Source organism: Pholcus phalangioides, unplaced genomic scaffold (assembly GCF_987345545.1).
Source record: "Pholcus phalangioides strain wild (caught in Gottingen) unplaced genomic scaffold, Ppha-v1.0 ptg000042l_1, whole genome shotgun sequence".
In the NCBI taxonomy this organism is placed as follows: Eukaryota; Metazoa; Arthropoda; class Arachnida; order Araneae; family Pholcidae; genus Pholcus; species Pholcus phalangioides.
The window spans coordinates 23,955,099-24,397,057 of record NW_028301628.1 but is presented as its reverse complement, the minus strand read 5'-3'; the positions used below and the strand labels follow the sequence as shown (position 1 = coordinate 24,397,057).

Genomic DNA, 441,959 nt, shown 5'->3' with positions numbered 1-441,959 from the left:
AAAAAATGACTTACTGGAATATATAAATATAATTGTTTCCTCCATTTCAATAGATATTGAAGGCGAGAAAATATGAGAAATAACGATAGTTAAATTTTGTTATTGTTTGTTGAAGTATTCAGTGTGTTTTTAAATAATAAGATAGAAAAGAGGAATTGGGAAAAGTATATAATATTCTTATATATTTTTTCTCGTTGACAAACTCTCATTCAACTCTAAATCACATCTTTTAACTCTTCTTCGGTTTCAGAATATGGAAATTGGTTTATCCCAGGTAAAACCGTCCGACATGAGAATAGTGAAGCAGCCGACATGAATACGTGGTTTCTTTGTATTAGGATAATTAGTATTAAGAATAATTAGGGTTATAGAGAACGGCGTTTCTCGTGAAGAAGACACAGGTGAACCGCAGGCAGACTTGAAAATTTCATTCTGATTAAATTAAAATGAAATTATTCAATTGTATGCAACTAATGTTAATAATATTCACGTTTTTTTTTAAATTAAGGGTCTGCCGATTTATTTAAAAAATGTGTGGTCCTTAGGATCAGAAAGGTTGAGAAACGATGACATGGAATAATTACATTTAAGAGGAGGGGAAAGCGTGATAACCAGGAGAGTATTAAGGGTTTTTTTTTTTTTACGTGCCTGTACAGTCGAATATTTAACGCCCTACCCAACTTTGAGGGGGTTGAAGTTATAGCAAAATTTAATTAATTTTTTGTTGGAACAGAAAATTTTCCACCCAGTGCAGCTTCATATTCTTAGACCAATGATGCTCTTAAAAATTTAACTTCCACTTATTTATGTATTGTTGCAGGGCAGAAGCTTGACGGAGGTTGGCGACGCATCAGGGAACCGTGGCATACAGTTTGAGAATCCCTGCATTATTGTATTCATAGAAATTCTTTAACTCAGAAACGGGAAAAACAATCACAGCTCAGCCGGACCTGTGTTGAACTCAATCTGGCTTGGGCGTTTGTGAGAAAGGACAGAAGGAGACTCGTGTTCTCTCCAAGGTGATCAGAAAATTCAAAATGATAAAAGAAAATACCGTTATATCAGATAATATATATATATATATATATATATATATATAATCAATTTATTTCAACTGAAAATGCTACTTTTTTTAAGGTTAGCACCTCGAAATTCCTCTGGAAGAGATTCCCTATACCCTTTTTCTGTTCAATTCATAAACGTGCCGCCCTTTGGAAGTAGGACCTGCGTGTGCCGCTGCCATAGGGGTGGCATATCTAGATACCAGGACAACTCTTCCAAAAAATGGTTGTATGCAATTTCCTCTATGAAGGAGGTACTTAGAAGAGGCCAAAGGAGAAGGAAGTGTAAATTCAGAAAAAGTCAAGGGTGAAGATACATTATGAGGCCTCAAATATACGCCACTATGTTTCTTTCATGGTTTTCAGTGAACAGAGCAAATCTTTGGCTAGTAAAGCCCAAATGTCATTTTTACAATATGCAGGATTGTCTTAGCCCTTTAAGCGGTTATTGAAATTTTACTGAACTTCCTGCCATAGTGGAAATCAATAAACCCACTGTGAAATGCTGCACTTTTTCAATAAAAATATTTTTCCCCAATTTAGTGTAGCTGACAATATCCCCCCCCCCCCACTTCGAAAATAATAAGAAAAAACAACAAAGGAAAGGAAATAAACTCTGGCTGTTTTTTACCATTTATACTGTACGCATATTCCTACACTACCTCGAAGGAGAGAGAAAAAAACACTGTCATTATCCTTCTGTTATACCTACCGCAGGGAGTCCCCCATCGAGGGGTTAGCGCACCAACCTCTCGATGAGCATGAAAAACAAGCCTGCCGTTCGGAATCGGCACTAAATTGTAGGTCCCGGTCTAATTAGCCCTCGTGTGCAGAAAATGACCGTGGTGCGACAAAAATGATCAAATGATGATCCTTCGGTTATCGAACTTTTAAGAAAAGCTGACTCCACTCACCGGAAATTGTTCGTACACAATGGGGGATGCAGAGTATGCTTGACACTGTAAAAGAAAGAACAACGCAGTATCTGGGCTCGTCAATGCCGAAATAAGAGTGCTTTAAGGAGGTGAGGTATTTCATTATTGTGAGTGTGCTGAAATAAAAACATCTAGCTAGTCGAGATATATCATCAGTGTCACTGTAATGGTTAACGTATTGGTTTACCCGTGTACGGCCCGGGGCTTCAAAGGTGCATTGGGGCACTCGTGGAGGTCAGATTCCTTACTGTTTTCACTTTCGTGAGTAAGCATGTAAATTGGTAGGAAGACATTTCCAGAAAGGTAGAGGACTCAAATTCTGTACAACCTCGATAAGTCCTCACTCACGCTATCGAAAAATCATGACAGCTTAAGCGAAGTGCCGTCAGTTTCAATGTACAATATTGTGAAAAACGTATAAATTCAAAGTAATATAAAATTTATTGAAATATAAATTAAAATCACAATATTAACAAAATTTATAGATTACAAGAGGGAAAAAAATCGAATTTTTTAACATTTTTGAGTTTTTGGTATTTAACTTATGATAAAATGCACTGGTGCATTCAGGATTTTTACTAATAATTTTTAATTTAGACTAATCAGAGCATCTGCTAGAATAGTTAGAATTTTTCCACAACAGATTTACATGTATTGCACAAACCAATTTTACACACATGCCATTTGCTTTCAGTGATTTGAATTCTTCATTTGTAGTTAATGAAAGAACTGCAGGGTAATCTCGAATAAATGGCTTATTTTTGACTTTGGGGGGGGGGGGGAAAGCAGATATCATAAGAGGAAAATGTCTGGTTCTTCAACAAAGATATTTTGTTTAAATTTGAAACACCAAATTAGTGGGGCCCATGCAGAAATCAGGTCCCGCTCAAACAGTCCCTAACGTTTCAATAACTTTTGTTTACTAGTTGGCTAATTGACCTTATCAGCGTTCTTTCGTTACTTGAGCTGTTCTAATTTGGTACGTAAGGCTTTTATGGTCACTTTTGAACATATGGCAATAATGTTATTAAGCTAGTTCTTTAAAGGGAACCATAGAAATAATATGTTCCTCTCTCTCTCTCTCAAACTTTTCCACAGTGACGCGTTAACAGGAATTAGCGACGAGTAAACGAGGGTATGAACATTGTTATATATGAAAGTTGGACGGGACAGAAAAAAAAATGACTACTCAACCGGGGTGACGCCTTAACGAGGAATTAATGTATAACTTTAATCGAAAATAGTAAATTGTAAATAATAAATATCACATCATACTAATTAATTTTCTGTGGAAAATTGGAACAGCCTATTTGGTGGATTAATATTTCAAAACCAAAAAATATATATATATTACATTCATTTCATGATATGCATGGGTTTGTTTATTTCCTCTTCCAATTTGAATAATTACTGCCAACTGGTGTGAATCCAGAGGCCAAACATGTGAGGTTTTAGTAGCCAATCTTGGCGCCATGCCCGAGATGACGAGAAGGGGGGGGGGGGGGCAAAGGGGCCTTTTTCGCCTTGAAAGCGCATGCTCAAGAAAATTTCGTATCTTCTCGTATTATTCTTTTCCTCCACCACAACACAGATGAGTTTTCTGTTGATCGTGCAAAGGAAGAGTCAAGAAAAAGGTAGAAAGTGCAATGGTAACAAATTGCTCTTGTTACCCATCATCAGAAGGGAAGGCCGTGGTAGAAAGAGAGGACTGAATAAACGGATGGTCTCTTATCTTTACTCCCGGTCCTAGGATTTCTTTTTTACTATCAAATTCGTTGCAGTCCATCCTCTGGGGACGTTTATGTTATAGTAGATTATGCAACACAATTTTCGTGGAATTAATTAACTCTACCTGAAAGGAAAACGGAGAATAATCATACCTGACACTTTTTTTTTTTCTTTCAAATTTCACGAAGGAAAACAGTATGTCGAAAATTAATACAGATATTAAGTGCGGTAAATGGAATAAATTATGCATAATCGCCGAGCAATAAAAGTTTGATAAATTTATCACTTCTACTGGTGATTATGCATAGTAGCAAAGTGTCGGTGAATTAAATAAGTACTAAAAAGTATCACTTTTACCCGGAGATTATACATAGTGCCCAAGCGTCGCGTCGTTAGTAAACGTGATTAATCATACTGTATGATATACTATACATACATGATAATTCAAACACTCACTGTATCATTATATCGGGGCACGATCGTAAAATTTGTTATCATTATATCGGGGTCCAACTATATTCATCACACATACTAGACTAATTCGGATTTTCTATTTCATATTTTTCAAACTTACTAATTACACTTGGGTATTACTCATAATCACATATAAAGGTGATAAATTTCCAGTATTTGCCAAATTTACCAACGACGCTTGGACGATGCAATTGATAAATTTATCAAACTTACCAAGACGGTTGGTAAGTGCGCCTAATAACCAATTTTTTTATCACATTTACCGTAACACAGATATTCTAAAATATGCATTTCCCAAAAAAATTCATAAATAGCATAATGAAATAAGAGAAAGAAATGACAAAAACTGAAGAATTTGAGATTGGAACTATTAAATACTCTTTTTTTAATTTTCAATCAATTAGATTCCAGTCGTTGCTGAATTGTATTTTTAATTTAAAAATTGTGCTCAAATGTATATGAAATGTTACAAATTAATATTTCAATTATTAATCGATTCAATATAAAAGCTGCATTTCCAATTTTACCAAAATAAATGTAAATTTTTAATATCTATCTATATATATAAAATTGATTTTCTGTCTGTGTGTGTGTCTCTGTGTGTGTGTGTATGTTCTCTATACAAATCTACAATTTTAGATCGATCGTCGCCAAATTTCGCATATATACCAAATGGGACCCGACTTGAACGATAGGCTACTTTAAAATTTCGTCAGCCCAGGGAAAATGCCCCAAATGGGCAAAAAACTGTCCGGCAACAATGGTTTTTGGGTCTCAACAATCACTTTCCGAACGTTTACTTTGGTTACCGTGGTTCCCTAGCAATGCGCTTCAGACGTGTATATGCCTTTACAACGGTTTGTCACTTCTTTAATCCTGTTAGTATATGTATAATAGTTTATGCCTTTATAATGGTTTGCCACATTTTCAATATAATCTCAGTAATGAGGCTTTTCGAATAGACGTCATAATCATCATCAGCATCGCTTTGAGAGTCAGGAAAAGGGTGATCCTCATAGAAATCAGTGCTAAAATTGTCGATTTTACTGTAGGAAAGCGGAAATTAGTGAGATTTTCCGCCCCATAAATAATTTTAAAAATTGTATTGAATTCTCGATTTTTGAAATATTCAGTTCGCTTAGAGATATACGAAGCCCAGGAGATTAAATATGAAGTAATTAGCCAAACCTATACTTTTGAGTTGGATATTCGAGCAATATCATTGATTTCATTTATATCTTCTCAAGTATGAAAATTAATGTCTCCATATTGTCTCTTTTGATATTTATTTGCATAAATTCATGTGGGTTAGGATATTTTAAAATTAGTTATGAGCCCGTGAAAAGTGCATCGAAAAAATTCCACTGCTTTAACTAAGGATTTTTGGAAGGTGGAACAGACCGATGGATAACTTGAAGTTCGGGGGGGGGGGAATCGAAATACCTAGCGCCCCTTAAAAAAAGAAAAATATATATTCATTTCTACGTTTCTGTGTAAATCTAGATTTGTTTATTTCATGAATCGCGCAGGTCGCCATATTGGTTAACTTGGACACGGTTTGCATGTCCCTCAATCAAAGAAAGAGGGAGATATCACGTGATCCAAAAAAGCCTCATTGAAGAAAACCCGGGCAGCGCCGGGTATTATAGCAAGTGAAATAATAATTTTGGACATCCTAAAATTCTCTATCACGAAAATTCTACAGATTACATTGAATTCAACTTAATTTTCAGTTAATGATATGGTATTTAGTTAAAGTTTTTAATGAAAATATTTCCCTAATTTTTTTCATTGAAACTTCCAAAATTAGGGATTTGATACTTTAATTAATTCTAGTTTCCGAAAAATTTACGATATTTAATAAATTGAGTTTTTATTTTTAAAATACGAAATTAAATTTCGGAATTGGATTAATTGAATCTTCTATGCATTGAATTTCCGAACTCGATTAATTTAATTTTTTATTTTAATACGAAAAGTTTTCGAAACGGTTCAGAAACTCAAAAAGTATAAAATAAATTAATGCTTGCGCCTTATGTCATCTCATAGCATGAAATTAATTTTAAATTAAAAACAGAAAATTGCTGGCTCTTTTATTATTAATTTATTTTTCTAAAGTATGCTAGATATTTTTCCTCTGACATTTCCACCAACATAGTAATAATTATTATGTATTGTTTTTTTTCCATGATGCTTGTGAGTGAGGCTTTGCAACTCGACAAATATGTAGAAGGAAAAAGCAACTTGGGGTAACATGAATTTCCCATAAAACTATGTATTATGTAATGACTAGGTCTAGGATTTTTATGCTCTAGAAACATCCAAAAAGTGCTCTATAAAATATGCATTTATGCTCTTAAAAAACTGTAAATATGCCCTATAAAACGAAAAATATGTCCTGAAAAAAATGTCATTCCTCTCTCAAACAACATTAGTTTTAGCAAAATAATATGATAATGAGTCTAAACTATTTGCAGCAGTCGATTTGATGCAGTCTAAACTATTTTGAACCATTACTTATTCTATGAACATAATTTCTTCTTTATACAAACTAACCTCATCGAGTCAAAAATTACGCTTTTGAGCAAGATCCCTCCCCCCCAAATTTCAGAATTAATGTGTCGCCATCTATAGATGAAAATATCTATCCAGGTAGAGTATTTAGCTTTAGAAAAGCACAAAATTAAAAAAAAAAAAATAATAATAATAATTCTTTTTATTTGATAAAATTTCTCGTAATTTCCTACAAACGCTAAAAAATTCTCCCCATTTACCAATTTTACACAATTTTTCCCAGGAGTTACCATCACCGACCCCGATGATCAATCTATTTACAGCCACAAACTAGTGTCGTTGAAGTGCCAGTATTTTTAAGCTTCAGCAGGTTGAAAAACCTGAATTTCAGGATTTTTTACCAATCAGCAACGATGTTCCATTTTTTTAGTGCACAACAATCCTAACCCTAAGAGCTCTCGCCAGAGCTGGAACCGCAAAAACCAGTCTGAAGCGGGATTGGAATAGCGAAGAAATATTTATTTTTTTTGTCGAAAATCATGAAATATGCCTTAAAATTTTGGAAATAAGCTCTATCACGTAAAAATTTCGAAATATGCAAAAAATAAATAAATGTGCAAAGACAGAAATCCGAGCCCTAGTAATAACCTTGAAAATAATAATTGGACAATGCAACACTCTATCAGCGTAATTTCACTCAACACAACTTCGTAAATTGCAGTTACGTTTATAATTATGGACAATGACGGGGCAAATGAATGGAGCATGACGTTTTGCGTTGATAAGTGCATGGTCGCTCATTTTGGTTTGAACAACCCACGGTTCTCTTACGAGTTGAATGGTGTCACTATCCCGGATGCAACTAGGGTCACCGATTTGGGAATTCTCATTGACGAGCGACTTAGGTTTTCTGAACATTGTTCAGCGGTGGTGAAAAAAGCGAATAAAATGCTTGGTCTCATTTTCAAAAAGGTCTCTTCGCGTTCTCCTAAAGTCATTCTTCCGCTTTTTCGAGGATTAGTTCGTCCCGGACTGGAGTATGCTGTAAGATTTTGGAGACCATACCTACAGAGGGACATAGAATTGGTTGAAGGGGTGCAGAGAAGAGCTACGGGTGTCCTTATTGGCACGCAGGGCTTGAGTTATGAAGAGAGATTTCATTTTTTGAATATGTTTACATTGGATGAACGTAGGTGTCGAGGAGATATGATCGAAGTGTTCAACATTTTCAATGTTATGGATAGGATGGACCATGAACTTTCAGTACACCGCCAATCGACTGCTTTTACAAGGGGACACCAGTATCGATTGGTGAGGGACAATGCAAGGTTATGGTGTCGCAGGGAATTTTTCTCTAATAGGGTTGTTAATAAATGGAATAGCTTACCCCCGGAGGTAGTAAATTGTAACACAATTGACACGTTTAAAAAGAAATACGATAAACATGTTGGGGTAAATCGAGAAGCTATCCATTCTTAGAATAAGACAACCATAAGTATTCTTCATGGGCATTGTATAGTATTTTATCACGTGTATATATTGTTTATAACTTTTGTGGTTTGTGTTTTTAATTGGGTTGTTGTATTTTAGAAATATATGACATCCATATTTTTATGGGCATCTTTTTATCAGCCACCTCGTTGGGCATTTTGCCTGTTGTGGCATTGTATTTGTATTTGTATAACTGTTACACCTCGAAATTTTAATACTAGAAAATTATACAGAGAAAAATAGTTCGCAATGCAGATTAACAGAGTAAAAATTCCAGTTATCTGGTGAAAATTCCATTCTATAAAATTAAATAAATAAAAGCAAAAAAATAATAATAAATAAATAAATAAACTACATGTTTTAGCAGCTGCATTTCGAAAATCTAAATAAGGGACATATTTATTGCTGAGGAGCTGTTAGTATGTGATATAGATGGCAGCACGAACCTACATCTCAATTTTTTTTTTCCAATTATCTTGAATATTGACAAGAAAATCAACAGGAATTTTGTTGAAGTTGGACTGCATTACAGATGGCACAATAGTAAAAACTCAACATCGGAACTCTTCTGTTAGTAAGCTTATTAAAAAATTTGCTATTTTTTTCAAACAATATCAATGATTTTTTCGCTTCCTTCGTAAATCAAAATGAAGTAAAATTCCTCGTTTTAACAAAAAACACAGTAAAACGGACAACCCTGAGATGCGATCAACCATCTTTTACGGCCAAATAATATAATTTCCAGTTGTATACTAAAAGTATGTATTTCAAACCCCCCTCTTTTACGGACGAATTTTTTTGTTCCATCGGTGTCCGCAAAAGAGAGGTTTTACTGTATAAGACAGCACAAAAAGCGAGCTCCTCGATCATTTTTCCTGTTGAAAGCTTTTTTTCGGGATACAAGTTTTAATTGAGGAAAATTATTTTCAAATATATATTTATTCAAATTTTGGTAAGAAGTATAAAATAAAATGAAGTAAAATAGTTATTATCAGTGTAAGATGATACGCAAAATAAACATAGTAGATTCTCGTTTTAATGGATTCTTAGGCCGCGCACATAGCGGCCTAACACACGGGAGTGTGTAATAGAAGCTAGCCACGAAACCAATTGCACTGTTTTGTTCTACACCGCATATACTTTCAAGAAGCGAGGAGAAGGAGAGAAAGAGGCCACTAAACGAATTGCGTGACTTGAACAAACCTGTTTGTTTTCACCGTGATCTGCTGATTGGTACCCCCCCTTTCTCCCTTTTTCTTTCTTTCTCTCTTCTGCGGAGGCATCATCATCATCATCATCACACTTTACATGTCAGAACCCACCCCCGGTCATTCCTCCCCTATCTTCCTCCTCCTTGACTTATGTGCGGACATCTCTCTTCCCACCCCAATGAAATTTTTTCTTCCTGGTCGCAATTATTGAATCGCGTACCTCTACGTTCCACTATGCGTTCAGCCTTAGAGATAATTGCGATTAGGAACTCATCATCGATAAAACAGCAAAACACGTGGTGAACAGGATTTGTCACACTCGATGTATCTCACTATCTCCAACAAACTTTATCTCATCAACCGTCTGTCGTAGAGGTGCGATTCTAATTGCTCAAAATGCGTTAAAAAATTACCCTTTGCCAGTTTTCAAAGTGAGAATACAGTGTGTCACAAAATAAAAAAATCTAAATTTTTATAAGGTCCCCTTCTTCTCTAACTTCGAATTACAAAGTTGTTGCCCTGTGCCAACCCTGAGGCCAACAAAAAAATTCCCAAAAATATTTTCCTTGCAATATTCACAGATATTTTAATTCACAAATCGGAGAAAAGGGGCGGGGAAGGATAACAGCAGAATCTAACGGACAACGCTCCTTTTCCACATTTAACGCTGTTCTTTACAAAATTTCCTCCGTTTTTCGAATTCGAATATCTCAGTGAATATTGCACGTAGGGAGGGGTAGACAGGGCTACAACATTTTAATTGGAAGTGACAGGACAAGAGGTAACCGTTAAAAAATTATGATTTCTTATTTCAAAGCTGGTACATGGTAATTTATGAACGCCTGTTGAGCATTTTGTAAATTGAAAGCATACGTCTATGACGGAGAACGCTTGATGAGATAAAGGCCGTGATTCGCTCATACTGCCGTAGCGGGGGGGAGGGTGAAGACTTGGGGGTCTGGCCCCCCTGAAATGTGAGAAAATCACCGAAAAAAGGGGAAAAGGATGGCCAAATCTATTGTTCTATCACTTTCGTCCCCCCCCCCCCGAAATGAAAGTGGTCCCCCCCCCCCCTGAACGAAATTTCTGGCTACGGGTCCGCCTTAGCTACGTAGTGTCCGTAGTGCCTTGACCTTCACTAAAGGGGGAGGGGCATCCACTACATGAAAAAAGTTGCGAAACACTGTTGTACTGTATAAATAAATGCACATAAACTTTCAAAATGAACAAATCATAAACGTAAAACATATAGGCAAAAAGGTCTTATAAAAATTATTTAAACTCATTTTACGGTCCATTGATAAATGATTGGGTACCTGAACAGATGGGAAGAAGCAATATATTGCGATTTAGTAATACTTTTCATCTCGGCCAGAGAGTACGGGGATAGTCACGAACCGGAAAGTAGAGTGTAGTGTACTATCTACAACTTATATTAAAGTCATTTGCTTAGTGTACTAATGTTTCCGAAGCGGCACAGGTATGGTGAAGAGGCTATCATCTGAGCCTGAACTCAGCGAGGACCCTCGTTCCACCATTCAAAGGTTCCAATAAGTCATCCCATTATAACGGACTTCACTTATAATGGACAGTTAAAAAAGTTGTAATAAAAATTAAGGAAAATTATTTTAATCTAAATAGTTTTAAGCATTTAGAACAGCGTTTAAAAATGTACCAACTCGTTTAAAAAGCATCTCCAAGCAAGCGATAAACATAGATCTTAGTGGTTTTTTCGCGAAAACATGGATGCGTTGCATGACTCATACCACTTTCGAGCCAGAAAAAATTAATGCAGTGTATACGTAGACATCTTTCTCAATTCAACCTATGTTGAAGGCTGTTGTTTTTCATTCGATGTATAATGAAAATTTTTTATAGCTAACTACTGTACTTTCATTGATAAAGCACCCTGTTGCATTATAAGAATTATTTGTTATGTACCGGACTCTTTCATCAAAACGGGCAACCTAAACCGCCTTTATTAGTCCGTGATATTGAAGTTTTACTGTAATTGTTAGTTACATACATTTTCGGCTCGGAGGCGACTTAGAAACTAAAGATAACAAATAACTCAGATAGATGGCAGCAGTGCTACTCATCTAATCTTCGAAAATTTTCAAACCTGTCACTGTCGGTATGATTTACCTGTTTCTCTAGCTTTTGGGGCTCCGTGTGAACTAACCAGGGGCTACGCGGCCACTAGAGGAAAATATGAAAAACTAGAAATTTGAAAAAAAAAATTATAAATGTTTTTTTTCAATAATAAAAGTAAATCAGCGACTTGGGTGAATAAATAAAAAAATATTCCTACGGGGCTCCGCCATGGACATTATATACCAGAAAGGGCTCCGCGAGTCAAAAAGGTTGAGAACCGCTGCTCTAGCCACATGCTCAAGCCATAGTCTGCGGGCAAAATGTGGTCCTCGGAGTAATTCGATGTGGCCCGCGACCTCAAACTTAATTTTGTAAAAATCAAACTTCACCTTTCCAAAGAAATCAAGTCAATCGCGATGCATTTCCATAACACTCAAGCGACCACCACTACCAGACTAACCGTGACCCCCTACTCTGTCCCACTAAGCGGATATAAGTTGTTTCGTCTCAGAAGACGTAGGCCACACACTCAAGTCACCGGTGCACATTAATGGACCCGTAGCGTGGTTGCACATCACTTAAATGCTCGCAGCATGTTCCCAAATCCCATTATTGATGCGAGGCACATTCCAGATCACTTGAGTGGCCCGCAGTACGATCCCATATCACTTTATTAACTCGCGGGATATTTAAATATTTTTTTAAGTGTCCCCGCGGGACATCTAAAGTACTTTTAAGTGATCTGAGGCACATATATATATATATATATATATATATTCAGAAAGAAATACTGAATGAAAACAATGAAAATGAGAAATCACCAAGTAGGCATACTATAATTTCAATTTCTGTGTTAAAAAACTTTCGCGTACATTAAATTGCACAATTTTTACGTTTTTGCCCTCGTTGCGTGCGTCACCTATGGGAGGCGACGCACGCGCGTGGGAGCGATTATGGCTAATGAAATAATGTATTAGCATTTGTTGCGACAAAGGGAAAATCGGCAGCCAACTGCGGCGTTGAAAGACATTTGGATCCCGACCCATAACATATACTGCCACCGTAGGCAATCCTCGACCCAGTAGTGCAGCCTGCCACGCTGCCAACTGCTACCCGCGGAAACGTCAATCTCAAAATGCAGAGATCTTCTCTAGACTTTTCGGATGCATCCGAATAGGAGACACATTACACCATATCGCTTTGACTGACCGGAATGACCATTCGGAATTACTCTTTCCTACTCTGTGTCAGACTACGTCAGTCTTAATCAGCTTCAGATTGTCGGCTGTATTTATAGGGTTTCCATCAGTCTATTGATAATAAACAATGGGTTGACATGTTTGTTGCTTCCAATCGCGGTGAACATACAACACATTGTTGATTTGAATTTTCATTTTTCATTTGAATTTTCATTGTTCATTTGCATTTCCATTGTTCATTTGCATTTTCATTGTTCATTTGAATTTTCATTGTTCATTTGCATTTTCATTGTTCATTTGCATTTTCATTGTTCATTTGAATTTTTATCGTTCGTTTCTCGGAATTCTCTTTTTGCTGGTCCGCAAATTATTTCTCTAATTCATTTGTTTTCTGCTGGTCCGCAAATTATTTTTCCCATTCATCTTTTTTTTCAGTACTGAAAAGCCTAAGAACGAGATGCCAAAATCTCTCAAGCTTTGCTCCAAGTGCATCTAAATTTAAAAACAAAAAACGAATTTTTGCGGACGAGAAGACGTAAATCTCTCGGAGTACAACTGCATTCATTTTATTCAGTCTGGAAATTATTTCTCTCACATATTTATTTTTGCAGTCCACAAATTATTTTTATTATTTTTACAGTGCGCGGTTTTGAAACAGTTGAAGAAGACTGTTACAGCATAGGGTTACCAGGTCCGAAGACTGAGAAAGGAGGACGTCCGCGCACGCATCCTTAGTGACGTCACTTATTCTAATTTTCCCAATAGATGACGCCACTATTCCGACAAATAAAACCAGCCACAATATTTATACAGTATTTCCAAACTCTAAAACAGAACCGATAAAAAAAAGAAGAAAAACAGAAACAGAAAAAAAATCTGAAGAAATCTGAGAAATTCTGGGAATTTCGACGGCTATTGGTGAATGCGCGTGGTTAAAAATACCACAAAAACACTCATGAATGAAGAAATAAATACATGTATCAAAGTGGAGAAAAAAAAAATTTCAGAAAAAAAGGAAAAATAATTCCGGATACATGAAAAAAAGCGGAAAAAGGAGAATTTTATGAAACGTAGGAAGACGGTTAGAGTAACCCTATTCTGGCAAGAGACAGAGAATTCAGTGTGAATTCGAATACGGGTTGTGCTATCATCTAACAATCGATAAGAGTAACTTAAATCTCATAGAAATGGGCTCCGTTCATGAAATTCACCGCTAGATGACGTGTGTTGAAAGTTGCTGAAATGAGCAGCTGGCCCAATTTTGATGCTTGCTCGGAACTTGTGTAAATGGTAACCAGGGCAAGAGCATCTCTCTCTCTGTCATGGGCCCTATCCCGGGCCAAGTGATTTTTCGGAGTCCCTACTAGGCAAATTCTCGAACATTTCAACCAGATCTCATTTTTGTGAAAGCCCTCTTATTCTTTTGAGGCCCCAGGCCGTGCCCGGGTGTGCCCATATGCCTTAAGACGGCACCATAGGCGGAGATAGACTTTGAATTCTGGGGCGTGGCACGGTCACTATTGCTGGGGGGCACGATGATGTCAATTCATACATACATTTATACATTAGATTAGTCGACTCCACCTTTGACGCTGGGGGCAGTGCCGTCATAACGCATGGGCCCACTCGGGCACGGCCCGGGGGGCCTCAAGAGAATGCGGGCCTCACAAAAATGAGAACCAGTTAAAATTTTCGAGCATTTGCTAGGTGGGGTCTCAGAAGAATCCCTTGGTCAGGGAGCCCATGATGCTCTAAAGACTGCCCTGGCTGGGAAGCAATGTCCCCCTACACCCTCGTATTTCCGTCTATGGACGGCACTGATGGTAACAGCATTTTTTGTGTGAAAAATACTCAGAAAGAAAAGTTAGATATGCGATATTTACTGCAAAAGAGAAATTACATTTTATCAAAAATTCCAAAAAGAAAATCTCATTATTTTTAAGCTTTGATTAAAAAATAAGAATTTATAAGTAATTTTCCTTAATAATTTAACTGCTAGAGTGCTACCATCTAGCGACCAAATAGTAAAGTGACAACTTTAGCGATCAACTCTATAAAGTGATATACTTCAAGTGACTGTAAGAGCTGACAGAGGGCAGCATAAATATCTGCAAATCCAAAACATTTCTGAAATGGCGCGAAATGCAAATAATACACTCCTATTTATTTCATTCATGGTTATGATGACCATACGTCCCGTATTTTCCTGGACAGTCGCGGTATTTTCTGTTCCGACTTTTTGGCAAAAGTGTTCCGGTTTTTACACGAAGCCTACTTGAATTCTTATTCTTTATTACGTCAAAGATTGAAATTATTTTTCAACTCATAAATTATATTATGATAATTACAACTATAAATCAGAATATTAATCTCCCACCTTTGGCTTGGTGAACGGTTTTTTTCCGTGGAATTCATTTTAATCCACTGCAATATGCAGTAATGCTTCATTTCCCCCCTTGTGATTTTTCCGTAATTTCAACAATATTTGGCATTTTTGTTCGGTTTTGGCGGCATTTTTGATGATAATTAGCAATGTCCCGTATTTTACGTATTTGGAATCCCAATTTCCCGTATTTCTTTCGAGGAAATATGGTCAGCCTATTAATGGTTACCAGATGATATCCTCCTTTTTGATATCATCTCAAGCGTCCTCCTACATTTCAGAAAATTCTTTTGTCCTCTGTTTCCAGGAAATCTTTTCTTCCTAGAAAAATGTTTTTTTTTGTCTAAGGCCGGTATTACACTATAAAAGTCTGATAAAAATTCTTTTACAAAACTGGAAAAATGTAACTAATAAGCACATCTATTACATTCAAGCGAACTTAACTGATCCACCTATTGGTTGCACTTTTCAAGTTTGCTAAACGAACTTTTATCAAACTTTTATAGTGTAATACCGGCCTTAAACATATATCTTGTGTAACATTTAAGATGTATCTCTATATTGATATGAGATTCTATGTCTGTTTTTTCAAACATCTTCATAGGTTTGAATAAACACCGTCGAAATTCCCAGAATACAAGACTCCAATTCTCCTCCAAGCAGGGCAGACGCTACTCTAGTCAAGGCTCAGCTTGGCCCAGGATAATATGAAAAGACAGGCTGAAAAACACCTCTGGAAGAAGAAAATCGCAACATTCATTTCGAGTGGGGGTGGGTATTAACTCTTCTATTCAGAAATAAAGTAGCTGGCACCCTGTGTTTCGGGGGGTACAGCCCCTTCAACAAGGTCATGAAAGCTCTCATAAATTCCAATAAAAATGTAACAAAAGACAACGTTCTCTGTCAAATGAAACTTCGCCATGATCCAGGCTAAGGAAACAAAGCAATAAAAGTAATGGGAACAATTCATTATTAGCGAAGGGGGAGACGGATCAGTATTTGTTCTTTTTTTGTTGCTTTTGTTTTCTTAGCGGTTCTGTTTTAATTCTGAAAATTTTTTGTGGTGGACGATTTTTTCTGTCAGTATAGTGGCGCTATCTGTTTTGAAAATTTAAAAAAAGTGACGCTACCAACAGTGCCGTCTTAACGCATTGGCCCACCCTGGCCTCAAGAGAATGCGGGCTTCACAAAAATTAGAACCAGTTAAAGTTCGCCATGTGGGGTCTCAGAAAAATCACAGCCCATGATACTCTAAAGACGGCACAAGGGTGCAAGTGGAGGCATCCTCCTTTCTCAGTTTCCGAATATGGTAACCCTAATTTTTTATTGCTATTTGTGCCCTTTATATTGCTATTGTGCCCTTTATATTGCTATTGTGCCCTTTATATTGCTATTGTGCTGGCCCGTAACTAGACTGGAGTAACTGGGTCAATGCCCTGGGGTCCCGAGCTCAATGGGGACCCTAATTTCTCTTTTTTTCCTGAGCATAACTCTTTCAAAGAGACCCCAAATAAAGATTGCCCCGGGGTCCCGAGAACGTACCCTACGTCCCTGCTGTAGTGCCCTTGCTATCTTTTAAAGCTGTTGAAACTTGACGTTACTATGATAGTGGAACTATATTCAATGTTCATCCAAAAAGCAAAAAAACTCTATTTCCTTGATTTTTTTTCCAATATTTAGTTCAAAACAACGTTTTAAATTGGAAAAAGTTTTCTTGAATGAAAAACTAGTGTGAATTAATAATATTCAGCCGTGAGAATATTTTTCGACCTTAATGGCCTTAAAAGCTTAAAAACCCTAAAATGGGTAGGAAAAACAACAATATAATTAAAAAATATATGAATGATCATTTGATGCATTTATAGAACTGGAAAAAGCATGATAACAACAAAAAAAATGTGAAAGTGCACTAAAAAAAAAATTCTTAGCTAAATTAAAGAATTATTATCTAAATTTGATTATATTAAAGAACTTCCAACTTTCACTACTGCTTTAAAGAGATCACGGTATAATCAAATTTATAGTACGGACAGGAAGAAATTATTGGTTTAGTATAAGGGGAGCGTTCAAAACAGTGTAAGGTTTTCTTCATCCAGTAATTTGATTGAGCATCGATTTTTTTCAGTATATGCAGCGGAACCTTCAATGATAGGCATTTCCCCCCCGAAGTGAAAAATCTCCCAGTAACGGACACTTCTTCGCAGGTTTCGCCTTAGATGTATGTGTTTAAGTAACTGTAGCGGGCAAAATTCTCTGTCTTATGGTCAAGGCCGTAGACAGAAATTTATTTCGGTGGACTAGTATATGACTTGTATCTCTTCGGAACGGAAGGGGAGGGGGGCAATAGATTTTACTTTCCATTGCATAAAAATTAGTCATTTTCTTTAATTTTGGCGGAGGGGCTTCTTGGACCTATAAGTATTAGCTGCGTTCGGGTAGAATATCTTTTCAGGATGGACTGTTTTGGGGCAAAATAGGAAGATTGCATTTGTGACTCTTGTAAATAGACTGTGACGCCACCGCATCATCAACTACAAAAACAAACGATGACATTTTTATTCTTCATTGTAATAGACTCATTAAATCTTGTTTTGATCAATTCTCAAATTACAGTTTGAACATTTGAACGCTCCTTATACCATATCACCGGAAAAAAATGATTTTCTTTAATGCTTTAAATAAATTATTAATTAATTTATTTTTTGTTATTTTTGTTTTAATTTAATTTATTTATTGTTAAATACGATACACGTGCCAATGCAAATACAAAAATCCAAATTTTATAGAAATACAGGTTTCAGGTTTCTACCATGTTTCAAATTGGAATAATGGGGGGGGGGGAAGTGGTATTTCCCCATATTACACTAATGTACTATACATACACTCAAACAACATGTTCGTTATTTATCGATTCGTTAGAAATTCCGTTAAGACTGTGCACGAGGTGTATGTTCGGTTAACTAGTAGTAGTATTTGGTCCCGAACAGGGAGGGGAATTTCAATTTTGTGATTTTCTTCTGCTCGTAATAATGACAGTCAATTTTTATGGCAACATTTTTATGCCCCAAAAATATTTACATTGAATAAACAATCGCGTGAACTAGAAATTTATGATCTCCGTATTTGCGATACAATGTCACGCTACTACTACTTGGATATTGGAAAAATTATCATCCGTATGTTCATCGCAGAACTCAGTGTATTGTTATTCGCGCAAACACAACAATCACGGAGTCCTTTGTTGGTGACTGAAACAAAAAGAACTCCATTCTAGACATAGCCCTACTATATCCCACAGAAAAGAGTGTTCTTTTCTGATTTTGCGAAAAAAAAAAATCCATGAAATTCGAAGGAAAAATGATTTATTGGTGTCAATGTCAAAGTTTTTTCCTTGTCTTTTTTTTCCTGCCAGAGAAGTAAATTTCTCGTATATCCCGCAATTCCAACAAAAACCAACCCTGTTTCAAGAGTACTTTTTTTTTAGTGTTATTACCTACCAGTGGAAGAATAAAAATACACACACACACACAACACAGTAGGAGAAAGTAAACGTGGGTCGGTTTAAGGTTTAAGAGAGAAGAAAGAAGATGGAGACCACCAGGGTAGTATCTGTCTGCACACAAACTCTCACTCTAGGCCTTTCCTAAACAAACTTGCAGAATATAAGAAAAAAAGGGATCCTGCTGAGTACTTTGACTATGTCCAACGTGAAAACAGGGCCTTTGTTTTAAGCGAGTAAACACTACGGGAGATTGCTCGTGTTTTTTTTTTTTTAAGAGAGCGACTGCTGTCAAGAGTACACCTTCTTGGGAAATTATTTAGCATCTTATCATTGGTCCAGGGTATTGGCGTTTTAACGGATAGAGAATAGGTCGCCAAATCGTGGAAGATTTTTTATCAGTGATAATGTGGATTTTCGATGCATAAATTGGGCCCAGAAAATGCTTAGGTCTCTGACTCTCTAGTCAGAGAGTATAACACAGTAAGTGTAGTGTTATAATTGTGTGAGAATGTTCTAAACACTTGAAATACGGATTGGGTTCGAATTTTTGGTGTTGGCCTGATCATGTATTCTCAACCATGGCTTACGGGCCAACGGTGGCCCTCGAGTCATCTGCTATGTCCCGCGACAAATAACCAAACCCTTTTGGTGTACCGTGGCACATTTCTAGATAACTTCAGTAACTCATGGCATACTTCCAGCTTGCTTCAGTAACTCGAGGTGGCACATTTCCACACTATTTGGGCTACCAACGGAAACATCCAGATCACTTAAGTGACCCTAAGTACATTTCCAAATCACATAAGTGATCCACGGTATATCTCCAGTTTACTTAAGTGGCTCGTGCCGCATTTGTAGATTACTCGAGTGGTTGGAGGCACACTCCCAGATCACTCAAGCGGCTCGCGGCATTTTTATAAATCACGTGTGCACTTGATTTATAAAACGTGATTAATAAAAATCTGAAAATTACCTTGCCACATTTCCAGATCATTCAAGCAGCCCACGCAACATACCCAGATCTCTCAGTCGGCTCGTAGCACATCTTCAGATCACCACAATGGCGTGAGGTACATGTTCAGTAAACTCAAGTGGCCTGTAACACGTTTCCAAACCAATGAAGTGGCCCACATCGCCCTCTCCAAAAGGTTGAAAACCCTTGTATAAGACGAACATAAAACTTGGGAGGACCCACGGACAGTAGGTATATAGAAAAGATTTGAGTCGGATTGTGCATTAAAAAAAAACAACAACAACAGAAAGCAAGAGTCCGGCATTTTTATTTATTACCCCCCTGTGCACAAAGCGATTAAGCATAGGTAGATATACTTCGACAGATATATCAGTTGACTTTGCAAATCCGACCATATTATATTGAGACGCCATTACGGCAAATCAAGATGAAGTGTTTCATGTGTGGAACAAATAAGAGACTGAATTCGCCGAATTACGAATACCTTTTTAAAATAAAAATTACCTGGAGTAAAAGTCATTACTTAGATATACTAGCAACGGGACTATTCAAAACGGGACGCCTACCCGCCACGAGGACAGGAAAACGTCATAGCCAATTGCATGGGTGCCATTTTCATCGGAGCAAAATTCTATTTTTTCATCATCCGAATAGTTCACACCAGTGGTTTCCGAAATTTTTCAAGAGCGACCCATCCCCCACTTCTGACAAGAATTAAATTGGCGACCCTTCTATATATATGTAGTTTTATTTATATTCTAGATTTTGTTTTTGCTAATGAATGTGCTTCAATTTCCGTAATCAATGATGAATGAAATCAAAAGATTTTTCGATATTTAGTTGGCAGAATTATTTTACTATGAGATGTGTGAAATTACTGTATAGGCTCGTACTAAACTACTGCACTCAAATATTATTTAGCTTTGAATCCCGTGGTCTGGAGCGGGTGGGGATATCATCAACTGAGCCGCCAGTGAAGGCGGAATGTCCATCTCGCGCGTCGTAATCAGGCCCGTCATTTACGGGGGCGGGGCAGGGGAGCGTTGTCCCGCCCCCTGGCATTTGAAAATACACTAAAAATAGTATATATATATATACAAATATATATATATATATATATACATACATTGAGTACATGTGCTTTGTCTCCCCCCCCCCCCCCGGAAAAAGTTGAAATGACGGCCCTGGTCGTAATGATGCAGAATGGGTATCCAAACTAAGTGATCCAGTGCAAGAATACTTTTGGATTCTTTTTGTAAGAAGAATAACTTTAGTTGATTTGTTACATTATTTGAATATTCATATATTTTCCCGTTTGTGGCACTGCCGCCCTTGATTTATTGTACCAAATTGTTTTTCGACTACAGAAGTATTTTCTATTGTATTAACTACCCGGTGTACTCCCCCCAATAATCTTAGTCCCCATCCTCCCTCTGACCAATATTTTATAAACCCTCCCAATATTTTTTAAATGACTTTACTTCTTCATCAAAAGAGCTTCACAAAAGAAACATTAGAGTTATTAATTGCTCATAATGCAGACAATTCCTCTATCCATTCACATATTACGTTCTGCGTTTTTAACTTTTTTAAATATTTCAAAATCGGTTGATTCTTTCCAAATCCCCTGTTAAAAATATTAGTTTGATCTACATTGATTATTGTACCCGCAGAATTTGATCAAATTTACATTATTATGATACATAGTGAATGATAAGTATCTTTTTAGCTGAGTTGAGGCATTTTTTGGTATGATATATTTTTACTCACGTTGCGAAAAATAAATTTCTTATCCAGACGTATCCATTTTGAAGAATCTCTCTCGCGAACCACCTAATTCATTAACGCGACCCACACTTTGGGAACCACTGGTTTACAAATTTAGCACGTCGCCATAATTTCAATCCTCAGGACATCGAAATATTTGCTTTTTTGAGTTTGAACTTGAATGATAGTATCATTCACAAATTGACAGAGAAACAGGGAGACGTAACCAAATAAAATCCGCCAAAGTTAATTTCCGAAACCTGCTGAGATCTCGTAAACAGTAGGGGGTCTTACAATATTTCTCTTTTCCCTTAGGAAACTGAAAAGAGCCACTTTGGAGGGAAAAAAGTAAAAGGAGAAGAATATATGTTGAGAAGGATACACACATACAGATAGAGGAGAAAAGCAAAGATACCTAACCAAAAAAGAAGTTGACTTCCTAAAGAGCAAATATTTACGCTAGTTATTTTTCCCTTTATCACTGCCCCTCTATTGCTGATCCTTAGATTTGTCCTCGACAAAATAGGAATTTTTTTTTTTGGTTCTTGAGAAAAGAGCCCCAGAAAATCCGACCTGAGCAAACAAAAATCCGGTTCCTTTTGTTTCGGCAGGAGGATTCCGAATAATGTGCTTGCTTCTCTCTGTCCGCCAGAGAAATGGCCGACTCTTTCCGGGTTGAACAGGTACTAGATTGGCTTGATTCGATAGGCACTTATAGTCTGTGTTGACTTAAAGCCAGTAATCTAAGTAAAAGCCTTCTCAGTGCATATAGATCTAAGATATTTGAAATTTATGTCTTTCTCACGCAAGAAGAAAAAGGATACTATTTTTAGATATAACCAAAGCTGGGTTATAGAATAGGGGTGTATATACCGGAGGCTGGACTAAAGACTAGGGTTACACATCCAGAGCTGGGGTTAGTAAAAAACCCGGTGTAGCAATACGTGAATGTATAAGAGAACTATAAGGGAATTTGAATGTTCCAAAAACTTCTTATCTTCAAATCGAATTTCTTAAATCAAACTACAGTCGGCTCCTTGCTTAATCGGATATCAAAGATTCCAGCAAACAATATCCGTTCAAGCGGGGAACAATTCAACTGTCATTTTATAACTTTGGTATAGTTTGTATATTGAAAACTCTGAAAAGATTTTCGAATCAATCACGCATCAAAAATGAAATAAAAATTGTATTTAGTTACAAATGACCATAACATTTAACATTTTTGCTTTTCATTAGGAAAGTTAGCTCCCTCTATTGGCTAAAAAAAAACTAAATGTAGTATGGAGACAACCTAAATAGTTTGAGGGCAGTGCTTTTTCTCTCAGCTGAAGTTGGTTTTCTGTGGTTGCCAACTTCGAGGCGTGAAGGAGAGCTGATCTCCCCGTTAAAAAGTCTCGCCATAGAGAGCAACAGGCCTAAAAACTGGCAAAATCTTCAATCGTCACAGTTAGAAAAATCCATGGCCGCTGACAGCACTACACATGACAAGTATTACACAGAAAACAAACTTTTCTGCATACCTTAGGTTCACTACACGTACACACACATTCCACCATGTACCAATTCGTTAAAGACCCGGATAGGAATTTAGACGAGGTGCATGTGTGGTTTACACAGTAGTGCCTATTCTCAAATGTATTTTTGTTTTTCATCTTATCTTGGTAACATATTTTCATTAATTCTAAATGCTTTAATCAATAAAAACATTATGTGTATAGAAGTTGATGTGTATTAATAGTTGACGTGTGATGCGTAACATTCGATTAAACGCGGAACTTTCATATTGTTTCTATGAGAGATATTTTAGTGTCGGAGGATTTTATCCGTTTAAGCGGGGAACCGTGTATTTATCCGTTATCCGATTAATAGGGGCCGACGCTATTTCGAATTTCTTAAATCAAAATATTTCGAATTGTTTAAATCAAAATATTTCGAATTGTTTAAATCAAAATATTTCGAATTGTTTAAATCAAAATATTTCGAATTGTTTAAATCAAAATATTTCGAATTGTTTAAATCAAAATATTTCGAATTGTTTAAATCAAAAGTTTATAATTTCTTTTTGCCAATTTTTCAAATTTCTTTTTGCCGATTTTCCAAATTTCATTTTGCTAGTTTTGAATTTCTTTATTTCATTTTAGAGGATTTTTCATTTTTATTTTAAGTTTTTAGATTTTTTTTTTTGATGAGAGATTTAATTAATTTTTTTTTCTGTGATTTCAAAATTTTTTTCCCTTTAATGATTTTTTTTTTCAAATTTCTTTTTGACGATATTTAAACTTTTTTATGAGATTTCTCGAAATTTCTTTTCTCAACAATTTTTCAAATTTCTTTTTCAACTACATTTTTTGAGCGATTCTTCAATTACAAATAAGTTTTTACAATTTTCCGTATTTTTATAATAATAAATAATATTAATAATTTATTAATAAAATAATATTAATAATTTCCGTCTTTAACTGTCGAAATTGGAAAAAAAACCCCCAGATTTTATGTACAGAAATTACATCATCTATCACATAGATTTCTTTCAAGCTTTATAGGACAGATATTACAATTCAGGGGCAACCATACAAGTGTAATTTTTTTTCTATTCTCTGAGAAAAAATCTCTTCGGAAGTTCAGTTTTTCGGTTCAAACACCAACTTTATCCCCTCGTCTATAACATTATTTCAAGCCAATATATGGGAGGAAAAAAATGCGCCACAACGACCAAAAAATAACAAGGGGAAAATAAATTCAGGCCGGACCCGGAGAAAAATATACGATGCCTGTTACAATTCCATATTTCCTTCCATTTTCTCCACTTAAAAAGTTAATGAGGCTGACTTGAACAAAAAAGCTTCTTGCTGTGCGTGGCAAATATATATATACCCGTTCTTTTGAAGATACCAGCAGTAAGGGATGAGAGGGAGCCCAAAGTAACTATAAAATAAGAGGCGCACCCTGTATTTTGACAGATAATGGGCCCTTTCTTGAAGAGAAGAACAAAAGAGAGGGAACGAAAACAAAGAACTCGCATGTAATGTATGTGGAAAAGACGGACATTTTGGAACAAGTTTCGGGTTACATTTTAGCCCATCGGATACTGGTCTACAAAAGCCCATAATGTTAAAACCTCCTGCTCATGATGGGGGTTTCCCGATTGTCAAATAAACCGGGAATGTAACCGGAGTAAATCCTTTCTATTCCCTACACAGATAGAATAGACTTAAACATACACTGTGGTGTGTGATTGGATGTGGATGGTTTTATTAGGCCTAACACGTAATATCGGGATAAGTCTAGGACATTGAAACACGAGATCAAGTTTCTCTGAATACATGTTTACAGTTGAGCAAAGAGAGTTCAATAAAATTAGCCAAACGCTATTTCGCGAAGCAACATTTGTTTAAAAGAAAGATAAAAACTCGGTTATAACATTGAAGATTCCGAGAAATTTTCTCGTTCTAACCAATGCAATAAGTGCATTCATAACAGGACTGTAAATGGATTTTTACGAGTCTAGGAAGTCCTTGAGAATCAAGTTTGGGTCGTGGTGCACAGCTCAAGAATACCTGGCTGTAAGTGAATTTGTACGACCTTTCTCGGAAACCCCTGCAAATCAAGTTTGAGCCGTGACCTCATGGCTCGAAAACTTTTGGCTGGCAGTGAATTCATACGGCCCATCGCGGAAGCCCCTGCGACCCAAGTTTGGGTCGTTAAGAATCCCTGGATTAGGGTGACCATATTTTTGCAAGGAAAATGCGCCAACCAGTGAAGAGTCTCCAACGCAGGAAGAGAGAGCTGAAATGAATTTCTTCCACCTACTACAGGTGGAGCTATTTCCCTCCATTACAAAATGGAAGCATCTAGACCCACAGAAAGAATCGCCACCGACTCCCTCCACAAACCACTTCTGCTGGATTCTAAAAATAGTCATCCATTTTCCAACCATACTTCACTTCAAAAATTTATTTACTCACGTCTGACTTTTTTTTTCCATAGTGGCCCCTTCAACACCTTCCACGGTCCCCCTTCACTATATATTTCTCAGTTTTCCCTGTAATAACCCAGGATCACAAGGGGGACATATGACCCAAAGCCGAAGAACCACTTATCTAGATAATTAACAATGTCAAATTTACACTGAATCTACCAGATCGAAATATGGATGTGTACCATCTTGCATGGACCAGAAATCACGGTCTATTCGCAGACTTGGAATTTCTGGGGAAACAAATTTTTTTTTATCACAGCTTTGTGGAAACAAAACCATTTGTCTCGAATTTCCTAATAAGGGCTAACCATTGATGACTTTCAAAGATTGGTAATCTATTACTAGATCTCTTACTAGATTGGATCTAGTAAGCTCATAATTACTTCAACAACGTTTCGGAAGCCCTCTAGCTAGTTTGATGCCATGTTTTCCCAAGAAATAACTTTATGAAATATATATTACACGTTTAAGAACAGTCAAATTAACAACGTGTGAATGAATTAGCTAAGAGTACGTGGTCCGATATGCACCACTATCACTACTATTGTGGTCCGATTTTTAGTGAAACGTTGATATAACGGTACTCTGCGGATCAAGAAAAAATATCGTTATATCGAGAAGCAGCATTGACATCAGTCGGCACCAAAATTATGTTGTTATTGGCTATTGTGAATTGGCATTGTTGGTACCACCATAAAGTCCATTTTTGAGCGTTTATTCGTAAAAAAAAAAGTTGTTGATTAATTAATAGAATTCAGTCAGCCCTTCCACACTGTGAAGTATTCTACCGCATTTGTGCTCAGTACAGAATGCAGCTTCAATAACAATATATCGTATCGACAGGAGTTCGGCACTAGACTATAGGCATTCCCAAAAAAGATTCGAAACATATCGTTGTAAACGGATTTTTCGTTGTATCGAGTGTCATTGTAGCTAGGTTTTACTGTATACCAAGACTGCTGCTCTCGCATGCGTATTTCTGAAGTTATTCTACACAACAGTGTTTTCAAACTTTCTTTGTGTTGCAGATCCCCGGTGGTGAAGGTCAATGCTCCGCGGACCCTCCTATAACGTCAGGAGGTCTCGAAGTCGCCCTCCATAAAATCCAAAATTTTTTGTTTTTTATAGTTTGCATTTTTATCATAAAAAATGAATAAATCACAATTTCACAGCAAAAAATTTGTCATTCATGCAATGATAGTAAATGAAAATGACTCCGCGGAGACTCCTTACAAAGTACAGCGATGCCTCCACTTATGAAGTTTTCGGCTAACGACTATTTCCGTTGATATGGATGCATGTGCTAAAAATGTGCATAAAATAGTCCGTAGTGAGCTGAATTTTCACGCCAATCTCATCATCAGAGTTACTCTCACCAGAGCCCGATATTAACTCATTTCCAACTCTGAATCTTTTTCCAAATGTACGTACATTTCTCTTTTTGAAACTTTTTGGATAATTTGATGCAAAATGAAAGATTAAGGTGATAGAAAAGGCATTGAATGAAAGAAGCCTATGTTTTCAGAGCGCGCTCTCTTTCAGTGCAAGACTCCGAGCATCAAACTGAACGGTTTGGATATTCTAGGACCTTATCTTTTCTATCTGCATGTATCAGACACAGTAATGAGCTCACCAGATCACAAATGGATGAGACATCTACGTATTCGACTGGGTTGTGTGTGTGCGAGGCTAGTATAAAATTGAAAAATCTCTAATGTCGCTCATCTTCCTGCAGATTCTTATTTATCCAATTTCGAAGCTGTTCGTTTGAGCCTTCAGTCAGTTATTGTCTTTCTTATAGCATTCCTAGGTGTTTAAAAAAAAATTGGGCAGAACCTGGAACAGAACAAACGATTTTCCATGGAAACCAATGGGAACCACGTTACGGTGATTTCGGCTAACTAACGTGATTCCGAAACGAATCATCTTCGTTAGATGAGGAATCACTCTACTCACAGACTGGGAGTTCGCGAACCGCAAGTTGCAAAACACTGTTCTACTACAACGTATTCGGTTAACTATCGGTGTATTAGAAATTGATTGTAATTCCAAGTTCATACATGTATCACTGTAATCACTACAAGACTCTTCTTTCGAAACACATACAGAAAAAAATATAAGCGAAACAATTTAGAATGGGTTCAAGATAGGAATCTAAGAATTCTGTAATCCAATTACTTCGGTAATCTGGTCACATGGCAAATGGATATCTAGCTCCAACAACATATTCCACACACAAACCTATAAATAGACTTGTCATTGAGATAAGACACGTTTTCTTCTCTTCCTTAAGATTCGAGTTGATAGGGTTCGGTATGAACTGCATACATCTATTAATTTTTTTTTTCTCAAGAATAAATAGGTTTTCCGTTTTTATATCCGTACGTGATGAAGCGCAACGTCTCAGGAAAAATAAACAGCATGAACTTTATCGAAGGTCCATGCGTAACTTGTCATGTTTATGAAAGCGGTACTGGCGATGAATCAAGATCATTATCTTAGCAGAATCTCTCGAGAGAGAGGAAAGATAGTTTTTTTTTTTTTTCAATACTTTCTCTATGGTCCTTTCGAAATTACTGGCATGGAGGATAGAGAAAATTAAACGCCATTTCTACCAGACGTGAATTTTGAGATAACGTCCATGGTATTTCGTCGAAAACATACATTCAGCAAGCTCATATCAGACAGTATTTTCGAGATGGTAAATTTGTTAGAATTCTATAAACGTCTCGATGCGGTTTATAGTCATCGTCGAAAATTTTTGTGTAAAAAAAATTAGTTTCTGAATAATCTACATTGTACGCAGTAGAATATTTTTATTGTACTTTCCTACCATAACCATTTAAAATGTTTAAAAACGGGTTTTGCAAATTTCATATAACATTGTTTGTTGTTTTTGAAAGTGTAAATTGCTAAAACTTGTGTTAAGTGTGTTAAAGTGCTAAAGTGATCAACTGCTAACTTGTGTTAAGTGTGCTCCTAAAGTGTGTTATTTAAATAAACTTTGTTAGGTTAATTTTTTTTGAAATAAATTAAAACTGAATATTATTGCTAAATCGAAAATTTTGCAATTATAATATATTATTAATGATAATATATCACAATTGCAATATATTGCCAATATATTATTCAATTAAAAATTATTTTATTTTTATTACTTTCCGAATTAATTTTCTGACTTTCACCTATTTCTTTGAATTTTTGTTGATTTTAATTTCTTTCTTTTTAAGTTTATCAAACAAATTTGTTTTAAAAACTTTGCATAAAAATTTGCGTATACTTTATTTTATTCTTTCAGCATTCCAGTAAATGTTAATAAATATAATTGTATATATCAAATATTTCATTTTTTTCAGTTTTTTATCAAGTCCCTTTTCAGATTTCTTAACATTTTCACATTTTTGCAAATTTCTTTACCATAAAACGTGTTTATTTTTCCACAGCTATTTTCAGACGGTTTTTTTTTTTAAATTTCAACATAGATTAATATAATAATAAATATAAATTTTATCATAAATTTTATCAGCAATGCAAAGAAAACAAAGAAATTTTCTTACATATATTAATTTTTATAACTTTCGAAATTTTTCCATTTTTATGGTTTTACAATTTTTTCCCTAGTTCCAGAAATTGTCTTATTTCCATAATTTTTGAAATTTTACTTCATAATTTTTCTGTTTTTGAAAATTTTTAAATTCACTTATATTAAAATTTTTAAAATTCATCCACTTTTAAAAACTTTGAAACTTAATTTTTATTGCTTATAATTTATATTATTTAATACTTTTAAATTTTAGTTCTTAAACTTTTAAATTTTAGTTCTTAAACTTTTAAATTTTAGTTCTTAAACTTTTAAATTTTAGTTCTTAAACTTTTAAATTTTAGTTCTTAAACTTTTAAATTTTAGTTCTTAAACTTTTAAATTTTAGTTTAGGTTTAGTTTAGGTTAAAATTTAAAATTTTGTTTTAAAACAACCGATTTTCACAGTTTTTTAACATATCTAATTTTTACAACTTTTCAAAATTTCTTTATTTTTACCATTTTTCCAGTTTCTTCCTTTTCGTCTCTATGTATATTTTTTCCTCGATCATTATTTCTTAATGTTTTTTTTGTCAGTTTCTTAATTATTGTTTCTTAATTTATTGTTTTAGCACACATTTTCCATCCTACTCCCCTGCAAGATGTAATAGTTTTTAAAAATTATTTAACAAACAACATGTGTGACAATTACATTTCCATTTGTTAATTTCCTAGAGCTAGACCCCAACATTTTTTTCAAAGTTTGAAATTTATGGAAAAATTTATTTTGGAAACGAAGCACTTTTTCATTTATAATGATATTCGTAGATAAAAAGAAATTGTAGGCTTAGAGAAAAGAGATAAGGCGAGCTCTGGGAATTATCTATGGTGCAGTATTTCAAGCCATGGAAGTTGTGAGGATTCGGGGAAGTCCCTGTCCTCTTGGTCTTTATTGAGCAATATTTCAAATTACTGTCGGGCTTTTCATCGGAAAGGAAGCACTAAATATTTTCCCTTTTCTTCTCCTATTTTTTTTTAAATCTATTCAGGCTTGTTCTAGAGCCCTACTGGTGCTATTTTTTGCGTCCTCCTTGGCTAGAAATTTCATTTCCATCCTATGCTCGATCGCTCTTATTACAGGGGCCTCAGTACCATAAAATATCTTTCGTACTTCTACTAAACATAAATAAATATTTATTCAAGTAATGCACTACAAAATGAATAGTTCAATTCATTGCTTAGTTTATGTGGTTTTATGTAAAATTTTTTTATATGTACGTGTATATATATAGTTATCTTTCTCTTTTACTAATTATATCCTCGAGTAAAGCCATGAAGAATTAGATTGATTCATAGCTCTCAAGGGTATCGTAATTGAAAATGTTTAAAGTTGGTCATCAAGTGGTGTGTAGTATTTATAATTTATGCTTTAGTTATTTAAATTGGTAAGGCGTTGTTTTTAGCCCGTTGCTGATGATTGCCGGTTAGTTTTTTCCTGAATTATGTTTGAACGATGCAGAATATTTGTAAAATTCGAATTATTACCTCATATTACTTCAATTAAGGAGGCATTACTGGCCCAAAGAATGCGCTTCAACATTATGAGGTGGTTTTTTTTTTTAAATTTCTCATGCCATGAAGGAAAGTCTATAGAGAACACGCACGCACGCACTTTTGTTGTATTGTAATGAGGTATTGGTCAAAACGTGAGTATTAGGACGTGGGGTGTGAATTCATGATCAATGTCCCGTAAGACAAAAATAAATGAACCATCTATAGTGATACCTCGTCTTGCGAATTTTTCGGCTGTCAAAGATTTTTGACGTGAATGCGTCTTTTAAGTCATCTGGCGATACGGGGAGCATTCGTAAAAATTTGAGTGACGAAATTTTTAAAACACTCTTATCTCAGGAAGTACCCAACGCAAGTCAAAAGCAATAGCATCGTCAGATGCGCATTGCAAAGGTCCATTTAATGATATCACTCCTGTTTTTCAATATCTTTTTCCGTCTGGGCACCAGGCCGCTGCCCCGATTCGTAACAAATTGTTTTCCAGTATATCTCAAAAAGTACGCAACGCAAGTCAATAGCAATGGTATCGTCAGATGCGCATTGCAAAAACAAATAAAATAATATCCCTCTGGTTTTAATATATAGCGGAAAACAATTTGTTACGAAACGGGGCAGTGGCCTGGTGCCCAGACGGGGGCCCTCTGCCCTGATTCAAAATAGACTGTTTTCCGCTATATCTTGAGCGGTTCACAAAGAAAATAGACGACATTGGTATCGTTTGTTAGCTATCCCAAACACAAAGCCGACATTACCTATCACGCGATTCAAGGCACAAAAGCGTATTCACATGAAAACAATTGCGGCCGTGTCTATGAAACAGCCTACCCCAATTTTTTTTCGTGACTTTTCTGCTTCGGCTGGCGATTAGGGATTTGGCTAATGAATATTTACGTTGATATGATATGGTTGCACCACTAACGTAAAATAGCCGCGTCGTGAGCAGAATTTTAGCTCCAACAATCATGAGAATTACTATTACTCGAGCCCGATTAACTCATGTCCACCTCGAAATCTTTCTCTTGGGTTGTACCTTTCCTTCTGAAAGGTTTTTAACCATTCCATGTAAAATGAAAGTGGAAAATGTATTAAAAAAAAAGGAGCCTATGTTTTCAGAGTATGTGTTCTTTCAGTGCAACACTCTTAGCATCAAACTGAACAAAATAGGCATTACAGGAGATTACCTTTCCCGTCTGTATGTAATGAAGACACAGACATAAACTGACCAAATCACAAATGAATGGGGACACCTACGAAATCGACTGGATTGTGTCTACACCAGCTTTAGTAGTGTGTCTACACCAGCTGAGGCCGGAAGCTACTAAGAGCGAAAACGAATCACTCGAAGTACCTTCCAGTGGACAACCGGCCTGGAACTAGTATTGGTTCGGTATATAAATGCAAAATAAAAAGTACAGTATCTTACTGTGAATTCTAATTTACCCCATTTTATCATCCGGGCAGCTTTTATGCTCTTTATAGTGCTAATTTAGTGTTTTGAATAACTCTGTTAAATTTTGGGTAGTACCTCGAACTGATTAAACGGTTTTCCATAGGAACCTATGAAAAATCACGTTTCGGATAACACGTTATTTCGGAACGAATCGTCTTCTTCGTTAGCATAGGTATAACTGTATTTGAAAGAGCAATATTTAAAATTATTATTGAATTTCTTTTTTTTTCTGTACATTATTTCTTAAGAATTATTTTCTGAAATTAGCATACTAAAACATACCAAAAATATTTTTGAAATGTTCAAAACTTAAATGTGCTATTCTCGCTGTCTAGCGCCTGAGTTGCGCAGTGGTAGAATGCTCGTCTTCCATTATGAAAGTTACCGTCAAGGTCAATGGGTTCGAATCCAGCCAAAAGAACATCAGAAAAAGTATGTACTTTTCTTATCGAGCCTGGGAAAACCGCCGATAGATGGCATTCATTTCAAATACTAATAAATACAAATACAACGGCACAACAGGCAAAATGCCCAACGAGGTGGCTGAAACACCAAACTCCACCAGTTGGAAATCGCCATATGGCGATATCTGCCTGTAGTTGGTGCGCGGTAAAGTAGTCTGACTTGAATTATAAAATATTTATTTCAAAAATAAAATAAATTCTTTTACAAACAAGCAAAATATAATTTCAAAAACGATCAGAATAATTTTTTAGATATAAATGCAATCGAAATATTTTTTTCAACAAACAAATATTTTCGGATGAACAATCAGAATAAATAATTATGTACAAACTAGAGGAAATGAAAAATAATATATGTCTAATATAAAGTTAATTAAACACTTTTAAAAATTATCGAATTTAATTATTTGCACTTAGAACATTCAAATTGAATTCTTGGCACATTCTCTCTAGGCGCTATTGCCTGTTGCTGCATTTACGATAATATTTGAATTTAAAAAACGAAAGAAATAAAATATAAAAATAAAATTTTGCTATTTTTCATTCAATTAGGAATTTTTTCTTCGAAATTTTAACTACTAATTTAATTTCAATATCGATTAGAATTTTTATTCCTGCATTATGAATACATTATCACGTTATATCTCTATGCTCTCAAAACTAAACCATACACCAGCATAGCACTGAAAACATAAAACCGAAACCCTATCGACATCTCAATGTCTCAATCGGTATTCTATCGTTTTATGCATATTCAACAGCCTCTTACCCGAAAACTGAAAAATAACATTAAACATAAAAAAGGGCAAGACTTGCATGTTAAAGAAAACTAAAAACCCATGTCTGTGTGTCAATTTTTATTTTCCTCCAGAATAAAACCAGCAACGTAAATGGATGGATAAAGGATAAAATAAAATGGGGGGCCCCGGGTAGAAAATGTTTCCTAAAAATTGACTGAGTTCACCATGGGTGGTCGTTCGGTCCTCTTTTTATTTTATTTATTTTATATATATATATTTTATACTTCCCCTGATTTCTAAAACAGAAATACCCCGTTTCTCGCTCCACTGAATTTAGAAAGGCCATCGGAAAATTTTTACTGCATGTGTATAGGAATAGAGCTAGGGGGAGAAGAGGCATTTGTGCCAGTGACTGGGATCAGATAAAAACCACAACACATGAAAGCCATAGAAGTAAGAGAACGAGAGCGAGAGAGAGAGGGTAGGGACGCCAGTAAAAATTCAGACAGCAATTCTCTTGGCCAAGAAAAATATTGAACTGTTCAAAGAAACAAAGATTACAAGTCAGAAGAAAAATAACAAAAAAAAAAAAAAAAAATAGGAGAAAATTTTCCTCCATTTATTTTTCCCCTCCCTTAAAGTCGATATCAGAATGCAGTATATCAAATAGCCAACTACACAGCGGGTTAGAATACCCCCAGAAAAAAGAAAACGAAAAAACGGGCCCTTTAAATAGGGCTATTCGAGCATTTATATTGCAAAAAGTCTTGTGTGTATGTATATATATGTATGTATAGCGTATGTATATCCATTTTAGTATTTTTCTTGTTTTTTTACTTGTGACTACAAACGCCATTGAAAATACGTGACCGAGAAACGAATTCCATTGCACGAGGAGCAGAACAAAAATAAATAAATAAATAAAGGCCATGAATCCCCCATTCGATATAAACATGAGGACTCTTTAGGATTCATTCGTATTCAAACGATTCGATGTTCCATGAATCTTCGAATTTGTGTTTATATAGATATATTGATGTTTTTAGTTTATCTGATTCTTTGCGTGAGATTCTTTGTCGTTCGAGCTTGAAAATTAGATAAATTAATTTTGTTGAAATCGGATTGATCATCGATCTTCTTTTGAGATAATGTTATAATGCTTTTTTTTCATATTAAGTTTGGTAGATACCGAGAAATCGTATCAAAATTCCATTAGTGTTCGTGAGAAATTATCTTGGAACTTTGAAGAGACATAGCTCATAAAATTTAGGAACATCTCGTTATTGATGAATTTAAAGAAAATCAAATGAGTATCTTTAAATACTCAAATACATACTTTTTTTATTTTTTGAAGAAGTGAATTGCTTATTTATGGACAATTTTCAAAAACATGATTAATATTTACCGCAAACTGGGGTAAATTCAGGATAAGAGTTGCTTTGAATATGGAATCCATATTGTGATAGTTAACATGATTTCCAAGGGGCCATGTAATCCTGAGTGGTGTGGTGGTAAGATTCTCGTCTACCACCTTGGTTGCTATCTCGGGCTTGGGTTCGAACCCGATGGAGGCTATAGATAAGAAATTTTCCCTAACGGAATTGGGGCGACCACGAATAGACAGCACCTTCGTTTCCGTTAATGGCAGTAAATAGCGATATGGCCAGAGTTGATGTTTGGGGGAAAATAAAGTTGGAATGGAGTTTTTTCGATTGTTTAAAGTTATTTATAAAACAAATAAGGCTCTGTGTTGTCCTAAGGTTGCATTCCAGGCAACTTTAGGACAACCTTTTCTCTTTTTTTTTTCTATTCTGTAATCCTTAATTAGTATACTATTATTTCTGAATGTTACCCCAATATATACTCTAGCTTGTAGAAATTCTAATTTTAAATCATCATCCTAACAATGAAATTGAGATGATTAATAAACATGAGAAATTAGTTCATATAATAATAATAAGTAACGAATTAAATTCCGGATAGATTCTAAATAGACCTTGTAACAGGCAAGCTGTTGACAAGGACGTACATTAATACTTTTATTCACACGTGAAGTTTTATCGAGAGACGAAGACATTCTCGAGGAGTTCGATTTTAACCTTCATGACGAAGGGTTGTCAGTTTCGCATGTTAACGTATAGTTGTTCTGTATTAATGTAGAATAAAGGAATGTTCTCTGTTCGCCGCTTCGTACACAATACACTGACCGCCACAACCTGTAATATAAGTTATCGAATTTTTAATAAACTAACTTATTAATTTTTTTATTTTAATAGAATTTAAAATCGAAAAAATCAAATTGAGATAGTAAAATAATAATAATTAAATAAATAATAATTAATAAGTTATTCTAATATTAAAATTTCATGAGAATTTAGCTGTCATGATTAATAAGCAAGGATCGGATGTTGAGGCCCTTCGCAATTTTTTTGCATCTTTCTGTTTTTTATTATCGTCAGGGCATTTTCACATTATTTTTTGGCATTTTTACAATATTTTTGACAGCCCATATTGCGAGCCGATCTCCCCGTTAAAAGTCTCGCCACAGAGAACAACAGACCTACAAACAGTACAAATATTCAGTCACGACACATCACTCACTTCACTTCTGAGATATAGATGGCAGCACTGAAAAATCATACACAACACTAGATACGCACTCAGATTGTTAGGTACACACAATTAAACTTCCGGCACAACTCACTAGGTAGAAAATTTCCTATGGCAATAGACCTGAGTTGTGCTCGGTTAAAAAAATATATATATATTTTTGACAATGGAAAAGATTGAAAAAATAATATGAATACTGATTGAATTGGTCACTTATGAAAAAATAAGCTTGAATTTCTTGGAAAATCAAATAGAAGCTGTTTTTTGGCTTCCTAACCATAGGCATACACAGGATTCTCAGGGGGCCTCGTTTTTAATTTTTTACAAAAATAAAACCATTCCCTATACCCCAGTCATTGCTCCCACATCTAGCAACATCGCCCTCCGGTCAGATTCTTCACGGACCTCTCAATGCAGAGGAACTTTCCCGTTAATGGTCACTTTTCTGATCCCTGGAATAGGGCTTTGATGCATTTCACTCTCCATTAACGGACACTCGGTGCCACTGTGCTGGTCGAGTGACGGATTCGCCCTGCGAGGACCCGGGTTCAAACCCCACCGTCATCACAGTGATGGTGAGCTGAAGTTAGTTTTCTGTGGTTCCGAACTTCCAGGCGCGAATACGAGCCGATCTCCCCGTTATCGCCACTGACTTACAACGTTACAAATGTTCCAACATCACACTTTAGACACTGAACAATCAGACACAACACTAGATACGCACTCAGACTGTTTGGCACACATACATTTCTGCTAGTAAACTAGTGATGGGTGATTTACTTATAAGGTTGTTATGTATACATTTTCCCCCATATATATTTATCAGCTTTCCAACTTTATTTGCGAATTATGCATAATCACCGGTGTATCACACTTTTGCTCAAAGTAACATATACATTTTAACATTAAAATGTGTGGAAACTAATTGCGACCGAACTCCAACGCGATTATACTGTATATCATACCTCCGCATTAGCGGACCAAAGTTTTGGCCCCATACAGGACCGAACTACAAACAGCCGCATTAAGAAACAAAAATACATTTAAAAATAATTACAAAGAAAACATCTAATAAAATACTGTTAGGGAAAATCTATCATTGAATTCAAGCACTTATTGTACAGGATAGATGGAAAGTGATAGACTCAATAAAAATAAAAAAGCCAATTGACATAAAAAGTGCGGTTTGCACTAGTATATTCATTTTGGATTTTTAATTTTTTTCATAAATTAAAAATTATTCAAAACCAGACTCAAAGATGGCGCTACACTCGTATAACACATAATATACAACATAGTATGTGTATTTAATGTTTATGGTTGCCTCAATTATTTTAGTGCAAACCACACCTTTTTAAGTCAATCAGTTGATTTTTTTGAATGTGTCTAGGTCCTTTCGCCCACACTATATTATTAGAGGAAATAGGAAAAACTATTTGTTTAAACTGCTCAAAACTGTAATTTAGTTCCCAAAGAAAATCCCAAAAATCCCAATTGAAAAAATTGTTAAATTTCAATAGTAAAATACATAAGCAATATACAAATCACATTAAAACTATGCGAAATGCAAATCAATAATAAACTCAAAATCAATAAAGACCACTGATGTCTGACCATGATATAAATGTAATAATATAATGTAATAATAAGAGTGAATAAAATAGTAAATAAATAATAAATTGAATGTAAAAATTCGACTAAAGTAAGGTTACCCGTCGTTCCCCTTTTTAGGGTATCTTCAGGCGTCCACCGACGTTTTAGAATGTTCGTCCATTTGTCCTCCTTTTCAGGTTTCTGGAATCACTTTTTGTTCAGTCTGAAACATATGTATATCTCTTCATAGGCATGAGTTTGCATGTGTGTGTGTATTTCCCGCACATTTTTACACGCTTTGACCAGCGCCTTCGAAATTTCCAGACGAATCCATGTTGCTCCCAGGCAGAGCACATGTTATTCTAACCATGACCCAGCTTGCCCCCAAGATAACTTGAAACAGACAGTCGGTAAAACAGCTCTGTAAGAAGAAAAACGCAATATGCATTTTGAGATTACCATTGTTTGTGCGCTAACAGTAGAACTGTTGTGAACAAACAATGGAGCCGTGCACTGAAGTGGGGGGGGGGAGTATCTATTCCATTCAGAAATAAAGAAAATAGGATGCTAACAATACTCAATGCTGATTCCCCGGCAAAAAAAAACAACACTCCAGAAAGATTAAAAATATATATAAAAAACGACTGAGTGTATCGAAAGAAAACTCTCTCCTTGCTCCAGGTGATGTAATAAAACAGATTAGAGGGGGGAAAAAAGGACACAATTCATTAAAAGCGAGGGGAGACCGATCGTTTTTTTTTTCGGTTTGCAGGGTTAGCATTGCTAGGCCACAAAATTTTTTGACAGGAAAAAACTAAAAAAACAGCAACCGATAGGTGGCGCGGAGGTACACAAGTCAAAGAAAAGATACACAAATAACGAACAGAATGCCTCAAAATCGCTTATCACAGCAGTATATGTTCCACATGACCACCACCACCACAGGCGATAACACATTGCAGGCGAGTCACAAATCCAGCAGGTACGGATGTATACATGACATCTCTTGACGGATGGCATCTTTCAGTTCCGACAGATTTGATGGACCGGATTTTTCTTTACCTTTTCTTTGACTTGTGCACGTCAGATTCACCTATCGGCTGTTCTTTGAGTTATTTTTTTCCTGTCAAAAAATTACCGTGATCTAGCGATGCTAACTAACCTTGCGCGCAAACCGTTTTTTATTTCCGGGTTTTATGACTTTTTAAAGTTTCTACGGACTTTTTTCCCACCCTGTATTCACCAATACGACCTGGGGGTGAAACAAATAATTACCGGTGAGAAACAAAATTAATTAAACTTGCAAAAATGGTTGGTAACTACGCATAATAGGCGATGATTACGCTAATAATCGGATTTATCAGATTTCCTTAAGGGGCCGTTCGAGTATTACGTAAGCAATTTTCAGCCATTTTTGACCCCTCCCCCCGTCAGCAAAATTTCGTCAGCAGTGCCCCCCTACCTCCTAACACATATTCGTGGGATCAGAAACGTATGCGGGAGGAGGGCATAGGGAGGGGGCTCGTATGCCTCCCCACAGACGAAAAAAAAATTTTTTTTAAATGCAAAAAACTTTAATTCAAAAGAAATTCATTAAAAAGAAATTCATTGCGACCCACCCTTTAAGCCATACATGATAAACCATTGACTCGCGGACCAAATGTGGCCCTGAAGGTTATGTGATGTAGCTTGCCCCCCTCAAACTCAATTTTGTAAAAATGAACTAAGCGGCACTTTTTTACAGATCGCTTAAATGACCTGTGGCACAATTCCAGAGCATTTAAGTGGCTCGTGGCACATTCAAAGATCACTTAAGTAACCCGTGACACAGTTCCAGAACACTTAAAGATCCGTGGCACATTCAGAGATGATCCCCTGACATGTGGCACAATTTTAGAGTACTTAAGCTCCCCCAGTGTGCGGTTCAACATCGCTAAAGTTACCCGCGGAATATTCCCAGATTACTTTAGTGATTCCTTGCATAATTACGGATCACTGGAGTGATGCGTTGCGTAGTTCCAGAGCACTTGAAGAATCCGTGAAACATTTAATCAAGAATATTTCATATTTTAATAAAGGGTGGTTGATGACGTAAACATTATCCAAACCCACCCCCCTTGTCATCAAAAGTCAGCAAATCGGAAACCCCCTCCCCTCCCCATCGATGCTGATGCGATACTTGAATGACCCCTAACATATACAGCGGTTCGGTTGTAATTGGGAAAAATTATTGTGGGCGTGTTTCTCTCTGTGTGTGGTGTAGCAGTAGTAGGTAGGGGCTCGGGGATCCACGATGTTCTTAAGTCAGCCACCTCTTTGGGCAATTTGCCTGTTGTGGCGTTGTATTTGTATATTTATTTATTTAAATAAAACTAACGTATAATTTATTATTATAATATTTAAATAATTTTTTTTTATAACAATTGCTTTTTTTTTCTATTTTTGAAATGGCAACGCATTATTATTATAACGAGTAACTTTTGTGAATACGGTATTATTCTAAAATTAATTGCACGCAATTCTTGCATGGGTCTGGCGCTAAAGATTGCAAATAAAGATTTATTTTATTTATTATTTATTATTCCAACAATTTATATAAATATTCATCATTTATATATGAATGAAAACTAGTTAAATATTGTTAGAGATATATATATATATATAATATAATAAATGCTTACTGTGGAGAGAGTTTACCATTTATTATATCATCAGAAGAAATAGAATAAATTATTTGATCATATATTGCATGATATTATCACTAAGAAAATACGATCTCGTCAATAATTAGCTGAAACATTAATTTTATAGAAATAAATATCGCTAGTTATATTATTTTATGCGACTATTATAATTAATTTTGGTATTATTATTATTTACTGTTACCGTCATTCATTGAAATACAGAGCTTATAGGACTCATCGTCTCTATCATTCTACTTACTATTATTCAATAAGCTAATGTAATTATCATTATCAAATACTGTTTTTATACAACTAGATATGATATATGCAACATAATTAGGTTATTTATTCTTTTTGGGTTTATTTCAGAACGGTAATTTCTCTTTCTCGATGATAAATTTTTCTATATACCTTAAAATATGAAAAAAAATTGTTTTTATACGAAATTCCATAAAAAAAGAAAGAAACATAAATCTTTTTTCTTTTCTTATCTTTCGTACTTGTTTTTTACTTATATCGTATGTACGGGGAAGGGGCTATATTTTGTGCGGTTCGGTTTTCTTACGCACGTGTCAGAGTTGTTTTTTTCGGTTTCGGACTTCACTTGGACATGGAAAAATATCATCGTACGTGCTTTTCTTTATGTGAAGTCCTTGTCGGAAAATTTTTTCTCTCCTAAATGTTATATTTCTTCAGTTATTTTTATTACTTTTTTCTTCCTTTTATTATTTGTTATTTTGGTCTTACAAGAGGGAAATGAAATATGGAAAGTATTTGTACTAAAATAATTTGTTAAAAACATAAAAAAATGATCAAGAGACTCAGCTTTATTTATATGCGGCTGAGTCGTATTTTCATGTCCACTTTTCTTACTTATGCCATCAATTACGCGTATGTAATGGAATGAGGTAATGAGGTAAGTATCGCGAGCAGGTTTGGTGTGGATATAGTAGGTAAGATGCGCGAGACCTGACCAATACAGTTTACAAAAACTTTTAGCGCCCGACATCCCCCTCCCCCCCCCAGGAGCCAACCTCCGCTCACCAACTCACTCACCAAGTGAGTTGGTGAGTGACCGTATGAGTGACTAAGTAGGTGGGTGAGTGATCGAGCAAGTGAATTACCGACTGAGTGAGTGCCTCCATGCAAGACTCACTCACTCATTCATATGGTTACTCATTTGGCCACACATTCGGTCACTCGCCCACTCACTTGATCTCTCATATGGTCAGTCACCCACTCACTTTACCCAGTTCGGGGGCGAAATGCGCTAGGGGAGACAAGTCCTGGGAATCAAACGTCCTGGTGAGGAAATTGGTGTCTGAGTACATTTTTCGTCAAAAAAAAGTATTGGAAACGGTAACCTCGGTTGTGACGACACTCCGATTATAGCCAGAGGTGTATTTACAGATATGAGGTGGGAGCTAGCAGGCCCAAGCCGGCAAGTTTGAATGTGCGACGAATTTGAGAAACAAGTGGTTATACATGCATGTGATTTTGTATTCTAGGAACACGCAGAACACAAACGATGGCAAGGCCAAGGGAGTCGCGGCTGGGAAAAGTTTGAGAACCACTGCAATAGAGCTGTTCAAAATAAAGAAAAATAATTCAAATTGATGGAAGTTTATACAAAAGCAAAATTTAAGGAACCTATGGCAAAGAAAAATAGAAATTCCATCGTTTGATTTTGAAGTGGTTCTTCGTTGGACCTTTCTGGGAGCCGCGGGAGACAAAAGTTTAATAACCACTACGTTAGGACCCCGAATATAAAGATAGTCCCATAAGTTCTTAAATAGTTTAAAAATCCATGAAAGTTGAAGAAATTGTTTTGCTTGGATATGGTTTAGCAAAAAGTTATTCTCACTAAAAGGAGACTTTTCTTTTGGTCTGGTACAGAAAAAAAGATTGAGTTCAGATTTTTGTTGATAGCGGGTGCTGCATGTCAAAGCAAATCACTGTACAAATGATAATCAGTAGGGGTCGGATTTCTATTTCTTTGCATATTTTGATATTTTTACATGATGGAGAACCAGTCTGAAAAAAGTGAATTTTTCAGACCGGTTTTTTTCGGTTCCCGCCTTTGACGAGAGCTGCTTCTTTTTCATGGTAACTTAAAAAAATATTTATTAATATCCACATTATATATTTTTTGCATGTAGCACCTTATTCTTTACCGATTCTACTTTGGAGGATCATTAACAGTTGACTTATCGATTCGACAGGTGGCAGGAGGAGTTCCAGCTATATATATGATATTTCTCAATATAATACATCCTGTATCGTATAGTAATTGTAACACAATTGACACGTTTAAAAAGAAATACTATAAACATGTTGGGGTAAATCGAGAAGCTATCCATTCTTAGAATAAGACAACCATAATATTCTTTATGGGCATTGTATAATATTTTATCATGTGTATATATTGTTTATAATTTTTGTTAATTGCATTTTAATTGGGTTGCTGTATTTTTGAAATATATGACATCCATATTTTTATGGGCATCTTTTTCTCAGCCACCTCGTTGGGCATTTTGCCTGTTGGGGCGTTGTATTTGTATTTGTATTAAAAGTATACAGGATATACAGGATGTTTTTTCTCCTTAGTCTCCATATAAATTGCATAATCATTTGTTTACTTAATCACATTTAATCGCATAACGACATTTACTCATATAATCGCATATTATTATATTGTAAGGAAATTCGTAGGCAAATATTCTGTAATAATTTAGACTCTAATAATGGTAATTATTGTTAGGTATTATTGTAATGTATTGTAAATGTGTAGAAGAATTGGGATTCATGACATTATGATTCACATGTTTTGATATTTAATTACAAATGTAACATTTCTATGGATGATTTTTTGATATGATAACATTTCTATGATGATAAAGAAGAGTCAAGTTGTAAAGTATATTTTACATTGGATTAAAAATTCAGAAAGAAATCAGTAATAAAAAAAAGATACAATGATATCTAGAAAAATAACAGATATGATAGACAGTGTTTATTGATTGACCGATCTTGCGTGTAATGGCAGAGTGTGCAATGGGGATAAATAGAATAATGGCTGAAAATTGTAAAATAACCAATATACGGAGCTGTCCCTGGGCAAATTGCATATTGCAGTATTAAGTAATTTAAAAAAATGGGGGGGGGGGGGTAAATTATCCATTCCCAAGTTCATTGTAGCGATCACGTCAATAGTGATCCTCATGATGAAGGAGATGTAGGCCATTTACATGAGAATAGGCCTGGCGCTCTACATAATTAATTTACGGTCACGGTAACTCATGGGAGGAAATTTTTCAGCGTTAGTGGGAAATTTTGAGAGTTTTTATCAAATGCAGTCGAATCCCGTTTTAACGAATACCGTTATAGCTAAAATCTCGTTGCAACGAAAAGTTTTCTAATCCCCAAATAAGTTTACATAAGAACAATGCATTGAGAGTTCAGATATTACGAAATGAAAAATCCGTTATAACGAATGCGAAAACAAGTTTCTCAAAATCACCGAATTAAATGGTGATTATAATTAAAGTTTGAAATTTCAAAACTCTGTAAAAGTGCTTTTGTGCAGCACTCTCTATCAACGAAAATTTGAACTATTTTTTTTCTGGACAGAAAAAAAAATCCCCTTCGTGATATACCTTTCTTCGAAACCGCATTCAAATACAGTAATTCCTCTTCAATTTTTATTAATTTTTTTAAAACTATTTACGAATTTATGAGACACCCTGTATATTAATATACTCCCCGAAACCAAAAACTATTTCATAAATTTCTAAATTTATTGTTTTAATTCAGAGTAAATTCAATGAAATTTGTATTTAGCAAAGCGATTCATTAATACTTAATTTCTTGTAATGTATTTTGAGATTTAATTTTCAATGACTTCAAGAACTTTTTGATTCAATTATCTTACATTATGTCTATATTTCCTGATCAGTACTGCACAGTTACCTTTGTGTAATGAATATCATTAAAATTAAGCATGATTTCATGATTTCAAGTCACATATTATTACGATATCATTCTCGCCACGAATGCACCAACACAATACATTTACTATCAGGAAATACCAAATCAAATGCATAGCATCATCTAACAGGTGATTTGAACTTGAATAATGCAGTAAGAACGAACAAAAATGATTAGAACAAAGCTAGGTATAGCATATAGTGCCGATCGGGAAATCAGGATAACGAGGTTCAGTTTCTACGGGATTTTTTTTTTCTGGTAGAGAAAAAACGTCGGGGAAAAAGTACATACAATGATAGAGAATAAGAAAATGAAGTAAGAGAAGAAAGTCAATGATGCTAGAAGAATCTCAAGAGTAAGTGTGGCATGACTGACGTGATACTGAGTTAGCACGTGACCAGGAAAAGAAGCTATTTCGTAGATACAGTTTACTTGATTGAACTCACTGAGATCACTCTTCTTCTCTTCTTACTCTCTTCTTTTCCCATCTGAACCAACCACGATCCAAGAAAGAAAACTGGGATTTAGTAAGAAGAAAGATTTTTTTCCTAGTGGAATCACATGCTACATAGTTTATGATTTTGCATGCAGTATAACTTGGGAGAAATTTGATCTATCATCCACAAAATTCCTATGCAAAAATGCTACAAAATGCTGATGTAGTTCTTAATCTGATCCAAGCACTTGAGAAAATGCACTATATTTCTTATTTTGTTTTCTGTCATTGAAACACAAAAAGAAATGAGAAGGGATTTGGATGTATCCCGGTGGTGCGTGATCGATTTCATGTATTGTATATGTTTGGTATTCCGTAAATGTGTGATAAGTCGTTATTATGCATAATTAACCGGTTGTTATGCATACTTACCAGTCTTGAAAAGTTTGATACATTTATCATTTTTACCGTTATGCATAATACACAAACGTCGTTGGTAAATTTGATAAACAATGGAAATTCATCGTTTTTATCTGTGATTATGCATAATACCCTAGTGTAATCTGTGAATTTGACAAGTATGAAAAAAAATTCAAAATCTAGTATGCGTGATGAATGTAATCGGACGCTGATATAATGACTACAGATTTTACGATCGTACCCCAATATATTGAGGCAATATGAATTATCATGTGTAGTATATCGTATAGTACGATTTATCTTGTTTACCAACGACTCGACGCTTGGGTATTATGCATAATCGCTAAGTGATAATTTTTTGTAAAACTTATTAAATTTATCAACGGCACTTGGACACTATGCATAATTGCCGGTAAAAGTGATTAATTTCACCAACATTATATGTAATGAAACTACTCTAATTTTTTACAGGCTACAGTATGTAAAAATAAACACTTTGCTGGTATTTAGAAATGTAATGACATTGCTTGGGATAACTGATATCTGTTATTTTTACACAGAAGGTAACAGTTTTATATCTGAGGTCAAACGCCAGTTTAAAAGATACTTTGTTCAATGTGATGCTCTTTGATGACAGTGCAACTGGTCTGCAAGTTTCAACGCATGGTTGAAACTATTTTTTTTTTGCCTCCGAACACGAGCCAGTGCCGTCTTAAGGCAGGGGCCCAACCGGGCACGTCCCGGGGACATCAAGCGAAGAGGGGCCTCACAAAAATGAGATCTGGATGAAGTTTTCGATAATTTGTTTTGTAGGGCCTAAGAAAAATCAATTGGCCCAGGGGCCCATGATACTCTTAAGACGGCTCTAACACGAGCAACTCATTTCTTTCGATGTGTCAAGGTGTTATCAAAACATTCAAAGTATACAAACGAAAGTAACACATGACTTCCATTTGTAGAGATTTTTTGCAGAGATTTTAGGGTGCATAAATATACATTTTAATAGCCTTTTTTACCGGACTACTACTTTACCACCCACCAACTCCGGTTATCTTATATCGCCATACGACAATTTCCAACTAGTGGAGTTGGGTGGGAAATGAAGGCTCCATCTAACGGTGGTCGCCCCAGGCTCGGTAGGTAAAGAACTTGCTTCTAACTTTCTACGCCCGGATTCGAACCCATGGAACTTGATGGTAACCTTCATAGTGGAAGACGAGCATCTTACCACGGGGCACCACGTCGGCACTGTGCCACTGCTGTCACCTATTGCACTTGTTTCCGATGTTCTTGTCCGAATTGGAAGTGACTACAAAGTTCAAATCTTGACGGCAACCTTCATAGTGAAAGACAAGCACCTTACCACTTCGCTAATCGGGTCCTTTTTACCGGAATAGAGGTTGTGCCACACCCCCCAAAGTCAAATCAGCAAAGTTTACCTTCTCGTTGTTGTCCCTGGTAACTTGGTCCTAGATTAATCTGAGATAGCATTTTTGAGGGTTCCCTTTCCTGGACAGTGGCCTTGGCGTGCTAAGGCTAAAGCGCTGGTTGGTGCTCACAGGTATGTTCGAAGATCCAGACTTTATAGAATAGACAAGAAGAAAACCTTGTGGAAAATAACAGATTGGCACCATATCTCGAATCTGACCTCTCCTGTTTATTGATTAAGGGCTATGCCCGTTTCGCATTACCAGACAGATCTGTACCTACTGTCAGGATTTGCAGCGTCTGGTCTACGAAAAAGTTGCCCGTGTGGCTCTAACGGGCCAAGTCAGAGGGTGCCGCCGAGTTCTTACTGGACTGGATTGCAGTCACAACGCAAGTTGAATTAATTATCGTTAATCAATGAAGTTGTCCATCTCATACTGTTCATCTTAGATATGTTTCACTGTATTTGCAACACATGAGTTTGAGTGCCATCTCTCTCCCTCTTTTACCGCAGTCTAAGAAATTAAGCTCAAAAATACATTTTGATTTTTTTAACACTGTGATAATCCAAAAAAAATGCGGTAATTTTTTTTATAATTATAATTTTTAACTAATGTATTAAAAATCAATATGGAATGGCCAGCTTAAAGTTCTAGCCAAAGAGACATTTAGCTATTGCCTCTCTAGTACATAGAACCAATACCCTTGGTTCTAGCTCAAATCGTAGAGGGCTCACTGAATCTTTCAAGACTTTTGACAGAATTTAATGGCAGGCTTTTACAGTGAAACCTTAAAAATTATGGGCAGAGTAACCCAGTGAGACAACTCCTTGAGCGAGACGTTCGGAGGTTTCGTGAGTTTGGAACTATTTCGAGCCAACCGTGGGTGGACTCAGGGGCGGCTCAAGCCACCTACCGCCCACGTGCCAAGTCTCATATGCTGTCCCTAAAGACGACTTGTCAAGGCGCAGAAAGGGCTTTTGACTTTGCGATAATCCCCCCCCCCCACAAAATGCATTTGAACAAGGGTGGCCAACTTCTCACTGTTCCAGGGCCAACATAATGGTCAGCTTCAGCATCACGTTCCATGCCAGGGAAGATACTCCGGTGTATAAGCCGCACGAGGAAATTGGCCCAGGAAACTCATAACATAAAACATAACTAATGAGGTGGAAAACGAGCAATTTAGTAGTTGAAATTTTTCTCTGGACTCCACTTCATAAATTGAAACATGTCCATTTTTTTTGTTCTGGTTCCCAGCTAGTAGATGCAATAAATCAGAAATCGCTGTTTCTTTTGCAAATCATTTCACTCAATTAACAGTTTGAATTTTACAGCAAAACATTTTTTCTACATTCTTCTGCAATTACTTTAATCCCTTACTCCTGGTTTTCGGCAATCATTGGGGCCGCATGGGTCGAATAGAAGCTCGAAGAATTGATTCACGCACCAGCAGACTTCGAGAGGCGTTTCATCATTGAGATGGAAAGTGGGTCGCCAAAAGCCAGTCGTGTGGACAATATTGATCATGTCCAAGAGATTACACGGAATTAGATTCGTGATAGATGTATTCTTGTAACTTGAGTTTTCTTGGAACAGAATATCGGTATTTTGGTCTGCTTCAACGTGGAATGTCACCAACCTGCTGTATTGGAATTTAGAGATGACAGTTTCTGAAACAGAAATCAAACCTGGGTTTAGAACTCTCTTGTTGAGCGACACAATATGAACACTGATATCTGGAAAACCTAAACCTACAATAATCTTCAACCATAGGAGCGAAAATTTCCCAGACTAGCTTGATCGCATATGACATTTTAGCGTTGAAGTTGCAGACACGAATCGATAGAACTATTCAGATTTCACCAGTCACGTTTATTTTTACGAACCAACACAGTCTATTTTTTTTATACTGTATATGTGTATGTATATATATATATATAGTATTTGCTTTTCTTTTTTGCTTCACTGCCTTATCCTATTCTATCCTATCTTCCATCTCATTTGGTGGTAAAGGGTGCTTTGCTTTTTTTTTTTTTGCTGCTTCCATATATACCTGACTTGGCTCCTCATGCAAAATATAACGGATGCGAGACCTGACTTGAGGGTTGAAAGGGAGGATAGTAGTCGTAGTAGTTGCATAGGTGCTGAAGATGTGATATGAGGTTGAAATGGGGGTATAAATGCCTGGATTTCCTCACGGCCGTGGTTTTTTTCCGGGAAACTGCAACATAAAAACAGGATTGCCAGAGAACGTGCCGAGGGGAGAAATTTTCAGCGTGTGTCTGTGGGGTTTTTTTCTTTTTTGGAGTTTGCTCTTTTCGATAAGATCTGACTTTTTTTCTTTTCCTTTGATCTTTATTTCTCTTGTTCAAGATTTTGTTCTCATGGTACTCGATATATTTCAAAACGTACCTTCTATTCATAAAAAAAATATATTCCGGTGTGTGTTACCGTTGAGTAGGAATACTTCCACATCCCTTGTAATTAATGCGAGTAATTTAGTGGTTGGAAGTTGATGCATTATTTGTTTCATTAATCTATTAGAAGAGACTGGAATAATTCCAATACGTTGAATAATTTCTTTGCTTTCGGTATTATTATGTGATATGTAAGTGCAGTCATTTCAGTAACTGATGAGGTTTCCGTTGTTATTTTTGAAGTTCTTTTCCATGTCTCTGAAATGTTTGAATTGTTGTTGAATCAAGTTTTTGAAGTTGTTTACAGCGTCTTAATTCCAAGAAGTTGTGCTCAGCGAAGGAATTACATGCAATTGTTTACAGCTTCTAAATTACATGAAGTCGCTTTCGGAGTCTAAATTTCATGAAGTTGTTTAATGCGTCTGAGCTGCGAGGAGGATTTCAGGGTATAAATTTCAGAAAGTTGTTTATAGCGTCAAAATTGCACGAAGTTGTTCACAGCGTCTATATCGAAGTTGTTTACAGCGTCTATATTGAAGTTGTTTACAGCGTCTATATTGAAGTTGTTTACAGTGTCTATATTGAAGTTGTTTACAGCGTCTTAATTTCATGAAATTGTTCTGAGCGTCGGAACTGCATGAAGGTGTTTACAGCTTCTAAATTACATAAAGTTGCTTTCGCCGTCTAAATTGCATGAGGATACTTACAGCGTCTGAATAACATGAGGATACTTACAGCGTCTGAATAACATGGGGATACTTACAGCGTCTGAATAACATAAGGATACTTACAGCGTCTGAATAACATGAGGATTACAGCGTGTGGATAACATGAGGATGCTTACAGCGTCTGAATAACATGAGGATGCTTACAGCGTCTAAACTGCATCTAAATTCCAAGAAGTTGTTCACAGCGTCTGAATTGCACGAAGCTGAATTTTTTTACAGTTCTTGAAAAAGAAAAAGATTTGAAACATTTTCTTCCTTCAAAAATGTTTTTTATGTTCCAAATATTTGAAACTATTTCAAAATTTTTCAATCATTTGAAGTTATTTTATTTGAAATTTCTCCAGTATGTGTGGAATGTTTGATTTCAGTTCTATCAGTACTTCAATTTATTTACATCAAAATTTAAATTTATAAAATGTGTTCAATGGTTTATCGTTTGATGAGTAATTATATTTATAGAAATGGCATTCAATACAAATGTGATTATATATAAAATATCATATTGCTTTAATCGTATTCGATAATGAAGATGAAACTTTTAATATCATGGTACAATAAAATTTGGAAATAACTCATTCGCATTCATTAGTTAGAATTTCCACGTAACATTTCAAAAATAAAATTTCAAAAATTTCTAACTATAAAGTTATTCAAAGTTTTACTCTATTTTTGCAAGAATTCCAAAGAAATAACGAATAGAAAATTCAATTATGAAAGATATATACTACAACAGTATATATCTATTCAAGTAACTTTAATACAACAGTATTCAAGAAATTATATTTTTTATGAAAGCACAAATCAGTTCGACTGAATACGAAAAAATTTTGAAGGAAGTGGTGATGTAATTATAATGATCCTTCATGTAAGATAAATATAATAGAGGCTGACAACAATTTTCGAAGAAAGGGGGTAAAAACATTGTTCTGGAAGTAATGTTCGAACATGACGATGCCAATGCGTGTAATCGATGTGTTCTTTGAACCCTTTCTTTTCTGTTAATAGCTCCCCAACAACAAACGATCGTGACACCTTCGTATTGGGAACATGAAAAATTACACTGACGAAAGATCAGGTCGCACATCGCTATTACATTATATATATGTATGTACCTATCATAGATAAAAGCCAAGTGAAAAACGTTTTGTTCCGGTGGTTGTCGGTTGTATCTCTCCCGCTATTCCCTTCATTTCCCGGCAAAGCGTGTACCAAACATGATTTGTTCGGCTTTAATGAACCGTAAAGCAGCTTGTCGTTCGATTTTTCACGGACAGATGTCGCCGACACACAGCAGGGGGAAAAATATATATTTTGGGTGAGAAAATGCGCTATTTCCCTGGAACTTGTCAGAAGCACGCAAAGCGTTAAATAGGAAATCCCCGAAGATCAAGAAGTATTCCGTAGTTTGCTATTGGCGCTAATCATACAAATGAACCACGACCAGGTGGCTAACGGTACTGATATTCGAACACCGTAAAAACTGAATCCATACCGACTGTTTGGAAACACTGTTGAAAACTAAATCCAAACTATGTAAACAAATCGAATAGTGGAAATTCGAAAACTCACCGAATTCAATTCAAACACCATGAAAATAAAATTTGAACTCAGTGATAACAAAACTCAAACAGTATAAAAAAATAAACGTATAACATCGGATTCAAACAATGAATACTAGATCCATAAACTGATAATAAATACAGAACACTCAAAACATACTGGTATGAATTCTAACAATAGGGAAGCTAGATTCAAACGCTGAGGAAACTAAATTTGAGTATTATTAGGTAAATAAAATGTAAATATTATGTAAACAAATTTTGAAAAATTACATAAATTATTCAAATACTGAGAAAAATTGTAGAACCACTGAGAGAAATTCTGTGGTCAGATTGCAAAATGTCACAAGTCCCTTTCCCAAAAAATTCAGTTCGCATTTGGAGTTTTATTCGTCAAAATTTTGGAAGGTGAAAAAATTTCGGCCATCTCTTATCTCGGTTTGTGAGGAATCAACGGAGGCAAATTGCAATAAGTCAAAAAGCCGAGGTATCACATTTTTGCAATATATTTTTTACAAATTTACCCTCGTGAAATTTTGAAAAAGTGACTTTTAATTTACATTTATTTTACTTATTTTACATTTTACCATCTGAGCACAGAATTATTCAAACACCGAAGACACTAAATTCAAACATTAAGAAAAATTAATTCAAGTATCAAGAGAAATAAATTTAAACATCCAGAAAAAATTCAAATGAAAAAACTAAAACAATTTAACTGAATTTAAACACAGAAATCAGAAATCATCTAAATTTAAACACTGTGTACAAACTTTAAACATTGTGTAAACAAAATTTAAACACTGTTTGAGCAAATTTCGAACAGTGAGAGAAAGTATTCAAATACTGAGAAAACTTCAAACAAATAGTTTATTAAAAATTTTCAAACAAACCGAGGAAAAGTTTTTGGACACCGAAGACACTAAATTCAAATATTGAGGAGGAAAAGTTTTTGGACACCGAAGACACTAAATTCAAATATTGAGGAGGAAAAGTTTTTGGACACCGAAGACACTAAATTCAAATATTGAGAAAACTAAATTTAAACACTGGAGAAAAATTTTTGAATCCTGAGGAAACTAAGTTTGAACACTAAGGAAGCTAAATCTGATTATTGAGAAACCATATTTGAACACCGAGGAAATTTAATTGAAACACTGAACAAAACAATTTCGAAAAGTGAAGAAACGAAAATGAAACCTCAAAAATACTCGTAATCAAATCCAAATTCAGTCTATTCCCATTTTAACGAATACCGTTATAGCGAAAATCTCGTTTTAACGTGAAATTTTGTAATCCCTCAAATAAGTTTACATAGAAACGAAGTAATATAACCTGGAATTCCTTTATAACGAAATTCCTTTATTACGATGTGATTTCCCCTGGCTTTTGGAGTTCGTTATAACGGGATTTGGCTGAATTGGAAATAACTGATTTATTGAAGGAAAATCCAATCAAATTAGACTCTCTGGATATTACATTCATAATTGTATTATATAACAGTAAAGATTAATATAAAAATTATTCATTCTAATAATTGAAATTGCTATTGATAACAATTATTAGGCATAATAATAATAACAATTATTGTTAATGTATAACCTCTAGATGATTCAGAGCATTGTTCTATCTGCCCCAGAAAGGTCTTGAAAAAGATTTAGATATTTATATTAAACTAACAATGATGTGAGTAGCTAAGTGAATCTTTAAATATTTGGGAAGATAATGAAGAGACCTTTTTCGGGTATCATATTTCGAAAGTCCGTAAATACACACGAACCGCGGGTCGGTCTTCTTTACCGCGCAGGATGTGCATAGGCAAGCAAAAAAACCAAAGAAAAAGTGTACTTAGACAATCACAAAGTCCATTTCCGCCGGCTTCCGCACAGGAAATAGGGCAAATAACTTCCGTTTTTTCCTCCAGGATTATAGCAATGGAAGACAAGAGGATTCATTGCTCTCTCACACACACACTTGATCCTCGGCGTGTGGTTCCTGTCCAAACTTTCTTATATGTATGTGTCTGTACACTGGGAATACGTATCTTGTATCCATCATCGGATTTTGTTCTTAAAAAAACTGTGTAACTGTACTGAACTTCAAAATCCCATTAAACATTTCTTCCTGAAATCGCAGGCTTAACATGGAATTTTTGTGAGAAAACATCAAAGTGATCGTTACTCGTGTGCCTATGCTTTTCCTGAACATTTTGCATGTAATTATAGCATCTTCCAGAATCCTCTACACACAAACAGACAAAATGTTGAATCATGCCAGCAGTGTTTTGTGTTCTTTCCAACTACGAGGAGTGGATGCGAGCCGGGCCATTTATTTTAAAAAGTCTCTCCGCAAAGAGTAAATAACACGATAAATACAATGAGAAATGTGTGAGAAATTGCCATTTTCACTTTAAAAAATGAGAGACAGACGGCAGCACCAGTATAACACGAAACAAGCATAACTCTGACGACATAAATACGTTAAAACTATACATACAATCAGAACACACGTTCCAGCATGTTTCAGCTCATTAGAAATCTCCCAGAGGGAATGTTTACAAGGTGTATGTTTGTGGTTATGTATTGTATGGCCAAGTAGTAGCAGTAGTAGTGTTTCCGTGTTTCCTTTCCAGACCGCTAGGAATGTACTATCGGAAGATATTAATCTCCAGATTTTTGGAAGGTATAATTCAAAAGCCATGATGTCTGAAGCACAACCCGTTTCTTTGTGGTTGCCGATAATCTTGCGTTGTTTCTGTAGCGCTCTGCCGGCTTTTCAGATGAGCGGTCAAAACTACTCGTCTCGCGATCGTGTCATCCCAAGTTTGACGTTCGTCTGGTGCGTGTACTTGGCTCGCAATCAAATATTTCGGAACATCGTAAAGATTGATGGGAAATTTCAGCAAATCACTTAAGGGCAGCGTATAGCAGGCGAATTTAGATGCGTCTTAAGAGAATCTGTCAATCACAAATGTTGCCCTCACCCTAAACATTCCGATAACTTCCCAAAGGTCTCAGTCTACATCATAGTTTCCAAAACTTTTCATTCTATCGCCCCCTTCTCCAGAATTTTTTCCTCTCATCGCCCCCCGACTCAAATAAACCCATAGGATCCTATGTTAAATCCGTAGCTTCTACCGCCCCCCTGGACCATTCCATCGCCCACCAGGGGGCGATATTGCCCACTTTGGGAAGCACTGGTCTACATTAACCGGTGCTACAATTCTCGCGGTTAGGAAGCAAAAACCAGGTTGCCCCCATGAACAGCGGATAGCTCGATTTCCATCCCATGGCCATGCCGATATGGACCGAAATGGTGTTTACTGATTTGCAGATGCCGGAAGACACTACTTAGGGGCCATTCAAGTATTACGTAAGCATATTTTTTGCCATTTTTGACCCCCTTGCCTCCCTTGTCAGCAAAATTTCGCCTGTAGCTTAGAATATTTCATATCTTCAAAAAGGGGTGGTTGATGACGTAAGAAACCTTGAAACCCCCCTCCCACCCCCGTCATCAAAAGTCAGCAAATCCGAAACCCCCTCGATGCTGACGTAATACTTGAATGACCCCTTATGCGCGAAGGCGTTTTAAGAAGTTATTACAGAACAGCCTTCACAACCTTCGTGTAACTCAAAAACTCTCTTGATAACTTCGAATCAAGAACCAAAAGTACGTGATCAATCCGAACCCAAACTCGAAAACACTAATAAACCAAAATCAGATCTGAATAATAAAGCAAAATCAGAAAGGGAAAAATAATACTAGGAATAAAAAATTGATGTTTTTGTTCATGTTTCTCATTCCTGTTTTATTAAGCCTAGATAAATACATAAAAAAAATTTATTGTTAATGAGCCAAGACAAATTAAACCAAAGACGATAAAAATCGCTCCAGTAATTTATACGTTAATTTCCAAAATAATTTTTTTTACTCGTTATTTATGACCAGATATTTTTTTTTTGTTCATGAGAAACACAGAGAGGATTCATGGTGATAAGTTGCCAGGTTTGGCTGAGCATTCTACTTCATGAACCCGGTATATTGTGGTCAAGGAAGGCAATGCATAAATGAATTAACCTCATCAGCATCCATTACGGCAATAGCTAAGTATTTCTTAGCTGTTTTTTTTTCTTTCTCATTATACTTGCATAATTTATGAGTCTAATTACAGCTGCTGTCCAATTAACTGCTTGAAGAATGTAACTCTGATGAGTGGGGGCCTCGGGAAGGTCCCACTGAGTTTGTGTTGGTTTACAGTCCAAAGTTTATGACTAGACAGGGTGAACAGAATAAAAATAAATGGCGGGTTTTCTGTTTGACTAACAGTGAAAATGGCTTCCACTCATGCAGTAGGGGGGCCACCAAATGTCAAGATTTTTTTTTTTCTAGGTATACACATTTCCTTAATGGCTTAGTGAAGGGAGTTTTTTTTTTCATTGCCAAAGGATAGTAAAGAAAACTATTCCATATACTCTGTATAGCTCTCAACTATAACCTCTCTGGTATTATAGGCTATAACCACGGGGCTGGCAGCTAAACAAAAAAAAAAACCCTTCGATTTTCCATTAAATAGAACAAAAAATACCACTGTAAAAAAGGTCAATGGGAAAAAAGGTCACATTTCAAGTGAAAGGAGGACTTCAGTTGTGACAAGAGGAGGAGGATAACGTCTGATAATTGAAAAGATGATGTACGTTATATTAAAGAAGAGGAAAAAAAGAATCATTAACTTAAACAGCTGGTGAAATGTTTAGCACTGGTTGTACAGCTGTTTTCTTGAGGGAAGTTCTGTGCCAAATGTATAGACAGCTATAACCATGTGTATATAGAGGGTCCCCCCGTTCAAATGCATTTTTTTCTGGTGTAGCGGTTGAATTTGAGGGTTATAGATTTATCTCCTCAAAAAACTAATCTGTAAGTCGGTAGAGCGGTGCTCTATACCTTTTTAACTTTACTATTACAGTAATATTCATATCCGCTGTGCTGTCGTGTGGTCATGGTGTGGTCCCCGGTTCGAATCTCACTGGCGACATAGTCGTGGTCGGCTTAAGTTGGTTTTCTGTAGTTCCTAACTTCAAAGCAAGCCAATCTCTCCTTTCAAAACCCTCTCCGAAGATGATGTCACTCTCCGCTATCACCCCTTCTTAGTAATAAAACATTCGTAATAATAGCGGAGAGTGACATCAACTTCGAACAAATCACCATCTGGTGGCAGTGTCAGAAAATGTGAGCTTTGTCGTGAGTTATGAGTTATGTCTCTGGCTGTCCATGTACGGCCCTGTTCGGTGCACACGAACTCTAAGGAAAGCTTATCCGTTGGCTTTCTAGTCTAGCAGTCAAGGGCGCTCACCCGGGAAGTGGCCGGGCTCGATTCCAGGCCAGTTAATTTTCTTTCCTGGATTTATCTTCGCTTCAGCCAGCTGTCGATACCTGTGTAAAAACTGTCTCTCCGCCAGAGATCAAACAGACCTATAACGGTACAAATATTCAATCATTAGATTGCGCTCGTCGTTTGAGAAATAGATGGCAGCCCCCTAAAAATTCCCACAAACTGTTAGGTACACGTGCACACACTTCTGGCACAACTCATTCGGCAGCAAATCACCCATGGCGATAGACCGGAGTGTTGCTCGATTTGAAAGAAACCAATGTTCCTCAGGAACTCGTGAATGATAATAGGGAACTCCTAAGCTTTCCCCCAGACATCTAGTTGATGTCTAGATAAGCTGGAATCCCACTGTGACTGGGTCCTGACACAGAGTCAGATAATTACCGTATAAAGGTAATTAAAAAGTCTTTGAGATGGACATAAACCGCAATATGCTATTGGCAACCACAGCAGGCGTCAAGAAAAACCATACATTTTCGGAAATTTTCTAAGGAAGATGCTTGGTGGGGAAGAAAAACCACCCGTTCCGTCATTATTCTATGATCTTTGTATTGGAAAACATAAATTATTGCTTTCCCGAGACCCAGCGACGATGACTAGACCCAGTAATAACGGGATGCGAGCTAGAGAATTTAATCATTTGATCATTTCTGTCGCACCACAGTCATTTTCTGCACACGTGGACTAATTAGACCGGGACCTACAATTTATTGCCTATTCCGAACGGCAGCCTTTTTTTATACTCACCGAGAGTTTGGTGCGCTAACCCCTCGGTGTGGGATGGTTTTTTCCCAAATTATTCGAAGAATTAGTTTGACTATTTGCCTATGCTACTCAGAATTTTTTTTTTCTCATGTATGTCCCTTGGTGAACCTCGGGTAGACAACTTCAATCCTTGAAAGCCCTAGTACCTACTCTCGAATGTATTTATCTTAACACTTAGTAACATAGTTTCCATTATTTCCAAATGCTCATTCAATAAAAACATGTGTACAGTGGCTGATGCGTATTAAAAGTTAATGTGTGAAGCGTAATCAGGGACTTACGCAGGATAGAGCTTCGGAGGGGGGGGGGGCTTTGGGGAGGGGGGGTGACAAACATTTTCTTCCCGAGAAATTTTGAGTTACCACCCTTCAAAAATCATTTGAATTAAGAGGAAAGTGGTTTATATTGCGTATAAAGGGCATTTTATCCGTTTAAGAGGGATATCCGTTTATCCGTTATCCGATAAAGCGAGGCCGACTGTATGTCGAACGTGAGTTCGGACAATCACACAAAATATTTTAATCATAACTTAGATAGTATATAAGTCCATGAATTAAAAAAAGAAATCATCGTTTGGCAGTATCCAGTTGCAGATAACAAAATGATTTTGTTGATTATCAGGCTTAACTGACCAGTAATCTATAACCCTCGAAGGTCACACTTTTTGTTAATGGCCAATTGAAGACTTCTAAAATATAGCTTATTATCCCGTTAAGCTCGAAATTACTTCCAGCATCGCTGCCGCGGGAAAAAAAAAAAAACTTATAGGCAGACATCCAAAACTAATGAACCCATACACTCACTGACTGACCCCCCTGTTTTCATCCAAACATCCATTCCACCAGGTCACGAAAAAAAGGTACATCAACATCCAAACACACCATCGGAAGCATCTCTTTTAGTCTCTCATCAAGATGTACGACCTTAAACATGGCTAAAAAAAAATAATCATCTTAAAGCGGATCATCAATCTCCAAGCCTTGTTATAACTATAAGAAACGGACAAAAGAGCGTAACTATTAACAAAATTTACATCAGTTAAAAGCCGTCTCGGGAGCTCATTTATAAATTGTGAGGTGTATTAGATGTATTATGTATAATATACGTACACTCTTTTGTCTTGGAGAACCGGTCCTTTTGCTTGAAGTGTTTCAAGAGAAGCGTTTAAAGGACTTTTCAGGAACTTGAAAGAGGAGAAAAAAAATATATATATATATATTGCGAAAGATTGTTACTGAAGTACAAAAAAAAATCAAAACACGTTCGACTTTTAAACCTCACGTTTCTTTTGAAGTATAGTTTGAATCATCTATTATAAATAGTTTCCTAGTCGTTTAGGAACTTTCCAAGCTGCAATTTCGTATCCCGGTGGTGAGGTGGTGTGTACTGGCAAGTGACTGATGATATTGTTTTGGTGAAGATGGCAGGTATTTTGAAGAGAATAAAAGCATTGATTATAGGAATGGGTTTTTTTCCCTTAGCGACTAGTCTTGAAACTGGTTATTTCTTATGGCTACTATAAGGAGAATAATAGCTGATGATAGTCTATCATTTTGATTCTTATGGAATTATGTATTCTAACATAATCAGGTTATTTTTCGCTCCTGATAATTGCAAGTTGGCTTGAATAATTGAATAAAACCTCCGACGAATATTGTACATACATAATACCAATCGTCATTTTAATTGCTCGAAAAGCTATTGATGTATGTCATTGAAAAATAAACGAAATAGCCAGCTACAAACATATAGAATAACTTTGAATATTGCGAGTAAGAAGACGCTTGGTATTATGTATGTAGAACAAAATATGATTCCATGGTTAACGTGATAGTAAGCATCTCTCACCAGTCAACATATATATCGGGAACTCTTAACTATTTGTGTTCCATGAATATCTTATGGGAATAAGAGGGACGCCACTGACCCCCTATGCCACTAAAATGTGTAGCCACTGATCCCTACACTACAGAATTGTTTTCAGAATTAATTCACACTAATAATTTACTATTGATTTCGGAATCAATTATATAATGCATGATAATTATAGATATAGTGACTTACCAAGCTGAAAAAGCAGACGTTAACATGCACAGGTAACATTCGAGGACACACAATTCATTATTTTCTTTCTTTCTTTCAAACTGAACACGGCCGAGGCCCACGTCAAGGGTCGGGACTGTGTCAAATAAAACTTCGATTTTATTGTTAAACCAAATTAAATGCACATACATAGAACTTCATATATACAAAATATTATAGCACAAAAAATTTAAAAAAAAAAGAATAAATACAAAAAGTACAAGAACAATGCAAACATAGGCGCCGGAGCCTAGGGGCCGAGGTCATTTGAACCCCCCTCAATAAATTTTGTAAGGGGGTTGAACCCCCCTTCCGAATAATTAAAAAACAATGCAATGTTCCTTCCCCTTCCTGCGTGCATGGGTCCCGTACCAAAAACTTTCAGCCCCCTAATGTTTTCCTCCAATGTTTTCTGAATACAAATATACGAAAACAGCGCAAAATATACAAAAAAAAAAAAAAAAAAAGGATATATAGGTTAAATGCTTAAAACATCTGGCACAAATTGAGAAAACACAAAAAAGAGGGAAAAGTATAAAAAAAAAATTACAAAATATACACATATACTGTATATACATGGCATATATACAATAGAATTTATCCTCTTTAGTGAATAATGGTTCAATTTAGGAATTCGTCGTTGCAGCGCTGTGTGATCCCTTGCCAATTTTACTATTCATTACTAAACTGGTGGATCCAGATGACTTATTACAGTGGACCTTTACTGGAAAAAAAGAGTCCACTAAAATTTCTGAAACAATTCAACGGACCACTAATTTACGGTACGCGAGTCTAATTCTTTATTCGAACCCCGTGAAAATCATTAATATTAGTTGCTGATAATTTTGAATAATTTTCATTTAGTTAGAATTATATTTTGCAGTCTGCCTGTGGACCACCAATCCAATCTTCACGGACCACAAGTTGAGAAACGCTGACGTAGTAGATTCTGTGGTTTCGAAGTTATTCTTTGAGTTCGGTGCACACCAATGTATCCTCAATCATATACGCACTCTTTTTCTACTGAAGAGACTCTAACCTCAGTTTTAGAGAAAGCTAAATTCATTGCGATCATTCTATGGATAAAAGAACTAATAAGAAATTGACTTCACGTTTGGAAAAAATGATTCTTCATAAAAGAAATCAATTTAAATGGGTTATATACATAAAAGTACGGTTCTAAGCTACAAGCCTGTTCAGGGGTCGGCAAGTTTAACACTGGTAGAAGAAAAATATTCTTTGCTATCATCCTATACATCTTTCTAATTCGACCATTAACTCAAGTACGACCAAAATATTCCGAAAATAGATAAAAACACGCGATTTCTAGTGAATTCGTATTATCGTGGGAACTGAATGGATTCATTGACTTTTTATTCAAAAATGGAGGAACAGTTGAAGCCTCTAGATTAGGTCATTACTTTTCACTAGGATATTACATATATTTTTGGCTCAACTGTAAAACCGCTGATAACGTTTAGAAATGGCTGGAAAATTTTCCTCTCTTTTGTCTCTTTTCACTTGAAACTATTAGTTTTTGAAAGAGGGGCTTTTATATCTCGAAACTTTCCGATATATTCGATTCGTCCTTTTACTCCCCTTAATAACATACACCGACATTTTAAAAAGCTTCCGCTATCTTGGGGGGGGACCCATTTAACGGATTTCCTCTTCAAATACATTATCTCTATTATTGATGAATAATGAACTGCATTGTTTATAAATGGGACTCACAAAATGGCGTTTTAACAATGCCTGTTTTTTTTTTCTCGGACTTCTGAAAAAAAAGTTTCACGGATATCCGAATTGGTTGGATGGGAAGTAACTTTTCTCGAAAGTTTTGAAATTATTTTGTTTTATTAATTTTTTTTTGAAATTTCAATGGAAATCATTGATATATTTTTTTTGTGTGTGTGGAGAAATTCGATGAAGAGGATAAATTCATCATTCATAATTTTTGTTACGATTGTACAAGGTATCCTACAAATTCGTGAATAGTTTAAAAATTCATAAAAGTCGAATTAATTGAGATTTGAATGCGGTTTGCAAAATAGTTGTTGTCATGAAGGGGGATTTTCCAAGCAAAGAAAAAATAAAATTAAGTTCAAATTTCTGTCGATAGAAGGCGCTGCGTGAAAGCAGTTTAATGGAAATACGCAAATCAGAGTCCTATAACAATGTAGGGTGCACATTTAACAGCTCGTTCTTGAATTTTCCTGTTACTGGCGCTTGTATAAGGTTTTTAATTGTGATGTTGGAATTGGTGGACAAAGTACTGGAGGTAAAAATGTTTAACTTTAGGCACGAATCACCGGCTGAAGCTTTACGAACGTTTCGGTCACAGAAGATATTGAAGAAAAGTTCTGTGACTCGCTTTTCTCATGCAGTGCCCTTTATCCCACTATTTACAAATTTATGGGACACCCAGTATACAGTCAAACCTCGTTAATGAGTCACTCTTAGGAGAGCAAAAATATGACTTGATATGCGGAGCGACTCATTAAACGGAGTAAGCCATAGCTGTGCCATTTCCAGCCTGAAGAAAATAGGGACTTCCAAAAAGTGACCCGACAAGCGGAGTGACGTATTAACCGGGTGACGCACTAACGAGGTTTGACTGTATATCTCAATAATAGAATATAAATTTTTCGATTCGGATATTTTTCGCGCGCGTTTAGTCTAATTATTTACTTTTCCATAATGAATGAATTTCTACTAAATTTTACTTCATTAACAGCATTATTTTCTCTATCATTAAATTATGCTTTTACCGAATTTATTGTAATTAGTTATTTATCTAGAAGTTCGGTAGATTTTCTCCCATATTTTATAGTGATTTTGAATTTTACATTTTTGATCATTTTTATCAATCTCTCCGGTAACTGTTTTTATGATTCACTTTCTTTTTGAATTTGTAGCATCTTTGTGACGTATTTTACCCTTTTCCTTGTGTTTGAAAAATTTTATTTATTTTTACTCTCATTGGTGAATTTTTAAAATTTTCCCGTAAATTATTTTGATTGTTGCGTGTATCGTCCGTACCTAGTCAACTTGGAACCCATTTGGCTTTTCACAGGTTTTGATAATAACAAAATGAAAATAAATTAATATATTATAAATTAATATAAAAAAATTATAAATTAATATAAAAAAATTATAAATTAATTATAAATTAATATAAAAAAATTATAAATTAATTATAAATTATAATAAAATTATAAATTATAAATTTATTAATATAAAAAAAAATTTTGCTTTTATAAAGATTGGATTTGTTTACTTTCTCTCCGAATTATAATTCCATAACAATGATATTTTTTAATTATACATTGTGTCCAATTAATTTGTAAAAAATGAAGGAATCGGTATATTTGAATGCGGTTTGTGAGAAGGTTTTTCCTTTTTTTTTTTGGTACGATACAAAAAAAAAATAGCTCAAATTTTTGTTGCATTAAGAACCACAGAACTTTTCTTCAATTTCTATTTATCCGAAACGTTCGTAAAGCTTCAGCTCGCGATTCGTTACTTTTGAGGTACAACAGCTACACCAATAATGCTTTATTCACCAATATCAACATCACAATGAAATCCTTATGTAAGTTCCAGTAACAGGGAAATTCAGAAATGAGCTGTTTGTCGCACACCCTGCGTTTTACAAGACTGACTTGTATATTTCCAGTTTTTGTGTAGCGCTCTCTACCGACAAAACTTTCAACTACATTTTTTTTCCGTTACAAAAGAAATCTCCCTCTTAAAAAAGGAAATAGTTTTATGCAAAACGAATTTGAAAAAATTATACAAATTCTTTTAATTTTTATGAATTTTGAAACTATTTACGAATTTATGGGACACTATATTTTTTAGTATATTTTTAAAGAAATAAAAATAGATTAAATAATTTTTTTAAGTAATAAAACAGAGCTAAAAAAACGATACTGTCATTGAGTGTGCCCAGGCCTCTACGTTTCGGGCCTGTGAATGTCTCACATGAAGAGGGCAACACAGATGGGGGAACAGCTCTCTTGAGAGCGAGTTGATTCTGCATCTCGATTTCGAATCTCTGTCAAAAGTGTGAAATGTTAATGATGATGAGTGACCTGCCTTTGACTTTCTTTATCGGTTTCGGTAAAGTGTTGTAAGATATCTAGTTGTGATTTGGTTAGTGTAAATATGAAATTGTACAAATATTTAGTCGCATTTATTCACATTTAATCACAATTATATACTCACTATATTTTGCGTTCCAATGGGAATTTCTTTATCCACGAGTCCTAGTTGAGCACGTGTAATTATGCTTTCTTTTGAAAAAAAAAAGCCCTTTAGGGTCTTAGATGAACCTACATACTCACGTACTTAATGTATATAAATCGTTATGAAGAGCGCACTATTGCTATATGAATCGGCAGAGTATTGATGAAGGGGGGCTTGATGGGTTACAAACTATCCATTGGAACCTTTGGAATCACCAATTATGGTTTTCATGTTTTCAAATCAGAAATACTTCGCTTACATCACATATACTCTACTTAAGGTCCGCGGGCCAATGTGGCCCTCGGAGTCCAGCCCAATTTTTTTTTTAAATGAACTAAGCGGCATATTGCCTGGTCATTAAGTGAACCGCACCTACAGTTCCACATCGCTTGAGTGGCTCGTAGCATAGTCCATAATCCCAAATCAATTAAGTGACCTCACTCACAGTTGCAGAGCATTGGCGCGTGGTACTTTTGTAGACAACTTAAGTGACCTGTGTACATTTCTTAGATCACTTGAGCTGCAAATCAAGTGATGTGGTATGTTTACGAATCACTGGAGTGATCCGCGGCTCTTTTCTAAAGCACTGAAGTGATTCGCGGCTCTTTTCCAAAGCACTGAAGTAATTCGCGGCACATTTACTGATCACCTAAGTGACCCACGGTGTGGTTGCAGATCACGTTAGCAGCACGTAGTGCAGTTCCACATCACTTAAGTGGCCCCCGCGACTCTGTTTCATGTCATTTGAGGGGCAGTGGCACATTTCCAGATTATTTAAGTGATCTGTGGTACATTTACAGGTCGCTTGAATGACTTGTGGAACTGTTTTAGATTACTGAAGGGCCCCGTGGCACAGTTTTAGATTCACTTCAGATCACTTAAGTGAAGCGTGGCACAGTTCCAGACCAATTAAATGGCCCGGAGCACAGTTTTTGCTCACTCAAGTGCCCCGTGGAACATTTACACATGACATAAGTAACCTGCTAGAACAGCGCCTCTGTTCTAGGCTACCTTATTAGTAAGTTTCGAATCAGCGAAATGGTCCGCACTCTCCTGAAAGTTGAACACCCTAAGCCTACTTCGCCGATAACACTGGGGGCGGGGGGCCACGAGAAAAAAAATTCTTGTCCAAAGCAAGCCATTGAAGAAAGAAAGTTGACAAACACTGATCTACACAGGCCTTACCAGGCATCAGTCAGCACAACGCTATGAAAGCAATAATCCCAGCTACAATAATATTACCAAAAAACAACCTTGTCAGCTGCTGAATTTCGACATGCGCATGGAAATCACTTGAAATCATATGCATTGCCCTCATTCTCCCCAATAAGAACCATAGCCGGTACTGTATTCTCGGTGAAAAGGTCATCATTCGGGAGGAAGCTATTTATTAAAATAGAAGACGTTCCTTTTATTGGCGCGAGTAAATGCGCAAAGACACAAAAATAATATACTAATATGCTTATAGAAAAAGAGAAATAATAATGAAAATGAATAAGGGAATGTGAAATTGCATTGAAATAGAAGAATGAGATGCCTCAAATGGGAGAACTTCTGAGTTCCTGCGCTGCCATTAAAAGGCCGTTAACTTTGGTATAATGTCGCAAATATATTATTTCTCTTCTCCTTTTACTTCTCACCCACGTTCCCTATCTAATGTTAGTTGCTGAAGAATCTTTCTCTGCCATTTTTTTTCTTTCTTATCTTCTTCTTGGAAATGCGACGATTAAAGATCTTAATGACCATCGAGTTAGGAGAAAGACCAGAAGCCGTTAAGATACAAATTAACAGTATGAGAGAGAACTCGCGCATCTGCAGAACTTCACAATGGACATGACGATTAAGTGCTTTTTTTTTCTCCTCCTCCTCGCTTCTTCCAAAAAAGATTGAAAATCAATTTAGAATGATATTATCGATCAATCGATTATGATAAACGTATTTTTTTTTTCTTTAAATCTACTGCATTAATTTTGTGCAGCCCTCCGACAAGGTAAAATTACTGAACGCAACCAGACAAACAATGAATACGTATTGGTTTATGAAGAAGTGGAGACATACGAATCCCAGGATAAAAGTTAAAAGACTAAAATTGCTCGTGTTTTACCACATTACTTATGAGGGAGGCAAATTTGCGTGTTTTCAGCCCGGAATTATTTTACTAGTGCGGCTTATACACTAGAGTGGCACTCCTGGTGCGGCCAGTGACGATGCAGCCGCCTATTATGTTGGCTCTTGAACAAAGAGAAGTGTCCACCCCTGATTTAGATCATTGGAAAATTTTTGAAATCGATTTCCGATGATTTTTAACACTTTATTTGGCAGTGTTACTCTCAAGCAACATGGTTTTCTCATATTTTTCAAGTAAACACATTTTATATTTTGAGCTCGTTTCGACATTGATGCTTCTAAGCAACTCTTAAACATTAGATTTTTATGTGTGAGTTGTTCATAAGTTCCTATAATTAACAGCAGAATGGCTCAAAGTACACGTCTCCTATTTCTTAACTAGCCAAGTACGAACGATTCTTAACCCTTGCACTTTGGAGGGAGATTTACATTTGAGAGGGAAGATTTTATTCAAATATGAGTTTATCATTATTTGAACCTGTATGTTGAAAATGTTGTATAATATAAACATTTATTCTTAACTCTCATAATACTTTTCTGGTGGTGCAATTTCAATTTCAAAGCGCTGTATTTTAAGTACAAATACAACGCCACAACAGGCAAAATGCCCAACGAGGTGGCTGAGAAAAAGATGTCCATAACAAATATGGATGTCATATATTTCAAGAATACAGCAACCCAATTAAAAATCCAATTACAAACAACATATATACATGATAAAATAGTTTACAATTGCCATAAAGAATACTTTACCCCAACATGCTTATCGTATTTCTTTTTAAACGTGCCAATTTTGTTATGTTTGAATTTACTACACCCGGGGGTACTATTAATATCTTCGGGGGTACCTACTATTCCATTTATTAACAACCCTATTAGAGAAAAATTCCCTGCGACACCATAACCTCGCATTGCTCCTTACCAATCGATTTTTTTTTACATTACTTTCTCATTATCATTGAATCTAGGTAATTTTTTTATTATAAAATCAGTGCCATTTAATATACCCGTAGAAGTCAATTCCACTGCACCATTGAGTTTTACTCGTCGACTCATGAAAAAAAGAAAAGAAAAAAAGAATGTCCATGGTCTCTTTGAAGAAATACAATCTGGTCTTATCACTTCAGGGGCTGACCCCGTACTGAAATACCAGCAAAGAATCTTAAACAACGTAAACAGCAAAAAAAGTAATGAGTGGCTTGCGAAGCATTTTTTGGTTTGAAGCGAAGATAAAAGTTTGGTTTCTGGTTTCGCTGAGGGCAGTGTTCTTATTTCCATTTGCTTTTTATCTACATATAAGAGAATTGCCCGGTCTGTATGTGTTCCTCTGGCGGAATTGGTCTTCTATATATTATTTTTTTCTTGGTTAAGATTTTCGTCTTTGCCAATTATGTATAAAGGTTAGCTCACCTACTCGTCAAGCAAGTCATTCTCATAATTATTTTTTGCCCCTGTTGCCAAGGTCATTTTACTTGATGAAGGAAATGTAATAAAGTAATGTGAGAAACTTTGTAAGTTTAGTGTTAAGCTTAAAGTCCTAGCGTCCCGCCCCTCGGGGCATATGCTGGAGTTCTGACGATCAAAGTTACACCTGGATTCCCGCTCATTTAGGGTAAAAGTAAAATTTCCCAAAAAGGGGTTCGATGAGTTTGGTGTGTTCGAATATGCCCCCTCCCCTCCCCTCCCCCGGTATGATGATGTGCACATTGCGACGCAGTTTAGTGGTGAACTATCGATAAAGCCTCGGATTTCAGATTTTAATGTTTTCTCATGTGTCTGGAAATCCGTCAGCTCGGACTCAACCCTAGTGCTTACAAGCCAAAAATCTCGATAACTATAGCTCAGATAGCTCATGGCACAGTCGAATCCCGTTATAATGAACTCCAAGAGACCGGAGAAATCACTTCGTTATAACGAAATTTAATTACAAAAGAATTTCAGGTTTTTGCATTGTTCCTATGTAAAATAATCTGGGGGAATTAGAAAAGTGCTCGTTAAAAACGAGATTTTCATTCTAACGGTATTTGTTAAAACGGGATTCGACTGTAATCTGATAAACATTGTTTTCAACTACTGAGATTTTGACTTGTCTGAATTCGGTAGTCTTATTTGAATTTATAATTTTTACTGAAATCGTGAAGGACTTGAAATATTTTTCATCACCATAAATAAAAACCAATAATCTTTTCAATGATCGTAAAATCTTTCATAGCTAAATGATATTACGCTTCACACGCCAACTGTTAATATACATCAACCTTTATACACAATGTTTCATTGAATGAAGAAAGAAAAAAGAAATAAAAAGAGAAAAAAACATTTGAAATTAATGGGAAATATGTTACTAAGATTTAAAAAAAAATACATTTGAGAGTAGGTTACTGTGGCCTCCAAGTGTTCAAGTTGTCCTCAATAGAAACATTTAATTATTTTATTTTTAGTCTTTGTTGAGCAAATAGAGAGCGCTAACTCTCCTAATGGAAAATAGAAATCTTTGTAATTATAAATATAATTTTCATTTCATTTTTGATGAATGATTTATTCGAGAAGCTTTATCAAAATTGATACTTTAACTGCTTTCATTATACAGATATTACTAATGTTGTAAAATGTCAATTGAATTGTTCCCCGCCTAATTGGATACCTGGTTTAATCGGATATTGTGTGCCGGAATCGTTGATATCCGATAAAGTTATCTCGTTTGTATACCGACGTACGCGTTATTTTGCAAACGACTATCAAGCTTTGACATTTCCAGTTTCTTGATCAGATACCCATTTCTATTTGATGTCCCCCATGTATTCACAGTATGTCATTATTTGGCATTTTTCTTTTGATTTTTACAACGATTTTTTTTTCTTTCTTCTCCGCAAAGTGCAACCAGCTTTTTTGTGGATGTAAATAAATAAATAAATCAAATAAATAAGCGGGACCAACTGCGTTTGTTATATTCATTTCCGTGAACTGCATTCCAATTCACTGTGGCATCCAGTAGAGGATAGTCCTTCTCTTTCTGCTCATTTTCAGTCATTTCAGCAACAATTGGTGATTTTTCGACTTGGGGCAGTTTTTGGTAACAATCATCGATGCCCTTCATTTTGCCTCACTTAAGATCACAGTGTCCTGTATTTGTCTCAATGAAATTTGATCATTGACATCATGAACGTTTTTTTATGAAAAATACAGGGTGGACGATACAGTCCTGTGAACACATTTTGAAAATTAAGAACAAATCAAGGAATTGACATAAAGTACTGTTTTCACTGAAATACTTAATTTCTGAAATACAGAAGATTTTTTTAAATTAAATTTTTAAAAAAAAGTGCTAATAGCATTCATAGGTGGCGCTTATAGCGAAAAACTCAACATATATAAAATGTGACACAAACCATGTAAAATTTATGTTTATGACAATTAGTTAAAACTATCACATTTGAATATATATATATATATATATATATATATGTGAGTGCCCTTTTTATCTCGGGCTACATTTAAGTGGGTGAAAGGGTGCTTGTGCTGAAATAGGGTAGTTTTATTGCATCGCAAATTGTGACAAACATATTTTATGCACTGTTTGTGTTGCATTTTATGTGTTATGCTGAGTTTTTCGTCTTGTAGAGAAACCTGTTAGTTAAATTTGATTTTTGTAATTATTTAAATTGAACAAATTAGTTATTCTAATTTATCAATAAAAACGCTTAACTATGATGAGTATTTTATTGCAAACCGCTCGTTTTTGTGTCCATTGGCTGATTTGTTATCGGTTTTTAAAGTGTGTCTAGGACTTCTCGTCCACCCTATTTGAATCCGAAAGGATAGAACAACTAGTAATATAAATCACATCAATCGAATATTTTTTTTATTCAGTTGGAATTAAAATTATGAAGTCTGCTTACGGACCGCAGGTTAAGAAACGCTGTCCTAATCATATCCGAGATCTAGTTTGGGGAAAGTAGGCCTGCCCCTCCTGATCAAACGACAAGAAAAAATGATCTTGGGCCACACTTTTGAACTCTCTCTTATCACTGCACACATAGAGTTCTTAAGGATAATTCAATCAAAACTACCATTCTCTAGACTTTCTTCTGTTAACGCATACACATCTCACAAGAAAGGAGTTGGGGTTGGAAATCAAAATAAATTGTACTTCTGAATGACGGAAATTCAACTGTCTGCTGAAAGAATACTGTTTACACAGCGACTCTCGTCTAACACCTCTCCGAAATATAGGTGAGAAACTCAACAGATTTAGAGCTGAAATTTTGTAGCCAAAAAAAAAATTTTAGGCCTCTTTTTTAAGGTTAAGGGGGCCCCCTTTTTTCAGTCACACGCGTGGGTGTGTTGTCAAGGTTCCCTTTAACGCATCTGTCGTGCACATTTCTTCTCATCACCGAGGGTATAGTCAGGGGTTTAGTAGATGATCCCGGGACGCGCGAGTTTTAAGTGACGGGCCTGGCACACGCTCCTTTATTTTAAAACCCGAGGGATAGGAAAAATAAAAAGGCATTCATATTATATGGCACATGCCTCAAAACTCTGCTTTTTCTTTCTTCTTCTAGGCTATGGATGTGGTATTTGAAAAACGCGCTAAAAGGCATCGTTAAAAATCCTCGCATATACTGGGACGGATTGTTTGAAGGGCTTGAAAGTGAATAATTGGGCGGAAGTCTTGTGAGCCGTATCCTACAAGAGAAAAGTTTCGGTCTCATGTTACGGAGAGAGTATCTTTTATAATACGTTAGAACAACACGATAACAGTAATCATTAAAAAAAAAGTATGACATGCCATGTGCCCATCTTGAAAGTTTTCATCATGGGTTGGGGGTGGATTGAGTTCTTGACGCAGTGTTGTTTTCCTGGCTCTTCGCTATCTGCAAAAATAAACCATCTCCGTGATCACAAACATACTGAAATTTTCTCTGAAATCATATGCAATAAGCTATGTTAAAATACGATTTTGTCTATCTGTAAGATTAGAAATAATCAAATAAGAGAAACGGTACTGATTACTTTAGCAAATAGTGTTTTTAATAAAAGTTTTATTGAAAACGTTGTTGACACCTACAATTTTTGTGGAAATAACTTTTCTTGGATAAAAAATTTAAACTTTATGGCTGTTGAGTTTCTCACCTAAATTTCGAAGAGGTGTTACACGAGAATCGCTATGTGAGAGCATTTCGAATTAATGTACCTGTTATAAATAATCGAAAATAAACCTTCGAATTTCAAATAAAAAAAATCCAAGAAATCATTTTAAAGAATCAAAAAAAAAATTATTAGAAAAAATTGAATTTTTTACAAAATAAAATAAATCATTGTGTTCTAAGAGATCATTGTTTGAAAAGAAAATAATAATTGTTTAACCATTCATCTACTGCAATGTTAAAAGAAGAAATTTATAATGAATAAAAATAAAAATTTAAATATATATAGCGACAATAACAAATAATATTATGCAAATTATTTGATAGATCATTTTAGTTGTAATTAAAGACAAAGAAAGTTCTGTTTATTTTATAATACATTTTATTTATAATTTTCTCATTACAATTTTAGTACATAATAAATTACCGAACTTGGTACTTTAAGGAACTTGCGGTAGATAAAAGGTTAATATCAAAAATGATCATTGTTGAAAAAAAAAACATTGTTGAAGACATATTTTTTTTATAAAACATAAAGAAACAAAGAAAATTTAAAAAAAAAAAAACGTTTCTAAAAAAAAGAAAGGAAAATCATAACTTCAAAATTTAAAAAAATAATTTGAAAATGAAATCACAAAAAATTTAAAACATATATTCATTTGATTCCTGATACTGTTTAATTACGTACACGCAGATGCAATTTACACAAAACGTATACAGATGTATAAATCAGGGAAATCTTCATCAAATCGATAAAACATGATTCTTTAAATAAAGTAATTAGATAAATATATTATGCAATATAAAATACATTTAATTATTTGAATATTTGCAAAAACTTACTTTCAGTAGAAAGAGATGTCGTTACATTCCATATTTATATAAAAGCAAATCAGTGAAATCATTTTACCCTCAAACTGAATAATTTTGTTAAAAATACAAACCGATGAAATTGAGTTATTTATTGAATTTCAGAAAAACTTATTTCAAGAATTCGCTAGTTACAAAAAGAGAAACTACAAATGAACTCAATGAATCAGATAACAAATTGATACCCCGACAATAACTAAAAGCAATTTATACCTCGTATAATTGGTTCACATCAATCAACTAAACTCTATAATCAAATTAAAAATAAACCATCAAACGTAGAGCAGCATCTTCTTCCTGTCATTCATTCACTCACCGCCATTAATATGTCAAGACCTATGTTTAGACATTGAAACAATATAATGAAATATATGTTTAACATCACGCAATCGAGTTTTATTTTATTATAGACGATCTTTGGACACTTGTAATTAACCATTCGGGTCAGCGGAATAGAAAAACACCGTGGCTCCAGGACTCAGACCAAAGTCCATCTTTCTCCATGTTTAACTGGAGGGACATTAATCAGTGAACCTATAAAAATATCATCGGATATAAAAATCATTTATATATATATATATATATATATTCCAACCCCTGCTATTAACGAAAACGATTTTCTTATCAATTCTCATGTCAGGAAATATCTAATCCATCACAGTGAAAAAAAAAACCCTGGAACTCCGGTCTCTTAATTTTCCACGTTATGGATAAAAAGAATGGAAAAAAATAAAATTACTGATGTGTGTTTTAGCATGGCGGCCGGCTGCCATTACGGTTAATCGGAAAGCCCGTCATTATGGGCCATAAAGTGGAGAGCTTCCTTTTATTTATTTTCATACTTTTTTGGGGCTCTCATTTTCCATGGCAGGTAGTTTTTGTGTACATCCTATCACTGGGTTACACGATATCTCAAAAAAATGTTCAAGACTATCATCATTTAAACTGCTGCTCCCCATGATATATAAATTCATTTTTTTTATTTCAGTTTATTTGACATTATATGTTAAAGAACATGTTCTCCTGTTCTAAACTCAAATTAAAATCAAACCCGACATCAAACACACAACAATACATCTTCTTCCTGTCATTTCTTTTACCGCCATTAATATGACGATACATTTAGACATGTAAGAAATGTAATGAAATACATGTTTAACATCAGCGCAATTGAATTTTATTTTATTATAGACAAGGGTTGCACATGCACAATCTCTGACTCGCGAAAGGTGTTCAGGTAGAGAATTATCAATACACGAAACACGATAAAAGTCAAAGCTTACCAATTTCCTTTATACACGTGAAATTGGCAAAAAAAATTATCAAAAGCAAGTAAAGTTGTCAATTACAGTTAAAAAAATTGCTTAAATGAAGTAAAGTTGCTAATAATGGCCAAAATGTATCTAAGGTAAGTAAAGTTGCTAATTACAACCAAAAAATGGTCAAAGACAGTGAATTTGTCAATTACACTAAAAAAAATACTAGCTAAGGCGAGTAAGGTTTCCAATAAAAGCCAAAAAGATGTCTATGGAAGTAAATTTGCGAATTGCAGCAAAAAAAATTGCCAAAGGCGTTAATGTATGTCGTGTAAATAATCTTCATTCGCATGTAAGCCTAGTCAAGAATGAGGGAAAAATAGAACATATGATAAAATAGAATTACCGCATATCTGGCCCACGGACTGGAGAAGTTGTGCGTCTCAGTTATAGACAATCTTTGGGCACTTGCAATTAACCATTCGGGTCAGCAGAGTAGAAAAACGCCGTGGCTCCAGGACTCGGACCAAAGTCTATCTTCCTCCACGTTTAATCGGGGGTACATTAATCAGCGAACCTATAAAAATATCATCGGATATAAAAATCATTTTTTTGATAGATATATTCCAACCCTTGCTATTAACGAAAACGATTTTCTTATCAATTCTGATGTCAGGAAAAATCTAATCCATCACAGTGAAAAAAAAAAAGAAGAAATCCTGGAACTCCGGTCTCTTAATTTTTAACGTTATGGATAAAAGAATAGAAAAAATAAAAAAATAAAATTACTGATGTTTCAGCATGGCGGCCGGGGCTGCCATTACGGTTAATCGGAAAGCCCGTCATTATGGGCCATAAAACAAGTGGAGAACTTCCTTTTACTCTTTTTTGGGCCGGAAAATAACTTTTTTTTTGGGGTTGGGGGACTCTTATTTTCCATGGTACGTAGTTTCTCGTGTATATCCTATCATTGGGTTATACGATATCTCGAAAAAATGCTGAAGACTATCATCATTTGAATTGTTCCAGGATAAAAAAAAAAGTTTGATTTTTTTTTATATATATTTTATTTGGAAGTATATAGTACCCTGAGGTAGAGAACGTGTCTTATCGAATGTTACATTCGGTATTTCCGCGTTAGATACTCTTTTCCGGGCCATCAATGTGAGGTTCCTGGATAGTTTCTTGCACGTTTGAGTGATTCTAGGAGTCGCCTGATTGGACATTGGAAGTTCCATGACTTTTCTCTAAAGTATAGGTTCCTTATATTATTTCCGGGACTTTTTCTCCATTTTTTTTTTTCCTTGACACATCGTGATTTTTTTTTTTTTTTGATATGTGTTATTATATTTATGTTATACGATACTTGAGTGAGATAACCGATATATCGAGAGGTGTTTATCAATTTATCGCAGGAGAATGGATCGCGGAGGGGGGATTGATCGCCCAGGTTTTTTTTTTTTTTTGAGTTTGAGAATCGTGAGTGAATGTTCTTGGTTGGATAAACTTCCCACATTATTGGAAAATAATTTTTTTCGGTGGAAAAATTCGAATTTGATCATAAAAAATTGGAATATTTCAATAATTTGTGTTATTGAGAAAAAAATATGATATAAAATTTATGAGTAAAAGAATTTATTTAATCTAATCATTATCAGATCGAAGAATTAAAAAAAAAAAGTTTTTGCGGAAACTTGGTGGTTTTTTTACTGTTGCAGCTTCGTATAAGTCTCACGGAATTTTCCATCCAGTGCTTAAAAGAAGTACAAAATTTGAATATAAATCAATTTTGTTCATTTACCTTTCATTTTCCTCTGAGAATATTATAATGGTTTTGATTGAAAAGATTGCAGATTATCCAAAACATTTTTTATTAAAATTCCTGGAACGATGTCCGGGAAAAAATTATATTAGCTTTGAATTTTACCAAAAGAACGAAAAATTTATTTTAAAAGCTATTTCGACTATTTCGACATATCACGGTACATTTTGACGTAATACATTAATTTATTTTAGAAATTTTCTTTCACCTGAATCGGGTCAAATTTTCTTCCTGTTATTTGATTTGAATATTTTTGAGTTTCTACTGAAAATGATTTAACTTGAATTTCAATTTCAACATCAGTAATTAAAACTGGCAGATTTATTAAGAATTATACACCACGATACAATACATGAAAAATTATATAAAAAAAGTTATTCAACTTTATTTTCAGAATTTGAAACTCATTCACTTTGAATTAAAATTTCGCTCATTAAAATTAAGCTCAAATAGTTTATCAAATGTAAAATATACAGTTTTTTGTTATTTTACTGTTATTTAGAAACACATGAAATCTTTCTAAGGCCGGGATTACACTATAAAAGTTTAGTAAAAGTCGTCACCGGTGGCATTTTCTAGAATGTAACCAATAACCTTATTGGTTAGATTTTTCAAGTTTTATAAAAGGGATTTTATCAAACTTTTACAGTGTAATACCGGCCTTATTAGAATTCAATAGTTGTTTCCATGAATTTTCATTCCGATTCCTTTAAATTGGAACGATTTTTTACACATCTCAACACGTAAACCTTCAGCAGCTTTCAAAAAAGATACCGAAACGGAATCAAATCTTTCTAAACATATATTGCAGTGAAATGACTCTAAAAAAAAGAAATTGTACCAAATTATGCCGTTGTACAAAATAAATAAATAAATAAATAAATAATAGTAATAATAAATTCTATAATGGGTTTTTTGACCATTTATTTGCCATATATATTCAAATACACAGAGTGATTTTAAATTCCTGGGATAAACTTTAAAAAGGATATATAATAAGGATAAACTTTGATATAAGACACCTAAACAAGCAAGCATTTTTGATCGTAGAGTGTGCGGTAGAATCGCAATAGAAAAGTTTTTAGTGAGTGCGCAACAGCAACTTACCAAAAGCATTATCACATTTTTCTGGCGGATTCGCTGCGATATGTGCTATCAACCATTCGAGGATACACATACACCTCCGGATTGGATTTGAGTTCGTTTTTTATTGGTGCAAGAGCCATCAAGGTCATGCTGCTCCAAGCAATTTAATGACCTGTGATAGAATTTGCGTTACCCAGGTTGCACCATGGGAAGGTCAACTACAATACAATACAATACATCCTCGAATGGTGGATTGCAGTTATTGCAGCAAATCCGCCAGAGAAATATATTTCTTTTGCTGAAGTGATGTTTTGCACTCTCTGAAAACATCCTCTACCGTCTTTGCTATTGCGATTCGACTGCACATTGTATGACCGAAAATGCTTGTTAGGGCATTGTTTTAGGTTATCACCTCTTAAAGTTTGTCTCATGAATTTCGCATCGCCCTGTATAATAATTAAATTTTTTCCTCAAAACTTATTTCACATTACTTTCATGGTATTGTAAATGACATTATTTCATGTATTATAAAATATATTATTTCGTTATACCATTTGTGAATGGAACAAACTTCCCCAGTTCTATTGTCAACTCTCCTTCCCCCCACCATCACTAGTTTTTTGTACAATATCAAACAATATTATATCATCAAACTGCATTCTCTTTCATAAGCCTGGGGCCAACAATACTGCATAAATAAATAAATAAATAAAATGGTATAATACTACATGTCTTGGAAGATTCGGGTAGAGAACGATTTTATTAATACGATTTTGTTTTTCTTGTAGAACAAACGTTGTTTTTGCACTCGTTTCGCGGTAGCGGAAGTTTTTGCGAGCGTAAAAATTATGACGGCCATAACAAATGGTTTGTCGAAACAGAAGGAAAGCAACAAGAGGGTAGAGATATAGAGAGGCATTGCTGCAGTTCTCTCTGTAAGAGCGCGTATATTCATCTATTTCTTGAACTGTTCGTGGCAGTCTCCTTCCAAGACTAACTACTCTCATCGGCCAATTTTTCCGCGAGATTTCCATCATCCACCTCTCGTTGTCAGCGCGCCATCGGTCTTCATCTCTGCCGCAAAATCCTGTACTTTCTGATGGATGGATGAGACAACGTAGGAGCAAAACCACGCCCTTGGGAGACACCAACGTAATTAAAAAGTTCTCGTTCTTGATGAAATGTGTGCTGCTCTTTCTCCCTTTTCCCCTTATATTATTCTAGAATTTTTATTTTAGTTTTTTTTGTGTGTGGTTGAAATGTTTCTCCACCGAGCGCTGCCTCCAGGGTCGTATTTATTTATTCCTCCATCTATGTCACTATAAGAGAAAATATATGCCTATTGGTCTTGTTTAAAACCACATCAACAAGAATCTGTCTTGAAGAAAGATTGCTGTTGGTATTTCTATTTATGGATTCTCTTCCTGGAATCATTTCTGAATCATTTCTCTGATTATAGAACACTTAATATGTGTGAACATAGATTCTTTCTAATTCAGTAAACATTAATAGTAACACTAAGCAGTAATGAAATTGCGTCCGACGTGAAAATATAGAACTGAGAATGTAGTTGTGACCCTACTGAACATGAATATCACCCTGAAAAAGGTTTATTGGCTCTTTTTTTATTTTATTTTACGCTGTTAACAGTTGAAAAGGGATTTACAAACGTTGTTATATGGTGAAACCGTTAATAAGGAAAATGTTCAACCTTGATTCTGGCTGCCTACTGTTGGATGTAATTGTAAGAATCTCCTGATAGCCTCTGTAGTCTAGTGGTCTAGGGCGTTCACCCGGAAAGTGGAAGGACGTGGGTTCGATTTCCCGTAGAGGCAGTTGGATTTTTTCTCTCTTTCCAAAGCCTCTCTTCCAGCCAGCTGTTAAAAACCTTTGTATAATTGTAAGAGACGTCCAGTACAAGCGCAATGCAGAAGGAAGTAAGACGCCGATAAACGAATTGTTGTGTTATGAATACATTTGCATTTATATGTATTTTTGTTGTGTTTCTACTTATATATTTGTGTTGTTTTTTCTGCATATTTTTTCGTTGTCTATATACCTATATTATGAGTCGATGTATTTTGTATTGCGTTATTACAGTAAAACTTCTCTTCTTTTTTTCTAAACACTCACGGGGGAAAAAAATTGTCTATAAAAGAGCGATGATCGTATTCTGAGGGGATTCCATTGAAACTGTAAGATACAGTAATAACAAAAACTGAAATGGTTCATTATTTGAAAAATTAACGATATTCTGAGACAATATAAGATACGTTTAAAGTCATGAAAGTGCAGCCTTATATTGCAATGATGAGCAATTAAAATTACAAAAAAATATTATTCTAAGAAGTTTAACACTAACAAATTCGACAGGACAGATCGTACGAATGTCTTGAGAATCCGTGAAGATCACGTTATTTAACTGAGTTTGCAATACTGAACACTTACATCTTTTAAAAAAAAAAAAAAAAAACTGGTCAAAATCGATGTTACGTGGGTGAGATTTCTAACTTCTTCAAAATGTATTTTAAGCTTCGAGACTAAATTCAAGAATTTTCTGTCATTGTATTTAGAGGAAAATGTATTCAATCCGTCCAATACAGTACTTCAAACACGTTATTGAACCGTCCAATAGTCATTCAAAACCGAATACTTCCTACACTGCTTTTGTGCTCTCCTCACACTCTACTTTTTCCATATGGTCTTCTTCAGATCACTCTGACATTGCTAATTTCTAATCTTCCACCCATTCCGTCATAAAAATCAACGAATTTGATAAGATCAATTTTTTCTCTTACTGATTGAGAACAGGCCATATTAAAAAGCGTGGAATAATGTGTAAAATATGCGAATATATTCAAAAGTAGCCGTAAAGTGGACCAAATACGGTGACTTGTGCTATCGTCTAGTGAGAATTATTTGGACTAAAATTGTTTTCAACTATTGGTGTCCGTACAGGGGTTTTAGTTCAATGGAACGAATGATGAAAAATGGTGCTCGTATCTGAGGGTGACTGTTCTACAAGAAGAATTCGAAACCCATTATATTTAAATAGGCTTTTTGCCGGAAAATTTCTGTTTAGAGCCTTGTAGTAAAGGGGAGGGCTACCGCGCCTCCCTAGGAAAGGTGCCCTAATCTTCCTTCCATAGCCTGCCTTTTCACGTATTTGTCTAAGAAGCCGTTCAAGTATTAAGTAAGCAAATTTTTAACCATTTTTGACCCCCTCCCTGTCAGCAAAATTTCGTCATCAGCTCTGCCCCTCTGAATCGTAACGCATATTGGATGCCCCCCCCCCCTCCACCGACGATCAAAATTTTCTTGAATGCACAAAAATATTTTTTTTAATTTAAATTTCGGAAGAAAATACCTTTTTCTGTTATTATCATCAATGTTTTGTTAATTTCAATGTTATTTGAAGGCTATGAACTCAAAATGTATCTTTAATAAATTCATTGCGACCACCCTCTAAGCCATATACTAGTAAATCGCATAAACGCCCTTTGCCCACGGACAAATATGGCCCTGGGGGTTATCTGCTGCTGCCTGCCCTCCTCAAACCTAACAAAAATGAAAAGTAAAAATGAACTAAGCGGCACATTTACAGATCGCTTAAGTGTTCCATGGTACAATTCCATAGTATTTAAGCGGCCTGTGGCACATTCTCAGATTATTTAAGTGATCCGTGGCATATAGTTATGGATCACTTGAGTGATGCGTGGCACAGTTACAGAGCACTTAGCGGCCCGGACACATTTAGAGATCACTTGGATCCGTGAAACATTTAGAGATCACTTGGATTCGTGAAATATTTATAGATCACTTAAGTGGCACTGTAGGACACTTATCAATGGTGGGGGGGGGGGGTGTAACTTGATGCCAAACACTCTATCGAAAGGTTTTTCTCGTTTTTGGCGCAACGACTAGGATGCCATTAAAAATATTTCATATTTTCTTAAAGGGTGGTTGATGACGTAAGCATTATCCAAAACCCCCTTCTCCCCCAAGTTATCAAATCCAAAACCCCCCATCGATGCCCACGTAATACTTGAATGACCCCTAACCTCACACATGGTTTTTTGAAATTGCATATGAATGAACATGACTCGGAGTCCTTTAGATCGCACGCGCGTGGGCCCTCCGATTTTTTTTTCTTTTTTCAGTTTCTCACATCTGTGTGTATATAGGTCATATGTTTATACTTATATGTCATTGGCATATGCAAGGTCGGGGGGGGGGGTGACCCCCCAAGCCTATATTATAGTGTTATTTTGCAGGAAAAAACGTAAGCCCCCCCCCCCCCGTGAAGAAAAAAAATTGAAACCCCCCTCCTTGAGAAAATTCTGCGTACGCCTATGTTATACGTTATACGTTGCATATTTGAATGCATATTGTAAACATTAATACACATATATATGATTAGGGGTGATTTAGATCCCATGACAAAGGAACCCCCTATTATAATTCTTTTTTCTGCTCCTTGTATTTCAGAATTTTCTCTGGCACCACCACGGCCTCCGGGGCAATGAGCTAAAATCACGTAAGCGACAGAAATGACGGTGTCAAAAATCTGTCACAATCCCTTAGAGTTAGATCGGCATTCATATGACAACAGATCTGATTATCGTATGATTTACAAGCGTGATTGTTCCCATCTCTAGCGAATATTAATAACTGTCAAATTATATTGGCGGTGAACATTAAATCATCATCTCAAAAAAAAAAGTCATTGACAAATACAATCGAATCCCGTTAAAACGAACTCCAAGAGACCGGAAAAATCACTTCGTTATAAAGGCATTTCAGGTTTTTTGCATTGTTCTCATGTAAGCTTATCTGGGGGATTAGAAAAGTGCTCGCTAAAAACGAGATTTTTTCGCTATAATGGCATTCGTTAAAACGGGGTTCGACTGTAACAACAAAATGATCCTGGCTACCATCTATCTTCAGCGATAACAGATGTCGTATCGAACGTGTTGAATGATTGGTGATCAGTAACTCCAGAGTGCAAGTTGAATCACGGACAATTCGAATGTCAACGATGTTGCAAGTAACATAACTCTGACAAATTAATGGTAACGGGCGAGTGATCGCTTGTTGCCATTGCAGATCATTGCATAATTAATGATATTATACCACTGTGATCTATCTATACTCGAGAATGAATTATCAGGTAGGAGGATATCTTGTTCAACGTTATCCCTGTCACTGTCTACCGATTACTTAGTTCTAATAAGGCACAAGTTCTTTGAAAATTTATAGAAGTCGTAAACGCAATTGGTAATTGCCGATAGTTACGTGAGTTTAATGTAAGCATTTTTCCGGGGTTTTTTTTTGAAGTAAATGACAAATTTCTGTATTTAAACCCTTGGTCACTAGGTAGGGGATAAATGCTACAATCCAGTTATAAAAACAGTGGAGAGTAAAATCATCGCTTAGTCTAGCTGCTGCGATCCCGTGTCCGGGGCCAGTTAACTTTACAAGAAGTATGAAGAGTCTCAGAGAGCCTCGTATGGAGAAAATAACGTTCTCCTTCACATAGCCCAAATCGAAAAAATGTTCTGGGTGGTAACTCATCCGAACTTACTGGTGACCAGACTGTGACTGTCGTAATCATATCTGATGGGCGGCGTATCCCTTACACAGACAGATTGTCATCCCGGCATAAATGGTTTTCTGTTAACGTTGTTTTTTAAGTTTTGTTATCATTCCCTGTCAGGCTTCCCAATTTGAATAATAACTATTACTTTTGCGTACACCCGGAATCACAGTATCATAGCTATGGCGAGTGCTGAAACAGAGTCGTTTCAAGAGCAGCATGGGCCTCCCCCCCACCGTGCAAAGTTATATTTCTAAGGCACCCTACACTGGACTAGGAATTTCTGCTTAACAATTTACACATTTAATCTTGAAAGTATTCACTTTCTCTAATGTGAGATAGATTCATGTGTTTAGATGGCACTCTGGTGCTGATTAGAATACTCCACTGTATAAAGATGGATTTGGATTATAGCATCGATTAGCCGTCAAATAACCTCAACGGTTTGCACATAGAACATTTAATATTCATAAAATAGTGCATTCTTTTTAATAAATGAGTGTAAAAGCCGCATTGTCAAAAAATAAAAAATAAAAAAATCAAGTAATATTTGTCAGAGCATCTGCCATATGTTTCCTGCATAAAATGTATTTCCACATATTGTATTAGACAAATGCATTACAACAAATCAGTATTTAATCCACAAGCGATATTATTTTACTTTGCTGCATCAGTATAAGCGCGCTACTAGCCTCTGAAATTGTTTTATAAACGTAAACACTGCGATAGGCTGAAAAATATGGTAATTTGCATAAAATGTTTAATTTACATTTTTTTAAGGAATGCTAACATGGAATACTTTCTGATTTCTTTCATGACCACCCTTGCAATTCAACTCACTTTCCATGTAGAACCAATTTCTAAATTCATGCTGTCCAACAATGAGCAAAAAAATCCTACGGAGAAGGTATAGAAAAGAAATGTATGAATATTTTATGTAGGATATACATATAACAAGGCATGCGTTATTCTCTCATCTAAACACACACACACACTGTTTTATCTTCGAAATCCCCCCAAAATTAGGTAAACTCCCTTACCTACCGTAACACACATCAAGTACTCATTGAAAAGCATGAAAAAGACTCAAGTCCCCCCCATCCCCCATTATAAGAATGAGGAACGGGATAAGGTGGATCGACAGACACCATCAGAAATTAAAAGCGACACCAACAATGTTTGGCTCTTCCACCTGCCAACAAAATGTCAATCAATACTTTTTTTTCTCTACTTGTTTTCTCACTCTTTTCCTAAACCATGTGTAACATGTCGACATATACGCCCGAGTGGGGGAAAAAAGCCTCTGAAAGGGATAAATTCCCAAAGGGGAAGCTAAAATACGTGATGAAGTAAAAGGATATCTTCCCCATTATAAATACAAGGATAAGGAGTTGAAAGAGGAAATCTACCAGAGAGAATGGGGAGGGTGGGGGGAATGGGAATAGGAACAGAAAATTTCCAGAAACCCCAAGAAAATGTTTTTCACGAAAATTAGGAAAAAAGTTTCCATATGAAGTGCTAAACATTACCAGGAAAAACTACTGTAAAATAGCTTATCAATGGTATTATGAAGGTCGTCCTGTAAGTTCTGAGTATTTTCGTACCGTCAAACGAAGTGAAATTCGTCCAAGAGGTGAGAATTGTCAGTTTTGAGGAAAATTCAAATTATTCAAATTCTGCGTTGAAATAATCGCAGAAAAACATTCATTTTTTATGAATTTTTTCATAAAATTTTTTTTTTTTTATGGTCTTTTTATGGTTATTTTTATGGTCTTTGATGCTTGCTTAAATGTATACCAACACATTTACAAATAATGCTAAAGCAGTGATTCCCAACGTGGTAATTTACATTTCATTTTTGATGTCTGATTTATTCGAGAAGCTTTATTAATATAGGTCCTGCACATCATCAGCTTTCAATATAAAACTATACTAACGTTGTAAAATGGCAATAGAATTGTTTTCCGCATAATCGAATACTCCGCTTAATCAGATATTGTGTGCCGGAATCGTTGATATCCGATTAAGCTCACCGACTGTACATACATGATTTTTGAAGTTCGAAACTCCGTCTACTCCTTCTCAAAAATATGTGATTTACTATGACGTTTTGACAAGATAATTCTCACCCCAAGGAGTATTATCTCATCGGGAATTTCTAATTTCATATACACAGGTATTCCTTGAAATTAGGAATTCTTAAAGATTATCACATATATTGGGCCTTTACAACAATGCCACACAACTACGGTGGTCCGAGTAGAAGAACATAGATAAAACAGCAAAATATATGAAAAATTTTGACAATTCTTACCCCATCTGACAGTGAGTTTCAAGCGAAGGAAATAGGTTTAAGATTCCATCTTTATTCCTCGAATCTTCTATTTCTTCTCCTCAACAAGCTATTTTTCAGACATTTACAAAATTGTGTGTAGAATTTAGTAGAGAACAACATCTGACTTTCAACAAAAAATGTGTTGATGTGTTGGAGGTGAAAAAGCCATGAATGTTTTGATTACAATCATTGATTTGACTTTTAGCAATCGATTTGGTGCATAAATAATTTTGATTGAACCGAGGCAAATTGAAGTGAGATATCGTGATGTGTGGTAATTTAAGAGCATGGGAAAAGAAACCCCTCTTATGTCATGTCATCGTTTCTGTTGTACCCCCCCCCCCCCACGTCAGGAAAGTTTCTGACAAAGACGTACCGGATATCAAACTCGGTATGTCCTTATCAGAAACTTGTCTCGGAGCAAAGAGCCATCGTCGTTACGAGTTCACCTTCTTTATAACGTTTCCCCACGCTAGAAATTGCCATCATCGGAAGGTGTCCAAATTGCAGTTGTCTTTTATTAAAGTATGACTTAAACCATTTAAACATGTTTCCCTTGATTCCTATTGAGAATAGTTTACTTGTTAATATTTCCTGATTAATGAAATCAATTGCTCTTTTTAAATCTAGGAACATAATTATGGAATATTTATTATTATTGAACCCATTGATTAGATAGTTACTTAGATCTATTATTGCCATTTCTATGTTTAGTAGTTATTGCAGTTTTTATATAAGCGAATAGTCAACATTTTGGTTGTGACACTTCTGATGTTAGGATACCCACGCTAAAAAATAACGGATCGTCTTATGATCATGGAAGATGGATATTACAATGGGGGGAAGGGAAATCTTTCATTACATTGGCAAGGTTTCAGATTTTATCTTTTTGCTGTTGTTGTTTTCGTTCCAGAGGGTCCTTGTCACTCAACACAGTCCTACGTATCCATAATCAACCAGACAAGGCATCAGTTTTTATCAAATCTATCGCTCTCAGGGAATGTCTCCGTCCTCTCCAGCATAGAGATATCTCCTCTTATTACGAGAGGAACTTAGAGGTCAAGAATTCAGTCTTTCTCAACTTATATATATTTTTTTTGTGGGCTTTGAATCCTGCAATGTCTGTTTGCCATGCGTACGCAATATACGCAAGAGTGAGTAAGTATCCATCCCTCTATCCGCCGCAGCTGGAGGGTAGGGGGGGGGGAGGGTTAGATTAAAGCGATTAACAAACTGTTGAAATATCTCCATGTCAGCTGTCGAGTGTAGTATCTGATCGTAACTGTGGAATACGAGATGTTTCTCTGCCATTTTTTTTTTACTTTTCCGTTTCCAGACAGTTCAATCATTTAAACGTGTTTTCTTTCATCTTTCTTAGGGGAGTAAAAAAAAAATGGATGTTATATAGTTAACGAACTGATCGACTGATAATGGTGGAAGTGGAACCCATGTTTTCTTACTCGAACAACCTTCGAATTCTTTTTTTTTTTTGAAGAGTAACTGTACCGTGGAAGTTATGTCTATGGGTATTCAATATCAAACTATGGACTAATGACATCGCTAAATTGAAACACATGACATTATTGTTACTCGTGACATTCTCAATTTCACTCACAATGAATCTAATATAGTGTGTAGTGGATATTCCCACAATCCTGTGGACCCCCATTTATATCAACAGAAACTACATTGAACATCGAAAAATCTGACACGCCGCGCTTTACATCCCAGAGAATCAAAAACTACATCCATCCAACATCGAAAATGCTCTCGAACAGTAGGGCATCCTATCCAGCACTAGTAAATGTGACTAAAACAACGTTTCATACTCCAATCGCAAGATGTCAGCACACGTATAATTCTTGCCAAATCATAACATTATTGCCACTTTAGTGTACCAACGTTGCAGCTGTATTTTTTTTTTCTTTTGCGCGTTAAATTTAATTAAATATCTTTAAGGTTTTGGTTTTATTCTGGTTTCTTCAACGTAGTTTTAATTCTTTTTATTGCCCAGTTGGGGACCTCTGCTGTACAGTGAAATCTTGGCTTACGAATTTTTTGGCTAACGAAGATTTTTTTTTTTTCAGTGATTTTTTCGCTGCGACTCACGAATACATTTTCGTTGATATGCGCGAACATAAAACGGCCGCGTCGTGAGCTGAGTATTTGCGTCAATTATCATTTGCAGAATTACTGTTGCCCTAAGAATATGAAAAAAAACAACGCATGCCCCCCGGAAACTTTTTTCCAGGTGTACCCCCCACTTCTCTTTCTGGAAGCTATTGGATAATTTCATGTATAAAATGAAAGATCCAGCTAAAATAGAAAATGCATAAAAAAACAACATGTTTTCGTGGTACGAGAGTTCGTTCATTGCATGACTTTTAGTGCCAAACTGTACCGTCTGAACATTCTAGGAGCTTATCTTTTAGATCTGCATGTATCAGACAGTAATGAGCTGACCGAATCCAAATGTGCTCGGCTTGGTTCTGTAAACACCAGCTTTAGTCTATTAAAGACGGTACAAGTGTACATAGTGTAAAATAGAAAGATATTCAATAACTCATCTTCCTGTAAATTTTCATTTATACAATTTTGAAGTCGTTCACAATTTAGCCTTCCTTCACTTTTTTGTCTTTATAACTCTCCTTTGGTGTTTTAAAAAACTTATCTTTAAATTTTGGGCCTGCGATATCTGGAAAGAAATAAACGATTTTCTATAGAAACGTATGGGAAATCCCGTTTCGGGAAATGAACGTGATTCAGGAACGAATTATATATTCGCTAGAAGAGTTATCACTGTATTTGTACCGATCATTTTTGTTGACATGGATGAACGCGATCACATAACATAGCAGCGTTGTGAACTTAATTTTCACAAAATCATCATCAGAATTACTCTGTCACTCTAGCCGAATAATTCATTTATTCCGAATCTCTCTCTGTATATGTGCTTCTATTTCTCTTCCAAAAAGCTTTTGATCCATTTCGTGTAAAATAAGTGATTAAGCAAAGTGAAAAATGCATTGGAAAACGCATAGACTTAACGTTTTCATTGCAATTCTTTTCGTGCAAGACACAACGTCAAACTGAACGGTCTGGAGATTTTAGGACATTATCTTTTCCATCTGCATATGTGAGACACAGAAATGAGCTGACGACGTCACTTAAAAGGGCAGCTACGATCCCGACTGGATTGTTTGCAATTGTACTAGTGTAAAATAAAAAAAAAACGCCTTCATATATCCCAACTTCCTATAAATTCCCCCTTCATCTAATTATGAAGCTGTTCATTTCAGATTTTAGTCAGTTTCAGTTTCTTTTACAGTGCTTCTGTAGAGTTTTGTAAAACTGATCTTCAAATTTTAAGTAAAACAGGGAACGAATTAAATGATTGAAACCTATGGAAAATCGCATTTCGGCTAACGAAGGTGATGTCGGAACGAATTATGTTTGTTTGTCAAGGTATGACTATATTTGTAACTTCTAAAAATTTCATAGATTCTCCTCCCTCAATTAAGAAAATTTTTTTTTTGAATGCAAAAAATATTTTTTAAAAAAATTAAAATTTTGAAAGAATACATTTATATGCTATTATAATCGATTTTTGTTCATTTTAATGCTATTTGAAGGGTAAGAACTCAGAAATTCTCATTAAGAAATTCATTGCGACCCACCCTTTAAGCCATATATGGTATACCCTTGACCCGCAGATCAAATGTGGCCTTGAAGGCTATCTGATGTGGCTTGCACCCCCGCAAACCTAATTTTGCAAAAAATGAACTAAGCGGCACATTTACAAATCGCTTAAATAACCCGTGGCACAATTCCAGAGCATTTAAGTGGCCCGTGGCACATTTTCAGATCACTGAAGTAGGCCTCAAAGATCACTTTCACATTGAAATATCACTTAAGTAACCCGCGACACAGTTCCAGAACAATTGTACGATCCGTGACAAATTTAGAGATCCCTTGAGTGACATGTGACACAGTTTTAGAGCACTTACGCGGCCCCCAGTGCGGTTCTACATCACTCAAGTTACCCGCGGACCATTCACAGATTACTTAAGTGATCCGTGGCATAATTACGGACCACTCGAGTGATGCGTGGCACAGTTTCAGAGCACTTAAGCGGCCCGGAAACATTTCCAGAGCACTTGAAGGATCCGTGAAACATTTAGAGACCATTAAAGTGGCTTGAATGTTAGTTCAGGTGCCCAATAACTATCGAAACGTTTTTTTTTCCGTTTTTGGCGCAAGGAATAAGATGTCATTAAAAATATTTCATATTTTCATAAAGGGTGGTTGATGACGTAAGCATCATCCAAACTCCCCTCCCCCCCCCCCTAGCCAGCAAATCGGAACTCCCCCACCATCGATGCTGACGTAATACTTATGACCCCTAATTGGCCGCTTCAATCGGAAAACGCAACGTATACGTACATATCGTACCGGATTTTGTATCCGTAAAAATAAGAATTTTCTTCTGGTAAGTTATTTATTTCTTGTACACGTACAGAATGAGATACGAGCTTGAGAAAATTTACTTAAGAGTGAGAAAACTCGAGAAACATTTTATTCGGTGGATTCTCGGCCCGAAAAAAAGCAACAACAAAAAAAAAACAAACGATACACAGACATATAAGTCTTAAAATAACAACCCGGGAAGCCATAAAAATTTTCCCGGACATAAAAATTCTCCCCCTGATCTTTCTCATCGCAGATATCGCTTCTTGTTTCGGTTTTCCTCTACCAGTAAAAGTTCTCGATATAGCTCTGTGGACCCCGTATAATAAAAATCTCTCCCTCAAATATACACATACATAGACTCTACTTTTGGGTTCCTATGATTGTATTGGCGCGATTCATTCGCACAATTCCCGAAATCAAGTAGAATTCTGGGCAATCTACCTATAATAAAAATAGATTCTAAGAGTACACTCAGAGAAGTGGCTGACTATAATATTGATTAATAAACAATAGTTTATTCAAAGTTTAAACACCTCAGTATGTAATTCAGAAGTGAAGATCCTGTGACTTTCCATTTTTCATTTTGCATTGAAATGTGATCCGATTTAGTCTGATGTCCATAAAAAATATTGCTCTATATGGTCTATTGCTATATATATTGGTCTCGTAGACAGCAATATAAGCCTTAGATTCCAACGATTTTGCATGTGGTAATACGTATTATTGATCATGACCACCATGCATAGCGAACCCATAGTGCATGCTCGTGCTAGTACAAACCCCTCTTAGCGTGCACCACCTTTTTAGTCGCGGACCAGAAAGTAGTATATATAGAGTGACCATATATATGACCCGTATTACACGGGACATTCGCGTAATTTTGGCCGCCCGGCCTTTTTTTAAAATATATTATTTTAAACACGAATTTTGAACGGACAGTGAAAATGTATCAAAGTACGTTGACTACACAATTACATCATATCTGCAAAGAAAGCTTTTTTTTTTAAATTTCATGCATGTGTAGGAACATTTACATCACCATCGATGGGGAAAAAAAGATTTTTACATGCTCCGGGCATACCGGAAAATAGATTTGTGCAGCTCTTCCAAGCACCTCAAATAGGCCATTTTTACGGCATCATAGGCCCTCGGTCAATGTAATTTTTCTCGGTTGTGGGAGGTTTCCTAGCTATAAAAACACAGTAAAACCCCTCTTAACGGACACCCCTCAGATGAGGTCACCCCTCTTATACGGTCAAATATTAATTTCCCATTGTGTAGTAAACCTATGCATTTTGAACCCCTGATTAACGATCACTCCATGCGTTAAAACGGCACTGATTGTGACACCAATATGAGAACCATGAATGTAACGTATGAAAAGATCAATTATCATTATAATCAGTCCATAAAACATACTGTGATTCATCCGTGAGAAGTCCACCATTAATTTTGAGTCCTGTTCACGTAACTGCCTGATTTCAACTGCCAATTCTAACGTTTCTTTCTGAGATCGGAAAATGCAAATCTCTCCCGTGTAATTATTTTAAACCGCATTTAGTAGAAATATCGCAACGATTCCTTCATTTATTGCCCAAGTCATAGAAACCAGTGAAGTTGGTTCCTAAATCTTTCCCCTCGTGAATGAATTAATCTTGTACGAAGAATATGTATGATGGTAGATATGGGGGCCCTTTTGGCCTACACCCTGTGAGCCTAAAGAAGAATAAGAAGTAGGAACTCGCAGAAAGCTTGACGCCGATCATAGTTATTATCTCCGTCTCTCTCTTCCTCTCAGAAGCCAATTGCTTTGCCTTGTACAGACATGAATTAACGGGGGAGACCCCGGGACCCTCTACTCCGAACAACAACATGATGGGGGGGGGGGAGAGATTCGGGGAACGTTTCTGACGAATGAACCGCTATAGATGATGAAGGTCGTCGATGAAGCTGCATCATCATCATAATCATAGTCATCAGGACCCTGGGAAGTTCACGAGTGGGGGGGGGGGGGGAGGTAGGATCGGTGGGTCCCGTCCGCAATTTCCACAAGTATAAGAGGATATTTCTTCCCTAAATACGAAAAAAAAAACCACTTTATGGGGAACATCCCAGAAAGACAGATGCATCCTTATTTATTAGAGGGTGATATGATTTACAACTATAAAAATAAATGGAATATGTATTTAAGAGAATATCGGAAGCCCCCTCACCCCTGAAAAAATGTCCGACAGATGTCGTAAATGATAGAAAAAAATGGGCGTTTCACTGTAAAGAAAAAATGCATTTCCGTCCAATTACAGTAATTATGATCTTGTTTTCTTGGGAATTGTAATATACGTATCAGCTCCTGATTCGTTTATATTATGAAGGATATGTGAGAGTGTGTTATATAAGTGACCAGACCGTTCTGGAAGCTAATATTAAATGTAATTATAATTTGACTTTTTCTTAAATGAATAATGGTGTTCAAAAATATGAATATGAACAACTCGGAGAAAAATTTGTACATCTGTCGTAAATACGTATTGACAAGAAATTCCTAAACTTTTCTATCTTGACTTTGGGATTGAGATTAAAAAAAAAATCTGAATTTCATCTCACCTGTGGCTTTTTCGATGTATCATTTGTAATACGTAAGTAAAATACAGGGACAACTTGGTTGAGAATTTCTGACATTCTGGCCGTTATCTTAAAGGGTCTAAAAATGTTTTACCGTTTTCAAAGGTCAAGGAATCCTCCAATTTCCCAGATTCTGAAATCAGCCATTGCACTAGGAATTCCGGTGCCTTAACTCGAGGCAGCCCAGTCCTTGGAGAGGAGCAAAGGCTTACGTTATCAACCACCCTTTATGAAAATATGAAATATTTTTAATGGCATCTTACTCGGTGCGCCAAAAACGAGAACAATTTTTCGATAGTTTGTGGGCACTTGAAGTAACATTTCCCCTATTGATAAATGCCCAACAGAGCTACTTTAGTGATCTCTAAATGCTTCGCGGATCCAATTGATCTAGAAATGTGTGCGGACCACTTAAGTGCTCTGGAACTGTGCCACGCATCATTAAAGTGATCCGTAATTATATGCCGTGGATCACTTAAATAATCTGAGAATGTGCCACGGATAACTTGAGTGATGTACAACCGCACCGTGGGCGAATTAAGTGCTCTAAAACTACGTCACATGTCACTCAAGGGATCTCTCAATGTGTCACGGATCGCTTAAGTGTTCTGGAACAATGTCGCGGGTTACTTAAGTGATCTTTGAATGTGCCGCTTAGTTAATTTTTACAAAATTCGGTTTGAGGAGGGCAGGCCGCATCAGATAACCCTCAGGGCTATATTTGGTCCGCGAGTTAAGGGCCTTTATGCGATTTATCATTATATATATGGCTTAGAGGGTGGGTCGAAATGAATTTATTAAAGATAAATTTTGAGATCATAGCCTCCAAATAACATTGAAATTAATAGAAAAATTGATTATAATAACATATAAATGAATAAAATATATTAAAGGAAGAAAATATATTCTTCCGAAATTTAAATTAAAAAAAATATTTTTTTGCATTAAAAACTAAATTTTTGATCGTGGGGAGGGGGCACGAGCATTCTTAACCACCCATCATGGCTCCACTTCCATTTTTGATTTTCACCTGCGGTCCACTTAGAATATCCCAGAAACACAATTATATAGGCTATATGACCCTCCAATGATGCAAAATCATGAAATTTTTAGGTTTATATGTAAAGCAAATAAATTAATAGACGTTAAAAAAGTTATAATTGACAATGCATTGAAGGGATAAGATCGAGAAATCATGAGCATTCCATATTATTTCTTAGATATCTCTTAGAATTCTTGAGATATGTTCTTGAAAGGTAAGACCTATTAAATGAATGTTATCCATGTAGGAAAGTGGAGAAACGGGACGGAAAACACTTCTGGCATCCCTCCATAATAATCTACCATTAAAATAACATACAGAAATATGTCGCATATGAACAAGGGGGAAAAAATTACATATATCTTAATGTATAATTATTTCGGTTCCCGAAACATCTTGAAATGATATTTCGCTGGAGTCGGAACTAGTTAAAAAGAGAACAACTCCACCCGGTGTCTGCAAAATGACGGCGTAAAATGGTACAAGTATCACTAAAAATTATAGTAAGAATTTTAAGAGAGAGAGAGATAGAAATAACAAAAATTCGATTAAAAACAACTTTAGTAATAAGGTAAGAAGAAAAGGGGGATGTGGGAGAGCCCTTAAAAGTCATTTTTCAAAAAGTGTTGAAGCAAATACAGGCCTAAAAATAAATCCCCCACCCACGAGAAGCGGGAGAAATTCCCATTAAGCCTACCGGGAGGCTTCCTTACAGGCGTGGTGGGCCAATTATACCGGCTATTAAAAGATTATACTTCACTCTGGGAAAGAAGCTAAGAAAAATTATAAATGTAATTAGGAGCTCTTGAGAAAATAATGTTACCCTCATGTTGTTTCTAAAGTATGTTCTAGAGAATTGATAAGAATAAAAAAATCATTTAATACAAAATATTTTTTGTGAAACATACTAAAGTAAATATACGATTTTTTCAGACTATATTATGGGAAACAACGAATTTTCGGAATATACTATGGACGAGAAAGATTTTTTTAGATTAGGATACTGGCAAAAGCAAATTGTGTATCTTATACTATATCATAGGCAACAACAGCTTCTCAGATCAATATGGGTTTGAAACGACTTTTCAGACCTACGTTAGGGACGAAAACAAACCTTGAGATTATTCTACAGGGTCTTCTGTTAATGGACCGACAAACTAAGAGGGTCGTTAGTAGATAGACATCAAGAGGAACAAGAATCGCAATGGAACATGGTGTCGCAAACCACGTTGAGAGGGTGAAACTCGCGAAAAACGCATGCAGGTTTCGACGTCACGCTGGAACGACAAAAAGTACAATAATAACTACAAAAATATTTATTTGATTAATTATTACAAGAACTGTTGGTAGTATCGGCCACTGACGTCAGTGCACAGTGTACAACGACGTAAAAACGATTCCCGAACGTCTCCCGTGGTAGTCGATCGATCCTGGTGAAGATAGTATGGTGCGGACAACGCCTCATCGGATATTGCCGTTGGTACATCCGCTGTGCTAAGCGCCCACTGCCATCTGCTGGACCGTAAATGAGATGCATATCATCTTATTCTTCGTTCGTGTAGTCAGCCATCACGATACTCATTGAAACAGACAACTAACTGCTAGACGTGCTTACTTCAGCCATAGCGCTAATTTGCGTCGTCCGCAGCGCGTGATCCTACCCCAGCGCATGCGTTTCGCGGTGCTGCTTAAGTCAGATATGGTGAGGGAACCCACGAACGCATTCAGCGTTCAACTAACATCCACCTTCCGTCTCTGGACTCAAAGCCTGCATGCGTTTTGCGCGATCTTCACCCTCTCGGCGTGGTTTGCGACACCATGTTCCATAGCAATTTTCGTTCCTCTCGATGCCTGCTAACAACTCTCTAAGTTTGTCATTCCATTAACAGAGCACCCTGTGTAGCAGTGTGCAGTGCACAACTTTTTCAGTCCGCGGGCCAGAAATGCGGTATTTCTCTCTTTCGCCGGCCAGAAATTATATATACAGGGTGACCATAAGAACCGTATATTACAGGGCATTCCCGTAATTTTGGCCATCCCAACTTTTTTTTTATGAAATGTCCCGTTCTTCCCTTATTTTCGACGTGGCTCACATGAATTTTTGAAATCAAAATGTATTTCCAAACTTTGATTAAGCAACAACGACTTTTCAAATTGTGCAGCCAACAACAACGGTCCCTGAGACTGTGTTTATGCAAGCGGCAAAGACTTCCAACTATGCTACCAATAACGAATTTTTAGACTATAATATAGGAATACTTCTGTTTTGGAAAGAAAACGACTTCTGATACAATGATTTCGAAAAAACCACTTTTAATACTCTGGTTTGGCAACAACGTCTTCTCAGAATGTGTTGTGGGCGACAACAACTTACCAAGCTACGTTGCTAACTGCAAAATAAATTTTCAGACTATGATATGGGGGGTAGACTCATTTTATAACTGCCTTGTGTAAATGATGAATTTCTAGAGAACGTAACGTCATCCTCGTGTTGCTGTCAAAATGGTCTAGAATCGGTAAGGAAAAACTTTTGTTCAGTCTATGTTATCTTTTGGGGGAGAAATATAAGATGAAAACTATACTGGGACCCTAGAAACATATATTTAGATAGATAGAATTTCCAGAACGTTCTGGAAAATCCTGGAAAAAAGAGGAAAAAAGTAGAGTCTGTTGTGCAATAGAAGGGTATTTTCCTCTTCGTAATTTGTCCTAAACTTTTTCCCTTAATGTACGCTACCATTTCCTAGAAAAAAAGATATAAAAGAATGTCCTGGAAATATCCATCAAAGAACAATCAGGCATTTGGTCTTTTCTACGAAAATTTAGTTAAGCTAGAGATTTTTTTTTCCTTTCTGGCCATTGTTCTGCTGTTAGTCCGGGAGTATCCCGTGGTAAATTGAGTTAAACAGGAAAAAACGTTTAGGAGTAGCACAAGGGAAAAAAAAAGATATATGATTATAGCGATTTTTAGAAGTTCTCTATCGTTTTTTGTTGAACTTTAGAAACCTTTTAGCTATTTTTTTTTCAAATGTTTTGCTAAGCACATGTTAATGATGTTAGGCTATCGTGTTGTGTTATGAAGGATGTATTCGGAATTGAAGTATTTCCGAAAACTTCAAGGCCTTTGAAATTGCTTCAGACTTCATATATCTGTATGCCGGAGAGACTAAGGGCACTATGCCAATTCTTTTCAATGTTGGAATAATGCTATTAATTCCGTACAGGTAGCCCTTGCTTTTTACACGATTTCGCAATAATGCAGTTTTAAAGAGTTGATTTTAGAAATTACAACCGGTGAAATTTGACCTGGAGTTTGATGTTAATCTTGGAAATGGGCTTGCAAATTAAAAAAAAATAAAGATATGACGTAGTTAAAATGACAAAATCCGTTGGATTTTATGATTTAGATGGGGGACAAAAACGCTTAAAATCAAATTTACGGGCAAACGCTTAAAATCAAATTTACGGGAAAACGCTTAAAATCAAATTTACGGGCAAACGCTTAAAATCCAATATTCCAATTTACCAGATCTGACTAATCAATATCTTTGGATAACATTGACAATGCTATCAGAATTTGAATCGAAGAAAAAGATGCTACTGAGCTAATGAAACTACAGTTGTCGTATTTACCAGGGATATTCAGAATTCTCCGGCAATTCTCATGGGACTGAAGTTTTTATAAACAGACAAATAATATTGCCCATCACCAGAATCTCGACTGTTTCATTAAAAAAGGGTTTAGCCTATCATACCGGGCTCTTTAGCGGGGAAAAAACATCCAAACGCACACTATAGAATTTGTCAAAAATACTGAGGACAGAACTAAAAAGTATTAATTAAATTCATTCATACACCCTAAATTTACTATGTTTATTCATTTCTTTAGTCTTACGCGATTATTTTATTAATTAATTAATTAATAAAACGCGGTATTAATTAATCGCTTAAAGCGGGGGACGCCTGTACTTTCGTTACATTACACAAAGGTATATGACAATACAGTCGAATCCCGTTTTAACGAATACCGTTATAGCGAAAATCTCGCTTTAACGAACACTTTTCCAATCCCCCAAATAAGTTTACATAGGAACAATGGAAACCTGGAACAATTAACCTGGAATTCCTTTATGACGAAATTTCGTTATAACGAAGTGATTCTTCCGGTCTCTTGGCGTTCGTTATAATGGGATTCGACTGTAATTCCCATTTCAATAAATAACAGCCGTATTTACTTTATAAAATAAGCAAAGCTACACGGAAAGATACAAAAGAAAAAATCTTTAAACTGCTCTTTCTGTAAAATTTCCAGTAAAATATGTACACAATTGCCCTTATATGGAACCGATATTTAATCACAATTAAAGGTGATTGGTTTGGAATTAATCGCTCTTTCTTTTTAAACTTGAGTATGGAACTGTGAAAATAAATATTTTTCTTCCTAACAAATATTAGTGCACCAGAACAATACCACAGTTCTTATAAGTAACATATAGATGATCGTACAACTTGGATCACCTTTAACAAAAATTAAACACATGTTTCTCATCCTAGCATTAATTTTATAAGGTCATGCTATATCTCAAATTTGTTTTGAGCCTGTTTTCCATTCATGTTTCGCTAATATTCTCTGTGATTACAGAAAGATTAAAGTGACTCCTCTCTAATAAATTCTATTGGCTTTAGGAGGGAACTCGTTGGATGACGAAACAATTACCCGAATGATGACTCGTGCTCTATCAAACATCTTTATTTACTTTAAAACAAAAGGAAATGTGCTTTATTTCATGTTTTACAGAGAAATAATTCCATAACAAATCTACCAAAAAAAAAAAAAATAATAATAATAATACAGTCGAATCCAGCTGTATTATTATTAACGAATACCGTTATAGCGAAAATCTCGTTTTAACGCTAACCCTTTTCGAATCCCCCGGATAAGTTTACATAGGGACATTTTTAAATAACCTGGAATTCCTTTAAAACGAAATTTCGTTACAACTAAGTGATTTCTAAGGTCTCTTGGAGTTCGTTATAACGGGATCCGACGGTATATAAATAACTAAAATGAAAAAGTCAGTTGCATGACCGACGCGGATTTTCTTCACATTCGGTACACGTATAGATGATGTCGAGGTATTAAGATACCCAATTGCTCTGAACGACCTGCACCGCATTTTTGTGGAACTACATGAATTTAAATTTTGTGGCCAAATAATAATAATAAACCATTGAAAAAACTGAAGAAAAAATGGTTTAGTCAAAAATGGTGTTGTCACAAAGTTTTAAATTAATTCCACTAATACCAGACGAAGGTATTAGAGAATTTATTTGGGTATTTTCATATCTCAGGATCACCTGTGCGTGTACCGAATTTGAAGAAAATCTGAGTGTGTCGGTCATGCAACTGAATTTTTCATTTTATTTATATATTATTACTAGCTATAATACCCGGCGCTGCCCGGGTTTTCATCAATGAGGCTTTTTTGGATCACGTGATATCTCCCTCTTTTTTTCTTGAGGGACATACAAACCGTGTCCAAGTTAACCAATATGGCGACCTGCGCGATTCATGAAATAAACAGATATAGATTTACACAGAAACGTAGAAATGAATGTATATTTTTCTTTTTTTAAGGGGCGCTAGGTATTTCGATCCCCCCCCCCCTGGACTTCAAGTTAACCATCTATTCTGTTCCAGCTTCCAAAAATCCTTAGTTAAAGCTGTGGAATTTTTTCGATGCACTTTTATGGGGGTTCATAACTAATTTTAAAATATCCTAACCCACATGAATTTATGCAAATAAATATCAAAAGAGACAATACGGAGACATTAATTTTCATACTTGAGAAGATATAAATGAAATCAATGATATTGCTCGAATATCCAACTCAGAAGTATAGGTTTGGCTAATTACTTCATATTTAATCTCCTGGGCTTCGTATATCTCTAAGCGAACTGAATATTTCAAAAATCGAGAATTCAATACAATTTTTAAAATTATTGATGGGGCGGAAAATCCCACTAATTTCCGCATTTCTACAGTAAAATCGAAAATTTTAGCACTGATTTCTATGAGGATCACCCTTTTCCTGACTCTCAAAGCGATGCTGATGATGATTATGACGTCTATTCAAAAAGCCTCATTACTGAGAGTATATTGAAAATGTGGCAAACCATTATAAAGGCATAAACTATTATACATATACTAACAGGATTAAAGAAGTGACAAACCGTTGTAAAGGCATATACACGTCTGAAACGCATTGCTAGGGAACCACGGTAACCAAAGTAAACGTTCGGAAAGTGATTGTTGAGGCCCAAAACCCATTGTTGCCGGACAGTTTTTTGCCCATTTGGGGCTGACGAAATTTTAAAGTAGCCTATCGTTCAAGTCGGGTCCCATTTGGTATATATGCAAAATTTGGCGACGATCGATCTAAAATTGTAGATTTGTATAGAGAACATACACACACACAGACACACACACAGAAAATCAATTTTATATATATAGATTATAATTTTTAGGTAGATTTGTTATGGAATGATTTCTCTATAAAACTTCAAATAAAAAGTATATTTCCTTTTGATTTTTTGATCATTTGCTCATTGACATTGACATTGAATACCGATCGTGGACTTGGGTAATCAACATGTTTACTATCTCCGGTAAAAATTCCAAACACATAGCGCAACTCGTTCAAGGCGTGGTATTTGTAATTTCTGGTAGTGTATGTTGCCATCGTCATTCTGGAATATGATATCGCCTTCGGATAAGAAAATATCCATTGACTAGTGATTAGGTCAATGTATGCCAAAATCAAAAGCAGACTTCATTTTATTGCTGACCTACAGAGTAGCGGAAACAGATCAATAACAGATTTTCAAATTCTTATTCTAAATTTGATGGCATATTTATTGTAAATTGTATATTATTGTAAATTTGATTGCACCTAGTTTCACAACAAAAATAATAGGCGTATTCAAATTCTCAGGTATGTGAAATAAATATCTCGCGTATATATATGGTAATAAATGAATCAAAAGAGAAAAGTGTTTTTCTCTTTTGAATTTTAACAATATTTTCCATATTTCTCCTCCATTTTGATGTCTCCCATTTGCTTGGAATAAACCTCCTACATGTGAATATAATATCAGTAGCAATTACTTTCCTCCTGAATCGAGGTTTCCTGGAATTTCTCCTGTTTTTTCTTCCCCTCATTAAATACCTACACATGAAAAGGGCCATTCTTAGTCTTCTGTGAAACGAATATCGGCGGCATTGAATGTCTGAGAATATTGACCATAAATTCCGTAGAAAAATGTTCATTAGTAGCAGCTGTTCCCGATTTCCGGGAAAAATTCCTACGTAAATGCGCTGAGTCCTATATAAAGATTTCGCCAAAACTATCGCCAGGTACCGTGCCAAAAATTATCGCTCGTTTAATGCACGACAAATGAATAAATAATACTTGGAAAATGCTCAGAAAACAAAGAAGATATAGAACTAGAAATTTCCAACTAGGGAGGCGATTTATAATCCTGGTTTATACACCGCGCTTGCGATTGTCCTTATACTGGGTGTGCACAGGAAAATCCCTTTATCCTGGAATAACTCGCGAAACGTTGATCCTAAAAATCTCACTTCCAAACAGAAAAAGTATCCAAATAACATGCAGATCTCAGTTAAGTCATTCGTATTGCAAAGGGATTGTATAGATATCAAAATAAACAATAACTTTTTATTTGGTCACCCTGTACAAAAAAAACCCAATTATAACAAATTGTAGCTCTGCTTATCCCGAGCTCCCCACCCAAAACAAAATCCACGTTTTTAAATGCAATATCCGTTAAGATATTTGAAATTGAAAATGATGGAAAGAACAGCACATAAAGCTTAGAATCAGCTTGTTCGTTAGTATCTGCTGCTTATTATGGCAAATTCGAACTTCCCACGAAGCTCACGGGCCACCAAGTACATGTTTCCCGCCAGGTCAGATTTTCCATTATAGTGAATTAATAGTATAAAAAAAAAAGTTAAAATCGTTTCAACACCCGGGTGGAGCTGTTGGAGCCCTGCCATTCCCAACTTTGGGGGGGGGGGGGTGTTATACAACCATACAGTACATATATTTAGAATTGTAATATGCCATCCACATCCACAATGACTTTATGCAATGCGACGTCCTAACGGATGAGCCAACGGGCTCAAAGGGTGGCCCCAAATAATTGAAGACCAGAATAAATTTATTTTCTAAAATCATTTCTTTCATTAATCCCGAAATTATTTTTTGATTAACTATTTGATTGAACTGAAATTATTCTTTAATTGATTCTGAAATTAGTTTGAATAATAAAATAGTAATTATGATATTATTGCTTTCATTATTTCTCGAAAGTATTTTTTTTTCAATTATTCTGAAATAATTTCTGGCACTAATTCTGAAATTATTTATTTCAAAAAATTCTGAAGTTTCTTTAATTAAGGGGGGTTTAGAAGCATTCTACACTGACTTTTTTGGTCTAAAGATAATGAAATTAAGGTCTCCAAAAAGTGTTCGGGCACCCCCTCCCAACCAAACTTGTTAAGGCGGCCTTGGTGTTATTCAGATGCATAGCGTTAATGGAACTCTGTGCACTCCATAATTATTTTTCTATTATTAAATCTTTCAGTTTTTTTCAGCTGTTTCCTAAAAAGTATCGGTGGGCCACTTTATGCCCGCCGGGCCAGGCGTTGAAGACCCCTAGCTTAGGCGTTTATCTTGTTTTGCACATTGATGTTTTTACACTTACCAGAACACTTTTCGCGGGCCTGATGCGGCCCGTGTACTGGAGGTTGTGCACCTCTGATATAAACCGCAAGAAAAAGATTAATCGATTAGTTTATTTTCACAAAAAAAGGAACTTTTCCACTTTTGCTAAATTTACAATAGAAGTATAAAAATTTACAAAATTAGAAAATTCCGCAAATAAAGTAATGTGGTATAAGAATATTTATAATTATATTATGTTTCTTGATAAACATTCAAAGGTGTTATCTTCTTTTGAATTTTGGAAATGTTCCGTTTTGAAAGAAAATTAAATTGGAAATGCTACCTTTTAATTAAACTTGGAGCTTTTCAAGTCTGAAAAATTATAAATTTCTACGTCACCTGTTGATTTCAGAATGTTTTACCTAGTCCAGGAAGGCACTCTTACTGCCCTCTCGTCATTATCGTAAGAAACACTATCATTCTATTGAAAAAAATGTTATTATTATTATTAAAATTATTATTATTATTAAAATTATTATTGCTATTAAAATTATTATTGCTATTAAAATTATTATTATTATTATTAAAATTATTATTATTTGGTTTTTTTTTTATTACAGAATTTCCCGTCAGTGAACCTCCACTAACGGACACTTCTTTGAATTACGCCGACGGAACTCAATGTATTTTACTATTTATTAATGGACACCTCGTTAGAGGACAAAATTTTAGGTACAAATTTGTTACCTTTTGGCCTTTGTATTAAAGGCCGTTGTCGAGAGGTTCTATCCGGTGGATATGCTCCCTTTACATGAAAGCTGCTCAACCTTTTATGGAGTGCGGACTACTTCATTGATTGAAAACGTGTCGCGGGTTACTTAAGTTATCTGTAAATGTGCCACGGGCTACTTGATTAAAATAAAAATTTGCCGCGTTGACTCAAAAATCATTTAAATGTGCCGCGAGTCACTTAAGTGATATGGGATGTGCCGCGAACCACTTAAGTGATATGGGATGTGCCGCGAACCACTTAAGTGATATGGGATGTGCCGCGAACCACTTAAGTGATCTGGGAATGGGTCGCGGAGCACTTCATCGAAATAGCAATGGGTCGCGGAGCACTTCATCGAAATAGCAATGGGTCGCGGAGCACTTCATCGAAATAGCAATGGGTCGCGGAGCACTTCATCGAAATAGCAATGGGTCGCGGAACACTTCATCGAAATAGCAATGCGTCCCAAGTCACTTAGGTGACCTTTCAATGTGCAGCGAGTCACTTAAGGGATCTGGAAATTTGCTGTGACACTTAAGTTATGTGGAACAGCACCACAGGTTCATTAAAGTATCTATAAATGACCGTAGATCATTTAAGTGATGTGTAAATGTGCGGCTGGTCACTTAAGTGATGTGGAACTGCACCGCGAGTCACCTAAATGATATGGAAATGTGTCGCTCAGTTCATTTTTACAAAATTGGGTTTGAGGTCGCGGGCTACATCAGATGACTCCGAGAGTCACATTCGGCCCGCGGACTATGGATTGAGCATGCATATTTTACATTATAATTTTTAATAGAAGTAACTTCATTTGAGTAAACCTGTTGCATAATCCCATAGACTCTCATTCCAAACACTCAAAAACTGTTGAAAAATAATGCAAATATTCATTTTTTTCAAAATAAGCTACCCAATTAATTATCCAGCGGTGAAATTGGGATCAATTCCGAAAATAAAAGTTTTATTTTTGCCTTTTGTTCGTTCCAGTAAACATCGCGGTGAAGAAGGAAACCTTAGGAAAGTGTAAGAGAGAGGCATCATCTGGCACATCGTACTGCGTGTTGTTTGAAAGTGCGAGTAAATACACCAAGTAGTATTTTTTTTCTCATTTTTCTTTATTTTATTTTAGAATCCTCTCCTATAGAAGTCTTTCCTGTGGTATTATGTCAGGCTTCTCACATGAGCCATTTTGGCTCAACAGTTAGAGAATCAATCCGGATTTATACACTCAACTGCGTGAGGATGAGAAAAAAGAATACAGGGGAAAAAAAACCTATCTAAAGAGGATGATGACACTTGAGAGGATTCCCTCTTTTATTTCGTTTTTGGCGTTTCGTGACCAGTTTATAATATACGGAATATCCTTGAATTTCTCCAAAACACTTCCTCAAAAGAGTTTTTCTGGAGAAAAAAAAATTAAAGAAATTTTTTGTGGAAAGAAAAATTTTGAAATTTATGAGTTTTTTTCGGTATTTTTGATTTTGATTTAATATTGCTGTGGTGGTCGAGTGGTTATAGTGCCGGACTCGTGATGCGAGAATCCGGGTTCGAACCCCACAGTGGTGGTCGGCTGAAGTTGGTTTTCTGTGGTTCCCAACTTCAAGGCGCAAATGCGAGCCGATCTCCCCGTTAAAAAGTCTCGCCACAGAGAGCAACAGTCCTACAACGGTAAATCATTCAACCATAACACTTCACTCATAGTTAGAAAAACTGGGGGCAGATGACAGCACTACACATAACAAGCATTACACAGAAACAAACTTTACGTCAGGTTGCACTACACGTACACGCACATTCCCGCAAGTACCGATTCGTTGGGGGGTTCCGCGGGGGGGGGGGTGGTGCATGTGTGGTGTAGTAGGTAGGGCCTCCAAAAAATGGCTCGGGGATCCATGATGTTCTTAAGTCAGCCACCTCGTTGGGCAATTTGCCTGTTGTGGTGTCGTATTTGTATTTGTATTTGTACTTTTAGTAACTCGTATTAATGAGTGGTTGACATTATTTGTGTATTACGTAGATCAGTGTACACTAGGATAAGTGTATAAGTGTGTTACGTAGATAAGTGTATATAAGTGTGTTACGTAGAAAAGTGTATATAAGTGTGTTACGTAGAAAAGTGTATATAAGTGTGTTTCGTATCTAAGTGTATATAAGTGTGTTACGTACATAAGTGTATATAAGTGTGTTACGTACATAAGTGTAGTGTTACGTAGATAAGTGTAGTGTTACGTAGATAAGTGTAGTGTTACGTAGATAAGTGTAGTGTTACGTAGATAAGTGTAGTGTTACGTAGATAAGTGTAGTGTTACGTAGATAAGTGTATATAAGTGTGTTACGTACATAAGTGTAGTGTTACGTAGATAAGTGTAGTGTTACGTAGATAAGTGTAGTGTTACGTAGATAAGTGTAGTGTTACGTAGATAAGTGTATATAAGTGTGTTACGTACATAAGTGTAGTGTTACGTAGATAAGTGTAGTGTTACGTAGATAAGTGTAGTGTTACGTAGATAAGTGTAGTGTTACGTAGATAAGTGTATATAAGTGTGTTACGTAGAAAAGTGTATATAAGTGTGTTTCGTATCTAAGTGTATATAAGTGTGTTTCGTATCTAAGTGTATATAAGTGTGTTTCGTATCTAAGTGTATATAAGTGTGTTACGTAGATAAGTGTATATAAGTGTGTTACGTACATAAGTGTATATAAGTGTGTTACGTACATAAGTGTATATAAGTGTGTTACGTGCATAAGTGTATATAAGTGTGTTACGTACATAAGTGTATATAAGTGTGTTACGTACATAAGTGTATATAAGTGTGTTACGTACATAAGTGTAGTGTTACGTAGATAAGTGTAGTGTTACGTACATAAGTGTAGTGTTACGTAGATAAGTGTAGTGTTATGTAGATAAGTGTAGTGTTACGTATATAAGTGTGTTACGTAGATAAGTGTATATAAGTGTGTTACGTAGATAAGTGTATATAAGTATGTTACGTAGATAAGTGTATATAAGTGTAGTGTTACGTAGATAAGTGTAGTGTTACGTAGATAAGTGTAAGATATGACTTTTTATTGCCTTCGATTCATTATTTATTTTAGATATTTTTGGCAATATGAAGAAAAAAATATGGAAAAAAATCAAAAATTGGTATTAAAAATATAATTTTTTTCGAAAAATACCATGAAATTTTGTTTTGAAAAAAAAAATTTGCACGAAGATATGAATTTTTCCCCAAAAATTTCATCCAGTTTAATCCATTTTGAAATTTTACATTGAACTCCGATTTTTTTTTCGAAAAATTAATTTCACATAAGTATTTTTATTTTAGTAGGCTAATATTTTTATTTTTAAAGAAAATCTCATTAAGAGATGTTTAGTTTTTTCTCAAAAAAATTACATTCGAATTCCCATTTCACAACACAACATTTTATGTGTGAAACGTTCAATGGGTAATATGTAAATAGCAGGTCATGATATTGTTATGAATTTAAAAATTAAAATATACACTGTATTTAATGAAATAAACTAAAAATACTATCAGGTAAAAAGCGTATTAAAAGAAGTGCAAAATACCTTTAATTTGTGAATATTATTGATGCATATTTTTTAAATTGGAACAAATAATTTTGTTAAAATTGAAAAAAAAAACAATGTTGAATTTAAATCCGGAAGTAATGTTAAAATTGAAAAAAAAACCTAAAATTTAAAAAAAATGTTAAAACTGAATTAAAAACCAATGTTGGAATTGAATTAAAAGATAATGTTGAAAAATTAAAACAAAAAATATTAAATATAAATTAAAATTGTAAAAAATTATGTCGGAATTGAATCTAAAATTATGTTAAAATTAAAACAAATAATTCTGTTAAAATTGGAAATAGGCTTAGAATAAATTAAGTTTCCCAAACTTTCATACATCAACTTCAAAAAATTATTTATTATCGAATTAATGGCAAAAGAAAAATAAAAGCAAAATATAAATTTTTAAGACAAAAACGTTAGTTAAGGTACAATATGCAAGAAGGCAGGTGTACGCAAGTTTAATGTAGATTTTTCCTAGGTACTAGAAACGTATAATTTTCTAGGAAACACCGATATACACAAATCAAAACAAAAACATCACATACTAACGTAATTATTCAAATTCACACACGCACGTCCATAAAGTTCGAAATTGAAAAACAAAATAATGACGAATGGGTCCAAAATATGTGATCACGCAAACATATTAATCACCATCCAAAACTAAGGTAGAAAAATATCGCATAATTTTATGAACGCAGGAATCGAATCGATCGATATGATTGTCGAATTTTCGATACCTCTTAGAACTTACAGCACATACTTCTTCCTAGAACATTGAATTTTTATAGAAATATATTTTAAAATAAATCCTCAACTAAGTTAATATTGAACCAATTTTTTTCGCTCTCGGAGCTAATGGATTAAGCTCTCAGAGAAACAAGTATTAGAAAGAGAAAGAGAGGATAAGCAAGAGAAAAAATTTCCAAATTTATAACCGTTTGCCGGAAATTTGATAGAAGTCCAATATTTTGACTAATGTTTTTCCGATAACCGATTAGTCGTAGAAATCAGTGAAAATAACATGGTTTACAGAGAACAATACCTGGAAGAAGTCGTTTCCCTGCCCATTTTTTTTTTTCCTGTATAGCAAAATGGATTATTTATTTTATTTCTTGACTCCGGAGCGATTTGTGTTTAAGAGTTTTAGCAATGGATACATGCATCACCGAAACCATCCATTATCTTCAGCAATAGACTTTTCGGATCAGGTGTGCATGCTATCGTTTTTTGCTCTTAGTTTTAAAAAGTTTCTCTCAAATGGGTAATAAAACTCAGTGTTTTTTTTAATTTATCCTGGATCTATGAGCATATTTTTTAAACATTGGGCTAAGGTTAGAACTGAACCTGAAAGATATATTAAAAAAAAATATATGTTGTGGCCACAGTATGTTGGAGCCTTTGAGTTCGTATTTGTATTTATGATAGTCGGTCTTGAATTAGATTTTTTTCTCTATAAGAACACTCTTGAAGGCATACCAATTAAACTTTTGCCTATAAGAGCAATCTTGAATGCGTGCTAATTAAACTTTTGTCTATGAGAGCAATCTTGAATGCGTGCTAATTAAACTTTTGTCTATGAGAGCAAATTTAAATGCATACCAGTAGCTTTCTGCTCTATAAGAGCCATCCATCTTCGATGCATAATAAATTTTTGCTCTGTAAGGGTCATTGTGAATGCACAATTAACCTTTGCTCTATCAGAGCCTCCTTGAATGCAAACAAAAAATTCTGTGCTCTGTAAGAGCGATCTTACAATCTTGAATGCACACCAATGACTATCTGCTCAATAAGAGCCATCTTAGATCTGGTAAAAATAATATTTACCCCGTGAGTGTCATCATTATTATTACTATCCTTCAGAGTCTGTACGAGATAATTTGGATGGGTAATTATCTCTCGCTTTAAATATTCTATAAGAGCCATCTTGAATGCATAATTATCTTTCGCTGTATAAGAGTCAGTTAATTGTTATTCTTCGCTCTATAAAAGTAATCTTGAATGAATAAAATTATCCTTCACTCTATAAGAGTCATCTTGAATGAATAATTATTCTTCGCTCTGTAAGAGTCATCTTGAATGAATCTTGAGAATGCATAATTAACATTTGCTCTATAAGACCCATCTTTGATGGAAAAAAAATATTGGCTTTATAATAGACCACATTATCTTGAACTACATGGCCGAATTAAAAACAGTGCTTGTTACCTTCAGGACTGTTTGAACCCTACTGTCCGATATGAAAAATGGAGCTGTTTGCTACGCTCTTGCGCGGTCATCCTATTCTCAACCTGCTGGGTTGTTTCGATCGAACAATACGAAGCTGAGTAAGCAGAACATACCAAAAATTGCAACGTACGTCCCAGAACAATCTTGAGAAAAATTATAAAAACAGAGGGCCAAAAATATATATAACTGTTTTGTGCACAAAATTCTAACATTGCAGAACATTTTTCAGTCAGCCGAGGGCTAATTGCAGAAAATTGGAAAACATTCGATTTTAGGGGGTATTATAGTGTTCCCCTTAATTGTAAGGCAGTGGATAAAATTATCTGTTGGTGTTAAAAGCCTGGGTTTTGTACGTTTTAATATAACGTGTTCTTTAATCTTTTTTTTTTCCACATTGCAAATTGCATTTCGCGAACCGGCATAAATAGGAGAAATGATTTGCGAATCAAATCATTGGGGAAAATAAAATATTGGGTGGAAAATTTCTAACTAAACCCTCGAGTAATTAAACTAAGTAAACTAAACCCTAACTGTAATTCTAAGACATTATTTATGTTTCATATTCATACATTGTTATTATAAATATGAGAAACTACGCTAATCTTTGACCCCACTGCTGCCACCTATTGAAAATAATAACAGAACTATCTGTTATGATTCTTAAAATAAAATGGGTTTTTTTTGTCTTAAGCCAATTTTAAGAATGAAAATGAACAACATGCGGTATGACCTATATTTTCTTAATTTTTTAGGCTGCTATCGGTGTAAATTTTAGACGCTAAAAATACTGGTTACAATAACTTATTTAGCAGCATAAATAAAAACATATTAACCGGTATTTTGTCGCATAAAATTCACACTGATATGCAGCATAAAACCAATAATTTATGATATCATAACACATTTTGTTCATTTTTTTGCTTCATACCAAATCAACAGCCAAATTTGAAGAATTCTAATAGATAGTTCAGTTTTTATTGGATAGATGACAGCAGAGATCTCATGTTTTTGTGATGGATACTTTTTCCTGAGTATAGTATTTTTATGTAGAAAAGAAACGTGCACAAATATGTTTTCTACAATTTTAGAACCAAAATCACAGAATTTTTATCCTTTTCAGACATTTGGGCCAAGAAACAATATACGTTTACTTCACATTTAAATCATGGCTGCCAAAGTGAAAATTTTTGTGAAAATCCACGCATGTGTGTCGGGACCACTTGCATCATCGTCGATGAAAAAAAATTAAAAAAATGAAAGCGTTCAATTTTTTTTTATATTATATGCTCGCGTCAGGCATGCGGTCGAGAAAAAAAATACATACCCGGGCGATATTTTCACATACCTCGGACAAGCCAGCCAGGTAATAGATTTGCCTAGATTTAATGAGAAATTTCGATAAGAAAAGGGGATATGATAAAGTTGATTGAATTTTCATAGTGTTATATTGACTTGGATAAAACATTATCTTGTGAATCTATTCATGTTGGTGAATTCCATTAATCTATCGACAAGTTTTAAACACATCATTCCCTGGAGAGATTCGAATTCCGAAGTAACAAGAATTTCTGGCACGTACACATGCAAATGAAGTCACTACCGACAGACGCGTTTATGCAAATGCATATTCATAGAAGGAACTTATCAAGAATGACTTCACCATTATTTGGATATATACATGATACTTATCGCGTCCCTGAATAATGAATCGCGTCTCTTTTAAAATGCGTAACGTTCGGATGTGTTTTTCCACCCCATCCCATGTTCTCTCGGAATTTTTGTCAGCTATCTTCCATCCGAATAGCCGTTTGCTTTTGATTCATCTCCGTTTTATGCAAATGTATTCACAACATTTGAATAGATATTAGGCAGAGATGAAACGGAAGAATTGCGACGGCTTGATTTACGGGTATTTACCGAGAGGTTTACAGTTCACTTGATTACACGACTGTGCCAATCAAATGAAACATCACTAAATTGATTAAAACTTTTATTCTGGTAGTAGTAATAATAATGATAATGAAATATACGATGAGTTTTCGAACGAGACTTTAGTTTCGAAGATCGGAACGCATGAGGAGTGTTTGGCAATTGTTTCATTTAGGAGTGTTTGGCAATCTTATCTGTTTTCTAGTACCTATTTCAAACAAACAAACTCGATTCCAATCGTGTCGGTCGCGTCTTAGGTCGCAGGCTGAAATTCTTCAAGATGATCGAGCGACCCTCCGCCTTTAAGGTAAGTTCCATATTCGTTTCCTGATTGTTAAAAACGTGACAACTGCCTATATCATAGTTTCCCAAACATTATGTTCCATCGCCCCCCGACTCAAGTAAGCCCATAGCATCCTATGTTATACTTGTAGCTTCTATCAACTCCTTGGACCATTCCATCATCCACAAGGTGGCGATATTGCCTACTTTAGGAAACACTGGCCTATATACATTATTACGACTGTGAAATGCGCGGTCCAGATGTTGTTGCAAAGTTCGTGTAAATGGGTGAAATTGTTTAAGAAAAGCTGATGCAACGTGTGAATGAAGTGATCTAACGCGATCACAAGATCATCGGTAATCACCGATGGCCTGATCGAGCGTGGTTCGTCAATCATTCTCCCAGACGTCATTAAATTGCTTCACTGATGAACGCTGACTTACACCCCATGGGCGTCCGGGTAAAGTGGTGTTCTGTAAGCCTCTCTAATTTCCTGCCCATCAATCCACATACCAACCTCCCTAATATATCATAGTACTAAATCTCATTTTCACGAGGTCCCCCTTATAAACTTGTTGGCCCGTGAGTTTAGACTGTATTGTCACTCATTTGCGAACATACTTTTCATTATTGGGATTCAGAACACACATTTTACAGATTTGACGGTCAATCTCGGCCGTTATCAAGTTACTGGAGGTGCTATAGATGAGGATGAGATCTGTGGGACGGGTGCTGGTTTTACTCCCATTGAATCCTTATTACGACTGGTGTAGGTCGATTGCCCTCACAATCAAATCGAAAAAAATTAGTCGATTATCCTCACCACAATTTCAGAAAGACAGATCAACCCCGATTTCTTAACATGGCGGAAAACGCTTCATCTAAATTATCATTGCACAGATTATCGTTACTTGGACGCAAACAAAGCGTCGTTCATCCCAACTATGTATCATATTAATAAATGCGATTATGTTATTAATTGCGGTTAATTATGATTATTCGGTTAAATATATATTATCTACAATAATTTGATATTTTGCAGTTGATCGAGAATTTATAACTATATCGAGAGGTTTCAACTATATTTAAACTAAATATAGTTGCTTATATTTGTTTATATACATTTTTCCCAATTCCGGTACCTGCGGTCTTTTCATAACCAAAACATTTTTGGGTCTGGGAAAAAGCTGATATCTGATCTTTTGGGTAAGTAGATATTTCCCTTAGATGTTGGGGTATTCTGACTCTTCAAGAGTTTGGAAGAGATTATTAGCCAGCTTTTGAGCAAAGGCGTGTATGGTGGGCATTCCTGTATCGTTTCTTATACTTCTATTCCTGATGGACCAATTGGCTCTCAGCATAGTTCTTATTGTTTTGTTTTGGTATTGTTCTAATATAACCATGTGCTCGAATAACTAGCCAAAATTACTAAGCAACGAGATGGATCTCAAATTGCTTGGAAAGTGCAAATCTTGGCCAGGTTTGGTATAATTTTAACAATTGCTGTTTTCCACTTAGATGGAAATATTTGAGCTCCAGCAATCTGTAAAATTGTTGGCAATATATTCTAAGATATTATTGGGCAAATTTTTCAGTGCCGTATTTGAAATTAGGTCATGTCCAGATGTTTTCCAGATTTTCAAATGTTTTATTATGGTTTACAATTCATTAATATCTGTTGCAGTGAGAGCTGTTTGTGTTTCAGGTGGAGGGTTATCAAAGTATTCATTAATAGTTCTACGCACTCTCTCGACCGGAACATTTGAAGTGTTTGGTGAAAATTGCAGTTCAAATGCATCTGCAAATACTTCTACCTTATCTTCATCTGTATATACCAGTCCATGCGGGCCATGTATAGATGTAAGTCTGGCTACGGGGTTTTGTGCCCTATAAATTTTATAGAACGACCCATCCTCACAATTAGCATCTTCTAGGAACCTTAGAAATCGTTCACTTGTAAACTCTGATTTCTCGACGCGTATTGTTTCGTAATGTTGTATATCTTAAGGTTGTATATCCTCCTCCTCTTTCGTATGCTCTATCTTTCCTTATGCAATCATAATTTGCTATTTTAGCTGTATAACATGGTTTTAAAAATGTATCGCAAATTAACATCAGATAAAAAATTTTCATCTGCAACAAGTTCTCTAAATTTTTGGAGATCACCAATACTACCTCTGGCGTTCCACGCCATGATCTTGAGATATTTTATTTGTTGTGAACTATTATTGAACATTGGTGAAGTTTACCGATAATAGTTTCATAGATATTTCAGTAAAGCTATCAATAAATACTGAGTATTTTTCTTCATATGTCTTAGCTTGTAATATGTTATTAAACATTTTGTCATTAGGACCATTAACAGGAGTTAATGGGCCTCCTATAAAGGGAATGATATCTCATTATTACTGGTATTCATAATCTGAGATATTTCCGTATTTATCCTGTTGGGAGGGATCCTTGCGGTTACCTCATTATTTACACTTTCCCTAAGTTCAACTACAATAGTTTATGCCGGTATAATTTCTGGTACAGAGTTTACATCATTGTTTGTTTCAGTCATCTTTTGATGCCATTGCGTTTTGTTAGTCCCTATTTTGTTATTTTCCACCTCTTCGTGGACATTTGCAGCTTTTGCATATGTCTTATGCCTTCTTGTAGGTCTATTATTTACTTCTGTGGGTTTTTGCTGTTGAAGTATTTCCCCCAAGCTACAATGTCTATTTTCTCCATTTCATCGTCATTTGCACTTAAGGAAAAAAACCCTGGGATTTGGTGGTCTAAGATTTTGTGATCCAGTAACTGCTTTAGGACCAGATTTTTTAAAGTTCTCTGGGTATCTTTTACAAGCTCGGAAACTCGCCCGATGATTTAAAGAACAGTTTATACACACTGGTAAGTCCTTACCCTTTACCTTATCACACTGTGATGTATGGTGTTTTTCCGGGCATTTGACACAGCGGGCTTCGTTATAACTATTTCGGGCTGTGTGCCTATTCCAGGCTTGGCAGTTCCCCTTCCTTCTTTTGTATGTTTCAACTCTTATCTTTAAGTAATTTAATGAAGATAATTGATATATTTCTTTGCTTTTATCTGTTCTGGGCAAATCAATGGGCCATAGTGGTATTGGGACCATAATCTTTTCACCATCTTTATGACGTGGGTTCGTTAGCTGTAATACACTATTAATTATGTAACCCAACTCCTCGAGAGATTCTTTGATCTCATCGCAAGATGTCATATTTAAGTGCCTAATAACCGCTTTTAAAATAGAATAGAATTTGTCCAGCACAACAAAATAAAATTCAAAATTATATTAAGCGATATTGGACTACTTTAAATTCCTCTATTATTCAACTCATTGCAAAAAATTTTATCAAAATAATAACTTTCAACGTAAATTTTCTTAAAAAGAAGGAGTTAAACGTATTCCTATCATATGTATCAATTCTTAAATTAATGTTTTAAGTCTACAGCAGAGGACGCTAATATTAAACTTTTTTTCCTGGTTACGTGCATCTACGCAGTTTTGATCGTTCTTCCAATTTCTTGAGCAAATTACACATAATTTAATTTTCAAATATGATCACTGCTTACTAGAATAACATGTTCGAGGAGTTTCTAAATACCCCATCACCCACAATGGTGAAAACCCAGACTGAGGGCAATCGAACTATTGTGGGAACACGCTGAAAATTCAAACCCTTCCATTTTTAATGCAATTCACTGAGCCCCGTTACGGCCGCACTACTAAAGACTAGACTGGTGTCAATATACCATATGTGCAAGTACACGTTTTGAAAATATATTTCCAAACTGTTCTTATGTCAAGAATCTCACTCTTATGCTCAAAAATAACTCATATCTTGTCGAGAGTTGTTGCTCACCCTAATACATAAGACAAGTCGGTACATAGTTTATTACTCCTACACCCTATTTGGACACTTTTCCTAATCCTCTTCTCTAATAAATTCATCCAGATCAACGATGGTAAAAAGATTGCTGCTCCTATCACCACAAATTGCTAGATGAAGTGAGGAAAGATGGAACAACACTGCTCACTTTTTCTTTCTCCCCCTCTAATTTTTATTACTATCATTATTATCATCAGCAGCAGAGATATTACACGGGTAATGGGACGAGGAAAAGGGCAATTGAGTACCAGCAACGTGATTAAAAAATCAAGACCAGTTCCATTCAATTATTTCATACAAGTCACTCGGGAAGCTAGGAGGTTCTTGTGTGAGTAGGGTCGTGGACATGTGCCAAAAATCCTGTAGGGAAATCCTCGCCCAAAGTCTGACTTTGTGCAACGGTCCTGATTGCTTGGACACCGTCCAAGAGTAATATGCAGTTTTGCCCAGGAATGAAAAGATTTCGAAGAATGCCATTATGGATAATTCTAGAGCAGATATGTCTATCTATATACTCGCTTTTTTTTTCGCCCTGTTTCAGTCCATTGCCGGCAGCTGAGTAGTTTTTGAACTCTCTGAATACGTAATATCATGTTCATGGTGGCTGGAAAATAATGGGGAGGCATAATCATCTCGAGAGAAGTTCACCAAAAGGAGACACGTACGTGTAAATCTTAAGCTCATGAAAGAGAAAAAGTGCATTTAACTTGTTGATTAGTTCGAACAGTCATCAAATTCAAAAGAATTTTGCTAATTCAAAAAAATAAATAAATAAAACAGAAACCATTGATTTCTAGAAGATACATAATAAAATATTATTGAAGTATTCTTGCACATTCATGACTGCTGCTTCTTCAACTCAAAGTTTCGTTTGGTATTGAATGGTGTTACAAAAATTTGATGTGTGCAACCACTTGTCATTCGGGAAACATCGGTGCAATAATGTAGCTCAGACCATAACTTCTCTAGCCTATCGGACGTGATCGTTTTTACAGCTTTAGTGATGTATTCATGCAGATGATGCAGTGTTTTGGGTAATCAAGGTCAGTGTCTCCCTTCATATACAATCTCCTCTTAATGGTCCATCCTTCTATTTGGCCCACTAATAAAAAAATACTGTTCACTCATGGGCTATGGCCTTTCTGTTCCTTTTTCCAATGATTGTGACTCCCGCTACACTGAATGCCATTTCTCTGACGTGGCTCACCAGTTTGCATTTCTCTGACGTGGCTCACCAGTTTGCATTTCTTAAATGACCTGCTGAAGCTATGAAATGTTACCAGACACCAAATATACCAAAAAAAGTCTAGCTAGAACGATGATCTCGCATCGATGTTCACCGAATAGTAGGTTCAATAACAAAATGTGGTGATTACGGAGTCCATTCGTGTAACATCTAGTTATTTTGTTTGGAGTAGCCACAATCTCTCCATCTGTTTAGCTACAGCTGGTTGAGTTCAAGTTTTAAAATGCTGAGATGCCAGTGCTTGATGCATCAGGTTGATGGGAAAGTTTTAAAAAGATGGAATAGAGCTTAAAGGCACTTTTTACTCCAATGTTGAAAAGCCCCGCCCCCCCCCTCCCCAAGAAAATGAGAATAAAAATACCCACGGAAGTTGGGAAGAAAACATTATAAATGAGAGAAAGAAGTGTTGTCCATTAGTTCGAATTTTTCTAGGTATAATTCCTCTTGCAGGCGTCTCCACTTTAAAAAGCCGCAGATAGGTAACATATATGGTGACCACACTCGAGGAAATCCAGAACAACGTCTGCGTATGAGAGAGCAGCATTCAGACGTATGACTTCTTGACATCTTAATATCTTGTATCTGGCCTACGTATGGCGTTCAATTAATTCTCAGAGCATTTTCATGGGGGTTCAATGCTAAACCACAGAGCTCGAATATCAATCCCCGTGATTCATTGTAATGGAAATATCTACAGGCGAAAATAATCCTGCAGTATATTTCATGATTTCGGTAGGTATATTTTCTTCTTTAGAAATACCTGGAGAATCAAAAGGAGAAAATACATGTAAAAAACCCGGAAATGTACTGCAGCTGTGATCTGCGACCTTTATTTTTTGAGGGAATTATAAAAGGGCGCACACAGACAAACACTTATATTGTAAAGGCGGTTGCAGATATGGAGGTTTATTTCTAAGAGGGTATTTTCCTGTAGGTTTATATTTTATTTCTACTTGAAAATAAAGTATTTTTGTAGCCAAACTGTATATATAAAAAAATTTCCGCGATTAATATACTTAATTAGTTAAGGAAAGTAATTATTCAGGTACTACAAGTCTTTTCTTTGTTATCGTGAACTTTCAAGAAGCGCTTCATCACCAAACACAGTAAACGCAACGAAGTAAGGCTACATCACTCAATGCAGATGACTTCAGAGAAGACGTTAACTCTGTGTCGTGGGCGGAAGACATCAGGATGGTTGCTGGTTCCGGATAAATTAAGGGGGAAAGCCGAAAGCCCTATCTATCTGGAGAGAGTGAATAAAAAAAGAAAGAAAGAAAGAAAAGACATTCGATGCACTCTATCCCGAAAAAGACCATTAAACCAGCCTTTGAGAGAAGAGAGAGAGAGCAATAAGAACCCATCTTCCATCAATGCCGGCACCATCACCGACCATCATTGAGCAACATCCTGGATGTTTCTTTCTCTAGCACACACACACACGGTCTTTTCCATTGACAGCATGGGTTATAGTACGGCGTCCTACTTAGAAGAGAATGTGTATACATAAGAGTAGCGAGACGGCCCGACTTGACTGATCATAAACTTCAACGACTACCAAAAAATAAAAGTAAATGGTATTCAGTCTTGATTAAAGAAAGGTCTTTTTTCAAATGTTAAAAGTTTTCGGTCCAAGGAGAAGAAAAAAAAAACAAATTGTCCATCATCTAGCTTTAACCCCAATATTGAGAAAAGTTCTCAAAAAATAGCTGTTGTTCTGCCATCAAGGTCATCGGAGATGCTCATGGTGTAAATAAGACTTTAGTCGGCAAACTCGCCCTCGCGAAATTTCCTACTTCAGCCATCGAAACGGGATTTTTATTTGATAACGGCAACGTGATTGTAGATATGTAATGTAACGAAACCAATAAATAAGCGTACTTTACCCCCAACAGTTTAGCTACATAGTAGCCTGAGTACAAATGGACTGTCCGTTGCATCAGTGTTTCTCAAAGTAAGCATCGCGGCTCCTAGGGGCGTCGCCAACCTTTGTCGGGGTGTTGCGACGAACTGGAGATATTGGTTTGTGTGCCTATTTACGCCTTGAAGTGGTTTTTTATAAATGAAAGTATCGACTAAACTACTCTGGGTAGCCATAGAATTGAGTCATGAATTGGACTAGAGAGCCGCGAATTACCGAAATTTCAGTACCACCGCGTCACATGCTACATGCACATGTGTAATGACAACAGGGATTAAGACCATTGTAAGAGAGATGTTTAAAGTACTACTACTACTACTTTTCCGCACATCAAACTTCGGTTATATCACCATACAGCAGTTTATCACCGAGCAAGATAGGTAGGAAATCCTTTCTCTCCTGAGAAAGTCATATCATACTTCTGTCCCCGTCATGGACAGAGGGGGACTTCTGGCGGGAGCATATTGAGGCATCATCTGTCGGTGGGTCACCTCTGGTTCGGTAGCTTTGAAGTACTAGTAGAGTTCCTTGAAGTACCACACTTACCCGTGCGTCATATTGGTTCCCATGGTGTTGCTCTGTGATGGCTGTGTAGATTTCCTTCGAATGCAACTTGCGCTTTTTTACCAACATTAGAGTTATTTTTTACATTTATTTATTTTTTCAAACAAACGTAAAAAAAGACAGACGTGCCTTCAATTCGGATTTATAAAAATGGATTCCGGATGTCCAGAATTCCTGCTGATGATCACCAATGCGAGAAACTGAATAGCAACATTGGCTGCTAATTTTAAGAGGACCATGGAATTTCAAGCCGTTAGTGATAAATGTCCTTTAAAGTCACCTTAGTTCACCGTATTGTGATCACCGAGTTTTCAAAGAAGTTTTAGAGAAGCTATATAAAAACTGATTGCGCAGCAAGAGGTTGTGCAACACTACTGTTTAACCAAGGACTTCAAGAGGCTGTCAGACCAGACTCTGTCCCTGGGTCGACTTCAAGAGTTCATGAATTTACAAAACACTACCTAGAGCGATCTGATGGCAATTTCTGCTTGCCTGGGGAATATCTGTAGAAGCCAATGACAAAATGTGGTTTCTACATTTTTAGGTCGAATCTCTGAGTAGTTATTGTGAGGCTTACATGAAATAAATGATGGCAAGGTTCCGTAAATAAGCGTGACTGTCGCAAAATTGGGAAAGCTTGATTCGAAAGACAATCGACAAAGCTTGAGGAGTAATCCGGGAACCTCGCAATACAGCACCTACTCTAATCTTCTGCCTAAGATGGAGAAATTCCATCCTGGCATTCTGATCCGAACAGTTGCAGACATTCATTTTGTTAGGTAATTCAGACTTCTTGGAGTTTTTGATGAAACCCAACCTCTCGAATATTAATTTTCATCCAACTCTGCTGCTTCTGTTTTGCGTACGCCGTGGCCTTAGATTTACTTCGTTAGACTGATACTACTATGTAACCGTACATGCATCTCTACACGTTCCTTTGCGGAATTTCTAACGAATTAGTACATACCGGAATGTTTACGTGTTCTGAATGTATGTGTTGCCCAAGTGCATTTCTAATGTCAGAGTTGTGCTTTTCCGTGTTCTTGCTAGCGCTCTGCCATTCGTCTTCCGTATTTTTGAAGTGGAGATTTTTGTTAGACTGCACGTTAACAATAGTCTAAGTTTTTTGTTATCACTCATGCGAATACATTAGTACAGCGTTTCTCAATCTATGTGGTCCGCGAGCAGACTAGATAAAATTATTCACCCGTTGTAATTGATATAAGAAAAAACCATATTGGTTCAAATAAAATTGTACCTTCATTCGTGGTTTCACCATACATCATCGAAGAGAATGAAGAAAATTGCTATCTTAAATACGGGATATCACTAAATTTTGCCAAAAAATTGCAATTTATTGCTTTAAATACAATTTTCTAATTACTACTAAAATTGCTGAAGGGTGTGGAAATAAAAGGCTGCTAAAAATCACAGTTGACAGAAATGTACAGTATTTCACCGAAAAAAATATTCAAATGATTTGATGACCATACTTCATTGAGAAAAATACGGTAAGCTGGGTTCTTAAAAAATAATCTGTAAAATACGGGACATCGCCAATTGCCATAAAAGAACATTACCAAAAGAAGGCACAATCACCGATCGTAATTAAAACTGCTGAAAAATTTCCGAAAAACGTTGAACCTGACAAATACGTGAGAACATTTATAATTTTTGCCAAAATCATCACAAATAATTTTTTTATGAAAATACTGTGTGTGTGTGTGTGTGTGTGTGCGCGCGCGCGTGCATGTGTGTGTTACGACTCTTTAGTAATTATTACAAATTCAGGTAAGTATCGTTGAGAAAACCGGACAAGTAAAAAAGAAAAAATCGGAATAACGAGAAAATTACTGGTATGTCCCGTAATACGGGACACGAGTGGGCCCTCAATTGTTTCAGACATTTCACTGGTCCTTTTTTTTAGAAAGGTTGAGAAACACCGCATTAGTGTATAACTAACTAACCTATAGCACAAACGACATTACCTTCCTCATCGCATGTCATTTGTACAGCAATATTGCCACCATTTAAATAATATGCACATGAAAGGAAAAAACATGAAGCAAATCTTGCCGTTTCTTTTTCATTTTTTTTTCAAAAATTAATGCTCCATCAATTTAATTTTTCTATTCACAAGATACAAATTCGCGATTCCCATGTTAATAATTTCTACTCATTAAAAGCGAGCTACGAGAAAGCAATAAAATATCGAAAATATTCGTAAAATTAATTGCAAAGATATCGGAATTTACTCGAAATACCTGACAGGTGCAGCTTTTCCATCCCATTACTGAAATTTGGCATTAAAATAAATTACTTTTATATTTATTATTATTATTTTTTTTTCATGTTGTGTTCAATGTCCGATACAAACTTAATAATCCGCTTATTATTTTGAGTGCTTTCGGAAACGAATTAAATTCCAGTATTATCGTCGTCGTCATTCAAAAATTTTCCCTTTTTCCCACTCGGAAAAATTCATTAGAAAATTTTTAATCTGATTGGCCGAAGCACGCGTTTGTTTGTATCTTTGGAAATTGTTTTGTAATAAATTCGCTAGAAATTTTAGAAACATTTGGAAATTATTCCATTATAGTTTTATCTTTTTTTTTTTTCTTTTTGTTAATTTGTTTTCTCCCGCTTTTCAGTACATCGAATGGATTTACGCAATTTATTTCGTATTCGAAACGGTACTTTTCAATTAGAATTTACCTTTGATGTTGTTTTGTTCCCCGTAGATAATGGAATGGTTTTCCTGAAAAGTTTTAGCACTTTGAATTCGTATAGGTGTTCGATGTATTTTCGCCATCAACAAATTATTTAAGATTTTGATAAATATGCATTATTTCGTTTTCTTAGGAAGAAACTGCCTGAATTTTTAGTTTTATACGAAAAGGGCTTAAATACTTTAAATTCAAGTTTGAATTTCTGGAAAAACTATGTATTAGGAAGTTTTTTCAAAGAATTCTTACGATATCAAATGTCTATTAAATGTATAAATTTGAAATTACAAGAATAATTTTTTTTTTGCACTTTAAGCAGAAAAAAGACCTAAACGAGTTCCAATTTCTCGGATATTATCAAAATTTTATATTTTGGTTGATTTCAGAATTCGTTCAAGAGCTCCTGCAACCTTATAAACAAGGCAAGGATAATGTTGACCTAAAAAAATCCTGAAAAATGACCATAAAATATGTCCTAAAAACTAAAAAAAAAAGCCTTAAAAATTAAATAAATTCACAAAATATGACAAAAAATGCTATTAAAATAACAAAACAAATCTCTTTAGAAATTGAACCAGTCATTATAGAGGTCAAATAAACAAAAATTCTTATAGTATCTATTGGAAACCACATTCATATTATTCTCAACATTAGATTTCATCAAATTTCTGAAAAGACGGGATGGACTTTTCAATATCAGCAGATATTATTGGGGATATTTGGATGGGGGATATCTCTGATCGAACACGGTGTTAATTTCTCTTCAATTTCAGGCGCTCCTTTAACAACATAAATACATCAAAATATTTTCTACAGGCAATACATCTTCCCCCCGCCCCATTATTTTTTCAAATTTCATGACAGTAAATTGGCCTACCCCACTTTTAGCACAGACTTTATCGATAGCATCAATAAGCTACATAGTTATGAGCCAGGACTGAAGGATGAAAACCAGAATGCTGGATTAATTTTATGCATGTCATCAGTTCTTCAGTATACCCAAGGCAAGACAAAGCTTAAGAAATCTTACTGCGTGCAGCCTTCTTACAGATTATTCGATACGAATTTTCAGATTTCAAAATTCCGCCCTCATGTTGCACATGAAAGTACTAGACCATGTGCCCTTTTATATAATATATTCATATCTCTGAAAGATGGTTAAGTGTGGCCAGCTCTTGGAAGTTTTAATGAATACTAAATTTACCTGGAATTGATTCTCACCTTCGTATGTCATCTATAAAGGAAGATACAAATTAAGTGATGAAAGTAATGCCTTTTCTTATGAAACTTTTATGTTTTGAAAAAAAATTCAAAAGTAAAAAATATCCAAAAATGCCCTAAAACCTGAAAAAAAGCATTAAAAGTGAAAAAAATAATTGAAAAATGCAAAAGTCATCATCTGTTCCCTGGTTATGAATTTACATTCAAAAAATGCCTAGAAGTCTAGATTATTTATATACTGCAATTCCTAAGCAGACATGCTTAAAAAGCTTAACAAAAGGACTCGGAAAAGTTAAATTTTGAGCAGAAATAGAGTGAGATATAGGAAGAAAAACGAAATCTTAATTTTTTTGTTATAAAACTTAGAAAATAAATTTCTGATAGAAAATTTGATCTTAACGGCAAAATTTTGGGACCAGAGTTTTCAGAAACTATAAAATTAAAAGTTTAGAAATTATTTAATTAAAAGTTCAAAAGTTATAAAATTGAAAAACCATGAAATAAGGAATTTAAAGATCGCAGAAATAACAGAAAATATAAGAAAATACATTTCCAAAACTAAAAATAAAGGCGAGTTCTAGAGAGAACTAGGAAATATTAAAATATACGAAGAATATAGAAAAATAAAAGCTTCAGTTTTCCAGCTAGAACATTTCGATTTCAACTAAAAAATTGTGAAACCAGAGGTTTTAGTAGTTGGGAAATAAAAAGTTTTAATAAATTATGGAATTGCATGACTTAGAAATTACAAAATTATGTGTTTCAACAAATACTGAAAAAGTAAAAATTAAGTAAATTGTAAAATGAAAGTTTTGGAAATGGAATTATGAAATTAAACGATTTGAAAATTATGAAATTGAAAATTCAAAGATTATGAAAATAAGTTTTAGAAATTATTAAGTTGGAAAATCATAAAATAATGAAACTGAAAGTTAAAAAATTATGAAATTGACCGTCTAAAAATTATGAAGTAAAACATTTTAGAAATGATGAAATTAAGAGTATGAAAATGATAAAATAAAAATTTATATTGCATCAACCGAGAATTTACAAATTTTCTCCAGTTATAAGGAATCAAGAGATTCTTCTTCACACACACACATGGACTTCTAAAATATTTTTCTCATGACGTGTTATTAAGCGTACTTGTTTTTTCATTTTTCGTCATGAGAACATTGTTTTAAAAGTTCATTTGAAGAAGAAGGGAATCAATAAAGTATAACTGTATAAAATTCTTAAACTCTCGGTCGATGTAACATAAAATTTACTCGTAAATAAGATTTGTGTGAAACTGCGTCTAGTACAATCGCGCGTATCGATCCAGAAAAAGGTATTGAAATGCATGCCTTCGAGACCCAGAGGAGGAAAACACGCTATTTCGAGCAATTAACTGCGTAGTTAGCATTTTTGTGATTAGATTCGGTGCTGTCCCGAATTCGGCCACTCCTTTTCCATGTGGTGCCGACTCAATTAATGATAATGATACTAATGAGAAGATCTTCTCTTTTAATTTAACAGCAACTCGAACCGACAGCGATTCTTCGGCCCCACAACCGCGTGTAGAAAAGTGACAAGTTGAAAAGGCAAGAGACTTGATAAGTTGCTTTCGTGTTCCTTATTTTTATATGACAATTTTATTCGTCTTTTTTTTTTCTCATGAAGAAGTATTTTTATGCCCTTTTAAACCTTCGTGCTCATTAATATTAGCAGTGAAGTCGATTGATTACAAACACGTATCAACTTGATTTGTAATTTGCATTTTTCTGTGATTTTATTCAGTTGTTTCCGTTAAAAAATATTAAGATTAACGAGTTCGCGTCATTGTGTTTCTCCTGATTTTTGATGTTATTTAAAAATTTTAAAGAAATTGAGTAAAATTTCGGAAACAGTTTTAGAGTAACTTAGCGATGCATCAATGCCAAATTGATTCTTTTTAAAATTCAGTATAAAAATTTTAAACCTCACAAATGCTGGTATCTATTCATTTCATGCTTTTCTTTAAAATTTTTTTTTAATTATTAAGATATTAATTTTTCTAAAGATCTCGAATGATTTATTTCAATTTATAATACCTTATTTTTGTAAGACTTTCCATACTTATTACTTTCAGATATTTCTATCATTCAATTTTCTTAATAGAGTTTTTAAATCAAACCATTTTCTTGTAATTTAAAAATTTTAACGTTTATTCCATTAGTTATATTAAAGAAAGAATATCTTTAATAATATCAGCTATCAACTGAAGAAAACTTAACCCCCCCCCCTCTTCCCTCAGTCCGAATTGAAATTGGGAAATTCGTGAAATCAGGCTACGCTGCAGTCGTACGTATGAGGTGTCTCATAAATATAAAAAAATTCGTAAAAATTGAAGAAATTAGTATATTGGAATACGGTTTACGAAAAGTTATTCCCATGAGGAAATGTTTTTTTTGGTACAGAAAAAAAATTTAGTTCAAATTCTTGCCAATAGAGGGCACTGACCGAAAGAAAATCACAAAATTCTAAGTTACTCTTTCTTTCATCTCATCTGTGTCCGAAACGATCATAACACTTCAGCTGGTGACTCGTGTGTGAGGTAAAACAACTTGCTAATAGTGCTTTATGCGCCAATGTCAACATCATAACTGAGCTGTCAATCGTATGTTTATACGATTTTGATTTGCTTACGTTACTCTCTATTGACAGACATTTGAACTAACTTTTTTTTCCTTAAAAAATACCAAAAAACACAACTCCTCAAAAGGAAAAAAAATTTCAGATATATCATTCAAATACAGTGCTTAAGCTCAAATACAAAGCTTCTTTACAATGATAGTTGATACAACGATAAACCTCTCTGCAACGATATTTATTTTTTCAAGTCTTGTTGTAAATGTTTAAATTTGAATGTTAAACTGCTGCGTCTGGACATAACGATAATCCCTCTACAACGAAATTTACTCTTGGTCTGCGGAGTAGCGTTATATCGAGGTTCCACTGTATACCAATTCCACACATTTTCAGGAATTTTTAAATTATTTACGGGCATCCTTTAAATCTAAGTATTTAACAAACTTCTCAAATAATGCTGTTATCCCAAATTCCCGGACAAAATCCGTGTTAACGTTCTTATGAGGAAAGCCTGAAAAAAAAAATAAATAAATATCATCCTGGTCCATATTATACATATTATGTGATGGTTGCAAGTTCAAATGACTAAATTCTACTGAATTCCGAAATCATTTTGAAGCTCTTCCTCTAAAACCTTTGTATCGATTTTTATTAAGGATTAGAACTAATACAAAGACAGAAAAAAACCAATTGAAAATCGACTAAAATTGATTGCTCCTAATATAATCAACTTCTTGATAACAGTAAACAGTCAATTTGCAAATTTTGTATTAAATTCATTAAAAAAGGTATTATATTAATTAAAATCATAGTGTTGAATAATATTTACTTTATGCGATGGATCATATATTTTTTCTTAAGCAAACAAATCATTAGTCACTAAATAGCCAGCTAATTATTAATTAAAGCATGTAGATACAACCGTAAATGACATTTTGCGTAGAAAAAAATAATAGCATCGCACATGAAAAACAATGACATTTCAAAGAAGAAATTCTTTTGAATAATGAAGGGGAAGATTTTAAAAAATTATCAATAATAAAAATAATTAAGAATATTTTTTTTTTCGTTCTGGGGGAAAAATGAAAATAAATTCAAACAGTTTAATTAAATTGACATTTCTTTAGCAAAGCAAGGGTATTTTTTCTTCAAAAATTCGAATAAATTAATGATTTTTATTGTTCATCATTTTATCTTTTTTTTTTTTTGATAGTATTAAAAAATGATTTTTTTCATTAATTTATCTCTTTTTTTATTTATTTATTCAATATAATTTTTTATTTCGCATGTCAAAATTTGAATTATTGTGTCATTCACCGAACAGTGATTTCCCATAAATTTAATTAAATCCTTTTGCTTTTATATTTGATTTTTCTTGCATGGAATAATTTTATTCATGTAAAAAAAACCTATATTAATACTCATTTTTTCCCCTATTTTCAATTTGATTGATTTTAATTGTCGAATCAAAAATAATTGAAAGTATAGACTGCTCATTTTAGACGCACATACTGTATTGAAAATAAAATAATAAGCAGTAAAATATTGAAAATTCATTTATTCCATGCATTTTTTTCCATGAGTCTCTTACATGGGCTAACTATGCGGCCGGCAATTCAGTGTTCTAAATATTTTTTAGGTTTCGGTTGCACATATTCTGGGCATCATTTTTACATTTCATTATATTTTTCAGTGCACCTCGGAATAAAGTCACGGAAAAATAAGACAAAAATAACATCGAAATAAAATGAGATTTTTACACATGAATAACATTAATAAAATATCCAAAAAAAATTCTGCCCAAGAATACGACAATTATGTTCATTCTTCCTATATATAGGGCGTCCCATAAAGTAGAAAATAGTTTAAAAATTAATAAAAATTGAAGAACAGTTGGTATATTTGAATGCGGTATGTGGAAAAAGTTCTCACGGGGAAAGGGTGCGTTCGTTACAAAAATTACTTCAAGTTATGCTTAACAGAACGTGCTACACGAAAACAAAATATCACTGGGAATGTGCAAATCAGAGTTCAGTAAAATGCAGGGTTTTTTATTGAACCCTGCAAATTATTAGCAGCTCATTTTTCTGAATTTTCGGGTTGCTGACGGTTACAGGAAGTTTCCATTGTGGTGGTGACATTTGTGTATAAAGCATTTTCGATGAAGTTGCTTCACCTCAGCTACGAATTGCCAACTGAAGATTCGCGAATTCGTCAGACACAGAAGAGATTGAAGAAAGGTACAAAACCACATGATTTGCTTTTGTGCATCGTCCTCTATCGATGAAAATTTCAACTATTTTTTTATTATTAAAAAGAAATTACATTCGTAAGAATAATTTTTTGTAACCCCTATTCAAATTTACAAATTTCTTAAATTTTTATAAACTTTCGAACTATTTATAAATTTTTGGAACGCTCGGTAATTGGTATTTAAAAAAAAAATTAATATATTATAAATAATACCCTCCTACCTCCATGTAACAGGCAGTACATATATCATAAATATAGTACTCTGCTTTTGTCTTCAAAATTACTGCAAAATTATTTGAAGAAATTTATACTAACATTCTTACCAACCAAAACAAAATATAATAGGAACAGATATTCGCATAAGGAAACACAATTATCTTTGTTAGAATATCAAATATAGGAATACCCATGCATGTTGGGGGGGGGGGGAATGTAATAGCAAAATTAGGAAATATAAAGTAAAACAGAGATTTACTCTCAAGAAAATCTCCATAATCTTAAGCGAATTCTGTTGTTCGGAAATGAATTCCAAGAAAATTCTAAATAAGGGAGTAAATTTGCAAAAAAAAAAAAAAAAAGTAGTAGGATTTGTCATCCTCCAAAGCTTAATTATAACTGACAAGGACGCTACTAAGTCAAAGAAAATTAACCAATTTGTTTTTATTACCAGATGTAAACACGAACTCATTTGCATATCGCAGTTAAACGGTGCGGCCTTTTATAGTGATTCTTTAATTAGTTCCAGAGGATTAAGGAAGGAGGGAGAAAAAAAACCCAACAAACTAGAAAGTATAATAAGATCTTTTAATTTTTCTTTCAAATCGTTATTTTATTTTCTTTAGGAAATGTATATTAAGGCGGGAGAAGTTTTCTCTTCTCATGTTACTTAATTCCAGAAAGGAAAAAAGAAAAAAAGATGGGAAACGCGGCAATATAGGAAAAACGCAACAGCTGAAAGCTATCTCTGTTATTACTGTGGGCCCGCAAATAAAAAGGAAAAAAGAACGAAGGCTTTAACCAAGAGTCGGTATAAATTGCTCTTATTACATGATAACGTCGGATTTACGGCTTTTTCAATGTTACCCCGCCGGCAATAAATTGCGATTTCATCTCCTGGCATGTGGTCCTCAGCGGGTTGGAAACAAGGGACCACCCCCCCCCCCCCCATCACATTTAGATATCCAACCTTACTATCGAATGTTTTTTTTTTTTTTCCTTTTGTACCACACCACCAGAAGGAGCCAAATTCGGTGAAATTAGATAGCGAATCAACTTTTATTAGGTTTTGAAAGTCTCCGTGGGTGGTGACTAACTATCTCTTTGATTTCGTGCATATGATCAAAGATATCATGGTTGAGCCGTCATTGCTTCTAGTAACCATAATTCAGACCAAGGGTGTTTAACCTTTAGAAGAGTGCAGGAAAATATTCATTGAATTGAAGACTTGTCACGGGCCACTGTGAACTAAAACAGCAGGTTACTTAAGAGATCTGTAAATGTGCTGCGCGGGTCACCTAAGTGATCTAAAACTGAACCACGGGCCATTTAACTAATGTTGAACTGCGCAGCAGGTCTCTTCATTGATCTGGATCACTCGAAGTATGCTACGAGTCCCGTAAGTAACCTGTAAATGTGCCGCGGAACACGTAACTGATGAGAAACTGGGCCACAGATCTTTTAAGTTATCTTGAAATGTACAGCAGACCGCGTGAGTGATCTGAACATATACTATGGAGTCATTAAGTGATCTATATGTGAAGCCTTAATGCTATGGAACAGTGCCGCAAATCCCTCAGGTGGTTTGCAAACATGCCGCAGGTCACTTAAGTGATCTGCTAGTAGGTCGCGTCTCACTTTAAGTTATCAGAAAATGTGCCGTGTACCAATCAAGTGCTTATAACTGCCGGGAGATCGATAAGTGATTCGAGATTATGCTTCGGGCCATCAACCGATGTGTCTCTGTACCTCGGGTCAGCTAAGTGATTTGGGAATGTACCACTAATTTTTGCAAAATTAAGTTCATGGTCACAGGTCGTATCAGATGACTCAGCTGGCCGTGGGTTCAGTACGTATGATCCGGACTGTCTAGTTAGCAGCAAAACATATTCCATTTTTATTAAATAACTACACAGAGTTATATCGAAATTCAACTTCAACAATTTCTCTATTTATTCAAAAATTAAATTACACCGAATTCTGACCAAAAATTCGTCACAAGAAGCGTTCACAATTTGTTAAAGTAGGGGAAAGGGAAATTAGTACGAAAATTCAGCAATCGCACCGCGGTCAGACTGATTATTCTCAATATGCTTTCCTTTGTTTTTAACAATGCTGAGAACTACCAGAAACACTACTACTTAAGCGTACATGCACCTGGTGAACATTCTTCTCGGAATTCTTAACGAATTGGTTCATGCCAGAATATGTGTTCCAAATGCACATGTCGCTCTAACTTATGTTGCCTCATATTAAATTGTAAGTTTGTGAACTAATTTCGAAAAATTAGTAGTATGTGAATGATTATAAGATAATTTTAGAAATTATATTCATACATTACTCATCTCGTGAAACTCTAATTTGTTAATTAACCTCCAAAATCTAAAACTGTCAGAAATAACATGAAAAAAATTTTTTTTTAAATATAAGAAGGAATATATAAAATCAGGAAAAAAAATCGCGTGGATAACTAAATCTAATCAAGCAGACAGCAGAAATATTTCTCGTTTACAGATTAAAAATGCTAATTTCTTAAGCCAAAATAATTTTAATAATAAAGCCCACGGTCTAAAATAGGGAACGAAAAAAAAAGAGAGTAAAATAGCCTACTCATAAATAATAATTTTCTCCGCGGTATATTCAAAACGTCTTTCGATTTACTGACTACATTTCAATTTTCAATTCCATGTTTTCCATTAAAATATCAAATAAAATGCAAAAATAAATAAATAAATAAATTCTTTACCCTCAATATTCTGAGAGAGCAGGATATAATTTATTTATTTATTTTTTAAAACCAAGATGGAAGTCATGACCCTCTATTCATGATTATACATGAGCCACCGCTGAGAGGAAATAAGAAAAAGCAAAAGCTATATTAAGAGAAGACGAGGAAAATAAGATATCATATTTTTCCTTGAGGCTTATTGTATAGACATACCTTAGAAAATTTTGATTGAAAAACGGATACGTCGTTCGTGGGAAAAGATTTCTTGATAAATATATAAAAATTTCTCTTAGTTTTCTGATAAAACTCACAAGGATAGAGTAATTATTTATACTGTTTATTCAAATGCAAAATACGATGAAAAATGAAATTGTTAATTAATTATTTGGGATAGAATTTATATTTATTGCGGTTCTTGCTTTTATGTATTAACTGGAACATTACATTGATGGAAGATAATCTATATATATATATAATATTAGATGTTTTCATATAAATGAGATTCTTTTTATGTTCATTTACTTCACAATTTTATTACAGCAGTACTCGTACGTTCCCAGTTGATATAAATTTCGATTCTTATTCAACCATAAGACTTTTATCTCCTATACGTTCATTGTTAAATTTTGAATACATGAAAACGTTTCGAATTGAAGACATAATTTGATGTATTCGATTTCTCAATAGTGGGGGACCTGCTAATGTCTGCATAGCGCAACTAAGGCCTCATCAAATTAAAGTCGATCGCCTTTTATTCTCGAAATATTTTCGTTTAAATGTGTTTTGTTTCGTTCATACGAGTGACAACTCAGTTATGGGCTACTACACTGCTGGCCACCCAAATTGCAACACCAAGAAAGACAAGAGATATCGCAACAATATTTATTTTGTAGATAACATGTTGACCAAGCATCAAATGATTAAATTTATAGACTTCTGTGAAGTGTGGTTCCTGCCAAAATCAGTAGCCAGAGTAGCCGCCATTGTTGGAGATCACCGCTGCCACACGCCTCGGCATTGATTCAAAGACACTTTGGATGTGTTCTTGGGGTACAGCAGACCAAGCAGCTTCCACGCGTTGCCAAAGTTGATCTGGTGTGGCAGCTGGGGATGTAATCTGGGTCAATCGTTGAGCAACCATGGACCACATGTTTTCTATCGGCGAAAGATCCGGAGAGCGAGCTGGCCAGGGAAGCAATTCAATCTGGCGATTGACGAAGAACCTTTGGACAATGCGTGCCCCGTGTGGTCGCGCATTATCCTGTTGAAATATGGCTGTGGGCAAGCCCTGAAGGTAAGGAAGGACAACTGGCTCCAACACCTCGGAGATGTAGCGCTGGCTTTTTAAAGTACCGGCAATGCGTACTAGAGGAGTGCGAGAGTGATATCCAATACCGCCCCATACCATAATACCCGGTGCAGGACCAGTGTGGCGGTGCATAACGCAGCTGTTCAGCATCCTCTCTCCACGGTGTCTCCAGACTCGAATCCGACCATCGTGGTGTTGCAGACAGAAGCGTGACTCGGCAGTAAAGACAATTTCATTCCATTGTGCCGTCCACATCCTTCTTTCATCGCACCATTGGCGGTGGAGACGTCTGTGGTTCTGCGTCAAGGGTAGACGAAGCAATGGACGTCTTGCGGACAGACCACTCTGCTGTAAACGGCGTCGAATGGTACGCGCAGACACTGGATGATGCGGTACAGACTGAATGTGCTGTGCTATGGTTCGTGATGTGACTGAGCGATCCGTCACTGCCATACGCACAATACGCCTGTCATCACGTGAAGTGGTGCACTGAGGTGGATGCGATCGAACACGTCGGTCCGTCGTACCCTCCTGCATCCAACGATCACATATCCGCATTACAGTTGTTTGGTTTCGTCCAACACGACTACCGATTTCCCTGAAAGATAATCCACAATCTCGGTAGGCCACTATCCTTCCTCTGTCGAACTTGGATACTTGATCAAAAGATGATCGCTATGTTTCTACGAGGCATAATTGATCGTTTTTTTGAAAAAACCACAAGAAAAACACAATTGCCGTACTTCAAATCGTCGAAATCTCCAAGCCTTAAATAGCGCTTTGAAGTGGCGCCACAGGCGCGCGTGATGTGCCTCTGCGCTGAAATTCTAATCATTTGCATATCTCACCTCCGCTAATGCATGTTGTAAATTTCATATTATTTGCATGCTTCCTTCAGGGTGTTGCATTTACGGTGGCCAGCAGTGTATTTGAGCACATACACGCGAATTACATAATCATATCAAATTAGATATACAGTACAATACGAGATGCACCACAAGATGCTATCCACCACAATACGCGGTACAGCCCATTACGCAATACAGCACAGTACACAATACAAAACAACACGCGATGTGGGCCTACACAATGAGCAATAAAACGCAATACGCGATCGACCACAATAACAAATATAGCACGATACACGATACGGCACAATATACAATATAGTGCAGTTGACACAATACAGTTAATACGTGATACAGTGCAATACGTGATACAGTGCAATACGTGACAGTACACAATAAATCATATTATGCAATAGAACACAATAAATCATATTATGCAATACAACACAATAAATCATATCATACAGTACCGTACAATACAACGCAATGCGTGATACACCACAGAACGTAGTACATTTGCAATACGTACAGTACGACACAGTCATAAACTATAATAGTGTTCTCCCTCATCAAAAAAACAAAATTCGATTAAAATTTAAAAAAAATTCCAGATCTAGAGCCAAGGAGGTTCCTAGGAATCTCCGAATTTCTACTGATCTTCCATAAATTTTATAAAGTTAAAAACCCCATCAAAAAATATATTTTAACTAATATGTATTTAATTATTCTATTGTTATAAAATTATGGTGTAGTTGAAATTAAAACTGGAAATGAAAGACAATATTTTATGTTTAAAAAAATGTGAACAAAGAAAATTAAAAAAAAGGGGGAAAGATAGAATATTTCAGGCACAATCATTTTAATGAAACTGCTAAAAAAAATATATATTTTCATGTTCCCTAGGAAATTTTTGTGGTTTTAGAGTTTTCTGAGGCGGCTGATTTTAAAATTCGTGTTTATTTCGTCGAATTGGCTCTGGGTTTTGAGATAATACATAGTCTGAACATTTCAATGTGTGTAGCCTGCAGAGACAAATTCCTCGTAAAAATTTTCACTTTCACTTTTTCATTTATTTTCCTATTTTATTCAATACATTACTGCATTTATATCATGATTAGACATCAGTGGTCTCTATTTATTGATATTAAGCTTATTATTGATTTACAAATCACCGAAACATCTTTGCTAATGATTTACTGTATTTATTTATGAAGCACACGTCAAATGTGATTTCTACGCTGCTTACGTATGAATATTAAAATTTAATTTTCACTTTATCTCATAAACTAGAGCAAATCTAACAAAACCAGTGCCAGATTCAGAATCACCGCCTCATAATCCCCCTAAAATCAATGGAACATCATTGCCAATGATTTACTGTATTTATTTTTAACACATAATTGGAATGTGATTTCTACGCTGTTTATGTATCACCATTGAATTTTAACTTTCCCTTTACCTCAAAAACTATAGACGAATCTGACAAAACTAATGCCAGATTCGGAACCAGCAACCCCAAAACCATTAAAAAAATCTGTGGGAACAAAATCAATGTTGAGAAGCGTAATTAAATTTCAAAACAAAATGTGTAACGGTTAAAAAAGAATATACAGTAATATTTAACACTAACACAAATTTAATAACCAAATTTTTCTAGAGCTATAATGCTAATGAAAAATTGGGGAAAAAAATTCGAAGTATATATATATATATATTTTTTTTTTCTAATTTCTTAGGAGAAGCATTTTTTTTCTTTTTCTTACGGTTGCTGTTTTAGTCATAGAAAATACAGGGTATGTTTAAAATAATATATCTCTCCCAACCATGCATAAATGATGGCTTCTAGTGCGGCTCTGAAACTAATGACAGACTATCTCGTCAATGCTAAACCCAAAAAAGAAAAAGCAAACCAACAATTTCCCTTTTGTGCATCATTCTTTCAAGGAATAACAAAGTAACTAGTTTTAACCGAAAAAAAAAAAGTAAAAGAAAAAAAAAACCCCACATTTTTCTTAAGAAACAGGAAACCTTTCCTTAACTTTCTCTCTTGAACCCCTCCTTCATTTTCTTTTCCACCCTAGAAAGAGAGAGAGGGTTCTCTATTTTTTAAAACTTTGGTAAAATTCTTATCTGCATAGCGATCCGTATCTGTAACTCATCTATTTCCATTGCCGCTGGTTTATTGCTGTTGAGAGGGTTCTCGGCATTTGCTGTATCGGGGGTTTTTCTAGCTTCTACCCTTCTTTAAGAAGGTATCGGGTTCGGAATGGGGTTAAAGAGAAACGTATGCTTTTTGTGGTGAGAGTTCCCGTAGGGAAGGGGGGTCAGGAAGTAAAGCTGATGGATAGGCATACTCTAGTACCCCTCTTTTCCTTTTTTTTTCAAGGGGTAGTTTTGTACTATGTTATGTTTTTGGTTTCTGAGTACTGGACGGATACAAAAATTACCATAACCGTAGCCTTGACCATAACCTTTGTTTACTGTTTTTCGGAATATATTCTAGCTCTGTGTTCAACCCGTTGACGAGATTAGATATTAATGTGACTTAACAAGCACCTTTGAGCTTACAAAAATAAATATTGTTGTAATTTATAGGTATTGTTTCGCGTAGATGTTAAGTACATATAAAGTCCACGCCACTAAATATGATCATATATGTACTTGGTATAGTTCTAATTTTTTTTGTGATAAATAATAATAACTTTGCCAGGTTTTAATTTTTTTCAGAAAATTGACACGCTTTTAAGACAAATAAAATTTTAATTGGCCGATGCGTTTCGGCTCTACAATGGAGAGAGCCGTCATCAGGACCTCGTGGTCAGAAATCACGCAAATGAGTCGTGGAGGGGCGATGGACACTGTAGTGTACAGCCGAAACGCGTCGGCCAATTAAAATTTTATTTGTCTTACAAACGTGTCAATTTTTTGTATCAATATAATTTAGTTATCTAATATGCGATAATATCGGGACGTCTGATAATACGGCACTAGCTATAATATTTTTATTGGATAAAACATTTAAATATTATAAAAAAAATTAAACTGGCAAAGACTTATAAGAAATTATCCAGCTGTTTTCAGTAAACTGAATTATTTTATTTTGGTTCCCTATTTAGCCCATAGAGGACGCTAAACTTTACAATGAAAGTTAAAATCATGAAAAATCTGCATAAACGCCATATGGCTTCATGCAGTGTCCTGAAATTATAAAAATGAACACGAAAGAACGTATGTGATTTTGTGCGACAAATTAAAAGTTTTATATGCGATAATTAAAAAAAAACCTCGCAAAATATTATGGAATTTGTCATTTTTAGGTCTGAAGCATTCAGAAAAATTTGCATGAAATTGGCGAAAGAAAACGGAAGCTTGATCAGAAAACGGAAGGGGAAAAAAATCGAATTTCGACGGTGTGGACCATGCTGTAGGGCAATGGTTTCATGCGGAAAGAGATAAAAATGTATTAATCAACGGCACCATGATTAGACAAAAAGCAGAGGAAATCAACACAGATTTTGAAAATTTTAAATTTTCTGCTTCAGAAAAGGTAGTTACGCAGATGGTGGCAAAGAAACAATATGTAAAGTTTAAGACATTGCAAACTATAAAAAGACAGTTTGCAAACAATACTAACGGTATGAAACGTTAATTGCATTGTTCCCCGCATAATCAAATACCCCGCTTAACTATTATTATATGCTGGAACTGTTGATATCAGTTTAAGGCCGAATGTAGTTGAACAATTTAACGGACCGGCGGGAATGAGAAATAGTTTCCTAACCAACAAATGAGAGAAATTGTTTAAAGACAAGCAAAAAATAAATAAATAGGAGAAGTACAGTAATAAATAAATGGGATAAAAATAATTTGCGGACCGGCAAATAAAAAGATAAATGAATATCAGAAATAATTAGTGTTCCGGCCAAAAATAAATAAATGGGAGAAAAAATTGTGGACTGGGGCAAAAAATGAATAAATATTATAAATAATTTGCCGACAAGCAAAAAATAAATCTAGATGACAGAAGTACTCAATACCAACGTCAAAATTACGTACAAAAATTAACAAAAGCTATCATTTCCGATAACTTACATTATTGTGATCAAATAAAGATATTTATAGACGAATAGATAAACTTTGCCCACAAGAATACTAAGAAATCGTCAAGGAATAAGGCAAACACATGGAAAATACAAAATTCCTAATGCATTTCGACACACAGTGAATGTCGCCTCAAAAGGAAGAATATATATAACTACTAATCACACGCTGACCGAGGATCCCACTGGGGTTGAATACCAAATCTTAACTGTCGGTTACTCAGCGGAAACAGGTAAGAATATAATTCCACAAGCCTGTTCTTGATTGCACTTTATTATTTCAGAGTCGCATGATGATCATTGACACCTGCACACCATTCTTTAAATCCTTAAATCCTGCCAATACGACAAATACGACGTATACGAGAGTATTTCAACATACAAATTGGGCTTAAGGTTTACAAGTGCCTCAAACGAGTCAAGGCACAAAAATGATAATACAGTCAATAGACAATAAACATTTTCTTGTGATTACACTGCTCAAAAAAAGGGGGAAACATCATGTGCCCAAGAAAATCGGGGCTTCTCTCTGATATCAAAACTGGTGTTGGTTTTGCTGAATTGGCTCTAGTTTTTGAGATGATGCATATACAGTATATACTCTCAATTATACAGCAACATGCATATAACAATGTGCATATAGCAAGTGATGTGTGAATAGTGACAAATAACACACATGCAAAAATTTTTGTTAATTTTAATTTTCGAATATATTCATGCTATTATAGGAATTTTATTTATTCATGTAATATTAATTATATGAATTTATATTATTTCGAACTTGTTTCTGTTATTATGTTCCAGTCGATGTTAAACAATACGAATGGATCACATATTCAACATTTGGAGGACTTATACAACGCATGTATAATATTGTATATTTATTAAAGCAAGCTGTGTGTAAGGGAAGAATACTAATGACGTATAAATAGTGTCTTAATGTAATAACCTCGGGAGCATCAAATTTCTGCTCGCGTTATGTTAATGGTGCTTCCTGAGGTATAATGCGAGAGCTGTAATAGTAGCAGTAATCTTTTGTTCTGTTATTGTAATTGTAACGCAATATAAATTGTTATGTAAGGTGAATTGTTAACCTCAGAGCCAATGCTGCTCCCTGGGGTAGGACGTATATATATTTATATATGTTTTTTTTCTTTTAAATTCAGAAAATAAATGCTCCCACCGGGTAACCCCCGTATGATGAATCACGTTCGCCGGGCCGGGGGTAAGTAACTCAGTCTCAACATTTCAATATAGTCTGCAGACACCAATTTTTGCTTTAAATTTATTATTTATTTTCCTATTTCATTAAACACATTATTACATTTACATCATTATCACTCATCAGTGATCTCTATGTATTGATATTAAATTTATTAATGATTTACATTTCGCACACTTTCGATATGATTTGTACGCTGCTTATGCATTACCATTGGAATTTACTTTTCTCTTTATGTCAAAAACTAAAGCCAACCTGACAAAAAGATTAGGAATCAGCACCCCAAAATCACAGAAATATATTTGGGAACAAAATCAGTGTTGAGCATTGCTATTAAAGAAAAGTAATCAAATACATAATATTAGAATCAAAGTATTATTTCTTTTTTGTCTGAAGAAACCCTTCGATATTATTTTATCGGTTTTTATTACAGGGTGATGAATAGTTAATGTTAGCGCTTATCATTTGAATATATTATTCAATTAATTATCTATGTCATGTTATCGGTTGATGAGAAAAGTAAACGACGTTATCGGAAGATCGGAAACTTTGTTTGTCGAGAGACGAAAGATTTCGTCGGAAAATCGACAAGACGGGGGCTGATAAGATAAATGCACCAAATCATAAAACAGAAGAAAAAAATTATTTTACGAATAAATCAATATCAATCTATCGATAAGAAGCAAGTTAATTCGGAAAAAAAAAACTGAATGTTGGAATTTTCTCTCATTACATATAGTACCCACTGCTAATAAAATGACCTGTTCATGAAATCAAACGGTTAATAAAATCAGCCGCTTTATAAAATCAAATTTCAAAAACTAAATCAAATCACACCAATAACATGATGCAATTTCCGTTTTATAAAATCAACACCACCGCTTTCAGAAATCAAAAACATTCTTGAAATGAATATTTCATAAATATATTTTTGATAATTTTTATTTTATGAATATATATTTTACAAATATATATTATTTTAATTTTTAAATTTTATTCACCGGTCATAAAAATTAGCTGCTTAATGAAAGCAAAATCGTCCGGATAAAAATTATTTTAATGAAAAGCGGCGGGCACTCTGTGTGTGTATCGGAATCTTTTCAATTTTTTTTTGTTTGCTCGCCTACCCTTGGCGCGAATACAACCCCGACGGTCGCCAAGCCTCAAAGCACGTGTATTGCGGTCTCGCTTGTTTCTCACAGTTAGTTGCCAGAGAATATAAAGATACGGAGGAGAAAATACCCGGAGCGCTCCTTTGATGCTATTGTGTTCATAACCGCTGTCCGTGCAAGACGTCGTCGCTTTTGTTGATACGGGTTGTTGCTGAATCTTTCAAAATATCCTTGAATTGACCATCATGACGTTCGCTTTCCGGCACGCAATGTTCAATACTTACGAGATAATACTTCCAATTAACAATTGATTCGTAGTCGTTTCCAGACAATTATCATTAAAGTGGAAGGAATCATCAAGAAGAGAAAAATGTGAATTTTCAATACGTTCCCGAATGAACTTCTTGTTTTGAATTTGATTTTGTTTTTAATTTGTTGTTTTCGTTATTTTTTTTAATGTGTTCCATTGTGGGGATTGATTGGGCCAGAATTACCTAAAGAAGACAGAATCTCTCTGTCGGCACAAGGATAAAGTGAATCCACGGTACTTACACAGTACGTACTTCTTGAAAAATACAAAATGGTTAGGAAGTGCATCTTGTTTTTGTTTTTAGTGGTGTTGGGGATTCAAGTACGTGCCGGAGAAGATGGTGAGTAGAAATTATTATGATTGTTTGATTTGCCGATTGTTCAGAGCATTCAAACTATTTACCATCTATCTAAAATGTTTATTTCATTTTTTTTAGGGAGTGTATCTATTGTCTATTTTATTTGTTATGGGAGTTGAGGTTTCTGAAAATTTGGACAGAGACGAAAATTATTATTATCCGAACCTCTTTGGGTTTTCACTTTTACCTAATTTCATCGGAAAATAGCAGTGGTTTTCAAACTTTTGTCACTCGCGGTTCCCTTACCTATTCATGGTTTATCTGTTGGCCTCTAGATTAGTTTAGTAGATAGTGTGCATTCTTAACAGAACCACTTCAAAGCGTAAATAGGCACACACACACCAATACTTCCAGCTCGTCGCGACACTCACGACTAGGGCCGCGTTTTGGTTTGATTTGGCCCTAGGGCATTAACGGAAATGGGACCCGTTACATGCCCAACTCCAATTGACCAAGGGGTAAAAGTCACAAATTTGTTACGTGAGGTATATAAAAAAAATTCTAAGCTTCCTACTTTTTAAAGCATTAAAATTTTATCATTGGAAAATTTTTCCAAAAAATAAGTTTGAGAATTTTGAGGCCGTCTGCAGACCTCGGCCCCCCCCCCCCCCAGGCTTCAGCCCGTCTGGCCTATTGGGGAATAACACTGCTCCTGACAGAGGTTGGCGACGCACACTTTGAGAAACACTGGTATTAAGTATAATGGTGATGCAATGGCAGATACGGACAGTGGCTCTTGCAGACAACGTTCCCTCTTGCTGTGTCTTTGACACAGTGCCTCTCTACAAAATGCCCGATCCAAAATAGTGGCTTATAATTAGACAGCTGCGATCAAGTGGATTATCAGTGAAAAGTCCAATATCTCAGTTTTGTATCTTCATTTGGAAATTTTTCAATTCAGAGGTACCAATTCACTATTTATTGGTTTGACAATATTTATCAAGCACGAATTACATGTCATGTCACAGTATCAAAAAATGTGAATAGATTCTCAGTGACATATCCCCGTGTACGAACTTATAGTCGAATTTATCGTTAGATTTGCGTTCAGCAGGGCCGGGCTTGTGTCAGACTAGAAAAAATCGTGTCAGTTAACAATGAAGATAGTTTAGAGACGTTAGATCAGTGTTTCTCAACCACCGGGCAGCGGCCTGGTACCGAGGAGCCTTGTCATTAGTCGAACCGAGCCGTGAGTGATTCATTTCTCATCAGTAGTGTGTATGATCGGGCCATCCACTTACAAAAAAGGAATCGCAGTGAAGGAATAAACACACACACACAGTGATGTGGGTGTGTGTGTTCCACACCCACATCACTGTGTCTTCCCAAGTTTGAGAACCACGGTGGTTGAGAAGAACTAACGTTGATATCGACGTTATGTATTTTGTTTCATACATTTACTACAAAATCATATGAGTGGAAAGTTATTGAAAATATTTTGGGGGGGGGGGGGGGGCTTCGAAATATTTGCGAGTCTCGAATCCAATATTTTTACAGGAATCGTGGAGATTCGCAAAATACCGCGGAGCTCGAGCCCAATGGATCAAATATAAGTTCACGATAATGGAAAATGAAAGTTAGGGGCCCATAAAATGTCCTGCTCTTGGCTTTTGTGACCCTGTATATACTTAAGTTTGCGATATAATTTTGCGATTGACATGTTCGATAAATTAATGGAATTCCAAGTTATGCAGTTAAAATGAAACATATTCAATACATTTTGAAATCAATTTGCAGCCAAAAGTATTTGGAAATTGGTGCGATTGCACCGTTCACAGTTTAGTTTTTCTAAATATGAATTTGAATCTAGGGATCCTTATGTGAAAAAAACCTAATTTTTATATATCGACCTTGTGATCATGGGAAACAAATTTGTGGGCCTTTTTTCGTTGAGAAATGCTTTTGCGTGTATTTTAAGAGCTCGTAACGTCTTCGTGGGACAAATATGGATTAAAAAAGCATTGATAAAATCAGTTCAGATATATTTAAATTTGTGTAGAGGTCTTTAACAATAATAATTAGTATTCGTAGTGTCTTATTTCGTGCCCATTTTAATGTGAAGAATTCTTTTCGAATTGCTTTCCGGGACAGTCGACATTTTCGAAAGGGCCGGCGTTATGTTGTTATGCTTTAGGCATTGACTTTATTTGAAGATTATAATAGGCATAGCAAGATCCATCTTACACAGTAAGATGCACATTGTAGCCACTCCAGAACTTGATAAAAGTGGCTTCCAACATGTCAGTAGGAACTCCAGTGCAAAAATGACCGCTGTCAATTCTACCGGAGATCATGTTGTACACAAACTCACACGTGACTCTCGGCAAGAACGAAAACCATATGCGTCGATCGATTCCATTCTCACATCTCTGTGAGAGAGAAGTCAAGAAGTCTACTACAATCAGGGGCACTGCACCTAAGATAATGTTATCGTTCACATTTTTTTTACGGCATAGCTCGCAGTACACTAAGTAGAGTGGTGTGTATAGTGTATATCTCAGAGGATAAAAAGTCGGAAAGCTTTGTTTGATGCTGGTAATTGAAGCTCTCAACATGGAACTTGTGTATACATCGGCTATCAGTCCTCGTATATACAGATAACTGCTATTAAAAAATGATAAAAGTAACGTGCACAGAATTCGAGTAAATTGTTCTTTTTTTAGTGTCGTGATAAGATTATGGACGTAAGAATGAAAATAGAATTATCTCGAGATTCGTATAGAAATTAGGGAGCAACATCATTTTTTCTTTTTTGATTCAAGGTTATGTTTCCCAATTTGGGATTCGTAGGTTTTAACGTGGGACCCCCCTCCCCCGTCAGATCTTTGGTAAAAGTAGATCTTACATATTTTATTATGTAAATTCGTACGCCTTCTCAAATATATAAACAGGGCGGAACTGGACGCGGTCGGGTTTAAAAGCAGAGGAGTTTGTGTGAAAATTGTGTGTTCTGTTGTCGTCATTGATTTAATAAATTTAGAGGGGACTATCCCTTATACTGTCTTTCAATTAATGACTCCCGTAATTAAGATGAACATGAACCATTCATATAAGGAAAACCTATTTTAATATCATTTGAGGGAACTTGAAACTTTTCAAGTAATACTATGGAGGAGGTTTGCATTTTCTGCTCTCTTCCTGCAAACTAGTGTTTCTCAAAGTTTGTGACGCGCCTCCCAGGAGTGTCCCCAAATTTCATCGAGGGCGTACGAATTTTTCGCTTGGACCCGAGGATACTGATGCGAGCCTAGATTATTCTCAATAGGAATAAGAATTTACCTGACTATTTGCGCAATTGTTGTTGCCATGTCACGAGTGTATAACCATTAGAGCAAGGGAGCCGCCGGTAAATATCTCTCTGAGATGGGAAGCGAGGTGTGTCCGGTCTTCAAAGGTAAATTGAGGGCTCGCATAAAGTGATGGAAGGGGTCCACGTTTATTTACTATTTGGGAAGGGAACAACGAGTATTTGGCCATTTGGACAAAGTGAACGTAAACAGAACCTTCATGAAAGACGTGGGGAATTACTACTGTGGCTACATGATTCGCGGGTAAACGCCTGTATAGGCAAGGGAGCCGCGAATATATGGCCATTTGGACCAGGAGGCACCAGGAAGCTGAGCAGCAGGGTGGAGGACGTTTGAAAAATTAACGATGTGGCTAGATGGCCCACGGATTTATGAATATTGGGGGAAAGGGAGCCGTCAATTATGACCATTTGGACAAAGAAGCCGGAGTTTACGGGGGATGTGTAAGATATTAGCACTTTCTTTCTTTCACACCGAGCACAACCCAGGTCTATCACCATCTCTGTGGGTGATTTACTACCTAGTGAGTTGTGCCGGAAGCGTAACTGTGTGTGTACCTAACAGTCCGTCACTATGACCACTCGACCACCATAGCGGCAAGATATTACCGCTGTGTGATATTAGCACTGTGACTAATGATAGATGTGCATTTATGGTTTTGTGCGGCCCTTTTCCTATTCTACTCTAATTTTTTTGACTATTCTTTCCTCGAATACGCCAACCTGTGCTATAATCCTTTTAGCCTCCCCCGCCCCACGCATGCAAACTGTTCACTCACATGCATGAACACTGCTTTGGTCACTCACATGCTTGCACACGTCCCAGGTCAATTACTGATCTGAACCCTCACTCTGTAGGTTATTCTTTTGGTCACTCACTGACCTAGCTCCTTGCTGTCTGAGTAGAGGAGGAATTATTGAGGGTTATACAAATTTCGCCACCCTTCTCCCATTCTAATTTTCTTGGCCATGCATTCTTCAAATATACTGCCCCTGAGCTTACCGCAATGAACAATAGCCCGCTAAACCCTCCTGTAAATACGCCACTGGGTCATGGTCCATACATGTATGACTATTGGGGCAATGGATCCGCGAACATGTGACCAGGGCCGTCTCAAGACCATCATGGGCCCGCCTAGTGATTTTTGCGAGGCTCTACCAATTAAATTCTCGAAAATTTCAACTAGATCTAATTTTGTGAGGCCCCTTCTTCGCTGGAGGTCCCCGGGCCGTGCCCGGGTAGGCCCATGCGTTAAGACGGCACTGCATGTGACTATTAGGGCAAAGAAACCGAGAAAATGTATGAACATTTGAACAAAAAAACCTGATGTGAATGAGCACCAGGGTGAAGGACGTTTGCAAAACTAGCACTGTGGCTAAATAACTCGAGGATTTATGACTATTAGGGCAATGGAGCCACGGACAAAGTTGGACAAATAACCACGGCAAGGGAGCCGAAAGTAAATTAGGTTTGGGTTAATATAACCGCGAATATATACATGGCCACCGTCTATAATCCAAGTGGAGAGCTAACGGTAAGCGAGTTCCTGGGTTAAGGACGCATTGGTGAATTAGTGCTAGGATAAAGCACCCGCGCGGGTTGTGACTATTAGGGCAAGGGATACGGTAAACGAGAGCTAAGTGATAGAATCGGCGATTGAACAAAGGCTAGAGTGAGGGAACCACGGGTAAATAATTTGTCACGTGAGAGAGCCATTATGAATAATAGTCTGTAGGCAAGAGAGCCGCGGATGGCAGAAGTTTGAAAAGTCACTACCGTAAACCAGCGTTTCCATCGGAATTCCACGTCAGGAAAAAACTAAATATCAACGAATCAAGTCCGAGTCCTCGACTATCGCAATTCTTTGATTTGTTACGCATTCGTTCATTAATCGCAATGAGGAGCCAAAAAACAATATAAACCTGATGTTTCGAAATTTCCGTTATCCTTATCAGTTGTTCTCACGGAGCGGATAACCCCCGGATTCTAATTAAGATTGATCACTTCAGCCTTTTCGTACGCCCGAATACGAAGCTCGTAATTATTTATCCTCGGAGACAAGACACTGAAAAGGGCCACGAAAGATTCATGTTCGAGAGTACGGAGAGGATAGAAATTCTCTCTCTCTCGTCTCTAGAAAATTCAATTTCAAATTGAATGATTGTCAGCTTTCGAAAACAGCTTCAACATTCGGTTGTCATTGGGAATTAATTCCGTTTCCCTCCGGTATTCGTTTGCGAATTAGTAATAAGTCGGAAATTATGGCGAGAAATCCCGAAGAATATGGCTTCTTTTCTGGAATCTCAGGAATTCGAAAAGATGTTACTCCCCGTTTTTCTTCGAAGTGCGAATCGAACGAAACTCATCCCGATTCGGTGGCATTACAGGGATAGCCCCTGAGTATAACATCCGAAATCTAATCATTTTTATGTAGGGAACTCTTAATAGGCTCCGAGCAATCGGGTTCTTGGCTTGTTTTTTCTCCCCTCCACCGGTGTTTAGTTAGAACTGACCTTCGATGTGTGTATTCTTGATTATATTCTGTATTGGACCAGCTGCCCCCAACTAAGGTCCTAAGAGCTCTGGAGATCTTCCATGTTAGTCTGGTTTCTTCGTAAGTATTCCGTTACGGTTATTTCATACCCCTCAATGTCTAATTAGACTTGGACGGTGCCGGGTTTCGAAGTAAAGTATTAGGTTAGTTAAGTGGTTCTCCATTTTTTTTTTAGCCTGTGACACCATCTTAACTGCCTCCCCCCCCACCCCCACCCTCATGCAGGAGCGAGATACTTTCTACTTATTGAATCAAATTTAGTCAAAACTGCACAAAAATTTTAAAAATCCATTTATCTTGTAATTTTTTGCCAGACACGGATCCAAAAGGGAGGGGAGGGAAGGTGATCATCGATCATCCCTCCCAGAGCCGCGAATCATAAAGAGAGAAATAGGTCTGTGTGAAGTACAGAACGATCCAACGAACCTACAAAACAAATCGTCCTTCTCGACTCATCGCTATGGGTGAATACCTACCCCGGGCTAGAGTTCAGTAATTATTAAGGGGGATTCCATGCATGCCCCCCTCTCACCATCATGGGTCCCCGGCAAAGTGATGTTCTACGGCCCTATACTTAGCCGGAAGTAGCACCTTACATATTTACACTCGAAAATCATAGTACCAGCTCTTATCATGTATACTCCCTATGGACATGGGGACCAGAAGTGATGTGCACTGGGGAGGGGGAGGGCATAGGTAAAGATGCCCCGGCTTCATGAAAAGCTTTGCTGGATTCTGAAAGTAGTAATATATTTTTTTTCAACATATTTGATTTATAAAGCTTCATTTCTTCACATCTTTCTGAAGGAGACCACAGAAAGATGTGAAGAAATGAAGCTTTATAAATTCTTTTCTTTTTCACATCTTTCTGTGGTCTCCTTCAGCCAACAAGAGAGGTAACACGGTTACCTATTAAAAAGTATAATTTACGGCCAAGAAGACATGCATCGGTTGTTTCACCGACATCTAATAATCGATACAATTTACGCCCAAGAAGACAAGTGTCAACTGTTTCATCCTTTTTCCGGCGGGTGTGAATGAAATGGAGATGCTGGACATATGGACGTCAATTTATATCTTATTACAGCTTGATTGCCGAGATTGTTATATTCTAGATTGGATAAAATCACTTCCAGATTCTATCACATACAAGACTACAGGACTATCACGATTACGGACTGATTATCTGTGGATGATGCTATATGATCACAATTTCTACGATTATTTATTCCAGGTTATTTATTGTATATATGTACATCATTGTTATTTTCACATAAATTAACAAATTTCCGGATACACCCATCCCCCGGGAAAGCTTCGATATCTCTCTGAGATGGGAAGCGGGGTGTGTCCGGTCCTTCAATGTTCAATGTGGTCTCCTTCACCACTTGTCATGCCCCCTCTTTCTTCAGATTTTCACCGGTGGCCGCCTCAGAGTGTCCCAGGACCACAAGGGGGGGGGGGGGACATGAGGCCAGAGGTTGAGAACCACTGAGCTAGAGAATTATATTACATTTTTGTATTCCGTTTTGGACTTGGTTTATATAACTGATTGAAATATTTTTTCATCAAAGTGTTATTTTCCCTCCAAATCAATCGGGGCCCCACGAGATTTTTTTTTTGAAAATGTGGGTGGTAGGTAACAGTACGTGCAGGTAATAGTATATGGAGTGAGAGGATTTTTTCGTACTTTGAACGACCCCATACAGCAAATACGAACTCGGAACTCATTACCTGTCCATCATGCTATGAGCCATGTGCAGTAACGGGTGATCCCATGTGTTAAGATTTTGCTGAAGTCAGTATAGAATGTGACATTACTGGTCCAAGGTGTTCCGTGGACCCTTTGTTCTAATAAGATGGAATCCATGTGCCCCACCCCCTCTTTTTCCCTTGCTAGTTAAATGAACTTTACGGACCCCCTTTATAAAATAACGTTGAGTAGGCAATGCAAAAACGAGTTAATTGTTTTCCCATCTAAGCTCAGAGAACCCCTCCCTTCCAAAATCTCTCCAAGGCTCACCAAGTATTCCTAGACCCCTAGTTAAGAACCCTTAACTTAGACGACATGACTGGCTCTCAACCACCAAGTCAAGAATCAAATTTGGATTACATACGGAATACGTTTTTTTTCTCGTCGAGCTGCAAACTCAAAAAATGAATAGGATAAATGATCATAAAAATGAGTCGAGATATTTGACGTGTTTGCTTCCCTCTATCTCAAGTGTTCTGAACCTTCTACGTTTGACGGATCCCTTTCACCAATAAAATGGAAGCAGTGACCAGTTTTCAGCATAGTGACATTTAGTACGTGCTATAAAAATAATGAGTTAATTGTTTGTGAGTCATCAAAGCTCAGGGAGCTCTTGCAGACTTCCTAAGGATACGTGGTTAAGAACCTCTGCTCTATATCTGCAACCGGTAAAGCTACAACAAGGACCAAATTTCCAGTATTCTTCCTGCTAAGGAATAATTTTCTAGGAAAGAACTATTTAGTTCTGACAGCAATGCAGTAAAGCATGACATGATGATCAATTCGAGCAGGGCTAGGCAAATCTCAGGCAGCAGGTCACCGTGGCGACTAAAAATTGGTATTGGTGCCTAAAATATTCTTTGTTTAGTAACTAAATTTCTATCTGAAATCACCACAAAATATTTCTATATGTATTATATGTTTTTTGAATGTATGTTAGAATATCTGCGAACAAGAAAGAGTTTCACTATGCCCTGAAAAGGTCAAAAGAGTCATTATTTTGGTCCTTTTTTCTCGCACAAAATAATTTTTGGCACCTAAAATTTTTTACGGCACCTAGATTCTATTGCGATTTGTCCAGCTCTGATTTAGAGCAGTAGTTGGCAAATATTGGTGGTAGAGGTGGGGGAGGGGAGAGTTAGTATTTGGTAAGAGATTTTGCCAATTCCTTGTGTAAAAATGAATACTGGACGAGAACATCAAGACTCGAAATATTACAGACGTCTGTCAATATCAGATTGGAACATAAAAATTATTCTGTAAACACATTCACATTTTCGGTCAGTCAAGGAAGATTCTCTCACCTCTTAAGTCACTGAAGTATTTCAACTCCAGACAACTTCCCATACAATCAGCCAGTCCTTGCAATCAGTGGCGTCAGTATGAGGAAAAGTGACCCGTGGGAAAGATCATAAGGTCAAAATATGTCTTAACCTTTTTCACTCCGTTACCCCTTCTTTACGGCAAACTTCCATAGACCCTTTTGAGATAATGGTCCGTTCCAGGTACACAACGAACCGGACATAAGACAGAAAAAGAAAACATAGGGTCATTTAGTCGGAACTTAATGAGGCAAGAGGAAACATTCCGGTGATAAGCGTAAAAAGGCCCGCCACTGTGACCACCAAATAGTCTCGTCCCATCTCTATCCCGAAAGCCCATCAGTAGCACAGGAATTACGTATAATATTTCTTTCTTTTTTGGCTTTCAGGGTTGGACTCTACCACTTATGTGTGGGGTCCCCACTTTTACCTAGAATCTAAAACACGAAAAGAAAAAGAAAAACCCCGCTAAATAGCTTTGTTGTTTTTTTTTGTTCTAAGGATGCATTCACAAGCTCCGGCTAAATTGTTGTAGCATCTCGTTTTATACAAAATATGTCTGGCCTTTTCTTAGTTCTTATCCTGGACTGTATGTACTTTCTGTGGAGTTTGTCCTAGAGTGTTAGAATATAGTATGAGTTCCACATTAGAAAGGAAGAAAAGGGCTAGATTGTATGATCTGTCGGTTGTAGGAACATCGTATATACGAGTATGCAATGCTTTTCATAGGGGGCCGTTCAAGTATTACGTCATCATCGATGGGAGGGGGGGGGGGGTTCCGATTTGCTGACTTTTGATGACAAGGGGGAAGGGGGGGGTTTGGATAATGCTTACGTCATCAATCACCCCTTATGAAAATATGAGTTAGGATTCAGATGGGCAGAGCTGATGACGAAATTTTGCTGACAAAGGGAGGGACGGGGGTCAGCGTTTTGCTGACTTTTGCTGACGGGGGGGGGGGGGGTCAAAAATGTCTAAAAATTTTCTTACGTAATACTTGAACTGCTCCTAGGGTTATATTTACTGCCTATTTTTTTCGAAGTGAACCTTGGTTATTGTTTTAAGGCTGTAGTTCTCAAACTTTTGTCTTCCGCGACCCTCTTGCCATAGTGGACAGGTATTTGCGGCTCCCCAGAATGGTCTAACAAAGAACCACTTCATGGAGTTGAATAGACGGGCATCAATATATATAAGGACAGCTCACTGCTGTGGCAGCGCATAATAATAATGGCAGCGCATACTTTCTCAACCACATTTGTCTTAAGGTAAAGACTATCCATTCCGCTTCATGATAATGCTGAATCTGTTTGTGTTGTATAAATCTTAGACACGTGTAGGGGACTCCATAACACTCAACACTATGACTTGTGGTATATATGCGGCAGTGGTTCTCAACCAGGAGATACATGCCCTCCCCCGTGCCCCTAGGATAACCTGATGGGCGAAAGTCAAATGGAACCATGATAAGTAGTTAACAGGGCCACAGAAAGCGGTGCAAAACAAATTGTATGGGGGAAAACATAAAACTTTGCACCTTTTCATACCACAATGAATCACTGTAGATGCCAACGAGCCTGTTCTGAAGATAAAATGGTGTTGAATTCCTACTTAGATTGGGTTATATATGTAGAAAGATTATTCCGATTTTTTATTTCAAAATTTTCTATATTGCTATATAAAAATTGATAAGAAATTGAAAATCCATGAAACGTACAATTCGATTGGGACCCGTGATTGAAACCCAAATGATTGAAGTGGCTCACGATAGATCACTGAAGTGGCCCATGACACATTTCTAGATCATTTCAGCCACAGTTTCTCAAACTTTTTGTTCCATCGCCCTCTACTCAATTTTTTTCCTCTCATCATCCCCCTCCACCAACTCAAATCAATCCGTATAGCCCTATACCGAACACGTGGCTTCTACCTCCTCCCTAGACAATGCCATCACCAACAGAGGCGATTTGCCTTCTTTGGGAAACACTAATTTTAGCTCTCCGCGGCATACTTCCAGATCACAAAGTGGCCCACGAAACAATTCCAGATCACAAAATAGCCCGAGGCAGATTTTCAAATCGCTTGAATGACATGCGGCACATTTGCAGATCACTTAAATGTCCCGCGGCACACTTTCGGGTCACTCAAGTGGCCCACGTTCCCACACGTTCCTAGACCAATGAAGTTTCTCATACCCTGCAAAAGGTTGCACACCCTTGTGCTATATATGAGGGTTCTTAACATTCGTGTTCCACGTACCCTTTCACAAAATAATATTGAGTATAATGTAGAAAAACACAAATGAGTTTATTATTTTTCATCCAAGCTCATAGACTACCCTAAAATCTCTCCAAGGACCCTGGTTGAGAACCACAGTTCTAAATTGTCGACATTGGCCCTCTGGATCAAATCATGTCCAAATCTTATCAAAATGAAGTGGAATATTAGGCAATGATTCTCTGATACATGATGGAACACTGATGACTTCAGTCGCTTACTACTTATTTTTACGATTTCCTAAATCTTTCATAGATTTGAAGATCCTTAATTCCGTTCCCGAAGGCCCCAACCGGAGGCCCCATTATGATTCATATTCGATTCACATGAAGCTTTCACTTCATGCATAGTAAAAGTCAATCATTCGAACCGATTTTTTTCCGGTACAATAAATCCCTCAACCAAAGTATTTTCTATCTAAAATGTTTCAAGTTTCTTACTACCTATAAGGGGCCCTGAGGATATGAAAAAAATAAAAAGAATCTACCAAAGATGACAAGGGGGCTCCCTTCATTCTAACCCAAAAGGAGACTATAGTAAAGTGAAAAAGGAATAGAGTCGGGAGGGAGATAATGAGGGCTTACTGAGCCCTATCCAACCTTCCCGCAGGTTCAGAAGAGGGTGAATATATGAGGGCCATCCTCTGTAGGGGCATGACCCGTCAAAAATGGGGACGAGCGGTCCGCATAAAAAGAAGGTACACAAGGGGAAAAAAAAACGCATATAGGGAAGATGAGCCCCCATAAAACAGGTGAGGTTACTCTCAAGAATAGTGACATGCTATAAGAGGGGCAACGCGGCTGTTATATGAGAGTTCTGATAACCGGCTTTTGATGCTCACGAAACCATACGCTATAGCAGACCAAGGGGTACATAAACTTTTTTTTTCCCATTCAAAATACTAAAGAAAACTCTCAGATAAAAGAGAGCAACCACATCGTATAATAGGGCCCACTTACAACGATTTGTGGAGTGTATACGTTATGGAAAATCCCCCATTGCGGAAAGCTGTTGTGTTGTATTTTGTACCACATGTGGGTTTGTGTGTACAATATGATATGAATCGTGGGAGATTGACCATGAAAACCGATTTTCAATACAGGAAGTTCACTATAAACGGGTGATCGAACTCGACTTTTGTACTGTCTATAGAGTCATCTACTTTTAGTAACGCTAGACTTTCCAGCTACTCTGTACACGTTGTGTGTAGTTCTGTATTATAGAAGCATTATTTTTTATTGCAGTCATAGGCGTGGGTCGATGAATCGATTCGAATTTTGTAACTAATTCGTATTTTTTAGATTACGATTTTTTTTAAGGATTTAAATTTATTAAATAAAACAAATAATGATATAAATGATATAAATTTGATGATAATGATATAAACGACTAAAGATATGAATTTTATCAATAAAAATGTTGACATTATATTTGCGGAAAACATAATACTTCATTAAATCTTTAATTCTTGAATTAACCATTTTTGACCACGTTTCTTCAATGGACGACCAAATTGAAAATTTTTTTATATAATAGCGTACGTTACGTAAATAACATATTTCAGAAGTTTAAGAAAAACGGATTATTAAGTCAACATGTTTTAATGGACGTAAGGTAAATTTCCAAAATTAATTAATTTAAATAATTAGTAATTATGATTTTGAAAAATCTCATGTATCACGTAACAAAAGAAATTGACGAAATTTTTTTCTATTTAAAAAAGAAAATTGTGTTCATGGTCATAACAATCATCAATCAATTCAGAATTTCTAAAAATTTCATTTTTGAAAAGATTAAATATGAAATTAAAATTTTTTATAAACAAATTTTTAAAAATACTGTAGCACTCCCATTAGATCTTTTCTAAAAATGTTAATTTCATGCATAAATTTTGCATATGAAAATTAATTGAAAAAAAACTTCAAACAAAGCGCTATCGTTGCGCAAACGCAACGTCAGTTGAGAATGGGTTAAAATTATTTTATTATTAAAATTTTTAATGGACAATATTAGGAAAATATATCTAAAAATAATTTAAGAAGCGAAATAATTTGCAACAATTTTGAACACTCGAAAGTAGTTAAAGAAAAATATTTAGTGAAAAATACTTAAAAAAAATACTTTTTCTAAAATGCTACTTCTTGAAGAGGAGAATTGTTGCCCGAAATAAAATTTTCATAAAACTTATCTTGATAAAATTCATTATTGTGAAAACATACAGAAAAATTGAAATTATCAAAAAAATTTTAGTATTATGTTGACTGTCATGTTTTTTCACAATATTTCTTTATTTTTAAAATAAAAATAAAAGTAATTCCCCCAATGTCCCATCGACTATTTCCAGCTGTCAGGTTTCCTGTTTTTTTCTGGTCAGGTTGACAGTTTTCAGTGAACTCTGAGGTGACCTGTCTTTCCCCTTATATTACTCTTTTTTTTACCATCTTTCTTTACTTGTCAGGTTTCCATCTTTCAGAAAAGCACAGCCAACATATCTCGTAGTTCCATCTTTCGGTAGTTACCATGTTATCATGGATTTTTTTTCTTGGGTCCTACCAGTCACAGAGGGTCAAAGGGTCAAGGATAGACCTGTCAAAAGCGAATACAGCTCACGATAGATATTCTTCTCGGACCACAGTCTGCCAGAAATTGTCTAAATGTGTGTTTTTAAATCCTTTTTTGTGTTTGAGATTTTGTAAGAGATTTCAAAATTTTCAATCTTCATTATAATCACCTCAGGGTTGTCTAACCTTTTTAGCTTTCTGGGCTATATTGCAAGAATGAAAAATGGTTTGTGCCGTATTGGGAGAGGAATAGTTTTTTGAACTACATTGATGAGAGCATTTAAAAAAAAATTGTGAGACAATTGTGAAAAACAAGACGAGATTTCCCCCAATGCCATTTTGGTGGCAAAAAGGTAAAAACTCGTGAAATTTACCCGAAAGAAGTATTGAAATAGTAAATCATTTGCTCATGTTAGGACCGTTCCTGATGACAACCGTGTATTAAACAAATTGATTTAAAAAAATGAATGAAAAAGATTGATTTTTGTAAATGTTTTACATGTTCATTTCTCTTGTTATTGTGTTGAAAATTCATTCATCAAAACATTGACCTGTTTTCAAATGAAAATTTCGAAACAGTTTTTAAAAATTTTAAATGTTGAACCTATCATACTTCTACGAGAAAGAGTTCATATGGTAGATCCCTTCAAGTCTTTTCAAGTTAGGAGCACCGTTTATGTCTAGTATTTCAGAAAGAGCACCCACATGTGGCAACTCTAACATATTCTTAAACCATTATATAAAAGTCCAGAATATCGTGAGATTTTGAATATAACTTGAGTGAGATGATTAAATTCCGATGAAGATCACAACCTTTCGAGTACAAAATCGGCCACTACTATAGAGGTTTGAGTGCTGGCGAGGAACGGGTTGGAGATACCTGCTGTAGTGCAAAAAAATCATATCATTTTTGTTTCAGAAATGTAGAGATTTAAAATAACCGAGTAAAACAATAATTACCGTAATTTCCGGTAAAAGAGCTACTTCCACAAAATGGCCGGATAAAGAATATGTTTGCGTAGGAACACCGCTGCATTTTCGTATAAGCTGCATATTTTCATACAAGAAATAATAAAAAATAAACACTAAATAAATGAATAAAACTAAATTTTCTGATTAAACGTTACACATTATCGTGAAGTAAAAAAATAATTTTTTCATCTGTATTAGAAAGAAATGCCTAAAAATTATACAGGTATAAAGTTGTTGTATTACTTGTTGTTGTTATATATTTTAAAAGTTGAAATTTAATAATAAAAAAACGGGTATAAGGAAACTAGAATTTTCATGTTTGCGAGAAATATGCGGAATTTTCTGTGACTTTGCTACTAACGTTTTTATGAGGAAACAAATAATGCTGCTTGTCAGCCGAATCTCGACTGTTTCATTAAAAAGTGTTATCAGCCTATCATACCAAGCTGTTTATTAAAGAAAACATCCACATTCTTTAAAATCAATCCGAAGTGGAGACTTCGGAACTAAATTAATTTAGTTCATTCATATTGCGTGAATTCACGAGATATATTCATAAGTTTGAATAATTAACTCATTAAAAAAATTTTCCTTTGTGTTGGGTTAAATTTTTTATCCTTCTGAAGAAAACCAACCCCCCCCCACTTATCTCCATTTATTTTTTATTTATACAATATTGTTGGCCCTTGGACAAGAGGCTGCGATTGAAAATGACAAAGATATTGTTTGATATTGGACAAGAAGCTAGTGATAGTGGGAGATTCAAATCAAATTCCATCTTTCCCATTTTAAATTTAATTCGTTTTATGCGACTATTTTGCTGAACTAATTAATCGCGTAGAGATAGGGACGCCTATATTAGAAACTATATATTCATGATTCCTGAATATTGGAGTTTTTTTATTTGATTATGCCATGCCGTCTGAAGAGCCACAATGAGTTTTTAATAAAGATTTTATTACGAAAAATTACGGCAGGATGCACAACCTGTGTGCCGTGAGAAGATTCAAATGTTTCTTTCCAAAGAAGAACAAAGTTGAATAACTAAAAAAATATTGGGATTCTGTACGAGTAATTTGATGTATATCATAATGATGAAAATGAAGAAAAATCTGAAAAAAAATGTTTTCTACAGAAAGAAGTGTCAAAAGTACCTGAATTGAAAAACGAGTCATACAGACTTTTAAATTAATAGGAGAGAAAGGGAATGGGTTAAAATATAAAATACAATATAAACTTTTGAACTACAGAGTTTTAAAGTGGATGAGGTCCTTATGAATTTTTTTTTTCAAAAGTACGATTTATTGCGTAAGATTTTGAAGAAAGCATTTTTATGGACCTATAGCCGAGATATACCAATATTTTCTTTGGACTGGGTGAGAAATTCTATTGTTTAAGAAAGTGATTCGTGACCTGTGCTCCGTGAAGTCACTTTGAGGCTTCGTGGGTTCCAGCAAAATGAAATATAGATACCAAATAAAAAGAAATATACCAAGAGGCTTCAACATAGCATTTTTTTCCTAAAAAAGGCTCCTTGAGTGAAAAAAATTGGGAATCGCTGGTTTGACGAGTGCAAGCGTTAAAAAATTGAAATGTTACAGAAAAGAAGAGGCCAAAAGTGGAAATAAATTGAGAGAAATGACAGGAGGAGAGAGAGAGAGAGAGGGGGGGGGGGGGAGATCGAGATCACAATTTAACCATAAAAACAATTAATATTAAATTTTTATTTCATTTGGTAAATAATTTTTTAAATTTGGGAATCGGTAAATGACACATTTTTAAATATTTTATGAAAAAAAAACCAATTATTCTCTCTCTCTGATGTTTACATTACATTTGTGTGAAACCAGGTTTCCAGACACACGAAACCAGCTTTCCATAATGAACAATATTAAAAATAAAAACCGATCACTCTTAGAATTAGCTTAGTCTTTGGAAGAAACTTAGAGAGTATTCTTGTCCAAACAAAGAAAATATTCTACAAATTTGCCAAGCTTAGATATTTAATTAAGGGTTGCTTGAATTTCAATTATTTTTCTTTAAATAAGTAATAAATTGTTTTGTGAAATAACCAATGATAATAATTAAATCACGATTAAAAATTGCTATTGACAATTAAATAATTAACAGTGTCATTTTTAAAATCTCAATTTAAGTGTGTCGCGTGGGATAAAAAGATTGAAAAACGTTGAATTACTTGGAATATCTCACATTTGAATATGCAAGTAAATCGTATCTATCCATTCCAAAATTATCATTTAATCCCAGGAATAATTCATTTAACAAACCATCAAGTATATCCTTGTTTAATGATTCAAATAGACCTTCTTTGAAGTCTCCGTATTAGTCTCACGGTATTTACGGATGATGGATGGCTCAGTCGAAAAAAAAAATGTAACTCTACCGAAAAAAAAAAATCAAGTACATGTTCATATATCAAACAAAGTTCACTTGATGTATATTCTCCAGGTTGCCAGAATTTTTTTCCCTCAACGTCAGCCTGTTTTCAAGCCAATATATGTGTTTTTTTTTACCTATCCAGGAACGATATTTCCGTCCACTGAAGTGTAACTTTCTTGATGGGCGTCAGATTCAGTTATGATATTTACTTCGGTCCTTTCGCTCAGAGTTTGTGGATGTGAGGTTGAGAGAAGACAGCAACCAGTCAACTGCTGGCAAATGCTATTTTTTTCTATGTATTTTTTTTTTTACTTTGGCTTCCTTCTTCGGGCTGTTGACTGTCTCTTGGGAGCAATGGGCTTTTTTGGAAGCTTCCTCATCCGAGATTCACGAGGTCTGAAATATTCTGTGACAGTTTCCACATACTTTACCATAGTTTGTATCCTCCTCTTGGGAGATGCATCCGGGAACTAACGTCATCTTCAGTGCCTCTCCAATATTTCATCCCTCATTTGAGTGTGCCGTTGATACTTTCTTTCGGGGACCTGATTTGACTCGGTACTTTTTCACAGGCATATATATTTCTCTCTTCCCTTTTCTTTTTTTTGAGGTTCAAATATTTGTTGAGGAAAAAGATAAGTTTTCCGGAAGTTTTTCCATCGATGTCGTGATTGGAAGAGTTTTCTATCAAAGTAACTCTTCTCTATTTCCAGAGCCTTCATACACCTTGTATTCTATTCTATGTAACGGGCAGGGTGGTGGAAAAGCAATATTTGGTTTTTTTTTTGTTTTATCAAATAAAAAAAAATTAAAGGAATGATTTAAATTCTAAAAAAATTCAAATTTTGTCTTAAGAATGATATTTAATACGGGATATACATATATGTACAGTAAATACGAGAATAAATATAGGGTGTGAAATTAAAATTCTTCAAATTTTCAAAATTTTTTAATTTTATTTTGGGAATTTATTTTATCCTTTTTTAAAACATTCCAGTTTTGAGACTAAATTCTGAGAATTTTATATTTTAAGAAATCTATCTTAAAACTTTATATTAAGAATTAATTTTATGAATTTTACTTTAGGACTTTATTTTATGAGTTTTTTTTTTTTATCTTAGAAACTTTGTTTTAAGAATTTTATTTTAAGGCAGTATTCTAAGAGCTGTTAAGAATCGAAGTTTAATTTCACGAATTTAATTTTAAGTATTTTATTCTAAGAATATCAGTTTAAAATTTTATTCTAAGAATTTCAGTTTAAGAATTGTATTCTAAGAATTTATTTTAAGAATTTTACTTTTATACTTTATTTTAAGACTCTATGTGGTTTTAGGAAAGAAGAACTGTGAAAGAATTAGGGTGCTAAATATTTAAGATTGAAATTAAATTTGTTTTAAATTTTAAGAGAAACTTCCATTGTATCAATTGATTTCTTTAGGACTATATGAATAAATTAGAGTGACATATTTTACATACAAATTTTCTAAAAATGTTAAAGTTTTGTGAATTTCAAACTTTATTATAAGAAAGACTTTTACTCTGTCACTTCTCTGTCTTTTGTATTAGTGGATGAATTAATGAAAGAAATAATTCATGCTTAAATTTTTTTTCTATTTTTCGATTCACTTTAAGAAACACTTTCTGTGTGACTAAATTGATGTTTTTTGTAACTGTGAAAGTAAGAAACAGTGCATATTTACATTCTAAACTCGAAGACTTCATTAACCACTCGTTCGAAAACAAAAATTCTGTCGTTTATGGGCAAATTACCAAATTATCGAAAATAACCATCGTTAAGCTATAAATTGAATTTTGTTCTAATATCTTCGAGTATTCCTACCATTTTTTTTATTACCCGAATACATTATGCACATTTTTCGATTAACGTCATCAATGTTCTTTGTTCTGAATTTATGAGTTTATTGCCGAACATTATTAGATGCTTCTCCGCCCAATTAATTGACCTCATTAATGACAAATAAGCATCATCGTCGATCCCACGAAATTCCGAACAGAGAAGAGTCGCTTCTTGAAACAACTTGAATTATTTCTTAAATTTGGATGGTATAGAAAGTAATTTAATTGACCAAAAAAAAAAAAAAGAAATACATTCGAGAAATTTTCCATCTGCATCGATCCCAAGAACATGTAGATAATGGATTTTTTATATACTTAATTCTTTTTTTTTTGTATTTCTTCTCCTCCTTTCCTTCATTAATCTACTCAACGGTGCACTGGATAATAATCATTCAAGAAATAATGAAATAACAATTACAGTAATTAGGTAATATCAGCGTGTGGGAATTAAAATCGAATTTTAATGCTGGGAATCCCCCCAAGAATGAAAAAAAAAAAGTAATGTATGCGAGAGTTTTCTTAATTACGAAGGCAATATCTCTGCTCGTTAACTAGTTTTAATCAGAGATACAATTAAAAAATATATATTTATTAAAGTTGCAGCCACAAGTCGTTTTGGCTCTTTTTCTAGTATTCATTTAGCCTAGATGCATTTTCTTAAGAGAAATCTTTTCTGATTATTTTCCATTTTACTGAAAATAATTTTTTTCTGAATAGCTTTGTGTCTCTCTCTGTTGACTTAAAATAGTGTATACAAATGTATCAGTCACGGGATTATTTTATGTGGTGAAATCCCATGATCAAATGCAACTTAAATTATTTTATTTTATAAAAATTTAAAGAAAATAATATTAAAAACATCATTTTATACAAAGATCCCTATATTAAAACTTTGAATGATTTTTTTTTTAATTTTTATTATGGGAGTGTAAGATGTTTTCGAATTTTTTTCGAGATTTCGGTTCGATTATTTAGTTATGAGGCTCACTGATTAAAATTTTTAAAATCTAGGAAAAACAAACTCATAAATTTTGAATTTTAAGAGTTTTTATATTTTTAGAAACGTTAATTTATTTCACACCTTTTTTTCAGTAAAAAGTTTTTAAAATTTTTTTTCTTATCAATACTTTTTGCTTCTATTACGTACTAATTTATCAAGTAATTATTGAAATATTTTCTGAATGGACTAAAAATGCTTCTATCAAGCAAAAATTATTATAGCACCTCTACGCAAATTCAATATGATTATTCACCGAATTTTTGTATTATTACTTTGGATTTTCAATGCCTTTAAAAATGTTTTATTCATTTTATTTCAATCTAAATATAGTACTCAATTTCCTTTTTTTTTCCAACTTAATTCGAAAATTGTTTTCTTTTACATATTAATTTTAATGAAATTAATTGATCAAAATAAACGTAACATTAATCTTTGTTCTTATTCAATTTTCTTGACAGCTATATATTGTACTGTATAAAAAATATTTGACAGTTCCCTTCATTTTATTCTATTATTATTTATCATTCTTTACCGAAAATTAAATTTTTCCTAAAACGTTTTTCAAAAAAATTTTCATAAACGTTCAAGTTTTTATTTACCACAAGTTTAAGAATTATCATTTATCATAGCCTTTTTCTGACTATTCGAACAATTCTATAGATTTTTCAAACTTTATTAACTTTTTCAAATTTTTTTTTCCGTTTTTGAAAAAAAAAATTCACAAAGTTTTAAATTTAAGATAAACTTTTGAATAGTTATTATTGCTATTTTCTGACTCTGTTGGCGGTTTTTTTTCAAACATTCATTTTTTTTTCAAGTTTTATTACTTTTGAATTTTATGAGTTTTCATAAATTTTCAATTCCGATATTAGGAAAGAAATTTCAACGTTTATTTTAGTAAAAAAAAATTTCAACGTTTATTTTAGTAAAAAAAATTGCTTATATAAAATTTTTCTTATCAATACTTTTAACTTTCAATAATTATTAATGTATTAAATAATTATTTAAATATTTTAAAATGGACCAATAACGCCCCATCAAGCGGAAATTATTACAGCTATTTTAAGTATATTTAAGAATAAATATGATTTTTGAATAACACAGTACTGATTTTTCTTGGTAATGGAATTTTAAAATCACTTTGGATTTTCTATATTTCCAAGAAAACATTTCTAAAGACTTTTATTATCGGGAAAGAAACTCCATAATCATTTCGCCACTTCTTTTATCTTCACAAAAAAATTCGGAATCTCTATTAAAAGCTACGGTTTTTCTCCCGTTTTCACTTAAAAAACGCCATTTTTTGGAATCGGCTATTTAGCAATACCATTCACGTTACTTTCTTTCTGGAACATTTCATTTTAATATCCCAGTTTCGTCGGGTCCAGAAGAATTTCTCATTTTATGGCCATTTCGACCACCCGGAGAATATATTTTTTTGGTACCTCAGCACAATTAACGTGAGTTTAGCAAATGTAGAAATTTTACCCATGAGATGGTTATTGTGTGCGTGTGTGTAAAGTGGTGCTGGGGTTTGCAAATGAGCTCCAGGATAGCTTAAAAACACAGTAAGTTGTTTTTTTCTTAAAGTCGTTTACTTCATCTGGCAATTTTTATGAAAGAAAAATACGCCCAGTTATGGGATTTTCATGGAACCGAGTAGTTTTGAATGCATTGTAAATTTAAATTTTTTTAGTCATTCAAAAAGAATGAAACCTTAGAAAAAAAAAGAATTATTCTCAAAAATTAATTATGTACTGTTTATTGGTCACTTACAGATTTATTTATTTTTTCTGTCCAAAATATGTGTATGGAAACAAAGATGAGGTCAGAGTCAATGTAGTCAGATCACATACAATGCGATAATTATAGAGGTTACGATTTTTTCACTCGTATAAATATCGAATTTCGAATTTTAGTAATAAAGCCACCAAATATTAAGAAAAATGCAAAATTAATATGATTTTCTGCACTGATTGAAGTTTAAATTGGGAAAATTTAAAAAGTAAATAAATGAAAATTCGCCGAAATATCATATCTGAGAAGGAAGTTTCGACTTTATGATACTTTTTTGCGGGGTAAAATTACTGTCTCCAAAACACCTGGAGTTCTGAAAGACCTGATAAGCGGTAAAGAATCCAGTCTTTGATATCCCAAAGCTTTTATCCAACTGATATCATAATTCGAGTACATTTCCTGCAACCGTAGGACAATTTAAGGATGCGTTCTTGTTATAATTAAATATTATACTACAGTATTAAATATTAAAATTCCACGCATTGAAAATAACAAAGTAATTTATAGTTGGTATAAAAATAAAAAACGTAAAAATTCTTTATTGTTTAAAATTGGAGAATATAGCTATTGTAGAGTTTTGAGATGAAACAATTCTCTTCAGTTTTTTCGACATCACGTGACAGGATGAAGGCTATCCTCATCCTAGGATAACTAAAATCATACAAATTTTTTGGAAATTCTCGTTTCAAACTCTTATTAGAGAAATTTTTTGATAAGTAAGAAATAAGAATTCGATAAGAATTCGAAATATATCATACACACAACACATGAAGTAAATTTTTATTTCATCGCTAAACAGGAAATTCGAATACATTTCTTGCAAACGTATGACATTTCAAGGATGAGTTTTGACTATTTTCTAACAGTAATGTTATCATTTCTTATAATACTGTCACGAAAATGAGAGTAAATCACAACGAAAAATTGAAAAGAAAAAAAATTTCGAAGGGGAAAAAAAAAAATTTCGAACGCCATTTTTATTTCTGCCAAACTTCTTCAAATCCTTTCGTTCAAAGTCTTGTCATACATAAGACGAAGAAAACAAAAACTTCAAACTTCTTCCTGAAATTGAAAACCAATGCACAATAAAGAAAAAAACTAGCATCTTAAAGAAATATATTTTTTAAAGCTTCTAAATCTGTACATACACTGAGGTTACGTTATTGTATAACAGTATGTCGTTTTAGAAGATAGCGAAAAGAAAAAAAAAGAAGCAAAGTAAGTTTGTGGAGCAGTCTTTTGTTAATAGCTCTAAATCCAGGACAGAATAGTTTTTTTTCCCCGTATATGTTCCTAAAGCTTAAAAAAAATGTTGAAAAAGGAAAGGATAAAAATTGGGAGAATCTTGATTTCCTGAACGGAAGTTGTGTTCTCCCAATGAAATCCCTTGGAAATAATCTCTAAATACGAACCTGAAGGCATGATCATATTTCGTTTTCGAGAGATAATTGTGTCGATAAAGAATTTTCCTGCGAGAAAATCATTTTTGATAAAAAAAAATTTTGTTATTTAATGAAAATATTATATAATTGGCTTTTTGAAGTTACAGGGATTACGCCGATGTTTAGTTGTATATGTTGGAAACGAAAATATAATTAAAATATTTTAATCACTTTTTTTAAGCTTATGAAGTCTTTGAAAAGATTTTAACCATCAATAATGAGTGCCTTTTTTTTTCGTTTCCTGTAATTTTATATGGTTTCTAAGAGGAATTGACAGTTATTTCTGTTTTTGGATGCCACTTTACCATCATTTTTTTTTTTCGAAAACAGAATTTATGACATAGATTTTCAACAATAGTATTTCATCACAAACTTTGCCTGGTTCTAATTTATACAAAAATTGCCACGTTTTCAAGACAAATTCAATTGGTCGAATGGTCGACGCGTTTTGGCTCTTCAATGGAGATCCGAAATGCGTCGACCATTCGACCATTGAATTTATTTGTCTTGAAAACGTGGCAATTTTTGTATAAATAGTCTTTCACAAGCACCGTTCATAAACCGGATCAGAAGACTCCTCAGCAATTTCTGCTCCTTAAGTGCATTAATTTTTCCATGCAAAATTTGAATTTTTTAAAACAATTTATTTCTAAATGACGATCATGAAGAAATTGTTTCTTTTGTCACCCTAATTCCTTTATACGGTTGCCTATAAGTGAATACAAAATTACAGTATATGTAAATAAAATTACAGTTTAATTATTATCTAACTGAGTACTTCTTGACCTTCTTTTGCCCCACTGATCCCGTGCCCGTAAAATGAAGGCCACGGACTCTTTTTACAAAATAATATTCAGTATACTGCAGCCTAATGTGAAAAACATAAGCAAATTGCTTTCTCATACAGACTCGGGGATCGCTTTAAATCTTTCCGAGAACTCCCAAGCGGTCCGTGGACCCCTGTTGTAACTTTTTCACCGCCTCTCCATATGATTTTAGCTGAATAGGATTAGTCTGAACAGGTCTGGTTTCAACGGATGCCTCTATCTTGCCATTTGGAATTGGCTCTGAAATGTTTGTCTCGGTGTATTGGGCCCCGGCAGCGGAAAAATATATCAGGACTCTCCATTCGTGGGAAGTCGACCGCCCTAGTAGTGCAGTGGTAAAATGCTCGTCTATCACCATAAAGGTTGCGTCAAGTCAACGGGTTTGATCTTGGGAAAGAAATCAATAACAAGTTCTTTTCCCTACGAGCTTGTGTCGACCATTGATTTCCAACAGCGCCTTCATTTCCAACTCAACCCGTTCTGTAGTAAATTGCTGTATGACATTATCACCAGAGTTGGTGCGTGGTAAAGTAGTAGTCATAGGAAGTCCATTTGAAAAAATCTCTCCGCAGATGACAGCACCAGCATAACACAAAACACGCATAACTGTGACAACATGAATACACCAGGGCCACACGCACAGATCGCGTTTCTGCATGCAACCAATTCGTCAGAAATTCCGCAGCGGAATGTGTACGAGTGCTGCATGTATGGTTAGTCATAGGAAGTTGAAATCTGCGCGTATGCTCGAATTAAGACTAGCTGAATGAACTTAAAATAGTCCTCGAACACCACTGGGATGGAGTGGTTCAATCGTATTGCAAGTGAAGATGTTGCTCTGGAACACTCGGTGACCATGAGGATGCTGATAGGCAACAAGTTGGAGATCCCAATTTAAGATTAACATAACGACCATACTGATTCGTTTATTCGTATCTGATGCCCTTTTTCGGTGTCTTACTTTTACGTTACTAAACTAGTAATAAAGGCTCTAAAAACAGGGAAAATATATGATGATGTCGGTGGGTTAACCCCAATACAAATAGCCGTCAAAGTACAGGGTGGTTATGAATAAACTGACACTACTCAGACGTATGCAGCGTCTATTCTGATGAAGGTGTTTTCATGAAACTTGGAATATAAGAAACTGTGTTACCATCAAATGTAATTTTGAAGAATTACTTCACTCCTCCCCGAAATTTTGAGTTTTTTCCTTTTATTAGTGAGAAATAATTAGAAAAAAACCACTTAAAATTTGAAGGAGTATTTTCACTCATCAACGAAATTTTGATGCGTGAATCACGCGTCTAAATAGGTATTGGTGAACACTGATAGGATATATGTATCATGGGGGGAAAGAAAGATTCAATAAAAAATATATATTTCCATTTTTCAACACCAGGAGAAAAAGTAGTGTTTTTTATCGCAGTTATATTTCCCCCCCCCCCCATGTTCCAAATAACGTATATACCAAGTTTCAAAGAAATACGTCCATCAAAAGACACTACTTAGCTTTAATTATGCTGACACATTTCCGACCCATGTAGCGCCCGTTGTGGTGAACGGGATGTCCTTGAAACTTGGTATATACTTTACTTGGACCATGGGAAAATGATAACTGCGTTAAAGAAGCTCCCCTTTTTCACCTGTTGGTCAGAAATTAAACTATTTTTTTAATTGAATTTTTCTTTTCCCCCATGGTTCCAATATCTTATATACGTCCTCCTAACCAGAACATCCCCCCCCCCCGCTCTGTCTCAACAAAGATATATGAATAGGTGGAATATCCGGTATTCCCTATATCCTATATACCAAGTTTCATCAAAATACCGCCATCAGAATGGGCGCTATGTACGTCTTAAAAGTATCATTTTATTCATAACCACGTACGTGGGGCCAAGTGTCTTTTCGTCGTGGAAATAAAAAAAAATCTATATGATTGATCAATGAGAGAGAGAGAGACGTTAAGAAACCACATCTGGATAATATTCCACGGCATTTCATGATCTTAAAAATAACAAGAAAATCATTCCTACCATCAAAACTCATTATTCATCGAAATGAAACGATGTTTCAAGTCATCAGTGCAATTTCATTATCGTTTACAATGAGAAAAATAATTTATTTTTTTCGAATTGATCGCACAGCAAACAGTGTTGAAATGAAAAACGAATAAGAAAACATGTAATTGAAGAGGGTCCCCCCCCCCCCCCCAAGATTATCTTTTGTCAATTTCATGCGTACAGTCAACTCCATATGCCCACCGGGAGGAAGAACAAATTGAGATCATGTTCGCGTTTCTTTTTTCTTTTAAATCTGCTGTCGAGATTTATTCGAGGTTTATTAAATTTCTACGACCATTTTCGGGAAATTTCAATTAAACGTTCCTCATTTTGTACAAAAAGAAAAAAAAACCACCTCTCAAATCGCTTCTTATTACACAAAACAAGACAAAAAAAAATTTTGTAAGAAAAATTCTCATTGGCTACTACTAACCGCTTTTTTTGCTATTTAATTACTTCATAGGAATAAAAAAAAAAATCTTCTTTAATAGTAACATGTTATCTTTTAACCGTTAGTTTGCCTAAAGCGACATCTACAAAACTAAATAAGAGTTAAGGGGGAAGGGTAAAAGAGGGGGGGGGGAACAGAATTAGCTACAAGCTGTGACATGTATATTGCCTTTGGGCACTTTCTTCCGTTTAAGCACTCAGTAAATAAATTGGGTTCTTAATTACTTGTTCTAGATATAACGACAGGACGGGGTAAAAAAATCTCGTTACTGAATACAAACTGAAAGATATATATACGTAATAATTGAGATCATGTTAATTTGTACATGGCACCAACAAATCAGTTAAAGAGCATTAAATTTTGGGGTCTCCCCCCCCCCCCCTTTTCGCGATGGTTTTTATATCATTTCGGCTTTAGTATTCGTGACGGGTGGTTTCGTTGTGGTTGAGGGTTTTTATTTATTCGATTTAGTTTTTAGTGAAAAGATGGATGGTTTTAGTGATGTTTGTTGTTTTGTAACAAGAGTATTCAACCTTTTGGAGAGTGTGGGCCACTTCATTGGTTTGAAAATGTTTCACGGGTCAAAGTGACCTGGGCATGTGCCGTGGACAGGTTAAGTAATCTGGAACTGTGTCACGTGTAACATAAGTGTGGAACTGCAAAGATAGCTGATCACACAATGCTGTGAAACTTTGCCGTTGGTCACTCATAAATATGCCAAGGGTTACTTAAGTGATCTTGAAATGTATCCCGAGCTGTTTGAGTAATATTTAAATGTGTCCCGAGCTGTTTGAGTGATCTTTAAATGTGTAGCGAACTGTTCAAGTGATCTTTAAATGTGTAGCGAACTGTTCAAGTGATCTTTAAATGTGTAGCGAACTGTTCAAGTGATCTTTAAATGTGTAGCGAACTGTTCAAGTGATCTGGAACTGTGCCGCAGATAGCTTAAATAATAGTCAAGTGATATAGAAGTACGTTCTGAGTCCCTTAAGTGATCTATAAATGTGCCGCATAGTTCATTTTTACAAAATTAGGTTTGAGGTCACGGGCCACATCAGGTGAGTAAGAGCGGTACTTACCGACATAATTTAAACTATAATTACAATTTTTTGGATAAGAGATCGACACGGATTGGTTAAATTCAGGTTTTTAACCACTCTATGTTGATCTCTTATCCAAAAATTGTGACTACAGTTTAGACCATGTCGTTGAATACGGCTCTAAGGGGAAATTTGGCCCACCAGTCATAGGTTGAGAATTTTTTTAGAACTACTCCCTATCAAGTATCTCGATTTTTTCTACCTCCTAAATTTTTTACTGAATAAATCTATATTGCACGTCGTCCATATAAATTAGGTTTATTCTAGGATTCTCTAGTTGCGCTAAACTCCCTCTTCTTCAGTGTAAATATTTATAAGTGGAAAATATTAATACAAAAATTTAATTTTTCACGCAACCCCGCTGCCTTCTAACTGTCAATAACTCTTTTTGAGCCTAAAAGGGGAAAAAAGCCATGTTTCTAAATAGAATATTCGGTTAGATATTGCTGATTGGGTTCGGTTGCTGTTCGGGGTGAATCTCAGAATTTAGAAAACATTTAACTGCAAAAGAATGTTTTACATTTTTTCTCGAGTTTGTCTCTATATGGTCGGCATTACACTATAACAGTTTTCTCCAAAAGTTCTATAAAATTTGCAAAATTCAGCCAATGAGATTATCGATTGCATTTGCTCGAATGTAACCTATGAGTTTCATTGGTTGGATTTTTCAAGTTTTACAAAAGGTATTTTATCAAACTTTTATAGTGTAACTCCGGCCTTAGTAGGATATATGTTGGTTTTCCCCTCATTTTCAACGATTTTGTATAACACAAATACCTTACTTAGAAACACGGATTTATTATTATTAATTTTTTGTTATTGGGTACAGAAGACCATCACAAAAATGTTCTAATTTTAAGGACAGGGAGACCATATGAAAAAACTAAATTTTGGATCTCAGTACATACAGTGGGACCCTGTTAATCGGATACCAACGATTCCAGCACGCAATATCCGATTATAAGCGAGGGACAATTCAATATCATTTCACAACATTAGTATAATTTATATATTAAAAACTGATAAAGGATAAATACTGATAAAGTTTCTCGAATCATGAAAAATAAAATAAAATTTAATTACAATGATCTTGATCACAATATCTAAGATTTCTACTTTCCATCAGGAAAGTTAGCGCCTTCTATTGGCTCAACAGAGAACAAAAATAAAATAATTAAATGTACGTATTGAAGACAAATTGAATACCTAAAGGCCAGTAACCCCAATGTATTTCTTTTAACCTTAACTTAGGCCGGGATTACACTATAAAAGTTTTCTAAAAGTTATTTTATAAAATTTGAAAAATTCAACCAATAAGATTATGGGTTGCATTTTCTCGAATGTAACCTATGAGCTTTATTGGTTGGATTTTTCAAGTTGTATAAAAGGGATTTTATCAAACTTTTATAGTGTAATCCCGGCCTTAGTAACATATTTTCCATAAATTTTCTAAATGTTTCATCCACTAAAAAAGATTGTTTATAGTGGTTGATGTGCATTAATAGATGACTTGTGATATTCGATTAAGCGGGGGAAAAGTTAAAATGATCATATTAAGCTTGAAACTTTAACATTGTCTCTATTGGAGAAATTTTGGTGCCGAAGGATTTTATCCGTTTAAGCGGGGTATCCGTTAAACAATCAAGCGGGGCGACTGTATATGACCATTGTAAAAGAAATGACATATCTTTAATGACATTTTATTTGGATACTTTTTCTAATTGAATTTCTAGGCACGCTGTTTACAACAAAAGCGCGTGGAAAATGAAATAGATTTAAAGTATTTCAGTTGAAAAATACGAGGAAAAGATGGCGTGAAAAAAAATATTGTATCACATTTCCTTGACTTAACACATGCTGGATGATATCTCAACGACACATACGACATATACGAGTTGGTAAAAAAAGGAAAAAAATAATAATTCCTTCTCTTTTTCGACATATATACGACATCTTGTAAAACAAGACCTGGTCAAAGCTGCTATAATCGTAACCTCCCGTGTATCGTGATAAGACGCCATGATGGACTGCTGTCACGAAAGGCGTGGATCACCGCACGCGAAACAATCGGGCGTGAAACATCAGTGATCACTCAACATTAGTCATAAAAACGTGATTTTTTCCCCCCGCCTTTACCTTTTTTTTTCCCCGTATTTCCTAAAAAAAAATCCCTCCCATTTTCCCATGGAAAAAAAAAAAAAACAGGACTAATGGGAATAACCGTTTGTTGCTCCCTTTCTCTTTCTCACACTGTATTTTCCCCTTCTATTTTCTCTATTGAAATTCATTATATTTATTTTCTTTAGTTTTTGATTCTTGATGACGTAACCGTTATTACGTTTTCTCCGTGGTTTTGTTTTTTTTTCCTAATATTTTCTTTGGCCAATGATGAAAGAGCTGGCTGCCATTTTCTCGTGTTAATATGCGACCTATGTAAGTACGTCTGAGGGCTCAGTCATTAATTAAAGTTGTGCCATTTTTAATAATGGTTTTATGGCTCGAAATTACTGTGTTTTTTTTCACCCTTTTATTACGATTTTTTCTTTTGGTCAGTTTCGTGATCCGACGCGTCCTCCGTCTGTTACGTGTGAATTATTCCGTGACATTTGCACAATTATTTGGTTCTGTTATTTTTACCTTTGATTTGATGGAAGTTTCGATGTCTGACTCTATCGATTCTTTGACATACCTGACACAGAAAATGCTTTTCTGTGATCGACATGTTTTTTCACAGCGACATGTTTTGAGCATGTGATTTATAATTGAGAATACGGGTTGAGTAGTCGAATATACAGGGTTATATGTGACTAAGTGGATGGATTCACCCACCCTTTGTCGCAATTATTGGATGAGTGTCCCATTATTAAGTCTTCTTTAAAGAGTCGTCTATTCTATTTGGTGGCTAAGGAAGTGTCAGAATACTTTACACGGAGGAACATATTGCAGTGAATAGTATTAAGGGTAGCAAAATTGTCAGCTCGACTCCCATGACTTCTCCATAATCTATGGCGATTGTCTTATAAATGCCACTTTGTCTGAGGGTTTAGTCATCAACTAAAGTTGAGTCATTTTTAATAATATTTTTACGGCTGAAAAATCACTGTGCTTATTTTGTCTTTGATTTTCACCCCTTTTATTGTATTTTTTTTTTCTGTCGGTTTCGTTATTCGACGTCCTCCGTCTGTTACCGTGTGAAGTATTTCGTGACATTTGCATTATTTTTTGGACTATTATTTTACTTTTAATTTCACGGAAGTTTGGAACCGATGTCTAACGCCATCGATGCATCGACAGTTACATGTACTACTTGACAGTGAAAAAGTAGCATCGGGAATTCCGATTAAATCTTCAACACGGACAGAGACACATGTTCTCAGCATGTGATCGTTATTTTGAAATCACGAGTTGAGTAGCCGAATATACAGGGCGATACGTAAATAAGTGAATGGTCATTGCATTTTGCCCCTTTGGTCATTGCATGAGTCACTACTGACTCTCATTTGAAGAGTTGGCTAAGGAAGTATATGAACATTTTGCAGACTTCCTGTTAATGTTTGCCGTGTGGAAAGGCATATCGACAGCCAAGTTCAAATAGACAACAACTCAAAATTCCACTGTTCTCATGTCGTGAAAAACTTGAAAATGCAATTTTCCGAGTTTTTGATTTTACGAACTGGGCCGTCGATATAATCGTGTAGGGAATATTATCAGTAGTGGCGATAATTATTTTTTCCAAATTTTCTTTCGATTGAAGGTCTGTCTGTTTCATGCTGTTTGGCTCTGAAATGTTGCGACTCAGATTCAAAAAAACGAATTCTCAATGTCAACATGTTTTGCCGATGAAACCAGTACAAGATACTCAGGTCCAAGATGAATGTATTCTCCTATATATATAAACGCGTTAGCACCAACTTCTTCCTTCGTACCCTACACCCTACACACCAAAGGATGTTTTCAATAAAATATTTCGCTCTTCTGCGTAAAAAACATCGACAGTAAATTCTTGAAAATCCTCCAGACGCTTGCAAAGCTAGTGCTATTCTAAGACCCTTCTCTAAACGAAATTCTGAATAGCACAATTGAGCGTCAAATGAAAGTTTTTCACACCTCGCAAAATCAGGATGAACTGTGTAATCTTGTTAACACCTTAGTCTGAAACACCGTTATACTGGAACACTCGCCCAATGAATGCCACTTGGAGTAGTTAAATCCACAGCATCCTTACTTACGCATCACCCTGTTTATCCGGTCACTCGATTCGAGTGATACTTCAAAGTAAAGATCACATGCTTGAGGAGAAATACGCTGCTCCGAATTCCATAGCATTTCATGCATTCCTTCAAATGATGTTTGTTTCTCTTAGTTTGTGTATTTAAACCTCAATATTAATAATTTATATGAAAAAAATTAATCTCTTTATCAATAGCGAGGGAAACTGCTAAATGTGTACCGTGAATTCGGCAAACCTCCATGAATCTCTAATCAATTCGAAGACGCAATAAAAATTCTTTTCTGGATCTATAAACAACAACATGTTAATCACGTTTTCCCAGAGGATGCCACGTGTACACAGCTGTTCCAACGAGCGTGAATTTCGCGTGTAATTGACTCTGGGGCCTCTGGAATCCTTAACGAGCGGTTAAACAATCTTCCAGACTTCTTTTTTATGAGTTGCTGAAGCGGATTTATCCAACCACGTCTCCAGTTGCAAACCACTCACTTATCAGAAACCTCATCGAAACACTCGGCTATTCTTTTTCTCCTGACAAGCCAAACCAATCGCATAGACAAGTAGTTCATCAAAGCCCTCCTACGCACGTCTTAATCAAAACACTCACTCTTCAAACATCCCCACCAACAAGATACTGACTGTTTCTGTCACAATGTGAATAGCAAACGTGTTCGCGCAATACTTCTCGAGAAATATATATCAATTGTGAAAGAAAAGAGACTTCCATTCAAATATAGCACTCGAAAGATACATACACACACACACAACCGATGGATATGTTCGTATCTCTACACTCATCGGATAAGAGGTCAGGACATGATACCACTTGACTTACGATCCTTGCCACGATGGCCATCTGGATATCTTCGACGAAAGATTCGTGGCATGGCACCCAAGGGATGATTTAGTTATGGCCGCTAATTGGGAAATTATTCATTCCAGAATTTGCCGAGACAAAACTTTGCGACTTTAGCTGGCCTGGCAATCTTTTAACGTGCCTTATGCATATCTCTTGCTCCCACCTAAATTGAAACTTCGATCACTATTTGGAGATATACAGGGTGATCATAAAATAACTTTGCCGATATATGAACATCTGAATTAACTAATGCGAATGAAATTTGAGGTACAGGTGTTTTAGAGTATGCGTTCGAGAATGAAGCGAAAAAATACCCTAGCTCTCGCGGCTATGGCCACAGCAGAAAAATTTCGAAAAATTCAAACAGCAACACTCATATTTAAGCATTGCTGAACGAGATTGGCCAGCACCTCCTAGAGATAGATATATCTCTATCTCTAGGAGGTGCTGGATTAGGAGCAGTGAAAATCATGAATGGCGTTGGAACTGAACCTGTAGCACAATAAACCCTGGCGCAGGACGCAGACAAAGAAAGATCTCACTAAGGGATTTGTGTGCGAACCCCTCGTTGGGAGACTTCCTGCGGTAGTAATGCGATCTGCATTGGTTGCCTCTGCACATGTTTTTTGTCTGTGTCTAGCGCCAGCGTTTATCATTTCCGCCATTTATGGTTTTTCACTGATGCCATATATTTCCAAATCCAAAAGTTACTATTTGAATTTTTCGAAATTCTGTTAAACTAACCGCTCAGAAATTAACCGTCACCGCGAGAGCTAGATTTTTGCTTCTCTTCTTATTCTCAAGCGCATATTTTGGAACACGTACATTTCGAATTTCATTCACATATATTGATTTTCGCGGTCAATAGGGGCTCCAAGTTATGTTATGATTACCCAGTATTTAAAATAAGAACTAATGAGCATTGTTAGTGTTTAAACTTCGTAGTAATGCCTTAAAGTTATAAGTACTTTTTCTATTTTCGAGTTGCATATTTGAAATTTCGTTAAATTCGAGTTGTATTTTGAATTTCGTTAGTTTCTAATTAGAAAATTGAATTTGAGATTGTAAAAAATAAACATACGCTACTTACTAAATTGAAACAGTAATCTCGGATAAAGTATGATAAAAATTGCAGCTTCAGTTGCGGTTTCGCTCAATACTATTTTTAATATTTATATTTTTTACAATATATATCTTGAATTTTTCCTCATATTTATATTTTTTCTAAATTTAGCCGCTACTTTTCCCGATTGTCAGTGATTTTCATAAATTTTCGTATTACTTAATTTATTTTGTTTTCAATGTTTTTTAGAAAGTTATATACTTTTTTTCGATTCTTTTTCTAAATTATTCACATTTTTGATTTTTTCTCCTGGATTTTTCGCATTTTTATATTTTGCTAAATTTGTTAAATTTTTAAATTTTTTTAAGATTTTTTCGGTTTTTACTTTTTTTTTTATATATTTTTCACATTCTTTTTCACAATTAATTTTCTACGGTTTTGAATTTCATTTCCTACATTTTGAATTTCATTTCCTACATTTTTAATTTCATTTCCTACATTTTTAATTTCATTTCCTACGTTTTTAATTTCATTTTCTAGTTTTTTTTTCACTTTCATTTTTTTGTCTTGTTTTTCATATAATTTTCTAGGTTTTTCACATTTCATTTCGAAAATATTTTCTAAATGTTTTTATATGTTTCCACATTTTTCGATATTTTTGTGTTCATGTGATTTTATTTTTCCTTTTTTTTCCATTTGATTTTTCACAATCTCGCTCATTTCCCAATTTTGTTCATTTTCTATTAAATATGATTTTTTATTTTACATCTTTTTCCCACTTTCCTCAAACCCGATTTTTCTATTTTTTGTGATAATTTCAATATTTTCATTTTTTGCTGTCTTAAATTCTCTATTTTTCGCCCGTAAATCGTTTATTTATTTATTTTTTTGAAGTTGCTGATATATTTGAAAAATCTGACGAACTGTAATAACCTTTATTACAAGGATGATAAACAGTTTTGTGGGGAGAAAAATGTTGCTCTTCCAAAATTTCTCAATACTTTGGGTGTCACATACGCTACCTAATTGAAATACCGATTTAAAATTTCAAAATAACTTAAAAAAATCGAATGCAACTATATTTTCAAGAGTTTAGGAAATTAAAATCAAATGAATTTCTTTGCTTCAAACATTGAAAACTTTATTACATTGTATTCTTAGCCCGCGTTTATCATTTCACAAACGCCCAAACCAAAAACCTTAATAAATGCCAAAAAATCGCAGAAAAATTCCAAGAAACTTACTTTCTTTAGAAATTTGAAAAATTTACTCCCGTTTTCCAAGGAAACGAGAAGAATGAACGAGAGAAAGAAAAAAGAAACTAGAGAAAATAGGAAAAATGAGTTACAGAACATTTTACAAACCGCAAAATTCCTTTTGAGTTCCACGAGGAAAAACTGAAATAATAAGAAAACAAATGTACAAATTTTACGACATTTTCTCCTCGATCCGCTTCCGAGTTTTCTTCTCTGCAATGATTCTAGAAAAATGTGGAATACAAAAATAAATAAAGTAAATATAAGTAAAACCTTCAGGGAGATGTAAGCAATTGCTAAAAGTTAAGAATAGAATAAAATAAAAATTATATTTCACTGTTTTCGGATACCGAATCGCATATTTCTTTCTGGAATGAACAAAAAATAGAGTAATACTTATAATGGGAAATGGTACGATATATGCTACGTGTGTTTCAACTTCAAAGATCGATTTTTTTTTTATTTACAAATTTATGCAATAAATAAAAGTAGAAAAAAAAATTAATTGAATGAAAATTTTTGTATTTGACATTAGGCGAAATAAAAATATAGATGGAGGATGCATTGGATTTAGGAGGTAACATTAACATCGATTTTGTTTTGGCCGTAAACATTGAGGCAGAAGTGGATTTTATTACGTTTTCCCAGTGAATTTAGAAAATTTGTATACATTTTTTTAATAATAGAATATTCATGAAAATGTATTGAACGGGGAGAAAATATATTAATAAATTTTTGTTTTGAATGTCCTATTTTTTTGAGATGCGTCTCTCGTGGGAAGAGGAGGATTCCGAGTTTTCCGATTTATTATTGATTAAGATGCTTCTGAGAGATGATTTTTTTTTTATTTTATGCTATCTTATTATGATGTTCGATTATTTAATCTGTTGTCTGATGAAATTGTAGTCCTCTAAAACAAATATTGAACATGGACTGTTTTTCATTTTTGGACGAGAATCCAGTTTCGATGCTTGATGTGGTATTGGCAGGGGATAGACTCCGGGTAGATTGAAAATTTTAAAATTTGGTTATTACGAACGTTTATAAAATTCATTGAAGTTCAGAAAAAAAAATCAATGAGAATTTTAAAATAATATGTATAATTAATATTTATTATAGTTTTTCATATTTTTCCAAAAATTAGAGTATATTTCATGACTAACCGTATGAGACTACTGACAATACTTTGGTAGGTTAGATAGTTTGTACGTACAAACTAATTGTTTAAAAAAAAGTATTTATTTTAATTTTTTTTTCTCTTTAATTTGAACTAAAAACTCCTACAGAATAGTTTACATAATAAATATTTATATTATTATCGTTATATTTATTATTATTCTCTTCTTATTCTACTTTCCCCTAACGTGGTAGTCAGAAGGTAAAAATTCTTCACAGAATGTCCATCTTTCAAAAATGCAAGAAGTTACAAGTAATGAAATTACAATTTTTTTTCAATTCAGTAGAAATAAAATATTTATAGAGACGTTATTTCGTTCCTTTCCGCATTTTTAAAAACACTAAAATTCAAATTTTGAAATCATAATTAAACATCTCAGTATTTTTATAAACTAAAATTTTCAATATAAATTAGTATTCAAATTTTAAATACTGAATACATTTTACTCATGAAGATAACGATTAAATGTAATTTTGAAAAGATTTCGATTGAAGTTTAGAATTTTTTTAACACCATTTTTTCTAAAATTTAATTTTTTCCCCAGAAAGCGGAGTTTTACAAATCGAGGAGTTTCAAAAAATAAAAGAATTAATGTACTGTTTTTTAAATGGAAATATTCATCTCTTTTTTTTGTGATAATAGTTGTTTGAAGAAGAGCGAAGTAATTTCGTATATTGCTACTTGATGTAAATTTTGTGGAAATTACCATTGGAATCGCCATTCATTCCGTGTACTTTAATCCTATCGAGAAATATACGAAGATGAACATGTTAATGATCCCGGAGAGAACGCGCACTGCTTCATCTCTATTTTGGAAATTCATTAGCAGTAGGAAATTAATGTCTTCCCAAAAAACAATGATGATGATAATCGTTCCGCATTCACGAGATTAGGATGAAGAAAAAAATAAATAAAATTTATCATTATTTGTGTATTTATTTTGATTAATTCTCTTTTGTTCTTGAAGAAAAATACATGTCCTATTCAATTAGTTTCTCCATGTTGCTCGATGTTGATGGTTTCATAATGTATATTCAATATACTTTTGATGCATATGTTAAAAGTTTTTTTTCGAATTTTATTTATTTAGCTTTCGTTGATTAGTTTAAATTTGTGTATATACACGTTTTTTATGCATATTTTATTTTTCTCCTTTTTTTTAAACTCAAATTAATTAAACTAATTTCTAAGAGAAATCTAGAAAAAGATTACAAAAATAAAATAATGGATGAAATTTAGGCATGGGTTTCCTTTGAAGTAATGTTGAAATCATTTTATTTTCTAAAAAGTTTTTAAAAGCATACGATTTTTTTAGATATTTGTTAGTTTAAAATTAGGTATTTTTTATTCGATTTTTTGTGAATGGTGATTTTTCTAGATATTTGTGAGGTTAATTTTTTATTGTTAATGAATGTTCAAATATAGAAATAAATAAGAGAAACCATATATGAAATATTTTTACTAAAAATCAGTTTTTGTACAGAAACATGGAATGATCTGTAAAATACTTTTTTGAAAGAAAAATCAGTTTTTAGATTTCTTGCAAAAATTAGTCTCTTAAGCAAATTTAGAATTTAAAAAAATCAAAATTATAATAATAATGAAATAGTGTTATTTATTCTAACATTAAAATTTTGACGTTTTTCTTCAAATAAAATTGTCAAATTTTTAGAGTATAAATATTACTATTAACAGTTTAATTATTGACTATATCTTATTGAGAAAAATACGGTAAATTGGGATCTTAAATTCCATCTTCAATTGTTGTCAGAAAAGGTGTCATATGTCGACAAACAGGGAAGAGTAAATCACAATTAATTGGAACGTAGTTCCCGGAGCAAACATTGAACACGACAAATATGTGGGATGAATATTTTTATTTATAGCCATAATTTCCATAATATAAAATTTATAAATTATTAAAATTATATCCATTACCGATTTTACTAAAGATTGAAAATTTCAAATAAACGATGTATTTTTTGACAGTCGGCTAAAAATGCAGGAATCTTCCGTAAAATGTTCCGAGTCTTATGATCTAACACCCATGGTCTGTCGAATTTTTCAGACATTTTGCTGGTTCTTTGGTTTAAGCGCTGGGAAAAAATGGACAATTAACATGTAGTATTCACATCTGCTATAACATATTTATGCATTTTATTTACATAATTCAAGTCATTCTTGCGCAGGAGGAAATACCTTACGTATACATACGGCAGATAATACCTAATATTTATGATCAATATATTGGCCCAAAGCGTTCTCAAGAGTACAGCCATAAATCATTTGACTTGTTATTTTAGTTGCACCAATTCTCGTTGAAGATTATATACGAATAGACATGGGATTTCCTTCAGATACTCTCACAGAAGAACATGTATTTTTGAAGTAATCTTTCAAAAGAGGTTGTTTATGATTATATCGATCCTCCTAAGAACACACTAACACAACTGCGAACTGAAGGAGATACCACGGGAAAAAAAAGGAACTTTTCCAGAATACACAAAGGCTCGGGAGGGTGTCTGAGGAGAAAATCGGAGAACCTGTCTCACTTGATACCATGGATTTGCTGTAATCGCGCTTCGAACAGTAACATCCGCTCTATTATGGCTCACAGAAAAGAATCGTCTAGATCAATATGAAACAACGCAAAAGAAATGGCTAGCTTTTCCTTTAACACACATTTTTCTCAACCCCCCCCCTCCCCAAAATATATTGTATATTTATTTTTCTTATTTAAGTGTGAGGGATCAGACTTGAGGAAATTTCGTCCCTTAAGTCCTTTTTATTCTTTTTCTGTAGTCTATCGTTCTTCGCTAGAGTGAGATATCAACCCTGTTCCTTGAAGAGTCACTGTATTTCTTTGATGTATTCCTTCCCTTTTTTTTTCTTGCGCGCAGGCAATGGCTGAGATAAACTTTTCACCTAAAATGGGGTGGTATTACAACAAAAGTGGTTGTCTGAGTCATTGAAGTACCAGTTGAGACATCCATTTTCTGTCCAGACAGCGTTTTCTGCGCATCCTCACGTATTTCAATGTTCTTGGTTGAAGCGGTGGCTCTTCGTTTTTGTTTGAGAACTTGGAATTCCACCAGAAACAATAGTGATACTGTAATAGATTTAATATACAAAAGCATTGACAAATTCAAATCGGAATCAGAACAAGGTTTTGACTCGGCATCGCACAGCAATACTCAGACGTGTCAACTTCTAGAATCCAGGAATCGGGAGATTCTGATTCAACCAGATGATTTTCATGAGACAGAGGCGTCGGAAGTGTTTTACACCTGAGGGGTGCTCCGATATTTTTATAGGAGATATTGATTTCTTAATTGATTCTAGGAGTGCTCGAGCACCCACTTCAACCCTGACATTGACATCATTGTCATGAGATTTCCAGGTTACTTTCGCTAAGAATTCCCCCATGATATTTACATATATATTCAGAGAGGTAAGGAGAAAAAGTGTTATTATATTATTTGCTATAGTGGAGGCACGTGATCATAATCCAGCTAGATGATTGCCAAATGAATAATGCAGTGATTTTCATGAAAATGCTTCTTTTTTATCACTAAATTCTGTTATTGTAATTTAATTCATGTATCAAAAACAGTTCATGTTATGTACATCATATGTTAGGCGTAGGAGCCAGAACCTGGGGGCTCAGGGTACTTGCCCCCCCCCCCCTCACTCCAGGTGCTCAAGTACCCTGATGGTACAGGTAACTCTCTCACACTCGTCAATGCACAATGCAGTGAGTTATAGTTAAAGTAGCGAGTATATTTCGTATGTGTATTTTTATTTAAGTTTTAGGGATCAAACACTTGAGAAAATTTCGTCCCTTAAGCCTATCGTCTTCTCTAGCGTGAGAAATCGACCCTGTTGTTTGAAGAGCCACTGTATTTCTTGATGTATTCCTTCCTGTTTCTTCTTTCTTGAGCGTAGGCAATGGCTGAGATAAACTTTTCACCTAAAATGGAGTGGTATTACAACAAAAGTGGTTGTCTGAGTCATTGAAGTACCAGCTGAGACATCCATTTGTACAGGATTTTCTGCGCAGTGCCACGTATTTCAATGTTGATTGAGGCGGCGGTCCTTTGTTTTCTTTCTGAGAACCTTAAAAACTGCACCAGAAACAATGGTGGTATTCTAATGCATTTAATGTGCAAAAATGTATTGTGCAATGCCAGTTTTAACCAGAACGCGGTTTTTTGACTCGGTATTACACATCAACACCCAATTTTAAATTTCTAATGGAATAACTACTTGACCGTACATGCATCTCGAACACATTTCTCTGAGGAATTTTTCGATTACTGATAGCAGAACGTAGTGATTACTGGTTGCTGTTCTATGACTGACGGTGGTTAGTTCACCACGATATACAGGGTGGTGAAAAAATGACTTTGCCGAAACACTAGCACCTAGCGGCCGCAAGTATCGACGAATGCGGATGAGATTTGAGATGTAAGTGTTTTTAACATTATCCGTTCGATAATAAGTCGGGAAACAAAAAACCTAGGTCTCGCAGTTACGGTTACAGCCACAAGACGTCGAAAAATTCAAATGGCAGCACTCACTTTTATGCATTGCAAAGTGATCGGCGCAGTAAAAAAATCACAAATGATGTTTGAATGGTGCCTGTTGCATGGTAAACACAGAACTAGAAGCATGCAAAGAAACGTACAAACAACCAATACAGCCTCAAAGGAAGTCCCCCGCCGAGTGGTTAGTGCGCCAAACCCCTTGGTGTGATCTTCTTTCTTTGTCAGTGTCCTTCCTGCTCCAGCGTTTATGGTGCTACCGTTGCAACGCCTTTCATGGCTCTCACTGCACCGATCATATGACAATGCACAAAAGTTAGTATTCTAACCGCGAGAGTTGGGTTTTATTTATTTCTTTATTCTCGACAGCATACTTTGAAACAGCTATATCTTGAATTTCACCCGCATCTGTTGATTTTTGCGACCACTAAATGCTCGTATTTTGGCAAAGCTATTTTATGGCCACCCTGTATCTAGGCAAGGACATTGTAAGGTGTAACGTCGTCTTCCAGCTACAAAAATCTGCGCTGTTGATATTGATGACCACAATCTAGTTGATATTGATGTATGGTTGTTCAGTGCTTTAAAATGGTTATTTATTAGACTATCCTTGGGAGCCTTAAATCACTGTTGACTGAGGCAACGGAGCGGCGAGTGACAAACAGTTTGAGAACCACTAATATTTGGAGAATGAAGTTATATTTTGAAGGTAAAATATTAATACGATTCTCCAGGCAGCTGCTTTTAGGCCTGTCATCCACTGGAAGCTACAACCAGCGCAAGTCCACTCTATAGTAGTTTTACGCACACACTGGACTTTCTTTCAGTGGACGACCGGCCTTAGGGTGTGCGACAAATGCGAACTTGTTGTTCCCTGCACTTTGAGGGGAGGTAAATACTTGGTATGCGATTATTAATGAAATTTAATTATCATCCCGTGTAGGAGGTGGGGGGGGGGGGTCCCCGCAATCAAATTTTCGCATTGGGCCTTGAATACCAACCAGTGTGTCTTGTCCAGCGTGGTCCAACCCCTCGGGGTAAAACGCTTACATCCCTCTTGGGACAGAGCGTGGACCATGTCTGGACTTACAGTGTGTCTTGTCATCGCATTTAGGGAGCCGTAGAAATCCAATAAAATATTCTTTAAGATCTTTAAGATCAAATCAGTAATTGCCACTGTGCCGCCAACAGAATGCGAATCTCGATTCTCACGATCAGGGTCCAGCACGATGCACAAAAGACCACACAGCTGCGGCATCTTCAACTGGTGCTCTCGAGCACTGAGGAAGGTCATTGAAACGCATAAGAGTGTTCGATGCTGGTTCCCTATTTCGCCCCCTTACATATAAATCCATGTTGGAATTTGTGTTTGAATCCATGTTTTCCCAAGAGCCTTGGAAAGTATGACATAGAAAATTCTCATTTCCTATATATCTGCGTATATATATAAGGAAATGAGAAACAAGTTTCATCTTTTCGCATAAAAATATCCAGTATATCATTTCCTTTTATGAAAATGTATATTTGTATTACCACTTTCGAAAAATAGAATGTACATACATACACATACATTGCATCAGGATTTCCTTCTCCTATATTATGGCATTACATACCGGAATTTAATTTCCGAAATTTTCATGCATAACATGCAATTTTTTTTTCTTTCTTTCTTTTGGTGTAAGAGTGATTGCCAACGGAAACAACACCCAGTTATTTTATAAGGGAGAAACGACGGAGGAGGAGGAAACTTTTCCGGAAAACGGAAAGGAAATCAAATTCGGAAAAACGAGGGAAAGAAAAAAAAATATATATTATTTTTGTGATTTTCGTTTACTTTTCTGTATTTTATACGTATTATTATTATTATTATTATTATATTTCTATTCAACGAATGGAAGAGAGATAGATATCCATCACAAATACGTACTTCGTGGATTTGTATGAAAAAAACCTCCAATTTTAAAATTAATTGTTTTGACATTATTAATATATTTGTATTAAATGAGAAAAATCCGGTAGCATTTTGATTGAAATTTTATTATAATGTGGGAATTGTTTTTGTCAAACAATAATATTTTTCGATGGATTTAAGCATATTTGTGACTATTAGGTCATTGCATATAATAGACACGAGGGCCAATGCTAAGGCCTCAGAACAAATGCAAAGATCATGAAGTATTTAGGCCACTCTATCATGAGCATGGGAAGCAAAGAGAAAGCTTAGAGAGCAAAATGACTCAATATAAACACAAATGGCTCAAGAGGTCAATGTTAATATTAAGTTATTGTATCGTGAACACTGGGGAGGAAGCCTCAATACAGCGTCAATACCGATTACAATTTAGGTCGTATCATGAACATGAGGATGTAAAATAGAAAACATAGTGAGGAAAATGCCTCAAAAAAAAATGCAAAGGCCTCAAGTGATCATTATTAAGTCTTTGTATCATGAATACAAAGAGCAAAGGAAAGGCCTCAGTACAAATGCAAAGGCTTCAACAGGTCACTATTAAGCCATTATATCATGAACACAAATGGCAAAAAGAAGACCTAGAGAGGTATATCCCTTACGAATAGCAAGAGTAACCTCTATTGGGACATTGTCTATTTGGGACATTGTATTACTAAACACGAAGGGCAGAGAAAACGCTTCATTAATACAAATGCAAAGATCGGAAGAGGTCACCATTTGGCCATTGTATCAATGAACACGAAAGGCCAAGTGAAGAAGGACTAGAGGGGAAACGCCTCAAGAGGTCACTATTAAGCCATTGTATCATGAACACGACGGGAAAGACAAAGCCACAAATGCTAAAATTAACCACAAATCCAAAATTAACCACAAAGTCATTGACTTTGTATTGTAAAGGCCTCAATACAAACGCCTCAAGAAGTAAATTTTCCATCAAAGTTGCTGAATGTTGAAAAAGATCACAAGAGGTACTTAGGCCACTGTATCATGAACAAAGAGAAAGCTTAGAGAGGAAAATACCTTAATACAAATGAAAAGCCCCCCCCCCCCCCGCCGCCCTTCAAGATGCCACTATAATGCCATTGCATCATGGATAAAAATGGCAAACAGAAAGCTTCAATACATTTGCAAAGGCCATAACAGGTCACTATTAAGCCATTGTATTATGAACATGAAGCGAAAAGAGAAGACCTAGAGAGGTAAAGGCCTCAAGAGTAACTTAAAGAGTTACCTAGAACAATTAGGATATTGTATCATGAACACGAGGGGCAAAGAAAAAGCCTCAATACAAGGCCTAAATAAGTCACCATTTGGCAATTGTATCATGGACATAAAAGTCAAAGAAAACGCTTCAAGAGGTTGAGGCCTCAATACAACGCAAAGACCTCAAGATGAAAATTGTGCGTATGAAAGTTTCTAAACTAAAAAGAAAAAATGAAGAAAAAATTATAAAATGTGTTGATCCATTTACACTTACATGCAGTAACGACAAAAAAATCAGTGTTTTATTTGATCAAGTGGCCGTTTTATTTGAAATGGGGCTTCAATCACTCAGAATTTTTACTAATTTTTTTAATGAGCCTGTTTTTTTATGTAGGTATTTTCTATAAGTTTTGTTCATCCCAAGTATATAATTATGACTTTTTATGCCCTTTCTTTCTCCAAGAAGTATAAAATCGGGGACACAAAAAATCCCAGACAGCCCCCACCAACTCCTTAACACGGTCTTGACTCAACGTTCATGACACGACATACTAGATGAACATTTAACTCCTTTCATTAAAGCCAAAATACCGATTACCTCTTACAAAAAAAATAGTAAATGTAATAAAAAAACTCAAAATTCTAAAGGTCAGAATTTTCTCATGAGGTTAAGAGTAGAGATATTCGCGAAATGATACAAAAAATATGGCTTTAGAGAAGCCCTAATAGCTGTTTAAGTTACATTCTGTCTCATCTGTGTTCCAAACATTCAGCTCATCCTAATAAATTCAACCAACGAGTCTTTTTTTTTCGTATTCATATAAAGAGGTTCCCAGGGCAAAGGCGATAACGTTAACTGCGTTAAATGCGTTCCTGCCATTACGGAAAGAGCTCTCGGGACCTCACTGTACATGAGACTAGACTCAAGTGGAAACCACTTTGGTTCGATTGGTGAAGTGGAATTTTCTAAGTGTTATGCTTTTCCTAGACAGTAGTAGATGGATACATATATATAGGGTAAGATATATATATATATATATATATATATATATATATATATATATATAAATAAATGAAAAAAAGTGTGTTTACAATATATATGCCCTGGAATGGAAATTATAGTATCGCGAACATGAAGGAATTCCAATCACAAACGAAAGTTCTATTTGAAGAGTGGTTATTGTTGTCTAAGATCGCGTGTCTAAAGTTATCGGTAAATGCCGCTTTCGACCATCCCCTGTGTAAGACTTCAATGTATATATATATATATATCCAATAATATCCCCATAAATTGTTTTCATCACGAACTTATTCCCGGAAACTCTGGATTTCGCTAATTTGATAGACATAAACAAACGTGATAGCTAATGATGAAATGTTGCCGTTATCCAGCCTATGATAATGTTGATATATTAATTTTTGCGTGTGAAAATGTTTTCTTGCGTGCTCAGTGGAATGAATGCCAATAATAATATTAAAATTTTTTGGAACTGAATTTTTTGAATATGAAATTCTCGGAAACATTCAAATTGTATACGGACCACTGTGAAAGTTTTTGGTGACCTTTCAATATGAAACCATATTTTTATAGAGAGAAATGCGGACAAACGGGATATCGCTAACTGTTGACAAGAAGTTTGCCAATTTGCAGGTAAAATTGTAAATTATTGCTCATAAATAACCCTCTGCAAGAAGTAAGTTTGAATATCTGTAAGCAATGAGTGAAAAAAATGTATTTTACGAAAAAACAAAAGTTACTTTTTACATGATAAATATACACAGTCACCGCGCTTAAACGGATAAAATCGTCCAGCACCAAAATTTCTGCCTTAGAGACAATGTTAACGTTCCCCCGCTTAATATGATAATTTCAACGATCTTACCCGGCTTGAACGAATATTACGCTTCACACACCAACTACTATGCACGTAATGTTTTTATAGAATGAAAGCATTTGTGGAATTAACGGGAAATATGTTACCAGGTTCAGATAAATGCATTCAGGGTAGGTACTCTAAGAAGGTTTTTAACAGCTGGCTGATGTGCGAAGATGTGTGAATTTAGGAAAAAAGGGAAAATTCAAGTGCCCTTGCGGGGAATCGAACCCACGCCCTCTCACTTGACGGGTGAGTGCCCTAGACTACAAAAGCAACGAATATCTTAGTCTTTCCTTAGAGCTCGTATGCACTGAACGAAACCATACATGGACGGTCGGACCTAATCCAGGCAAAATCTCACAATATCTGACAGTGTCAGATATTGTGAGGATAATGGTAACTTATACGATGATGATATCACTCCATTGGAAAAAGTTGAATTTTCTCTTCTTCCTAAATTTTTCTTCGCATAAGCTAGGTGTTGAAAACTTTCTTATGGATAGCGGAGAGTGACATCATCCTCTGATGAGTAGGTACTAGCTTTCAAGCTATCTTCAATACGTGCATCTAATTATTTTGTTTCTGCTGTCTGTTGAGCCAATAGAGGGCGTTAATATTGATCCTTCATCAGTTTTCAATATACAAACTATTCTAACATTGTAAACTGGCAATTGAATTGTTCCCCGCTTAAATCCCACTTAATCGGATATTGGGGTGCTGCAATCGTTGATATCCGATTAACCTGTGCCGACTGTAAATGATGAATATTTATTTACAGTCATATTCATTGTAATGCAAATTAAATTCATGAAATTATGCAAATTATCTTCATACCTAATTTTAGCACTAATTCTGGATTGGAGTGAGTTTCGTTGAGAAAATGGGACATTTTTAAAGAAAAAACGTCGGGGAACTGCAATACGTTATTAGAAGAATCTAATTAAGATAAATAAATAATAGAAAAATAAACTCATCGAAAAACTTGTTGTTAATCCGAGGTCGTTGCGTTTTCATTGAAGTTACAAGCAAGGCCTCCGTCGTTATAAAAACGGTGCATTAGCGTTATTAGCCAGAACCGCTGATTATTGACGTTATGGTCGAGGAGTCTACTACAACCGAGTTTCACTGCAAGGTTGGGAAACTCTGAAGTTGCTTTGCCATAGATTTTCTTCACGATGCTCATATGAAGGGATTTATCAAAAAAGAAATATCAACTTCATCTTGGCAGTTCTTGCAGTTCATGTCTCACAGAGGAGTACTTACGACGGGCTTAGCGGGCTATAGCCCAGGGTGGCAAGTCCGGAGGGGTGGAAAATATGATGTGTGAGTGGGCAAGAAAATCAGACTAGAATGGAGAAGGGTGTTAAAATTTGCATGTAGCCCATAAGGGTAAACTATAAATCTGCCTCTGCCCAGAGGGCAAGAAACTTGGTGACCAAGTGAGTGATCTACAGAGCGAGGGACCTGCTCGATGAATGATCAAAAGGGTTAACTAGAGAGTGTGTGCAAGCATGTGAGTGACCAAAACAGTGTGCAGGATCGTAGATGACCGAATGAATGACCTAAAAACCTATGTACCAGCCCCGTGAGCAAGGAAAAGTTCGACCTAGAGAACGACTAACCAAGTCTGTGAGAGACATGGAGAGTGTAGGAGCATGGAGATGGCCAAACGAGTAACACATAATGTGTGTAAGCATGGGTATGACCAAAAGAGTAACACATAATGTGTGTGAGCATGGGAATGACCAAAAGAGTAACACATAATGTGTGTGAGCATGGGAATGACCAAACGAGTAACACATAATGTGTGTAGGCATGGGAATGACCAAATGAGTGACCCAGAGAGATAGGCCAGGTCATTGAGCAACCAAAGAGTAACATTTTTGAAATGCGAATGCGCGCGTCGATCTTCCCGTTAAAAAGCCACAGAGCATCAGGCCTACAACGGTTGAAATGATCAATCATTACACTGCACTCATATTTTGCGAAATAGACAGCACTAAAAGAAATTCACGCACAACACAAGATACGCATTCAGACTGTTAGGTACACATGCACACTTCCGGTACGATTCTAATAGTTTGTGAATTGCACTTGGAGTTGTACTCGCTTTGAAAGAAAGAAACCAAAGAGTGACCTGGAGCATGTGTAAGCATGTGGGTGACCGAGAAACATTGCGCGAGAATGTGAATGACCAAAAGTGTGACCTAGAGAGCAAAGGACCAGATCAGTGAGGAAACCAAAAGAGTAAAAAAAAAAAAGTGTGCGAGCATGAGTGACCAAAAGAGTGACTTAGAGATAGGCGTATTTACAGGGGCGGGGAGTTAAGCGGACTAAATCTCAGGGCGGAATACGTGGACAAAAACAAATAGACCAAAATGGGAGACAGGTGACAAAATTTGTATAAAAACCCTCCTCTGTTTACCCATTCAAAATGTCTGTGCTTAATTATTCACGTAGTATCAGATCAGTATCTTCATTTTATTCCGAGTATCTTCGTCTTTTTATCGCACTTACTAAATTCCAAGGAAAAATTGCGAAAGAGAGAAAAGAAATAATAGTAAGAAAAGCGAACACTCAACAAATACCTACACGAGCCAAAAAGAGAAGCCCTTATTCAGGAAATTAAACGAAGACTTAGTTTTGCCATTTTCCCTCGGAAGACTTTTAAACGTTGTTCCTAAAGCCACTCGTGATTTGTGTTGGGATTTTCCGGGAGAATCCTGAAAAGACTATCCTCTTTCTCTACTCGGTTTTCAAGGAAAAAGAGGCTGGGAGATTGGGCACACAACTGTATGTGTGCCTCTTTACTAACGTAAGGGAACGAACGGTAACGGAATTGTGCAGGCCCCATTAATTCTCATTTGCGGGCCCCCGCGAAAAGAGATAGGCTCTGAGTTGTATTTCTCTTGGACCACAAGGACCCCCCCCCCCCGCGCTTCCCTCTCTAGCCCCGTTTACCCATCCTTTTGTCGGAAGAGGGCTTTGTGCGATACTTTATCCAGTTTTAGGGGTCCTGGAGAAGATACAATCTTATTCTTCTCCTTATTAGAAACCAGGTTCCGATGGATAACCGATGTTGGTGCATGACGGTGAATTATTCCCCGAACACGGACAAGGGAATTCCTTCTTGTGGTTCAAAGAATGTACATAAATACATATGCATGGTGTCTTATGGACGAAAATCCTCAACATATCCTCCTTGATCATGTGTCATGCTTAATTTAAAATTTATTAACTTGATAAACTTTACTCTGTATAAATTCAGAATTGACCCATAACTATGAAAATTTGTATTAAAACAATTCATATAAAACGCTTTCACGCAAGATAACAAAAGTTATGGAATCCAAACACACACACACATTAAAAAATTTAAATTTGAATTATATATAATTTTTTTTCTAATTTTTTTAAATTTAAAACTCATTTCATAAGATTCAAATGTGAACTTTTAAACATTTTTTAAAGTTATTTTTAAATGTATTACTTACTTCATGAATACAACTATAACAGGTCATCCATCCAAATTTTAATAAATTTAAATACAAGGCGGGCGAAAAATCTGTAGACACAAACTTTAAAAATTCGTAGAAACTGGAAAAATAACAGAAATTAAAAATGGTTTGCAGGGTTAGTATCGCTAGGTCACGGGGAATTTTTTTGGCAGAAAAAAACCTCAAAAACAGCCGATAGGTGGCGCTGACGTACACAAGTCAAAGAAAAGATACGCAAATAACGAACAGAATGCCTCCAAATCGTTTATTCCCTCAGTATGTGTTCCACATGACCATCACCACAGGGGATAACACATTGCAGGCGAGCCACAAATCCAGCAACGGCAGAGTGCAGCAGGTCCACATACACAGGTTATAACGGTGAACTGATTGTGGATAAGACAATTTTCCGCAACACATGTTATTCTCTCTTTTTCTATAATATTATCATTTTATACCAATGTATTATTGTGTTATGCTCTGTTTAACGATCACGGATGTTTTGCGCAGTGTAAATAGATTTTCGAATATATTCAAATGCTTTTGAATATAATTAATACATTTATAATAACTATTGAATAATAAATGATTTAAAATCAAAGGTTTAATTAAATGAATTATAAAATCCAGTCAAGTTGAATAAACATTTTTCTTTTATCATTATAAAAATATGTAAAATATAAAACAAAATAAACTGAAAATGAAAAATAATCGGAATTAATGAATAATTTATTATTATAAAATTTATAATTAAAAATTTATAAGTTCATAATCAATAGTCAAATGTTGAAAAAGTCTTGGAATGAATGTAAAAAAAGTGAAAGTCTTTGTTACTTGTTTTACAGATAATAATGATTTTGTATTTGCAGTTGTTAAATGAAATTATTACCCGCGAATATTATTCAAATTATTAATAATCATAAAATATTGGAGTCACTATAAAATACTAATTATGAAATTTTAAAAATTTCACAATTATGGGCGTATTAACGTTAATGAAATGATACGAGAGATTTAAGTTGATGAGAAGTGTTTGGTTTAGAAGTACAGTTTTGGAAATTTTTAATTTTCATCGATTATAAATTAATAATTTTATCAATTTTTCTGGCTTTAAAAAATTAAAATATATTTTAAATGAGAAAGAACGATCATAAATCGACGGATGGAAAAAAATTTCAAAGAAAAATATGTGAGATACTATATACATGGCAAAAAAGTGATAACAAGTTCATGTCGTTATCGCAAGGTGGCGCTTTTTATAAAAATAACACTTGAGGGGGGTATAAAAGTGTGAAAGAATTCTCAGGAGCTTTTCTTCTACTTTGACGCATTTCCGTTCAATTTATTCCATTTTTATCACTATTTTTGCATGTTTCCTTATAAAAATAGAACAGAATAAATGTCTCTTCAGATCTACATCTTCTCCCTTTTGGGGGAAAAAAAAATTTTTTTTCTTAAAAATGTAAATTTTCCTTCGTATCATTTTTCCCTAATTCTTGTTGTTTTCAATATAAGAAAGAAGTAAAATGTACTCGAAGAGAAATTACTGAATTTTTTGGCCGGCCTTCAGGGACAGTTTATCTTATCTCTCTCTTAGATATAAATATATTTCTTACTCTACACTACTTTATTCTCCAGATATTTAAGTTTTTCCGTGCATTTATTCCTTTTTATCTCCTAAAATAGAAATATTTCCCTATAATTTACTGGGTTTTTTTTTACAAAGCTGTTATGAGTTTTAACTGCCTTGAGAAAAAATGTTTCTGCTTCGGTATGTAAGTAATTTGCATATAAAAGACTAGGGGATATCAATGTTCAGTAAAATATTTTTTGGTTCGTTAGTGATCCTTTCAACTGCTAAGTGCCTAACGTATTCCCCCGCACTAGCCGGCATGCCGTAAAACTCGAGGAGCACCAGTTTTTTGAATGTTAGGATCTGCTCCTTTCCGGCATGTTGGGAAGAGCCAGGTTTTATTAGGATCATAATATGCATTTAGTGAATTCATAAATTCTGGAATGTTTTCTCTTTCCTTCATCAATTCTTTATTTCCATTTGATTCTGGAATGCTTTCTTTCACAAATTTTGGAATACTTCCTTTTTCAATTCCAAATTTTCGTTGATTCTGGAACGCTTTTTGCGCTAAATGCCCCACTGATTTCAGGAGATATTTCTAGGGGAAAAATAAATAAATTGGCCGTTATATATATATAATAGCGCTTTCAACCAGTACGTATCTGCAATTTTTACGTGTCACGAGATATTAAAACTTCAAGAAAGCACCTCGAACGTAAGAAGCTTTGAACTCTGGCCAATTCCTTTACACGAATACTCAAAACCTATATTTAGCTACTAATTATACGTTATTTGTAATATTTTTTCAAATAAGAACTTTTCTCACAAATAAAAATTTACCTTCACATACAGAAACTGTTCTTTAAAATCCTTCATTAATTTCGTAGATAAACACTATAACTTAATTATATCCCCGTCAAAGATGAGGACATTATAATCTTTCCATGGATTATAGTGACGCCATGGTAGTTTTTTCTCCTACAAGAGTCATCAAGTTCTTGTACATTTATTGCTTGTGCAGCCGGTATGGACTTGGAAGGGAGTGCTTGCTCCCCTTTCCATCTGATTATAATCTGCTAGGATGTCGCTATATTTGATTTATCTCCATCTTCACCTCTCTCTCTCTGCCACTGTCATAGCCTCTGCATCATCCGTGTATTAAAGTAAGTACCGAAGAGATTTTCCGAAGCACGGAATGTTAGACAAGATTACTATATAAAGTTTTGCTTCTGGGAGGGACGGACGACATCATCATCGTTTTCCCGTGATGCCCGAGATTTTGTGTTTTAATAGCATCTTAAGCTCTTCGCGATGTCATCTCCATGTTGATGAGTTGAAGCATCGAGGAAAAAGATTGACTTTATAATCAAATTTACAAGGACTCGTGTAATCACTTTGGCTTTTCCAGCCAAAAAGATTACTCCTTCTTCTATTCTCCCTGCCTGTGTTCTTCGCTTTAGTGAGTAATTTCGCGACAATTTTGTTAGACTTTGTTGCGCTTCTGATTCGGATGTTCGGAAATGCCTGCCCGTGGATCTGAATTAACATTGAACGTGCCTCAGTTGAGATGTGGAAAAAATAAATCAGTGCTAAATTCGTTGCTTTCGAAAGGGAACTTGATTGATTTTTCAAGGCTTTGGGGAGTTCGTGTTTGAGAGGTTTTTGCATTTCTCCGGTATCTGTATGACATGATGGATATTGCAGTTTAAACTGAACTACCCTACCAATACCATCACTGAACAATATAAATTAAGGTGTCACTACTTTTTGGAACTGAAATGCTCACTTGAATTCTTGGACAACCCGTCACTATAACTGCAATGAATTGCTCATTAGTCAGGGCTGGACAAATCTTCGAAAATCTACATGCTATGTAATGTCGGAAATGTAACTTGAAATGATAGATGCCTACATTAATATTTTACGTGCCTGAAAAATACTATCCCAGGATTCACTAAAAAAAAAATATATTGAAAGTGATATGTTTTTCCTTAAATAATCCATGTTAAATAATAATGATAATAATTAATAATCGATCGGAGTACAAAAGTTCAACACAAATGTAGTCACGCTAGGGGGGGGGGGAGGGGGCAGAGATGAAATTTTTTACAAGAATCAGTATCTCTACATAAACAGATTGTTTCCAGTATATCTCGCATTAATTAAAAAGTGTATAGTACATTTTTCCCCCCATATCTACTGTGTACGTCGTAAAGGTTTCCGACAAAATAAATACCCCATACACAACACGATCGTTGGAAAGCTGCCTTACGTACATATATACTCCACAATATTCGGGTTTTGTCCGCTATTTACGATTTTTTATTACGCACATGCAATATCTTTGCAAATTTCTCAGCCTTATTGTACTTCAAACCTAGTCAGTTGACCACCAAAAAAAAAAAAAAAAAAAAAAATGAAGCCACGAATTTTAAGAGCTCAAAGAATTACAATCAAAACTCATTTTACGGTACACGGAATACAAGATTACCGTTTGTCATAACAAGCCATTTTGTCCAAAATTCCAAGGAGAAAAAAGCACTCGCACTAATGTTTATTGAAAAATAAGTCGAAGAGACTAAATATAGATGTTGTTTTAAGAACTTTCGGTGAATAAAAATGATTTGGGTTCAATTTTCTATATCGCGATCAGAATAACCACTTTCGTCTTTCTAGGAAGTTCGAAATTCCCTTCGTTCTAGTGTGAATTTTATTATTTATCATGCATGCACATAGTGGAATTCCTAGTCAATTCCGAAGAAAACGTCAACTTTCCGCCAATAAAAATTACTTCCTTGATTCATACTTCAGGTCAAGTATCCGATTGAGTATATAATAAGTTTTTCTCGCCCTGATTGAGTACATGCCACTTTCAATCCTGAGAAAAGTAAAGAAAGTAATTCTCCCCGATCACATCTCGTTCCATCGGAACAGTTTTCCGGTCGTGTTTGTGTCGTTCAAAATCACACGTCTATTTTTTTTCCTTTCTTCTTCTCGGTTGAAATCCTGAGAAAAACGTCAATATTTGTCCGAAGACTTGAAAGGACACAAAGGAGACGAGACGTCTTTTTATAGATGGAGGAAACATTTGCTCCGGGAATTGACACTGGAGACGACAGGCTTGAAGGTCGGTCAGTCAGTCAGCAATTTAATCTTTTCTTCCCAAAAAGAAAACCCAAACCAACTAGACATATAGAATAGCAAGCGAATGCGGCTAAAAGTTATCACGTTTCTTCCATTGTCAATGCTTGTCTCTGTTAACACTGAGGGCTCTGCTTCTGTTTGTAATGGAAGGAAAGTTAAATACAACAAGTTTGCCAATAAAATCCACGGGCCGTGAAATCGATTTCGAAAGTGGTTGTCAAGAGAAATTTCGAATCAGTTCTTTTTTTTTCCTGAGTGTGTGCTTTTTTTTATAAAATTTGATCGATTTTTTTCTTTTTCTTTGGTCTACTGCTGCTACCCATTTATTTATTGTATACGTTTTCCCAAAAACATGGCGCAAACTTCATAATCAAAACAATTATTAATTTCGACCAAATAAAACAACACCGTCCACGAAAAGGAATTCGGTTGATCTACACAATCACAGATGAGAGACGTTCCTTAACGATCACGGACGATATGCCGCGGGCCTGAGTAAATGGAAGAGATAGATTTGAACTCTGTCTCCCTACATTTGGAACTTTTCATCTGTAACCTTGTAAAAGAGAATTGTTTTTTTTTCCTTCGTCAACATTATATTTTATCTGTTCCTTCTCGCTACGATTGACGATTAAAAATGAACATGGTGTAACATACATGAGGGAATGATAGCTGGGAGTGGAAGAAAGAACGGAAAACTTTGCTCTCCCCTCATCTTTTTTACTCCATTTCCCATGTGTAAATGACGATACAAGTTTTCGATATTTTTCTTTGCTAGTTCAGCTGCACGTTAACCAAATTTATTGCCAAAAATTTGGATGGCGTGATTGATTACCAAGCCTGTACGTAATAAAGGGGGTTAAAGCCATCAAGAATAAGAGACATCTTGAGTTGTTTCTAATTCAGCAAGGCTTGTAAAAGCCAGTTCTCCAACTGCGTTAGGGCTAAGCCTGCAATCGGCAAAAGCTCACATTCTGGTCTGCACCGTTGCTCCTTCTAAAAAATTCGAGACACGACCAGGGTTCCCGTAGGGTTTTTATATTGAGACAAAGAAAGAAAAAAGTGGCTAAATGGGTGGGAAAGTAACAAATTGATGATAACCTCTTGCGATTGTCATGAAAATTTCGATTTCATTTGCGTAGTCTGGCTATATTACGACACAAATAGGGCATTGTAAAAGCTGTTTCTGATAATAACCTAAATGATCGCCAATTAGCTCATTACTACGATGTAGTCGAAATCACACCCAGAAACACATCTTCACCTGGACGAAAAACGGGACGTGTGGGCTCTAGGTCAAATGGTTGGAGTTTTTTTTGAGAGTTCGATTCCTCATTTGCTTGTCAAATCAAATAAAATATATTGCTATCATTACACAAATACAAGAAATATGAGAAAAAAAATTAACAACGAGTCAAGATGAAAACAACCCATTCTGGTAAATGCTAGTAAAATTGATATGTTCAACAAAATATTGAATGGTAAAATTTAACATATAATACTGGATACATAAAAAAAAATTATGGCAACATAGAGAGGAGTGCAATTTAAAAACAGTTTTACATGCTGCTCCAAAATTGTTTTGTAAACATTTCGTATGTTAGAAAGAAAAACAAAAACAAGATGCAGCATGTATAAATAAATTCAACTATTATGTTATTTAAGAACTGCTTGGGCAACAGGAAAAACATTAAAACAAATTTTCTATACCATCAAATGAGAATATACATTACTTGATACATTTTTTAAACGATGATAAATTAGTATCGTGTTTTCTGGTGGTAATGTATTGTAGAATTTTGGGATAAGATAAGTAAAATGTTTCTTTAAAAGTGCTTTATGAGATTACGGAAATGGATACATATTATTTAGGCTAGCTCGAGATGTATTTAAAAGTAATGAGAATTGACCTTTGAATATGAGGAGGATGGATATATTGAAATATAATTGATCTAATGTAAGTATTCCGAGTTCTATTTATGGTGTAGTTTACTACAATTGTGTGGCGATTCTGATTTTTTTTGGAGGCTGATTCTAAGGCAAAGTTTTGGAAAATAGAACTCCGAACAGTTAGGCTATATATTACGAGTGAGTAAAACAAGGAGTAATAAAGAGTTAATAAAAAAAGACTGATTCAAAAGTGAGGTTTGAGATAGTAAACTTTATTAATTGCTAGCCGTAGTCTTTTTGCAAATTATTGACATAGCTCTTCCATTTAAGATTGTAATCAATGTATATGCCAAGGTGTTTAATTTTAGCAACTTGGTCAAGACATAAACAATTACAATCGGGCCTAAGAGTTTAATCGTTAGGAAGGAATTGAATGGAAGAGACATTTGTAAACTTAGTTTTGATATGTTTAGCGGTTAGTCGTTAGAGAGAAACCATTTTCGAACTTTAATTAAGTCATTATTAATTAGGTTAGTAATTGGAAATCGTCAATTGAGTAAAGCAATACAGTGCCATCAGCGGAAGTTACTGCATTGTCCTTTATGTTTAAGTTGCATAAATTATTTATGAATAATAAAAATAATAATGGACGCAAGACAAAGCCCTGAGGAACGCCTTTCACTATTTAGGAAACAGCACAAATGAAACATTCCATGCTGATTTGGTACGATTTCGATCGGCAATATCAGTACTAAAACAATAGACGGATGTGTTGTGGGGCTTTTAGAGCAGCACTTCAACACGCTTTGCTTTTTCAACCAGTAAAAAAAAGAGATAATATGTTTCCTCTCTACCACTATCTTGACTCGTCTTTTTTGAAACACCCGGCATTGAATACTGAAAACGAATTCGAAAGCTACATATATGGCTAAAATATTTCCCGGACGCTATAAAACATTTGCTACATGCTTTTAACTTGTAAAGAATAAAACCGGTCATTTTTACATAATCTCATTGGGAATGACCATGGACAAAATGAAACACACACGTTATCGTTGGTAGGAAGCGTGACCATTTATTCCGATTGTGGCCATTTTTCACTCGCTGCTCATTTGGTATTCAGTGTTATGACAAATTGTGAATATATTTCTTCTCTGATTTGGGTTCGAATAATCACAATAAAGAATCGCTGTATATGGTAAACAGACTCGTGCCTCACCCGAAACATATCAATGACCATTAATATGGAATAAAAAACATCCTCTTACAATAATACATAAGGGCACGGCCATTTAAATGGTTATATACTGCAACCAATCCCATATCTAGTAGGATTTCATCACAACTAGTAAACCCGTATCTGGTACGTAACATCAACCACAACAATCCTCACGATTCTCTCAAATTGTAAATCGTTCTCGGGAGAAATGGCGCGGGTCTTTATCGCCCTGTTCAAGTTCTATTTCACCAATGGCGGAAATGGATATCATTTTTAAGAAAGGAAAGAAGAAAATATAAAAAAAAAACAACTCACTGTAATTATAGCTTTGACCGTTCCTTTTCGGAATCCAATGAATACAGATTCTTCTTCTGTTTCGATTCGTTGATAGATTCAACACGTGAGAGTTTAATTACGTGAAGGAAAAGAAAACGGAATCTTCTCGAGTTGGGACATGTGGTGAATTCCGATTACGACTCAAAAAAGACAAGTCGTTGATTTTTCCACAGACAGTGCTACAGTAATACCTTCAAAACTGCAATTGGAGAACGCATACAGTGTGCTCTATAAATTCGTAAATACAGTGGAACCTTGTTCATACGTTGCTCAGTTATTCGACGATTTGCTTCGGCCACAATTGGTTCCTTATACATTTTAATGTAAAAATAATTCATTTATTCGACGCAAAACCACAATTATTCGACGTTTCCACTTCGACTCGAACTCCGAATCTTTTTTTAAAGAACGTCATTGTGTCAAATTCAAATGTGTCAAAATCACTGTGTGCACAATTTTTGTATGCAGGGAAAACGCGTTGATGCAACAGCTCTTCTTGCATATTGTCTGCCTCGGCAAAAGCCATGAGTTATAGGGTGATTGCTGACAACTATGAAAATAGCCATTGAGCTGGCTGATAGCCATTTAGAGTGAATACTCAAGTGGCTTGTTTATTGCTAGTTTTTAAGAATACGCAGACGTGGTGAGCTCGAAAGAAATCGGTTTCAATTGCTCTGACGGCCGTATGTCCTTTCAGAATTGTTTTCTCCCAATGTTCTTAGCATGAGGGTAAGAAAACCCATTTTAAGCATTTGGAGGGTACAGTTCTGCCTGCAAGAGACACTGTACACATTCACAGTAAGTTTTTCCGATAATTTCCTACGTATCATTACGTTTCTTTTCTCGTTACAATAACTAACCATGTAAGTCGCGTTAGCAACGGTTCAAATTTTCTTTCAGAGATTGTGGTCTCGTCGAAGTTGCTGACAACCTATGCCGACATTTTTAGACATTTTTATCATTATTTTATAACATTTCAGTGAGGACAGGTATTATGACGTTATGTTAGGCGCAAGTGAGAATGCTGAGAAGATTCACGTTCAAGGGTTTTAAGGGGTGTTACGAAACTCTAGAATGAATATTTGAATGTTATAGTCACAAGCAGTGAGAAATACAAAGTCTAAATGCTTTTGTCTCTCTCAGTACAGTACAAATGTTATAGTCTTCGGGAAGAACGTTAGCTAAAAAAATACTTTCAAAACTGAAGTGGGAATAAATAAAATTCACGATAGTGAAATTTCAGCCTGAAATATTATTACCCGCAGAAAATATTTTTGTAAATTACTAAAATCAAATATTTTCAACACAATCTCGGTTTTACTGACCATTCGAAAACTCGTGTCGTCCTTAACTGTCCGACTCGGTCTGTATAAAAACATAAGAACTTTCGTTTGTAGGATTCAGACAGGATTTTTCGCTCGGAGCACTCTTCAAGCGCCATAAATAGTAGAGCACTTGAGCAAGAAAAGGAAACAAGATATGTCCTGAACGACAGTTTAATCGTTGAAAATTCATTTCTTTTTGCTTTCTTTGATTAAAGTATTGTCAGATCTGTTCCTTCAGATTTATAATAATACAGGCCACGAAGCTTAATGTGATCATATCGGGACTCGCAGTTTTGATAACAATTACCGAATGATAACTGTGTCCGAAAAAATCCCGTTTGTGCAAGTGCGTTAATCCTGCATCCCGTTCGGTCGAACGGGAAGTATGGTGAACGAATATTGGTAATACTGGACAAGTGGTTCCCCCCCCCCCCCCTACACGATTGGTTGCGCAATGTTCAATCGCGCGTTCCATTTCTTTTTAAATTCTAAAACGGGACATCTTTTATTTTTTCCTCTAAGCTAAAAGCATATTTTTATTCAGCGATTGTGAGGCGTTAGCATGGAACTTTGTAATGTATATCATGAAATTATGATACTTTTTCAATGTACAGTGCGTTTCATAGATCCCATAAGAATAAGCCTCGCGGAAAAAGAAATTTGAATCGGGTCAACTCAAAAAAACTGATTAAGAACCGAAGGAAAGGGCTATTTTGTCATACATTTCCCTTTAATATAGGAAGTCAATTGAAAATGCAGCTCTCTCCACATGTACATGGATTAACGCGAAAACTACGGATTGATTGCGAAGTTAAGTACAGAAATGTTTGCCAATAAGAGAGGGAGAAGAAAACATCTCCTTCATAGTCTTGTAGGTTGATAACAATAACTGTGACAAAATAAGTTCGGTTAAACTTTAGCTTCAGAACGCACAAAAAAAAAAATTCCCACGGAAGAACAAATAACATTATCCGAAGTCCCGACAACTAAAAACGAATATTTTCCCATGTACTGATATTTGTCCCGTTCTGGTTTTTTGGAAAAGTGTTAACAATACCCAAATTATAATATTTTCCATGATAACTAACTTCCAAGTAGCCGTTGACTGTAATAACAACAAACAACAATGATCGGACTGCACGCCTAGCTCACAATCCACTGACTGGTCCACAAGAAGTGGACGCACTGGAAGATGAGAGAGAGAGACAGCGACGAATGGATTATTCCTGGTTATAAAACACTCTTGGGGGTCATCATTTCTCTTGATGTTGACAGAGTTTTCCCGTCTGGACGTTGAGGTAAAAAATATAATAAAAACGCCAGCCATTTTTCTTATTTGGGCTTCTTCCCCACTTCCCCAACCCGATGGCTTATGTTTCATCTACAAGTCACGACTTGACATGCAGTTGGTTTTTATCCATGGGGTTTTGAGGCAGCTAATAGATTCTTATTATTATTCTGGTCAGTTTATGGTTTACGCTGAAGTTAACGACATAATTTCTTTTCTGGTTTGTGCTGTCTCTTCCCAGGGAAGTTGTTATCGGAATGCCTCTTGAGATGGCGGACAAGATAAATATCTGCTGGCCATTTTTTTTTCTTTAATAAAATTTATTACAAAATCTGGGGTTTTCCTTTGGTTCGTTCCCTCAGCGATCCAATAAAAATGATGTTTTAATGGGATTTTTTTTTTGGGGGGGGGGAAGTTTATGGTTCTGGCAATATATTCCGAGATGTTTCGAAATTTTCGTATTAATAATCTCTAATTACTTAAGGGATAGATCAATCGTGTTCGGGTTTTTTCCATGTGTCTGGAACCAGGTCATTATTAAGGGTCTCTTTCACGCCTGTGTAACCCAATATTTTACGCCCCACGATGCAAGATTTGAAAGATCTTTGATATGGAAAAATTTTTTAATTCATGGTCAGTTTCTTGAAGAAGGGTGAGGAATCCTGTTTTAAAGCAATTGAAGAAAATGATGATTTTTTTTAACATTTTGAAATATGTCGGGAAAGAATTCCCATACGTCTCGTTCCATTAAACAGGGAATGTGGTTATCATGTGTACTTACAACCGGGATTTTTCGGATATAGTTATCAATCGGTTTTTTTTTATCAGTAACTCCAAGTTCCAAAGTGATTATAGTAAGCGATGTGCGCCGCATAAACAATTAATAGAATTTAGCTTCTTAACACTTTTCTTTTCTTTCAAACCGGGGGCAATTCCGGTCTATCGCCATGGGCATACTCTACTGAATGACTTGCGCCGGAAGAGTCACACGTGTACTTAATAGTCGGAGTGCTTATCTAGTGTTGTCGGTGTTTACTACCTACTGATTAGTTAGTTTTTTTAGGGAGGGGATAGAATATATTTTTATATATATTCTAGCCGATTACTCTGGCAAAAATTGACAATTATTTCCCGTATTAGTCACGATAAACTACTGCCACGCCACGCAATTCCCATCATAGGCAGGTGATCTTTATCTCACCGACCTTCTCTGGAACACATAAAAAAAACCATCCGAACAGAAAGAGGCAGTTTCCACTACAACTTAATTTACTGGATGTACATCAAGCTTGATAAAAAACATCACATTCCTATATCTTCATTAAGACATTCCAAGACGGGAACAAAAACTGCACTAACACCGAAAAAGAAGAAACCATTTCCCGCTATTGTTTTCTCCTTGATGTGACGCAGACTTCATTGGCCACAACACCAACAACACTCCTTACTTGTCTATAATAGATACATACATACTCCTTGAATGTAACAACGTGACATTGCTTTATATTGAAAGAGGACCTAGATCTAGCCTAGGAGCAGCAGCAGCAGCACCACGCGTCTATTCCCTTAACAACACACACATACGAAAAACTTCACAAGAGACTACAAACATTGCTTGGAGCTGCAGCAGCAGCAACAACAACATCCATTAAGTTGTCACATCCATTCCCTAAGAACTAATCTTCCTTTCAAGATGGTTCGGAATTTATTTCTTAGAAGATGTTTCTACGGCCCAAACAGTTTAATCGGAGTAATGGTGTCCCTGGAGATGTCCTTCAAGGGGGATCCGAGTCATCCCGATCAGTACTCTGTGTACTCCTTTTTTTTTGTTTTTTCGTCCGACACCTACGGTTCTCATTTTATGTGTACTTGAGAATGAGGAAGGTGGAACCGTGGTGGGACTTTTTTCGTCCAACACATCCTAAGTCCTTGAAGAAAAAAGTCTTATCCAGTTACAGTGAAAATATTTTTTTTTTCTTGGATATCTATCAGTGAGAGTTGTTCGTACGACATTACGGAGATTAAAGTATAGTTTCCAAAAATAGATCGTTTTCTATGATTAATCCCTTGAGAATACCGTGCTATGATTATAATAGCAATCGCAGTTCATATGTAAGAAAAATTACAATTTTCTTCTATAGATATTTGATATTTGTGGCAATATTTAATTAACAATTTTTACTAAATATAATTTTCCCCCCAAATAAGAATCAGCATTTTTTTAAAATATTTTCATTCAATGAAAAATATTTTTTAAACATATTGCAGTCATTTCAGAATTATTGTAAATGATTATTTTTTGGAATAAGACTCCAACAGGAAATTGTAATATTTGACTAAAATTTGAATAATTTGAAATATGATACTCAAAAATGAAATTTTCAAAGTTAGACAAATTTTATAAAATTATGAAACAATATTCCACTAAAATTTTAACGAAATATAAAACAATACTTTACAAAATGTGAATGAATTTGGAAATGATATTTGACTAAAATTTAAAGGACTCTCGCAAAAATGTGAATGAATTGTAGTATACAGTGAATCTTCTCAAAATAACGATTCTCTTTGGACCAAGAAAAAGTATCGTTGCACAGGAATTATCGTTGTATCGAGAAGCAGCAGTTTAACATTAGTCATTCCCAAACAAGACGGGAAAACATCGTTGTAGGGGGATTTTTCGTTATATTTAGTATCGTTTTAGTGAGGTTTCACTGTATTACATTGCATTGAAATCTATAAGCTATATTTCGTTAAAATGTAAGCAAATTCTAACAAAATATTTGACTAAAGATAAACTCTAAACAAATTAAAAATCGGATTTTCCTTCAGTTTCAAGTAATTTTTAAACAAAATTTGACTATCACTTGAACAAATTATCAAATGAAAATGGTGTATTAAAAAAAAATACGTACTAATTTTAAAATAACATTTGACTTGTATTAATTTATTTAGGTAGCATTTGATTAAAACTCGGACGAGTTTTAAAAAGTATATCTTTTATGTTGAATTTATATTGTGAATAAAATTTGAAAGCAATTAAACTAATATTTGATTAATATTTCAATTATCTTAAAATAATACTTCAATAAAATTTAAATTCGCGGTAGCAAAGTAAATATTGCTTTTTTCTTTTCGTGGTTTACTGTTGATTATCAATTTTTTTGGAAAAAAGAAACCTATTAAAATATTATATATCCATAATTAAATTAAACTTTATGTTTTGCTAGCTTAAATCTTGTTTCCCATTCAACCCGCATTGTGTAAGAAAAGACTAAATTTAGCGATGGAAATTGTTTACGATCCGCTAAAGACATACATCCTGTTTTCTTTGGCTTTATTTTTTATTTTTCTTAGTCCATTTTGGGGAGCGAGAGGATTTCCTCTGTGTTTAAAGCGGCTTTTCATGAATACATAAATAAATCCTATTAACAGCTTCCTTTTTCCTCCTTTTGAGAAGAAAACGTCTTGGCTTATCGAGCTCCATTTTTGAAGGTTTGGGATTTCTAAAATTTGGCGATGTATCATTTTTTTTAGATTCTGAAAAATTCAAATATTTTCTGAATCACTGAATGTCTCGGCTATAACAAAAATCAAAAAGTCGAAACATCAAAGAAGAAAAGTTGATGAATTTAATTCAAAGAATGTCTTGGGACGAGACATTTTAGTGACTTTTAGAAATCTGGTAGTGGTTTAGTGTTTGGAAAAAAAACAAAACTATTCATTACAGTATGTGCATGCTATTAGAGAAAAAAAAATATTACTACAATGTATTTACAATCGAATATAATAATTAAACATTACGTAAAATCGAAACTTTTAATTAAGAAATTTTATTTATAAAATAGCATAAAAAAGAAATTTATATACAAATTATACCCGAGAAATTAAAACAAAGCTACAATCAAAATTAAAATAATTGTAAATTAAAACAATTGAAAATTAAATAAAAATCAAAATAATTGAAGCTAAATAATATATATATATATATATATATATATATATACATACATACATACATAGTAAGTTGAAATAATTTAAAATTCATTGATTGAAATAATTTAAAATTCATTGATTGAAATAATTTAAAATTCATTGATTGAAATAATTTAAAATTCATTGATTGAAATAATTTAAAATTCATTGATTGAAATAATTTAAAATTCATTGATTGAAATAATTTAAAATTCATTGATTGAAATAATTTAAAATTCATTGATTGAAATAATTTAAAATTCATTGATTGAAATAATTTAAAATTCATTGATTGAAATAATTTAAAATTCATTGATTGAAATAATTTAAAATTCATTGATTGAAATGATTCAAAATTAAATCGAAATAAACAAAGAAATGAGGATTTGAATTAAAATAATTAAAAGTGCAAACTAGAAACATATTAAGATGAAAATATTCACAACTAAGCTTAATGTAATTAATATATAAATATATATTTGATACAATTTTTGTTCCATATTTCTATGCGGAAGGACATAAATTTCAAAATTTATTCGTAAGTAGCCTCCCATCAAAAGCAAAATTTTTGAAATTGTTCGTTACATGTAGCACGATAATTTCTCTTGACAACATAAGAGAGTTTTATAGACGCGTAAAAAAAAGAACGCACTAAGCTTATCTTCGACGGAAGAATTGACTTTTCCGAGGACCATTTCCTTTTTGTCATGCAATCAACTGCATTTGAAGTACCTGAATGACATTCTTGTCAGCACGTTGTTTGACATAAAACCTCGTGTGAAGGAGAAAGAAAGAGTATAAGGAGATTCATCTTGTATATACTCGGGGAAGTACAGGTCTAGTCAAAACAAATAATAAATAAAAGCCATTGTTTCAAGGGAAGAGAGTGGTTGACATATGCGCCAAAATATTGTCAAAGAAGAAAACATCATCAATCCATTTATCATTGCTCTGTGGTCTCTCTCTTCCCTTTCTTTTCCTTTAGCCCAATATCTCTGCTTTTTTCCCCCGTTTTATTATTATTTCCATGTTTTCTTTTATCTTCCGTGGCGAGAACATTAATTTCTGTTGTCAGAGACTTGTCTCTGATTCATTCCCGTTTCTCGCTCGTATTTCTGGTTTCGGATAACCGCTTTGTGTCATTAATAATTAACATGAATTTCCTCGAACATTATTCACGATGGCTATTTATTATTATTTTCTGATTAGATTGATTGTCGCTATATTCTTTCTTAACTCGGAATCTTTGTTCTGCGTGATCTCCAATAAGTGTCATCTTTGGAAATATGTTCCGATTTTTAATCGTTGATTAAGTTGGAATATATATGACTTAATTCTTTTATGTGTTTCCTGATTAAGTTCGTGTGCATTAGTGATTAAATTTGAATCAAAATGCTTTATGCGATAAAAATTGAGGAAATGAAATAAAAACTGAAATCTATTTTTTTTATTTCATTTCAATTTATTTAAAAAAATGTAATTTAACAATGCGAAAAACAAATTAACTGAAATTGTATTAAAATTGAATTTAGAAAAAACTATATTGAAATTTTGTTTGAGAGAATTTAAGGATAAAATTACAGAAAATAAAATTTTAAAAATTAATTGTACTCGAAATTAAGAAGTAAATTGAGATTGGAATGAAATCAAAATTAAAAATTAAATTTAAATGTAATGAAATGAATTTAAATTAAAATCGAAAATTGAATTGAAATTATGACTAAAAACTGAATTGAAATTATGACTAAAAACTGAATTGAAATTATGACTAAAAACTGAATTGAAATTATGACTAAAAACTGAATTGAAATTATAATTAAAAACTAAATTGAAATTATAATTAAAAACTAAATTGAAATTATAATTTGAAATTGAATTCAAATCAAATTTTACAATATAATTGAAATCAAAATTAGAAATTGCATTTAAATTAAAATGAATTATTCAATTTAAATCTCTCTCGGAATGAAATAAAAACTACAAATGGAATTGAAATAAACGTTATTTCAATAAAAATAAATTTAGTTAAATTTAGAAAAAATTAATAAAAAAATTAACAAAGGTACAGTTTAATTATTACAGAAGTTTAAACTACGGAAATGTAAAAACTAAACGGAAAGTTGAAAGTTATTGAAAGAAATCAATCTCTAACAATTCTCATTATTAATAATAATCTCAAGAAGTTTAAAAATTCAGAAAAATAATTAATATCTAAAAGTTTAAAAATTCAGAAAAATAACTAATATCTAAAAGTTCAAAAAATTAAGAATTGCTTCAAGTTCAAAAGTTCAGAAACGATGAACTTGGTTTGAAATTAAATCAAACAAAAACTGCGTAATTGAAAATTTCCAAGCAATGCTAAAATCTGAAATTATCAAAAAAACAAGTTTCATATAAATTATAAAAATATGTATAAATTTTATTAACACCTTTTTTACAATTATAAGGACTAATTTTTATGTAAAGTGAATGATAAAACATGGAATAAAATTCCATATAGCTATCAAATAAATGTCAAAAATTGGAATGAAATGTCATTCAATTCAACAAAACTATGTAATACTGTTTTAAATCATTGAGAAATACAAGAAAAATTTTCTTCAATTCATCACGTAATAAAAACCCAGAAAATGAAGTGAAAAAGGTGCTTAGAGTTACATTACGGCAGGAGAAGAATCAATCACATAATCTCTCGACTTCGAGTACCGAGTAATTATTCATTCTTCAAGAAATAAATAAGAAGAAATCGTTTTTTCACCTCCACGACCTCAGAAACCTGAACATGTATAAACCGTAGGCTAAGAAAAGTCATTAGTCATGCAATCAAGGTTGAAAAACCAGAGATATCATTCATACGGAATACGGGTAATCAGTGTAAAGCTTCGACGTCTCAGTTTTTAATGACAACGATATTCCTCTTCTTATTTCTTGTGACATCTTTGGTTCTTGTTACCATGAAATAAAAAAAATGGGGGAAAAAACTAGAGATTTTTCTGCTCCAACTGTTCAAATATTGATAAGTTTTTTTTTTTTCTTACTTAAAACACGGTTTTTTTTGGTTGTTTTTTTACCCACAAGTTGATAAGCTGTTGAAAATTTTCCCTCTTCATCCCTCGCATCATCTGTATGCTGTCAGGAGGGAAAGCGTACTTCATATTTTACAACTCTCTAAAATTTTCTCTTTTTTTTTTTGGGTTTGTAATTTTTTTTTACCTAAACATCTTTAAAAATTTACGGATTCCTGTCAGATATGGCGGGAAAGAGGGGAGAAAAAAAATGTTTTGTGACATATGCGAGGAGGTGTTGAAGCTTCCATGACTGTTTAATATCGTATTTTTATTCATCCCAATGTTAGGTATCTCGAAAAAACTTTACGAAACAAAGTGCATCGCTGTTATGTCATACAAAGTCACTATATATTCAACCTGCTGCACACGAGCAAGGCCAGGCCCTCTTTTGTGGCGCTCTGTAGAGTACATGCATACAGAACAGAACAGAACAAAACAAACCGAGCAGTACCAGGCTCTATCGCTTACGCGATTTTGGCTCATTTCCCCGTAGGGCGTGATCATGCTAAGGGGGGGGGGGATTCTGAAATACAAGGGGAAAAAAATAATCTGGGTCCCTATCATGGGTTTTTAAATGGCCCCTTTTAATATTTTACTGTCTCAATATTATAGAATATAGAGAGTCATTCTAGAAATCCCGCTGAAAGTGTTTCCTATAGGGGTCCCACAAAACATTGACGTAGAGAGATCTTTGTCTACAAATTTGTTTTTTAATTAAGGCACAGACCCGTATTTTTCATTGATATACATATGTCCGTTAAGCGGTGAAACGCTTAACCATTGGATTAAAATCCCAATTCGTCACCGGTGAAGAGCACCGTGGTCGTGAATGAAGATTTAAAGAGTGCTCGCCAGGTATTTCCCAACATCACAGAATCAAACCATATCTTTCGTAATTCAAAATGGTCAGATTAAGGCCGGTCCCAGAAATTCTGCTGCCTGAGGCGAATAATGTTTTGCCGCCCTTAAGATACGATTATCTGGAAAGAGTTTTCTTTCTTCACTTCTATTACCTTGATACAGTGGTCCACAAAGTGTGGCAACTGCCTACTTGTGGGGAGCGGGGGGTTAACGTTTATGATTCAAGATGTCGAGAGAGACTTTTCTAAATAAAAACGCCCTGATGAGAGTAAACACACTGAAGTGCCAAAAGTCATGGGATACCTCTTAATAGTGCTGCACTTTTCGCCGGGTAAAAGGAGGTCCCACACGATATTGAGAGGTATTCCATGACTTTTGACACTTCAGTGTATTACGGTTCGATTAGGACATAATGAACAACAACAAACCGATCATGACCCCGGCTCTGTCCCCATAGGGGATATTAGCTGGTTACCAGGACGTAGTAAAGTCATCCGAAGTCCCGATAAGAATAAACGATTTTTTCACATGTTATGATACTGACACGTTCTCAGTGAAATTGATACCAATGTCTAAATGTTGACCGTATTCGTGGTTTTAATAAGCGTCGTCTCGACTGTATTTTATATTAGATATTTATCTTACGTTTGAGTTTTTGTTTTCTGAAATGGTGCCCATACATAAATATATGACGTTTCTGTATCTTCTGTTTATTCTCAGGTGGATTCCTGTTGGACCCTTTGCCAACGGACGATCCAGAACCGTCATCTACGCCAGTGTTCCTAGAGGAACCTCAAGACACATTCATAGTGAGGAACAAACCAGCTACACTGTCGTGTAAAGCGAGGCACGCGTTGCAGGTTTACTTCGAGTGCAATGGCAGGTTGGCTGACGACCGTCAGCACGACCTGCAAGAATACGTTAATCCAATGACTGGCGTCCGGCAGGTCGAAGTGTCGGTCGACGTCACGCGGAATGACGTCGAAAAGACTCTCGGAACGGACACTTACGGGTGCGTTTGCTACGCCTGGTCTTCGACTGGGAAAATCAAAAGCAGGAGAGCTGTCATCAGTTTAGCATGTGAGTAACTGAATTATTTTTTTATTTTAAATTTATTTCAAGCATGCTGCGTGTGAAATTCTGCCAGTGGCATCTTGATAACTCAGATATCCATTCATGTATTCCTGATTTACGGAAAATTCACTGAAAACTATTCACCGCCACGCAAACAATCCATAGGAAAAATCACAGCTGGGAAAATTCTTCAACACAAGTGAGTGAGTCATTGAGCAAGTGAGTCAATGCATGAGCGAGTAAGTTACCAAATGAGTTGATGAATGAGTTAGCAAATAAGCTAGTAGAACGCAAAAGATCCAACGATGTTAGCTAAAAATACGCGAAAATGAACGCCAGACAGCTGTTTCGGAGCTACTATAGCCCCTTCGTCAGTGGAAAAGAAATGAAAGTGAAAATATAAAAAAATAAGCTAGTGATTGAGTGAGTGTGTGATCGAGTGAGTAGCTTTATTGGTGACCGAGTGGGTGTTTAAGTAACCGCACGAGTGACCGAATGAGTTGATGAGTAAATAACAGTACAAGTGACCGAATGAGTTGATGAGTGACGGTGTGATTGCTAAACTGAGTGGTAAACGATCGAGCGAGTGCGTAAATATATATACACACACACGCGAGTGACCGAGTGAGTAGGTGAGTAACCATATAAATTACCGAGGGATTGGGCGAGTGACTGTATGAGTGATAAAACGAGTGGCCGAGTGATCGTGTGAGTGATAAAGTGAGGGTGAGTGACAGCATGAGTGATGAAGTGAGTGATAAAGTGAGTGATAAGTGACAGCATGAGTGATGAAGTGAGTGATAAGTGACAGCATGAGTGATGAAGTGAGTGATAAGTGACAGCATGAGTGATGAAGTGAGTGATAAGTGACAGCATGAGTGATGAAGTGAGTGATAAGTGACAGCATGAGTGATAAAGTGATAGGGTGAATGACCGAGTGATCGAATTAGTGGGTGAGTGACAGTATGAATGACTCACTCACTCACTCACTCCTTTGCTCACCTGCTCACTCACGCGATCATTTCTTCACCTGCTCAATCATCAACTCTCCGACTTCACTTGATCAATCACTCCCTATGTCACTTTTTTCCGACAATTTTTTGCGGGTGAATTACGTGGCGGCGAGTTGTTAGCGATCAATTTTCTGCATACGGTATCCCTGTCACATTTTCAGTGACATTTTTCGTCTTAATATCAAGATTTTATGGTACGCTATGCACACGCAGCAATCTTGAAGGGACACCAATGAAATGGTGTCATCAACAGACGATCTAACTTATGAGCTTCACTATGATCTAACAATATGATCATGGATCTTTCGCTTTTTTTTCTCTCAATACGCTCATGATACCTCATTAATGGTGGTGGACTCAGCTTTCTAGAAATCTATCGCTTTACTCACATTACCTTAAATCTGCGTATACATGAAATTAACTATTTATTTCACATTAAATAGAAGCTTATCTTCTTAATCGCTACAATATATTTTCTGATGTTTTCCGTCGATATATTGCGATATAATTCAATGTATATTGACGCTTCAAATCAGTGATTATGAAGTCACTGCAGTTTCGTTCTGTAAAACATTGCAACTTTGATGTGAAGTGCGTTCAATTTAAAACTGTGCCGCTCTTCATTTATTGATGAGTAACTGTACTTTCATTTATTTTCTCAATTTCATTTGCATGGTGCCACTGAGCCCATGGAAGTATAGTCAGGACATAAGTCACTAGGTAATTTGTTTCTCGCATCTGAAGCGTGGTTTAACCTATGTTTATAGCCGAAATTATCGAACGTGGAATTCGGAAAAACCGTATGTGTCGAGTCACCTCAGATTCGTGCGGAAATACGCATTCATTTTGCCATGACAATGATCGACCCCTCAGTTTTTTTATAATACTTGAGATGCAGAAATATTCTTACTTTAACACTTTGACTACGAATTTTTCTTTTACATTATTTGCAATGAAAATGAACAAAATAGGTCACGAATATAACAAATTCGGCATTTGAATTTCCTTCACAAAGTGGTATTCGAACCATGGCTGGGACTCACGTGTCCCAATCGTAGTTAGTGACGGGATACATACGTTACAGTGAATGTGATAATTCGGCTATTATCCATACTTACCAATCATAAGTTTGATGAATTTATCACTTTTACCTGCGAATATGCATAATAATCAAGTTTCGTGATAAATTTGATAAATACTAAAAAAAAATGTCACTTTTTACTGGCGATTATGCATAATAACCAAATGTAGTTGATAAACTTGAGAGATACTTGAAAGTTATCGCCCTTTTTTGTGATTATGCATAGTATCCTAGTGTAATTGGTGGATTTCATAAATATGAAAGAAAAATGTCGAATGAGTCTATTATGTGCGATGAATAAATATAGTCGGACCTCGTTGAAATGATAACAAATTTTACGATTGCACCCCGATATAATTATGCAGTGTATCCATGAATTATCATGCCTAGTATATCACACTGTACGATTTATCATGCATACCAACGATGTGACACTGGGTATTATGCATAATCACCGGTAAAAGTGATAAGGAGAAATTTATCAAATTTACCAACGACGCTCCGGTGCTATGTATAATTGCCGGTAAAAGTGATAAACGAAAGGAAATTTATCAAACTTACCAAAATGCTCAGCGGATGTGCATAATAGCTGGTTATTCTGTATAATAACCGTATTTATCTCATTCACCGTAACATATATGTTCCACTGGGTAAACAATTTGCTACACACACACTTGGCATTTTGAAAAATTTTATTGTATGAAAGATATTCAAGTTGAAAGTGAATACAGGGTGAATAAGTTGATATACAGGGTGAAGCATACCTTACATAAGACAACATTGTCAATTGAACAACTCATAGTGGTTTTCTTTCTTTTGCTCATTTGTGTATACCGCGCACAGCGGTGACGTGAATTTTTGATTACATAGTGGGAGGTGATCTCCAACATTCAAAAGATTTTTAGCAATCGTTGATGAACTACCCCAGCCAGGCTTACTTCGTATATTTGTAGCTTATTTCTTGTCCAGTCAAACGTTTCTTCGGCATTTTGAACACCATGCCAAAAGTTTCGCAGCAAGAGTCTTGGGAAAACAATGACTTTTGGCAGGAAAAAAGTGGTCATCTCAGTAGCTGGAAACAAAATATGAGCGACTGGTCGTGCTTTACGACTGGGATACATTACAATTGTTTTGCGAACAATTTTTGTCTCGGTAGTAATTTTCGAAATCTTGGAGTGGCATGTATAAGTCTCGTTAGTAGTCAAAGTATTAAGAGGATGAACTTGACTGCTGAATACATCACGACAATCAGATCTGTTGTAACGGAAAATCTTCCATGGCAGTGCTGAAGGTATATTTTGCTGACAAGATCTTCTCTGCTGTGGTCACGAAGATCTACATACCTTACTAGTCCAGTGGGAATATTCAAAGCAGTTGGAATACAAAAATCAGTTCACATAACTTGGACAGGAGATGAGCATTGCCTACTTCATAAAAATTATGGACACACGATTGCTTCATATTCTCGAGTCAACGTGTGCGCAGTTGCATTGAAATGTTGGGCATGATTTCCCATATTTATTGCAGCTGACGTATTTTTCTACATATATTGCAGTAATAACAATGAATAACAAATTTTGGCAAAGTTGTGCTGAACATGAACTTTTTTTTTTCAGAAATCGCACATTTAAAGCAAATATACATACACGGTACGCTCGGTACGCTGAAACACAAAATATGTATATAGAAAAGAAAATGAAAATGTACAGAAAAATTAACACAATTATATAGAAATTTCACCAACATATATACGGGCACAACAATAATATAAATGAAAACACAACACGCATACATAATAAAAAAAAGTACCAAATGAGCGAAATTAATTCATTTATCGGCGTTTATAACACGTTACTTAGTTCTGCATCACTCTTGTACTGGCGGGAAGCCAGTAGGAGCAACCCCTCTCACAATGGTCCAAGAGCAGTCAGCCAACATCGAGGCCGACCATTTTCGTTGGTAACGATCTAAGGTCCTCACCACTTTTTCACCATACAATACCGCTCAACAAGCACTTTTCAGTGCGAAATTTCAGTTTTTCACTTCACAACGAATTTCAGTTTTTTGCCCTGTAGAAACATATAAAATAGAGAAAAAAAAACTAACGTAAAAATTTACCTTTCTTTCCCCTTTCATTTTGAATAACTTTTGCTCAAATATGCATCTAGAGCTAACTGTTTATGTATACGCAGTGTTGATCGTGCAACAAAATTTTGCACTTAGTAGAATGTAGAAGAGTTTGTGAAATATTCGTTGCACTTTAAAAATGTCCAATTACATTTAAGACAGAGAAAAATGATTAGACCTGTTTATTCTGTGTCTAGTATTGGGAAATTCTAAGAACGGAGAGAAAGAGAGAGAAATGGAAAAGGATTTTTTTTCATGGGAAATAACAATGGTGTCACAACCAGAGGTTTTGTCCTACCTGGTCAACCATCACACCTGAAGATAATGCGATGTGTTTTTCTACCTTCTATATAGATTACAAGAAGATAAGACACATTATGTGATCTTTTCTCTGGGAAAGCATTAACATGCCCCATTTGTAAACACTTATGAATAGTGTGAATAGCTTAAAAAATGCCACTCGTTCTAGTGCATTTTATGTACAACCTCTGACAATAAAGTTCGGTGAATAGTCCTGTAACATTAACGTAGATGAAATGTTAACGAAAGTTACCTTACTGTCCTTCGAAATAGTCACCTCCCATTACTATGCACCGCTGAGATCTCCTATACATGTCCTGGAAACTTTGCAAGAAGTCTTCTTATGGAATGGGGTTCAAAAGCCTCGTCACTTTTCGTTGGATGTCAGGAATATCGTCAAATCTCTTTCCTTTCAAAGCGAGTTTGAGTCGTGGGAATAGGAAGAAGTCTGGAGGATTGAGATCTGGCGAGTATGGTGGATGTTCAATTTGCACCACCCCCTTTTTTGCCAGGAACTGTTTGACGATATTGGCTGTGTGAGGGCGAGCATTGTCGTGAACAAGAAACCATGAACCTTGTTGTGCGTACTGAGGTCGTACCCTGCGTAGACGTTTCATGAAACGGGTCAAAATTTCAATGTACCTTGCAGCATTCATCGTCGTTCCCTCAGGTAGAAATTCCTTGTGGATACACTTTCCCGGCCTTCTCTAAAACGGGCGAACCACACGTGCACACAGTTCATGGACAGAGCTTGATCTTCATAAACACGTACCAGCATCGCGTGAGTTTCTTTCGGTGTCTTGCCAAGCTTAAAACAAAACTTTAAATTGATCTTTTGTTTGTTCATTTTCCTGTTCTCAGTTAAGAACCAACGCACTAAACAAGTACTCTGTAAAACAAGTCTTTCACGGAACACAAACGACGCTCAACTGAACAACGGTGGCGGCAGATGGTCAACACCTACCGCTACGATGTGCAGCGTTTTTCTTCGCCAGTGTTGCCAGATCGACCGTTCTGACTTCATTCACCGAACTTTATTGTCAGAGGTTGTATAATTTATATAGACAGGGAAAGAAAAACATGCTTTTGGAGAATTCCCGGTGACTTTGTGGCGAATGAATTCTGATTTTCATTTTTATATCTTTAACAATAGCTGTTTAACAATCACTTGCGAATTATTCGTAATAGCGAGATTTTTGTTATGAGTCGTACTCGTTATAACGGCTTTTCACTGTATTTTGATGCCGGGTGCAGTTTTATTGTTGTCCAGCGTAATTACTCTCATGATGTTTTTCTGATTAGGTAAAATTTGAGATTGAACGCATTGTAAACACATTGCCTCACTTAAATTTTGTGGAATGCCCTAAGTCGGTTTCAGAAAAAGATGAGGAAAGGAAGACGAGACATTATAATGAATGGAAAACCGCCCTCACAGGAAACAAGATTTTTGTCCACCATTAAGAGTACGTTAACAGTAATTATCCTTGACATTGACACTGTCTTCCCATTAAAACTTCGTAACACAAACAAAGAACCTTGACTCCTACCCATGAACCAACCCAAACACGATGTTTCTCCTCCAGAGTTCAGGACGACAACATGCAGGCGAAAAGAGAAGAATATCGCAGTAGTCAACAGACAATTACTAATGAAGAGTACGAAATTCATACTCTTTTTTTCCATTCCGCTGAGTCATGTACATTCTTCTTTTTAAAATAATGTACTACGGCTCAAAAATAAAGAAAGGAGAGATCTTCTCATCCGGAATCTTCCATAGGAGAAGCAACAGCAATGCTTGTGGTATATTCCTTTTTGCCGAGTGAGGAAAGAGAGTAATTTTTCACTTCTAGAGGCATTTTTCTTTTCTAAGATTAGTACATTGCTCCGCTGGCTTCATTTTTTTTATTTCCAACTGGTGGTATTTTTCTTGCAAATAGAAAAGAAAAACCCCTCAACGTCTCTAAGAAAGTGGATAGGAGAGGTTGAGACTCGCAGAGAGATAACGGATTCACTTGGGGTGAAGTCATTTTTGCCCAACACCAGAGCAGAAAAAAAAAGGAATTCTCGCTGTTTTCCCGATTACTTCTGTAGCTTCCCCTCTATACCATCTTTTCTTTTTTGATGAGTTTGCTCAAAGGTAAGTCAAAGCCGTTTCACCAAGGATTTCGACTCGGTTCATCATTTGTCGGAGATCTCTCTCGTCTTTTCTTGATGGCACCCTTCACCAAAGAAGAAGAAGAACAAGAGAGGGTGTTGGTTGTTATTTTTGGAACACGAAGAAGAATCTTCTGCAAAGAAAAGACGGAAAATAAAAAATGAGAATAAGAAAAATTCTTTGTGAAAGATCTGTGGTGCAATCAGAGAACATCCTCCACTCGTCTCCACTTGAAAGTGTAAATGATACGATGTCGGAATGGAAGAGACATTTTCCCCCTTCATGTGTATCCAATGACGTAACACGTACACCATTGCTGTCATTCATTAGGATTCCGTCTTGTCTTCGGGATAATCAACTTTAATGTCGAGTCAAGTTCAAAGTCGTTCTTGTGCGTTTCTTGGATTTCCGGCTTTGGTTCTGTGTTCGGGACGTCTCTCTCACGTCATTTAAAAAAAAATACTTTAAACTCACTTGAAAGTTTCAGGAAAATTCAGATGCAGCTAATTTAGTTTTTTTTCGGAGCATTAATTATAAAGTAAATGAGTAAAAATAGCTGTGATTGGAAGAATCGTCATGGAATCGTATGATTGTTAATCCATACAGCCGCATTGACGAGATATCTCGAATAACTTGATGATGCCTTTTATTTCCGTGATTACGAGATACAGTCGAATCCCGTTTTAACGAATACCGTTAAAGCAAAAATCTCGTTTTAACGAACACGTTTTTAATCCCCCAGATACGTTTACGTAAGAACAAAATGCAAATACCTGAAGTTCCTTTATAACGAAATTTCGTTATAACAAAGTGATTTCTCTGGTCTCTTGGAGTTCGTTATAACGGGATCCGACTGTATCTCGCTTCTTCAAAACCTTCTTATTCCGGCAATGACGAGGGAGAAGAAGAAAAAACCCACAACACAGTATATGAGTACATTTTTGTTCTTTCTGACCATATACGAGTCGAAGCTAAAATACCATTGAACTATCAATACCTATTTAGTAAGGAGCGGGGTATGTTCAGCCTTGAGCCTTTGACAACAACTACCACACGATGACCAATGGATTCAAACAGGACATCATGCTGAAATGTGACGGTGGTAATGCCCTTCAAACATCTGCTGAAGTTTTCAATGATTTCAGTGTTGAATAGCTTGTGCTTCTTTCTGGATAGTGACCCAGGCATGCTCAATAAAATAGTCGGGACCTCTAAGTGGAAAATTTGTTTCAGAAAATGTCATCGGTGATGGGGTAGCTTACTTTACTTCCTTCGGATTGATGAAAGACACTAATAGATGTAGGTGATTGAGCAATACCTGTAACTTACAGTTGGTGACTAAGGGGACTTCAAGAGGTGGTGCCGTCTACATTACCTCACCTAACAGTAATGTAAGAGCCTTCAGAGATGGACGCGAAAATTTGTCATTATAAAGACCGACCATGGCCCCAAAATATATAAGCTATGATCAAAAATGTGTCAAACATTCCTCGGTCTGGTCATTCCCCAGTAAGTGATGAAGACATGCAGAGACTCTGCCCGCGTTAGTGGAGACAGATTGGAATTCCACGATTCGTCAGTTAAGCCCACGGTAGATAACGGTGCTTCACATCCTGAAGGACCACCTGAGAAGAATATGGCACACTGCAGCAGGAGCTGTGTCTGATTTGTTCAATCGCTCGGGTTACCACCCATTCATTCTCTCTGGATTGAAGTCCCTGAAACTTTGACTTGACCCCTAAAATGAACGAACCATTTTGTGGGATTCGCTTCCGCTACATCGCTATATTATCAGGCGAGGGACCATGTCGGGGAATGACCAGAATGATCTACAGATTGCATGCGCGCGAATAACCTAGAGAGCAAGAGACCAGGTCATCGAAATGCCGAAACAGTATGTTGAAGAATGTTGTCTGAAAGGTTCAAAACAGTGTGGTGCATGACCAAAAGGGTGACTTAGAGAATGAGAGAATAAGTCAGTGAGTGACCTAAAGAGTGAGGAACCTAGAGTGACACAGAAAATGTACAAACATGTGAAAGATCAGAAGAGTAACTCAGAGACAGAGTCGTATCAACGTGGGGGGTTAGGAGAAATTAGTGATTAACTGGAATTGGAGAAGGGCGGCAAAGTTTGTGTAGCCCACAGGCGGCATAACCATAAATCCGTCTCCGCTTAGAACCTTGTATGTACGCTATGTATCATGTATCTAGAAACTAATTTTTTTTTTAGTTACCACCAGTAAAAAATCAACTTATGTAGTACACCGACATTACGAAAACATTGATGGAGCTGAATATTGTTATTAGTCCCCTTTTTACGGGACTCGGCTTAGGCCCATACGCAGGAGGAGGAATTGTGCGTTGCATTGAGAGTTGTTGGAGGGGGGTTGCTCCAGTATCCTCAGCCCCCTAGGTTCCGGTGCCCATGATCCAAACATTATAATTAAACTGGTTGATTTTGCTCGAAGACGACACTGTTAGCGAACTCTTAAATTGGAGTCTTGACATTCCAAAAGACATTTATAATGGTTTTTATTTTTCCCGTGAAATTTCAACTCCAAATGGTTGATCTCTTCTGTGCTGATCCATAAGACGTGTCCCGCCGATCTTCTCAATTCATCGCATACTCGCCAGAGCCACAGCCTTGTAGGCTTCGCTGATGGCGTGGTCAGCCATGACTGGGGGCATGACAGCTTTGATCGCGTCCAACACTTCGTCGTGCTCGACTTTAGTGGTACCTTCTTGCACCCTGCCATGGATGTCCTTCGCCAGATGCTTCGCAAACTCCGTCAGCAGGAGAGACAGATCTTGAGTTGCATGACTGTCCATAGTACCGCCCAAGAGCTGCATCATCTTATCGACGTGGAAATGGATCGGTTTAGGAGCAGCTGCAAAATGAGTAGAAAAAAAATTTCACGCGGCAAATGTCATAAATCTGGTAATCCTGTTATTATACATAATTGCTGAGCATTTCGGTAAATTTGATAAATTTCCCTAAATTTATCGTTTTTACCAGAGATTATTCATAATACCCAAACGTCGTTGGTAAATTTAACAAGTGCTAAAAAATTATCGCTTTAACCGGTGATGTGTACTTCCCGATGGTGAACCCAATGTGCCGGAAACAGCGCATGCGCACAAGCCCGCCCAAGCAACGCCACGTCAGTACAGTACCGTATACAGAGTGGATACTATTGACCGCCGAATAATTGCACAAGTGATAGTGAAAAACATATACGAAACAGTGTTTTCAGTTTTTGACTTGACTAATAACTACGGAGTTATAACGCATTAAAAATTGATGACGTGACTTTAGAATCCCGCCAAATTCACCAAACGTATAACTTGGCGCTTTAAAGCTGATAGCAATGCTATAACCCTAATAGCTAAAGCTATTGAAAACCAGTTTTTCTTTTCCTTGGCCTTTCTTTTAAAAATTTTGACTAAACAGTGAAGAAGAGAAAATTACCGTCTTTTTGGCAAAAAAAGTGTTGATTTTGGGAAAAAATTTCCAATCGATCTCGTTTGGCGCTAACACTTTACAAATCTGTTGATAAATTCGCCGATAAAGCGGGCCGAAAGTAACACGTAATAACAAGGTTAACAGCCTACACGAAGAAGGAAAAAACGCCAATCGTGAAAAAAACAACTGAACTTTGCGTCGAACAGGACTGAATATTTCAGTGCATTTTCTATTAGCGGCAACCCACTGCATGGGGATTTTTTTTTCTTCGTTGGGTGTTTGGCGCGTAACTGACCGTTAGAAAACTGACGCGGCACAAAATTTCAAAACCTTATTACTCCCTTAATATTCGTTTGATCCAAAAAACTGAAAATACTTTTCCATATTAATTTTCTTTCGCGAGGAATCACGCGGGTAATTATTGGGCTGTCGATAGTACACCACACCCTGTACGTGCAAAGAACAAAAAATGTCGGATAGGGGAGAAAATAGATGCAAAAGAGAAGTGAATACAAATATTAATGAATACGATATGCTCTTTATACATAATGATACCAAAATACATAAAATACACGATATGATAATGATAAACTTTGCAGTGGATGTAGGAGCAGTCACCCGTATATGACGTTTCTGCCGAGAAGAAAGGGATTTAATAATGGTACATAACAGTGCGGGGATTTGATTAGAAATGCAAAATACGGGTAAGTTTCAAAAAACGAAACAAATGTGTAGTCTCTCACAACCCAGATGTAAATGTGCCACGGGTCACTTAAATATCTGACGTTGTGACGTGTGTGTGTCTCAGCCACCTCGTTGGGCATTTTGCCTGTTGTAGTGTTGTATTTGTATAATAAAGTGAGGTAAGAATGTGCCCCAAACCCTTTAAGTGCTCTAGAACAATGTCCACGCCACTTAATTGATCTGCAAATGTGCCGCGGGCTCATTAATCAATGTCTAAATAAAAGTGCCACGGGCAACTTAAGTGGTCTGGGCATGTGCCACTTTGTTAATTTTCACAAAATCAAGTTTAAAGCAGCGGGCCACATTTGACCGGTTGGCCATTGGTTGAGCACGTATGATCTAGACCATAGTTTTTTGTCCCATCGCCCATTTCATCAGAAATTTTTTTCTTCCATTACTCCCAACGCAATCAAACTCATAGGATCCTATGTTATACCCGTACTTCTACCACCCTACTGGAACTTTGCATCGCCCCCAAGGGGGGCGTTAACGCCCACGTTGAGAATCACTGATCTAGACCGACAAAAATATGAAGGAATAATTCATAGTCACGCTAAATATGTGGCGTTCGACTAGCACGACAAGTCGTTATCTCGTCGCCAATATGTCAATATCTTAGTGTGAGGGAGGAGCACCATAGCATTATACGTGTTGGATCATTTGGATACCCAGTCCCCTATCAGTCGTTTGACTTTATTATTATCTCCCCGTGTGAGGAGGCCCTTAGGCTTAAGCTCTATCAATGATTCTGAATGAAGTGTTTATCATAACCGCGCCTGATGGTTGTGGCTGATCAGTATTGTCAAGAAGCAGGGCCGCAACTAGGGGGGGGGGGCATGTGAGTCTAGTGCAGTGAGCGTTGGACTAGAGGGTACGCAAAATTCACCCTTTAACTGTTCCTTTCACATTAAACGAGGGGGGGGGGATTCCAATTTGCCTGCTTACCCCGACTAACAAAGTATCTAGTTTCGGCCCGTCCAGAAATCGCCCAGACAGATTTGGGTGGTAGGCGATAAGTTAAGCAAAATCTGCATCAGATCACTATGTAATTGGAATTGTAAACTAATATTCACTCACCGCTTCCTTTTTTGTGTATGATAACAGACGGTTTTTCCGGTGGCATCTCAATCTGACCCGACTCGTAGAGGAATACGTACCGCAGTCCTTCGCTGTTGGCGTGTTCGGCCAGTTGGGGTCCGAAGACGTGGTCGATCGCCCTTTTGCATTCCGCGATGGTGGCGACGTTTTCCTGCTCATTGGCATTCTCTGCCATGGTACGAGCCACTTTGGCGCAGAGGAACACCAACACTTCGGAAACGTCTATCTTGAACCTGTTGTCGAACTTCATAGGATCCATGGTCTTGAGAAGCCACTGCACGCCTTGGTAGAAGGGTCCCGCTTGCGCCAGTTTCTCGGCCTTTTCGAGGCGGTCTTTCTCGGCTGACCTATCCTTGTACACGATCACCCCTTGCTCGAACTGCCCTAGAGCCCGAAGTCCTTCGCCTTCGACAGTCTTCTGGTACAGGTCATACGGGAACAGCTTCAACAACGATGACTGGGCCACTTCATAGTCGATGCCTTTCTTGCCCATTTCTCTGCATTCGTCGCGGAAGCCCCTGGCGAGTTTGTCGTTGAACACGTACAGGACGTCGGCCAGGTAGGCGACGGCCTTCGAGTGCATAAGCAGAGCATCTGGTCTTGCCGCGTACAAGTTTTTTATCATCTTTTTATAATTAATATCTGCCATGATCTAAAAAAAAAGAGAAAAATTCCCCGACACAAAATGAATTTCGCCAATGAATATCTAGGGATCGAAAAGCTACATTTTCCTATTCCTGACTGAATACGTGTGAGAACTTTATGATGATGAAGAATCAATAACAAAGCTGCACGAATAGAATTCCTATTCCTGATAATCCCACGCTGCACCAACGACCGTATACTTTAGCCTTTTTACTGGCTTTTGTTCAAAAAGTATCCAACCATAATTTTTTGTGCGTGAACCAATGAAGCTAGGGAGGCTGGGTTTGGTGCACTTACGTAAGTAATTCCAGTGCACATACTTTAAATTTTTTTTTCGGAAGTGTCTAGCTCCACAGACGGCTACTATTGTGTTTTTCTGGAGCGCATATGCATTGCAAGGATGTTATATATATTCTAGCCCAGGGCTGAACAAATCGTAAAAAAAATCTAGTCGTTAGCACAATTTTTAGGTGTTAAGAAAATTTTTCCCGAAGAGAAACGTCCAAAATAATGACTCTTTTGACTTTTTCTGGGTTTTCAGGGCATAGTGACCCTCTTTCATGTTGACAGATATGTTGCTATAAATTCCAAACATTTTGTGCTGCTTACCTGCAATTTAGTAACTACACAAAGAAAAATTTTAGGAACCAATACCAATTTTTAGTCCTCATGGCGTCCAAGCGCCTGGGATTTGTCCAACCTTATTCTAACCATGGGCACCGGAACCTAGAATTGAGGCTACTTGAGCCTCAAATAATAATTGTGATAGGGCTGAGCTTCCCCCAATAATTAATGAAAAACAATGCAACGTACCACTTCCCCTCCTGCAAAAGGGCCCAGAGTCCTGCATCCCGCATATACGGGATGACTGTCAACTTTCAGCCTCTTGTTTTCTTCTTGCCGGCGCCTTTCACTCTATCAAAAATAATTTACATAGACATATCCGAGACCAAAGCATTCATCCATGAAAACGTGAAAACAGCTACCAATTACCATGTGACTTATGCGCAACATCATCAGGATTTCCTCTCTCTCTCTCAGATGTTATCTACAACTCACTGAAAAGTACGTATTGCACAGTGGGTGCACAAACCGGTTACAATCTGGCCATAGGTGAAAAGTTATAGGAAATAGACGAAAGTAATATTGGGAAATGAAAGATGAGAAGTATTAGAAAATGAGATGCATCACGAGATTAGAAGGATTGGGGAAATGCGTTTTAAACAAACCCTCAATTGCTCCCATTACACGCCATTCGAATATGAGGACCGCATCCCTGCACACTCTGTCCCAAAACTTTATAGGAACTTGAAAACGTTGTTTTTCAGACGAATGGAAATAAATGCATGAAAATAATTTTCACCAGAGTGTGAAATACATACTCAAGTATACAACTACGTACTTTGTCAACTGGGAAAGCACGCATTTTAGCCTACCCGTGTAATGCAGAAGGATTAGTTAAAAGGGTGGATTCAGCGTCCTTTCTAGTCCAGCTACCAGGGCACCAGCTCCACCTGTTCCCCCCTCAGTTGCAGCCCCCAAAACAGAATATGCCAAAAAACAAGGCTGCTGCACAAAAATACGGGTCAAATTTAAAGGGCATGTTAACCCAGGTTGATAAGATACTCGCCTAAAGTACCAAAGGATGTTCAGAGCTGTCGTGAGTTTGATTCCCGGTTCGTTCTTGTCAAAATACCGAAGTAAGTAACGAAATGCATTGTGGGTGTGGTTGGTACAAGTAAAAAATGACTTGAAAATGAGAAAGATGAGCCATTTGTCAGCCACCTTATGGGTATTCAATCTACTGTCACATACTCTTATCCGTATATACTGAGCAAACTCTTCAGAGTAGTTGAAGACGAAACTTATTATTATAACTCATGCTACAGTATTTGCTTCCATACGTGGCAGCATTTGCCTCGATTGGGTAGCCTACCAGATTTTCAGATTCTTGCTCTTGCCTGATCCAGTGACACTTCCATGTTCAGGGTGTACATAATCAGAGTTTCCATTCGGGTAGGAACATCTCAATGGAGGAACAGGGAGAATTTTTGAGGAACCTTTATGAAAATTGAAAATTGTCATACACCTTTTAGTGCGGACTGAGAGTGATCGTAAAGGAGTTTCCATCAGCTAAGCACGTTTGTGCAAAGTCAAAATCATACTCTTTACTGAATGAAAGGCTATGCTGGAGATGTTTGAACGCATTCAGCGCATTCAGCAGTTTGGTCACATGTTTGCAAAGCATTAGCATCTGCAGTAAAATTCGCGTAGAAAACACCCTGTATTTTGATCGATATAGTAATCTGTTTACTTCACTCTTAGTTTTCCTTTCCAAACTTCATTAGGGCATTCCCAAAGTTTCATATCTTTCTAGCGTCAGTTATGACTGTTAATAGACGCTCTGAGAAAATGTATATACCTCAGTGAGACCATCTAACACGCTTATTATTGTTATAATTATTATTTTTTAAATTTTTTGGATGAACAAATAATGCATCAAATTCAGGTGATATTGCAACTGATGTGACAACAATACACAAATAGTGTGTACCATGTCTTCATTATAACTTTTTCTTTGACGTTCTTGATTATGATTATAAGTATAGGACTGATGACGGTTCTACAGTATCCGTACTGCCGAGTGAACTTGTTTACACAAAAATTTTGGCATGAACTAATCTTTTATTGATTTGAACATCTCTGATTGGTGTCTCTCGATTATGTAAAATTTTATAATGTTTGGGGTTTTGGGGTAGCATATGATCAGCAACTTCAATTATGACATTTTCCCTTTTTTCTTCGACTGTGTTGTGTTTTATCTCGATGAGCACTCATTTCGCGCAAATATTTGTAAACAATACTCTCCTGGCTCTTTCATTCTCTACACATACATCTTACACACATGCAAAAACTTGTCTTTTTCCTTCACATACCACCCCTGGTGATCTGCATGGCCCCCATAAGGCCGGGGCTGACAGGGCTCAAGCCCTGGTGACCAGGACAATTCTCATATTTTTTTGCTTTTTCACGCTATACATGAAGTATAGAAGGGCCCGTGAGAAGTCTGACCGGGCCCTCGAGGGGGCCCGCGAAAGATTCCAGCCTAGGGCCCTACTCCCCTACTCCTGCCTGTGGGGGGGGGGGCATGGCGATCTGTAAGTCACCAGACAGCCTGCAAAGGATAGGCGGCGACGGAAACGTCCAATTCCGATCTGGTCTGGACCATCTAACACACGCTAGCATTCTCCTCCCCCCCTTTCCAACATACTGAAAAAAATGAAATTTGTAAGTTAAAAAAAAATTACGCGTAAATTTCATCTAAAATCATAGGAAACCGTGGTTCCGTTCTTTCTTGGATTCAAGATGGCGGAATGTGGGGGGGATCGAGCGAGAAACTCATGTGTATAAAAGAGGGGAGATGTGCGTTTTCTTGGAGAATCTTTATATCCCTGAGCATAATTAACTGTTTGACAGGCTCCCAAATCCTTTGGAATGAGTTTTGGAGGTCTGCAAACAACTGATAAGAGGAGACCCGTCTTTTAGAAAAGGGAGAGGAGGCTTAGAAAATCCTTCAACCCTGAGCATATGTCATAAGGAGCACATGTTTGATAGATATCAATCTGACTCTTACTTAAGCCGACAGCAAAGAGCATTTTTTTCTGCTTTCAACAGTTTTTTTGCCCCTCGTATCTGTATTCGATTATTTTCAAAATTTTTCGTATTTTGATTTCTGGAGCAACATCTCAAATCATTACACAGCGCGTATTTATTTTTTTTCACATAACTTATAACTGAATTTTAAATATCTTTAGTTTTGGGGAAGTTCAAAAAAATTTTCATTCATTTATAAATGTATTGAGGGAAATTAATTGATTGTTACGAATTTTTTATTTGTTAGCTTTAAACTCATTTTAAATGTTAAATTTTATAATTAACATTTCTTTTTTTTTAAATTTTATTATATTAAGAAATTTCTCCTGTTTTCCGGGTCGAATATGTCTTGAATTTACTTGGACAAAAAAATTGTTTTACTAATTTTTTTACAATTATTCTGTGGACCTTTGTTCCTATTTCTGTATGATGTATCTATTTTTGCTTAGAAATTTTGAGATCAGTTTTTGGATTGGATTTCAAAAAACCTCAATTTCTCTTAATTTTTAACTTTAATTTCGTCGTTCTAATAAATTTCACTTTGACCTTTCATTGAAATTTCATATTTGTTTATGTTATTTTCAGTTTTCTCGAATCACTTAAATATCTAAAACCCTTAGAAAATACCGAACCTTCCTTAATGCTTTTGTGAATTTCTCTTGCAATTCATTGAAACATTTTGATTGGTTTTTTTATAGGAAAAAAATTAATCAAACTTCTTACAAATGTTCCAGTTAAACTTTATTTTTAAGAGGAATATGTTATTGAATTTCAGAGATTTTCTCTTGAACTTTATTCAAAATTTTCTCTTTAAATTTGTTCAGAAATTTCTCTCTCTGACCTTCTCCACATTTCTCTAGGGCTTTTTCTTAAATCTAAACTTCTTTGAATTTATCTCTTACTGTTTCTATCTCTTTACAAAAGTACTTAAATTTCGGAAATATGCGTCTTTGGCAATCAATTTTTCTCTCGCAGTCAATTTTACAATAATTATTTTCAGTTCAATAAGTTTGGATTCGAATCCTGGTGGAGAGCGTAAAGCAGTGTACTTCAGTCTTTTACTCTGGTAGGGTAGACCAGTGGAAATGAGAGAAATAATTTACGGACAGGGAAAAAAGAAAATAATTCAAAAAAGTGTAAAAAATAAATAAATAAAAATTTAAATACATGGAAAGTAATTTAAATACAAGAAAATACTTTAGGAAATAATTTGCAGACTGACTGAAAATTAGTGAATAGAAAAAAAAACGGTTTTGGAACACCTCCACATCCCTCACAGAAATAATTAAATAGGAACAATAATTTGCGGCCCCCAAAAAATTATATATACGAGAAATATTTCTTACCTGTCGGCAAAAGTTCCCGTATACTTCATCACCAAACACCAACTCTGGCCGTATCACTATATTGCAATTTACTGCCATTAATGAGATGTGTTGGAAGCGAAGGCGCTGTCTATTGGTGGTCGCCTCAAGTTCGTTAGGGAAAATATCAATTCCCGTATATTAGCACCGGTCCGCGGACCAGAGGTTGAATAACACTGTTTTAAAGTAACTAAAAGCATCAGATATAACGGTATTTTTCAGCTCAACATGCCTTACCATGTATTAATAAGACTCATACATGCTTCATTTCTGTGACATTTTCTACTAGTGATTTTTGATTTTGTAACCATTATATCTTCCATCAAGTAGCAGTAAAAACCTTGTATGAAATTCCATTCCCACTAAAGCTTCCTTTCGAATCTGTTAAGATTTTCTTGCAAGATTCGATATATACATATATATATATATATATATATATATATATATATATATATATATATATATATATATATATTTCACGAAAGAGACCATTCGAGCTATAAATCCCCAAGAGGATTTTATCCAATTTCAAAGCACAACGGCCGTAGCAGGTCGATCGCGAGAGTTAGCATTTGTTAAGCAAATCTGTGAACTTGTGTATATATATATTATTTTACTGAAAATTTACGATTCAACAAGCAACTTGAATTACGAGTTCTGTTTCACTACGAAATTTTCTGTAATTAGATACATGTATAGTCTTAACTCTACCCACCCGAGACAGTAATGCAGCTATTGCCATATGGTTGGTAAAACTTAGTTGTGAAATTATTTAAATTTCTGACACCTGGAGCGGGTTGTTTCTCGCTAAGAAACCTCCCGAGGATGAGCAAGGGATTCATCAATTAAGCAAATTTTCTAAAACAGATTCACAGATAGAAATCTTTAATTTATCAAAATAAAACATACCGCATAATGTAAACAACACAATGCGAATATTCAGAGGTTTAGATGGCATTTCACGGTATCTAGTGTCACTGAGGTTTAATAGATGGCGTAACAAACAGTACCACAAAAATTGAGACATAAGCTATAAGGTGCGCGTTTTATAAGGCAATAGAATAAAATATCCGAGGATGATGTCACTCTCCGCTATCCATACGAAGGTGTTTAACAGCTGGCTTATGCGAAAAGATGCATATTTGTTCAAAGAATTCCAAAAAGAGAAGTGTAGGTGCATCTGGAAAAAGATTCCGAGGGGAAATGAGTTAATTGGGTTCTAGCGACAGTAATTCAGATGAAAATTGTGATGCGAAAATTCAACTCATTGTGCGTGGCTATTTTATGTTATTCCGTGCATTCATATCAACGAAAACGATTGTTAACCGAGAATCCGTGTTGTTCATTGTTCGAAAATTAATAGATGGATGCTCTTAGTAGTGTTTCAATAAAACCCCAAAAAGATCTCTACATTCTTTTGCATGTGTAGATCATTTTACTACATACATTTTACTTTTATCATACACATCAGACTTTAGTGACCTTCCGGAGAACTGAATACAGCAAACGAACTTGCATAACGCAACAAAAAAAAAAATCGACTTTTCTGAATTTTTAGAAACATTAAAATTTGTTATAAGACCCACATACATTACACGCGAGAACGATAAATGTCGAAACGTCCCAAGACTCTGTTAATGAAATACGCTCCGTCTTTAACCGGAACGCGTTCCACTTCGGAAACAAACGTTATTTAAAGTGTGGCAATTTATTTTGATTAAGGCTTGAATATATATATACGTGTATGTCGCAGGAAAGGATCGATAACGAGAAGAAGTTTCTGCCGCGAAGGACCCCAAAAACCGCAAGGCACCAAAAAGGCAGTTTCGCGTGAAATTACACCCTGTGCCTCTCTTTATTCATCGATTAAAAACCTATTAATCAAAATAACCGGCCATAGATTAAATTGGCGAACCTCTCTCTCTCTCTCATCGGGAAAAGCGTTTATCGCCCTTCCTATTTTTGAGGGCGAAGGGCCCTTCTACCTTGCTTGCTTTACTTTTTTTTTTGTTGGTGCTCGGACCCGATCACCTTATTACATATATTTAGAGAGAGAGAGATGAAAGGAGATGTTAGGTAAAGGGCTCCAGAGAGCACATTTCTCTCTCTCTTTAGGAAACTTTCAACGAAGTGTTTCTTAATGCGTGCTCTTGCGGTTAAGAGATATCCCAAGGGGGAATTTGGAGATCGATCGTTTGTTGAGATCGATTTTTTTTTTTTTTTGCCTCTTTTGCTAACGATCATGAAGACCTTTTAATCGTGTGAGTGCCTATATATGTTTTTTTCCTTAGCCAAGAAAGAATCAAATTACGTATTGGGTCACTGGCTGTATTGACCGGATTGGATATGGCATCGGTGAGGTTAATGCATGTTCGTACCTTTATTTCAATTTCGAAATTAGCAGTTTAATGTGGTCCAAGGATCCTCAGATTTTCCTCAAGTGGTTACTAAGGTGTTCGCGGAAGAAGTAGAGATTCGAATAAAAATGTAGCGAGAAGATGTATCAAGAATGTGAGCGGTTTTTTCCCCTTCAAATTTTTGGTACGCACGACTGTCCTAAACAGTTGCGATAATCTACCCATGATTCCCTTGAAGCAAAGCGAGAAACCCATTGCTTCATTACCGTATTGATCATTTACCAGTTCTTTCCATTTATCTGCGTTGTCCTCTGAATCATTTACCCGTGGTTCCCTAGCTTTACTGGTCATTTACTTGCATTGTTCTTGGAATCATTTGTCTGTGTTGCCCTCGGAATCGTTTACCATGGGTTCCCTAGCCTCAGTGGTCATTTACCTGAGCTGCCGTTTGCTCTGATATACCAGTGGTTCCCTAACCGTAGGAATCATTTACCTTCGTTAACTTAGCAATCAATCATACAGGCAATGTTTCTCAAAGCGTGCGTCGCGGCTCCTATAGGCGTTGCCAACATTTACCGAGGGTGATGAGCGAGGTGGTGACATTGACGATTACCTATTGAGTGCTTTGATGTGGTTCCTTTTTAGACGATTCTGTGGGCCGTGTGTGAACGGTGTCATGGTAAGGGAGCCGTGGATGTTAAAAGTTAGGCCTACAGCTGCAGCGTTTTTATCTGCTGCTTCATTGCCTCAGTGGTCATTTAAACGCAGTCATTTCCTTCCCCTAAATGTCAAATAACTGCGACCTTCTCAGAGGCGTAACAGTTTGGCAACCGCTTCAAATACTGGTACCGCATCGGAGCTCTTGGTCTGACGGAAAACGATTACCCTGGTGTTGCTTCAAAATGTCAAAAACCAAAATTGGGAAATTTTTTAAATTCAGTTTGGCCCACTGCCCGTTACCAAACCATCTGCCACCTTCCACAAACGACGTAAGTAGTTAGTACTGTTGAAAAATCTGGACACTGTCAGAGCAGGGTGTGTTAAGGGCACAAGAGGGGGCGGGGGTGAAGTCAAAGGGTCCTCGGGCAAACTTTGCTATTTCAAAGTCATATATTGAGGATTCTTAGAATCGCTTGATACCATCATCTTTAATATTTTTGCCTCTAATTCAAGTACAGGCTTATATAAATGAAATTTCCGTAATTTAGAGGACTTTGCAGGATGCTCTGCTGACCCAAATAATCCTGACTTCGAACAACAGAGATTTCACATGATGTGCTCATCATTTACTCAACGTAATAGAAAATTCGCCTAAAGATAATGTGCCCACCACACTCAGCAAATCATTCATAGTGTTCAAAATGCCGCCGTCGATTACACGTACATTTCCCATACATGAATTCGTATTCTTACAGCCAAACCAAGTTATTTTGCATTTTTCCAAGATCATGCCGACGAATACTGACTTTCAGATGTAACATACATGTTATGGGTCCAGAAGACATGCGATCCAAAAACATCGTGGAAAACCGAAAAGAACATCTTGAATATGTGATTAATGATTTGTAGCGAGAAGCGGTACCACCTATCTGCGAATTTTAGAAGTTTAATTTAAATAGTGAGTGCATCATTTAAAGCAGTGTTTCTCAGAGTAGGCAATATTGGAATGGTCTGAGTGGGGGGGGGGGGGGGGGGAGTGGTAGCAGCGATGAATTTATTATAGGATCGTATGGGTGAATTTGATTTGGGACAATGAGAAATAAATTTTTTGAGGAACGGGGCAATGGAACAAATGGTTTGGGAAACTATGATCTAAACGGCTCGTGTTTTCTGAATTTCCTATTATTTTGACTTGTAGAACTATAATCCTCTAACTTGGAGAAGTTAAATTTCGTTAACCATATATGTACAGCATTATTTCATTTTTTTTTATAAAATATTTATGAAATTTTGGGTGTGTGTTTTTTTCCTAATGATTAGAAAACTAATGATGTATAAATTTCCTGTCATAATAATCTATCAGTTTTTAATGATTCACGTTTTTTGTTTTACCCATGTAACGGGACATTAGTTGCTATATAATGAAGACCGATAAAACTATCAACTTATAATCGAATCGAATAGTGATATGAATTGCCAAAGAGTGGAATTTAAAGAATTTGGCTTCTACAATCCCTTCTTTTTTAAAAGACCATTTCAAACTAGTGACATACGTTTAAACGTTTGATAGAAAACTAGGACGTTGAATGGAAGTTAAAAGAGGAGCCAAATTTGGTTTGTGATGTCGCCTGTCACACGTTCATTGATTTAAGAGAGGGAAGAGAGATGAAAGACATTGGATGTCATCTTCATCTACGTGACGACATCGCGAAATAGAAGAAAACTTTTGTTGGATGGGATATAAGAGATTACATTCAATGCAACGTGGAAATCTGCCAGTGTCATTAATCTTCTCCTAATCTCTTGGTGACCTCATTCTATGCATCTTTTTTTCTTTTCTTTTTATTGTTATTTTTTCTTGATTCCTTTTTTTTCTTATCCTCATGTGTGCATGCATGTGATATCTTCCTTCTTTTGAAGCGCCAACTTCAAAAACTCCTGAACACTCCCATGGCTTTTTTTTTTGCAAAACTTTATTGAAGACGAATGTGTTCCTCCGCGAGTCTAATCTCGGAATTCACACTTCGTGGAGCGATTTCTTTCCATGTCGATTGCCGCTACATACGCACATTTCCCTAATGGATGTTTCCTGTGGATTAATATTTCCGGTATTAACCCTTTTAAGTGGTTTTTAAAATTTGCTATCTTCGTTGTAACTGCTACAGTGGAAATCATTAAACCTTCTGTAAAATGCCACAAATTCTTTCAAGAAAAATAGTTTTTTTCCTTCAATTTTGTGCAGGTTCAAGTGCTTCCCCCCCAACTCCGAGAGCAATAAACCGAGGAAGAGAAATACTATAGCTTTTCTATAATTTGTTCTGTCCACGTATTCCTATACTACCCCGATGGGAAGGAAAAAAAATCACCGTCTCTCTCCTTTTGGTATCACACTTCGAATAAAAGTTGGCTCCGTCCACTGGCACTTGATCTGATAGGTTAGGGGAGGGAGGGGGGCGGATCGAAAACAGTTTCGCGAAAAAAGTCTGTTTTGCAACGATAACTGGGCTCGACATTGTCGAAATGAGCGGGTTTCAAGGAGGCAAGATGTCTCGTAATTTGCGAAATACAGGGTGGCCATAAGATGACTATCCCTGTTTCGAGGCATATGCAGCTAAAACTAACTATCGAAATGAATAACGGAGATGAATTGAATTCCGCAAAAAATACTGTTGCACTGGGAGCTATAACTAAAAAATTAGAGAAAACTTTATCGCTATAGGAGTTAGAACTCGCAGGGGATGAAAAGCAGCCCCAGACGATTCACCAACAGAAGTTGCTACTGCGGTGTTCGACGACACAGGGATCAATACAGGCCCAACTGATCGTGTTTGCCAAATCAATATGCTCTATACTACTGTATAAGCAATCTTATGCAAATTGTTGTATTTTTATACGTATAAGATCAGTCATTTGCAAGCGTTAAAATTCACAGATTATGATAAGAACCTTACCTACTCTCTAACGTTTGCTGTTAACGTCAGCGTTTCGTTTAAATCGACATTAGCTAACCTTGGAAATTATTGTGGGTAAATGAGGTTCATTTTTATCTGAATGGTCAATCAATACTCGCTGTGGTGGTCTCGCATCGCGAGTTTGATCACAATACTACTTTACCACACACCAACTCCGGTTATAATATATATCGTCATACGGAAATGTCCAACCAGAGGAGTTGGGTGGGAAATGAAAGCTCCATCCATCGGTGGTCGCCCCAGGTTCGGTAGGTAAAGAACTTGCTTCCAAGGTTCTATGCCCGTATTCGAACCCTTGGACCTTGATGGTAACCTTCATTGTGGAAGACGAACATCTTACCACGACGCCACTCGGGCGCTGGGTATGAGCAATACTGGCGCCACAAGAAGTTGGACTGAAGTTGGATTTCTGTAGTTCCCAACTTTGAGGCCCCGAATGCGAGCAAAACTTCCCATTAGAAAGTCTCTCCACAGAGAGCAACAGACATACAACAATATAATTATTCCATTACACACTTCACGCAACCATAAAAAAATTAATGGAAGCACTATAACAAGCGCTGTACGAAAACAAAACTTGACGTTAGGTTCACAACCCATACATACGTATTTTACAAATACAAATAAATACAAATACAAATACAACGCCACAACAGGCAAATTGCCCAACGAGGTGGCTGACTTAAGAACATCATGGATCCCGAGCCCTACTTACTACTGCTACACCACACATGCACCCCGCCCATCCCCCCCCCCGCCCCCCCCCCGCGGAACCCCCAACGAATCGGTACATGCGGGAATGTGCGTGTACGTGTAGTGAAACCTGACGTGAAGTTTTTTTGTTTCTCTGTAATGCTTGTCATGTGTAGTGCTGCCATCTGCCACCAGCTTTTCTAACTATGAGTGAAGTGTTATGATTGAATGATTTAACGTTGTAGGACTGTTGCTCTCTGTGGCGAGACTTTTACAACATGACCCAGGTCTTCTTCGATCACCTACTTATCTCTCTCCATTGAGATAGAGCAGCGAGCTATGATCTGAGTAGGAGGAGGAGTCAAAATACTCATAACTGTTCAATTCGGTCATCTGAACATCCCACATTGATCCAGAAACTGCTACTGCGTTCTTCAAAGTGGAAAGGGTAGGGGAGGGCCCAAATGACCCTAAAAATAAAAAAATAATTTGATTGCATATGATATTATATTTTTTAGGTCTTGACAACTTCAGTCTTGTTTTTAACGACGTCTCGGTTATAACAACAAAATTTCGTGGAATCTTCAATGACGCGCGTTATAATCAAGTTTAACTTTACGTATGGATCACTGTAGAATTAATTCATAAACCTGTATGTAAGCAAAGCAAAAGGCATTTGGAACATGCACTGGCTATTAATGGGAAATAGATCTTACGGTTGAGATTTAATGAACGGGTTTGATTTGTATGACGTCATGTTAATCATGTTTATAAATTTAAAATATATTTTTAACATTTATTTAAAAACGTGGTTTCATTGACAATCAATGAAGTATTTGGTACTCAATCATGACTAATCATTTATTCGTTAAAAAGCACAATTTCAGCATCGCACACTTACTCCACATTCTTGACCTAGTAATAAAAACTGCTCACCGACCAACTAATATTTATATATTTTGATGGTTGTTTTTTTCCTCTCCCCCTCCTTGGCTTTAATAGGCCTTGATTTTTTGGCTCATCAACAGTCCCGATGTGTAAGTGCCCACTTGGCGAACAGAAAACTGCATTAGGATGCTCGTTTGTGACCCTCGAGCTATAATAGTTCTCACTCAGCCAGAATGAGAGACCTTTTATTAACCCTTCTTGTGAACTTTATCGGCCCCTCGTGCCTCTGAGCACGAGCCGCCGCCGTTTTTTAAAATGAAAGACCATTAAAAAGGATGGGGGCAGTTTTTAACTGCTTCAAAGGGGAAGCTCTTTCCTCGTTCTAAAAGAGTTTGAAAGTGGAAAGGCCGCCTAATAGCCGAACACTCGTCGAATGTGTTGCTGGAGACTTACGGGGTTCTAGTGAATGTGTTCGTACTCATTATCCACCGAGGTCCTTAATGAACTTAACGAATATAAAAATACAGGTCTCTCTCTCTTTTCTCTTACTAAGAACGAAGTCAACTAGTTCTCCGCAGTTAACTTTTGATGACTTTTTGGTATGAATAAAATAAGTTATCGCTTCACACGATTGATTCCCCCCGCTCTCTAGTTCCTCATAAAATTTATTGATTTGATCTTTAACTCCATGTAATGATATTGGATCGGGAACCCTTTATATTCCCTCAAACCTTATTCAAATTACTTACAGCGCTTAGAGATATCTTATTATCTAAATTTGTAAGATACACTTCAATTCGCGATAAGTCGAGCTCCGATAACTTGAATATTCGTTTAGGTCGAAGTTTCACTCATCCCTAGAACTTTTCCGTATATTTTAGCGTTAAATATTTCCTAACTTCAGCTTTTCTTCATTTTAAGGGTCTCCGATCTTTTAACATCGTAAAAACTTTCTTTTATGTAGAAATATTTTTTTAAATACTATTTACTAATTATCACAAAAAAATGAGTAACTTTGCCTGGTTTTAATTTACACAAAAATTACCACGTTTTTAAGACAAATAAATCACACTGGTCGAATGGTCGACGTGTTTCGGCTCTTCAATGGAGAGCCGTCATCAGGACCTCGTGGTCAGAACTCACACGAATGAAGAGTGATGTTTACGTCTGGTCGTCCGAAGAGTTCGCCTTTGTATTTGCTGCGTCCGAGTGGTCTTTGGATGCGAATTGGGGAGCCATCTGTTGTAAAGTGTTGAAAGTTTTTTCACGACTGAGGTTAATAAAGCCTGTCCAAGCTGACGAAATAGGTGGTGTGTTTCTTCCATCATTAACGAGGAAATTCAACTTTTCAATTCAGCTTTTTTAAAAACAAATGCTTTGTCAAAATCAAAATGATGTGATCACATCATTTTGATTTTGACAAAGCATTTGTTTTTAAAAAAGCAACACACAATTCGGAATTGAATTTTCTCGAGGGATATTTCATCAGAACATGCCAGAATTTCCTCGTTAATGATGGAAGAAACACACCACCTATTTCGTCAGCTTGGACAGGCTTTATTAACCTCAGTCGTGAAAAAACTTTCAACACTTTACAACAGATGGCTCCCCAATTCGCATCCAAAGACCACTCGGACGCAGCAAATACAAAGGCGAACTCTTCGGACGACCAGACGTAAACATCACTCTTCATTCGTGTGAGTTCTGACCACGAGGTCCTGATGACGGCTCTCCATTGAAGAGCCGAAACGCGTCGACCATTCGACCAGTGTGATTTATTTGTCTTAAAAACGTGGTAATTTTTGTGTAAATATTTACTAATTCATTTATTTCACGTTTTTACCACAAATATTTGATTGTCTATGGTATCTTATGCCAGTACTCTTTACAAATTAAAAAAAAAAAGGGGCTAAAAACAGCCTGCGCGATAAAATTGCACGAAATCAATGTAATTGAATAATAAAAAATGATTCAAAATAAATACAACTTTCTCAAAATGGTGAGAAAGATTGAAATTTTATCGACTAAATCTTATTCAAAATTAAATTTAAAATTTTGATTTTTTTTTTGTTTTAAAAATTATAACCCAATTATTCATGAATAAATCTCAAATCTTTTTGCTCATTTTATGTACGGAACAGTTTTCTTTATTTTGAATCAATTTTTATTCAATTTCAATGATGTCTTTAATGCCTTTTTTTTGAAAACTTAAAAAAAATTAATTATTGAAGATATGTGAAATTTTCTACAGGCATGAAATATAGCGAACACAATCAAATATATTTTTTTAAAAAATGTGAAATAAATCAATGGGCAAATAGTATTTTAATAATATTTCTACATAAGAAATATTTTTACCATATTAAAAGGTAGGAGACCTCAACTCGAAGTTTTCGGGAAAACGAGAAATTTAGAAATAGAATTTAGTAATAAAATTCAACATTCAGAAGCAAAATTCGGCATTTAGCAATATAATTTAGCAGATTTATTTACCTGCAAGCAAAAAGCAAATTACTTTCTCAAGAAAGAAGCACAAAAAATATGAGTCGGTTAAAAATCACTGCATTTTTTCACAGAAAAGTCTTATGTATATGCATTTTTGTATTTATGAATCATTTCATTTATACGAGTATCGTGTATACATCCGTTTCCATAATGCAGTATATACGTATTAATTACTCAATTATTAAATACGAGTAAATTAGAATAACTTATCTTTTGAATATCTCCCTCTCCAGTAGTTTGAAATGTTCTACTAATTTAGTAATCGTAAGAATGGCGCTGTTGTTTTAATTGCCACGCATCGCCGGCCGAAGCTTTTCGAACGTTTCGGCCCCAGAAGAGATTGAAGAGAGGTTGAGGTTCAATTATCCCTGCCGGACTTACGTGCAGCACCATTAATAGAAAAAAAAAATACTGTAAAAACCTCGTCGTCATCCTAATAAATCGTCATTTGTTAATTTGACATTTTTCTTCGGTTCCGTCCAGCTTTCATAAACGACAATATTATTAAACCCTCGTTTACTCGTCGCTAATTTCTGTTAACTCGTCATTATGGAAAGTTTTGAGAGAGAGGAACAGGTAATTTCTATGGCTCCCTTTAAAGAAAGAGCTCTTTAAGATTTAAGTCGAAATATATAAATAACTCAGTAGATACCAAAATACAATTTTAACACCAAAAAAACCGAATCATAGTTTACGGTTTCAAAAAATCAATTGAAAAACTGATCAAAACCTAAACTATGGTATCTGTTTACAGAACATTACAAATTATTTATATTTCGTTAAAATTCTTAATTATTCAACCATCTAAACAAACTTTTCCCAAATAAGAATTAACGTAACAAACAACAAACATTCACGAAAAACCAAAACAATACGGGGAAAAGAAAAAAAAACCCAACAAATTCACACGCATTCTATACATTTCATTAATTTTAATTTACCATTGAAATTTATCCTGAAATGTTTAGAAATATATATAACTTAAATTTTTTTTTCTCCCCAACGTCTTTTGTACAATGCTTATATTTTCTTGAAGCCTCGGTAACTTATCAACTAGTAGCTGAAGGCCAAATAAAAATCAACGTATTTTTCGAGGAGTTTTCAAGATAAACATTTACGATAAGCCAAGAAAAGATGGTGGATGGAGGGGGGAAAAAAAAGTTGACTTTTCTCAGTTTATCCCTCCAGCAATTGTAAAAGTAATCCTTTATTTACTTACAAGGGAATACCCCTGCAAGGTAAATACAAATAAATCGTACAACGAACAGTGTTGGCAAACAATAAAGAAGAAATATTTATGCACGTAAAATACATTTATTCAAAAAAATATTTTCTTATCATTTGGTAAGTCGTTTCTAAACATAATTACTTTATACTTTTTTTCCATTATCGACTAAAATATAGATACCGATCACGAAATTATGTATTTTTGTATTTTTGTTTCTTTGAAAAGATAAAACCTTTATGTTTCTTCTTTTCTTAAATGATAAAAATGATAATAGCAACGGTACCAAAAAATATAAAAGGTAGAAAGAAACATAAAATTCGTGTTTTTCCTCTGAAATGAAAAATTACTCTCTTAGAAAAACCTCTACGTAACGGCTATCTAGAAAAATTCTTTTTAATGAAAACTGGGAGGAAAAAAATCGATAAAAAAAGGTATCATTTTAAAATTTCTTTGAATTATTTTTTAAAATTTATTTTTTTTATTTGAAAAATAGGATGAGATTCGATTTCTTAATGTCTAACCATTTGTCGTGTTCATTATAACCATTAATCAAAATGTCTAATTTTTTTTTTTTCATTTATAAAAGGCTTAACGATTTTTGTATATGAAGATACAATGTTTAACATTAAGCGTTACTTTTTCAGTACTTGTCGTAAATCATGTACGTGTATCTCTTTATTTATTTTTTTTACGGTAATTTCCGTTGTACTTGTTTTAGGCGGAGCATTTAGAAGAACTAAACATTTTTTTCCATTATTATTTTTATCCTCGTTTCCTTTATATTTAAAATTATTTTTTTTTTAATTAGGAGTTACGTTCAGTCCGTTTTTGCTCATTAATTCCCAGTGATTTTGATGGGATTTTTTTTTTCTCGAATATTTATGTAATGTTAAATTTTGGATACAAGAGGAAAACAATTTTCCTCATTTTTTTTTAATGTATGATATTTAAATGAAGTTCCTTGATAATCTGTTACAAAAAAAAGAGGAAAAAAATGGAGATGATTTTTATTATATGATGTCGGTCTGAGAGATTAATGATCGGATTTTTATGATGTTTCTCTTATTTATTATTTTAATTTTATAGTTTTGTGTGTGTGTGGGTATAATGAAGAGTGGTATACATTGTATGATGTTTTTCATTAGTGAAAGGGAGGAATGTAATTATTTCCTGTCGTATAGAATTTTCTAAATATCTCTTCATTTTTCGAGGAAAAAAAAAGATTACTTTTTCTACATGGTTTCAGTTCTCAGTTTGGATTATGTGCTTTAATGGGATATGTGATTTTTGTGAGGAAATAATTTGGGTTTTGATAATGATAAGAACAATCATTATTTATAAACTAGACTACATGAGCATAATTTCATGCATGAAAATTCGAACATTAGGATTGCGCATTTCATTTAGAGAAATGTATCAACTCCATTACCTTTAAGTTGCAAATTATTTTTGCAGTTTTAGGTAATTATTTCAGAAGCGAAAACAGAATTTTCTAATGATATTTTGTTTGAATTTGATAATTTAATTAACACTTTACGCGTTTCTCAATAATACCGGAACAATTAATTACTGTTCGTTTGAATAAAGTACATCACACGATGTCTTGGAGAACTCCAAGATTCCGCGGAGCACAAATTGAGAAACGCTCCCGCTAGATGACACGACATAAGATGACAACACCAACACATGTTGATGGCTTGATTATTTATATGCACTGTGAATGCTTGAAGTCCGGCCATTTCCTAGGCAATGAATCATCTTTTACACTTCGGACTTCGGCCAAATGGCTTTGCCAATACACAAAGTGGACAGTCTTAAACAAACCTGAGACATTTCCCATGACATGAATATTTTCAGCGAACAATTTTTGTTTAGTATATTTAATTTTTCTGCTTGGAATCAATCATCCCCTACCTGCAGCAACGCAAGTTTTTTTTAGCTCCTGGACGGTTCTCATAAGGAGATGGCAAGCTGCAATTGCCCTTCCAAAAGCGTCACAGACATGTTCAATAGGATTTACGTCTTAAGACCTGGTTATCCAATACTTCGGTGAATATCCTTACTTCCAAGACAATCGTTGACCACGTGATCCCTATGTAGCCAAATGTTGCCGTTCGTAAAAATGAACCGAGGACCAAATCTGATTTGAGAAGTCGAACATAGGACTTCTCATTCCTCTGCTTCCCAACAATCAGAGAATCTCTACATTAAACTCATTTCTGTCTGCGGATCTACCAACATCAACCTGTAACAGAAGCACATCTAGAAGTCAGTATTTGTATAAATGTTTCAGGGGCTAATGTAAATTTCGGCTGTCGAAAACTGTTTTCTTACGGCCGTTATTAACATTAGTTACTCAGCTGCAAACTAAGAGGAGCATATTGAAAACCCCATAGAACGATTTTTCGAGCTCTGGTGCATCTTATTGACGTTCTATTCGTTCGTTTAGAATTTGTTTGGCTATAATTGGCAACTTACCTTTCACATTGTTTATAATTATGTTTATAATTAACGTGTCTCGTATGGATTACGATTTCCCATATTTTTATGAAGCAAATATGGTCAGCCTAGGTATTTATATTAGTATGTATTGATACTTTTCTACTGGAACACCTTTCCCGAGCCGGATGTGCACCACGGTTTAGATGTAGCCCGAACTACAAAGGGTGCTTATATTGAAACGCGGCAGTTTTATTCAACACAGATCGTAATGAATGCCAATTATGCTGTGTTTGTGTCGCATTTTAGTGTCAAGACTAGCGTTCAACCTGAAGTGACTGTCCACTGAACATTTCCACCTGTAGAACGCGCTCCGAAACATTTAAAGTTGAAGAAGTTTGATTTCGATAACCCTTTAAATTTCGTGTAAAAACTTTCAAACTTGAGAAAAAATTGTCAAAAAAATCGTATAGATTCTCCAAGAAATCTATATGATTTTTTTTGGATCCTCCCTAGTGCTATTTCGTTATATATAGATATACGTACGCTTCACGACATTCAATTCCATGACAGAAGATTAATGATTCCAATTCCGTTATAAGGGCTTTTCATTTTCTATCCTACTAGATTCGGAGGCTTTTTCTGCAAAGCTCTGTACTTTTTCATGAGGAGAAAAAACATTAAAAAAAAAAGAGAGACTACTTGTTCCTGAGAACGAATCGATCAGTCCAGGAAAACCTGTGACTACTACTTTGTGATCAGGATTAAAAAGGGAAGGAGGGCGACCTTAACTCTCTCTCTCTCGTTCATGATGAATCTCTTTCTTTGACCCTTTAGGTCACCGAAGCAATACGTAAGCTTTAAATGTCCGAGATGTTCATTAGGCCGCGTATTTCCTCGGGCATTTATTAGTTAATTTAAATAACGTCGCCGTTAAGTTTCTGTAATTAATCAACTAGCGGTCTTGAAGACGCTGATTCTTTAAAGCTTTTAGAAAAGTGTGATTAACTTACTCCGTTGCCAAATCATCCCTACCTGCGACTTGCCCCCGCTGTCAATGTTCTTGAGGATTTTCGAGAACCGAAGAGAGGTGCTTCTAGGTTTTCATTGCCTAAATACATATCGCCCTCCTCCCCTCACATCCCAGAAACATGAATGTGCAAATTTGCAAAACGTGGGGAATGGCGTTTGAATGTTTACTCTATCCATGTTAATCTATGAGTGTCATTTCCGAAAATGCTTTGTAACATGCATTTCAAAAAGCGTTAAACATTCAAGTTTCAGGCAAAAACTTAAATAGCAAAATAAAAGCTAGCTGATGAAACCAAAACGTGAAAATTTGCACATTCACGATTCCTTCATGACGGGGACACAATGTGTATCTTTTTTTTTCTTTTTTTTTTATGTATATTGCTGTAGAACGTGATGTTGACATGTTGACACCAAACTTGCCGTACGGCAAGAATGGATGGAAAGAATCTCAGTCACAACGTGGCCAGTTGACTGATTGAAGGATTTCTTTAATTTTTCGGATACGTTTTATACTGTAGGAAATCCATAATTGTGAACAGGATCCATGCGAAAGAGATTCTAATGGGACTCAATTTTCTTTTCGGTGGATCCTGGTGAAAATTAATAAACACGGGGATCCTTAGAAAAAGGAAATCACACTGACCAATCCTCAGCAATGAAAATTAACCTTTGGCGAATCTTGAGCAACATATTTTGAAGTTACAGAGTCTGGGCACTCAACCCTGGCTATATTTCTTTCAGAGAAAATTATTATACCCAACGGATAATAATAATAATGACTATGTATTATCCCTCCTAATAATGGGTTAAATTAACTACTACTACTGAACCATACACATTGTCCATATTTCTCTGCAGAATTTCTAACGAATTGGTGCATGTTGGAATGTGCGTAAAGTTTTTTTCTGTGTGATACTTCTTATGTGCAATGCCATCTACCATCAATTTTTCTAACCATGAGTGAAATGTAATGATTGAATAAACGTTAAATTTACTCCGTCATTCCACAAAAACGCGCCAAGCCACCACTTCCAAATGAACAACAACCCCATCTGGTTACGAGGCCAATAGTGAGAGCGAACTCATCGTCCTCCATATGTCTGAACAAGAAACTGATTTTCCTCTTCACGTGACGTCTAAGGGGCTGTTCAAGTATAACGTCAGAAAATGTTAAGCCATTTTTGATACCCTCCTTGTCAGCAAAACTCTGATTCCCCTCTCCCCCCGTCAGCAAAATTGCATCCTCCCTGCCCCCTACCTCCTAACACATAGGTGGGATCAGAGACGTACGGGGCTTAAGGCTGCTCGTGCGCCCCCCCCCCCCGCAGACTATCAAAAATGTATTTTTTCAATAGAAAAAATATTTTTCAGAAAAATTAAAATTCCGAAAGCGAATACCTCCATATGTTATTATAATCAATTTCTGTTAATTTCCAATGCTGTTTGTATGCTAAGAACTCAAAATTTCTCTTTAACTCATTGCAGATAAATTCATTGTGACCCAATAGCTAAGTCATGTATGGTAAACCCTTGGCCTTCGGGCTAAATGTGGCCCTGGTGATATGATATGACCTGCAACCTCAAACCTAATTTTGTAAACATGAACTAAGCAGCAACATTTACGGATCGATATGAGTGACTCGTGGCACAATTTTAAGAACATTTAAGCGGCCCGTGGCACATTTTCATATCACTCAAGTAAGTCCGAGGCACATTTTTAGATCCCGCAAATAGGCCCGTGGTGCATTCACAGATCACTTAATTCACCCGCGATACAGCTCCAGAACATTTAAGCGATCTGTGGCACATTTAGAGATCCCTTGAGTGACATGTGGCACAGTTTTATAGCACTTAAGCGGCCACCAGTGCCGTTCTACATAGCTCAAGATCAATCTTGAGTGATCTGGTAGCGGCGGCTTAGTTCAAATATTAAAAAAATAAATTTGAGGTCACATGAGATGACTTGGGGGGGGGGCAGATTTGGCCCGCGGGCCATGGGGTTGAGTGTGTATGGAATATGATGTTACGGAAATTTCGGGTTCCGCTGTGTTTATAAAAGTACGATACAGCTAAGTTCTTTAAAATACGTTGTACACCGACGGCTTGTAACCCCAGAGTGAGGACAAATGTCTCTAGACTCGCTCCAAGATGGGGACAGCCCTAATTTCGATTATTGTCCAAATATCATTGGAAGAAACCGCAATCGAAGAAAATGTGCCGTACCGTATAGCAAAAATACAGTCTACATGAGTGAACCGAATTCTTCTGAACCCGTAAGAACATTTCCAGACTAATATTCTCAAAGTAATCCCCTCCTGCTATAACGGAGCTCTCTCTCTCCCCACAAATTATTCCCAATTAAAGTTCTGAACAATTAGTATAAAGCCGACAAGATTTTTAAGACTTAATAATTCCATAACACGTGTGGGCCGAAGTGGGTAGGCTGCAACAACTTATTTCGCGAACACGTTACTTACTCCTTTAAACAGAAACGTTGTAAGAGAGTGGATGAGTTTTGTTACGCATTAAGTGAGTTATGAACGTGGAAGCGTGTAATAACATTAAGGGAAGTTTAAATTAGCACTTGATAAAGCGGAATTATCGATTCATCATCATTCTCTGCGTCTGGGAAACAATTCCTGCCCGCGTGGAGTACTTTATGGAGGGTGGAAGGCAAAGTTGCATAATTAATTTTACGGGATGGGGGATCGGGTCTCTATTGCTTGTATTCGCGCTTCCATCCTCCCACCCGATATAATATAACGCGATTTTCGAAGCATGCAGCACTTGAGTGGTGGTGCATTCCCATGATGATCATCGCTCTCTCTCTCTCTCTCTATCCTATAACTCTTCCTCTGAGAATCAAATTTTCGGAGGAACTTGTGCAGAGAGAGCCCTCACCCGTTCTCTCTTCAAGAGTTGTTGGTTGTGATGATAATGCTGCTCCTAGCTGTATCAAGAATCAAGATTTGATGACGGCAGTAGTAGAAATTATTCTCGTATGGATTCCATCAGTTTTTCCGGAAAATTTTATCACATGTTTGTTACTTTGAACTCGTCTTGCCGTAAATAAGCTCTCTCATTTTGGAAAATTTCGGGATACTTTTGTTGTGACGATTGATTATACAGGGTGATTCAGAAAAGATGTGGAAAACTTTAAGAGGTAGTAGTACGTACACACCAATACAAACAATTGTCATGAAAGGTCTAACATGAAACGCAAACGCACTCTCGCGTCTCGAAACGGCCGCTGTGCAGACGTTAAAACGGCATTCCTGTTGAACTTTATCGGGAGAAAAAGAACACCGTGCATGCAAATGTAACCTGGGGGAAGAAGAAGAAACCGGATGCGTCCATTCTGGCAGTCCTTGTACTACCTGCATCACACCGGAAAGCAAGAAAGGATCCCGTTTCCCACAGCTGCCGATGCAAGCGCGCAAATGTTTTCGGATTGGACAACCGCCTGTGGGAGAAAACGCTCACTGCACATTCGTGCTGCCTCTGTGGTACTTCCGTTCGCAGCTCCGAAGTGAAATGCATGCCTGCATTTTCAGTATTACTAAAGTGCGCCTTTATCCCGTATGTTACAACTGTTAGAACGGTTGCACGCTGGAATAACTTCACAGGGCTGGCATCCACGCCCTTTATTCACTGTGGCGCAGATTTGCATACGGTTTCTTCTTCTTCCCCAGGTTACATTTGCATGCATGTGGTGTTCTTTTTCTCATGATAAATTTCAACAGCAATGCCGTTTTAACGTCTGCGGAGCGGCCATTTTGAGACATGCTAGTGCGTTTGCGTTTCATGTTAGACCATGCATTTTTGATGACAATTGTTTGCACTATCGAACTCAACGTTTTTCCTATCTTTTCTGAATCACTCCCCATTTGGCAAAAAGGACTTTGTTTTCTTGTGAGGACTTTTTCTTTTTTTTAATCACGGAACTATTTCTTTTTTTATTCTTTTTTTTTTAAATTTCGGAATCCCCAATTCAACGAAATTGTATATATCTCAATAATAGTACGAATGTGCGAGAAGGGCTATATGATTGAAATGCTTAGAAGATAGTTCCGGAATAAGAAGTTCGATTTCAAGTAGTCCATTAGAATTGAAACTTTTAGACGTTTCGTTCTTATTTGATCACAAGAAGTCTACACGCGGTTTTATTGAGAAACAGTGTTGGTCAAGCCTGTCACATCAATATCCTAGCATATTTTCGTTGCATGTGTCTTTTTGGGATATGCGTGTTTTTAGGGACATTTACATGTCTTTTTTCGTGGCATGTGTGTCTTTTTGGGACACTAATCTTTTCGTTGCACTTGTCGATTTGGGACATTTTCTATGTGCCGTTTTCGTGGAATGTGTCTTTTTCGGATATGTGTTTTTTTGTGGCATATGTCTTTTCTTTAGTATGTTTCTTTTTCGTTGCACGTGTTTTTTTTTGGGACGTGTCTTTTTCGTCGAATGTATTTTTGGGGGTACAGGGTTTTTTTTTGTGGTATGTACTTCTCCACTTAAATGTGTTTTTGAAACGTGGTTTTTTGTGCCACGTGCCTCCGACATTCAACTCCGACATATTATGTGTTTGAGACGGCATGGAAAAGAATCAAACTTGTAAGGACCTACGAATGAACGTGTTTCAATCACCGTGACCGGCTTCTGTCATCTGAAAAGATCACTCTTTAAAAAAGGGGATCATTCCAGTATATTTTCTGCTTTCGGAAATTTTTAAGTTAGCAATGAATGCTAACTTTTCTGACATTACGCAACATTTTTTTCGGGAAACTTGGTGATATCCCGTGTTTTCCTGTAGGCCTACTCAGTATCACAATTCTCTTCATTTCTTTTGGTCAGGCTAATTATAAGTTTCAAGAGCCGGGCTAGGAAAATAAAGATGCTCTATCGAAACAAAGCTTTACGTCATTCTATTAAAATTACAAAACAAAACCAACACCTATATAGCGTTGTATCAAGAGCATATAAATACACAGACAATGAGTTTCAAAATGTGTACTTCGATATTTGCTGGTCCAAGTTAATGTTACCTATGCAATTTAAATCGGGAATATACGCGTTATTATTCTCAGTTCTGAAAATGTTGCCGGATATTTTACCAAAACTTTCGAAACATAGATTCTAAAACTTTCCCGGGCCCTTTGTTAAACTTCCCGGAAATTTATCAATGAACAAACAGCATTGGGATTGTGTCTCCTCCTATTGTTTTACTTTCTCCGCAAGTAGTTAGAATCGCGATTCATGCTGAGAAATTTCAAAATGGAAATCGAATCGCACCTCTTCCTCATTCTTCTTCGATTCTCAGCTGCTGCTACTGTAGAGCGAAGAGAGGGCCAAAAGGCAAAGATCTGTCCGTGACGTTTCACCGCCACGCCTTCCGGGGTCCAAAATTAATAACACCCCCCACACTCCAACCATAAACCGCAACCTTCACTTTCCACAAAGTTACGGTTTTCCCTGAAAACCCTCCTCTTATATATAAAACCGACCACCACCAAGTTAAAGGAAAAGGGACCTTCAAACGCAATCAATCTGGTGACTCCTGCCAGAGACAAGCGTCGCTAAAGTTGCCTCCCTTTTCCCTGCGGGACAGAGGACTGCATTCTGTCTACCTTCCCAACCAACTCCTATGTATTGTACACACATATATATATATATATATATATACTGTGTGTATGTTATGGATACGCGTATTATATTATAATACAGTACGTAAAGAGAGAGAGAATGCATCGGTATGCGCACACTTCATTCCATTGGAGACTCCTCTCTTTTGTGATCACGGGCCTCCAAGGGAAAAGACTTGTAAATAGCGACGCACAATGGGATTGGGTTCGAGTCTCGTCCATCCTCTGATGGTTCGTCATTCAGTAGGCCGCGTGTGCGGGTGACATATTCTTAAAGGAGGTGCTTTATCTTGAGAGCTGGATAGAAATCGGAACAAAAAAAAATGGAAGTCTTTTCTTTGGAAGTGTTAAACGCTTACTGTTCAATCAAATACGTTCTTGTGAGATAGACAGTGTATGCTTGGAGACAATGGCCTGTTTTTTTAAAAATATATAAAATATAAAAATTAAAAATATATAAAAATATATACAAAAAATATTAAATTAAAAGTATTAAAAAAATCATATTGGATGGCATCATAAATTCAAATAATCAATAGAGCCATTGAGAAAAAGCAGCATTATAAGTAGAAACAATGGAAATGATTTCATACAAGAACCCAAACAAACGAGGAAAAACAGATAAAAAGGTGACACCTATTAATAGGTTTTACCAAAAAAAAAAAACATGAACACTATCATATGATGTGTATATACAGATAAGCAATAAATAAGCATATATGCATCAATAAAACTCAATGTGATGAACTAAAATGCATAGCACGTTGAAAATGATGAGAAATCAAAAGCGTTGAGAGAATGACAAAATCTCTGATATGTGGATGAACATATCAGAGATTTCTTCATCAGGAGTTCTTTTGGCAATCTGTTTCATACTCTTCCAACTCGCCATCGGGAGTTATAAAATTTAGCATTATTCCTGGCATTTGGAATTTTAATTTGCAATGGATGTCTTCTCGGCGATAGTCTGGCAAATGATTTGAAAAAATGTGAACAAAAATTCGTAGACAATTTAAAAATTTATAAAAATTGAAGGAATTGGTTGATTTCAATGCGATTTTCGAAAAAGTTGTTCTCACAAAAGGGTGGTTTTTTTTTTGTACAGATAAAAAATATTTTGTCGATAAAGGGGGCTGAACGAAAGCAAATATCAGAATTTTGGACCTGAACTATTTTCAGTACATTTTGTGTCCAAAACGTTCGTGAAGCTTCAACCGGCAATTCGTAGCTGAGGTAAAACAACTTCATCCACCACCAATGTCCACCAATTGCTCCATCCACCAATGTCAACATCACAACAAAAACTCTCATTTGAATGCTAATAACGGGAGAATTCAGAAAAGGGCTGTTAATCGCACACCCGGCATTTTATAGGACTCCTGCATTATTTTCATATTTCGAGTGATTTGTTTTCGTGCAGTGCTCTCTATCAACAGAAATTCGAACTGAAATTTTTTTTCTGTATCAAAAAAAAAATTACCTTTTGTGAGAATACCATTTTTATATCAAACGGCATTCAAAATTCCAATTACTTCAATTTTCCCAATTTCTTCAGTTTTTATAAATTTTCAAACTATTTACGAATTTATGGCACACACCCTGCTTTTTTGATTTTTTTCAAAAGACATGGATGAATTTTTTTGTATCTGTGAATATATGTTTGTCAGAGTTAAGTTAAATATATACAGAGTGTGTGTTAAATCACTGTGCATTGAAGAAGGGTTCTGTGAAGCAATTTTGGGATATATGCTTTCTTGTAGCATCCTTTATCGACAAAAGTTTGACAAAAGAAATTTTCTGTACCAAAGATAATCCATTTTCGTGAGAACAACTTTTTCCCAAACCCTATTCAAATATATGAATTCCTCTTCAGTTTTTATTAATTCTTAAACTATTTACAAATTTACGGAACGCCCTGTATCTAGTGGATTCAGTGATAATGGGTGGTCCCTCCTGCGAGAAAAGAATGAAATTGATCACAATTTATTCAGCATCTATGGGGGAAAAAATTAGTTTTGAAATGCTTTTTCATAATAATTAATATACTTTTGGTCTGAAATTTAATGTAAAAAAAAATCTTCGAGAGAATATGAGACGTTCTGGAGAATAAGGAGTCCATTTTATTATATTCCGTGATGATTGTAAGGGAACAAAGATGGCTCTGTTATTAATTTTTCACGCAGTGTTTATTGTTATGTCAGTAGCCGTCAGTTCTTGTTTTGGGAGTCAAAATGTGTTTGTGACATTTAATTCATCTCAACAATAGCAGTCATTGTGTACAAGTACCGTTTCAGTCACTCACTTGTCGAAGAATCACTGTTCAATTTTTTTGTTATTAAAATTATTTAATAATTGATTAATTCATTTTTATTATACAGGGTGCCTATTCTTAATTGTTTTCCAATAGCTAGTGCGAAAGAAAACTACTAATTACAAAAAAAAATTGTTTAAGATGTTGTTGAACATTATCCTAAAAGCCGCAAATCGGAAAATTAGGATTTCTTAAAAACTAATTTAATTTTTCTCACGCTCTTCGGGTCCAATAAATCATACCTAGAAAAATATTCTTGGCACAATGGGGCATGTGTAATAAAGAAATCATCGATCTTAAAATTATCGGGGTTAGAGTGTATTACGAAGTTGAAGCATTTTGGAAGCAATATACATAATTTTTCTCGGAAACTAATCATGTTGATAGCTTAAATTATTGTTCTGCAGCTCCCTATGTCTTGATGTTACGATTCTGAATAAATTCCAATGGAAATTTTGTTGGTCAGCATAGGTGTATTTTTTTTTTCTCGACCTCTTATAGCTTGGCTGGAATGACTCATTTTCTGGAGAGGAATTCGCCTCAAATTCATGAAATCTGGTGTAATAACTCAGTCAATCCTGGTCACTAAGGAATGATTTGTGTAGTTTATGTTCACAAAAAAAGACTAGGAACGATGTCCTCTCATCAGTATCGACGAGGGATATCTCGCCTCCTTAAAATCCTCTTGTTTTAGCATTAGTAAACCCAGTTATTTTGTAGACTTGATTTCCCAATGCAACGCTCTTTCGCATATCCCTCACTTTGCATCTGCTGAAAATCGGAAGAAAACCTGCTTAATGGAAAAAAGATATGACATTTTACATTTGATTTAGTGATTTCTATTAGGCCGCGAAAGGGTTGAATATTCGAAACATATTTTCGTTATTGACAGTTCTCTCTTGAACTAAAGGTTGAGGAATCAGGCATTGGGCAATGATAAGTGTGGACACCCCTGATCAAATCTCCAACTGAGACTATTTTTTCAACTTTAATTGCTTTCACAGTAAGTATTTGACTGCACATTGATTTTTTTTTTCCTATGTAGACTTTGAAATTGTATTTGAAAAACTATATTGTGTTTCCATAACGAAATTCACATCTAAATTATTCCGATATACAACTATAGTGAAAATAAATTATAGTCTGCTTTCATTTGTTTTTTTTCACTTAATAATGCCTCGTTATAACCTCGTGTTATTTTTTTGTTCCGCCCTGTTGATGTCTCTGTTTAGAGGCCCATGATATCCTGTCGTTTATTTGAAATAAAAATTAACAACTATTGTGTTTTCATCACAATATTAGCGGGTTTTAAAAACTAGAGAAAATACATTTCCGGCTGCCAGCAGATGTGGGCGTACGACATATAAAAAAGACGAATTTACGTGGGACGGTTTTTGTGAGTCACAAAATGACTGTGTGGTTAGAGTTCATTAATACGTTTTGTCCACAAAGATACGCTATTATTTTTCTAACACTCCCTGGAGCCTGTATATGTCATGACCATATATGATCAGCAGTATTTATTAAATGGTGTCTCGGATTTTATCTTTTTAAAAATTGGGAATTTAAGGAATTCAAATATTTAGGATTTTTCTACATTTTTGTGAAAATAATTCACACGTTAGATACAAACGATAAACAAGGTGATCTAAAGGAAATACCTTTTGGGTACAGTAATAGGCGTACGCAAAATTTTCTCGAGGGGGGTTTTCAGATTTTTTTTCTTTGGGGTTACGTTTTTTTCCTGAAAAATAACACTATAATCTTGGCTCAAGGAGGAAGGGTTTGGGGTTCTAACCCCCCTTTTACGTAAGCTATTGGGTACAGTGTAGAAAAATGAAAACCAACGATATTCGCTCAAAATTTAAAATCTAGAAAAATAAAACACCAGACAGCTGTTTGAACGCGTGTATAGCCCTTTCGTCAGAAGAAATAGTCTGGTATAGCTCAGGGCCCACACACTCGCTGAATTTTTTTTTTAATTTATAAGCGAGCCGCCTGCTCTATGCCAGGCTATTTCCTCTGACGAAGGAGCTATATACGGTTATACGCTTTGAAAAAGCTGTCTAGTGTTAAATTTTTTTTTTTTCTGTATTTTGAGCAAATATATTTGGTCTTCATTTTGTTTAAAGTATCGTCGACATCCTGATGCTTTATATAAGTAGTTAGAAGTTGTTTAAAACAATGAAGCGAGTCGCTACCTATGTCCACAGCTACATGTCAATAAGTTTCCAGGTGAACACGTTATTCACACTTCGTTACGGTGAAGTACAGTAGGACCGCTACTGGAGTGGCAGCTAAATTTCGAGAAGTGTTCACATCAATAGAATGTCATTGAAATTTGCGTAAATAAGATCCGTAGCAGGGTTCTCTCTGAATCTGTTTTATTGTTGCAATTTGGCAAATAGACAATACCAGTAAAGGCGAATCGGATCAAAAATTAGCCAAATAGACCCAGTTTGGTGAGATTGCTGAATAACCGCCCAGTTTGATGAAATAGAGCAGGAATCTTCAACCTGTGTTGCCCCCGAGCATTATCAGCACCTCCTAGAGATAGAAGGACTCCTCAGTCTGCTTGTGACGTGACGTCAGTAAGTAGTCCATTTTCTCTTAGAATGTTCAGGGAAAAAAAATTCCCTGCTCGTGCCAGTATCATCGTTATGAAGAAAAGAAATGATCGGGCTCAGAATTGGCGATTTCTATGCCTCACATCAGGAAGACTCTATGTCAAAATAAGAAGAAACGTAATAGGATGCTGTGTTTCAAAATGTGTCAAATGTGCTAGATAGTCTGAATGACGTTTATGGCAAACAGTGCAGAGGGCTTCTATCTCTAGGAGGTGCTGGCATTATGGTGCTCACTACGCTTGGCATGGTTTCGTGCTTACGAGAGATCTTAAATGTCATTACCTCTAAAACTTATACCGCCACCTACCACTCGCAATATTGATGACATTATTATTAACATAATTATTATTAACATAATTATTATTAACATAATTATTATTAACATAATTATTATTAACATAATTATTATTAACATAATTAACATAATTAATTATTTTGCTCGCCTACGGAGTTCGGCTGAAAGAGATGAAATAATTCCAGCGGCGGAGTTCTGGCTTTCATTCATGCTCGACAAATAAAGCATCTCGCTACTTTTTGGCGCTGATGTGAAAACTTTCATCTGTGGATGCACCTGTAACTATAGCGAGCACTTACTGATACAGCTTGGCCATTTTGCGCGATATTGTTGAGGGCTGTCTAATGGGTAAGGAACATCGGATTTCTGTAGATTCCGATAGAATTCATCGAGAAGGGATTTGGATATATTATACGAGGATGTGACTTTCCTGAATTTAGCGTCATTGTGTAACCATGAATTTGATAATCATACAGACAATGACCCCCCCCCCCCCCCCCCCCACTGTCACCACAATGAACAGGTCGGCTGAAGTTGGTTTTCCGTGGTTCCCAATTTCTAGGCGCAAATGAGGGCTGATCTTCCACGTAAAAAAGCTTCACCACAGACAGCAACAGGCTCACGACGATACAGTTACTCAATCATTACACTTCACTAATATTTTGAAAAACTGATGCCAGATGGCGGCACCATACATTACAAATTACACAGAAACAAATTTCACGTCAGGTTCGAAACACGTGCACGCACATTCCAATATGTATCAATTCGTTAGAAATTCCCCAGAGGAATGTAAACGAGGATCATGTGTGGTTTAGTAATAGTATAGAGACAAAGACGTTATATTCAAAGACCTCCATGCTGCGTTAAATATGCTCAACTCGATGACCTCTATAATAATCTACAGAACCCTGACGTCGCGTAACCATTGGGACACCCAGTACTTGGCAAGAAACGGAAGACCACACATCTTGAGATGTCGGTGGTAAAACTTTTCAGTGAATATACATGATACATGATCGAGAAAAAGGTAAAATAATAATAATAACGATAACATAGAAAGAAAATGGTTGCCAGAGAGTAAAGGTCTACCTGGAGAATCCATTGATCGCGAAAAGTGCCGGAAGGTGACCAGGACAAGGGGGGAAAAATGAAGCTTGGGGAAGTAAGAGGAAAAAATAGCCGTTCGGGCCGGAAAAATGTACCTATTTCTGGATACATTCTAGAGTAGATGCTGTGATTATCTCGATACTTGGAACAGACATATGCCAGAGGCTAGTCGTTCGAGTGCTGCCCTCTTCCTAGAATATTTTTCTTATACTTTATTACTGCCGCTCAAAGAACTGAATCGTTTTTTTTTTACTAGTGTAATGTTATTTTTTTAAGGATCCAAAACATTTGATATTTCGCGTTTTTATCGAGCAGTACGTGTACAAAAAAATGTATGGCTGGTATATTTTATTTACCGTGATTTTTTTTTGTTGTTGTTGTTGTGAACTATTTGAACTATTATAACTGTGATTTTATTTCAAGTTTACCTAACACATTTGATGGGAAAATTTGATGGAGTTAACATATTTACACATTTATTGTTGTCCGAAAAACACTGTTGTGAGAGAATTCTCATCTTCCAACATGTTGTTGGTAAAAAAGAAAAATTCATTGTTGAATAAAGATTTTATTTAAAAAAAATTTATGGAATTGTTAAATTTGTGTTTTTAAGGAAAAATAATTGGTGAAAGCGCATTCAGAGAAAAAAGAATTGTTGAGAGAGTCGTTGTCATAAAAGCTCATTATTGTGAAAATATCTTTAGAAATTATTATTGTGAAGATATGCTTCAAAGAAATTCCCATTTATGAATGATATGATTTTTGAAACTATTTAAAAACGTTGGTAAAAGACGTTGTCAAATAACATTGGTGAAAGACGTTGTCAAACAACATTGGTAAAAGACGTTGTCAAACAACATTGGTAAAAGACGTTGTTGAGCAACATTGCTAAGAAAATGAAATGTTGTCACGATCCTATCTCACATTGTGAAAACACATTAATATATACATTTATGCAAACATTGAAAAACATTGGTAAAAGACATTATTGGGAGATATTTTTGAGGGAAAAACATTATTTGGAAAAAAAATCTTTGCTTCGAAAAGTGTCTAAAGAAGGGAAAAAGATATTGTTGAAGAAATTAATTGCTGAAGGGATTTGTGAGAAAATCAATGCTCATTGCAATTTTGTAAAAATTATAGTGTAAAAAAATTGAAAATTAAAGGAAGAAAATAGTTTTTTCAAGTATTGTCGAAAGAATATATTTTTGATAAAATACTTGCTGAAATATAAACGCATAACTGTAAAACATTCTTGACATATATCCAATGCAAAACAAAACAAAAAAAACCATTTCATTGAGTACGATTGGGCCACGAACATCAGTGATATTCAAGTGTTTCAAGAAAAGAAGTTTTTAGGCTGATTTTTATGGTAATTATTAAAATATAAACCAAAAATAAATGTTTTCAATATTCAATTAAATAATGCATCGAAAAAAATCAAGTGGCTTTTATACATTGTTTACAAAAATTGCTAATAGCAAAACGAAACATTAAGAACCAAGAGACGGAAACTATTAAATATAACACCAATTCCTCCGAGGTCTAAATCGATATATATAAAAAACTTTCCAAGATAATGTAAATCGTCTCATCCAGAATATCATAATGATGATCCTTCTCAGGTAAATCATTATTATTTAGATTTTATTTTCCTCCACCTGATGAAGCCGTTCTTAATTCAGCAGGTGTTTCCATTTCTTCATCTCATGAGCTCAAACTTTGATGATCTTATACATTAGATAGAAAAGAGAAGAAAATAATCATACGCATAAAAATGGTTATTCTATTTTTCTGAAGGTTATTTCTGAAAGGGGAAAAACACCTGCAAAATCGCCTCAGGTAAGAACACGACCAGATATTAAATGGTTCTTCTCATTCACGCGGTTCTGTTCTTGTTCTTCACCGTGGACTTGGCATTGATTCGAGATTTTAGAAAAATACCTCGTTATATACCAGTCGTTTTTTTTTTCCCCTCTATCATTTTCAAGTTTTTATAAATGGCTATTCAAAAACCTGAACAATCGGCTTTGTTGGTGAAAATTGAAAAAAAAAAATTGAAAACATTCTTCTTACCAGAGATTCGTGTACTAAATAAAAAACCATCACATACCGGTCTGACAGGTAACTATTTTCATGCTCAAATCTTAGGTCGTTATATCATTAGGATTTTTTTTTTCTCTTTAGTACGATTCAAATTATAATAAAAGCGAGTCTTGGAAATAACACGGCAAACAAAGGACTCTTTTTTTTCATATGTGTAATTTTTTTTTACACGTATAATACGTATCTGATGTTCCATTGAATAGAATAGAAGTGCTTTTGTACGGACTGCACCTTTGATTACAGAGTTGGAAGAACTTCAGTGAATCACTTTTGATTGACTTGGATGCGGTCGGATGCGTCCCATTCATCTATTTTCTTTTCACAATCTGTATGTACCTAAAAAAAATGGACTTGCGAAAGTGACTGTACTTTTTTTTTTTGTATCTATGGGCCGTTGGAAATAAACCTAATGCTGGTGTTGTAACAAACAAGTTGTATATGTTCGCCATTATAGGAGGTCTTTTCATTTTTTTTTTCTTTTGCTACCTGTTCGAATGTTTTAGGATGAAACAGCTTTACTTTGTTCTGTAATGAGATGTTCATTATTTTATGTGATTTTTCGCTTATTACGATTCAATGGAGCATCTTTGATACCATCTTTGTTAAACAACCACCAATCTGTTTTGATTTCTTTTTTTTTTTTTTGGTCCAAAATTTTTCCTTTAACAGGATTCTGTGCAAAATCTGAAATGGGTTCTTAGGTCAGAATTTTCTAGCAAATTTACTGCGTAAAATTAAAAAAAAAAGGAGAGAAAGAAATCCCACTGAGAAGCTGCCATAAGACAACCGGGGAACAGTTGCTCAAGGAGAACAGATGGGAAAGAATTCCTGCTCGAATCCCTACTTGAGAAATTTTGAGTTACTTCGTTAGTGTCTCTCACTGATTGTGAATAAAGCACCTCCTGATGGACCCTCCTAAACGACCTCCGGTTGGAAACCCTTGTTAAAAAGTTGTATATAAAAAAATTGTTGTTGAGAAATACTATTACTGAAAAAATATGAAAATCAAGCGAAAAAATAATTGTTGGAAAGGTATTGTTGTAAAAAACCATGTATTAAATACTTATTAATGTAACAATAATTTTAGCGTTCCAGTAGAAAGTTCGTTATACAGGGTGATTCAATTTGTTTGTCCGCGGCACTAACTTTGTAGCCCAGTGTTTTCCAAAGTGGGCAATATCGTCCCCTGGTGGGCGATGGAAAGGTTTAGGGGGTGATAGAAGCTATGGGTACAACATAGGATCTTATATATGGGTACGCTTGAGTTGGGGGAGGGACTATGAAAGAAAACTTTTCTCTGAAGAAGGGGGAAATAGAACAAAAAATTTTGGAAACTATGGCGTAGCTATTGACTTTAGAAGTATATTTTGAATTACAAAAAGTTCAAACGGCATGCGGTTTCTTTGAATTAATTTTTCGTAATTTTTTTGAGGGATCGTGCACAAAAAAAACCATAAATAAGGGGGGATTATGTTATTATTCCCCAACTTTTCTCCATTTTTTGAATTCAAATATCTCAGCGGTTATTGCACTTACAAGTTGCACCGCACTTGTAAGTGTGTTCATTATTTATGTGATCTGTGCAATAATTGATTGATTTTTTTTTTCTAATAATGTTTCAATTGAGTTTTTAGCATACGGGGACTGTAAAAAAGTAATTATTATTTTTTTTTTTATGTGTACAACTCCTTCAAAATATTATTTCGTTTAAAGAAACCACATGCCATTTGAAAACATTTTGTGATTCGAGGTATACTTCTATAGTCAACGGTTACACAGAGTTAGTCTTACGGTCAAACAATTTGAATCAACGTGTATTGAGACAGTATTATGCTTGTTGTTTACGCTGCGCTTTTGAATTTCAAGTATCTTTAATCAGGTGTGCCACTTATATAGTGTGGTTATTCCCAGTAAGAAAAGATTGCTCACATTTGCATCCCAACGTTACGTACAAAGACCAGTCAGTACTTTGCCCCTGAGAAACGTTTGAACACTGATAAGTCACTAGAAAGCTCCAAACCACTTGAGACTCAACCTTTTTTTGACGTGAAAAGCTTACTCGCATATCTCATACAATTCCCGCAAACAGTTATATCTGACCATTACACTAACTGGGGCTTTTGTTTTTGTTGCGATCTGTATACTGTCATTATCGAAAGTCATTAAATTCATTACTAGGATCACTCAAATAGAAATGACTTTAGGAATTATTATTACAAACTAATACATATAAATCCCTAAAAAAATGATCCGAAACAACCATGATTTTCATTACGCAAAAAAGTTGAGTCAATATACGTGCATCGCGATGACTATTTGTGCAAAGTTTACTATTCGGAACTCATTAAAATTTGATGGTTCTTTTTTTTCATGTGAAGGAATTTAAGCCTTTTATAAATGGTATGGATGAACGTGAGCGGGAATGTTTAATATTTCATTTATTTGCTATATCTTTGAGTCTGTTGGTCATACCCCCCTTTATGCCACCCAAACGTAGTTTCGTTAAAGAACTACAATTATGAAGTAGAAACGCACACAACAATCATTTTTATTGTTTTTTTTTTCTTTTCGTGAGTGTGGCGTCATTGCTAACGACTGTGTATAAGGAACGAGAGTTTTCATAAAAGTCATTCTCATGTCTGGGAAGCACCAGACAGTCACAGACAGAGACACCAACTAGAGTCCATCGAGCGCCAAGAAACAGCTTAAAACTATTTTTATTCTCCGGGAGCAAATCTGTTTGGTCATTTGTGGCGCATGCTGTTGCTTTTCGTGAATGCTAAAAGTCCTACCTTAACGACTCTTTCTAAAACATTAAAGCCAACATTCATCGTGGGTATGTACGTATGGCTGATATCCAAAAAATATTCGCATGGCCGGATTCCCGCGAATGCAATAAAATAATTCTAGACAGCCAGACTCGGTTTACAAAAGCTACAATCACAGGATTATATTTGGACTGCTTTGCTACCCGAGTCGTCGCCCTTCGGACTGGTCAGTAACTTCGGTCCGGCTACCATTAAGAGGGAATTTAAAAATAACGCAATAAAAACAATGAATAATATATTATACAGATATTACACACGTCAGTTACAACAGCACCATTACCTTCTTTATAGCCATATTATTATTACGAAAAGCCATTTATTTCTGTTATTGAATAGATAATTTTCCTTGGGAATCGATTTTTTTTTTCAATTAATATTTAGCTTGAATGTTGCATTTGCTGTTTTCTTTATAAAATCCAAAATTTTCAAATAAAATGAAAGTTTGTCGGAAATTTCCATCATTAATGAGTGAATTCTGAGGGAGAGAATGGAAATTCATGACTGGTTTTCTCTTCGATTTGAGAGAAATTGGAGAAATAATAAAACAAGTGAATAATATTTAAATTATCAAATCAAATTTATTCATTTTCACACGTACGTAAAGATTTAAAATTAATTTTAACAAAACACATTTACCAATTTAATTAAATTATGTACAAAAAAGTATGATATTTGTAGAAATTATTAAAACTTTGAAAGGCTTGATAAATTAAAAATTATGAAAGAATGAAGAAAGTCAAAAAACTATTAAAATTTTAAAAGTTCTAGGCAATGGAAAACTGTTGAATATTTAGTAAAATTGATAAATTTTTAATTTAAAATATTAAAAAAAAATTAATGTTGTAACATATTGTAATAAATTTAATTTTGTAAAATATTTTAAAATTTCCAAATAGAAACATTCAAATGCCAAAAGATTTCCACAGTTTTAAATTTCAAAATATCTAGAAATTCCAAAAATGTTGAAATACGAAGAAAAATAAATAATTAAAAAAATTAAAGAAAATGGAACTTTTTTTTGTCACTTTTTAAGCAAAATAAAGAGTTAAAAATTGATGAAATAATAGAAAATAGAAGAATTTAAAAAAAACTATGAATTTCAAAATTATATAAAATTTAGAAACATTTAAATTTAAATATTTGCAAATCAAAATAGATTTTGATTTTTTTTTTAAATTCTTGAAAAACGCAATGCCGTATTTATCAAAATGCTATTTACTACTTGCAATCAAAATTTAAATAGTTACAAAAAACTAAAATACCAAAATTTTGAAAAAAAAACACCAATAATTAAAATTCTGAAATATGAATAATTTTGAAAGCGTTGAAAATATTTTTCTCACTTTTATGAGAGACTTTCTTAAATGCGAAAAATTCGAATTCAAGAAATAATTTTTTTCCTGCTTAACGTAGAAAACCTTTTAGAGAGAATTTCTTACGGGGTATAAATACGAAAAATTCGAATTCAAAAAAATAATTTTTTTTTCTCCCTTAACGTAGAAAACCTTTTTTCATTCCTTTATTCATAAATAAAAAATATTCTTCTCTCAAATTCATATTCAAGAAACAAATTACATTGGAACGATAAAATTTATATGAAAACTTCACACATTTATAATATTCCTCTTGAATACCATAATCTCACTTTTATAAAAAAAAAAAAAAAAAGTTCTCGAAAAAAAGAAATTACAGTTTTACGGAAATCCAGATATTTTTTACATATTTATAAAATTTTAAACAGGTCTATCATAGGCAGATATGTATCATGGAAGGACATGAAGGCAGCATGCAATCAATTCCGAAGTGTATCATCACGAATTTCATTTTTTTTTCCAAAAGAATATCAAACTAAACTGAGTGAAAAATTGGAGGTGAGGGGAAAAAATAAAATTCTGAGAAACATGAATTCCTTTCATACATGAAGCGTGAAATAAACTCCCTTCACTCATTAATATTCAAACACGTTGAAACATTCAGTAAAAATCGAGCCTGGAAAATAAAATCGTTCAGAAAATAATTTTTATTTTTGAATAAACGTTTCATCATCATTACATGTACACAAGAAATATTTAAAAAAAATTCTCGTATCTTTCCCAATTTTAATTTTTTTCTGTAAAATCTCTTTTTTTCGGAAATAAGTGGGGGAAAAAAACGTTTTTTCTTCTCCTTGAATCGAGAAACATATTTCTGTTTTTGACAGTTCTTAAAGCTGTCAAGCTAGCTTTGTAGAGTTATTTATCGCGTTACAGAGCACATCTGAGTTTGGCGGCATTCTTTTATATAGTTTTAGGATAGGAATAATAATAGTGAAAAAAAACGAATAAATATGACCGAAAAATATAAAAATCGTCTTTTTCAGAATTTTTTTTTGCTCCTTCTGCAAAAATTTACTGGTTCATAAATGCACGATTCTTTTCATATATATTATGCGGTTTAATAGAAAATTTTGTAATGAATGAGGTTGTGTTGAGAAAGTGTTGATTCATTCATTTTCCTTGTTATTATAATTTTTTTCTTACATCAGTTACATACTCTTTATTGAAGTTCTCAGACTTTTAAAGGAGTTTAAGCATTTGAGAGTGGATTATAATTTATTCATATAAGGAACAAATTTTTTAGAAACAATTTTTTTACTGTTTTTCTCAAATATACTTCTGTTTTTATATTTTTGTTACTTATTTTTTGCAAATTAGTATTAAACAATTATAAAATGGATATTTTTAAAATCTGAGTGCGATTAATTTTTTTTCTTCCAATTATTATGTAATATAGATAATATTATAAGACTAGTTCATTTTTTGATATAATCGAAGGCACAGCGTGATTACCGTTCTTACCCCCTGAAAAATGTGTATTTCGAGACTAATTAGTTGAAATATTATAATATTACTTATATATAATATATATTATAATTTCATTTATTTGATAATTATTTATTGTTGCTTTTAGATTTTTAGATTGTTTAACATATCTAACGTATTTTTCGAAATGTGTTTCCTCTTGCTCGAATTTCCGATAGAAAATTATTGTTGTTTAAACTACCGCTGCAAAATATTAGTCTTAGAAAATATTAGTAACTGTTGTTCAAATCGTCTGTTGGAAAGTGATTGATTTGAGAACGTACGTTGTAACTGGTTCTTCCTGTGATGTTTATGATTGTTTCTCGGCGTTTGGTTACTAGAAAATGAATTCTGGAAATTGCTTTTTTTTTTTGGAAACTGATTGTTGAAAAAATGTGTTAAAAACTCATTGTTCGATGTTTTTTTTTTTTTTACTGATTGTCAGATTAAACATTTTAGAAACTGAAACTTCTTTTTGTATTATGCAATTTTCAACAAAAATATTTGTTGAAAACATACTTTTGTTGAAAACTGATCGTGAAGAAATACTTTTGTTGGAAACTGATTGTGAAGAAATACTTTTGTTATAAACTGATCTTTGGAAAATGATTTTTGGAAAAAAACCGTTTGTTACAAAAAATATTTTGTTGGAAAAATAATTTTGTTGCAAACTAGCTGTTCGGTAAAAAAAAACATTCATTGGAAACTGATTGTTGAAAAAATACGTTTGGGTTTTTGCGTGCAGTCTATGTGCGTTTGTTGAAAACTGCTTACATAACGTATGTTGGAAACTCATTGTTATTGGGACTCGTATGAAACAATGACCAACCATAACATAAGGCTAAAATCATTGTTTTTTCGATACATTATCCAAATCATTGTTGTCCGAAAATTTGTTTATGGGTCAAAGTTCCGATAATCATCTAGAAGTACGCTCCAAGTTTTTGATATTAAAAAATTATTTCCTCTGCTTAAAAGTACATTACATTTTTTTTCAAATTCATTATGGCGTGCATGATTATAATTACTTCTAGAAATCAAAACATATTACTATCAGTATTTAATATTGATCAATAGCAATCGATAGCTCATGAAATCATGCCTATTCATTCATAGTTCTATAATTTTCAAGTTAAAACACTTCGCGTGACAGAACAATTTTAATAGCAAACCATTAATGTTGGAAAGAAATTTCATAACGACCTTTCACTGTTAACGGGAGTAATTTCTGCATACATTAACTTTATGACATGAATGCAAAACTGATAATTCTTCTTAACTGAAAATGACTTGTAATGACAGAAACACTCCGGCTCCGAACTCATGAGATGAGAGCATTAGTTAAATGTTATTAATTTTTAAAATTAATACCCGATAAGCTCTCATGCCAGAAAGACAGCCGCGAATTTGCTGCCCCAATTAACCAAGCCAATTAACAATTTCGCGCGAGTGTTATAACATTTTCTTGTCTCAGAAGTTTTTAATCATGTTAAAACTTGATGAAATAAGTGACTCGTAAATTGGATATACAGTGAAATTACTTAATTAAAACCGTTTCTTCCTTGATTTCAGATGTTTTACGAAATGACACCCGAAGGTAATGAAATTCCTAAGTAAATCGCGTACTTTTCTTTGAGACAAGTATTTAATTTTCTTCTGTGCAAAGCGATATATCGGATAACTGGGTGGAAAATATTCTAATCAAAGAAGTTTTATTTATTTTTTTATCTTCTTTAAGCAGAATGATTCGCCGGGGTTATAGTTAATTATCCGCCAGTAATTCCGAGAACCGCTAAAATTTAATTAATCTTTCGCTCGACAAACACTAATCATTATATGTAACTTCTCTCTCTCGCGTTTAATCTACAGGAGCTTGCATTGGTTCGTATAAGCGTGTATATCCACCAACCACTCCATTCTCGATTCCACCATCTTCCCTCTTGTTGGTTTAGAACCGATCAATTTTAGCTGTTCAAATTCAATTTACTTGGTATAAAAATAAAAGTTGGATATTACAAATGGCGCTTATGGGAGCGGTTTTGTAACGAGATCAAAAACCGTTAATTGGCTATCCGGAGTCCCGATCACAGAAGCATTTTATTTTCTTTTGTTATTGGGTCAATTATTCACGTGGCTTGTGAAGCTTGTTAATGTGATGTTTTCGGTCTGTTTATCGAATTGGGAATGATCTTTAGAGGCCATTTCTTTTCTGCTATGGAGAAATTTGATTCTGAGAATTGGTGATTATGTCTGAAGAATCAGTCGTACTGAGGATATAGTAAATAGTTAAGTGATACGATTATGGTGTGGAGAAAATCATTTCCATATGCTATGAAGATTTGATTTATATAAAGTAATTCGGGAATTTGAACGAAATAAGATCATTAATTTATGGATTATGCTGCCGAAAATCATGAAAATTGTAAATGTATCGCATACATTGATAAGAAATATTCCATAATATGAATTCCATTTCAACTTTTTAATTATTTCCGTAAAACAGGGTGAAATCAGTTTATGTGGTGTTAAGATACAGGTTGTCCCATAATTTCGTAAATTGTTCAAAAATTCATAAAAATTGAAATAGTTGGTAAATATTTGAATGCGGTTTGCAAAAAAGTTATTCTCACGAAGGGGTGTTTTTTTACTACACAAAAGTAGTTAACATTGTTGTCGATATCGAGCACTGAACGATGGCAAATCAGTGAAAATATGCAAATCTAATATGCAAAAATAGAGTTCCCATAAAATGTTGGTTATAAGTTTGACAGCTCGTTTCTGAATTTTCCTGTTACTGGCGCTCATAGATGGTTTTCATTGGTGAATAAAGCACTAATGGTGAAGTAGTTTTACGTAAGCCACTGTTACCGGACTTTCTCTGTCAACAAAATTAAAATTACTTCAATTTTTATGATTTTTTAAATTATTCATGAATTTATAGGATACTCTGTACAATTTCAGGTGTATTATGTAATTGAATATGTTTCTAAACAAATGTGGACGTAATTTTTTCGTTGAGTTTTGAATTAAGATATTCAGTTTCTTGAAAAGTGTTTTTTTTTCAAATAACTATACACATTTTGGATGTTATGATTCGTATAAGAAGTGAATATGGGTGAAGGCAATTATATATTTCAAATATATATAATTTAGGCTTACCATAACTTCGGTTCTTACCACTTCAGCGTACCATAAAAAATATAAATAAATAAAAAAAGGGAGGAAAATAGACATTTTTTTTTTGTTTGTAAAAGCAATGATATGTTGCTCCAACCTTATTTCAAATTTCTTCTTCTACTTGGCTCGGTTCAAGATTAATAAATACCAGGAATTGGAATTCTCTGTAACTCACTTTTCTGTGTGTTTTTTCTTAGGGAAGCATTTCAGGAAAGGAAAAACTGTAAATAAATGTGTAAATAAAATATCAAGAAATAAAAAAACCTGAACGAATAAGTAAATGAAACATAGAGAAATTCCAGTCGTTTGAAGGCGTGGATTTTTTTCCACGAGAGAAAAACTGCGATTTTTTTTTCCTAATGGAAAGCGACCTGCCGCCTTAATTTCGTTTTAGTTCCCGCAATTAGCATATGAAACGGAGAGAAAGAGAGGAAAAAAAAAGCATTTGGTATTTATATTTATATACGCATAATATTGTATGCAGCATGGTCGATGGTAAAAGGGAACTGGTAAACTGTAATACTGGAAAATAAAATTAAAAAAAAAAATTGGAAAAATAAATCGGGAGCAAATAAATACGGGGAACGATAGAACCGATCTGTATAAGACCAAAAAGGAAGAAAAATCTGCCCCTGTAATGGCGGAAATAAAAGCTCTCGCCACCAGAGTTTTGGTCTTCCTTTTTCTCCACAGCATTCCTATTCGTGAGGATGAGAAATTGTGCATGCGGAACGTATATACATATTTATTCGATTTTTCTCTGTTTGTTGTGTTAATTCCATAGGAAAAGATATCGTTTTTCTGGAATTGTAAAAATATCGTTGTGATAAAAAAAAAATTGAATTTATTTTAGGGGAATTTTCTTTGAAATATTTTAAAGAACTTGAAATGACGTGAAAAATGTTATTTTCGATATTTGTTATTGAATTATGAATATCTACTCTCTTTGAATTTTTTTTTTTTTTAGAAATAACGAAATTGGAAATTTATGCAGAACCTTATGTAACGTACAGAAAGAGTGAGCAGTGGTTGTGGAAAATAATCTGCAATGATTTAAAATTGGTTATGATCTCGGAATAAATCTAATTTATTCACCATGGATTCTAAAATCAATCTGAGAAATCGTGAAAAAAATTTTTTTTTGAATTTCCGCTGGATTTGAATTTTGAAAAAGGTTACAATTTATAATAAAAAATTAACATATATTTGAAAAGAATTTAAACAAAATGTTGAATTTTAAAAACCTCGAAAAATCTATTTCTAAGAATTGAAATAGGAATGAAATAAGAAAAATGTAGGAACAAAATTAAAAAAGTTGAAATAATAGTGAAGTGAAGAAATATGAAATGAGAATAGAATTGTGGAGAAATTAAAAATTGAATGGAATTGAAAGTGATAATAAAAATATAATTAAAAATGAAAATATTAATAATATTGTAAGAATAAAATTAAAAATAAAAATATTAGAATTGAAAAAAAAATTGAAGTAAAATTTAAAAACATGAAACAAAATTTTAAAAATAAAATAAGAATAAAATTAAAAAAAAACAATAACTGAAATTAAAAAAAAATTAAAGTGGTATAAAATAAAAAATTACATTAAAAATTGAATAAAAAATTTGTAAAATGAACATAAATTCCGAAATTTAAAAAAATCTAATATTAAAAACAAAATAGAAAATGCATTAGGTAATTTCAAAAAAATTACACAAAAAAACTGAAATGCTATAATTGGAAATTAATCGTCAATCACATCGATGAGATGACCCATTTTTTTAATATTATGTTGTTAATCATTTCGAAAATTTTTTGGAGAAAATATTCGCGAAAATTTCTAATTCTTTTCTTCGCGAATTAAAACGACTCGAAGAAATGTAAAGAATTAAAAGTGTAAGTACATTAATAATTTCCGAGATGATAATTACTCCAGGGGAATTCGCATGACTGAAAATTAAAGCGTGAAATTTCGGGAAATTATACACTTAAAGAAGATAGCGCTAGAACCTCACTTAAAACTTGGCACCCAGCTACCACACACGCACGCAAAGTCCTTTTAAAGTTATCTAATAACTCTGTGGCAGTGCTAGCTAGATATGATACTACCAGTGCTGTTGCTGCTGCACATACTTCTGTCCATAGCTACCAATTTTCCTCTCGGTTGCTTTGTAATTAAATAAGTTAACCAAGCGTTTCGAATTGAGCTCGTAATTAAATAACCAAGACTAGCTACTAATTGCTTCGTAATTCTCGGACCCGTCCTCTTATAATTGTGCATTAAATGCTATCTCTCGCTTTGTCTCTCTCTCAGACTCGATGGTGTTTAACCAATATATAACAGAGTTGGAAAAGAGAGTGTTGTCGTGTTCTGGTTCCCTCCATTCGGGGATATCACAGTCCGTTAATTTCTCGTTCCTCATCCCCTGTGATATGCAAATTTTTTTGTTTGTAACTTAGTTAATTTACTTTCAGCATCGGTTCCGAGATTTTTTTTTTGTGTGTGAAACACCAAATTTTCATTTGTCGAAGAACGAACACGAACTTTTCCCGTTGCTGTCTCTCCGTTACGCAGCTGTTATCCCAACTTATTCCCATTTTACGCTGCCGGGTCTTTTACTCTGGGATCAATTGAACTTTTGACAGTTCGGTAATTAGAAGTTGACTTTACGCGTGTTATTGACGGTTGAACGGCTGTTGAGTTAACCGTAACCGAGATGGGATTTGGTTTTCCCGAGTGGATGTGGACGACATGAGGGTATGTGGTGAATCATGTTGAGTTTTTGGACTTGAAAAAGGGGGGGGGGGGCTTTTCGAAAATTTTTGAACAACAGCTGTGTTGTCAAAGGTTAAATACGCTTTTGTGCGAATTTTGTAGTTGTCAACATTCCTTTTTTGTACCTGAAGAAAAAAAATTTATTTGGAGTTCATATGAATTGATTTGTTTGTGTGTGTGTGTGTAAAACAAATATTACGTTTATTGGAATGGATAATGTAATCTCGAAACCCATAGATCATACATTTCCCACGACCTCAAACAATTTTGTAAACATTAACTGAGAGGCACATTTATAGGTGACTTAAGTGACCCGCTGTACAGTTACACATCAATTAAGGGGCCAGTGGCATATCCACAGATCAAAAATTAAAAATGTATAATTTTTCTTCAATTAGAAAATTGTGAAGTATGCATTAAAATTCACTTTTGATAAGAAAATAATTTTATAATTCATTTACGATATTGGAATTACGATATTTTATTAAATTGGAATTAAACGAATATTTAACGTGCAAACACATATTTTTCAATTAAAAATAATGTTCACTACAGGAATTAATTAAAACAAATATTTTTCAACATCTTATGACAATTTTTTTCATCAGATTTACAATTAGGCACCTTTTTTCTTAGAATGTAATAATAATTAACTATTTTCCCCAAAGATATTAATATCTTAACAACCGATGTTAAGTTAAAATCAAATAATTAATATTTTCCGAAACACTTTCTTTTCCTAAAAAGTGGAAGAACTCGCATGGGAACTACGAACGTCTATTTCACACACAAACCAAGCATTTTCTTATATATTTTTCGAAAATAACTAATTTTTAGTACTGGGATATTTACGTACGTTCCCATACATATAAAAATATACCGTGCACGCTTTTGCGCCAAACAAAAGGAACCAATGCATCATCATTAATTTTTACACGCAAAAATGATATTCCCTCCGAAATTATAGAATTTCTTTCCCGCCTTCATAAGATTTATCGATGCATACATAGGTTATCGCACGCATATAGAAGAAAGATTTTCGAATAACAAATATTTAAAAAAAAAGAAAAAGTATATCCAGAGCAAGTCATTAAAACTAGTTTGACGCCAGTCTATAATTATTTTCAGACATCATGCAACAATATTTTTTTCCCTTTGCTTCTTATGCTGTTATAAAGATAATATTTGTGGGTAGATGGGCGGAGATTCAAGAATGAGAAGAAATGGAGAAAAGAAAATCTTACCATGGCCGGAATCGTGCCAACCTTAGTAATGACCAGCCTCCATTATATACAAGTATATACAACCTTGACACTGGGATTGTTTGGTTCATATTTTTGTTGGCTTCAATTTGTTTTGGAATGTTGTATATCAAGAAGCGCGATAATTTTATGCAGGGTTGATTAAGTTATAATATTATATATACACACACAACAAACACTCTTTTACCTCGTTCGCGTGATTTTTTTTTAATCAGGCCGTTCGTTATCTATATACGTGTTCTTTTCCCCCAACCCTGATTGATTCCTGGTAATTGCAATTAGTAGATGCCCAATTAAAAACTGACGAAGGCGACAGCCCTTCAATTTAATGGTCGCCAGACAAGACGGCTTCTACAACGAACGATTATATTACCCAGACGGTATTATTTTCTCTCTGTATTATCCGTGTTGTGATATTAAATATATACGCTGTCGGATTTCATTATTGATTGGTGATTCATTAGGTTTTTGATCCGAGGAAAAAAAATAATCCTTACGGGTGTTTCTTAGAAATAATATTGATATTATAGGTTAATAACTCTTGGAAAATATGTTGTTTATATATAATTATTATATTCTAAAATTGATAAGATGATTAAGGGTTATTTCAAGTAAAATCACTCTGAATATTTCGGAGTATAAATGATGCAGGAAAATAATGATTAAAAATTGATGATTCGGGATTTCGTGTAATTAAGTTCTAATATTATATAATATGTAATTAGTTCGTGAAATGATCTTAGACGGGATTAAGTACGATAATTTTTATATAACGGCATTCAATGGGTATTGATGCAGGGTGTTTTTTGAATTGATATGTTTAGGTGCATTACTAAGTCGAAAAATTTAATTATTTGAATAAAAATTAGTTTAAATAAGTTTATTAATTTATAATTTTTACACAGATTGATTGATCATTTATTTGATTAATTTTTATGATCAAAGGTATGATTATTCTTGAATGAACGATTGGTGCTGGTTTCTACTTGAGAAGTATTCATATCGAAAATAATAACAATAATAGATGAGAAGTATGATTTTATGTTCAGAAGGAGTACGAGATGAAAGTTGGCTTTTGTTCAAAACAATAAGCATCGAATGTCAATTATCGCAATTAGCATCAATTCAACGTTTTTATAAATTTCTGGCATACAAATTTGTTTGAGTTGAAAGATGTGTTTTTTTTTTTTCAAAAATAAATTATTTGTGTTGAAAATACGTAAATACTAAAATTAAAGAACTGATTTTTATATATACAATTTTAATATCAATATATATAAAAAATTGAGACATCAGCAGATGAGTCAATTCATGTGAATTATTTGGTGAGTTCAAAACATGCATATATTTTAGTTTCATGTAAATGTTGAATAATTTAATTTTTTAATGAAAACTGGATGGAAAGTGAAACAGGAGCAAAACGGGAAAAAAATTGAACAAGAAAAAAAAGGAAATTAAAGCAGAAGCGAAATAAAAAAAGAAAATAAAACAAACACAATGAAAAATCAATCACAAACAAAACAATTAAAAAAAAGCATAAACTAAGAAAAATAAACAAAGAAATTAAATAGAAATAATAAAGCTTGAAAGTTTATGAAAAAAGAGTAAACAAAACGAAATAAAACAAAATGGAAAAAAAAAATTACAAAAAAGGAAGTGAACAAAAAAAGCCTATTACCAGAAACATATCGAAAAATGAAATGTATAATAAAAAATTCTCGTAGTAATTATAGAAAAGAAAAAACACTATGAATTTTTCTTTCTGCCCGAGATGTTGATCCGCGTAAGAATGAAGATGAAGTTTTGTCTCGAAAATTCTTCATCTTTACGATAAGAGATCAAAATTTTTAATTTCCTATAAGTTCACGGCGTAATTCGCTATAATCCGCTTCTCCCACTGAAAAGACTGAAAACTGTAATTTTGTTACATTCTCTTTCAAGTAGGTTGATGAAAAGCTCGCAGCTGGGTAATTAATTAAATCTTTGCTAATCTTGTTTGAGGTCTTGAGGATGGAGATTAGGCAAGAGACGAGAGAGACGTGGAAAGTCACTCTGAAAGAAAATTAATAATGTCAGTTCTTCGGGATTATTTTAAACGAGACAGAGTCGCTTAATAGATTCACGACATCTAAGTTTCAAATTTGTGATAATGGTTCCGGACGTGTTGCATGTCCCTATGCTAATGAGATTAATTAACGTAAAGGCCCTGTGTGTGTCTCGGAGGGAGAATTAATTCCTCCTTCAATCAGTTTCAAGTCTAATACTTTTTTCTCCGTGCCATTTTCCTCTTGTCCTGTATTGAATACGTTATAAAATCTTATTGGAATAATTCTGTGGTGTTTTGTCAGAACACGATATCTCCAAAAAATGGCTTTTTGATCTCAAAGTACGTCTTGCTAATTATAACTAATTAGAAGTGAGATAAATGCACAAATACGTGCGTACGGCTAAGCAACGTGCTGATGTATATTTCCATTTGTATTTGTGTGTATGATATATTTTTGATTTTTAAATGACAATCAAAATGCTTATATCTCAAATATGTGACATTAAACCTATCATGTTCTGGCCAAACACCATAGAGTTTTAAACCGGAATTGTGATACTTTAAATTTTTATTATGAAAAATTATTGGAAATTTTACATCATGTTGAGTGATTTTCAGAGCAATTTAATAAAAAATAATCAATATATGTAAGCGCGTATAGATCATCGAGACGAACATGTAAGGTAAGATCCCCTGCAGCGGTTTTAATCCGTTATTTGGGTACAAGAGCTTCCTTTTCTTCCCTTTGTGTTCATTGAAATAACTAACACCCGGTGGTCCGGTTCGAACGGCTCAAAAAGAATTAGTTCGTCGTTTACAACACCGTACAAATTACTGAACAACTAATTGCGAATTCTTACATTACACGATCCACTAGCTAATACAGAGGTTCTTAAACTTTTTCAGCCTCGACCCAAAATCAGCAAAAATATCAACTTCGCGACCCATGGGTTTGTCTTTCAAAATTAGTGAAACCAGCGACGCATTAAGTGCATTTAAAACAGAACTATAAGTGAATTTGTATGACCCATCTCTGAAGCCAATGCGGATCAGGTTTGGGTCTTGGCCGATAGCTTAAGAATTCCTGGCTGTAAGTCGTTTGTGCGACCCATCTCTAAAGCAACTGCGGATCAAGTTTGCGTCGTGACCGATAGCTCAAGAAGCATTCCCCTGGATGTAAGTGTATTTTTACGACCCACCTCTGAAGCCATTGTGACCCAAGTTCGGGTCGCGACCCATAGGTTAAGAACCTTTGAACTAATGTATACGCGCCTTATAGTGACAATGAGATTAATACAATAAATAGTTTAGTTAAGGAATACAATAATATTTCGTGATGCATATAACATCATATTTTTGATTTTTTTTTCCAAAAGTCCATATTTTTACGTGATGAAATTAATTAATTTCAAATACATTCTGTTCCTATTCATGTTTTTTTCTCCAAATATATCTGAAAACATTTAGTTCAGAAATACATGTACAAGTAATAAAAATCGTAAGAAAAACCCCAAACACACAGATTCTACTTCCAAATTTTATTTCCAAATCTAAGACAAAGAGATTTCACGTCTTAACTCCCTATGGTTTTCCTCCATGAAAAAAGTATTATTGTATTATTATTATTATTTCTAAATACGGATGGAAATGGGTACTCTGCTGAGCATATTTTTAATTGAAACACAATACATCGACAAACAATTTAATTAGAATGGACTTATATTATGTTATAATAGCCAATTAATGGGTGAAATATGCAGTTTTATCTTCTACTGTAATCTATAAACAGATACGATCTTGCTCAACAAAGTTGAATGGGAGATTCTTTGAATTTTGTTTCTAATTCCCCCTTTTGGTGCAATTTTATAAATTTCTGAACACGTAAAATTTAGGCAGCTCCCACAAAATGATACCGACAAGAAATCAACTCTTTCGAGATAAAAAAATCGTTGTACTTAATAGCTGTATTTTATACTGAAATAACACCAGAAGATGTATTTTAAAATACCAAAAAACTTGAGAAAAGAAGTTGGTATATAATGGGGTTTTTAACTATGTATATGTTAAGTAATATGTTAAGTATATGTTACCATTAAAGTATAATTCAGTTATTTCATAGAATATTTAGTGACCTCATGGTATATCTTTGACAAGTCAGTTAAAAAGTTAAAGTGTGTAATAGAACCAGGGCCGTTGCTAATGGGCCCCTTCCAAATGGGCCCTATGCGGGTGCACCTATTGCACCTGTCAAGTTACGGCCCTGAATAGAACAATAATTCGACAATTTAACTACTTGTTCTATGAAATAACTAGTTAAATTACATAGAATACTAGTGAGTTTCACTCTTTACTGACTCCACCAGTTATTTCATGAAATAACTAGGTATTCTATAGAATACCGGATTTCATACTTTAACGGTAACATATACACGAATGTGCACCGGACAATAGAGGACAATGCTAATCGTTTAAAACTCCAAATTTCCAAACTTTAAAAGTTCATGGTACCTTCGGAAATGAGATTAGGGTATTGAATATCCAAAAGCACGCAGCTATCTGATTGTGGAAATAATAGCTGTATTACTAGAATATGCATAATTGTATCTCTATCTCTGAAATACTTGATCGACCTTATAGCACTTTTGTGTGAACGTGGTTTTTTTGTCAAGCTTGAAAAAATTTTGAATCATTGAGTTACCCATCAAAATACGTTTCTAATGTGTAAAAAATCAGAATTTTCTGTTAATAACATAAATACCGGCCATAGAATAGTAGACAGTTCAAGCTGATAAACAACTTGGTTTCTTCTGGTATGAGTTCCGACTCGTGATACAATTGGCCATGGGATATACAAATTCATAATTCTGGCAGTAAGCAGCGATTGCAAAATATCTCAAACATTAATCCTCAATCAATCCTCATTCCAAAAAAATTTCCAATTCACGTAAAACCCACCAAACCAAGCAAAAAAACTTCCAAAATAATCCTCTACAAAATCCTTCCTCGAAAAGAAATAACAATATTTATAAACCACATACTCAAACCAAAACCTCTGAGACTTCTTCATATTTCAATGAATTCAGGAGAGAGAGGAAAATATCTAATAGTAAATATATCATCCACAAAACGATATCTTTTCCCGGGACTATTATAATAACGCGATACACATACGGGTATTTAAATTTGAAGGCAAGATAAAAAAAGATTTAAATTTCTTAGTTCTGACTTGAAATTGTCCTGAACAAAAGTTACTCTTTTTTGAGGGAGAAAAATTCCTAAAAAAAAAAATTGGGAAAGCTTTGTGCTTTCACTAACGGGTTCCAGTGTCGGAAGCAAACCAAAAATATATATAAAAGAAAGGAAAAAATAATAAGGAGAAGCTTTACAAATGGAATAGGTTGTAGGAGAAAAGAGAGCGAGAGGAATGTCTTGGAGGGTTCGCAACCATCTTTTCCATACAAGCAGCCGTTTTCCATTTTCGAGTGAAAATTTTTCTTTCTTTTTTTCTAGTATTCCAGCTAGGCGAAACAGTTTTGTAGTAGAAAAGAGATTCTAGATTTTTGGGAAAAGTGAAGGAAGAGAAAATATATATATAAGAAAAAAAACATATCCAGAAAAAAGTATGTGTATGTGTGTGGTAAAGAGAAGAAACCAGAGAAAGCTAGCTTGTGTGACTGAAATAAGAAAATAATAATAATATAAAGGGAAAAAAAAGCACGTTTGCTTTGAATTTCAAAAAAAAAATTTTTTTTTTTCCTTTTTTTGGGAAAAAATTCTTACGATGAATCAATATAAATCGATTCTAAGTTTGTATACGCGTATATGTTCGTTGGAATTTCTGTAATCGAAAAATGTTTGCGTTTTCCAGTAACTAAATCATTATTTGAAAGGAGGAAAAAATATATAAATCTTATGCAAATCGAAAGATCTACTCTGTAACTTCACATAACTCAGATTTTTCAATTTTTTTTTTTTTGAAAAAAAAATTCTGAAATAGGTGTCTGTATACTCTTCGCGATCTGTTATTCTAATTTCTAAAAATGGCTCTTCATTCAGAGCTCGATCCGTTTTTCCTGAGAAAAGTTCGATCTATTTTATTTTTTTTTTGGATTATATAAAGTAAAGCAAATTATAGATTCATACATTTTATTTTCCTATTGACAAAAAAAAATGGAATTTTTGAATTTATGTCGAAAAGGTACATTTGATTGTCACGAAATTTCTAGAAATGTATTTGAAATTTAAATTTTTTGATTTTTTTTTTACGGAATTATTTTTTGAGGATGTTTCAGAAATTCAAAATGATATTTTCAGGTACATAAATAATTCAAAAAAAATCAAATTACTTGTATTAAATTTTATTCATTTGATTAATCACTGTCGATCGATTTGAATTGGATTGACTGATTTCTGTTCATCTTAATCGTGAAAAATATATTTTTTTTGTTTTAATGTCATCTGTGAAAGCACATTTGGGATGTGTAAGCGATTATTCAAAATATTCGAATTGTTAGAATTGAAATGAATTGATTAGTTCATTTCAGTTCTAATAATTTCACTACGCTTTAGAATCGATCCCTTTTCTGGGTTGTTTAATTGAAATATATTGATTTCATTACGTCGGGTTGTTCTAAAATTCAGTTGAAACTTTTCTTTAACTTTTGGTTGATTGTCGGAAATTTATTCTCTTCAGAAAGAAAAACAAGCAAACTCATAATAGAATAACAATGAGAAATTTATTGCATATGTTAGGGGCCGTTCAAGTATTACGTAAGCAAATTTTTAGACATTTGTGACCCCTTCCACCCCCTTGTCATCAAAAGTCAGCAAAACGCTGACCCCCCTCCCCCCTCTTGTCAGCAAAATTTCTTTATCAGCCCCTCTGAATCCTTACTCATATTTTCATATTTTCATAAAGGGTGGTCGATGACGTAAGCATTATTCAAACCGCCCCCTCCCCCCCCCCCTGTCATTAAAAGTCAGCAAATCGGAAACCCCCTTCCCCCCCCCCCCCATCGATGATGACGTAATACTTGAATGACCCCTTACGGTCAGCCATTGAATTGGCCGAGAAACCTGGTCAAAGTCCGATTATTAGAAATGATGTTGTTTTTATACATTGGCTGGAGACCAGCGTACGCTAATGCGAGGCAGAGTATCTTCAAAAGACAGTTTTCCACTGAATCCAAATGTTTGAAAGCTTAGACAACATTAATAGTAAAGTCGGTTCCGCTTAATCAGGTAAAGGTTAATCTCTTTGATACACGGCTTATACTGACGAAATTTTCTGGAACCAAAATTTCTCCCATAGAGACTGTTAAAGCTCTCCGCTTAAGGCGATAATTTAAAAAAACATTTCCTGCTTAATCCAATGCCGGAATTCAAACGGCAACTGTAAATATATATCAACCATAATATGCATAATATTTTTATTGAAGCATTCGGAAATTAAGTAAAATATGTGAGCAGTTGAAATTTATGAAAAATCCAGAATGTCATGCCCTTTAATACCAAAATTATTTCATTTTATTTTTGTTCTTTGTTTTCCCCATAGAGAGCGCAAATTTTCTTTTCAAGTTTAAAAAAAAAATCTTTAAAAATCTGCAGAAAAGCCATGGCTTCATGCAATGGAAAAAAATTACGCGAAAAGAAAGCAAGTATTGAATGCTATTATAATAATAATAAAATCTCAAACTGAAATTGCCGAATAGCATGGAATTCCTCAAGCTTGGGTATCGAACATCACAAAATAAAATTCAAGAAGGTTTGTGAAAGAACGGAAGCTTGATCAGAAAACGGAAGAGAAGGTCTAATTTCGACGGTGTCGACTAATTTCTATTGCAATTGTTTTATGCTGAAAAGCCAAAAATGCATCAATCAACCTCACCATGATTAAGCAAAAAAAAACAGGAAATTACCAACTATTTTGAAAACTCTGGAAAATATAAAAACATATAGGCCTACTGTTATATGATAACTATAATTTCAATTCGAAATTTTATTTCTGTTTATTTTCTCTCTCAGCATTGGGCTAATTTGCTTTATGAATTCATTTCGTTCTATATATATCACACTACATATTCTAGTTGCCTTTGGCGCTGATATTGATATGTTATAATATGAGTATTTTAAACTTAGAATCTGATATTTAGTTCATTCTGCTCTGATCATAGGCGGCGATAGACTTGGAAGTCTGGGGGGCGGGCGCACAATCATTATTGCTGGGGGCCCGATGATGATGATGTCAATTCATATATACATTAGATCAGTCGACTCCACCTTTGACGCTGCCCCCCCCCCCCGAAATATATCAGAGCCATGGGTGGAGATTTATTTCTGCTCGGATAATATGATAATCATATCTACTATATTTTTTATTAATATAAAATCTATTCTACGGTATGAAACTTGAACTACCAGACAGATACCCACGTTAATATTCCTTACGGGACCTCTAACGTATACGGTATGAAACTGCAATATAACTGTTTTCCGCATAATCAGATTCCCTGCTTAATCGGACATTACGTACCTGAATCATTGATATACGTTTAAGCAGCCGTTAAACGTATTGATTCCATCGATGTTTGATAGATGAGGCCAAAAATGACCATTATATTAAAGTAACTAATAAGACTTTTAATAAATTTTGTACCAGTTTTTTTTTTCATGCAGACGACAATAATACCACTCAGAAGAAATTGATATTTGTATAATTATATTATCAAATGAATTATGAACTAACGCGGGGGAATGATATGTCTTATATTCGCCTTTATATATCTTGACTAACACTATATATCTCCTATTATATTTCGATTGAATCTCTCTGCTCACCTTCTTTTCTGCACGCAGCAAAGACTATCGCTGCCAATCGCATAACTAACAGCATTTTCCTGCAAAAAAAAAATTACTATGTTTTTTTCTTTAAAAAAATGATACATCTTTATGATTGTACAGTAGATACGAAAGAGAGTAATGAAACTGTGTGTATGGATAGTGAATTGATTAGCGAGAATGCTGTTAAAATTTGTGTCAAAAAATAGCACGAAAGAGAGTCAAGGTTCTACCTCTGTTTGGTAGTGACGAGAGCTTTTCTCTTTTTGCCGCCCCATTATAGACTTGAAGAAACAATTCCTTCACCAGCCGTTGGGCGAAAGCATCAGGATTGGTGGAAGGGTCACTTTGCAATGCGCTCCACCAGAGGGCGTTCCCGAACCCGAAGTCTTCTGGACTAGAAACGGCGAAGTCCTTGACTTCTTCAAAGACACTAACTTCATGGTCACGAGCGAGGGCAACTTGATCATCAAGCAAGCAAGACTATCCGATATTGGGAATTACAGCTGTGGTGCGAGGAATGAAGCTGGGCAGAGAGTCAGTGAGCCGGCCACACTGACAGTTTACGGTAAGGAAAAATAAAAAAAAAAATACCAGAAAACAAAATTATACGCCAATACACACAAAAAAAACCACACGACTCATAAAGAATCACGAATTCCGTGATACATTGAAATTATCTGTATACACACATGCACTCGTATGAAAGAAAACCCATGCACTGATTTCTATCCGGCCACACACGCAGGCTATTGCTTCTGTTGACCTTAGGGGCGAGCGGAGTAATTCGGAACAAATTGCTTTTGTTCACGAGTGTACCACAAAACCAGGCCACAATGTCCGAAAGTCACGTGACCGTCTCAATGACGTTTATTATAGTAAAGCATGCCCCCCCCCCTACAGCGGGACGCATACTTCACTGGCCGCTGCAATTGCAGGCAGACTCGAGTTTCTTGTGCGCGTGGGCTGGGCCGAATAACTCGACAGCATTTTTTGGATCGTTATCTTGGGATATTCGACCACCTTTGCTACCATAGAGATAATTTCAAATCGTTCTCTAGTGAGATTTAGATACTTCCGAAAGGAAATTGGAGTTTCGTAACTGGGTGTAACACCACTGTAATTCAGAAGTTGAGGCGTTGATTATAGGTGGTCATGCAATATTTCAACACCCATTTTCTCAGCCAAATTTTAATTAATTTTTCACCAAGATTCTTGGTCCAGGAAGTGTAGAATGACTGCTCAGAGACACGTCTATAATAAGTATTACATTATCTCGAGATTTAGGAGAGGACTTGTGGACGCCTAAACATGACTCAGTAGTTTTCAACCACCTTTTTAGAGTTTGAGACGAATATATTTTGGTATCGTCATCTCGGCACACGCTGTCATCTTCAGAGAGGAACATATACTGAAGAGAGATCACTTTATTGTGCTGACTCTGGTCCAGAACAACTGAAAAAACCCCAAATCACAATACTTCTTCCAGGAGATTGCACAGCAAGAGCGGTAAATTATGTTATGGCACTTTTTGGCCAGGGAAGTGTACCTATCCTGTTAAGGCGATATCCATAATGTACCGAAACGAGTAAGAATTCGTAGCTCACTTTGTTACTTATTAACAGTTAGTTTATCTTTATTGTGTTACCTACAGAGACGATAAACGAAAACCTGTCACTTTCCGATTTGCGGACAGGCTCCATTGTCCGCAAGTTGAAACAGGCTGCAAAAAGGACTACCGGTCAAGGTGGACGCTGAATTGGAGCAATGCAGCGAAATAACACCAATAGCTTCAAATTCACTGCCTTCCTACCTCTCTGTCCCCCGGCACATCGAAATCAAAGGCTAGTCCACTTAGAATTAGCCTACGTATATTTTTTCGTCTGTGACGTAAGCTCTGTTCTACGTACTGCTTGAAGGACTCACAGAGGGGGCTCCGTTGTAAAAGGCGATATGATAGTTTCTACACTAAAGTATGTGAATTGGTATGTAGGATTCTTCAACCAGAGGAAATTCTCCAGAACATTCGTTTCCTAGGGGGCCTACGATGCTTTCAAGATCACCCTTTGATCGGTTTTTGACCACGTTTCATTTCTGTGGTGCCCACAACCAAACAGCAAGGTTTTTTTTATTAATTAAATGGATTTTTTTGCTTGGCTTATACACGGGGCCCTCTTTAAGTCTGCCAAGGCCCCGAATTTTGGAATTAATATGGGAGGGGGGGGGGGCAGGAAGAGTCCGCTTTTTTCGCCGAATATTACAAAGCTAGATCTGTGGAACTCAACTACAGTGCTAAATATCGCAAAGGTCAATCTGGAATTTGCTAAGAGTGCCAAATTCCGTTGCCGGTTCAGCAGCAGCACCACGAGTACGTGCGAAAACGCGATTAGCGAAGCGTTTGCCTCGTGTCTCAATTTGCGCTTGGATGCAAAACAGAGTGTTGCCCTGCGTCTTGTAGCGAACGCTGCACTCGGCTCAATTTGCGCCTAGCCTTAAGGTCACTCTAAGATTCACATAGAGTGCCATATATCGCCACAGTCAAACATGCGTTCACCAAGAATGTCAAATATCGCCAGTGTCAATCAAAGATTCACCAAGAGCACGGCAATAACTAGAGTTTTCATTACGGAGATGAGGGGTGCAAAAAAGATTTTGTCGCTCCCACCACTGCATAATTTGATGATTATATAATTGTGTGTTTTTTTCCCATCAAGAATTTTCCGCTCCCCTAAATTTTGCCGCATGGGCAGTTGCCCCCTTTGCCCCTCCCCCCAATTAAAAGAGTTTCAAATATTTCGGGTCGTAACTCTGAACATGTGATAGTCAATCATTCGTAAGTCGGACAGTGGCTGTATTTCATTGATAACTGACTCTCACCTTTCTCAACCATAATTGCATTAAGTCCGAATATTCCAAGACACATTCCTTTAGTTCTCAACACATCACCATAATTAAATTTTTTTATTTGAAAAAAAAAAAATTTACTTCAGGCTTACCAAACAAAGTAATGCCCAAATGGGATCACAATTACAAAAATAAAATAAGCCTTCCACCTAACAAGATAAAATGTTCTTAAAACTAATACATCTTAAAAGAACGCAAAATTTTAAGAAAGAAAATTTACACATATCGAGCTACTAGTGAATAACGAGCTAGAAATTCAAATCCCAAAATTAATATATTACGTTATTTTATTTTTTTGTAAAAATTTATCTCACCACAGGCGAGATAAATTTATATCCTTCATTAATCTCTTCTTCTTGTCTTTTAAAAAGTGAAGAAAACAGTTTTATGCTTCTTATATAAATTTCCTCTCCTTTTTTTGTTTTAAAAAAAAAAATATCCTAAAATTATTTATTTTTTCTTGGCAATTTAGCCGTTATCTCTTTTAATGCCTCATGATGCTCTTATTCATTAAAAGACATTGGGAAGGGGTGGGACGAATTATGAACGAGACGGAGGGGGAAATGAAGGAAAAGGTAATTAAGTTTCATGATGTGAAATATAGCAGCAAAATATTCCTCTTTTTTTTTGTTCTATACTTAATTTATAAGGTGTTAATTCATTATCTATGCTCTTTTTAATTATATATATATTCCAGTGATTGTTTTTCTTATGAATAATTTTTTTTTAATGTTTGTGTCTGTATTTATAAGCCCTTCGTCGTGAGTTTGAGTGGTGTGAATAAGTATTTACGCGTGGGTTCGATGATAATAATAATAATGGGAGAAAATTAATGGTAATTACATTAAAAAAAATGTGCGAATTTGATTTGAAATGGAGCATTATAATGGGATTTTTTTTTTGGGATTTATTGGTAAGAAAAAAAGGTAGTTTTTTTTTGTAATGTCTAGATTGAAAAAAAAAAATGTTTTTTTTATTTGTGTTATTTTTGGGATGAGTAATTTCCATTTTCGTCGTCGAATTGATTTGTTTTTATTCCAATGAATGAGGTGGTATTTATTGATTTCAATGGGAATTAAGCATTCGGGTGATGGATATTGTTATGAATGTTTTATTTTATTTTTCTGTGTACTTCATTAGGAAGAAAATCCCGAATCGACTTTTCCCCTATAACCGTACAACAGTAAGCGCCATCTATCAATCACCATTAAAAGTAACTTCTTAGGTTTGGAAAGATTACGATAACTGAACTAGCTATGAACTGATAAATCTCGGTAGGGTTGTCTATGCATCAAGTGGATGTTTCATCGACTCTAATAACCCAAATTTAAAATATCCGATTTTTTTTTTTTCGAAATCAACTTTTTTGTTGAAAAATTTTAACAAAATACTCTTCAATGTAGGAAGTTAGTTCAGTAATAAATTGTCTGTATTGTTCTTCAAGGTATTTAAATGCGTGATCGAAATGACAAAAGGAATTTAATAATAATAAAAAATCATCGATGAATACAGCTGTGGTTTCAAGTCTTCATGCGAATGCAGTAAATCCTACCTATTCTGAAAAAAGGGAAAACTTATCTAATTTTGGCTATGGGTCGATCTAATTTATCTAAATGGGCTGAAATTTAAGCTAATAAAGTTATTTAATTCATACGATTTACATTCATCTAACGAAGTTAGCCCATAAATTTTTTGGCATTATTTTTTGGTAACTCATTTGCCCCACACCTTCTCAGCGAATAATAATGTAAATATTAACATGTTGAAAAGTATTATATTAGTTCCGGATATGTAATGATAATATTCTCTATGATACGTCGTACAAACAAAGACATTTGCTGGTAAAATTTTTAGCAACATAATATTCATCATCACCGATACTTAACCAGCCATTTGTAGCTTGAAAGGACCGCCATTTCATTAGTGCCGTTTCTTGCAAAAGATGTTTAAATCGTCCTTAACAAGATACGCAAATCCATTTCGATGCGTCTCAAGCTAAAAATTTGAATTTTGGGTTCATTCAAGAGCGTTTGTTGTGGGGTGGAAAAATAGGATAAAACTCTTAACTTCAAAGCATTATCTGATCTCTACGGACTCTCGAAGGAAGTCAAAATTTTCTTAACGGATGAAGAATTTCGTCGCTTTTAGAGCAACGGCAGGAAACAGCAAAAATCTTACGTCTTTTCAGTTCCCAAGAGTTGAACAGCTTCAAGAAGGCAAAGAGAAGAAAAAAAGAAAAACACATGATGCACAAACATTTCCATAGGCCTTCAAACTCCTTATTATCACAGTTTTCTTAGGTCCTTTTACCCTTCAGTTCCTTCAAAATGCATGGATAGGATAACCAAGAGCTTTTGCCTTCTTTCGTGTTCATCTTCTTACTCCTTTTACATCAAATTTCTTTTCATCAAATTTCCAAACAATTCCTTTGAGGGCAGTTTCCTTCGATTCGCTTTGACGATTTTTTTTCCCCCAGTGTTTTTTCTTCGTTGCGACGAAAAATCGTTTAAAGCTTGTTAACTTTTCCACCATCTCGAATTCGAAATGGCCGGATATATATATTTTTCAAAGGTAGATAGAGTTAAGTTCGAATCCTTGTATAGTGTATGTGGTGGAGGCGAAGTAAGGCGAGGGAGAGATATTCTTTCTTGTGTTTCTTCTCTTTCGATAACTGTCTTAAAACTGTGTGAAGAAGAAAAAAAAAATAGAAGAAAAACTTCAAGAAAGAGAAGAAAAAAAATCGATGAAATTTCTTCCTATTTTTTTATTTTTTCTTGAAATTTGAAGTTTTCTTACTTGTGGAATTCAATCCGGATGAAACCATTTGTATTTGGTCGATTTCGAGACTTTTTCCTTTGGAGTTGGATGCTCGTTATCGGGATTTTCAAACCAAGACATTTCTTTCTTACTTATCTTAAAAGAAAAAAATGTAATTCATTATCGATTGTATAAGCCTCAAGAAGTCCACGAAGCTTAATCTGTATGTTACGTTAAATTTAATTTATAAATCCGTTATTATGCAATATCTCCGATCATCTCGGCAAGTGTGATAAATTCGTCACTTTTACTGGTAATTGTGAATAACACACAGGTATCGTTTTAAAATTTGATAAATACCAAAAAAAAAATAAAAAAAATACCACTTTCATCAGTGATTATACATAATATCCAAGCGTGCCTGGTTAATTTGATAAATGCAAAAAAAAAAGAACTATCGCGCTTTTACCACCGGTTATACACAATATCCTAGTGTAATTGGTAAATATGAAAGAAAAAGTTCTCAAATCGCATATCGGGGTCCGATTGTAGAATTCGTTATATAGGAGTTTGTTATGTTGGGTGGCTGATCGCATACGCAGAAACACTTGTAAAAATTCGTCAAATCGAAGAATTTGTTAATGAGAATTCGTTATGTCGGGGTATGGACGTAAATTTGTTGAATGAGATGCTATTGTATCCGAGTATGATCGTTCAATTTTTTAAATAGGAGTTTGTTATATAGAGGTCGGATTTCGGAATTCGTCGAATACAAATTAAATATAGAAGTTTTTTCGCGGATGTTCATTTAATTCGTTAAATCAGAGTTCATCAAATCCGGTTCAGATTTTGGCTCACAAGTATGGTCATCTAAATAATAAATCTTATCATGACACTTAATATTATCACTCAGTATTACTAAAGTGCACCATTATCCCGTACGTTACAACTGTTACAGCGGTTTCACACTAGAATAACTTCCCAGGGCTGGCGTTCGCGCATATTATTCACTGTGGCGCAGATTTGCAATTTGCATACGGCTACTTCTTCTTCCCCAGGTTACATTTGCATGCACGGTGTTCCTTTTCTCCCGATAAATTTCAACAGGAATGCCGTTTTAACGTTTGGCCGTTTCAAAAAACGCTAGAGCGTTTGCGTTTCATGTTAGAACATGCATTCTTTGATGACATTTGTTTGCATTGGTGTGTACTATCGCCTCTTAAAGGTTTTTCCCATCTTTTCTGAATCACCCTGTATATGTGTTGAGTGTATGGGTGCTCCTAACGTATTAAGGTTGTCAGAATTGTCCTCGTTTTGTATTCTAGCTGGCGCTGTCTTCTGGTTTCCATATTTTGAATGAAAATGCTAAATGCTTCAATTTTCATAGTACGTGAAGAATGATGCATTTTTCAAGTAGGGAGACCGGCTCGTATTCGCTGTTCGAAGTTGGAAAACTGCAGAAAACCAACTTCAGTAGGCAACCTCTGTGTCGCCAACAGGGTTCGAACCTGTATCCTCACGACGAGAGTTCAGAACGATTCCCACACGACTGGTTTACTGAAACTTTGATTTTTCCAACATTTCGCCTCTGACTATTCGTCACCGACATTTCGCCTGCCCTGGCCATATGAGTGTCCAAATGAGTAAACATATTAGTGACCAAGTGCGTGATCTTATGTGACCATGTGAATGGTGGTCACTCACTCGTACAGTCACTCACTTCATTATTCACCCAACCATACAGTCATAAACACTCACTTACAAGGTGATTCACTCACATAATCACTCGCTTGATCCTTCATATGGTCTTTTACTTAATATTTAGTCACTAAAATCACTTTCTCATACGGTCACGCACTTAGTTGGTCACTCACTCAATCACTCATACAGTCAATTGCAAACTCACTTGGCTACTCATTCAGTCAATCGCACATTCACTTGGTTAATCATTCATATAGTCAATCGCACACTCACTTATACAGTGAATCGCACACTCACTTATACAGTGAATCGCACACTCACTTATACAGTGAATCGCACACTCACTTATACAGTGAATCGCACACTCACTTATACAGTGAATCGCACACTCACTTATACAGTGAATCGCACACTCACTTATACAGTGAATCGCACACTCACTTGGTCAATCATTCGTATAATCAATCACACACTCGCTTGGTCACTCACTCACACAGCGAATCACACACTCACTTGTTCAATCACTCGTAGTCAATCGCGCACTTTTTTTGGTCACTTACTCATTCAGTCGATCGCTTAATCACTTGGTCACTCACTTTTTCAGTCGATCGTACACTTACTTGGTCACTCACTCTTTCAGTCAATCGCACACTTACTTGGTCACTCACTTATACAGTGAATCACACACTAACTTAGTCACTCACTCAGGCAATCGATCGCACACTCACTTGGTCACTCACTCAATCACTCATACGGTCAATCACACACTCTCTTGGTCACTCATACAGTGACCCACTCATGCAGTCGCTCACAAATTTTATTGTCACTTACACAGTCAGCCACTCATATGGTAAGGGCAGGTGAAATTCACCGGGGCGAAATTTCCGGATCTTCACACGACTTCACAATGGTTTGCTGATGTTATGGAGAATAGGAAAAACGGAAGGCGTAGTGTCACCATCATCATCATTATTATTATTTTGTGACAGGCCGTAGAAATTGAATGAAAATGTACCATGATTATTATTTATTCCACTCATTCATCATACACACATGCACACTTAAATACTCCCTATTCGTATATGTGGCCCGCACGTAACACTACAAACACTACACAGCCATTAATTACTCGATATTTATTATTATACGTTTCAGTGAGGCTAAAAATTGTTGTATTATGTATTTTGAAACTGACAAATTCACACCTACACACATAATCCCCCTCCCATCGTAAGACCTAATCCCACACAAAAACACGCCATATAATCACTAATTAGCATCATCATTGCTATTATTATTTTGTTATGATATCCAAGGAAAGTTACGGTAATATTATTTTGGTCATTTTAATAGATTCCCATGTCACACCTTCATTTTTCCCCATCATGGGTATGTCCCACACCTAAGAGCACCTTCCTCATTCATCAATTGCCTTAATTAGTGCCGTGTATTGATTAACGCATGAAAAAATTAAATTCCCCATTTCGAAATCTCAACCTTGTCCCTCAACGCCGGGTTTGGTGACAACAGTTGGAAAAAGATTTAAAGATTCCAATTATAAAATTTCAAGCCATTGGAACCAGAATCTCTGCAGAAATTCAAGATTTTGTAATAATCCTTTGTCTTCGCTCAAATTCTTGTACAAACTGGAAATTCAGATGCCAATTTTTCGTTCTTGTTGGTGAATCATTAAAATTTTTCTCTCCCCTTCCCCAGTTCAGAGGGGAGTCTTTTCGCACGGTTTCATTAATAAAACTTGACGTATGCGGTCACCTTACCCTCTGCGACCAATCAGATGGGCTTAAAAGTTACACATCCAGACAAGAATCGAAGTCAAGGGTTTTTTTAGCTCGGAGAGATGAGACAGTTCGGACACTCTCTCTTTTGTCTTCGTGGGTATCTTGCCACCCACTTCCCCCTTGAACTCTTTGTCTATCAAGGAACGGGAGTCCCGTTTCCTGATACCGTGAAAGATCTCGAGCACCTATCCTTGGAGCCACCTGATCGATGCAATAGCTGTCTTCCTCTGGTCGGACACTACCATGGTGCCACTTCTCCTCGGGGCCACCTTATCGATACAACAGCAGTCTTCCTCTGGTCGGATACTACCATGGTGCCACCTATTCTCGGGGCCACTTCATCAATGCAATAACCGTCATCTCCGATCGGCCACATCATTTCCTGATTCCTAAGTGACCCATGGTGGTTTCATCTCTGATCACCCACATCAATTCCTGGTTGCTAGGTGATCCATGGCGGATCCCCGACGGCGCCCAGATCATCTATCGCCTTCGGTCGTGTCCTTCACCTCTTCTCCTTGACCCGTAAGTGACATCATTTATTTAAAGATATCCCCCCCCCCCCACGTAAACTAACTCTAATCTTATTAAAACCCAAGCTTCGCCAAAGCAATGTCTTTTCCCTACAAACCCCAACAGCTACAATTTCCACCATGTTCGTGTTGTAGTAACTGAATGATATTGTGTTATTTCTGTCTTTATAATTACATAGGGGGAGAGGGGGGGGGGCCGGGAGCGCTAAGATTTCATACCAATTTTTCTTGCGTTAAAATTCCATGATTTAAATTTCACATTGTTGCATAGAGTTATGGCGTCATTTATTTGATGAGATTGTCTCCTTTTTTTAATGTATGCTTTCCAGATTTTACGAACCTGGGTACTTTGGATGATACCCCTCCCCTCTCATTACAACTAATTCCCTAAGCCTAAAATCAAATTAAACTTGTGAGTTAATTCAAATATCAAAATAACACTGATCCATACTGTTTAACCCTCTTTGGCAACAATAATTGCGAACAACAATCCACACCGAGCAACAGTCGGTATCAGCATCGAAAAACTGAAGTTAGTTAATTTCATCTATTCCAGTTTAAGTCCATAGAGCCTGATTCACTTGTGCAACAAACGTACGAACATGGAAGGTTATTTCTACATCTGCGAACCTGCTCCAGCCTCAAAGGAAGCCAAAGTATTCGCAGAAATATCCAAAGCCATCGAGGATATCAAGAAAGACTACCAAAGGAACTACTCAAACAAGAAGTCACTCGCTGTGACATTGTTCCCGATCACCAAGCTCGCTCCTGGCCGGTCGTGATCCTGGTGACGTGACCGCAGTTCAGCTGAAGTCGGTCTTCGAGGAACCGGTCCGATGTCTGAGAGAAATCCGAACCTTCGAGAAGTCCGAGCTTGAAGGCTTCAATATCGGCGAAAAGTCACATTATAGAGCATGGAAGGGAAAAAAAAGAAGTTATATTGGGGATATCACGAATAAATCTGTGAGAATCTTGTTATGAGATGCTAAGACTTTGAAGATTCACTGCTCGAATAATCTCATGAAAAATGGTTCGGGATTATATGTTATGCAAAGCCTGTAACAGGGGGAAAATACAGTATATTTTTCTTCTCCATCTGCAGTAGAAGAGTTTATGTACACGAGAAAAAACCACAAAAAAGAACATATTTTTCGTACGCTTTTTTGAGCTCATCGTGGGAATTTTATTGCTGGTACCAAGGCAATGAGGGAAATTGTTATTGAGGGTAGAAAAGAGGAAATATATATTCCCTTGGAGATATCTATAGTTCTTTCTCATTGTAAGAGAAAAAGAAATTTTTATGACTTTCTGGTGCATTTTTATTTCCAGATGGAGGTTTATTTTGTGCACCAATTTATTCTTTTCTCTTGAAATTTTATCCATAAAACTTGAGAAATAAGTAATGATTGAGGAAACAATATTTACTTTACAGTAAATGTGCTTGCTTAATAACCGGTTGTTACGCATAATTGCTGAGCATTTTGGTAAGTTTGATAAATTTCTCCCAGTTAATCATTTTTACCGGCGATTATGCATAGTAAACAAGTGTCGTTTGTAAATTTAATGAAATACGATCGTAAAATTTGTTTCGGGGTCAGACTATACTCATCACACATAATAAACGCATTTGGATTTTTTTTCGGCATTTGTCTAATTCACCAATTACACTAGGGTGATATGCGTAATCACAGATAAAGGTGAGAAATTTCAAGTATTTATCAAATTTACAAACGACGCTTTGGTATAATGCATATTCACCGGTAAAAGTGATAAATTTATCAAACTTACCAAGACGATTGGTACGCATGCATAATAACCGATTTATCACGTTCACCATAAATTGTACATATGGAATTAAAGAATCGAACCACTGAGAAAGAGTTTCTCATAATTCCGTCAGTCTGGTCTGGGCCATGGATATTTTCCACTCAATGTCTGGACCATGGGTAATTTCTACATGAATTCTAGCTAACGAATAATTTCCCTGCGATTCTTAGCTATTTCCCACGCAGTTCCTTTCGACTTTTTTCCACGAGTTTCCCTGATATTTTCTACGCAATTCCCAGATAATTACTACGCGATTTTCACATATTTCCTACACAATGGCTGTACCATGGATATATTCCCCACGTAACGTCTGGAAAAGGATATTTCCTTTCCAGAATATGTATGTAACCTCAAGAGTTCCATAAAAAATTTATCAAGGATCACTTAGAACAATGACATTGCTTCGAGAGTTCATTAAAATATGGATATTGTTCCGATTCTTCCGTATAACATGGAAATTATTTCAAAAAATTCCCCCAAGGGCAAAAAAATTGAGAAACAATATGCCAAGAAAAAAAAGTCCAGTTAGTAATATTATATAATCGAATTCCAAACCTGAAATATACATTAAATATCACGCTGAAGTGTGTTTGAAAATTTTATATCTGAAAAATACTATCTAATATTAGATTTTTATTATTTATACGCAGTTCGTGACAATAACTATCACGATCTAATTCTTTATAGATGATGACACTCGTACTGAAAAATGTAGAAATGCATCAAGCGAATCCCTTTATGTCATTTTTTTCCCCTCGAGCCGCGAATACAACTCGAGGCATTCATATTACCACTCCATTTCGAAGAGACGAATGATGATAATGTTCATTCGGTCCTTCTTTTACCACATAATAGTCCCGAATTCATATATATTTAATTTTTTTTTTTTACTTCAATAAAGCAAACGGTAATGCTGGAATTTGATCCTTGTATTTCATATAGATATATATATATCCCGTGTTCCCAACCAAGCCTTTGGAATTGCGTTACCAGGCTAAATGGTAATGGGTTTGTCCGCATCATTCCCTTACAGTAAAGGATCATGGAACGAGAGAGAGATGTAATGATCCGTTCCTGCGTTAATGACCCGTTCTCGCTCCATACATGCTGTTAGAATGATGCGTGGGGCCCTCCTTTTGTATGAAACATTGACCACTTCGTTGTTTGTACTTTGGTTGCTTTGCTCTCTTCTCACTCACACTTATATACGAAGATTTATTTACTCAGCTAAGCTCTGAGATTGTGTGGTCAGTTGTGGGATAATTCAAGATCATGCTTCATTGTATGTGTGTTGATGAATCTGAGAATTTTCATTTTCCATCTAGTTTCGGATTCGGATATCAAATATGTCTGAGATGAGATAATAAATGTAACCCGCGTCAGATTTTGAATGAATGTAAAAACTGTTATACTGTTTTGTAAGAATTATATATAATGCAGAAGTTTTATTTGAAGCTTAACCCTTAAATGCATGGTTTTTTTTGGAGCGGATAATTTTTTTTTCATAGTTACTGACATGACAGAAAGCCAGAAAAGTCATTTACAAAAATCTATTTCGAATTTTATTACCGAAACAGGGCCTCAAAGACATACACACACACAAAGAGGACGTACAGAGCCTCAAAAATCACACATAAAATAAATGCATTGTAATAATATTATCTTCAATAGATACTTTCCTTTTGATTCAAACTTTTCTTAGAAGAAAATCAGATTGTGAAAACCTTTTGAAAGTAAAAAAAAATTGCAAACACAAATTAGCGAAATCACAGCCTCGCATGCTCTGCAACAAAGAGTTGTTCGTAATTGGGACATCTACCAACAAATTCAAAGTATAACATAAAACATAACCACACACCTTATATGGAAAGTCGATTCTGAATATTTCTTTTTCTTCAGACTTGCTGCAGTAATAAATGTTTAAAGGACCCTTGACACTTATGCAAATTTACGCATTTAAGGGTTAAGAGAAGAGTTTATGCAACGAATATACCAATCTGGGTATTCTTAATTGATGAGTGGCTTAGGAACATCGAATAGTGGTGGCCAAAAAATCGAATAGAACTCTCGGTTTCATTCTCAAAAAAAGACCTTTTCGCGTTCTCATAAAGCGATCCTCCCATTTTTCTGGGGCTTAGTCCTTTGAACAGGATTGAAGTATGTCGTCAGGTTTTGTAGACCATACCTACAGAGGGACATAGACTTTGTCGAGAGGGCGCAGAAAAGAGCCACGCTTGCTCTTGATGGCTCACGAGGCTTACGAGCGCAGATGTCGGGGATGATATGATTGAAGTGTTTAAAATTTTCAACGGGATGGATAAAATGGACCATGGGTTATTTATACGGCATCAAACAACTGCTTCGACAATGGAACATCAGTATCGATTGGTAGGGGGCAATTCTAGGTCGTGGTGTTGCAGGGAGTTGGGAATAATAGGGCTGTGAATAAATGGAATAGTTTACCTCCGGGGGCCATGAATTCTAACACAATTGACACGTTTAAAACGAAATATGATAAGCACATTGGGATAAATCGAGAAGCTATCCATGCTCAGATAAGACAACCACACGTTTTTATAGGCAATATATTTATATTTTATCATAATTATTGGTTGTTTATTGCTCTTATTGGGTCTCAATTGCTTTTAAAACATACCATCCTAATATGTGTAGATTCATCTTAAATAATCCCCGAAACTTCTCCAACTCCTAATCCCATCTCGTCTGTAATCACCAAAAAATTTGTTAATCGCGACAGTACCCAATTGTCCGGGGAAAATATGTTGTAAAAGTTTGTATGTTTTTTTTGTTTTTTTTTGACACAAAATAAAATGTTCCAGACTCTGCCACGAAGCTGGGCTGGAAGAGATCTCGGCAACGGGATAAGTCCAGTGGCAAAGTTCTGGCTTTCATTTCATTCATTCATGCTCTTATTGGGTCGCTGTATATTTGATATAGTTTAGATTAGATACATATTCGACTTCCAAATTTTTTATGGGCATCTTTTTTTTTAAACCATTTCGTTAGACATTTTGTCTTTTGTAGGCTTTGCATCTGTATTTGAGAATTGAGAAACAGTTACTTGAATACAAACTGTGGATAAAAAGTTTCTTAATTGTTGGCAAAATATGATGGAGTCGAGTCATGGGTGTATTCCGCAGGAGAATGTTGACCTACGCATGACTATGGTGACCAGATTTCAATCGTAAGAAACCATGTGACCGCGAAAATTTCGTGGACCGGCGTAAATGGGAAAAGTAGTTTGTTAGTCGTCGAAAAAAAAAGGAAAGTTTCCTAACCTTCCCTTGTATTTCATATGTATGTTCTGTTACAAAACACGCGAGAAACAGCTGCTGCAAACCTACGAAATGAAAACAAAATTCTTTGTTATAATTCTTGAGGTAATATTGAATGCTCGTTCTAAACCGGTGAGCAACATCAATATGAACAATGCATGGGGTGATACTATGTATAATTTTTATGCTTCCCACGCTGTAAATCTTGTGCGCAACATTGTTATTTTTTTACAATATATACTTGCGGGGTTTTTTTTGCCAGCCTCTGAAATATCTCAATGTTAACGTCTTCAACACAATTTTTATACTTTTTAGACTGCAATGTCAAATATATAAAGATATAGGTGTGGTTTTTATTAAGTTTATGATTGTGGATAGATTTGTTTTGCTTCTACGACTATATTGCACGCACATGCACGAATATCAACTTTTTTTCCCATACATAGAAAGTTCTTGTGTAACGAAAGATTTTTTTTTCTCCATTTCTGCTTGTACCGTTATCAGAATTTCATTGTTTTTACTTTTTTGTGCTTCTTATCTCTTGAAAAATCCAATAAATTTAGTTTCGCTTATTTAATTTCTGTTCGATAAATACAAAGTTATACTTTCGTAATTTTTTTTCCAACTAAAATTCGGGAAATTCCATATTCCCTTCTCATTAAAATTTTTCTCAAAACATTCTGTCGAGTACTATCGACGTAATTCAAAAAACGTGTCCGTTAACAGGAGGTGTCCACTAACGGGGAATATCCGGTGTGGGAGGTTGCGCTGTATAATCTAAATAAAGACTCATTAAATTTTCTACATTATATTTCCATCTGAAACAGACCATAGAATTTATCTTACTTTTTACTACACCCACAATACACTTTTTGAAAATTTCTAGAACAGTCATATTACAATAGTCCTAACATGGACATATTACTTTGAGATAACTTATTCTGAAATATTATCCGCTTTCCATCTCATTAGTTTATATTAAGCTGATATAAATTCAAACGCCAGAAATCCGAACGCATTCCTTCGCCAAGAAGAAACACCTGTTGAAAATGATGATAAATAAAAGAGAAAAAATCGATCGGCATCCGAGCAAAAGGTATCCATCCATTCACTCCTATCCACACACGCACATCACAGCATACCCAGGGCTGTACCAAGCCAAACCAACCAACCAGGAGCTCCTGGTTTGTTGCACCTACAGATCCTGTGCGATTTTTACTTTTTATTATTATTTTTTTTTTTTAGCTCTCCTTTTTCCACCACCTGTGCCAGAACGATTCCATTCCTTTGCTGCTTTCGTAGCTGGAGCTAATGCAATCGATCTTCGTTGGCTGGTTGCTAATTTTAGAAACTGCAAAGGTTTTTGAAGGAGTAAATCTATCAAAATCAAATCGTTTATGTGCAATTTTTTTCTATTTTTTTTTTCTTCTCGTATTTTAGGGCATCGCTAGTCACGATACATGCTGTACGTATTTATTAATACACGTCATCGCATTTAAATTTTTTTAATGTTTTTTTTTTTTTACGAGTGATTAGTGATAAAGTTGTGCGTGTCATGAAAAATTGCAAAAAAGGGTACTTAAATGACACCCACGAGATTTGATGCCGATCATAAAACCTTTGATTATGCTAATCTTTCTCTCTCTCTCTCCCTCTTTTGGAGATAGAAATAATTTCCAACATTAACGTAATGACTTGGAAAAAAAAGAAAATAAATTAAATTCGTGCATATATTTTAATAATCTCCTTCGATAGCGTGTTGGTAACACTCGTCAACAAGTTGATTATTATATTTTATAATCCCGTGACGTGATTTAATCTTTTTTCTTTATCGAAATTTGGTGTTGGCATAGATTTATTTGAGTTTTATGCTTATTTATTTTTAGGATATTAGCATGGGAAATATGCATTTAAATGTTTACGCAAATATGGGAAATATGCATTTAAATGTTTACGCAAATATGGGAATTATGATATAATGTTGCATATTTTGTGATGGTATTTCCGAGTGCTTCTTGATAGTAAGTGAATATTTTCACACAGATAGGGACAGTTGTGATTAATTACCGGTAATTGATCGTTTGTATCAGTGGTTCTCGAACTTTAGTGTATGGTACCGTCTGATAAATGCGTAGACTAATTGCGTACACCTCAGCAGGTACATAAAGGTGTGTGTATCTCCTTTGAATGCATATGAGACATGAGTTTTCTTAGTCTCTACACACCCGAGCCAAAATCGACTATCAATATTTTTTATTGATTTACGTTTATTCTATGCCGAAATGTGCTTTAAAAAATGCAATTAAGTAAGAAATTAGGGTCGATATCTTTGATATGGCCATTTGAGTTAGGTACGTGTATCTGTACCAAGGTCTTCACTTAAAAATAGAATCATTTAAAACCATTTAAACCAAGGTACACATACGCATACCTTCGGAACGAAGAGTTTAGAAATGTTCAGAAAGAAAATTAGAAATGCACCAAAAATTGCGTGCTCAACTGAAATGCATAGAATGAGTCCGTATCCTTAGGGCAGACAGGGGTGTCGGAAGTGTTTCGAAACTGTGAGTGCTCGTCTTTAGTTTTATACAGAAAATTTAAATTTCTGAATCAACTCTGGGGGGTGCTCGGATCCATGCCACAAATTACCGTGGGTGCTTGAGCATCCACAGCCCCCCCCCCCGGCTCCGACACCACTGGGCATAGATATGCATAAGAGTAGAGTGCACTCCTAGAAATACGTAGAAAATTTACGTATATATTATGTACCTCCTTTTATATCTCATATTTTTTTCTGACATTAATATTATGTATATATATACAGGGTGTACTGTAAGTCCTAATGCGGACTTTATCTCATCAACCGTTCGCCGTAGGGGTTTGAATTTAAGAAATACTAGAGAGTAATGTGTTCAGGAATCTCTCTGTACCAGTTCTGAAAGTGAAAACACAGTGTGTTATAAAATAAAATAAAAAATTTAAATTTTTATACGGCTCTTCTATCCTCTAACTTCCAGTTAAAAAGTTTTTGCCCTGTCTCTACTGAACCCAACAAAACATGTCATGTTTCTAAGTGCAATATTCGCAGATATATTTGAATTCAAAATCAGAGAAAAGCTGGGAATGAACAACATAAACTAAGGTAGAACGCTTCTTTCTCCCCCCCCCCTTCCTCTGATTTTTTTAATTCAAATATCTCAGTCTAGAAACATTGAATATTTGTTGGCCTTAGGAGAGACGGGACAACAACTTTCTAATTAGAAGTTAGAAGACAGTTGGCACTGTATAAAAATTTAGATTTTTTTATATTTTATGATAAACTGTACGGAGAGTGATCCCTGAACAAATTTTAAGCATTTTTTAAAAAATAAAACCATACCTCTACGACGAACGGTTGATGAGACAAAGGTCGCATTGTGACTTACAGGACAAATCTGTATATATATATTTTTTACCGCACTTATTTTTTCCCACAACTAATTATTTTTGATGACTTTTGGCGTATTCTGTACCACAGGTTCGTAGGCACTGGCTTATGTAACAAATATTCCGATTTTTTTAAAAGCAGAATTCGTTTACAGCTTTAATGCTGGAAATTCAACATTACTAATATCTGGGTTTTTCAGTTATTACAGTCGAATCCCGTTGTAACGAACTCCAAGAGACTGGAGAATCACTTTGTTGTAACGAAATTTCGTTATAAAGGAATTTCAGGTTGTTTACATTGTTCCTATGTAAACTTATTTGAGGGATTAGAAAAGTGTTCGTTAAAACGAGATCTTCGCTATAACGGTATTCGTTAAAACGGGATTCGACTGTAGTATTTGGCAACGGTATAGTGCACCGTACTTCAGCCCCTTTTATACTTGCTGACTGGTGAGAGTTGTTGCAATTTCAAGGACCAAGTAAAGCAGGAGAAGTGATTCACGCGCAGGCCAAAAATAAATAAGTTGAAGAAATAATTTGAGATCACCGAAAAAACTAAGTGAATGGGAAAAAAGTTATGCGATTACCAGAAAAAAAAAGTGAGTAGGAGAAATGATCCACAGATAGGAAGAATATGTAAATGGGAAAAATTTCTTTCTGGTCGGCAAGAAAAAGGAGGGGGGGGGGAGGGATTCGGACTAGCAAAAAATGTAAAGGGGAAGAATGATTTGCAGGCCGGCAAAGGAAGGAAATGTAATAAATAATTTGAGCACTGGCGAAGAAAAGGGAATATAATGAATGATTTGCTGACCGGGAAAAACAAAATTAAATGAAAAGAATGATATTTGCGGACCAGGAAAAATTAATTAGAAATAATTCACTGGTCGCTAAAAAAAAATAAATAAATGGGAGAAATAATTCGCAGACCCCCTGCTGACGGCTGATAGAAATAAAAAACAATATAGAGATGGTATGATATGTTAAATTAGCGGCTTTCTGAATTAGACGGGCGAAATGTTTCAAGGACCAGTGGAGGTCCGCAGACCCAACTATTGAATAACACCGATTAAGTGTCGCTGCCATTCTACGTATTCGCGAATATGCGTAGCCGCGCGTTCTCACCTATTCTACGAATACACTGCAACCGTTGTGGTGAAACTACGCTTTTCCAGTGATCCTGAGTATTTTAGGACATTTCTTTACCAATTAAGGCACAGTCTGTGTGTCCTATTAGTAAAAAAAAAAAGCATCCCACGTGTGTGTATGTATTTGTTTTCGTATGTCTGAAAATAGCATTTCGAAGTGTAAAATTAAAAAAGAGTAGCAACCTGTTGTAAACATGTTGTAAAAAGTGCATGTAAGTTCTAACTTCACGGTTTGATCGTGTATGGGGAGGGTGTTAATTATTGGCCCTGGTTCAACGAATGGAAAGGGACACGTTTGATTAACGGGGTGCTAAAAATGTCGCTTTCCGGGTTTTTATTTTTATTTTTTCCCAACACCTGAATTTAATTCGCTTGCGAGACCACAGTCGCTAAATTTCGACAGATTTCAGGCTTTAGCATCCAACGACGTGGTCGGAGTAGGCTTACTTCTCTTACAGATAAACGCATTTTAAATAAAGAAATTACGTTTTTACGTATTGATATCTCACACCGATCGGGGGTGTCTACAACGTGGTCAGTGCATGAAAAAAAATGATTTACACCACTCCAACTCACGACTTCACATTCGGTTCAAGATACGTTGTTATAGCTCTTGTGGTTCTTTACACAGTCAATGGCGGATGGTCTACTTGGGGTCCTTGGAGTGACTGCAGCGTTCGCTGTGGTCAAGGCGTACATACCCGAGTACGGCTCTGCACCAATCCTGCACCACTGAACTCCGGTGATCCGTGTATAGGTGAGAGTCAGCAGAAATCGTCTTGTACCAAAGCGTGCGCAAGTAAGTACATTCATTTCAGATCTAAGGTTTTTCGTAATCGTTGTATTGAGTGTTATGCTAGATCACGAAAATTCACCGAATCTCTATCTGAAAGGTAATGCAAGATGAAAATCATTCATCTCTTATTCATTGTTTTTTCTCGTCTTCTATTGCTCTTTCTTTTCAGAAATGATTATCGATATTGATCTTCCTAAAACGGTGCTTATTAATAATCGGTTATGATATTAATGTTTCATTACTGATCAACACTGCCATGTGAACCCAATATTTGATAACACCATTGCTACTTGACCGCAAATGCTGCTCGTACACATTCCTCTCCGTAATTTCTAATGAATCGCTACATGCCGACGTGTGTGTTCTGAGTGTATGAGTGGCCATAACGTATTTATGTTGTTAGAATCGTGCTCTTGTTTCGTTTTCTAACTAGTGCTATCCTGCATTTTTCCATGTTTTGAAGTAAAGATGGTTTGATGTTGTTTGAGAATTAAAGTTTACTGAAACCAATGCTTTACCAACTCAGATGAATTCAGTGTGTAATACACCCACTGATGTGTTATCAGAAGTTCATCGTTGTGAATTTCATATATGAAAACTACGGTGTTTCTTCTACAATTTATCTCCCTTGTTTCACCACAAGTATCTAATCAACAATTTTCCTTCTTGAATGAATAAGCAGGGTTGCTCAAAATGACTCACCCTGCCCCCTAATGCTAGTTTCTAGCACATGAAATGGGGAGAATTTTCGGTACTCATTCGGATGCAAAAATTGGCATCTTCTTCCGATATTTTATAAGTGTACACAAGCCTCCTTATGCCCCTCTTCCCCATGCGTGCGCCTGTGCCTGAAAGAATGCTATACACAAAGGGTCCCCAAAAAAAGTCGTGTTTGCCTGGTGTCTGAACTTATGATGAACATGCCCAACTAACTTCCTCCCTCCGACATAGATCTTAGTATTTATTATCCGCTTTCAGACAAACCAGATACAAACATTTTGAAGATAGATGGCAATCACTTCGAACATACAACACATACTCCTCAGACACTCATTGATACGTTATGGTCACATACACCTCGCTTACGCACGCAACAGTTTCCGGCACATCCACTGATTCGTTGGAAATTTTTCAGAGTACTCACAACCACGAATTCAACATTTAATAGTCAGTGTTCAACAAATCATCCTATTTTTTTTAAAGAAAAACTGTGTTTTTTCACCGATTTGACGTCTATGAATTCTTTTCGAATAATTCCAACATCATAAATTCATTATTTGATCACTATCACTACGCCAGCATCCACTGTAATGGATTAGATGTTCGATAACCACTGTTTTATTTCAAGGCTCACAGTCCCACTCAATAAAACATCCAAAATTTTGCTAGCGATTCACCATATGCCCCATTTACATATCCTGATAATACAACATACCGTATCTAATATCTTTATCCAGCACTAATAGTATCAACCCATCCATAAAATCGATTTATATTCCACATTATAATTCGATTTTTCCACTCGGAAAAAAAAAATCTAAAAACTCGCAATACTTTCAATACGCAGGAAAAAAGTCATTCAAAACTGACAAGTTGAATCGACAAATATGAAATACATCTACCATAAATCCATAAAATATACAATATTATTTACAATCTGCCGAACCGTCAAGCCATTCAGACCATCTTAAAAAGAACACACGCAACCATAATTCTAACTCATAATTTGAAGGGGGAAAAAAAAAATTTAAATTCCACCTATTTCATGAAATTGATTTTTTTTAGTTCCCCCAAAAAAAATCCTTTTAAAATAACTACAAAGTAATATCTATACGTGGAGAGAGAGAAAAAAAACATATATATATGGATGAACATCTATTCACGTCCGATAAGCTATTTGCTTGAATTTGAGGCCAAAAAGGCAATGGAAAAAAAACGCTCCCTCTCACAGCACGTGTAAGAATAAATGGCCACCCTTCTCCAACATGGAAAAAAGAGAGAGCCTTTGAATAGTTTTGGAGAGGATGGCTCTCCGGAATTTTATTCTATTTTATTTTACTATTATTGAAGCAAGGATTTATATGCGCACGTTTCATATCCGGAAAAAAGGAATTTTTATTTTATTTAGTTTTACCATTTTCTGCTCCTCATCCGTATGACCTAAACCTCAGCCCCCCACCCAAATGTTATTTATAAGTGTCATAAATATAATGTTGTGTGCTTGAATCGCTAATATTTTCTGTGTAATCTGCGAAGTCTCACTCCAAGCTGTTGTAAGTGTGTGTGTGTGTGTGTGTGCGTCTAGTCATTCTTCAATAACGTGGAAATAATATTTCAGTCATGAATTTCCGGTGTGGTCTAAACCATCCGTGTCATTTTTCTACATTTTGCCCGGATATTTAAATGATATAATAACTCTATTATGATATGGAAACGGATATCCTTCTGATGTTAATGCTTCTTTTTCGGTGATGAAGTTATGGTTATTTGAATTTTTTTACTGCTTATAAATAGCGGAAATGAATAATTTTCTTATTTATCAAATAGATATATGGCATGTGCAGGGCCTGTCTTAACGAAGTTCAACTCAGTTTTCGTATTCAAAGTCTTCTAATGGCTAATACATTATTTAAAAATTTGGGGAGGGGGGATACGGTGAATCCAAGTCCAGCAGCTGTGTTACGACACGTACACACACACGCCATTGTACATCATAACGGCGATTGTGCTTGAAAAAAATAATTTTTCATGAAAGTTCTTGGTACTGAACAGTTTACAGTTCGTTGTTATGTTTTTGAAATTATTTGATAATTTTTAACATTGGTGACTCATATTATTGGTGATTTTAGAAACGGCATTGACTTGGCTTTCTGTTGTTTACACTCCATAAAGACGTAGTAACTTTTGTTTACCAATAACGGATGTAAATGGGGTTCTGTTTGCATATTTGTAACTGAAATATACAGTAATATAGAAATTCAATCCATGAGAGTGGATTCTTCAATCAGTTATAATGTCTGATCATGGTTTAAATACGGAGTTTTCATTCATTTGCATTGTTATGTATAAATCAATAAAATCTTGCTTAGCAAAGTTGAATAGCTGTTTCCTCGAATGATATTTGTGGTTTTCCCTTAATTAAGTGCAAATCTCTGAACACGAAAAATCTCAGCTTCTCTCAAAAAATGGCATCGATATGGAATCAATCCTTTCTAGATTAAAAAAAAGTATTGTACTTTTATCTAGCCGTATTTTTTACTGAAATGACTCGGATGTATTTTCTGAAATACCAAAAAAATTTGAGGAAAATAGATTGTTGTAATGGGTTTTTTTCACAATGTATTTGCTGTGTATATTGAAATATACATGGTCAATGATATCTACTTTGCAGGATGATTTAGGCTTTTTTTAGCATTGATAATGACTATCGTATGACAAGGAATGAGTTCAATCAGCATGATGGTTATGTTTTCCAGACGTCAGTTGCAACTACTTTTAATTCAAGCATTATCACTGATAGCAGATAGAATTCTTGTGGAGGTGCTTTACGTATCGAAATGTATTGAGAGTGGTCGGGGCAAGCACCAAAAATACTAAACATTACCAAGAGAAAATACCTCAAAAGAAATTATTAATCTGGCATGACTTTATATACGTAGTTCCAACATGGCATGTGCAGCATCCTTGGCTTTTTGGGCTGCCGCATCATTCTCAGCCTCCCATTCGTGTGGTGTAGTTGGAATCGGGACTGGCTACTCCTTGCTTCCGATCGTCGAGATGTGTCGAAGCTATTCCCTTATGCACAAAAAAAGATTCTATTTCTGTCTGTTCCTTTGACGCTTAGCAAATATTTCCCCGTGACTTTCAGTGCTATCTTCCGTACCTGCATTAGTTTCCTTGTGAGTGTGTATGATAATAATGATCCACAGTCGAACCTTATTATAAAGAAAGCAGCTTGAAACGAGCCTTCGAAATTGACAGCAGTATTTTTTACAGCGTGACCCGTGGACCCTTTTAGACTGTCCTTGAGTACTTAGTAAGGAGTCAACTAGATAATTTCCATTTATTACCTTTGCATGAATGACACATTTTAGTTGTGAAGAAATTGTAATTTCTTTTTTTTTTTCAACATTCAGAAAGGGCATCAATTTCTGCTAGAATATTCAATACAATCTTACTTCAATTTTTATGATATGCAGATTACAAAAAAAAAAAGATACACTTTACATTTCGTGGGAGGGGTGGCTCGAAATTGGCCTTTGCTACTGGTGGTCTGTGACATCGAAAAGGTTGCAAAACATCGGATTATAGTAAGTCTCCAGATATAGAGAACCACATTTTCTGTCCTTTTGAAATTTGTTATAACGGAGCTTAATTACAGTCAGGCTGGGTTACAAATAATTTCCCCTCTATTACGCTTGTTATTAATGGTACATCGCATTCATGGATGTGTGTGTGTGATAAAAGTGTACATGTGCGATCACTTAGGAGTGATTCATGATAAACTCAGCTTATAAACTGTCTAGAGATTCAAGAACCATTTTTTGAGAATCCTTGAGCATGAAAGGCAAATTTTACGTAGTAAACTAATGCATACAATACCCTTGATTATGTGAAATTTGCCTTTCTCTCACGTGACATTATATACATATGCATAATGGATTCTCTTAAATTCTCTCTCAGAAGCCAAGATTTACGACAAAGAGGGGCTCCATATGAAGCTTTAAACTCATGAATGTTAGTAGATTTAGACTAATTTAACAACTCTGAGATGGATTGAGAGTTTCTCATAATGCAAACAAGTGACCCGTAATTACGACCCATTTAACACCAATTTTAACTCGTGCAAAATATACTCTGATTCGCGACGAAGCGGGGTATACTAGGGTGGTAAGTTGATGGTCAGAAGTGGGGGGGGAGATGAAGGACAATATCCCCCGTCCGTTTTACAAATGGCCTTTCTCCCATTAAGACAAGACCCGTTATATGAGAGAGAGTATTTGCCGCCGAGGCCATTAGTTAACATCCTTGTTCAACATCATCCAAAGAGAAATCGCGCAACATTCGCGTCTCGTCTCCCGATTCTTGGTCTTGCCCACCATCTTATACCACACACACACACCATTATGTATGGATTTTCCAAGAGGAAAAGGCTGTGCTTTTCGCGTGTTTCTCCTTTGCTCGTGTGCTTCGAAGGCGAAAATATACCTTTTAAGCTTTTCCACTCCTTCGCTTTCCCAAGCATTAAGTAAATCGCTTACAAGGGCGTGTCGACGTCGCTCTTGTGTAAAATCACTTTGGCGCCGCCACTTGTGCATATTTCTTGTGCTCTGTTGCCCCCCCCCCCCAACACACACACATGTATATATATATATAGTTAGTTCATGTTTTACTCCATAAAATGGGATTTGCAAATAAGTTGATGGAATAATAATATTACTGGCGACGCGAATGGACTTATTTCTCTCTCTTTTTCCGACACTCACACACGTCGTTTATTACGGTTCGGCGATTGAGTCGTTTCATCGAATACATTTTCCACAACGCCTTCCGAATCATTAAAGTTATCCCAATTCTGGAATCTAATAAAAATGAGACGGTATAGTGATTTTTTCGGTGATTTATGTTCCCTGGTGGTTTTCTCTGTGGATATGTAATTCGAAACGGAACAAAAAAGTGTCGAAGTGGATATTGCAGTGTTGGTAATTCTTCGAAATTTTTGGGATTATTCTATCGTGTATTTTTAGTAAGCCATTAGAAGGTGGTTTCTGACAGAAACGTGTTATCGATTTATGATCAATAAATTCTGTTTGAGGTTTGAGAAGCTTTTATTTTAAGAATTCAAAAGCGCATGAGAAGTGAAGCTTGATGTGAGTTCGTAGATTCTCCTCCTTGTCACTGAACAAAAAATTGCTTTGAAACTCCTTTAATGTAACTACTATCAAAATTAAAATTTACTGAGCAAAGTGATTACTATCAAGATATGTAATAATTATTTCTCTTATATGTATATATTTAAAATTGAACTCTCTAGATGAGAACTTTCGGTATTTAATGTACAACGAAATTAACAGAAAAATTAGTTTGTATCTAGATTTTTGAAACAGCATGATATTATCTACTTCATTTAAATTTATATATATGATTATAAAATTCACAGACAAAAATATTCATAAAATATGTAAAACTTAAATTATATAATAGTATTTTGAAGAAAAAAATGTGTAGGTCTATGTAACTAAAATTTTAATTGAATTTATTTAAATAAGAATATAGTGAATGTTAGAATTATAAACGTTAAAAAAAGAAGAATAATAAAAATTATAAAATATATAAATATTTTTATTCTATAATAAGAAAATATTAGAATGTACAAGTAGGAATTATTATTATAAAATAAGAAAATATAGGAATTATTATTTTATAAAACTATATTAAAGTTATTCTATAATAAGATGTATAATAATATATAAGAATTATAGATAAATAGTAAGTAAAGACTAATAAATATGATTTACAATTTTTAGAGAAAAGTGGTCCATATCTACGTCAGCAAAAATTCAAGACTGGATATGTAAAATCTATAGTATCATCATTGCCATTGAAATTTACATCTGATTGGAAGAACATTACAAAGACATAGCTAGATCTGTAAACTGTATTAATAAAAAACAACAAGAATCTGTGTGTATTAAGAACAAAACTCAACTTTTGAAACATTTAAAATTTTATTTTTATTAAAATTGCAATTTATAGAGAAAAAAAAGAGACCCGTATATACCTAGATCTGTAAAAAAGTTTACCACATAATTAATATATTTTTAAAAAAATAGAAGCTATTCTAATTGAAATATAATTATAAATGAAACATACATAAAAACGGTTACGGTAACTAAATCTGTGAGAACTATTGTATGTAATACGTATTTTAAAAAAAACCACTTATTCAAATTTATATATCATATAATTAGTATTAGAACTGGAACAGAGAAATGCTGTCCATATTCACATTATAGAACAGTAGATAACATTGGAAACAATCTGTACTTTATAATTAATGTAAAAGAAATTACAATTGTAATTAACCAAGAAAACTGATTTAATTCCAGAACAATAAAATTCAAACCGCAGTGGATAATATCTATTTAGAAAGACCATTTAAATGTATATATGTATATACTTTATATTTGTACGAAAAAATTAATTATTATAATTTATAGAGAAAAAGTGATGCTTATCTATAGATCTAGATCTTTAAAAACTACTTGATTTCTTTATGAAATTTTAAAAAAAACCTGATGTAGCTTTTATTTATATTGGGAAATAAAGAGGACCTAAAAAAATGAATAAACATCGTAAAATAGAAAATGAAAAAAAAAAAAAAACGTACTTTGAGGTCTTAAAATTTACGATAAACTTCCATATACAAGGAGGAAATCCACGGAAAAGAGCATCAAGGCATTTACGTATTTTATTATTATGGAATTTCGAAGTTTTCACTTTTATTTTTTGATAGCCGAAGAGAGAGAAAAAGAAAGCTCTTTCAATTTCACTAGATCCGGATACAAGCCAGAAAGAAAAGAGGAAGTCACTTTGAAAATTCCATTGGAAATATAAAATGTTACTTTCCGGATTGGTTGATATACGTAAACGTCTCCATCGTAATGTTTTTCTATCTTTTCACAAGGTTTTATTTATTTATTTATTTATTTTTTTGAAATGCTCAAGTGCTTTGCATTCATTTCAAGCTTCCGTCGTCCTCAGTTCATGGTGAAAAAAAAAATGAATTAGGTATAAGATTAAGGTATTAGGTATTTTCAGATAACTTGAGTTCCCATGGCATATTTATAGCTACTTCAGTAACCTACGGCACAGTTACTGATAACTCAACGGCCAGTGGCACATTCACAGATCACTGAAGTGGCCCACTGCACAGTTACAAGTCACATAAATAGGTCGTGGCACATTTTCAAATCACTTTAGTATCCCACGGCACATTTACAGATGACTTAAGTGAACCGCGACACACATTTACAGATGACTTAAGTGAACCGCGGCACACATTTATAGATCACTCGAGTGATCCACGGCACAGTTACAGATCACTTAAACTGGCTGTGACATATTTTCAGACCACTTAAACTGGCTGTGACATATTTTCAGACCACTTAAACTGGCTGTGACATATTTTCAGACCACTTAAACTGGCTGTGACATATTTTCAGATCACTTAAACTGGCTGTGACATATTTTCAGATCACTTAAACTGGCTGTGACATATTTTCAGATCACTTAAGTATCCTACGGTACAGTTACAAGTCACATAAGTAGCTCGCGGCACAATGTCAGGTATCCCACGGCACATTCGCAGATCACTTCAGTGACCCATGACTCATTTACAGATCATATAAGTAGCCCTCGAGACGTAATGAAATCAATGAAGTGCCCCGCACTCTCGGTAGATCACCCTCGATGTAGGAAATGCAAATACACACGCCTCTTATCCCATGTCAGCAACTATGACTGAATTATGGATAAGTCTTGCGTTTGGAAAGCAAAAGTTTCACACAATATTCAAATTTCAATAAAAACAAAAGGGTTTTAATAAAACCCACTATTCCAAAGCAATTATTCTCAACAGACCAAAAAAATATTTCCAATAATAATAAATAATGTATATTATATCTGACGTTTATTGTGAATGATGTTCGCTGCTGGGGAACCATTTCACTGTAGAGCACACAATTATTATAGAGGGAAAAGAACTTTAGTTCCAGTGGATCTAGAAGCATCGAAAACATAAACTCAATATATAAAGCTCATACAAAGTCCAAAGAACATTTTCAGATCAAAAATATAAGATATAAAAATAATATAAAAAAGAAAATTCCTTCCATTTTTTTTTTCTGGTATGTATTCGGAACAGTGGAGTAGTTCAACGTTGGAGTGGTCCAATCATAAATCCAATTACCGTGAAGAAAACGTGGTCATTTCTCCTTTAATCTCGAAATACATCAGATGTCGTGGACGCAGAAAATAGGTATAAGACATATAAAAAAATATATAATAATAAAAATTGCGGGAAAAAAACAAGAAAACTAACCTTTCCGTCTCAATATGGAATAGAAAAAAATAAATAAAAATTACATTTCTTTAATTTTTTATATATACAGCATGCGTATAACATTTGAGGATGGGTATATGAATTTTATTCAAGAAAGTTTTTATTTTGTCCCTAAGGTTAGTATAAAAAAAAAGGAAATAATATACCTTTCCAGTATATTCTGTGTGTCCTTAGAGTAATTTATAACAGATATAAAAAATCTTTAGCCTATAATTCTCTATACGGAAAAAAAACCACTTTAGTTCCCTTGGGGAATAAAAATTTCGAACCGTTGTTTTAAAATCTACAGGATTATTTGATTGAACTGGGATTATATATCCCCTAGTTTTGGTTTTTAAGAAATGTTCAGACAAATGGGATGTATGTCACGTGGATTCTTATGGTAGTTGTTGAAGAGTTGTTTGGACCAGCCGTTTTTGAGAATTAATATCTAACGTTTTGTTTGATCATTCTCAGGATCTATTATCAGATGCAATCGGGACGCTTAGTAGACATGAAACATTGTTGAATGATTGTTATTTTGACTCAATATTTGTCTAATAACTTTTTTTTTCCTGATGTGTAATCGAAAAAGTATCTTCATTTAGGGTACGGTTGAAAAATTGTTGTATTTATACTTGTAGTTGCCTATCTATTGACAGCATTCATAAAAATGGTTGTATCTAAACCATTTTTAAAAATACATAATATGTAAAGCATTTATAAAAATACATAATATGTAAAGCATTTATAAAAATACATAATATGTAAAGCATTTATAAAAATACATAATATGTAAAGCATTTATAAAAATACATAATATGTAAAGCATTTATAAAAATACATAATATGTAAAGCATTTATAAAAATACATAATATGTAAAGCATTTTTAAAAATCATATCTACAGCAGTTTTGAAAGTCATTGTATCTATAAAGCAATATATATAAGATTTGTAAATTGTATCTAAAGCATTTTTTAAAATCAACATTTGATGGAATTTTATAAAAGTTATAGAAACTAATTAATTAAAATATATAAAAAAAACGTAATTATATATATGTGTGTGTGTATCCATACATCGAAAAAACGAGAAATTACTAGTTGGGTTGTATTGATATCTGTTCTGGGCTGTACAAGTAAGTCATTACATCTAAAGCATTTTGTTTGATAAATAAGGTCGTATCTTAGACCTTCTTGGACAAGTTATAATGTCGGAGTCCCCAATGGTACCTAAATCATTGTTGGACAAGTCAATGGTATCTAAAATATTTTTTGACAAGTCATTGTATATAAAACATTGTTGGACAAAAATCATCGTGTCTAAAATATTGTTGGTAAATTAGAAAATTATTAAATATGTTATTATTATCTGAATCGTCATTGATGTCTGAAAAATTGTTGGAAAAGTGATTGAATCTAAAGCATTGTTGGAAAAGTGATTGAATCTAAAGCATTGTTGGGCGAGTCATTGTATCTAAAGCTTTGTTGGGCAAGTTATATTTCTGAGTCGTCAATGATATCTAACACATTGTTGGAGAAGTTATTTGGTTGTGTATCTGTAGCATTCTTTTGAAAATAATGATACCAGAAAACCATGGAAAACTTTTCCATTCATGAGTTCTCAGAAGCTGACAGTATATGAGAGAATATATTCATAAATCGAGATATTTTATACTCGTGTATGACATTATTTTAGGCTGATAAATGCGAGTTTCCAAATGACCTAACTCTGTATGGAAGTTCAACTCACAAATATTTGTTTGCTGAAATATGCCGTAACGTGAGCCTCATCGATTATTCTCTTTTAAACCGAAGCTCGTGCTATACACAAATCCGTCGATTGCCAAAATTACGTATTCTGTTCGAATCTCTCGTCTCTTCTCGGTCGGGGTCGAAAAGTCGCAATCGATCATGGGTTATTGATACGTGATGCTGACTCGTGACTTTTTCCTCGTGCCATTAAATCCTTCTCTGCCAGACATGGCAACTGGAATATCTGTTATCGACAAGGTGCCTTGGCGGCGGGGCGCATGGTCTGGACCCGAAAACTTTATAATGGGACTTCTTCTTGTTAAATGAGTTCTCGGAAGTCGAGATCTCTCAGGTAGACAACTCCATCGATTAGACGTTTACGTGAAAGTTCACTTGTCATCCATCGATTTAATTGATTGGGGAGAGATTATGTTCGGATGTGGAAGAGTTGAAGGACTTGTAAGACGAGTGTTTCTTCCCTTTTTGTTGTTTTTTTTAATATTGGATAAATTTCTGAAAATACGTATGGGCCGATATCAAATAAAACCTTTTTGACTGAATTTATTACGACTGACGGAAAGGTATATCTGATGGAGTGGCAGAAGTAAATGGTGTATGTAATGAAGTCATAGCGCTCTTGTGTTCGACAGAAAAAATCATCATAGGTAGACAGACATGAGATTTCTTCATCAGACAGCAGATATAACGTCCGTAAATAATAATGCTTAGGTCAATTTGCTACCTAATGATGACACGTTGCGTTAGCTGTATAAAATCGGCATTGACCGAGATTTACTTTAATTATTACCTGAGTCGCCATTGATATCTGAAACATTCTGGGACAAGTTATTGTGTCTAAAACATTGTTGGGCAAGTCATACCATCGAAAACATTATTGTATATATAAGTCACTGTATCTAAAACATTCAAAACATTCTACAAGTGATCGTGTCTATGATATCAGTCATCATTGATATTTGAAATAATGTTGAACAAGTTATTATTATCTGAATCATCAATGATGTGTGAAATATCGTTGGACATGTTGTTGTATCTAAAACTTTGTTGGACATGTTGTTGTATCTAAAACTTTGTTGGACATGTTGTTGTATCTAAAACATTGTTGGACATGTCATTGTATCTAAAACATTGTTGGACAGCAACCATTATCTTGGTCGTCAATTATTCAGTTTTGCTTCTCTATGAGATCAGGGACGTACGCAAGGGTTGACCTTTGGAAGGGGGCACGCTGGGAGGCACATGCAATAAATTTTGAGTCACTAATGTTCAAGATGCACTTGAAATGAGCAGAAATTGATTAAGATGACGTATAAATGTACAATGGTGGTTATAAATAAACCGACAGTTTGTCGGTTAAACAAGCGCATGTAGTGCCCATTCGGGTAGAGGCATTTAATGAAACTTGGTAATATATGATATGTAAACCATGGGGGAAAAAAGAAAGATTCAATAAAAGATGGTTCCTATTTTCACCACCAGGTGAGAAGTGGAGCTTTTTATAGCAGTTATGTTTCTCCCATGGTCCAAATAACGTATATGTTAGTGCCAGAGCTCGAAGTGCCGGGGCTGGCAACTTCGCTAATTGGTCAAAGTCCGAATAACAGAAATGATTCAGACTTTGGCTGGTCATTTCGTGAAGTGGTGGTCGCAGATCCCTAGCCAAAGCTTGATGTGCTGATGCAAGACGACCCGTTAGGAACCCAATCCATTTTTTTTCAACGCCAATTTGTGATACATGTCTATATTTAGCAGCTGCATTGGATCAGCTCCGTGTGACTAGAGTCAAAAAGTGAAATTTGGGAGAAAAAACTGAAAAAATAATTGATGATAGTTCCTTCCGCCAAATTGGAGAAAAAAAAAGATTTTCGCATCGTGACTGCAGTTTGATGGGCTGCCATAACTAACGTGGGTATAATTATCACGGAAAAATACGCCAACTTGAAGATGATCCCGAATCATTTCTTTTGTTACCGGACTTTGGCCACTTCGCGAACTGGCCGACAATGTCCGAATTTCGGGCATTGGCCGGGTGTAAATTTAACGAACTTGGCCGAATCGTAAAGTGGACAGCCCTGCCGCGAATTTGCCAATTTCAGGCTTTGGCAGTAATATATACATCGAGTTTCAATGAAATACGTTCCCCACAACGGGTGCTACGAAGGTCGGAGTAGTATCAATATAATTAATCTGAGTAGAGATATCACTTTGATTAAACTGACACTACTCTGACCTTTGTAGCGCCGTTTGTGGTGGATGCGTTTCATTGAAACTTGGACGTTATTTAGACCATGGGGAAATGATAACTGCGATAAAAGGGTGGCACTTCTTCACCTGGTGGTCAAAAAATGAACCAGTTTTTTATTGAATCTTTCTCTCTCTCTCTCTCTCTCTCTCTATATATATATATATATATATATATATATATATATATATATATATATATATATATATATATATATATATATATATATATAGGGTGTCCCATCAAGACCGTCCAAACTCTGCACAGCCAGATTCCTCGCTTGCATACATAAAAAATGCCCAAAGAACTGTACCCGTACGACCCATGGTTTTCGAGAAAAATGTGAAAGAAAAGTATGACGTCATATCCTGTGCTTTTTAAATACGATTCAAAAAGACGGCTTGACGTAATCCCACGGCGCGCTAATGCATACCTCGATATGCGAGGTGGATATATTTTGAACATCGCAAGAACGTATGCAAATACCGATGTTCATGTTTCCAATAAAGTTTTTTTTCCCTTGCACCGGATATGACGTCATATTTCCCTTTCGCATCTTTCTCGAAAACTATGGGTCGCACAGACACAGTTCTTTGGGCATTTTTTATGTATTCCAAGCGAGGAATCTGGTTATGCAGAGTTTAGGCGGTCTCGATGAAACACCCTGTATGTACCAAGTTTCATCAAAATACCGCCATCAAAACGGGCGCTACATGTGTCTGAATAGTGCCAGTTTTAAATGACGAACCTCTCCGCTAGTTATATGAAGTACAGATGACTAGATACCAAGCGAAAATAATTAGAAAGTCACATTCCTCTGTGGGGAATCGAAAGTGCGAGGTTGGTTGTTCGATTCTCCCACAGTCGAATGGGACTTCTCTTTCCGATTATCTTCGCTTGGTATCCAGTCACCTGTACTTAGTGCCAGATTATTTCTACCACCCTGTATTTTATTTCAATGTTTTAATGCTTTGCAAATGTTTTTAATTTTTAATTGTCATGGGTGAGGCGTTGCTCTGCATCAAATACATAGTTTAGTAGTTCTCAATATATCCACTCGAAAATATGTCGTTTAATTAAACCCTAAAACAGAGTAAAATTACGTGTTAATTAGTGAGAACTGCGATGATCTGAGTTTTTAGATTTTTTATTTTTATTTTTGTCGATCATTTTAAATCATAGACTTATGTATTTCTCAGGGATTACTGAGATGGCCTCACTATTATCCGAATCGAAAAGTCATTCCATACCAGAAATCCAATAATAAAAATACTGCCGGCACAAAATGACCTCCGTGGATCATATCTATCTATCTATACGCTTGCTGTCTCTTTTTTTTTTCTTTCGGTGACTCTTTTTGGCCATTACATCTGTCACTCGCTAAAGTATTATCTCAATCCAAATCGATATATACATACATATATACGTATATATGTGTATAGGAAGACCAGAATACCATCGATAAAGACGTTCCATCGATTCATCCGTCTCGGAAAAATTCCGCTGCTCCCTTCAACTACATATCATCCTGTGACTCTGTGTCTCTTATGGTAGAGAGAAGCTCAATCTCTATCTCTGTACAAAGGTCTTCCTGTTCCCTTATTCGTTCCTGGATTGTATAAATATGAATGATCTAATCAATCACGCTCCAATCTCCTTCCCATTCATTGAAGCTGCGTGTCTTCTACAGAACCCATGTCAAGTCCCGTTTGGGGTTCCAAGATTTTTTTTCCCCCTATCGTTCTCCATTTTGTGCGATGTCTTCATATAAATGGAGTTGGAACCCACCAGAAACTAAGTGAATTTTTTCCTATTATCTTGTGAGTTGGGAATTTCTTATTCCTTAGATGTAATCAGTTAAATTTGGCTGATGCACCACCGAGTTACTTTGATAGAAACGTCGATCAGCCGCGTTAATATTTTTTGTGACGTTTTCTTCTACACATAGCAACAGTAATAACATCAATTGTCATATTTTCTATAATATATATATTACGGTAAATATGATAAATCGGTTATTATACATTCTTACAAATCATTTGATAAATCTATCAAACTTACCCATAGATTTATCACTTTTACCGGCGAATATGCATAATACCAAGGTGTCGTTGGTACATTTGACAAATACTGAAAACATTATCACTTTTATCGGTGATTATCCACAATAACCAAGTGTCGTTGGTAAATTTGAAAATAATTTATCGCCTTTATCTGTGATTATGCATAATACACTAGTGAAATTAGTGAATTTGATAAACATGAAAAAAATTCCGAATGAGTCCTGTATGTGTGATGAATATAGTCTTACCCCGATATAATGATAACAAATTTTACGATCGTACCCCGATATAAATGATTCAATACATGTATGAATTGCCGTATATAGTATATAATATAGTATGACTTACCGTGTTTACCAATGACGCGATGCTTGGGTATTATGCATTAGCCCCTTTAAAATGATAAAATATTAGTACTTATTAAATTTACAAACGACTCTGCATAATCGCCGGTAAAAGTGGTAAAATTTTTGGAAATTTATCAAACTCACCAAAATGCTCGGCGATTATGCATAATAACCGGTTTTTACTGTAACATATACAGTTCCAATACAATTTTTAATCTCCATTTTGTTCAGTTTTAATTTTCTGTTTAATGTATTTTGATTTTAATTCCATTCCTTTTTATTAGTTTTGATAATGGGTTTTCGTTTTCAGTGTTCATTTATTTTCATTTATTGGATATTAAATTTTTAGTTCCGATAATTGTGCTCCGAACTTTTTCCATTTACGATTTCATTCATTTTTACAATTTAATTCATTATATTCATTTTTTAATGGTTTTTTTCATTTCAAATTTCATCTATTATGTCCATTACAACGTTGTCCATTATTAGTTATGCAGGGTGTCCCATAAATGTGTAAATAGTTCAAAAATTTATAAAAATTGAAGGAATTGGTATATTTAAATGCGGTTTGCAGAAAAAAGTTATTCTAATGAAGGGGGAGTTTTGGTTCAAAAAAAAAATTTAGTCAATCATGGATTTGCGGACCCTGGCATTTTATATGATTCTGATTTGCATACTGCGTTATTTTTGATTGAAGCGCCCTCTATCGACAAAAATGTAACCAACATATTTTCCCTGCACTAAAAAAAACCCCTTTTGTGAGAATAACTTTTTAGCAAACCGCATTTACATGTAAAACTTACATCCATTTTTCTGAATTTTTACACTATTTACGAACATATGGGACACCCTGTAATTCACATTTACAATGCAAGAAGAAGAAACTTCCACTGAAACTATTCGAAGTTTTTCAGATGATCGGGACCAAAAACCTAAACCAAATGGTAAATAGAGAGAAGGATTATTATTGTATCGATTATTATTAGTCATAATTGCTATTATATATCGTAAAAATATATAGACTGGTTAAAAAGTCGACAACACATTTAAAACATTAATAGGAAACCAATTGATTAGCACAAAAAGTGCAATTTTGTAAAAATCATTCATTACGGCATGAATATTCTTCTTTTGTATAGATTAAAGAAATAGTTTGTAATTTCACTTTCAGAATATGCGCTGTAGCGAAAATGGACCAGACGTAACACACAATTCATATAATGCATAATGGACGCTTATTTTAATTTACGTTGCATAAAACTGTTTAGAGATGATAAACGATGCTCTATTACAAGCCTGTATCTGCTAACATCGATTGCGCGAGTCTCGATCACTTCCTCGATTCTTGTCTTCATTTCCACGTTGTTGGTTACAAGTGAGGCTTGAACTTTGTCTTAGACATTGGGGGAAGAGGAATTTTTAAATCATTTACGAATTTATGCGATACTGTATATTATAACTTTCAAACATAAAAAAAAATCTTCAACATTTGAGATTTTCATTGATATTATTCATCTCTGATTTCACATTTATTAGGTTCATTTTATATTTCGTCTCGAATTTTTATGCCAGTTTCGTAAATTAAACTAGTTTTCCCCTTTTTATTTACTTCCAATTCTTATTCATAATAATTTTTGAATTTCTTTCGCTTTTCTCTATTCAATAGTGCTCACTTTATATTTCAGTTTTTCTGGGGTTCTTTTTTTTCAAATTTTCTTTATTCGTTCATTCCTTCTTCATTTTCTGTTTGCGATTTTTCTTCTTTTTTTTTCAATTTTTGTTTTCATTGTTTTCTTTTTTTCATTTTCTGTTTTCATTTTTCCTTCTTTTTTTTTGTTTCCATTTTTCTTTCTTTTTTTCTGTTTTAATTTTTCCTTCTTTTTTTTTGTTTTAATTTTTCCTTCTTTTTTTTTTGTTTTAATTTTTCCTTCTTTTTTTTGTTTTAATTTTTCCTTCTTTTTTTCTGTTTTTTTTCCTTTCTTTTTTCATTTTCTGTTCTCATATTTCCGTTCAATTTTTTATTCAAACTTCCTTTTGTTATCTGTACTTATTTGATATTTTTTATAGATTTATATATTTTTTTGTTAATCTGTTTCATGCAATTACGTATCTTTATTTTCGTATTATTGATTTTACTCCGTTTTATTAATTTTTTCCGCCACTCTATATAATTATATATTAATATCCATTCCTTCCCCATACTTTTAATTTTTTTCTTTATCTGCCAGAAATTTAAATTCTCAAAATTTCAAGCCACTGATTCTGCAATCAACTTTGGTATCGAATGAAATACAACATTAGTGAATAATACTTGCACTCTTCTTGAAGGTTCGGCTATATATTTTCCTCAGCCTGTTTCTATCGAATATAAGTTCAGATCGTAAAACACGATCAAATTTCAGCTACAGAAAAAAGATCTAAAACGTGTTGTTTTTATGGTATCACTTCTACTATAAGCTTTTTTACAGAAAATTTCTCTGTGATGCTATCTATACCGCAAAAGGTAACTCTTTGAATGCTTATAAATAAAATATTACCGAGAAAACTAAAAAAATAAGAAAAATGGAGACTCGTGCTCTTTTCTTTAATGGTAGTTGAGTGATGCATGATCAAAAGTGATTCCTGATCCGTGAGAGAGAGAGGACTTTAAATAGGACTTTAAATCGATCTTCTTTTAATCTACTTAAAAAATCTTTTTCCCATTCCCCGTTCTGTAACTCTGAGTCCCATCTTTGAGGCACGTGTCCGGATCTTTTTTTTTATCCGGGCCCCTTTTATATATTTTTCCTTGTTCTTTAGAAGTCACGTGACCGCTTCATCATCTTTTTCTCCATATTTTCCGATTTTTTTCCCTCCCTTATCCTTTGGGCAATAGGTTTCTCGTTCCTCTTCGGCCTGGACTAAGGCCCTTTTTCTTTTGTACAACATCCTGACGTTTCGGAGGGTTTTCTTCCTCCTTTTTCATAAAATCATAAAAGAAAAATGAGAGAAAGGAGGGTAAGAAAAGAATGACCACCATATTTGGTCATAACTGATCACAATTTATCAGAAGACTTGAATGAACGTAGGGGAATCCGTAGGCTCCCTCGTGTATGCAGTAGCCGACCTTTAACGTATTATATAAGTTGACCAGTCTCATAAGGATAAGGAGAAATATTCAATTTCTTTCTTCCCCCGACCGTCATCAGATTCAAGCTTTTATATGAAAGGAGCTTGGAATTTTTAATAATCTCCCTCCCTGACGTCTTTTGGGCGAAGAAAATATATATTTAATAACCTCCTCCTAAGAAATTTTATCGCACGCGTAAGTATATGGAGGAAAGACTAGAAGATATTGCATTAGGCAGGTTTCCATAGTAGCTCTATATATAATATTTTTTACTAGAATTTTTCTTCATTTCTTGATTTTTTTCGGGTAGCATTTATTGATTATTTATGAGTTATTTTTCTCTTTTTACATTTCTTCGCGGAAATAAGTCCGCCATTGGGAAGAGAAGTTAATTGGTCTAAAGCTGATTACATTATAATGACTATCACCGTTTCATCGAGAACAGACGTTATATCTGGTGACTTACAAATTACTGTGTAAATAAAATTACACAAGATACTATTTTTTATGAAAAAATTTGTTCTTATCATTTATTTGTTTATTCATTTATATAATTAAATCACAAAAACAACTCATAATGTTGCACTCATCATAACACCGATTTTCATACTCAAAATGTAAGCATAGAAATACATACAACGTGACACAAAAAGGCATACTCACAAGACAAAAAAATACATGAAATACTTTCGCAAGTGCAGTGACCGTACGTCCCGTTCAACAAAACAGGACGTATGGTAAGCGAGACAATTTTCTTTCCTATTGGAAAAATTGGTTGCAAGTTGTTCAATAGATCGAATTTTTTGTTACAATCACTATAACGCATGTTCGTTAACGAGCGTCGACTACTACTAAACCACACATGCAACTCGTCCATGTTCCATTGAGGAATTTCTAACGAATTGGTACATATCTTGGAATGAGCGTGTATATGTTTTAAGTTTTGTTTCTGTATAATGGGGCTTGTTATGTGTAGTGCTGCCATCTGACTTCAGTTTTTCCAACTGTGGATGAAGTTTAATGATTTAATAACATAATTTTCTTGTTGTAAGCCTGTTGGTCTCTGTGGCAAGATTTTTCAACGGGGAGATCGGCTCGAATTCGCGCTTCGAAGTTGGGAACCTAACGAGCGTCCACTATATCTCAGAATATTTCTGAGATTTTTTTGAGAAAAGTAAAGGAGTTCTTAAGATTTCCCCCCCCCCCTTTTTCGTAAATATTTCATCTTTTCTTACAACCTTAGGTGGATTTTCAGAATTTTAGGCTTTGTAGAATCTGCAGGGGTTTGATAATGACCTGGAGAATTAGAGAAAATTAAGTTATGTTCATGATATAAGAAATCGCAATCAATTCGGGGGAAATGTAAAGTGTTTGACAAAACTCAAGGAAATATGCAAATGTTTGATAAAAGTCTGTGAAAAATTCTGTGAAGGGGAAAAAAATTGAGACTCTGAAATCATTTGGATGGTTGTGATTTTGAGTTATATTTCTTTGGTTAGGAGTTTTCGTCAGGAAAATGTTTGTGTTTTAGTCATGGAAATGATCAAGCAGATTTTGTTGGCAACCCTCAGGGTTGCTAATGTGAAAACAAAGTATCATTCACGAGTCCTCGGGAACCATCTGTATCAGCGAATGATTTTCCTGGTAAGGAATTGTTGGATTAACTGAAACATGAAATGCAGCTATGTCTGGGCGGAATAGTAGAAGAGATGAAACATTCCGGTCCAACTCATTGAATTTATTTTTGGTTTCCAATAATAGTGTTCAGTGTTTCTTCGACTAGTTTCATGGAGCTTTTGTAAACAGAACCTTGAGACTGTTTGCTAAGTTTGGAGCTGGCAATTTTTGATTCCCTCTTATGACCCTTTCAGTCCCTGGTGACACAAATGTGTTTGGCTTGCTTTTTCTCATTTTAGAATTTTTTCTTTTGACCTCAGGGACATAAGCCCTGACTTGAAGAATTGTTGAATAGTTTTGAGATAGAAATATGGTGAATATGGACTTTGGGGCTTTCGTCAGAAGAAAGTAGTTAAAGTTGAACTCAGGGGCTTTTTTTAATATGGATTCCAGGAGAAAGTGCCTCCGAGAAAGTTACGATTTATTATATAAAATTCAGCAATAAAATTGTGGAACAAATATCGTTTGTGAAGATGAATATACTTTACACCATCTTGTCTAAAAAAATCTGAATTAAGTAAAATATTTTATTCTTCAAAAAAATTTAAAATTCTTATAAAAAGGCATTTATTTTTTAATGCATTTTTGAGCATCAAAAATGCCAAAACATTTCGAAAATTCCGGAGTATGAATGCTTGGATCTAAAAGGGTTAAGACACTATCGTTCGCTACAACAGATCATCCTGTCCTATCCTCATACTCTAGACCAGTCTTTCCCAACCGTTGCACAAAATGTTCTGTAAAATTGCGTCGACGATGTACGTACCACACGTGAAATGTGTGTTTTTGGTTGGATCTAGAAATACTTGCGAGGCTTGTTTCACCTAGGAATGTGTACTTGCGCGTACCCCTTGAACCCTCTTGTACCTACATATTGCACCAAAACAGATGGCCGACTAACTTGCCGTTTTGCACTTTAGTGTTTATTTTTTTTTTATTGCTTTTTTCCCAACATTGATGATTATTTTTCATTGCTCTGGATAGAAATCTCCTTATAACAGCTTGAATCTGTCAAAATATTGATTCACGTAAAGAAAAATCTATCGATAGTTTTGTTAACATTATCTTCACTAGGAACTTCAATGTTCTAGTTTTAATATTTTGAAAAAACATCCTATTCCAAAAAAAAAAAAAAATGCTTCATTGCAATATTTTTTAGCTGGACTAAACATCTTAATAAACTTTTAATAAGGTAATAACGAGCTTTTTTCCCCCCCACATTTTGCCTTTCTTTCTTTTCATTTTTCATTTCTTCATTTTTTTCTTTTAATGTGATAAAAAGTAACTACATCAGCATATGGACATGCACCTATCAGAAACGCTCAGAAATTTCTGGGACTACCTAATACATTTACTTTGACAAATCCAATGCGTAAATACTCCTTAATTGTTAATACGATCAGAGAATTTCCTTCCTCTCATAACAAATTCCACGCGAATAACAGAGGAGAGTGGATAAATGAGATGACCAAATAGCATTCGGTCATCAGATCCGATCAAACGCTGATGTAAATCACTCTTCTTTGCAATTTATAGCACAAACAAAAAGCTTGTTTAACCCAGAGGCCCGCTAAATACGTTAGGACTTTTTTACTACTCCATTGCCCTAATTGCAACGGAGTAACTTTTTTTTTTTCTTCTCATCCTTATTTTTCCGTCTATAGACTCAAATGAGAGCTGAGCCAGGGCTCCGTAAACGCCAGAGAAAAACAAAAATAAATAAATAAATAAAAGCCAACACAAACTATATAGCGAACTAAAGCCGAAAGCATTTTACCGGTGTGCGTGGCAGGCATCAGGCTCGTGGCATTAACAGCCCGATCACGTACCAGCGAGTCAGTTAAACAGCCCGTTTAAGTGGCCATTTTTGTAATGAAGGCCCGGGCTGGGGGATTAACATTTACTGGCTGGCGCAACATCTATCCTTATGGTATGTGTGTAAGTATATATACATTGGGATTATATTGTGTGTAGGCGGGTGAGGTTGTGACTTTACAGAATCGGGCGTCAAAAATCGTCAACTTGGATGCTAGTCACGATTTGATTTTATATTTTATCTAGGCGTAAATTAATTTATTGCTATATCCGAAGTAAATAACATCCTTTTTCCCCTCCATTCTGTAAGGCAAAGATATAAACATGATAATGTTCATAGCCTTTATCATTGTACACGAAGGATTTCATTTCTCCCTTCATGAAAAAAACATTCAATGATTTTTCTATTTATTATCTTTTAATTCGTAAATTCCATTTAACGATGCTTACTTTTTCAAGAAAAACTCATATTGTTATCTCTAATGATCTCATTAAAATACGTTGTTTTTTTTTTTAAATTATTCATTATTATTTTTAAGATTCAATATTTTTTCTTTTCGCAATAATTAGTTATGAAATTATTTCTTGGGTACGTTAATGAATTCAGTATTTGAGTAATTGTTGAAATGAAACATTTAATATGTTAGCAACGTGTGTTATGGGCTTAGAAAATTATAGAATATTCGCGTATTTATAATAAATGCATGTTTCATAAAAATTTGTAACTTTAATGATCTTTAGACGTACATGAAACTATTTTCATTCAGAAGCGGAATAATCCGTTCATTGTAAGTCTGTGATATCATCGAGCTCGAGTAATGAGTATGCGAATAGGCTGAAATTCGCAAATATAAATTAACATCATACATTTCTATTTAAATATAAATTTTACTGGGTCGAGTTTTCGCAAAAATTAAAATATTTAATAGTTTAATCAAACTATTAAAAAAAATAATGCATTTATTAAAGTTAATATTTACATTTTCTCAAAACAATTATCCATGATATAAGTATTACACAGTTTGTAAATTTTTCAATTTTAACTTTATCTTATTTATATGTGATGTTTTTTTCATCAATCTTTCATCACAAATAATTCATTTGCAGTGTTTTGAAGATTTATGAATACCTGAGAGATTAGATACTTTTCTTAACATTTCATTATTTTATTTTTGATTTCATGTAATTCATTTTCCCCCATTAAACAATTATTTCTTAATTCGAAAAATATGTTTTAATTTCTCAAAATTCGTGTTCGGGATTTAATAATTTTTCAAGAGAATTTCATATTTATTTTTTTTAGCGTTTGTGGCTATATTTTGAGTTTCGTATTTTTAGTTAGAACATTTAAAATTAGAAATTTTAAAAATTAAAAAAAACCTGAAAAATAACCAAAATAAAAAACGGTTTGCAGGGTTAGGTGAAGGGAATTTTTTTGACAGAAAAAACTCAAAAAACATCCGATAGGTGGCGCTGGTACAAGCGACTTCGGTGTAAATATGCAAACGAGACGGTTATAAGAACTGTGATCCTAATCCACAATCAGTTCACCGTTGTAAACCATGTATGTGGACCTGCTGCACTCTGCCATCGCTGGATTTGTGACTCGTCTGCAATGTGTTATCCCCTGTGGTGGTGGTGATCATGTGGAACAAACACATCCGCTGTAATAAACGATTTGGAGTCATTCTGTTCGTTATTTGCGTATCTTTTCTGTGACTTGTATACGTCAGCGCTACCTATCAGCTTTTTTTTTTCCAACCGTTTTTTATTTCGGTTATTTTTCCGGTTTTTATGAATTTTTAAAGTTTCTACGCTGACTTTTTCCTACCCTGTATAATTCTTTGCATCACATACAAAAATTTTTTTTTAGCCAAGTGTTTCGTGAGCTCATGGATATACTTCCACATTTACTTTTTTTTCATTTAATATAATTTTTCATTATTAAAAAAATCTATTATTTTAATTTTTTTTAATTTACATTAGCGGTTTCATAATTTTCAAAAAAATTATTTTCTTTAAAATTTATTCAATTCCATGTAGTATAATTTTCCAATCATTTGCATATTGTGTACCCATAAAATAAATTCTAGAAATATCACCGAAACAAAAAAAGTTGGGAATATCTCCAAAGAAAATTCGGAAATATGTATTTCTTATTTGTTTTCAGGATATAGTAGTTCTGATATTTATTTTTTTATGTGTAATGCATGCGCCCCATAAGCCCCAAAAAACACAGTGGCGTAAAGAAAGAAAAAAATTATTATTATTTCTTTTTTCTCTCCAACATGGAAGAGTGAAAAGAGGATCTTGCATCCGAGAGAGAGATTGTTCCGCTATATTCCATCGAAGTGGAATTTCGGAGATAGGGAAATGGGTCGGCCGGGGGGTCTTCTCACAGTATTCTGTATTACATGTGAGATCGAGAAAACGCCCTTTTCATGTTTTGATACCGAAAAGATGGAAAGTCTTACTAGACATACCCACACAAGCTCCCGGAAGCACAGAGAAAGTCCTAAAAAGAAAAAAATTCAATTTCTCTTCCGTCGACAGCACTGTACAGACAGTACTGACTGTATAAAGGAATGGGAAAAATACCAGCGAACCTTGCGTTGCTGTCCCTTGAGGCCAAACTTCCGATTCCTGACAATATTTTGAAAGTTTCTAGACTCCGAGTGCCTTATTTGAAACGGATTTCTCATGATAATATCTGATAATCATGGAAGATATATTTACGTGAATTATTTTGTGTCATATCGATGGCTTTTATTGTAATAATTAGTTTATCGTTCGCATGATCGGTGATTTAACTTTTGTCATTAGATATCGTATTTTGTATTAAAATTATCATTTTTTGGTAAAATTTTTTCTTCTTTTTTCGTAGTAAATTTTAGTATAGTATGCCTCCAGGAATGAGAATGGGGGTAGATACGCCATTCTGCCATCTATTATTACCTAGAGATAAAATTATCTCCTTAACCAATCTCGCATTTTTGCGAATTTTTCTAGTGCACAGTGGCAACGGCTTGGTGGCAAAGATCTGACTTAGACAGAGTGCCAAGAACTCTTGTGAATTCACCTCCGTTTCTCATCAGAAAATAGACGAAATCTTATCTGTTAGCTGGCAGACTATAGTATGATTGAACTCTACCGTGAGAATGAGTGTAGTGTTAGTTTATGTCAAGGCAAGCAAATTTTGCAATGGCATCCAGGGTTCCACACCACTTATTCGGGATATACGTGCATCAACGAGCTTCAGAAGTCGACAAATTTTGGCAACCCTATGCACATTATGAGGAACAATAAGAAAATTTTATACACGGTGTGAGGTGGTGAATAATTTTTTTCTTTCCAGTCACCGGCAATTACGGTGGAACAATATTGCTTGTCCTCCCCCCATTTAGAATTGTGGGGGGGGGGGGCCCACAATTCTAAATGGTATTGTGTGTGCGTGTGTGTGAGGAGAAGGATTCCTTTGAACTCTTAGTGATAGTTTAAAACTATTTTTTCTCCATGTTTAGGCGTCAGTGTTTTGCCGCCCCCCCCCAACTTCAAAATTCGACAATTTTGGTGTTCTTTGTTCCCACCTAAAACTGCCGCCCATGTGCTGCCCCCTCCCCCCCCCCCCTGTTACGGTCCTGGCTTAGATGGCATGATAAAATGAACTAAAATTAATTCAACTAAATAAAATAAAAGTGATTTAATGAACAAACACATTAACAAATGAACCAAATGAATTAAAAGTCATTTGCGACCTTAGGCCATATAATGCAGTCAATGGTTAATCATTGGCATCAATGGTGGGCATGCAAGGTGGTTAAATCTCAGTTAAATCTTTCGAGCTTACGAAAGAAATAACTCTAAAACATGAAAGAAAAGTGTTGCTTCCGATTGATTTTGTGGGCCATGTAATTGCTAGATTATTCCTTCGAGCGTCGAAATGCGTGTTTAAAACATTGATGAAATCCATTTTAAAAACCAGATATTTTTATAATTTGTGTTGAGGTATTCCTGTATCTATACATCAAAGTTAAATATATAATTCGCATTTCCACACCGATACAATTTATTTAACCTGACGATCGATATATTATTTTAATATACTACTTCGCCAAGCACCAACTCTGGCCCTGTCGCTGTATTGCAATTTACTGCCATAAATGAGATGGGTTTGGAAATGAAGACGCTGTCTATTAGTGGTCACCTATATAAATATAAAGCTCGTTAGAGAAAATATCTATATCTTTAATCGGGTTCGAACCTGGGACCGCGAAAACAACATTCAATGTGGTAGACGAGCATCTTACCACCACGCCACTCGGGCTATTTTAATGCACCGGCACATTTTTTGAATCGCTTCGTGAACCAGGTAAAATTTTCGAATGGGCTAAATTGACCCACGTGTTGGAGTTGGTGAACTCCCCTGCATCATGTATATCGAGGGTACACGTGCCTCCATGTTATATCGATGTAATTTACTGTTAAAAGAAAATTTTTAAAAAACGTTGTCAATTTGAAGAATTTAAACTGGTTTCTGTTTTATATATTTTCATACTTTCTTTCCACAAGAATATATATCAATGAAATCGAAGTATTACCACAAATGGTAATTAATCAAAGAGAAAATATTAGTGCGTCAAATCTAGGTTAATGACTCTACTCCACATTCTAGATTTTCGAGCATGTCATCATCTCGAACCACACCTCCTTATTACTCCATTACCGATGATGAGCCGGAAAGGATAACCTATACACATAGACACACATAAAAACCACACACACACAAATGATACTCTTGGTTATGGACAAATAAGAAAAAAATGTACATTAACAGCTGATGGATCAGACGCCGGGGAGTTGTGACGTAACCTCAAGGAAGATGAAGTTGTGTAGAAACAAAAAAAAAAAAAAGATAAAAGAGGAGAAAACAAAAAAAGATAAGAAAAATATCAAGAGGGGAAAAAAACCGGAAAAGAGGGAAAAAATCGGAAAAATCCACTCGGAAAAGAGAAAAAGTACATTGAGTGAAGTTGTTTTCTCTGTTATATGGCTGCTTGAAAGAGAACAATGTATGGTAAAAGAAAATATATAAGAAGTATTTCTTCTTCTAGTTAGAATAATATGACTTCTCTTGTCATTTAGATAAATCTGTTTTTCTTCCATTGCTACAACTTTCTTCCATTTTGAGTTAGAACTCTAATGCCCGTATGTATCATTCCGCCACAAGACCATATATCGATATTACTGAATCATTCATTCATACTTTTGTATATCGATATTATCATTTACATTTCGTCATTGATTTCACATTCTCGAATTTTCAGAAAATTCTCCTCTTTATTATGCTTTAAATTTTGATATATACGACCATTATAAGGAGAGTATTAACATGAAATGTTTTCAAAATATTATAGCCAAGTGGTCATAAATTTTCAAGTAGACGTATATGTTTTCTCTAAGTAGAGTTTGCGTCAAAATTATAGTTTTTGTATGTATCACTAACGTGAAATAAAATAATTCCATATCAATCTTTTGTAAGAATGTACAGTTGTGCCGAGTATTCTCAATGACTTTGTATCGATCTATGTGTTAAAGCAAATGGAACTATATATCAATTTATTTCTTTTCGGTTAGCAAGGCATATTTCATCCAGAATTAATATTACGGGCCGTATAAAGTCTGGTTTCTTCTTCGAGGAACATTCAAATGCTGAAAAATCTCTTTGAGGGTCGTATAAAAGCTGTATTAATTCACCAAGAGTAGTAAAAGGGGATGAATGATTGCTTTAGGGGTCCGATAAAAGCTGAATTAATGCTTCGAACGTTGAATTCCAGATTAATTTATCAAGAGCTAAACTTAAGCTGGAAAAATTTATCGAAAGTTTAACTTCAGCTGAATAAATTTTGTGAGAGTTGAACAAATTCATCGATAGTTGAGTTGGTGCTAAATTAGTTTTGTCTGAAGCTGAACTTGATCAGAATTGATTTATTGAGAGTTGAACTCGAGCCGAATTCATTTAGCGGGAGCTCAACTTGAGCTGAATTAACTTAGTGAGAGCTGAGCTTGACCTTAATTAATTTATCGGGAGAGGAATTATTTTATCGAGAGTTTAATGTAAGCTGAAATATTATACCGAGAGCTGAACTGGAACTGAATTAATATGGCGAGAGCTGAATAAATTTATCTAAAGCTGAACTTGTGTTGAATTAATTTATTGAGAGTTGAACTTGATCTGGATTAATTTTATCAGGACATCTTATATACTCCGTGTAAGACATAATATAACATCCATTCTCTCTCTTCGAAAGCAAAAGAAAAAAGCTGAATTACTGCTTCGAGAGTTACTGCTTCGAAAAAAATCTGAATTTCTTCTCTGAAGATCTCAAGTATTAAATAACTTCGAGGGACGTATGAAAGCTGAGAACTGAATCAATTCATCGTGTGTCAAGCAAAAACGAAATAACTCAATGGGAGTATAATATTATCAATCAAGGAAGTACTTAATACTTAGTACTCAATGGAAGTACTTAATACATAGTCCTCAATGGAAGTACTGAATATTACTGTTACCTATGCTGTCTTAAGTATTAGAAACACAGTATGCGTAGTAACCTCCTCGACAGTCGTATGAAAGCTGATAATCTCCATCGATAGCCGTATAAAAATTTGAATTGCTTCGTCACAAAAGCCGTATAAAAACTAAATTACTTCTTCAAGGGTTAAATTTAAAGAAAGAACAATACCAATAGAATGAATGAATTAAAATCGCTACGTGGCCCTTATAAGATTCGCCTGGTAACTGGAGTTTGTCCACCCTATCCCTCCTAATAATTTACTATAAATTATTTTGTCAGTGTATAGCAAAGAGGAGAACACGTTATCGTTTTTCTTTAATGTAAAACACTGACTATAGAAAAATTACTTTCTGAGAAAAAGTTAAAATTTTATTGCATATTGTTTACACATCCATATTGTTTTGAGTAGTTTCCAGCATCTCTAGAAATTTACTTTCGGGAATTTCACACACTAATGCATTTCTAGAGATTGACATTCGCCACCATTCTGGGAGCGAGAACACCGAAATCAACGCCTACGTAGGGTATATTTGTGAGAGAGAGAGATGGCTTTCTTATGGGAAAAACTCGCAATTCCATCGAGTTTTTTCGCAGAGACTTATGTTTTCGAGTCGATATCCCAAGCGTGATTTTCTTGAGAGAGATTCTCGGATGCGGAAAGTTTTCTCAGTGCAACGTGTTTTTATGTGTGGGAGAGAAAGATATTGACAGTGGTATATTTTCGTGTCACTCTACTCGATATGTCACCTCAGACAAAACACCTACGTGGAAACCTCCCTACAGACTGTGCATATTTCGGCTTCGAAAACAGCTAGGGTGACTGAAACTCAACTAAATTTGAATCTAGAGATGGGACGAATATATTCGCCTGCTATTCGGTATTCAACCCATTCGGCTCTTTTGCCAAATATTCGGTTCGGCCGAATAATGATTTGGTATACTTCCGAATATCTGTGTAAATCTAAGCACAACAAACCGATTTAAAATATATACAGGGTGATTCAAACTCAACATACAAACTTTTAGGGGAGATAGAAAACGCAAAACAGAATCACATAGGAATGTATGACCGGAAGCCCCAACCTGATCAGCTGGAGGATAAACGAAGATGCAGAAATGAGAAGCCAATAATGGGTGGAAAACACTCTTTATTTAGCGATACTTTACACGAGTACAGTAACCATACATGTTAAGTTCTTACCATCCACAATTATGCACAAAAAAGAAAAAAAAGTGATACATTCCTATGTGATTCTGTGTATTTTTTGTGTTTTCTACCTCTCCTAAAAGTTTGTAAGTTGAGTTTTGAATCACTCCGCGTGTATATATACAGTATATATAAGTTTGGATAATTAATTAATTAAAAGAATTTCCTTTTTTCTTTGCTGTTGGGTTAAATTTTTTAAATCCTTCTGAAGAAAAACAACCCCCTATCCCTATCTTGCTAAATTCAACTCGCTTTGCGTGATTTCGTCCCCTACACTACTGTTTTGCCCATAGATTCTTACTCTGTGGTTTTGCCCAATCAGTTAATAACATAAAGCGAAGGACGCCTGTATACCCCTTTCTGTGAAACAAAGTTATGCCAAGGTGAATTTGTAGAATAGGAAAAATCTGAAACTAAGAATATATATACAATCCAATTGAGCATGAATTACACAAGTTCACAAACTGAAGGATGTACCGATGTAGAGATGGTATTGAGCTATACTGAAAGAGGCAAAACGGGGCAAAAAACATCTAAAGAGGAAAAATAAGGAAATAAGTCAGTAAATTTCATGATGCATCACTAGTTGAGAGTAAATAATGATTTACCATTTTTTTAAAGACGTAAAATTCTAACAAGTGTTGAAAAAAAATATATTCTGTAAGCAATATATTAAAATACAATACTACACCATCGTTAAATTTGATTGTCAGTATCGTGACGACAAAAATCTTTTCAATTACCAGTTTTCTTTAATATTAAAATAATAAATTGCATGATTAAAATTCAATATTAGTCATTTGAAATCACCCCAATAATTTTATTTTCAATTAAATGTATCAATTTTATTTAAAATTGCGATGAATTTTAAGAAAATTCATGTTCTGCCGCCGATTATTCGGCCAAATCACTATCCGTCCCATCCCTATTGGAAAGTAAATCATGCATATTTGTAAATACAATATCTTAAAATATCATCAGTAATCAAATATACCAACTCCTCATATTTAACCCTTAAATGCATAGCTTTGCACATGTGAAAAGGGCTCTTTAAACACTCATTACTGCAGTCACTTTGAAGATAAAAATTCAGAATTACCTCTGTGTACATAAAGTGAGGCCATATTCTTTCCATTTTATATTTTTAATTTGCTTGTAGATGCCCCAATTAAAGGAAACACCTCTTTGTTGCAGAGCATGTGTTGCTGCGATTTCACAAATTTGTTAAAATGCTTTATTTTTTTTTGAATTTTTTTCTTTCTTTCCTCACCTTCAAGTTTGCAATCAGAATTTTTTTCTTACTATAGTTCGAATCACAAAAAGGTGGTAATCATTTGGAAAGTAATATTACTTCAATATTTTTATTAAATTTTACAATTTAATTAATTTTTAAATACAATTTTATGTGCGTTTTTCTTGACACTCTGTACATCCACTTTAAGGCCCTGTATAAGCAGTTCAATTCGAAGTATTTTAAAATTATTTTCAAGGCTTTCCGTACGTGTCAGTATAGGTCAAGACTAGTTCTTAAAACACTAAAAAATTTGTTAATGAATGTCATTTTTTGTCCTTAACAAAGGATTAAGGGAAAAAAAAAGGTCTCGACTCTGGCGAGACTTTTTAACGGGGAGATCGGCTCGCATTCGCCCCTCGAACTTGGGAACCACATTTGGGTCATTATACCAAGCATATGATAATCTTAGGATTCCGATTTACAAAAATTCAAGTTTTTTACCTTGGTGTTTAGTGTCTTGATTCAAACACATAAAAATATTGTTTTAAAAACTCTGAAAGTAAAGCTAAAATTTCTTTGTCTTTCGTGGCGCAAATTTTCGCCACTGTAAACATTTCTCATTCTCCTCCCCACCTACGAGTTTGAAAATGTCTTTGGGACTTACAAGGCGTTACTGGGGAAAAAGACCGTCACGATAAATTGCGATTTAGCTAGAAATTCAAATTTTTCATTCATTATACCAAATACAGAACATTCTATGATTTGAAGGTACAAGAAATTTTGAAAATTTTAAATATTCTTCTACTGTTTTGGTGTCATCGTTGCACATAAAAAAAAATATTATTTTAAAACTCCATAGAAAAAAAGCAAACTTGGCGTCAATTTCTGTCACTATAAACTCCCTCATTTTCCTTTTTAATTTGGAAATTTCTTTGCCTTTCTTTTTACTTCTCTCCGCCATAATGTCTTCAACGAATGATGGTTGAAAGAAGAAAGGAACTTATCTCCACTTTATATGCTAATTTCTTGCCTTGTTAACCACTGAGTTACCTTTCTTTGCTTAAGCGAGTTCAAGATTCCAATTTCTTTCGAATTTTTTTCCCCTCTCTTTACCTCTTCCATTTCCCTTAATTTTATCCTCCTCCTCAACTGAAATAGTTTCGTTACTCATTTGCTTAATTAATATCAAATCTTTTGAAGAGACAAGGAATTTCTAACGGAAAGTGGAAAGACTTGTAAGTTAAGTCTTATAAAAAAAAAAGTAAGATATTCCTGGGTAAAATCTTTAATTTTTTTTTTTTGTTAGAATTTTCAAAGAAGAAAACTTGGAATTTTCATCTGCGAATTTCTGAAATTTTTTACTTTATTTTTCAACGAAATTCTCTTGAAATCGAAAAGAATTTTTCTTTCAAAAGTCCGTTTTCTCTACTTATGCTATTGGTGATAGACTGGTAAAAATAGAAAGTTTTCTGCCGAGTGGATGAACACGAGGTTTGTTGCTAAAGTATGTGCTTGAAGTGGAAAAAATAAAGTATTTTATATATATATATATTTTTATATAGTATATACATGTAAGAGTATCTTCTTAGGAGTGGAACTTTTTCTAAAGTCTTCTAGTTGTTACATATAAGGGTAGAAGTTTCTTTCTTTCCGCTCATAGTATTTCTTCATCACTTTGTTTCTTGTGGATTTTTCGTTACTGATCTCTTTTCAGTGTTTTTTGCTTAGTTGTTTCTGTTCTCTGTGATTGGATGGAAGCTTTTCTTCTAGAAAGATTCCTTTTCTTTTACCTTTGTCCACATACTATTTGATCACGTGAACATAAGGTAACTCGGACAAAAGTCACGTTGGCCGCCGGCTACAACCATTTTTTTTTGGGACAAATACTACAACACTCTATGGACAAAATTTCTGTTCTGTATTTGTTATTTTTTTTATCAGGTACGTGATCATATCGAGCTGTTCACATCATTTTTTTTCCTTTTGTTTTTAGAAACAAACATGGGAATAAAAATTATTGCACGTATTGAACGTATATTAATTCGAAGAACGATATGATGTAGCATTATAATGGAACCCCGATATGATGATACTCTATGGACCATGGGAAAACATCGTTGTAGAGAGGTTATCGTTACATCGAGAGGTAGTAGTAGAGGGACATTATCATCAGTTCCCACCAAATTTATTCAATTTCTGTCACCTTCTGAGTTGGCGTTGTTACACCATAAAAGAAGTTTGTAATTATTTATTGGCAACCAAAAATATTATAATTGAACTGTTGATTAATGAAATATGGGTATTGGTTCCACACTTATAGTGGTTTGTTGCATAGCATAAAGCCCTAGTACTACACAGAATGTAGTTTCATAGCAACTTCTTTATCACTTTCAGACGGTAAGTATAATAAATCAGCTTATATAACGTTTCCCGAAAAACTCTCATGAGAAAACGTAAATAGTGTTTATTAAGCCATTTTGAAAAAAAAAGAAAAAAATGAGGTGAGGAATGTAAATATAGTGAAGGTGAGTTTGAGCGAATTACAAAAAAAAATGTTGAGGTGACTTAAAAATCTATAAAAAAAAATGTTGTCAAGGGATTTATCGTTATATCGCGTATCGTTGTAGGAAAGTTTCATTGTATAGTGATTGCTATTATTTTTGTTGTATGAAATATATGTGATTTGTTTTTAATTGCGAACGTGTTTATTTATTATAGCTGTGGATGGTCGCTGGACCAGCTGGTCATCTTGGTCAGCGTGCAGTCCGGACTGTAAGCATCACAGACGCAGGACATGCACGAATCCAAGCCCTTCGAACGGCGGTCGTTACTGCCCTGGAAAGGATCTCGCTACTTCCAACTGCACAGGAGGAATGTGCCGAAGTGAGTGATAATCAATCATTGAGTATTTTGATGGAAATTACGTCCAGAGTTTCCGCTGACATTTTATTACTTTTATTAATTGAAAGATACTTAGCCAAATGGGAGAAAAATCTGCATTGTGACTTCGGCTAATTTAACGACCATCCAGTGTATATTTCAAAGAATGAAGGGCTCGCGCGCAACCAGATTGTGGGGCTTTATGTTGCCTTAATTTTTCTTCCGTTGGGCCACGAAGAAGTAGGCTCCAGAAAATTCCTCAAAGCATCTCCAAAATTTGCCCTTAGAGATAATTGTCCTGGACCGACGATCATTTTCAGAAAATGGTTATAAATATCGAAAAACAAAAATGATTAATTCTAGAATTAATGAAAGAAATAATTTTAGATAGAAATATAATAAATGATAGAAATAATTTCAGATAGAAATATAATAAATGATAGAAATAATTTCAGATAGAAATATAATAAATGATAGAAATATAATAAATGATAGAAATATAATAAATGATAGAAATATAATAAATGATAAAAAATAATTTCAGATAGAAATATAATAAATGATAAAAATAATTTCAGATAGAAATATAATAAATGATAGAAATAATTGCAGACCAAAAATTAATGAAAATTGAGAATACTGCAAGAAATAATTCTTCAATTTTTGAAACAATTTCAGAATTAGTGAGAAAAATAACTTAAAATATAACTAATCAATGAGAGAAATAATTTCGTAATTTTTGATAGCAATTATTTCACAATCAATAAAAGAGCAATTGCAGAACTATTGAAGGAAATGATCGCAAAATATATATTGAGAAGGAAAATAATTTTAAGAATTATCGAAATAAATAATTAAATAATCATTTAGTCGTTTCAGATTAAAATGAATCTCAGAATTAACTAATTAAATCAGTAATTAATTATAAATCTTATTAGAATTAGTGAAAAAATATTTAAGGACTAATCGAAATATTGACAATTAATAAAATAAATAATTTCAGAATAAATGAAAGCCTCCAATTATCTCTGTCTCTGTTTAAATCAGGGCCCCATTGGTCCACTTCTATTAAGATACCACTAAATTACATGAGTTTGTGGCCCGCGCGCTTCGTGGGAAGTTTCAATTTGGCCCACAGTGCCTGAAAAGTTGAAGACCCCTGCTTTAGACGATTAATAAAATTGTCGAACATTGACCAAGTACTTTCAGAATGACTGCCATTGATTCCGGTGACACATCATACAGTGAAAGCTCGTTGTTAAATGCAAAAAGCGCGATGACCATGTAAAGTCTAAAATATAGCACTTTAAAGGGACTTTTATGAAAAATTTGTTTTATTTTAATCTTTATTATTACTCTCTCTCTCTCTACTTGGAATTTACTCGATGAAATTTTTTCTTTCCTGTTTAAGAATTTAATTCTGTCTTCTTTTTTTTTTTTCAACTGGCATTACGGCTAGTTTTATGGCAGTACTCACTGTGCAAATGGCACGACCTATTCCGTACTTCCTTCCATGAACTACACCAGATTAGTTCGTGGACCTATAAATTCTGTTTTCTGTCTCGTCCAAGAGTTCACACCGCTTTTATGTTCCCATTTCCAAGTGGCTCCACAAACTGCTTCCCTATGAATTCAGTGGCTCGTATTCGGCAACACGAATCCTTGCTTTTACACGCACTCTCGTCTAGTTTCCTCGAGTCGTACTAAATTACTGATCTGAGTTGTAGCTTAAAGCTCATTTGCTTTTCCCCTCTCAACGTTATAATTACCCGTGAAACATTTCCAACATTTATTTTGGAGATAAATTCTAGAAAATTTTGTAAATGCCACACATTTCCTGTTTCTTTTTTTTACTGTTTCGTTCTTTAATTTTCTGTATCAAGGGACGAAAATTTCAATTTCAAAAATTTGAATGGAAATATTATTGAAATCCAGGAAAATTCGAAAATGTTTAGGGAATATTCTGACGAAAATTTTTATTTAAAATATTAAATATGGTATTTAGAGAGGAAATTTTGAGAAGACATTTTTTATTTCAATTTTGGGAGTTTTACTTACATTTAGGTGATTTTTAATTTTGAGTTTTGATTTTTTTTTTTTTTAAATTAGTAGCATTCTACTTTATTTATTTATTTAATTTGTGGAATTATACTTTACATACATACATACATATATATACATATATATGATTTTTAATATATTTATTATTTTTATTAAAATTTTAAAATTTATTATTTTTATTAAAATTTTAAAATTTATTATTTTTATTAAAATTTTAAAATTTATTATTTTTATTAAAATTTTAAAATTTATTATTTTTATTAAAATTTTAAAATTTATTATTTTTATTAAAATTTTAAAATTTATTATTTTTATTAAAATTTTAAAATTTATTATATATATATATATTTATTTATTTAACTTACAATTTATGTTTGCCAAAGAATTTATTTTCGTTTTGTACTTTTTATTATATATTTTTTAATATTTTTCAGCTTTTTTTTAATTGTTAGTTTTATATTTTGTTTTAATTGCTATTAAATTTTGAGGATTATTTATATTTTTTAAATGTAATAATTAATCTCACAATTAAACTTTTTCATTTCTTTTTATTTCTGGAATTGAGTTTTTTCAATTTAATTTGTAATTTTGAGTGGTTTTTTTCCCTTCAAATGTTTTTTTTTATTTGGATTTTTCTTGTACTTTTCGTTTTGTTTATATTTTCCGCTTTTTATTTCTAATTTTTGTGGGTTTTTTTTGATAATTTCTTTATTTTCCCCTGTAATGTTTTTCCCTCCTTAACATCTAAGTAACTCCATTCTGTTTTTATCGTTAAAGATTCGATTTTTACTTAAATATTTTTGTCTTTTTACACTAAATTCTATTCCATTTCCATCAGAAACTTCATTTTCCAATTTTCTTTATCATTAAAATGTCCATGGTGCATGGACATAACATACACAAAATATGCTTCTAAAAATTTCTATTATCTAATCTAAAGTAAAAAGAAAATATCATGCCAAAAAAAGACCTTCATTTAATGAAATCAAAAACCAAAAAATTGAGAAAATCAAGAGAAAAAAAAACTTCATTCAATTCAGTCTTTTAATCGTTCAGTAGCTTTTGGAAAAACAAGATTACTTCACTTTTTCCGACCAGGATGACGACATAACAAACATCAAATTCCGAAAAGCTGTCATTTTCCACAAAGTTGCATTATTTGCTTTTATATATATTTTTTCATCCATTGAACGAGAAAATGAAACAAGACTAAAGGCAATTCCGTTGCAATTTTCCGGCTGCTCGGCTTTTCTCCTAAAAACGCATCGTGACATGTTTGACAAATTGAAGCGTTGACACAAACAATCACCGCAAGGCAAAGGAAAAAAAAAATTCTGGGTAGATTTTCCAGGTCTCTCCCGTTTTTTCTCCCCTAGAGGAAAGTAAGATTCTTTTCCGACTTCAAGAAAGCGAAAGTTGTCCTGGAAGGGACAAGAGAGCCATATCTATACAAGCCACAATTCGATAACCGAAAATTTCGAAAGAAATGTTAAAGGGGGTCATTGGAAATGTCGGTATGTACGTACATATATAACGCGTTGTCAATGATGTGTCCGGGATGAGGATGTTTTATCCGCATAACTGCTGTCAGCGTTCCTGACGCGGATATAAGTTGACAAACACTTCCAATATCCGTCAGCTGTTTCAGATGTTGTCCACCATAACCATGTTTTTTTTTCCCCACTGGCATCGTCCCGGAATCAATCTTTACTTTCTATAGATTTGATGGAGCGGAAACGGGAAAAAATCTTTTCCTGGAATATAATAACAGAAAAATAAAAAAATCGTTGTTTTTTGGGCTGCAAGTCAGAAATTGGGATGGAAAAAATATATATATATTATTTGGTTCTATTCTCTTATGAGATCAATATTTCTGGAAAATTTCACTTAAAAATTGTTGAATACATGATGGAAGTTAGGCGAATACCATAAGTAATATCTTAATTTCCTAGATTTAAAAAGGTGGTTTCTTATATAGTTTATTTTTTTCCCGTTCTTTTTTCCGAAGTTCTTGAGAGAGTCATTCTGAGTAGCGACGAGGCCAAAAGAGTGTTATCAATCGTAGATTTAACTTGCTTTGCTAATACGATTTTGTTTTCTGAACAAACAATCCGCCCCGCTTAATCGGAAAACGGTTAAACGGATGAGAGCTTCCGACACCAAAATTTCTTCCAGAGACCGTAAAGTTACCCGCTTAATATGATACTGTAATTTCAACGACTTTTCCCCGCTTCATCGAATATTTCACTTGCCACATTAGTTATTAATTAACTACTATGTATACATATATAATGCTTTTACTGAATAAAACATTTGAAATTAATGTAATATGTTACTAAGTTAACATAAATGCATTTGAGAGTAGATACTGGCCTACAAACATTCAAGTTCTCTTCAAGACGTAAATTTACTTATTTTATCCTTGTTGTTGCCAATAGAGGGCGCTTTAATAATAAAAAGTAAAAAATCTTAGTTATATGAGTCAGCCATTGTTATTAAAAGTAATTTTCATTTCATTTTTGATTTCTGATTTACCCGAGAAGCTTTATTAATATATTGATCCTTTATCAGTTTTAAATATACAAACTATACTAACGTTGTAAAATGGCAATTGAATTGTTCCGGCGTAATCGGATGCCCCGATTAATGGAATATTCTGTGCTGGGATCGTTGATATCCGATTAAGCGAGGCCAACTGTGCTACTGGAGAAAATATATATATATATATAATGAGTGTTTTTATATTATATATCGTGTATTTAAATGAAAAATATCAAAATAATGACACATGTATGATTATTATTCGAAATATAAGCAATAATGTGAAGTTAATAAAACTTTTTTAGGACCTCATTTACGCGTGTAGAGAAATGCATAATACTATTCTACATTAAACTTATTAAAAGGAAAATTAAAATTTTTGAAATCTTTAGTTCAGGAATTACGATCCTACAGGATGCGATAAATACGGGGCATCACTAAATTTAGTCAAAAAATGAAATTTATTGCCTTAAATGTCATTTTCTAATTTCTTCACAGTGAGGGAAATGAGAGACTGCTAAAAATCCCAGTAAAAAAAATGTAATTCATGGCAAAAAAGTATTTAAAAAAAACGGATGACCATATTTCATTGAGAAAAATATTGGGATCTTAAGTATGGTATAATACGGTATACCGCCAATTCTCATCAAAAGCGTTGCCAGAAGTAGGCACAATCTGCAATTGTTATTGAAATTGCTAAAAAACTGCGAAGAAAAACTTTGAACCCGAAAAATACGTGAGATGGAATATTTTTTGTCATAACTATCATCATAATTTAATTTATATATTATGGAAACGCTGTGTATTCACGGCCATAGTAAACATTACAAATCAAATATTTATCGTATTAAAAAAATCGGAACAACCAAAATCAAAGGAATGTCACGTAATATGGGATACAAGAGTTCCGTCAAGTGCTTTCAGACATTATACTGATCCTTGGGTTCAGAAAGGTTTTGAAACGCTGTTTTGAATTTCAGCGTCCCAAGTCCTAAAACACAACAACTTACCTATGATATGTGCAAATACATGATTCTTCTAGGGAAATCTTTTCCTCAAATTTTTATTTTTCTAGATATGCATTTCAGTGGTCTTTTACAAAGATAATCACGGTAATTAAATCTTATCTAATCTCAACCTGTGAGGTTCAGAAAAAAATGAATAGAAAAAAATCAAGCCCTAAAATATTACAAAACAAATTCGAGTCGTAAGAAGAAATTAAGGTAATATTTGTAGAAACTAGTGATCAGTGAATTTGAGAGTATTTCATATGTATTACGCCTATTTATTTCGAAATTAATTCATAGATTCATTTCAAGAACCCAGTCTGTCAATCAATGTTCATAAGTAGGTGGGGGCAATTGATAACGTTGAAAATTTTCGGTAATTTGTTTCTAGAAAAGAGATAGAGACGATGTTCGCGCGATAGTGAGATGAGAAAATGAGAGAAACGAAAATGAGGCGTTTGTGGTTATGACCGTTCAATTTTGGGCGAGGGTGATGATGATTATTATTATTATTAGAACTGGAACTGATAGGTGTAATAACAATCACCCGTTTAGGCTGTAATAGCAGGCTGTCATTGTTACGAGCCAAAGTACCTCTTCCACATCCTCTGTTATTAGCAAATGTAGTTCCTGTCGGATGTCAATATTTTAGGTCGGCTTTCCGTGATAACGTTTGTCGATAAATTGCTTACGGCGATGTCCTCTGCATTCCAATGCGTCTGTCAGGAATCTTCTCTCGCTCCGTCTTGCCGATATCTCGAATTTAAACAGGATAGTCCGTCCTATTTAAACGATTCCAATTTGATTGGTTCTCGTATTTATCCCCTCAAATATTTTCATCTGCCTTCGAATATCTTCTCATAAAAATATTATTAATTTACATCTCAAGTTTCGATTACGCTCGAAATTTAATTATTTTATTCTAAAATATTATCATACGGAAATATTTGATAATGCTATATTGATAATTACCATTCATCAATACGGAAGAGAAAAATTGAAAAATCGCATCATCGTAGTTCGCAATTATATAGCTGAAATCACAGTCGAGTCCTGTTACCTGACATCATATTGAATATAAATGATCCTATTTATTTCGTAGGGGGATAGACATTATAAGATAAGAACCAGGACCACAACTAGGGGTTGCGGGGGGGGGAACAGACGGATCTCGTGCCCCGGGCCCGAGGGGGGAGCAAATTTCATTCTGGAACCTCTTCAACATTAAGGGGGGTCGTCAAAATGCGCGCTTGCCCCAGTTGACCAAGCATCTAGTTGCGGCCCTGAGAAGAACATTAGGCGAGTCTTTTTTCTTTTCGTGAGATTGTTTAACTTTTATATAGTCATTGAACTTGTCAATGTAATCGGATTTGGTTGGGTATCTAGAAACATGTATATCACCAGGTGGTGCAGCTGTAAGATAATCGTCCACTACTATAAATGTCAGGTCCATGGGTTCGATCCGGGCGAACAACACAGACAAGTTCTTTCACTACCAATCTTGAGGGCACCCCCGATAGATGGCACTCTAATTTCCGACCCAACTGAAGCAGAAAAATTGCTGTACGACCGATTATTATTCGACTCAAAAAATCGGAGAAAAGTTGGGAAAGGACAACATAAATGAGAGAAAGGAACGTTGTCCGTTAGTATTTTTCTGTTCTCTCTTCCATGACATTTCTCAGATTTTTGAATTCAAATATCTCAGCGAATATTGCACTTAGAAACAGGGAATTTTCACTCCTAGCCTCAGGAAATACAGGGCTTTTTCTAATACACTTTTCTAATTGAAAGTTAGATAAGGAGACCATATATAAAGATTTAGATTCTTTATTTTATGACACACTGTTTCCACTCCTTTTCACCTAAAATTTATTATTTTTATTTTTTTTTATACAAAAATTGCCACGTTTTTAACACAAGTAAATTCAATTGGTCATAAATTATTTGTCTTAAAAACGTGGCAATTTTTGTATAAATTAAAACCAGGCTAAGTTTCTAATTTTTTGTGATAATAAAATTTATTTATTTACGTCTAAACAGGCAAATATTGCCCAATTACAGAGATGGACAAGAGAAGGAAAGTACAAAAACACAAATGCAACAAACTGCAAAAAAAAAAAAAAAAAAAAAACCGAGTGGAACAATAGAAACACATTCGGAAAAGCATAATGACATGAATATTCAATACTCACACATAACTTTTAAGAAATTATCCTATAGTTGAATTGAACATATCGAGTTTCACATCGCACTGATTATATATAATGCACATCTCAAAAATAGGGGACCGTCGTAATATAGAAGGGGTTATATTCTATTATAGTTCTATTATAGAAGGTTATATGCATTCCTCAACAAATTTTAGTGATGAGTGTAGCGTACCCCAGTGGAAACTGCTGGCCATCCCCCGCTACTGAACTCAAGCGCCAATTCAGTATCCAACCGCTTTCTACCCGTAGACATATCTCTATTTATCTTCCTTCCAAAATCCTTCACGGCCTTTTTCATATCGAACTCACAATTTTCTAACTCTATCTTCACACTTTTCCCCAATAGAGTTAATCATTCCCAAAAATTGAAACCCATCTTTGCATCCACAGATGGTTTCAAATTTAGTTTCTTTCCTCAAGTAATAACCGATTGGAACAATCTCCCATCAAACATTATTGATTGTTCAATTTCCGATTTCTCTTGTAAAAACTCAACCGTCTCATGTGTCAAAATTCACCATCGTATAGACCTCAGCCAATCAATTTTGATAAATAAATAAACTATAATTAAGGATTCTCGAAATCAATCCAATTCCTTTATTACTATTTGAGAATCCCACATACGTATTGTTGTGCATTTTTTCGGTTTGTGAATCAGATTTTAAAGACCAAAAAAAAAAAAACCCCTAAAAGAAAGAGAGTTGTCTTAATACTTATAGTATAAGAAATCTTGTTTCATTCCCCTTTGGAAAAAAGTCCCTATGATATATAGGACGCTGAGTGGGAGCGACTTGTTGTAAAGATGGCTTTCAACAGAGAACTCTTGAGTAAGAAGTACCTTCTTCTGAATTCAATTTCTTCCCTCCCTTTTTACCATCGTGCATGCAAAATCCTTTCTTTAGGAATAAGTTGGATTATAAATCCAAAATGGCAGCCCAATAGCTAGAGATAGAGGGAGTGCAAGAGGGATATTTTTCCTCCGACTCTCGGAACTTTACTACTCATCGAATGAACTCCTTTCACCCATAAAGAAGCATCTCTCAGGAATTTTTCCATATGATAAAACTTTTGACAACTTGTTTTTTGCATTTATGTGGTTTCTTTTTTTCTCTAGAATTTTTTTCTATCTTTATCAAATGTACTGGATCGGGATTTCAAGCTAAAATATGTGTGTTGAAATGTTAAAACCATAAACGGAGAAAAAAACCAGCGTTTTTAAAATCGGGAAGATTTGTTTGGCGTTGGTAGTTTGTATGCAAATCTTAGATCATACATGCGTCAATGCGGACTTGTTTTTTCACCCTAAAACATGAATGAATTTTATAACTTTTTGGACACTGAATTTTTTAACATGTTTCTTTGTTTTAAAGGTCACTCTAAGCTTTCACACCTTCTAGGTCACTCTTTTGGTAACTCCCATGCTTGTACACTGTTTTGGTCACTCGCATAATTACACTCTCCATCACACACGTCATAACTGGCGCAGTCCCTCGTTCTGTAGATCACTATTTTATTCGCTCACATGATTTCATATATAACCTCTACGTCACTCTTTTATTTTCTCACATGCTTGCACACTGGTCAAGTCACTCTTTTGGTTGCTCACTGACCTGATGCTCCCCAGAACGGTATAGGTATTTGCCCATATAAAATAACCAGTTCGTTCAAATCATAAATAGGCACTTCCCACGACGCCTCTATTAGCCGTGATGTACACTTAGAGAAACACTGTCTTACGATATGCTTGAATTCACGTCCTTTCAGTTGAGTAACATCGCTGTGTAGTATGGGTCCATGCAATGGAAATGCAGTCTTTTTCAACGCTGTTTCCGCAGCCAGCGCTTTGATTCGTCAAAATTTGGGAACGGGATGAATTTAGTCAGTCGTCCACTAGAAGCGACTTGAAGCGATAAACAAGTCGCGCGCTGATGTCTGTATTCGCAAGACTGGCCCATTGAAAGCACGAGTACTTCGTTCATCAGCAGTGGTTTTCAGCTACAACAGCAGATGACAAAAATTTCCGAATCGAATAAGATGTCACGCTTCCGTTTTTTACCTCCTCCTGGTCTCTCTCTTTCCACCTGCTTATATCTCTTCGTTGGGGGGTTGGGGGAGGTCTTTCTCTCCCCCCTCCTTTCCCGCGTTTACATCGATGCTGAAAATTTGATATTAAGTGACGTTTATAGGTTGTGATGGTAAATAGTAATCGGTTTAATATAATATAATTATTTATTTATTTACAACAAAGAACTCAACCTCCTAGATCATTTCAGATGTCTCATTAAATATGGACTTGATAAATTTTCTCAAAAATTTTAGTTTTTCAATAGTTCCTGAAAATTATTTAACGAGTTCACTCGCATGCATGGAGTGCAATCGTGAACTGAGTAGTGTGTGTAAAGGTCGCTTTTAGTGGACGACATCAGATGCTCACAGTCGTCGGACTCAATGCGTCGGCTGTTGCTGCTCGCGTAGCTTGCCGCATATTGTCGCTTCCAGTGGACGATCGGTCTAAGTGTTCGAACATAGTACACGCTAGTTCCCACTTCTGCGAGTCGGTGTCGTTACGGATTGGCTAAAAAATCACTTGAAAGTCGGCTTTTTTTTTTAACCAATCAGCAACGACGATTTCGAGAATCGGCAACAAGCGTGCACTATGTTCATACCCTTTCTCAGATTTCATAGGCTGGTAGGTCAAATGAACTGGCTCCTATAAGTGAGAATATCGAATCATTTCTGCTTGTAGGTCATTGTTCAATATTATTCAGGCTATTCAGTAATTAGTATAAATAATAGACAAAGCGATTTATTGGTCGACAAGGTTTTTTCTTAAAGGGAAACTTTTAGTTACATTAATGACGTTACACGTCAATGAAATTCTATTCTTACAGATCGATCTTTCCTCGAGTTCAGGCTCCAAATACACGACATAAAATACCTTCATTTTTCTATAAATTCCAATTTTTCTTGGAGATATTTCTGTGAATGGTCAACTTTTTTTTTTCACATTCGCTCGATTTCCAGGCTAAAGGCTATTTTCATCAATTTTTTCTTCTTATCCTCATATTTTTTAAGGAAACCTTTCAAGTCGACAGCCGGGAAACTGCTTTGCTCTGCAAATGATCCCAGTGACTTGAGTCTCGCACCATTGAGGATCGTTTCATCGTGCTGAGGTACCCCCTCTGTCACTGAATGAATGTGTTCTTCCCACCAAGGCCCCCGTTCATCTTACAGTGTATAACAAAAAAGAAGGAAGAGTCATTCATCCGCCTTCACTTCAAGCGTAAAAAGCTTCAAAGCAATGGCTGAGAGACATAATAATAAAGTTTTCCTACAAGGAAAGTCATCTTGCAGCTCTTTCATTGGCACGACTGGGTCCATTTTTCATTTTGAGCATTTGCTGTAGGACTCTCCTATCCAGTTCTTTTCCCTAATCCTTAAAGAATATATCTAAATGACTCATGCGTGGTTTAGGTACTGAAATTTGCTGTTCCAATGTGCATTTTAGTATGCGAAATCCGTTGAATGATATATCATACTGTTTTAAGAATTTTTATTAGATGCTGAGATGGGTATTGTCAGAGGTCAGAAATCTAAATTATCAGGCATATACAACGGTACAAATATTCTATCATTACATTTATAGTTTGGGAAATAGATGGCAAATTAAAAGTTCAGGCACAACACTAGATACGCGCTCAGACCGTTAGGTACACATGCACACTTCTGGCACAACTGATTCGGTGGTAGACAGGAGTTGTGCTCGTTGTGAAAAAAAAAATTAACCATGTTGCACGAGCAACACAAAAATCTACTAAATTCACTTTGATTCGTATTTACGTATGGAATCGTTGATTATAGCTCACTTGATACCCGACACCTTGGAATTTCGATCTCTCATATACATAGAAGGGTTCTTCAACATTTCTCGAGTTTGAACACTGTCCATGTGTATAATCGGAGGAAAAACACGTGACTTGTTCAGCATATGCTCATATTGAAATCAGCGTAATGCTAATGCAAATCCTCACATAACTTTACCGATGTTTCCTGGATACTAGAAGACTCTACATAAAGGTGACCCTACAGAGGATATTGGAGTATTGGCAACTGGAATATCCAACACACCGATTGACTGGCGTGTTTGTCTCCTCGCTACTCCAGTGTCGCTACGTAATGCTTCTTTAAAATTGTAATCGACAATTGGCAACATTTTTGGTAAGAATTAGTAGTGTCTCGTGTCAATAATCCCAATTTCCCCGTATTTTTCTGTATCCAATACGTCACCCTATACACCAGATACAGAATTACATTGGCTATTATTTTTCACTCACCGACAAGATTTAACAGATAAGATTATAAACATCCGCAACATTAGTAATTATGGGGGGAAATAATATACACAGATAAAAACCATTATAACCGTTTTATCTTTAATCTCTTCTGAAATTTTCTATACTTATCATATAGATATAGAGAATGTTCTGTAATTATATTCTACAAAAATCATGCTGATAATATTCTGAGCTTTTTGACGTAATACACCTAAAAGGCTTATTCATATTATCTTCAATTTCTTCAACAAAAGGGAAGACATTTTGTGTGATATGGGGGGTGGAAAAAGATGAAGAAAGAGATAAAAAGGAGATTTTTTTTTTCCATCCTTCATCCTCCGAAATCTAATTTCAAGCTCACCATTCATCTCATACCCCCCTCCTTTTTCCATAAGCACAGGGTATAAGGCGGAGTACATAAACGAGTGTCTCTGTGCATTTTTTTGGTCCCTGCCTTAAGATGGAAACATGACGGGACGGAATAGTGTTTATGCTATAGTATTGTTTGGTCATGTACGAGCGGAAGTACAGGGGGTGCATACATATTCAAAAGTTTGAGGGGAGAAAAATAAGTACTATGTTACACAGAATTTTGTATTTTCCCTACACACACCACGTGAATTTTTAATTTTTTTTTCCTTACATATCCGTCGTATAGATTTCCTGCAGTGACATTGTCAAAGGAAAGTCTCAAAACGTGTGAATTAAGGCCCCAGGAGCTCAACCGTCAATCCGCTGTGGTGTCGGAAAGGTGGTCGGAACAGATATGCAAATTACTTGTCGTTTGGGGTTGGGGGGGGGGGACTTTCATGGATCTTTAATTAAGCAACTAAAATGCCTGTAAGAAATTTGAAAGAATCGACATGCCACTCATTATCTTGTTAGCCATGAGACAATAACACTTACATAATTTCATATAAAATCGTTTTATCGTTGACTTAATTCATTACACACTTTTGATGAAATATTGTGGTTAAATACCATTTGAATCCATATTATTTTTCTCAATTTCTAAAATATGAGAATTGATTGAGACAGTGAATTACACAACCAGAATTCATTTATTTTTATGTTGTCAAGTACCCAAAATTAGATTTCGATAATCCCTGAAATTATATCAAATGCAAATAAAGCAAATTTGGTACATTAACAATAAGTTAATACCGTTCAAGGAAACGATCACGAACAAATTAGGATAGAAACTTATAAGCTATTGAGCTGTGTTTCAGTACAAACAGTTTTAAATGCTTTGTCTAAATGAGGAATCAAATTTCCAGAAATTTTAGAACACATTAAAAATTTAAATTAAGTCCTTTGCACCCCCCCCCCAATTCGCATTACTACTATTACTACTAAACCGTACATGAACCTCGTAAACATTCCTATGAGGAATTTCTAATGAATTGATACATGCTGGAATGTGTGTGTATATATGCAGCCTATATGTGTCGCACTAACGTATTTACTTTGTCAGGCTTCATAGGCTTTATCATTTTTTTATTTAATCGCTCTTTTTTTGCTAAATATCTAATTTCTTTAGGACATTTTTTTCCCTTTAAATGCCAGCTTGCCACTGCAAAGGTCTCATGTGTCCGAGGCTGAAGCTATTATATGGACACAAATTGAACTTACATCTATAATCTATATTCAAATGAAATTTTTATGTCATGCTAAAGATTATCTATGAATCTTTAAGAATATATATAGAGAGGGGCTACGGAAAACTATGTTTAGATTTTCAGAGTACCGCAGACTTTGTATTGAACTCCGAATCAATCACAAAATGATTGATAGGACTAATAACAAAATGGACACGCTTATATGTCCTGTTTATTCGTCTCTAGACAGCTAAGTATATTTCATCCCCATTAAGACATTTTTAACACAGACGCAATCTCTAATCATTCGGTACGATTTCTTCTGGACCACAGCTCTTTCGCCTGGAAGCTCCCACTGATAATATTGGCCGTGAAAGGCTCATGCCTACGTTCAAACCTTTTAGTAGGCATACTGTATATTGAACTGCGGTTGCAAAGAGTCGAGATGTCTGCATGTTTCTTGATGGTAAATAATCCTATTTGGCATTTTTCGTTAATCACAAAAACAATGTATCAAACAGTTCAAAATATTTTTTGGCATTAAAAAAAATACAGAAAACCCCAGAATCTACTGCTGATACTTAAATATTACATGAGATAAATTTCAGGGACCGGTAACACCGCTGATGGGAGAACCAAACCTATTTTGTACTTCGAAAAAAATTTGCTCAAATAAGCCTTTCGAAAAACTTCCAAGAAACGCCGTAACCATACCACGCCGCAAAATGATGCGATTTTCTCTCTATACGAACTTCTTTTCTCTATAAGACGAACTGAAGAGACATCCAGGGACTAGAGAGAGAGTCACACACACACACACACACACACATTATTCCATAAAGCGTAGTGAAAACCTATTTTCTGCATTTCCACGTTGGCAACTAAACAACCGTATTTCACGGTGAAGACGAAGTAGAGGACGAAGCAAGCAAGCTGTTATTTTAAAATGAAATATTTATCAGTTTTGAAAAGACTTTTTTTCTTTCCTTGCTTCAGTCTGTGGGCTCGATGGACATGCGCGAGGAAAAAAATATTTTATGGAACTTCACCAGTGTTTATAGTTTCTCTTCTTCTCTCTGTAAAAAACTATGGTTTATTTCTGCCTTTTCCAATATGGATTCTGCTACATTTAGTTTGAACGACCATTTCGATATTTCTATCTGAGATTCTCAACATCAAACATCGCTTGCGCTAGACATGACCGTCGTAAAATTTGCAGTATTTCTTGTTGTGACGCCTAGTAGATTACTGAAAGAACCAAAATATTCAAAGGGCTCTATTTTGAGATATGGGTGCATACTTCTAGAATCTAAAAATACTGCTGCTAGGGCGTTCGAAGTTTTTATTTGTGAGTAGACTACACAAGTTTGACCGATTTTGTTTTTCAATATGATATATGTTACTCTCAACTTTGTAAGTTCTGTCACATCTCTTCCGAATTCGGAAGCAGTCATCTTGGTTGGTTGGTGTGCCGTGCGCGAATTTTTAAATATAGTAGAGGCCTGATTATACGTGTTTGTTCTCTGAAGCGAGACTTTTTATATAAATATGCGGTCGGCTCGCATTCACTTCATGAACTTGGGAACCACAGAACACAACTTCAGCCAACCAGCGACTGTACCGCTGATGGAACTTGAACTCAGGTCTTCGCGATGTGAATCTTTCTTTTTCATTCTTTCAAACCGAACACGGTCCATCCTCTATCGCCGTTGGGCAATTTTAGCCATTTCCCCCAATGGGACTGGACCGTGTCGAAATTTATTAAACGACAATAATATTAATAATAAGTGAAATAGAAATTAAAATAAACACCGATACAGAGTGACTATATGCAAATAGAACATGTATGATGCGATGGTACCAAGTAAACACAGAAAAAAGTAAAATTAAATATTATATACGTACAAATGTGTGAAGGACACTCTGGAAGGGGGATGCGCACCCGTAAGAAACACGTAGTAACAGTCAGTACGCCGTATGAGAAGCGAATCCTGAGCCGCCTGACCATTTATAAGGTGGGTTCCACTTTGTCTGCATTTCTGGTCCTATCCTTGACCGTGTGAAAGGTGTTCTAGTTGAAAAGTATAAGTACGCACAACACGAAAAATGCATAGGCTACCAAATTTCCTTCATAAAATACGGGAAATCACAATCTATACGGGTTATCACTAATTATCGCTAAGCAAATGAATTTATAGTTACCGATTACGGTCAAACCAATTTTCAAAAGCAATCAGTCATCAAATGCAGCGCAAAAATTGCCAAATAGCAAGAACATTTGCCAATTTCAGCCCGAAAAATTGTCAAAGGTAAGTAAAGTTTTTAATTACCTTCAAGGAATTCTCAAATGCAATATCTTACACAAGTCGTGAAAATAAATTTTAATTTATTGATCTCAAAAATTGAAGTAAGCTTGGTTTAAAATAAGGGGTGAAAGAACAGTGTTTGTGAAAAAAACTTGGGACGATAAAAATTACGGGAATGTCCCGCATAATACGGGTCACCCTACTTACACAAGTTTCTGGCTAGCGAGCGGCAGAATCACCGCATATCTGACTCGCCCACTGAAAAGGTTGTGCACCCGCTGATGTAAATGTTTCCAATGTTGTGCCTCCAAGAATACAATGAATGAATGAACGCCAGAACTTTGCCACTGGACTTCTCCCGTTGCCGAGATCTCTTCCAAAAAAAACATACAAAATTTTTTACAACGAATTTTCCCCGGACAATTGGGTACTGTCACGATTAACAAATTTTGTGGAGATTGCAGACGAGATGGGATTAGGAGTTGGAGAAGTTTCGGGGTTTAGTTAAGATGAATGTACACATATTAGGATGGAGGTATATTATGTTTTAAAAGCAAGCACCCCACCCCCCTCCCCATGCCATCTCATCTGTTATCTTACACTTGCCATATTATATACACAGGATACAAAAAGAAAAAGAAATGAGAATCTTATTGTGAAATAATATATATATATATATATATATCCATCGGAGCGAGTCATCTCTCTTAACACCTTATTGGTGAGCAAATGGGTTTGATAACTTGCGACCAGAAGCCAGCATCAGTTTTATCCTCCAAGAATACAGAACTCGAATCAGTCTGATATTGATAATGAAATTTTTGTATCTGAAAAAATACTTTTTCGTATTCAACAGAGACAGAGTGTTGAGAGGAACAGTTCATTTTCGTGGGGTAACAAGTCTTTCAAGGCTGTAATTAGAAAGTGACGGATTGCGACCCGATTCATGCAAAAATTCAATCATCCGCCATCGCCTATCCTCCTCGATGGATGTCTCCAGGCCTTCTTGAGTGAATTAAGGAGATCGACTTTTCCAGCTAAACGTATTTACACAGATTTAACGACGGAATGGGATTATACTTTTTGAAACGCCGGGACACTGAGAGTGCTCCCAAGTTCCTCAGCGGGTGAGATTGATTGATTAAATGCTCTCTCCCTGACAAATCGACCCGATACCACACGCTTGGTAGCCTTTTACAATTCTCAGTACCGTTGGAAGGGATGGGGACGTTTCGGGAAAAAAGAAAGAGAAGAAGAGCAGTGAGTACTTTACATTTGTGAGATGGTGTCTTCCCTTCTTATTTCGTTAAGGGGACGGGCTGACTGAACTGAAGTTGCATGACTCATCATCCTAATGGACGACGAGATATCGGAAGGTTGGAGGTTGGAGGGAGTTAAGACTCTATCTATGGCATGAGAATGATATCTTGCATGCCATATACAAAAGGACTACTAACTGTGCCTACTGACAGGAACACAAACGGTTATGAATATTTCAGTTGAGTAGAAAGATGGCGGAGTTTAGAAATACTTTACTCGAGTTCAAGATAAGGCTGAATTCGAGGAGCTGCATGAGACTGATATTATAGAACTTTGTATAAAACGCAGAATTCTCTTCATAAAGAATTACTATATAACGGAATTTTCACTTTGATGCTCAAGTTTTTCTGTGCATTCACTATTCCAGATACACCCATCCTCCGGGAACGCTTCGATATCTCTCTGAGATGGGAAGCGGTGTGTGCCAGTTTTTTCAATGTTTAATGTGGATTCACTATACAAGGTTATTCTGAACTTTAAGGAATGATTTAGAGGACAATAAAATATATTTTTTAGGTAGCAATAACAGTTGCAAACAGGGCATTTCGGTTTTAAGGGTGGTCTATTTTACGAACTATTTCAATTAGAGATATTTATTGCTATATTAGGTGAAAAACAACATCATTTCATGTCGCATCACGTTCACTACACTTTTTTCTACTAATACAGAAGGAGCGTACGCAGAATTGACATTTGGAGGAGGCACACACACGGGGTTTGGAAGGGACACAACGAATTTCGCAGAGAATTCTTGGTTACTCACCTTTTTCAAAAGGCACTTTGAATTAACAGAAACTGATTAAGGTCACAAATATTGTATTTTCTTTCGATGTTTTAATCATTTCACATAGATATTAATTTTTTTTGTTTTTGATCGTCTGAAGTCCCTTCCTGCGTACGCTTCTGTGATAAAAAGCGAAAAGGAACCTAGGGTGGTCTGCGAATCTTTATCATTGTTCGTGACACTGATTTTGCTTATGAAACGAACGGACGAACTCCGAGAATGCAGAGATCAAAAGTATAAGTATCCCTAGCCAAACGGTATGCCTCTACTGGTTAAAATATCAGAATAAAATAGAATTTATACATCGCGCAATTATATATGAGTATAGAAACATGAAATACATAATATATCATACATATCAGCGTTAGAATTAATAAATAAAAGCCACTGAACCCACGGACCAGTGAATACAAGAACCTACTGGTCTGCTGACATCATGACTGGACTGCTAAACGAAATCTCTTCTGAATAATGATAATTCATTTTCCTATATATATTCTTATTTAAATGAGTGATATAACACTAAGGGGTGCAAAATCCATACAAAACAATTATGGCTGCAGTCAAACATCATTATTTAAACCACAACTACTGATTCTGTTGCATTACCGAAAAACAAAATATGCAGGCTTAGAGGCATTCCTATTTGAATAACATTTTGAGAAAGTATTCTGCCGAAGATGTTTCCTTTGAGAAAATATATATTGAATGATTTGCTAAGGTATTCAAATGGCAACATTAGTTTACCTTTTCAGATCCAGTGACCATCTCAATGAACATAACTTTCAAATGCCTACAGGAAATCTGTTTCTCGTGCGATAAGGTCCATTATTGACTTTTTGGTATTGGCAACAATCCCTTTACTGAATCAGATTTATATTTTTACATTGGTAACACTGCGGTGGCAACGCTGCTATAATTTAAGCGTCATCGGTGCTTCTTGGTTTATATACAATAAAGTTCGTTTTTGTTTCGTTCTCGAAAATTTTTTTTATGGCGGAATTTTCTTCATTACTTTTTCACAGCGTCCCTATACGTTATACTTCGTACACATTAGAAGATATTTTTTTTGGCACTCGTATTTAAGCATTTGCAGGACGATAATGCCCATTGAGATGGACACTAGGTCTTAAAGGGAGCAAAACCCCTTCCAGAATTTTGTTGGCGTGTTCTTGCGATTGAAATTGTAAAAATCTTCATTGGAAACTGATCACTTATTACTATTATTAATCACTTATTATCCAGTAAAAATACGTTATGGAATGTTGTAAATTCAGTTCTGGTAATGTTTTCCCACCTGATAGCACTCGTTAGCGCCTAAATAAGCGCCAGCGTTAACGCTTTATTTAGAACTAAAAAAAAAAAGGAGTTAATTTTAGCACTCATCCCCCCTTACAAAATATTGCCATAACCTGTTCTTCGATTGAAAATTATTTCCATGCTACGAATTTTCTATACAACGAATTAGCATGGAGCTTGGAATTTATGCGTGAAATTTCTGGCATCATAAAAGGCATACTTCAGCTCAATATGCGACACGTTAGGATCAATCTATTTTAGGATTACGAAGGAAATCATCTCAGAAATTTTGTGCCACAAATAAAGTCACCTAAGCGCGAGCGTGTGTGTAACTCGTGACAAAACTTATATTCGTTAAAAAAAAATACAAAAAACACCCCTTTTGATGCCAACATCATGTATTTTACTTTATTTCTTTTTTGAAGTGTTCCATCCCATAATGATTTCTTAACTTCATTATCACTTTAGTTGTCTTATCATCTAATTTCTTCGGGCACAAGACGCCGGGAAAGGAAATGAAAGAAAATTGAATGACATTAGAGGCTTCGTAAGAAAAAAGGGACCGAGGGGAAAAACTTTTTATAATGAGATTAAATAATCTCTGCTAAAGCAAACATGTCGAAGGCAAATTTTAAGCTTATGACATTATTTTTATCTTATTTGTTTCCCCTCTCCCCTTATCTTTGCTTTTCTTCACTATCCTGGGCGATTTTCTTATTTTTTCCCCCCTTCATTTGCTTTATCCGTTTTTTTTCTTTCACCTTCTTATTCTTATATTTGCCTACGTTTTTTTCCACTTCTATGGCGTGCTGCTGGGAATCTGCACCTGCTCTGTTTATTTCTACTTTCCCCCCTCTTTTTTTGTTCCAAGTGCGATGGCATTAGACCACAAAAGAGACCTTGGTTAAGACCTAGCAGTGTTATGTGTGAGCATACAGAAGGGGGGAAACTCATATATGTGTGGTGGAAGTGGTGAGAAGTTAGAGGATGGGATGAGTGCGTATAGAGGGCGTGAGAGATGCCCACCAGATTTAATTACTTTGGCGGTTATGGCGGCTGACAGGGGGAATGTGATTCTGGGATCACAGCTGACAATCACCCCGGACGGCTTGGGTTTCGGGTATGTCAAGTCTTCGAGAACTTTGGTCTGAGTGTTGAGAATGGTTTTTTTCCCCGCAATTTTTGTTTTCCTTCTGTTGTGAGATCACATTCATAATGTCAGACTGTATTTGCGATTTCGGTTTTATGAAGGAATAGGTTTGTGGCCAGGTATATGAAGATTGTTTTTTAAAGGAAAAAATGTCTCTTGTTTTCGAACATAAGATATCGTAAGGAATATTGGTGTTATATTGCGTATGTATGTCTAGCGTCCATGCACCGTATTTATAACAATCAATTCAGAAAACCGAACCTAGAACATACATTTAAATGCGTTTCTAAGATTTGCCTTCATTAAGTGGGGGGGGGGGAGGAATTATCTTGGCTAATCAGAATTATGAGAGTTCGGTACTGTTGAACTTGTTTATAACGACATTCAAGAGATCACGAAACACGAAATCATAGTTTTCAGATATTGGTTTAAAATACCGTATATTATAGTCGGCCTCGCTTAATCGAATATCAACGAGTCCAGCATGAAATATCCGATTGACCGGGGTATGCAGGGAACAATTCAATTGCCATTTTATAACATCAGCACAGTTTCTATACTGTTACTCTGACGAAGTATCAATATTAATAAAGCTTCTCGGGTAAAGCAGACGTCAAAAATGAAATGTAAATTGTATTTAATTACAATGATCACAATGCCTACGATTTTAATTTTTCACTACGGAAGTTACCGCCCTCTATTGGCTCAATGCAGAACAAAAATAAAATAATCACGTGTACGTATTGAATACAATTTACTTGGAGGCCGGTATCTATTCGCTCACAATTTTTTTTTTAACCTAAAGTTAGAAAGACATTTTTTGTTAATTTCAAATGTTTCATTCAATAAAAATAATATGTGTATAGTGGTTGATGTGTATTAACAGTTGACTCGTGAAATATAATATTCAATTAAGCGAGGAAAATTCGTTTAACCCATAGTTTCCCAACCTTTTTGTCCCACCGCCCACTTCTTTACAAATTTTTTTCTCCCCTTGTCCCCAACGCAATCTCACTCATACGATCCTATGTTATACCCGTAGCTTCTACCGCCCCCCTGGAACATTCCATCGCCCGGAAGGGGGCGTTAACGCCCGCGCGCGCGTTGGGGAAAAAATCACTGGTTTAATCCTAGAGATAACTAAACATTTTTCTAATAGACTGCCCAACCCTGCCAGTTTTGCGATTTCAAGATGTTCCCGTTGCGTTCGCACCACCTCACTCACAGTACCTTCATAACTAGTAAAACTGGTATTTTTGGTATATTTTTGTTATATTTTTAAATTGTTATATTTCAATAAATAAATGAAAAAATATTCTCTTAAGTTACTCTAATTTGTTTGAAATCAAATAAAGGAAATATAAAAATATACGTGTTTTTTTATTCGTAGTCTATGAGTCTAATGATTAGTTACTGAGTAACGCTGATTTAAGTTTAGTTATCTAGGTTAAATTATTATATAAAGGGGGAATTTTAACGTTGTCTCTATGGGAGAAATTTTAGAAGAATTCGCATCTCTGTTTAAGCGGGGTATCTGTTTATCTGTTATCCGATTAAGTAGGTCTGACTGCACTTGCGTCTGATGTCATTATGTAGGTAGTTATCCAAGTCTTTGTCAGTGTAAAGTGCGAAGTTACTCAGAGTAGGTGACGATGAGTTTGTGACAGTCGTCGATCCTATCATGGAAGTAATTATATTACATATTTCAAGAACAGATTTAGAAACTGAACTTTCCAGAAGACGGCCGTTATATACAGAACGCACTTTTTCAATCTGAACCGATTGGATCTAATAAAACTTCTTTTTCTTGGCAGTGACGCATTCCTCCAAGTAGGCTCCAAAAATCTGCAAGATTTCGTTTCTGTAATAAAAGATTTGAAGAGTTAACAATCGCGAGAAATCAACAGAGTTACGAATTTCTACGAAAAAACACAAAAATGAGTTTCCTAAAAATTGCGATAAGAAATTCATTAACATTAGTCTCTATGGCATTGGTGAAAAAACATTATCCCGTAGATCAATAGATTTTAAGAAAATAGACTTGCTGATTGAGCTATGGATGTCAACCAACATTCATAAAGACATATCCATCTATCAGAACGATGTTGAAACAGATTGTCGTTATTTCACCATTCCCATTTGCCACTCGAAGGAATAATTTCGCCCTTGTTGGGCTCGCAATAGTACAGTATTCCCTCATACAAAAAAGACCCGTGAACTCATTTGTGATCTGTGGCAATTGTGTAGGACAGAGTCAGACGTTAATAATGAGGACGCTATAACCGATTGTCATCCTCGATTAGCCTGTATTTACAAAAATGTCATGGTTTCGTAGTTCCTCTCCTTTGTTAGAGCAATACCAAACAGCGCCAAAATTCATTTCTAATGCTAGGAAGGTAGCCAACGTCGAGAATTAAGACCCTTTAATGGACCTTGACGTATGAGATTAAGTCTTCGGAAAGGTAGAGAGAGTGAGAAGCAGTAATTATATAAGAGGCATGGGATTTGCCACAAGCGTCAAATATCCATCTTTATAAGAAATTTTTCTTTTCTATCCCGTTTTTTCTCCCCAATCTCCAGGTGCTTCGAACATCTCAACTTTTTTTTTTTCACTTTATTTCCCAAGTTACTTGAAGAAAATTATTTTTCTTTCTCTTATTTTGCTGGAAGCATCGAACGCAGTGGATTTTCTTTTCTGTGATTGTTCGAGGGAAACGCTTAAACGCTTTGAAGCGACTTTTTCTTTTTTATCCTCCCTCTCTATTTTCGTATTAGTTATTCTTGATTTTATGAAAAATTCTAGCTCCAAGTTACTTTGCATAAATCTTTTTATCATGTAATAATGTTTGATGCATAAGCCCCAGGGAAGAACACGTCTTCGTAACTGCGGCTTTCTGTTAATAAATATTGACGCGAATTCAACATTGTGTTTACTGAATACTATTTTGTACGTGAAGTTTATGGAAAATGTTACGTTTTGAAAAATATAATTATTTGAAGAGTAGGAAAAATTTATTAAATCATGAGGTTTTTTCTACATTTTTAAAAATGTGTATTTGGTGCATGAAAGAAGCTCTCAAAAATATATTGAGTTCATTTTAATCATTAATTAGCAAAATTAAAGGTATTTACTACGCGTATGCCTCTGATTTAGATTATTTATATTCGATGATTACGAAACGATCAGTTTAATGGCTGAATGTTTGAGTATTTTTTTTTAGTCTTTCGAATTTGATTTTGAACCTTCAAAATATTCTTCGAAATTCTCAAGATTTCTTATCCACTCGTATCCATTGTATTTATTATGTTCTGATATTTTTCAATCGAGTATTATTTACAGCAGTGTTCTTCCACCACTGACCGAGCCACTGCGGTGGTCGAGTGGTCACAGTGACGGACTCGCATCGTGGGGATGAACCTCACGGTCGGCTGAAGTTTGTTTTCTGTGGCTGCCAACTTCGAGGCGCAAATGCGAGCCGATCTCCTTGTCAAAAAAGTCTCGCCACATAGAGCAACAGGGCCACAACACTATAATTATTCAAGCATTACACTTGACTGGTAGTTAGAAAATTTGATGACGCATGGCAGCACTACACATAACAAGCATTACACAGAAACAAACTTTATGTAACATTATGTTAGGTTCACAACACATACAGTCACATTCCAACTTGTACCGATTCGTTACAAGTTCGGCAGAGAAATATGGACTAGGTGCACATGTTTGGTATAGTCAGTCAGGTCCATTGAAAAGCATTTTTCCTCAATCTATGTAGCTGCTACATAATTTCAGATTTTAAACATAAAATACTGCATCACAAAATTTATCATTTATAGTTTTGCCGTCAACCTCTCCGCAAATTATTTTTTATATTTATTCATATTTCTGCCGATCCCCTAATTATTATTTATTTATTCTTTTTTCAGGTTCGCCAATTATTTTCCATATTTATTTTTTTGCCAGTCTTCAAATAATTTCCCTTATTGATTTATATCTGGTCATTCTGCAAATCATTTTTCATATTTACGAATTTTTCTCGGTCTGAAATTATTTATTTTCTACCGCGCCCTACAAATTATTCCTCTCATTTCCATCGGTCCACGAAATTTTTCAACTATTTTTACCGACCCTTGTATATTAAAAGGTTGGAGTAGACTTTTTGAAGATCAGTGCAGAAATAATTTACACGAAAGAAATACAAAACCCATTGAATTGTTAATTTGTTAGTATAAAACCAATACTTAAATTTGAAAGCGTACTTTAGCAGTCGATTTGTATCACCTACCGAAGCCTCATTTTGACTTCATTGGGCTCTGAATTTTTACAAAAATTTTTTAGGTTTTTCACATGAATACGTAAAATATTTTTCTTTTGTTGACGCAAAAGTATGGCTCTGGATCTTGGTGATGAAGGGAATTATTTTGTTGGGGAAGTTGGTGATATTGGAGGGGCATGAGGACCAAAATATTATGGGCTTCCTGAAGCAAATACCCCACATTATCTTACAGAAATACGACCCTGCGTTGATACATACAACATAGAATGCTGGTAAACATGAAGGAAAGGAAAAAACACTGTGAAACATATATTCTCCGTGAATTCTTAAAAGGTAAAAGAAAAAAAATAATGCTACTACTGCCACTACTTCTTGCCTCATTAGTCCAGTCCTGATCACTAGAATATTTTGACCCTTTAAGTGGAAATGACGAGATACCTCGCCTTAATAAAAACCTCTTGTCAATGCTAAAATAAGACGAGATTTGTTGTAAAATTGATTTCTCCATGAAACGCTTTTTCCTATATCCCTTTGTTTGCACCTGCTGAAAATCGGAAGAATGCCTACTTTATTAAATATATATGGAATTTTAAAGCGAGGTTAGCGATTTTTGCTGTACCGCTTAAGAGTAAATTATATGAGTGCATAAATTCTTTTTCGGTTTCATCATCGATATCTATAATATCGATTGAATATTATCGCAATAAATTAATTTTTTTTTTTTCAATATAATTCTAGCTGGAAAAGAGAAAGATCCGGTTCTTTTGTATGGAACAGAAGCTGATGAAGAAGGTGAGTTTGTAATCTTTAAATCTTAATTGTATGATATTTATGATAAAATAACAAAGAAATTTTCGAGTATGATTTCATTTTTGACACGAATCGATGAAATTATAACGTACAGCAGATAAATACTACGTGTACAACGTATATTTTAATGAAGAAAAGATACGCACTTGAGAAAAGACAAGCTAATTATTTTTTTACTTTATCCAATATATTTAATTTTATAATATATATATAATAATATCCAATATACTATACATTAGGATTCATGCAGGTATTGTATCATTATATCGAGGTACAATCGTAAAATTTGATATCATTATATTGGGTTCCGACTATATTCATAACACTTACAAGACTCACTTGTAATTTTTTTCATACATATTAATTTCACCAATCGCACCAGGGCAGTGTTTCCCAAGGTGGGCGATGGAATGGTCCAAGGGGGTGATAGAACCAACTGATTTAACATAGGATACTATGGGTTTATTTGAGTTGGAGGGGCGATGAGAGAAAAAAAAATTTAAGAAGGGGGCGATGGAACAAAAAGTTTGGGAGACTACGCACTAAGGTATTATGCATAATCACAGATAAAGGAGATAAATTTCAAATATTTATAAAATTTATCAACGACACCTGGTTGTTATGCATAATCGTTGGCAGAAGTGATAAATTTATCAAACTTACCAAGACGATTGGTAAGTATGTATAATAACCGATTCATCACACTTACCATAATATGTATACATTCCAGAAAAAAAAAACTCTAGAAAACTTTTAATTTTCTAACACAATTATTTCTAGCACATGCTACACAAGCTATGATATACATACATAAACATAAATCATTATAATAACTGGGTTTACAGTCATTCGAGCAGATCAACAAAAGCTGGATAGTCGTTAAAGCAAAAAAAATTCTTTTTCTCCTTAAAAAAAGCTTTTTTTTTTTTTTGTTTCTGAATTTTATAACAAAACTTCTTTTTTCAACACTTGTAAAATCCATCCAACACATAAAAAAAAATGTTGATAAAAATAAAAGACTTTTACAACACAGAACGTAATTCCTTTCTTGGCCCTAAGAGATTTTTCCCAGAAACTTTCTTATATTTTTGACAAGTACAAAATTTATATATATATATATATATTGTCAGGAACAGGTTTTCGGAACTTGTCTAGTAGAAATCAGAAACTTGAAAGGCAAATGTCAGCTCGTTGAAATCGGAAACTTTACCGAATAAAGAGTTTGTGTTTTTATTTATTTATTTTATATTTTTTTCGTTGTTGTTTGGGAAAAGTAAATGTTTCTGAAGCCGTCAGAGTCAGCAACCGTTAAAAAGTTTGAACAATGCCTTTGGGTCCGATAAATCATGTCGGCGACGACTGGAGAACGTATCTCGAGGAAAAAAAAAATAAGCAACGGAAGTTGGAAAACGACCTAAAACCAACGCTTAATCGTAAATTTAAAAAAAGAAAAAAAAATCAAATGAAATATACAGAGTCGTTAAATCTTAAGGATTTTTATTTGCATTTCAAGTAGTTTTAGTTCTCTTATGCTTTAGTTTTTAATTTGTTCTTCTGTGGGGAAGCATTTACATTCGCATCCAATGAATAGGAATAGTTGGCATTTTTCCTCTCTGGAAGGCCGACTTTTATTCACAATAGGAGATATAAGATACGGTGCAATGAATGGAATTTATTTTTATTTTTTCCTCTCTCAATTGTCTTGACTTATTCCCTTTTGAAGTTTTTCTTTTTATTGATTGTATATTTGTGGTTTCTTCATTTATACAAATTTTCCTAATATATTCGAAATTTCTCATTTTTCCGCGAATCCATATTTGAATAAACTCTCTCTCTGTGCGTGTTGATTATTTTTTCGGTTTATTCCAAATTTTTAATTCCATTCGTTTAAAATTTTCATTTATTTCGTTTCGAAGTAAACAGAAAACTTTTAAGGTTTTTGAATTTTTGTTTTCAATTTTAAATATGGATATTCTATAAATGAAGTTGTTTCTTCGAGAACGAAAAACTGTTTGAGAAATTAAATTATTTCTCTTGATTTATTGGAAATATTTTATTTCAATTATTCTAAATACCTATTAAATCTATTATTTACTTTAAAAAGTTCCGGATTTATTTAATTTTTCTTGATATGATCTCAAAATTTGCTAACCCCAGATTCATTTTGAAAAATTCCTGATTTAATGTTACGTCTCTGTTTATTTTTAAAAAAATTCTTGATTCACTTTTAAAATTTTACTTATATAAGAAATAATAGTAATGGAAATAAATAAAATTATGAAAATAATCAATAGAGCTCGGATTATATGCACTGAAAAGGTGGCGAAATATGCTCGCAAAATATGCAAATATGCACTTAAAAATGCCAAAATATGCACTTAAAAATGCCAAAATATGCACTTAAAAGTGCCAAAATATGCACTTAAATGCCAAAATATGCACTTAAATGCCAAAATATGCACTCAAAAATATCAAAATATGCACTTAAATGCCAAATATGCTCTTACAATGCCAAAATATGCACTTAAATGCCAAATATGCTCTTACAATGCCAAAATATGCACTTAAATGCCAAAATATGCACTTAAATGCCAAAATATGCACTTAAATGCCAAAATATGCACTTAAATGCCAAAATATGCACTCAAAAATATCAAAATATGCACTCAAAAATATCAAAATATGCACTCAAAAATATCAAAATATGCACTTAAAAATATAAAAACGTGTCCTTAAAATGCCAAAATATGCACTTAGAATTATTCCTTATGTCCATGAACTGTCATTGTCCGACAAAAAATTAGCTAGCCGGCGTGAAAATGAAAGAAAACGAATTGCGAATGAGTAATATAAATATATTTATAAAGTATCATGAATAAAATCGATTTCTTTTCCGTGTATATCCGCAAACAAGTCACTGGATTACAACTTACTCTAGGGTCCTACACTATAATTGGATCCAATATAATCAGGGATGTTGAAATGATATCTCGGACATGACATTTGAATATCTTTATTGCATCTATCGACATGCGATGAACCTGCAAACGGGTGGTTATTTCCCTTGGTACCAGATTCCCATCGATATATTCGGCCGACCATTGCAACTACCAAATATACGTACTCGTGTATACAGCGATAGTGATATCCGCGATTATCATCACCCTTTCAGACCCCAAGAATTCTTCTCTTTTCTTTTATTTTGTAATTTTCAAAAGGTTTTTGCATAAAAAATGCATTGAAAATATAAATGCCAGCAAATCTTTATTTTTTTATAAATTTTTAATTATTATTTAATTTTTTTGTAAAGAAATATTTCACTCCATTCAATTTTTTTTCAGCCAGGACGATACAGGGTATATTCATCTTCAAATACAATTTTTTTCCAGAATTTCATTGCTAAATTTTATGCAGTAGATCACACTTTTCCCGGAAGTACTTTCTCCTTGAAGCCATCTCACAAACCTCCCAATATTTCAACTTTATGTGCTGCTCTCTGATGAAAGCCTCCTCAAAACATCATATTAACCATGTTTCTATTTGAAAACTTACACAATCCTTTAAGTAACTCCCTGAGGTGAAAAGACAAAATACTACTGTGGGAAAAGATGCACACATAAATTTTTTTTTTCGTCTGGGGGAAGACGCACGATTCCCTCCCGCGTACGTTTCTGATCCCACCAATATGCGTTAGGAGGTGTGGGGCAATTCTGACGAAATTTTGCTGGCGAGGGAGGAGGGGGGTCCAAAATGGCTTAAAATTTGCTGACGTAATACTTGAACGGCCCCATTGCTTCATGAAAAAAGGATAATTGGGAGAGTTACGTTTTGTGACAACTATTTTGACTATAACATAATTTTTACAACTTTGAATTTAATTTACGTTTCTGAATTTGTTCACTACAACCTCGATCATTGGCGACAACTGCTGAAAACTTCAAAATCAAATATCTCCGTTGTTATTGCATTTAAAAATATGCAATTTTTTGAAAATAACTTCTCAAAGCCGTATTTACATTTCACTACTTGGAAGTTTTAGCACACGGGATCTACACAAAAAAATTTGTTTTATGATTTTTTTTCATGTATGACCCCCTTGGAAATTTTGAAAATTTTAAATAACTGCACGCGTCATTTGAAACGTTTTTGTAATTGAACGCATGTTTCTAAAGTTAACGGTTGCAGAGACATCCGCTATGCAAACAATTTGGGATGTCCTGTATCATGAACTTCATATCCTGTCTTATCAGATCCTTAGACAGCATTAATACCTCAAAGCTTCTGACTCCATGCGTAGAATGCATGAATTTAGGAAAATTTTCGTAATTATTTAAAATTGTAGCATTAGTAACAAAAACAAATTAATAGTAATTTTTATCAAAACAAGAAATCACTAAGAAATGGTCATGATAAGAAATTTTGTAGCAGTATGAATGTATAAAACAAAATATTAATTACTTTTTTTGCCCGTTAATGTTATTTTTTTCTATAGCTGTTAATGATTCTCACTCAGTAAGTCAAGGTATAATACAGAAACACATACACAAAAAAATCTGTTTATTACAGATCAAAGTAACCGAGAGGGAAAAAGCACAATAAAACATTTATGGGGAAATGGCACTTAGAGTTAGAAGACCCATAAATCCTTATCTTTGGTTTACAGCTGTTACGGTATTTTTTTGTCGGATTTTGTTTTCCGCCATCTCTCTTTTTCGTAATAAGTTTTATATATATATATAAATTCGGATAAAAGAATCTGCGAAACCAAAAACACGAGCTAACACACGGTGCCAAGAGTGAAAATTACTGAAAACAACGGAAACAATATTAGAGATATCTAACCGAAACAGGTCTGAAAACAAGTAAAAAATAACACCAATTACTGGCGAAGAGAAAAGTTTCTTATCTTACAACGCAAACATCCTTAACTAAAAATAGCGAAATATACACGGAATGGTCAAAAAATCACTAGAATTTCAAAATTGATGGAAATTAAACGAATTTACGCATGAATGTAAGTCGTTTGTGTCAAAATTCATGCAATCAACTCGGTTTTCGGAGAAATCATTTTAGAATTTTTCCAATAGAGGTTGCTTTCTCATGAGAAGCATAGATATGCAAATGATCTCTAAAAAAAGCCGTAAATCCACAATTATAACTTTTTTTTTTGAGTTCTAGTTCATGTTCGTCCAATCTTCCCGTAAAATGTCTCACCACAGAGAGCAACCGACCAACATAGGTACAAATATTCAACTACTACACTTCACTCATAGTTTAAAAAATAGATGGCAGTGCTAAAACTCACGCACAACGTTAGATAGACACTCAGACTTTTAGCACAACTCATTCTGTAGTAAATTGCCCAGAGCTATAGACCGGAGTTGTGCTCGGTTTAAAAAAAAAAAACGTTCAATTTCGTAGAATTATTGGTTGATGAAGCTGTTTCAGGTCAGTTACCATGCTTGAACTGCGGTTTCATTTTCAAGACAGTTTCACTCACTGATATGTTACAGTAAATGTGATAAAACCAGTAACTATGGATAATCACCGACATTTCCGAATGGTGTCACTATCACGGATGCAACAAGGGCCACTGATTTGGAAATTCTCATTGACGAGCGGCTTAGATTTCCTGAACATTGTTCAGCTGTAGTCAAAAAATCGAATAGAATGCTCGGTTTCATTCTTAATCGCCCAGCCCCTCATCCGGGCAATGGCTAAAATTGACAATGGTCGATAGAGCCTGGGCGGTGCACGGAATGAAATGAAATGGTTTCATTCTTAGAGAGGTCTTTTGCGTTCTCTTAAAGTCATTCTTCCGCTTTTTCCAGGCTTAAATCGTCCTGGACTGAAGTATGCTGGAAGGTTTTGGACACCATACCCACAGAGAGACATGAACTTGGTTTTGTGTTCTAATAGAAATTGCAGGATTTCTCCGATTTTTATAGATTTTCAAGGGTCTAGTGACTTTTACTCTACCCTGTATACAATTCTAGCACCCTCTTTAAAAAGAAATTGATCCCCGGTCAATACACTGCCTCACAGTCATGCTCAGCCAACGCCACTTTCTACAGTAATGAGCAATGTTATCCCCGCAATCCAAGCTAATGGGTGGAATTCCCTAATGGTGTAGGCTAGAAAGTGTTTGTATGTATGTATCACGGCCTGTCCATCTACGATGAGATCAGGCCACTCTTCTGACCTCCTCCTCCGACTCACGTCTCTTATCGCTACCGGTCAATCTCCGCGATTCCGGTCTTGGCGCATACGCAAACTCACGTCTCTCTCTCTCTCTCTCTCGGATCTACTGTCTAATGCATATATTCTAGTATCCTTGTTTATACTCGCCCGGACCAGTAATTCGGAATACTCCCCTGAATATATATAGTGTGTGACCAAGATCTAGTTCAGATTAGTCTTTCTCGAACCCTCCCACCCCCCGTTATGTAAAATATGCATCGTTTCGTGGACTGCGTAGATTGCAGATTGAATGTGTACAATACTGGTTTTCCGAATCGTGTGATTTACTCGTTGATGTAGAACTGGTTGGAGAGGTTGTTCAGATTTGCTGGATCAAGAATCAGTAACTCCCCTGATTTCGATTCTATGATGCGATATGGTGTTTTAATCGCCGCATGTAGAATTTGGATCTGGTCTAGAATTATTCGGAAATATTTTAAATAAGCTCTATTGAGATTTTTCGCAAAGTTGTTTCAGATGCTGAAAATTTCCGAAGACTGAGTGCAAATGGAAACCATTGACCGAATATTCACATTATCAGAGAAGTCCGTGTAGTACGTGATTTCAATAAGACATGGAAATTTGGATAGTAAATTTGTTTAAAAATTATTAAACTATGCAAAGTAAGTGGTCTCATGACCAATTACAAGTGCCTCATGTCTATTTCATATAAAGTCAATCTCTGAAAAACTTCATTGCACATATGCATAGAATCGATATGATCTTAGAAAGGAACCAAAGTTTGTCTGGCCTACCCTTTTTGTCTGTCAAAGTTTGTTTGTCCGTATGCGTAGTTCAAATTATTTGTGCAAGACACGGAATTACGAATAACAAATATAATTTTGAAGATTTGATAAAATAATTTAGTATGAATAAATTTTGAGACGATCGATTTAAAATGCGAACATCCTAAATCAATTTAAAAGAATGCAAAATTGAATAAAATATATTTTGAAAAAATATATGGATAATTAATGAAATAAAGAATTTGAATAAAAATACTTCATAATTAAACTGTAGTATTTCGAAATTGAGCTCAAAAATATTTTGGTATTTAATTCGAAACTATTTTAAATTGAAATTAAAGCATTTTTTGAAACTTAATTTAGAACATTTTTGAAATATCATTGGAACCTATTTTGAACTTTATTCAGAACTTAGTTTGAAAATGAATCAAAATTTAGTTTGAAAATGAATCAAAATTTAGTTTGAAAATGAATCAAAATTGAATTTAAAATATTCAAAAATTAGTTCTGAAATTGAATTAAAACACTAGTCAAAATTGAATTGAAAAATATTTCAAAATTGAAGTTAAAAATATTTAAATATAATTTAGTTCGAAAATACCTGGAAATATATATACATAAAATATTTCAGTTATATAAAAAAAACATTGAATAAAAAAATCAGAACAATTATAAAATTTAGTTTCGTATACAAAATGAGAAAATGCATCATAGAAAAAATAATTGTACAATTCCGCGTTTTCAAATTAGATTTCCATTGAAAATTCAATCTATATTCTTTTTTTTGTGCGTGTGTGTGTGTGTAACGTTACCTGTATTTTGATGCATATTTCACTTCTTTTGTGTTCGTTCCAAAAGAAAACTCATGTATTTTCTTTGTTCCTTTTCCTAAAAAAAAATAATAAAAGCCTCGTTCTCACAATTTATATACCGAAAATACGTAAAAGGAACAACAAAGGTGTTATTTATGCTTGTCTCAACTCAAATTTCAGCAGCAACATGCTCGAGTGACCAGAGCCGTGGCTAGAGATTCGGTCTCTCTCACCTTCTTTCTCTCTTATACGTTATATAGCTTTCTTTTTTACTCTAGAAAGAAAAGGAAAGGAAAAAAAATTTTCCTTCGAGTGAAGAAATAAGAAAAATAGCGCTTGTGGTAGCTAAAAATATTATTAAGCGGTGTCTTTGTCTACCGCGAACATTCGTGGACCGCTCGCAATGCGGTCCACAGAAGAAGAATTGCCGTGGTGTGGTAATCAATCTTTATCATGGCGGGACCCCTACCCGAGTGTTTAAGTCCCATCTATTTTGGCACTCAAACCCCTCCACTCTATACATATGTGTATGCATACCGACTTTTCTCATCCCTGGCATATGTTCTTCGCAATTCATTCATTCTTAGTTTGTCCATAAGGCTTTGCTGATGATGATGATAATAATTAGTACCGATGTCGAGTTCTGATCCGTCTTACGTACAATGGGATAAAATACTTGGCATCTCCCGAGTAATTATTTTTTTCCGAGTTTTTGACATTCTCTTTGGATTGAAATCAAAACCACGCAAATTCTCGGGAATGAAACAAAGAATAAAGATAATTCTCCGCCATTCATTAAGATATTTATAGCTTGTTTGCCCGTAATTAATTTGGTTTGTTACTTCGCATGAGATTTCGGGACATGAATGAATTTTTTATTAATGTCTTCGAATGACTATCGTTTGCTTATCTTGCTGTAATCTTGGCACTAATGTAGCGTTTGTTTTGGAGTACAAGTTGAATGGTATTAACTCTTGTGTAATGTGTTTAGGGGATGATTGATATATTTTTATCAAACTCTTAAAATTAAGAGAATTCTCTTCTAAATGAGTCTGAATATAGCCCGCTGAGAGTAATGTCGATCAAATTTTCAATTTTTAATGCCGTTATATTTATGATTTCAGTAGAAATTATTATAAATTAAAAAATCCGTGTGATGCACGGCTGCAAAAGAGATTATTTTGGAGACATTCCTTCTTAGATTGTCTTGATAAACAGAATCAGCGGAATATTATTGAAACACGGCTCGCCTCTGACGCATCTAGTTGCCTTACTCTTTCCTACAGTCAGGTTTGAGAACCCTCTTCCCCTGTAGTTGATGTATCGAACATTTGGACCGCATCTTCTGGCCATATGAAAGATACTTTGTTCCCTCTTAAAAATATGTCTTGAAACAGGTTGAGTTTTGCACGCCAGTTCTAAGTGAGCAACGAAGTGTGTAAAATGAGTGCGTATCATGCACTCTGGAGAAACTGATAAACTATAATTTTGGACAGTTATATGGATAAGCCATGACCACACTCGTGCCAAAGCTGGTCCAATACATTCCATGGACAAGTAGTGTGGCCACCCAACCATTGGCAATGATAATCAAACGTTAGAGGCTACCATTTTGCCGCACAACAACTCCGGTTATTATTGCCATACGGTAACTTCCAACCAGTGGAGTTGGGTGGGAAATGAAGACGCCATCTATCGGTGGTCGCTTCAGGCTCGCTAGGAAAATAACTTGTTTCTGATGTTCTTTCCGTGGATTCGAACCCGTGGACCTCGTCAGTAACCTTCATTGTGGAAGACGAGCATCTTACCATTAGTGGCTGGAAGGTATTTGAATTCTGGTCGAGTAGAATACCTTCTAGCTTCCAATCTGAATCAAAGAAGCCGTCTTCCTTCCCTCATCTTCCAATCCATATGATCACACATTGGTCGAAGAACACCAACAGCCACAACACGAAGTGCTCTGGAAAAACCGATTCTGTTGTTCTTGGCGAATATTCGTCAAGAAATATCGAGCCAAGCTGGACCAGTGTGTAGCCAGCCTATGTCGCTGCTGCTTCTTTGCATCAGAGAAAGACAAATATTGGAAGCAAATATTTGCGAATGTCTATTGGGCCAACCTTGACACGAGTGTGGCCATGGCTATATTCGATTAAAAACACGAAAACCCTTATGCTCATAAAATAGATTTCCATGCTCATTCTGTGAGTATATTAACTCATAACTTTAGTGTAGTGTGTGTGTGTTTTTTTTTTTAATGTATTCCACGAATGGTTATCCCAGCGTGTTCAGGGGCCTAAGAAATACTTTCAAGCCACATTTCTCTGTACAAGATATGATTTAGCTGGAAAACACAAAGTTTAAATACCAATAATAATAAAATGAAATGTAATATAATGGAAATGAAAGTCCACAGGCCGGGTTAGCCTATCCGTTAAGGTGCCACTGGTTACAGAAGTACCAAGTACTCCAATCTCTTCTTGGATATGCCATGGGCAATATGAACTTCCTACGATTTCCTTCTAATTTATACTTCGTATGGAAACTAGACCTTTGAGAATCTACTGACCACATTTTGATAGCAATTACTTTAATGGTATGAACTTATTGAAATTCCAACTATAAATATTCGCAAGCTTTTCAATGCATCAGTTCTCCAAAAATATTATTCTCAGTTTGTTGACGGTTGAAATTTTACACACCCCCCAACAGAATTTCTCAAAGAAAAGTTTCGAATCTTTGACAGCAGTAAACCCCACTTCCATCACTTGTCATCAGCAACTCGGTTTCTGGTTGTTGGCAAAATTATACAGCGCGTTTGTTCCGCTTCCCCTTTATGTTATCTGAGTGTTCTCTCTCAGGGAAAAGTTTCCAAACAACTTTTCCCGTCGAGTAGTAAATCCGTAATAAGGCAAATACATTTGAAAGAGCCATTCATTTGTTTCCTCACAGCTGGTTATGTCCGAAAAGAAGTCGATTCCTTCGACACTGGACATCACTCAAAGCAAACACTCCTCTTCCTAAAACAGAATGACTAAAGCTTTTCCGCTGAACTGCGGAAAGAGTTTTCTAGAAAAGTTCCTGAGAGAGAGAGAGAAAACGGTTTAACTGCAAAAGCTCTTTTGTAAGACAGACGGACGGACAAAGCGAGTACAACCGGATAATAGAGGGTGGAAAGAGCAAGTGCGCAAATGCTAACGTTTGACTCCACTTAAGCAAAGAGCACCCACTATGTCTCTCTCTCTGTTCCCGTTTCAACTCTCCAAGGCCTCTCTTTGCATCGAGAGCAATGGTGGAAAGAGAAGATTAGACAATCGAAAAGAGGAGAGAGAGAGATAGGAAGAGAGTATGTGTGTGTTGTCTGAACTTCCAAAAGAGAACCGCTGACTATACACACCAGTAGAAGCGAGAAGCCGAAAATATGTGCGAAAATGCTGAAATGGCCTCCTCCGAGTGCCTCTTTTCCGTCAGCAAGTGGACTGAATCCTTCCCTTCTTTCATCCATCTCTCTATCCGTAAACCCCCCCCCAACTCCACCAACTCCTCGTAACTGGAGCGCGGTTGTGTCATTGTTTTCAGTGGTCCTCTAGTGAATTGTTTTGGAGTTATTGGTTCTTGGTGGGGTTGTGTGTGCGAGAGAGAGAGACAGAGTGGTGCTCTGTGCTCCTAAACGTCGCTAGCACTTTACGAGAGTTCCGCTAAGATTGCGGGATTTTCGCTTCTTTTTCAGGAATGGATTCATTCGTCTTCATGCAGGGAATTTGGCAGGCAGAACGTATTAATCATAGAAATGTTAACTGATAGCTATTTAGAAAGACGTCAGGGCTTTCAAAATTAGCCTTTTCTTGCACTAGTGGAATCCTACAAATGTGTGATTTCGGTATTCTTCGGAACTTTTTTCTGAAAATTGCAAAAACAGCGCGAATACAATCACACACAATACAAAAGAAAGGCAAAACAACGGAAACCAAATCATACACTGTGCTTCAGGACCTATTCAGTCAGTCCTAGAGTTTAATGAAACTTCTGTGTAATATTCTCTTCTTTATAGAATAACAATGGTCTATAAATCGGCCCCGCTAAATCAGATATCAACGATTCTCCACAATATAATATCTGATTATGCGGGGAACATTTCAATTGCAACGTTAGTATCATTTGTATATTGAAAACTGATGAAAAGACAAATACAAATAAAGCGTCTCGAATAAATCGGACATCAAAAACGAAATGAAAATTATATTTAATTGCAATAACAATGCCTGACATTTTTACTAGCACCCTCTATCGGCTCAACAGAGAATAAAAATAAAATAATTAAATATACGTATTGAAAACAACTTGAATACTTGAAGGCTTCGCTTTTTTTTTTAATCTTAACTTAGTATATCATATTTTCTATTAACTAAAAATATTTCATTCAATAAAAACATTTGAGTAAAACGTCGATTAACTGTCGCTCGTTCAATTGTAAATTTCTGTTATTCGTCATCGTGTAGAAAAAATACGGAAATTTTCAGGTTTAAAAACATAAGATCACTGCTATACGGTTTGTGTAAATGCCACCGGAAATCATAGACTACTCCTGCTTGTAATTGGTTAATCCAAAGATACCTCGTGCTTTCAAAAATTTAAATATGAGCGCATTGCCTTTGAACTATCGCGCCCAAAAAATGTGCTTGGATGGACCAGTTTTTCCAGAATGGTTCCACAACGTTTTCGTTCCTCAAGTTAGAGCTCATATGGCCAAAAAGCAGTTACCATAAGAAGCTCTGCTATTACAATATGTGCGTATTATTGACTTTTAAAGGACTTTATTTTCATTTTCGTCCCAAGCCCCTAGTGAAATCACGTCACTGTACATATGTATTAAGAGATTTCTGTTATCCGTCACAGCCCCGGTCCGGACAGTGATGGTTAATCGAAGTTTTACTGTATGTGTATAGTGGTTAGTATGTATTAACAGGTGGCGTGTGAAGCGTAATATTCGATTAAGCGGGAAACGTCGTTAAAAGTATCATATTAAGCGAGGAATTTTAACATTGTCTCTATGGGAGAAATTTGGTGACAAATGGGGAGGGCTTCATCCGATTAAGTAGGGTCGACTCTAATGCTTCATGAGATGTGGGAAGCACTGGAACCGTTGACTAGAATGTGCCCGACGCATTCGGGAATTATTTTTAAAACATCTATGGTCTACAGAAGTGTAAATCTAACGTCGTAGATTTCGTGGAACCTTTGAATGGTTGCTGAACTATTTAACGGAGCCTAAACAAAAATAGTTATTTCTTTAATACAGTTATTTCTATCAGAACAATTTTACAGTTTTTGGTACCATAGAATTCCAGCAATGCTGTCACAAAACATCAGTTGGATACCGACGGTATAGAGAACATTCGATATAACATCCCTGTTTTAGAGAGAGCCCTTGAAATCTATCCAGGTTAGGATATAGATTTCCAACTCGTGTTTTCGTGATCTTTCTGAGGTATTGAAAATTGTAAAACACAGTTTGGTGTTGTGCAACATTGAAGAAATACTTTCACTTTGAGACCGTACACCGCTGGATGGTGTGGGATGCTATATTATCCATGTCCAGCAATACATATATATTGTATACATAAACAATAAAACATTAAGAAAAAAAAAGAAAAAGAAATTCACAAAAAAATGACGACACTTCACACACAACATAATATTAACTTAAAATAACATTTAATATTATTGAGAGAAATACAAAAATGGTGTTTTTTTTTGGAGTTCCGTCAGACATTCTCTTACTTTCAAACGTTCCATGCCAAATAAAACATTAGCAACCTGTGGCTCTGATGAATATTCGAAATAATATCAATATTCTAGGGAATCTTCGAAGTTAAATTCCTGTTTTAAACAATATCACTATCTGCACTGCTGTTCAATATCATTTTTCATGCAACCCAGGAATTCCTCGGAATCTCAGTAAAGAAACACTAATGTGAGACATTGAAAATTGTAAGAAATATCGATAGTTGTTTTTATGGTACTTCCAATTGGAAGTACTTGAATATAAATCGGTTCGAAAAATCAATGACTGTAGTGAGAAGCAAATAGTTCGATAATTGCTTTGGACCAATATCAATATATTGGTATAATTTGTAGTTTTTTATGTACCTAATATTCTCTCAAAGCGCGTCGAATCGTACATTAAACACAAACGCATTGAATTATAGTTTTTAATTAAACGCTCTTTTATGTCTTGAGGAGGCTAGAGATTCCTTCAATTACTTAGAATGTTTAAGATCTTGGTGTAAGGATAATATTTGCTCGATTCATTTCCACTATGTCGAAATAATTCGCCAAATCGTTGCATGAGCTTCCAACCAGCAGCCAATTTGTTTGAACAAACGGAAGGAAAAATGCCTGGGCTTTGGGGAGAAAACGCTGATTTATCATCTGTGCGAGTTGGCACTAGAACCCGATTCTTTGTCCTCTCGTAACATTCTTTCTCCCGAATTTCCTTTTATCCTAGTTTAAGAGAAATTCTAGTGGAAGCGAGGATAATCAGGAATCTAATCGTCCTTGGAAGAACCTCCTCCTTTTTCTTTTGTTGTTTGTGACCTCTCATTGCGGTGCTTTTTTTTTTTTAAAGAAATGCCATTCCAAGCCAAGAAGTTCAGTAAACTCCCTTTTGAGGTTGAATCTTTTCCTTCCAATACCTTTGGGGGAATATATATTTTAGTTCAGTTTCACCAACTACACAATGCCGCGTTATTTATCTTCTCAAAAAAAAAGTTTTTCGTTATTCAAAATTTTACGTGAAGTTGTTTTCTTTACGGATAGTGTATGCATGCAGTGAAACTAACATTAGGATTTTTCAGTTTTGGTATCAAAGTTTAGCTCTGTACAAAATGAGTTTCTAATACTAATTTTTGTTATTAAATTTCTATACGTTCAAAACACGATTTGATTTAAATTAGTAAATTATAGTGCATGTTTTATTTTTGTTATTTTACTCCAGAAGTAAATTTTTCTGGTTGATTTCATTCCTACGTGTTTTCCGTGATACAGTTTTTACTGCATAGTTCGTCTAGGTAGAGAAATTTACCTTGATTTTTATAATCGGAAGATTGATGGCAGGGCACATACAGGGTGTCCCATACATTCGTAAATAGTTTAAAAATACATAAAAATTGAAGGAATTGGTATTTTGAATGGGGTTTGTCAAAATGCTATCCTACCGTTCGGGAAATTATTTTTGGTAGCGTGAAAAAGGTAGTTAACATTTTTGTCGATAGAGGATGCTGCACGTTAGTTCGTAGGAGTGATTGGTCCTGTGACTCTCTTCAATTTGTTCTGCTTAAATTGCCCATTGCTATAGACCGGAGTTGTGTTCGGTTTGAAAGAAAGAAAGAAATAATACCTTCTGCGTCCGAAACATCCATAAAGCTTCAGCTCGCTATTCATGGCTGAGATAAAAAAATCTTAACCAATAGTGCTTTATGAACCATGATCAACATCACGATGAACAACATATGTAAGCGTCAGTAAAGGAAAATTCAGAAATGAGCTGTACAACCTTCATTTTATATAACTCTGATTTGCACATTTCGAATGATTTGCTTTGTCTAGCATCTTCTATGGACAAAACTTTGAACAATATTTTTTTCTATACATAAAAAGAAAAATGCCTCTTATCATGCAAATAGATTTTCTCAAACCACATTCAAATATACCAGTCTCTTCAATTTTTATGCATTTATAAACTATTTACGAATTAATTTATGTGACACTCAGAATATAGAAGCTATATTACCTTTAAATAGGAGTGTATTCCAGTACATGTATTCCGGATAAACTCATGTATTCAATTTTAATTTCCAGTAATTAGTATTTCCAATGATTTCTTGTTATTGAATTTCTCTATATGTGCAAAACACGCTTTAACTCTTGATATGAATTTTGACAATATTTTTTTTTTCAGATTTTTTTCGGAATGCATCACCTCGATATACGTCTTCCGTTTTACGAATTTTTCTACGGGATTTGTATCAGCAGAGAAAATACACTTTTTCTCATTTAGATAGATATTTTGAAAATTAATGTTAGGATATAAAAGGGATACAAAATAATAAAAGGGATTTAAAAGTTACGATACCCACTAAAACTTTTATATTTTTTTAACTTATATTATAAACATTTATATTTTTTTCTTTCATCAAAAAATATATAAAATCATTTTAAACTATATTTCTGGTTAGAGGATCATGGATTTTTCATTCATCTTAGTTAAATTTTATCGATAATTTCTAATGAATTTTAGCGTAAAAACTTTTTATCAGAAATAAAGAGAACTGGAGGACCCATTTGGATTAAGAAAAAAAATCCATATACTCAGAATAAAGTGAATAAAGTGAATCTCTTCTTAGAGCTGTAAAATACCTGAAATAAGGGAATAACAATAATGGTAGACGTTCACTTGTTTTAATGGAAAAAAAGTAGCTCACAAATTTTTCCTATTCGTTTTTTGTTCACTGATCTCACGCACTCATCTCAGCCCAACCTCACGTCTGAAGATGAATAGCTAAAAAGTAATTTTGGTTCTTTTGATATAACTTTTACTGTAATTTTTAGTATTCGATTATTATTGGTAGTAATATGTGCCCTTATAGTGAGTTGGGGGGGGGGGTGTCCTATGAATTATTATTAGTGGTCATTCTTCCCAAATCAAACAAATTAATTTTTGTCCAATGTTCAGAAATTCTTTAAATGAGTTGATCAGATTCATCGATATTTTTTATTCAAGCACGACTTATTTGGTTCGTAGTTTCATCCAATCATCTTTATTGTCCATTAACGCATTCATTACTTTTATTAATGAATTAAAGAAATTAAATTCCAACAAGTAATTATTCAAACTAAACTTTTATCTTTAATTTTTGTGGAAAAAAAATCAAGTCATCTGCAAATTGATTAATAAACTTAAGAAAACTTTGACTCATGAATGATGATGGAAATAATATTATGGAAAAAAAAGGAAATTTCCCAATTTCCATGCATATTTTAATTATTACAGAAACTGATCAAACAGTTCTATAAAAATAATTTTAAAAATATAATTATTATAATTCCGTTCCTCCAGGGAATGAATCGAGTCTTTATCTCGCGGGAAAATCTGCTGATGACGTGGCGTTCATTTCCTGGAGAAGAAAATTAGGAATCAACAGGAATAGCACAAGGCTCATTTTCAAAAAAAAAAAAAAAAGATATGGAATCCAACGCCAGAGGGTTCAGATCCACTTCTATCCAGGACAATGGCATAGGAAGACAACGCTATTGATTTCACTCACTCTACCATAAAAGATTGACGAAATTTTCGAGAATCTTGTTGGAGGTAGGAGGGAAGAGAGAGAGAGAAAATACTACGGATAGAATTGTCCTTTTAAGTAGCTCAATCTCATTTGCATACCCACTAGACTAATTACCATTTTCCACGAATCCCTGTCTTTCTCCTCCTTTTCCATCTTCTTCTACCATTGCCTCAAACTCGCCCGAAAGATAGTGATAGCTTCCTTGTGCGAAAAGTTTGGGAAAAGTAGGCAGTACATGCCTCTAGATAGGAAAAGAGATGCTTGGAAAATAGTCTGATGCGTTTGGCGTGTGACTGTCTGTTCTGAATGTGTGTGTATATATGAGCTGATTTCTGAGAACACTGGCTTTATTGCGTTTCCCCAGCGTCAAAATTGCTGGGAGCGCCTCCCCCCCCCCCAGGGTGAGGGGGCAAGGGTTTCCAGAGTGAAATGAGAAAGGAAAAGGCAAGGGCAGGGACATTAAAATTTTTCGAGTAAATGTGAAGAGAAATGGGAATGAAGTCTCGGTCGTCCCGTCTCCCTCTTTGCCATATAATTAATCGGAAAGCGATTCTCTCACATTTTCTCTCCCATGTCCTTTGGAAAGGCGGAATTCAATTCATGTGATTCCTGTTAGCAGTTTTGATCTTCTTTTTATCGATCTCAAATTAAATTGGCTTCACGTCAATAACCTGTTCATTCTCCCGCGTTTTGTCTGAACGATGTTATCGTGTTACGCAAGTATTTTATCAAAGGAATTATTGTTAGATACTCGGATGAAAGGACGTTTTGAATTATGACAGAATGTATAATTATGGATTTTGGAAGCCCTCGGGGCCGTTCAGAATGTATCTGTTTTTAATCATTGGAGCAGAGGTTTTCAACGCTCTAGTTCGTGGAACCCTCGAGAACTCACAAACATTATTATATTTACATTATGAATAGTTTTATTTCAACACCAGTGCGAAATATTTTACGGATTTTAATGCGGTGGAGGGGAGTATGAATAACTGTCCAGACCACGGAACCACTGCTTACTACAAGTTCGAAACTTATATCATAGAAGCGATGTTTTCATCTGTATTTTTCGATGGAGCTTCTTATCATTATATTCTTCAATCGTCAATTTCCAAATTGATAGAATAGATAATTAAAAATTGAAATAAGATTTAAATTACTTGAATTTTTAAAAAAAATTGAAAAGTGGGAAACATTTTGAAGATGAAAACGTACTTTGAAGATGAAAACGTACTTTGATAGAAACTTTAAAAAATGTTTCATCAGAATTGTTTTTTAATTTAATTACTCGCTATATCTAAATTTTATAAATTAAATTTAAATGCTTTCTAAATACGAGACTCATATTTGTGCAGATAATTTTTTCCCTTGTAATTATTATGCATACGTTATGTAGTAATACATATGCATTTAATCTCAGGGGCGTCGGGAAATGTTTTGAAATTTTGGGTGTTCGTCTTGATCTTTACGTAGGAAATTTTGATTTCTATATCAATTCTGTTGGTGCACAGACCCATGCCATATGTTAGCATGGGTGATCGAGCACCCACTGCACCCATGATCCGACGCCACTATCTAATCACTATGTAATGGCATTTGTTTCCATCACGTATTTTAAAGGTCAAGATTTTCAACTTGGTTTACTGTAAAATGCTCTATTCAACGGGTTTTTTTTAATAAATTCATTCAAAAACAAACACGAAATTCGTGCTTGAAGAGGATAAACGTAATTATAAAAACTGTAACTGAAAGTACCAAAAAGTGTTCGTAAACGCAAAATTGCATTTATTGTTATTATTCCAAAATATATCTTATTTTACTCTTAAATATAGCAAATTGAAATACTTATTAACCACCCACGTAAATTGTCACAGATACTAATTACAGTTTGATAAAATGTTGTGTTTCACTGAATAAGCACTGTGTCACATTTATGAACGCAAGTGTCAGTTTGAAAAATGCTATCCAAAAGTAATTGCCAATACAAACAACTTCCGAATATCAATATTAATTGAATTTTATTTTGAAGTATTCGCTCAGAAAATATTTGTCAACAAATATTCTTCATAAAATTGAAAAAAAGAACGGTAAATTACATTACATGAACGATAAATTTTGTCGCGAATTAAAAGTTGCAGACATCGATGTAGGGTGCATTAAACGAAAATCATTTTTTTTTCCATATTGCAGGTGCATACGCCTACGTACCGCTAATTGATAAAATTATTTAACTTCAAACTATATGAATTGAGTGTGATAGTAAGGTTGGTTATCTCGACGCATGCATGGTTGTGAATTCCTTTTCAAAATACAGTAAAACGTGTCTTGATCTGAATGCGTTGAACACAGGTTTCCGTGTTATAAAAGGTGTGAAATTACGTAACGATCTCGTGTGTGATTGAAATAAAATATAAATAGATCAATTGAAGATAGAGTGAATAATTTAAAAATAGATAAAATGAAAAATAAATAATTAGGCTATACTTACAAAATATTGTATTTAGGTTTTGACAGCATCTGCATAAAATCCCGACCTGCACTTTTTCTTCTAAAATAACGGCATTTAACGTTCTTTTTAACTTCCTCAAAAACTTTCAATTAGGGTGTCAATATCTGTCGTGTCAGATTGAATTTGTACATATCGTCTATGTTTATGTAAACCCCAGCATCAGGTCCGGAATTACTAGGAATTTTGTGAGGGGAAGAGCAACATGATTTTGTCACCCCCTACCACCGTAAAGTTCGATGATTTTATAACGGTATTTTTGTCCCCACCTAAAATTCTCCACCCCCTAAATTTTTCCGCCAGGGCAGTTGCCCCCCTTTGCCTCTCTCTAATTAATTCCAGCCCTGCTTAGCCTTGCGATCACGGAATGCACGCAGCTTGCATACAATTTTTCCAAGTCTTGCATATCATTTGGAAATTCAACACTTACACTGATTTCTCCCATGGAAAACCCTGCTTTTGCGAAAACTTTTGTCACAATTCCAGAATGCAACTGTTTTACTACATATTTCTTATCAAAACCACAGCATCAAATACAGAAGCAGCGGTTTTTTGCTAATCTGAGGGTTAGAGATGTAGAACTCACATTTAATTACACAAGGATAGATTGCGTAAAAAATTTCGGTGGAGCACTTTAACATTTGATTGTATGATCCTTTGGCCTATTGGTCCCCAAACACTCACAGTGTATGTGTGAAATTTTCCATTCAATGGGTACAATTTTCATTTCCGTTTCCGCGTTAGACACGTTCCGTTAAAGACAGATTTTACTGTATAATAATTATTTAACAAAATTAATATAACCAGTGATAATTAAAACGCAAAATAAATAGATTCGAAACAAAAATAACGGACTAAGTCCTTTCGATCGAGAGAGAGAGAGAGAAGGGGATGGTTCACCGTCAATAAATCATTTCCTTGAAGGCAACTTACGCAAAAATGCTGATTGCAGCCAGAAAAGTCAAGAGCAAATATTCGCTCTCATGATTCTTGAGATGTAAGAGAACTCAACCAAAAATAAACGAGAGCTAATCAATACGCTGTTTTAAAAAAAAAACTCATTTTAATTATCAATCCGTGTAATACGCACCAGCGAATTTTCCAAGTATAATAACAATTTCTTTACACGAACTCCTTTCGCACAAATCAATCTTTTCTAAGAATATTTTTCCCCTCCAAAAACTTATCACAATTTAATTTTTTTCTTTCTTTCTTCTGTTTTGTTAACACACAGACACACATATGCAAGCGGCGTGTTTTCATTTAAAATAATTACATACCACTAGTGTAATTCTAAGCATCAATGGCCTCGGGGGAGAAACGTCCCGTTTTTTTCCGGGGTAAAAGGACCACGCTTATATGAATGTCGGATGAAACAAAGGGGGTTCTCCCTCCCCCCCGACTCTTCAATATCTAAATTTCATTGAAGAACTTTAGCAACAACAAACCGAAAATCAGTGTCAGCTGACAATGTTCCCAATCTTCCCTCCCTTGGAAATCCATTCATCTGAGAAATCCGAAGGATTCTTGCCTGTAACCCCTTTTGAAAAAAAGGCATGTGGGGGGAGAGTGGTAGCATTGTATGTGAGTATGAGGACACTGGCTTTCCGCATTAGTGCCATCTCTGCTCTCTATATGAGTATCATCCCTCCCCCGGAAGACTTGTAATATGACATTGTCGGGGAATGTTCTCGTCCTCTTCTTTTTTTTTATGTACATATAACAATTTCAAAAGCAGTGGGAAACCTTGCAGAATGGTGTCAATCAGACTTATATACTACAGGGACGTGGTCAACGAGTAGAAAGGTCCCTGTATGTGTGTCTCTCCCATTGTCGGAATCTGAGTGCCTTGTTACGCCTGAGAAATTTGCCATGGGGTGGATTTGAACGTGGTGGAGGAGGAATAGACACACCCCATCTTTGTTATGAGTCATGGTGAATTCCTGAACATGATGATCTAGAGTGAGACGTTGAAAAGAGAGAGGCCTATTGATCCGCTCTGATGTATGTTATTTACGCATATTTAGTTTTTACTTGTTAAAAAATTATTTTGAATTTCATTACTTCTTGTATGTTTTTTTCTCTCTCTCCCCCATAATATCTCATACAATGAATTTCCATGCTATTAATGGAAAACTCGAGACAATGCTCTATCTCATACATTTTCGATCCCAATCTATGAAGATATTGATTGTCAGAGGAACCAAAAAGCAAACTGAAAAATTCACCGAAAATTATGTACTTTTTTTCCAAAAATCTCATTTTTAAAGTTATAAAAAGAAAATAAACCTTATCTTTCCATGCTACACGATACACGATATCTTTACGGCCCCTTTAAAAGGAAGAGACAGGGCAACAATTTTATAATTGGGTTTTTAAGGACAAGGAGTGTCAGTATAAAAAGTTGATTTTTTTATTTTAATAACTAAACAACCCCTTACAATATGAATAACTTATCTGAGTTCTACACGCGATTTGGATACCTTTTACTAATTAGAAGAATGTCTGTAGGAACAGTAATAATTTGCTGTGTCATGTGTTAGCTGTGCACCCTGTATATTCTATGAGTCAGTCATAGAAAATAGAATTTCTCTAAAAAAATAATTATAATAAACTATAGTAACCGATAATCGAAACTTTAAGAGATAATGAAGTCTTTCACTAAGATTTCCGTATAATAGAATTATTTAAAAATATTTCTAAATAACTATTGTTTGAAACAAATGCTAGGGATTATTTTTTTATTAGAAATTATATTAGAAAAGGTATATTATCACAGAAATATCACATGACATAGCCATCTGATAAATTAAAATTTATGTAAGTAATTCTTATAATTAAACACGGAACATATTCGATCATCTGTCAAATTTAATATCGGCTCAAATTATTTTCATAAATGTTTCTTACCTTCAAACGTGGGATATTTGATAATTTGACAGATTAAAAGAGATTTCAGTAATTAAAATAAATTATTCTGATCTTTAACACTTCAACTGGCAAGCATTGAAATACCCAGAGAAGACATATTTCGAGGGGTTCTTATTAAGCAAAGGGGTTCTGAACGCGCTATTACATGACAAAATAATTTATCGTACATTTTTAAAAAAATATATAGGGTGTTACACTTTTCAGGGGAACGCACTACTATTACTACTTAACCGTACATGCACATCGTACACATTCTTCTACGGAATCTCTAATAAATCCGCACATACAGGAATATGTGTTCTGATTGTATGTGTGGCCCTAACGTATTTATATTGTCGAGTTGCGGTTGTTTCGTGTTCATACTGCCATCTGTCTTCCATTTTCAGAAGTAAAGATAGAAATACTTCAATTTCCATTTACACTGTACTTACATAGATTTGAATAGTATAAAAATATCACATTTATTGTTTGCAACTAACTTTCCTATCATTATTAAAATATACCAAGCAGTATATGTCTTTTGAACACTCATAATTCCCCTTAAAATACAACGATCAAAAATCGTTCTTGCTTTTCTTTCGAAAAATTGAGAGACGTGCATTTCTGAGCCATTCCGCTGGTAATTATAAGGAACTTCATGAACAGCTCACAGTTAAAAATCGAATCTTTAGGAGTTTTTTTAGAAGCATCAATGCCGAAACGATATCAAAATATGCAATCATTTCATTTGAGAAGCATTAGAAACTCGTGTTGTTCTCTCGAGAGCAACACGGCCAAATAAAGGGTGAAACATGAAGTGTTTGATCATCTGACAAATTAGAATTGTTTTAAATAACTGTTATCTTTGAACAGGAAATATTCACTCTACTGGTTATATCTTATGATTTTATCAGTCAATCGTGTGTTCGTTCCCTTGATAACAATAGAGATGATCTCATATATGGAGTAGGACCAAGGATTATCTAATTGGATCACAAAATATTTCATCCTAAAAAAGTTCTTATTTCCGTCTGGCTCATTTCATCTTACTTACTCTTTCTCTCTCTTCGTCTTACTTATCTTATCATGTCTGGAAATATAGCTTGTCGAGTGAAAAGATAATTCGATCTTGTATTTCCCGTATCTTCACTGAACTGAACCATCCACTATATTAGCCCACTTTCAATTGAATTTAAGTAGATAAAAGGAAAATAAAAGTATCAAGTTTTGACGTAGTCATTCAATGAAACTACTCTAGTAAATTAGTTTTTAATTCCTTTTTTTACCTACTGGTACTTTTACATTTACTTGAAATTAGTTTATAGCTGTGTTGAAAAAATTAAATTTTTCTCGAAATATATTCGATCTTTTTTTTTATTAAAAGAATCGCTTATATGAATGCATTTCATGAATGGAAATTTTGTTTTTAAATTTTTCTTGGAAATTATATTGAATGAAAGATTATTTTCTCATTGATCCAACTTTATATTAATAATTTTTAAATTTTAAATATCGAAATTCATATTTATCTACAATGGAATTTTTTTACGTTTCAAAACAAATGCATATTCTGATTGGGAAATTTCATATTTGTTTATTATTTGCGACGTGATCAAAGAGTTGAATGACAAATTTCAACGGAAAGATTACTGATAATGAAAATTCATGTCATGTATAGACAACCTGTCTTCAAAAACCCAGTTAGGAAGTTGTTGTCGTGTCTTTTCTGAGGCTAGCAAAAAACATCGACGTTTTTAAGTGCAATATTCACTGAGATATTTGATTTAGAAAATTGGATAAAAATTGGGAAAGAACAGCAAAATATAACGGACATTCTTTTCCTTATTCATGTTGTTCTTTTCCCAAATTTTTTTCCGATCTTTGAATTATATATATAATATCTTTGTGAATATTGCACTAAGGGAAATATATGTTTGAGTTTAGATCTTAATGATGATGATGATTGTCCCATAAATTCGTAAATAGTTTAAAAATTCATAAAAATTGAAGGAATTTGTTAAGCGTGTGGTGTGGAAAAAACGTTTTTCACAAGAACGAGGATTTTTTTTTTTTTTTTTTGGTACAGAAAAAGTTAGATTTTTCTTTTTTGATAGAGGGCACTGCTCGAAAGCAAGTCACAAAATTCTGAACCTGAACCTTTCTTCAATATCTTCTGTGTTCTAAACATTCGTAAAGCTTTAGCCGGCAATTCGTGACTGAGGTAAAACTTTATCAGCAGTTCTTTATCCACCAATTTCAAAACCACAATGAAAACCTCACGTAAACGTCATGAACATAAAAACTCAGATTGAGTTGTAAATCGTACTTTCTGCATTTTATAACACTCTGGCTTGCATATTTCCAGTGATTTGATTTCGCATAGCGCCCCTTATCGACAAAAATTTGAACTTTTTTCTGTTACAAAATAAATCCTCGTTCGTGGGAATGACTTTTTTGCAAATCGCATTCAAATATACCATTTCCTTTAATTTTTATGAAACTTTAAACTATTTAATACCTTATGGGACACATTGCATGTTAGCAACGCAAATGATGTTTCAGCGGGTTTTATCAGCGCTCGATTTTGTCTTCATATATCCATTATAGCCAGTATTCATGCTTATCCACCGTCTTTTGACATCGTAGAACAGTATTTTGTACTCCCATGGTTCTAAGATGTTATCCTTATCATAAAGGCATTTGTAAAACGGGTATTAAACGCGCTCCTACTAATTATAGATGTCGATGACGCCTTAATAATTCTCATAGGATGATAGTAACACAATCCAATTCGTGCAAACCGAGACATCCCCCCCCCCCCGACACCGAGCACATCACAAACCGATGCTTGCTACTAGTACCGTGAAGGGCTCGTTTTGCTGTATAATTGACGACGTTTGTTCTCTCCCGAATTCCCTTATTGAATTAATCAATAAGAAGCAAGCATCTCTCATATATATATATAGAAGTGAAAGGAGAGCGAGAGGATAGAACACAGAACGGTACTGCTGTCTTTTCCCGGTACATTTTCAGTACATGGCCTGCCATTAACTGGTATTAGGGAGGAAGGTGAATTGGATGCAAGTACACGATAGTTGCTTCAACACACGATATCCAGGGATAGTGACTTGGTAGGGAGGATCTGCTTCCTGAGTTCCTTTTTTTTTTTGCCTGTTCTGACTACGCGAGATAAATTTAGGAACAAGGAAAATGAGGGGCAAGATACTTGTGTGGGGATCCGACCCTACCATAATAGCTGATGATTGAAGAGGTTTCATTCAAGGCTGTGTTTTAGCTCCCCTGATTTTTTGAATTTTTTTTTCAACATATCAAAATTATCAGTTTGGAATCTCTTTCAGAAGGCAATATGAATATTCATCAAAACTTTCATAGTTTCATCGGAAGGGATCATTCCCATTACTGTATTTTAATTAAACGATTTCCGTCTGTAAGAAAGGTCTCCTATTATAGGGGTAAAAAAAATTACTTTGGTTCAACATAGGCAACTGTTGTGCTCATACGTTTTTAAATCATTACAATCCTCCGGAAAAATTATTCCTTTAGGGCACTGTTTAAGCCGGTGTTTGGTTCTATATTCCTTGAAGTGAGCCTGATCTTGACTTAATTCAATTTCGAAAAGTTGACAATTTTACAGGTGACATATATCTGATGAGAGAATAGACTCCGTTTGACACCTTGTCCTTGGTGGGAAACTACCAATATTCTTCTGTCAAGCGCATCAGTAAATTTGTGCATTGAAAAAATTACTGATATCTAGCTTTTGAGCGTTTCATTTAGTAGTAAAATGTAATTTTTTGGTGGAATCAGTTCGATATTCATCCAACGTTCCTCCCTGACACTTTTACTCAGACATCCTTCATCCTTGTCTTGGTCATCATCTTCCGGTGACTGGCTACTCCTTTGATGTATCGAATTTAGTGAAAAAGAGCTGCCTGAGACATACCGTCATCTCCATTGGTTATTTTTGTAAGCTCGTAATTCTTGTATGCGAAAATACAAGTCGTGAAATAATATTTGATATCAGCCTAAAATAAGTGACGAGGCAGAAAATAATAAAAAGTGAACGATAATTACATACTTCCATTATTGAAACACAATGTAAAAATTGGGAACCTAAGTATGGCAGTTTCCTAATATTTAGTGTCATCTACGCAATCTGTTCCAAATTGTTTGCGCAGTAGATATCTCTACAACTGTTGAATTTAGAAATATAGTTTTAATTACAAAAAATTTTCAAATTGACGTGCGTTAACTCAAAATGTCTTCAATTTCTGGTTGAGTCCGTATACATTAAAAAAAAGGATAGGAAAATTAACGTTTTATGTAGGCCATGTGTACTAAAATTCTCCAGTTGGTGAAACGTTAATGCGGCTCTGAGAAGTCATTTAAAAAAGTTGCATATTTTTAGATGCAATGTGTATGTGGATGGTAATACTTGACGTTGAAGTTTTCAGCGTCTTTCGCCAAAGATTGAGACTGGTTCAGAAATCGTGGAACGTAAATTAAATTGAAAGTTGTAAAAGTTCTGTAATTGTAAAACTGATTGTCAAAAGATGAAAATACCTATTGTGAGGTAAAAATAAAATTATTGAATTAATTCTGTTTGTGTAGAGTATTTAAGAATGCCAATGTCACATCCAATGAAAGCATGCCAACACAGTGATAAATTGTCAAAACATATACTGATTTTATACATTCAACAACTCGATAAATATTGAATTCGAAAATATGTAGTTTTATTCAATTGATTTTTCAGAACGGCATTTTCTACATTTCAATAGTTGGGGAAGTTCTGGCTCTCAGGGACTCAATAAAAATGTTTTCATGTATACGACCCCTTAAACAAATTTTGAAATTTTAAGTAATTGCAGGTCATTTAAAAACTTTTGTAGCTAAAATTGTTTCTATAGTCAACGGTCGCAGCGATAGATATGTGCTGCGTAAACAAATTTGAGCAGCCTGTATTTAACACATCACAAACACGTTCAAAATAAATTATGTCCTTAAACTTTTTGCACAAACGCATATTTGAAGAATGCACTGCCCAAAAATATACAAAACGTTATATATAAATTTGATCTCGAATATAAAATTTTAATTAATTTTTCAAAAGATGTTTTAAATTGTTCGTAGAATTTGTACGTTACTATAAAAAATATTAATCATTTTCCTGCGAATTATCGCGAGTATATTATGACTATTCATGTCTCACGTATTCCGACCAATACATCGACGATATACGATAGTCCCAACTTGAAATTTGCTAAATACAGTGTAATATTGAAGATACTTTACTCTGGTAAACGTTATTCAAAGCCATACATAAATAACGTTTGTCTCTCGTACGAGTTACAAATTTGTGTAGTAACACAAGAGCGCATTTTATATTCCGACAGATTCTCATTTATGATGCAGTTACAAATTTAAAACATACTTTACGCGTTTACGAGTATTAACTAGCAATTCAGAATGTCTTTGATAAAGGTACTATACATAAATATACATATTTCCGAGCTACGTTGTAGTATACTTTTCCAAATCCCTCCCCATATAACAGCGCGAATACTTCAAGGTATTTACGAGCAACAAAAGCCAAGAACATCCTCGTAGATGAAAAGGGCGACGTGAAATTAGCATAATTTTAAATTCAACGGGACTTAATTATTAATAAGCCTAATGTGGAATTCCGCTGCTCGAATATCTTACGTCATAACCAGTGTCAGAGATAGATACGACCTTATTATAAATAGCTGGAATTTTATTACCGGTAACAGCTCGTACGTTAAAACAGGTACGAGAACCGTTACGAGAGAAGAAATATGACAACGATGATGATGAATGGAAAATTTATGATGTTTGAAATTGCCATCAACGTCATTAATCCGAACTGTTTGGTGAATTTGGACAGATCATAACAAACATCTCACGAGAAAATTTATCGCATCAGCTTTAGAATCTAAACCCCCCCCCCTTTCCCGATTATAACGTTTTCATTTTTCAATGGAATTTCCAGCTTCAGAAGAATAAATTCGATTTCCGTTAGGTAAATTGCAAATTTCAATGTTTCTGATCCATATTTATACGTATATATCGACCGCTATAATGATATTTATAGCCTTTTTCGTTTAGAATTGAAGTAATATATTATAGTAGTCTTTCTATACCCACAATTTATTATTAAATAAACAAGAGCTAAAATTTCGTTTGAGAACCGATGCAAATTATGAAAAGAATTTTACCCTGAGAATTAGCAAAATTCACAAATACGATTATAGGAGCGCTTTTTCCAAAATTTTGTGAAGATTATACGCGGCAATTTACTGTAACACATGCAAGATGTATAGCTAACAGGGAGTATAGCATTTTACTGGCGAACCGTTGATCATAGAGGTATACTTCTAATTAGAAAAAGGTTTCGAATTACCTGTAGTGCATGTCATTCATGTAACGAAGGGTTGTGTAGTTATTAAAATGAAAATGCCAACTTTTTATACGGGCATCTTGTGTTCAAACACCCGATCGATTAGGAAATTTGTTGCTGTGATGTCAACAAAAAAATTCCATGTTTCTAAGTACAATAAATCACTGATGGGTCACCCAATAATCACTGAGATAATCAAATTCGAAAAATGGAGGAAAGTTTGGGGGAAAAGCGTTAAATGTGGGTAAACCGATTTTCCCGCATTTAACACTGTTTTTTCTCCCACCTTCCCTCCGTTTTCCAAACTCGAATATCTCACCGAATATTGCACTTAGCAATGCAGAGATTTTTTTTTCTTTTTTTGGCATCAGAAGAGACAGGACAGCAACTTTCTGATTGTGTTCTTGAGCACAGGGTGTTCGTATAAAAAATTTAACATTTTTATTTTAATAAACATACAACCCCTTGAAACATCAATAACATATCGGAGTACCACATGTCATTTGAAAACTTTTTCTAATTGGAAGTATACCTCTAGGATTCGCCAGTAAAATTCTATACCCCCACCACCCCCGTTTGCTATACACCCTGCATATTTCGAGGAAAACGACAGCATTCTATTTAAATTTGTATACGAACAACGTAAACATCTTTTCTCTCCTGCAGGAATCGGAACAAATAACCAAACTCGCAATAATCGAAATAATTCTTAAAGAACTAACTATAACTAATGTCGTTTTAAAGATCCAACACCGACATTCAATTAAACATATTATTAGTTATCCGCGTCTCCAATAATATCTTACCGAATGCAGCAACAGTAACTAATAAGTTATTCAGAAAGATGCATTTTCATCTAACAAATGGGAACATTTCGTTCCGCAACATATTTTAAGATTTTTTTTCTCTCTCTCTCTTTTCTTTGGCGAGGAAATACGTTCGGGAAGACTAGGAAAACGTAAAAATCTTACGAGTTACTTGATGGTTAAATACAAGTTGCTATATATAATTATTTCGCTAACTTATGCTGTCTCCCCAGAGAGAGCAAAAGATTCTTTCCAGTTAACATGTCCTTTTTGGAGAGTTTGTTTACTTAATTATTATTTATTCAAGAACTTCTCCGCGTTTCAGCTATGCCATCGAGAGCTTTCGCGTAAATGAAACGCGTTTGATTGCGTTCTGAATGGATATTTTCCCAACAAGTATGTTTTGGTTCCTCATAAATTACTTATTCACGCATCTCAACGATAATGTCTTATTTACGTGGTATCGAAAGACACTTTGGAATATATAGAGAGGGAATAATTTATGATTTAAATAATATATCAGTGGTATTCAAGGATTGTTTTTGAGACTGTTAGGTTCAAAATTGTTGACGGTATATTTCTTTAAAATTGAACGACTCGCTTGTTGTTCATTTTACCAATAAAATAATTTCTTCGGACACATCAGAGAAAAGTATTGTAATAAGGTTTTAATAATGATATCATTTCCAGTTTTGTTCTTTTTTCCCCTCTATAGCCTGCGTAGGAGATATTTTTAGGGCTATCGAAATAAAACTTAATATAGTTTGACATAAATAAAATTAGCCATGCTGAAAATGTTGCATTCTTACGTCTATAGTAAGGAATAATAGTAGGAACTTATTGGTACATACCTACGATATCCGGGGCTGAATTTCAATCATTTGACATTGCATCAGCTCATTTCAGGCCCTCTTGAAACCCCTTAACTCCTCTGTTGCTCCAGCGTACAATTGGTACGAAAATTATTTATAAAAAAATCTTTGTTTATTAGGTCCGTATTTAAAGCTACTTGTAAAATTACGCCCTTGTGCATTCAAATAACTGATTTCAAATATTTTCATACATATATTCCAACACAAAGTAAAGATTCCCCCATGACTGGAAAAATAAACAATATTTTTTGTCGATTGATCGTATTCTTGGTTAGACTGTACTTGCAGTTGCACCCGGATACAAAATGGAGCTTTATTTTTTAGCCATAAAACAAAATGACAAATACATTCAACATATATTTTCATACATTCGATATTTATCACTTCATGAAGCTTCAAAAATTCAATCCAGTTATAGGTATTTTATTTTTTTAGATGGTCACGAATTCGCCAGGCTCTTCTTTGAAACATTTTTTTCTATTAATTTGTAGCAATTTCTTTTCATTCTGAAGTTTACCGCTTCTCAAGTTTTTTTCCACCCTGTACAGCCACTCATGTTGCACATGCTTCAATTGAATATGAAAAAAAAATGATTAAGTTTAAATACTTTAATTTTAGTAAAATTTTAATTACTAATTTTAAATAAATTTCCAGTAAGAGGGAAATACTTTCTATAAATTTATACCTTTTTATTCTGGATATTTTTCTGAACTATCGCGACACAAGTGACGTGGTATGTTGTTCATAATATCGCTTTATTAATTTTTGTTCCGCTTGAAGGGAATAGACCAATATATCGACGTGAATGTTTTTCACGATCATGTCAAAATATTCCGACATAAAAATACATACAAAATAAACTTCCAACATCTAACGAGACTCCAGCTACATGCCGCAAATGCACCACACACACAAGTCATAATTATGTTTGTCAATACTTACAGACAAAAGTCTCAGCATAGACATAGTTACAAGCGCTATACATATTATTCCTCTTTTTCGTTTGCCGTTCAAGAATCAACGACATGCCAGAAGCAGACGTTGAAATATCGAAAGAAAACAAGAACAGGCGAAAACGGCTTCTCAACATGGAGGACGAGTTGGCGGGAGTAAAACGAGGAAAATTTACATAATGTCATTTTAATTATGATCGTTCCCAGAGAGCCCCGGCTCCCGGTGTATAATATTCCACGTGGAGACGCTTTTGACAATCGTGAATGAGGTTTTAAAAGACCTTTTTCCTCTAAAAAAAACAATTTTCCTCTAACAATTTATCTCAAAGCATTCCCTCCTGTCAACATTCTCGCCTCTTGAAACGGTATTCGAATGTTATACATATCGTTATATGTCATTTTTCAACGACCCAAGTACTAATTAAATGGCTGTAAACGATAATTTTTAATTTGTGCTTTAACAACGTCTTGCTTGGAATATATCGTGTATAATGATCTATTCAAAAATAAGAAAATATTTTCCGTCTAGTTTCTAAGAGATCTTTTGATTGCATTTCCTCTTATCTTTGAGAAGGGCAATTGTTTCATTTCATTTCTTTAGGAAAGATGTCATTCGTCAATGTTTTCATTTCCATTGTTACTTCGTTTTTGTTCTAGAAAAATCATTGTTTGTCCTCTCTAAATATTTTCAAAAGAAATGTTTTCACTTCAGAAAATTTCGTACTTCAATAAACAACGGAGGGAAAATCATTGACTTATTTGTTTTTCTTGGTTCTATTTTTGTCTATTATTTGATTCGTTTTCCATGAATAAGATTCAGTTTTGTTTAGTGGAGCTTGTAGCTTTAGTGTTATAATTACATACTGTCTTCTTATGGATATATTATATATCGTCGTTCTCTAAATTCTCTGGAGAAATAACAACATCCTCTCAATTAGTAAACTTCGTGGGAAAATTCTATAAATATTCGAAAGATTCACGGTATGAAGCTCGAATCTCGTGTTTATCTCCCAAATACTGTATCTTTAATTATGTATTAACCAGATTAAGTGTAAGTATTTTCAAGTAAACAAAAGCTTGTTTAGCAAATATTTTGCTTACTCTTCTGCCAAAATTAGTCATTTAATTTTATTATAATTTTATGTGAAATATTGGAGTTTTCCGTTATGATAAGGCAAGAATTGAATTATTTTATGTTTTTTCTTGATATCTGTTGAATTTAATTTAGTAAGCATGTGATTTTTTAATGTGAATTTAAGCATGTGATTTTCAAAAATTACAATTCAATATAAAAACTGGTCATATACAGAGTATTGCCTTTAAGTGACGACAAATTCAGAGGGGTGATATTAGGCATCAAAAGGACAATAATAAGTATAAAAAAGTAAAATAGACAAGTACACTCCCCCTCCCCCCCCCTATTTCCTTGACAGCATGATTTCAATACAGCCTGCGCAGCACAGTTAAGTACCGGAAAGTAGGCGAAGAGAAATTATTACAGGAGTTGTTCGAGGTTGCGGCGGCGTAGGTCATTGCACAGCCGACAGCGACGGATTAACGATTGTTGGACGCCTTATTGACAGCCTCTTTCCCTGTCCTCTCGACGTCTATTTTTGCAATTTCCAGCAACCAAACGTGGTTTACGATACCATGTTCTATGGCAATTTTTGTTCTTCTTCATGCCTAATATCGCCCATCTGAGTTTGTCGCCACTTCAAGGCAACACCCTGTATATACAGTCGAATCTCGATAAGTCGAATGTGCAGTGACGGACATAAAACAAAAGTCGTTAGACCGACTTATCGGAAATTCCGATTTCAGAGTGGGGGAGGGGGGGGGGAGAAAATTGTATTATAATAACAGTGTGTATTAGTAAAACATTTCATACTACTCGAGATGAAGAAATTCGAAAAGATAACTTACTCTAATTTAATAATATATAATTATTGAATGAAAATTTTTAGAAATATACTAGCAGTGCAAGTACGTAGTGCGTATGGAAACAGACGCATACATGATACTCGTATAAATGAGAGAGAGAAGGATAGAGAAATATGACTATATATAAATAAAGTGTGAACAAGGTAATTTCCTGTCAAAAAATGCAGCGCTTTTTGACTGCCTATCTCTTCTTTCGTGAGAAACTTATTCACATTTTGCAAGCAGACAAATGAATTTGCTAAATTCTATTACAAAATGCTAAATGTTCTATCGCTAAATGCTAAAAATTCTACCTAATAAATGCTATATTTTAAATTTCTCTCATTCCCGAAAACTTCGACTGAAATAGATATTCGAGCTATCGGAGTTCGAGTTATCACGAATGGACTGTACTCTACACAGCATGGATCATTATAAAATACAGGATGTTCCCTAAATTTGTAAATAGTTTAAAAATTCATAAAAATTTAAGGAATTGGTATATCTGAATGCGGTTTGCGAAAAAAGTTATTATCACGAGGAGGGACTTTTTTTTTCTTACAGAAAAGTGGTACATTTTTGTCAATAGAGGACACTGTAGAAAGTGGATCATGGGAAATATGCAAATATGCAAAAAAACATAGATTGGTTAAAAACCTGAATTTAACCAACCCGTGTCGATCTCTTATCAAAAAATTATGACTATAGTTTAAACCATGTCGGTGAATACCGCCCTAACAGGCTCATTTCTGAGTTTTGCGGTTACTGACACTTACATAAGGTTTCCGTTGTAATGCTTACATTGATTGCACTATTGGTGAAGTTGTTTTACCTCAGTCACGAATTGCCGGCTGAAACCTTACAAGCGCTTCAGACACAAAAGAGACTGAAGAAAGATTCAGGTCTAATAACTCCTAGTTTGCTATCGTACAGTATTCTCTATCGACAAAAATTTTAACTATTTGTCCTGCACTAAAACAAACAAATCTTTTTATGAGAATAACATTTTCACAAACCGCATTGAAACATTCAATTCCTTCAATTTTTATGCAATCTTAATTTATTTACGAATTAATATTACGCCTTGCGTGTGTGTTACCCTAGCGTGCAAAAAGCTGTAAAATAACTTTATTAAAATAAAAACTAATATCGGTGTTTTTTCATTTATCATGCGCATTTATAATTAAATTTTATGTATTCCCGTAAGTATCGAAGAAAGCATGTGTAGGTTAATGGAATATGTGAAATATAGGAAAAAAAATATCTATCAAGCAACACGTGATATGACACCGTTCCAGATCGTAATTCACTAAAACTTCGAGTTAATATGACATAAGCGTGTACGAAAAAATGAATAGCCTGAAATCCCTATTATACAACTTGTAAAAAAAAATTAAATAGAAGATCAAAATCAATTAAAATATGTGTCATCCCCGTATCAAAACCAATAAAAAATATTAACATGAAGAAGAAATGACACAACAAAATGCCGAAAAAAGAAAATGTCAATTTCGTGTCCATATCATACTCACACAATCACCAACGAATAAGGCAAATACCGAGAGTTTTTAGGTACATCATACCTAAGTTAAGACATGAACAAAAAATAAATTATCGAATAAAACACGTCATAATAAACAACGCCGTTTACAGTTCAAAAAAAAAAAAAATTTTTTTTGTTTCTCTTCCTTTCGTTTTCTCCTCGTTATAACGTCCAACTAACAATGTCGCTGTCGTGGTTGTTTGTTGTTGTTGTTTTTTTGCCCATTAAAACCGTTCATTTTCCGAGATTCTTCGGACGTAATCAAGGTTTTCTTCCGGCACTAGTTAATTTGTTGGTAGGAAAGGACTTGAAGCGTGCATATATCGTAAATCAATGACCGAAGGGAGGAGAGATAGAGCCTGTGCAATAGCCTTACGAGAGAGATAGAAAAAAATAGTAATAATAAGCCACCCACAGAGCTAATTAGATCAAGTAGGAAAGAACAGGAAAAAAAAAATGTCTTCTCTTTCTCCCTAATTTATGGCTTTTCCGTTTTTAACGACGGCGACAATGTCGTCGATGTCGACGATTTCTTATGTTGCTTTCTTTCCCTTCTTCACTGAGGGTTTCTTGTGATGCTGCTTGCTTGCTTGCTTGCTACCTTATGCGTTTTCCTCCCGATATTTATTCATAATATTATTTTTAGTCAATTTTTATGCTTCAGTATATGTGTACGTGTGTGAGTGCTTGTTTACTCTGTAATTAATTAGAGTATGCTTCCGTAGAATGTTTGTTTGTTTCGTCTTCTTCGTTAGGGGGGGAATCTTTTAATTAATGGTTTCTCGGTGGCGTTACTTGGAAGTTAAATGTCGTTTAAGAGTTTTTCCGGTTATGTCCGAGAGGTGGAATTTAATTTTTGGTTAGCGTTACTATAGTGTTGTTCTTCATGCTGTCGATAGGATTTTCTGTCCGTCTTGCAGTATAATATAGGATCCGGTGCGGCGGTCAAGGGGTCATAGTGGCGGAATCATCCCCCCCCCCCAGATTGAGAACCACTGTTCTACCTTGTCCTCAGTGAATCGAGTGGTTTCTTTGGGTTGCTTTGCGTCAACTCTAATTGTAACGTACTGAAGCAAACAGGGGTCGATATTTCATGATACCTAGTTAACGTCGGATTCATAGGTATGGGTACCTTTAACCTCTTTACGAACACTGACGTGATATTAAATTCAAACAAGTTCTGTGTTTTCTTTCCCCTCTTTTTTCCATCATCACAAAGCTTCATACTGGCATATTATCTCTAGGGAAGTTGCTCTATCTTTCCCCTTTTCAAATAGAGATAATCCAAATTTCTTACCAAGACCTTGTACGTGGAGTGATTAAATGCAAAGAATGCTCGCCAGGCCGCGAGAATAAGAAAAAAAAAATGCACCATTTTCCACACCACCCAAGAGGTATGGTGCCAGGCGCGTTACCCCTTTTTGTACGGCGGGTTCCCACGTAGGCATATTTCCGTCTTCATCCTGCGCAACCCATCGAAGATCTTCTCTCGACGGGCCCCAGAGCAGCAACCGTAAGTTGGTTGGGTGCCCTGGTAGAGGCCTCGCCCGTACCCCACGTTTCGGCCGAGCCCCGGACCCGGTTAAGGTCGTATGGCTCGGCCCAACGATGGAAAGAAGCCATTCGACATGGGCAGCTTCCTCTGCCCCGGCTTCCTTGACAGTCGACCATCTCGCGCCCGAGTGAAATGGCGACCGACCAGCTGCACGCGGGGCAAACTGGGGATTGGTCATCCAAACTCGTCGTCTCCGAAGATGGGACAGGCAAAAGCCTTGGAGCGCTCCTCAGAGGGGATGGATAAGAATGAAGCAATCTGAGAACATCAGGTGTTGTGTTTCCAATCAAAACAATGGAAATTTTTGCATTGTTTAAGAAATTCGTTCCAAAAGCTTCAACAATGAAACTTCATAGCTCATTGTTTGATTTCTAAACACAGGAAAAACTGAGATTGGCTTCACAACATGCCCACACCAGAGTTTCTCAAACTTCGGATCATCGCAGGCTTCCATATGTGTCGTAGAAATTCTATTACAGCCGAAGATTCTTGAGCAACGGGACACGATTCAAACTTGACTACCAGGGTCTTCCGATATACGTCGTTCAAATCACCTAACAGCCCGGGTTTCTTGACTCACCAGGGCCGCAACTTGGGGGTGGGAAGAGAAGGTGGGTCTGGTGCCCGAGACGCTGGACCAGAGGGTGCTCTAATTTCACACTTTAACCCCACCTTCAACATTATAAGGGGGTAATTAGAATGTGTGCTTCCCCCGGCTGGCCAAGCATCTAGTTTCGACCTTGTCTACGGATTAGCTTTCTGCTATTTGAAGATATTCGTGTTTAGCTGAATTAAGGGTTTCAATTCAACCTCAAGAAGAGTGCGAACTACTTCACTGATTTGAAAACGTGTCGCTGGACATACTTGAGGGATATGTAGATCACTGCAGTGATCTGGAAATGTGCCGTGGGTTACTTAAGTGATATGTAAATGCGTCATGGAGCGTTTGAGTACTCTGAAACTGTGCGGTACATCACTCAAATGATCTTTAATTGCGTCGCTTATTTCATTTTTACAAAATTTGGTTTGAGGTCGCGTGCTACATCAGATGAACTCGTGGAGGGCCACAAATTTCCCGCGTTTCACAGATTGAACATATATGTGGTATAGACCAGTGGTTCTCAAAGTGTAGGTCGCGACCCCATCAATGAACGGGGAGAGGTTTGCGAGAGGTTCTCCCAAATAAAAACGTCCGAGAAATTAATTTTTATTTTAAAAATATGTAAAAACTTATATATGCCTTTACTCGGCTGAGCTAATAACAATGTATCATGCAATGTTATTTTATCGAATTCTATTATTCAACAATCGATATATCAAGTTAATACTTATACAGCGTGATTCAGAGAGAATCATCCGATTTCAAAATTGTATATTTCTTAAAAACTAAGAACACAGAATGATAAGTTATATTTTGAAATCTTATGCTTCTTTCGTAACGACCCTGTATACGAAAAAATCCTGAAATATTTAATTCCTGAAGTACGTAAAAACCTTCACTTCACTACATTTCCATTCTAAGGCATCACATTGAGCTAGTGGTATGAATATCTGAATGATCTGCTTCACGTCATATCATATCCTGTCTATAGGGATTTTTTTTTATGGATTTTGAAATCGAAAAACTCTTCAATAAACTGCAAAATTTATTGATTTTTTTATATATAATTTGCACATCAGGCAATGAATAAATTACAATTTCGCAGCACGAAATGTGTCCACTCCTTCACGGAAGGACTGGATACCCATTATAGAGAAGAACACGGACACTAAATCTTTCGCTTGTTTAATTACGGTCTCTAAATCTTGTTTTGTGGCACTACTAAGGATATTTTATTTGAAGCCATCTTTTATACAGAAATTGATTATTCCATCGGACACCCCTGAAAAATCACGCTATCGTTTAAATATCTATGTTTTGGCTGTTATTTCTGCAACGTAACTCGATTTGAGAAATGATTGATCCCACTCGCACCGTGTTAATTAACACACACAGAAAAAGAAATGAACTGGTTGGAAGTGAATTTATTATCCTCAATTATGATAGATAAGGTTTCTCTTGTATAAGCTTTGTTCTGTTTTTTTTTTTCCTCTCGATCTTGGCGTAGTGTTTGATAAGTCTATTGTACTTCGCATCGTCTCCGTTACAGTGTATACATATACACGTAGCATGTATGTATCTAGTGTGTTAAGCAAGTCCAGAGAATGATCTAACACTGCCACGATAATTACCACGGGCATGTTTGCGAGGTGCTCCCCCCACCCCTGGCCGACTCCTCCATCTCCTCATGGCTGAATAAAATGTCACGGTGGATGTTGCGATTAGTAGCACTTGCTAATTAGACTCGATTAGCTCAGTGTGTATGTGTATGTGTGTACGTTTGATGATTAGCAGGGGTTCTGTTCTAGTGCGAATCGTGAGGAATGCACAGCGAGAAGAGAGAGGGAGTGAGAGAGATCTATATACTCTGCATACAGAGGATCTACTCGCTCTCCCTTATGGCGATAAGCTGGAATAGCAGCAGCCTCTAAGCAGAAATGTGTGTTGTTTGGTATGTGTGTGCCTGGATCCAGCGATGCGATGATTTCAGGTTATCCAATTTTGGCGGAAATCGCTTTGGTAGAAGTCTTTCGAAGGAGTTGACAAGTTCTCGAAGCTCAATATAAATGTGCGTCTGTATCAGGATTTTTAAACCCGTGGTCCGTGGACCGCCGAGAGTCCATGAGTACTTTGTAAGGGGGGGTTCGCAGAATCTCTTCATTCACTACCATTTCACGAATGACATATTTCGTGCTGCGAAATTGTAATTTATTCAATATTTTGTGATGTGCAAATTATATTAAAAAAATCAATAAATTTTGCAGTTTATTGAAGAGTGGTTTTTCGAAATTGACCTTCTGACGTTCTACGACGGTATCCATTGTGCATAGAACTTCCCACGGGTGTTCACAACGTCAAAAAGGTTGAAAAACACTAGTCTATAGGCAAACGTCAAAATTTGTTGGTGTGTGTGGAAATGATTTTATATTATTATTATTGATAAAGAAAAAAATTAGTCACAATTATAATTAAATCTAAGTAGTGATATAGGTACAAATTAAATACTGTCCGTGTGGAAAATAAAAGCATCCTTGGCATTTTCTTTCTTTCAAACCGATCACCACTCCTTTATAATGTGGGCAACCACATCATGGGGCAATTTACTTCCGAATGAGTTGTGCCAGAAGTGAACATGTGTACCTAACAGTCTAAGTACGTATATTAGTTTTGTGCGTGAATTTTATTTCTGCCATCTATTTTTCAAACTATGAGCTATGTATAAGGATTGAACATTTGTGTGTTGCTCTTTGTGGCGAGACATTTTAATCGGCTCGTATTCATACCTCAAAGCAGGGAATCACAGGCAACTAACTTCAACCGATTACCACTGCGTCACCGGTGGGGCTCAAACCCAGGTCCTCACGATGCCAATTCATTGCTATGACCACACGACCGCTCAGAGGCGGCATCTTGACTGGGAGATGCAAAGTATATAATCCCTGAAAAAATTAATTTTCCCTCACCAGAGAACCAGACATCTGCCTTCTTTGGCAGAGCCGTACCGTTGCCTGCAGGGGCTCCGGGGTAGTTTTTCTAGCTTTCTACAGCTATTTAGTTCAATTGTTGGCCCCGAAAAATTTCAGGTTCGTTCTTTGGTAAAAGATTTTCTTAGCAGCCTGCATTTCTCTCATTAAGAACTAGCGACTCCTAATTTTGTCAACAGAACATCAATTCGCGTTCCTCTACTTCAGTTTTTCCCAAAGTGGGCAGTATCACCCCCTTTCAGAGCTGATGGAATGGTCCAAACGGAGCTGTAGAAGTCACGGATATAACATAGAATCATACGGGTTGGCTTGACAAGTTTAGGAAACAATGCTCTACATGAATAATATGGTAGGACTTACAGGTAGGTTAAATATAGGTTTGATGGATTAATTTATGATTCCCATAAACAGACATAAACTTGAAATTCCTAGCGATACCAATTACTTCCATCCTCAGAAGCGCATTTATAATTGCCGATGGATCAGCCCCCCCCCCCCTTCATATGAAATACTCATCATCCAATTCACTTTAAAAATTTATCAGCTATCTCACGGATTTGACCGATACCTCATCCTAAACCCTCTCCGTAACAGTGTGGTGTGCGTATACAATATCTCAATCTATTCTGGAGAGATTCGAGAGCTACTCTAGCCCCCCCCCCCCTTCCAAAGTGTTACGCTATTCAGATCCCGTCTTGTATATAGCTGTTCAAATATTACAATAATAAACCCTTTCCTGGCAGATGATGGTAACGATGTCCGGCGGAGGGCAAAGCCAATGCATTCAAAACGCCCTATTGCATCACCCACTCAGTCAGTCCCTGAAGTAGTATAAGTGGGAGGCAAGAGATAGATCTCCCTCTCCCTCTCTCTCTCTAGGAATATACGAGGCAATAGTTATATTCCCTTCTAAACCCCAGTTGTATGGGCTCAATGGGCTGCTGTTCATACATACATATACCCCCTCTTCATTCTCTCTCTCTCTCTCATACTCGATTCCTAGGAAACTCTTGTATGCGGTAGTACCACTAGTATCGCTACATTCTGGCCGTCGGTCTCAGCTGAAATGCCAAGTGACTGATGATACTGTAAAACAGCCTCCGGAACCACGCCACTTCTGTGAATACAGACAGTATTCTCTCTACTCTCTCTCACTGTTCTCCTCCGTCCTGGCTCTGTTCCTGGGATGTATATATTCCTGATCCTTTCCAATACTACTGCTGCTTCCACGCTCATTAGCTGTACTTGAAAAGACAGGGGGAAGAGGAGAGAAAGATAGCTGTAGCGTCGTTCCTCTCCTTGCCTTGCAACAGAGCCTCACCTCATTAGGCCTTGGTAATTATGAGAACGAGGAATCTAAAAATTGTTAATTTACTGGACGGGAGAAAAGAGTCCCTGTGGGATAAGTTTTGAGATTTGAGTGTTTACATTCACCATCCTAGTACATTCGTGTTACCCCAAGTTCCTTTTGATAATGGAAACATATTCATCATTTTCGCGTCAGATTCATTAGAATCGTTTCCGAGAAATTTCGCAAATTTTTAAAGTATTATGGTATCCATAGATGAAAAAACGTTTTATTGCAATAATCACTTTTCATTCAATTTTTGATATATTTTCTGTACTATTCTATGTTTCCATCGAATGTAATCGTTGGGAAAACTTGACCTTTTAGGGGATATGCTCGAGTGTATTCGAGCGTCAATATCGAATTGGGATAAATGGAAGCTGACTGTGAAGAAATCGCCAAAAATTTTGGTTTCATATTCGTTGTTTTTTTTTATTTATTTTATCAGCATGGATGAAGAGTGCTTATTGCAGTCAAACATGGTTATACCGACACCTCAGCTATAACGTAAAAAATTGACGGTCTGGACTGATTCCACTAAATAATAATGCCATTGAACCTTGATTATAACGTCGATGAAAAGCAACCACCTTGGATATAACGACAAATTTTTGGGCACTTTTGTTTCCGTTTCATTGAAGTTTTCCCAAGAAGTTCCAAGATTGCAAATTGTAAATTTTAAGATTGGAAGTTCTAAGATTGGCTGATCACTGTGTTCTTCTGTCGTTACTCTATACGTAACGTTGAGAAAAAGATTTACTGCATGTTTGAGTCCCGACTTACTCATTGACATGACCCCTATACAAAACATTTCCGTGTTTTGTCCTTCCCCTACTATTTCCCTTGAAAAAATGCCCCTTTTTTTTTCTCAACGAAACTTGCTTCAATTCCCAATCTTTACTAGAATCTGGAGAATGAAGGTAATTTTCATAATTTATAAATTGTGTTATATTGAATATGAGGTCATTATAATATTTTCCCAGGTAATTTTTTCTTGAAATACATTTTAACAGACTTGCTTTGTAGCATTTCTTTTCTCTCCTGGGTTATTCACAAATAATATAACTATATAATTATAATATAACCAATATAATTAAATTACAAAAGGAAGAATAAATTAACCATGTGTGTGTTGCACAAGGAACAAAATCTACGGAACTAGATTTTATTCGTATCTATACGTGAAATCGTAGTTTATTTATAGCTCAATCCATAACTCAATCCCATCGAATTTCGATCTCTTATATAAAAAATGTTCTTCAACATTTTTGGAGTCGTGAGCACTTCTCTTGCGTATAACCGAAGGGAAAAACACTACGTAACTTCTCCAGCATGGTTTTCAAATCACCCTGGCGCTAACGCTAATCCTCACATATGTGATACGAATGTTTCCTGGATAATGGAAGACTCGTTATTCAGGTGACCCAGCGCGTGTATTTCAATGGTTTGACAAAGACGAGGATATTTGCGTATTGGTGGCAGGAATACCTACGTGACTGGTTGACTGACAACTTGGCGTGCTTGTCTTCTCGTTGGTCGTATCGCAACTACGTGATGTTTCTATATATTTGTACTATGACAATTGGTAACATTTATGGCGAGAATCAGGGATATTCTGTATTAATTATCCAAATTTTCCGTATTTTTCTCGATAAAGTTGGCCGCCCTAATCATAAAGAAATAATGTAAAGTATTTCATTGCCTGTGCGATTATATTTTTCGTCAAGAAAGGTCTCGAAAATGTTGAGTTTGGTTGCAACGACGCTTCGGTTATAACAACAAAATTTCGTTTTCTATTTATTTTGAAATTTTAAGTTACTGCACGTCATTTGAAAACTTTCTGTAATGGAAATTATATTTCTCAAGTCAACGGTTGCAGAGATATCCTCTGTGGAAACAATTTGGGACAGACTGTGTGTAATATTTTCCCAAACGAGCTTCAGGCGACCACCGATAGACAGCGCCTTCATTTCAATCCTATCTCATTAATGGCAGTAAATTGCAATATAGCGATATAGCCAGAGTTAGTGTTTGGCGTAGTAGCCTGTATATAAAAGTTTACAGTTATTTGAGAATGCATCTACGTTTATGAGAAACTACCCAAAAAACACCTGATATTTTTATATTTTTTTCAAAAGTTTTGCACTTCCTTCTTTCTTATTGACCTATAGAAGCCAAGCAAAAAAAGAAAGTTCTGTAAAGATCCTGTCCATCCTGACATCCATATTTCGTTCTTGATATCTTCCTCATCCTAAGAATGTCAGTAATTTTCCTTGAAAAAAGAAAAATTTAGATGCTTATATGTTTTTCTTTCTTGAAAAATCCAATATCCAAAGGCCATCGTCCGTTCTTTGAAGAAATATAAAAAAAAATTGAATAAAAATGGACGGCACACTGGCAGTGGACGGAAAAATGCTATTGGGATAGTAGAGCCGGAGAAAGAAATGATTCCAGGACGCAAAAAAGGAAAAGTAGATAGAGAAAGGAACAAGGAGGAGACAAGCCCCAAAGTCGTTTGTTACGACGATTCCTCTGATATTACTCATGTGCAACGTCCCGAACCCGTTCCGGGTGGGTTTGCCGGGTTTTCCTCAACTTTTTTCCGGACATTCGTGCCAAATTTCGCCAATGATTTAAACAAAGCTGTAGCTTGGATCGCTATGTCCCACGGAAATGTGTTCTGGTTTCGGAATCTGTCAGAAAAATAATTACAATTTGCGCACAACGAGAATTTTTTTTAAATTCATATTTTTCCGTCGTGTTCTGTAATTAATGATTGATTATTTTAATTTATTTTAGTTTCAGTAATTAGTCAACAGAGTTTTCTCTTACTTTAGCGATAATTAATATTGAGCATCTGAATTCCCAGTTGGAAAATATCCAATGACTAAATACATGAAACTGAAATGAATTATTTAAAATATTTCTTAAATTTTTAGCTTATCAACTTTTATGAAATTAATGTGAAGGTTAAAATAAATATTCTATGAATTCAATAAAATTAAAAAAAAAAATTTCGCTGTCATTAAAATCTTTCATCAGTTATGTAACAGTGGAACCTTCCATTAATGGGTACTCTTTCATAGCAGACACATCCCGTTAACGGACACTCTTTCAAATAACGTCGACGGGGCCTCAATGTATTTTACTATCCATTAACGGACACTTCTCCATAGCGGACAAAAGTTCAAAGTGTGCAAATTGCTTCAATTAACATTCTTTTTGATTTGGGAGGGACTTGCCCAATTTCAATTTATATATATATATTCGAATTAAGTAAACAAACCACGTGCCAATTTTTCTCTGTTTTGTTGATCGTTTAAGGCACGGGTATTCAACCTTTACAAAAGTGCGGGCCACTCAATTAAGTGATCTGGAACAGCGCCACAAGTTACTAAAGTTATCTGCTAATATGCCGCAAGTCGATTAGAAACTCTGAAACTGTGTTGTGGTGATCTTTAAATATGCCACGGGTCATTTAAGTGATCTGAGTTTGTCGCGTGGGTCACTTAAATGATCTGTAAATGGCCGCTCAAGTCGTCGGTAAATGTGCCGCTGGCCGGTCAAGTGCTCTGGAACTGTGTCGCGGAAATGCACCGCTGTAAATATTCCGCGGGTCACTCAAGTGATCTGAGAATGTGCCAGTTAGTTCATTCCTACAAAACTATGTGTGAGGTCGCGGACCACATCAGATGACCTCAGCGGGCAGTGGGATGAGCATATGTGTTTAAAGTATATATGGTTTAAAGTCACCGCTTGCCTTCAAATGACGGAGCTTCGTCAAAACTTTTGGACTTTTTTTTTTATTTCTTCATTTCAAATCGCAGTTATTATAGAATCCAAAACCGTTTCATTTTCCTCTTTGCAATAACTAGAATCGAAATTATTGCCAATTAATTAAAATGAATTTAATGATCTTAGCTGGATAATAAAACCTTTGAATGGAATTTTCTGAAGATTTCGGATTTTTGTTTTTTTTTCTTCCAAAAAAACTTCATTTCTCAAGCATTTTTCAAAATATTTTCATGAAACTTTACCCACTGTATTTTAAACAGCTCTGGCTGAAACAATGAACTAAAAACCAAGCCATATGTTAGAAACTTTTTGAATTGAGAGTATCAAGTATATTTAATGAAATGTAAAATGATAGGAAAAATGCGTATTTTTTCACGTATTCGCACACAATCACATGTCAAAAAAATTTTGTAGTACTCTAAAACGTTTTGTTCATTGCACGGAACAATATCAGAGCAATAATCTATGAGAAGAACATGCTAATACAAGTAGGAGGTTTTAGTGTAGAATGTATAGCAGAAGTACTAAAATATACTAATTTTACTTGTATAATTGACAATATAATTTTTTTTGCCAAAATACTCAAAATATTCATGAAATAACATTTATTATCTTAATTTTACGTCAAAACCAATGCAAAACCACGTGCGTTTTATTCAAAAGGAATTTTTTAGAAAAAAAAGAGGGGGGGGGGGGCTCTGAATGCAGGCAGTCGCTTTAACTATTAAGCGCCAAAGCCAAAATCATTCAACCCCTAAAAAGTGTCATTTAGCTTTTAATTAAGTATGCTTTCTTTCGATTTTAAGCAGGTGCAAAATAATTTATATTAAGAAAAATGTTCCATTGAGAAATCAACTTTGAGAAATGCAGTCAATTCACGATAACTCGAACTCCGATGGGTCGAATATCTGTTTAAGTAGGATAACCGGCCACTTCACGAACTGGCCGGCCAATGTCCAAATTTTGGACGTTGGTCAGGTCAATATTTAACGAAATTGGCGAAATCTCGAACTGGCCGGCCACGTCGTGAATAGGAAAATTTCGGCTTTGGCGGTAACGCACACTCATCCACTTAGACAAAAAAGAGCATTTTTTTTCCAACTCGCTGAAATAAAGTTAAAAGTTGGTTGATCTTATAAAGGAGAGGAAATATTGAATTATATTATTTTATAATATTAGTTGTTGTTACTTCAAACTTGTATATTTATAGTATGTAAAATATATTGCGTGTGAAATTTTGAAATGTTTTCTCCGAGAGGTTCTAAATGTTCTCTCAGAGCTAAAAGTTCCACTCTAAGAAAGTTTTGTTTTCTTAGCTCACTACGTATACAATAAATGGAGGGGAAAAATGAGAGAGAGAGAGAGAGGCTGAAATTCCTTTTACGAAACTGGAATTGTGAGAATTTTCCCAGTGAAATCCCTGGAGAGCGATCGCCGGGTGCAGCCGCGAGATAAAAGATTCCTCAACATTACCAGATATTTTCTCGTGGCCGCTTTTCTAGAAAATTCCGAGAAAATTCGTTGTTACCAAGGGCTTTGATAAACGTATAACAGATTAATCAATTATTATCATGTTTATAGCATAAATGAAAATTGTAAAAACGTCAAAAAATAAAGAAATTCATTTTTAAAGATTAGATTCCTATTTAAAATTTCTGCTCAAGTTTTATCATTAACAAAAGGGCGTCCCATAAATTCGTAAATAGTTTAAAAAAATCATAAAATTTGAAGAGATTGGTATATTTGAATTCATTTGCTGAAAAGTTCATCTCAAAAAGGGGAATTTTGGTACAGAAATAAATTAGTTCAAATTTTCGTCGGTAGTCAGCGATGCAAGAAATCAAGTCCCAGAATTTTTTTTCACGTAACGTTTTTTCAATCTCTTTTGTGTCCGGAACGATCGTAAAGTTTCAGCCGGAAATTCTTATTTATTTTCTATCTCAACTTTAGAACAAATTCCTTTATCGTCGATTGAAATTATTAAATTTAATTTCCTACTAAAAAAATTTTATTTCCTTTATTGCACTGTCATAGTATGAAGATTTAATTCCTCCCACGTTATCATCTTATAAGTATTTATAAATTCAATTTTCTTGATCAAATCCAGATTCTTATTAGATTATCTAGAGAATTTCATGTGAAAATATTTAAAATATATTTTCTCGACCCATTTCGTTATCTTCAAAATTTCATGTAAATGCGTACGACTCTGATCACTGTCTTCTACGATTTCATTAGAAAAGATAAGGTATTTTTTTATTCCTACGTAGAAATGTAAATCAAATTAAAGATAGATTTAGATAACAGAAGGAATATAATTTTCCATATCAAAAAGTTTATATTATTATTATTGTCATCATCATCACATAAAAGAAGACATTATAAAAGTACAATGACATGGAAAGTCCCTTTCTTTGGACATGAAAATGTCGTCTCAAGTTGGTATTTTGCCAGGAAAAAAAATGAAAATATTGTACTGAAGGGAAGAATTCTTAAAATTGTAGTCAAATAACTTCGAGGGTCGTGGCTTTTGCCAAGAATGAAAGTCCTTAAAACATGAATGTGATTTATTGGTCGAAAATAAATATTGTTAACATTACTGCCTTTTTTTTTCATTGGAAAGTTTTGAATGAATGTTGTAGTGATTTCGAGGGAAAGTTTGTGGTCCGTTGAAGTTCTCGAGAATAAACATGATGTTGTAACTCAGTTTTTGATAGGAAATTTTTTTTATTGTCCATATCCAGCTCCTATTTCTGGATTCATGGAATGAATATCTTTACTTAAGAATATGATTTATTTCGAATTTAGTTTTGGCCTGAATTTTTGAATTTATTTATTCTGTCATTAATAATTTTAAAACTGCTGTTTATACAGTAATTCAAATGTTTTCGAATGATTTTAAATGTCAATGAACCTTTTTTAATGTTTTCTAATCGTTTTGGAAACATATTTATGAAGATTTGTTATTTTACAATATTTTACAATGAATATAAGCTATTTAAGTATGTTAGTTTCATGCGCACATCTTAATGTGATCAAATCAGGACTCGTGGTTTCTGACTGATAAAAATAACTGATTAATAACTATATCCGAAAAAATCTTGGTTGTAAGTTTGATGAACATGCCTCCCGTTTGGTTAATCGGGATGGGAAAAAGCAGGTCATCTCCTTTCTCCTTCCCACAGATTGGTTTCAAAATGTCGGTTTATGGGTTTTTTTTTCCCATATTGTTGTAAAACAAGGTTTTTTATCCAGAAATTTGTGAGGAGTTGGAATGAAACTGTCTAATGTGTATCACGAATTATGATAATTTTTTAAATACTTTATGATCAAGGACGTAATATTGCGTACAAAAGCCAGTGGAGTACATTCAAACAAGTTTTCTCTTTTCTTTCCTCATCATCGTGGAGCTTTGTTGCAACCCTATAATTTTTTGTCTTCTTGGTTTTTTGAATACCCTGATAGTAATTTTTTCTCCCACATTTCCACACGATATATCTTTCTTGCAAGAGTGAAAGAGAACGGGTAGGGTGAGGGTGTAAAGAGAAATTTTAAATTCTGTAAATTCTTATCAATTTATCTATTATAGTTTTACTCTTTCATTTTCTTCTTTCTTTTCTCTTCTACTTTTTTTTTTTCATTCTACTTTACCTTTTTCTAAAGTGTGGTTAGGTTAGAACAAGGCTACCTTATTTATCGCCGATTCGTCGAATAGAGAGCATCCGAATTTCTTGTAAGCGAAGGGGTTAATGTAAGCGAAGGGGGGGGGGTTCTATAGATTGTCTTCCGGCCCAGGAGCTGTGAATGTGGTCAGTTTAAAGAGACTGAACAAATCTATATATCCTTTTACCTTCTACATTACATCACTAAGCCATTGCAAAAGCAACAGATAACAGATGTACATAGTTCATAGCGGATAATAACGCACCAATTAGGATGTTATGAACCAAGTACAGAATTTTTAAGTCAGTATGGGAGTCTTATGATCTCCTGCATCGTTTTGCAGATAGCCAACGATAACTTAATAGGGAAAACCGTCGTAGCCCCGTTGTCCTTTGCGTCGCCAAACCACTTGGGGGAAAAACTAGTATAGCGCAGGGAATCCCTGGTTCTCTTTTGTTATTTGACCAGGAAAGGGAACGTGCTAATTGGGAACGCTAGATTAGAGGAACTCACCGCTCAGTGCAACCATGGAAGTTTTTTTTTACTCACTGTCTACTATGAAGTCTAAACAATGTTTCCCCCAAGGGATCGGAATTTGTTGTGCATAAAAAGATGTAAATTTTAGATCTACAAGGTTTCCCGTAAACTTGTAGGAAATTTAAAAATTCATAAATATTTGAGAAATTGTATTTTTTGAATTCGGTTTATAAAAAAAAAGTTATTCTCACGAAGGGGGATGCTTTTTGGTGGCAAAAAACTAGTTAAAATTTTGGTTTATAGAGGGCGCTACAAAACAGCAACTCATAGAATTCGAGACCCGAAACTTCCTTCTATCTTTTCTGTGTCCGAAACGTTCGTAAAGCCTCAGCCGGCTATTCGTGGTTGAGGGGAAAAAACTCCACCAATGTCTACATCACAGTGAAAACCTAAAACAGCCCCAGTAATAGAAAAATTCAGAAATGAGCTGTTAATCGTACACCCTTGCATTTTATAGGACTGTGATTAGCATATTTCCAGTCATTTACTTTCGTATAGCGTTCTCTATGGAAAAAAATTTTGAACTCCCCTTCCCCCCCCCCCCCGTATCAAAAAAATCTTTTCGTGAGGGAACTTTCTCGCAAAACGCATTCAAATGTACCAATTTCAATTTTTATGAATTTTTTAATTATTTACGATTTTTATGGAACACCTGTCATTATGAATAGCTGAAGTATGTTAGTCTGATCGACATTTTTGCAATGTGGTTAACATTTATTTCCAACGTTATGAGTTTGCTGTTAGGACACCGATAGATTCCAGTAAGTTCTAAATTAAACTGAAAATTTCAACAGTTTTCTCAATTTGCGATCACATTGATCAGCCTGAACGACGACTAACCTTATGAAGATACGTTAGCATAATTTTTCCTGCCAAACAAGGCCAAAAATCACCGAATCCAGCAGCCCTTAACTCAAGCCACTGGTTGTGTCGGAGGGAAGAATCTCCGGGGCCATATAACGCTCGGTTGACAGGCCTTCAATGGCCCAGATCACCCAGCGTTATCGGCTTTACGCTTGGGCTGGCGTTATATCCGCTAACGCCTACGAAGCAAGAGGAGAGAAAGAGAGCAAGGGAAGAACCATCTTTCCACCTCCCGTGGTTGGAGATCCACGATGTGTACCACACTCTCTCTCTCTCACTCTTCTCCATGATGTCTTTCTTCGCTAAAACAAGATCAGAATTCAGTGATGTGAGGCCTTTGCTTGCAATCTAGACGGCTAGAACACGTTGTACGTACTAGATGGCATGCAGGGAGTTTCCAACAAGAAGGCAGTGGTGGTGATAGCGGTAGAAGTGGAGGTGGCGGTAAAGTAATTTGGAAGTATTCCAGAAGAATTTTGTTCCTTTTTTTTTTTCATTATACTTTTATCTTAATATTTCCTTCTTGTTTAGTGAGTGAATTAATAGCCCCTCTTAATGGAAAGACAATAAGTGGTAACTCGAAACAAAAGAAAAAAAAGCTTTGGGAAGACCGGACAAAAGACTTGAGCAGGCGGAATAGCTTGGCTATAGCGTACCTAGAGAGAGGGTGGTTGATGGTGGTTGTGTAGTTGGTGGCTACTTTACTCTCACGGGCTATAGAATGACATGGATTTTCGCTAATCAATGTTTTCGACGTTGTTCACAAGACACGGGGAGGGTTTTGTTCAGATATTGACTTGTAGAAGAAGATTATTGCTGATGACCTAGTTAATACAAATCGATGTGTTTTAGGCACGTCGGTGCGTGCGTGCGGTATTGATATGGACGGCAGTAGATAGAAGAGAGAAGATCACGTTGGGTAAGGGATGCCATGTCATTACAATTTCCCCCCGTGAAGTTATTAATTGCAGTTCTTAAATTAGCGCTTCGCTGTCGCTTCAGTTTGTTCTTTTAGAAGTCCTTCAGAATATTGTAACAAAGTCTTTGTTTTTTAGGGGTATAGCTTTTTGTTTTCTTGGAAATTATTACATCACGGTTCTTTTTTTTTCACACAAGTTCCTTGCAAGCAAAAAGGGAATATTGATTTTGAAAATACAGCAATTTTCATCACTTTATAAGAAAAAAAATGAAAATGCAGTAGTATCTCGACTAACGAACGCCCTGGCTTACGAATATTGATTCAGCTAACAAACATTTTTATTGAGATGGATGCTTATGCTAACTTATACAGCGATGTAGTGAGATTTCCCATGTGGCAGTTATAATGTGGATCAGGAAAATTTTGAAAACCACTTAAAAGGTTTAACCGAAGTTCTTAGTGATAATTAAGAACGAATTTTTTTTCCCATGCTATGATATTGGTCCGTTCCGTACATAGCGAAAGCAGTATGGCAGAAACCAAGATAACCAGTGATTCTAATAAGCAGCGTTTACTTTAGTAGTAGGTAATTCCAACAAAATAATCCTCCATCCTTAGTATTTCGTATCTCATCAAAATTTTCATCATGACTCAAGATAATCCAAAAGAGATCTCAACACAATAACGGTCATTCATTTATGGAGAAACAAACTGCATGAATTAGATTATACATACGCATTTTTGATGATACATCGATTTTATTTATACGCATGTTTTGTCGGCACACACTCCCCAAAGACACATAGTATAAATCTGAAACGCCTCTGATTTTATCCCACTGTTATTATCCAGTCTTACTTCAGCAGAAGGACATGGGGAATAGGGAATATACCGTCGATCGTATTGAGACCTGAGACTCCTTCAAGGGGAAATTGGAACTGTCATTCCAACATTCCTTCCAAGATTTACAGATATATATACGCACACACACATCCCTATTCTTATTTACTTCGAACCGTATCCTCCTAGGCGAGATACGCAATCTCTTAACTGTCTCTTTCCTCTCCAATACTTTTTTTTCTTGGGGTCTTCTAAATCCCCCAAGATAACCAAGCCTACCAGATCCTTCACACGGCATTATGCGTCCCCAGGGTGCCACCGTCACAATATTTGATTTCTATTTCTTTCCTCTTCTGTTTTTATTATAGTTTTATTTATTTATTTTGCTGGTATTTGTTTTTCATTATTGTCGCTCTCGACGCTGAAACTCTGCCATATGCGTAACACGGGGGGACATCTTTACTGGTTTTGATTGTTTTTTTTAGTTTTGTTTTGTGGTATCGGGGTTCCGTTTTTTTGAGAAACGCGATATGTTTAGGTGAGCAAGATTTTGTCGAATTTGTGGATCGTGTGTTTTACATTTTTGAATACATATTGAAAATTTATTTCATTTCATTTTTGTTGTTTTATATTTTATTCTTTTTGTACTGTGCTTTCGATTTTACTTTGTAGTTTTATTTATTTATTTTTTTTTTTTATTTTAGTTTTTCTTCATTTTATTTCGATATTTTGCAGTTTTTGTTTTAATTAATTTATCTTATTTTTTTAATTTTGTCCTTTTATTTTCTTCGATATCCTTTATTTTCGCTGCTCAATTTTTCAATTTTTGCTCAATTTTCATTTTTTTTTTCCATCCTATTCACTATTAATTTTTGTTTTCCTAATTCATTCTTGATTTTCATTTTTTTTTTCGACTTCGGGTCTTTTCCCTCTGTTGATAGATATATATGATAATTTTTTTTCAATATTTTAAGCTGTTTTCAATTTTCATGTCTCAGTTGTATTTAGGTCTGTTCAATTTCTATTCTATTTTCCTTTTTTAAGAAAATTACGTTTATTTTCTTTTTAATTTGGATTTTGTTCTAGCTAATTTAATTTTTACTCAATTTTCACTTGATTTTAAAATTTAATCCATTTTTACTTTTCACAAATTTTTTACTCCATTTCTATTTTTTACAAATTTTTTTCTGTACTTTCGCTTTTTTAATTTAATTTTATTTTAAATTTTTTTTCCAATATTTATTCTGATTTGATTTTTTTTTAATTTCCATATGCATTTTTCCAATTTTTTTGTCTTTATTTTTACTCCAAATTTTCTCTCAATTTTGGATTTTCTTAACATTTTTATGAATTTGCTAGATTTCTTACTAATTTATATTGAGAGAAAATCAACCGTATAATTTTCAGGTAAGATTTTCTTAATTGCGTTCTTCAAGTTCCATATTATATATTCTATTTCAACATGATTTATCATTTTCATTAAAAATATATATTGCTAATTATCCTTAAAGCTTGCTTTCTAACTTTTTAAATATCATAAGTACATTGCCGGAAGAAAAAAACAATCAAAACTAGCGTAAACAAAACAAGATGGTAAAAAGAAGAAATAGCACATGATACCAAACAATAAGCAGAAATGAAACATGATATGCTCAAACGTACAAAAATCAACATCATACGTAAAAACAATAAAAAATGAATTTATATAGCACTTAAAAACAAGCTCAAATAAAGCGTGATACGTAACAATATAATGAAATTATTCATGAGGCGCAAATATATTTGCCGGTACAATTATAATGAATGAATTTCGAAATTTTTTAATAACGAATGTTACTTACTTTTCTGCTGTTTGAATGTAAAATCGCTTGTAATTTCTTTAACACATACTTCCCAACAAATGAAAAAAAAGGACAAAAATGTTTCGAATCCAATAAAATAAACATTTCACCAAAAAAAAATTTCTTGGTATAGCATTTTATTTATTTTCTTCAGTCTATAAAGAAATTTGGAGAATAAAGAAATGGAAGTTGAAAAAAAGGGAATGTGATGTGAACTATGTGAACCTATTGTCGGAAGTGCTCACGTCCAACGCAACACTTGTCACGAACCATCACAAAACAAAATGATGCGAACGGAAAAAAAAAAAATACATGTATTTCTACAACACGAACATTTTTTTTCAAAAATATATATTTTTTGAAAATAAAAAAAGCAAGGCTCTTAATAGTAATTTTTTCCCCTGAAAGAAATACGGAACCTTGATAACTAAAATACTACATACATCCTAGTGTTAACACGTTTTGCATATTTTCACTATTTTGTGGATTTTCGAACTGTACTGGTATTAAAAATTCATATTATTTTATTAGCATATTGATGACAGCTAAGATTAAAAATATTAATATATTTTAATGGTGTATTTCTTTCGCTGTATGTTGCCCCACCTATAAACACAAATGATAACAGTCCAGTAGCATTTTTAATTTGTTAGAATGTTAAAACGGTATTACACGGCACGGTATGCATTCCTGTTGGGTGTGGCGTGCAGTATCACGAGATACTCAAGATATGATTGCTACTGGTTGAATAGATTACCATCGGGAAATGGGAGGGTTGTAGACTCATTTGATTAATGTAATGGGATTCGAGTTTTTAATATGCTTTTAAATTTTAATATAAAAAAGTGGATTTATTTAAAATTCTTAACTTTATGCGGTGAGAGGATCTTCAACCTAACGGTCGATAATAACGTTCGATTTCATATGCCCGAGTTATTGAATACCTCATACAAATTGCATTCAGTGATTGGTATTATGTTTCAGCTTGAGTGTGCGTCAAAGTTGCCATATGGGCTCCATTCTTCGGATAATTAGTATAGACGGTGCTTGCAATTTGATTGATAACGGGGGCAGATCTTTCACGCACTTATTCTATGCTTTTCTTTTCAATCTCTTCAGCGGCATTCACGAGATATTTCGTCTCAATTGATGTATGGAAGCCACACTAAGTAAGTGTCAGTAAGCCACACTATTGCGCTTGTTCCAAGGGGAAAAAGGATCGTCTTTCTATGGTAAGTGCGGTTGGCCGGTATACATGAGTTCCTGGGTTTGATTCCGGTTGGAGAGGACGACACTTTTTCCCAGTTCACCTCAGCATAATACCAATACTATTTAACCGTACACGCACTTCGTACACATTGCTCTACGGGGGCACTATACCCGGCACAAATTCGGGAAGGGTTATCTTCATGGAGAAAGATGCCATATTTTAAAGAGGGTTTGGTTATTACCGCTGTGGTGGTTATAATGCGGATAAGTGAAAATTATAAACCTGTCTATAGGGGTTAAGCTTTTTCCATTGACAATAGACTCATTGATCCATGAAATCTTCTATTAGCTTTACTGCTATATATCAAACAAAACAATAGCAAATCTAATATATCGAATATAATAATCTAATAATAATCTAATAAAATAAATAATAATAATAAATAATAATAATAAATAATAATAATAAATAATAATAATAAATAATAATAATAAATAATAATAATAAATAATAATAATAAATAATAAATATAATAAATATAATAAATAATCTAGTATAATAAATAATCTAATATAATAAATCAAATATAACAAAAATTAGCAAATCAGAGTTATCACTTCACGCTATATCAAAACATACTGATGATGAGCAGCAGTGTTGGCCTTTGCAATCTGAACGGACAAAAGCTCTATACTAACCACAGAACTGAAATTGTTCTGGACCAACTCAGCCTATTTGCTGATAACGTTATCTTCAGTTTCCGCAATGGAAAACGGAAATAAAAGTCATATCAAAGGTGAAATTGTCATTAATTGCACAATTTAGTTGCATTGTGCATTTATATAGAACTTAAAAGAGTATTTACGAGTGTGTGCTAAATACGGAAAGGAAGATGTCCCCTCTACTTGTTAATACAAGATATACTTTCTGTTTTATGTGTAGATACGGATTTTTCGAAAGAAAAAATTTCAGCTCTGTCTCTTACAGAGAATCAAACCCACGCCCTCTCGCACTTTGGACGAATGCACTATCACTACCCTGTAAGAATATTTTATCAGTTTCTATTGCTTAGTGGTAGCGCACCATCCGGAATGAGAGAGGGCGCGGGTTCGAGTCCCCGTGGAAGCAGTGGTGATGTTTGTCTTTTCAAAAGAAAACTCAGCCATCTCGTTGGGCATTTTTCCTGTTGTGGTGTTGTATTGTTATTTGAATTTGTATAAAAACAATTGGTTTCCAGTACATCTTGGGAACAAGTGACAAAATACGCTGCAAAATACGAATCGATATTCATACAAGTTCAATGTAATGAAAAATCTGCTCAAGATATTCTTAACCAAACGTATGCATTTAAATACGTATGCTTTTGCTCATATGTATCTTAGTAAGTAGCAAAATCATGTTTTTCCAAGAATAGCATCTTTTCGTACAAAAGATAAACCCAAATTCCTACAATGCTGAAACCCCTTGGGGAACTACCATTAGATTACTATAGATAGCTTCACACTGCTCTGTATATTGCATTTGTATGAATAGAAGCTATCATACCCATATCCCGACGGATATATTCCGGAAAAGAGAAAGACAGGGTTATCAGTGTTGTTATTGTTGGCGATAACATTCATTCTTTTTCAGGTAAACCGGATAACTAGTTCCTTTGAGATCATTTACACTGTTCCAAGTTCTTGTATGTTTACCATGTTGAAACCTATGTAACCAGTACCAGAAGCAAATAACAAGAAAAATGGGAGGTTTTCTTCTAAGAAAAAGATTTTTATTTTCTTACTTATCAAACAAACATTCGCAGCTCAGAAAACTCCAATTTTTCCTCTCGCTTTCGGAGGAGAAGACAATACTGTTTATCTGAGGAGAAGAATTTAATGTGTTCTTTTTTTTGGGGGATTTCCTTTTTCCTATTTTCCTTACTTTTTGGAAGTCTTTCTTTTTTTTCTTTCTTTCCTTTTGTATTCCCGTCTTCTCTTCTTTCGACGTCTTGTGTATAGGGCTTCTGTAGTTTTCTTTGCTCTTGAATGAAATTCCCTGGAGATCATTATAATCTACAGAAAAACAGGAGAAAAAAACAAGGAACCTTTTTTTCTTAGTTTTTTTGTATTCGAAGAAACTCTGGCTTCTTTTGCATTTTTTTCCCCCTCACTATCTTATTTTCTTGAGGAACAGTTGGCTTATTTCCTTACCAAAATGGAGATTTAAATGTTTAAAGCGAAAAGACTGGAAATGCATGCATTAATAAAGTAAATGTTTCAGATGTTTAGAATATATTTACGTCTCTCTTTTTTTTGCATTCCCTCTTTTTTTTCCCTTCGGTACTATTTTTTTCAGTATTGATGTCATGATTTATTATTATTATCATCACTATTCGCGTGACACCTGAGTCGGTTAATGTATGATTTCTGTTGATCGATGCACGAGTTTATAGTAATTTTCTCCATGGTATTATTTTCTGGCCAGGTATTTTCTTGAAATAATACAGGTGATGGTTCATGTGAATAATCAAGTGTAGGAATTTTATTTTTGGGAGTGTAGTTCATCCATGACCCATTTTGGTTTAATTTATATTCTGAACACATATTCACCTTTCCAGGAATTTTTTCTTAAAAAAATAGTAACGAAAATATATTAATATTGAAAATAGTTTTCTGAAGGAACTTGGTGGAACTTATTTTAGAACAGTGTTCTTCAACCGCTGGTCCTGGGACCGGTCCGTGAGAACTTCCTGCCAGTCAGAACTATGTCGACTAATTCGTATCACCACTACATAATTTTAGAATAAATAATTAATATGCAGACTACATACTTTGTATTTGGTGCCGGTTCACCAGTTATTTCTCTCATTCTTTTTTTTATTTATTTCTCCATGTATATTTTTGCCAGTCCTCAGACTATTCCTGTTATTTATTTATTGTTGGTCCTCAAATTTTTTCTCTTGTTTTTCTCCCGTCTGCACATTATTGCTCCTATTTTTTTATTTTGCCGATCTACAAATTATTTTTCTTGTTTATGTACTTTTTGCCGGCCCGCGAAAACTTAAAACCATTTTCACCTTTCCGCGGTGTAAAAATGTCGAAGAACATTGTTTTAGAACAATACACAGAAATTAAAGAAAAATAATAATGGAGAATTTATGCACACACACACACTCGCTGGATATTTGCTGTGATGGACCAAAAGGCCTTTGGCTATGTTCTTATTGGAAAGCACTATAGCCATTTGGCCATGATTTTATTCAAAAAAAATTACTAGATCGGAAAATTTGAATAAAGCCCAATCACTTGCATTGATATAATTATGTTACAGAAAATCTGTTTAGGACGGGAATATGTCTGAGGAACTGTAGAATTAATGGAGTTCAAGAAAATATTTTTAATAAACTGTTTTGTTTATATTCTTTATATTTTTCACATATATGAATACATTTTTACAATTTAATTTTTCTTATATTTTTAGCAACCCCGGCAGAAACAGAGACCGACATCGCCTTATACGTCGGATTATTCGTTGCTGTAGCCGTGTTCATCGTTGTCGTTGTTGCAATGGTACTGCTAGTGAGGAGAATTAAAAGCAGGGATCCTTGCATGTACAGAGGAGCAGTAACTGGTATGTCATACTCAATTAACTACACACGCAAATTTATTGCCAAATATCAAAATACATAGTCATTGTAATTTAAAATCATTATCTGCTTTTAAACAGAAAATTTTTATATTGTGTTAAATGTGGCACAATGCGCTTAGAGAAAAATTTTTTTTACTCAATAGTACTTTTTTTACACTCTCCTTATTAATTGGATTGAATTAATGATATTATTAAGCAAGAAATATATCTCGTCGAACATGAAATAAATGCATTAGGATTGCTATATTTGTTGAAATGTTTAGGAAAGTTTTTCGTGATTTCTTCAACATTACGCTATTTGGGAAAATGAATTAAAATTTTGTTTCTTTTTTAAAAAAATTCCGAAATCTGCTTTACTGATTCAAAAAATAAATATTCGTAATCAAATTAATTATTTTAATCAATCTTCAACTATTTCATCCCTTATAATGCCATTGCTTTGTTTTTTCAATATTTTCTGAAATTTTTGTTCCTAATACATCTTCAAACAACCACAAATTTCTTCAGTAAATTAAAAAAAAAAAGGTTTTAAAACACATTATCATAATAACAAGACCTACTAGTGCACACAGATAACAGTATTAATAATTAGTCTTTACGTTTTCAATCTAATGCAAAAAACCGAATACAAATATAGAATTTATAATTAAGCTCTCTCACACTGTAAAAAAAGTTAATTGAAAATCGACTCTAGCATCAGCTAGAAATACCGAAACGTCTATGTATCGATATTCCATTGTATTTATAAAAATACCGTCATAAAGAAATATTTGTTTTTATAGTCTCTTTATATACAATTTATATCACAAAGTAAGAAAAAATAATAAATTGCCCTTCCTAAGCTAAATTGATATCAATAGCCCTTCTGCGAGACAAGACGTATATATATATATATATATATATATATATAATCAATAAATCTATAAAAAAAATTCGGAAATCAATTTAGAAAGTTTAATCAAGAGCTTTTATTCTTGAGAAATCTACAGGTATCAAAAGGTAAAAAATTGCTTTGTCGTATAACGGAATAGGAAAAAAGGAAAATTTAATATATAAAGGGGGGGCTTGTGGGGAAGAATAAAACTACATGATAAAAAGTTTTCCTTTCTTTTTTAAATACAAGATTTTTTTTTTCCTTGAAAGAAACATAACAAAAGTAGAGAAACAATAATAAAAGAATAAGTTTTTCCCCCCATACATGGAGAAAAAGAAGCATTTATCAAAGGGCGCAAAACACAATAAATCTGTTGTAAAGCGTCAAGGCTTTTAACCGATATTGGAGTTATTTAGTTTTTTATTTTTACCTTTTCCGATGAAAAATTGAAGTTTTTCCCTTCATATTTATTTTTTTTCTCCTTGTAATTCTCCGGTAAGACTGCACTTTAATCGAATTTCAATTTTGACTTCCTTTGTCGTATTATATATATCTCCCATTTTTTTTTTTTTTTCTCCATACCCCTTTCTCATTCTTTATACTTGCATAAAGAAATATTTAATTTTAGCGAAATACTGACGACATTTATACGTATAGAATTTTTTTTTTTTCACTTTTATAAAGCTCAACCCCTTCCACTGTTGCATGCATTGTATTAAAATAAATAGTAGATACTTTCAAAAGAAAAAAAAAAATGAAATAATAAATTTACTTTTTCCCGATTTTCCCTTTTTTTTATACGATTCTTTTGTAAATTAAGAAAAAGGAACGAGAGAGAGAGATAATCTTGGAAATAGTGTGAGATGAAATTGATTCAAGTTTTATATGTTTTTCGTTTTTTAACGTTTGATTTTGATTTACGAGCGTTCGGAATGTTGGACAATCGTTAACCATGTCAGTGCCGATAATGTTTTATTTTTCCCATGGGATCGTGATTATTTTTTTCTTTCGTGATTGGAATTCAGATAAAAATCTGATTACTTTCTGTAGCGACTGAATGGGATTTATTGATTTTATTATTATTATGAGTCGGGAATTATTAGACAAGGTTCGGAATTGATTGTAGTATTGAAGAAAAACATCACCTTGATTCGTATAATTTTCAGAATTTACAATTTTATTTTATTTATTTTTTTTTTTTTGTGAGAGAATATAAATTTGAACGGTTTTACTGTAGTACTATTTGGAGATCTAGACTCAAAGCATTCGCGTTGAGCATGCAGTACATTAAGATCAATTTTTTTTTTATAAATTTTTGAAAATTGGTATATTTTGGAATACTTATGTGTGGATTTTTTAACGCACGCACACTTTTACGTTTTTCAAAATCCAAAGTGTTTGAGAAACTTACTACTACTACTTTTGGTCTCAAACACTTGAGAAAAAATTCAGTTTAAAGTAATTAAATTTTTATTATTTTAATTTCCAACTTTAAATATTTTAATTTGAGAATTTTTTTTTTAATTTCGATTTGTATTATTTCATTTTCACATTTTATTATTATTGATCAGATTTTTTGTGCATCCAATTTCAATTTTTTTCATTAATTGTTTTAATTTTTTAATTAATTGTTTCAATTTTTTAATTAATTGTTTCAATTTTTTAATTAATTGTTTCAATTTTTCCATTAATTTCTTCAATTTTTTCATTTAATTTTAGGTTGTTTAAATTAAAATTTAGATTATTTATATTAAAATTTAGACTGTTTACATCAAAATAACTTTTTTGTCTTATTTTTCAATCAAAACATTTCTAATTTTAAATATAATGAATATAAATTTTGAATTTATTGGAATATCAATTATTTTCAGCTTTGAACGCAACAAGTTTTTAATTTTCGATGATTTTGCATTTTAGCATCATAATATTGAATTCCAAATGTTTTCAATTTTGAATATCTAATATTTTGATCTGAAATAATTTTAATACCATAATATTTTATTTCAAACATTATCAATGTCCAATAGCGCAATTTCTGCTCTTAAGTGTTTAAATTTTCGACTTCAAATATTTTTAATTTTAAATATCACAATTTTCATTTCACATATTACGATTTTTGATCGTAAATGTTCTCAATTTTGAATTTTACAAGTTTTGAGATAGACGCTTATTTTAATACCAAGTAAAATTGTCTGTTGCAATATCTTTTTATATAAAGTCGAACCCCGATAAAGTACCGACCCCGTCAGGCACCAGAAAGTTTCGATGAATAAATCTTCCATATACGGTATAGTGATTACGTTGGGTTCAGCGGTGATTGGACGCCAAACTCGTTATAGCGCTAGAATTCTGCGAGACAAATATTGGCGTTAAATGGGGGTTCGACTGTATTTGAGACGGAAGAAAAGCACCTTCAAAATCCAAAAAACCCTTGGCCAAAGTACCCTTCTGACACAAATGCGAATCTTTTCACCTCGGGTATGTCGAGTGAATGAAATATGACGTACTCCCAGCATTTTGTGGGTCAAAAGTAAATATGTCTCTATATAAAAATATGCATAAAGGAACGTATCATCCTCAGAGAGATCAGAGGATGCCCGAAAGATGCGACCATTATCGCATCTGAAGGATGTTGAACAGCACTTTATCGTAAAGTTCCCTTGGATAATTTCTTGAAGTTTTTGCTCTTCTATGTGAGGGGATGAGAAAAATCTTTTTGGGATTTCGAAAATACACAAAGTAATTTTTGTCTCCTAAAATATGCAAAAGATTTTGTTTCTGAAAATATACCAAACTGGAGTTTTTGTCCCCATGTTTTCGGTAGGAAAGGCCATGGCATTATCATTATGATAATAAATCAATTTGAAAGTCGTATATTCTATTTATGCATTATAATTTGCTAGAAATTTGAATGAATTTTTTTTGAACTACGAAACTGGTGTTTTCCCAATATAAACCTAATCAATAAATGAATAATATTTATTATAAAAATAGAAATGCTATTTCGTTTATAGTCTATAATTTGACTGCGTATAATATTTAATTCAATGGGAATTCCGATGGTATGTTTTGCTGGTTATTTTTTGAACTAAAAAGATCAATATAAGTTACTCCTCTTTTGTGTTTCATCGCAAAACTTTGTTCCCTCTGTATTTCCCTCCCCTTTACGTGTTATTTTAGAGGACTTATAGGACTCTGTCCAAGAGCCTTCAGGACATTTTATGTATGAATTTCTTGATCATTTTCACCGAGGAAATTTACTGGAGAATCGATCTAGGAGCCTTTTCCTTTCGTTGTTCTAAACCGATCATAAATTCTGCCATCGTCTTGGGCAATTTACTTCCGAATGAGTTGTGCCAGAAGTGTGCATGTGCACCTAACAGTTGGAATGTATATCTAGTGTTGTGTGTAAATAGTGGAATGTAGCAACATAGTGAATGTATGTTTGCCGATACAGCATCTATATGCGTGATGCACGTATTAAAATTCAATTTTATTCCTCCATATTTCATTGAGGAGTAAAAATACTCCAAATCTTAGTATTTTTTTATAGTATTTTTCCCTTTTTTATGCAAAAAAATTACCCCTCTTTTTAAGAAACTATCAAACAAAATTTCGGAGAGGAGAGAAATTACTATTAAGAATTATTTTTCCAGATAGCATTGGTGGGAACCTTCTGAAATTTCTGTTTGGGGGTTGGTCGTCCAAACCCATGGATACAGATTGACTGTATTCGAGTTCATTTTTCGACTCCATGGCCCCTTAATATTTTGCGGCCTGGTAACTGCACATTCGAACCTATCTACAAATCTAACCCTGGATTTTTATTGTCATTATCAAATCAAATCAACTTTATTTGTTTTATACAAAAAAAAATCAAAATCAATTTTGGAGAAAATCTTATATTAAAAACCGTTGATCTAAGCAACCTGATAGAAAAAAGTAGAATAAAAAACGAAACTTGATACATGGAATACAATCACAATTGGGAAAATGCAAAATGCAGTACAATTAAAAATAAAATATCACCGCATGCAAACTAAAATGTATGCATGTTCAAGATTTTTTCACTTTCCAATTAAAACATTTTTTTTTTGTTAGTTTCTTATTCAGATGGAATTCAATTATTTTCTAAGGATTCTATTGTTAAATATTCGTTTTTTTTTCTATAAACATTCTAAACTAATGGTATGTGATAAATGCAAGCCGCTTTAAAACCTCTTAACACTGAATAGAAATCTCGAGGAAAATTCACAATCAAACCATTTCCGAATGTAGCCACCGAAACTTCAATGCCTTCCTCCCGATTTTCTCAAGTCCTTTTTATCAAAGTTTTCTAAAGAATATAAACTTTTAAGGGAAAAAGGAAATAAAATCTTCAGACGAAAAAGCTATACTTTGTTTCATGACCAACAGAGAGAGAGAGAGAAAAAAAAAAAATTCTCTAACATAACCGTCATCTGCAATTTAGATTTTGTTGAGTCATTTGGGTCTCAACCATTTGTGGATGACAAATCCATGGAGGGTAACCCAAGATTTAGGAGTAGGAGGAGCAAGCACTAAGAAGAAGAAAAAAAAATCCGGGACATGGGAAACGAGTTCCGTTCTCTAGGAAATCGAGTTGATGCTGCTCATTTGCTTAAACTTTGCTTTTCTTGTCCCGGATATTTCATTTTTTATGTCTCCTACTCCTTATAAGTAGCCTTCTTCCTTTTTTATAAGTATCTAATTCGAATTCCACTCTATTGATTTCCTGTTATATTCATGCACGCTTTATTTATAGCATTCACTGACGTGAAAATTCCAAGCGAAAAATAATACTTTTTTTTTTTTCATTTTTATTCAAATTTAGTGTTTTGATGTCTTTTTTATTGAAATTTTTAATATTCAATGGTCTATATGCTGGAAAAAATATTCAGACAATAGTTCTTTCCCCCCCCCCTCCATTTTTTGTCTTCATTTCTCTACAGCATACATGCTCAACCTATGGCCCGAGAACCAAATGTGACTCTCGGAAGTCATCTGATGTGGCTGTCCCATATGACAAATAACAAAACCACTCAAGTGACCCATGAAAGATTATCAAATCAGTTAAGTGACCCGTAGTACATTCCCAGATTACTTCAGTGGCTAGCAACAAATTTCTAAATCATTTAAACTTCCAACAGTACATATCCAGATCTCCAGATCATTTAAGCTGCCAATGGCACGTATCCATGTCACCTAAGCGACTCGAAGCGCATTTCTAAATCACTTTTGTGCAACCCGCGGTACACCTCCTATTCACTTAGGTGGCTCGGTTCATTTCCAGATTACCTAAGTGGATCTTACCTAAGATTACTTAAGCTGCTAGATCATTTAAGCGGCCCACAGCACATTTACAGTTAGTTCATATAAGTGGCCCGGGGCTAAATCATTTAAGTAACTGAAAGTGCATATATTCAGATCACTTAAATTGCCCACGGCATATTTTCAGGTAACTCAACTGACCATCCTCCGGCACATTTCGATACAACTCAAGCTGTTCGCGACACGTTTTCAAACCAATGAAGCGGCTCGCACTCTTCAAAAAGTTAAGCACCCCCGCTCTACAGCATTGTATTAAATATTGGTTTTAAATAATTATAGAAATGATGATTCCGCAAAATGTATTCATGTTTTATAGAGAGATATTATTTCAAGAATTTGTGCAAAACGTGGATATTATTTCAACGACATTCTAGACCAGTGATTCCCAACGTGGGCGTTAACACCCCCTGGGGTGTGATGGAATCTTTCAGGGGGCGGTAGAAGCTACGGGTATAACATAGGATCGTATGGGTTAGATTGCGTTGGGGGGGGGGCGATGGGGAAAAATTTCTGAAGAAGGGGGAGATGGGACAAAAAAGGTTGGAAAACTATGTTCTAGACTATTGTTTTTCAACCTGTGTGGTCGCGGGATCCATTGCATAAATGATAAATTCAGTGTTATAGAATTGTAGTTTATCACTTCAGTTCTTATAATATGTAAATTATAAGAAAAATACATTTTGGATTCTAGTGTGGGGGGGGGGGATGCTGGGAACTAACCTTTCTGCGGGAGGTTCGTGACGTCAAAAATTTGAGGAACATTGTTCTAAACCAATTTTAACATAATATTTGTATTCACACTTTTTAGTGCAGATTTGATCACGAATATTTTTAAGGAACAGACAGAAAATTAAAAAAAAATGTTTTATCAAATATTTAAAAAATACGTTTTGATCAAACGTATTTCATAAAAAGCTGCAAAAGTAGTTAAAACTTGCAGAAATGTAAAACAAAAGCTGCAAACGAAACTTTAACAGAATTTATTGTCTTCTTTGTGCAATACCTGCATGCATTTTCGTGGAAATGGTACGTACCCTGGATATAATATACACAATGAATATAACATACGGTTTTGTAATCCCAGATTTTTAGCCCATGAACTTGGCAATTTTGTAACACTTTTTATGATAAAATTGGTACTTCCCGTATTTCCACGTCTTTAAAAAGATCCCAGTTCCCTTGATTTTTCTCAATGAAATATGGTCATCCAGTCATTTGAGTGTTTTTCCGTCGATTGAAAATTTCGAATGCCTTTTTTTTCGTTGGCCCATAGGTTGAAAAACGCTGGTTGTAGATGAACAAAACTTGGTGGTATCAGGTTTCTCGAAAGTTTTTCAGTTTTTTCCAATTCCCGAAAATAATCACACAACAATATTTCATTTCCTCTTCTTTTTCTGCCTTACATTATTTTTCAAATAATATATTTTTTAATGAAAATAGGAACCAAAAGCTAATATTTCCCATCTGTATAAAATCGAAACCCCCTTATAATCCTTTTAATTTGCTATACTTACTTATATAATGGTTGCTGTGTGAGAAAACATAATATACCATCCAAAACATATTTAATGGGTATTTTAATGATGGAAAAAGGAGTAAAATGGATTCGTTGAAGTGATTACATACACACACAACATACATCTTCGATTCCCTATTTCCTGATAATACTTTATACTAACTACACAGCCGAACTCGAGTTCAAAATTGAAGTAAATATTTACCGAGAAGAGGGAAGATGATATCGATTTTGAAATATCGATATCCCAGTTATTATAAAAGATCGGCCCTCCGCGAAAATCATTTTCCGGAGCGTTTAACGGTATCCTAGGAGTAGCCTTATCACGTTCCGTACAGGTCGTTGTTTTGAAAAGCGAGGTAAATATGCACACAAAATACGAGTGTATATGTACAAAAGTGTAATTGAAAATGGGATCTTCAGTTTGACTATTATTACGTTGTTAATTATGTTTCGGGTTTGGGAAACGACCTACGCGAAATGGTCTATCTTTTGTGTCATACCGGAAGACATTTTCTATGTACACACACATACTTTGAGAAAAGGGAGACTTTTATGATTACTGTCCCATGGGTACCTTTCGAGCCATTGTCCCGAAATGCACAATGTCTATTCCTACATCTCTTAGTTATCAGGTCCTCCGGTGAAATTTAGCCGTTTATGTTTATTGCGGTGAGATTCGACTTGTTTCTGGATCGTCAAAATAAGTGGACGGAAAAATATAAAAATCGCTTTTAACGACCTATTTTTGAAATGGTATAAGTGATTCCTCCGTTTTATGTTCTTTGTACAAAAAAAAGGGGATTTCTTTGGTGATTTTGTGTTTTTTTTTTACAGTATTTTATGATGTTCAAACATTTACTTTTAGGTTTTTTTTTTTGTTTGGACTTTCAGATCAATTTTTTACTAGAATTTATATCGGAGTTTATGTAACGTAAATATACTTTTAAAAGTACGGGTTGTTTTTTTTTCGTGCAAAATACTTTTATTGGTGGTATTTTTCTTGGTTATGCCGCAAATAGACCCGGAATATCTGTCTGGAATCGGTCGTTAAACAATATTTCTAATGACTTTCTCCATGATTATGAAAAAAAGTTGGGATTTGGGGGGTCTAGAAAATGATTGCCATAAATCAAGCTCCTGCAGTTATAGTCAGATCTGAATTTAAATCGATAAGTCCACATCCTAAAAAATTTTAAATTCTTTCAAAAATTAACGATATTCGAATCGATTATTTTAAAGTTAAGATCAATCACGGCAATGAACTCATCCAGTTGTTCACGAGAATTGAGGTGCTTACCGTAAAAGTGTTCTTCACAAACGCTGGTCCGAAAAACATTTCAATCAATGTATGTATCCGAAGATGATGTCACTCTCCGCTATCCATACAAAGGTTTTTAACAGCTGGTTGATGCGAAGATATATATTTTGGAAAGAGAGAAAATTCAACTGCTCCTGCGGGGAATCGAACCCACGTCCTTTCACTTTCCGGGTGAACGCACTAGACTACAGAGGCAACGAATATCTCAATCTTTCCTTGGAGTCGATATAGCTAGTACATAATTTTAGATTCATTTAAATATGTTACTGCCAAAGCCCTAAGTGCGACCAATTCGTAACGTGGCCGGCCACTTCACGAATTGGCCGGAGATCCCTGGCCAAAGCTCGATGTGTTGATGTAAGACGGCACGGTAGGAGAAAAATATTTTTTTTTAATCGCCAACATGTGTGTGTATACCAAAATCCAATACAGGCTATACATGTCTTTATATAGCAGCTGCATCGGATTGGCTCCATGTAACGACAGAAAAAAAGTTAAATTTGAGAGAAAAAAACTATAAAAACAATTATTCAAATATATAGTTTTTTCTGCCAAATTTTGGAGAAAAAAGCTATTACCACATCGTGACTGCGGTTTTATGGGTTGCCATAACTAACGTGGGCATAATTGCCACGAAAAAATACCCCAATTGACGATGATCCCGAATCATGTCTATTGTTATCGGACTTTGGTCAGGAATCACGGACCATTTTTCGAACTGGTCTGCCAATTATTTCACTCATTTAATTTTATTTTGCCAGCTCACAGTTCATTTCTTCAATTTGGGCGGTGTAAAAATTATTTCGCCTATTTGTTTATTTATTTTGTTTGTTGGTCCTCAAATCATTTTTCGGATTTATTTTTTTTGCCAGCCCGCAAATTATTTCTATCATTTGGTGGCCCACATTTTATTTCTCAATTTTTTATTTTCTGTCGGTACTCTCAAATTATTTCTCCTATTTATCATTTATTTTTTGCCCGTTCGCAAATTATTTCTCTCATTTATTAGTTTTTCCCAGTCCAATATCTGGTCCAATATCTCAGAATTCTACCGGTCCGCATTTTTCACAATTTTTTCATTCATTTCAGGCTCCGGGATCATTGACACGACTTGGTTTAGAATTAGGTCTTTTGATAGAAATAATGGTTTCCACACACACACCCTTTCCTTCAAGTTAGATTTTGGCTTACAGAGAATCCAGATTTTTCTGTTTGTCATAATTTGTGAAATTCGTATTTTTTTTTTCTTTCACGAACATTCACTAAGGTCTGATAGTACATATTAGGATTTTAGTTCCACGGGTCACATGATGCGGATCACTGGTTGAACATGTATATATTACTCCCAAAGCCCGAAGGTGGGCTCTTCGTGATCTGGCCAGCCCAGTTGATCCGGCCAATGTCCGAAATTCGGTCTTTCGCCTGGCCCTACATGTCGATCCCAATACATTCCTATGTATGGATCACTAAAAAAATCGATAGTCAGATTCCTTTGATAGTTGGGGTTACCATAGCTAACCATAATAATTATGGTTAGCTATGGATAATACTAAATGGTCATAATTATCACACACACACACACACACAAAACGCCAACGTGGCGATGACCCCGAATCATAGGGATCGATGTATAGGTTCTGGTCAAAACTCGGTGAAAGCCCGAACTTCGGACATTGGCCGGGTCAACTAGGCTGGCCAGTTCGCGAAGTAGCCAACTTTGGGCTATGGCAGTAACATATACATCATACTAACATGGTATTTCAAACTACAGTAACCGCATTGACCTCTAAATTTCTCATTTATCCTGTATTTTCTTATCACCACACAGTCATTTCAATTCTAATCTCATTCCTATTACCATCATTGAATCATGCAAAAATTCATCAGTCGAAGAAAACCGAATAAATAAAGTTCTCGGTACGCTTTGACGTAAATACCTATTTTTCATAATATTTAATTTATCATTCGGTATAGAGAATGATTCGACGCTCATATATCACGGCTTAGAATTGAATAAAATACGCATTTGAATAGATGAAAAAATAAAAAGATTTCCTTTTTTTCTCAGAAAAAAAAACGCCCCTTATTTTTTCCCTTCTTTAGTATAACCCTTTATATCCTCTACCATTCTACGGATAAATAAATGAGCCTGGAAAATGAATACGCCCTAAACTTAGTTTCAAAAAACTTGAGCCAAATGTGGTGACTCGAGAGAGTCGGAAAATTGAATAAAATGAAAAACTTGAATGGGGAGAAGAAGAAAAAAAAATCCCCGGGTAAGGGGAAAACGGGAATAAAAATGGGGAGGAGAAATGAAAAAATTCCGGTTTTTTTCCCCCTTAGTAATAGTGCGGTTACTTTCCATTGTTGTGAATGTTATGGTAAGAGTATTAATCTTCAGCTAACTCAATAATATCAAGATAGATCGTCTTTTTTAAAAAATCAATTTCTTCAAAAGTTTGTTACATTTGATAAAATAATAATAAATTTATAAGCGTTGTGTTCAATTACAGGGTGTCTCATAAATTCATAAATACAGTCCGCGCCGTTTAATGTGATCACAGGGGTGTCAGATAACAAAAACTGAATGATAACTGTATCCGGATGTAGTCCCATTCGCAATTACGGTTGTTACACAGTAGTGGTAAAATGTTCAATCGTGTTCTCCCTTTTTTTTATCCTCTTCTAAAACAGAACTTTTTTCCCCCACTCTCAGCTGAAATCGATTCTAATAGAGCTGTCTCGTGTCGAATTTGGTCAAATGAAAGAAATTGATCAAGAACTGAAGTTTGAAAAAGCATCTATTTTTTGTCATACATTTGCCTTCATTATAGGAAGGCCTTCGAAACTGCTTCACGCATATATGGATCACAGTGAATACTACGGACTGTTTTGACAATAAGTACGGAAATGTTTGTCGACAGAGTGGGGGGAACAATTTATAGTCTCCTACACAGTCTTGCAATCTAATAACGATAGCGTGCAGGGAAAAAATGAATTTCTAACCTTGCTTGTGGAACTGAATGAATTTGGAATCGGAAACTTTAGCTTCAGAATGTGCAAAAAAATAACTTTCTACAGGAAAAAAAAATTGAAAACATTATCCGGAGTCCCGATAACGAAAACCGAATTTTTTTTCTATGTGATGATATTTGGTCCGTTCTTTGCAAAAGTGATAACAATACCCGAATGATATTATTATCCGTGATTTTCTCTCTCTCTCTCTCTCTAATAAGCGGTACCGACTGTAGTTTAACAATTCATAAAAACTGAGTCGATTCGTATATTTTAATGTGATTTACGAAAAATTTATTATATCCAAGCAGGATATCTTTTTTGTACGGAAAAGAAATTTAGTTCCAATTTCTGTTAATAGAAGTAGACTACACGAAAGAAAATCACTGAAAATTTCAGACAGAAGAGATTGAAGAAAAGTTCAGATCCCCCAATCACTACTGCTGGACTTTCGTGCAGCGTTCTCTATTGACAAAAATGTGAACTATGTTTTTTTCCTGTAGAAGAAAACCCCCTCCGTAAGTAGTTTTTCTGCAAACTGCATTCAAATATATATTTTTTTAAGTTTTGCAAATTTTGAACTACTTACAAATTTATGGGACACCTTTTATTATATGATAAAGAAAAAAAATGTATTGGTAAATAAATTTCAAAATTTGTTTAAAACTTATCACAATTCCATATCTCCTTAATATCAACTGAAATGAGTGTTATAAGTACAGTTATTCAATTGAAAAAGTTACAAATTCAGCCCTTCTAGAATTTGGCTAAGTTTCGTTTTCTAAAATTCTTTTATTAAAGGTTCGTAAGATTTCATGAAATGATAACATTGTAACACACTATATTTTACGATGTAAAAAAAAAATTCTATTAATAGTTGAAATTTGAGACCACATTTTAAATTTCGTATAGTGTGATATCTAAATATTTTAACAGAAAGTTTTGTTTCTTTTGAAGTTTCTATTCAATTGAAATGCTGACAATTTTTGTAAATAAAATCAATCTTAATTTTGTAAATTATACTTAATTTATAAAAATTAATAGGCAGAAAAATCTTTAAACCACACAAAATGAATTATCGCGAAACAAAACTAACTTAAATATTTTTATTTCAAAAGATTCATTTCAAAATAAGTATTTAAAATTTTTTTAAACATCTAGAAATTTTAATTATTTGAAACAATGAGGGAAAAAATACCTTATTTTTATAATATTTGAAACGTATGATATGTGCAATTTGAGTACTTAAAAAATTTACACAAAAAAATATTTGAAAAAAAAAATTAAATTTTTTCAAATTTGGTTTGGATTGTTTTTTTCAACTGAATTCTTATTTTTTTCCTATAAAAATTGAATAATAATGAAGTATGTTTCAAAATAATTTTTTTATTATTAAAAAAGATTACGTATGGTTTTCCAAGAAAATCTACGAACAAAACATTATCAATATACATTAATAATTAATGCGATTGACTATTTTTCATGCTGCATAAATTTTATAACTTGAGACCAATAAATTTTAAGTCACATAAACAAAAAAAAAATCGATATTAAAATTAATGCATGCAAAACATAAGCATTCCTTTCCTCATTGATAACACACTAAGTATAATCAATTATATACGTAATTTACGTAAAAACAAAAGACGCTTCTACACAAACCCAGCATAATTTATTACACTTCCTATTGTTATCATCCACTGTTATCTTTTCTCATCCCCATTGTTTTCTAAACCCACCCATATTCGAAAGAGAAGGAAAAAACAAAAAACTATTCGATATCTATTCTCCGAAGATTTCCATCAATTAAAACATGGATAGATCCTTCCTTTTGTTTTATATTCTCACGCGTAATTTCATACACGGGAGAAAAAAAAAATTCAAAAAAACTTCCTCCCCCCCAAAAAATTCCTAATGAACGATTTCATTTCCATACATTTAAGCAAAGCTCGTAGAAAACTGAAGCGATGATGATAATGTTAGAAAGGATGGCAAACGAAAACACAATGAACTAAACGGACGGTTTTATTAATTACTATGAAAGTTTGGCAGCTTAGCAATTATTGCATCCGCTTGTGTCATTAAGTGAAGGTAATTTTCCTCTCTGCCGTATATATGCGTCCACCATCCATTTTGCCATACACGTCTCTAAGCGCCCTTCCCACCACATAATTCGACGACACGAGGAAATTAATTGAAGGCAAATTAAAAGGAATTGAAAATTTTCCATCCTCCTTGTACATTACTTACTGTCCCGGGCGTCCAATTTACTGACATTTTTGTTTGAAAATCTACTTAAAAAATATAATACCTAGCTTATTTTTTTCTTACAGCATTTAACGATGCGACAGACATTCGGTTTATGAAGTCTTTAAAATACATTTTTGAAGGATACAGAAGATTTGTATTACGACGTTTAAGAGCGAAAGAGGCTCTGCCAACGCCTTCTCTGTGAAGGTTGTTAATTTCCTTGGAACATTGAAAAGATTAATTATTATATCCTACCTTTTACGCTTATTTATTCCTACATGACCGAAGGGTATAACTAAAGAGATATTCAGCGAATAGTTTCAACGAGATTTCTCTGCTATGAATTGTCAAAACGAGGATCGTTTAGCGACTGCAATGCTTTGTTTTAACGCTATTTGACTAAAGCAAAGATTTATAAGTTAAAAGAGCCGTTGATTTTAATCATTTTAAAGAGGAATAGAGTTGCTTGCAACTGACTTCCATACAGTAGTTACTGTAGCACCCAAGAATGTTTGATGTTTGTGCCAGATTTATTGCTGACGATTCGCTCAATAAAATAGACTCCTTATTTTCTTCAAAAATCAGCATCATGCTAATTTATTTGAATATATTTTATGTGGACGCTCTTCTTCTGATGATGGACATAGACGTTCTAGGGACTTGGGAAATGTTCAAAACTCCTGTCATATAATATTTATCAAACTTTGGGGGGGGGGGTCGTTTGTAATGTAGCAGATAGGAAAAAGAAAAAGATTAGGAAAAAAGAACTTCAACAGAAAAAAAGAGCTTTAAAAAAGAATTTAGGGGTCAGAGACAATAATACCACTTAACACTCTTTATATCTTCTAATTTTAATAATTGCAGTAAATATCATTACCTAAATTAATGTAGTGGATCCCGCTTATAACGCTTTTCAGAAAACTGTCATGAAAAAAAAAACGTAAGAGGGAAAACGCTATGAACGGGAAATATCATGAGTTGAGTTGAGTAAAAGTTGGGAGAGAGCACGAAAATAAGTAGTACTAAGCGGAAAAACTTTCCAAGTGGGGGAGGGGGGGGTTATAAGCGGGATCTACAGTAGATAGATAGATACTTAGTCATCTTTCTAGAAGGTTATGTTTCAGATCGTTCTCTTCATTCCCTAACATTCGCTAAAATTTTACGATTGTAAGTTTAGTGATCTAGGGACTGAGTGGTTAAAGTGCCAACATTTGGTTCAATGGGTTAGTATAGAATCCTGTTAGAATCAGCTTTAGACTGTATGTCCTGGTCCAGTTTTATAAGAACTGTCTTGATTAATTGAAGAAAGATAATACAATAAGTGTAGCGACAGGATTGGTTGACTTCAAAATCCCGGATTTCACTGGATTTGAAATCTCGATAAGATGTGTAAACCTTCGTGAGGTGTATGAGCTGTTTTCAGGCTTCGCGTACTCAAGGCGATAATGAAAGCTTCCTTACTGAAAAAAATGATGATAATAAAATAGACTTGCCACAATCGCTCTGTAATGTTTTGAGATCATCGTCTCGACACAATCATGGAGTATCAGTCGACTAATTTAATAAGATTACTCTCGAAAATCGTCGAACCAGATCAGAGTATTTAGTGGACCACCACGCACCTGATGAAGTACCGGGACGTGCCCTTGTGAATCATACAAGTTAAGACAGTATGTTTTTCAAAGTGTGTCGTCAACTTTTGTAAAGAGCTTCGTGGTGAGCTGTCGAAATTGATGATTGCCTATTCAGTACTCTGAAATGGGTATTATTTAGACCAGTGTTTCCAAAAGTGGGCAATAATGGAAAGGTCCAGAGGACGGTAGAAGCTTTTGGTTCAGTATAGGATTGTATGGGTTGGGGTTGGCTTGCAGTGAGGAGGAAAGGCGATGAAAAGAAAAAATATTTGAAGAAGATGGTGATGGGACAGATTTCCCATTAAGTTTCGAAAACTATGATTCAGACCAGTGTTTCTTAATCTTTTTCCACCCATGGCCCCCCCTTTGGACCATATTTTCTTCTCGCGGGCCCCCCCCCCCACCGTCTTATCCAGAGAACGCCCCTCCCCTCATCCACCCTTATCCAGATGCAAAGGCGAATTTGTGGTATTGCCGCCCTGTTCCTATTCTGTGTGGTCTAATTTTTTTGATTACCCATTCCCCCTGAACTCGACACCCCCTGGCTTATTGTCCTTTTACCCCCCCCCCCAATTTTTTCTGTAAATATGCCTCTGTCGATAGCAACTCTTATTACTTTTATGAATAATGTCTATACTAAAATGATAATAATAAATTTTATAAATGCTGATTTTTTTCTAAACCATTGTGCTTAAGTGAACTTCCCTCTTGTGGAGGTTCTATGCAGGCCATCTTGGCATTGTGGGACCCTCCAATAATGTTCTGAGGGCCCCGTACTTAGCTGTAAGCAACAGCATTGGAAGTAACAAGCACAACAAATTTGCATAGTTAATCACGAAATTTCAGTCATAGTACCAGATCTCACTATGTAAGCTCTGGAGAATCATGTATGCACATGAAGATCCCGGGGTCATGCCCGGATGGGGCCCGTACTTAAAGGGGAACCCTCGTTCTTTGGGGAGATTCTTTTCAGAATCTCCACCAGATTCTGAAAAATAGCCATAAATTTTTTCCCACCATATTTCACTTAAAAGTCTGATTTCTTAGCGGCCGAATCTATTTTTTTACAGCTCTCCGAAGCCCTTTAAACCACCTTTTCATAGCTTCCGCGTTCACTTATTTTTCTTCCATGGCCCCCTAAAGTATCCCAAGACCACGAGGGGGCCACATGGCCCCCGGTTGAGAAAAACTGATTTAGACTATTCTGAGAGCCGTGGATAAAAGTTTCCATTTCAAGAGACTTCGTTTGTGGCAAAAATTTGAGAACCACCGCGTTGAGATCACGTAAAGAAGTTATTGGACATTAAAAAACAAAAGAAATTTTCTGATATTGCAAAAAATGTATTGAATTCTCAAAATATTTCAGAATATTTTTTTTTGAGTTGCTGGAAACTAACTGATATGTTCCGTCTCTCTCCTTCCTCCCTTTGTCTCTCTAGAAGTGATACCTGTACAACCTGATCTCACGCAGAATGTTTTGTCGAATGGGGGTCATCTCGTCAACGGACTCGGCGAAAAGTCTGCGAATGTATATAGCTGTAATTCGGTGACACCTTTGTTATCCACTCATCATGGTCATGTTTATCCCAATAACATTCCTCCAAGCCCAGCTCAGAGTAGAGTTCCCCTCATCGATCCACAGAGATCCCAAACTCCAAGTTCAACTGGAAAACCCACTCATTCAGGATCATGTCCCTCGGTAGCGTCGTCGTCGTCGACCACGGGTAAGAGTGAGAATTCAGTTTTATGGATTTATCGGAATATTTATTTTAATTCAGGAAAAAAAAAAAACCGCTTAGCGCTATTGCTACCAAAGATTTCAAAAGCTTTTGACGCCATCTATGAACAAACGGAAGTACTATTCTGTGACTCAAGTCTTTGTCAATAGATCGCAGCACTTGTATCTCGCGAATTTTCGAACGAAAAGTGCGGGAAGACGCCAAATATATATATGCATGAATTTTCCTCGTTTTCTAACTAGCAATCAAATTATCTTTCGTAATTTCAAATAAATGAAAGAAATTGTATTTATTTTTTCGTCATGGCAATACATATTTTTCAGTTTCTCCCCCTTCTTCAATAGATTCTGATGGTCCATCGGGGAGACATTCAGTCACATCAGCTGCACTTCCTCCTAACTTAGACATTGAATGCATCTCGTGGGGAACCATCACTAAGAGTGGAGGACGCATAAGCATACCTGGATCAGGTATATTTTGCTGTTATGAACAACGTAACGCTTCATTTACTGTAAAAAGCCAATATTTCTCTGAAATGAGTGCACTAAAAAAACATAATGCTAATTTTTCTTCACTGATAATCCATTCATTTAGCCGATCAAATTCGTTCTTGTTTGATCACTATTTTCAGTAATTTCATGCATAATTGTACACCGCAGGTATCACTCTTACAATCCCACCTGGAGCTATAAGCAAAGGTGCCAATGTTGAAGTGTATATAGCAGTATTAAGAGAAGACAAAGACAGACCAAGGTTGTCAGGTAGGTTTCTATAGGCATAGAATACTTTAAAACAGTGGTTAATTCTTATGTCATACGCTCAAGAGGTAGAATATATTCATAAATAATGATAAATTGAAATTTCTGTGGTGTTTGGTGAGAACATGATAACTCCAAAATAACATTTTTGAGATATAAACATTTTCATTGTCATTTAAAAATAAAAAATAACGCATACACACAAATACAAATAAACATATCATACATCAGCATGTTGTTTCAGCATGTTGTTTAGCCGTACACACGTATTTGTGCATTTATCTCACTTCTAATTAGTTATAATTAGCAAGACTTACTTTTAGATCAAAAAGCCATTTTTTGGATATATCATCTTCTAACCAAACACCACAGATTTATTCATCACCAACACAACACGACGTTTGTGTTGGTGATAACGCAGATACAAAACACTTATTACATTCTAATTATTACACATTCTAAGGGATCACATAATCCATGATTTGTATATACTTGTGGCAACAGACCAGTTTTTAAAATTGGCATTTAATCAAGCTATAATAGCTTGTATTATTAGCAAATATAATTAGCACACACATACAAACGCAAAAGAAATAAATATACATATATTTGTTTCTGTTTGTTACTCAGCAGACAGGGCCTTCCTAGGAGCATCATAGGCCCACGAGCTATCTTAAGAGCATCATAATCATCCCCCCCCCCGGGCCGAGTTATTTTTCTGAGGGGTAATTTATAGTTGAAAAGTCATTTTATGAACACCCGTATGCTTAAGACAACGCAAATTTCTTCAAAATTAACAAATTAACCATGCGGGTAATGATACTCATCCCGATAACTATGAACGAATTTTTTCTCCATGTTATGATATTGGTCCGTTCCGTTCTTTGCAAAAGTAATAAAATTAAACGGGATTTTTGTAAGGGGCTGCGATTGTATTGACTATTCGAGGATATACGAGAAAAAATCGAAGTTTCTAGCAACTAATGAGATGATTTTAAGAACTAAACTGACTGAACTTTTATTTTCATTGAAGTAAAATGCGTCATCTTCTATTTCAGAAAAAGAGACGATCTTGAGTCCAGTTGTTCTCTGCGGCCCATCTGGTCTACATCTAAAAAAATCCGCTATCGTCACTTTTCAACACAGTGCTCTTCTAAATACAGACAACTGGAAAATAAGTGTGCATAGCAGTGAAAGCGGAACAGAGGACGAAAGTCCTGAATGGAAGGTTTGTATTACGCAGTGTCTTTGCTAAACAAAGATAAGACTGTAAACTCTGGTTTGCTTTATAGGAATATACTGAGTGATCACTTTATTATGATTCCCTTGTGAAGATTTTACTGCCATGTTCCATACAATACATTGTACATGCGATAAATTGTACGGTGAAAATGCGTTCAGAGATCCTTTGAGACGATCATCACGATATTTTTTAAAGAATTAATAATGTGAATCCCACGCATTTCCAAGGGATCAGTATTATCCGTCCAGGAAACTCTTTGGTGTTATTAGACATTCATTTTCAAACCGGGATTTGAACCCAGACCCGCACAGTGAAAGGCTAGCTTCCCTAACCACTCGACTGCCAGGCGGTAGCTACACTGTTACCTTTCTGTTGCCACTTACAACTCTGGAGACTTTGCATTCCGGTAGAGTTCGCCAATCAGCGACAACCACAAGTTGCACTTTGAGACCCAGTTTTTTGCCTGACAGTTCAGTCTTTAAACCACTTTAACTACAGTTGCTTTTGCGCGTTTAACAAATGAGATGGTTTCGAGCTTCTAAAATCATCCCACTTTCAAAGTCCATCAAATCACACTTTTTTTCCCCTATAGCTCCACAAATAATTCACCTGTACTTACTACTGTTTCAAGAACTAAGCTATCCTTTTTTATGCTATCGTAGCACTCTAATGGCAACAGTGTAGCGCCATATCTTATTTTCTTAAAACTGTTTGGTGGTCATAACAAAGTAGCCACTCAGCGTATATGAAAATGTATTTGGAAACTTTGGTTCTCTCTCAAGCATCAACTTTACACTTACTTGTTACGCATTTTTCTCTCTATCCCTCCTATTCCAGCAATTACATGCGAATGCTATATAACTATGATGTTCATGCAAGAGTAATTAATGCTTAATTGAGTTGTGCATTAAAAAATATCTCATAAATTTTCTTCTCTTTTCAGAACGTTGTTGTACTGGGACACGAGACAATCAACACCCCACTATACTGTCAGTTAGATGGCAGGCAGTGTCATATAGTCACCGAACACTTGAGTCGTTACGCACTTGTTGGAGAATCCCTTCAAGACACCAAGGCAATAAAAGCCTTGGCCCTCGCTGCCTTTGCACCAGCCTTATATTCATCTATTGACTATAATATTAGAGTTTATTGTGTTGAAGATACTCAAGCTGCACTGCAAGTGAGTCCTTTGATTTATGCTATTATAATCCCTTTGCAGAACTCCCTTTGAATATTTGGATAATATAAGACCAGATGTGTATTTACGGGGGCGAGCTATGTCCCAGAGCGGAAACTTGAGGGGTTGCAAATTGATAGAATTTGTAAAGAATATTAAAGTAGACTGGGAGAAAGCAGCAAAACCACAATGTCGTCTCGTCCTAGAAAATGAGGGACCACATCAGTTTGTGACCAAAAGAGTGACCTAGAGAATGTTTAGGCGTGGGAGTGACCAATGGAGTGCGTGAGTATGGGAGAGTATGAATATGGAAGTATGTAAGTATGTAAGTATGGGAGTGACAAAGAGAAGCGCAATCATCTGAGTGACTAAACAGTGACCTAGAGAGTGTGTAAATGTCGGAGTAGCCTAAAAAGTGTTCTGGCGAGAGAGGAACCAGGTCAGAATGAACGACCAAGAGAGTGTGTGAGTATGTGAGGGAGTGTGCAAACACGTGAGTGACCTAGAAAGTGTGCAAGCATGTGGGTGACCAAAATAATAGCTTGACGACATAGCCGTTACGGGCGGGGGGGGGGGGCTAAACTAGCAGTAGCACTAAGCGGCAGTTTGAAATGGTGACAAATTTGAGAATTGAGTGTTCAAAAAAAACTATGCTAGAATTGGAAAAATGCGGCAAGGTTTGTATATGACGAAAGACGTCCCTCACCCTTGTTAATACGACAGATACGGAAAACTGGCTGAGTGAGGAGATATCGATGTTTCAGGAAAGGAAAATTCATTTCTGCCCTCACGGAGACGCGAACCCTGATCTCTTGTTTGCCGGAAGAGTGCTCCACCAACTAAGCTATGAAGACATAGTTGGTAGAGCACTCTTCCGGCAAACAAGAGACCGGGGTTCGCGTTCCCGTGAGGGCAGAGATGAATTTTCCTTTCCTAAAACATCGATATCTCCTCACTCAGCCAGTTTTCCGTATCTGTCGTAAGGTTTGTATAGCCCACAGGCGGCACAACCCTTAATCCAAGTTTGTATGAAATTCTATAGCTATCATGTATTAACAACTAAAATAACAACTAATTTAATATTTAACAACTAATGCTTTTCTTGTTTACTTTCCAAGGGTGTTATTCAAGTGGAACAAAAGCTTGGAGGGAAACTTCTAGACCGTCCAAAATCTATCCCTTTCCAAGATGGTGGGGCCAATCTCTGTTTATGCGTTAATGACGTTTGCCCAGGATGGAAATGCAAACCTGGTGCTAACTATCAGGTAATTGATTACTCTTTTTCTTCATTGAAGACTCTGATTCTTGTATTCTTACTCAAATTCATATGACGAGGGATGCATTTCTCCTTCACAGGAAATTCCATTCCAACATGTATGGAGTGGAAGGCAAAACAACTTGCACTGCTCGTTCACTTTCGAAAATGTAGATAGATCTCGTCAAACCATAAGTTATAATATACTGGTGTACCAACGGGGTATACAAGCTCACAGACAGATCATTAAAGTATCTCCCGACCCCAAGGAAGTAAGAAATTTATATCTACTTAGTTTTTTCTCATCAAACAATATAATTCAAATGTAAAATTATATAAAATCGATAAATGTTTATTTCCCAAGAGTTTTAATGGAAAGTTATTATTACACAGTTATTCTTTCTTTTATTATTATTGTTATTATTATATTTATTGAAACTAATCATGATGAAGAAATTTGATGTTTTTAATCCTTTATCATTTGATTTGATTAATGAGAATAAGATATGATGGTTTCTTTTGACTAATAAGTGTGATCGTCTTTCATATAGAAAAATGCTGCGAGCCCTTCCTTGGCGTGGACAAACAAACCATTGAGCACAACAGTGACCGCTGCCGACAGTGGAAGCCCCCTCATAAATTTGGATCAGCCAATAGCTGGATTCAGGTATTTTAAAATTTCAAAACTTTGCAGCGGGAACCAAGAAAAGCTATAATGTTCCAAGTATATTTAAACAAATTAATATATAATGATGGAAAAATTACCGAAGTTTTTAATATTTATATTTTTAAAAAATTGAACTTTTAAGAACAGTTATGTGTGAATAGGATTCTAGCATGAAATTCCAAACATTATTAAAATATACATTAAATCCTCGGTAAGTGGTCACACCGTTTAAGTCGTCATTTTTCTTAGATGACAATGTTATAAAATGCCAGATACAGAAAACTGGATTTTGTGAAGATATTTTTTGAGATGTGATTTTTTTAAGGAAGGGAAAAAAATCATCTTTGCCGGGAGTCAAACCCGGGTCCCTCATTTGCCGGACGAGTGCTCTCATCAGTAAGCTACACTTTCCTTCTCTGTAGGGAACCCGTGTTCGACTCCCGGTAGAAGTCGACATCTCAAAAAAAATAAATATTTTCCCAACATCTAGTTTTCTGCATAACTTGCATTAACAAGTGGAGAGAGACATCATGTCATATATAAATGTAATGAAACCCTCGTTTATTCATCGTTAATTTCGGTTAACCCGTCACTATGGAAAAGTTTGAGAGAGAGGAACAAGTGATTTCCATGGCTCCCTTTGGAAAAAAAAAAGAGCTTGGTATAACAACATTGTCATATGTTCAAAAGTGACCATAAAAGTCTTGTGTATCAAAACGGAATTGCTCAAATGACGAAAGCGCCACTTCATTTCAAAGCGAAGTTCATTTGTCAGCTAAAACAACAAGAGTTCTTGAAGCGTTAGGGACTATTTAAGCTAGACCTGATTTTGGCATGGGCAAGTATGGTATTTCCCCAAGAGCCACCAACACTCCCAGCCCCCAATTTAGGGCTTCAAATAAAAAGTTAGAACCACCGCTGGTCAGTATTTAGCTCCGTATTGGCGAAAAAATAATTTTCAGTAAAAGTTTTGTTTCGTAGGTAGTGGGTATACAATCGAGAGAGATCTCATTGTGTTACATTCATATATAGGTCTAGATTTCCGTAATAATTTTCATTCAATAATAATAATTTGGAACAGTGAGGTAGATCACTGTTCCTCAACCTTTTGATGCCGTGAACGCCCCTTCAGTGAAGCTCAATGCACTGCGGACTCCCCTACAACTCCATCAAGACACGGCGCAGCGCCCTCCACCCTTCCTCCTCTGTAGCGAAGGTCAATTTCAACGCCAAAATTTTTTTTATTGTCATTGAAAATAATTTTATTTAAATGTTTTTCATGAATACGAGACCCCTCAAAACGCGGTACCCTGTCTGGCCGTACCTGTCGCACACCCCTAACATCGGTCCCGCCTAAAATGCTGGAAAATGACAGATTTACATGGAGTCATGGGGTAAATTTTATTGTATTAATCAGTTTGCCCTTTCCCCCCCCCCGCCCGTCCTGCAGTAGTCCTCAATGGTTTTGTGGTCCTTCTGGAAAAAAATTCTGGTTACGGCCCTGCAATATCTAAAATATGAGTACCTATGGTGTGTTCTTGAATTTATTTTGTTGGGCAAAAACCTTCCAATGCACGCAAACAATATGTTGAGGTAATAACACACGCAGATATGTTGAGAAAAACGTCCTCTCCTTTGTTAATACAGTATATACCGGAAACTGACTGCGTGAAGAAATATTGATGTAGCTTAGAGGTAGAGCACTCGTCCGGCATACGAGAGGCCGGTGCTCGAGTCCCCGTGAGGGCAGAGATAACTTTTACTTTCCTGGCCATCAATATCTCTTCACGCAGCCAATTTTCCGAATATAATGCAATAATTACAAAGGCTGCTACTGCATTTGCAAATACTTACCGGCTTGCTAGTTGACAACCAAATTTTTATTTTGCTTTTTTCAGACTGACAAATCAAGCTCGTAAGCAACTGAGAACCTGTTTGGATCCACCAAATATGAATGGTAATGACTGGAGAAGGTTGGCTCAGGAACTGAAAGTCGACAGGTACATAATCAGTTCGGTCCAAATTATTTGTTGAGACCAAAAAACAAGAATTTTACTTATTATTATAACTGCGTTTGTTGCTGCCTGCTGAATTAAGGTGTATAAATACGGTGAAAGAAACGCATAATATCAAAAATTAGTGATTTACAATCTTTTTCACCTAAAACTGTCATTCTTACAGAACATCAGATTTGTTGCAAACATTATAGGCCCATTATATTGCGATAATAATCAAGGCGAAAATTTTGATTTTTTTTTTTACTATATTTCGTCCCTAATCATATATAAAACCTACATCATTTCAAATACATTTATATACAATATATTGATATATTACAGTCATACCTGTCTACCTTCAACAAAGATAATTATTTCCGGAATCATGTTCATAAACCGATACATTCGTTAGCCAAAACAGGATTTCCTATAGGTTTCAATAGAAAAATGTTTGATTTGTCCCAGGTAATGACCCAAAATTTGAAGATGAGTTTTATAAAACACCAAATAAGCATTGTAAAAAAGATGAAAACTGAACGAAAGCTAATATAAACAACTTATCAATCTGATAAATGCAAATGTATATGAAGATATGAGAAACTGAAGGGCTTTTTATATTTTACATCATGTTCACTGCCCAGTCGGGTTCATAGGTGACCCCTTATGCGATCTGATTAGCTAATTTCTGTGCCTCATACATGCAGAAGGAAGAGAGATTCTCCTGTAATATCTAAACCTAGACCGTTCAGGTGTATGATATCTCTCACTGAAAGAACGTATGCATTCAAGTCCAGGCTCTTATTTTCTAATATATTTTTCTTTCAGTTAAATTCTTTCTTTCACGTGAAATGGCTCAAAAACTTTCTGGAAGAGAAATAAATAGGTGTATAACTAGAGAAAGTGATTCTGAGACAAATAAAAATCAATCAGACACCCGTAACATTAATTATAACTATGACTGGCGTGAAAATTCAGCTTACAACATGGCTATGTCACGTTTTGAGCCGCGATGCGAATGAATGCGCATTCATGAAACCATTCGGTAGGGTATAGAAAAAATTCGATAAAATCTTCTTTAGCTAAATCATTCGTAAGCCGCGGGATCTTTGTACTAATATTGTCAAGATCTGAATTTTTCCTTTTCAAATCAAAACATGTCCAGTTTACAGAAGTAGCGTAGTTATAGTAACCTTGTGGCTTAGGTTATTTCATCCTCCCTCCCAATGAATTTTGTTAAGGAGCTGAGCCCGATCACCCCACTAATCAATGAATATACAATGCAAAGTATTCCCCCCCCCCCACATACGGGCCTGAGTGAGTCCCACGTATACGGGACGACTGGCAACTTTCAGCATCCTCCCCCCCCCCCCTCACCAATGTTATCTTCATGTCGACGCCTCTGATAGCAGCTGTTGTAGAATTATATTTGATAATTATAGTGAGATAGGTAGTTGAAAAACAATCACAATTGATCATTCAGGTATAGAAAAGACAGGCATTAAAAATAACCAGCATGCAGCCAGCTTAAAGACTGAACAACATAGTAACCAGCCAGGAAAAGTGGCACATAGTGCTTTAAGTTTTTGTTTATTTGTCTGTTGTTGTTGTTTTTTTTGTCATTAAATTTGTTCAGATCTGCTTTCTTTTCTACACATAGGCTATTATGTATTTTTTGTACATTATACTAATCTGTTCCTCTTTCATTCAATATTCATTCAATTTTACTTTTCGAATTTCAGGATTAAAATGTGTACTCATGTATTTTAAGTATAATTTTTGTTATTTTTTTTTATAAAATTAGGTACATAAACTATTTTGCAACGAAGCCCAGCCCTACAGATTACATATTGGATTTATGGGAAGCAAGGCACAGGGATGCAAGTGCTCTCACTGATCTATTGAACATTTTACGTAGAATTGGAAGAGATGATGCAGCTGTTGTTCTCGAAAAAGAAGCGGGATCATGGTTGTGAAAAGAAAAGAAAAACAGTGAAAAAAAAAATTAAACACTAATTTCATTTTCTTTTTTTTCTTCGTTTACTTACTACTCTATGTGATGACTTTTTTGAAGACAGAAAAAAGAAGAAAACATACGTCTACTCTATTTTAGACATCTCTTTTTTCCCTTTCAGTGCCAAATGGTGGTGCACTTTATTGTGCCAAACTTAGCATGATGCAATTTACATGTATGCTCCCCAGGATGAAGGAAAAACAATGCGGTTGGATTCTTGATCAATGAAATTATCTTTGAAAAAAGACTGTTTGCAATGCATAATGAAAAATACTTTAGTTCCTTTGATGAATGTAATTCGAAATTATAGGTTGAATTTTGTCGAAAGAACAATTTATTCGCAAGTTATTTATTTAAATATAATATGATTTATAAACTTATTTTACATGAATTCCAATGGAAATCAAAGCAGAATTTTAATACCCTACTTTAATAATAAATTTGATTTTTTAATGACAAATATTGATTGTTTGATAATGTTGCGGGATGAATGTGCAAATTATGTAGATTATCTTCTCGGATTTTTCAATTAAGCATTTAAATAAATTCAGTTTGTTTTTATTTATTTTTTTACGTCAATTGATATTCAACTACTTAAGACTATGAGAAGATCAGATAATTAGCATCAGCTAATGATATGCTTTATATATATATGTGTGTGTTGTTCCTATAGTTCAGTCTATAAGAATGGACTCGTAAATTAAAAAAAAAAAAACATTCTTTGAATCTATGCAATGTTGTATTCAATTTTGTTTTGTAAATTTACATTTGTATTGTCTGTGTTGATAAAAAAAAATGGTTGTAAATTGTGATGACTTCTATCTTAAAAGGTATATAGATACCTTTTTTCATTACTTGAATTTTTCATCGATATTTTCGTCATGTTTTGTATTCGAAATGAAACTTGTTTTGTTCTGCGAGACTTTGTACTTACATAAAAGTTACGTTTATTATATCTTTCAATGCTATATTATTGTAAAATATT

At 35.0% G+C, this 441,959-nt stretch overlaps 1 protein-coding gene across 4 annotated transcripts; it reads left to right on the top strand.

Annotated features, from left to right (window-relative positions):
* Window positions 1-137,410: 137,410 nt before the first annotated feature.
* unc-5 (netrin receptor unc-5) lies at window positions 137,411-441,676 on the top strand. Of its 4 annotated transcripts, none has more exons than XM_089254776.1 (17): window positions 137,411-137,974; window positions 206,752-207,111; window positions 275,662-275,946; window positions 295,398-295,565; window positions 329,429-329,593; window positions 355,219-355,272; window positions 414,001-414,150; window positions 431,567-431,851; window positions 432,211-432,336; window positions 432,526-432,627; window positions 433,683-433,852; window positions 434,811-435,047; window positions 436,163-436,309; window positions 436,401-436,571; window positions 436,851-436,966; window positions 438,865-438,966; window positions 440,765-441,676. In XM_089254776.1, the coding sequence occupies exons 1-17, from the start codon at window positions 137,905-137,907 to the stop codon at window positions 440,934-440,936; spliced, it is 2,880 nt and encodes a 959-aa protein (XP_089110902.1). In that variant the 5' UTR covers window positions 137,411-137,904; the 3' UTR covers window positions 440,937-441,676. The 4 variants fall into 4 exon arrangements, with proteins under 4 accessions (XP_089110902.1, XP_089110901.1, XP_089110904.1 ...); XM_089254775.1 differs by having other exon boundaries at window positions 432,190-432,336; window positions 440,765-441,055; XM_089254778.1 differs by lacking the exons at window positions 275,662-275,946; window positions 295,398-295,565 and having other exon boundaries at window positions 137,413-137,974.
* Window positions 441,677-441,959: the final 283 nt, after the last annotated feature.

Bases quoted from the DNA above. Each gene is read 5' to 3' on its own strand.
- unc-5 (XM_089254775.1), top strand. From the start codon at position 137,905: ATGGTTAGGAAGTGCATCTTGTTTTTGTTTTTAGTGGTGTTGGGGATT. The intron at 355,273-414,000 runs GTGAGTTTGTAA...TTATATTTTTAG, and splicing joins AACAGAAGCTGATGAAGAAG to CAACCCCGGCAGAAACAGAG. The intron at 432,337-432,525 runs GTATATTTTGCT...TGTACACCGCAG, and splicing joins CATAAGCATACCTGGATCAG to GTATCACTCTTACAATCCCA.